General features: G+C 41.0%; 3 protein-coding genes, 1 long non-coding RNA gene and 1 pseudogene across 14 annotated transcripts; 3 read left to right on the top strand and 2 right to left on the bottom strand.

Annotated features, from left to right (window-relative positions):
* Positions 1 to 14161: 14161 nt before the first annotated feature.
* Positions 14162 to 63987, bottom strand: PTAR1 (protein prenyltransferase alpha subunit repeat containing 1). 3 transcript variants are annotated; one of them, XR_007146115.1, is made up of 9 exons: positions 63781 to 63987; positions 63443 to 63499; positions 54873 to 55042; positions 44528 to 44594; positions 35783 to 35887; positions 33514 to 33727; positions 25234 to 25538; positions 19636 to 23295; positions 14162 to 18759 (listed from the first exon to the last, which is right to left on the bottom strand). XR_007146115.1 is itself a non-coding variant. In XM_047829180.1 (8 exons), the coding sequence occupies exons 1-8, from the start codon at positions 63864 to 63866 to the stop codon at positions 22953 to 22955; spliced, it is 1347 nt and encodes a 448-aa protein (XP_047685136.1). In that variant the 5' UTR covers positions 63867 to 63987; the 3' UTR covers positions 14162 to 22952. The 3 variants fall into 3 exon arrangements, 2 of the variants coding, with proteins under 2 accessions (XP_047685136.1, XP_047685137.1); XM_047829180.1 differs by having other exon boundaries at positions 14162 to 23295; XM_047829181.1 differs by lacking the exon at positions 63443 to 63499 and having other exon boundaries at positions 14162 to 23295.
* Positions 63988 to 64062: 75 nt separating this feature from the next.
* CFAP95 (cilia and flagella associated protein 95) lies at positions 64063 to 199745 on the top strand. 6 transcript variants are annotated; one of them, XM_047831038.1, is made up of 8 exons: positions 64063 to 64164; positions 69222 to 69338; positions 146009 to 146117; positions 148261 to 148336; positions 159315 to 159433; positions 161951 to 162019; positions 182518 to 182575; positions 199471 to 199745. In XM_047831038.1, exons 5-8 carry the CDS (start codon positions 159342 to 159344, stop codon positions 199657 to 199659), a joined length of 408 nt encoding a protein of 135 aa, XP_047686994.1. In that variant the 5' UTR covers positions 64063 to 64164; positions 69222 to 69338; positions 146009 to 146117; positions 148261 to 148336; positions 159315 to 159341; the 3' UTR covers positions 199660 to 199745. The 6 variants fall into 6 exon arrangements, with proteins under 6 accessions (XP_047686994.1, XP_047686992.1, XP_047686990.1 ...); XM_047831036.1 differs by lacking the exon at positions 148261 to 148336; XM_047831034.1 differs by lacking the exons at positions 64063 to 64164; positions 69222 to 69338; positions 148261 to 148336 and adding an exon at positions 116075 to 116299.
* On the bottom strand, positions 97611 to 115403 carry LOC125150745 (uncharacterized). The gene is made up of 5 exons (XR_007146460.1): positions 115125 to 115403; positions 106248 to 106357; positions 99111 to 99167; positions 98294 to 98376; positions 97611 to 97659 (listed from the first exon to the last, which is right to left on the bottom strand). It is a non-coding gene; the product is annotated as an uncharacterized LOC125150745 (long non-coding RNA).
* On the top strand, positions 172840 to 474697 carry MAMDC2 (MAM domain containing 2). Of its 4 annotated transcripts, none has more exons than XM_047831030.1 (18): positions 172840 to 172903; positions 182518 to 182575; positions 273991 to 274091; positions 299203 to 299322; positions 322861 to 323155; positions 323493 to 323606; positions 386378 to 386649; positions 388814 to 388898; positions 391897 to 392034; positions 405179 to 405435; positions 409213 to 409306; positions 416255 to 416398; positions 420638 to 420903; positions 439871 to 439964; positions 442831 to 442983; positions 467135 to 467394; positions 473422 to 473506; positions 473654 to 474697. In XM_047831030.1, the coding sequence occupies exons 5-18, from the start codon at positions 323122 to 323124 to the stop codon at positions 473716 to 473718; spliced, it is 2061 nt and encodes a 686-aa protein (XP_047686986.1). In that variant the 5' UTR covers positions 172840 to 172903; positions 182518 to 182575; positions 273991 to 274091; positions 299203 to 299322; positions 322861 to 323121; the 3' UTR covers positions 473719 to 474697. The 4 variants fall into 4 exon arrangements, with proteins under 4 accessions (XP_047686986.1, XP_047686985.1, XP_047686988.1 ...); XM_047831029.1 differs by lacking the exon at positions 172840 to 172903 and adding an exon at positions 176987 to 177243; XM_047831032.1 differs by lacking the exons at positions 172840 to 172903; positions 473422 to 473506; positions 473654 to 474697 and adding an exon at positions 176987 to 177243 and having other exon boundaries at positions 442831 to 442979; positions 467135 to 467350.
* On the top strand, positions 419235 to 419518 carry LOC125150446 (transmembrane protein 258-like; annotated as a pseudogene).
* Positions 474698 to 483202: the final 8505 nt, after the last annotated feature.

Below are 483202 nucleotides of genomic sequence, written 5' to 3'. Positions count from 1 at the left end.
GAAAGAGTGCGTGTTTTAGGACACTCTTGCAAGCATTTGGTATTATTATGAAAGACAAAACCAAAAACATTTGCTAATTTGATAAGCATTAATTGAAGTCTTTAAAAAAAATTTTTTTTTAAATGTTTATTTATTTTTGAGAGACAGAAAGAGAGAGAGTCAGAACGCGAGCAGGGGAGGGACAGAGAAAGAGGGAGACACAGAATCAGAAGCAGGATCCAGGCTCAAAGCTGTTAGCACAGAGCCTGACGCGAGGCTCGAACTCACAAGCCTTCAAGCTGTGAGATCATGACTTGAGCCGAAGTCAGCCGCTCAACTGACTGAGTCACCCGGGCGCCCCTGAAGTCTTATTTAATTGGTATTTCTTTGCTATTAAGACTGACTATTTTTCTGCCATGTCTGTTAACCACCTTTTTTCCCTCCTTTTGTGAGTGTGTGTGTATGCTCGCGGGTGTCTGTACTGTGTTTATATCCTTGACCAACTTGTCACCTGGGTCTTAGTATTTTTCTTATCATGTTGCAAGAATTCTTCATATATCAAGGGTATTTATAACTATTTTTTATTTGAAATAAACAGAAAATTTGCACGTACAGTGTAAAGAACTGCAACATTCATTTTGTTTAATGTTTATTCATTTTTGAGAGAGAGAGACAGAGAGCGAGAGAGCACAGTGTGAGTGGGGGAGGGGCAGGGAGAGAGGCAGACAGAATCAGAAGCAGGCTCCAGGCTCTGAGCTGTCAGCACAGAGCATGACTTGGGGCTCGAACTTACTGACAGTGTGATCATGACCTGAGCCAAAGTCTGATGCTTAACCTACTGAGCCACCTAGGCGCCCCCCCCCCCACCCCCCGCAAGCAGTTTATTGAATAATACTTTCCTGTTGTGGGTTTGCAGTCCCCCATTCATTCTTGAATGTAGTAAAGCCTGTTTTGTACATGTGTCTGTCTACCCTTATGCTTGTACTCTATATATGTCTTAAATTATTATAATTTTATGTAAGTCTGTTATAGTCACTTCGTTATTTTTCCAAACTTTGTAATCATTTTCTAAAGAAAACTGTGACTTTAATTGGCATTGAGTAACACATATAAAATATGATTCACAAATTTACAAAATTTGTTCTTTCCATCGAAGAACATGAAGTCTCTCTTGATATCTCTCAGCATTTTTGTGGTTTTCTTCATATAGGTCCTCTGCATTTCTTTGGAGATTAGAATACATTGTGAATAGAGTCTTTCCCCATTGAATTATATTATGTTTTGTAACTGATTACTGCTGCTGTATTAAGAACAAGCAAATTTATGCTGTCTTCTAATAACAAAGAACCAATTGCATATTTATGTCTAGCATCTTATTGAGCTTGAATCAATTCTAGAAATTTCATTTTATGTTCATGGCTTTTCTAGTATATAATATCATCCATAAGTAATGATAATTATGTTTCCTCTTTTCCAAAATGTAGATCTCATTTCTGTGCCATTTATTATTTGCATTGACCAGAGTTCTAACCCAATGTTAAATAATGTGAAAATTATATACCTGATTTTATTTCCAATTTTAATGAATATGTTTCTGTGAGGAATTATGTGGCTATTGGTTTCAGAGAGGTTTTTTTTTTTTTTTATTAAGGTATTGGCCTTTAGTCCTGGGTTATTAAGAACTTTTTAAAGCAATCAGGGATTTTGTTTGTTTGTTTGTTGTTGTTGTTTTTGGTAATAACAAATAGTCACAACCATTATTTAGTTTTATATAAACCAACATGACATACAAGTTCACTGAATTACTTTTCACTAGAAGTCATACTGTATACATATAGATTATATCTTGTTTTTCTCTAAAGCAAATGAATTCATGGCCATGAAAATATGAATTCGGAAAAGTGGCCCAGTAATCCTCAAATATTAAAGTAATGCCTGCCTGAAAAATAGAACTATAAAGAGCACATATGGAGTATACAGAATCTGAAAGATTGAGGGGGGCAAATATCCTCTAAATTTATCAGGTTTTAATAAGGTTCAGTTGCTTTTTATTTTTAAAAATTTTGTACTTAAATATAGTTGACATACAATGCTATATTAGTGTCAGATGTACAACATAGTGATTAAGTAGTTCCATATATTAAGTAACGTTCACCTCGATTAAACGTTATCACCACCTCTCACCATACAATGCCATTACGATGTTGACTGTATTCCCCACCTGCACTTTTCATCTCTGTGACTTATTTTATAAGTGGAAGTTTGTACTTTTTAATCTTTTTCACCTATTTTGCCCATCCTCTTAACCCCTTCCCCTCTGGCAACCAGTTGGTCCTCTGTATTTATGAGTCTGTTTCTGTTTGTTGTTGGATAGTCTTCACTTTATTTTATGCCTTTTCAGAATCAACTGAAATAATCTAGGCATTTTTTTCTTCCTTAGTTGGGCTACTGATATGGTATGTTAATATAATGTAAAATATTAAACCATCTATAAGTACCTAAGGTACATTAGACTTCCTTTCTATATTATGTATTATCAATTATTTATCTGTTTGGTTTTCTGTAGAAATAACTGTTCCCACCCCCCCGCCCAGTTTGTCTCAGTGAACTGAAGGCTGCTTATCAGGATACAAAGACTATGATAGGATAGGAAAAATGCAAAACAGGAAATGATACATTGGATAGGACAGCAAGAGATTACATGGCTAGGAAGTGATAAAATCAAGTTCAGACTTCAGAGTATGTGCTCTTTCTCTACTCACTTCCTCTAGGAGTACCTGGCTTTCTGATTCTCTTCTAGCTTGATCCTAGGGTAAGAATGCATGGATCTTTGTATCCTTCGGAAATTCCCCATCACCACTGTGTTTCTCACCTGAGATTTTACAGTGAATTTGCATTCTGTAATGAGTACCCATGTTCTGGTTATTTTGTGTGGCCAGCCAAATAAACACATCTGCCTTACCAACAAGTTTAACTGGGGTCAGACCTATATTCTCTCATGGAAATGAGGGACCTACAGAAGATCTGGTGCCCTGAATAAAATGGCCCCTCTGACAGAAATGAGCAAGGGAGAGTTCTTGGAGGAAGATTCAATTTTTTTCTTTACAAAGAGCTTTGGATCCCCTTTAACAGAGATTAAAGGGTGAGCTTTGGTGCCAAGCGTTGTTGCTTATTATATCATGGCTATAGTATTTTTAGTTTGAATATTTTTAAGGCAATAAAACCAGATACTTGCTTTAGTCATGAAACAAACAAATCATTGCTCCTTTAAAAATTACGAAGAGAACACCTAGCTTTAAGCTATGTTATTCTGGATGCACTATTCAAGATGAAGCATATGTATAACGTACCTCTCGGTAACCGAATGAGTTCGCTTGTAAGGGTTTATTATTTTAAACGTGTTTAAGCTTTGGGAAAGAATTCTATAATTATTAACTTCGTTCCAGAATAATTCATCTCCAATACTTCTGTAGTGGCAGCAATTAGGGAGCAGGGTCAGTTGTTTTTAAAGTTATTGTTAGTTTGAGATAAGATCATAGTTGTGCTGTCTGCACATCAAAGAATGCTTGTCTTTCTTTTATCTCCTACATTCAGCTCATCCCAAAATGGGAGACTCATTCAAAACCAGTTAAAAAGCAACCGTGTTTTATCCTGTTGGAAGAATTTAACCATCTGTGAAGGGGCCATTTTTCTGAGTGAGACTCTTACAGTAATCTGCATGGGGTAGATTCTTCAATGGCGTGAGGCTGTGTGAGTGCAGCTTAGCTTAGAACCAATTCCCATCTGTGGAATTATAAGCCAACACATGGAATAAACAACTAATAGTCTAATATTGGCCCTAGAGATTGCTCCTCAAGGAATAAAGCATAAACAAAAGCTTGAGGTGAAACAGTTGTACCCAAAAGCCATCTGTGTTTACGGGGACCATCATGTACCACCTGTGAAAGCCATCTTTATCATTTTGAAGGGTGGCCAGTGGAAGAAAAAGTAAAACATTGATCTCTTCAAATATTTACTGAACTTAGAATCTGTGCCAAATGAAATGTAAGAAGTTCATTCCCTGGAAAAAAATTTAAGTATCAACTTTGATGAAAGAAGAGTATTAACTTTTTGGTCATTTTGTCATGTTACCAAATATGTTGGCAAATGGAATTTTTAGAATGTTAAAAACATTTTAATCAATTTTTCAAATTAAGTGTTCATTTTGCTGATTTTGTAAACTTTTATTAAGGTTTTAAAAAATATTTGAAAACTTCTCTGATTGGTTTCCAAGTTTTCAAAATCCTACCTTTGAGATTCAACATTTTCTACTCTTTATGCTGATTATATGGACAAATTAGTGTGATGTAATGTTAAATTTTCTAAAAAGTAGGATCCAACATTTTGTTATTATTATTATATATAAAATGTATATTCAAACAATTATTAGGATTGTGGCAACTCAAGTAAATTTTTTTTCTGTTTTTCAAACTTAAATATTGCTTCTATAATTAGATAAATTTGACATTTACGTATTTTGCCATTGATTTAATTTAAAAAACAGAATTCTAGATTCAGTAACAATATTCTCACAATCTTACAGTGTACTGCTGTGTTCAACATGGTTCAAATTAAAGCATTATGATTGAAATGAACAGATCCAGAAGCCACATTTAAAATATTTTTGGTTTTATTAATGTTTCCAGTTAAAACTTCCGTTCAGTAAAGATGACATATTCTTAAATTTGACATGATGTTAACAATTCCACTTTACAACGTAATCACACCTACCCATGTCTGTCCAATGTTTACTAAAATAATAAGCCAAATTATGTTGGCTTCCATTGTTAGCCTTTGAATGGTTTGCTTCCCAATGAAGTAATCATACTCTTGAACAGAGGTTACAAATTGGCAGCTGTAGCTGTGTATATGAGGCCAGGGGGACAGTTTTATTAACTGTCCATGATGTTTTAAAAGACAGTGCAACCAAGTAAAAATACAAGGAGCTCGGCATGTAGTTTTACATCCAGCCACTTTTACGCATTTACTCTAACCACATACTGTCGTGGTCATTGGAGATTATGACATTGCTCAAGGTTAGGCCAGTAAACGAGCTGGAAAAGTGGTCTCAACACTTTTAGATTTTTTCCCTTCTGGTCCCTTCTTTCAGTTTTGATATATATTTACTTATACTCCTTAATCTACTTTGCTACAGACTCAAGCAACCCAATAAATCCCAAAGTGTATTTATTCCCATTTAGTTATAAATCCACTTTGTAATGTTTTTCCCTTGTTTGAGCCGAAGGTTCAACTTTCTCCCTGATGCCTAATTTGGATACATGATGGCCATCTGAATCTATTATTTGGACAAATAACCCAATGTGCTTTTTCAGGTGGCATATTGTATCAGTATGGTAAGAGGTATTTAACTACACATTCTTTAAAACCATTAACATCATAAGAAAGATAAAATAGAAAATGAAAGTCTCTCACAATTCCACATACTCGCTAACACTTTTTTTTTTTTTTAGTTTATTTTTGACAGAGACAGAGTGCGAGCATGAGTGGGGATGGGGCAGAGAGAGAGGGAGACACAGAATCTGAAGCAGGCTCCAGGCTCTGAGCTGTCAGCACAGAGCCCCATGCGGGGCTTGAACTCACAGACTGCGAGGTCATGACCTGAGCCGAAGTTGGACACTCAACCGACTGAGCCACCCAGGTGCCCCTCACCAACACTTATTTTTATATTATTATTTTGATAGCCACCCATATGAATGTGAAGTTGTATCTCAGTGTGGCTCTGATATGCATTTTTTCCTAACATTTATTGGACATTTGTGTATCTTCTATGTAGAAAGATAGAAGGTAACTCCTTTGCCCACAAGTTAATGACTTGCCCCCAAGTCATTTGCTTTTCATGGTTGGCTTCTAAGTGTTTTTAATATATTCTGGAGACTAATCTCTTAGAAGATATATGAGTTTTAAATATTTCCTCCTACTCTGTGGGTTTTCTTTTCACTTTCTCGACAGTGTCCTTTTAAGTACAAAAGTTTTTAATTTTTTTTTAATATTTTTTTTAACGTTTATTTATTTTTGAGACAGAGAGAGACAGAGCATGAACGGGGGAGGGTCAGAGAGAGGGAGACACAGAATCCGAAACAGGCTCCAGGCTCTGAGCTGTCAGCACAGAGCCCGACGTGGGGCTCGAACTCAAGGACTGTGAGATCATGACCCGAGCCGAAGTCGGCCACCCAACCGACTGAGCCACCCAGGCGCCCCCAAAAGTTTTTAATTTAGAAGTCCAATTTATCTGTTTTTTCTTTTGTTACTTGTGCTTTTGATGTAACAACAAAAACATTGCCCAATAAAGGCCACAAAGATTCATACCTATGTTTTCTTCTGAGAGTTTTATAGTTTTAGCTCTACATGTATGTCTTTTAATCTTTTTTGAGTTAATTTTTATACGCGGTGTGAGGTAGAAATCCAAATTAATTGTTTTGGATGCATGTTGATATGTAGTTGTTTGAAAAATCTTTTGTTAAAAAGAGTATTTTTAGGGTGTCTGGGTGGCATCTGACTCTTCATCTCGGCCCAGGTCATGATCTCACAGTTCATGAGTTGAAGCCCTGCACTGGGCTCTGTGCTGATTGTGTGAAGCTGCTTGGGATTCTGTCTCTCCTTCTTTCTGCCCCTCCCCTGCTTGTGCTCTCTAGGAAGGAAGGAAGGAAGGAAGGAAGGAAGGAAGGAAGGAAGAAAGGAAGGAAAGGAAGGAAGAAGGGAGGGAGGGGGGACAGGGAGGGAGAGAAGAAAGGGAAGGAAGGAAGGAAGGAAGGAAGGAAGGAAGGGAGAAAAGGAGGAAGGAAAGGAAGGAAGAGGGGAGGGAGGGGGGACAGGGAGGGAGAGAAGAAGGAAGGAAGGAAGGAAAGAAGGAAGGAAGGAAGGGAGGGAGGGAGGAAAGGAGAAAGGAAAGGAAGGAAGAGGGGAGGGAAGGGGGACAGGGAGGGAGAGAAGGAAGGAAGGAGGGAAGGAAGGAAGGAAGGGAGGAAGGAAGGGAGGAAAGGAGGAAGGAAAGGAAGGAAGAGGGGAGGGAAGGGGGACAGGGAGGGAGAGAAGGAAGGAAGGAGGGAAGGAAGGAAGGAAGGGAGGAAGGAAGGGAGGAAAGGAGGAAGGAAAGGAAGGAAGAGGGGAGGGGGGATAGGGAGGGAGAGAAGGAAGGAAGGAAGGAAGGAAGAGAGGATGGGAGGAAGGGAGGAAGGGAGGGAGGGAGGGAGGAAGGAAAGAAGGAAAGAAAAAAAGAGTATTTTTCCCCATTGAGTGGTCTTGGCACCCTTGTCAGAAAACAACTGACCATATGTGCATGGTTGGGTTGTGTGTGTGTGTGTGTGTGTGTGTGTGTGTGTGTGACTCTCAACACAATTCAGTTGACTTACATGACAATCTTCATGCCAGTACCACACTGTTTTGATTACTATAGAGCTTTGTAGTTGTTTTTGAAATGGAAACTGTAAGTCCTCCTGCTTTGAACTTCTTTTTTAAGGATTGTATTGGCTATTTTTGGTCCCTTACAATTCCATATAAATTTTCTTTATCAGCTTAATTTCTTAAAAGTCAGGTAGGATTCTGATAGAGATTATGTTGAATCTGTAGATGAGTTTGGAGAGTATTGCCATCTTAACAAAGTTCAGTTTTCCAATCCATGAACAATATATGATGCTTTTCCATTTATTTATATTTCTTTCATTTCTTTCAGCATTGTTTTATAGTTTTCAGAGTATGTATTTTGCACTTATTTTATTAAGTGTATTCCTGAATATTTATTCTTAGGAACACATATAAACTATGGACTAGGTCTTTCTCTCTTTTTTTTAATAATTTAAAAAAATTATTTATTTTGAGACAGACATGGGGAGAGAGACTGCTGGGGAGGGGCAGAGAGAGAGGAAGAGAGAATCTCAAGCAGACTCTGCATTGTTAGCATGGAGCCCAATGCGGGGCTCAAACCCATGAACCATGAGATTATGACCTGAGATGAAATCAAGAGTCAGGATGGGACACTCAACCTCCTGAGCCACCCAGGTGCCTGTGGGGGTAGTTTTAGGTTCACAGCAAAACTGATTGGAAGACAAACCGATTTCTCATCTACTCCCTGCTTCCACACTTACATAGCCTTCTCCATTATCAACATCCCCCAACACAGTGGTACATTTGTTACAGTTGATGAACCTACCTTAACATGTCATTATCATCCAAAGTCCGTGGTTTTTACTGGCTTCTTTTGCTTAGTAATGTGCATTTAAATTTCCTCCATGCCTTTCCATGGCTTGATAGCTCATTCCTTTTTAGTGTTAATATTTCATTATCTGGACAGACCACAGTTTATTTAGCCAGTCTCTTACTGAAAGACATTTTGACAGCTTCTAAGTTTTGGCACTTATGCATAGGGCTGCTATAAAAATCTGTGTGCAGATTTTTGTGTGTATCATAAGATTTTTATTCCTTTGGGCAAATACCAAAGAGCTTAATTGCTGGATTGTATGGTAAGATTATGTTTAGTTTTATAAGAAATTGCCAAACTGTCTTTTCAAGTGGCTGTACCATTTTGCATTCCTGTGAACAACGCTGCACATCATTGCTGGCATTTGGTGGTGTGTTTTGGATTTTAGCCTTTTAAATAGGTATGTAGTCGTATCTCAGTGTTTTAATTTGCATTTCCCTAATGACACGTGGAGCGGAGCTTTGCCATATGCTTATTTTTTATTTGCGTATCTTCTTTGGTGAGGTATCTGCTAAGGTCTTCAGCCAAGTTTTAATCAGGTTGTTCATTTTATTATTTTAGAGTTTTAAGAGTTCTTTGTATGTTTTGGATAACAGTTTTTTATTAACTATATCTTTGGTAAATATTATCTCCCAGAATATGGCGTGTCTCCTCATTCTCCTGAAATCATGTTTTTATAATCCATTCTTCCAATTTCTGCCTATTACTTTGAGTTTAATCCATTTACTTTTCATATACTTACTGACAAGGTAGGATTTATGTCTGTCACTTGGTTTTCTCCATGTCTCTTATTTTGCTCCTTAGTTATACCACAGTTGCCTTCTTTGTTATATATTTCTCAGTGCACCATTTTAATTCCCTTGCTTCTATTATGCATACTTTTGACTTATTTTCTTAGTGACCACCCCAGGAATAGGATTAGCATCTTAATTTAGATCAGTCTAGGTTGTACTGACGCCAGCTTAGTTTCAGTAGTATACAAAAACTGGTAAGCTGTATAGCTCTGTTCTCCACCCTTTTTCTATTTCGTCATGGCCTATTTCTTAATACATTGTAGATCCAAGAAAATAAATTTATAATTATTGCAATACAGTTACCTTTTAAGTTAGAGGGGAAAAGAGTTACAAAGGGTATGTATGTAGTTACATACTATGTACATACATACTATGTAGTTACTTTCACTGGCACTTTTAATTTTTTCATGTGGAAAGTTGTAGTGTCTTTTCATTTCAGCCTGGAGGCCTCGCTTGCACATTTCTTCCTACGGCAGTTCTGCTAGTGATAAACTCTGTTTTTCTCTGGGACTGTCTTAATTTCTTTTATTTTTGAAGGTTCATTTTACCAGATATAAGATTCTTGGTTGAGTTTTTCTCCTGAGCACTTTGAAGATACCCGCTAGTGCCCTCTAGAAGCTTCCATGGTTTCTGATGAGAAATCACATGTTGATCTTACTGAGGACCCTCTGTACATGATAAGTCTCCTCTCATGCTGCTTTCAAGATTTTCTGTTTGTCCACGGGCTTTTGACAGTTTGGTTATAATGTATCTTCAATGTGGGTCTTTTTGAATATGTTCCGCCTACAGTTCATTGACATTTTTGGATTTGTAGATTTGTGCTCTTCAAATATTTTCTTCTCCTTACTTTTTTCCCTTTGAGGACATCTACAATACATACATTGGTCACTTTGATGGTGCCTCACAGGTCCCTTAGGCTCTATGTACTTTTATTCTTTTTCTTTTTGTTTCTCAGACTGAATATGTTGTCAGTTGACATGTTTTCACTCATCCTTTCATCTTATTTGAATCTGTTGGTGACCCCTGTGGTTTTTTTGGTACAAAAACTACAATTAACTATTCAACTTTGCAGAATCTCTGTTTCAGTCCACTTATGTATCTGTCTTCCCAGAGGTATGTCAGCTAGGTAGGGTTTATTTGGCTGAGTTTGAGCAATTTCATTCCCTTTAAAATACCCATCACTATTTGGTGAGGCATGGTTCTCATTTTGCTTTAGTTCTTTAAACATGGTTATTTTAGTTCTTTGAACATATTTAAAATAGCTTGTTTAAAGATTTAAGTCTAATGTCTTTTTTTTCTCAAGGGCAATTTCTATTGATTGCTTTTTTCCCTTGGGTATCAGCCGTAGTTTCTTTCTATGTATTATATTATTGTTACAAATCCGACACTTTGAATAATATAATGTGCCAGATCTGGGTATCAGATTCTCCTTCATCCTCATGGTTTATTGTCACTAATTGTTGTTGTTTAGTGACTTTTCTGAACTACTTTTGTAAAGCCCATATTCTTTAAAGCGTGTAGCCACTGAAGTCTCTACTCAGTCACCCAGTGGTCAGCTGATGATTGGACAGAGTCCCTTGAATCAAATCTCTAGTTCTTGCTGAAGGGTCCTGAGTGCATGTTGCAACAGGCAGTTTATAACTGTCTTAGCCTTCACTTCCTGCTTGTGGAGTGAGAGGTGAAAGCTATGGCCTTCTCAGGTCTTTCCTGAGCACACACACATTCCTATAAATTTGCATGGCCTTCTAGATTTAAAATTTCTACTGATCATGTCCTTATTATTAGGACTTTTTTGTGTCCTGTCCAATACAGTCAGTCTACCTCAAGGATGCAAAAATATTCTCCTGTTTTCTAGTGGTTTTATGTGTTCTTAGTTTTATGTTCTGTTCTGTGATCATTTTTAATTAATTTTTGTATATTTTTTGAGCTAAGGGTTGAGGCTTATTTTTTTCATATGGTTATTTTATTATTGCAGCACTATTTATTAGATTTCCCCATTGAAATGACCCTGATGGCCTCAGTCAAAAATTAATGGACTCTACGTGTGTAGGTCTGTTTCCAGGCTCTATTTTGTTCCAAAGATTTGTCTAGTCTTATGCCAAAACAATAGTCTTGATTACTATAGCTTGAGAGTAAGCCAGCTTTTCAAGATTGTTTTGGTTACTTTAAATCCTATTCATTTTCATATAAATTTTCAAGTGGTTTATCAATTTCACTGAAAAAACTAATTGAAAAGTTGATAGATTATGTTGAATTTACAGGTCAATTTGGTAGGAATATTTCATAGACTATGTATTCCACAAAAAGTGTACTTTATTTAAAAATAACTTTGTCCTCTAAAAGGTATTTTTCTTTTATTGTGAATAGAACATGGAGAAAAGTACATAAAATATATAAGACATGTCCACATGGCCCAATTCAAGACACAGAATCCTGCCAGAAGTCCAGAAGTTCCCTATCTTGATCCCATCCTTGATCATGGTTCTGTTCTTTCCCAACCAGATGCAACTGGTTGAGCTTTATAATAATCATGACGTTTATAATCATAATTTTCTTGCTTTCTTTGTAGACTTGACTATTTTTAAAATTTTACATGAATGAAAATCATATATGTGCATATGATTTCAGTATATATGTTTCTTTTACCTTCATTCCTCAAAGAACATTTTCTGTATGCAGAATTCTATAATGGCAGTTACGTAATTCCAGCACATTAAATTTATCATTCCCATACCTTCTGACTCTAACAAGAAGTTAGCTATTGACTTAATGTCTTTGTCTTCAATTACTTGTAAGATATTATCTTTCTATTGGTGTTCTGCAGTTTCAGTATGATGTAGATTTCTTTATCCTGCTTTGAAAAAAAATTTTTAGTATTTTTTCCAACATTTTAATTTGTGTTCAGTAGGAGTGTTTGTCCTGCCATTGTTGGAAATGGTAATTAACTTCAATGTTTAAAATAAAATCAGAATCTTAAACTTCTCTATAATTTCCTATTTTTTCTCTATAACATCCTTTTAAAAATTAATTTATTATGACATTTTTTCATGTAATTTTATATTCTATTTTTGTGAGTGCATATACCACCACTGTAGGAAAATACCAATTTACTGAATCTCCTACTGTGTATTCAAGTTGTTTCTGATTTTTACTAACAAATGCCACACAAAATGCTTTAAACTTAAAAATTTCTTCACATGGAATAACTAATATTAAGACTCATGAGATCAATGTTACAAATTAGGTATGTCGCAACTTAGTTACAAACAAGAAAAAACTGGTGATTTTTGCTCTAGGGGACCTTAGACTGTAAGCGTCTACAAAATTTCCTTGAAAACAGAGGGGTGACTGATGCTGCACCAATACCAATTACTCACCAACCTTCCAATATTCTCTCAACATGTCTACAGAGATCACTAGCGATTTAAGAAATATGAGAACACAAAAATAATATGATGGAGGCCCAATTTCAGCCCACAGTTAGCTCCCCTACACAGAGAGCGGACCTTTCGTTAATCATACTGTAATTACCCTGAGAAGCAAATAAGGAATCTGATACAAGAGATTTGTGTATCTTTGGAGGATTCTGATAGTAAAAGTATAAATTCAGAAGTATTATGTCTGTTCTTCAGGTAATTATAAGGAGTGGTAAGGGAGTTCTTCCTGGTAGCCAGGGTTACTCTAAGAATCTTTCTGTGAAAGAAAAGTTAGTACAGTAATTATTGCTTCTGTTTTCAAATTCTGTAGCATAGGGCATATATAATAATACTGTACTTCTCATAAGAAAAGGGCATACTGTAACTTGCTATCTTAAATAAAGCTGATGCCCAATCTAGCCATTTTGGAGTAGAATGGGAAAGATAGGAACCCTGCCACTTTTTAAAAAAGCAGTAACAACAAAAAAACAAATCACTGCTTCTTCTCCTAAAACAAACAAAACAAAACCAAAAAACACCAAAAGCAAAAATTTGAGGTTGCAACATGAGGAAAGTGCTAAATATATACAAATGATGAATGGCTTATCATATTTAAAAATTTTAATTAGCTAGTGTATCATCCTGCGTCTGTTTTTACTGTTAATCTTTCATTTCAAGAAGCATCCTATTAGGTAAAGCAATTTCCCAGGGACGCACTTTGCTAATATAAATTGTTGTCACACTTCTTATATAATCTGCCTACTAACTCAAACCAACACTGTCTTTAGCAAGCTAGTTCCCTTCCTTAGCATATCAAAGCGAAAACATTGTTTGTGGTACTTTGGCAAGATGCAAATAAATTCTGTACCTTGTTTCCTATCAAAAATAGGCATAGGTAATAATAGTGCGTTATTTAAAATATAATCCTAAAGAGTCATGGGACAAGGCAGCAAAGGCTTTTCCCACAAAACAACTTTTTGAGTATTTAAAATCTGAGTAAAAAAAGTATCCACGTCATCAATACTTTTCAGAGTATACTTAGGTATTAAAGCCATTTAAATAACTGTAAATGCTGTGTCCAGCTTAAAATATATGGAAGTAAGGTTCCAGGTTAAGAAAACATGGGATAGAACCCCGAAATAATCAAGTAATTCTCTGCTCTATGCCTTCATTTAAAATGTATGAGAAAAAGCATATCTAGTTATAATGACTTTCATAAGTCAATTAGTCATTGTTAATGCACTCTAAAGACAAGTGTGACAGTTTCTCTAATTTGTTTTCGATATTTTTTTAATGTCCTAGACACAAATGACATTTTTAATTCCTTCTACAAGCGTAAGTAATCAAATCAGTTGGTTTCACTTAGACAACAGCTCACACATCCATCCCATTACCACCATCACAGCAATTAAACAGGACTGCTTGGCAGAATGGAGTGGAGTTTAAAACACCAAAACGAGTTGGGGCCCCTGAGTGGCTCAGTGGGTTAGGCGTCTGACGTTGGCTCAGGTCATGACCTTATGGTTTGTGAGTTCAAGCCCCTCATCGGGCTCTGTGCTGACGCTCAGAGCCTGGAGCCTGCTTCAGATTCTGTGTCTCCCTCTCTCTCTGCCTCTCCCCTGCTCGCATTGTCTCTCTCTCAAAAATAAACATTAAAAATTAAAAAATATAAAACACCACCACCAAAACAAGCAAAAATAAACGCACACTTTCACTCATCTTAGGAGATGAAAAGTTTACTTAGAAATTGCAAACATTTAGCAAAGTTAAGACATAAACACTATTTTTCATATTCTACAGAAACACAATAATTTATAGCTGGCTTGGTACATGATCACATGATAAAAACAATCTAATGAAAAAAAAAAAAAACAAAAAACGATGGTTCATTCTACTTTTCTGCCACTTGTAACAACTTAGTAAGTGTACCAGTAAGTACTGGAAGACAGATGCATAGGAAGATTAGAATCCTAGGGCTGTTTGTTAATACACATTATTAGAAGAATAATATAAAAACAAAACAAGTACAGATACACAATTAACATGCAATTTAAGCTATTATTTTGAAGAGACAGGACTGAATTTAGTGAACACATTGAAAAATGTGTTAATAATGTGTTGTTATAATGAGCATAGCATGGTATTTTACATGGCATGGAATTTCTTCCTCTTTAGATAATGCTTGGCAAATTGGAACAGATTGAGCTACTTCTACAGCAAATTTAAAATGTAGACAATGTGGGTAATTGTATTAGATACTTTTCTAAGTATACTAATTTTTAAAGTACCATAATTTCATGCCTACCTCACCATCTCCCCAATTTAAAATAAAGTCAAATTTTGTACCCTATGAACCTGCACCGTCCGATATAGCAGCCCTTAGCCACACATGGCTATTTGAGCACTTACAAAGTAGCCAGTCAGAACTGACAGGCACTGTGAGTGCAAAATACACAATGAATTTTTTAGAAACTTACAAGGGGGGGGGGGTGGGAAGCAAAATATCTCCATAATTTTGTATACTGATTACATAGTGAAATATTTTTAATATATTGGGTTAATTAAAATAGTTAAGTTAATGTCATGGATTTCTTTTTTAATGTGCCTGCTAGAAAATTAAAAATTACATATGTGGCTCCCATTTCTTCCTACTGGACAATGCTCATACAGATAGTCTACAGTCACTTACTAGCCTTAGAATTTAGCATCCTACTTTAAGTAATCTGGAGTACGATCTCCCAGGACACTGTAAGCACACTCTGCACATACTTTACTGCAAAATTAATTTTTATCCCTCTGCAAGATACACATTTTAAATGTAAAAAGAATTCACAAAATATTTAATCCTTAATAAATGTCAATTACTATGTATTGTGAGAGCTAAAGGAACTTCAATGCAGACTGGAACACAGAGGAAAATAGTTAAAAAAAAAAAAAAAAAAAACAGTGCAATCAGAGGGAAACAATTAGTATCTTCAGTAAAATTAAGGTAGCCAAACTTATCTTTAATGCCCAGGATCTGACCTTGCACCACAGATCATATATGTAACTTGTCCACTGAACCACGACCTACAAGAAAATCTTTAAAAATCATTAAACTGCAACTTAAATACTCCATTTTTTGGAAAATCTGCAAGCAATGTAAAATTCACACACATCGTCAATTCTAACAGCAGACAGTATCTGAGAACTATCCCTTAAAGTCCCACAGTGTTAAATAAGGTTAGCAACTGCTTAGTGTCTAAGAGACTTGGACTTAAAAAAAAAAAACTTTCTTAGAGGCTATTAAAAAATATCACTGACCTTTTGTCATTTTCTTCCCCTCCTCTTTTTAAAAAAAAATTCAGTAATAGTGTGTATAAATCCCTGGCATATTGATACTACATCATCTTTTATTGTGTCCATCTCAAATACAAATTAATCTAGCACACATTTCATTATTCTCCCAGGAACACCACCAAAATATAATACTGAGTGGTCACCACAGTCAGAGGCCAGCATCACAGTCATGCATCAAGAACCTCGCCAGGAGGCGATGCCTAATTACACTTGTATTACACACTCTGTTCCTCACAGCTCAGGCTGGAATGTTTGTTTTTCAACCGTTTAAATCTGTTCACACTGAGCAAGCTCTGTCAAAGATGCTCTGAAAGTCACAAATGAGCAGATTCTGAAACTACTGTATCTTTCATAAAAATTTCTCCCGCATATTAAAGATGTTCTGAGAAAACAAGGAGAAGTTATTTAATATAATTCTGTATTTTACCATTACCACTTTGAAGACACTGGAAAGCAACCAAGTTTTAAGAAGAAATAAATAGAACCTAAGCCAGGTAACACCAGGTACACCAACAGAGAAACCGACTGTAGGCGTCTACAGTAATTCTCTCTCTCTCTTGAGTTTGGCAGCCTATTAAGACATTTAATCACATTTATTAATGTGCCTTGCACAAAAAGATGCTGCTTAAACTTTCCCCATCTCCTATCTTCAGACCGTGTTCTACACAAACAGTACGTTTATTGCATGTTACTAACTCCAGCCTAAATAAGCCTAGTAATTGATGCCAAATGATGTAATTTTTTCAGTTTCAAACATATATTGCTTTAAAAATATGCTCCTCTGTGAAAAGATAACAAGTTTCCTCTCCAAAAGCTGTTAACTTGCCATGAGATCAATAACTGACTAAATATTTATTGAGCACCTACTATGACTGCACTCAGTCTACACTCATTCTTTAACCACTAAGAAAAAGTACCTGCTTCAAATGCAAGATGACACTGGTGAGGGAAGATAATATTTGAGCACTTCTGACAAAATGCTTTATGAGTCACTATCTGAACGTGTGAAACTGTTCACCCCAGGACATGAAAAAAAATCTGAATATGTATTACTGATCACTTTATAAAGATAAATAAACATTTGAAGTAAGCTGCATAGTACTTTGAGGAAAGTGATGGCCATACATAAAATTAAGGCTGATTCCCTAAAGGTATGAAGAAAAGCCAGAATGTCATGGTGCATAAGCATCCAAAGACAAAAATAAACATTTTACACAAATATCTGGTTAATTCAGGCAAATGGCACTTGTGTTAGGTTTCCAACTTTGCTTGAGGGGGCTGGTTTAATAAAGAAAACTGCTTTTAAATAGGTGCACTTTAAGCAAATATGAAAATAAAAACCCTTTAAATAAAATTCTCTGTAAAATCACTATATAAATTCAAGTTCCAAATCTCATTTAAACATATATACATACATATATGTGAACACACACATATATATGCCTTAAAAGTATCAAAATTTCACTTACAATGTGATGCAGCTGTGTATCTTGCCTTGCATGGTTTGAAGCTAATTATGTACCTTCCGCACAATACTGGATTTCTCCTGAAGCCACGCATGTGGGCAATGGTGCCGAGACAGAGGGAGGCTAGTTTTCACTTTCTAGCCTTTAACGATCGCGCCCCGTTGGATTCCTACAAGGCGTGAGGCATCATGCAATGTACTGAACACATACGGGGTCTGCACACAGAACACTCTTTCAGGGAAAGTGAGGTTTTAGGAGGCAAAACAGTTGTCAGTTTGAAAACGAACGGTAATCATTTCCTGAACAGGATTTCCAGAAACCAAATGATGTCAACTGAAACACCCCCACCTCTGCCCAACGTGGAAAACAATACATTACAGAAACTGTTTCCGCAGAAGACGTTAAGAGAACATTCATAATAGAGCCGTAGGGACTGAAGCAGCGAGGTGAAGAGTGAGGCAGGCACAGAGCGTCTATGAGCTACTGCACTGGTAGGGGTTTATAAAAAATACTATCTATACTAAAGTTTTAAGAGCTAGTAATATATTTAGCATACTTTTGCCTTTTCTTTTTTGCCACTGAATATAAAATTTTGTCCTAAATTTACTAAATCTTCTACACCCTGAGGAATAACAGATTAATAAAAGAATGCCAGGGTCAGCCTTGTGGACCATATTATTGTCCAAAAAGCACAACCTATAAGAGTTAATATTCTTGGAAGCACAAAGGTTCATCAGCAGACTAAGCTACTCCTCTCTATTTTTTTTTTTTTAGCACAGAGTTTGGTTTTACAGTCTTAACATAACCTAACGAGAATACAGATGTCCAGGTTGAGAGCCAGAGGTGCCTCCTGCAATGCAAGCTCGCGCGCGCGCGCACACACACACACAGACACACACACACACACACACACACACACACACACACACGCACACCCCTACAACTGACACAATGGTTTTCTGTCTCCACTATGAACTACGACATATTGCTGCCATTTAGGAATATATTATTCAATAGTCCTCTGAAAAGCACTTTGGAATCTTTAGCTGTATATTTTTATGAAATTACAATTAAAAGTTATCTGCAATCTTGAAATATGGACTCTCTATCCCTCCCCTCTCCTGTAACCAAATACATAAAATGCCATATTTTAAATTTCATCTATTTACTTCTTTTCCTCCAACACAGAATTTGAGAGGGAATTCTTAAAACCCTTAAAGTGAGGCAAAGGATTCATTTACGACAATCATACGGCCTTTCTTTTCAGGCACAGTGCCACTGTTTCCCTTGAACATGGGCTGCACAGGTTTCGGACTAACCTGTAATTATGCACACGCTGTCCTCTAAATACCTCCAATCCCCAAAAAGTTAGTTGTCACAGGGAAAGAACTAATTCTTCTTGGCAGGGCGCTTAAAAATGCTAACTAAGAAATACAAACCAAAGCATCCTACCTGCTCATATCAGTATGTCATGAATGGATAAAAAAACTCCACAGGACCGTGTCTAGCAACTGGAATAAATAAAATGAGTTACAATCAACTGTTTGATAAAAATTCCGTCCTTTGTTTTCTCCCTAAACATTAATCTTGCTCCCTCCAGAAATAAGAAAGGCACTCAAATTAACTAGGTATATATAGCTATTGTTTCAAAGACACTGTGTGACAAGTAGGATTTTCAGGGCTGATTTTCTTTCCTGCTTGCTGCCTGCATGCCAGGGCACGTCTCCACCTTGCTGTGCCTCCAGACTTCTCCAGTACACAGGAGCACAGTAAGAGTGCATCTAGGCATGGGGAGGCAGCAGCATGCAAAGTGCCAGGGGCTGCACCGTTCTCCTGGAGAAGTTCACTCAGAAGTCAAAAGTTTTTAATGGCGCTGTTCGAATTCCGTAGCATATTTTAAATATCTGAAAGGTCTAAAATTTGATTTACTAGTAACAAAATAACTGTAAGCTTACAAAAGCTTTCTGCAAAGAATATGTGTTATTTCCTTTTATAACTAAACCTTTAGTATCTTCTGTAATTAAGAGGGACTAAGATACGGATTAGACTGTTGTATAGTAAGTGACAGCTGTACTCCTAAATTAATATTTAGCCCATGTCAAATACTATCTTGTGCTACAGAAAATTACTAATGGTAACTTGTTCTCAACAATATTAAAAGTTCTCTTTATAAACAAGCATAAATTCACATGACGACCTGAATTCATCTAAATCACACAGTCTACCACCATAAATGCTTTCCTACAAACTGCCACGTAAAAGTCAAGGAACTTTTGTTTTCATATCTTGTGTCACATAAGCCCTTATCTGAAGATTTAAATGGCTTTTAGTGACAACATGTATACATTTAATCCTATTAATAATGAAGCCTTTAATCAGAACCGTACCATAGGAATAAGGGATATGACTGAGAGTCTGGGCCCAGAGTTTCCAAAGACGTAACAAAAATGCTAAAACCTGGAAAAGAAAAAGGGGACATTAACAGGTATCTAATCCTTAAACCTAATAAGAGAAAAAGAAAATGACTCACACAGGTTTAAGAAATACCTAAAAGGTCTATAGTTCAAGCTGAGGAGGAGAAAAGGAGAAGCATAAAATGACTATCCTTGCACAAATACAAATCAACGAGTCTTTGAAATCAAAGAATTCCTTCAAATGCCCCAAAGAGTCTCTGGCTCTGTTGCCAAGATCTGTCCTCCAATACCATAAATGAACAGAAAGTGGTGTTCTTAATGCAAATGAGCTTTGTTCTATGAATTTTTAATATATATTAAAGTACAGTTATTTCATAATCATAGAGCTGCATTTCTTGGCTGGGATTTAACAGCTTAAACAAGGTCGTTAAATGAAGAAGAATCATCTAACTTATTCTATATGTAACAGCTCACCTGTAGTATCATGAGGCTAGAATGTATCATTCATTCACAATCCATTGCTCTAACTTATCAATTTCTCAATCATAACTCATTCTATCCACTACTCATGATCAATCTTTCCCTTTTTCAGTGAACCATTTATTAATTTGATAAACATTTGATAAGTCCTTGCCATGTGCAAGGCACACAGAAGAATCTGGGAACACCAAATTACCAAAACAGGTATACTTAAAAAAAGGTGGGGCTGGGGAGGAAGGTGGTGTGGAGGTATTTACAGATCTTATTGCTTTTGGCTTGTCAGTAGTATTCTTGATCCACAGGACAGTATGATGGCCGACTATTCTCCTAATGAAAGTTTGATGAAATGTGTCAATCAATCTAAACTATCTTTTTCTTTCAACAAGGATATTTATAGAAAAAAAGGTAAAGACTAACAAGTCCCTGAAAAGATACATCCTTTCCACAGCATGAACTTATTCACTCAAAGAGATACTACCATGCTACAGCTAATGAGTTTAGATGTCAACCATTTAGGAAAAAAACACAACCATTTAGGAAAAAAACACAATGCTAGGTTTTTCTGTGAATCAGCACTTGAAAAATGCGAACGTTAGAAATAAAGTAGCACACGTAAGTCACAAACGCTAAGTATCCTTCGGATGTTTGTGTTTTTACTGCCTACTCAAAACTTTATTAGGAAGAAGAGACCGAGATATCGTAAAGGACTGCACGGCTTCATAAGAGGGTGTATGAAGGGCCTTAAAACACATGAAGGCAGATAACATCAAAGGTGGGCAGGGCACCGTATGGAGGGTAAAAAAGGCGCAGAGCCGCTGGTTCACAGGGGACTGTCTATACTCCTGTCCTGACACTCTCACATCAAAGCAGAAGAAGCCCTATTACTTGGGATACTGAAAATGATGCGTGGAAGGGAATACTGAGTGAGGCCAGGATCTGGCAACATGTATCCAGTGGAATGGGCTGAATCTCTCCTGTCATCTCTGTGTAGTCTCCCCACTATCCCCTGCAGGTGGAGAAAATCATCAACTAATGGTTTTATCCACAGAGGTCTAGGTAGACCTTGAGGTATTTGTAGACAAAGGGCCATGGGATTATGTTCATAATGGCAATTATTTTCTTACCTAAATACTATGAAATTTTGCCCCAAGAGAGAAAAGCAGATTCTGTCTACAAGGGCCAGGCTGGACAGTTTTTCTGGTATTCTCAAGTCTCCCCTGACAGTTTGCTGCTCAACAAAATCATGATGCACAAATAAAGAACTTGCTCTTTTCCTAAGCTTAAGGCAGTGTGCCTCGCTCAAGTCCAAGGCTTCCATAATACATACTAGGAGAAGTCTGCCTTTACATCTGTCCCCTCACCCTAAAGGTGACCTAGCAAGTAAAAAAAACAAGCAAAGCACGGCGGTCACTTACTTCTGCAGTGTGGCATCCTACACACACACAGAGGACAACAGGTGGTTTCCATCATTAGGGGACCTTTGAAAGGGCAGTTCCTGTGAATATTGTGTGTGTCTGTGTGTTTAATGGGGTATGAGATTCGGTGGAAAGAGGACGGAGAATGTCTTCAGAACACATCCTTAAAATTAGACAAGTAAGGAAAAACATACGAAAGTGGAAGTGTCAAAAAATATGGAAGGGACTGGGAAAGTGAAGAAGAGATAAGTGGAAGGGAAAGAACAAACACAGACCATTTACAAAGGGGGGAAACGTATTCAGAAAGTAAACATTAGCCGGCCCTTTTCCCACAGACCTGAAGAACCCAGCCCTTATTACTGAGAAATAAGATACAGCTGTTCGGTGGCTACTTTGGTACCTCATCCCTGATAAGTTTAGTATCAAAGTCTTTAAGTTGTTTTATTTTTTAAAATAAAGATTGAAGACCTAACCTTCAAAATCTATTCTTTCCCCCTGGCTTTTGCCAGCAAATCTGTAATAACCACTTCATAAAAATTGTGTGGTTTAAGTGTATCCTCAAGAACTTAAATTTTTACAAAGGAAGATTGTTTATGGATACATTTCCATGCATATTTCACTTTTCATGGTGAATTTAAAAGGAAAACAAGTAGTAATAACTGAAAATGGCATTCCAGGTTAAAAAAAAAAAAAAAGGTTTATATAAGGGCTAATGTGAGTGTTTTTGGCCCATACCAAATTTGAGGTAAAAAGAATCTATCAAAACTAGTAATAAAAATAATTCCCAGTACTGCAATTACATAAACTCTTAAAATTAGTTTTTCTTTTAAAATAACCACTTTAAAATGGATTACACATTGGAAGCATGTTTTTTATATAAATTCCAATACTTCTGACTTTGGTTACACTGGTCGATAACTTGAGTCGAGAAAGAGACATGATTTATATTTTTGCAAATCCCATCTATCTGGCCATTTGATTCTCAAAGCAGTAATTAGATGGAGTAATTTTGAACTTGTACTATTCTAAGGCTGAACTACAACTTAAAATATTAATTGAAAAAACTAGCCTATACAGCAAGCAACTGCACTGAGGTGGGTAGATGTGTCTGTGAACCGATTAGGAGAACCAAATGAGAAGCTTCACGTATAGAAATATAAAGGATGAGAAGAAGAAAAAAATTAAGACTCACTGTTTAGCAGGAAGAAACTACACAGTTATTTTATCCCCAAAGGAATGCCAGTTCTTAACAAAATAAATAAAATTAAAGATTTACTATGGACTTTTAACCTAAAGATGAAGAACACATACCAGCAAACAATTCATGCGACTATGTAAGAAAGGAAAGCAATATTGCACTGAAAGGGGGAACCTTGCAGGACTAATCCACCTCTCTCACTGACTCAGCGTAACCAGCCACTTCCGGTAGGCACTGGCAAACCTGGCCTGCTCTACGTTCCGGCAGGTGGACAATACTTGATCGATGAACCTATGCTCCATCTCCAGGTCCCGGGAGTCTGGAGCTGGGGTCCGCTTCAGGCGTTTGGTTTCCTGGGAATAGCCTTGCTTGCTAGAGTCATTCAGCCCATCCACCTCCATGGCCTGAGACATGTGGGGGCCTCCTGGGATGAGGTGCAAGTCACTCGAAGTTCCCCCAGGGCTGTCTGCAGGTGACAATGGGGTCACACTGTGAGGAAACCTACCACGTAAGTGATGCTGAAGGTAGAAAATATGCCGCCTGTGAAAGAGGAGGGGGAGAGAATACAGAAAACTCATATCACAAAGTCAAGCTTTTTAGGAAAAAAAAAAAAGCTGATAATTTTAAAACATACTGTATGTACTCAGTTCATGGCTCCCGTGGTAACCCTGAGTTACCTGGAGGAAGGAGGCGGAGTAGTTACCCTGAAGTCTCTGCATATTTAGACCAGAGTCTTACAAGCCCAGATTACTGGACTGTGAGAAAGAATAATACGACCCCCAAAGGATTTTTAATATCACCGACTGAGATGATGGCAATCACCTGGCATTGTTACTCTTTGTAACTACAATCGGAAATTAGAAAATAGGTCGTAGCCCAATCTCTGCTGTAAAAAAAAAGCAACAAGAACAAAAAACAGAACCAAAAATTAACTTTACTGATATCCTAAAACAGAAGTGAATTAACAAGGGGATTAAATAGCTCCGCTAGAGGCGTAGTCCATGGCCTCTATCCAGTATTTCCTTTAGTAAGAACAGGTCTTATTATCTAAAAACCAACTTAACTTTCCCTGAAATCTGTCACTATAACTATAGTCTCATTAAATATCCCTGCAGCAGGGATATCTCATTATTCATATTAGCAACTCTAAGCTCTGAAAAGTTAATTCTGTCCATTTCCCCAGCATATTCTGGAGTAGACAGGGAGCATATAATTTACCCATTTTATAGAGGATAAAACTCAAAGGACAGATAAGGCGCCTAAGGGCAATGGCTCAGTAGTAGAAAACTGGCCTGTATAACATCCAGGCCATCCCACCTGTCTCTTTTCCCCATGCCCCACCCCAAACTTCAAATAATTTTTATACAAAGCTTCTACTCTGTTAATCTAGCTATCTCTTCAACACAAATATAATTTTAAAATTTTCTCAACCTTGCTACTGATGTACCTAAATATAAAATAGCAACAAAAAAATCTGTAACACCCCAATGACATGGAGGTTAGTATCTATCTTGTCTCTAGAAAATGTGGAGTAAGAGTGTCTCTTCAGTATGAGAAAAAGAAATTTAGGAAGGTGCCAAAGAGAGTAGACGGTCTCCCATCTTCTAAATGTACTTAGCATGGAGGAGCAGCTGAACGTGTCTCCTCAAAAGGCGGCAAATCTCAACAAGTTTAAGAACATACAAATATGTAAAACGCCTATCTCCTGCTTGGCATAGCAAGTCCTTTGTCTACAAATAGAATCCTATAGCCTGAAGCAGAATCCGCATTTATAGAGACAGAGATGCTTCAAAAAAGAACCAATCAGGGGGTTCCCATACCTGGACTTCCTTCCAACATGAAAGTTACTTGGCTGTCAAATGTACTCAGAACTCAGGTTATGAGGTTGCTAATCCTCTTTCACTCCTTCCTAATAATTCTGCCCTGCTCCCAAAGTACACCTTACTTTAAAAAAAAAAAAAAACCAAAAAACAAAAACAAAAAAAACCCAACCAGTGTCAAGAGTTTATTACTTAAGGAACGTTAATTTGCAGACCTTCAATAAGCTTAACTATTCTCAAGGTCCAATCAACAGTCTGATCAATGGTCTACACCCGACTCTGCATCAGAATGTACCTGCTAAGTTTCTTTCCATTGTGTTTTTGAAGACTAGATGGCAGCCTTCCACCCCACACATGCTACAAGTATCAGGATCTCCAAGGAGGGAGTCTAGAAACTTTTGTTTTCAGTTTGGAAGTAACACAGCTGTTGCACAGTCAAGGTTGAATGCCACCATCTAAGCATTAGATAGAGATCTGCATGAGGAACTTATTGAAGATCATGAGGATGTGGTAACGAAAACTCCTCTGAACTCAGGCAAAGCTCCACAATCAGATTACCATATTTACTCCAGAAGGCAGGCCTACGATGTAGGACCTTCTACAGCTCTCAGGAAGACATGTGGTTTCATGCAGAAAGCGGATTTTTCCCTTCTCTTACCTGTGGCACCAAAGGGTTTCATGTCCTGGGTAGGAATCAATAAGATCAGTGCTGAATTCAACTTCTTCTTCGAGAAGATGGGGAAGATTTATCCTTGCTTCCTCTGTTGAAGCTGCTGCTGCTTCATCTTTTGCAAGAACCAGAGCTGGCTCACTTCTCAGAGGGTTTTGCTCCAATACAGAACCATCTATCACAGTTTGGCTAATCAAAGACTTTAACAAAAACTGGCGGTAGTGAAATCCACTGTGGTCTGAAACGTGCATGGATGCCCAGTGTTTAGTAGAAGACAGTTCATCAAGAAGAATCTTGTAGGAAGAAAAAAGGGAAGTGAGAAGTGGAATAGCCAAAGGCTTTTCTTCTCCATTAACGCCTTGGATTTCTTTGATTTGTTCCTTGTTTTTCTGGTAACAATTGTTTCTACCAATACTTTGTATACAATGTCCAACACAGTGCTGTCACTTAGTAGAAGCTCGGTAAAGGCTAGTTTCCCCTTTTCCCTGATAAATAAGAGATTTTTTTTATATACACCACAGAATTTAAAGACTTGTCATTCTTTCCCTGGACCTTGATCAATCACATTCTGATTGGCACACCCACAGAAAAGCCAAATTCTAGAATAATGATGAACATTAGGGTGATTATTTACAAGAATGCTGATGTTGAAGAGAACATATAAATTCAGAGGTTACTTTGAGGTAAACTTTAACATTTAACCAACACTAGAATATTTAACTTATTATTTATTGAACAATCGACTCAAGGTAGTGATTTGTTCTTCACTATGTAAGTGCCATGAGGGCACAGAGCATGTCAGTTTTGTTCACTACCTGATTCTAAGGGCTTAGTGCAAAAAAACATGATGCATGAAAAATAGGAATTTCCAAGAGCTCATAATTTTCACTGTTCATGTCAAACTCAATTCATATCAATGATAAATGATTGTGTTAAGTAGATGAAACAAAATTCAGCAGTGAATTGTGAAAGCCTGCGTATTATCAATCCTGCAAACTAAGCAATTTCGAATGGAATGATAAAAAGCCAGCAGTTATGAAAAAATAAATTATTTGGCACTGTCTTGTACAAGTAGCAAACGCAAGTGGATTTTGATCAGTGAAAGCCATATTGAGGGCGTGCCACATTCCATCAGAGGATTTTCAGATCAGCTAAAGAAAAAAGACAGACTTTTCAGCAGTGAATGGCAGCTACCGCACAAAGCCAAAGGGCTCCTCCTGCACCTGCTCGTCAAGGGCCCCAGGTAAACTCCTTCTCCTGCACCAAGATCACCTCTCCATTTCTCACATGCCCTTTCTTCCCTAGAAGAAATTTCTCCCTCTTCTGAACCTCCACAGTTTCTGTGTGTTCTCCTATATATATTACAGAACTTACTGTACATCTTTTCATCCTCACTAAACTCTAAAAGTTGTTTGAAATATTTAGTCACTCCTAATTGCTGTTTCCATCATTCTATACCCAGTGGCCTCAGAGTGGACGTCTAAGTATTTTATAAGTGAACAATTTAATGAATTCAGTGACCAGTACAGAGGGGCAAGATTACTCCCAGCTAGGACAGTAGATTTATATCCGTGAAATGTTTTAAACATCTCCTTTAAGTTCTAAAGAGTTTATTTGAAGCCAAATAAGTTTGTTTCCAGAACTGGTAAATCTCTGAGAAATGGAAAACAAGATTGTTCATTTGATTAAAATAGTGCACAAAATAGCACCAGATAAACTTCTACCTTAGAAAAATACATACTAACCTTAAAGTTGTTACATTTTTGAAGAATTAACCTGCAGAACATTTAGGCTACAATACATCAGATTTCTAATTTTGGTAGGGCTTCTTAATATTGATTGAAGAGTACAAAACATGTTTAAAAGGAATTTACATAATGTGAAAAACCTTTAGATTATTTCTTACTGCATATTTTTTTTTTTTTAACGTTTATTTATTTTTGCGACAGAGAGAGACAGAGCATGAACGGGGGAGGGTCAGAGAGAGGGAGACACAGAATCCAAAGCAGGCTCCAGGCTCCGAGCTGTCAGCACAGAGCCCGACGCGGGGCTCGAACTCACGGACTGTGAGATCATGACCTGAGCCGAAGTCGGACGCTTAACCGACTGAGCCACCCAGACGCCCCTCTTACTGCATATTTCTATATACAAAAATTTTAATTTTTTTTTGTAATTTTGAGAAAAAGTAGCACAGACATGAAAGATTTTCAACAGTATCAATTTAATTCCTTTAAAGATATTTCTCAGACTTTTTGGGGGGCCTGGGTGGCTCAGTCAGTTAAGCGTCTGACTTCGGCTCAAGTCGTAATCTCACGGTTCATGGGTTCGAGCTCCATGTCGGGCTCTGTGCTGATGGCCTGGAGCCTGCTTCAGATTTTTTGTCTTCCTCTCTCTCTGCCTCTCCCCCACTTGCATGTGTCTTCTCTCTCTCTCTCTCAAAACCAAAACATTAAAAAATTAAAAAAAATTTTTTTTAACAGACTTTTTAAGAGAAAAATTCACTGTGTTCTTTTCCCTTGATATATTTAAGAGGCATACTAAACTAGAAAAGAAACTTTAACAGGAATTTCAGGGCATTTTTTTTTTTTACTAGAATAAAAAGGTTGAGAGATATAAGCAATGACTTTTTAAAGCGACAGCCATTACTTTTAAAGTGATCTTGGGTGCCTGGGTGGCTCAGTTGGTTAAACGGCCGACTTTGGCTCAGGTCATGATCTTGCAGTCCATGAGTTTGAGCCCTGCATCGGGCTCTCTGCTGACAGCTTGGAGCCTAGAGCCTGCTTCGAATTCTGTGTCTCCCTCTCTCTCTGCCCCTTTCCCATTCGCACCCTGTCTCTGTCTTTCAGAAATGAATGTTAAAAAAAAAAATGATCTTAAAGACACTGCATAGAGATATGGCTTAAATGTAAGGTACTGACAGAATCAATGACCTATAGATGATATAATTCACATATTACTATTCTTTTTCAGCACTCCTTATAAAAATGAATGAGTAAATAAATAGCTACAAGAAAACCACAGAAGCAGGGCTATGACCCAGAAGGATAACAGGTAACAATCCTAAAATTAAAATAAAAAATGTATATATATATATATATATATATATATATATATATATATATGCTATCTGCCCTATAAATTTTTTAAAATACATTTGGTTATTTTCTGATTATGAGTGATACAAAATGATCATTCTAGAACATTTCAAAAATACAGAATACAAAAAAAAGCAAAAAGAGTCATTCATCACCTTATTGGCCAGAGAAAACTACTCTTAACATTCTGGCCTATCACCAGTCTTTCAGCTTTTCTCTATGCATGCATGTGCGCAGTTTATCTTTAACACAGACCACAGACTTGGGATACTCTTTTATTCTGATTTCATTCCACTAAATTATATACATATACCCATGTCATTAAATATTACTCTGTAATTTTAAACTTTTGCATTATATTTCATCCTAAAGATTATCACAATTTAACCATTCGCTCATTTTGTTTCCACTCTTGTATAAGTAACACCCTTTTGAACACATATATATATAAAGTCTATGTGCACAATTTATTTACTTAGGAGAAATTTCTAGAAGTATATTTACTGGAACAGTGAGAAACATTTTTTAAAGTTCTTCATATATATTGTCAAAGTGCCCTCCAGAGGGGCTGTGTAATTTATATTCTTACTGGAAGAACATGTTAAATATTTCTTAAATTCCTTACTAGTACTTTAATATTCACTAATTTAATAAGTGGAAAATCATGTCATTTTAATTTGCATTTCCTTTTACCATTAAGGCTAGATATTTATTTTATTCTCTTCTTCTTCCTGTGTATTCTTATGCAAACCGCCTATTTTGCCTAATTCTCTTTTTTTATAACTGCCTAATTTACTATTTGTGATAGTCCTTAATTTTTCTTACAAGTCTTTAAGAGATCTTTATAAAGGTATTAGGTCCTTATGTTATTAATATCTTTCTTTTTTAAAAAAATATCTTTCTTACTATATTACTGCAACTGATTTTTTTAATTCCATTTTTTTCTTCAGGTAAGTTTTTATTCCATTTAGAGTTCAGTTTGGTATATGATATTAAAACCTTACAAGTATTTGCTAAAAGGTCAATCTTAATCAGCATCACAGATTGAACAAAGAATCCTTTTTCCAGTTATGTGAAATTCCATATTTCAATGAAATTTGTACACATTATGTATTGGGATTTGCTTCTGGGCCTTGTATTTTCCATTAGTGTGTTAATTACTGAGTAGTACCAAGATTACTCTCTTTTTATAAACATTTAGATAGATACTAGTATACACTGTTCCTCATTTTCATTTTTTTCAACAATTTCTTAGCTATTCTTGAAGATTTATTCTTTCTAATGTACTTTAAGAACTAATTTCTGAAGTTAAAAAATAAACTGGTGGTTTTTAGTATATATTGAGTTGTACAGTCATCACTGCTGTCTAATTTCAGAACATTTTCATCACTTTCATAACAACTTCCATTCCTATTAGGAGTCCCCTAAATCTCCATTCCCCCCAGTCTCTGGCACCCACTAATCTGCTCTGCCTATTCTGAATGTCATATAAATGGGATTATAGGGCATGTGGCCTTCCTAATCTGGCTTCTTTCAGTCAGCAATGTTTTTAAGGTTCATCCATGTTATGGCATGTATCAGGACTTTGTTCCTTTTCTATGGCCGCATAATATTCCATTGTGTGGATGGATACACCACATTGCATTTATCTACTCGTCGGTTATTGAACATTTGAGTTGTTACCTTTTTGGGGCTACTATGAATAATGCTGTTATAAACGTTGCTGTAATAAGTTTTGGTATGAACATGTTTTTGATTCTTTGGGGTATATATATGTACCTAAGAGTGGAACTGCAGGGTCATATATGGTAATTCTAGGTTTAATTTTTTGAAGACATGCCAAACTGTTTCCCACAGTGGCTGCACCATTTAACATTCCTAGCAGCAATGTATAAGGGCTCCAATTTCTCCACATCTGTGCCAACACTTGTAACTGCTGTTTTTCATTTTAGCCATGCTAGTTGGTTTTCATTTGCTTTTCCCTCATGGCTAAGACATTGAACATCTTTTCATGTCTTGATTGGCCATCTGTGTATCTTTTTTGCAGAGATGACCCTATGTGCTTTCTCAAGTGACACAAGGTATCAACTTTCAATTAGCTAGGAGTAATAAACTGGCGAACCGTGATCTTTCCTCTCACCCCACAGTCACAAATGAGACTATTTTAAAATCTACTTAAATCCACTTAGAACACACAATCAGAATAGAAAATAGGAAATGAAAATCTCATAATTCCACCCTAGCACTGTTCACAATTCTTTATTCTTTTTTTTTTCTGAGCAGAAAATGTATACATGCTTGTAACAGAAAACACAAAGCAATATATCTGTAACATCATGTGTGAGGATATATATAAACGTTGAGCAGTTACAACATGCCAAGCAGTATTCCAAACACTTCAAAATCTCATTCAATGCTAATAATATATTTAAAAATTATATTAGGGCCATCTCATATTTAGTTTAGATCCTTATCCCATAGTGAACATTTTTCTTTAAATTATCTTCCAAAATATAACTTTTAGTACCAACAAAATATTCCAATTTGTGATATAATTCAATGTAACTAATCTGTCATTATTGGAGGGTTAGACTGTTCTAGTTTTTCACTATGATAAACAGTATTTTTATATACCAAATGTTCATATTTTATATAATAGCCAGTGTTTACCCAACACTTAGTACGAGCCCTTGTGAGAGCCACTTTATGTGGATTCTCCCATTTAATTCACAACACTTGATGAGGTAGGGATTACCATCATGCCCATTTTACAGATGAGGAAACTGAAGGTTAGTGAGGCCAAGAAACTCCCCCAGGGCCACATGCCAACTTGGTGGCAGAGTCAGGATTCAAGTTAGGTCTGCGTGACCACCGAGTGGAGCCTTTGATCACGACACCACCGAACCTCGTCTCCTGTTACGTCTGTAGGCAGAAGTGCTAGATCAAAAGGAACATGCCTCTTTTTGGGTAAAGTCTGTAAACGCTGCCATGTTACCCTTCAGTAAGATCATACCTGTTTCTACAATGCTTGTTTTCACACCCTTATCAATGCTGGATACCAGCATTTTAAAAAATAGTATTTTCAATTGTCTATGTAAAAAGATGCCAGCTCACTGACAGGTACCAGTGGTTCCTCTGTGGTTACTTCCTCTAATAGACAAAGTGTAGTAGGGCATGATCTCCTAGCAGGGCCCAGTGGTTTCTAAGTGCAGAAAGGGGATTTTGTAAATCTAGCCCCCAGAGAGCACTGTGGCAGCAGTGGTGACAGGAAGAGCACCGAGGTCAAGGGCAGGGCACAGCAGGTGGACAGCCCAGGTGAGCCTCGGACTGGACCCAGGCAGCTGAGTCAACACACCGCTCATGAGTTCTCATCTTTAACACCTGAAAAGTGTCAAGAAACCAAGAATTTCCCCTTGGCCCCGTGTTCCTGACTTTATGGGAATGCCACTTTAAAAGGTCCACAACAAGGTAGGAAAGTTTCCAAAGACCTCTCGGCTCACCTGCACTCTGCCTTTTTCTTTATCTTCAATGCTCCCTGTGCCCCTCCCCACCCCCTACGCACCACCAAGCTGTGGAGCTGGGATGACCAGACTCCATAAGGACCCAGATCTCCCACACCCCACCAGACCCCTGACGGGGCCACAGCCTTAGCCGTTTCCAACGAGCCCAGCCTGGATGAGAAGCCGTTTCTGGGCTCCCATCACACCCCCTGCATGTCGTAATTGCTGGTATCTGTCTCCTCAACTAGATTTTCAATTTGTTGAGAGCACTCCCTTTGTCATCATGCTACACCCAGCATATAGGCCGGCGTCTGGGAATGAAAGAGTTTCAGTACTTTTTCATGAATAAATTACAGAGTTCATCTAGCAAACTGGTAGCCAGTTTCACCTAAACTTTCTATCCGTGGGGAACAAAGAAAGGAACTAAAATTCAGTGAGCCTCTATTAGGTGCCCAGTACTTCACATGCACAAACTCCAGTAATTCTCACAATCCACTGAGGAAGGCAGTCGAGCTGGTATTTCACAGATAAAAGGTTAAAGCCTCACTTTCCACACAGGGCTAGCAGGGCCAAAATCTGAAGCCAGGTCAGTATGAATCTGTCTTTGTGCTCTTTCTACTCCAATAACATTAAGGGACGCCCCCTCCGAAACACAACGCCAATATAATCCGGAGGGGAGGGGTTACTTTTCCAGAACTGTTGGTTTAAAATTCCCTTGGAATTTAAAAAAAATCCTGGAGGAATCTCTGGTTAGGATAGAGAGAGGGGAGCAGGAACCTGAGAAGGGAGATGTAGAGGGGGTGGTGAGCAAAATTAGAGAATGCTTCTCTATTAATCTCAAAGCACCACACGAGGTATTTTGACCCCTTTAAGGTGTCTCAAGCCTGGGAAGCTCTCAGAGGAGGACCGTGGATTCTTATGGCACTAAAACATAAGAAGCGAAGAAAAATAGCAGCTGTCATACGTATGATGGAGCAAAAGGATAGCTGGTCTCAGTCTGATGAATAATAAGTCATATAACCGTGGCCAAGCCTAAGTCATTAAAATTCTCTGGAAACTTCCATCTCCTCATTTCTAAACTGAAAGGTTTAGGCTATGACAGCTTCCAACCCGGCTCTGCATCCAGAAAGCTCCCTGAGCCCGTGAAAAATACTGATCTTAAATCCTGTCCTTTCCCCAATTTCGTAGGCCTGGGGTGAGACTCAGAAATCCTAAAGTGACTGACAGACTCAGCCAAGTTTGGGAACACCAGGTGAGATCTTCTTTTCCCTCCCCAGGAGAGAAGGTGAACAGGCAGCCAGCTGGTTCAGCACATCAAGTCGCAGAACGGAAGACCACCAAGAAAGAACCGGTCCAATTCTGTAAGGCTTAATAATCTCTTCCTGTTTCAGGGCAGAATGCATTATGCTCAGTCTTCTTTGCTGCTTAAACTTGTGTTAGTTCTACCAATGTACTAACCAGAAGAGTGCCCAAAACTGCACTGGTGAGGAATGTAAACTTTTTGAATTGCCACGGCTTCCCTGGAGGTATCAGCTGCTAGATCCTTCCCAGGCTGCTGGGCCATTAGTTCCTCTACTTTCTTCCTTAAAAGTTCCTCTGAGGAGGAATTGCTATCAGAAGATTTAAAGGGCAGACAGGGAATGTGCGTAGGGAGACTGGAGGAACAGCCTTACCTTGACGTCTAGCTTGGCCAGATGCTGCAGAACCCAGATGCGATGGGACCAGGCATTATAGTTGCTTGGGTATCTCCCTGCCGCTTCACCACAGACCTCCATCTCTTCTCGTATTAGTCTCTGTGTCCTTTCTGCAGGAATTGTTCCCAAGTTTCCTTTTGTCACAAAGGAAGGCAAGGAGGTTTCCTGAATTAGCTGTTGTAGCACCCATCGCCTGTTAAGGTACATGTGGGAATGAGAACGAGGAAAGAACATAAATCAGAGAGGAAAACAGCCAGTTTTCTTTGATCTTAATTTCCATTCGTGCCATGCCTATCTATGAGCCCAATTTTGCGGCAGTGGGATTACTTTGTTGTATTTGTTTTTAAAGATATATTGGAGTGCCTGGGTGGCTCAGTCAGTTGAGCGTCTGACTTCAGCTCAGATCATGGTCTCGTGGTTCACGAGTTCAAGCCCCACATTGGGCTCTATGCTGACAGTTCAGAGCCTGGAGCCTGCTTCAGATCCCGTGTCTCCCTCTCTCTCTGCCGCTCCCTTGCTCGTACTCTGTCTCTCTCTCTGTCTCAAAAATAAATAAAACAGTAACAAAATTTTTTAAAGATATAATTAGCTTCAGGACCATGGATAGAGAGGATGAGGAAGAAAGGTCAGAGAGAGAAACCTTTCTAAAGCATTAAAATGTGTCAAAAAGAGATTGCCTAGTTCCAATATAACTATATAAATATAGTTATATAAAAAAGTCCAATTGGCCAGGAAATGCAAAGACAAGGGGTGTGTATGTGTGTGTGTGTGTGCGCGCGCGTGCACGTGGGTGTGTGTGTACCGGGTTGTGGTGGTGGTGGTCCTGGAAGGGATATTAATTAATGGCTGGTAAATCCTAGAAGAGGAGTCATGGTTCACATCTTTAATTATATGTACATGCCTCACCCTATGTGTATTTGTTTGCAAATAAGAAACTGCATTATGACTGCTTTCATTAAGCAGAATTTCTTTATTATAGCAGAAAATGTGGAAAGACACAAATACAATATAATTAGTTAAGCCATCAAGGAGATTTTAAAATGTCTTTATCCACAGATTTTCCCCTTGTCTATTTAAGATTTTCATTAGCATACATTTAAATGAAAAGCACTAAAAAAGCATGTCTAACCACCTAACGTCTTTAGTTTTTACAAATATTTTCTCAATAAGAAGCATTCTTATAGATGAAATTTTCCAACCCAAAGGGTACTAGAAATTGAGTATAAAAATTCATTTTGTCATTTTCAAACAGAAGCTTTTTACTTAACAACAAAAACCTGTTTTATAAAATATTAGATAAACCTATAAATTGGTACAATAATGCATTTCCCCTGCCATCACCCCTTTCCAAACCTCTATACACACACTCATATGCCTCTCTGAAGTGTCATCCCAATTCCTACTAAGAAAATACCATGGAATCCACAGTGGAAGCAGCTGATTTGCAATGCTAGCCAAAGGCAAGATCACAGCTAAGATACCTTGAACTAAGATCCTAAAAATGCTCAGGACTTAAGAAAAGCTCTAAGTGGCTTAGTAAACTGAGAATGGACTTCTTTATAAAGAATTTCCCCACTGACCCCAGCCGGCAAGCCCACACCATCCCATTTTAGTCAAAATGGAGTCGTTTTGTGGAGTCCCAAGAGCAAGATGCTTCAGAGAGCCAGCATGTTGAAATGAGTTTTTACGTGCATTTTGGCTGCCTCGGGCCTTTAACCTAAAAATATCCTTTGCGATTATCATCTTAGCAACTTCAGCGTGGCCTATACACCATTCACCTCAGCTGCCCTTATTTTGTTAGTTTTGATAACACAACCATCACTACGGCAATCTGTACCAGAAACACACCTGAATGGATTCTAAAACCCGAGTTGCTCATTATAGATTGAATATGTAAATGCCATCTCTATTATGACTGCTCAGAGAGTTAATAATAACAACTAAAATCTACTGAGTATTTAATATGTGCCAGGAACTGTGGCAGTGGTAACATACATTAGCTCATATAAAGCCAACCATTAACTCTGAAATAGGTGTAATTATTAGTCCCGTTTTACGAATGAGAAAACTGAGGCTTGAATTTCTGAAGATCACACAGAGAGCAGGTGATGGCATATAGATTTAAAAGTAGGTAACTTGGCTTAAGAATTCATACTCTGAACCAATATGTGACCTTGACTGACACTGTGTTTTTTGTCCAGCCATTCTGAATCCTAAGTAAGAATCCTATAGTGTAAAGTTACCGCACCTGTGAATCCATGTCTCTGGACTCTTTGGAAATTTAGTTAAGGCCAGTTTTCCCAGATGTAAGTCCTTAATTGGATTTAAAGTGCCAGAGAGGATCAGCTCTTTTCTGTAAAAGAAAAGTAAAAAGAACCGTTACTCTTATCTTTCCATCTAAACATTCTGCATGGCTATTAATGGAACCTCACTATGAAGTGAATTTCCAAGAAAAAGAAAAAAAAACAAAACATGAAACTCTCATAAATATCACACAAAGTAATCGAGAATATATTCTCATTATCTCAAAGTTAGCAGGATTAATAAATTGAAACAGAAGCTCTAAAATCAGTAGTGGAACTTGAATTACCAAGCTGGAGAGGGCAAAGAGCTTCTCTGGCTTGTCTCATTTCCAGAACTCACAAGGCCTGACATCAGTATCTGCAGGGCAGATCCAATACGAGTCAAGAATTGCTCTACTTGGAGTTAATCATACACACAGTATGATTAAGATGTAAGGGAAAAAAATCATTCAACATTACCCTAACAAAATTACTATTTTTATTTTTCAATTTTCCCTTATGTCTTTCCCCATATGTATATATATTTAATTAACATATAATTTTATATTATGTTTTACAGCTTAAGAGTTACCTTACCCCACAGTTCTAAAGTGAACATTTAAAACAGTCAAATAGTTTCCACTGTTTGGCTATGCTATCATTTAATGACCTTTTCTTCTTTGGTTAGACATCTGGGTTGCTTCCAAGTTTTCGCTATTCTGAAATATTTCTGAAACAGAACGTTATGTTTAAGACTTCTTTTGTTTCTACCATTACTTTTGGGATAAGTTCCCAGAAGATGTTATTACCGGGTGAAATACCTGCACGGCCCCTGATACCGTGACCGCTGCTCTCTGAAATACCAACAGGAGAGCTGTGCAGTTGTAAGACTGTCATGCAGGAGCTCTCAACCTACTTCTCAGGTTCTGATAGTCCTGATTATATTCCCAATTAATTTGCAATGAATCTATTACAATACAATTAGGTCACTGACTAGAATTTACTAATCTGAAAAAGTCCTTCCTGTGGTAGGGTTGGTAATTCATTTATTTTAGAGAAATTTAATCCCATGAAGACCAGAGCCCAGATCATATACCTCACCTATTTAGATGAATTTAGTTCCTAATTACCACAATACATTTTCTTTCCAACAGCGATGTGCTCTTTCTACATTTTTGTTTGATAAGAGAAACAATTTCCCTTTTAATGAAAATACTGAACAGTGATAACAAATATTTATATTTTATAACCATTTAGGTCAGGCATTTCAGAATATAATTTGAAGTGACACTGAGGTTTATGGATGCTTTAAAAAATGGATTTGCTATTTTGCTTTCATTGGACAGGAAGTCTATGTACTTCTGTATTAGTACAGAATGCTCCTGTATTAGTCACTGAAAGACTAATGCAACAGCAAATTACTTTTGCAGTCCTATGTCCTCTTTCTTCTGAAATCAGTAATGTTTCGTTCATACAGTAAGTCAGCATACCTATAGTGTAAAAGGAGGCAAAATATTTTCCTATATAATTTTAACTTCTTTGTAACACAGTGTTTCTCAATGTAAAGTCCTTAACTACAGCATCACCATCATCTGAAACTTATGAGAAATGCAGATTCTCAGATCTCATCACAGACCCACTGATTCAAAAGCCAGTGACAAAGCACTGTGTTTAGACAAGCTAGGTGATGCACCAAACTCTATGGTATAGAATTTACTGTAGGCAGCCTCGTTTCCATTGACTAAATTTTAAAGCTCACCTTATTTACAACTGCCTACATAGACTGTCATATATGTCTGTGAGGAAATAATCAAAATTTTCTTCAGAAAAGAGCAGTCACTTTATATCTGAATCTTTAGGAAGTTTGTAAAATTAGGGGTGCTCCCTTAATTTATTTTGAACAACATATATGGCAAGCTATATCAGCCTGAAATAACCTCAATCAATATTATATATGGATGCTTTAAAAGATCACCAGATAGGTGCGTCTGGGTGGCTCAGTCGGTTAACCGTCTGATTTGGGCTCATAATCTCATGGTTTGTGAGTTTGAGCCGGGCATTGTGCTCTGTGCTGACAGCTCAGAGCCTGGAGCCTGCTTCAGATTCTGTGTCTCCCCCTCTCTCTGCCCCTCTCCCGCTCACACTCTGTCTCTCTCTCTCTCTTGCTCTCTCAAAAATAAACATTAAAAAAAATAAATAAAATATCACCAAATAGAATCATAAGAAAGCAAGCAAAATTTAAATAACAATTTAATAAACATTCCTGGGGACAGGACTGAACACTGTAGGCATTAAATACTGTCATAAAATTTTAAAGATCACTTGAAAAAGAAATACAGTAATTGATTAAGGTATAGCTATCACAGAACCAAGACATAACCATAAAAGAAAATCAACTGCTCGAATGCATTCAAGTAGGAATCTATCTTGAGAAAAATTTTAGTCACACATGGATTCATAAAGTGCTATATCTCAAACAAGCTAGATACATGTAAACTTGATGTGCTCTGGAAAACTGCTGAGTAAGTTGAAAAAATAACTCTCATGATGACAAAGTCACTGATGTCCATAAACCACATAAAACATTTGAATTAAATTGTTTGATGAAATGTAAGAATATGATGAATTAATAAGTTAAAATACTTTACATAACATGCTATTTTAAAGGTATGTGACTAAATTTAAAAATTATCAGAGTCTGACATTTGCTTATCTCATGCACATAGTTTAAGATTACATATTGATATTAGCCTAAAAAGTTTGTTTTAGACTTTTCTTATTGAGGAAATGGAGTACTGCCTTAAATTTGAGGTGGCTTTATTTTCAGGCGTATTGAATAAGCTGGGCTTTGAGATTCATCCTAAAAGCCTTAGGTGATACACTGCTAACAGAGGACGAAGGAAGAAAACAAAGGTCAAATAAATGTGGGGAGAAGTACCTTGGAAAGGAAAAGGCCACCTGTATGGTTTTATTAAGAGCAGGGGGTGATGGGAACAGTGCTGTGCTACATGCACAACCTTACTGGGATGAAATTAAGCGAGGGCTTTTATATTTCTACAAAGTTTATCTCATTTAAGTTTTTCTGTCTTCTCTCCATCTCAAGTTATTAGTTATGGTTTCTCTCTACTGTCACTTGATTTAATTTGTAGGAAACCAGGGGCCATGTATCTTGTCCATGGCTAAGTCTTCACTGGTTAGCTCAGTGCATGGCACACAGTAATGAGTGAATAAACAAATGCCATCTTTTTTTTTATTGTATATCTTTATTCTGTCTGAAATAACCATAATGATGATAATAAAAATCATCCTCATAAAAACTACCATTTACTGTACACTTTCCCTGAATCAGGCACTGTGTTAAGTGACTTACATATATTATCTAATTTAATCCTCAAAACAATCCTATATTATGTAGAACCATATGAAATTGCCAATACTCAATTGTTTTGGGGTTTTTTGGGGGGTTTGTCTTTATTATTTTTTTAAAAAAACATTTTTTAACTTTATTTATTTATTTTGAGAGAGAGAGAGAGAGAGAGAGAGAGAGAGAGAATCCCAAGCAGGCTCAGCACTGTTAGCACAGAGCCTGATGTGGGGCTCGAACTCACAAACTGCGAGATCATGACCTGAGCCAAAATCAAGAGTTGGACGCTTAACCAACTGAGCCACCCAGGCAGTTTCTTTTTTTTAAGAATTTATTTCTTAATTTTATTTCTTTTTTTAAATAAACTTTTGGGATACCTGGCTGGGTAAAGCATGTGACTCTTGATTTCATGGTTGTAAGTTCAAGCCCCATGTTGGGTATAGAGATCACTTAGAAAAAAAAGTCTTAAATAAACTTTCAATCTGACAATTGTTTTAAATTTACAGAAAAGTTCTAAGGATAGTACAGAGAATTCTTGTAGACCCTGTACCCAGTTTCCTTTATTAATATATTATAGTACATTTGTCATAACTGATGAACCACCATCAGTAAATTACTATTGGAAGTCCATACTTTATTCAGAATTCCTTCATTTTTACCAAATGTCCTTTATCTAGTCCAGCACCCTGGCCAGAACATCACATTACGTTTGGCTATGTCTCCTTAGGCTCCTCGGACAAACCTTGGCAGTCTTTATAAGCCCTAATGAGGTATTTTATATGAAACTTTTCTTACGGTTAGACCAGGGTTTTGAGGAGGAAGAGACCACAAAGTACCACCTTTATCGCATCATTTCCCAGGGCACAGAATATCATGACTTGTCCCAGCTGATGCTGACCTTGATGACCTCGGTAAGATGGTACATGTCAGGTTTCTCCACTGTGCTTTTTGGAAAGAAATTCCACTTAAGGAGTAGGGGAGTTGTACTCCAGCTCCCTGAGGGGACCGCCTGGATAAAGCACTTGGAATCCTTCTATACGGGAGATCTGTCTACTTTTTGCTTGCTTAGTCAATTATTTATGTCACTGAGTCACTATGAACACCCATTTTACACTTCAGGGTACAATCCAGTGGTATGTTATTGCTCAGGTGTTCAAGCTTTGGCTATAGAAACCCCTGACATATTCCCATCATTTTCTTCTTTGAGCACTTCCTTACTTTCTGGCTCTTTGAGATATTCCACACTCATCTTATATATTTCCTGCCCTGCTCTTAGAATGAGACATTTCTTCAAGAAGCCTATTTCCTTTTATTAGAGAAGGGTGTTAGAAACCAGGATCTGGATGCTTAGGTTTAATCGTTTTTGATTTATAAAAACAATTCCATACGGCACAACCTACTATCATCTCAATTTTACAGAAGAGACAACTGAAGCTAGGGGAGAATCGGTAACTTAGACTCAAGGTCTTGGAACTCAGATTGGAAGCAAACATCTAATCTGCATAAAATAAAGTCCCCAGTTTAACTCAATAGGCTATGAGTAAAGGACACGATCACGGGAACTTGGTGTCAGCTATTTTGTTATTTATCTTTGCTCAAAGATGTTCTGCTTATTACTCTATGTAGGTTCACGGAATGATGGAAAAAACAGGACACTGTTATGAAGTCAAACTCCTTCATGAAGTACTTTGCTGAATTTCAAAGCAAAAAAAGTACCATTCATTTTTTTTCTACAACTGGCTGGATTTTTAAACTATATCCATCACTCACTGTAATCACAGGAAATCAGCTCAAAAACTTATTCTTGCGTCTATTTTTTCCCCTGAGGCCACAATACCTATAAAATGAAATGCTGATGTATTAATACCATGTTTTAGCGGTTTCTAACATACAGTCAAAATCACTCAATGCTTCCCAGAGTTACTGCGCAAGAAATACACCAACAATTAAACAGAGTGTTAAGTATTTGATCTGCAAGAGACCTTACAAGGTTAGATCAATTTACTTTCCAAAGCTGGTTGTTTTTGCATAAAATGTACTCATGATCCTATGTCTTCATGTCAGCCTTACTGATACGAATTAAGACTTACTAGAACACACACCCACAAATGGACTTTTTTTTAAAGAATCAAGGTTCCTTTTTATTCCTTTAGCACAAAACTTCACTGATCATCTTACTAGAATAACTTTCAAAAGTGATTGCTGTGAATATCATTGAAGTCACATTTATGGAGCGAATTTCCCAAAAACCAGACCATGCAAAAATCGAAAAGTTTGAAAAGAATCACAAAAAAATTACCTAGCTCAAATCTTTTATTTCACAGACATAGAAACTAAAACTGTTGTGAAGTTAACAGTGTTTGCCTCTAAAGTCAACTGCTAGTTAATTAATGAAAAAGGACCAAGATCCATGTATGTTAAGACCAGGTTCTTTCTCCTGAACTGAACTTCCCTATAAAATATACAATAAATTATATATGTGTGTGTGTGTACATGTTTATGTACGTATGTTTGTACACTGTGCTAGTAACAATCTTTTCTGGTTGAAGGATTTTCGAGTCCTCTGTGATAATGATGAACTGAGAGCACGAGGGAAAACGGTACTCCCACTTCTCTATTACCTTCATTTCTTTTTCACTCAATTTAATTATTTTCAGTGCCAGGCTGATTATGTGCCAGGCACTAGAGGAGTCGATGGTAGGGAAAGAAAAGGGGGGAAAAAAAAGACGTGGTCCCTACCCATAAGAAAGCTCTCAGTTGTGAGTTTATAGCTCCTTCCTAAAAGTCTCCCTTACGGATTCCTCATCACGCAGTCTAGGACAGCAGTGCCCAACAGAAATATGTGAGTCACCAATGTGAGCCCTGTATGTAATTTCAGCTTTTATAACAGCTACCTTACAAACAAGTATAAAGCAATATATTTTATTTAACTCAATATGCCCCAAATATAATTTCAACATGTAATTCAATCTAAAAATTACTAACAAGATATTTTACTTTTGGGGGTACTGAGTCTTTGGAATCTGATACGTAGTTTACACTTACAGCACATGTCAAGTGAGATGAGTCGCCTTTCAAGGGCCACACGTGGCTTGTGGCCACTATACTGGATTGTGCAACACTAGAAACCTGTAGTGTCCCGGTGCTTTCTACGCCTGTTCTTTCCTCTATCCACACCCACTCCTTTGGGTGCCTCAAACAGTCTCAGGGCCTTAAATACCACCACCCATTTTCTAGTGACTCCCATATTTACATCTGGCTTCGAACTCCTGCCTGAACTTCAGATTCATACACAAGTACAAGGACACAAATCTAATGTGTCCCACGCTGAACTCCTCACTTCCACCCAGCACCCCCACCTGGATCTGCTCCTCCTCCAGGCAGCCCCATTTCAGTAAAGGGCAACTCCATCCTTTCCATTCCTCAAGCCAAAAACCAGACACAAGCTTGACCTTCTTCTCTTTCCCGCATCGAATTCATCATCTGTGTCTTTAAAATTGGTTTATTAAATACAAAGCTTATATGGTTCAATAAAATACAGTGAGAATCTCACCTTTTCCATTTCTAAATTCTACCTCCAATCACAGCATCTCTCACCTAACCGCATCTCATCTTTTATGCAACCACTGCCTAAGTTCCCAACCACCCCCCTGCACTCCTATAGTCTACTTTCCACAGGAGCTAGAGTTTCTAAAGTGAAATACTGTCCCTCTTCAGCTTCCAGGACTTTCTATCTCCCCCTGAGTAAGAGTCCAAGTTCCTACCACAGCTTAGGAAGATCTACAAAAGCCCTGTGAGATCGGCTCCCTTACACTCCGGCCTCTTCTATTACTCTCTCCCTCATTCCCGCTGTGCCAGCCGCGCGGGCTGCCTTGCTGTCTCAGGGCACCAAGGAGCACTTTGGGCACCACCGCCAGCTTTCCCACTTGCTGCTGTTCCCTCTTCTTGGAATGCTCGTACCCCAGAACTCACAGATTGATCCCCATCTTCATGGCAGTCTTTGCTGCCCCCTACTTAAAACTGCAATACTAGTATTCCCATCCTCCTCCCGGCCTTCCCCACTTTCCCGTCCCAGTTTCACCGCAGGATTTAACCACCATTTGATCTAATGTATATTTTATTTAGTAAATGTCTTTATTTCCTTTCTTCCCCTATTAGAATAAAAATTCCACAAGCACAGGGTTTCGTTTATTTTGCTCGTGGTTCTAGTCCCAGTGCCGAGAACTTAGCATACAGCGATCAATAAATACTTGATAAATGAACAAATGTTGTCGACTATCGTGTGGATTAAATGAGGTAACGAGTAAAGTTATAGTATGTCCCTATAATATAGTAGCCACTCATGAACAAACCATTGTGGTGCTTTCTAGAAAAGAAAATCAGAATTCTAAGATTATGTAAATTTTAAAGCCTGTATCTCATTCTATACTTTTCTTACTCCTTACTCTAAATATATGAATACTAATTATTCAACAATTTAAAAAGACATATAATAGAAGTTACCTAAATTTTAAAAAATCAGTGGCACATACAAAACTAGGTATTATAGAACACTAACTCAGAATGTAACCCTGCTTACCCAGAAGATTAAATAAATTGTTTAAGTCATCTTTAAAGATAAAGAGCTATAATCTATGGTCTCTCCTATGGAAAAATTTAAAATGTATTCACAATGTTCAACAGGACTTCACTTTTATCTTTAACTTGTATCCTGCTTTCCTCTAAGAGAATTTGTATTAGTCAAAGAGACCACCATTTTTTAAAAACCATACATATTATATAACTGAAAAAATTTCAGTGAAAAAAAAAAAACAGGAACCTGGTCTGAACTTCAATATTTCCATAAAGTATTTTGTGTTTAAAGCTAAAATAACCTGATGAAAGAACTAAGATACTAATCAATGTATGTGATCCCTTCCCCAAATCCCAAGTGCCAGAGACTTGAAGTGATCTGCCCATAGAGGTCACAATATTAGTAACTTCCCACTGTACTTCACAAATACATAACCAATGCCTTACAAACCAACCAATTACACTGGTTGCATCTACTCTTCTAAAAAGGAAGGAAAATAAAAGCATGTATCCAATGGCATACTATAATTCAACATGATAATTTATATTTCAGACAGGAAAGTTTATGGAGCAAAGACAAAAACATACAAGGAGGAGCCAAGTTTAAGTCAGAACTGTCCATGGAGGTAATATAAAGAACAGGTAGAAGACATAAGCATAAAATGCAATAGATACATGGTTTATATTTCATTTTTCAAAAAGCTAACAACTCATGGGGCTTAGAGGTCTTCAGAAATTTGGACAAGTTCATTTGATCACTGGTGAGAAGACATACCTTACGTTCCATGCAGTGGTGAAGTCTGGGTTTAGAAGCAGCAGGGTGCATGTGACATCTATCAGTTCTAAAATAAAGAGAAGTCACATTAAAAAGAGTCCTACCCTTTGAGGCTTGGCTTCTCTTTCAAGGCCCTGTATATTTGTGTCTCCTGTTATCCTTATGTATATGCCATGTCATATAATTTGAATGGTAAACACCTTGCTCTAAGCTGCCGGAAGTATGAAGATATCCTCAAGATTTTTTTCTACTTTATGATAAATGTAACAATCTTTTAAAAGGTGACACTCAAACAACTTCACAATACAACGTACCTACAAAGAATATGCAAATTAATCTCCTCATTCTTATAGTAGTTTTTGGCACTAATGTAATACTGACCAAGGAAAAGAAATATGATTTCTATACCATTATTCTTTTAATTCCACAAATATTTCAGTAGTTGACTATGTGCAATTTTTCAAAAGGGGAAAAAAACCTACTCATGATCATTTAACACAATTCATTCACATTCCTTTGCAAAGATTATCTTTTGTCATACACATTTTTACATAGTCATAGCAATGACAAATGCACAATTTTGTTCTTTCTTCATTCAGTATTATTTCATATGCATTCTCCAATACTGCTACAGTATGCATTTTTAACAGCTACATAAGAAGCTCTTAGTGTAATATACTATCATTTATCTTTATCTTAGGTTGTTTCCTGTTTGCTTTTAATATTATAGTTAACATTACTATAAACACACTTTTTGTCTCCTAGCTTATTTTCTTAGGACATATTTCCAGGAGTTGAACTACTAGGTCAAACAATGTAAATACCAGTATGGCTCCTACTAAGCATTTCCGAACTGTCCTTCAAATGAATTGTATCTATTCACATTGCCAAGAATAACAAGTGTGTACTTATGTCCCTGTAACTCTAACCGAGGTAACTATATTTAAAAAATAAATGTAGCAGATACAAAATTATTCTGTTTCTGTTTTATCTTACAACTTTAATTTACAATTATTAATATAAACATTTTTTTCATTTTTGTTTGGTATTTTCTATTTTCGTTTTTTAACAGCCCATTCATATTCATTAGCTATTTAGTGATCATGATATTGACAGAACTCGCATATATTCAAATAAGCTCCAAAAGCTTGTTTAATAGAACAAAATCATTAATATATTTAGACGTATTGTCTTCCTTTTATTAAAACTGAAAAGAGAAGTTTAGGATTAAGATGATCAATGCAGAGACATGAAATTAAGATAACCTCTACCAAGCTCATATTAAACACTAAGTAAAGCAAAATAATAAAAATAATTATAATTTTTTAGCAATAGTGTATACCAGGCACCATAGTAAGTCTTTTATCTACATGATTTCATTGAGTTCTCAGGATTATGGTTCAAGATATTCTTATTCTGCTTCATAGATAGGGAAACTGATATAAGTTTAAATAACTTGCCTCTGGACACCCAGTCAGTATGTGGCAAAGTCAGCATCTGACTTGTCTTTAATAACTCAATTATACTGCAATTAAAATATGCGTCTATAATAAATAATTGGGACACATAAGAACATGTACAAATGTATTTCTATAGACATTCAAAAATATTCTAAATGAACAGGGGTGCCTGGGTGGCTCAGTCGGTTGAGTGTCCGAATTCAGCTCGGGTCATGATCTCGCGGTCCATGAGTTCAAGCCCTGCGTCGGGCTCTGTGCTGACGGCTCAGAGCCTGGAGCCTGCTTTGGATTCTGTGTCTCCCTCTCTCTGCTCCTCCCCCACTCATGCTCGCTCTCTCTCTCTCTCTCTCTCTCTCTGTCAAAAAAATAAATAAACTTAAAAAAAAATAATGGCATGACCTAGAAGTTATAGATAAATAAAAATATTCTATATGAACAAAAAAATTACTTCATTCTCAAGCATCTTAAGAAATTAACATTTTTTGTGAGACTGTGATTTCATTACTATGACATTCAGTAAATAAGAAACAAAAGGTAGCATTAGCATACATTTTTTGTCCTCTATCTTCATGACAAGTCATTATATGCATAAACACAATTACGTCTATAAAGAATACTATGTGGTGCCTGGGTGGCTCAGTCAGTTAAGCGTCCGACTCTTGATTTCAGCTTAGGTCATGATCTCACCGTTCATGGGTTCGAGCCCCGCATCAGGCTCCACACTGACACTGCCAGGCCTGCTTGGGAGTCTCTCTTTCCCTCTCTCTTTGCCCCTACCCTGCTCACGTGTGTGCTAAGTACATAAATAAACTTGAAAAAAAGAGAATAATCTCATTAATCTCTCTTCTTTTACCTTTAGAAGCTTTTGGCACTAATTTAATATTTACCAAGAAAAACAGCTGTAACTTTCTATACTATTATTTGATTAATTCCACAAATATTCCAAATATTGATAATGTGCATATATTAAAGTGGGCCCTCAGGACTAACAGAAGGGATATAATGATAAGTAAGACCTGATCTCGCCTTTTAGAAGGCTACCCTTTAGTTGGAGAGAACATACAATTATAGAAGACAAAAGGAAATAATTACGAAGCAGAAACACATACCATATTTTGGGGACCACCAAAGCAGTTGAAAATAATTCTTACTGGAGTACCCAGGGAAGGCTATAAGTGAATAAAGCGGTAAAGAGCACCACAGACCAGAAAACCAGTATGAGTGAGGATAAAGAGGCGTGGTTGTTCACACAGGGTGCTCGCCAGGAGACTGCTGGGGAAATGTACCAGAAAGCTAGAACCAGGTCAGAAACAAGAACCCACAATCTCCTGGTCAGCCTGCCCTCTACTACGTGCCCTTCCTGTGTTACACTCCACCTGAAGTAAACCCCTCCATTCTCTGAACACACCTCCTATCTGCCTACCCTCTCTGGACAATTCAGATTTACCAGCTTGCTCTTCTCTGCCAGAAATGTCCTCCTATATCTAAATATCAAAACAAAACAAAACAAAATTTTACTCATAAAGTCTCTCCTGACCTATTTACCTAGACACAATCTTCCTTTTTTTGGAAAAAAAAAAAAAAAAAAAGTTTATTTTTGAGAGTGGGGAAGGGGCACAGAGAAAGGGAGATAGAGAATCCCAATAATCTTTTATTTCTATGTTCTGTGTGCTATCTTACTTTGTTACCAATATTGTATAAATAATCTCTTCTTGATGAGACTGTAAATTTTCTTGGAGGAAGGTCCTGTCTAATAACACCTTCAGATTACTCCTTCACTCAACAAAGATGAGAAAAATATGGCCCCATCAAAAGAAGTTCCATGTCTACCCCCAGCACAGAGGAGTGGTAAGGCCTTACAGCCATACCGCCTGGGTTTGAATCCCAGCTTCTCCACTTAATTGCCAATATAACTTAGTATCTTCGACCTTCCGTCTCCTTATCTGTGAAATAAGGATGATGAGAACATCAATCTCTGTTGTGAGCCAATGAGATTCATTCCATTTCTCCATAGTTACTTGATACACAGTGAGTGTTCAACCAAACCAAATACTTGCTCAATGGAACATCATTACTACTTACCACCCAAGAAATGAATACTTTCAACATCAACTAATCAAAGAAATCAGAAATGAGTTCTTACAGTGAAACTACCTAAATTTCTAAACTTATAAAATAAGGAATTAAAAAAAATCCAATTGTTAAGTAGCTATATGGAAATGCTTGTGCATGATGGGACAAGCTTCCAGAATTTCAAGTCTACAATTTTTCGAAATCCATTATACTACCTAGGTAAACTGGTACTTAGTCTTTTGGCTTTCCCTTTTGGCATTAAAATGTGTGTGACCAACAGTAGTCACCATTTATTTGTACAGCTGACCCTTGAACACACAGGTTTATACCACACAGGTCTATTTATATGCCAATATTTTTTGATAAATACAGTACAGCACAGTAAATGTGTATGTTCTCTTCCTTATGATTTTGTTAACATTTTTTCTCCAGCTTACTTTATTGTAAGAATATGGTATACTAAACACGTAACACACAAAATACATGTTGACTGTTTATGTTATCACTAAGGCTTCTGGTCAACAGTAGACTATTACTAGTTAAGTCTTTGGGGAGTCAAAAGTTATATGCAGATTTCTGAATGCACTAGGCGGGGTGACTCCACTGCCCGTAATCCCTGCACTGCTGAAGAGTCAACTACACTTTAACACAGCTCTCCTTCCACACTCATAATTGAAGACAAGTTCATCCTCCATTACAGAGATACTTCTATACAGCAGCACAAGGCAGAAGCCAGTAAACACAGAACATATGTAAGTTGCCACTTTTCATTTTGTGGCTGTGTGGAAAGGAGAGCTAATCAGAGTCAGGCTTCCTCTAGGAGAGGGGCTCGCCCTAGCAAGGCAACAGCAGCTACTGGACTCACAGCCTAGCCCTACCACTTACTGGGTCACTTAATCTGTCTGAGCCTCTGTGTCCTCCTCGTATGTAAAATGGAGCTCTTAACAGTACTACCTCATGGGGTGTTAAACGATTCACATTCACGAAGCGTTAGGACAGTACCTGACACACAGTAAGCACTCAATGATAATTCCAGTTTCAAAGCCTGCATCTCCTAGCCCAGTTCCACAAACTATAGTGGGACTGGATGCCACCAGAGGGAGGAAAACAATCTCCCAAGCTGTCTCAGCAGTGACTGCTCAACAGAAGGTGATTTCTCAACTTGTAAGAATCTCAGATCAACAGCCTCAACCATCAGTGGTGCTTGGTGACACACAAGAGCCACAAGCCCTTTTCCCCTCCTCTGTGACACACTGCCAACTCCTCCAGACTCAAGACTCAAGTTCAGATAGGACCTCCGTCAGGAAGTATTCCAGTTAGATCCAAGAGGTTAAGAGTGAAGTAAAATGTCAGAAATGGGAAAGGGTCAAAGAAGGAGAAGTAACCAGCTTAGAAATATTGGACATAATTAAAGAATCATTCCTGAATTACATGTATATTTCCGTTCTTCTTCCCCTCTGGTTCTGCATAAACCAGAGAAAGGAAACTCATGTTTCTTGAGAGCCTACTACAGGCCAGGCACTGTGCTGGCTGCTTTATACACACTGGCTCAGGCAATCCTCTCAAGACCCTCTGACACCTTTTACAATTCCCTTTTATTGGTGAGGAAATAGGAAGAGGTTAAATAATCTGCCTAAAGTCACTGCCAAGTGACTTCAGCATGCTGACAAATGGAGTCTAAATACAGATGTTTTCCTGCAAAGCAGATGCTCTTTCTTAATCGAGCACACTGTCTACAATACTTTGTCCTCTTCAAGTCAGGACTGAACCAAGATCTAAAGATACACATATATAATCAATAGTTAACAGGAACTATTTTACTTCTACACTTCATCAACTATATACCGTATTCTTTTTTTTTTTTTTTTAATTTTAAAGAGAGAGAGAAGGAGGAAAGAGGAGGAGGAGGAGATGGGCAGAAGGGGAGAGAATCTCAAGCAGGCTCCATGCTCAGCATGGAGCCCAATGTGGAGCTCGATCCCACGAACCTGGGATCATGACCTGAGCCAAAATCAATAGTCAGACATCCAACCAACTGGGCCACCCAGGTGCCCCATATACCATATTCTTTGTTACCCAGCAGATGTGAACTACTGATATCCCCATGGTCTCTTGAAATCACCCAAGATCTCTCTCCAAATACCAGGAACATTCATTTGTTCCTTTATTACACACACTCTGATACATGTCTAATTCAACATCACATCACAAGGAGGAAATGAATCGGGACATACTATACACAGAAAAATAGCTAAATTTCAACTGTGACAAGGAGAGGACAAAGGGATGCTACAGAAGTGTCAGAGAAAAATCAATATTCTTTCTGTCACAATGACATTCCAGAAATGGCCCCAAGCCAGGAGTCACCTGGTAATGGTCGCTGCAATGGACGACTGTCTCTGACAGAGATATGTTTTCATGCATCTAGAAATAAATCCAAGGCCAACTAGGTGGGCTAATCTCTTCCTCCAAAATACCTTCAGGTTACCACAAGAAGAGACACTTGAGATAAAACTATGTGGTAAACACCAGAAAGGCCCTGTTATTACAGAATACAATCGGTGAATCGATAGCCAGACTGAGCTAAAACCTCTTGCTTACCAAACTCGTTACTTATTTGACAAATGTCTGTTGAACACACAATGGTGCTGAGTATATAAAGACAGACAAGCCATAATCCCTCTTTCTTACAAACTCGCAATCTACCTGGGGAAAATGTTTTTAAATAATCAACGACAATGAAGTGTGATAACTGCTACTATGCAAGCAGTCTGAATAAAGACCCCCAGGGGAGTGCAGAGAAGGAATTACCACGTCCTGGAGCAGTCAAACAGCCTTCACAAGTGTGTGCTGTGTGTGGGTGTGTGTTTGCACCACAACAACGGTGACAACATAAGACATGAAGCTGGCCTCAGCAAAGGCATGGAAATAAGGCAGTGGTGCACAGCAAAGTCCGAGAATGGAACAGTGTCTGTTGTGGCTGGAAGGTATGGCAAATGGCTGCAAATTCTAATGCTTCTAGGGTTTGAGCGAATGTCAAAAAAAAGAGCAAAGCAAACCTGATGATAAGGAGCTGTCGACACTCTGCCTCCATGTCTGATGGACAGGAGGAGGCTGCAGCAAAGTGGAACAGGCTGAGTCAGTCACGAGAAAGCAGAGGCTATGAGCCCCGGCCAACTGTTGCTGTGCAGAAACTTATGTACCTGCGTTTTCAAGTGAAAACAAATCCAGATTTCCATCTTAACTTTAAAAGTTCATCTTGAATTTAAACGTTTATCCAACAGATGAAAAATAGTTGAAAAAAACATCCTACAGGCGGAAACAAAATCTATCTGCGGGCTGGCCTCAGCCTGGGGGCTGCAAACCTACACCCTCCGATGCTGGATGTAAAGCAGAGGAAAAAGGCTGGGGATGGAGGCTGGGGACAGATTGTGAATGCCCTTGAACACCACACCACGGAGTCTGAACTCCACCTTGACACCCATAGGTGTCATGAAAGAAGATGCACAGATCTGTACTTCAGACAAGCATCCCTCAAACTGTGTCTCTAAGAAGTGCTGCTGGGAAGTATCGTTTGAAACAACTGGCTAGTGGCGTCATGAACATGGATTATAGAAGAAGGGACTGAACACAGGGTAGACCAGCTATGAGATAATTACATCTGTCCGGACGAGAAGACAGACACGAAGAACAGAAGACGGCTGTTGAAGAGAGAGTGCGGCTCTGGGAAGAGGCCGTGAGAAAGAGGGAGCAGCACAGGAAAATGACGGATGGGCACCCTTGGACACACACTGCGGGACTGAGCTCTACTCGGTCACAACGCCGGGACTTCTCTCTTCCTTTTCGTTTCTGTCACAGATTTCTCAAAAATCAGAATTACAGTATTGTTCCTCTCCCAGACCAAATATGGCTACTACTGCAGCAGACTTTTAAAAACCGGCACTAACTAACAGGGAGGCTGTGATGGCTCATTCTGGTGTTAATGTTAAACCTGAGTGGCTACAGGGTGCCCACGTTAAATGCTCTTAAACATTATTTCTGAGCGTCTGTGAGGGTGTTTAGCATTTAAATCGGTAGGCTCCATCAAGTAGACTGCCCTTTCCAATGTGGGTGAGCATCATACAATCTGTTCAGAGGTATTTAGTGTCCTGTCTTTTCGCTTCCTGTCTGCTTGAGCTGGAACATCACCGAATCTCCTGTGGCCTTTGGACTGGCATTTAAAACCACTGGCTCCCCTGGATCTGAGGCCTTCTGACCCAAACTAAATTTTACCACTGGCTTTCCTGGGTGTCCGGCTTGAAGAAAGCAGACTGCGGGACTTCTCAGCCTCCATAATCCTATCAGCTAATTTGTCATAAGTAATCTCTCTCTATATATAACATATTCTGGTGGTTTCTTCAGAGAACTCTAACCAGTACAGGTGCTTTGCAAACATTTAAGGAATTCAGCACAAGAATGAGAGCATGAATTCAGTTTGGTTAAAAAGAAAAAACGTATCCCAAGAATAAAGGTCACCTCCAGCTGCAAAATACATTCCCCAGCGATGCCTAGGATCTGGGCTTGATCACTCACACAGATACTGACATTTCTGAAATTCTTTCAGCTTTCTTCACTTGGTGCTTTTTATGTATGTTTTCTACAAAAACAGTTTTAAAGGTACAGCATTTTCACGAAATAACTGATTTTTCCTAGCATTTTTTACTTTTTTTTTTTTTTTTTTTTTTTTAGAAAGACTCACCTCTGTGTAGTAACTGCTTCAGTTGACAAGTTTGGTAGAATTCTCTGGTAGTCAGTATTACCAGGTATCTTTTCCTGTCCTATCAGAAATTCACTTCCATATTTTTATTCTTAACACAATATACAACCTGAGTACTGTGTGATACCACACTACACTATGCTGTCACCACCCACCAAAAAAGTGAAATTCAAAACTGTTTCCATGAGGATCTGGGTGAGGATAATGTCATGTTGGTTCTGTTCTCATGCACAGTTGCACCAGAATTCGAAGGTTAGACGCTAGCTATTCGTGTGATGAGCTTAACCATTTGATTCTGCCTGGGTCCTCTTGGACCTTTCCTCACTTCATGAGGAGATGTGGCAAAGCCTGTAGTACAATAGTATCTGGAGAGACAAGACACAGGGAGACGGAGAGAAGGACCTGGAAGGCTCCAGGGAGACGGCAGGCTGGGCCAGCACACATGAATCGGCAAAAACTAATGATCTGAAACAACATTAACAGAAGCCTTTGGCATTTCAAAATTCAGACTGCTTCTTCTCCACCACACAAGCATCATTCTGTCTCCCCTCTCCCCAAGCTAGCTATGTATTGGCTCGATTATACATTTTTGTTTGTCAGAACATACACAATACAGCTGTGTTGGCAAAAAATAACCGGATGGATTCACATGGTGTTATTCTGTACCTTAATGTTACTGAAAGCTACCACAGGTTTCATAACCATGCTATCCATCTACTTAGGGTGATGGAAGGCAGAATGAAATAGGGCCCAACAACTGATAAATACCCTTACCTTTCAATTTCTGCCTGAACTCAGACCATTACGCTTATGCCACAAACCTCAACTATGCCATAAACTTAGGCAGAGCCTTAACAGTAAGAAAAATGTATCAGAGGACTAATTGAGTCAACACAAGAAAACTCAAACTATTTCACATTAAATCTTCAAATCAGATTCCTCTTCTATTGGTCTAAACAGAGAAAAGGGCTATTGGGACAGTCCTTTAAGGATGAGGCTGAGAGGAATACAAGGAAATCAGTATGTCATACCTTTGGCAACATTCCACAAGGAGGCTGTTTTTCACCCGACTGTAAGCTTCTTGCATAAAGGGAACATGTATTACTCACCTCTTTATCCCCACAGTACTTCGAAGAGCCTCTGGTATGAGTAGGCTCATGGTAATGGCTACCAAGCTGGTAATTAAAATTCTCCAGGAAACAAAGTTCTTATTCAAAATTAGCCTCCAGGCATATTGAGCACTTCTGAAGGTACCGCTGTATTGGAAAGGGGAAGGTACCACTCTATACAGAAAGGGGCAGCTTCATAAAAACAGTCGAGAACACGGTCTTGGATGACTCTTTTTTTTTTTTTAAACCTAAAAAGTAAAGGGGATTTGTGCACATGGAGGCTTAATGTCACATATGGGGGAAAGCTAGGAAAAGAGAGCAGGCAGGATGAACAGAGAGTGTCCCATGCAGCAAAGAACTGTCTCAGAGGAGCAAAAGAAGTGAATTCTGGGACCGTTTTCTTTTGCTTCTATCAGCACAAGAACAGGATACAGAGGGCCGAAGCTCAAATGGGATTCAAAGCACAAGAGCACCTCCATAAATCATTGAGCTGGTTCACAGTATAACTACCACCAACACACCTCCGTTATCTCATTTGGTTTGCCACCAAAATGAGTTCTAGTGCTCACAGAGTTACTAAAGGATTACCACCCGAGAACCTGAGCTTGTACTAGTCTTCCTTAGTACTTTTCAAACTTCTTTACCACAGGATGTTTTCTTCAAATAAAATTTTACAAACAGCCCTGATGTATAAACAGGTAAAATCAGAACTCCTCTGATTTACTGCCCAGGTTGCAGTAGGTGGCCCAGAGTCCTGTAGCACTTTCGATGCAACATTTGAAAACTACTGATGGGTCCAAACTCCTCATTTGATAAGCTGCTGCCCAGGCAGTGAAGGAAAGAGCCAGAACCCAAATCTAGGAATGCCAACACCCAAAAAGGGTTCTTCGCCTGGTATTCCATGCTGTTTCTAAAAAACAAAAGAAGAGGACAGAGTTCATACTTACCATCTTTGTTTAGCCATTGCTTTCTTGTCCTGTACAAAAGGAGCTTGTTGTGGACATACGGTAGGAGGAACTTGACACACCAGCTTTCCACACCAAGTTTGTTTTCCACCAGGACTATGGGACTCCGGTTATACCTTGCTTCAGGACATGGGATCAGACCAATCTCATCTCTGAATATGTAAAACATAAAGAAGAATTAAAGAGAAGACTGCTAGCTTTTCAAATCCTCCAGAGTATTAAAAAGAAAAGCAACATATTTCCCTCTCTTAAAAATAGTATTTAGCTCACTTGCTGGATTAGTAGGCACTAAAAAAAAAAAAGTTTTTAATACAGACTATAGTACAGGAAAATTAGTATGCTCACTCCCCATCGACAGAAATGAAAACTGGTCTAATCTTTGGATGGAAATATGAAAACATCTTTCAAAATTTTAAACTGCACGTACTCTTGACCCCCAGTGATTCCACTGCTCAGAAGTTATCCTAGGCCAAAGTATATCAATGGGATGTTTATTGCAACATTGCAACACAATTGCAAACAATCTAAATTGTGTCAGCATAAGACAGAAGAACGTGGCTTATCCATGTGGTAGAGATGTACAAAAATGAGGCAGACTGGCATACACTGGTTTGGAAAGGATGCCAAGATCTGTGAAACCAGAAGAAGAGCAAAATGCCCAACAGTGTATGGCACAAAGCCTTTTATATATATATATCTTTTTAGAAGAAGAATCCCAAGAAATTTGGGGACAAAGAATTTTATTTTTATACAGTTTAAATTTCCTAATCATTTGAATGTATCATTTCTATTTTTTAAAAATGTCAACAAATGTACTTGTGGGTTGCCTAATAATGTATGAGCAGAAACAAATTATCAAAAGACATTATCTTGTCAATGAGACTGTGGGCCTCTTCTTATGATCTTTTATACGTTATTAATAAAAAAACATAAACACACACTGATAAATGTTGCTGAAACAGAAAATACATTTTAGAATCTGATCATTTGCATTTAAGGTGGCATCTTCTTTCAAACCACTTCAACTTAGTTGAAAATTTACATTTGAGGTGGAGATTTAATAAACAGAATGTACAGCCGCTGACTTACATAGGAAATGAACCAGCAAGCATAAAAATGGTTTTGCAAAACCTGCACATGCCTTTCAACTATAAACAAGTTATGATAACTGGCTACATTAAAAAAATAGAAAACTGGTTTTCAGAGCTTATGTATGACATTATCTATTATGTCCCTGGGATTCCCCGACCAAGAACAGAGTAGTATGATAGATGCAAGAGGGGGAAACATGTTCAATTACAGGTTATAAGAAAAGCCCTCTTTTTTTGTTAAACTGGCGGGAGGCTATGGAACTAAAATAAAATCCTTCCTGGAAACTCTAAACCGGAGAGCGGAGCACAGAGGTACACTACTTTCTACTGATCGCTTCCTTAAGGACAGAGGGATACATCAAGAAACAAGGGTACTCTACGGGTTAAGTTACTAACCATTCTTTCAAGGTGATTTAACTTAAGGTAGATTTTGAGACCTAAGGCTTTTTTTGTCCTGACCACTGGCCCAGTTGATTCAGAAGTGTGCTGATATACGACGTCGGAACTATTTAAACATTTTCTGTTACTGGGTACTGTGTTAGGTTCTGAAAATGCAAAAGTGAATAAAACAAGGTGGACCCAGACTTCATAGGGCTGACAGTTTTGATGGAAGTGGTATCAATATCTATAATAAAATGTTACCACTGTGCCATTCCAGTGGTATAAAGAAAGTGCTGTGAGAAGAACTAAAGCAATGCCGAGAGCACACCTGAGCTCCTCACCCAGTATTCAAAAATGCTTTGCATTTGTGTTTGGTTAATGTAAAATCTACCTAATCCGCTATTAGGATAACTAGCCACATCCAGAGCTATCCCTAATACGTGGCTGAATCTCCGGCATTTTCTGGTTTTCAGGTTTTACTATATAAAGTAGAACATTTAAAAATTAAACTAGAATTACAGTAAAACAAAATAAACTCACCATCATTATTTTAAGGAAGTCTGATCTCTGAGATCTAATAACCACTTACAACACTTCAAAGAACTGCAGAAGTCAACAGTACAAATGCAAGAGTAACAGGAATAAAAGAATCCTATATTCTGGGTACATTTTGGGGGGGGGGGTTAAATTCGCCATGTAAAAACCTGCCTTGCTCATTATTTATATCAAAAGTAAAATGCCCAATTAATAATCCGGTACCTAAATGAAAGGACAGAGCCATTTGCACAAATAAAAAAACACACTTCTTTAGTTGGGTACCATTCTCCCAGGAAATAATTTTTAAAAACAAGAATGCCCTGATACTGCAGACGCACAGTAACTGCCGCCGAAAGGCTGGTTATTGTGAACTTGAGGAATAACATTCAAATCAATCGTTTTCAAAGAATATCACTTCTTGACTCTCCAAAAGAACATTATATCTGATTTCCTTCTTTTTTAAAAAAAATTTTTGACATTGATTTATTTTTGAGAGACAGAGAGAGGCAGAACATGAGCAGGGGAGGGGCCGAGAGATGGAGAGACCCAGAATCCGAAGCAGGCTCCAGGCTCTGAGCTGTCAGCACAGAGCCCGAAGACGCGGGGCTCGGACTCACAAACCCCGAGATCATGACCCGAGCCAAAGTCAGACACTCAACCGACTGAACCACTCAGGTGTCCCTGATTTCCTTCCAATGCAGAGGGCCTAAGTCCTAGTTTTCATTTGGCCTCTACGGACCTCACTTTTCCTCATTTGTAAAATGGTGGAATTGCATTACATCTCTAAGGGAAATGGACTGCTAGGTCTCATTCAGCTTTCACATTCTGACTGAGAAACCTGACAGTTATTCTCATGTAAGGAGAATGAAAATGGCTACATCGGGGGAGCGAACATTAAAAGAGAGGTCGCAAAAGCACTCAATCTTCCAAGGTCCAGGGTTCTCCCTACCCTCTGGTCTAAAAGTCCAATGTGAATGTGGCAAGTCACTGGTCATCAGTACCCTTATCTGCAATACAGGAATAACAACGCCTGCTAAGAAAAGCAAACACAAGGTAAAGTATGTGGTAAGCTATAAAGTGACAGGCAAAGATGAAGTGTATTATCTTTAATTCAGTAGAGCCTGAGGCCAAAGAGAAAAGTTTCTCGATTAACAGATGGGAAGCTGAAGCAAAAAAGTTAAGCCTTTGTCATTATTTGACCCTAAAATACAGTGCTTTGCTGCTTTCTAAAAATATAACATGTACTTTAGAAAGATAGGTAGGTCAGTAAGCTTCCAAGTAACAGTGTGTTTGACTTCAGACTTCTTCTATGCTGAGTCCCTGAGGTCATAGTCCACTTTTTTTTTTTTTCAGACAATTTGGAATAGGATTCCAGAATCATTTTAAAATTGGAAGGGACCTCATTCCCCCAGTATGTCATTTTTTCAGACAAGGAAACTGAGGTCCACTGAGGTTAAGATGATCACCCAAGGTCACGTTGCTAATGCTAAGTTAAAAATCTGGATCTCTTAATAGTTAGCCCAGAACCCATGATGCTAATGATAAAAACATCAGTGAAAGCAGGCAGAATTTAGATTAATTCCTTCCAGATTTCTGGGAAGATTTCTGGCTATTTAAATTCTAATTTCATACTCAAGAAAAGTTAGAAAACTCGGGGGCAAAAAATAAACTAAAAGTCTTTTGTCATCCCTCTACACTACTGTTTGGGAATGCATCCTTTTTTTCTAAATGTTTCACAGAAGTGGGATTATAGTGGGCATACTCTGCTATAATCCTCTTTAAAAACAACAGTTCACATTAAACATTTTCCTACATAATTAATTTTTGTATATTAATATAAATGGTTGCAATGAATGTGCTATAAATATTAAATACAACTCCAGTTACTTCTTTGTGAAATAATGTTATAAGAGAAATCTCTGACTCTTTCACCACCACCAAATTCCAGTCTTTTTCAGGTTTCTGGCAATTTAGATTCCTGGTGTTTAACAAGCACACTCAACACCTGTGTAACCAACGTCATAGGATTTTTAAAGACAGGAAGGTTTGGAATGGTGAAAAAGTTCTAATACTAAAGAGATACCGCGAAGCTCACTTTTTAGGTTACCTTCGAAGGCTGCTCCAAAAAAAGAGCAAAATGGAATGTACCAACATATTTACTTGAAAAGATCATCCACAGCATGGTACAGCTTTCTAAGTGCTTCACTTCACAATGGGGATCCACTGGCTTCCAGATGAAGTTCAAGGTTCATATAACACGGACACTGACTTTGTTCCTGATGTTTGGACAGCTTCTCTTGTCTGCACTTTTTAGAAACACCCTCAATTAGAGCAGGCCCACATATTATTTTCAAAAGTAGTATCACCCAGTTTCCCTTTTATGTGGGAAGAACGGTCCCCAAATACTAAACTGATCCTGTAACATGGAGCGACCACACAGAAAACAAGCCCAAGGATTCTGGAAACGGTACAAATCTTCTTAATCTAATAGTCATTTTGTTATTTCTTTACCCTGGAAATCCTTCCTAAATGACAAAATAGGAGAGTTAGTGAAATAGCTAACCCTTTCATATAGACAATTAAAACTACCAGTGATTAAATCAAGATGTTTCAGAAACTTCATAGGCTTTCTCAATTCTAAAGAGTACTAATTTCACATATCACTTACTGGACTTATTTTTAAAACAGCTACATAAATTGTTATTGTTTATTGAGTGTTCATTATGTGTACTGCTCTGTGTTTGATTTTACATAAACTATTTCATTTGTTTCATACAATAATCTCAAAAAGCGGAAATTTTAACCCTTCTTTATAAACAGTCTTGTCTAAGTCTACCCAGGTACTAACTGAGAAGCCAAGATTCAAATTCAAACTTTTACAACTATACTATTATTTAAATAAACACATAAAAAATCAAGTGTAAAAAGACAATTAGGATTGTGGTTTCCTACTCTTCAGCTCAACTTACAGATTTGCCTTTCCTTACTACTCCATTACTCAAAAATTTCCACTGGGGCCTCTCCACTGCCGATGCAGTGTATTTTCCCTGACCCAGCTCTTATCTATCCCTCATGTCTCAATTTAATTGCTATTTCCTCAAAAGAACTATCTTGAGCTTCAAATATAAATTAGTCCCCTCTGTTATTATTCTTTCAAATATACTTCTTCTTTCAGGCTCTTCCCATAATCTGTGTGATTTGTTCCACTGGGCTAAGGACCATGTGTGATATGTTCACCAACTTTCACCCCACTCCTAGACCTGCACACCCAGGGGCTGGAACTCTATCTGTGAAATACAGGTGCTCTTTTGCTGAATGCATACATGGAATGCAAGAAATTAAGTCAAGGACTTCCATAATTTGACTCTACCGTATCTTTTCTATCACATCTTGCTGCTTCAGGTTAATTTCCAGTTCCATGTGGTGGTGGCTCCTTCTCTGAAACTATAAATCCTGCCAGCCTTCAAAGTTCAGCTCAAAGCCCACCTCCCCTAAGGCCCTTGGCCTAGACATACGAAGCCTTCCTTCTACGTCTAAAACACTCACACAGCACTTGCTCCCCATGCTGCTAGCCCAGCCTTTACCACTAACTGCTCTGCCGTAAATCCTAATTGACTATTCACGCAGGTGGGTCTTCATCTCTATCTAGAGCTACATTGTGCAATACAGTGGTTACTGAGCACATACGACCCATGGGTAAGTCAAACGACATTAAACACCATTTAAAATTCAGTTCCTCATGCACATTAGCCACACTTGAAACATTTTATAGTTACACATGGCTAGTGACTACCACACTGGACAGCACAGAAACGGGGCAATTCCACCATCATAGATATTTCTGTGCCTTGAGTATGAGAACTTTATTTTATACTTCTTCCTATCTATACCATGAGGATACTACCTACAGCATCTCATAAACAGTGAGAGTTCAATAAATATTTTAAAGATTAATAAAAAAAAAATAACTCAGTAGATAAGAAACCTTTGACATGACCCTAATTACACCATAAACATCTGTCTTCCACGTTAGCAAAGGTCTATACATTAAACTATTGTTAATCCCTGGGTCAAGCCTTCAGCTGTTTTCCAGTGGTATTCTCTAAGAGTCAACCATACAAATAACATTTCTATGGTATTTTTCAGTTTATGAAGTACCTCACATTCATCATTCAGTTGGCCAGTACAGTTTTCTGAGGAATACGGAAATTCAGGTTAAATCTAGTATCTACCAAGTGGCAGATAAGGGCCAGACACAGCATGAGGTGATTTTCCTGTGTTCTCATCAACCTCACCAAATCAAGAGGAAACTGAGGTTAACAGGGGGTAACCTATCCACATCCAACTGTAACAAAATCTACATCTTAACCAATGCATGTTCGACTCCTCCTGGGAAGCATTCTTACAGAAACAAAGTATGTTTAATGGAGTGGATGTTGTCGAATAAAATTACAAACTATCTTGTGTTTGAAGAAAAAAGAAAACAGAAAGTAAAGAGAAAAACTTTTCTTGGTAATACGGAAACATATAGTTAGGTACTAACTTTCAAGGTAAACAATGCCTTCCCCCCCCCCCCCCCTTAACCAGAAATACAGCCTGTTTATTTTGGAAGTAAGAGGGATAGATTACAGGAAGAAGTACAGGCAAGTTTGAAAAATACAAATCAAACATTCTGAAAGAATCTGCGCAGTAATACTACTGAAAATATCATTATTGTAGGAAACATATACTAAAAAATAGCTGAGGATTAATATTAAGCAATGAGTTATTTCAATTCTTCAGGCCTATAGTATGTATCATCATCTCAAATTATTTCAAATGCTCAACTTATTTCAAACTATTAAATCTTGAATGATCTAAGTGTTCACTGATAATATTAAATCTGGCACTGATAGAAACGTATTAATGAGATTTCACCATTAAAAATAAGATTGGGGGGCATAAAAGTCCTTAATGAGTTTCAGTAAATAGGACCCAGAAGAACAAGATGTGCTCCAAACTGCACTGTCTCAACCCACCAAGCCAGTGAACACTCAATCTCAGTTTCTTCAAATATAAAACACCGATGTGCTTTTTAAATCCACCGCAGAGAAGAGAAACTACTGTACTTGTTAGACTTCTTTCTAATCTCTGCTATAATTTCTTCAAGAAAAACAACATCATTGATGAGAAAAGAGGCCCTTCACTTATCCAACTTTTTTTTTTTTTTGAGGTTGTCTCTTATTTACACCCAAGCTCTCATTCACGAAAAGGGACTGAAAGACTGATATACAAGGCATCAAAGCATTCTTCAGAAGACCCAGGACCCACTATGGTGACTGCCAGGAGATCATTCCCAACACTCCCTCAAAAAAAGGCAGCAGTCACAAGGGGAAAGGAAGTGGACGCTGTCAGAGGCAGCAGGTGCGTTCTGAGGCCAGCAGCCTTTTGTTTTTAATGAGGCGCTGTTACGGTCTCCAATTGTGTGCCACAAGGGAGCAAGACATCTGAGGGCTTCTTAATTTCTAGAAGCATCATTTAGATGTAGGTCTGCTACCTTCTTTAGGCAGAAAAGCTTAAGGATGTCGGGCTTAAAAGGCTTAAAAAGAGTAAGTATTCATGTGTTCCAGTTTAAAAAATAAATTATTAGGGGAGCCTGGGTGGCTCAGTGGGTTAAGCATCCAACTCTTGGTTTCAGCTCAGGTCACGATCTCATGGTTCATAGGTTCAAGTCCCGGACTAGCCTCTGCGCTGACAGTGTGGAGCCTGCTGTGGATTCTCTCTCTCTCACCCTCTCTCTCTGCCCCTCCCCAACTCATGCGTATGTGTGCTCTCTGTCTCTCTCAAAATAAATAAACTTAAAAGAAATAAAATATTAAAAGAAAAACCCCACAATTAGAAAAAGTGAAAATACAGTAATATAAAACTGGATTCCATGACTCTTTCTTTTGGTAGGGGAGGGGGCAACGAGAGAAGGGTGGTAATTAAACACTCTTGCTTCTCCCGACTCTTCTGTATACTGTAGACATTTCTTTTATTAGCTTCCTTTTTCGCTCGTTACATGAAAGCAGAAGTGTCAGAAAGAATACAGTGTCTTCTAGTATCTTCCCAGAGTACTCCAAGTACCATGAAAAGGAAGGAGGGAACGATACATGTGTCAGCCCTGTGGTGTCCTACTTCAAGAGGGCAGCAGTGTCAGGATAAGAACAGAGTGACTATGTTCCCTGTAACTGTGAATCAGCTAACGCTACAAAGTGTCAAGTTTTCATCCGCTTTACACCAGACCCATCCGACACCTACCGAAGCTACACTCCTGAAAATGCCCTGATCACCTTCAAAGCAGGATGTTTCATCCGAGTCCTTCCACAACCTTGGGACAAGTGAGGCGAAAGTCAAAAGCAGCCTCAAACTACCTTTGGCTAGGAAGCTGAGGGTTTTCTGGTCCACTGAAAATAAGACGATCGGTGACACTGCCCCCCCCCCCCTTACCATCGGTCCGGGACGAACCTCAAAGAGTTGTATTTACAAAGCATCTACAGAGCAACATTGTGTGTGCCCGTGTACCTTACGCGGATGCAGGATGTGGACACACGGGTGAAGTCCTTCGAGTTGCAAGAACTCCTAGGGAAGGGGTGGGAAGGAGGGAGAAAAAAGTCGCTCCGTTTTGATTTTCCGAGGTCACTTCTAGGGACTCGCCCGCGACCGCGTTCCGGTAGCGGCAAGCGGGCCCTGCGGCGGCCGCCAACACTCCGGCCCCGACCTCGCTCGGTCCCCTCCGGCGAGGGGCGCGCGGGCCGGGACCTGCCCCTTAGATACCAGCTCGCGGCTCGGCTCCGCCCCTGCCCACCCCCGAAGACCCCCGGGGGCGACCGAGGCGGCGGCGCCGCCGGCGCCCGACTCACATGTGCGGATTCCTCCTGAAGGCGTTGGTGATGTCCTTCACTACCCGCTGCACCAGCACCGCCACCTCCTCGCTCGTCTCGGCCATGTTGGTGGCGGCCGCGGCGGCTCGGGCGCGCCTCCGGGAGAGCGCCGGACGGCCGGCGGGAGTTCCGCGGGGAGCGCGCGCGTGTGCGCCGGTTTGGCCGCGCTCCCGCCCCCGCCGCAGTCGCGGCCGCCGCCGCCGCCGCCGCCGCCGCCGCCGCCGAGCACTTCCGGGTCACGCCGCCGGAGGCCGGGGCGTGGCGCCAGCCGCCCACTGGGGCTGAGGCCGCCTGGTTGGTCCCCGACTTTTGCTGGTACCCGAGTTTCCAAGTGTCCCGGAAGATGCTGCAGAGTTACTTGAGGTCAATGTTTTACACGTTTTATGTTAATTTGTAGTCCACTCAGGGCCGAGGAGGGAGGAGTCTTGCTAAAGTCAACCTTCCGGAGCCAGAGTCAGTCTGAACCCCACCCCCGACGCCGCCCGGGCCACCCACTGTCAACTGCTCTGGGAACCAGCCCCCGGGAGCTTCTGGAGGAAAGTTTAACTGAGAGCGCAGGTCCTCTGGAGCTGTTAGTCCCCGAGTGTTTGAGAGCCTCTTCGCTTTATTTTCCCAACTGGAGGGACGAGGCGGTCCGCAGACGCTGGTGGCGGAGTGAGCCCCAATTGGACCGTGTTGGTGACCTTGTTTTGTACCCGCGTGCCAATTTCGCCCTCCGAGCAGCCATTTTCCAAAACTGAATTAAGAAAAATTTAATTAATCCATTAAAAGAGGAAAAGGGAAAGTTATTTGCCACCTGGATATAGGGTGTGGACATACAGAAATATGTTTTAGATTTTCTACTTTGAGTGTACTTCATTTTGTACATCATTTGGCGTGCTTTGAACGTTGCGTGTCAGTTTTGGAGTTAGAAAACCAAGATCCTGACGAAGTTTGCGCTTAATAGCCATTAACCCTGCTACAAAAAATTTTTTAAGAAAACCTAGCTTTCTACTTCATTTAGATTTTGAAATGCCATCATTTTCACGGATCAGATTTCCCTTCACCCTTCTGTGGTAGAAAAATCTGGGTGCCTTTGGTTCGCTTATTTTTACTTAATCCTTGCTTGAGATCCGTATCTTTAAAAAAAAAAAAAACTTTTTAAAATCAAGCTCATAGTCTGTTTACTGTGAAACAACGTGGCACATTTGAAGTAGGATTGATGACTGTGAAAGCAGAAACCATACGTTTGTTGCCAAATTCGTGAGTGAGAAATATAAACGAACTATGTCCCGCGGATGCTATTCCCTGTGGGTATGTTTGTAAAGGTTAGTTAGACCTGCTGTCTGGACACGGGCCTTCTGGTGTTAAAAGAAATGAATTAGAAGGTTCATAAAATTGTATAAAAGCCAGGTGGGACATTTGAGTAAAAGGAAACAATCCTTAACCTCTTGACAGGTTCCCAAATGAGCCAATGACGTGAGTGAATGTGTGTTTAGATTCCAAGGCCAAGGATTACTTCAGATATCCTAGTTACTCTTTAAGAATGTGATCCCAGTCCTCAAATGGTTCGTGTTACAACTGGCAAGTCTTCTTCGTCTTCACTAAAAGCCTTGCATCCTTTCCTAACAAAAGATGGAAAATAAATCTTGACTTCCCAAAAATACGAACATTTTTTTTTTTTTCAGAGACTTCCATTTTTATCTTAAAAACCAGTGGGATTTGGGGGCACTGGGTGGCTCAGTCGGTTAAGCCTCCAACTCTTGGTTTCGGGTCAGGTCATGATCTCATGATTGATGAGTTCAAACCCCACATCGGGCTCTGCCCTGACGGTGCCGAGGCTGCTTGGGGTTCTCTCTGTCCCATCTCTTTCTGCCTTCCCCGACCCCCACCCCCGCCCACACAATCTCTGGGTCTCTCCAAAATAAAACATTAAAAAAAAAAAAAATGAGGGGCGCCTGGGTGGCGCAGTCGGTTAAGCGTCCGATTTCAGCCAGGTCACGATCTCGAGGTCCGGGAGTTCGAGCCCCGCGTCGGGCTCTGGGCTGATGGCTCGGAGCCTGGAGCCTGTTTCCGATTCTGTGTCTCCCTCTCTCTCTGCCCCTCCCCCGTTCATGCTCTGTCTCTCTCTGTCCCAAAAATAAATAAACGTTGAAAAAAAAATTTAAAAAATAAATAAATAAAATAAAAAAAAAAGAGATTTAAATTTTTCACTCTAATATATTTAACAGGAAAAAAACCACAACCTTTGTCCTTAGATCCCGAAGTAAAATTGATATTCCAGAAAGATAATTAATTTTTCTGTTTTTCTATTTACGCCCTCCCCCACACACACACCTAGGTGCACACACACCTTCTTTGAACTCATTTGAAAGGCATGAATTATATGTCTCATGTTTCTTCTAAGAATTCACAAATTGTTTCACCCAATTTTGGATTTATGTTTAGAACTCAAATTTTTTAGAATTGGAGTATATTAGAACTGTAATCTAGCCCTCTAATTTTGCATATAAAGAAATAGATTCAAAGAAGTTAATGTAAATTCATGAGACTTTATAATGATATGTATATAAGGAGAGGATGTGATAAATTTAGCATGATTTGTTGAAAAGATTTGTTGAAATCTTTTGTCAAAGATTTACCTTCAGGGATCTGCAAAATATACTTACTGCTAATAATGAAATATTGTAAATACCTTAAATGCCCAACATTGGGAATTGAGTAAATTATAGTAAATCTATAAGATCAAATACTATTTGTCATTTAAAAGCACATTAAAACTAAAAGAGTATATACCAAACTCTTAGTGGGAGATATATTTATAGGAGAATTTTACTAAGTAACTCAAAGAACAAAGTATAATATTTATAATTTAAGAAGAATTTTAGAAGTTTATGTTAATAAAAATATTTGTAAGTCAACTATCTCGTATGCATATTAATTTTCTTAGAGATATTGATTTTTAAGTGACCTCTAGTTGTTCACATATCTGTGAATATATTTTGACAGTCCACCCCCCCTCAGAATCATGCTTTTCATTATTTTAGAAGACTATTGGATAATGGGGAAAAGGTAGATACATAATTACATAATGACAAAAAGAAATACCAAAACAGCATACAAGACGATGCTAATTATGTATATGTAAAACAAATTGTAGGTAATATCAATGTAATCACATATACATACATATAATAGACTGGGAGTTTATAAACTGAAATGTTAACAGTGGTTATCGCTATATGATGGGATTACTTGAGATAATTAAGACCTATGTACATTCTTTATGTTCTTCTGGATGTTCCAGATTTTCTACGATGAAAAACCTAATGTACGTATTAAGGGCCTTGGAAGGAAAGAAAACAAGGTGATTTTAATGACGAGCCTAGTAATTTCTTTCGTGAAGTGTTGTAAAGAAACTTATAATCTCTTTCAATCTTCACTCTATTATTCTACTTCTAACACTATGATGTGTTGTTTATTTATTTATTTGGGTTGGACTCCATTTCCCACGGGTAACGTTACACAAGATAGAGTGTAAATAGTACTAAACATGTTCTTGCCATGCGCCGTTATTACAAAAGCAAACTTCTTTCCACCATTAAGAAAAAGTAAATGTTCAATTTTAAATGATTCCTTATAATATTACCATTGTAAGTAACTATGTAATTACAGTGTGCCAAACCACAGCCGTATCAGTATCGTATTAACCTAAAATCCAAGAATTTTCTGGCAAAGAAATAGAAGGGAAATAAGGATGCTAGTCAGAAAGCTTCAATATCAATGTCTTTTAATGAATTCTTAAAAGAGGCCAACAGGAGTGATAATCATTTTTGAAGTTTTTATTAAATACCACTTCAGGAAAAAGAAAAGAAATTAGTAAATGATTTTTTCTTTTTTAGAGAGTGCACATATGAGCAGGGGAAGGGCAGAGGGAGGGAGAGATGGGGGGGGAGAGAGAGAGAGAGAGAGAGAGAGAGAGAGAGAGAGAGAGAGAGAGAGAGAAAACCTTAAGCAGGCTCCATGCTCAGTGCAGACCCCAACACAAAGCCTGATCTCATGACGCTGGGACCATGACCTGAGCCAAAATCAAGAGTTGGTCACTCACCTGACTGAGCCACCCAGGTGCCCCAATAAATGAATTTTAAATGGCACGTGCATTAAACTGAGGAGAGTTTTGGTATACCCTTTGCCTTGGGGTGTGGGTTTATTTTCCCCAAAGAAAATTTCATGGATAATGAAGTATGATTTTTTTTTTTAATATGTATTTTCAGAGCGAGAACATGCATGCACAGGAGAGGGGCAGAGAGAGGGAAAAAGAGAGAATCCCAAGCAGGCTCTGTACTGTCTGTGCAGAACCTCACAGTGGGGCTGGAACTCACGAACCTTGAGATCATGACCTGAGCCCAGATAAACAGTCGGGTGTTCAACTGACTGAGCCACTTAGACGCCCCTCTCAAGTACTATGTTTTTACACTTAGTTGATATTGTTAGCCCTTCATTAATTGTTGAGATAAAGATGAGAATGCATTTGATACCATCTTTAAACTTGGAAGCACTATATAAATGGTTACTTATTTCTGTGACTAAAGAAAGCCTCATTACAAGTAAATCAGTATTGGGGCACCTTGGTGGCTCAGTTGGTTGAGTGTCCAACTCTTGATTTCAGCTCAGGTCATGATCCCAAGGTCATGGGATGGAGCACCTCATTGGGCTCTGTGCTGAGCACAGAACCTACTTAAAATTCTCTCTCTCTCTCTCTCTCTCTCTCTCTCTCTCTCTCCCTCCATCCCTCTCTCCCCCCCTTCTCCCCAACTTGCATGCATGCTCTCTTTCTCTAAAATTAAAATAAAATCAATAAGTAAATCAGTATTAAAACACAACAGTAAACTAAGATAAGGCAAATACTAACCTTCAATATGAAACTCTGTTTAACATTATTAAAGAAAATTGGGGCGCCTGGGTGGCACAGTCGGTTAAGCGTCCGACTTCAGCCAGGTCACGATCTCGCGGTCCGTGAGTTCGAGCCCCGCGTCGGGCTCTGGGCTGATGGCTCAGAGCCTGGAGCCTGTTTCCGATTCTGTGTCTCCCTCTCTCTCTGCCCCTCCCCCATTCATGCTCTGTCTCTCTCTGTCCCAAAAATAAATAAACGTTGAAAAAAAAAATTTTAAGAAAATTATACTGATTATAAGCCTCCTACTTAAAACATGAAGGTTTTTTAACCTGACAGAGTTGGTAAATGTTATCAAGATGCTAATCATGAAGATGATTTAAATAGGCAGTTAATGCTGATATTAGAATCCCTGAGGTTACAGAAGTGAGGATACTAGTTGCATAATAAGGTTTTTGTTGCTGACTAAGTGATGTTTTATTTTTCTTGACATTTGATAGTCTGAAAATATCATCCTTTTGCTTGGCCCTCTTCTTTCTTCCTGCCACAGAGGCCCAGGAGACCCATGATGTAATCTTCAGAAAAGAACAGAAGAAGCTGTGTGAGAGAAAACACAGAGAAAAAGAGGCGGTCCAGGACTTGTATGTGGAAATAGCTAGGGAGATAGGTATGTTTCCATAATGCAATGAATGTTTCATGTATACTGAAGATGTCAAATTGTTGTAGGAGTTTTCTTAGTAATATGCCTTCTATTGGATGGTTAAGTGAAACAAGTTCCCAATTGTGAGTACATTCTTAGGGCTTTTTTTCTGTTTGCTGTTCTGTTTGTTCCTTGGTATAAATATTATTATATTAAAACCTTAGAGTTAGGTTAAAAAATCATTTAGAAAGTTAGTAAAAGGTTCATTTGACTACAGCAGAGTTTCAGTCTGAGAATTCTTCAGTAATTGCCTAAAAGTAAGACAAGGCTGGGGCGCCTGGCTAGCTTAATTGGTGAAGCATCTGGCTTCGGCTCAGGTCATGATCTCACGGTCCATGGGTTCGAGCCCCATGTCGGGCTCTTTGCTGACAGCTCAGAGCCTGCAGCCTGATTTGGATTCTGTGTCTCTTTCTCTGTCTCTGACCCTTCCCCGCTTGTGCTCTCTCTCTCAAAAATAAATAAACACTAAAAAAAATTTTTTTTAAAAAGTAAGACAAGGCTGTACCTCCTCTTCTTTCATCTCCTTCTTAATTTACAACCCAGAATTTTGGTTACAAACATATACCATATTTCTCAGTTGCTTCTTGTTTTCCTATTTTAAGCCAGTGCTGACACTTGTCAAAATTAACGTTAGGCCAAAATTACCCATAGGAAATGATGAGCATTCTTTGTTAAACACTGAATTATGTTCTTACTTGAGTATAGCATTTATAGAGAAGTATAGTCCCATTGTCTAAGTTTTAGGAAGAAATGCCACAGAGTAACTCCCCAATTTTTGCCGACTTTAGGCACTTCAATTTCTCTGGTAAGTCTCCCAAATCACCATCGGTGCGCAAAAAGGCCAGTGCAAAATATGGGCTGTTTGGTTTATAGATGGAGAAGGGTGACTACCATTGCTGAAAGAATGAGAGTCCAAGCAGTTGCACTTATTTATTCCACAAATTTTAATGACTGTTGCTGTGTATAAGATGCTGTGTCAACGGTTGGGTATACAATGGTGAGAAAAACAGACATTATTCTTGCCTTGTTGTGGGACTTACAGTCTGATGGAAGACCTACACAATATTAAGTAAACAGACAAATGTATAACAACAAACTGTAATACAAGGCACAGAAGGGAAAGGCAGAGTACCATGATAGATGATAATAGTGTGGGGGTAAGGGCATGGCTTTAGAAAATGTGATCAGGGAAGTCTGTTCTGTGTGGTGATACTTAAGCTGAAACATGAAAGATGAGAAGGAACCAGCCCGGTGAAAAGCAGGGAAAGAGCCACACCAGCAGTGGAAACAATATGTGTGAAGGCTCTAAGAAGAAAAGAGCTTACATAGCCTGTCTCAGTAACCGAAAGAAGACCAAACTAGTAACTTTTACTGGCCTGACAATGTTTGTAAAGTGATTTCAGATTCAGTATTGCTGTCACCTGAATGTCAACTATGAGCATTATTACCTAGCTCCAGTTTTTCTTCCTTTCTATATCCTTTTTGTTTTCTACATGCTACACTGGGCAGCTCACTATGGACAGCTCATGTTGCATGGTTATCTGGTATACCATGAATCAGGTATTTAGCCCGGGCAGCCCAGTAGCAAGCCTGGAACTATTTCTCAAATGGGTAATATTTATCTGTAGAAGATGAATAGGTGGCTTTTTCCCCAAACCTTAGGGAAAAAGCCTTTTTCCCTAACCTTAAGGCATTGCCATGATTTTTTCCTCCCTGCTATTGGGTCTTCTGGATCATATGGCCCAAGATCAGCTTTCCTGGAAGCTCTGGGGTCCATTCAAAACTATGAATTACTCAGCAAATTACTCAAACTAGAACATTCACATGGAGTATATCTTGCCTCCTGAATCCAAAGTGACCCATGTGTCTCTTTCTCAGTGGCAGAGTGTGCAAGATGAAGCAACTTGCCCTTCACCTTGGTAGAAATATTTTGACATGTCCCAGATGACTGAACTCTTAGCAACTTCACTATGATTTCAGTCCCTTGAATGTTTTAAGGTTTATCTTCCATCCCCTGTCATATAAATTCTTCCCAAGGAATATAGAGTATTTGCTACTTACTACACATGAAGTCAAATACCTCAGAGGAAAGGACTAAAACTATCATTGTATACTCATAGACTTGTATATTCTTGTCGCATATATCACATGTAACTAATAGTTGTCTTATTCATTCAGGATCTTTACCCTTGTATAGAAGATCAGCTCCACAAGAGCTAGAACCCTGTTTGTCCTGTGTGGTGTTGTATCCCTGTGCCTCGCCTTGCATGTAGTGGGCTCTCAATTAGTACTTAAATGAATGGATAGAGGGATGAAAGGAAAGGTTGGGGGGAAAATAGGAAAGGACAGAATAGCTAACACATAATATAGATGTAATAAAGAAGCAGTAGAGGAAGTCACCTAGGAATTTAGTCAGAGGCTTAATCATAGGAAACTCAAGGCCTTATTTCTACAGTTGAAATTTTTCTGGAAGGCATCAGGGAGCCATTAAAGGGGTTTATGTTTCTTGGCTGACATTCACTCATTCTTCAAAAGTGCTCTCATTACTTTATACTGTAGTTAGTTATCCATACATATGTAAATAAGCACACATATTTGTACATACACATTTCGAGTTTTATTTCATGACACAGTGAGGGAATCCATTTCATTTTTAATTTTGTTTTCCTAGAACCTGGCATATTACCTGAGCATAATGAGCATTTCAACATTGGTTAAATGAATAAATAAAGACCCAATTAAAATACTACCTCTATTATGAAGACTTCTTTGATCACCCCAGGTGGTAATGCTCTCCTATATTCTTAAGTCCATTGTACTTTATGTAGCCTTTGCTTGGCACTTTTCATTTTGTTTTATGGAATCGTCAACTTCATTTTTGTAGCCCAACAACATAGTACAGTTTCTTATATGAAGCAGACATTAAGTATATATTTATTGAGTGGCAAAAAGACAGTATGTTTACTCTTTTATTGTTAATGTTATAGGTAGCAAATAACTATACAATGAAAATCATAATTCTTAAAATTTATTCCATTGTGATTCTCATAGATTTATCCTATAATGTTATTTTCACAAATTGAGTGGGTGTGGATGATACAGGAAAACTTTTGTTTTGGAAAAAGTTACAAATCATGTTAAATCTTTTTTAAAAACCCTTTTTAAATCGAGATAATCACATACCATAAAGTTCACACTTTTAACGTGTAAAATGTAGTTGTTTTTAGTATACTCACAAGGTTATAAAACCATCACCGCTATGTAATTCAGAACATTTTCATCACCCCTTACCAAATCTGGTTCTCGTGTTAGCTTTGTCACTTCAGATTCTAGGGTTTGTTTTCTTTCCATCTAGCATGCCTTCTAATCTTTTGTTGAAAACTGGACGTGATATCTGGGGCAATAGAAACTGAGGGAAATAGGCCTTTAGTAAGAGGTTTTATGTTTTTGTAGTTAGGAGCTGGACTGTGTTTCATGTCATAGCTGTAGCTACAGCTGTAGGGGCCACAGGACTCCATTTACTCAGGTGCATTTCCTTAGGTTTCCCTAAGAATTCCTTCTAACATAGAATTTGTGTCTGGACACTCTTTTAGTTATAATCCACTATGATTATACTGGAACCCTGTTGTTGTGGTGCTAAGATGTTGTGGGAGAGGAATTGTTCTGTAATTTTATGAATGACTCTCAGTCTCTAGTGGGCTTGAGTTCTTGGGCTGTCACTTTCAGAAGTGCCCCTTAGCTTTTTGATCTTTTTCCTCTTAGATTAAATAGGATTTCAAGAGGGGCTGGAGTTGGCTAATTGCCCTTCCCTGGGTCATGTAAGGGTCTGGTAACATCATTTTACTTGGAGCATTGGCCTTTATTACAGAGAATGCTTTGGGTGCATTTCAAAATGGTAATTAAAATTTTTTTTTTCAACATTTATTTATTTTTGGGACAGAGAGAGACAGAGCATGAACAGGGGAGGGGCAGAGAGAGAGGGAGACACAGAATCGGAAACAGGCTCCTGGCTCTGAGCCATCAGCCCAGAGCCTGACGCGGGGCTTGAACTCACGGGCCGCGAGATCGTGACCTGGCTGAAGTCGGACGCTTAACTGACCAAGCCACCCAGGTGCCCCTCAAAATGGTAATTTAAAGTGGGTGGGTATTTTGGGAGGTCATTACCATGAGAACCTGGTGGGGTTCCTTGAGGTAAAACTCATAAGAGTCTTTGGGTTCCCCTAAGATTGGGTCCCCAAGGAGCTTCTCAGTCTTGACCTGGTACACACTCAGTGTCCAGCGATTTGTGAAGATTATCACTTAAGTATTCATAGCAGTTTAAGACTCCACCATCTTTGCTCCACATAAGCTGATCTCAGCTGTGATTCTCTGTGTTTGGCTGTCTCTCAGATTTCTGGGTGATGGTTTGTCCTGTGATCTTAATTCTCTGATGGGTCTAAGAAAAGTCATTTATTTTCAGTTTGTTTACCTTTAGTCTTGTTTTAAAGATGTAGGTGAAGACTTCCAAGCTGTATACATTTTGTAGCTGAAACCAGAAGTTCCAAACTTTTTTTAAAGTGCTAAATAGAACATAGTTTAGACTTTGTGGGGTTGTATGGCCTCTATTCCAGTTACTCAACTCGAGTGCTGTTGTAGCATAAAAGCAACCATGGGCAATACATAAATGGATGGGAATTTATATATTGTTTTTCTTTTATAAATTTTTTAAAAGCTTATCTATTTATTTTGAGAGAGAAAGGGAGAAGGGGAGGGGCGGAGGGTGAGGGAGAGAGATAATCCCAAGCAGGCTCTGCACTGTCAGCTCAGAGCTGAATGTGGGGCTCAAACTCATGAGCCATGAGATCATGACCTGACCCAAAACTAAGAGTTGGATGCTTAACCGGCTGAGCCACCTATGTGCCCCTATTATTGTTAAGTTGTCATTTTGTCTTTCCATTCTGTCAGTTTTTGCCTCCTGTATTGGGGCTTTGTTGATGGGTGCATGTATGTTTAAAACTGTTATGTCTTCTTGGGGCACTTAGGTGGCTCAGTCAGTTGAGCGTCCAACTTTGGCTCAGGTCATGATCTCGTGGTCTGTGGGCTGGAGCCCCGCATTGGGCTCTGTGCTGATGGCTCAGAGCCTGGAACCTGTTTCAGATTCTGTGTCTCCCACTCTCTCTGCCCCTCCCCCACTCATGCTCACTCTCTCTCTCTCTCTCTTAAAAATGAATAAACATTTTTTAAAAATTAAAAAAATTGTTATGTCTTATTGATAGATAAGTCCTTTTGTCATTATAAAATATCCTGCTTTGTCTCTAGTAACAAATTTTGTCTTAAAGTCTATTTTTTTTGTGGTATTAGTATAGCTACTCCAGTTCTCTTTTGTATACCATTTGTGTGGTGTATCATTTCCCATCCTTTTCTTTTCCTTCTTTTTTTTAATAATTTATTTGTTTTTTTAATTTACATCCAAATTAGCATCTAGTGCAGTGATTTCGGGGGTAGATCCTTAATGCCCCTTACCCATTTAGCTCATCCCCCCTTCCACAACCCCTCCAGCAACCCTCTGTTTTTTCTCTGTATTTTTTTTTAACGTTTATTTATTTTTGAGACAGAGAGAGACAGAGCATGAACAGGGGAGGGGCAGAGAGAGAGGGAGACACAGAATCTGAAACAGGCTCCAGGCTCTGAGCTGTCAGCACAGAGCCCGACGTGGGGCTCGAACTCACGGACCGTGAGATCATGACCTGAGCCGATGTTGGACACTTAACCGACCAAGCCACCCAGGCACCCCCTGTTCTCTGTATTTAAGAGTCTCTTGTATTTTGTTCCCCTCCCTGTTTTTATATTATTTTTGCTTCCCTTCCCATATGTTTATCTGTTTTGTATCTTAAATTCCTCATATGAGTGAAGTCATATGATATTTGTCTTTCTCTAACTAATTTCACTTAGCATAATACCCTCTAGTTCCATCCACCTAGTTGCAAATGACAAGATTTCATTCTTTTTGATTGCTAAGTAATACTCCACTGTATGTATATATATATATATATATATATATATACACACACACACACATATATATATGTATATATGTATATGTATGTATATGTGTATATATATATATATATATATATATATATATATATATGCCACATCTTCTTTTTCCATTCATCTGTTGATGGACATTTGGGCTCTTTCCATACTTTGGTTATTGTTAATAGCACTGCTATAAACATTGGGGTGCATGTGCCCCCTTCAAAACAGCACACTTGTGTCCCTTGGATAAATACCTAGTAGTGTAGTTGCTGGGTCGTAGGGTAGTTCTATTTTTAATTTTTAAAAAAAAATTTTTTTTCAACGTTTTTTATTTATTTTTGGGACAGAGAGAGACAGAGCATGAATGGGGGAGGGGCAGAGAGAGAGGGAGACACAGAGTCGGAAACAGGCTCCAGGCTCCGAGCCATCAGCCCAGAGCCTGACGCGGGGCTCGAACTCACGGACCGCGAGATTGTGACCTGGCTGAAGTCGGACGCTTAACCGACTGCGCCACCCAGGCGCCCCTCTATTTTTAATTTTTTGAGGAACCTCCATACTGTTTTCCAGAGCAGCTGCACCAGTTTTCATTCCCACCAGCAGTGCAAAAGAGATCCTCTTTCTCTGCATCCTTGCCAACATCTGTTGTTGCCTGAGTTGTTAACATTAGCCATTCTGACAGGTGTGCGGTCGTATCTCATTGTGGTTTTGATTTGTATTTCCCTGATGATGAGTGATGTTGAGCCTTTTTTTTCATGTGTTGGTTGGCCATCTGGATGTCTTCTTTGGAGAAGTGTCTATTCATGTCTTTTGCCCATTTCTTCACTGGATTATTTGTTTTTTGGATGTTGAGTTTGATAAGTTCTTTATAGATTTTGGATACTAACCCTTTATCTGATATGTTGTTTGAAAATATCTTCTCCCATTCCATCAGTTGCCTTTTAGTTTTGCTGATTGTTTGCTTTGCTGTGCAGAAGTTTTTATTTGGCTGAGGTCCCAATAGTTCATTTTTGTTTTTGTTTCCCTTGCCTCCGGAGATGTGTTGATTAAGAAGTTGCTGTGGCTGAAGTCAGAGAGGTTTTTGCCTGCTTTCTTCTCTACGATTTTGATGGATTTCTTTCTTACGTTTAGGTCTTTCATCCATTTTGAGTTTATTTTTATGTATGGTGTAAGAAAGTAGTCCAGATGAGGAGCACCTGGGTGGCTCAGTCAGTGAAGCATCCGAATTCGGATCAGGTCATGATCTCACAGTTCATGGGTTTGAGCCTCACATCAGGCTCTGTGCTGACAGCTCAGAGCCTGGAGCCTGCTTCAGATTCTGTATCTCCTTTTCTCTCTGCCCCTCCCCTGTTTTCTCTCTCTCTCTTTAAAAAATAAACAATAAAAAAATTATTTTTTGAAAAGAAAGTGGTCCAGGTTCATTTTTCTGCATGTTCCTGTCCAGTTTTCCCAGCACCATTTGCTGAAGAGACTGTCTTTATTCCCTTGATATTCTTTCCTGCTTTGTCGAAGATTAGTTGGCCATAGGTTTGTGGGTCCACTTCTGGGTTCTCTATTCTGTTCCATTGATCTGAGTGTCTTTCTTGTGCCAGTACCATACTTTCTTGATGATTATAGCTTTGTAATACTGCTTGAAGCCCAGGGATTGTGATGCACCCAGCTTTGGTTTTCTTTTTCAAGATTACTTTGGCTATTCAGGGTCTTTTCTGGTTCCATACAAATTTTAAGATTGTTTGTTCTAGCTCTGTGAAGACTGCTGGTGTTATTTTGAAAGAGATCACCTATCCTTTTCCTTTCAAGTTATTTATGTCTTTTTTAAAATGTTTTTATTTATTTTTGAGACAGAGAGAGACAGAGCATGAGCAGGGGAAGGGCAGAGAGAGAGGGAGGCACAGAATCTGAAGCAGGCTCCAGGCTCTGTGCTGTCAGCACAGAGCCCAACGCAGGGCCCGAACTCACAGACTGTGAGATCATGACCTGAGCTGAAGTCGGATGCTTAACCGACTGAGCCACCCAGATGCCTCCCCTCCGCCAAGTTCCTTATGTCTTCAAATCTATTCCTCTATTCCTCTATTATTATTTATTCCTCTATTATTTCCTTGATTTGTATTAAAATAGATACAGTGTACCATTTTAATGAGCTTTTTTTCGTTTTTTGAGTTACATTTTTGTTGGGTTTCCTAGGGATTACAATTAAAATCTTGCTTTATAACAATATAGTTCATAGTAAAAACAACTTAATTTACAGTAGTGTACAAAATCTTGGCTCCTATATGTTTTCACTCCCTCCTTTCTCCTTTGTGCTGTTAGTGTTACATATATTACATCTTTATATATTGTATGCCCATCAGCACTGATTATAATCATTCCTTCATGCAGTTGTTTTAAAAATCAGATAGGAGACATAAAAAAGGAATTCCAAATTTAAAATACATTTATACTGTATTTTACCTATTTACCTATTTACCTATTCAGTTGTCTTTACTAGTGCTCTGTATTTCTTCATGTGGATTTGTGTTACTGTCTAGTGTCTTTTCATTTCAGACGAAAGGATTCCCCTTAATATTTCTTGTGTGGCAGATATGCTTGTGACCAATCCTGTTTTTATCTGGGAATGTCTTTTTTCCCCCCTTTAATTTTTGAAGGATCGTTTTGCTGGATGTAGGAGGCTTAGTTGATACTCTTTTTCTTTCAGTATTTGGATATATTATCCCACTATCTTCTTGCTTGTGTGTTTTTTTGATGAGAAATCAGGTGTTAATTCTATTGAATTACCTTTATTACCTTTTCTATTGAAAAACCTTTTTCTTGCTGTCCTCAAGTTTTTCTTTTGTCTTTTGACATTTTGATTATGAAGTGCCTAGCTGTGACTTTCTTTGAATTTATCCCACTTGGAGTTTTGTTGAGTCTCTTTCATGTATTAATTAATAATTTTTGTCAAATTTGGGGTGTTTTTCAATCAATATTTCTTCAAATATTACCTATTCTTTCCTCTTTTCCTTCTAAATCACCATTTAGTAATGTTTAATATGTTTAGAATTCTAGATTTCATTATCACATTTTTTTATTTCTAGAAGCTGTTTTACAAATATGGTAGGTTTCTTTTTAGAGTTACCTGCTCCTCTCAGATATTTTCCGGGTTATCTTTTTCTTTGTTTAAATAGAATAACTGTACTTATTTTATAACTATATGTAGTATTTCCAATATCTGAAGTCTTTACATATCTGTTTGAGTTATTATTTTAGTTACTTATGATACTGTTTCCATGTGGACTTATCATTCATGAGAAAATATTTTGAAGGGATTCTTTAAAGCCTGAAATAAAGATACCTTTTTCATAGAAGGATTTACTTTTGCTCAATTCAGGTGCCTGGTATACCACCAGTCTGACACCACCTTAAGCCAGATCACAGCTTAGGTTCCCCGAATATGAACCTTTTACAAAAAACCTGTCTTAAAGCAACCCTATGGTCTTAAGTTCTCAGGATATTTTTCTTTTACTCTCTCCCATGTTCCACAGGGTGCCATGAGTATGAGTGAGAGAGGTAAGGGTGTGTCTACATCTGGTTTATCCACACTCTAATCAGTCGTGTCCCTTTGAGATCCTGTTTGATTCTTCACCTTGGGTTGGCCCTTGGTCTTGACATCTATTCCCATTCCAGGTGAGACTGCCAAAACCAAAGGGCATGTACCTGGATCAGTAAGTGTCCTGAGGACAAGCATGGCTAAGGAGGTCAGGTGTTCCACTTAGCTATAGCTATTTGGGTTCCCCTTTCCCTTAGATTTTTGACCTATTGGTTTCTAGTCTCTTGACAGCTCTTTGGCGCTTTGAGGAAATTTTTTTAAACTTTAGCATTGCAGTTATTTTCAGCTGGAAGATTAGATTGAACAATCTAGCCCACCACTTTAGAAATAGAAGTCTGCATTAGAGTATAAACCTATAACAATGCTATCTGAAATCTCTTATTCTTTGCCTTAAGAGACAAAGATTGGAATGGAAAGTTAAAAAGACATTTTTAAAATACCTAGATTAATCACAGAAAGTCATTTATAAATATTTATAGAATCAGTCACTGTTTTTTAGGAGACTGGGTGCTACAAGTATACAAAGTTTTAAAGAACACGAACATTTTCATTAGGCAGCTTTTTATTCTGGTAGTTCTGAAATTGTAGTGTTCCTTTTAATTAAATTATCTTTTAGGATTAACTCATTTACAGGAAGAATTATGCTGTTAACCCCCTTAAAATCTCAGTGTGCTATAGGCCTACTCCTAGGGTAAAAAAATCTATGGCAAAGGATTGCATAGTTACACTTAATTGAAACAGGTTGTTTTATTTAAACTATAAGTTATTAAACAGAATTAATTATGAAGCAGTATTTTATTTAAACAGTAAACATAGTTACTGTTACTTTAAGATGGAAACAAAGCAAGTTTCAGGTTTAGTTTTGCATTATATGTAAAGAAAATATTAACTTTTTACATGTTTATAGGGGATTCTACATTTTATAGACAGGATTAATATTTTGGGTTTTGGGGCGCCTGGGTGGCTCAGTCAGTTAAGCGTCCGACTTTGGCTCAGGTCATGATCTCACGGTCCGTGAGTTCAAGCCCCGCGTTGGGCTCTGTGCTGACAGCTCAGAGCCTGGAGCCTGTTTCAGATTCTGTGTCTCCCTCTCTCTGTGACCCTCCCCCGTTCATGCTCTGTCTCTCTCTGTCTCAAAAATAATAAACGTTAAAAAAAAATTAAAAAAAATATTTTGGGTTTTTCCTTGTCTTTACTCTTATATGTTTGCCAAGGTTATCAAGTCTTACTGTCATTTGGCAAAATGGTTTATTTGAAATGTACATGAAAAAGAAACTTGGCATTAGGCCATAAGTCACTAGTTTATGGATTTTTAACTTTAAAAAAGACAGTAAGGTATTTAGTTAGCTCTCAACATATGCCAGGTGAAAACAGCAGACATTTCTATCTGGAATTCATAACAACAGACCTTACTGAGGTGTTTTTGGATTCATTAGATATAGTTCACTAATTGTAAATTAAACACAAATTGATTTTTGTGAGTACATTATGACAGCATATTTTATTTGCAGAAAAGATGTTTTATGTTTTTCTTAATATTTATTTTGGAGAGAGAGAGAGAGTCTTGAGAGAGAGAGATCGCACACATTCATGCAAGAGCTGGGAAGAGGCAGAGAGAGAGGGGGAGACAGAGAATCCCAAGCAGGGTCCGCTCTATTACCACAGAGCACCACACAGGGTTTGAACTCACAAACCCTGAGATCATGACCTGAGCTAAAGTCCAATGCTTAACCCACTGAGCCATCCATGTGTCCCACATGTTTCATTCTTAACAACAAATGGGATCATGCAAAAACCTTGGGCAAAAGTATAGAGGTAATGTCTCTTTACTATATAATAAAGAAAAGCAATGATTTAGCAACTGTGGATTTTTAACCCAAGTAACTCTAGTAGTTATTAATGAAGTATTATAAGAAGAATTGTTAATTGATTTATATTCGTAAAATGTGTTGAAATATTTCATTAAAGGTAAAATGAATAATTGTAAAGATAACTATAATTTAGAATTCGTATTTCCTTATTCCGTTTGAGTCTGAGTGACAAAAAGTACCACCAGCACATGCATTGTGGCTCAGATATACCTAATTACATTTTGTCTTGCTAATTCACTTAAATTTGTTTACTTTATAGGAAACTAATCCAGAGGAAATTTATTGTGAGATAGACTTACAAGGGCATTCTATCTTCTGTTTTATAGACAGAAAACTTCTCATAGAAATAGAATATTTGTGGATAATAGTTTGCTAGAAAAAAATATAGTTTTTATAGTTTAGTTATAATGAACAGAAATTACAAATATTGAATATAGTAAGACTTTTAAAAAAATTTTCCTGCCATTTCTTTTGCCTCTTGACAGCAAAGAATATTGAATTGAACACATAAGCCATTGTGTTCACATGTATCTTCCTTTTTTTTAATTAAGTACAGTTGACATAGAATGTTATATTAGTTTTAGGTGTACAACATAATTTTCTATATGACTCAGTGCTCAACATCATAAAGATAGTTACCATCTGTCACGGTAAAGTTATCACAATATTATTGACTGTATTTCCTAAGCTGAATTTTACATCCCCATGACTTGTTTTTTTTGTACTTCTTAATTCCCTTTATATATTTCACCCATCCCCTCATGCCCCTCCCCTCTAGCAACCCCAATTTGTTGTCTGTATTTGTGAGTCTGTTTCTGTTTTGTTTTTTAGATTCCACATATAAGTGAAATTAAGTGACATTTGTCTTTCTCTGTCTGACTTATCTCACTTTACATAAGCCTCTTTAGGTCCATTCATGTTGTTGCAAATGGCAAGATTTCATTCTTTTTTATATTTTTAATGTAAGGTGGGAAGCTGACTGATAGCCACTTTATTAATGCAAAGAAATAGCCTTAATTAATACTAACAATATTATACAGTCTCATGAATATTATTTGCTTGAAACTTCCTGTATTTCATACACTCCAGTTAAAATGACTTTATGTATTACTTGTGCAAATTTAATCCCATACTAATGAATATGTTCTTTATACAAAAGTTCAAATAAAATGTAAAAATGTATTTCAGTTAAAATTCATTCATTTTGATATTTGCTCTCAAAATTTTTGGCAAGATTTAATTCTGACCAAGTGTTGTTCTGACCACATTGCACTTCAGGGCCCCCAAAAGTCCACATGCATTTCTGTCAGCATCAGAGTGAATTAGGTTTCTGGATACCATTGATGACAGACATTTGAGCCAACAGATCATACCCCAGTAATAGAACCAACTAATGTAAGCCATCTTGTAATCATTTTCCTCATTGATAAAATCCTTAGGTTAAGTCCATGATATAGTGCCAACTCAATACCAATATCAGGAATGAAAGGGCTCTTTATTACTGGCTTCAAAAGAGCTAACAACTCTCTTCCATTTCAATAAGAAAGGTGTTATTTCATAAATATGTGTTTTTCTATCAAGAAAAATAAGTGAAAGCACTTTAAAAATTAATTTTATATTCTTCTTTAAAACTTAAAAAATTTAGTTTTCTTTAAAACATAAAAAATTTAGTTACTTAGGGAGAGTCAGTCTAACTCGTGGGAAACCTGCATTGTAGAACTAATTTTAATGTGATTTTTTATCTTTCAAGTACTCTATTCAACAGCTGGAACTGTTAAGGTAATATTTTTAACTTGATGCAATAAAAATATGGGGTTCATTTATGGTTAGCAGCATCCATTTTCACATAAACAATCCATTTGATCAAGTATTTCAAGTGAGCAAACATTGGTTGGGTATCTGCTATATGCATGCATATCAGTGGAGCTGACGACGATGACCAAAAGAGACCTGGCTCCCAGGAAACTTATTTTCTAAATCAGATTAATTTCACTTACCTACCATCTTATTTAGATTAAATCTAATTTGCATGTCAAGACTTCCTTTGGAAATTGAGAAAATAAAAAGTTTTATCTACCTATTAGAATGTTAAAAGCTTTCAATCAGTACCATACTAATAAAGGAGATATAATTTGTTTACACAAAATATATTTCAGACTCGTATTTCAGAAATTGTATTTGGAAAAATCTAAACTGCTCCCTGACATAATTTTGACCATGTAAATAAGACTTTTTCATTTTGAATTATAAACCAGAATTGGAACTCAGTGACATGCAATTTAATTCCTTTATTTTTAAGGGGGAGTTAATTGTATATTATTAGCAGCCAAATGTAGATTTTAAAAATAACATGGCTAAAAAAAGTCTAGGATTGTCCTTTTATTTATTTTTTCTTTAAAAAAATTTTAATGTTTTTATTCATATTTTGAGAGACAGAGAAATAGAGCATGTGTGGGGGAGGGGCAGAGAGAGAGGGAGACAGAATCCAAAGCAGGCTCCAGGCTCCAAACTGTCAGCACAGAGCCTGATGGGGGGCTCCAGACCATGAACCACGAGATCATGACCTGAGCCTAAGTCAGCTGCTTAGCTGACTGAGCCACCCAGGTGCCCCTAGGCTTGTCCTTTTAAATTCTAGCACAGGGTTTAGAAGCAAGCTCTCAGTCCATTCTTATATATTGACGTGAAGATAAGAACTTAGCTCTCTAGAATACATAATTATATAGCCTAGGCTATTTCAAGCTTTCAAGAACTGATAAAAGAAGAAGTTCAAGGGCAATTTATGTTATTCTAGATAGCTCTTTGCTGGTAGATGTGGCTTTGGAAACATGAATTATCTGAGTGGGGAAAACTGGTTTTGAATTCTGAGCTTCTTTCCTTTTCTATCAGCATTTGGATTGACCCCACTGCAAAAAAAAAAAAAAAAAAAAAGATTAGAACATGCTCCATGTAGTATTTTGAGGCGTGGTGTGTGTGTGTGTGTGTGTGTGTGTGTGTGTGTGTGTGTGTGTGTATTTTAAGATCACTCATATAGAAGAAAATTCTGTTTCATACCACTTGCCTTCATTCTTCCACACTTGAATATAGAGAGAGAATAGAAAAGGAGATTCGAGTTGAAAGGGTTTCTTTCTACATCCTGTTTCTTTAATTTCTCTTTTTGCTTCTAAGGGTTTCATACAAAGCAGGCTATGGAAACACTAACTGAAGAAAACACAAAGTGAACGCACAGGAGCATTTAATGGGCTGTTTGGAAGAATAACACTTGCTTATTTTTTCATGTGAACGAATGATTGATTTTGTGGTGGTTGTTGGATAATGACATACATTAGGTTCCTGACTGTCTTTCAGATTTTCAAATTCATGTGTTAATGCAATGAATATTTGTGGAGCACCTACTGTTTTCCAGCCACCATTCTAAGCACTGGGCACACAGTTCCTATGGAGCACGTAGTCTTCTCAAGAGTTTCTCCATTTCTGGAGCACGTAGTCTTCTCAAGAGTTTCTCCATTTCTCTGTTAGCTATTATCTACCTTTTCCCCTTGTTTCAGTACCTTTGCATCCATTTTCCTCCATTAGGATCCAATGTAATTTTGTTGACAACATGTAGCCGGGTCTTGTCTTTTTATCCACTCTGACAGCCCCCATCTTTTTTGATATATTTAGACCATTGGCCTTTCTAAAATTATTTTTGGACAGCCCCTCACAAAAATTAACCTCAAATGTAAGTGCCAAGGTTGAGAAACCTTGATTTAAATGAAAGCACTTAGCACAGTGCCTGGCACTTGTTAAATGCTTAGTAAACATCCATTCACCCTTCTGGGTTGATCTCCTGGTTTTCATAACAGTTCACATAATTGGCAGTCCCCTAAACTCACTATGTATACCAAAGTTTCATTATAAGACATGCTTAAAAAAATCACTGTTTTAGTTTTTTCAATTGGCACGAGATGTGATAATTTATATATTTTACCCCTAAGTGTCTGTTATCAAACTATGTGGGTGTCAGTTAATGACACCTTAAACTTCCAAAAAGGTAGTATACATTTCTAAGGTTCTAGGATTCTATTTCCTATATTAGATCAGGATTTCTTACAATAGTGCCTGTGGACATGAAAAAATAACCTATTCATATGTTAGCTGACTTATTATCAACAATCACATAATCATTAATTCACTTTTCTCTTTCTTTGTCTTTAAAGGCCCTATCTCCAAATATAGTCACATTCTGAAGTACTAAGCTTTAGAGTTTCAACACATGAATTTGGGGAAAGACATAATTCAGCCCATAACACATATCAATTATACTTCTTTTTAAACTTTTTTTTGGTGGTTATTCTAGAGTTTGCAGTATACATTTACTACTAATCCAAGTCTATTTTCAAATAACATACTGCTTCAAGTACCTCATAACAGTGTATTCCCAGTTCCTTCCTCCTGTCCCCTATAATGTTGCTGTTATTCATTTCACTTATCTGTAAGTGATAATCACCTAATATACTGTTGCCATTATTATATTGAACAAACTGTTATCTGTTAGATCAAATAAGAATAAGAAAAAGATTTTATTTTACTCTTGTTACTTTTCTAAGGCTCCTACTTTACGTACATCTGAGTTTCTGACCTATATCATTTTTCTTCTCTACTTCTTCTACTTCTCCTTCACTTTTGAAAGATAATTTCTCTCACTACAGAATTCCTTTTTATTAAAAAAAATTTTTTTTAACATTTATGTATTATTGAGAGCCAGAGAGGGACAGAACGTGAGCAGGGGAGGGGCAGAGAGAGAGGGAGACACAGAATCCAAAGCAGGTTCCAGGCTCTGAGCTGGCAGCACAGAGCCCAACGCAGGTCTTGAATTCACAAATTGCGAGATCATGACCTGAGCCGAAGTCAGATGCTTACCTGACTGAGCCACCCAGGCGCCCCTCTGACTACAGAATTCTATAGATTGGTGGGTTTTTTTCAGTACTCTAAATATTTCACTTTACTCTCATCTTTCTTGCATGGTTTCTGAAGAGTAGTACAATGTAATTCTTATCATTGCTCCTCTAAGTTAAGGTAGGCTTCTTTCAGGATTTTGTCATTGTCTTTGATTCCCTACAGTTTGAATATGATATACCAAGATGTAAATTTTTTTTTATCCTGCATAGTGTTCTCTGAGCCTTCTGTATCTGTGGTTTGGTGTCTGTCATTAATTTTGAAAAATCCTCAGCCATTATTACTTCAAACCTATGTTCTGTTGTTCCTTCTTTCACTCTTTCTTCCCTTTCTGACATTCCCATTATGTGTATATTATACCTTTTGTAATTGTCCCACTGATCCACTATAACATTGCAACATTTTGAAATGTCCAAAAAATACTTCTTCTCAAGAATAAAAAAAGTCAAAAGCTGGATTCAGGAACCACAGTTCCACTTCATGTATTTATCCATTCATCCATTCAGCATGCATTTTTAATTGATTGTCGACTTTGTGTCAGTTCTCTAAGTGCCTTTATTTAATAACATGACCTTGTATGCATTATGTTCCCTTAAGTATCTCTCAGCAGCAACAACTTCATCACTTTGGGGATGAATGAGGAATTAATAATTCAGCTTTTTGTTCATTTCCAAGATTTAACAGAAACCAGTTGGAAGAAAAAAAACCATATAAAAGCCTGTAATGATATTTTCAGCTTTTCTATGGCAAGAAATACATGTACAATTGATGATATTATTATTTACTGTTATTGCATTTTGCTTTTGAAGGAGGAGTGACTGTGTGTGGTCATCAAAATCCATCAAAAAGTAAAAACTAAAAAGGAGTTTGTAACCAGTGCAGGTTACACACAGTTTTGTTTGTGGTGAAGAAATCCAGTGAAGGTGAAATATGTTCATATATTTTAATGATTTACCATTAAAAGGACCAATTTAAAGGAAGAATATGAATACCACCACAGATGGCTTAATTTTACCCCTTGAACATAGTTCTTTATGCCATATGGAGAATCGTGCTCATTCTTCAGTCTGTAATAATCCCAGCAAAAGGGAAGTCATAACAGGGACAATATGTATTAATAAAAAACACAGAGACAGAATTGCTAAATATTTTTGATTTACATACTTGGTTCCAAATTGCTACATTGGGAAAGCTTTTATCTATGAATATCCCTCCATGATGAGGGGTTAAGAAATAGTATGCCTAAGGATGGCTTTCCCTATGGTCAGGAAAAAGTAGACTACCTTTCTAGTTTTGAACTTTGAAAAAAAAGCTATATAAATTCTGGGGTATCTTGCTTTATGTGATAGAATATCTCAGAAAGGTCAGGTTGTCTATAACTTAGCATATAACATATATGCATATAACATAATGAAAAACATTTAAAATATACTGTGGGAGAACTAAAAACAACCTGTAATGAGTCCTTTTGTACTATAGGGAATTACTGATCATTTCTGTCCCTGTGGGCTTTGTTTTTTAAACTTCTAAAAGAAAATACAGGAAAAAATCTCCTTGACATTGGTCTTGGCAATGATTTTCTAGCTATGACACCTAAAGCACAAGTAACAAAAGCAAAATAGACAAGTGGGACTAGAAAGGAAACAATCAAAATGAAAAGACAACTTAGAATAGGAGAAAATATTTGCAAACCACATATTGAATAAGTGATTAATATCCAAAAAACATAAGGAAATCATACAATTTAATAACAACAAAAAATCCATTTTAAAAATGGGCAAAGGACTGAATAGACATTTTTCCAAAAGGAGATATTCAACAGGTACATGGAAAGGTGCTCAACATCACTATTAGGGAAATGCAAATCACAACCACAAAGAGATATCATCCCTCACCTGTTAGAATGGCTGTTATTAAAAAGACAAGACAAGAGTGCCTGAGTGGTTCAGTCAGATTAGCATCCAACTTCGACTCAGGTCATGATCTCATGGTGTGTGGGTTACAGCCCCACATCAGACTCTGTGCTGACACCTCAGAACCTGGAACCTGCTTCACATTCTGTCTCTCTCTCTCTCTCTGCCCCTCCCCTGGTTTTGCGTGCTCTCTCTCTCTCTCTCTTTTAAAAATAAATAAACACTAAACATAAAAAGACATGAGTACTAAAGAGAATGTGGAGAAAAGGCAGCTCTTGTACACTGTTGGGGGAATGCAAATTGGTACAGCTACTATGGAAAAGAGTATGGAGGTTCCTCAAAAAATTAAAAATAGAACTACCGTATGACCCACCAATTCCATTAATGGGTATATATACAAAGGAAATGAACTCACTGTCTCCAAGAGTCATCTGCACCTGTATGCTTACTGCAACATTATTTACAATAGCCAAGACGTGGAAATAACCTAAGTGTCCATTGGTGGATGAATGAACAAAATAGGGCATATATGTATATACAATGGAATATTATTCAGTCATAAAAAAGAAGGAAATCCTGCCATTAGTGACAACATGGATGCATCCCGAGGACATTATGCTAAATGGAATAAGTCAAAGACAGATACTGTATTATCTCATTTATATGTGGGTTCTAAAAAAAAAAAAAACTAATGTCCTGGAAACAGAATAGATTGGTGGTTGCTAAGGGTGGGAGAAATGGCTGGTGGTGGTGGAAGGGTACAAACTTTAAGTTCTAAGATGCTTAAGTTCTAGAGTGGTAACAGGCAGTATACATGGTAACTATAGTTAAATTTGAAAGTAGCCAAGAGAGTAGATTTTAAAAGTTCTCACTACATACACACAAACACAGATTGTAACTATATGAGGTACTAGACATGTTAACTAACTCTATTGTGGTAACCATTTTGTGTGTACACACACACACACACACACACACACACACACACACGTTCACACTCACACACACATACATACATAACTTTTGACTGTGTCGTTTGTCACCCTTCCCCTAAGAATGCTTTCTTATATATATTACCTTCATCTCTGGTTCCTTCTGTTCCTGACATAGTTTAGTGTTGTTACTTCTTTTTATGTCAGGTTTCTCCTCCTCTCTTTCCTTCTCCCTCTCCACACATATAACACACACATTAAAAGTCTGAAAAGACTCATGTACCCCCAAAATGTTAATAGCATTTTTTTCTGGGTGATATAAGGTAGATAATCAGTTTTTTTCCTTTTGTTTCTCTGTGTTCTCTAATATTTCAAAAATGGTTAAGTATTATATAATTGAACATAATTAAATTACAATGTTAAGGATATTAATGGAAATGTTTGGGAGGTTATTTTTTTAAGTTTATTTATTTTGAGACAGAGAGAGAGTACATGCACCAGTAGGGGATGTGCACAGACGGAGAGAGAATCCGAAGCAGGCTCTGCTGTTAGCACAGAGCCCCAGGCAGGGCTTGATCCTATGAACTGTGAGATCATGACCTGAGCCAAAACCAAGAGTCGAATGCTTAACCAAATGAGCCACCCAGGGAGCCCTGAAAGGTTATTTTCAATACTTGCCTTCCGTATTAGGCAGAATTCTTAGCGTATTTCTCCCTTTCTTGATGATGTTGATTACACAGGTCATACCTCCAGTCCAAGCCCTCTGCTAACCTCTACACAACTTCCAAAGTGATTTTTATAATACACAAAATATGACTGCCAATTATATGGTAAACAGCTTCCAAATTCTTGCTCATGACAGAAGGCTTCCATAGCCTGACCCAGCCTACTATGTCTGGACTTAATCCCCATTGTTAGACTCCACCAGGATTGCATAGAGAAATGAGAAGTTGGATCTTACAACCTTGAAGAGTTAGTTCACTGATTGTGAACTTAGCTCAGTAAATTGTGAACTTAGCTCTGGTTAGTTCATAAAACAGGAGCTACCATGACATTTCAGAATCCTGAGTAAATATGTCCACTAAGCAAACCTAATTTGGTTAAAATAGGGAAACTTAGAATTGCCCTGGGAAGAGGAGATAGGCATCAGGAAAATTAGTCTTGGAAAATAGGAGAAGGCCTTGGGGATAGTAATACCATTCCTACATCTGCAGGTGGAATGATGATTATAACCCATATTGTATGGAGTTTTTGAGTCTACACAGGCTTTTTATGCATAAATACTATCTCTTACCCATCTATTTAGCCTTCAAAACAACTCACTGAAATCTTATTTGTATTTCAATTCACGGATAAGGAATAAGACTCAAAGAAATGAAATTGCTGATTCAAGATTACACAGCAAATTTGACTTAGACTTCCGTCTGCCTCCAAATTCTATGATCACGGTGGATAGAACATCAGGGTTTACTCTTTGATCCAACATCAAGAAGGTGGATAAAAGAAGGATTCCAGGTTCTGGAACTGGCTCTTTTCCGGGCCACCATAAAGCAGCCTCTTTGAACTATCTTTGCTCCTTTATTGTGACAGAACCACAGCAAGGGGTCATTACTGTGTTTATCTTGTGCCCAGCACAGTGCAAAATGCTTTACATTATTAGTACTTTTAATCCTTGGCAACCCCATAAAGGGGCTGCCTTATTCTTCTCCATTATCTGAATGAGAACAGTGTGCCTCAGATAAGTGGCTTAGCCCAAAGCCACACAGTGAATTAGTGGCAGAGCTGGGACTTGAACCCAGGCCAACTTCTTGACAGAGCTCATGTTCTTCTGTTGAGCTTCACAATCCATTACATGCCTTCCTCTGGTTGGATGGAATGGTTAGAAGTTGTTTTTGGTTTTGGTTTTTTAAATCGGGGATAGCTATTTTTAGAATTTGGGGTGTCACACATCAGCTTTTTACAGGGCCTCTCCTCTTCTCTCTTTGCTCAAAGCCATACTGATTAAATGAAAGGGTATGATGACAACCTGTTCCTTCTCCCATTCTCCTCATTTCCCCAGTCTTACCTTCTTAGTGCTCAAATATTACCAATCAATAGAAATTGTTTTAAATCAAATATCATTTGGCTTTAGTATAAAATCCGAGAAAACAAGAATTCGATAGTAAAAGGAACAGTGGAGTAGAAACAATGCCAAAATTAGAATCTAAAAATCTGATTTCCAGCTCTTAATTCTGCCCCTTTCTAGCTTACATGTGTTTGATCAAGCCTTTTCAACTGGTTTGAGATATCTATTTTCTTAAACTTCAGTAGTCAGTGACAGTTTCCCCAGTGCCTCCCCTCACTGAACATAGGGAAGGTTAAACCAATCATCTTGGTCAATAATTCAGTAACAAGGAAAACAACCCTAAACACCAGTATCTTGAATTCTCTCACTTTTAAGTCATTTTCTAAGAAAACCCTCAGGGTAATGTATAAGAATATTTTAAGAATTTCATTAGTTTATCTCTGGAAAATTAAGTCCAACTGATCTAGTTTTGATTTTCAGGTTTTGATTTCTATTAGAGTATAGTTTTTCTTTAAATAGCAGCAGTGTACCAATCTCTTTATGTAAAAAGTGGGTATTTAAGACATGCTCAGAGGTAAGTGATTCTTGAGCCCCTTTCCCTTCCTTTCAGTCCATGAATTATAATTGTGACAGTTAAGTGGGTGTATACTCTTTACTGTTATGAGAGCCTTGGTTCCTGATTTCCCTGAAAATGCAAATTTTGAGAAAAAGCCATCCATATTTTCCTTGCTCAGTGTCCCCCACAGTTCTTTATTTCTGGTTCTAAATAGTGTCCGTGTTTCTTGCCATGGCAGATTATAGCTGGAATCACTTTGACCTTGGCCAGAGCAAACAGAAGATGAATGAGCCAGAGCTGATCCCTGGCTTCTGAATGATACAGCCAGCACAACATAGACAACATTCACCTTCCTCCATCAGAGCTTTTGCCCTGGGTCTCAATTCTTTCCTCCTGACTCTGATTTTATCCTACTTTGAATGGGCTGAGAGACTTCCTTTACATGTTGGTCTGGAATCTGGATGTGGTGGTTATTGGTATGGATGTAGTACCTGTGAGGGAGGATGGTGTTATCCAGGGAGAGGAGATAAATGTGAAAGAGAAGAACGCCACCAGAGGACTGTGTCCTGCATGAGAGACCTCATTTATCATGTCAACTGTAATGCACTGCCCCCAAATAATTTTCTTGTTGGTATTTGAAAGGTTTTCATTAGCTAAATACATAATTATACACATAAATGAAGTCTGACATTTACTATAAAATCAGAAGGCTTTGATCCTTGAAAAGAATGAGTGGACATACCTGATCTCGGATTGGGAAGTCTTTGTAAATGTGTCACCCAAAGCAGAAAATATAAAGACATAAGACTGATGGATTATATAAATACATATATATATCACATTAATCAAGTTTGAAAAATAAAAAAAGATACTTGGTAATCTGTGTGATATATAATCAATATTCTTAATACATAAATAGCCCATATATCAATAAGCAAATGTTGAACAATCCAATAGCTGTCCAATGAACATATTAGGTGTTATTGTTCAAAGAGAAATATTTTTTCAAAGAAGGAAAAGCATGATTTAGTTATTGTAATTAAAATGTATTTAATTCATAATTAAAATTGAAATATTGGAAGAAAACTAGTGAAGATAAGGAGGAGAGATTGCAGACTGACTGTTTCTTGTTGGAGTTCCAATTAATGGAGCTGATGGTCCAACTAGAATAAACTGTGTGGGGGTGCCTGGGTGGCTCAGTTGATTGAGCATCTGAATCTTGGTATCAGCTCAGGTCATGATCCCAGGTTGTGGGATCAAGCCCCACATTGGGCACTGGGCAGAGCATGGAGCCTGCTTAAGATTCTCTCTCACTCCCTCTGCCTCTGTCCTTCCCCACTCATGCTCTCTCTCAAAAAAAAAAAAAAAAAAGAATAAACTGTGTGAGTTCCACACTCAGTGGCATCAGTTATTCCTTAAGTTAGTGATAGTATAATAGAAAACCCGTAAGAAAACAAGTCAAAGAGTACATGGAGGTAAGCTATGTGTAATCCAACTTGTTCCACCTTAAAGGAAGGTCTGGGTACAGGTTTGGGAAAAGTGTGGAACACAGATTTTAATATGAAATTACAAGGGGGTGGTCTTGGGTTGTCGGTAAAATTTAAAAATCTTCTTGAAAATTCTTCTTGCAGCCCTATTGATTCTCCTGTTGATGTTGATGTGGTTAGTGCAAATAATGAATGTTTTGTGGATTTGTATTGTCTTCCCTGTTCTACTGAGTAGTCAGTGTGCTTGGATGAACCATATGGACTTGGAAATTATGGAGGGAATTCTCCTGAAGAAATGGGTCTTGTCAACTAATTTGAGATTCTAGTAATGATGTCAGTCTGTCAGCCTCCCTTTTTCTTCTTTTTTTATTTATTTTTTGCTGCCACCAAGAAGGGTTGAAATCTCCCAAAGGAGTTAACAAAGATAAAGAGTAGAACAGAGGAGAAAATGTTAATGTGAACTAACGTAGTCAAATAAATGCAATGTTAAGTAATAGCTCTTTGTCAAACAAATTGTCAAAGATTTTAAAAATCTGAATATTCAGTATTACCAGATACTATTTATTGATTGCCTGCCAAGATCCACCCCACCTCAACTTCTTCCTTACTGGTAGAATCCTCATGTTTACTCTAGGATAAAATCCAGACTGGTTTAAGACTTAGCTATTACTATTACTCTTCCTGGTAGTTCCATTCTCCTTATCAGTGACTTATTCAGGAGAGGGTATGTCACCAGTTTCTACCCAATGAGAACTGAAGTAAGTCTACTCTTGGTCTTCTGGGAAAGAGTTCCTCATTCTAGGAAGGAGACACCAGGAGATATACTCCATTTTTACATGTGGTTATGGTCTTGCTGGGATGTTTAACCTAGAACTGCTTCAGTTGTTTTATAATCCTGAGGGGAATCAACCTGAGGGCAAAGTAGAAGAATGACATTATTAAGCCATTTAATCAAGTGATCCTGAAAACTGCTCTACCATCGATCCTTTGTTAAATGAGATACGTTCCCAATCTAACTAGTTTCCATTTGGCTCTCTGTTCTTTTTGGCTGAATGCAGGCTGATACACCATATGCATATAAGAACTTTAGTTCACTGGGTGGCTCAGTCAGTTAAGTGGCCAACTTGGGCTCAGGTCATGATCTCGCGGTTTGTGCGTTCCAACCCTGAGTTGGGTTCTGTGCTGACAGCTCGGAGCCTGGAGCCTGCTTTGTATTCTTGACTCCCTCTCTCTGCCCATCCCCTGCTCACACTCTGTCTCTGTCTCTCTCAAAATAAATAAACATTAAAAAATGAAAAGAATATAACTTTAGTTCACTGCTGATGGGAATCAATTGGTTTAATATTTTCAGAGGGAAATTTGATGAAAATATAGAAAGATTTTGACCAAGCAAAGCTACTTTAGTAAGAAATTTTAATAATTATATATTAGCTTCAAGTTTATATATGGTAATATGGCTTATAATAATGAAAACTTGCAAAAACTTTATTTCCAGTGACACAATGATTAAATAGTTTTTAGACTATTCAACAATGCCATGCTTCTTTTCGTCAAATTTAAAAATATTTAAAAATCAAATAACTCCTTGGTTATACTTATGATTGTATGTGCACATGAGAAAAGTCTTTTACCACGAAGAAAATACGATTTTATTTGACTATGCATATGCCTCCCATTAATTTACTTCCAAAAAATGTTTCTGAAACATTTTTTGAGTGTCAACAATGTGCTAGGCATTCTACTAGGTTGCTAGAGATACAGTAGGTCAGTGCAAAATAAGTCATTGGACTCATAAAGATTACATTCTAGAGAAGACAATGACCAAGGAGACAAAGTTGTTTGGGTTTCCTAACAAAGGGGAAAAGTAGGATTGTGTGATGGAAAGTAAATGGGTTGGTGGTTGAAGCCAACATTAGTAGGGTAGTCAAGGAGGCTCTTTCTGAAGAGGGGCATGATGGATGAGAAGTACTGCTCATGCAAAAAAAAAAAAAAGAGTAATCAGGGGGTGGGACAGCAAAAACAATAGTTCCAATGTGAGAAAGAACTCAGTGTGCTTTAGAAGCAGAAACCATGTCAGTGTGGTTGGTGCAGAATGATGGGAATTGGTGAGAATTAGTGTTTCGTAGTGTGGAGAGGTAGACAGGATCCCACTCATGAGTAAAGGCTTGTAGGCCACATAAGGAGTTGTGATTTTATTCTAAGAGTCATAGGAAGCCATTAAATTATTTTAATTTGGAAGATGACACAATGTGACTCTTCATTCCCTGGCTACTGTGTACCGAATAGATGATAGGAACATGGAAAACAATTAAGAATCCATCATCATTTGAGAAAAGGGGACCAAATCAAGGTATATTTTGCAGGCAGGATGAATAGGTTTTCCTAATGGAGTGTATGTTGATGGTAGTGATTATGAGAGAAATAGCAAGACAAGTGTAAATCTCAAAATAGGTCATTAATTACATAAGTCTGAAGTTCAGGGATACAGTCCAGACTGGACAGTGTATCCAGAGGATGGTGCAAAGCATAGATTTACTTTTCTCATTTAGTCACCTACAACTCTGCTTGGAGTCCTTCCTAGATGAACACACAAGGATCAATTTTCATTTTTCTCATTGTTCTTTTCACCTCCACTCCAGCCCCCAGGCTTTCTTCTGTTACTCTTCTCCCCCCCCCTCCCCCGACAGGTGCCTGATCTATCCTGGAAGGGCTGGATTCTATCTATCTTCAGATTCTATCATTCTTCAGATTCTATCTATCACAGTTCTTGGGATGCATTGTGGTGAAATGTGGACAAGACAAATAAACCTTTCTTTTAGCAAAACCTTGGTATAGTGTTGCATTAACAGTTGGCAAGAGGAAGAAAGGGAAGAAAGGGCAAAGAGAGGAAAAATGACCTCCTTAAGTATGATATTCATACAAAGGCGATATGGGAAAATGAACGCATTCATGCACTGCTAGAGGGAGTATAAATTCTTACAACCTTTCTGGAGGGATTTTTGATTCAGAGATCAAGAGTCATATTGGGGCACCTGGGTGGCTTAGTTGGTTAAGCGTCCGACTTCAGCTCAAGTCATGATGTCACAGTTTGTGAGCTCCGCCCCAAGCTCAGAGCCTGGAACCTGCTTTGGATTCCGTGTCTCCCTCTCTCTCTTCCCCTCCCCCACTCGTGGCTCTGCCTCTCTCTCTCTAAAAAATAAACAAACATAGAAAAAAAGTTGTAAAGCTGTGCTTAGCTTTTTGATCCATAAAATTAATTTCTATGTTTAGTAATAGGATATTAATAGCAGTGTTCCTTATAATAACGTAAAATAGAAAACAATGAATTATTAACAGTAGGAGACATTGTGTGGACTACTCAAAACCTAAAAATGTTTTCCTGTCATTAACTTTTACATTGTAGAGTGTTTAATTATGTAGAAAAGTGTTAACATATTATTGAGTAGTTATGAAATGGTATATATGTTGTGATTATGTAACATCAACAAGACTGGAAATTTTTATATCAAAATAATAACAGTGGTGTTGGTATTAAGTGACCTCCCTTCTTTACTCCTTTCTTTCTTTTCTTCCTTCCTTATTTCTTTTTCTTTCTTATTTTCTACAATATACATATAAGATAGGAAAATCTTAAGGTTAAAAAAAGAATCACTGATACTTGAATGGTGAATCACAAATTGACAGATTGGGAGCTCTATTATAGATGATGACGTGAATATTAGCAACCATGATTAATACCAAAAAGGGAATTGGCAATGCAAAGAGAGAATTAGACATTCATATTTAGCAAATAACTGTTTTATCTAATGTACCCTCTGAAATATTTGTTGACATATTTAGGTCTCAAATGATTGAAAATGGACATCTGGACTGTGTTAAGGTTCCACTTAGAGGCAAACGTGACTGTGGTCCGTGTGCAGTGGGAATGAAGGAGAACAGCATTCAGATGGAAATGTCTTGGAAGCCCAGAGGAGCCTGTGTCGATTTGCTTTTTCCCTTAGTTCAAGAGCACTCAGAACTTAATGGTCTTAAAAGGCTTCCCTCAGGGCAAAGGTGTTGGCTTCGGTTTTTCCTTCCACTAATCCCTCTGCTTGTAGAAGCTGCAAGTGCACATTGGAAGGTAGAGACAAACCATATGGCGTATTTTGGAGTCCCATGAGATGCACAGCATTACTCTATATGTCCCCGCCTCCTCGCCTTTCTTATGCTGCTCTCTCTGCCTATATTGCCCTTTCACTTCTAAATGGTACCAGGTTAAGAAATACTACCACAAGCAGTCATTTATTTATAAATTCTAGGCTGGGACAGAAAACAAAAATCTTTATATTCAATTCCAAAATATATAACAGTTACCTACCCAGTCTGAGATGTGGGGTGTGCATGACCATTGTATTGACAGAGTCATTGTAAGTTCAGACTGACAGACCACCCACATGCTCTTTGGGCACATCAAGTAGGGTTTAATTCTCTAAAGGGTATGCAAGGAAGTCAGCACAGTCATGATAGACATCACAGAGGTCAGCAATATCATTCAGGCCAGATGGAGATTCTAGCTTCTGAAATCCTCACCACTGCGTACATAGTTACAGATGATAAGACCCAAGGGAGAATCTTATCAGTCCTTCTGGGGGAGTTAATAGTCTTTCTCTTTATATCTAAACTTAAATGCGTAACACTGGATCAGTTCTCTAAGCAGAGTAGCCTGGGGATGTGCTGGGGACCACTTCTTTGACACCAGAAGCACCTCATTAAGCTCAGCTTTGTACTGGAACTCAACAAAGACCAACCAAATGAGAAGAAGCAAAGGCTATTTATTTGGAGCTTGCTACAGCAAGGGAGCCAGCCACGTCACTTGCATTTTGGCAGATACTCAAAGGAAGGCAGAAGAGTCGGGGTGGGAAAGGCTTCAAGTATGCCCTGATTGGAAGCTGTGGGCATGAAGAAGCTGTAAGCAGGTTGGGGACAAATACAAGGAGAATTGTCCATTATTAATCAAATTGTCATTTGGGGACAATTGTTACTGGGGTTATTGTCTGGCTTCCTGGGCCATCACTAGAGAGAGATAGCTGTGTGACTTTACACAGGTGTAACTTATAGCAGGCTGACTTCCTGGGCTGGTTGATTCGATAGGCAGGTTGTTGCAGGTTGTAGGTCAGAGTTCTGTTTTTATATATGGTCTGGTCATTGTTCATGTATATAACACCGAATATAATCATAGGAGTCAGTACACCACAATACAGTAAACTTAAGCATGAATTGTCCCCATTCACCATATTTGTACATGCAACCTGCTGCTTCCTGATCCAAGTATACTCTTTTTTTTTTAATGTTTATGTATCTTTGAGAGAGAGAGAGAAAGAGAGAGAGAGAGCGCAAGTGGGGGAGGGGCAGAGAGACAGGGAGACACAGAATCCAAAGCAGGCTCTAGGCAATGAGCTGTCAGCACAGAGCCCTATGTGGGGCTCGAACTCACGAGTCATGAGATCTTGACCTGAGTTGGACGCTTAACCGACTGAGCCACCCAGGTACCCAATGATCCAAGTATATTCTTAAACTTAGTACCGCAGAGCCAGGAGAGAGATCACTTTCCCAGAAGCCTCTGGGAGTCATGCTAACAAATCCTTGGATCAGCTATAAAGGTTATCCTGCAGTTGGAAAAATAATATGGGCAGGAAATGGAAGGCAAATTAAAATGATGACTGATTTTTCTCACAAAATACCTTCATAGTCATCATGTTTTATCCACACCCCTTAATGCAACCACTGTGTGAACCTTTGAAACAGCTCTCTACTATTATTCTCTCTTGGATTTAAGTGATTAAGACTGTGTCATCCTGATAAAGCTATTCATGGAGCTATAGTGGTAAGTGGGCAACTTGCTAAAGGACTTGATGATGATATATCCTGACAATTAAGTTGCCCTTGGACAGGATGCCACACGCAGGCATTCAGAGACTCTTTCTGGGAGTTGTGGAGGTACTGCTACACATGGGAGTTTAGATAAGGAAGCAAAAGACACTGAAAAGTAGACGAACCAGTCATTTCCCACTGGGTTTCATCTGAGCAGGCAGAGAGATTGACTGTCAATGACTGAACTGATTTTTATACATACATTTCAAAATGTAGCACTTCAGTGGCTCCCAACAATGAGTATTAAGTAATAATAACTAAGTGATAATAACAAAACTCTGGCAATGCTCTGTTACCATTCATTTAGAAACATTTTTGCTTTACCAGAGGTGGTATTGTTTAAATTTCTCCCCCGCCTCCAGCTGCCTGAGCCATTGTGTGAGTCTCATGTTTCAAGTAATTTCAAATAAGATTGAAAAATGAGAACTAATTTCAACTCAGTCTAATTAAATAAGTGTTCATGGCATACCTTGTTCTCAACATTGTCATCTCACATGATGTCAAAAGGTGACATTCCATTCCTGATCTTGAAAAACAGGGAAGCACAAGTTAAAGAATATGTTGAAAAAGCTTCATAAGAACCACTAGTAAAATTAAAAATACAATATATACTTTGGGGCACCTATGGGAAAAAATTGAATAAATACTTTTGAAGTCAATGGGGATAATAGTAAATAAAGCATGGTCCATAGACAGAGATAAAAAGAAAGCAAGAAAACATTGAAAAGAAAGAAAAAGATAATGTAACTTGACAAAAACTAAGTTATGGCAACCAAGGAAAATGGTTTAAACTTCCTTTTTGAAAAGCAAAGATCGACTATATTCTATTAGTGAACTCCCTCCTAAGTAATGCTATATGACTTAAGAATAAAAAGATAAGCCAAGATGTACCAGGAAAACACAAATAACCTAAGAGTATATGTTGCAGTATTAATATCAAACAAGTGTAACTCAAAGTCAAAAGAATTAAAAATGAAACAAAGGACATAGCTTTACATTGGAGAAAAGAGCAATCAAAATGTCCTATTAGCAAAGATTATAAGAACTAGGCTCACTGGACATTATAAACGAGGAACCTCTTTTCTGCTCACTTCTTATGTCATTCATAAGGGGGTAATCTGATGGCATTCACCTCACTTTCTTCCCAACCCATGTGCTGCTCACTAGAGACATTTTTTTGTACCTGCAGATCTCATTCATCATCTCTAGGGATTTTTTTTTAAATAGTTAACTTTCCGATAGAAGGAAAGATAAAGAGTTTCACAGACAAAAGACTAAAGGAGTTCATGACCACTAAACCAGCCCTGCAAGAAATATTAAAGGGGACTCTTTCAACAGAAAGTAAAGACCCAAATTGATAAAGATGAGAAAGGAAAAGAGAAAATCTCCAGAAATAACAACAAAACAAGTAATACAATGGCACTAAATACATATCTATCAATAATTACTCTGAATGTAAATAGACTGGTCCAATCAAAAGATATAAGGTGTCAGAATGAGTTAAAAAAATAAAAAAAAATAAAAAAACAACAACAAAACAAGAACCATCTATATATTGCCTACAAAAGACTCATTTTAGACCTAATGACACCTGAAGATTCAGTGAGGGAATGAAGAAACATTTATCATGCATCAAAGGAAAGCCGGAGTAGCAATCTTACTATCAGACAAACTAGATTTTAAACCGAAGACTGTGACAAGAAATCAAGAAGGCCGGTAATAAAGGGGACTATCCAACAAGAAGATCTAACAATTGTAGATATTTATGCACCCAACATGAGAGCACGCAAATATGTAAAACAATAACAAACATAGAGGAACTCATTGATAATAAGCAGAGGACTTTAACACCCCACTTATATCAATGGACAGATCATCTAAGTGCAAAATCAACAAGGAAACAATGGCTTTGAATGACACACTGGACCAGATGAACTTAACGTATATAGTCAGAACATTCCATCTTCAGCAGAGTACACATTATGTTCAAGTCACATGGGACATTCTCCACAGTAGATTACATACTAGGTCACAAATCAGGCCTCAACAAGTACAAAAAGACTGAGATCATACTATGCATATTTTATTACTACAACTCTATGATACTTGAAGTCAACCACAAGAAAAATTTGGAAAGACCACAAATACATGGATGTTAAACAACATGCTACTGAACAATGAATGGGTCAACCAGGAAATCAAAGAAGAAATTAAAAAATACATGAAAATGAATGAAAATGAAATCAAAACTGTCCAAAACCTTTGGGTTTCAGCAAAAGCAGTCATAAGAGGGAAGTGTATAACAATGCTGGTCTACCTCAAGAAGCAAGAAAAAAATCTCAAAAGAACAACCTAGCCTTACATCTAAAGGAGCTAGAAAAGAAACAACAAAAGAAGCCTGAAGTCAGCCGAAGAAGGGAAAGAGTAAAGGTTAGAGCAGAAATAAATGATATAAAAACTAAAAGAACAATAGAACAGATCAATGAAACCAGAAGCTGGTTCTTTGAAAAAAACTAATAAAATTGATAGACTCCTAGCCAGACTTTTTGATAAAAGAAAAGAGAAAGGACCCAAATAAATAAAATCACTTATGAGAGAGAAGAAATAACAATCAACACCACAAAAGTAAAATTATAAGACAATATTATGAAAAACTATATGTCAACAAATTGGACAACCTGGAAGAAATGGATAAATTCCTAGAGACATAAACTACTGAAACTCAAACAAGAAGAAATAGAAAACTTGAACAGACCGATAACCAGCAAAGAGATTGAATCAGTGATTGAAAATCTCCCAACAAACCAAAGTTCAGGGCCAGATGGCTTCACAGATGAATTCCACCAAACATTTGAATAAGAGTTAAAACCTGTCTTTCTGAAACTATTTAAAAAAAATAGAAATGGAAGGAAGACTTCCAAATTCATTCTATGAGGCCAGTCCTGTCCCCATACCAAAACTAAATAAAGACTCCACTAAAAAAAGAACTACAGGCCAATGTCCCTGATGAACACAGAATGCAAGAATTCTCAATAAAATACTAGCAAACCAACACTACATTATAAGAATCATTCACCACGATCAAGTGGGATTTATTCCTAGGCTGCAAGAGTGGTTCAATATTCACAAATCAATCAATGTGATATACCACATTATGAAAGAAAGGATAAGAATCATATGATTCTTTCAATAGATGCAGAAAAAAGCATTTGACAAAGTACAACATCCATTCATGATAAAAGCCCTCAACAAAGTAGGGTTAGAGGGAACATACCTCAACATAATGAAGGCCATAAAAAAAAACCACAACACACGTATATCATCCTCAATGGGGTAAAACTGAGAGCCATTCCCCTAAGGTCTGGAACAAGACAGAGTGTCCACTCTCATCATTTATTTAATATAGTACTGGATGCCCTAGCCTCAGCAATCAGACAACACAAAGAAATAAAAGGCATCCAAATAAGCAAGGAAGAAGTCAAACTTCCATTATTTGCAGATAACATGATACTGTATACACTTTATATAGAAAACCTGAAAGATTCCATCAAAAAAATTTGCTAGAACTGACACACGAATTCACTAAAGTCACAGGATATAAAATCAATGTGCAGAAATCTGTTGCATTTCTATACACTAATAATGAAGCAGGAGAAAGAGAAATCAAGGAATCAATCCCATTTATAATTGCACCAAAAACCTTAAGATACATAGGAATAAACCTAACCAAAGAGGTTAAAGATCTGTACTCTGAAAACTGAAACACTGATGAAAGAGATTGAAGATGACACAAAGAAATGGAAAGACATTCCATGCTCATGGATCAGAAGAACATATATTTTTAAAATGTCTATATTTCCCAAAGCAATCTGTACATTTAATGCAATTTCTATCAAAATACCAACAGCATTTTTTCATAGAACTAGAACACACAATTCTAAAATTCCTATGGAACCACAAAAGACCCCAAATAGCCAGAGCAATCTTGAAAAAGAAAAGCAAAGCCGGAGGCATCGCAATTCCAGATTTCAAGTTCTATTACAAAGCTGTAGCAATCAAGATTCTGATTCTGGCACAAAGATAGACACATGGATCAACAGAACAGAATGGAAGACCCAGAAACAAACCCACAACTATATGGTCAACTAATCTCTAACAAAGGAGGAAAGAATAGGCAATGGGGAAAAGACAGTCTCTTCAACAAATGTTGCTGGGAAAACTGGACAGCAACATGCAAAAGAATGTTGCTTTTGTAACATTACTTTCTTATGCCATACACAAAAATAAACTCAAAATGGAGTAAAGAGACCTTTAGGTCTTTACTCCAGGTCTTTACTCCATTTTGAGTTTATTTTTGTGTATGGCGTATGAGACCTGAAACCATAAAAATGCTAGAAAAGAGCACAGGCAGTAATTTCTGTGGCATTGGCTACTGCATCATTTTTCTAAATATGTTTCCTGAGGCAAGGGAAATAAAGGCAAAAATAAACTATTGGGACTTCATCAAAATAAAAAGCTTCTATGCAGCAAAGGAATCAATCAACAAAACTAAAAGACAACCTATGCAATTGGAGAAGATATTTGCAAATGACATATCTGATGAAGGGTTAGTATTGAAAATATATAAAGAACTTATCAAACTCAACACCCAAAAAACAAATAATCCAGTTAAAAAATGGGCAGAAGACATGGGGGGGCACCCGGGTGGCTCAGTAGGTTAAGTGTCTGACTTCAGCTCAGGTCATGATCTCACAGTCCATGAGTTTGAGCCCCATGTCAGGCTCTGTGCTGACAGCTCAGAGCCTGGAGCCAGATTTGGATTCTGTGTCTCCCTCTCTCTCTGCCCCTCCCCTACTCATGCTCTGTCTCTCAAAAATGAATAAATGTTAAAAAAAATTTTTTTAAATGGGCAGAAGACATGAATAGATGTTTTTCCAAAGAAGAAATACAGATGGACAACAGTCACATGAAAAGATGCTCAACATCACTCATCAGAGAAAGAAATAAAAACTACAATGATATAACACCTCACACCTGTCAGAATAGTCAAAAGTAACCACACAGATAACAACACGTGTTGGCGAGGATGCGGAGAAAAGGGAACCCTCTTACACTGTTGGTGGGAATGCAAACTGGTCCAGCCACTCTGGAAAATACTATGGAAGTTCCTCAAAAAGTTAAAAGTAGAACTAACCTACAATGAAACAATTTCACTACTAGGTATTTACCCAAAGGATACAAAAATACTAATTTGAAGGGATACATGCACCCTGATGTTTATAGTAGCATTATCAACAGTAGCCAAATTATGGAAAGAGCCCAAATGTCCATCCACTGATGAATTGATGAAGTATATATATTTCTTATGTATATATAAGTGGAATATATATATATATATACATATATACATATATATATATATATATATATATACATATATATATATATTCCACTGTGTACACACACACACACACACACTGGAATATTGGCCATAAAAAAGAATGAAATCTTGCCATTTGCAACAATGTGGATGGAGCTAATGAGTATTACGCTAAGCTAAATAAGTCAGTGAGAGAAAAACAAATATATGATTTCACTCATATGAATTATCTGAAACAAAACAAATGAACATAGGGAGAGAGAGGAAAACCAAGATACAGACTCTTAACTATAGGGGACAAGCTGATGGTTACCAGAAGGGAATTGGGTAGAAGAATGGATATAATACATGATGGAGATTAAGGAGGGCACTTGGGTTGAGCACTAGGTATTGTATGTTAAGTATTGAATTCTACACCTGAAACTAATATTACACTGTATGTCAATTGGAATTTAAATAAAAACTTAAAAAAAAGTAGTACTTTCTGAAATATCACTTATTTTAGTTTTCTATAACTTTAGTTTTCATAACAAATGACCACAAATTTAACGGCTTAAAACATTAGCTCATAGTTCTATAGGCCAGAAGTGGGGCAGGCTTCACTGAGTTCTGTAATTAGGGTCTCACAAGGCTAAGATCAAGGTGTCAGCTGGGCTGGGCTCTGAAGTCTCTATGGAAGAAATCATTTGCAAGCTCATTCTGATTATTGGAAGAGTTCATCTCCCTACAATTATATGCCCGGGGTCTCCATTTTCCTACTAGCTGTCAGGGGCACACCACTCTTAGAGCTCCTTGAAGCCACTCTCATCCTTCACACAGCCCCTCCATCTTCAAAGCTAGCAACAGCACCTTGAACTCTTCTGGGTTTGTTTGTTGTTGTTGTTTTGTTTTTGGTTTTTAAATTTTTATTTTAATTCCAGTTAACATACGATGTTATAGTAGTTTCAGGTGTATGATATAGTAGACGCCTTCTGTTTTAGATCCACCATCAGACAGAAAACTGATGAAAGAGATTTCTCTTCTGCCATCAGACAGAAAACTCTCTGCTTTCAAAGGGCTCATGTGATTAAATTAGGCCCACCCAGATAATCTCCCTGTCAATTAACTCAAAATCAACTGACTAGTACTCTTAATTGCATCTGCAAAATCTCATTTGTCGTGTAATGTAAAATAATCACAGGTGTAATATTGCATTCATCATATTCATACTCCCTTAGATGAGGGCAGGACATGTTGGTGGGGGTTATGGATTTTAGGATTCTGCCTACCACATTGCTCATAGGCTTCTCTCCACTTACTGCCACGTGAATCTTAAAGGCTCAGCAGCCTTTACAACTATTTTGGAGTCTCTTAATTTTACAAAAATTTGTATTTTGTTTTCCACATTTTTGTGGCTTTCAGATTTCTATGCTGAACAGGGGAAACTGCTGACCAATGCATCCATGATCATGTTAAAAGTTTCTCTGACCATTTTTGACAGTGATCTATCCCTTAATCAGGTTGTTTTATGATTCCAAGATTTTTTCTTTGGAATTTCTGTTCAGAATCATCTCAGAGGCTGCATCTAATAATTCACATATTTGAGTTGGGGGGGGTGGCGATTGTAGTGGGGGATCTAAATCTGTTCTTTGTTGGTTTTGCTCATTCTAGTTAATTTCCTTCTATGTTTACCAATAACATCTGATGAGCTCACATTTGTTTCATTAGTCTGGGGGAACCTGAGAGTGTGATTTGAGGATATTTGCTTGGGAGAGGATTTGTATTTTCATAGTCCCCATCAGTCCCCATCAGCTGGCCCCTTCAAAGGCCCCAGACTTAATGCAGGAGGTTTGATATGAGCTTTCCAGCCTTGCCAGAGGTTCAAAGCTTAGTCACTAGATGATAGTTCTGATCCTAGTTTTAGCTTCAGGGAATACATATGTTTTGAATTTATTTCTCCCCAATCTTGTTTCAATTCATCTGTTTTCTCTTTCTTCCTCCCTTCTTACCTCTCTTCCACCCTGTCTGGGACCCTTCCTTACTTCCTTTCTCCCATGCCTAGATTATGCTAATAAATGCAAAGGATCAAATGCATGGGACACAATAGTAGCCCTCACTGTACTTGGCACTGGTCAGTGTAAAACATTGTGCTCTTTTCTGAGAAGCAGTTTTTATCAAAGTGATACACATCCAGAGCCTCAACCAACATAAACATGAAAAATATGTAGGTTTGTTTATTTTGTTTACCTGGGAACAGAGAAGGCATGTTAGCTGTCTTCAGATATCTGAAAGGATCTTTCACAAGAGAGAAATAAAGCTTATCTTTTGTCTTCTAGAAGCAGGACCAATAGGTGCATCTATCAAGAAGGTTCATGTTAGTGCAACATAAGATGGAACTTATGATTATATTTCTACAGAATTGGGACAGGCTGCCTTTGTGAGGTGAGAGCTCTCTCCTCTAGGCTAGTGTAGAGGTCAGATAAGTCTCCTCAGTAGTATTTTAGAGGCCAGGAGTACACTTCTTCTTTGGCCAAAATGCTGTGCCCAATAACCTTCACTGTCCCAGGGAGCCAGATTCTAGGCTTCTTTATTCCATGACTTATAAATTTAGATACAAACTAAGGAATTAGAGCCATCTGGAAAAAAAACACACATTTATCTCACATTCCGACTACAATGGAAGGAAATTTTGTGTCACAGTATTGAAGAAACGTCCAATTGGTGAATCAGAGTAATCATTAATATTTTTTACTTCCAAAATAGTCCTCCTTGTAATGTGCCAAGAAAAAAAAGGCAATTAATTTTTACACAAAATACTCTTCTCATGCATATCTACACTGGGAGAAAATATGATGCATTTTTCAGTAATAATAAGGTTCAGTCAGAAATAGAAATTTAGTTCATTTTAAACTAAATAGAATAGACACTGGTAAATGAGAATAGATGACACAGTATGAGCTATATAATTACATTTAAAATACATTTCAGGGTAGTTTCCTTTAATATTAAAACTGTAATTCTTGACAGAAATGAATTTTTGAATATTTTTGTAAAGGATATTGAGATCTTGGTATTTTTGTTCTTAGAATTTTATATGAATATACAATCACACTTATTCTAAAATCATCACTTTAGGGAAAACAATACATTTAACCTTTCACTGTGGAATAAAAGCTGATGTTGAAATCTTTTAGAAATCCAGGTACCCTTTTTATTCTCTGGATTCTAGAGTGACAAGAGAGCTTTGAGGAAGAAAGACTCAAGTCCTATAGTCTTGTTCTGGACAATGGACACACCCCAAAGGGATGGGGTTATTCTGAGAAAGGAAAAATCAATCCAGACACAGAGAGGATGAGAGCAAAAGAAAGGTAAAATATGAGCCAGATGTTCTTCAGGACAAGAATGAAATTTGATCCCAAGTGACAGGCAAAGGGATGAAAGACCCAAACTATTTGACTTTATTTTATGAAAGCTTTAGGAGTATGGAATTGTATAATTTCAGAGGAAATTAATAAGGGAAGAATTTTGGAAACATACTGCTAAACCAACATACAAACAACTTAATGCCTTAAGTAGAAAAGTCATGATATATCCACAGGAGACAAAAATTACAGAGGTAAAGCCTAGCCAAGGACATAATCCTGTAATCCTACTAGAGACCAGGATCCTGCAAACAGAAGGAAAAAAAAAATATATATATATATATATACATATAAAATATATATATAGTGTCTGTAGAAGAATAATAATGAGAACCTTCCTTGGAGTCTAAAGAATATAAGACTGGCTTTGCCTCTAAATAGATGTGTAATTCAGTTTATTCATCTTAGAAATAGAAATGACAATATGCATCCCACATAATTTTTCAAGGGCCAGGTAAGAGAGTGTATGTAAAAATATTTAATAAAGTGATATATGGATGGGATCTCTTATTATTACTGTCTACAGTGGGTATCTGTTGTTTTTGCCTACCAGGCATGCTTTCCCATTAATTTGGGAATAGCGATCTGTTTTTCCCTTTAGTCCAATCCCGTACTTTCAGTGTAGATTAGTCAGAGAGGGCAGACCTCCCCCTGGAGGGGAGCCTATGACACAGATGAAACTGGGGAGTATATTACATCAACCCTGGGCCTTGCCCTGGTGATTTCAGAACAATCACATGAGTCAAGTCAAGCCAATAAGCATTTAGGACTTTTGTTAGAGCTGGAGGAAAGGGAAGCACTTTATGTTGTGAGAGAGTGGGGGAGCAATGTAAGTTGGTGGCCATTTGGGGAAAGCTTGAGCTAACCCAAGAGGGAAAACAGAACCAAGAAATAGTGAAATAACATTCCGAGATATCATCAACCCCTAGGATTCAGATGTGCTTGAAACCAGAATTGCCCCTGGAGTTTCCAGTTGCGTGAGTACATAAATTCCTCTTTCTGTCCTAACTAGTTTGATTTGGTTTTCTGTCATTTGTCATCAAAACTGTACTAGCTGAGTCCCTATAATTAGGGAAACTTTAACTAGAAATTATTAGTGTTACCTGGAAAAGCTCCACACCTAATTTATACTAAAGCAATTACAGTTGACCCTTAGACAATGAGGAGGGGGTTAGGGTTAGACCTCCTTGATTGCCTCTGTCATGAATCCTGTGAAGACATGAATAACATCTGGACAGTTTTCTCCAGCAGAAATTTATTGTTTAGGGCTTGATGTCTTCCATGGTGTTTTCTTGTAACAATAATGGCATTTTCAATGGTGTAGACTGTCCAGACTTTCTTGATGTTCTCGGGGTCCTGTTTCATAGCATTGACTTCTCTTCCTATAGAGTACTGTGTGTAATGAGACTTAAAGGTCCTTTGGATACCCTGATCTAGAGTGAATTAGAGATGATGTGTTTGAGGGCAAGTAAACCACTTTGACACCTTCAGTGTTGAACTCCTGGGTTTCTGGGTCACCAAGGGCATTGTCTAATATCAAAAGAACTTTAAAAGGCAGTCCCTTACTGGTAAGGTACTTCCTGACTTCAGGGACAAAGCATCACAGTGGAACTTATTTAGAAAAAAGGGTTCTTGTTGTCCGGGCCTTCTTTTTGTACAACCAAAAGACTGGAAGCTGGTATTTATATTTTCTCTTCAAGGCTCAGGGGTTAGCAGCCTTATAGATTAGGACAGTCCTGATCATAAACCCGACTGCATTTACAGAAAACTGTAGAGTCAGCCTCTCCTGTCCAGCCTTAAATCCTGGTGCTAGCTTTTCTTCCTTAGTAGTACATTTGTACATTTTTCCCCCAGAATAGGGCACTTTCTTCTGCATTAGAAATCTGTTTAAGCAGATCTCCTTCCTCCTCAATGATTTTCTTTGTGGTGTCTGGGAACTTGTTTGCGGCCTCTTGGTTGGCAGAAGCTTCCTTTCCTGGTACCTTGACATTTTTTAAATCCAAACCTTTTATTTTAAAGATTTTATTTTTGAAGTAATCTCTATACCCAAGGTGGGACTTCAACTTAAAACCCCCTAATCAAGAGTCCCATGCTCCACCAACTGAGCTAGCCAGATGCCCCTAAAGCCAAACCTTTTTCTTTTTCTTTTTCTTTTTTATGAAATTTATTGACAAATTGGCTTCCATACAACACCCAGTGCTCATCCCAAAAGGTGCCCTCCTCAATACCCATCACCCACCCTCTCCTCCCTCCCACCCCCCATCAACCCTCAGTTTGTTCTCAGTTTTTATAAAGCCAAACCTTTTTAAAATTATCAAACCATCCTTTGCTGGTATTAAAATTTCCAGCTTTAGTTCCTTCACTTTCCTTTTGTTCTAACTTGTCATAGAATGACTTTGCTTTTTCATGAATCATATTAGAGTTGATAGGTGTGGCTTTCATATAGCAATCCTGCACCCATATAAAAGCTGCATTTTTGATATGACATAAAAAAGTATTTCAAAGAAAGTGCAAGGTTTTTGTGCCTGCTGGCATAGCTGCAATGGCAGCTTCAGAAATCTCCTTTTTTTTTTTTAAACAATTGCACCCTTATGCTGGGTTAATTTATCTTGAAATGGTGGGCAACCCCAGCTGCAGACCTCAATCTATAGACCTAGCAAGTAAATCATCTTTCTCATGTAACGTCATGACTTCTTGGGAACATTTCCAGCATCACTAGTGGCATTTCCTATGGGTCCCCTGGTGTTATTCAAGGTTTATGATGTTGCACTAAACTCAATGAAAAATATTTGAGAACCGTGAGAGATTGCTTTTTACTGTGATGCAGTTTACTGGAGAGCCACACTGCTCAAACAGAGATGATTAGTGTCACGGGGCATTTCAGGAGGATGCTCCCAACACTTGAACTCACTGCAGTAGTAACGGGAGGTGGCTAACAAATTATTGCTATAGTGCAGTATGTAGTTTGTTTTCTGCAGTTATGACTCAATATAGCATTCTTACATTTGTTTACATTTCTTTCAACTGCAAATGGTGCCATGAATGCTCTGTGTGTCCACAAGCTTTGATATATTTCAACTTTTCTCTAGCATGTTCGTATATATTTTGTGGCAGTAAATGATAAAAGAGACTAGCATCTACCTATGTTTTATGCATTCAGACATACTACTGTTTTCTTCATTTGGCGGGGGGGGGGATATTTCTAGGCTACACAGTTTGCGAGTTTTTTTCACATTGTCACAAATCTCCACAAACTTTTCCAATATATTAATTGAAAAAAATTCCTCACAGAAGTGGACGTGTGCAGTTCAAACCTGAGTTGTTTAAGTGTCAACTGTACTAATTGGTCATAAAATGGGTGCCAAAAGAGTAAATGCTCTTCTGGTCTTGAAAATCCTTACTCTCAGGGTGCCTGGGTGGCTCAGTCGGTTAAGGGTCCGACTTTAGCTCAGGTCATGATCTCACGGTCCGTGAGTTCGAACCCCACGTCGGGCTCTGTGCTGACAGCTCAGAGCCAGGAGCTTGTTTCCGATTCTGTGTCTCCCTCTCTCTGACCCTCCCCCGTTCACGCTCTGTCTCTCTCTGTCTCAAAAATAAATAAACGTTAAAAAAAATTAAAAAAAAAGATAATCCTTACTCTCAGTCTACTTCCTTTATTATTATTTTTTAATGTTATTGCACTTGCTTTTAATTCCCTCCTGGCCCTTTAGAAAATGACCTTTGAGGTACCTGCGTGGCTCAGTCAGTTAAGTACCCAGTTCTTGATCGTGGCTGGGGTCATGATCTCACAGTTTGTGGGATCAAGCCTCACATCAGGCTCTGCACTGACAGCACAGAGCCCGCTTGGCATTCTCTCTCTTCCTTTCCCTGCCCCTCCCCCGCTTGTGTGCATGTTCTCTCTCTCTCTCTCTCGCTCTCTCTCAAAATAAATAAATAATCTTAAAAAAGAAAGAAATAGCCTCAGCCTCCCTAGTTTAAAGCAACCTAAACACGATGCTACAGAAAGAGATTTAGTTAACAGAGGAAATAGCACCACAAGTCTGACATATATGCCAGCTGAACACCAGAAACTCAAAATCGTGCAACACTCAGGAAGTCCTTCAAGGTTCAGGCAGTTCTCCAGCTTCTTCCCTGAGCTCCCAACCTTTACCTCAGACTGTGACATCCTCAGCTGTGTGTTTGGTGTACTCCACAGCCAGAAACATCCTGAACATACCTGGTCCCCTGAGGGAAGACTTTCAGTAGGTTTCTCACCAGCCTGCTCACCATGCAGCTGGGCGTGGGTGTTGTGGGGACGTGGGAAAATGTCCACCACCACCAGGAGCAAAAGGAGCCCAAATCCAGTTTCTTTTCTCTAAGCCTCTTCTCTGGGAGAGGATGTTCCTTTATCCAGATTAAAGAGCATGAGGAACAAAGAAAGCCACAATGATATTGAACTTAATTTCAAATACCACTCCTTTCACAAGAACGGTTAACTGGTAGCCAAATGGTCTCATTATTGTTGCCAATAAACAGTAAAGGTGCCAAGAAACCAAAGCAGCACAGGAGAGAAAAGGAAGAAAACCAAGGGTTTAGATAAGTTGTGAAAATGGATATTTGGTCTTTGAATAATTAAAGATATTCAATCTGTAGGATGTTAAAGAAATCCCTAATCTACATTTATGTTAGAGCATGTCGTTACTAATCCAGGACATGAAAATTTTATCATTATAGTTATGGACAATTCTGCCAAAGAATCTCACTTATTGGCTATCAAAATAAGAGAAATGCTGAATTATAGAATACTATACATTGAATATTTAATAAATTAATCCCCTGTGCTCATGGTAGGAGTTCTAGAAATAATGCCTGTTGCATGACAGCACTTAATCAATATACTAGTTAATAATAATCATTTGAGAGCAAGTCAATGTCTAATAGGTTTGCAACCCAAATTAGAAGCACAGAGAAATCATACTCAAAGTTAAATTCATTCTTAAAAAGATCATTGCTAGTTATGAATACTTAAAGGAAAGGAAAGAAGATTGAAGCTTTTGTTGTGGTTGATTCTTTTGAGAGTTCCTGGGTCATTAAACATGAGCTTATTCATATAAATTTTGGCCCTGGTATCTGTATCTTATTATTTTTATTTCATATTTTTTCACAGAACTGAGTTGTACCAGATTCTCTTGGTTGCTCAGCAATAGATTCTGACTCTGAAATCCATATTACTTCTCAAAGGAGGAAGAGAAGGAGGAAACAGGGAGAGGGAAGGAGGAGAGAGAGAAAGAAGGGGAGGGAAGAAGAAGAGAAGGAGTAGAGCATTGAACAGGAAGGGATAAAGGGAAGAGACATGGACAAAGGAAAAGGAGAAGGAGGAGGGAGGAGAGAAAGACGGACGAGGGAGCATGGAGGCAGTGGGGAGGACCAGACACCTCACTCATTTTGACATAGCAAGTGGACTCTAACTTTTTTATATCAAATATTATAAAGTGAACCTCAAGATGTGCATAGAGTGGGTGACGGGAGCTCCCTATTCCTAGAGAATTAAAAAAATACTATGCCATCAATCCTTGATTAGGACACAAATACTTAATCTTAAACTTCTGAGTGTTAAACAGTTTAAATGCAAGTTTTTAAAATAGATTCAAATGATTAAACATGGAGTTAGTAGAAGCTAATTTTCTTAGAGAATTGGTTTTTTTCCTCAGCTTAATTGCATGACATCTGGTAGAAGAAGGTTTAATGCTGGGGGGAGAACATGCTGAAAGCGACTTTGAAAGGTCCTGGGCAGGGGCTTGTCTGGAATCAATCAGATGATTGTTAAGACAGGAAGAGAAAGGAGATGAATAGGTTTGCCTCTGTGGCCATTTACATCTAGCTGATAAACATCTATTTTACGTTTGCTGTTCTGGTCAGATCTTCTTGGAAACTTCTTAAATGATCTGATAAGGCTGATAAATCTATTAGAGTAGGCTCACATGGTGGGATTCCCACTTCTCGAGTTGGTCTGGTCACACTTTCCTACAGAAAAGTCCTGTATCAGCCACCTGAGCTATAATTTTCTTACCCCAGGGATATTATGGCGCAAGAAATTGATATAAAGAGAAGACATTGCTTTAATCCCCACACTTCATTGGTTTGATGAAGTTTGAGGAAAACACAAATAACTCAAGTCTATTGAGGATCAGCAATTCACATTTAAAAAGCATAAAGCTTATTAATGGTCTTGAAGAGAAAAGATTCCATATGAATATAAAACCATCATTATCATTGGCAACATGTCCAAATATCTTGCCAACATTTTTCTGATTCAGACTGTTACATTTCACATTAAAATATAATAAAAAGATATTCATTAAAAAGACCTTATAAACAGACAAAGCTTGAAAAACAGAAAATATACTTAGGAAAATCCGCGCAAACAACAAGCACATTTTAGGGTACTTTTCCCAAGAGATAACGACAAAGTCCAGAGGTAGTAATAGCAGTAGTAGTTGAAATTTAATTGAGCACTGAGCATCCATTAGGCACTGTTCCACCTGCTTTCAATATATTATCTTCCGTAATAAAACCCCTCTGCAATAAATATCGTTCTATTCTTATTTCATCAATAAGGAATCAGGAAAGCAAAAATTCCACAGCATGTACTGGTGTATCCAAAGAGAAAGGAGTGAATCTGAACTTGAGGATATTAGAGAGTCAATCTCATGTATCCCCACACAAGGATGTTGGAAAGTGTTTACCAGTCACAGAAGACAGTAAAGCTGGTAAAGTTGTTGTAAAGGGGAAAGAACAGAACAAAAAAGCAACTAGCCTGTCAGCTTGGTTTAAGGACCTCTAAAATAATAAGCTCTATTTGTTTAGTTTTCTTAACACACTGCTACTCAGTGTACTGAAACACTTTTAAATCTGTGTAGTAACCATGTACCACAGAAAGGACTTGCCTCTGGACAGCTCTGTCTCTGACACAAATTGGCTACAGAGACCTGACATCTCGGTTGCAAATATATTATGTTGCCATCACTTTAAGCATAAGCAAAATAAATATACTTTAAGCATAGGTGAAGTAAAATTTAAAAAAAAACAGATGCTAGTAATGATGGCGATATTTTTTGGACTGACAGCAATATGCTATGCTTTGGGCAGAATTGAGCTTAACATGGATCTTATTTACCCTTTTAAAGTTAAATTCTATTTTTCTTTTCATTCCTTCAAGAAGAAAAGTGCTAAAACAGCACTCAGTACTCTACTTGCACTCAGCTGGTGACAGTGGACTATTTATTTGGTTTTAAATAACGTGACTTAACTGTGGCTGTCAGTAGAATAGAGGCCTTAGCATACCACAGGCACCCACACAGGGTACCACAGGCCACAGAGAAGCACTTAGTAGTTGTGTGTAATCAAATTTGTGAAAACTGATCCAGAAGAGCACTTCACTATTTACAGGAGTGCTATAATAAATCTTTTTGCAAACTATAGAATCTATTTGTATTGTGAAATATCTCTTAATTTGTTTTTAAGTTTGAATTTTTGTGTACATGTGGTCTTCTTAAAGTGAGTCCCTTCTGAAATTAACCTGAAGCCCAGGTTAATCTAAAGGATTAACATAATAGTCGTTCATTTGTTCACTCAATACTCTGAAATGATGCTATGTACTAAGCATATGCCAGGTCCAAGGGATGGCGGTGATTAAGTCCACTAATGCCCTTATGGTGCTCACCTGAGTTGGGGAGGAGCCTTCTAATGCGTTAAACATTCCTCTCTTGGAAAGCCAAAGATGAAATAAGCACCTTCCTTCTGCAAGACAGCTATCCAGTCATTTCTTGAAGGCAATGCCATAGGTAATCATTTTGAATCCTTGTCGCATATAAACAACACAATAACGTGATGAATTTGTGTTGTCATAAAATATCAAATGTTAAAATGAGAACTGGCAGGTCTTGGGGAGCTGAATGCCCCAGAGTGCTAAGCTGTACCTAAAGGTTGGATTTTTCAGTGTTACAGCCTGGAGGGACCTCAGATTCTTGTGTCCACCCAACCCTCTCCTCGGTCCCATACCCTATTCCCGCCCCCCCCCCCCGCCCCCCAGAAGAAGAAACTCCTGTTTTCTAGGTTGAGAGAGTAGCTGAAACTGGAATTAGTCAGGGCCTTTTCATCCTCACACTTTTTAGCTGATTTACTGAATGATTCCGCTCCTCCTCAGAAAATCTGAATATAAATGACATATTTTAGGGTTTGAGGGGTGGGTTCCCTTGCTCCCTTTTGGTTAAACTTTACATGCTTGTAAGTAGAAGGTGTGCTGGCAACAGATGATGGATGGTAAAAAAGAACTTCTGCACGTACAGCAGGAGCAGACCTGCTCTGGGCTCAAGTCCCCTTAGCCCCTAACTGACCCACGGGTCCCCCTTAACTCCACCGGCCACTCTGAGAAATAGGCTGGTAGGCGGGCGAAACTCCAGATCCCAGAATGCCGAGGACGTGCCTCCCAACCCCTCTGTAGCCGGTTCGCTCCTCATTGCATTCCGGGAAATGTAGTTTCTTTCTAATCAGTAACCCACACTCTTGGAAACCAGGGCTGTTAGGTTTAAGGGATCCGCCCCTCCAATGGCCCCGCCCTCTCCATTGACCCCGCCCCAGGTTGCCCAGGAGATGAGAGACGCCGAATCTTGGTCGGTGCTGCTGGCGTGGGGAGTATGATAGGTGCAAAAAGAAATCCTCCGAGGTCTGAATGTGGAGGTCATCCATGGAGAGTTCTGACAGCTTCTGCCAGGACTATTGCAGCAGTAGGCAATACGGGTTTGAGCTCGGACCCACGGACTTGCTGGAGCGCAAGGGCTCCCTGACCCTCCGCTCCCATCACAAGAAGTACTCGAAGCCAGTGTTGGTGTATTCTTGGTGAGCGAGCTCTCTGCAGTCCCCGGTCGCTGGGAGAAGGGATGGGGAGGAGAGGAAAGGACAGCAATAGAGGGCAAGGGTGGAGAGGCTGGAATAAACAGAGAAGAGAATAAAAGGGGGAAAAAGAAGAGAAGAGAAAGGAAAAGATGAGACAGGTGAAAAAACTGGGAGAGGTGACAAGGGAGACCAAAGAAAGGGAAACAGATCTTCGAAGTGGGGGTGGGAGGGGGGCATTGGGAGTTGGGGCAGCAGGAGGAGATAGGAAAGCCTCCAAAAGCAGCTCCCCAGACACACTGAGACCTGCTGCAGCCAGCTCCTGTCTACCAGAGGTCGTAGATTGCCCACACGGAGGATGGAGGCGAGGCTGTTTGCAGAGGCCTGGAAATCACGTTTCTGAGATAACTACTTAAAAAAGGAAGGGTCCATTAGGACACCAGGGGACAGCAGGAGGGAGATGGCTGTCCAGAGGATGGCCTCCAGGGCTGCCATTTCTTGGGGGCAGTGAAGCATACGGGATGATTTGAAAGAGGTCCCTAAATATTCCCTAGGCCACTAAGACTCTACTGGCCAGAGATTACAAACTGGCATCTCCCAGTGGCTAAGGCCAATGGACATAGTTTTTTTTTGTTTTTGTTTCTTTGTGGGTTTTTTTTTTTTTGCATGCACTGTATTTATTTTTTTTTAATTAACTGCCCACATTTAAAATTAAGAAGTAGTACATAAACCTTCAAGATTGTGTCTTCTCTTGAAAAGTTGAAGGGCCTGGCAGCAGAGGATTTATTCCTTCTTGCAGTTATTGGAACTGAGCACTGTCTACCCTATAAGATGGGAGTTCCTTCTCTGGGAATTTCACTCATAGAGGTTCTCGCCTGACTCCAGGAGGCATTTGATTTACTTCATCTGCTTTGGGTTTGGGAATTCAAATTCACCTAGAGATTCTCTTGCTTTATTAAATATTGCAGTGACTGATAGCAAAACCATGACAACTGGGAAAAAATTAGGCATTAGGGCATTTAGAACTTTGTCTTTTGGGTCATTTTCCTGTATTATTGACAATAATTACTTTCAGAGTATTTGGGATATTCTGAGGCAGAGGGTGGAGACAAGGGAAAAGATTGTCTCCTTTATACTTGCCTTTGAAAAAAGATGACTGATTTGACTTGACTCTAGCCCTAAGGCTAAGCCCTCCTTGATCCCATTCATTCATGTAATGTATGTGAGCCCTGCAGTTTGTGTCGTGCAAACTTTCTACAGCCTACCCACTTTCCTATAAGTCCACTCCCCTAATTTGACTTTTTATCCCTAAAACTGACTCTCTGCCTATTTTGAACTCAATGTTAGAAGCTGGATAGATTTGGAACCCAATGCTATATAGGGAGATAGAAAATCCTCTCTTAGCTTCATACTGGGCTTACCTCACAGACTTCAAGTAAAACACTTAGCTCTTGCGTGATTTTGTTACTCTGTGAAGATGAGGTCATAATATAAATCACTATTAGAAATGATTGTTAAAGAGAAAGAACTTTGTCAAAGACAAAGAAGAACTGCTTCTCTCTTATACACTACCATGACTTGTGGACATCATAGATATCAATAGCAGAACTACAGAAGAGCATAAATGAGAAGGAGATGAGGAATTTGGTGGGGGAGAAGTGTGGTGCGACATGGAAGTCATCTGGTCACTGCTGAAAACGTAGAGTTCTCATGCTGTTGGTTTTAGAAAGAACATTTGGGAGCAGAAGGAAATAAATTCAATTCAAGAAACATTCATGTGTCATGCACTTTGCTATGTGTTCGAGACACAGAGGTAAAGTAGATTCAATGAGTTAATTTGGCAAAAGCATTTAACACCATGCCTGGACATAGTAAGTGGTCAGTAATACATGGCAGCTAATACTAACTTTTTAAGATAATATAATAGTTAAACACTTGGACTCTAGGTTTCAATACCATTTCTGCAACATGTGATATGGCAAGTGACATGACTGCTCTGGGCCTCTGTTTCTAGCACTGTAAAATGGGGATGATAGGATTATTGTAAGATTAAACACAATATTGTACACGAAGCACTTTTTAACATATGACCTGGCACATCATAAGCACAGTAAAGCTTATATACATGTATTAGGACATGGTCATGGACCTCAATGAATTTCATAGATCAGTTAAGAAGAATACCAATAAATTCAGTGTAATTGATTTGTGCTAGATAGAGATGAGTATAAGAGGCAAATGTAACAGGAAGCAGAGGTTTGTGTGTGTGTGTGGCGGGGGGGGGGGGGGGGGGGGGGCGGTTCCCGAGCAGGGTTTAGAAGGAAGAATAGGAGTTCCATAGGTGCACAAAAGAAAAAAGGTAAGTGCAATGGAATAGTCAGAAGCAACATCATAGGGAAATAGAAATAATTCTCTACAGTGGGTAAGTACAGTGGATTTGCAGATTCTGTATTTGTGAATTTGCCTGCTTGCTAAAATTTATTTATAACCCCAAATCAATACTAAAGGCATTTTCATGGTCATTTATGGACATGCACAGAGAGACAAAATTTTTGAGTCACTCTTCCTCCCCTCTCCCACACTCCCTCAATGGTCCCAGGTGAGATCAGACAAAGTGGACATTCTGCGTTCTTATTTCAGCTATCAACTGTAAACAAATGGGTTTTTTTCCCCCACCACAGTCTATTGAGCATTTTTGTGCTTTTTATGGGTGATTTCATTGTTAATATGGCCCCCATATTACTGAAGTGCTGTCTAGTGTTCTTAAGTGCAAAAAGGCCGTGATGTGCAGGATGCAGAAAATATGTGTTAAATAAACTTCATTCAGTCATGAGTTATAGTGCAGTTGGCAGTGAGTTCAATGTTAATGAGTCAGAAAAATATATTAAATAAAATATATTTAAACAGAAACATACATAAAACCAGGTTATATATTGATTGGTTGATGAAAATGTGACCAGAGGCTCACAGGAACCTACTCCTTTATTTCCCCTAGGAGTAATGGTTCACTATTTGCTGATTATTTGTGACAACTTTATAAAACATAGCATCCTCAAATAATGAGAACTGATCATAAAATGTGAGAAACATTTACATTTCTTTGACTGGGCTGTGCCGCTGGCATCCTTATTTTCCTTCTGTAGCCAACTAGTCACCAAGATCTATCTTAAAAAAAAAAAAAACTGTGTGAAGTTCAAATTGTATCAACTTCCAAATGCATAATCTAATCAACCATTATCTTTTTATGCATTCCAGTCATAATTGTTTGCTTTCTATTAACTTGTTATATATTAAAACTTTTATTAAATTTTAATCTTTTATGAATGACTTTAATTGATGAATACTTACTATCTATGATATACCATTTGGATGACCTCTCGACTGAGTATTTGATCAGTTAAGTTACTGTACCTCTAGGCTTCCAAAGTAGAATCTGTAACTGGGAAAAATTTTGCTTTACCTCTTATATAGCTTAAACATTTGCATGATTCCTGTGTTTCTGTTTTTGTCGCTTGTAATGCAAGTCTGTCTGAAAACCATCTGTATATAATAGACCTGGTGAAGTGATATACCCAGCATGGTTGTTAAAAGTATCTCCGGTCCGTTATTAGAATAAGACATTGCCTCGGCACCATATCCTCCTTGGAGCTGGAGTGATGGACACAGCATATCACCTGCATCACACTGATGCTTCTGTGTCACAGAGACCTTTCCTAGAAATTATTTTTCTCCATTCATGTAGCGTATGTGGAGCTGTATCATCAGATGGCTCCATGAGAATTCCGAGCTGAGGGGAAATCTTCTCTTGGGATATCTTCCCACTCATTGGAATGATGGAATACTAAGAGCCAGAACAGCTAGATTTGCCCTTAATGAAAATTCTCTGGTGTGAGGCTGCTTCTTATATTGTTATGTATGTATTTTAACCCATCTCTTCATTGCCCAAATCGACATCAGGTAATAAGTGATGATAATTTAAAGTCTAAAAAATCATTTGAGTCTCCATGGAGACAGTTCATGCTCTGGTCTCCATGGTGACACCTAGAGTTTTAAGACCTCAGGTTAATTTTATGTATATGTAATTTCAATTACTTTTCTCCCCTGCCTAAGCCCTCGGTAAAGAGCCTGTGCAGTTTACTCTTCCATTTCCTCACCTCCCTCCCCATAATAGGAAGAAAACAGAAAGAGAAAGGAAAAGAAGGATGAAAAATAAAATGCAGTGATAATTGTGGGGTAGGGAACTTCATAGTTTTACAGATTTCTTTGGAAAATCATTTGGATTGGGGAAAGAAAGAGCTTTCTGTGATGCTCTTCAGACTCACACTCTATTGTGTCGTCTGAACAGGGTACAGTTAAGGTACTCCACAAGCAGGGGAGAACCTAGTTTCAAGGCAGCTAGATATCATTAGTGTCCTTCTGAAGAAAATAGAACTGTGTTTTCTAATTTGCTGTATCATTCCACCTGTACTTAACCAGTGACTTTCTCAGGGACTAACCTGGAAGTATTTGGAGTTCTTCACATGACTCAGGGCCATGCTAGAGTTACACAGACCTTCTCTAGCCAGCATCCCCCTCCTCCCTCCAGCATAGACTTTGGAGAGAAGAGAGAAGAGCCTTTAGAGAGGCTTTTTCGTTTGTTTGTTTTTTGGCCAATAATGAGAGGTGAGAAGAGCAAACCTCAGGACAAGGCGTAAAGACACCGCAGGTGCTCAGTTAACATTCATCAAAGAAATGAACAAATGAGCGGGCAGAATGAACACAGAAACCCAAAAGGCACTGGGATGGGACCCTCTATTTTATGCTGTAAAAATGCCTGGAGGTAAACAGTCTACAGGATAGCACAAACTCATAATAAAGCCAGAATCCATTTTCACAGCCACGATCCTGATGTAATAGGATGACGCTGAAGTATGTTTGGTCACCTCTATGTAAGTGAGCTTCGAGGGATATAATGTACTCCTCTTCTGATTTGAATGGTGAAGAATTTAAAATAGAGCTCAACTTGTACTCTTACTAGTTGCGGTGCTTAACTTATCAGGGACTGACAGGTACTAAGAAGAAATTGAGTTTATATAGAGACAAACGAATTTACACTTGAAAGAGATATTTTTATTTCTTAACTCCTGCTTAAAAAAAACAATTCTAAATTATATCATGTGACCATCTGAGATGGCATTATAGTGGACCAATGACATGAAATATATTCACCATCAAGTAGATAGCAGAACTAGAAATTTGCACACAACTCAGATGCATATATAAAATTTATTTTCTAAAATTGATCCTGATGGCTTTTCAATTGTTAGCTACTAGGAAAAAATTCAAACTTGCCAACTAAAGAGCATCTCGGTCTCTTCAAGTTTAAACAGCTTGTTTTAAGTTAAAATTGTCTCTTTCAGAAGAGTGCCCACCATTTCTGAGTCCTTCGTCCTCTCCTCTCCTTTCCCCAGTGGATCTGTGTGTGTGAGGGACTGAGATGGTGTGTTATTTTGGAGGTGGGGAGAGGGGCCCCCAGATCTATGTGTGGGTCCTTGTTGTTGCTCACGTCCTCCTTTGTTCAACTTCTGACCCTGCTCCTGGTGAGTTTGTGACCAATAGACTTTGTGGAGGACTGGATGTCTCTGCTTACAGTCTTAGTTCCACTTTTGTTCTTGCTGGCTCTACGGATCCCCCTGTCATGCTTCTCCTCCCCAAGCCCCTGACTTAGGCTGGTCACCCCATAGCCACTGTGCTAGGGGCATGTCATCCCTCAACATGGCTCCCCGCAGCTGGCGCTCTGACAGCTTCCGTCAAATGCCCCTTGGAGACGGTGTGTGCGTGCTGTGCTCTGCCCAGGAGAGTTTATTCCCATTGGCCTGAGAATTATTAAAAGTGTTTTTCTTCACTTTCTCAAGTGATCTCCTTTAAAACCTAAATTAGAAGGTCACCTTATCTGAGCCATGTTTGGGAGCTCCTGGGTCATGTTAATAGAAGCTTGAGACATGTAGACCTTTTATTTCTCCACAGTGACTGACTTTCAAGAAAAATAATACCTCACTTAGGACTCAAAAATTCCATTTGGTTATTCAGAAGTTAATCAGCATGCTTCATTTTCCTTCATATTCCTGTCAAAACAATCCTAAATCTTCCCAAGACAAATGTGGATGCCTTTAATTTATTAGAGCAAAGGTATTTTACAGAGGTAAACAAAGAAAGGTGAAAAGATGAATATTTGAAAATATAATCCCGCTATGAGTAAGTGAAAAAAAAAACAGGATTTAATGAATTCCTTTGTTAAAAGTGTAGGTCTATATGCTTTGAAAAGAGATTGAAAGAACATTCACCATAGAACACAAAATACTTATTACTGGATGGTAGGTACATTTATGGATTATTTGTCTTTTTCTTTTTTCCTCTTTGCCACTTCTTCATTTTCCACAATGAACATGTATTATCTGCATAATAAGAATAAAGTAAAATTACTTTTAAAATTTTGATGTCATTTGCCGCAGCTTTTCCCTGAAGCAGACATTCTCTAAATGATCAGAATGTAGACACAGTGTTTCATCTCTTTTAGAGTCTGAGTCACTCTTCATGGTTTATTATGAGTCTTTTTAAAATATCTTTTTAATTGCTAGTTTTATGTTGGGTAAAAAGGATGATGTTATTCACATTCATTCGGTTTAACCACCCTTTCATTCTTGTCTCTGTTCTATAATGGTAGCTCCTACGCCACAGTTATTTTTAATCTAGTCCTACATTCTTATTCCTCAACATACGCACATACCCACAAATGATCTTCAATGTAGTAGTTTTGGGGAGAAGCACCTTATTTTCTATTTTTAAGATGAAATCTAGGACACACTGTATCCTTTTGCCCTGACTGAATTTTTCTTTCAGTGCTGCTCTCTTTCATGAAATTCCAATCAAGTTCTCTTCCTGAAAACCGGTGGTTGTAGGATTGTTGTGCCTTGACCTTTATGTGAGGTTTTGCTTAACTTAATTGGCGGCCAAAGTAAAATGTCTTGCAAGTTTTGCTTGCAAGATGGATCCTTGTAAGGCAGAGTATGATGGAATGGGCATTTCCACATATGGGTGCACTTAGATTAGGAAAGATCATTGCTGTAGACAAGTCCCTCTGAACCAACCCTCTACTTACTCTCGGGACCATCTCTCACCTGGGCCACAGGAGCCACCAAAGGCCACTCTACATCATAATGCTGCTGAAGTCTTTCCTCTCACAGACAGTCACAAATACTTTTCCACTAAACTTTCTTTCTCTTACTGATGATCCCTTTCTAGGTAAGGGTGTAGGGAATGAGGGAGGGAGTAAGAAGAATTTGGGGTCCAGTAACATTTCGATAAGGTGAGATTCAGTCTATGGACACTGTGATACCCAGGCTCAGGGTTCAAGGTTTTTAACAGCACTAGAACTAGTATTATTAGATAAACTTCTCTGAGTTGGCCAGGGAAGTCACGTGTCGGTACTATTGTCTGTGTGTACTGCTCAGACTTCTTTTGGTTGCAAGTGACAAATACTCAGCTTGCACTAGCCTAAGGAAGCAAGAGAATGAATCGGCTGGTTACAGTCATGAAATGGTTGATTACCAGGTAAGGAGGACAAGGGTGCAGCTCCACCTTAAGAACAACCGTAATAAAAGATGCAAATGCAACCAGGTCTCATTTAGTTTCTCCTCTTTCCTCCTCTTTGTGTACTTGCTTCATCTTATCATTGAAAACTATGGAAAGCATGGCTGCCGCAGTTCTGGAATTTATATCTGATATATCTTTATCTTTATCCTACAATAAAAAGTTGATTTTAATGTGTTTTCAGTATTGAATACAAAAATTCCAGGTTAGATATCCTGTCTTGGACCACATATCTCTGTGGGGTCATCTGAATAGGCAAGGTTAGGTGGAAATATGGCAGCTCTCCAGTAACAATGGAACAAGATGAATATACTAGGAGAAAGGAGTGCTGAGCTGAAAATCCTATAAGTATCTACTATATCCCATTCTATCCTAAGATATCTACTGTATCTGCTATATCCTATAGAGAGGTACTGTAGTGGGGAATGAATTCCATGTTCCAAACACCCCATTTTATAGCAAAAGTTTAGAAAATATGCACTAATATATTAGGGATTTCCTACATTAGCTGTTACTTTGACTTTAAACTTTCCACCACCCCACTCAACCAGCACCTACACAATACGCTTTTAAAAACTTGATCTTAGATGTAATGTGAAAAGATGTAATGTAAAAAGAAATCTTGTGAAGACATTAGATAAATATATTTTTACAATGCTTTGAAAACTTTACTCTGAATAGATTTGAATATTATATTACTAGGTTTTTTTAGATACTAATATTTTCTACTGTTTTCTTTATTTAATTTTCAAATAAAATTACATTTTAATTATTAGTCACATATTACATTTCTTTATTTTGACTTAACTAAGTTTTGATGCATTAACAATTAATTGGCAGAAGAATTATAATATGTTTCTTTGGTAAGATGTTAGATCCCCAATCAGATTGTTCTAGGTTCAATCAAACGGAAGAATTAACATAATATCACTTACTTATTGCAAAGAATTTAGCTTTCTTTTATAGAAAGTGGTAGGAAGAAGATTTTGAAATTAAAATGTATGAATGACTTGTCAGAATTTTTTAAACATTTGGAAAAATACTGAGGTGCTCAACCAGGAACCAGAAGCGTTAAATGAGCTTTTGGAAAAAAAAAAATCACTTAAAAAATGTTTATATTTCTAAATAGCTCTGTTTTTGTTTAAAATATCATTTGTTTTAAAAATATATTTATTAAACCACTGCTATGTTGCAGGCACTCTGCTGGGTCTGAGATTTGGCAGTTTTAGGTCAAGATTACTATGTGACAGGAGTGGGCAAGGCTGACCAGGCAAATACTACGCACTGTGTTATGTGCTAGGAGTAGGGTAAGCAGGGTGTTCTGGGAACATCCAAGAGGAGCACTTAGGCCTTTTGGACCAGGTAGAGCTTTCTAGAGGAGGTCATCCTAACTCCTAGGGGCTCACATGGAAAACTAAAGGTGGCATGTTAGCTAGTTCTCAGTGGAGAGCATTACTACCCCTTCCACTAGAGTGTTAGGTAATAGGTGTGGACATTTTTTATTGTGTAATTATCAGTATCTAGTAATGTAAAATGTGTGATTACAAGAATTGTGACTCTTAAATTTTTTTTTTAATGTTTATTTTTGAGACAGAGACAGAGAAAGACAGAGTGTGAGCAGGGGAGGGACAAAGAGAGAGGGAGACACAAAATCCGAAGCAGGCTCCAGTCTCTGAGCTGTCAGCACAGAGCCTGACGTGGGGCTCAACTTGTGAACTGCGAGATCATGACCTGAGCCGAAGTTGGACGCTCAACTGACAGAGCCACCCAGGTGCTCCAAGAATTGTGACTCTTAGTTTTAGGAATGGTCATAGCATCTTAATGGCATTTAACCATCTATTTATGTGATGCCTAAGTTACATATCCATAATTATAGCCAGATGAGTGGGGACAACAGAGCTAATATATATCTAGGGCCAACACATTCAGGTCAGCTAATTTACATATGGCCATTCATAACAAGGGTGTGAACAGAAAAACTCCATGGTGTGTGACCATCACAGAAAAGGAATTCTCTACTCATTACTGTCTAAGAATCCTGAACTTTCAGAACTTAGTGGCACCTACTCTCAGTGTAGAAGTGCATGCCAGCAAAGCAACCAAAATTTCATGCAGGCAATCTAGAGATGAACATATTGTGGCCTTCTATCTAGACCTCAATAGAAGTATATGTATTGTGTGATTTATTAGAGAGATCTAATGTAATCTAACCTAATCTATTGCATGGGTTTTTTAAATTGTATTTGTGTGTGTTAAACCATCTTATAATAAGTATAAATAATTTGGAAAGGCTGCCTGTGGTTGTTTTACACTTATGTCAAAGTGAGTGTAGTGAATGTAAGTAGCATGATCCACTGTAGGTCCTATTGACCTTATCCATACCTTTGTACCTCTGACACTTGAGGACATCAAGGCAAGTCAAACATTCTTCTAGACATTAAGATACAGATAAGAAATTTCCTTCTACAATAAAATCATCCAGGCCTTGTCCTGTTTGGCAGACAACTCTTTTTTTCTTTGACAGCATTCTCTATTCTTTATTTGAGAATTGTCTATTTAGACTTTCTGTCTCTACTGAGGACAATTTTGGTAAATTGCTTTTCTTAGAAAGTTACAAGTGCTATCTAGCTTTCCAAATATATTTGCATAGAGTTATGGAAAGTAGTCTTTAATGCTTTAAAATTTTTTGTTCTATTTTGATGGCTATATCCTATTTTAACAACCTTATTAAGATATAACTCACACACTATACATATCAACCTTTTAAATTGTGTAATTCAGTGGCTTTTAGTATATTCACCTAGTTGAACATCTATCAAAGCAATTGACTTGAGAACATTTTGATTAACATCAAAAGAAATCTTGTTCCTTTTATCTGTTACTCCTGAATCCACTCCCCCTGCCCTCACCAATCCTCAAGCCCTAGAAACCACTAATCTACTTTCTGTCTGTGTAGATTTGCCAATTCTGAACCTTTCATATGAATGGAATAAAATAATATACTGTTCTATGTGACTGGCTTTTTTTTTTACTTGGCATAATGTTTTCAAGTTTCATCCATGTTGTAGCATGCATCAATACTCCATTTCCTTTTATTGCCTAATAATATTCCATAATGTGGATATTATATCACTCTATTTTGTTTATATCTCCCCTACCCTTTTTCTTGATTATTAGATGTTTGTCCATTTTGCTTACTTGTTTATTCTGTTTTCTAAAATATTTAATTCTGCTTTTATCTGCTTTTTTAATCTTGAATTATTGTACATTCTGGTTTCTTTTGGCTTGATCTATTTCTATGTTTTTGAATTAGATGTTTTACTTATATTCATTTCATTTTTCTTGATATAAGTACTTAAAGCTTAGAAATTTTTTCTGTCTACTGGTATAGCTATATCCTATGGCTTCTTGTAAGTGATATTTCAATTTATTGGTATTTTTTAGAAATTCAGCAATTTAAGTTTGCATTGATCTTTGATTCAAGAGTAGTTTGATAAAGTGTTTAAATATTTTCGGATTGAAGAAGGATCTCTTTAAAAATGTGTTACTCAGGGTCTTTTGTAATTCCATGCAAATTTTAGGATTGTTTGTTCTAGCTTTGAGAATAGCCAAAGTAATTTTGAAAAAGAAAACCAAAGCGGGAGGCATCACAATCCCAGACTTTAGCCTCTACTACAAAGCTGTAATCATCAAGACAGTATGGTATTGGCAGAAAAACAGACACATAGACCAGTGGGATAGAATAGAAAACCCAGAATTGGACACACAAATGTATGGCCAACTAATCTTTGACAAAGCAGGAAAGAATATCCAATGGAAAAAAGACAGTCTCTTTAGCAAATGGTGCTGGGAGAATTGGACAGCAACATGCGGAAGAATGAAACTAGACCACCTTCTTACACCATGCCAAAAATAAACTCAAAATGGATGAAAGACCTAAATGTGAGACAGGAAACTGAGGAGAAAACAGGCAACAACCTCTTTGCCTCAGCCAAAGCAATTTCTTACTCAACACATCTCCAAAGTTAAGGGAATTAAAAGCAAAAATGAACTGTTGGGGCCTCACCAAGATAAAAAGTTTCTGCACTGCAAAGGAAACAATCAACAAAACTAAAAGGCAACCGATGGAATGGAAGAAGATACGTGCAAATGACATATCAGATAAAGTGTTAGTATCAAAAATCTGTAAAGGACTTATCAAACTCAACACCTGAAAAACAAATAATCCAGTGAAGAAATGGGCAGAGGACATGAATAGACCCTTTTCCAAAGAAGACACCCAGATGGCCAACAGACATACGAAAAGATGCTCAACATCACTCATCATCAGGGAAATACAAATCAAAACCACACTGAGATACCACCTCACACCAATCAGAGTGGCTAAAATTAACAACTCAGGAAACAACAGATGCTGGTGTGGATGTGGAGAAACGGGAATCCGCTTGCACTGTTCGTGGGAATGCAAACTGGTGCAGCCACTCTGGAAAACACTATGGAGGTTCCTTTTACAAATTAAAAATAGAAATACCCTATGACCCAGCAATAGCGCTACTAGGAATTTATCCAAAGGATACAGGAGTGCTGATTCATAGGGACACATGTACCCTAATGTTTATAGCAGCACTTTCAACAATAGCCAAATTGTGGAAAGAGCCTAAATGTCTATCAGCTGATGAATGGATAAAGAAGATGTGGTTTATATATACAATGGAATACTACTTGGCAATGAGAAAGAATGAAATCATGCCATTTGCAGCAACGTGGATGGGACTGGAGAGTGTTATGCTAAGTGAAATAAGTCATGCGGAGAAAGAGAGATACCATATGTTTTCACTCATATGTGGATCTTGAGAAACTTAACAGAAGACCATGGGGGAGGGGAAGGAAAAAAAAAAGTTAGAGAGGGAGAGAGCCAAACCATAAGAGACTTTTAAAAACTGAGAATAAACTGAGGGTTGATGGGGGGTGGGAGGGAGGGGAGGGTGGGTGATGGGTATTGAGGAGGGCACCTGTTGGGATGAGCACTGGGTGTTGTATGTAAGTGATGAATCACGGGAATCTACCCCCAAAACCAAGAGCACACTGTACACACTGTGTGTTTTATTACATTGTCATTTATATCTTTTAAACATAAAAATATTTGTTCTTAATTTTTGTAAAAGTTACATGTGTTGTGTTCAGGTAGGACACCAAAAATTGGCTTCACTCTTTCCATATACAGTATTCAGTCATTTATGCAAGGATAATGACCCAAACTCTACCCAGTCGCAGGTCAAAAGTTCAAGATCTCCACATGTTATGCTATTGTCTCTCTATGAAATCTAGCTGTAGCTCTACTTGCTTCAAAAACCTGTAAAGCAAAAAGACAATTTTTTTTCTCCCAATACATAATGGCAGGACATGGACGGATAACTGGAATAAGCACTCTTGGTCAGAAAGAGGAAGGACAGAAGTGACAGAAATGTCATTTGTCCACAGTCATTCTTAAATCCTGTCAGGTATGCATTGTTTGAGAGCCCATTGGTGCCAGGAATGTTCTTTGTTAGATTCTGATTCTGTTAGATCCAATTCTGCTTTCTGAAAGCAGGCTCCCTTTCCCATTGTTCTCTGTGGTCTTTGGCTGTGCTCAGTGTGTGATCTTTTCTATTATTCTCCTTGACCACACCTGCAATGGATGTTGTAAACTATGCTCTTCTGTGAGCTGTTCGGCTTTCTCCGTTCATTTCCTATTTCCAAAAGTTTGGGAGCCTAAGGATATTTTAAAGGATTTTAAGTGCAGACTCCTGGCTTATTTGGAAGAACAATTTTTAAGAACTTCACCAGTATTTTTGTTTGAATCCAGATAGTTCCAACTGCTAATAACCTCACAATTCTTTCTAGTCAGAATTCTGCTATATTTCCTTATTTTTTCTCCTCATAATATCTCGATTATCACTCTGAGACTGCTGTAGTTACAGAAATTAGAAGCCGTGGGAATTTCTGCATGGCTATCTCCTTAGGCAGATGTTTGTTTAAATACAACTTAATTCATGGGGAGTGTCTAACAATGGGGTGAACATTGCTGTGAAGCTCAGCTTTGATAGAACTTTGTCTCGAAAAGATCTCAGTTTTCTCTCTTACTGTTTGAAATCTAAAAGTTGCTGACTCTTCCAACTTTTCAGGTCCCAAATTTCGGGAATCTCTCATTTCCCTTATCTTCTTGTAAATCAGCCAACTTTCTGAATTTACCTCTCTCTCTTTTATAAATACCTTGGCAAAAAGCAATCACAGTTCACACATAGAATTAACAAACTTTGTCCCAATCTCTTTCTCTGGCTGTTCTAGGTACATGAGTTGACTCTTTACCTACTGGAGCTTTGAATTGTTTTGCCTTTCCAGCCTGCAATATCAGTTACCTATTGTCTTTGCCTGCCTTTTCCAATGCCATATATTTTAGATTTTTGTTACAATAATACCCACCCACTTTTGGTACTGATTTCTGTGTTAGAATAGGCTAAACTTGGGGCACCTGGGTGGCGCAGTCGGTTAAGCGTCCGACTTCAGCCAGGTCACGATCTCGCGGTCGTGAGTTCGAGCCCCGCGTCGGGCTCTGGACTGATGGCTCAGAGCCTGGAGCCTGTTTCTGATTCTGTGTCTCCCTCTCTCTCTGCCCCTCCCCCATTCATGCTCTGTCTCTCTCTGTCCCAAAAATAAATAAAAAACGTGGAAAAAAAAATTAAAAAAAAAAAAAAAAAAAAAAAGAATAGGCTAAACTTAATCCGTGATAACAGCCCTGCAAATCTCAGTAGCTTAAGCACATAAAGGTTTACTTCTTGCTCTCACAAAGTTGACTGTAGGTTGTTGGTGGGGAGTAGGCGCTCCTCCACATAGATACTCTGCAATTCAGGATGATTTAGGCTCTATCATCTAGGAAGTCATGGACTGCTCCGGCAGCGGAAGAAAGAGTTGAGAATTGTAAAAGAGCTTTCACTGTCAAAGAAATGACATCTGTTACTTCAGCTAAAATTTATTTTATTATCCAGTACTAATCAAATGGCGCCACTAACTGCAAGAGAGCTGAGAATTTTAACCTCTTGTGTTCCCAGGAAAGAAAGAGAAAGTATACTAGCAAGCACAATGTCTATCACATATGAAAGACTTTCTTATAAAACTCCCCTCCTAGGTGGGCTCTAGGGCCAGAGTTTTGTCCTTCCAAACCTGAGATTGTTGCTCATGTGCAGTGTTGGCAAACACCTCAAGGGCATCAGCAGATTTAGTGTTTTGAAATTCTACTTAACCCTTTGGTTATAGGCTTTCATCCAAAAATTGGCCGGGAAATTCCCCCACTGGATTTTCAGCCCTTAAATCCATTTAATGTGTTGGAATTTAAAAAGTATGTATTTTATCTAACATTTTCCATTGTTTCCATTGTGAATTTATTTGCATAACTATAGAAATATCATTTGGCTGTCACTCCAAGAGTTCCCACCTCTGGCCAATCTCATTACCGAGATTTCTCACTACAGTCTCTTGTCTCTACTTCTTCCACTTGTCTTTGACACATTCTTTGCTTCCAATTGTCTTTGACTGGATCTTGGCTGCTTATGAGAGTCCTTGCACACAATGTGATCTGGGGATTATAACTTCTGACTTTGCCAAAAATTTAGTTTGCTTTTAATTTTTCCACTTCCTTGGCTGCTTTTGAATGATTTCTGGGAAGACATGGGGAAAATGCTTATTTGTATAACTATGTTCATAATGGAAGAATAAACTTTAGATTCTATTTATGAAGAAAGGCTTATTCATTTGTTTCTCATGTAAATGAAATGAATTGCTTTGAAACCAAAGAACCTTGTAATACCAAGGCAATATGCCTTGCTCATGGGTTCACAGAAGTGTGCATTAAAATGGGCTGTAAGCTCACGTAATATAAACTTTTGATGTTATTCTAGAACAGTTAACTCAAATTATTTAAACCAGCAATATTAAGACTGTAGGGAAGGAGCTTATACAGGTGATCAGGTGTTTGCTTTTTGTTTTGCAGGGAAGCAAACTGGTCTTCATGCCATTCGTGTAAGACATATAGTCAAGGTTTTCTTTGGACTATTGTAATTACCAGTCTATAGTACACTTGAAAAACTCTGTCTCTCTTTAGTCTTACTCTTCCACCTTCCAGAGTGTCTTTATTCAGTCAATATAAGTTGATTCTGGAGGTCAGGATCAAAGAAACCCCGAAAAGCATCCTAGGATTTGAAGATCACTGAGATCTGATTGTTGAAACATGGAGTAATGGAATGTCCTGATCCTGGTTTGACTGGGAAAGACCTGGTTTCCACCCCTCCCTGTGGACTTAGTACCTCATTTCCCTCTGAAAGTGTTCCAGGTGGGATCATCAATTACAGTGTCACTCTGTCTACTACATGTCCTTACATCTGTTTTCAAAGTCATTGTTTGGCAGTCAGACTGACAACATTTATTTAACATTTAAACTGTTTAGACACAGGCTCCCACTACTAGACTCCTTTTTGTTTCCTCCCAATATTCTCCATAGGGCCTCCTTTTTCTGAAGATTTTATGAAAGAAAATTCATAATAATGAAGGGTCTTATTTACATGCCACTCAATATATGTCGAGTGAAGAAAATGACTTCACTTATCTGCCTTTGTCAAGTCATTGTCTTTTGAGTGCAGTTTAGGCTTCAAATTCTGTGGTTTCAGGTTATAGATGCACAAATCACATATGGCATGAGACACACTGAAAACCAGAATCCCTCTTCATAAGTTTTAAATGTCATCATTTCTCCCAAGGACACAAGATTTCCTTTATGACTCTGCAGATATATCTAAAAGTCTTCATTTGTCAGTTTGATGAGTGTGCTACCAAATAACACTACCTTGGCACGTAAATCATTTTCCCATGAAATCTTTAAAGAGCATTGTCAAATGTTTCTTTGTAGCCTTTGATTCTGCTGGTTTTATGCTTTTAAGGTGTCAGGAAATATAGCTGACTCTCTGGGGTAATTTTCTTTTAAAGTTCTAGATAGCAGATGTTTATAAAACCTAATAGAAAAGGTCTTTCTCTTCTCTTGTGGGTTAGATTTAAATCAGAAAATACAATAACTGACAGAGTAGTTGTGAACTACATTAATAATTCTAAAATTTAAAATTAATATATTCTTCCATCTGGAGTCTTAACTAAACATTTTTAACATCTTTGAAATTCACAAAGAAAATGTATCTCTTGTCAAGTAACGAGAAGCTAGAACAGCTAGGACTTTCATTGTTCTCAGGTCAGATATCGCTTAGATTCACACCCCCATTGCAATCAGAGTTATGCATATGTATGTTGAGAGCTTTCCCATTCAGCAAGCAGATTTATAATTCCTCTAGAGACAAGTTTTTGTTGCAAAGGACTAGCATCTCTATATGCATAATCACTCCTTTCTGTGTGCTTTTGCAGAGTGAGCCAGGATGCTCTTTATTTTTATGGACACATTTGAAAGCCTCTGCTTTCAACATTTATATTAAGGTGACAGTAGCACAATGTAAGAACATTCAATCAATCAATCATGTAAGATTTAATGAGCATTTATAATGTATTAGACTATGCTAGGTACTGAGATTATGAAAATGAACAAAGAATAATCCCTGCCATTTAAAATACTCTTAGTGTAATGAGAAGGCAGATTCATTAATGAACAGTTATAAAGAAAAAATGTGAAAGGTGGAGCAGTGATAAAGGTTTTATTGCATACCCTACATAGACATGGGACCCCAGAAAGTGAGAGTAAACTTCAGTATAACTTGAATGTCATTTGGTCCACTAGAGTATGAGTTGGTTTCCTTTCCTGCATGGAGAATCCTATGGCCTAACCCCACCCTGTCCTCCACTGGGAGCTGAACCACTCTGGCTTGGAGCAGCCTGAGGAGAACTGCAGGTCCTTGCCTGAGTGTTCTCCGACTTGAGTCTTTTCTACAACTCACGGGAGGAGTTGTATGTGTTTACTCAGGGGACGCTAACAGATCTGATTTGATGTGGAATCATGCAACTTTTGTGGTAGGAAACCCAAGCTCCCAAAGGACCCCAGAAGCAGACCCGGAAAGTTCTTTTGACAAGGCATTACTTGGGACCACGTTAGGCCAGAGAAGATAGAAAGTTCAGGATCTAGAGGGCTCCAGTGATTGTAGGATTGGTGGTAGGAAGTTATGTACCAACTGGATATGTTGGGCATTTGTCCATAATAGGACCTGCTCGTGCTAGCTTTGACTTACTAGATTCCATTGACCTTAATCCCCTCTGAATCAGTTCTGGCATTTTTGACAACAGGGTCATGGTTCCAAGCTCCTTTTCATACAGTTGGCAACTCTGATCCTGTCCTGTCAGTTCTTTCTCCATTCCCAATTCTATTCATATTCATGCTATCTCTCCCACAACAAGGTAGAGAATGCAAGTTTCATCTCTTATTATTAAGGATATCTTACATAAAGATTACTCATGTGACGAAATAGCCATAGCACTCAGCTCTGGGCTTGACAGAGCAGGGTCCTAAGCAGAAGGAAGGCTGCTTGTCAAGGAAGATGTTGGCAGGGAGCCCTGTGGACCAGCAAGAATGTCAGCAGTATTTGCGTGCTTGGCATGGAAGACACAGCTCTTCCTTCAGTCAGCAGCATGGAGTATCTGTATTCAAGCAGCTTTGACCTTGAACTGACTGCTGACCAGCTGCTGTCAAATTCATGTCTGGACAAATTAATGTCTGGAGAAGCCAGTCAGTAGACTAGACCAGTGCTGGTCAACAATGACCTTATTACCAATCCAAGGTGATAATACAAACTGTAAAGACAATGTAGCAAGTTTTGTATATAGCTAACTGTATTTGGTTTAAAGGAATCTGAGATGGTTTTTAACATATCTTTAGTGTTAGGAGTCTTCCTATTAAAGGCAATAGATGGCTATTTTGTTTTATTTTATTTTTATTTTATTAAAAAACTTTTTTTTTTTATTTTTTTTTTCTGAAATTTATTGACAAATTGGTTTCCATACAACACCCAGTGCTCATCCCAAAAGGTGCCCTCCTCAATACCCATCACCCACCCTCTCCTCCCTCCCACCCCCCATCAACCCTCAGTTTGTTCTCAGTTTTTAACAGTCTCTTATGCTTTGGCTCTCTCCCATTCTAACCTCTTTTTTTTTTTTTTTTTCCTTCCCCTCCCCCATGGGTTCCTGTTAAGTTTCTCAGGATCCACATAAGAGTGAGACCATATGGTATCTGTCTTTCTCTGTATGGCTTATTTCACTTAGCATCACACTCTCCAGTTCCATCCACGTTGCTACAAAAGGCCATATTTCATTTTTTCTCATTGCCATGTAATATTCCATTGTGTATATAAACCACAATTTCTTTATCCATTCATCAGTTGATGGACATTTAGGCTCTTTCCATAATTTGGCTATTGTTGAGAGTGCTGCTATGAACATTGGGGTACAAGTGGCCCTATGCATCAGTGCTCCTGTATCCCTTGGATAAATTCCTAGCAGTGCTATTGCTGGGTCATAGGGTAGGTCTATTTTTAATTTTCTGAGGAACCTCCACACTGCTTTCCAGAGCGGCTGCACCAATTTGCATTCCCACCAACAGTGCAAGAGGGTTCCCGTTTCTCCACATCCTCTCCAGCATCTATAGTCTCCTGATTTGTTCATTTTGGCCACTCTGACTGGCGTGAGGTGATACCTGAGTGTGGTTTTGATTTGTATTTCCCTGATAAGGAGCGACGCTGAACATCTTTTCATGTGTCTGTTGGCCATCCGGATGTCTTCTTTAGAGAAGTGTCTATTCATGTTTTCTGCCCATTTCTTCACTGGGTTATTTGTTTTTCGGGTGTGGAGTTTGGTGAGCTCTTTATAGATTTTGGATACTAGCCCTTTGTCCGATATGTCATTTGCAAATATCTTTTCCCATTCCGTTGGTTGCCTTTTAGTTTTGTTGGTTGTTTCCTTTGCTGTGCAGAAGCTTTTTATCTTCATAAGGTCCCAGTAATTCACTTTTGCTTTTAATTCCCTTGCCTTTGGGGATGTGTCGAGTAAGAGATTGCTACGGCTGAGGTCAGAGAGGTCTTTTCCTGCTTTCTCCTCTAAGGTTTTGATGGTTTCCTGTCTCACATTTAGGTCCTTTATCCATTTTGAGTTTATTTTTGTGAATGGTGTGAGAAAGTGGTCTAGTTTCAACCTTCTGCATGTTGCTGTCCAGTTCTCCCAGCACCATTTGTTAAAGAGGCTGTCTTTTTTCCATTGGATGTTCTTTCCTGCTTTGTCAAAGATGAGTTGGCCATACGTTTGTGGGTCTAGTTCTGGGGTTTCTATTCTATTCCATTGGTCTATGTGTCTGTTTTGGTGCCAATACCATGCTGTCTTGATGATGACAGCTTTGTAGTAGAGGCTAAAGTCTGGGATTGTGATGCCTCCTGCTTTGGTCTTCTTCTTCAAAATTCCTTTGGCTATTCGGGGCCTTTTGTGGTTCCATATGAATTTTAGGATTGCTTGTTCTAGTTTCGAGAAGAATGCTGGTGCAATTTTGATTGGGATTGCATTGAATGTGTAGATAGCTTTGGGTAGTATTGACATTTTGACAATATTTATTTTTCCAATCCATGAGCAGGGAATGTCTTTCCATTTCTTTAAATCTTCTTCAATTTCCTTCAGAAGCTTTCTATAGTTTTCAGCATACAGATCCTTTACATCTTTGGTTAGATTTATTCCTAGGTATTTTATGCTTCTTGGTGCAATTGTGAATGGGATCAGTTTCTTTATTTGTCTTTCTGTTGCTTCATTGTTAGTGTATAAGAATGCAACTGATTTCTGTACATTGATTTTGTAGCCTGCAACTTTGCTGAATTCCTGTATCAGTTCTAGCAGACTTTTGGTGGAGTCTATCGGATTTTCCATGTATAATATCATGTCATCTGCAAAAAGCGAAAGCTTGACTTCATCTTTGCCAATTTTGATGCCTTTGATTTCCTTTTGTTGTCTGATTGCTGATGCTAGAACTTCCAGCACTATGTTAAACAGCAGCGGTGAGAGTGGGCATCCTTGTCGTGTTCCTGATCTCAGGGAAAAAGCTTTCAGTTTTTCCCCATTGAGGATGATGTTAGCTGTGGGCTTTTCATAAATGGCTTTTATGATCTTTAAGTATGTTCCTTCTATCCCGACTTTCTCAAGGGTTTTTATTAAGAAAGGGTGCTGGATTTTGTCGAAGGCCTTTTCTGCATCGATTGACAGGATCATATGGTTCTTCTCTCTTTTTTTGTTAATGTGATGTATCACGTTGATTGATTTGCGAATGTTGAACCAGCCCTGCATCCCAGGAATGAATCCCACTTGATCATGGTGAATAATTCTTTTTATATGCCGTTGAATTCGATTTGCTAGTATCTTATTGAGAATTTTTGCATCCATATTCATCAGGGATATTGGCCTGTAGTTCTCTTTTTTTACTGGGTCTCTGTCTGGTTTAGGAATCAAAGTAATACTGGCTTCATAGAATGAGTCTGGAAGTTTTCCTTCCCTTTCTATTTCTTGGAATAGCTTGAGAAGGATAGGTATTATCTCTGCTTTAAACGTCTGGTAGAACTCCCCTGGGAAGCCATCTGGTCCTGGACTCTTATTTGTTGGGAGATTTTTGATAACCGATTCAATTTCTTAGCTGGTTATGGGTCTGTTCAAGCTTTCTATTTCCTCCTGATTGAGTTTTGGAAGCGTGTGGGTGTTCAGGAATTCGTCCATTTCTTCCAGGTTGTCCAATTTGTTGGCATATAAGTTTTCATAGTATTCCCTAATAATTGTTTGTATCTCTGAGGGATTGGTTGTAATAATTCCATTTTCATTCATGATTTTATCTATTTGGGTCATCTCCCTTTTCTTTTTGAGAAGCCTGGCTAGAGGTTTGTCAATTTTGTTTATTTTTTCAAAAAACCAACTCTTGGTTTCGTTGATCTGCTCTACAGTTTTTTTAGTTTCTATATTGTTTATTTCTGCTCTGATCTTTATTATTTCTCTTCTTCTGCTGGGCTTAGGCTGCCTTTGCTGTTCTGCTTCTAGTTCCTTTAGGTGTGCTGTTAGATTTTGTATTTGGGATTTTTCTTGTTTCTTGAGATAGGCCTGGATTGCAATGTATTTTCCTCTCAGGACTGCCTTTGCTGCGTCCCAAAGCGTTTGGATTGTTGTATTTTCATTTTCGTTTGTTTCCATATATTTTTTAATTTCTTCTCTAATTGCCTGGTTGACCCACTCATTCGTTAGTAGGGTGTTCTTTAACCTCCATGCTTTTGGAGGTTTTCCAGACTTTTTCCTGTGGTTGATTTCAAGCTTCATGGCATTGTGGTCTGAAAGTAAGCATGGTATAATTTCAATTCTTGTAAACTTATGAAGGGCTGTTTTGTGACCCAGTATATGATCTATCTTGGAGAATGTTCCATGTGCACTCGAGAAGAAAGTATATTCTGTTGCTTTGGGATGCAGAGTTCTAAATATATCTGTCAAGTCCATCTCATCCAATGTCTCATTCAGGGCCCTTGTTTCTTTATTGACCGTGTGTCTAGATGATCTATCCATTTCTGTAAGTGGGGTGTTAAAGTCCCCTGCAATTACCACATTCTTATCAATAAGGTTGCTTGTGTTTATGAGTAATTGTTTTATATATTTGGGGGCTCCGGTATTCGGTGCATAGACATTGATAATTGTTAGCTCTTCCTGATGGATAGACCCTGTAACTATTATATAATGTCCTTCTTCATCTCTTGTTACAGCCTTTAATTTAAAGTCTAGTTTGTCTGATATAAGTATGGCTACTCCAGCTTTCTTTTGGCTTCCAGTCGCATGATAAATAGTTCTCCATCCCCTCACTCTCAATCTAAAGGTGTCCTCAGGTCTAAAATGAGTCTCTTGTAGACAGCAAATAGATGGGTCTTGTTTTTTTATCCATTCTGATACCCTATGTCTTTTGGTTGGCACATTTAATCCATTTACATTCAGTGTTATTATAGAAAGATACGGGTTTAGAGTCATTGTGATGTCTGTATGTTTTATGCTTATAGTGATGTCTCTGGGACTTTGTCTCACAGGGTCCCCCTTAGGATCTCTTGTAGGGCTGGTTTAGTGGTGACAAATTCCTTCAGTTTTTGTTTGTTTGGGAAGACCTTTATCTCTCCTTCTATTCTAAATGACAGACTTGCTGGATAAAGGATTCTTGGCTGCATATTTTTTCTGTCTAGCACCCTGAAAATCTCTTGCCAATTCTTTCTGGCCTGCCAAGTTTCAAAAGAGAGATCAGTCACGAGTCTTATAGGTCTCCCTTTATATGTGAGGGCACGTTTACCCCTTGCTGCTTTCAGAATTTTCTCTTTATCCTTGTATTTTGCCAGTTTCACTATGATATGTCGTGCAGAAGATCGATTCAAGTTACGTCTGAAGGGAGTTCTCTGTGCCTCTTGGATTTCAATGCCTTTTTCCTTCCCCAGTTCAGGGAAGTTCTCAGCTATGATTTCTTCAAGTACCCCTTCAGCACCTTTCCCTCTCTCTTCCTCCTCTGGGATACCAATTATGCGTATATTATTTCTTTTTAGTGTATCACTTAATTCTCTAATTTTCCCCTCATACTCCTGGATTTTTTTATCTCTCTTTTTCTCAGCTTCCTCTTTTTCCATAACTTTATCTTCTAGTTCACCTATTCTCTCCTCTGCCTCTTCAAGCCGAGCTGTGGTGGTTTCCATTTTGTTATGCATTTCGTTTAAAGCGTTTTTCATCTCCTCGTGACTGTTCCTTAGTCCCTTGATCTCTGTAGCAAGAGATTCTCTGCTGTCCTGTATACTGTTTTCAAGCCCAGCGATTAATTTTATGACTATTATTCTAAATTCACTTTCTGTTATATTATTTAAATCCTTTTTGATCAGCTCATTAGCTGTTGTTATTTCCTGGAGATTCTTCTGAGGGGAGTTCTTCCGCTTGGTCATTTTGGATAGTCCCTGGCGTGGTGAGGACCTGCAGGGCACTTCCCCTGTGCTGTGGTGTATACCTGGAGTTGGTGGGCGGGGCCGCAGTCAGACCTGATGTCTGCCCCCAGTCCACCGCTGGGGCCACAGTCAGACTGGTGTGTGCCTTCTCTTCCCCTCTCCTAGGGGCGGGATTCACTGTGGGGTGGTGTGGCTCGTCTGGGCTACTTGCACCCTGCCAGGCTTGTGATGCTGGGGATCTGGCGTATTAGCTGGGGTGGGTAGGCAAGGTGCTCGGGGGCAGGAGGGGCAGGCTTAGATCGCTTCTCCTTAGGTGATCCACTTCAGGAGGGGCCCTGTGGCAGCGGGAGGGAGTCAGATCCGCTGCCGGAGGTTTGGCTCCGCAGAAGCGCAGAGTTGGGTGTTTGCGCGGAGCGAGCAAGTTCCCTGGCAGGAACCGGTTCCCTTTGGGATTTCGGCTGGGGGATGGGTGGGGGAAATGGCGCTGGCGAGCGCCTTTGTTCCCCACCAAACTGAGCTCTGTTGTCAGGGGGCTCAGCAGCTCTCCCTCCCTTTGTCCTCCAGCCTTCCCGCTTTCCGAGCAGAGCTGTTAATTTCTGACCTCCCAGACGCTAAGTCGCGCTTGCTGTCGGAACACAGTCCGCCCGGCCCCTCCGCTTTTGCAAGCCCGACTCGGGGGCTCTGCTTGGCCGGCGAGCCGCCCCTCCGCCCCGGCTCCCTCCCGCCAGTCCGTGGAGCGCGCACCGCCTCGCCGCCCTTCCTACCCTCTTCCGTGGGCCTCTCGTCTGCGTTTGGCTCCGGCGACTCCGTTCTGCTAATCCTCTGGCGGTTTTCTGGGTTATTTAGGCAGGTGTAGATGGAATCTAAGTGATCAGCAGGACGTGCGGTGAGCCCAGCGTCCTCCTAAGCCGCCATCTTGCCGCAACCTCCGATGGCCTTTCTTTTAAAAAACTTTTTTAAAACATTTATTTATTTTTGAGAGACAGAGAGGGGCAGAGAGAGAGGAAGACACAGAATCCGAAGCAGGCTCCAGGCTCCAAGCTGTCAGCACAGAGCCTGATGCGGGCTCGAACTCACAAACTGCGAAATCATGATCTGAGCTGAAATTGGATGCTTAACCGACTGAGCCACCCAGGTGCCCCAATGGCTATTTTATTTTCTGTCAAAATAATGTTTCTGTCAAAACAAAAGTTGGCAATTTTATGTTGGTTCTACAGATTTTAGGGGATTGTTTTGTTATTTCTTCCATGAAACATTCAGGTTTTGGGAACCACTGATATAAGAGTCTGGTATACAACTGTTCCCTAGAGCTTTCTTAACCTTGACACTTTTGGCATTTTGAGCCAGGTAATTCCTTGTTGGACAGGGAGTTGTTCTGTGCAGGGTAGGATGTTTTCCAGCATCATGGCCTCTAGCCACTCGATGCCAGTAACAACCCTCCACATCTGGACATAGCAACTAAAAATGCCGTCAGGCATTAGGTGCGTTGGGGTGGGTTGAGTGGGGCTGTGCTCAAAAAGTTTGAAAGGTACTACTCCAGAGACATTGTAAATTTTATTTTATTGTTATTTGTTTATTTCATTATTTTCTCTTAAAGAATTTCTGTTGCAATAAACAACAGGTTATGGTCACTTGTATGGTGACCATTAATAAATGAAGGTAGCAAGGAGAACAAAGCTATTAAAATACAATAAAGTCTTCATTTGAGAGCACAGTTTGTTCTGGAAACATACTTGTTATCCAAAGCACTTGTATGTCAAAGCCAATTTCCTCATAAGAAATAATGGGAACTCAGATGATTCGTTCACAACCTAAAAATATGCGTATAAAAATGATTACAATATTGTAATATAATACAACATAATAAAGCAAATACAAAATATAAAGACAAATAAACAAATTAACCTGCACTTGCTTTTGAAAACCTTTGTGGCCAGTGTGAGGGAGACAAGAGAGAGGAGGGTTGTTATGTAGGACGACTTTCACTGTCACTAATGGAATCACTGCTATCTGTTGGCTCAATGGAGTCTTTTTCTTTTCATGCAACTTTAACAAGGAACCTATCCAATGACACTTTTTTTTTGCCTCCTTTTGAGGATTTCACGGAAATGTGACATAGTGTTGTTGTTAAACAGATTCATCATTCACACTGCTACAGCCGTGTCCGGGTGGTGATTTTCTACAAAACTTTGTAGTGTTTCCCATATTTTACACATCTTCCTGATCTCATTTGAAGTGAGGGATTTCTCCACCTTTTTCTCCTCTTCCTCTGCAGACGAGCTCACCTCCATAATCTCTTGCTATTGCTTGAGATCCAACAGTTTGATGCAGTAGTCAGATGCCAGTTGTGGGCACCTTCCAATGTTCTGAAAAAATCACTGATTTCTGTCCAACACCACAGCCTGAGACCAAGCATCTGAGCATGGGAGATGATCACCCACAATTGTGCAGAGAGAGAGACAGTGAGAGAGAGAGAGAGAGAGAGAAGAACCATTGGTTCATTTGTGATTATGTGACATTCTACCTCATGTACTACTCATATTGCAAGACATTGCTCGTTTATCAAGTTGAAGTTTGTTAGAAATGTTTGCTCATCTTTTGGAACACTTGCAGAACAAGTTACTCACAATCCAGGATTTTAACGTGTGTGTATGTATGTGTGTGTGTGTGTGTGTGTGTGTGTATTCCTTTATTATCTATTATTATACCTTGATATATGTCTCATAAAGATGCTGTAAGGCTTAGTTGGCATTAACAAAGTATTGAAAACTCTCAACTAAAGCATAGTGTAGAAAGACAAAGTATTATTACATATAATAGTATTTTGCGTTGACATGTCACTTTTCACTTAAGACTCTCAATCTATTGGTTCAGTTGTTTCCTCAGTGTATGATTCTCAGTTCATGTCAGAGAAACTGAGGCACAAGCCAATATTCACCTGACAAAATAATCAGGGAATTAATTAAGTCTCTCATTTCCTTTATAATACCCTAATCACTTTTACTGTATATATTTTATAGTATGGTATAATACCATACTATATATACTATAGTAAATAGTATATAGTGTATATAGTATATAGTATATATAGTATAGTATTATATATATTATATAATATATTTAGTATGTACTAAATATATATTTTATATTTATATTCTATTCTATATACTTTATAATTTTTAAACACCCATATTTCTCTTCGCTCGGCTGGCAGCCTCTGAGAAGTAGGGGCAGGTCTTCTTTAGTTGTCTATCTCTCATAACTTACAGGGGGCTGTGGGCACCACATTCACGGGCAGCTGGCAGACCCTAGGAAATGCCAGTTGCATTAGCGCAGTCCTCCCCAGAAACATTTTCATTATAGATTCGTGTTTTCAGTGCTGGACTTTTAGTACTGAGATTGCTGTTAAGTAAACGTATCTGCATCTTTTGTAATAATCTAGTTATAATACAACTTAAAATATATGGTGGCATAATCAGGACTGCATTCTGATTTTCATGGACATTAACTATCTTTGCCTTCATGAGCTCCTTTCCTCCATTTAAAAAAAAAGTTAAAAATGATAGTTTATGATTACATTGGTAGAAAGATGGCTACAATCTAAGATGGATTATATTCTTATTTTATGATTAAAAAATTATTAAAACACTCTTGTGGGACCCTAAAGGTACCGTGTACCCTGGGCACTGTGCCTGTGGTAACCAGTAAAGAAGTGAGCACTGAGGGTCACACAATGAAATGTTAACTATCTTTTTCCCCTTCATTCTCATGCTCCCCGGGAGATAGTCTGGTTTTATTGCCTCAGAGAAGAAAGACATAGAAAGCAATAAAAACACCAACTTCTTGGCTTCTGGGTTCAAAAGCATGGGTTTTAAGATGGGTTTTAGGATGATGCCCTAGATTTGGAAGAGGAGATGAAGGGCCGGGGTGCCCCGTCCCTTGGGAGATGAAGAGTTCATGGACTGAAGATGGAGGGCACCAGAGAAGCCGAGAGCTTGTGGGTTTGTCTGGGACCCCCAAATTGGAATTAAGACCTTATAGAAATCCCTGAGCATGTGGGCCCTGTCACTGCCTAGCCCTCTATTCCCGGGTAATGATTTTGGAGGTGTTGAACTGTGGGGCTTCTGTGTGCCTCCCAAGCCCAATGTGGTGGGACCATGAAACATTGATGGGCCAGGCAAACAGCTTAGGGATGGCATTTGGCTTCCAGGGACCCTGGGTGGAGAGGGACACAAGAAGGTTCTTGGTGGCCTAGAAAATGGCATGCTTGTGGCAGAGTGCCAGTCTACACAGAGTCCATGTGGCAGGACCAGGAGGGCAGAGCAGAGATCTGTGTAGATCCATACTAGAAGACCACAGGAGAATGAGGAGGTTTCCACGGATGTCAGCAGGGAGAGATGATGACAACAGAAATGGATTCTTGGCATTGCAGCATCACACAAGCTCTTGAGAGTTGGAAGGGATCCATAATTGACCAAGATTAAGGTTTTTCCATCTTGGCAATATGAGCATTTGGAAAAGAAATTAAGTACAATTATGGAAAAACTAAAGTTGCAATTCTTGTACACCAAAAACTTGGTGGATTAGTATTCACTATACATAGGTGTTTATGGTGCTTGACAGTAATAAAGGATCTTCTGCTTTTATTTTTTTCATTTTGCAAAAATCTCATGGTATTACGTCTGTCCTCATTTTACACTGTGGAAATGAAAGCACAGAAACATTAAGTGACTTGCCCAACATCACACAGCTAGGACCTGAGCAATGACTCAAACCCATGGCCCCACTCACTCTCTCACTCCTGGGTTTTGATGTTCAATATTCCCCCCTAAGGATTTAAGTGAGAGTTTCCTGTGAGGCTCTCTAAAAATGCTGATATGGTACCAAAATGCTTTTAGTGTTTTGCAATTTAATGCTCAGATGTTAGGAGGGCAGAGAGTTCACATGCCTGAGCTCTGCTGCTCTACCCTGGGCTCTCTCTCTGCTGTGTTCTATGCAGTTCTCTGCTCTGCTCTCAGAGGTGGGGAAGCAAGGGTATAGTTTGAATGTAGTGTAGGGGCCCAGTCCCAAAACAGTGGGATGAGGTGGGCCTAGGGCCTCCTGACTTGGATTCTCGGTGCCCCATCCAGGTGAGTGGATGCTATTCTGCTTCCACAACCCTGTGCCCATTGTAGAATTTTCTTGTTTGCCTGTGTTTCTTGCTTGGCTGTGAGCAACTGAAGGCAAGGACTGTATTAGGGTTGTTTCCCATGGCATCCCCTCCTGGCATGTAGTAGGTACTTAAAATATTTCCTGAATGAATAGACAATTGAATGGATGGATGGGTGGATGGGTGGATGGATGGATGGATGAATTCTTGAGTACCTCAGTGTCCCTTACATAATCTTAGCCCTGTATTCCCTCAATAACAAGGCCTCTTCTGAGGGATGTTTGTGTTCAGCTTCCTTTATGTCACCTAAGAAAGCTTTGCAAAAATAGATACTTCTTCTGTAGGCCACTTCACTTCCTTTTTCCTTCCCTATTCCCCAATCCTTCCATTATTATTATTTCTATCCACCCTTGTAGTCAAGATGTTTGGAATATTTTTCCCTCTTCCATCTACATGTTTTTTCAGCTTATGTTTGTCAGCCTTCTTTAAACTCTCTTTAAAAGCCAGAAGCACATGTTATGAATCCATTTAACAGATACTTTGCTCTTTCTCATTTTGAAAAAAAGAAATTGATGGTAGAAAAAATTTCTAATGTGACAAATTGCCTTTTTAATTTATTACTATGTCTTATTTTTGAATTTACTTTTGGTAAATAATCTACACTATTGAATAAGTTTCAGTTCATTGGAGTCACTGAGTAATTGCTGTGTTGGATAAGTATTGTGCTTGTGATATTATTAGTTTTATCGTATGTGCTAAGTTGTTTTTAGAAAATAACCTCAGCATTACTTGAAAAGAGGTGGAAAATACTTTATGTATCCCACATCCAGTGAATTTGTAATTAAAGCAATGTCATAAATATGGTAAATTTTCATTGGATCATTAAAAATTGTTTTAAAGCAATACATGATAAATAAGATTTATCTCTTAACAGATTCTAATTTATTTTCTCAGGCACCATGACAGAGAAGCCTATCCCAAAGATTATGATATAGAAGGTCCCGAGGAAATAAAAAAACTGTGTAATTCAACATATTGGCGACTTGGAACCAATGAACCCCCAGTAAGTAATTGCTACTGATTTATTCTATTTTAAAATTTTTTTAAAATGTTTATTTATTTATTTTGAGAGAGAGAGAGAGCACGAGCAGGGGAGGGGCAGAGACAGAGGGAGAGAGAATCCCAAGTAGTCTTTGTGCTGCCAGCACAGAACCCAATGTGGGGCTCCAACTCACAAACTGTGAGATCATGACCTGAGTCTAAGTCAAGAGTCCGACGCTTAACCGACTGAGCCACCCAGGTGCCCCTGATTTCCTTTAAGTGGAATCTTCTTCCAGGTGAAACATGGAAAAGTAAAGGTGCAAGCACTTTGTGCCACCCTCCTAAGCTATGTTGGTTACTTAGGCAGGTGACTTAGTCACTGTGTGCTTCAGTGACCTTACCTGTAAATGTGCACAGTTCATAAAGTTATTATTGGGAAAATTCAATGAGATAAAGCAAATAAAGTGCTTATCTCAGTACCTAGCATATAGTGAGCACTCAAGAAATTATTAGTGCTCTTATGATGCTGTTGCTGTAGCCACAGCATTTTGTTCAATGTCTCCTTTAACCTTCACAATAACCCTGTGCAGTAGGTATTATTGTTTCTATTTTACGGATGGGGAGAAACTCCTAGAAGTTAAGTGACTTACTCAAAGTCAAACAGCTGGGAGTGGCAGAGTGAGAGTTTGAATCCAGTTCTTTGATTTCAAGTCTTTTGTATTTGTCTTAAGGTGGTGGAGTTGTGACTTATTAAAACATGCTGGTATTATTCTCCTAACGTTTGTATGATCCAATTCCTAAAGGAATATTCACTGCACAAGTACTTCCTATTTGAATTGCCGTGAGTGGCTTACTCCTTGGCTATTTTGGTGCCTGCCCAATCAGTGTAAGGCAGGAGCTCACCTCTCCAGAGACACTCAAATTGTGTCCTACCATGTTAAGAGCTTTAGGACTGCCTAAAGACTCAATTCAGCCTTATAGGATGGCTTTGGGGCCTGAAGAGCTGGTAATTTGACTAGGACACATGTGAATGTGTTCAGAAGACTGGGTTTGCATCACATTCTGCCCCCAAAGTCAGGGCTAGCTTGAAATAAGGCAAGCCCAGTAAGATGAGTAATTCCATGTTGGAAATGGAGCTAGAAGATTCTCAGTTCTCCAGGGTTATGGGAACGAATTAGCCTATCAGGGTCCATGCTTGTTACCTTCCTGCCTTTTATACTTGCAATGGACAGAGAATGATAAGGACAGCCTGAAAAATGGGGACTTACTACAAAGATGCAGGTATCTGGCTATGGAATCAAGGACAGTCACAGGAACAAAGACAGGTCTAAAGCAAGACATCCTCCCCCTCCCCTTTCACACACACACACACAAACACACACACACACACACACACACACACACACACACACACTGTTTCATTGGCATCCTTATTTTGTTTTGCTGCTCATTGCCTTCTTGCCCCTATAGCTCCAATCTCAAGGGCATTCTGATAGTTTCCTCAGTTCCCACATTGCCCTTCTACCTTGCACCAAGCCGCCTTTTGGTCACTAGCCAGTACATGGAGGGGTTCCCAAGTCTGATGCTCAACTCTGTCAATAGCCACTCTGCCCTATTCCACCAGAGCCAGCTTTGCCTTGCTTTCTTGAGTGTGGGGCTGCATGGTCAGGACAAGAGCAAGTTGGGCAAAGCAGGCATTACCTGGCGTGCATTTAGCATCTTTGACTCTTTTTTGTTTTTTGAGAGGGTGGGGTGGGGCATGAGCAGAGGAGGGGCAGAGAGAGAGAGGGAGACACAGAATCCGAACCAGGCTCCAGGCTCTGAGCTGTCAGCACAGAGCCCGACACAGGGCTCGAACTCGTGAACTGCAAGATCATGACCTGAGCCGAAGTCGGACGCTTAACCGACTGAGTCACCTAGGCGCCCCCAGCATCTTTGACTCTTAAAAACCATTTATTTTTGATTTCTCAATGAAAATGTTCTTGGCCTCTGGGTTGTGGGAGGATGTGAGATGAGGTGAACTATGAGATGTAGGAATCTCAAACATTCATTCTGTTCCATCTACACATCATAGCAATCAAGACTCAGGTTTAATAGAGGATGTATAAATTAGATAATATTTTATTTTGTTCATGGTCATTGAAACTGTGTGCTTCTTCTTCCAGGTTTATAGGTATATTGATAGGAATGAAAATAGATCAATGGGTCAACTATTTCTGATGCTATTCTCATATCCTAATAGTAAGTTACATTTTTGTGTATTTTTGTGTATAAAGCACTGGTTCATCCATCTTGTTTCTTGCTCTTCTCAACAAAGTTATAAAGTTGACAAGAAAGATATTATTATTCCAGTTCTAAACCTAGACTCACTGATATTCAGTGATTCCCCCCAAGGTCCCAGGTGTAAAAAGGAGAGGGATATAGGCACAGAACCTTCATATTTTCATATGTCGGGTGTGATGCTGGATATAGCAGGAGTATGGATGAGTTCTTCCTCTTGCCACAGAGTTTTGATAGAGGGCTAAACACTAGGATACTCTCAATAGTTGGTGAAAACCACACATCCTAAAGCAAGATCCTAGACCATCGAGGCACCTGCTAAGATATTCTAAACCAGGTTAGGCCAGTATGAGTGATTATGTCCTTGAAGACTAGAGTCTAGAGTTCAGGAAGGATTTATTTATTTGTGGGTTGCATGCCCCTTCTTCCTCAACTGAGAGGTTTTCCTTCCTCAGTTTTCAAGGGAATGAGACAGATTAATATTTGTGTCCTGGAATTTAGATGACTTGGGTTCCAGGTATATGACACATGTGAAACAGCAAGGCCCACCTGCTGCAGGATTCTACGTCTAAAGCACCCCCCAGCTGGAAAAGTGAGAAGTTTAAATCTAATACAGTTAGAAGTTTTGATTATGTCACTGGACTGGAAAATTTCATAACTAAAATGAGATCCTTCTTGAGATTGAGGGACCTAGAAGCGTTATGGAACTTGCTTAAAATTTCCATTAAGTGAAAGGAAAGAACTAGCCATCCATGGGGGCTGGAAGAGGCAGTATGATTAAAATGAAGTTGCTTCATGAATTGCATCCTACTGATGCAACAGGATCAATTCAATTCAACAGGATCAATTCAACAGGATCGATTCTGACTTTATCTCAGAGTCTGGACCAATCTTCAGGTTGGCCCTCTGAGTGGCCCACATTGTATAAATGAGGAGACTGAGGTCAAGTGAAGCTAAATGACTTGTTCAAAGTCAAACAGCTATAAAGTTGTATTAAAATTTAAAATCTATTTTTCCCCTCTGATTATAGAATCTAAGATCTTAAATACTTCTCCAACTGCCTCTTGGAGCACTAAGTTGTTCCACCCCTAGCCCAGTGGTCTTTTTAACCCCCAACACTGCATCCTCCCTGCAGAAAATGAACCTGATTGGCTTTCGTCCTCTGACTTGGGCATTATGTACATCTCAGTGCATATGTGTTGGGGCATCGGTTTCTTACATCTTATCTATAACCTCTATCCTGTTTGCTGAATTACGTCTACACACATGCCAGCTAGCCCTATTCCCATATGTCTCTTTTCCTAAATGTCTTCTTAGCAGTTTTGGATTTTTGCAGTATTGCTGCTGAGTGGTTGCTTTTTATGTCCACCAGCATTTCTCTTCTGCTGCATGAAGTTCTCCTTGCCCATATATGCTGTAGCTGGGGCTATTGTGAGCATTGTTTGTTTGTACTGGGCTTTTATTTTTTTTTCAACGTTTTTTATTTATTTTTGGGACAGAGAAAAACAGAGCATGAACGGGGGAGGGGCAGAGAGAGAGGGAGACACAGCATCGGAAACAGGCTCCAGGCTCCGAGCCACCAGCCCAGAGCCTGACGCGGGGCTCGAACTCACGGACCGCGAGATCGTGACCTGGCTGAAGTCGGACGCTTAACCGACTGCGCCACCCAGGCACCCCTGTACTGGGCTTTTAAATTAGCCTTTCTTTGTGTCTACATTTTGGCTGAAACTCCAAAAGGCCACAAACAAAAACATAGTCCCATGTGCCAAAGTGAAATATTAGGCCACTTGGGTGGGGCCCCCAAAGATGGTGCCCTTAGGCCAGCACTCACATGAAGGATACAAGAGGATTGAAATCCAAGAAGCCAAAAGTAGAGTTTGAGAGAAGAAACAGGGTTTTGGAAAAGGTGTACTGTGAGTCTCATCTGCCTGGTGAAGTTACAGATATGAGGTTCGGGTGATCTGTCTGAAACAGCAGAGCAGAAAGAGAGGAACTAGCTACCTGTACATTATTGGTGGGACAAAGATAAATGAGTACTCAGGCCCAGAGGTGGCTTTTGGGGATCAGATGCGGGCCCTGTAGAAGAGAAAGATGACAGGGAGTCATCTCAGAACCTGCCCAAGAGCCCCTCATGTAGGGATTTAAGGGACATTGACTGGGTTCCCAGGGGCTGAGGAAGGACAGTTAAGTCCAGACAGTGGCAGCCTGTGTCATGGAACATAACCACTGAATATTTCCAGAAGGGATCTTAATATCCAACAGAATATCTCAAGGAGGTCTGTTTCGAACATCAATCAATGCTGGAGAGGGTCAGACTTCAGACATGCCCAGAGGAAACTGAAACAAGATGATACTTCCATTTTTCTTGCATTTACCTCTCTTCCTCATATCCCCACTCACTCATCTTAAACCCTCCAGAAGCCATAGGGAGTTGAGGAGTAGGAAAGAAGTTTAAGGGGGACAACTGAGAAGAAGCTAAATGTGCCCCCTTTTCCTACTGAGTTATGCCAAGCTAAAGCTGACCAAAGGTACAGGAATTTTAAATGAAACTTTCATTTTAAATGGAGTTTTGGCCAGTACTTGGGACTGGGTATTTTACTTACCTCAGTTAGATTCCTCCTGGGACAGAAGGAGCCAGAAGATGTTTATATTAGCTGAGAGTGACCATAAAGTGGTGGCAACTGTTCTATATTTCATCAAGGAGCATAAGAAAGAATCCACCTCTCCAAAGGACTATGGATGAGCAGTGGTGGAGGAAGAATAGATTTGTTTATTGATTGCACCTACTTATAAGTCCCACCTATTCAGTGAACTAGTTGTCCATTTGTGTATAAAAGAGCAGGCCACATCACCCCTCTCTATCTCCTTCCCTTCTTTTAGTTTTCTTCGTGGAATTTAAATTACTTGACTAGAACACATGCTCCATAAGAGAAAAGACTGGTCTGTTTTGTTCTCTGCTGTATCTCCAGTTCCTAGAATGGTGCCTGGTATAGAGTGGGTGCTTAATAAACATCTGTGGAAGGAAGGAATGAAGGAAGAAAAGAAGGAAAAAGGCAAAAGAGGAAGAAGAAGGAGGAGGAAGAGGAGGAGGAAGGCAAGAAGGAATGAAGGAAAGAAGAAAGGGAAGGAGGGAGGGAGGGAGGAATGAAGATATTCCACAAATATGTATTAAGGCCCTATTATTTTGCTAAGTGCTGGGGTAAGAAACATAATTTGGAACAAGGTCACTATACATCAGGAATTCACACTTGTGAGACGATGCAGGTTTACAACCACAGTGGCTAAGTGTACGACGGATGCTATGATAGGGAGAAGATCAGGATGCTGACAGGGACACCTGAACTGAAATGGGCTGAAGGGAGGATCATGGATGGCTTCCTAGTGGAGGAGGCCACAGTGAAGCTCTTGAACTGAATCTAAAGAACCCTTTGTTGGTGAAATCTGGAAACATGCCAGTCAGGTTTCAGTGGTGGCATAATCAAATTCCTACCGTGGTGGTCCTTCAGGCTTGGGGAGACCCAGTGGGGCCATGGGGCTGCAGATTCACAGGGGAGCAGTCATTCGAGCCACTGGAGTTTCTCTGATTATTTTACTCATCTAAGAAATTATGGGAAATTGTATTTTAAACTGTAGTGTTTTGTCTTGGTATTTTATTTAAACTTTATTCAGGTGCTGCTTAGCTGTACCAGAGTGAGTCCCATGTAAACTAAAATGCTCAGGAGTCCTTCTATCATTGCTTCTTCACTTGCAAAGCCCCTCACCTGAGGATTCTCACACCACTTCTAAAGGCTGTGTCACAATCAGTATGTAAGACTGCTTCTGAGGAAGTAAACTCAGAAGAATTAAGTACAACGTACATTTGATGCTGTGTCATAGAGCTGAGAACTTATCAGACATAAAAGAACAAGGAAAACCATGAGTGATTTTACTAAACAGATTTTCTTATACAGCTAATGGATCAATGCCAAGGCATTTTTGGAACTAAAAGGACAACATGGATGAGTATATTAGGCTAATATTACTATTAATAGCATTATAGTCATTTTGGACTTTAAAATGGAAAATAAGTGAATAGTACAAAAGTGTGCTATCATTCATTTTATGAAGTGATAGAGAACAGCCAAGTAGGTCTCAAATATGAACTGTTTTAGTGGATGGAAGTATGACATTTAAAAACTGATGACCTAGGGGCACCTGGGTGGCACAGTCGGTTGGGCGTCCGACTTTAGCCAGGTCACGATCTCGCGGTCCGTGAGTTCGAGCCCTGCGTCGGGCTCTGGGCTGATGGCTCAGAGCCTGGAGCCTGTTTCCGATTCTGTGTCTCCCTCTCTCTCTGCCCCTCCCCCGTTCATGCTCTGTCTCTCTCTGTCCCAAAAATAAATAAACGTTGAAAAAAAAAAAGTTAAAAAAATAAATAAATAAAAACTGATGACCTAAAAGGGATATAAAGGCATATAATTCTACCAGATCTGAGAAAATCAATTATAATTTACATAATTGGTTCAGATATTTTTTTTCTTGCTTGACATAGTAGAATAGTGTTTTGGCCTCTATAGTCTTACAGATGTTTCTTGCACTCAGCTCTAAGCACCTGAAAGAGGCATATGGATCAAATTTTTGTAAATGGAATAATTTTAAATACCATTGGAGGAGAACCACTTAAACCAGGAAAAAGGAAGATGTTTGGGGATAGCGGGCTGTGGAGTGAGGGCGTCCTCCTACTTCATGTTTCCATAATCTTTGGGCTTAGAGCTGATGCCACCAGTTCCAGCGTCCTCTTGAGGGTCTACTCTGGAGTGTCTTTTCCAATATCAGCACATGATATTGTGGGCCTATTTATTCTAGCATATCTTCTCTGCCATTTCTAGGGATTTGGGACAAAATGAGCACAGGCGTCTGCCATTTTGATCCATCACTCTCCTTCACAATTCTTTTTCAGTATCAACAATCATGGCTAATTTAACTTTTAGAGAAACTAGATTTTACTTTTTCAGTATATTAGTTTGCTTAAGCACATGCCACTGTTATGTTGAACAAATGGGACTCAAAAGATGCAATCACATGCCCCCCCCACACACACACATATTCTTTGTCCCCACTGTCTAGTCACCCTACTTTGTGGAGTTACTTATTTCTGGTGTCCCTGGATAAAATGTTGTACATATTTTATAATTTTTGTGCTCACTCTCAGATAATAGAAAGTCTATTGGTCACATTTCACTAATTAAAGTATCTCATCAAAATGATAAATTTCATTGAAGGCAAAAGATTTTCTCCTCCTCCAGTTAGAGTGTGCTCCAGGCCAGGGAAGTCCATAGAGGGAAGTGTGTCCACGTGGGGAGGTTTGGCTGATTTTCTATTTCTTCACTTGCTCTGTTTTTTCCTTCCCTCAGACAACAACTAAAATGCCCTCTTGTGATTATTCTACTAATATTAATTACTTAACTGAGACTGTTTTTGTTAAAAGAAACAGTTTTGTTATCTCACAGTGATCATAAGAAAAGATTGAACAAGTAGTGGAAAAAAAGAGTGAAATCATTTTTTCTGATTGTACCCCATGAGTCCCAGTTGTTCAAAATAATGATGGGAAGGGGGCCTCTGTGCTTCTCTCAAGATCCTTTAAATAATCTGTATGTGGAGCTGCTGAGTTCTCCTAGACATGAAAACAGAGCCAGAATTTACAAGAGCAAAACTACTGCTGAGAAATAAGAATCATCCTTTTTTTTTAAGATAAAGACTTTTTAAAAGTTAATTTATTAATTTTCGAGAGAGGGAGAGTGCACACAAGTGGGGCAGAGAGAGAGGGAGACAGAGAATCCCAAGCATCCTCTTCTGAGCCAGCCAGGTACCCGTAAAGATAAAGACTTTTAACAAAGTCTCAATATTACTTGTTGATGATGATGATTTTTTGGCAATAGTACAAGAAAGCTACAGTTGACAGGGGAAGTACTGTTTTACAGGGTAAGACTAAACTCTTCAGTTATGACTGAAGATCTGTGATAATAGATGCCAACTTAAGTATTCCAGAGTGAGGTGCCAAATCTGTCACATAGAACATGCGACGCATTTGGGGGCAGTGACTGGTTTTGAGCCTCTTGGTCCCTTATCCACCTTGAAGATTAAAAAAAGAAAGAAAGAAAAGGCTGAAATTAAAGAGACCTGGCTGAGAGTATTTGGAATTTGGAGAGAATTTCTGTGCTGAGTTCGACCCCTCCTATCCCCATAGGATAAGCTACTTCATTCTGGGCAGGGAATTTGATTAAGTATTACCCTGAAGTTGGGAAACTTGGTTGCCTGAGGTCTGACTTATTCCCAAAGCAGCCTGTGGCATCAGAGAGGGAACTTGACTTGAAAAGTATCTGCAGGGGCACCTGGGTGTTTGTTGGTTAAGTGTCTGACTCTGGCTCAGGTCGTGATCTCACGGTTCATGAGTTCAAGACCTGCGTCAGGCTTTGTGCTGACAGCTCAGAGCCTGGAGCCTGCTTCTGATTCTGTGTCTCCTTCTTTCTCTGCCCCTCCCCTGATCATGCTCTGTCTCTCTCTCAAAAATAAATAAACATTTAAAAAATGTTTATAAAAAAGGAAAATATCTGCATTTCCTTCAGTATGAGTCAGAGGAGTCTGCTTTCTGGGGACCCGATAAGCAACATAAGAAAGAAATGTCAATTAGTGATCATCTAAAATGAATCTTCCCAAGAGAGATTCTTCTGTAAGTAAGTCATCCACAGCAGAAAGAGTCTGTTTACCCTCAAATGTGGAACTTGAGGGGCAGTCATAAATGACTTTCTCTTTCCCTGTACCAGTTACCCAGGTTACATGTCTACTGGGATTTCTTAAATGCTGTACATACAGGAAGAGTTCATCTTGGAAGATTACAAGTTGGGACTTTAAGAAAAATTGATAGGAAAATGGGGAATAAGAATAAAGTTATGAAGCAAACTTCCTATACACACATTAGATATTTTTTAGATTATCATTTGACTCAAGCTAGATTTTATTATGCAAATTTAATGGAAATTTTAGTGATTATCCTGTGAGTTTGTGCTCTGTTAACTTAGCTATCTCACACACCAAATTGCCAATCTCCAGTTTGTGATATATATGTATATAGAGAGCCCAAAAGACTTTTAAACATATGGTAGTGCTTTTATAAATTATGCACCCTTATGTCAGGTTATGAACATTTCTAGGCCAAAGTGATTTTTCACATTAAAATGCTGTAGGATTAGGTTTGCCCACATGCAACAGAAACCACAGATCAACAGTGGCTGTTCACATAAGGTTTTATTCTTTCCCGTAAAGAGTCTGGAGGATAGCAGGTCAGGACTGGCATGGAAGTCGCGCAGATTGTCAGAGACCTATTCCTTCCAGCTTTCTACTCTGCCATCCTTTGTGCAGAGTCCAACATGGTGGCTAGAAGCCTGTCATTATGTTCACATTTCAGACAGCAGGAAGAGAAAAACAGAAGCAGGACCTTTCCTGGAGGTTGTATAAATTACTTCCACTTATGTCTCGTTGTTCACAACCAGTCACTAGTTCTATTTACGTATAAAGGAGACTAGAAGTTTACGTGTTACGTTGAGCACCAGGTGTCGTATGGATGTGTTAAATCACTATATTGTACACCTGAAGCTAATATGACACTGTAAGTTAGCTAACTGGAATTTAAATTAAAACTTTAAAAACTTTTTTTTTTAAATAAAGGACACTAGAAAATGTAGTTTGAAACACCATATGCCCCCCTGAAATTTTGATGTTCTATTACTGATGAAATTGAGGGACAACATTTGCCCCTGATACAGGAAACAAAGGTTCGTACTGGGCTCTGGAAAAGATGGCTTCTCTTGGACCTTTGGCTCCACCACTTACTAGGTTGTAACTTTGATCAAGAGTCTAAAACTTTTTGTGTCTTTATTTTTTCCAGTGTAAAGTAGGGATATTAGAGTTTTCATGAACACTTAACGTGAAGACATTTAGAATAGCGTCTGACATGTGCTGTTGTTATTACCATTATCCCCAGGCTTTACTGCAACTCACTAAGCTACAGTCAGTTGAGACTCTGGAGTTAGTTTACTATTCTAGCCTGGAATTTCATAGATATGGATTGATCAATGAATGAGTCAGATTGCATGTTTTGAATTGTGTAACTTCTACCTTCTCACTGGTTTACCTAGGTGTTACTTAATCTGTTTCAGCCTCAGTTTTCCCTTCCCTAAAATGAAGAAAAACTATGCCAAGTGTTCTTCTTTTCTCCCTTCAGATCTACTTTCCACCCTTCTCAACCTTGCTCTGTGCCCAGAAGCTGACCTTTATGGATGACTTTGATGAGCTTCCTTGTCCTCTGGCTTTCTGTTCAGATTAGCCTGTGGAAGGCACTCACAGATGATCAGAGGTGGTGGGCGAGTTAGCTTGGACATTTATTCTGTGATTTTCTCCCTGCAGGGCCATGGTTTGGCAGTGGCTGTGTGCTATAGACTGAATTTTTATGTGCCCCCAAAACTCAAATGTTGAAATCCTAACCCCCAGGGTGATGAAATTAGGAGGTAGGTCCTTGGGAAGTGATCAGGTCATGAGGATGGAATCAGAAATGGGATTAGTGCCCTAATAAAAGAGACCTCAGAGAGTTCCTTCCCTCCTTCTGCCGTGTGAGGGTACGATGAAAAGATGGCTGTCCATCAACCAGGAAGTAGGCTCTCACCAGCCACTGCTGGTGCCTTGATCTTGGAGTTCCCAGCCTCCAGAACTGTGAGAAATAAATTTCTGTTGTTTATAAGTCACTCAGTTTATGGCATTTATAAGGGCAATCCAAATGGACTAAGATACCGTATGTCTGTTCTGAAACCCACAAGTACCAAGTGACCTTCTCTTTACAGCTATAGGCCTTACTAGTTTCCAGTAACTGCTCTACCCTATGGCTCTCCACAATTGCTACCCTCAGGGTGCTTCAACATTTTCTGAATGCTGGCCACACTTTTATAGACTGATCTTCCATTAAACTCTACTCAGTTACCCATTTGATTGTTCTTTTCTTTCTGTGACTACGATTGATACACAAGACTCATAGGATTGCTTTCAGTATTTAATGAAATCATGCCTATGAAGTGCTTAATACTCAGTCAATAAATTTAAATCCACTAATGCTATCATCTGTTTTTCTTTTAACTCCTCATTATTTCTGGTTTGCAAATATCTTCGTTTCATATAATTTTCAAAGGTGTTGATTGATTGAAAATGTTGAAATATTTTACTGCTGAATATGACCAGAGCATTATCTAAGGTTAATTTTTGGGTCAACCTTACTCATTAAAACAAAATTGTGCATAGTAATTTTTTTCCCAAAGTAAATGTCTTATTTTTTTGTTAAAGTATATAATATGAAGCTCAATAATACAGTGTCTTTTACCATGGACTTGTGAACCTGGTAATCTATGAGGAAGAGTAGTTGAGCAAAGGGTATAAGGAGTCAGAGCTGAGAAATTGGGCTGGGTGCCTGGTGATTCAGGAGGTTGAGGCCTTAGAGAACATTGGTCAGAGAAGCCAAGGATCTATAGAGCCATGGAGTAGACCAGGGAACCAGGACCAGAGACTATAAAACTGCTTTGAGTAGGGTAGGCTCCCAGTTACAGCAGAACCTTATTCTACTGACCCAAAATGGGCCATGGGTATTTGACTATAGCTAAGATACTCTTGCAGTTCAAGTCTCCAAATATCTAAACAGAGATTTTTCTCTCTCTTTAAAATATATATATATGGGTGTGTGTATATATATGTGTATATATACATTATATATATGGTATTAGTGTGATCTAGGACTTCATTGGATGTCTTAGGGAGGTTAGTCTTCAGGTTTGGGGAAAGTAATGGGTTCTCTTGGTCGTGGTGAGTTCTGCTTCTCTGCTGTGAACCTCCACATTCATGATCTTCTAGAGTTTGGAATGGAAAAAATATTGAATACTCAATGCCAATTTTTGTTTGTAAGATCCCCTAGATGTTACCCCTGATGCTTCTTCAATTGGTTTGAGGACACCTTGCAATTTGCAGGTTTTTCTCATAGGAGTAATTGCTTGATAGCTTGTTGAGTCATCCTTGATAGAGAATGGATGATGATGGTGCTGCTGCTGCTGGTGCTCATTGCTGGTGCTGGTATCTGAAGTCCCATGTGATTTACAAAGCAATTGCTACAAACATTTTCTTACTTAGAAAAATTAACATATATGATCCTTGAGAAGAAAGGAGAAAGCAGTATTTAGTTGAAGGCATTTCATAGAAACAACCAATTTGATTTTTTTATTTTCCAGTAACATAGTAAGGAATTGGCATTTTCACATATTTGCAATGAAATCGTTGACTGCTAAGAGGTATTTTTTTAAGTTTATTTATTTTTAAGAGAGAGAGAGAGAGAGACAGAGTGTGCACAAGTGGGGAAGGGGTAGAGAGAGGGCGAGAGAGAATCCCAAGCAGGCTCCAGACTCTGAGCTGTCAGTGCAGAGCCTGGCGTGGGGCTCAAATCTACAAACTGTGAGATCATGACCTGAGCTGAAGCTGGACACTTAACCAACTAAGCCACCCAGGTGCCCAAAGATATTACTTATTTTTTAATGTCAACAGCGTCAACAATTATAATCAATATATACTTTGGGGCACCTGGGTGGCTCAGTCAGTTAAGCATCTGACTCTTCATTTCAACTCAGGTCATGATCCCAGAGTTGTTGGGTCAAGCCCCAAGTGGGGCTCCTCACTGAGTGTGGAGCCTGCTTGAGAATCTCTCTCTCCCCCTTTCCTTGTACCCCTCCTCCTGCTCACACACACGTGCACTCCCTTTCTCTCTCTCTCTCTCTTAAAAAAAAAATCAGTAATGTACTTCAACAAAAATATTTTAGTAACTGACCATTTTTGGCAATGTATTTACTTTTCTCATATGTAGCTTCTATTTTTCCAGATTTGGATATCAGAAACACATGAACAAATGGCACAAGTTTATTTAAACAGAGAATTGGCTACAATAAAGAGAAAGGCTTTACTGAATGAAGAAACAATGAGCTCTGGGATTATTGAAAGGTATTCTTAATACTTTCCTTCACTTACAGAACATATATGTGCAGGAAAGGGTCTGGATGAGCAGTGAGGAGGTGCAGTGGCCCTGGATACCCATTACAGGAACACATCAAGCACGGTGAACACATCTCAATCTCCTGTGCTTTCTGTTCATGCTGTTCCCCCTGTCTAGAATTCCCTTTCCTTCAAGTGTTTGCCAATCAGCATTACCCATTCTGGGTCCTCTTTACACATTTTTTTTTTCTGGTCAGTGTTCTGACTATTTAGGTTTGAACACCAGCTCCACCATTTACTTGTGAAAGTAAACAGTATCTATAATCTTCAGTTTTTCAACCTGTCAAATGGGAATTAAAATCAGTATCTACTTCATAAGGTTGTTGGGAAGTTTAGGTGTAAAGAAGTATGAAATGTTCATAGAAATATTGCCTGACAAGCAGTAAAAATTAGGTGAGCTGTCAATCAGGATTAATTGCTCTTATATTCTTGCCCTCTGAGCATTTTGTTAATGCTCTACATAACAGTTGGACTTACATTCTACTTATTTATATGTATGTGTGTTTCCCTTGAAATCGTTCCTTGAAAGTAGGAACTATTTCTTTTTTTAAAATTTTTTTAACGTTTATTTATTTTTGAGAGAGACAGAGTGTGAGCAGGGGAGGGGCAGAGAGAGAGGGAGAGAGAGGGAAAGAATCCCAAGCAGGGGTGCTGCCAGCACAGAGCCTGATGTGGGGCTCGAACTCACAAACTGTGAGATCATGACTTGAGCTGAAGTCAGGAGTTGGACACTTAACCAACTGGGCCACCCAGGCACCCCATAGAACTGTTTCTTATCTGTTCATATCTGTAGTCCTGAAACTTGGTATAGTGCCTTTCCATGGAAAACTCTATCCATAGACTTTGTCTTATCTTGTAACTATTGGAAAATGCAGTGAAAACAATGACAAAATGCTGAATTTTTAATTTACTTGTTGGGACATTTTATTTTGCAAAGTGCATGAAAGGTGCAGACATGAAAATCTTTTAAAAATCTATCATAAAAATTCCTCCCCAGCTATACCACCCATGCATTTGTAATAATTTTCTTCATGGTTATACAAGTTATAATTGAAAGGAGGATTCAGAAACTGACCAATCCCATTAATAACTGGAGCTCCTGATAGAGTATTTTCTCAGGTAAAAATTTTGTCTACTGCCCCCATCACTGTGTCCCTTGCTCACAAAATCAATAGTTGAAGCAGGTACTGGAGCACGTTGCACTGTGTGCCCACCTCCAGCCAGCTGGTAATCCTGTTCATCCAGGAGCTTCTGTTGACCTAACTATCCTTTCCCTACATTTAACAAGTATATCCCAAATTATAGGTTCTATCAATTTTATTACTATAATTAATACAAAACCACAAGCCTTATCTCAATACCAAGCACCATTATTTGCTTGATCAGTCCTACTTACAGCCATACTTTTACTACTATCACTCTCCATTTTTTTAAATTTCAATACGTTTTATTTAACCTAACACGTACCAAATATTATCATTTCAGCATGTAATCAATACACACACTATTTTTTTTAATATATGAAATTTATTGTCAAATTGGTTTCCATACAACACCCAGTGCTCATCCCAAAAGATGCCCTCTTCAATGCCCATCACCTACCCTTCCCTCCCTCCCTCTCCCCCATCAACCCTCAGTTTGTTCTCAGTTTTTTTTTTTTTAATTTTTTTTTTCAACGTTTATTTATTTTTGGGACAGAGAGAGACAGAGCATGAACGGGGGAGGGGCAGAGAGAGAGGGAGACACAGAATCGGAAACAGGCTCCAGGCTCTGAGCCATCAGCCCAGAGCCCGACGCGGGGCTCGAACTCACGGACCGCGAGATCGTGACCTGGCTGAAGTCGGTCGCTTAACCGACTGCGCCACCCAGGCGCCCCTGTTCTCAGTTTTTAAGAGTCTCTTATGCTTTGGCTCTCTCCCACTCTAACCTCATTTTTTTTCCTTCCCCTCCCCCATGGGTTTCTGTTAAGTTTGTCAGGATCCACATAAGAGTGAAAACATATGGTATCTGTCTTTCTCTGTATGGCTTATTTCACTTAGCATCACACTCTCCAGTTCCATTCGTGTTGCTACAAAGGGCCATATTTCATTCTTTCTCATTGCCACGTAGTACTCCATTGTGTGTATAAACCACAATTTCTTTATCCATTCATCAGTTGATGGACATTTAGGCTTTTTCCACAATTTGGCTATTGTTGTATCACTCTCCATTTTAGCAGCTTGAATAACTAGATTATTAGCCAACTGCAATCAAAATACTGCTTTCTTTGTATGGAACTGTGGGATCACTATATTGACTCCTGACTCTAACGTGACACTGTATGTTAACTACACTAGAATTAAAATAAAAAATAAAAAGGATTTAAAAAATCCAGCCCCAAATAAGTTTTGTATAGCTCTGAAAGTTTATAAAAGTTTATAAATGTCAGTCTGACATATTCTCTAAAAAGTATTGTTTTGTTTCCAGGGACACTGGATTGCCTGCTACTGGCTTTGGAGCTCTCTTTACTAGACACCCACCAGATCATCGCAAAATGTTAGTAGTCCCTAAACCTGCTGCAGATTGCACAAAATACTTCTTAATTAATCAGGAGGTTTGTTTGCGGAGGTGAGGGGATGAGGAGTCTACATAGTCAACAAAATACCCTTTACGTAGCATTTCACAGACTCCTTTAACAAAAGTATTGTTTTCCCATCAATATGCAAGCACTAGTAATAATAATATAGTCAATCCTCATTATTTGCAGATTCTGTATTTGCAAATTCTCCTACTTGCTATAATTTATTCGTAACCCCCAAATCAATCAATGCTCAGGGTGCTGTTGCAGTCATTCACAGATCTGCACAGAAAGGCAAAAAAAAATTGAGCCAACCAGTGTGCACGTTCCCAGCTGATCTGGAGGAAAGTAGAACTGTATCTTCCCATTTTGGCTCTTGTACTGTACCCGAGTGTCCTTGTCACAGTCTTTTACTGCAATGACTTTTGCCTTTTTGCATGTGCCTTTTGTTGGTGATTTTGCTATTTGAAATGGCTTGCAAGTGCAATGTTAAAGTGCTGTCTTGTGTTCCAAGCACAAGAGGACTGTGATGTGACTTATGGAGAAAACATGTGCATTAGGTAAGTTTCCTTCAGGCATGAGTTATGGTGCTGTTGGCCATGTTCAATGTTAATGAATTAACAGTGCATATTAAATAAAGTGACTTTAAATAGAAACGCAGATAAAACCAGGACATGTACTAATTGGCTGATGAAAATATTGTGGCCAGAGGCTCTCAGGAACCTAACCCTGTGTTTCCCCTAGAGCAACGGTTCAGGGTTTGCTAATTCAGTGTTTGCAGTGACTTTATAGAACATTACTATGAGTTATGAGCTTGGACTATAGAGCAAGAGACTGCTAATTTTTACTGATAAAAGAAATATATTTATTTTGGGGAGGCATGACTTGTTACTACAGAAAATGAATTTATCTTCCACTCATCTTTGTAAACAAGACAAACTTTCATAATTTCTGTAATGACGTATAGATAAGATAGATAAGTGATACGGAAATACAGGTACTTACAAGCTCTATAAAATTCTAAGTATTGAATTGTGCGCTGTGTGGACATGGGGACATGTCATCATTACCAGCAATTTAGATGTTTTTGCTTCCTGTGACAACTGTCTGGCATTAGAACTAAGCTACTTTGCAGTCTGCCTGGGCTTGAGGTGGGAAACGTCCTAAATGACAATGCCCCACACCCCATTTCACAGTCAGTTGAAATTCTGGCCAGGTGTTCTACCATGCAGGTTCTAACCTTGATTGCTGCAGTGGGGCTGGCCTGGCCTGTGTCTCCCACAGGCTGCTGTAGCATATCTAAGTGGGTTGGAAGGCCCACAGGGAGTATTTCCAAATGATCCCTGAGGAGGGTGGACTTCTGGCTTCCATGAAGATGATGAGCTAAAAAAAAAATCCCACTGGCTCCCTTCCTTGCACTGAAATCTGGAAATTCTAGCAACAACATGGAAAGGCAGAATGAATCCAGAGGCAGACTTTGACAACTGTATCAAAATGTTGAGAAACTCTAAAGAAAATGATGGGTTAGAGGAAGAGAGGGCTGGGAGATGGAGTAGGGGAGGAGGAGAAGAGAGAAGGCAAAGACTGAAGTCTCTAGATGGAGTCTTGAGCCAGACCAGGATGCAAGCAGTGTTCTCGGTGGGCCAGGCTTATGCAGGAGCTCAAAGAGTCTTGTCTATTGTGTTTGCAAACCTGGAGTATAAGCTGAAAGCTGGATTTTTCTGCACTGGCTTTGTCTACTATTTTTAGTCCAGGACAGAAAAGGAGACACCAGGGCTCTACATACTAGATGATTTGATACCAACAATCTACCTCCCTGAAATCACTCTGATCTCAGCATTGAAATCTGTAATTCCAGCCACAGATGGCCAGTAGATCCCTGAGTTGTCTCCTCCAACTCCAATTCGAGAAAGCAATCTTGGATATGGAGGAACAAGGCAGTGCACGTAAAGGAGGAAGAAATGCCAGGGAGAAAAAGCACGATTAAGCCCAGAGAGCGGTAGCAGTGGTGCTCAACCCACATCACCCTCACTCACAGTGAAGACACGAGCTAGGCCTCCCTTTTCAATGGGCCACCTTTGTGGTCATCAAAGCAGAGGCATCTGGTAGTCTCAGGAATAATACAGACAAAGTTCTAGTTAAAAAATATCATGACACATCTAAAGAATAAAAAGCATCATGAAGAATGACAAGACATAGGTGACTTATATCAGAGGAAGCAGACCTGGTGGAACAAATGGAACGAGAATTTAAAGCTTTATTACTTGGGGAAATAAACAGTTGCAAATAATAAAAATCAATTTGATGTTAACTTTCCAACACTGGATGCGAACCCATAACATTGAAATGTTGAAGGAAAAGAATTTTGAACCTAGAACTATTTAAATGGGAGGGTCAGACAAAGATATCTTCAGACACAAGGACTGGTTGCAGACTTACCATCCTGCCACGAGTAACTATAGAACCGGGCAAAATATAGTAGGCAACTGTCATCAAGTGTTGGGTAGCAACTGTGTGTCTCTGTGCTCCTTGAGATGGGGGTGAGGGCGTCTCATTCCTCCTGACTTACTCTCTGAGGACATGTCTTCCAGCTGCGATGCAGGCAGGTGAGCCCCACTGCAGAGCAATATTCCTGTTGAGTTAGGAAGCAGGAATAGGATTTTAGAACTTCTGAATGTGACTCAAACTTGTAGGACCAGGGTGTCAGAGAGAAGGAAGTTGTGTGTGGAGGTGGGAACAGGAGTCCACATCGGGTTCCCTTGGGTTCTCAGTCAAGTATGCGGCCCTGCACGCACTATGGAAATAATAGACACCCCTGGTGTTAAAAAATCAAATAGAACTGTCTGTAGTGTATTCTGAAATTTTACAGTGATGCTCCATCCTACCTGGTAATCTCATGCAGTGGGTTCCACCGCTACATCACCTGCCTTCAAATCTTGGCCCTGCCCACTTACCAGCTGTGTGATCTTGGGCAAGTGGCTTAGCCATTTCAGTTTCTTCATTTGTAAAATAAGGATGATAATTATAAAGGTGTCCATGTTCTAGGGTTGCAGTGACGATTAAGCAAGTTCATATACGTAAGATAATTAGAAAAGTAATTGATGTGTATGTGGTAAGTGCTGTGCAAGTCTGCTGGGCTAGACACTCAGCAACCTGAGTCTAGAAACTCTATCAATTCAGGGAAATGTTCTTAATTTATTTCATTGATGATTTGTACCTTCCATTTTCTCTGTTCTTTCTTTTTGGAAATCCTTTATTTGGGTGTTGAATTGCTTGGCCTGGTCCTCTACTTTTCTTGTCTTTCTGTTTTATTTTTTTCTTTACTATCTTCTCTCTGTTTCTTCGACCCTACTATTGAGTTGTTTTTTGTTTGTTTGTTTAAATCCTTCTGTTTTTATTGGATCCTTTTTTTATTTCATGACTATAATATCTGTCTGGGGATGTTAATGATATAGTTTGTTTCTCTTAAATTTTTTTCTCCATGCATAGTCTCTATTTCATGTAAAATGCTTTTTTTGTTTCTGTTTGGGTTTTGTTTGTATGGTATCTATCTGTGCTGGAGGCTTTCTCGAGGGATCTGGTAATCCTTGCTTTTCTGCTCATGATTAAGAGCCTGTGAGTGAAACTTACTGTCGTGGAGTTTTACTGGAAGGATCTAGGTGGGTCTTCCCTCCCCTCCCACCCCCCAGAAGCCCTGGTGCCAGTATTTTAGTCTTTCCTCTTGGGCTGGTCAGATTCGCCAGAGAAATCTCCCTTATTTGACCCTCTGAAGGGTGAAGGGTTGGCACCTGTGTTCTTGGAGTGAGCAGAGCGTTTTGCTGGGACATCAATATTAATCCTTCATTATGGATGGTCACTGAACCATGTTGTTGATCAATGACTTTCTCTTTCACCCTTTAAAAATTTATTTTTTTAATCTTTATTCACCTTTGAGAGAGAGAGAGAGAGAGAGAGAGAGAGAGAGAGAGAGAGAGAGACAGACAGACAGCACAATCAGGAGAGGGACAGAGAGAGAGGGAGACACAGAATCCGAAGCAGACTCCAGGTTCCGAGCTGTCAGCACAGAGTCCATCATGGGACTCGAACCCATGAACCGTGAGATCATGACCTGAGCCTGAAGTCAGACGCTGAACTGACCGAGTCCCCCAGGCACCTCTCTTTTACCTTTTCTAGTGAATAAATTTCTAGTTCCTGCTGGAAGAGAGAAGGCGCAGTACCCAGCAGTGGAGAGTGACAGAGACCTGCGGCTCTAGCTGCTTCTCCAGCAACTCCAGCCCAATTGTCCTTTGCTGCTTCAGGACTTACTCAGCTTTCTGCTAAGTCACACACCACTTGTTTGTTCATCTTCTCCAAGCTTCCAAAACTTGTTTCTCATGTCCCTTTTCCTGTTCTTCATATCCTTGTGGGTTTATTTTTTTAAAGCCTCTTTCATATGATTTTAGTGGAGCTTTTTGGAGAAGCAAAATGCAATGTGTACAGTTAATCTTAACTCTGAAGTTGTAAAGTCTCATCTGAAATGTCACCTCCTCCAAAGGACCCTCCCTTCCTACTGTCACCCCAGCCCCCACGACTTGGTAGGTCCCTTGTGGGTGTCCATGGCACTGTGTGCTTCTTTTATCCTAACACGATACTCATCTTAGTTGCAATTACTTGCATCCCTGTTTGTGTTTCTTGCTAAACTTGCTCTAAAGGGCAAGACCATGACAGCTCCATCCCCCATGCCTACCAGAGAGCTTGACCTATAGCAGCTGCATAGTAATCATTTCTTGAATGAATAGATTATTTCTGGTGTTGAACAGAAAATTCTTACAGAGGAGAGGTATTGCTCTTTCCTATCTTATTTGATTTAGGGCTTCAAGACTTGTAGAACCAAAAGTTCTCAGTTCTATTTTGGTAAATGCATTGGAAGACATAGTCTTTTAGAAAAATCAGTCCTTCTTAGTTGTAATTGCTGAATTACTTGTTTGTCTTATTTGATTATCAGCAAGGAAATAAATACATGAGTACCTTCAACTGTCCTTCACTAATCCCATATATAATTCCTTCTTTCAGTTAATGTACGCTAATTATAGGATATTCCATACCATAGGACGCTGTGGTGTTTTAGAGTCTGCTTTCTTTAATATTAAATATTCTTTTGCTTCTTACCAACTGTACAGCTGTGGAAGTTAAATGTCAACTTTAAAAGGCAATGAATAAGAATGAGTTTGCTCAATGGACCAAAGTAATGTGCTTCAACTTATAAAAGAAAGGCTGTAATCATAATGTAAATTTAAACTTCCAGTTACCTCTTAACAAAAATCAGAATGTAGGTATAGTTTTGTTGTTAAGGGGACATTAGCTAGATGCATTTATTTTAATTTTTAGATAACATTCATTATATTTTGATGGCACTTGACAGTCCTTTCTTTTTTTAAAAAATGTTTATTTATTTATTTTGAGAGAGAGAGAGAGAGAAGGCATGAGCACGGGGCTGGGGGGTAGGGGCAGAGAGAGAGAGAGAGAGAGAGAGAGAGAGAGAATCCCAAGCAGGCTCCCCACTGTAGCAAAGAGCCTGATGTGGGGCTCAATCGCACGTATGGTGAGATCATGACCTGAGGGAGACCAAGAGTCAAACACTTAACTGACTGGGCCACCTGGGCACCCAACAGTCTGTTTCTTTTCTCACAACTCAACTGATAGCCAACCTACTTTATTTTGGACCAATATCAAGAAGACACAACACTTTTCCTCCTTAAACTGGCAGCAAACATCTCTGGAACATATTGGAAATCAGAAGGACTACAGTGTTGGGACAGCACTCATCACTCCTGGCCTTACCTAGAGAAAAGGACTCTGTGGATAACTCCTCCCACATACGTCACAGACTGAGATAAATTTTTAAAAATTATAATGTAGGGGGAAGTAAGGTTGAGACTAAAAGCACTATCAATGACTTAACTTTAAAAGTGAGGATTTATATACATTGAGGCTGGATTGAGCTTATCTAGAAGTAGAGTTATTGTTTCTCTTGAAAGCTGGTTACATTTCTATCAGTGAGTTTCCAAGGAATTCACCCTGACCAGTAACAGCAGGGGTGAGAATCAGGGAGGCCCAAAGACCACAGCCACCAACAGTGCTCTTCTGATCTCAGGTGGGCACAGTTGCGTGGCTAGGAGGTCTCCGACACATACTCCTTTTACTACATGGGTAGAGACATTAAAGGCATAGCAAAGTAATGAGAGACACATTTCCTTCAAGGCACATAGGAAAAGTGGATAAGAACCTGAATATAATTAGTAAATTAAGATATTCTTTGCCCTCCCATCTTGTTCTCACGAATTCAAGTTCTCGGGAACTTATACGTAATTTGGAAGCTCTTCATGAGGCATGGAAAGCTAATTCACTGATTATCAGAAGGCCCTTAGATATGTGATGATCTATACAAAATCATTTTACGATTTGTCCGTTGTAACAGATAGTTGTAGCTGACTCATTCTAAGAAGTAAGGTTTTCCATGTATAATATTTGGACGGCATCTGTGACCAGTAAGCAAGCAACCAACCAGAAACCAAAACAACAGAACAAATGAAACAAACAACAACAAAAGCTGTATCAAGCAGATTCAATTTTGCAAATGAGATTTAGTATAAATATAGTTTTAAGATCTTTTTCTCAGAAGCCCTTAACTTAAATATGCATATTAACCATGCATGGTCCTGGAATAATGGTTCACAGGAGGAGCTAATTTTTTTTGACAGTGAAAGCCAACTCTGGCATAGAATATGCACTGGGTGAGAAGCATACGCATGGGAGCCTGTGTCAGTTTGAGGGCAGCCCAGAAGTACTGACTATCTGCTGGAGGATGGAGAAGTATGAAAGGTAGACCTCTTACAAGGACAGCAGTTAACTACTGCATCCTGCCATTTTTACCAAATTTCATTGTATCCCGGTGCTAGTGATTAGTGTATATTGTCAAAATTTTATAATAAATGTGTCTTGTTTCCAGAAGTCATCCAAACACTATGTGATCCACATGACTGGAGAAGAAAGAAATTAATAGTGTTTTGGATCACTGGGTAGCTTTTTGGAGATAGTTGTTTTTCAGAAAAGGCATGGTATGGAGAGATAGGAGACATGGTTCTACTTCTGGGCCTGCACTAAACCTGCTATATGACCTTGTGCTGGCTAATAAGCCTCTCTGGGTTCCAGTTGTTTCCATCTATAAAATGAAGAGATTGAACCAAATGATCTGTAAAGTCCTTTCCTGCTCTAAAATTTTATGGTTCTAAGGAGAAAGGCATCTGTAGTCTCATAAATGGACAAGTTAAATGAGGCCAAAAAGTAGTTCAGGCAGTTAAGTGCTCATTGTTGGCATAGAGCACTTATCCATATGTGTGTGGAGCGATTACTTCCCAGTAACCATAGTGAGCTTAGGCCGCAGCTTAAACTCTTTCAATTTATTTCTCTCACTGGGGCATTTAGCATCTGTAAAACCTTTGGCACTCTTCAGAAGAAAGGGACTGAATATGAATAGTAAGAGGTGTTATTTTGTTTTTTCCTTTTCTCAAACTCCAGGGCAAGGCATTTTCTTTTTTTTCCTACTCAGGCATTTATGTGGTGGCTTGTCTCTTGGTAAAATGCCACCCAGTTGGTGAACATTTTTCCAGAAGGAAAAAAAGTTTTAAAAAATGCCCTGTGATGAAGGTGATGAGGGTAACAACAAAGGAAATGTGAAGAGGAGAATGATATTGTGGAATGAGCATACAATAGGAGTGAGACAGACCAGAATCCCATTCTTGATTCCTCATCTTACTCATTGGAGGACCTTTTGCTTCCCATGCAGTGTAATGTGGCCAGGCTGTGTGCTAATGGGGTGATTTTCCTCCCTGCTCCCGCCTCCCTCAAGCCCATGTGTTGGTCATATGACCCGTATGGCCAATCAGAAAGCATTCTAGGATTATAATTGAAGTTTTGGGCAAGATGCCCTAACATTTTCCAGGTAGCAAGTTACAGAGGGCATCTAGCTGTGGGGCGAGCCTCTCTCTGTAAATGAAGCTAAGCAGAGGTGTGGAAAAAGACTGTTCTGATGGTATTCTTTTTATATGTGCTGGTATTTTCCTTCTTTTTTTTTTTTCTTGAGTTTGAGCTAGGTTTCTATAACTTACAACTTTAAGTAATACAACTGATAGCAAATACTTATATGGTATGTATTATGTGTCAGGCACCATTCTGATGTTGCTAACTCATTTACTTCCTACAAAACTCATACGACTTGGTTCCATCTACATTATCTGCATTCTATGGTGGGAAAAACAAAAGCACAGAGAAGTCAGGTAACATGTTCAAACTTTCAGAGCAATCAAGTATGAGTCAGGATTTGGACTGAGATTGTCTAAGGCCAAAGCTCATGGTCTTAGCCACTCTTCTCTTCTGCCTCTTTGAATGCTAGGCCAACTAAGAGAACTCTGAACATGGAGATGTTATTTGCTCCATTTAGGCAAGACCCAGGTCTTGAGCACCAAACCATTTAAAGGAAATACTGGTGAAAGGTTCTTTATCTCTTGAAATTTCTAGATTCAATTTTTTCATTTTTCAAATAATATGGCTACTGGTTCCTAAGACATACCTTGGATTTGGTTTGGAAGTTTTCCCCTGTGAAGCAGAAACTTGCCTGAGCTCATCTCACTCACCTGGGATGCCTGGAATGGGTGGCTTGGCTGGTGCTGAATGGTAATGGCTTTTATAGTTGGTCAAATTTGCTGAAATGATTTCAGAGTCAACCTAAATGCTATTGCTCTTTGTGCTACTCCTGCATATAGGGTATCTGCCATTACCTGACATACATTGAAACCAAACAGCTAAGTAGGTGGGACACTTCCCCATTTGTTAATATTTGGGGGTATGGCTCAGGTCCTGACTTGGCTTGTGTGCCTTGGCACAGGAGTGTTTTAATGGTGGATAGCAATGACCTACTTTATTGCTATCCTTTCAGGGTAATTCATAAAATTTGATAAGAAAATTTATGTGAAAGCACCCGGTATAGTGCTTGTTAGATCCAAAGTTTTGGCATCATAGTGGATTCATGGCTGACTCAGACCATACCTATCTGTATTGTATCTAACTTCATTAGAATAGCCATTCACACTACACCTACCAAATTAAAGTTCAAGTTTATTTGCATACCCAGGTGTGCTCAGTGAAGCCCTCAAGATAAAATTATGAAGACAGCTTTATTCAATTTACTTATTTGGTCTCTAGTCCCCAGAAACAATCCCTTCCTTCTCTGTGCATGCATGCCACAGCTCCCATCAAGAGACAGAGGTCATTTTCCTGTCTTATGAATCTGGGCTGGCCTTGTGACTCATTTTGATCAATGGAATGTAGCAGAAGTGATGCTCTGGGACATCAGAGAGCAGACCTTACGAGACTGGTAGTTTCTACTTTCTGATTCTTGGCCTCTAGCCAACATGCTGTGAGAAGCCCAAGACACATGGAAGAGAACCAAGGCATCTGTTGACAGCTCCAACTAAGCTCCCAGACAACAGACAAAACCAACTGCCAGGCATGAGAATGAGCTATCTTGGATCTTTCCATCCATTCAAGTACCTGGATGACTGTAGGTCTCATTAACATCACATGGACCAAAACACTACACAGCTGAGCCCAGTCATCCCACAGAATAATCAGAGATAATAAAATAGTTGTTATTTTAAGCCACTAACTTATACGCCATAGTAGTAGATAACTGAAATAAGCTTCATGTCTCTAACTACCATGATTATATGGCTGCTTCTACCTTTATTTGGCCTACAGGTGAATTTGTGTCATTGCTAATCCATTGGGAATACAAGCTGTTCAAATTTTGGGATTGATGAGGTCATGAAACAAATGAGTGGCAAAGATTTTCAAAATGTTAATATTATGGAATTTATATTTAATCCTGACATTTCCTTTTATTCCACATAATGGTGAGACTGCATTACTAGTATTTCTCTTTATAATATTGGAAATTTATGTGGTTGTCATAATGCTATAATTACTTGAAGTCTTCAGTGAGTCTCAGTGGATAGTACTATACTGTGCATCTTTGAGCCATAGAAGTGGTTTCATAGGAACAAGAATTTTACAGCATTATGGAAATCTTTGCTGCTATCTGTGTTTAATTTGATTCTATATTTAGCACTTTCATAGTTAAATTATTACCTTAATAGATAAGGCTTACATTGCCCTTCAAAATGGCTTGCAAAAATTATTAGTCCTGAGGAAATTATGTTTGTTCCACATATCTGAATTCATCCTTTCGACATAATGAGTGGCTACTATGAATTAGGAACAATTAGGTATTAGGAATATAGAGACAAAAGACACCCATTCCTGAAGTAGCTCACTGTCTAATACATGAGACAGAAAAATAACCAATCAGTACTCATGTATCAGTAAGGAATACCCTTGGCTGAAAGTAACAGAAAACCTCACTAGTAGTAACTTGAATAATTAAGGAATTTGGTCATGAAATATAAGGGAGTTAAGACTGGAATGTCACCGGGGCACCTGGGTGGCTCAGTCGGTTAAGCATGGTCTCACGGTTTGTGGGATTGAGCCCCACGGTGGGCTGAGCATGGAGCCTGCTTGGGATTTTCTCTCTGCCTCTCCCCCACATGCATGCTCTCTCTGTCCCTCCCTCTCTCTCGAAAATAAATTAACTTAAAAGAAAAGACTGGTATAGCAGCTACATGATGTCATCAATGATGCAGGGCATTTTTGTCTTTCTTCTCTACAAGTTTTGCAGGAAGCTTTCATCTTCATAGTGTCAGAAGGGTTGCTGTGCCTCCCAACATCATCAATCTGTTCTAGAAAGGAAGAAATGGGAAAGTGAAGAGGTAAAGGGAAACCCCCTCAGAACCATCATTCTTAATCTACTAGATGGCCACCCTTGGCTACAAGAGTCTTCTAAGTAGAGAAAGACACACAAGAAGGGAGGCTGGCATAGTTGTTGAATAAGCCAACCTACATGTTGCAACATGCTAGGGTGAACAGAGGATGCAAGAGGAGAACATAACTCAGATTTGGAAGGTTAGAAAAGGCTTCCAGGTAGATGTGAAACCTAAGCTGAGTCATGAAGTTTGAGCTAGAGTCAGCCAGATCAACAGGAGAGAAGGGCACCCTAGACAGGGATTTAGGGCAGGGGATAATGGTACCTGTGATGGGCATGTCTTGGTTCATAGAGTACAAGTTTTCAGTGATAGCATCCAAAGTTGGAGAAAGATGTTGGGGACAAAGCAGGTAGGGCCTGAAAGCTATGTTAAAGAATTTGAACTTTGGGACACCAGGGTGGCTCGGTCGGTTAAGCGTCGGACTTTGGCTCGGGTCATGATCTCACAGTCCGTGAGTTCGAGCCCCACGTCGGGCTCTGTGCTGACAGCTCAGAGCCTGGAGCCTGTTTCAGTTCTGTGTCTCCCTCTCTCTCTGCCCCTCTCCTGTTCATGCTCTGTCTCTCTCTCTGTCTCAAAAATAAATAAACATTAAAAAAAATTAAAAAAAAAGAATTTGAACTTTATCATGAAGGCAAGAGTGAAAGGTTTTCAAGTATGGGGTAGAAATGATCAGATTTGTGTTTAAAAAGCAGAAGGCAAATTGTAGGTGACTGGGACTGCAGTGAGAAGGCTATTGAACTAACCAAGGCAAAAGATGATAAGGTCCTGACCTCTAGTAATAGTGGTGTGGAGGAAAAGATTTCATATTTTAGATATATTAAGAAAGAGGAATAGACATTTACTTGGTAACTGATTAGTTATAAGGGTAGAGAAGACTCAAGGTTGATTCCCAGGCCTCTGGCTTAGGCACCTGGGGGTTAATGGGGCCATTCATTGAGGCAGTGAAGGTAAGAGGAAGAGAAAATACCAGATAGCAGGTGGATAGTTGACACTGGAGCATGAGCGAGGTCAGTGACCCAGATTCAGTTGCAAATATAAGTGTCCTAACTAGTTCCTCTGCCTCCAGTCTTGTCCCTTTCAATCAATTCAGCAGCTTGAATATTTCAAATAAAGTGCAAAGAGAACCATGTTCTTCCACTCTCTAATTAGTATCCTTGCAGTATGGCTTTTTCTTCTTGTGTCAATGAGCACATACTGTGTGTCTGGCACTGAGCTAAGGGCTTTATATGCCTTATTTCATTTAATTCTCATTATTTGAGATAGACACTGCAGCTATCTCCATTAAAAAAGGGGCTCAGAGAGGTAAAATAACTTCCCAAAATTTCCTTAGCCTAGGAAGCACCAGAGCTGGGTTTTAAAACTCAGATCTGGTCTGACTGCAGAGTTTGTGTCCTTAACCACTATAGTACATTGCTTTTCATGCTTAATTGTGTAGAGTGCTCCATTTCCTTCAAAGTATTTCACATGCATTATCCACTCCTAACATTTATACAAGGTCATATGAGTCTGTATTTTCTTAATTGTATAAACAAGGAAATCAAAAGAATAAGCAAAGATATTCAAAGAATAATAATCAAAGATAATCAAAGAATCCAATTTTCCATTAATTAATCTATCTGTCTAGTCTCTAAGTATTTATGGAAGAGATACTAATGGGGGTAAATAAGATGTAGAGGGTTTAAATGGCTTGCTCAAGACCCCAAGGCCACTTGATAGTCAAGAAGACACTAGAATCTCTGGGTTTATAAGTCTGTGTTCTTGACAGAAGGAGAGAACTGCTTCCAAACTGCTAGGAAACTTGGCAAGGGCTTGGCTTGGATCAGGAATAAAAGCAGATTCAAATTGTCTGCCATTTCATCTGTTCTTTCCACCTCTTGCCCTCTAGCTTCTTTGAGATTGATTTGTAGGATGGACCTAGAGAGTATAATGCTAAGTGAAGTAAGTCAGAGAAGGACAAATATGGTATGATTTCATTCATAGGTGGAATTTAAGAAACAAAACAAATGAATAAACAAAGAAAAAAGAGACTAACAAAAAAACCCAGCTCTTAAATACAAAGAACTAATGAGTGGTTGCCATAGGGGAGGTGGGTGGGAGGATGAGTGAAATAGATAAACAGGATTAAGAGCACGCTTACCTTGATGAGCACTGAGTAATGTATGGAATCGTTGAATCATTATATTGGACACCTGAAACTAACATAACACTCTATGCTAATGATTTAAAAAAAGAGGGAGTAAACAAAGGTAGAAAAAGATAAGGGCCCCCTAAAATAGAAAATCCTTCAATGAGAGCAGAGGCAGTTATCCCCAGGACTAAGGCTCGCCAATGAGCCAGCTGTGTCACAGGTTGGGCGAAGAATCTCCTGAGACCAGAGCAGAACAGAAGTCTCCAAGAGAAATTTTCGCAAGAAGTAAAATTAACTGAACATATTGAGATGAGAATTACACAGCTGGGGAAGTTAGAGAGTAAATAAGTGATAGATTAAAAAGGGGGAGGGCAGCATTCAGCAGATGTGGAAGAACTATCAGATTTGCTCTGTGTGGCTTCATTCCTTAGGTAGATCCGAGATTAAAAAAGAATGATGATTTCTGTTAAGAATGAGACAGAACTTCCCAGAGTGGTTGTAACCTCCCCTTCCATCCTACCACGTGGAGTCAAGTAGAATCCATTGCCATGGGCCTCTCCTCATCCTAAATAACAGATGCTGCTTCTACTGCTGCCGGAAATGGGATTAATTCCAAATTAATTCTCTGCTTTTTTGAGTCACTTACTCAGATTCAGACTCTTAGGTGGGACTGTCTGATTTGCTGAGTAGATAGATGTCACATGCCCTTGTTCTGGTTGCTGGGAAGCTGGGTAAAATATCTGCTTGTCCTCCAGACAAAACAGAAAAGAAGTGGTTGACCTTTAAATTTCTTCCAGGTTTAAGAAATTGTGATTCCCTGGGTTTTGGTATTTCATCTTGTCAGATTTACACGTTACCATAGAGGCTGGTGTATTGTAGGCATTTTAACTAATATCATGGCTTTAATAAAAACTTCAATATCAGACTTCTTTTCCTTTTTCATCTTGCAGAACACCTTTAGCAGTTCTCTACCTTACAACCATTAAAGGTTGAAGAGGGCATGTGTGGCAAACTGTGGGTAGTGCCGGGTGAAAGCCAGCTGTCCACTTTCCAAACGTTCTTACAGCATGGCATTATGTTGGTAAATTTATCAGCATCTGGTCTTCAGTTTTACATTTCCAGAAAGACAATTTTATCTGTGCTTCAGAATTTATCTGACTCATGAAGACTGACTTATGCTTATTAAACTCACAAGAAAAGCCATTATTCTAATTAGTTAATTTATAATGGGAAATAAAATGTTCAAGCATACCAGTCATGTCAGCCTTAACAAAAAGATTCTCTTGGAAAAAAAAAAAAAAAAGGATAGGAAGGCAATGTATAATCAGAGTGTTGTTCAGAGTGTGTGAGTTAGTTATAAGATTACAATAATCGATGGCCTCAGATCCTGACTACCTGATTATAGTGGGACTCTTTCAGTTGTAAGTAAAAATTGCACAATTAAAATGACCTTGAGTCAAAAGGAGAGTTTATTATAGGAGTTTGAATTACCAGATGGAACTCTGGGAAAGTCCTTGGAAGAGTTGGGCTTCCAAGACTACTGGAATTAGAACCAGGATTCTCTCCCTGTTGGCTTCCTTATCTGCTTCTGAGGGGAGGTACTTTACATCCCATGGTTCTTATCACAGAAGAGGGACTGACTCTTTCCCATTCATCTCTAGTAAGAAATCCTATGGCAGAGCCCTGATGGAATCTGAACTAGGAGCTGATGTTTAGACCTATCAGCTGTGGGTAGTTATGGAGTGGTAGAGCAGGGACATGTGACACAAGGCTGGCTGGAGGTGATTCCAGACAATGAGCTAAAGTCACTGTTAGCTGTCATAATCAGATTGGAACACTGACATTGATGTATTGCAGCTCTGCTCCCAGAACCTTCCAGAGAGGTCTATTTATGAGCCAGGACACCTCTTCCTTGTGCCTAGAACACATGCCTCCCTTAGTTTCCTCATCTCTTGCTTTCTTGAGTTTCTCTGAAGACCATTTCTCTTCTAAGGGATTTATTCTTTCATTATATTATTTATTTGGCTATAGCCTTCAGCTGATACCGAAGAGGAAGATCTATGGTTTTATTTTCAAAAGACCATCTTGTTTCAAATTGGACAAAATATATCACTTCAAGATTGTTGCCCTGTTTTTCAGGTTGAAATGCTTGGGGGAGGTGAGTGATCACAAAGAGTTTATAGCTGACTGACTGAAATTCATCATTCACTATTATAAAAGTTTCCATTTTGTTGAGCCACATTGCATTTTCAAAAAGATAACTGAATATTTTAACCCTCCACCTTTATTTACTTTGAGTTTTGTAGTAAATCTCTATCTTTTTATATTCTAATTTTATTTTAATTGCTTTATTCATTTAATTCATATTTCTCAGTGCCTACCTTGTATCACACTCTGTGCTGGGAGGTGATAATAAAGAAAGAGAGAAGGACCTGAGCTTGGTGGAATGGGTTTCTGCCCATTAAGTGCTTTAAGTGGGTTGAGAGATGCGCAAAGCTGCTTTGCGAGGTTGGCCTGCCCAAAGCATCACTCTATTTGACTGATTATTGTATCATTTGAGTTGTAACTTTGGATGAGGATGGGGTAGAGAAATAAGTTCACCATCATCTATTAACACTTAAACATTTTAAGATTATGTAATATTTCCATTTAAATACTGTTCAGACATCCATCTACTTATTTCCTAGTTATAATGTAAGTTGATATCTTTGCCATGTTTGCTTCTTATTTTTTTAAAAAAGACCATTTATCATGACTTATAGATTCACCATATATTCACAATATATTCACCATATTGATGGTGAAAATTCTTATTTTTTTAAAAAATACCATTTATCATGACTTATAGATTCACCATATATTCACAATATATTCACCATATTGATGGACATTAGCTTCCAGTTTTACACTGTTACAAATAAGGCTGCATTGAATATTATGTATGTCTTCTTGAGTATATGTGCAAGGATTTCTTAATACTTAGAAATATAATTGCTAGTTAAGATATATGCACCTTCATTTCTGTAAGATTGCCACTAGTAATGTATGAACATGCTCATACTTTCATATCCTTACAAACAGTGTACAGATTTTTAATTTTTACCAAATGGATATTAAATGGTAACTTACTGTTTTACTTTGCATTTCACTGCTGAATTTAAGACTGAATATTAAGCCTGAACTTGTTTTCAAATATTAATAGCCATTTTGTTTTCTTCTACTGTGAAGAATTTATAGTCTTAGTCCATTTTTCTATAGGATACTGTCTTTTATTGATTTCTAAGATTTTTTTATTTATTCTGGATATTGATATTATTTGAGTTAATTTTTCAATAAATATCTTCTTGCCTATGAATTCTCTTGTAACACTGTTTATGGTGTCTTTTGAGTGATAGAAAATTCAAATCATAATTTAATCAAGAATTATATATAAAATGTCAGATTGTAAACCTTTTATAAATTATACATACACACATATGTATATGTAACATATATTGAATAGTCACCTATAAATAAAGGGGTTGTTTTATGTCCTGCAGCAGATTTAAAAATTTTTGTCATAAATGTCTTTTAAATCTGTTAGATGCATTCCTATAGGAAAATTAGAGATTTTATTGCAGTTATAAATGAGATATTTCGATTTTAATTATGCTTTCTAATTTCTTGTTGTTGGTGTATGGGTATGCTATTTTTGTATATTGATCTTGTATCCAACAACCTCCCTGAAACTTGCCTGTTGTTATGATTTGTAGATTCTCTTGGATTTTTAAAATGTAGATAATCTTATATGTGGAAAATAAGAATTTTGTTTCTTTTATTCCAGTTATTATACTCACACTTCTTTTCCTTGCTTTACTGCGTTTTCTAGAATCTCCAATTCATAGAATAGAATCCAGAATTTGTGCCTATTTGGGAATGTTTATAGAAAAGGTTTTCATCGGCTTAGTCTTTATTTTGATTTACTGTTTTCTTCTCATAGTGATGTTGCACTACTCTGTTTATCATATGTTGAATTTTCCTGGAAGAGCAGCAATCGGGTAATTCTAAGGAGGAGTGAGAAGTCTGGGCAGTTTTATTAATCTCTTAGTTCAAGAGTGCCCTCTACTGTTGGAATAGTGAAGTGATCTATATTTTATTGAAGCCATCTTTTTTGAAAGTGGTGATTCTAGGACCTTTCATTTCTGAGCTTGAATTCTTGTTTTTCTTTACCTTGCTAGTTGCTTCCCAATTTCCCAGAGGCAGGTCCTTCCCAAGACTGCCACTGTGGTCTTAAATACTTTCCAAGCCTCTTTCTTGGAAAGCCAATCTTCAGATCCTCTAGTCACAGACTTGTTCTCAGTATTTCCCATCAGTGAAAAATGCTTTCTTTTCTGGGGGTGATGTCTTCTGTGTTCCATCCCCATTAGGGACTTGCCACTCTCTCCTCTCTTCCATGTAATACCCACCTGATTTTGCTCCAGTATGGGCTTTGGATATGGCTCTACTGATTTTGGATTTTTCTCCCACATACACATGCGCTGAAGTTTGTAGTTTTCTCTAGCCACTGTTATGCACTAGGCATGTGTGATTGTGTGATTTTATTTGCTTTTGCAGATCGGGGTTGGGACACACTTGTTTGTATTCCTAGCAGGTTTCCGGGTAATGCAAATACTACTACTCTGGAAACCACACCATGAAAGCCCTGAAGAAACTGGTGGTTATCACCAGATTTTGGAGGATATATGTAGATATTTGGGTTTAAGGAAACAAAGGATCTAGGAAAGTGTAACAATCTTGTCCTGACTGTGGATTGGTCATTTTATCTTTGTGATTCTGTCATTTTTTGACTTACACATTCTGTGTTGTTAGGTTTCTTGACCTAGGATCTTCCTGGTGTTTGTTCCTTTAATCAATACATAATGATCTTTATTACTAATAACTTTTGACTCAAAGTCGATTACATGTGATATTAATATAAGAATACTAACTTGCTTTTGGTTAATATTTTCTGGATATACCTTTTTATATCCTTTTATTTTCAAACTTCCTTTGAAAATAATTTATTCTAGGTATAGACGCATAGAGTTGTACTATATAATACAATATGATGTTCGGTTTAAGTCTAAGAAAATATTTTCACTGATGAGTTTAACCCTTTTACTTTCATTGTATTTGCAAAGGCATTTAATTTTATTTTTATGATTTTAATTTGTCTTATAAGCAAAAATGATTTTCATTTCTTCCTTTTATTCTTCTTATTAGTTTGGTCTTTAAAAAAATTACTTGCAACAGTATGGAGGTTCCTCAAAAAATTAAAAATTGAACTACCCTACAACCCAGCAATCGCACTACTAAGTATTTATCCAAAGGATGCAAAAATGCTGACTCAAAAGGGCACATGCACCCCAATGTTTATACCAGCACTATCAACAATAGCCAAAGTATGGAAAGAGCCCAAATGTCCATTGACTGATAAATGGATATAGAAGATGTGTTATTATACACAATGAATATTACTCAGTGATCAAAAAGAATGAAATCTTGACTTTTGCAACACCATGGATGGAACTAGAGTGTATTATGCTAAGTGAAATAAGTCAGTCAGAGAAAGATAAATAGCATATGATTTCACTCATATGTGGAATTTAAAAAACAAAACAGATGAACATAGGGGAAGGGAAGGAAAAATAAGATAAAAATAGAGAAAGAGGCAAACCATAAGAGACTCTTAAATACAGGGAACAAACTAAGGGTTGATGAAGGAGTGTTGGGTGGGAGGATGGGCAAAGTGGATAATAGTAAGGAGGGCACTTGTTGGGATGAGCACCGGGTGTTATATGTAAGTGATGAATCACTAAATTCTACTCCTGGAACCATTACTACACTATATGTTAACAAACTTAGATTTAAAAAAATAATAAAAATTTAAAAATTTACTTGCTAGTTTGAAAATTACATTTCTAGTATTTGTTCTTTTAACTGCCAGTATTCAAACTTGAGTGTGCGTCAGCATCAGTTAGAGGGCTTGTTAACACAGGCCACAGGGCCCTACCCCCAGCTTTCTAACTCAGCAGATTGGGGTTGGGACCCACTTGTTTGTATTCCTAGCAGGTTTCCGGGTAATGCTAATACTACTACTCTGGAAACCACACCATGAAAGCCCTGAAGGAACTGGTGGTTATCACCAAGTAAAATATTAGCACCTGTACCCAGTAACCATTCTGAGTTTGACTTCCTTGTTATTTTGGAATTCTTTTACTTACTGAATTCTCTTTCTCACCAGCATAGCCAAGCATTAAAATGTTTAAATTTCCTTGTGCCCAATATTTTTAGGTGTGCAATTCTCAGAAGAGTTTCTTTGACTGTCTAGTCCCATAATACTGCCAGAAACAGAAGTAGGGCTTTATTTATTTAATTTATTTTATTTTATTTAATTATATCTCATTGGAGAATAATTTTTGTCCCACGCTGAGTTCTAAACAGAGAAGCTTTCTTGCAAGTTTCCCTAAACTGGTGGCTGAAATTTCTTTGATTTCTTTTATTTGAGGTTACAGACTTTACAGACTCCTGGCTGTGAGTAGGACAGCCTTCTGTGCCTTCTGTGACCCCAAAGCCATGTCTCCGGCCCTTCATATGCAGCCCACACTCTACCTTCCAGTCTTGGCATATCATCTTACAGCTTGCCATTCTAGTGAGCATCGTCCTCATTTCGGGCACCTCAGGGTTTCCCCTTGGAGCTTGGCTGTGCTTGTAGACTTGGGGAAGGGAGGATATATTTATTCAGCATTGCTCTGTGTTTAATTGGGTGGAGGTTAGGGAAGCTATATAATCTCGGTCCACCTGGTTGTCTTCTATTATCTCCTTCAGCTGTCATCTAGCAGCGACCATGGGGCATAGAGTCAAAAGGGTTTGAGACGCAGAAAGCAAATGGTAAAGAGAATCCCAAAAGTCTGGAATGCACCTAAGCTCAGGGACTTGGGCTTGGTAGCATACCATTAGTACAGGAGAGTAGTAAGTGGTACTGAATTGGAAGTAATTGAAGGAAGGGCATCCTATAGTGGTAGATAATGCTATAAACAAGGTCTGGGATAGTTGTAGGGTTTTTTTTTTAATGTTTATTTTTGAGAGAGGGAAACAGAGAGAGAAAGAGCACAAGCGGAAGAGGGGCAGAGAGAGAGAGGGAGACAGAGACTCACAAGCAAGCTCCCTGCTGTCAGCACAAAGCCTGATGTGGGGCTGGAACCCACAAACCGCGAGTTCATGACCTGAGCCAAAGTCGGAAGCTCAACCGTCTGAGCCACCCAGGTGCTCCAGTTGTAGGTTTTAACATTTTTATTAGGACCAATCCTCCTTGAAATGTTTTTATTTCATGTAAAGCAGATATCACTAAACATCTTAAATATCATTCTTTTTGGGGTTGTTCTTTTCTCATATATTGACTTATCCCTCTTAGGTGTGCATTGACAACATATGCTGAAGACTATGCTCCACCATATGATTATCAGCCATTTGTGAGTATAAGATGGCTGAAAAGCCCTATTCTAATACTTATTTATTTATGTACTTAAAATGATTCTTTATTTCTAGTATAAATAGTCAATCTTGGGAAGAAAGGACAAATTGCAGAAATTTATGATGTTTTATATTTATTTAGAGATATTAGCTATTTGTGGGAGTCAATGGAATGTTTTATGGCTATGATTTCTTTTTGGAAGTTTATAGATATCAGGAAGAAAATATTGCAGTGTCCAAAATATATTAGTTGTTTTCTTCCTCATCTTGTTTTATTGGCCCCTTCCCTGAATTCAATTTATGTGAAATAAAAACCTACCTTTCTATTCATTTGTATTGCATTGACACATAAAAATAAGTAGTTTAATTTAGCTCTGGGAGATGTGTATGTTGATAAAATATGTCCAGTTTATAACTTCAATATACTTGTACTTAAAAAATTATACAACAGAAACCAAACAAGGATGCCTCCTATTAGTCTTGTTATGAAAGTCTTGACTGGTACAATAGGTAGTCTTTATTGAAAAAGAGAAAAAAGTCATCTTTATTTTCAGAGAGTATGATTATCTTCTTAGGAGAACTAAAATATTAAACTGAGGAGTAATTAGAATAAATAAGACCATCTAGTAAGGCAATTGAATACAAAATAAGTATATCAAAAAACAAGATCTTTGCTTCATATCAGCCCTAACTGCTTAGTAAACTATGAGAAAAAAAATGTACAAATTACTATAGCAACACAAATTTCAAATACTTTTGTGAAGAAAATTCTAGACCAAATAAAGATCAATAAAGAAACTGTGGTTGGTAGTTTGTCTCCAAAGGTGGACTTTGCACAGGCCACTTCTCCAGGACAAGGTGAATGATACTCCACCTTCTGAATCTAAGCTGTCAGGTAACAGATTTGATCAATAGAACATGGCAAGTGACACTATGCCAGATCTGGACTAGACTGAAGAAGACTGCCTCCAACTCTTGGAGCTCGGTGTTACCATGTAAGAAATCGAGGTACTTTGCTGGAAGGAGGGGTCATGAGGAGGAACGCTGATGAGCTTGACTGATGAGTGAGGAAGCCATATTGGACATACAGCCCCATTGAGTCTGGACGGCAGCTCCAGATGCCATCTGACTGCAGCCCATGAAAGAGTCCAAGAAGATAATAATAAATTGTTGTTTGAAGCCATTAAGTTTATTTAAAAAAAATACATCCAAAGATAAGTGAGACAGAAATCTTGAATACAAGGGAATAAGAACCATTTTAGGAGAGTGGAAAGCTAAGTTGATTATGAATTAAATTCATACATTTAATTATATTGAAAATCCCAATGGATTTTGTTTTCTGTTAGAACTGTAAGATTGTAAGAATTTTTTGAAAGAATAAACAGATGAGAATAATCAAAAGTTTTTGAAACAGTGATATAGCCAATTTAGGGAAGTACAGGATTCATGATACTAACTTTATTATATGTCGTATTCTTATTTATTTTTTCTCATTAAAAAAGAGCATTCAAACCATAAAAAAAAATATGGTATCTATGGATTAATGCCTAATACATAAAGAACTTATACATATTGGAAGGAAAAATGTTGAGAACCTAGAAGAATGACTAACGGACATATATAGACAATTTACAAAGCAGGAAATATAAGCAATTAGCTAATAAATGTAGCTATTTGTAAATATATTATTTGCAAATAATAAAAGATCTGAATTAAAAGAATAAAAATATTTGCTAATAAAATTGGCAATATTTTTAGAAATAATAATACTTAATGGGCTGAAGATGGGGTAAAATGGATACTTTTATCTGTTGCCAGGAAGTTGTTTTAATCTTACTGGAAAAGAATTTGGCAATATATATCAAGATACTATTTGATCTAATAATTTTCCTTCTAAGAAACTTCCTCAGATAAAAATAACTCAACTAGGGATAAAACTCATATCCAAGGATACTCATCACTGAATTATTTGTAATGACAAAACTTGGAAAGTACCTAATATTTTAGTATTAGGAGTATTACTAATTAAATATGTTATAATCATATGAGGAGATATTTTGCAGCCTATATAATGTCCATAGATGGTTCTTAGTGTCTTGGTAAAACTTGATTTAAGGTTAAGAGAAACATTAACATACAAAATTGTACACATATTACAGTTTATTATATGGATATAGTGTATTCATATAAACACTATGTAAAAATATCGAGGAAAAAAAACCCTGAAGGAACTGTCAAAATGCTAGTAAATTTGGACATTGGATGGTGAGATTCTAGGTGATTTCTTCATCTTTACACATTTTAGAATTTTCCAATGCAACAAGCATGGTGGCTTTTCTGATTAGAAAAACCACAAGGCAATAAATATATTATTTAAAAATGCAGTTCAGGTCCATTTCCTTATATACATGGGATCTGACTGCATCTCTAAACAAAAGGCAGTTGCAAGACACATAATTAAAAACTCACAAAATTCAAAGGACTAATTTCTCCATAGGCATAAATATTAAGAATGTGAGCTGTATTCTTAGGGTGCATAAATCTTTAGCCATTGTGTTGTATGTTTGTGCTTTTAATATTTCAGCATTATTTCTAATGTTTCTCACGTTGCTTGTGTCCACATTAACAGTGTGCCATGGCAGTTCCATGGTTTTATTTAGAATTTTGTTCATTCACTTCTAAGTTCCATGCCAAAGTAATTGACGTGGAGGCATATTTTTAGCACTGCTCGCAGCGCCCCCATTTAATGAATGCTTACCTTGTTACATTGTTATAGGATACAAAAATTTTTTTTAATTGTAATGACAGCAAATGGTTAAATAACAGTAAAATAATGACTGAACTCTGACATAGAAGTTACTGTGCATATAAACAAGTGTATGATTCATAAAATACTGACAAAAGAAAGAATATTTTTTCTTGCTAGAGTCTAAACCATGTGGACCTAGCATAAACACAGTACACCATTCTCAGGCTATTGCCTTTGCAATTATGCAATTCCTGAAGAAATCTTAAAATATTTGGATTCATATTTCAAATTTTGTGCATGAATTGAGACTTAATTTTTATATTATCATTTTTTTATATTTGTTTAATTGATATTTGCATAAAGTGGGATGGCATTATAGGAGTTCTAAAGTGAAGCAAATTATCATCCTATAGCTCTAGGTATGAGTAAATTAACACAGAATATTAGGAAGCTATGAAATCATTTTTAAGGAAAAATGGAAGAGAATTAGAAGGTACTTCCTCAAAACTCCACCTTTTATGTTAGGTATTCGTTATGGCTATTATGGCTCATCCCAATTTCAATGAAAGATACTTTCTCTTAAAAGCTTCCCCCTCCTTCTTCCAAAGATCCAAAATAGAGGAAAACTTACAGAGAAGGTACATTAGAGGATTGGTCCAAGACTGGCTGTTTGTGGGGTACATGAGCTTTTAGGATAAAGGACAAGTGAGCCAAGTATAATGATGGAGAGTTTACTGAACACACTCAGAATGAGTAAGGAAAAGAATTAGTCCAGGCAGAGAGAAAACTCAGGAAGTTGAAGGGTCAAAGGAATGAGAATGTTGAGAACAAAAACCAATCATGGCAGTAGTGAAGAAGTGAAAGAGCTGGAAGAATTGGAGGTAATGAGCAAAGGGGGATATACTGGAATTTATTGGAATTTCACATTGTACTTTCACATTGTTATTAGATTTATCTTGAAAATGCTGATTTTAGGGGCGCCTGGGTGGCACAGTCGGTTGAGCGTCCGACTTCAGCCAGGTCACGATCTTGTGGTCCGCGAGTTCGAGCCCCGCGTCGGGCTCTGGGCTGATGGCTCAGAGCCTGGAGCCTGTTTCCGATTCTGTGTCTCCCTCTCTCTCTGCCCCTCCCCTGTTCATGCTCTGTCTCTCTCTGTCCCAAAAATAAATAAACGTTGAAAAAAAAATTGAAAATGCTGATTTTAAAAGGAATGGCAACATTTTTGTGAGCCTTCAAAAGATGTAGAACAATTCTCAGGAATGACAGAGCCCAGTATGTGGCCATGGGGCTGAGTTTCTATAATGGAATCCAAACCATTGACTTGAGAGGGTGAAAAAATGGTAAGCCAGAGTGTTGGCTAGATTCTAAATATGGGTGTTGGAAGTCAACCTACAGGACAGCAGGAAAGAAAGGTAGTGCCAATGACTAAGTCAAATGACCAAACCCTCAGTGGGAGCTCTTTGGAGGTTAACGGCTCCTCCCAGGCATGCAGCTGCCATTTGGGTGCATCTAGTTGGTCATTATCAAGTGTGAAATACCATTTTGTTTTCCTAAATAGAGCTTCCTATTGAATTATCTTTCCAGGCATATGTGTATCTTGAACCCCCCAAATGTTGAATATCCCTGCCATGGTGCACAGTAGGTATAAAAAGAGACTGCATCTGTTTAGCATTATTCCCGACAACAGCAGGATTGACCTGTTCTACCACTGGGGCTTTATGCACTGGCACAGATATCTCATTGTTAAAATATTGACATTTCTGTGCTGATTAGAAATTTGCTGTCACCTTGAATTCCCCACAACCTTGCCCTGTGAGTAGCTCCAGCCCTTTCCCTAGACTCCCAGGACCCAGGACTGCATTATGGACCCTTTCCTGGACCCTAAGGACTTTGGCTGTCATGGGTTCCTTCTTCCACTAAAAATTTTAAACAATATATATTGTATAACTGCATTGGTATAAAGACAAATATAATCCAAGTTGGATCATATTCACTTTTGGTGGGGGACAGGATTTAAAAGCTTATTAAAGAAATACATTTCTTACGCTGTATTTCTTATTGGCGTTTTGTAAAGATTACGCATCTTTTCCCCCTTATACTGTCTTCATGCCTATTTATGACTATATTATTGTATTTTATGGCCATGTTATATGACCATGTTATTGTTAACCCTCTTGAAGTTATTACCAATGTACCAGTGGGTGTTATTACACAAAACTAAAGCGTACAATATTTTTTTTTTCTGAGAAGTACTCTTGTACCCTATTTTAAACAAAACTTTGTGTATAATAGCTATCATCAGTTTCTACCCTAAAATGTTTATGAATATTAAATGGCCAGCAACATTTCCTGGCTTAGCTAAGAGTTTCTACCATTTAATACAGTTAGTTTTGCAAAATGGCATCTGCATTTTTTATTGTGGTAAAATATATGTAATATAAAATTTACTATATGACCCTTGTTTAACGTAGAGTTAGTGGCACTAAGTACCTTCACATTGTTACTAGATTCATCTTAAAAATTCTGATTTTAAAATAAATGACAACATTTTTGTGAGTCCCCAAAAGTACTGTGGGCTCTAGGTACTGGGCTTCCTGTGCTTCATGGTTGAGTGGGCCCAGCCTGGACCTTCTGGAAGTTTAATACTTGTCTTACCAGGGGCCTCTAGGACATGCTCAGTCTGAGTGACTGTATAGATTGATAAATACTCTGAGTATCATCCCAGATTAAAATGTACCTTGGCTAGCAGTCAGAGGTGGACAGCATCATTAAGAGCCCTCTGTTGTTCAGTTGGGATTATTCACATGCAAGAAACTCCCCAAAGGCTAGACTTGCCTTTAGTTTTCTGCCTCTCAGGAAGGGATGCCTACCAGGGCCCTTAAAAAGAAGAGGAGGGAAAGAATGATCTGCAGAAAATACCAAAAGCTGAGACAGAAAATGAATCTAGAACAGCTTGGGAGTGCTATAGGAAGCATCTGAAGGAAATTAGCTTTGGTTCTCACTTTTTTTTTAAAACCCTCTCTTTGTATTTTTGTTCCATTCTGTACTCCCATGATCTTCCATAATTTCGTTTCAGCATATAGTCCTTTTCTTTTTCTGTTTCTCTTTTAAAAACATATAGTGTGCAAAGTTGTACCATTGAATTGGCCACATTGAAAAATCATGTATAAGCCTTATACTCCAGAATGAAGTGTAATTTTTAACTAGGTAATGTTCCAGGTTCCATGATGTGTTTTCATGACTTTTATTTTAGTACTACTTTTCTTTGCCTTGAATCTTAATATATCTACTATTTAATTTTCTCTTTTGTGTCCTGTTAATGTTCTAATTCAATATTTACTGACAAAAGAATAATGGGCATTTGCTGCATATCCTTGTTTTTCTCATTACATTGACTATTGACTAAAATGAAAAAGAGTTTTAGATTCATCTGCAAATGAGATAGGGTTGGAAGGTGAAATTGGAGAAGAGGGAAGGGGTCATGTGGTTGTACCTATTATCTTTTGATTGACGTCAAGGTGTTCCAAAATACTGCTGTTAGCTAACCACAGGAACGGCCCTCTATTACTTGGGTTCAGAAGGAAATGGTGGCCTTCCTCAGTCTAAAACAATGCCTGAAAGATCTCATTGTGTGTTACACGTTTGTGCTGAGATTATATGTATACACATATATGTATATGCATAGATATGTATACACATGATTTTGTACTTTGAGGCAAATGGTTCTAGTTCTGAGTCTCATGGGATTCTGCCAGCATTAAGGGACCACATTCCCTAGACCCCAGTTTCAACTTTAGCATCTGCTGGCATTTGTTCACATAGCTCCATTCCACAGCCTCCCCATTGGAATACAAAAAGATTTGACTTATTGGGGGGAATATATAGTTGCTAATAGGTGAGAAGGAGGAAGGAAGGAAGGAAGGAAGGAAGGAAGGAAGGAAGGAAGGAAGGAAAAAAGGAAGGAAGGAAGGAAGGAAGGAAGGAAGGAATGAAGGATCTCTCATTATATATATACACAGCTGACCCTTAAATAATGTGGGAGTTAGGGGCACTGACACCGCCCCCCAACCACAAATCATTTTTGACTGATGCACAAATCCACAAATAATTTTTGACTCACCAAAAACTTAACTGCTAATAGCCTACTGTTGACCAGAAGCCTTACTGATAACATAAACAACATAAATAGTTGATTGATACACATTATGTATGTTATGTGTATTATATACTGTATTATTACAATAAAGTAAGCTAGAGAAAAAATATTAAGAAAATCATAAGGAAGAGAAAATGAATTTATAGTACTGCACTATATTTATTTTTAAAAATCTGTGTATAAATGGACCTGCACAGTTCAAACCCATATTGTTCAAGGGTCACCTGTTGTCCCATACATATAGAAATAGAAGAAATAGAAGATAGATATGGTGGATAGATAAGTAGACATTTTTCCTTTCTATGTATGTATGTATGTATGTATGTATCTATCTATCTATCTATCTATCTATCTTCTATTGTTTCTATTTCTCTGGAGGACTTTCACTAACGTATATAGCTCTTGGGCTCTCAAATTTTACTATTTATGTATTCGAGATGATATGATTCTCTCTCATTGATCCTGTCCCATCCTAATAGTATTTATTTATGACCAAGTAATCTTTTTGATGAGGACCTTGGCAAACATTTAATTCAAGTCTACTTAAAAATTAGGAAGTTAATATTTTAACTCATCCTCATCTCGTGTTTTACCAACAGTTGAGAAATTGTGGTCTTAATTTTCAGGAAACTCAGATTTTCAAGCAGTTTTTGTGTTGTCTCTTTTTAGAGGAAAGAACCCTGTGTTCTCTAAAACTACACCTTCACTTTATATTGCCTTTTGCAGTGAAGTAGCTATGATCTTCTTTTGTTTCTGGGTTAAGTCAGAAGAGTTTAGTTCTAATTTCTTTCTTTTAATTATGTTTAACTTCTACATTGAACATATTTGACTTTTGTAAAGGAAGAAAAAAAATTTTAATTGAAAACACTGGGCCTCAAATTTATAACTAACCATGCCATTATAAGTATAAAATAGTGGCAGGTGTGCTCACATAATACAGACTGAGGAATAAAAAAATGGTATTTATTTTTTCTATGATAGGACCAATCAAAGTTTGTGCATTAAATATGTATCAATAGCTAAGGTTTAATGTGGCATTGCTTAGTTTTTGATGCTAGACATTACTAAAGTTTATGATGTTGTTTAAAGTCAGCTTATTTTGTAAAGTGATTATTCATGCAGGTCTCCATATTTTTCTTCGTGATGATCAGACTCTTTAATGATATTAATATTTATATTTATATGATAGCCTAACCTTCCTTGTGCCTCCCATGACTATTTTCCTTTAGATGCATCCCTCTATTGGTTATAAGTGTTTTTCGTTTGTAAAATTTTATCAAATAAAAAGAGTAGTAAATGTTTCTCAAATATATAACAAAAATATATCCAATTAGTAACATGTTTGTTGTAGCTGTATTTGACAATTACTCTTGTGTCTGTGATACAATCACTGGGAGAAGAAAATATCCAATAGCAATGAAGTCATTTTTAAAATAGTGAGGAAATGGATGAAGGAGTCTGTCTGGGATGCCTATCCTCCATCATCCCTAGGGTTGATAAAGTAGACTTGGCTGTGTGGAAATTGTTCTTTTGCTCTCACATCACTCCGCATGTGTATACAGAAGACAATCTTATTAGAGGACGACAGGTCTTCAGTCAAGTGCGTATAACAGCTAAAGAATTTTATACATTATGTATATTGAAAGTAATGAAACAAAATGTCACGGTAATCTACCTGTATATTTACTTTCACTCCATCCACTGTGATATTCACATAAATAAGCTTGCTGCCTCAAATGCCTTTTTAAGAGTAAATGGAGTACCCCAAATGACCATACTTACAGGCATGCTAGGGAAGAATGGTCTTTGCTATATGAGTGCCAGGTGGCTAATAGCTATCTGTAATGGTGGACACAAGGTTAGTTCACAGTGACTGATCTGGCCAGGAAACATAACACATTATGCATTTTTATGGATGATCTGGATGAAGGAATTGAGACTAAGCTTTCAAATTATTGTATACTATTAAATTAGGCAGAGTTACTCATGTTCCAGAAGATAGTCTTCAAACTGAACATGACCTTGAAAGATTAAGCTATAAAAAATAAAAGATCCTAAAGAAAAAAGGTGAAGTCAAATAAGAGTAAGTACAGCCAGAACTTGGTCAAGACTGAGTACACAGCTGACCAAGAAATGGTAAGGTCATTTTATTCTAAAAAAGGTTCAGGAGATAATGGTGTTCAGAGTAAGAATATAGCACCCAAGGGTCAGTGGAGATGAGGGTGGTGAGGGGATGGGGATCTGAGCAGGATACCTGTCACTTAAAGATACTGATACATTTTATTGACATAGGTGGTAAAACTATATTGTTTCCTCCACAATGAGAGAATGTCAAGTGGGGGGCCCCCTCACCCAGAGGACCCTCCTGTAACGTCCTAACCTGTCTTTCCAAGATTTGTTTAAAAGGAGGAAGAGAACGAGAAGAAAAGGAAGAAAGCTTTCTTAACCTGAAGGCAGATTCTCCCCATAGTGATTCTGTTGCTGCATCTTTAGTGCTTCCTCTTTCTATGGCCTGTTTGTCCTGGCCATAGATGTATCTTTCTCTGGCACTCTTTCCTTTCCACCTTTCATCAGGAAGGCCACCATGCTCACCACTATACCACCAATGCCTGCTTCCACCTCTGATCAGGATGTTTCATTAGACTTCCTCTCTGTTTCTCTGGAACAGCACTATTGGTTATATTTTGTCGGGTCTTGCTCTGTATGATGTTTCTTTGGGAGTGAGCACCTGTTGGCTCCCACTGCATTCTTCCACCTCCCTCTACCTTCAGAGTTGATGACCCTGCAGCACTTCATACCTCTCCTCCTTTGTCCTTCATGGCTTCTTTATGGACCCAACCATGAGTGTCCATAAGACTTGGGATCCAGAACTCTGTGCTTCTCGTTTTATGCAATCTCAGAGAATTCATCCACACCCAAGGCTCTCCAACCATTAATTTTTTTTGGGGGGGGGTGAGATAATATATTTTATATAATTACAAACTTATAGGAAAGTTGCAAGAATGGCACAGGGAACTCCCATATAATCTTTACCCCAAGTGACCAATTGTTTACTATTTGAGAGTAGGCTGTGCCCCTTTACCTATAAATAGTTCCATGTGATTTTCCTAAGAACAAGGACACATATCTATGGTAATATTTTTAAACTTAGGAATAATTGATGCAGTGTAATTATGTAATTCATAGTCTGTATTCAAATATCATCCATGGTTCCAATACAGTTCTTTATTTTTCCCCAGCCAATATCTACTACTGTGCACAGGGCACTGACCTCTTTCCCAGCCATCTATCCCACAGCACCACATTTCAAATAAAGATTTTGTATTGATGTCATCTCACATTGAAAATGTCTTAAAATGTGACTCATCATTTATCTCCTAAAACAATTCCTCCCTCCATCTCCATGTCTTTCATATTCCTTTTACTGGTTTTAGAACTCTCCCACCATCCAGATTTGAAGCTATAGTTCATCTTTGATTCTTTAGCCCCATTGGCCTGGTGAGTCCTCTAAATTCTTGCCTTTAAATGTGTCTTCTAGTCTGGCTCTGCAAAAGCCATTGTGCGCCGATACCCATTCAGTCCACACTCCAGACAAATTTTACCAGAGATCCTCATCTACCTTAAGGGCCCAGTAAAAGCTTGTGCTGATTATCCTATCTTAAGTAAACGTTGTCAGAACTCAGGGTCGGTGTACCACTAGAACAGTGAACAGCCAACAATGTGTGGTGATTCGCACCTCTGTTTTTATATGCAATTTCTAAACATTTCTTCCCAGTCCCACTAAATAAATGTTGAACATGTACATATTTAAATATTATGTTAGGGTGTGGAAATATAACAACTGTTTACAACTCACATATGCAGAGGAAAAGTGTCTAATGGATAACTGGCCTTCTTCCTGAGCCCACCACCAGTGGGAAAACACTCACCCTTCAATCCATTTACAGCTTAGTCTGATTCTGTAATTTAAATAGTTCCTGTAGGAAGTGTTTGATTTCCCTTTAAAAAAAACTCTCACTTTCTCAGAGATCTCCTCCCATCCTTTGTTTGCAGAAAAGAGCTAACAGCAGAACTGAGACTGTTCTCTCTTAAAAAGCCTGCTTGCAAGGTTGGCCCTTGTCTGGCATCTAGAAACTTGACTTTTGGGACTAGAACTCCCTAATGAGAGTGGTTCACTGCACCTAAACAGTTTGTGCAAACAATATGGTTCATGTTGAACACCTGCTTTCCTTCTGGGAGTCTGGAATTTTGCTAGGCAAAGAGCATGCCTGTGACCAGCCCCTGAGAAAAACCTTGGCTACTGAGGCTCTAATGAGCTTCCCCAGTAAACAGTATTTCACAATCCGTTGCTGAGGAAATTAAGTGCATCCTGTGTGACTCACTGGGAGAGGACTCTTGGAGGTTTGCACCTGGTTTCCTCTGGATTTCAGCCTGTGTGCCTTTTCGCTGATTTTGCTCTGTATCCATTTGCTGTAGTAAATCATAACCACAAATACAACTACATGTTGAGTCCTGTGGTTCCTCCTAGAAATCACTGAATCCAGGGATAGTCTTGAGAACCCCAACACATCCTACTTTTTCTCCATGTGGCAGATTGTCATTCTCCCCAAATGGTGCGATACATGTGGTCATCCCACATGCCCTTACAATGTGATTTGGATACTCCTTCCATTGAAAGGCAGAGTCCTTATCACCTCCCCTAGGACTGGGTGAACCGTGACTATGGTAGAAGTGATGCTATGTGACTTTGGAGGCCAGGTGATAAAAAGCAATGCAGTTTCCTCCTGGTTCTCTCAGTGCCACTGCCATTCTCAGAACCCAGGCACCATGTTGAAGGCCCAAGCAGGCATGCGAGGAGGACCTGTATCATTGTTTCAGTCAACAGCCCTAGCTGAGGTCCCAGCGGGCAGCCAGCATCAACCACCAACCGGAGTGAGGGATGTTTGTAACCCCAGCCCTCAAGTCACTCCCAGCTTTCAAGTCTTCTCTGTTGAGGCCTCAGATATTGTGGAGCAGAGAGATGCTGTCTTTGTTATGCCTTTTCCAAATTCCTAACCCAAAGATTCTGGAAATGGGTATTGTTTTGTACTGTTGTACATGGGTTGGCCTGTTTGTTACACAGTAATGGTAACTAGGACTCTCCCTAAGATGGTATCCAGGTATATGGAGAGGGGGATGTGCCTTAGCATCCTGATGCCAGAGGGCAAGAGTAGGATTTTTGTGTGTGCTGTTGTCTGCCTGTTCTGGTCTCTGGGATGATGTCCCTAGTCCACCTGGCCGCTCTTTTCCTTGCTGGCATTTGTGGCTAAAGTCTGTGGACATTGAACCGTCCGTCTTTTTCTATTTCTCACTCTTTCTCTCTGGGCTAGCTTAGATCCCAGATGGCTTTCTTGGGATAACTCAGCCTCGTTTCCACTCCCATAAATACCGTGGACCCCACAGAAGACTTCTGTGATTCCCATTCAGCCCCAGCTCCAGTGTTCAGCTCTGCAGCTCCTGTTAGTAACCCCCTCTGCAGACTCCCCACAGGATGCCAAAAGTGACTCAGAGTCTCCCTCTGCATAAGTATGATGCCCCACCAGCGTGGGTGTGGTGGCCTCCAGGCAGATGAAAGGGCAGCCTGAGATGGTCAGTTTCAAGAGTTCTCATGAGGGATGGGGGCCCCTCTTATGCCTTTCCATCATTACTCTGATTTGTCTCATGTACTTCCCTCTGTCCGGGTCAGAGGGACTCTGCTGGCTTAAAGTCTGGGAAAGGGAAAATTGGGAAATACATTGGCTGTCTCTGCCATCCTGCTTTTCCCTTTTCTCTTGTTTTCTCATTCCTGTAATTCCCCAGACTCTTCCCTATCTTCCGACTATTCATTCCAACCTTTGGTTAAGCCTTAACGAAAGGATATTTTTTTCTATACATTTGGAGAACTCTATAATGTGAAGTCTTCCAGGCCTGGACATTGGTATTCTAAAGTCCTCACATGGGGCGCCTGGGTGGCGCAGTCGGTTAAGCGTCCGACTTCAGCCAGGTCATGATCTCGCGGTCCGTGAGTTCGAGCCCTGCATCGGGCTCTGGGCTGATGGCTCAGAGCCTGGAGCCTGTTTCCGATTCTGTGTCTCCCTCTCTCTCTGCCCCTCCCCCGTTCATGCTCTGTCTCTCTCTGTCTCAAAAATAAATAAACGTTAAAAAAAAAACAACAAAAAAAACTAAAGTCCTCACAATTGTGAGTGGTTTGCAAGGCTATTATCTTGCTGAAAAATCCTATTTTGCATATTAGAAGCTGATACTACTTTGCCCCTTGGTTAGCATTTTATTCTGAAACAAATTTTGATCTCACCTTGGGCAAATGACTGGTTACACACAGAAAGGGCAAAACTACGCATCATTTTGAAATGATTACCCCCTGTATACTTGATTTGAGTGGCACACTAAATTACTTCTTGTTTAAGACTCCTACCATCTCAATTTGGCCTTGGGTCTAAGCTGCAGTCACTATTAAGGTCCTTTAAGGTGGCTCTTGGTACAGCTGTTTTATTCTAGTTTGTGCCTTTAGTATTAAACTTTGAAAAACCATTCTTGCTCTGCTTTCATATAATAGTTATACCTTCCTGGATCCCAGCAGTGTGTTCTTATTGTCCTGTTTTATTTACCTATTCCATATTCACATTCTTCTAATTCTTGATTATATATTTAGTCACAAATTTATTGTTTGCCTTTATTCCTACTATAAATACGTACTTGTCCTACTTCCTTGGTTTTGGCCATTTTTTTTTTTTGCTCTGATTCTTAGTACTTCAGTGTTCCAACATTACCTATTATTCAGGTACACATTAGTTAGGATGTTTTTAGTAGGTTGTACAAAATCCAACTCAGGTCAGACAATAAAAGCAATTTATTGGTTTACGCTTTTTTTTGGAAAAGTCATGTTTCAGTAAAGGATTGATACAGCACTGTCATCATGCTTCTTACTGACTCTCAAATATGCCTTTTATGGTGTTGGTTTCATGCTAAACTGATTGTAGGAGCAGTACCAATAGCAACCTGGGCTAGATGCTTCCTCATTTCCAGTAATAGAAAAAGAGTTTCTTGCCTCCAAACCACTGAACAAAAGTCTTGGGCTTTACTTTATTTGGACAAACTCAAAACACATGCCCAACACTGGATCAATCACTGAGATCACTGAGAGTGGACGTGAGATTATTATAATTGTCATAGGCCAGTTACATTCTGCCCCTAGAGCTTGCAGTAGGATTGATCTACCCAAATCGTGTAGCCGTCACACAATGGGGGGGTGGGAGAAGTGGATTTAGGGTTAACTGGAGTCATTTCTTAAAGTTTTCATGAGCTAATTATACTCACGTCTTCCCAACCCAATATTTACTGACCTCACTTTGATAGCATGAAGTCAGCCATAGCGGGAGTATTTACAACACAGAATTTGGCAATTATCACAAATAAGTTGTGTGTTTTTTTTTTCTGGTGGGGAACTCACTTACCAATATACCTCTGATGATAGAAGGGACTCAATTTCATGTGTGTACGAGTAGGCAGTAGTCTCTTAACTAGTTTTCCTAACTTTTGGATTGCTCACCCCTACTTATCCACTTTTAAAAAATAATAGCTTTGTTGAGATATAAGTCACATGCCATAAAATCCACCCTGTAAAAGTATGCAAGTCAGTGATTTTTGTATATACATAGGGTCATACAATCAGCAGTTTTGGAACATTTTCATCACCCCCAAAATAAATTCCATATGCATTTTATTAGTCACATTTCTCAACAGATAGATAACCACTAGGATAGACAGAAAGAGAGAGGAGAGGGAGACAGATTGATTTATTTTAAGGAATTGGCTAATGCAATATGGAGGATGAGAAGTCCCACAACGTGCTGGCTGCAAGTTGGAAACCTAGGGAAGCTGGTGGCTGTAATTCATTCCAAGTCTGAAGGCCCGAGAACCACGTACCAAGAGCAGGATAAGATGAATGTCCCAGCTCAAGCTATCAGGCAGGAAGGGACTGAATTCTTTCTTCCACTGCCTTTTTCTTCTATTCAGGTCCTCAGTGGATTGGAAGATGCCCTCCTACATTAGGGAAAGCAAATTGCTTTACTGAGTGTGCAGATTCAAATGCTGATCTCGTCTAGAAACACCCTCACAGACACAACTCACAAATAATGCTTAGCAAATGCCTGGGTGCCCCGTGATCTATTGGCCACTGCACTCATTAACAGTCTCTCCTCATTCTCCCCCTCCCCCAGCTCCTCACAAAGTTAATTTCTATCTCTGTGGACATTCTTTAGAAGGAATCATACAATGTGTAGTTTTTTGGTTTAGTTTCCTTCACTTAGCATAATGTTTTCACGGTTCATCTATGCTACAGCATGTGTCAGTATTTTGTTCACTTTATTACCAAATAATGTTTTTTCACTGTATGAATAGATCACATTTTGTTTATCCATACATCAGTTAATGATATGTGAATTCTTATTGTCATTCTAATTCTAATTACTGTTGTGGAATCTGATCATTTCTACCTTCAGTCGTCAATACCTTCTTGCTGCCAGAATCCTTTTCTTAAAACATCACATTTAATCGTTTCACCTACCTGATCAAAATAAATCATCCTCTCTGCCTAGGGGATGCTAGAGAAACACGTTGACCCTGAATTTGAAGCTCCCTTTAGTTTGACAGAAGCTGGTGTAGGAATGAGCAGACCCTGCCTCCCTTTGAGCAGGCAGGTTTGGCCAGTAATGCTCAAATTTCGTTGGAAGGGCCTCTACCAGACCAAAAACTAATATATGTGCCTCAGAGAAATTAGACACTGCCTCCGAAAAACAAAAGCCCAAACTATACAGAAAATAACATGGATATAATGTAGCTTTAGGATTTTGTGGTTTGTGTTTCTTTTCATCTCCTAATTATTAAGAATTTCATGAGGGTCCTGGAGGGATAATGAATGCATCTTACAGTCAGATAATTAGTTACAAGTCCTGGCTGAATTACTTAATATTGGCATTCCTTAAAATCTCTTTTTCTTGAGATTTTAAGCAATATCTTTTCCTATATGTAAAGTGGGAGTAATAATTCCTATGTCAGAGTCCTGGTATGGATTAAAAGACATAAACACTCAACTATTGTGCCCAACCCATGATAGGCACTCCGTAAATACATTGACCCCATACTTATTGTTATGGTTGAATAAATGGTTACATTTTCCAATTATTTTCAATAAAGCCAATCTAAGATTAGAACTATTTTGATGTTCTTTCATTGTTTTATAGTTCTGGTGATTTAATTTCAATATTGTGTTAGTGCTTTAAAATTAGCACCAATTTGAAGCAGAAATTAGATAGTGAGTTCAAGGGCTTTATGTCCCTTGTCTACCATTATCCTTGATGTAATCTGAGAGAATCAATATTCCCTTTTGGAAATGGTCAATGACAGTATCTCATTTTATTACAACGGAAGTTTCTATGAAGTGATTTAGGGATAAATACCTTAAACATTATACTGGGTTATCCTGAGGTAAATTTCTCAGAGGAATGAACCCTTGAGTTTGGCATTTACTGGCAAGTCACTTGATAGCGACTATGAAAGATACAACCCAAGATAATATTCTTTGAAATAATTATAACTTATATTCAGTTTAAAAAGATGTTGAATGATAGGTAAATTGTAATTGTTTTGGTCTTACGTAGATGATCATGAAATTTAAACTGTTCTTTGTGCCATATATTTATGGTTTAGAAAAATTTTACCTGTATAACAATTCATCTTTTTAGCTTTATAAATAAAAGAACTAGATTCTTCTTTCAGAATTAAAGTATTTGTAAATGAAACAATAGCCATATTTTCATTGAAGCATTTGTAACTTGAGAAATTAATTGTGTGAAAATTAAACTTGGATCTTAAGATCAACTTTTAGAAATCACTCGTTTTTACGTATTTTGGTCATTCAATATTATTTCTCTTTCTCCCCCTCTCCCCCATAGGATTATCCTTGTCAAGATGATTATTCAATAGTCCACAGAAAATGCCGTTCTCAGTTCACAGATCTAGATGGTTCCAAAAGATTTGGCATCAACACTTGGCATGATGAAAGTGGGATTTATGCTAATTCATATATAAAACAAAAACTCTACCCATTAACTGGTGGTCCTATTGTCCCCTTTTTAAAATAATATATGGAATCAGATTCTCTAACTAATGAAAGAATAATGGATATAACAGTTGATTTGCTATCCTAATAAATGCAATGGAAATGGTGTTACTATAGTAGATTCCTTTAAAAACAATATCTTAAATATTCTAGGCCATCATGTATATATCCTTCTTCTCATAAAGATACTCTGGTATTTCCCAAAGTTTAATGTGTATACCAGGGAAGGTGTACAACACAATTCTAGATGGTAATTGCTGGAATTTTCTTTTATTTATGGACTATGTATTTATTTTAAATTTTATTAGAAAAAATGTATAAAGCTAGCACAGTCAACCTTATGATTGCTTAGAATGGATAAATTTTTTAAAAAGTAACCCAACTTAAATTCCACTTTTAAGGGAAAATAACATACATGGTACTCAGATTTGACATGAAAGTCAAATGGCTGAAGTTTGGGCAACACGGGAGAGAGAGAAAGAGAGAGAAAGAGAGAGAGAGAGAGTTGCAGTGGAGGTGGGGTGTGTATCTATTTATAGACTTTGGTTTATCTATGCTGGCTAACTGCAGTGTGGATTGTTTATTCAGCATAGTGCTTTTCCTTATTTAAGACAATACTTTTTGAGCATATGGAATAGGAGAGATGTAGCCAGAATCTTAGTGAAACTTTAGGGTTTGATGGGAAAACTTTAGGGTTTGATGTCTGCATCTAATATTATATTTAGAAGAAATCTTAGCAGTTGTTTTGACTTAACATCCCATTTTACAGATAAGCAAACAGAAGCTCACAGAGATTTAAACAGGTTGCCCAGAGGTACATAGATAGCAGATTCTAATTGATTTTTGAAGTACCTGTGACCTTTTCTTTCTTTGGAGGGTGAGTTTAACTATTTGGTCAGCCTAGGATTAATTTGCTGTCATTATTTTCTTTAAAATGTAAATTCATGAAATAGCACTTATGATAAATGCTAATTTAGCATTGCCTCCAACTCTTGATCAGCAAATTATGGTGGAGACCATAAGCCTTGTGAGTGGAGAAATGATAACTAATAAAGAAAAAGAAAATGTGGATATGCCTGGTAAGCATTCATCAGCAGAATTTGACTATAATTTCTTGCTGCTTTAAAGTATGTGTCTGGATGTACACACAATATACATATATATATTATACATAAATGTATATTATAAGCGTAATGTTAATTCTTTTTCTTATTTTTAATTGAAGTATAGTTGATATACACTATTATATTAATTTCAGGTGTACAACTTAGTGATCTGACAATTATATACATTACAATATACTCACTATGGTAAGTGTAGTTGCCATCTGTCACCATAAAGAGTTACTATAATATTTTTGGCTATATTCCCTATGTTATACTTGTCATCCTCTTAGCTTATTTATTTTAGGACTAGAAGTTTTACCTCTTTTATTTTTGAGAGAGAGAAAGAGAGAGCGCATGCACAAGTTGGGGAGGGGTAGAGAGAGAGAGGGAGACAGAATCCAAAGCAGGCTGCAGGCTCTGAGCTGTCAGCTCAGAGCCTGACGTGGGGCTCGAACCCACAAACCCTGAGATCATGACCTGAGCCAGAGTCAGAAGCTTAGCCAACTGAGCCACCCACGCGCCCCTGGAAGCTTGTACCTTTTAATCTCCTTCACCTATTTCACCTATTCTTCACCACTACCCTTCCCTCTGGCAACTACCAGTTTGTTCTCTGTATTTATGAGTCTTTTTCTGTTTGTTCATTTGTTTGGTTTTAGTTTCCACATATAAGTAAAATCGTACAGTATTTGCCTTTCTCTGTCTGACTTATTTAACTTAACGTAATACCCTCTAGGTCCATCCATGCTGTTATGAATGGCAAGATCTCATTTTTTTTTTCATCGCCAAGTAAAAAAAAGCCACTGAAAAAAAAAGGTGTACCACATCTTTATCTGTGCATCTATCAGTGGACGCTTAGGTTGGCTATTATAAATGATGCTGCAATAAACACAGGGGTGCATATATCTTTTTGAATTGGTGCTTTCATTTTCTTTAGATAAATACCCAGAAGTACAATTACTGGGTTAATAGTATTTCCAGTATTTGCATTTTTAATTTTTTGAGGAACCTGCATACTGTTTTCTATTGTAGCTGCACCAATTTACATTTCTACCAACAGTACAAAAGGGTTCCCTTTTCTCCATATCCTCACCAACACTTGTTATTTCTTATCTTTCTGATACTAGCCATTCTCACAGGTATGAGGTAATATTTCATTGTGATTTTGCTTTGCATTTCCTTGAGAATTAGTGATATTGAGCATCTTTTCCTCTTTCTGTTGGCCGTTTGTATGTCTTCTTCAGAAAAAGACATGCCCCTCTGCCCGTTTTTCAATCAGATTATGTGTTTTTTATGTTGAGTGGTAGAAGTTCTTTATATATTTTGGAGACTAACCCCTTATTGGATATATCATTTGCAAATATCCTCTCTTATGCACTTGGTTGCTTTTTGTTTTGTTGACGGTTTCACTGTGCAAAAGTGAAACTTTTTTAGTTCCATGTAATCCCAAATGTTTATTTTTGCTTTTGTTTCCCTGACCTGAGGAGACAGATCCAGAAAAATATTACTAAGACTAATGTTTAAGAGTTTACATATGCCTATGTTTTCTCTTGGCAGTTTTTGTTTTCAGGTCTTACATGTAGGTCCTTAATCCATTTCGAGTTTATTTTTGTGTATGGTGTAAGAAAGTGACCCAGTTTCATTCTGTTGCATTAAAATGTTAATTCTTTATATATTGCCTATTGTAGTGGCTACCTGCCTAGGATTACCTTTCCTTCCACCAACTATAAATTCAAGTTTAATCACCCCTAACACTCAGTAACATATCTAGGGTAGACAGCTGTTTGAAGTATGCAAATATAAATGAATAGCTTCTCATCATTTGGTTTTCTTCCCTTTTTGTAAGGAAAAAGTCTTAATGGCCATATCATTATCTTTGAACAATGCCTGGTACCTAGAAAATAAGATTAATCTGCTTTAGCAGAAATTCTGTATTATCAGAATGACTAACATCACAGTTTCCATAATTGGCCTACGTGTACCATGAGGGATCCACGTAGAAATCTGCTTTGGGAGGAGCCTGGGTGGCTCAGTCAATTAAGCATCCAACGTCGGACTCAGGTCACAGTCTCGCCATTCATGAGTTCAAGCCCTGCATTGGGCTCTGTGCTGACAGCTCGGAGCCTGGAGCCTGCTTCAGATTCTGTGTCTTCCTCTCTCTCTGTCCCTTCAGCACTCGTGGTCTGCCTCTGTCTCTGTTTCTCTCAAAAATAAACATTAAAAAAAATCCACTTTGGTTTGGTCTAGAAGGAGAATAAGAGATTATATTTGAACTAGTGAAGTAAAATGGCACACTGAAATAAAGAATACAGCAGAGATTTGCTCCATTCCAAATATTCACTTGCCATCCATTAGTGAATGAGTGAATGTTGGACTGAATGAACTTTACAATATTACTCTGAAACCCAGGTCTTATAGGTGCAAGTATTTTGTATTGCTTTGAATTTCTTTAGATAACTGCTTCAGTGGTTTCTCTTGTTAGTATCAAAGACCATTTGAAACAAGAAAAATTGGAGCTTTGATTTGATCATTGGAAATGTCTTCTTTAGAAAGTAACCACACAGCCTATTTATTTCCACATGCATACTTTATAGGATTTCACCCAAGGCACCAAAATAACAACTATCTCTTGTGTGTTGTGTGTATTTATATTGTGTGTGTGTATGTGTGTGTATCTATCTATCTATCTACACACACACACACACACACACACACACACACACACACAAATTTGTTCCATAGCTTCCTTTTGGCCCTTGTGTCTGTTCTGTCAGACCTGTTGGTGTGAGCCCACCATGGCAGATGCAGACTGCTGTGGGGAGTGTGGGAGATTGGTTGGGCAAATCCTAAGTAGATCTACTGCAGTGGTGGTTCTTTTTTTTTTTTTAATTGTCAATTTACCTAACATACGGTGTAGTCTTGGCTTTAGGAGTAGATTGCCATGATTCATCACTTGCATACAACACCCTTTGCTCATCCCAACAAGCGCCCTCCTCAATACCCATCACCCACCACCCCCATCAACCCTCAGTTTGTTAAAGAGTCTCTTATGGTTTGCCTCCCTCTCTGTAACTTATTTTTCTTTTCCTTCTGCTATGGTCTTCTGTTAAGTTTCTTAAATTCCCCATATGAATGAAATCATATGATATCTGTCTTTCTCTGACTGACTGACTTCATCTAGCATAATACCCTCCAGTTCCATCCACATTGCTGCAAATGGCAAGATTTCATTCTTTTTTATTTCTGAGTAGTATTCTAGTGTGTGTGTGTGTGTGTGTGTGTGTGTGTGTGTGTGTATACACACACACCACATCTTCTTTACCCATTCATCAGTTGATGGACATTTGGGCTCTTTCCATAAATTGGCTATTGTTGATAGTGCTGCTATAAACATTGGGGTACCTGTACCCCTTCGAATCACCACTCCTGTATCCTTTGGATAATTCCCATAATGGTGGTTCTTGAGTTAAATTTGGCTTACAGGTAAGTTTTGTATGGTCTTCATGATGTTTTTCTTCATTAATTAAAAGAAATCAAGGCAAATTAAATAAATTAGGAGATTTTACTTAAATGTCTGGATTTCCATGCCCTTGACAAATTGGCAGATCTGGCAGCAGAAGGCCTCATTTTAATACAGCAACAATCAGCAGGGGGGAAAGCATTCTTTTGATGCGGGCTAAGATCATCATTTTGCTGCAGTTCTTACCTGGTACACTTCACTCATTTATGGAGGCCTTGTGACCCTTTACCTAAGGAGGGGCAGGACAAACATGAAATAATTAAGTTGTGTAGCGGAGGGGAATGGATAGCAGAAAAATGGCAAAACTGGCAGCTTCTTGGTTACTAAGGTTAGGTTAGTAAAGGTAGAGACTGAATCCTAGTAGAAGGGACATAGCAAATCTGGTTGAGTTCGAATAGGAGTCAAGATCCCAGGGTATGTGATGAAGAAAATAGAGATGGGGAGTCAGCCAGGGGCTTCACTTTAGAAGTACAGAGGAACCTCAAATCCACTGGATTATACTAGAAATCCATTTGGCAGTGAGGGAGGAAGTAAGCATACTAGACCCAACCCCTGGGATGTGGAGATGGCAGATGAAGATAAGTAGGGCCTGGCCAGCTTACTGGTTTACTTAGAAAGGAAAGCCCTGGATAACAGTGTTCCAGAAGTATAGGGAAACTCCAGATTCATAAGACCCCAGGCAGGAATGGGAAGATACTTTCTCAAAGCTGTGTTGACCAGCAGCTGACTTTATTTCAGTGACAGTGGTGGACAATTTGCCAAGAACTGGAAGCCTACTCCCAAATAGCTGAGGTGGGACAAACATGAGGCAGCCATTATATGTCAAAGTGGAAAACCCAAAATCTCACACAGTAAATTAGTGTTCCCAATTAAGATCATAAGCTTTATAACATTTTCGTAAGCTTTTGTTGAGATATGATTCTGAACCATCAACTTCACCCTTTTAAAGTGTATGATTCAATGCTTTTTGGTATTTTCACAGAGTTGTGCTCCCATCACCACAATCAATTTTAGAACATTTTCATCACACCTAAAAGAAATTCCATATCCATTAGCTGTTATTCCCCATTCCCTCCCAAGCTCTCAGTCCTAAGCAACCATTAATCTACTTTCTTTCTCTATAGATTTGCCTATTCTGAATATTTTAAGTGAAATCATACACTGTGTGGTCTTTGTGACTAACTAGTTTCTTTCACTTAGCATAATGTTTTCAAGCTTCATCTATGTTGAATGAAGTTGTCAGTACTCATAAAGATATACTACAATGTATCCATTCATCAGTTGATAGACGTTGGGTTACTTCTACCTTTTAGCTGTTATGAATAATGGTGCTGTGAATATTCGTGTATGAGTTTTTGGGTGAATGTATGTTTCCATTTCTCTTGGGTATATACCCAGGAGGGGAACTGCTGTGTCATATGGGAGCTCTGTTTAATCTTTTGAGGAACTGCCGAATTATTTCCTAATGTAGTTTTACCATTTTACATTTTCACTAGCAGTGCATAAGGGCTCCAATTTTTCCATATCCTTACCAACATCTGTTGTCTTCCATTGTTTTGATCATAGCCATTCTAGTTGGTGAGAAGTGGGGTCTCATTGCAGTTTTCCTTTGTATTCCCCTAATGGCCAATGCTGTTGAACATCTTGCCATGTGCTTATTGGCTATTTGTATATCTTCTTTGGAGAAATCTTAATTCATATCCATTTTCCATTTTTAACTGGGTTATTTATCTTTCAAGATCATAACATTTTGTAACATAATTTTTTAAAAAATGGTACACATAATCTAAAAAAAAAAAAAAAAGATTTTCGTACTGAACTTGAGAAGCAGCCTGGAAGATTTCATTTAGAATCAAATATTGGAATTTCTGTTACAAAGTGACAATATTTGAAAATGAAGAGAATCCTGGAAAATTTTGGAGGCAGGCACTGTCGTGTGAAGATTTAGAATGCACGGGTGTGTGTTTAACCAGTGTTTTTGATAATGTTGATACAGTAAGTCAAAGTAATACTGAGATTATTTGTGAAATGCTATGGAAATGTATTTTTTTTATTAAACATTTTTTAAAATGTAATTTATTGTCAAGTTAGCTAGCATACAGCATATAAAGTGTGCTCTTGGCTTTGGGAGTAGATTCCCATGATTCATTGCTTACATACAACACACAGTGCTCATCCCAACAAGTGTCCCCCTCAATGCCCATTACCCATTTTCCCTGCTCTCCACCCTTTCCACCCTCAGTTTGTATTTAAGAGTCTTTTATGGTTTGGCTCCCTCTCTGTAACTATATATTTTTTTTCTTTCCCTTCTCCCATGGTCATCTGTTAAGTTTCTCAACTTCCACATATGAGTGAAAACATATGATATCTGTCTTTCTCTGACTGACTTACTTCACTTAGCCTAATACCCTCCAGTTCCATCCACATTGCTGCAAATGGCAGGATTCCATCCTTTCTCATTGCCAAGTAGTATTCCATTGTATATATAAACCAAATCTTCTTCATCCATTTATCAGTTGATGGACATTTGGGCTCTTTCCATAAGTTGGCTATTGTTGGTAGTGCTGCTATAAACATTGGGGCACACGTACCCCTATGAATCAGCACTCCTGTATCCTTGGGATAAATTCCTAATAGTTCTATTGCTAGGTCATAGGGTAATTCTATTTTTAGTCTTTTGAGAGACCTCAACACTGTTTTCCAGAGTGGCTGCACCAGTTTGCATTCCCACCAACAATTCTCTTTTTCCATGTTGTCGCCAACATCTGTTGTTTCCTGAGTTGTTAATTTTAGCTACTCTGATTGGTGTGAGGTGGTATGTTAATGTAGTCTTGATTTGTATTTTGTAGAAATGTATTCTTTAATTTTTTTATTACATATTTCTACTTTTCACCTATCAGGATAGTAACTTAGGCTTGCTGTCTAGGAATCAAACTCATCTCATTTTCCAACACTCTTCCCTCATACTAAAATCTCCCCTCTAAGCAGTGGATCTTAATCTGTTGTGTTCATGAGCACCTTTGACAGTCTAAAGAAATCCAGACCTTTTACCCTGTAAAAGTTACAAATATTCCTGTGAAGAGAACATTGGGAAACACTCTGACGTCATAAGTAATTAAGCTTTCCTCTGGAAGATGATGAAATAAATTGTGAATGTTTAGCAAGCTACTATTAAGGTCTGTGTGTGCATTTCTAGAAGACAAAGTATACATGTATGTACACACACACAGTGTATTTTTGTAGGGCAACCACAAAAGAGAATATGTAATTTTATCAACTAGCATTTGCTAACCATGTGGTCTCCTGGGTGGCCTCTCTAGTCTGGGTGGCAACAACTGGGGCTGGATGGTCTGGAATGGTCTCACTCACCTGACTGGCTCTTGGCTCAGAGTGAGCTGGAGGTCAGGGATGCCCTTGCTGGGGGTCATTCATCATGAAGCGGAGAGGCTGAGCAGCAGACTGGGCTTGTTCACATGGTGATGGCGAAGTCCCCAAGAGCAGCGTGTGGGGAAGCCTCTGTGCACAAGGCTTTTCAAACATCTGCCTGTGTCATATTTACTACAGCCCGACTGGAGCACGTCCTGGGGCCATCCCAGAGTCGTAGGTGGGTTCTCCCAAAGAGTGTGGATAAGAGGGGGTAGTTTGGTCCATTTGTACAGTCTACCAGAGTACTGTTGTACTCTTGTGAGAAGTCCTTTTCTGTACAGAAATTGTGCCTCTTCCCTTTAGTATTTCTTTTTTTTTAATTTTTAATGTTTATTTATTATTGAGAGAGAGAGAAAGACAGGGTGTGAGCACAGGGGAGGGGCAGAGAGAGAGGGAGACATAGAATCCAAAGCAAGATCCAGGCCCTGAGCTGTGAGCACAGAGCCCGACGCGGAGCTTGAACCCACAAACTCTGAGATCATGACCTGAGCTGAAGTCTGATACTTAACCAACTGAGCCACCTAGGCTATCTCCCCACTTGGTACTTCTATAAGAGAAACAGAGAGACCTTTTCCATTTGTCTTAAGTTGGTAACATAATTTGGTGGCTTTTTTTTGTTGGTTTTTATGTTTTTGTTTTTGTTTTTTTGTCACTTCAGACCCTTGCTCCTGTCATTGACAGTCCTCACAATGCTTATGGGTTGGGATAACTCTTCCAGGCCCACTCCTAAGACAAAGTGAACGCTCCAATCAGGGTTCACTGGATAGCTGAGATAGCTAGCTGAGAACTGTGAAGTTCCTTCTTTGGTAGACAGCTGGAAATAGCAAGTAGAGAATAAAGGAACACGAAAAATAACCTGTTGACTTCTATCTCCTACTGTCCTAGAACTATCTCATTGCAATGAAAGGATCAAAGCAGTTGGCACATTGTAGGATAGCGTCATCCACCCAAAATACTTCATACCTTTCCAGGAGCTTTATGGATACCCCGGAACCCAGTCATCCAGGGTTGGAAGTTGGAGAAGGCAACAGTTACATGGGAGAGGAACATGACCTGAGTTTTCTAGAGGTTAAGGTCAGGGGCCAGACGTAGTATAGAATTTCCAGGTCTAGAGTCAGCTAACAGGGTTGAGAACCAACATGTGCCAGTGCTTTTAGTATATTTACATAATTCCATCATCACAACAACTTAATGGATATGGTATACGTGTGTGTACATGAATGTGTGTGTGTGTGTGTGTGTGTGTGTGTGTATGAATGTGTGTGTGTATGATTATCATTACTTCTGTTTGGCATTTAAGCTTCCAATTGGTGAAGTGACTTTTGGAATTAGAACCAAGACCCCTAAAAATAAGCCCAGAACTTTCTTTAGATGCTCACTGTTAAGACAAATATGATTCAACTCTTAGTGATTAAGGAAATACTGTTCATTTAGCCTGTGACTTTTCAGTGGCCCATATTCTGGGCAGTTTGCCAAGTGGTCACACAATCCATGTCCCACCGATTCTCCCAACAGAAAATCAGCTCTGTACTTCCGTAGCCTGACCACTTTCTACCTGGTATTGTATGGATGTGCAGCCTTGTTTTCCCATATTATTCATTGGCCATTGTTTTTATGAATCAGAGTTAAAGTGTGAGAGAAGTAAGCATGCTATGGACTCAGAGAGGCTCAAAACATAAAATTGTGACTTTTTTTTTTTTTTTACTGTTTTGAAAAATATGCTTATCCCCAGTGAAATAGTCCCTAATCCTCTCCCCAAGTCCGGAATCGGTTGCTTCCTCCACCATTTGTGACTTTTGTATGAGTCTCTCATGGCACTCACCTGATTATCTTATGGCCATTTCACAGGGGTTCTTGAAGAGTAGGGATCATTTCTACTCATCTGGGGGCCACGTGTTTCTAAAGCACAGTGGGCACTCAGAAGTGCTGAAGGAATTCGCATAAAGACCCCTGTCATAATCCTATGCCGTTAGGAATGAGTGCATGGGTAACTGATAATTGCAATCCATGGAATCGGAACGGCTTTGGCTAGAAGGATTCAGATAATTAGCATGTTTGTATTACCAAGGGCTTCAGTGGTAGTCTTGGGAAATGGGAGGAGTTGGCAAAATTGGCCTAAGAAAGTTTCATGCACCGAGGGTAAAACAGTTTGCCAGAGCTTCCGTCATTCCGACTGCAATCATTCTTGCAGTAAAACACTGTTCATCTGTAAGCCAGAGCACCAATCAGAACAAACACCGCTCCTGTGGCAGGTAAAAGTTGAATGCTATCATGTGATAGGCACGATACAGGCAGCTGCTGAGCCTGAGGGCTGAAAAGATGGTGTGGAAGAGGGGCTGAGAATAAAATTGTTTTAAGGAAATGCTGCACCAAAGAAAAAGCAGTGTGCACACTGCCTTTCTGTGGTCCACAACCACTGTTACATATTCAGTTATCTAAAGTGTAACTGCCCACAGAAGCTATAAACTTGGAGGACAGTGGTGCTGAATTGGATGTTTGAGACATAATGTTTAAAGTGGTATAATTTGCCTCTTTGTGTTTGCCTCAAGCCTCCTCACTTAAATTTCTTAGTACAGAAAATGAAATTGTTCTGTAAGTTCGCTAAAGGTTACTGGCGACAACTCATTATATCCCTGCTCATGGTGCCTTGTCTTTATTTTATGGGCTTGAAAAATATTTATGAATAAGTGACAGAGTTTTGTCATTTTTGTATTCCCCTGAACACAAACACCACGTGGTTCTTACAAGTCACTTTCCTATCACAGACTGGGAACGGACAGCAGCCGTCTCGGAGAAGTAAAACAAGCTCTCTCCCCCCCAAGAAAGCTGCAATATATAATCAAAATGAGGTATGGGAATGACATTCAAGTTTGACTTCTTCACAGTGTACCTATTTACAGCACATGGATGACCAAGAATTAACCATGGGATAGGTATTCTATTGAGTTGCAATTCAAAGAAAAAAATTACACAGGGGGCGCCTGGGTGGCTCCGTGGGTTGAGCATCTGACCTCTGGCTCAGGTCATGATCTCATGGTTGGTGAGTTCGAGCCCCTGTGGAGTTTGCTGCTGTCAGCACAGAGCCTGCTTTGGATCCTCTGTCTCCCTCTCTCTGCCCCTCCCCTCCTCATGTACGGACTCTCACTCTCTCAAAAATAAATAAAACATTAAAAAAGAAAAAAAATACTAATGATAGGTGCCAATTCCCATCTTCCAGGTAAAACTGTTATTTTAAAACTCATATTCTCTTTCTGAAAGCTTAATTTATATTACCAGTACCCAGATCTTAGAAAATATAGAAGCTGGCCAAATGGTGAAATTTGAAACACAAAAGGTATGCAGTCTGCAGTCTTGGTGTACAGCAATGAGATGTATTTGTAGAAAAAAAATGCTCTCCTACCCGGGAAACTTTTTCAGAATGCAATTAGGGTGATGTTATTATAGGCATACATTAGTTCACATACTTTTGCCTGCAAGAAACAAAATTATTAAACTGATTTAAACAATAAGCACATTTATGATCTCACCTAACAAGAAGTCCAAGGGTAGGGCAGGTCCCTAGTCTGCTAACATCCAGCCTCTGCACGTATCTTGCCTCTGCCTTCCTCACACTGGCTGCATTGTGGTTGAAGCTGTTGTAGCCATCATGTCCAGACATGAGGATGTCCAGAGGAAAAAGAATGATTGTCTCTCCTTGAGTGCATTTCTCAGGAGTTGGGAAAGCCTCCCCAGACGTCTCTATCATGCAATCTCAGTGGCCAGAATTGGGTTACATGTACATTCCTGAAACCCAACAAGGGGAATGCCATGATTAGGTTAGACAAACCAGAATCTTCTCCTGAGCTTCATGCAAATGGGGATAGCTTCTTCTGGATTCCGTTGCTTGGTTACATCAGGCAAAGCAAGGTCCTGTCAGAAAGACAGAAGGAGGGAAACAGATGTTGGGCAGGTAGCCAACAGAGTCCTCCCAAGGGGTCACCTGGACCCTGGCTATCCCTTTCCTTTTCTTACAAATAGATGCTGTCATGGTACTCTGCCCAAGAAAAATGAGTTTCTCTTAAAAAGTCAAACTACCTTGAGCAAATTGTGTTTTGCTTATTTCCGTTATGGGGGCATGAGGATGCATTATATCATGCAGCATGTGACACTCTACTTGAAAATCTCCATTCAATGTCTCTGCCCTCACACCTCTTCCTCTCCCCCCTTCTCTTGTGTCATCCATTCACCCAAACTCTCACAAGTCTTCTCTCCCCCTTTCTATCTCAGGAATTGAACTCACCCTCACACGTGGGGAAGGTCTGCCTACTATTATTGATTTGAGGACCTGGAAGCCCAGCCTCCACCCTCATATTTATTAAAGTATTCATTTACTCACTAATTGCGGAGAAAATAAATTTTCTTCATAACATTACATACAGAAAAGTCTTTAATACTCTTTATTCTCTTTGGAAGTGTAAATCACTTGAAAACTTGGTATTTTAACTAATATTAGGCAAAGGTTACTTGTGACCTATCTCATGAGTGATTGTAATGGATCGGAGTGCTGAGACTGTATAGTGGAGGACTTTTGATCAATAATCATCAATAACTCCAGCCCTGACCTCTCTCCTGAGCTTGACTCTCACATACACTGCTCATCTGTACCAGAGAGTAATGGAACCTCACTATGTTAAAAATGAAATAATTTTCCATTGCAAACTTGTCCCTCCTGTTTCCTGCTGCTATTAACAGCACCATCCTCCTCCTCCCAACACTTGTCTGAAGTTTCTTCCTCCCTTGTTCTTCATATTAATCTAGCATTTCCCAAAACTGATCTGGGAGTATTGGCATTCCTTGAAGAAAGTGTTACAATCAACAGCAGCAACACGTTGAGAAGCAGGCTTATAAGTATAAAGAACAAACTGGTGATTGCTAAAGGGGAGGGAGGATGGGCGAAATGGGTGAAGGGGACTAAGAGGTGCAAAATGTCATTATGAAATAAATAAGTCACAAGGGTGGAAAGTACAACATAGGATATATAGTCAATAACATTGCAATCATGTATGGTGACAGATGGTGACTGTATACTTACCTTGGTGAGCACTGAGTAATGTATAGAATAGTCAAATTAGGGGCGCCTGGGTGGCTCAATCAGTTGAGCCTCCGACTCTTGATTTCAGCTCAGGTCATGATCTCATGATTTGTGGGTTTGAGCCCCGTGTTGGGCTCTGTGCTGACAGTGCAGAGCCTGCTTGGGGTTCTTGCTCTCTTTCTATTTCTCTTGCTCCCGCTCTCTCAAAATAAATAAACAAACATTAAAAAAAAAAAAGGAATTGTCAAATCAATATGTTGTATACCTGAAACTAATATAGCATTGTATGTCAACTATACTTCAATAATAAATAAATTAATTAATTAATTAATTAATTAATTAAAAATAAATTAAAAAAAGAAATGTTCTGTACTCAAATGTCTGCGGGGAATGCCGTATACCATATCCCTATCTTAGAGCATTATGATGCACATTAAAGACCCTGAAAACTTCTGTAGAACAGAAGGCAATTAAACCCTGTTTCATCTGGCATTTCCCAGATTTACTTCATCACACAATCATTTTTTCAGGGAATATCTGTTCATAGCTCATAGGATCTTAGTATTTCATGGAAAACAGGAGGGAAAACATTGATCTAAGCAATTTTTAATCAAGATGAGGGACAAATTTAATATTTACTTAGTATTTAGTAAGTACCATACACTTTATAGGTGAAGTTGATCTTCTGTTAAATCTCAATGCTAGTAACAAGGGGGGAAGCCCAAGTACTTCTGTTAGTAGGCAGATATAGACAGAAATACAACTTCATGATGGCGACATAAAGTACAGATGTACCTTAAATGTTATAGTAACTGGCATGTACGTGTTCTACACTTTCTCCCTTATTTTTCTAGACAAAGGGTGATGGATAACTCCTTTGTTGGTTCATAACCCTCCAGGAGCTTCCTTGGTGTAATCTAAAATGGGCCCCTCATAAGCAGAGGGCAAAGAGGGCAGGGTGAGACAGAAGAAAGAAGCAGGCCATCCAGGTTGGTAGGTGACAGTTTTAATAAGAGAAAAGGGAACCTACATACAGGCTTGTCTTTGGCAAGCAAGCCTAATGCATCCCCACGCCCACCCTCCAAATCTTGAAAGTTTATAGAGGCCCTAACTGGGCTCAGTCATGGATACCATGCAGGTGCTCTCCACACCACATCACCACCTTATGGCTGTGTCCCTGGAGCAGCCTCTGGGAGAGGGGAAAGGCAAGCAGAACCCACATTTCAAGGACAGGAGACCGGGTGAGAAGCCTCTGAGTGCCTGAGTCCAGTTTACAGGTCAATCTGCAGTCACGTCTTTCTGATGACTTTCCCCAAAGTCCTTCTGCTTTATAGTCTCAAAACTATGCCACATTTCACCTATTTCCATTAAACACCAATAGAACTTGTGGGTTTTTGTTTCAACAATCATTTTAATAAAGGTAAAATTGAGTATTTGTAGATAATAATTCTTATAGTCTATGTTGTACCACCAGACTAAGGACTTAAGGAGACTTTTACCTTAACAATTCATATAAGTGCCTACTAAGTGTTCATTTATGAGAAGGTAAGATTCTATAGATTCTTAGCCTACCCTCAAAAACTATCAGAAACAAATCTGCATTTAATTAAATTTAAGACAATACAAATGAGTAAAATCCCCAAGTAGGAAAACAGATGAGTCTAATCTGAAACAAATTTGGCAATGTTTGGGAAAGGAGAAATTCAAGTTATAAATTGGGAGAGAGAAAGAATGGATTAATGGTAGAGTATTTTTCAATATTGTATGTTTTAATGCATTTAATTCCCCTTTTCATTAAAAATTTATACAAACTTCCAGTAGATTGAATTCAGGTAGTATACTGACTGATAAGATAGTTGATATGATACTGGCAAAGAGTTGATTGAGCTTTAAAAAAACAAACTGCACAGTCCATGTGGTGGCATTTTAAAAATTGAAGTACATCAAGCAAAGAAATATTTCTAAAATGCTCAAGCAAATACAGGAATCAGAAAATGCTTTTCTGTTCAAGCCAGCTGAAGAAAAGAACATAGGAAAATCGTAAAGTAAAGAGCATTTCTTTTCAGGATGCCTCTTTCTCATAAGTAGTTTAAAGTCCAGTGAAGTGTTCTAAAAGCTCTTTCACATAACACAAGAAAATAGAAAAAGAAGCCTTTGGCGTTTCTAATTTTATTGAATAACTGCAAAACAGTGGCTTTGAAAGAGAAGAAAAAAACTCAAGAAAATGGATAGTCGAGCGGCATGATAAGACAACAACAAAAAAAAGCAGATGAAATGAGTGTGGAGGCAAATGTAATGCCTCTCACTTCAGAGAAATCAGGCAGAGAAAATTATCTCAGGAGATTGCCAAACAGATGGCATGCTAAAGAATCTTGGATCTCTGTGAAGATAGTTGGCCTTAGTCGAAGTCCTGGTGTAGGGGAAGGAGGTTTTTTGAGGAGAGGATAAGTCTTAGCTCTCAAATGGTGCTAATGCAAAGGGGAGGTGGCGATTGTTCATGGAAAAGTATCAATGGTGAAATTTTTAAACATTTCTAGACTTTTAGGGCTGAATGGTAGAAAATGTACATTTGTTACTTAGCTTGAGGTGATGTTGGACTTAAAAGTGTGGCATGAGGACTCCTGGGAGTAATAGTTGATTTCTTAGGTGCTGCAAGGAATATACCAAATAAGGCTGGAGCATTTTGAAGGTCTAGAAAAGTAAGAAAGTGTTAAGCACAGACACATGCACATGCACACACACATACCAACACACACAATGATAAAGATATGTCAAAGGGACACAAGAGTCAACTGAAAGAACTCCAAATGATCATAGATGGCACATCATTTAAGCAAAAAAAAAATAAGTAAAACTGTATTGGATTATAACCTAAATAAATAAATAAATAAATAAGAATAGAGAATGCTCCCTCCCAGAAGAATACCAGACAACTTATGTAGATATTCCACCCTTGAAGTCATGAGCATAACCTCCAACTTGTGAAGTGTGGGCTGCACATAGTGACTTTCCACCACATTATACCATATGGAAATGGGGGAATATGAATAATTATAGTGGAGAATCATGATAAAACCACCTCGCCAGACCAATGTCAACATCAGCAGTGATAAGCGATGTTGATAGTATGTACCCTCAATTGATGTGGTGAAAATGGTACTTGACCTCTGTGATCTTCCTCTAAACCCCCATAACTCCAGTCTAATAGTGAGAAAAGCATCAGATAAATCCCAAATGAAGGACATTCTACAAAATATCTAACCAGTAGCCATCAAAATTTTCATGGTCATCACAGTTAAGGAAGGCCTGAGAAACTGAGAACTAAGGACAGATGATTTACTAAATGTCGTGTGACATCCTTCATGGGATCCTGGAGCAGAACAAAAGAAGGACAATAGGTTGAAAACTAAAGAGATTTGAATAAAACATGGATGTTAGTTAACAAGAATGTATCCACATTGTTTCACTGTGACAAATATATTGTACTAATACTAATAATAGGGGAACTGAGTCAGATTTATATAAGAACTCTGTACTATATTCACAACTTTTCTGTAACTCTAAAACTATTCTAAAATGAAATTTTTATTTAAGCATTTAAAAAAGTATTTGTGATGAATGCTGGCACCCGAAAATGTTGGCTAAGAAATTGTTATAGGATTGTGATTTTTGATATTTGATAGCCAAACCTTGTAATGTTAAAACTTGTTTTCTCCATAAGTTGATTTGCTTGGATGAATACCTTATTTTTTAAGTGGTTAAAACACTTCTATACCAAGTCAGCAAAACTAGTTCCAAAAAATTTGGTAGGCAAAAAAACAAAAATAAAAGGTAAAAAGTAAACAAAAGGTAATTGGATCCACCAATACAAAAATGCACTACATATTTTATTTATTAAAACTTCAGAATATATAATTAAGGGAAAGTTCTTCTTGAATGTTAAAAGTTGAAATGGTGACTGTCTTGGGGAGTATGACTAGAAGGGACATTAAGGCTACTTCAAGGAGCAAATGTTCCTTTTCTTGATCTAGGTAGTAGTTACTGCACAATATTTACATTGTGAAAGTTTTTGTATGTTTATTTTCAATAAGTATATTTCAACAAAAATGTTCTGAAGGAAAAACAGTTGAACTTGAGAAATTTACCAACTTGCTTTTTGACATCCATTTGCAAACAAACTGTAGGGGCACCTGCGTGGCTCAGTCGGTTAAGTGTTCAACTCTTGATTTTGGCTCAGGTTTATGACCTCACGGTTTGTGAACTTGAGCCGCATCGGGCTCCACACAGACAGTACGGAGCCTTCTTGGGATTCTATCTCTCCCTCTTTCTCTACCCCTTCCCGACTTGGGCTCATGCTCTCTCTCTCTCTCTCTCTCTCTCTCTCTCTCTCTCAAATAAAACTAAAAAAAAAAAAATCAAAAGAGAAACTGTGCTTTTCAAAGTGGAGGACCTAATAGTGCTGTGTTGTTGTTAGAAATGTCTGTTATCCACTTATTCATTCACTCAGTCCACACATATTTATTAAACACCAGAACTGTCTTGTCTCTAAAACCATAGATTATATGGAAAGTAGACCTATAAACAGAAAGTAATATGTTATGATACTTGCTATAATGGATATGTGTACAAAGGTAATGGGTTTCCAGAGATGTTCTTTGGTCCATCAAGGGAAGTCAGAGATGCTTCACAATAGGGAGGGGCATGTGAGTCGATACATGATGAAAGAGCACACATTTGTGTAAAAGGAAGTGGGTGTCATTACGTGGAACAAGGTGAGATGAAGAGAGAATTCTAGATGGACATAATGCTAGGGAAAATTCACAGAGGCAAGATGAATCTTGGAAAATGTCTATAGTTTTGGGGAATGGCAGGAAGTGGCAGCAGCTGACTGTTATGGACTGAATGTGTGTATCCTCCTAAAATTTATAAGTTGAAGTCCTAACCCCCAATGTGGTGGTATTAGGAGGTGTGGCCTTTGGGAGGTGATTACATTTAGATGAGATCGTGAAGATGGGGTCCTTTTGATGCAGTTAGTGCCCTATTAAGAAGAGACCAAAGAGCTTGCCTTTTCCCTCCATCGTGTGAGGACAGTAAGAAGATGGCTGCCTGTAAGCCAGGAAGCACACTCTCACCAGACACCTAATCTATCTGCACCTTGATCCTGGATTTCCCAGCCTCCAGAACTATGAGAAATAAATGTTTATTGTTGAAGCCCCCCAGTCTGGGGTATTTTGTTATAGCAGCCAGAACTAAGACATTGAAGCAATGGAGGAAGATGGGAATCAGATCACAAAAAGCCATATATGTCACGCAGAAAAAAAGATTTTATCCAGGAAGTGATGAACTTTAAATGGTGAGTAATATGATAACAAATATTATTAGAAAGATAACTCACAGGCAGTGTTGAGGAATGCTTGGAGGACAATAGCTGGAAGCAGAAAGTTCAGTAAGGAAGTTTCCACAAGAGAGATGATGTCAGTGGGAACAGAGAGCAGTAGAGAGGGAAGTTGAAAATCTAGAGTTGGCAGGATGGGGAGGGGGACATGGTGTCCAAGATGACGTCAGCAGTGCCACTAACAAAGATAGAGAACAAAGCAAAAGTGAGAATGTGGAGAAAGAAAAGTTCTGTCTGAGATAGGTTCAACTTGGGACACACAGGTACAGACATCTAGCATGTGGTTGTATATAATGGGAATGGGGTGCAGAGGAATTATTTGGAGTTATGAGAATTTTCTGTAGTGGACATATAGTTGGTAATTGAAACTAAGGGAGGTCCGAGTTCATTTATGAAGAGTAAGTAAGTAAGCAAATCATCCCAGATGAGGGTGTGAAGGTAGGAGGTGAGCTGTTAGAGTCTGTGAATGCTCCACCAGGCATGGGTCTAAACTCCTTAAGAAGGAAAGTGTGGTCAGGTGTAGGTATATGGGATGGGCAGGAGACTAGAGGTCTAAAGAGGTGGAATTGTTTGGGATTTACAGTAGTGAGGGGATGGATGAGAACATTAGGAGGGTGTGAACTCATGGTTAAGAGAGCACATTACCAGAGTTTAAAATTTTCAGGCTGGGATAGTTGTGAGGTGTAAGTAGAATGTCAGTTCCATGAGGACAGGAGCATTTCACTGTATCCCCAGTAGATGGGGCAGAATATGGCTTGCGATGGGTGCTCAATAATATGTTTTGAATAAATGAACAAATGAATGGAGCAATACTGAAGTGGACAGAATGGGAAGTTAATGAATGGAATGAAGTCAAGGAAGTCTGTTGAAATCCTTAGGAAACTTGAATAGATGTCTTTGATTTTTGTTTAGGAGGGCATGTCTCATACCTTCCATTGTGGCAAGCAAATTAATAGACATAGTCAGAAGGTTTCTATTTCCTAGGATATGACCATATCCCCAGAAAAGATCCTTTATTACTCCCTGATTTAGAGAAAATGAATTTCTGTAATGTATAAATGTCTATATTATAGTCAAAGCAACACATTCTGCTTTGAGGATTTCATCAGGCTAGCATTTAAAAATGTTTGATATAAAATAGGTAATACCACCTATGATGTAATCTAGTTAAATCTTTAACTTAAATATATGAAACTTTTAGTTCTCTTTTAGTTTATAAGAAATTCAAAGACCAAAAGATAGGACACTGTAGGACTATTAGCCCAGTTTATTCATCAAGTCAGCGAGATTTAAGATTTTAAAAAAGAGGGGACTCTGTCAGATTGAAGAGGAAGCCTGGACTGGATTATTGTTTACACTGAGCAAGTTGTAAAATCATTTAGTGATAATTGAGGGTGTTAGACTATGGACGGGGCATGAGAAAAAACAAAAGTTTACTGATGTGGAAACTTGTGGATCATTAATGACTAAGGTGAAATATAAAGCATCATGTGCAGTATCATGTAATTTAGGTGAAAATTTCATCAATGTTTATAAATGTATATAAAAATATCTGGAAGGATATATAACAAGCTCTTAGCAAGGGTAATGTCTGGTTTGTTGGAATGTGATATTTTAATTTTCTTGTTCTATTTATCTATATGTCTGTACTGAGTTTATATTTCTTTGCAATATTAAAAAGTTATGTTTTGTTTTAAAAGTTAAAATGAAAAGAAAACAGATAGTTTAGAAAGAATACTTTTATTCTAAACACTACAATAGAGTAACTTCCTGTATTAGTTTACTAAAACTGCTGTAACAAAGTACCACAAACAGAGAAGCTTAAACAACAAAAACTGTTCTCAAAGTCCGAGATCAAGATGCCAGCAGGATTGGTTCCTTTGGAGGGCTGTGAGGAAGAATCTATCCTGTTCCTCTCCTTTTAGCTTCTGATGGTTTATTGCTATCACCCCAATCTCCACCTTCAGTCCACATGGCGGTCTTCCTGTGTGTATCGCTGTGTCCAAATTTCCCTTTTTATAAGGATACTGGTGATATTGGATTAGGGGCCCAGCCTGCTTGGTATGACCTCATTTAACTAATTATAGCTGCAGTGACCCTATTTCCAAATATAGCCATATTTTGAGGTACCAAGGATTGGAACTTCAACATATGAATTTTGGAGGGGCACAATAACCCATAACAATTCTCAGGAGAGGAGTCCTCATTATTTCAGAGTGGTTAAACTTCCCTACACAAGGGAATGAAGGTTGCGGTGTATAAGCTGTTTTCTCTTTCACAATCAAGCCAAAATACTATTCTTAATGATGACTTTTCAGCCAAGAATCTATAATGGAGAAAGGACGGTCTCTTCAATGAATGGTGTTGGGAAAATCAGACAGCCAACGCAAAAGAATGAAACTGGACTATTTTATGCCATATACAAAAATCAAGTCAAAATGGATAAAAGACGGAAACATAAAACTTGAAACCATAATAATCTTAGAAGAAAACGTAGGGGGTAAGCTCTTTGACATTAGTCTTGGCAGTGATTGCTTGGATTTGACGCCAAGAGCAGAGGAAACAAGCAAAAGAAAGTAAGTGTGATGACATCAAACTAAAAACTTCTGCACAATAGAAGAAACTATCCACAAAATTAAAAGGCAACTTACTAAAAGGGAGAGAATATTTGCAAATCATTTATCAGATAAGGGGCTAATGTCCAAAATATGTGAAGAACTCATATAATTCAACAGCAAAATAAATAAACAAATAAAAATAATCTGATTGGGGCACTTGGGTGGCTCACTCAGTTAGGTGCTGGACTCTTGATTTTGGCTCAGGTCATGATCTTGTGGTTTGTGAGATCAAGCCCCATGTGGGGCTCTGCACTGATGGCATGGATCCTGCCTGGGATTCTCCCTCTCTCTCCTTCTCTCTCTCTGCCCCTCCCCTGCTTGCACACACACACACACACACACACACACACACACACACTCTCTCTCTCAAAATAAATACATAAATGTTAAAAAGATAATCTGATTATAAAATTGGTAGAGGAACTAAATAGACATTTTCCCAAAGAAGACATACAGATGACCAACAGAAACATGACAAGATGCTCAATCAACATCACTGATCATCAGGGAAATGCCAATCAAAACCACAATGAGATGTTACCTCACACCTATTAGAATGGCTATGGTCAAAAAGGCAAATAACAATTGTTGAAGGTGTGGAGAATAGAGAACACTCGTGTACTGTTGGTGAGAATGTAAACTGGTGCATCCCCTGTGGAAAACAATATGGAGGTTCCTCAAAACATAAAAAAGGAGCCGCCATATTATCCAGCAATCCCACTTCTTGGTATTTATGCAAAGGAAATGAAATCACTATCTCGGAGATATCTGTACCCCCGTGTTAATTCCAGAATTATTCATAATAGCCAAGATGTGGAAACAACATAAGTGTCTGTTGATGCATGAATGCATCAGGAGAATATGGTATGTATATATACAAAGGAATATTCAGCCATACAAAAGGATATCCTACCATTTGTGACTACATGGGTAGACCTTAAGGACTTTATGCTAAGTGAAATAAGTCAGACAGAGAAAGGCAAATACTATATGATCTCGCATATAAGTGAGATCACAAAAAAAGCTGAACTTGTAGAAACAGAGTAGAATGGTGGTTGCCAGGAGCTGAGGGATGAGGGTATAAGGAGATATTGTCAAAGGATACAAATTTCTAGTTATAAGAGAAATAATTTCTGGGTTTCTAGTGTACAGCATAGGGACTCTAGTTAACAATTCTATTGTATATTTGAAAGTTGCTAAGAAAGTACATCTTGAAATTTCTCCTCGCAAGAAAAGAAATGTAAATGTGTGAGGTGATGGATTTAACTAAACTTGTTGTGGTAATAATTTTGCAATATATCTGATATCAAATCCTTTCTGTATACTTAAAATTAATGCAGTGTTATATTTCAATTATATTTCCATTAAAAAACTTTTCTCTTTACCTATAAACAAAAAAATCTCCACTTAAAGAAAATAACCAAACTGTAGTGACTCCTTCATAGGTAAGTTTTATTTGAACTTGAACTCAGATATCCATAGGCTAAATAAATGTTGTTAAAAATTCTACCACCCCTGATGAAATTGATAGAGAAGGGGGTTTTTTTGTTTTTTTAAGAAGAAGCATGTATTATCGGGAAAAAATTTTGCCTTTTGGAAAACTGGTATTGGTCTCTGTGATACAGTTTTTAAAGTTAAATATAAGGCCCAGAAATGAAGATTTAGTATCAAAATACTTATTTTTTCTTTCTGTATCAGGCAAAAACAGTGCCTTGGAATGAATTGTGGTCTAACGCTTAAAATCTGGCTCCCTCTGCTGGAGGATATGATACCTTTCCTCCCTTCCTTTTAATCTGCATCCAAGCAAATAAAGGATAGGAGTTCACAGCTCAGAGTTTTTTGATTTTCATGCATATATGGAAATTGTCTCGTTGACCAACTTGTGGTTTGTAATGGAGAAAACTTGTAAATTTCCCTATTTGTGAATCAGCCACCAACTACTCCCACTCTGCTCTTTAAACAGCGCTACTATTTAATTTAGGCCCTAAAGCAAATTAGAAAATGGCCGTGACATTTCTGACATTTCAGTCTTCCCTTATTGGGTCCATTTAGGCTGCTGGTCTACTTTTAGGCCTTCAGAGCTGGAAGGAACCCAACAGACCCTCCAATCTAGCTATTCCTTTTCCTGATAGGAAAGCACAGGTGCAGAGAGATGAGGTGATTTCCCAAAATCACACAGCTCAAATGACTTCAAAGTGCATATATAGCAATTTACATATGATGCACTTCTTTAACTTTTTACAATGATTAGTGCATCACATCAAGTTAATAAATATTTCTCAGTTGCCTACTATGTGTCAGACACCAAGAGATATGCAAAAATGATGAGACATGATTTTTACTCCCAAAAGAACATGTAGTTAATTAAATTGTATAAATGATGATTCCAGGTTAGACACAGTTGCCGGGTTTGCAAATCCAAATGGCCAATTAAATAAAGTTTTTCACTTTAAGAAGCACCGATTCCTACAGATGATTGATAATTTCTTTGCATAGCCACTTAATTCCTTGATTAGGTGTTGGCTCCTATACAACTAGCTTTGGGGTTTGGCCTTCTGAACTGGGAATTAGGGATATTTGTGTTGGAGTGGAGTTAAAAATGCTTGTTTTTGTTGTTAATGTAGAAAATGACATTAGATTATCCTAGTGAATGATCCAAAGTTGGTTTTGAACGGAAATGTCAGAATCTCCATAAGTTTATTGATTTCTTGGAAAGCATGTTTGCATATCCAGCTCTCTTTGGCTGTGTCACCTTGGAAAAACTACTTAAACTCTTTGTGCCCCACATTCTTCATGAGGTTGTTGTGATGATTAATGAGTTAATACACATGAAGCCATTAGAGCAGATCCTGGTACCTAGTGAGCATGTTTATGTGTTTGCTCACATTATTATTTGACTTATGTGCATGGAAAACTAACATGGTGTTGACAGATTCTAAGAAAGGACTCAAAAGCTGATTTACAAGATGAAACCCAACTGAATAAATACCATTTCATGATGGCTCTGGACACACAGATGTAGAGTAAGTTATTCTCTGGAGAGAGTGAATCTCTTCAGTAACCACAGGCCCCAAGATGAGATATCTCAGTTCCAACCTAATGAACTAAATGTCAGTCCCCTGCTGTTCCTATATTTTCTGCTTAGAAGATATAAAAGCATTGTGGAAATGACTTTTCAAGTCCATTGAGGGAGGAAAAAACTCTTAGAGGCAAAAGTCAAATATTATCTATTTGAGCACACTACATCTCTTTTCCTGCTGAGACATCTTTAGAAAACATGGGCTCTTCTATTTCAAATTCATTGGTAGTTCTTGGGTGCTAGGTGTTAGCATCAAAGGAAATGTGTAACTTCAATGAAAGGACTCTGCTCTTAATAGTCACACTGTAACAGCAGGTGTCTTCTCAGCACCTCTCTGAAGACTTTAGACAATCTGAAATACTTTACAGAGCAGAGAACCATTCTGAGGTTTAGTGGTACCTCATTTTCATCAAGGTAGATGTAAACCTGATTATTGCAAATGCTTTTCCAAGCATTCAGCTTTTAAGACGCAGATAAGATTTAATTTGTTTCCTGGTTTATGTCACTGACATCTCCTATTCTCTCTAGCCCAGAAATCAAGCTGAGCTTGAATTAAGATCCTGTTTTCCAGGCTGCTCATGAAAGATAAAAAGACTAATTGGTTTGCAGTTTCTTCAAAGCCCATACAACAGGTTGAGCTTCAGATGTTTTAATCATTTGTGTTACTGCTTAGCATTTAGCCCATCACTGACAAACCCACATCTTCCATGAGCTATTTTCTCTTGGTGCCTGTGATCTCAGCAGAGCAAAGTGTGGTTCCCCTTAAGTATCTGGTCACTATTAATTAGGGATCGCAAACCATGTCACTAGTTACTACAAACCTATCAGTAAGTGGACAGCGTATATTCCATAACCATTCCTTTTTTTTGTTTGTTTGTTTTTTTCCCCCCAGAGCCATTCTGCTGTAAGTTAGCATTAAAATGAAGGGTTGATGCACTTCCTGTGTTAGTGTAAGGAGTTCTGCTGAGTTGCTTCGCAGAGAAACTGGTGAAATTATTTTCCAAAAATTTAAAGCCCCTTGAAATGGTCCTAAGGGCAAATAGCAAATGAAGATACATCTATTCCAGAAAATTTACAAAAATTTGTTAAGATGAGAGTCTGTGGTATCTGAATAAAGACCACTCACTCCTCTTCCAGCTCCCAGTGGGAGGGCTTTCTTCCCAGGAGGAGCAGGACTTCAGCATTATCTCATCCCATTCCCAGCTGTCTGTTGTTGAGGCTAAGCCCTGGGGGAATGCAATCTGTAAATAAGGGTGCCCTTCCCCTCAGCCCCACTCAAGGAATGGAGACTGTACGTTGGGCATGACTTGCTGAGTACTGGAGTACCCCAGTTCATGAGGTCATGGCTCCCTGCTCAGGCTGCTGCCTTCCACCTCTACCTAAGCACTCAGCTCCTAGAGCACAGGGGTCACTCAGAGAAACTTGCCTTTGTCCCCATTCAACTGCAAAACCCTGGCTCAGAAACCACCTGGGAAGAAGCAGGCCATAAACAGACAGCACTCAATCTCTTCCCAAGGGAACTGACTTCATTGCAACAGACCTTGGAGAAGTGCAAGCCAAAGAACACTTCAAGATTAGTGGGGCTAGGGATGAAGGGAAATTGGGAGAAAAATGTGTGGATTTAATGAAGATAGAGCCTACACTGTAGGTTGACTACTTTGCAGGAGAGAACCAGAAAAATGCAGCTGGGAGGAGCCCTTCTGGGGTGAGAACAGGTATGCAACTCAGACCTGAGAAACCACTCTTTCAAAGGAGCCACCATCTGATTGGATTAGTTTGTAGAGGTATTTATGACCCAGGGGATTGTTTTCAACAATAGAGTGTAATCAGCTGGTAGTTAGTGGAGTTTAACAGCTGAGTGTGGTTGGGGGAAAAGAAAGAAAGAGAGCCCTACCAATAGCACCGTCATCTCAGGGTTACTGAGCATACACCCAAAGGGATGCTTTGCTGAGGAGTAACATTAGAAGGGGCACCTGGGGGGCTCAGCTGGTTGAGGGTCAACTTCAGCTTACGTTGTTCTCACGGTTTGTGAGAACATTTGTGAATAAACGAATGAATGAATATAGTTCAGATTGTATGTTTGACTTCTGAAGGTTTGCAGTTTGCACTTTTGAACTGGTTTGATTTTATTTTCTTCCTTTCTATTTTTGAAATCACTATGGTGGTAGAAAGAATTTCACATCTGTCCTCCTTTCCTGGTCTACTTCGTCGTAAAAGGCAACATGATATAGTGGTTTAGCACAAAACTCTCTGGAGCCAGACTACATGGGTTCAAGTCCCAGCTTCACTGCCTAATTATTCCTGAAACCCTTAATTATATTTATCTTTATTTATAACAGTTTTTAAATTGCACGTATTTCATCAACTAGAATTTGAGGCTCTGTGTTTTGAAGGCCTCCCTGCTACAGATAATTCTCATGTTCTTTCTTAGCTTCATCCTGATCATTCCCTTACGTCGTTTTATTCAGTCAACATGTATTTTGTGTCAGTTGTTTGCAAGAAACTGTGTGGAGTCCTAAGGGAATTATTTAACAATGTGCCCATTGTAGGTGGATGTTGATAATCCTGTTTCTAATATTAATAGGAAATTTGATATATCTCGATTCTATGCAAGATGTGAACTTCTTGACAGCTGGGACTGTCTCATACCATCTAACATCCTCAGAACCTTGCAAAATGACTGGCACATATAGATATGCAGCAAGTATTTGATGAATGAGTAAAAAGTTACTATCCTGTAACAACAATCAGTTATATATGCAAAAGGCACACATCTGCCACTGGTTAAACATTCTGTTTAGAATATCTTTGGGCTTTGTGAGGGTGGCTTGCCTGGGTCTGGACTCCCTTTTAAACCAACAGAGTTTGCATGGTTAAAGGACCAGCTGACCTGTAGCTTGGCAAAAGCCCAGAACATGCTTCTTCTCTATCTTGGATATCAGCCAGGGGCCCACTTCAGAGAGTAACTCCTTGCCTCCTTGGATGGGCTTTAAAACTCTCCTTTGTGAGCTGATTTTTCATTCCTGTATTTTGGTTGCATGTTCTTCTTAATTTTTTTTGGTGTGGGGTGGGGGTGGGGTGCAGGAGGTCCTATTTCAAAAAGTAAAACAGTAGTAGAGGTTGTTAAGATGTCTCAGTCAAATAAAATTTATTAGCTGTGATATAATGATATCAGGAAATAGCAAGCTCTTTGGCTGTTTATTTCCCTCATTATGGATGGAAAGAATAAGTATGGAGATGTCTCAGTTGCTATGGATACCAAGTCTTTGAGATAATAGAATTCTTTTAACATAATCCAGTTCAGTTAGATTGGCTTTTCTCTCAAATACTATGTCTACCCAACACACTTTTTTTTTCCAATAAAAAAAAAATTATATTCGTTTCTTCCAACATCAGGAAGTGTGATTTTTTTCCCCAATTTTTCCCTGAAGTTTTTCTTTTTCCTGTATCTCTTTTTTCCTACACTAGAAAAGATGATATGGGGAGATAAACTGCATCTGGGTTTCCTGCTATCTAAGAGGAAAACTGATTTATGTGGTTCCACATAATCAAATTCAAATATCACAACATGATTGATCCAGGTGTGATGCTTAGATTTTTTGAAGTCAGTGTGCAAAAACCAGGTTAATTATAAAAAGGTATATAACCATCTCCTCAAAATTCCATTGTTTCATTGAGCCAGGATTCTTTAAAATAAAATCTCTCTAGGATGTATAACTTTGAACACAGTAAGTTAACTGATGGTCACAGAGGGAAAAAATCACTAAGTCTTCAAAATTAACTTGAAAAGTGGCAACTCGTCGTTCATGAGTCTGAGAAAAATCTATTCCCATGTGTAAAAGTAGTCAGACACCTTGCTAATAGCATACATTTATGAAAGTTTAAAACACCAGTTAAATTATTCATCTGTTTTTTAGAAGGAATTATTTCGGTGAATTTATAACAAAAACAGTGGTGGTTTGAACTCCCACTTTGGTCCCTCATTCCTCATTTTAACTTTCATTTTCTTTTAGAGGGAGATTGTGTTCATTATATACATTTAAAACTCCATGCAATAAACATTTTTTCCTGACTGTTTTTGCTGGAGGCTGCCATGTTGGAGATGAAAAGGCCAGCAAATGAATCATGAGGACTGGACTTTAGCCCCAACTCTGCTTGTAGTTGTGTGGCCTCAGATGAGTCATTTACCCTCTCAGGTCTTCATTTCCTCATGCAAAAATTAGAGGTCAGACTACATAATTTCCCAAAGCCCTCTTTACATCCTAAAATATCTACATTGCTTTGAAATGTATCCACATCTCCAATTGATATCCAGGACCAAGGTTAGAAACTGTTTTAAATGGGCTTACTGCGTTCAAAACCAAATAGAAAAGAGAAAGCTTTAGAAGTACAAGCCTGCTAGCAACTTTATTTCCATCCTGCACTGCATTTAAAATAGTTTTGAATTTGCAGTGGAAAATAAGGATTAGACCACATTCAGGTGGATCATTTCAAGACCTTTATTGTTGATACTTTCTCCAGACGGAAGGTGAGTATGTAAAAGTAATACTGGCATTAATTGCTCCCTTAGCAAACACTTTGCTAAGTGCCTTGTACGGCTCATCTCGTCAGTCCTCACAGCAAGATAGCAAGGCAGGTATTGTGATGAAGTCTTTTGTCCTAGGTGGCTCAGCTAGTAAGTGGCAGAGCTAGGATTTGAATCTATGCTGGCTTTGTATGTCATATAAACTCTATAACGCATAGACATTTAGGGTGTGTGTGTGTATGTGTGTGTGTGTGTGTGTGTGTGTGTGTGGCTTCTACATTCTTCATATGTCTCAAGACATATCATTATATCCTTTGCAATGGGTCTTTTATGTCTGCCTGATCTCAGTGAAAGGCACCACACCCATCAATTACACCAGACAGAAACTTGGGGATTATATGGAACCTTTTCCCTGATTTCCACTCCTTGCCATGCAACCCATCACCAGAGCCTATATAGTTTACTTATTGAATAGCTCTCAAAATGGATGTAAGAGTCAGGGTCCTTCCCAGAACAACCCTGGCACAGTTGAAGGGTATAACCTAAGAGACTTTCACGAAGGGACCATTTATATAGGCGTGAGAGAGCTCAAGATAACCTACAATAGGTGGTGGAGCAGCAGAGGACTAGCAACAATAGAATGCTGTTAGCATCTGTGATGGGTTGAATTGTGTCTCCCTCACAAAGAAAGATATATTGGAGTTCTAACCCTCAGTGCCTCAACCTCATGGTTAAGACTTTAACAGACTCCTCATTGCTCTTAAGGTATGACACACATTTAAAGCTGGGCTGGAAGGGCATGTGGTATTTGACCTCTTGTCTGAGACCTCTGTGTGTGTGTGTGTGTATGTATGGTATGTCTCTAGCCTTACTGGCTTTCTCTCCTTACTTCTAATGCACTGTTCTCCCTCCAACCAGGGGACCTTGGTGCACAGATGCATTTCCTTCTGCCTAGGATATGGCCACCTCTCTTCCTATCATCTTAACCTGGGTTTTTTCAGCAGATGGAATAGTCCAGTCAGCAGCTCTAATTTTCAAAACATCTCAGGCTCCCAAGTGTGAGTGGATGAACTTTCAGACGGTTTTAGTCTCAGCATCAGTTCAGAGAGTCTTCCTTTAAAAAAAAAAAAAAAAAAAAAAAAAAAAAAAAAATATATATATATATATATATATATATATTTTAAGAGAGAGAGAGAGAGAGAGAGAGAGAGAGAGAGAGAGAATGGGGGAGGGGCATAGAGAGAGGGAGAGAGAATCCCAAGCAGGCTCCATACTGTCAGCGCAGAGCCTGACATGGGGCTCAAACTCAGGAACCGTGAGATCATGAGCTGAGCCGAAGCCAAGAGTCAGACGATTCACTGACTGTGCCACCCGGGTGCCCCTAGTGGGAGAGTCGTCCTAACTGTCCAGCTGAGCCCAAAGTGTTGTGAGCGTGGGCAAGTCGTCCTCATTATGCCCCAGGACTTCAGAGTCCTAGCCCATAGAATCCCTGAGCTTTAGTATAATTTTTATTACTAACTGATGCCTATATGCACGGGAGATGTTTTAAATGTAAATATTCAAAAATCTTAAGGACGGTTTAGTTGGTGATTTGGAAGGGAGATGTTTATGTGTTCAAGGGCATATATTCTTTTCCAATAATATAAAGCAATAGAAGCTTTGCACATCGGAATGAACCAAGGGCTCTTTAGAGAAACTGATTTGGCTAAGGGAGCAGCATTGAAGTTGGAGGTGGGAGGAGGCCATGCAGCCTCAGGGCAAACCTTCCAGCAGAATCCTCACCTCCCCTTCCCTTCCCACTACCACCTTCAGTATTCTGGTTTGTGTCCACCAAATGTCACCCCAGAGAGACAAAGAGGAAGAAGTGAGCCAGGAGGCTCTTCTGTTTGGGGGCTCTCCACAAGATGATCCTTTTTGTTGTAGTCATGTCTGCAATAGCTGTTGCAACCACAAGCCAAAAATCTTTACACATGGCAGTTGAAAAGCTATGTATAGATTTAATGAGTGAGCTATCACCCCTGCCCTGTAAAAACACACAGTGAAAGAATGAGACCTTGCTGCTACTCCACTGGCTTTTGTCTTTGGAATTATACTACTGGTACTGAGAAATTAAACAGAACCTGAGCTGGGGGGCCCAGGTGGCTCAGTCAACTGAGCAACTGACTCCGTTTCGGCTCAGGTCATGATCTCACAGTTTCGTGAGTTCCAGCCCCTCGTATGCCAGCACAGAGCCTGCTTGGGCTTCCCTCTCTCCCTCTCTCTCTGTCACTCCCCTGCTCATGCTGTCTTGATCTGTCTCAAAACAAATGAATAAACTTAAAAAAAAAAAAAAAAACAACCTTAAAAACAATAAAGAACCTGAGGTGGGAAGGAGCCTTGTATGTGCAGGCAACAAGGAAGACTAACAAGTCATGAGTAAGGGAAAGAGAGAGATTAAATCTAAATCTAAGGGTTAAGCAGAGGGTAGAAAAGATAGGGCATTTTAGGCTAAGATACAAAGTTTGGATTTTATTCTGATGCATAGATGACCATTGGAGGGTTGTAACCAGCAGAGTGATACGATATGATTTATGCTTGGAGCAGATCTCTCTGGGCACCATTTGCAGAATGTGAACAGAGGGACACCATTCAGGATGTTGTTGCAGTTACCCCGGTGAAGGTTTATGGTGCCCCAGACTCAGGTTTTGGGAGGGAAAATGAAGAGAAGTGGTTGGATAAGAGATGTCCTTTGAGGGTAGTGCTGTCGAGACTTCCTGATGGGCCACATGTGGGGGTAGGAAAAGGGGAGAAGTCAAATGTGGCTTCCAGTTTCTGATTGGAGGAAACTGGTGGTACCATTTATTGAGATGGAGAGGATAAAGGGGGCAGTGTATTGGGTGGGGAAAACTGAAGAGCTCAGTCTTGGTGATCTTAGGTTTAAGAGGGTTGAGGCCATCCAAGTAGAAATGTTGTAATGGCTTTAGCAAGGCCCCCCTGAATCCAGTCCCGGCTCCAATTCCCTCCCCTCCTCTAATTCCTTTCTCTTCTATAGCCGCTGCGCTATTCATCTTTCTGAAGCCTGGCTAGAATCATGCAAAGTCTTTGCTTTAAAATATTCAGTGTGCCCTTATTGCCCTCAGAATCAGATATAGAGGTCTCAGTCTGGTTTCAACTCTTGAATTATTCTCTGGGCATCTCCTTCCAGCCTTATCTCTTGTTGTAACTGCCCTCTATCTCCTGTATTCTCTAGCCAAACTGGACCACTTTCTATTCCTCAAATGTATCTTGCACATTGTTGCTTCCAAATCCTTGCTTATATTTTCCCCTCTGCCTGGAATTTCCTCAAACCCAACAGTCATAATCCATTAGGACTCAAATGAATTATAAATTGCAAGAACATGACTCTAGACATTTATGGATATTGGTATAAACTGACACTGAGTTATTGCTTTAGTAATTCCTTTTAAGCGTGTCTATCATTTTTGTGGCATTTAAAATGAAATCATATAAAGTAATAGTTTCAAATGCTTATTAAACAGTTGTGCCTTGTACTCTGAGCAAAATAGTAAAGGCCAAAATACTTATAAATGAAAGGGTCATGTGGCTCCAAATGAATAGACTAGAAGACATCTTTGAAGTTCCATTAATTTTTACTGAGAAGCCATGAGAACAAAAGCTCACCACTTAAATGCTAAAAAAAATTTTTTTGAAAGGTTAAAAACCTAGGTTTAAGCTATGGAAAAATCCAGTGGAAACCTCGTTTTGTCAAGTAAAAGAAAGGGCATCAATATGATTAAAGGAAAGCAGGGTGAGAAAAGGATAATAATAATAACAATAATAATAATACCCTTGAAGAACAACTTAAATGCCAGCACCAACATTCTCACTATTGTTGGTTTGTTAGTACTCCTCCTGCAGTGAGAGGCCCTGTGTTGTCTTTTGAAAAAGTTTGCAAAGCCCTGGCACCTTTAACAGAGATTTGTGCTCTATGGGTTCATGTCATGATATCCACCAGAAAAAACACCTGCTAACGAGCATGAAGAATTAGCACTTGGACATTTTGTAGTGGACATGGTGGCTGGGCACTTACCTGGAAATAGAAAAAGTCAGCTTGTGCTCATCAGAATTTCCATATTTGTATCTTGTTGGGGGAAAAAAAAAACATGTCACAAGTATAATAACTCTAGGTTGTCCTTAGTAAATTTTGCCATCGATTATAAAATATCTTCAATCCAGTGTGATGGAGGGCACTTACGTAGTGTTGAAATAAACTGCCGGACCCAATATGGAGCCACTTCTTCAGAGGGTGCCATGCCAACAAACAGAAACTTAGGTAATTTTCATGTCCCTGTAAATGCTCTGCTTGACCAGAAACGTGGCATATTCAGTCAACCAATCCTCAAACACCAAACCAATTTTGGGCCTTCTCACCCCAAATGAGGTTGACAATGTGGCCGCAGCCAAATAGAAAAATCAGATATTTTCTATTTCTCTCTTCCTTGCTCTTTATTCTTTATCCGATGGAAGCTTGTTGCCTTCTGGCCCATTTTGCAATTCTCTGAAAGGACTGTCCACTTCATGAAATGTTAAATGGAGTTTGTATCACCTAAATTGTCTCTTTTAGTTATTTTTTAACACTAGGCATTACAAATGCGTCTTTATTTTTTTGTAATTTATTTTGAGACAGAGCACACGTGCCCATGTGCAAGTGGGGAAGGGACAGAGAGAGAGGGAGAGGGAGAGAATCCCAGTCAGGGTCCTCTCTGTCAGCATAGAGCCCAACACGGGGCTTGATCTTATGAACCATGAGATCATGATCTGAGTCAAAATCAGACTCAAAATTAAGAGTCAGACGCTTAACCAGCTGAGCCACCCATATGCCCCTACAAATGTCTCTTCAAGTGAAGTACTTTTTTATCAATTGCCTCATATATGATTAAAATAATGATTATTTTTGAGTGTGGCTAAAGTGACACAGAATAAATTGTAGCTACTGATCATCAGATTGAATTCCATTAAGATTCGTAGCTCACCACAGACACAGACATGTAGTAAGCACTGGATCCTCTTTTAGCCTGCAGTGTAGAATTCCAACCCCAGGCGTTTAAAAATTCCCCTTCGAATAGCTCTCTTATCCACCGGTGCTATTTTTGAGGCCTTAAAATTGCATTCCCCTGCTGAACATGTTAATTTAGTTCAGAACAGATGTGTGTGGCATCTGTGCACATATGTTCCCTGCAGAATTCTTGGGAGTGTAGGATCAGCCCTCCAACTTTGGAACAGACTCCTTATGATGAACATACTTGAAAACACTATTTCTGGATCTGAGAAACTACACTTCCTCCTTATCTCTAAAACTATCTGTGTTTTATGTGGCAGGCAATTTAATGAGTTGCCTTTTTCTTCCTCCCAGATTTTTCCTCTAGCACATTCTACTTTTCCAGCTGGGGTCAGGCTTGGGACTCACTTCCTTTTGAGCCTGGAAGTCGGCCTGACAGGCTCAGTCCCAGAACTATGGCCTCCTTACAAAGACAGCTTTGTAAGGGGGTTCCTTGACTATGAAGAAACCCACCAGAGCATGAAGTCTCTTTCTTCAACTCCAGGGAGCTCTGACAAGTGTGCTGAGCATTTTCACCCAGGTGTTCTGACTTCCCAGTGACATTTCTATGGCTTCATAGTCAACATTTTCCAATACTGACTTTGGAGCACTTAAGAGAGAGCTCTGAGAAATAATGTCAGCTTTTCATGAAAAAAAAAAAAAAATAAACAAAAAAACTTACTATTTCAGAAATTATTAGGAATGTCAGTTATATTTACGAATGGCACTGAAATGTCTCCTGCCATGGGCAACTTCTAGAGTGAAAGCCCCCTAGAGTTGATGGTTCATACTTACTGATGCAGATGGTCTGGGGGGTAGGTGATACCACACCAGAGTCCGCAGTCAAAGAGATCCTGCCATCTGTCAGATGATCATGGAAAGGTGGGTTTAGAAGACCAGAATATGCCACCTTAAATATACCTCTTTGGCATAAGGATTACAGACACAGGAGAAGCTATGAAAACAAAGTAATTAGCCTTTTGTAAGGGATATTTACATTTATAAAGGAAATTACTGTTTGTAAGCTTGTCTCCTTCTCTGTACCAAGAAGAGAAAGATGTCTGTAAATCCCGAGACTTAGATCTGTATAACAAATCTTAAATCTGCATAAAAACCTAATCCTTATTTTACTTTTCCTGGTCATTTCCCCATAACTAGCCTCCCCTATGTCCTTTTTCCTTCATTTTCAATGAAGATGGTATTTAAGCTCAAGTTTTAGCCATCTTTTTGAGTTTACTCATCCCTGAGTTTCTCCCATGTATATGAGAGATAAACATGTTAATAAACTTTTTTTTTGCTAATCTGTCTTTCATAACAGGAGCCCCAGCCAGAAACTGGAACTGTAGAAGGAAGAGACTTTTCTCCTCCCAACATAGGAGTGTAACAAACCTGAGCCCATTGTCACCTGCACACTGGCCCTTTGTGTGTGTGTGTGTGTGTGTGTGTGTGTGTGTGTGTGTGTAGATATCACAACAATGGATATTTTTCTACTGCTCCAATCTGGGGAATCAATAAGGTTAAAAAAAATGTCCAAAAGAGATTCGGTCAAAATCCCAGTCCATAATCCTCTGCATCTCACCTAATCCTCTCCTACCGTGTCCACCACAGCCCTGTGTGATTTATTGCAGAGACAGTGTGAATCTTGGAACCATTTATAAATCACTGGATTACAGTTCAATGGCTCTTGTTTTCTAATGATAGTTCAGCGCTCATTCATATGTAATTTGGATTTTTGTAATAACATTTAGAAGTTATGACAAATAGCTAAGATTATACGTCAGGAATAGTTAAGAATGAGTGAGGTCACCCATAAGGAAGGCATGGACTAAGTAATCTGATTGCATTATCTTACCCTCGTGAGATCTCTGTATGGTAGGTGCTATTTAATGCTGGTTTTACAGATGAAAGCAGAGATTCAAAGAATATAACTTGCCTAGCTAGTAAGTGATGAAACTAGATCCTGAACCTAAGGGTATCGAAGACCAAAATATGTAAATATAACTACCATGCTGTTTCTTTTTCCCTTGCTGCTATTATCTGGTTTGCTTTTACCTTTCACTCAAAGCATGAGCTAATTTTTCCCATTTCCCTGGCCTTTGGGAAGGCACCTGAACCCCAAGTTCATCTTGTTCTCTGGATTTCAAGCAAATGTTGGGAAAATACAATTAGAGACAAAGAGAAAACCTCTACACAAAGGTGGAAGGGAAAGACACCAATATTTATATGGAGCAAGCATTAAGCCAGAATGTGATGTGTTACTAGCGACCCACTGAAGGGATTGCAAAAACAGAGGGAAATCTCATTCTTTTATATAGCTGGGGAGTGAATACATTAGATAGGTTTTGCAATTTGCAGTTAGGCGACAAGTTAGATCCATCTGCTTGGATACTGGGGGATGGGCCTTATTTTTCTTAATGATTACATTCCAGAGAGATGACTGCCCAGTCCCTGAGGAAATTTTCTTGATTTGTGTAACTGGCAAGAGGCTTGTTTAACTGTTAAAAAGATTTATATTCATTTGAAAGGATAGAGAAAGAAATTCTGAAATAAAACAGAGGGGAGGAGGGGAAAGTATCTTCCCTGATTTTTAGCAGGAAGAATTAAGCCTCTTATTTTTAATTTGTATTTGCCTTTTACACTAAGTCCTAAACTTTCAGGATTACATTGAGCTTGTCCCACCCTTCTCTATGCACCCAGTTTTTGGGCTCAGCACCTCCTCACTGTCCTGGCTCCACCAATTTCCTAAACAGTAATTGCTACATCACTCTGCCTAGGATTTCACACTTCTGTCTCTCAGCTCTCCCCAAAGAGGCTTCTGCTCAGAGACACCAGTCTCTGGCTCTACTTCCTTTCCTTAGGAACAACACTAGAGAAATCGTTAGCTTCTCTTCAACTGGATTTACATTTCATTTACTCTGGAGGCTAGACTGGGATACCTCCCAAATGCTGGAGGACCCTGCCCCCAGCATTTACTGACTCAGATTATACTTTCTGGAAGAGGTCAGGCTCCAGGAAGACTTAGGAGAAAGATAAAAGTGGCCTGTCAGACTTAGATCTATCTTCCAGTTAAATGACCAGAAAAACCACTTAATTGATTGCCTGAGCTTGATATAAATCATGTCTCACTGGACTTCTAGGCTTATGTGGGGGAGGAAAAAGTTTTCCAGTCCCTGGTTGGGTTTGAAAATTTAACTGCAAAGACAAATTAACAGAAGAAAAGCATACAGATGTATTTAATATAAATTTTACAAGACAAAGGAGGCTTCATAATGAAAGGAAGACCGGAAGAAGCTCTTTAACCCGAGTATTTCTATGCTAGGTTTGATGGAGGAATGTGATAGGTTAAGGAGTGTGAGGTAACAGTGGTAAACTAGGGGGAATTTAGCTAGACCCTTTCATTCAGATTCCTCTCTGTGCCCCTTGGTCTCGGAGATAAGGGTGCTCCTTTCTTCTGGGTGTGGCGAGGGCACCTCTCAAACAGGGTCTTATGACCTGCTTCAGGGGAAAATGGAGGGAAAGGTCAGAGAGGCCTTCCCATTGCTGCTGTTTTCTCAACCTTGTTCATCTATATTCAAGATGCCAAGGTGCCATATTTTCAGGTAGCTCATACTGAACCCCATCACTTCACCAGGAATTTCATTTTCTGACATTGGAGTGCATCTCCTGAAGGTGCCTCCCCTCCAGTTCTCCTTCAGACAATTCTTGCCCTCCTAGCATTTCTTTTACATACAGCTGATTTTAAAAATAGCTGATTTAGGGGGGCCTGGGTGGCTCAGTCGGTTAAGCATCTGACTGCAGCTCAGGTCATGATCTCACAATCCGTGAGTTTGAGCCCCACGTAAGGCTATGTGCTGACAGCTCAGAGCCTGGAGCCTGCTTCAGATTCTGTGTCTCCCTCTCACTCTGCCCCTCCCCTGCTCATGCTCTGTCTCTCTCTGTCTCAAAAATAAAAACAAAATAAAATAAAATAAATAATTTAAAAATAGCTGATTTGGAGGCACCTGGGTGACTCAGTCTGTTAAGTGTCTGACTCTTGGTTTTGGCTCTGGTCATGGTCTCATGGCTTGGTGAGTTTGAACCCTACATCCGACTCTGCACTGGGTAGCATGAATCTGCATTGGCAGCATGGATCCTGTTGGGATTCTCTCTCCCTCTCTCTCTGTCCCTCCCTGACCTGTGCTATCTCTGTCTCTCTTAAATAAATAAACTTAAAAAATAAATAAATAAAAATAGCTGATTTCATCTGTGGATGGATGGTATGATGGGGATCAGGAAATGCTACCTCAAAATATGCCATTTTGGCATAAGAATTATTTTCAGCTTAAGGCATCTGAGTTCCTGAAAGACCTTACTTGCCTAAAAGCAGTGGCTTTCAAAAGAACTCATTTGTCATAGATCCCCTCCCTGGGAGCAACTCTAACCTTCTCTTCTGGGAGAGGAGAAATTGACTTCACACCTGGATAGACATTGTCACAAACTATCTCCCATCTATTCTCTCAAAGACCCATTTATCTTTCCAAAGATTCATCCTGTTTCCATAAATGCCCTCTCCCCTGAAAACTTCTAAGAAGTCACTTGTTCTCCCAGAAGTGACCCTCTGACCCCCTTCCCCTTTCCCCCCTATTAAGATGGTATATACACTCTGAATCTCCCAACTTCTTTGGGTATTCACCTCCTTCTGTGATGTCTCTGTGCACATAAAATTAAAAATTCATGAATTTATATGCCTTTTTTCCTGTTAATTTGTCTTTTGCCAACTTAATGCATAAGTCCCCTAGCCACTAAAAATAACTGAGAGGGTAGAAGAAAAGTTGTTCTCCTCTTTTAATTTTAGTCTAGGATTTGTTTCAAAGTAAGGTGGAAGGGGAGAGTGGATGGGAATGAATTGGCATCATGGATTGATGGCTGTTGGAGCTGATGATGTCTACTTTTGTATATTTCTAACATTCTCCACGAAAAAGTGTTTTTAATAGTTGATTCTTTTGATGGTAAGAATATTGCTGATTTCGTTTTCTTTCAACGTTTATTTTTTGGGACAGAGAGAGACAGAGCATGAACGGGGGAGGGGCAGAGAGAGAGGGAGACACAGAATTGGAAACAGGCTCCAGGCTCTGAGCCATCAGCCCAGAGCCTGACGCGGGGCTCGAACTCACGGACCGCGAGATCATGACCTGGCTGAAGTCGGACGCTTAACCGACTGCGCCACCCAGGCGCCCCTGCTGATTTTGTTTTCTATCTTTGATTTTGATTCTGATTATTAGGATAAGGACAAAGAAGAACTTATGGCTGAAAATTTGCCCACCAGATTTTTGCAGGAAATATGTGGCTTCTATATGGATAGAGTAAGTGATCACCCACATTTAAAACAATAACTGTATATTCTGAAGGCCTACCATATCTAGCCACCATGTGTGGTACTTCATAAGTACTGTTTTGAATCTTCACAAAAACCCTACCAGGTAGTTGTTGTCATCTCCATCTCATAAGTGTGGAAACTGAGACTCTGATAATCAAGTTGGCCAAGGTCACCCAGTTAGTAAATGACAGAGCTGGGATTCAAACCCAGATTAACTCTTTGCCCTTTATTCATATATTCCACAAATGGTTACTGAATGCCTGTCATGTACCACACATTGTTCAGAGCTATGAACTTGGAAATTTTCAGCTCTGCCCAAATCTATAGAACTTACAATCTCCTTCCCTGGCCTGAACCACTTCCAAGGAAAGCAGGACCTGACACTAGTCTTCTCCCAACTACATGAAAAGCCAACGTGCAGCAAAGTTATTGTCCGGAAACATTGTCCAAGACTCGGACATATGCAAAAGAGATTACTGAAAGTCCTTTCAATGGAGTGCTGGGCACTGTCTAGAGGACACTTTGCGGATTAGCTGATTACATAGACTGACACATTTGGTAGTCTTTTAATTGATGGATATTGTACCACTCTGTAGGAATAGAAATTATGTTGTAGGAAACTAATGCAAATGATTCTGGCCCATAGCAAGAAAGTAAAGACAACTCATTTCTGCCCTGCTGAAAAAGTCATCCCAAACATTATAGTTTATTACTTGATATATTAACCAGATTTGCTCCTATTAGCCAATTTATGTCAGCATTCCTGATTGCCAATGCCTGGCAATGCTGGTTTGGAGAAATCAGGGGCTGGATCACAGTAGGTCCTGCAGATTGTGAGGAGGAGTCTGGACGTTACTGAAAGTGCAACATGAAACCATTAGAAAGTCTTAAGCAGAGGAATGACATAATGTGAATTATTCTCTATAAGGACTGCTCAAGCTTCAGGGTGTTCTGAAGTCAGATGTCGGGCTTTGGGAGAGCTATTTCATCTCTCTTTGTGACAGATTCTTCATCTGTAATGTCAGTAAAATGGTAACTGCTGTGGAAGATTGTTGTGAAGATTACATAAGGTTGAAGACATGCTTACTTCCTCCCTCCTGACATAAATCGTTGCTCATTTTTTTTTATAATTTTTTTTAACGTTTATTTTTGAGACAGAGAGAGACAGAGCATGAATGGGGGAGGGTCAGAGAGAGAGGGAGACACAGAATCTGAAACAGGCTCCAGGCTCTGAGCTGTCAGCACAGAGCCCAACGCCGGGCTCGAACTCACGGACCGCGAGATCATGACCTGAGCTGAAGTCAGACGTTTAACCGACTGAGCCACCCAGGCACCCCAAATTGTTGCTCATTTAGATGAGCGTGTCTACATGAGGTCAGGAGGGGCTGACTTAGCCAATGGAAGCATCCACATGACATGTTCTTTTTTGTTTATTTTAAAAATTTTTATTTATTTTTAAGAGACAGAGGGTGAGTGTGGGAGGGGCAGAGAAAGAGGGAGACACAGAATCCGAAGCGGGCTCCAGGCTCTGAGCTGTCAGCCCAGAGCCTGGCCCAGGGCTTGAACTCACGAGCTGTGAGATCATGACCTGAGCCAAAGTTGGATGCTTAACTGATGAGCCACCCAGGCACCCCTCCACATGACATGTTCTGCATGATCATCTCTTAGGGGAGGGCGGTCACGGAGTAGAATTAGGCTAGGTAAGAGACAGAAGTGGAGGTGAGAATAAGAATTTAAAAACATGTTTTATGACTTGTGGCAAGTCTGCAACTCTAGATTGAATAAGGAACAGCTAGCTGAACAGGGTTTTTGTTTTATTTTGTCTTGGTAGGCAAATGTGAAATATTCCTTATTGTTATTCTTGTGAAAGCCAGAAAAAAGAAAGAAAGAGAGAAAAAGTTCTGCATTGCAGATAAGTTTGGGGTGAAGAAATTATCTCATGCATAGATTTCTTGATCTTCCCTTTTGAAGGTCCCTGAGTAATGATTTTCTATCCCTCTTGGCTTGGGGCAGTTCTTTAGGCTTAATTATAGGAAAGAAAAACTAGAGAAACCTCTAACGAAGAGAAAAAAAAAGAAGGACCCTTCAGTGCCCAGAATGCCTGAAGCTTCTCCTTGCCCTATACTGGTGGGCTGGCACTTGTATCTTACACCTGCTAGAGGACCTGGTAGCACACGTGGTGAAGCGACCCCGTGAGGCTGATATTCCCTCCCCCACTGTACACATGTAGGAACTGGGACCCAGAGAACTTAGGAAATTGTGCATAGCTGGTAAGTAGGGCAGCTTATATGCAAAACGAGTTCCACGTGACACCAAATCCCATGTTTGTGAGCCTCATCACAGGTATGTATCAGCATGTTCATATGGTTTGATCTATACCATTTCCATTTTGAATATCTTCGCGTAAACGTTGATTCTGCTATTATATTCCCTATGCTCATAAATGTTTTCCTGTTTGTGCAGTAAAGAACATGTAATTTTAGATCTGGGATCTATAGTCTTCAGTTTCTCTGGAGAATAAATGATCCTGGCATGTTTTTCTAAAATTAGATTCCTTTAACTTTTTATTGAAAATACAGCAGCTTATTGAAATTGTGCATGAGAATTGGTAGGATGGTTAAAATAAATATACTTTGGGCTCATTTTTGTTGCTGAAGGGTGCTGGCCGAAGTTATATGGTTAGATAGTAGAGACGATGCCCGGGGAGTTTTCTATCTGGGATGGTGCCAGAAACCAACAGTTACTAAGGCACACTGTGGCTTTATGGCTTGTATTAGGTCAGGTTTGACAGCCATTTCTCTGCCACATGACCATTTCTGTGGTCTCAGGAAAGTCTGTCTTCCCACCCCTGAATTGACAGAGTGGGACATGAGGCATTAAGAGTGAGGTGTGTGTGTGTGAGAGAGAGACAGAGAGAGACAGAGAGACAGAGAGAGACAGAGAGAGATCGATGGAGGAGGGAGAGGGAGAGAGAGAGAGAGAGACTGTGTTTGAGGGGCTGGGAGAACATACATCTTTTAATTTTCAAAGCACAAGGCACAACTTCCTTGTCGCATGGATTCTGGTCTGTGGCAGCTCCTTCTGGTATTCAGCCCACAAGTGAGAGTTTCTGCTTTCACCTACTCTGATTGTAGCCATTTTTGTAAGCGACTAAGCAATCCTCTCCCTGGTTTATTTCTCCTCCTGAGATGTAGGTAGGAGAAAGTAGAGTGAAACAGAGAGCTATTTTTGAGACTAGCAAGGGGATCTCTGACCCTCTTCCTTACATTTTAAAAGCCGTGTTTAAAAGCAGCCTTCCTGCCTGCTGAGTTCTTGCATATTTGCTGACAGAAGTAAGGCACTATCCGGTGGCTGAGACATTGGGCTGCCAAGGCCGTATTCCCTCAAAAGCCACGATGTCACATGGCAAACTCACTCCGCAACACTGGGTCTTCATTTATCATGATTCACTGGCTGTATGTGAACGAATCCCACTCGAACCAGAGTAAGCAAAAGGAGAATTTCTCACAAGGGCAGAGAGGTGGTTCAGAGTGCTCTCGGGCAGGGATGCAGCGGAGCCAGGAGCCGATGGGAGCCTGGGCCTGAAACAGTCAAGAGTGTCTCTCTCTTCTCTGCTTCATTCTTCCCTGTCTTTCTAAGCCCACCTTTCTCGGCTTTTTTGGTTCACTTGATGGAAAAGTTAGTTTTCCAACAGCTTTTGAGTTTAAATGTTACAACTGTGATTCTCCAGAAACATTTCTCTCTCTCTGTTGTCCTCTGCTGCCCACTCCCCCTTTTGTTCTTTCTCCAATTCTGAAATTCTTGGAGAAGAGACAATGACTTACCAGTCTGGGTGAATTGCCCACTATCAGACCCACCAAATGGTGCCATTGTAGAGGGAAAGTCCATATCGCACAGCAAGGCTCCATGGGCATGACTGTGTGTGTGTGTGTGTGTGTGTGTGTGTGTGTGTGTATGTAGTGGGCGTGTCCACTGTACATGTGTTGGCTCAGGAAGATATATTCCTCTGTGAACAACTCCTCGGGATTTTCCAGGAAATATGGAAACAGATGGCTATTCAGTGGTTGGTCTGATCAGACAGGCTGACCCTTATAACTGAGGTCACACATCTCATGAGTGTGATGTATTCTGTTTGCTTCCTCTAACCTTCCATGTCATGTCATGAGAAAATCATTTACCATAGCTTTAAGGAGGCCAAATGAAGCAGCAGTCACTTCCAGTGCTGAACTTAAGAAAGACAAACAGTTCTGGGAAAAGGAATGTGTACTTTCTCTAATTTGAAGCCCCCAAAACCTTCAGTGCTAAGGTACAAATACCGCTCCAGTATTAGGGAGGACACTGATGTGTTCCACGGCCAACTTGGAGGACCGTGATTCCCCTCCAAAGGCCAAGGGCTGGGCTGGTCCTAACTCTTGTCTTCTATTACCATCTTTCCTTTAAGAATCTCCTGTCATTTTCCACTCTTACCATCATTCTCTTTGGGATGCATGTGACCTGCTTGATTTTTAGTATTTCTTGTCAAATGCCAGCATGGGCTTGCCCTGACACCCCAAAGCTCAGTAGCGACAAGGCTGGCATAGTCAAGCAACACACTACCAAACGTCAAGAGAAATGAGACAGTGGAGCTTACAGAATACAGCCACCCCTTATGAACATTTTTGCAAGAATGTGCTTTCCATTTATTTCTATTTTGTATTTCTGTCTTTGCTTTTCACAGTACCGAGGAGGGTGACGAGCATAAGCAAAAAAGCACTGTGAGTTCCCCACACACACAAGTGTTTTGAGGTGGTGGGGGAGAAAACTTGTCACCAGAGATGACAGACAACAGCAGGGTAGACACAGTACCCCTGCCTCACCCATGTGGTTTCTGTCATCATGTATTTTTTTAAATCTTCTCTGCAAGACTCTGCAAAGTTCACTTTGGTATCACTTTTGTCTATTGCTGCTGTAACAGATTGTCACCAAACTTAGGGGCTTAAAAGAACACCACTTTGTTATCTCTCAGTCCTAGAGATCAGAAGTCCAACACAGGTCTCACTGGGCCACAGTCAAGGTGTTAATAGGGCTGTGTTCCTCTTTGGAGGCTCCAGGAGAAAACAGGTGTTTTGTTGTTGCTGTTGTTTTGTTTTACTATTTGCCTTTTTTACCTTCTAGAAGCCACCTACTTGGCCTGTGGCTCTTCTTCCCATCTTCAAAGCCAGCAATGGGCTATATTTTTCTGACCCTTTTGTGGTCATGTTTCCCTCTGAGCACAGCTGGGAAAGATTCTCAGATTTCAAGAACTCATGTGATTGGGCTCGCCTCAATAATGTAGAATGAATACCTAATCTCAAGGTCCTTCGTTGAATCCCATCTGCAAAATCCTTCTTGCCATGTAAAAAAACATACTCCCTGGTTCTAGGACTTAGGACATAGACATCTTTGGAGTGGTCATGCAGGCTATTTTTGATGGGAAGTAAAAAATTCTATCTTAAAACGACTGAAACCTCTTCTGCCTTCCAGGAAGGTGATATTCTTCTCCATAGCAGATCTTAAAAAATAACTTTTTACTTTTTTCTTTTTTCATTTAGGAAGAAAACACTCTGGTGGTCTTAACAGGCCTTTTTGGCTATACCATGCAAGGCCTTTCTAGGCTTGGGTAGCAAGGGAAATGTTCACATGAAGGAGAAAAGTGCTCCAAATAATAAAGTAATGCGGAGTCTGGGAAACTGCACATATGCACAAACATCTAATTATTAGTATGGACACTTAACAACCCGTTTACACACCCAAATTAATGAACCTCGAATTTAGACTCTATGATGTGACTGAAATTCCACAGTTTCCTCTTTTTTTGGTGATTTTTAAAAATGAACACATTGATTTTGACCTTCTCATGTTAGGCTGCACATAGAATCTATGTCAAGGAGGGCCTGGAGAGCTTCCTCTGCCTCAGGTGGAGTGTATAATGATTCCTCCTTATTTCTTGTCCCAGGGGCTGGGGGCCCCTACCCACATGGCCTTGCAGGCTTCAGTGTGGTGAAACATCAAACACAAGCACGTATAATAGTGGGGGTGCCAGTAAGGGGAAGAGTTCAGTGTACTGTCTACCTCTTTGTAACTCTTTTTTTTTTTTTTTTTTTTTTGGTCTTGTAAAATGGGCAGTATTTTTCTCTGCTTGTGCCTGGGCTGTCTGTCTTTATTCATGCAGCTGTCCCTGCCTGGAATATCCTCCTTTCTTCCTACCATCTACCTGAATCATTCATGTTTTCAGGGCCCAAACCAGGCCTGGGCTCCTCCCCATACAGCCCTCTGTGATTACCCAAGAGCAAATGAAACATTCCCTTATTTGAACCATGATTCCTCTTAAAAATACCAATTCTCATTTAGCCATTAAATATTTTCACGATTTCTCCCTCTCTTCCTTTCTATGAGACATATTTAGAATATCTCTGAATTCCTGAGCCATTTCTTACGCTTCTAAGTTTTTACGGTGCCTTTTGTAGTATGTGATAGGTACTCAATAAATGTTGGATGTAGTAGACAACTCTTTTTTTTTCTTACGGAATCTTTCCCCTTGTCTAGCAATATTACTTCCCCTTTCATTTGGTAACTAGTCCATCTGTCTATCTGTCCATCCATCCAGTTTATGGGGTGCCTCGAACCAAGCACAGCTCTAAGTACCTGGAATGCTTCAAAAAACAAAACGTGCAAAAACTCTCCACCCTCATGGAGAGGAGAGAAAGGCAATAAGCATACATAAGTAAGTTGCATGTTAGAAAGTAATGTATGCGTTGAAGAAAGAAGAGTACGGAGCAGGACAAAGAGGACTGTGAGTGTCAGGGGAAGGAAATAGGTTGTGAATTTAAACAGGTGGTCAGGGCAGGCCTCGCTGCGAAAGTGATGTTTGAACAAAGACTCGAATGAGGTAAGGAAGTGAATTCTATGAATATCTCAGGGGAGGCTGTTCTGGGCAGGGAAAACAACTTGTACAAAGGCTGGAGCTAGAGTGGGTTTGGCACATTTACGGAGGAGCAAGTGGGAGAGGAGTGGGAGGTGAGGTCAACAAGTAAATAGGGGACCAGAACAGGCGGGGCTTCGAAGGCCATCATAAGGACTGTCACTAACTCCTCTCCAGTCACATGGTTTCAGAGGAGTCTCTCAGTTTTAAAGTGGTTTTTTCTCACTCCTATCTAATTGTGTGGCTCGCCACCAGCCGCTGTTCATTAGGGGTGGATATAGGACCAGATTTAGCTCACATGGAGTTCTTCATAGAATTGTAAACTTGAAACAGCGAGGTTGGGGGAAAGTCAGGATCTGGTCCAGATTTTGTAGATGGACTCTCTCACCCCATTCCAATCTCCTTGTGGCACGACTTCATGTTAGAAGGAAGGCTGAAGACCACATTATCCAGACCTTTTTTTTGTGGTAAAAAACACATAACATAAAATTTGCCTTCTTAACCACTTTTAAGTGTATACTACGTTAGAGTTAGCTGCAAGCACAGTGTTCTGCAACAGGTCTCTGGCACTGTCTCAACTTGCAAGACTAAAGCTCTATCCTCATCAAAAAAACAAGTCCCCATTTTCCCCTCTCCCCAGTCCCAGCCAACACCACGCTACTTCCTGTCTCTCCAATTTTGGTGATTCTAAGCACCTCATACATGTGGCATCACAAGGCACCTGGGTGGCTCAGTTAGTTGACCATCCCACTCTTGATTCCGGCTCAGGTCATGCGCTGAGCATGAAACCTGGTTAAGATTCCCTCTCTCTCCCTTCCCTGCATGTGTGAGTGTGTGCTCTCTCTCTCTTAAAAAAATAAGTGGAACCATGCCGTATTGGTCTTTTTTGTGACTAGTTTATTTCACTTAGCATAATGTTCTCAAGGTTTATGCATGTTATAGCACACGACAGGATTCACTTCTTTTAAAGGCTGACTAATATTCTACTATGTCTATATCACATTTTTTTAATCCATTATCCATTCATCCATCAGTGGACATTTAGGTTGCTTCTACCTTTTGGCTATTGTGAATAATGCTGCAATGAACACGGGTGTGCAAGTATCTCTTTGAGAGCCTGTTTGCAATTCTTTTTGGATATATACCCAGAAGTGGGATTTCTGGATTACATGATAGTTTTATTTTTAACTTTTTGAGGAAACTGCATGTTGTTTTTCCATGGTGGCTGCACCATTTTACATTCTCACCAACAGTACACGAGAGTTCCGATTTCCCCACGTTCATACCCAGACTAGCTGGGTTTTTCAGGTTTTGAGTGACACGAAGCAGATGCCCCTGGGAGATGTGGAACGTAGAAGTTCACATTGTGAAGCTGTCTCTGGGCAAGCTTGGTATGCAGATGTTTGGGTTTTTGTGACAGTTGTAGCTGAGGTCCCAGTGGCTTGTTCTTAGCTTCATGGGTGGTGTCAAGAAGCAGAACATGGGACATCAGTGTCACTTGAACAGAAAGCAGGGAGGGAGTGGATGGCCTTCTAATAGCGGCAGGAAACTCTGCGGTATTATTCTGGAAGTTGTTCCTGGAAGCTCAGCCTGATGCCTACAGCACCTGCTCTTCCAGGGACTGGGTAAGCAGCTAACTCTACAGGTGATAGAGGAGGTGAGGATCACTTGGTAAAGCACGTGCACTGGGTACCTATCTGCTTTCAGCTTAAATTTGCAAGAGGGATTTCTGTCGTCTGCAGCTGAACCTGAATGGATACAGACACTCTCTGGTCAGAGCTGAAGCATGAAATAGAGGGGCTCTCAATGTTTATGTTTCCCTCTGTGAAGGGATACTCATTTTCAGTCAGAGAGAAGGAAGTCAACACAGACCAAAGCAGAGATAGAGACAGAGTTTAAATAAGACTGAATTTAGGTTCCCACTCTCCACAGGGCCCTGCAACACACATTATCCATTTCTGATTTGGTTATCCAACCTGCCTTTTGTTACATGAGATACCCCAAAATCATTATTATAAATTCCCCCTTTTGCTTAGGCTCATTTAAGATGCATTTCTGTCACCAGCAAATCAAAAGTTGAATGGAATTGAGGTAGAGGATACCTTGGAGGTGGTATTATGGGTTGTAACTTTTAAAGAATTAGTCCATTAAGCATGTTCCTCTCTCTCTCTCCTCTCCAATTTATGGTTGCTTATTTTGATCATTTAGAGTTTAGAGTAATGAGGTCAAATGCAAAGCTAAGGGGTTGTGTCTGTCCTGATTCACAGCCACAGCTGTTATCCTAACAGACCTTTCACTGCTGGAAAATCACCTCAAATTAAGGGACCTACTGTTGGCAGATTAGAAATCTATAAAAAGTAGAAATAGCATATAACTGGAGCATAAGTGGGTCACCGAGCAACTGCTCCACCTAAGACAATGATGCCTTCCTACAGGAATGTGGAGCCCTGCCTTGTGGAAGCCACACTCCAGGGCTGGCAGTTTCAGACTTGAGAAGACCAGCGTGACTTTCACCCAAACTCACCTGAACAACAAACCACCCCAAAGCCAAACACATCCTATCCCAGAGTGGCCTAACTAAATTCCAGGCAAAATGTCCATGTAGTAACTTAATGAATACCTGTAAGCTAGTAGCCCCAAGTCTTGCCTATTTCCATCATTGGGTGGCAGCCAGCTGCCAGACGTCAGATCAGCTACAACAATTTTCTTAGGGGGTGTGTGGTCTTTTTTCCTTTGGACCCCTCCATTACCCTACCCATTGCTGAAAGCATACACCTGGTGGTCATGTTTCTCCATGTAATCCCTGCTCCTCCCATTTTTCCTGCTCCTCAAATCTCTTGACCTGCCCTTGGAGAAGCCAATCATTCACTAGTTGGTAATCACCAGATTTGTTCTCTGGAAAGTAAAGTAAGGAAGACACTACTTAGTTGGTAGTGAGGGCTGGTGTTTAAAGATCTCATAGATGAAAAGCACAAGCAGTGAAAGAAAATAATAATAATAAATTGGACTTCCTCAAATTTTAAAAGCTTTTGTATACTAAAGGACACTACCAAGAAAGTGAAAAGAAGACCATAGAATGGGTGAAAATATTCATAAGTCAAGTATCTGATAAAGGCTTGGTATCCAGAATATATATAAGGAATTCTTACAACTCAACAACAAAAGAGAACCCAATTTGGAAAATGGGCAAAGATTCGAATAGACACTTCTCCAGAGAAGATGTACAAATGGCCAATAAGCACATGAAAAGATACTCAACATCATTAGCTATTATGGAAATGCAAATCAGACCCACGATTACATGCTACTTGACACCTATGATGATGGCTACAATTTTAATTTTTTTTTAATGTTTATTTAGTTTTGAGAGAGAGAGACAGAGAGAGAGAGAGAGGGAGACACAGAATCCGAAGCAGCCTCCAGGGTCTGAACTGTCAGCAAGATCCCATCATGCGCCTCAAACCCATGGACCATGAGATCATGACTAGAGCCCAAGTTGGATGCTTAACTGGCTGAGCCACTCAGGTGCCTCAATGGCTACAGTTTTTTAAAAAGGAAAGTATCAAGTGTTAGGATGTGGAGAAATGAAACCCTTCTACATTGTTGGTGGGAATGCAAAATGGTACAGCTGCTGGGGAAAACAGTGTGGCAGCTCCTCAAACAGTTAAATGTAGAATTACCATATATGACCCAGCAATTCCGTTCCTAGGCATATGCCCAAGAGAGTTGAAACATATGTTTACACAAAACCTTTTATATGAATGTTCAAGTAGTATTGTTCATAAGAGCCCAAGATAGTAGAAACAACCCAAACGTCCACCAACAGATGAATTGATATAGTGTGGGGTATCTATACAATTCTTTAGGTATATACCTAGGAGTGGGATCTCTTGGTCATGTGATATTCTATGCTTAATTTTTTGAGGAACTGCCATACTGTTTCTAGGAAAAAAATTTTGCCTGATTCTTCGGCCACTTAAAGTACCTGATGATAAAGACTATGAAATCAGTAGTCAATAATATTTATAGCCATCCACTATACAGGTTCACAGAGCCATTTTTATCAATCAAACTTTTACAGAGGGCTTCCTGTGTACTCAGGGGCTGAGGTCCCCAAGACAGGTAAGATAAGGTCCCTGCCTCTAAGGGGCTTATAGTCCTGGGGTGGAGCAGGGAATTGGATTGGGTTACATAAGGGCAGAGAAAAATGTGAGTCAGGGAGGCAGTCCATGCTTGGAGGTGCTTATAGTCTAATGGGGGAAAGAGACCAAAATACAGAAAAACCTTGGATTGCAAGTAACTTGTTCTGTGAGTGTTCCACAAGACGAGCAAAGGTTTCTAATAAATTTTAACTTTATAAACGAGTGATGTCTTGCAATACAAGTAGTACATGATGCTGAATGTCACATGATCACAACTGAGCCAATGGTTCTTGAAATTCACTTTGATATACGAGTGCTTTGGATGACAAGCATGTGTCCAGAACAAATTATGCTTGCAAACCAAGGTTTTACTGTAAATAGAAACATACACATGCACACACCCTATGCATAACCAGGAATTGAGTTGAAACCAGGATAGATTTTGGTATCAAAGATAGATCTTAAACAAAGTTTAGTTTGGTGGCAAAAGCGGGATGAGAAGAGGCCCTTGTGATGTAGAGCAATAGCCCTCATGATGGACTCAGGGCTCAGGGCACCACAGTACTGATGCCAGCTGAGTCACTAGCTGACTGTTTATTTTTCCGGGTCTCAATTTCCCAGGCTGCAAAAGGGAGGGAGGTAGATTGAACCATCTCTATGGCCATTTAAGGTTTTTACAAGTTGCTTTTCCTCCTGTAGAAGAAATGAATTCATTTGGAAAGGGAGGAAAGTCTTGAGAAGAGAATGATAAAGCTTATTATCAAAACTGAATCCTTCTGCTGAGGGGCCACTATTGGTATCTGAAAAGAGATGTTCTGCAGGTTTATTCTTATGGATGTTTGTAGGATTGAGGGGTGTTTACAAATGTGGGATGAGGGTCGGGGGAGGAAGAACTGAATTTCACATACATGATCGATGTGTGACTCAGTGATCCAGCCGTTGCCACCCTGCCCACATATGACAGGTTGGTGCCTAAGACTGAAACTGAGACCACAGAAACAAAAGGTGGGGAAACACATCATTTTGAAAGAAAAATTCTTGTACTTTCTGTACCATGAGGCAAGGCAGAGAATAGAAGACAAATATGCCCTTAAGTGGATAGAACTCAGAGCTGACTCACTGACCACACGCAGTCCCCTCCAACTGCCCGCTCCTTCATTCCTGCCAACTCACCTTCTCTCTCTGCTTCACCTCCCATCTCTCAGTCAGTATTTTTTCTTCTGTTTATTCATTTTTAAAGTTTATTTATTTTGAGGGGAGAGGGGCAGAGAGAGAGAGAGAGAGAGAGAGAGAATATCCCTGTCGGCCCAACATGGGGCTTGATCTCACGACCCTGAGATTATGACGTGAACCAAAACCAAGAGTTGGACACTCAACAAACTGAGCCATCTAGGCTCCCAAGTCTTCGTTCTTTTAGTCCTTCAGTCCTCTTTTGTCTACATGACACCCCACAAATTCTGAGCCCCCTCCAACAATTCTCACATTAGTTGCCCCTCAGATGTCCCACCCTGTCCCTCCACACCAGTGATAGCTCCCTCTGTCTCCCTTACTCTCAGGACTTGTCCCCTGGGAATTACTCTATATCTTCTCAAACCTCCTTAAAAACAAAAACAAAAACAAAAAACCTTTTCACCTCAGCCAAAATTCTACCATGCTCCCTAGCAAGACTAGTCCCTGACACTTGTCCCTTTCAAAATCCTGGGTATCTGTATATTTTGTCCCTTTTCACTGAAGTTTTCCATTTTACAAAAAAACACACTGCTTCTTTTTGTCTAGGTTTGATGCACAGAAATACCGGTAATTAACAAAAAAAATAGGCAAAGTAAACTTACTATTTTAACCCAGTCTCCTGGTGAAACTTGGTGGAATAGAAGGACACATTTTGAATAGAAATACAACTCACATGGGCCTCAACATTAAAGGGAACTGAAACTCCTAAAGAGGGCCTGGCCACAGGGAAGGCTTGGTTTTGTGGCTCAATGGTGTCCTTAAGAAACTGATTTCTTTCATTTTGTTTGTCTCCCTTTCCATGATTTAATGTCAGCCTGATTTAAAATTAGCTCTTCTCGTGGTCCCAAGGTGGCTACAAGCAACTCCCTGACTTATGGGCTACTGACAGACAAGAGAAACTCCATCACCACATCCCCAGCTGAAGTCCTGACATTTACTCTGACTGGTCGTATGCTCACCTCTAATCACTGCGGTTATAGAGTGACATGTAATGATCGCCACCACCTCAGTCAACTTTTCTACTTTTATAGCTGGAGTGGAGTTTTTCTTCCTGAAACCAATGACTCCCTTAAACTAAACCAGAGTGTTTGTCCTCTACTTACTTACTTGTAGGACATGCAGGTTGGTTTGGACCCCACTATTGCCCATCCCTAAACTTATGTTTAGTTGGTGCTCTGTCTTTTCTCAGCCCCAGCCCTCCTACTCAAGTCAGAGCACTAACTGTTTAACAAAGCACCATGTGGGAGACTCCAGAACCATGTATGGCAGCCTGCAGGCAGAGGTGATGGATGCAGAGAAGGGTTGAGGGGAAGAAGACTGCTCGGCTCTGTAATAGTCATGTAGTGATATCATCACTTTAACTCTCCAAACATCTGTGGGAAGGCTCCTGTAGCTAAAAGTGGAACAGCTGATTAGAGGACACAGTGACTGGCGCTTCCACTGAATTCTGACCAGAAAAGAAAAGCCAGTTGGCGAAACAGAAGGTACGAGAAACATGGGAGGAAGTGACTGAGTCACCCTGGAATTCATCAAGGCAGATAAAGGGAACAAATGGGCATGTTCAGACACATCCATTGGATTTTTTTTCTTTTTTCATCTGACAAAGGTAAAAGGAGTCCATAGTCAGTTTCTAGAAGAGACTATCACTTAAGAAGAAAAAGAAATGTTTACTCTGTAATCTTGGGTTATCCTAATGAGAAGGACACTGAGCAGACCTTAAAGAAATAGAACATGCTCCAGGAACAATCCATGCCTAGATTTAAAAAGAACAAAACCAGGATCTCAAAGGCATGGTACATGATCAAGGATGCACTGAAGACCATGGACGTGGCACAAATCTGTACAAGTGAAAAATCTTGAACGCTCACTGTGAATACATTGAGACTTGAGAAATGTTAAAAACCAAAAAGTTGGTTTTTTTTTAACTTATTTTTAAAGAAAAAAAAAGCAAAAGAGGGAGAGATCATTGTTTGAAGGAGATGGTGTCAAGTTAGATGATAGACAAAGCAGAACCCCATGTGTGCAGGTCTCTCCCTCTTAAGGAAAGGTTTTTGTTTGTTTGTTTGTTTGTTTGTTTGTTTAACATGGAGAGTCTAGTATGTCGGAGAAAACTGCAGTCCAACAGAATAAAGATGTTAGCAAGAATATTAGTCCATTAAAATGCATTTCAGTAATTAAGCTAAATGAATTATATCTAAAGAAATTAAAGCAACTTGCTTATGTGATGATCTTAGGTTGTGTAGTGGGCAGAATCATGGCTTCTTCCAAAGATGTCCACATCCAATCCCTACAGCCTGTGAATATGCTACTTTACATGACAAAAAAGGACTTTGCTGATGTGATTAAAGATCTTGAGATGGGAATATTATCTGGTTATTGGGTTGGGCCAAATGTAATCACAAGGATCCTTAAAAGAGGGAGGCAGGAAAGCCAGAGAAGGAAGAAGTGATGTGATCATGGAAACAAAGGGCAGTGATGTGATTGCTGGCTCCCGGACATGAGCCATAGAATGTGGGTGGCACCTGAAAGCTGGAAGGGGTAGGGAATGGGTTCTGCCTTCAGACACTTCAGAAGGAATGCAGCCCTCTCCATACCTTGATTTTAGGCCAGAGACACTGATTTCAGACTTCTGAACTCCAGACTCTAACAAACCTGTGTGGTTTTAAGCCAATAATCTATGGTCATTTGTTATAGTAGCAATAGGAAACTAATATAAGATCACTATCTCAGGCTGGGAAAAACGTTGCAAAAAGAAAAATTACCAAAGGATGAGGTGGACATGTTCCAACTTTATAAGGGGCATTCTAGTAAACACAAACTTGAAATTTCAGATTCCTAAGCAAGTAGTTTGCAAGCACTTAGAGAAGTAGGTATTTATCAGAAGCAAGTATAAATAAACTAAGAATCAATAATATCCAAATAAGGTTACTGGGGTTTTTAAGTTATTACATTTTATTAGACTAGGATATGTCTAGTCTAATGGAACAAATGAAAGATTCAACAAAGCATTTGATAAAGTACCCTATGATAGTCATGCAGACAAGATAAATCAGTGTAGCCTGGACCACAGAAAAATCAGAAGTATTCAGAGTTGACCCAACAAATAAACCCAAAGTATGTTGATTTTAATACATCAAAGCCAATTTGGAAAAAATGAAAAATCTTTCCTGCTTTCTTTGGCCAAATGCTATTAAGACTTTTTAAATCAACAACATGGCTATGTAAATGTATACTTTTTAGATTGGTGGATAAGACAATGTAAATAGATGGGTGGAAGTAATTAGTTTTTAACAACATCTTCCCAAGTTGGAAAAAAAAAATATCGAAGTTAGTAAAGTAAACTTGAAAAGGAATGTATGTAAAATCTGGCATCAGGTTTAAAAAATGTGCAAAATTACAGTGTAGGAGAGATTTAGAGTGCCAGAAATTCTTATTTCAGAAAGAGACGTACTTGTTACTTTTAATTGATAATGAATGGGCTTTGAATCAAGAGGAGTAGGGTCTAACTACAATTTAATCTTGGGTTGCAATTTTGGAAGTTAGACTTTCATATCTGACTGTGACTAGAGTAGGTACCTGCTTTAGTTCACCACATGAGCAAGGTGTAACATGAAGGGCTCTAGAAGCCATATCTATGATCATGGATCCTTAAGATATAAATGTGCAATGTGTCTCCTGGGGCTAATGAGCAGTCTAGCTTGGTTAAAGTGGAGGGCCGCTGTTGTAGAAGGTATGAGAAGAATCTCATTGGCAGGAGAGGCTAAGGCTGAGCTCTTGAATTTCCAGCCTAATGATAGTGAGTCTTATCTTTTAGGCAACAAGGATGTTCTAAACATTTTCTTAAGTGGGAGAGGGCAGGTGAGAGTTGTGTTTTCAAGGTTAGATCTTGTACCTTAAATGACTCAGAGGCAATGTGATGGGAAAGTAGGAATGGGTTAAAATTCTGATCTTCAATTTACTGGACATTTATCTATAGGCAAGATTCTCAACAGCTCTGTTCCTCTGTTTCCACATCTGTAAAATGTGGATGATAGTAGTATTTACTTTATTTGAGGATTAAATAATTAAAATGTATGAAGTACTTAGGACAGTCGCTGGCATACAGTGGTGCTCACCAAGTACTGGCAAGTAACTACTGTTGTAGTCAAACCTGTAATATGTGGGCAGTAAAAACTACTGAAAGGAAGAACCAGCTAGCTGCATGGGGCATGAAAGCAAAATCTAAAGACTCCATTGCTTACCTGGACTCGAACTGGTTCTTATCTGTTCTCTCTTGTGAGTTCCAACCTTGGCTTCCATCATGGCTGCAGGGCTGTGTCTGCTCACCTGGGTTGACTTGCTGCCTGAGGTTTTCCTTCACCCATACCCGGAGTGATTTCTCTGGGCATTTTGTTCTTACGTTATATTTCCTTAATTATCTTTTTCATTTGTACACATGTCTCACCCTGCTTAATTTCAGCTTATTGAGGTCAGGGACTGTTTTCCATATTTCTTTTTATCCCCCACAACATCTGGCACAGTCTCTTGCACGTAGCACATGCTCCAAACCTGAATATTATTGATAAAGGAGTAGCTTAAGTTAGTGATGATTCCAAGTTTCCAATCGTTTGTTATGAGAGAAATGGTAGCACTTGTGATGTGAGAGTAAAGCACGGTGGGAAAGTCAGTTAGCCTCAGAAGACCATGCGTTCAGCTTTGGGTATAGTGTGGTTGCAAATTGCTTGGGGTGAGGTTCCAAAGGCACTAAGGCAGAAAGCTAATGTCAACAAAATTACCATTTAAATCCCTTGAATCTCAGTGTCTTTGTGTAGGTGATTTCAGTTGTGTTGCAACTTGTCAGTCTCTCTTAAGTTGAACATAGATAAAGATGTTGGCCTCTATTTGAAGGACATGCTGCACTAAAAATTATGCTTTTCTAGGTGGTGGTGAGGGTGCTGTTTGCATTTTTCCAAAGTGGATAGTGTGAATTATACATATTCACAGCATATATGACTGAACTCCATTGTAATTATGTGGCATCCAGGTAGAGGTGTCTAATGAATTTGAGTGAGTGGTTTAATGCTTCATGGCTCTCTGGATGCTAACCTTTTAATGCAACCTTTTGGAGAAATTGCCTATCATTTGGCAGATCTAAAGAAACAAATGGTATTGAAAATGCCTTTTGCTAAGAGTGGGGCTTAGAAGTCAGTGCAGAGGTGGAGAGAAGGATGAGTTCCCTCCATTCTTTTTAATTTTCCCTCCTCTTCCACATAGTGATGTCTCCACTTTCTACACTATCCCAAATACCTAGATAGGGGAGAGAGCAAAGAATAATATGGAACTGCTCTTCATTCCTTCAGCAGATGTGAGCTTTTGAACCAGCCAGCAGATTTGTAGACTGGGATAGAAAGAACACTATCAGCCTAACACTGTGTTTAACTATTCATGGTTGTAATTCACAGGGGACATGTTAAAAACATTAATTAGAGAAAAGTGCAAACCCTAGTGGAATGTTTCCCTTTGCTAGACTCAAGAAATAATTTTAACAACCCTGATGAATGTGGAAGCCAGCATTTGAATGAAACAAACCATTAAGCAGAAAATAGATCTCATCATAGAAATAATCTAGCCATGCAGCAATAGTCAATAGACAGTAGTTGACTGATAGAAATTAGCTATGCACTAAGCCTAAATATGAACACCATGAGTTCATCACCTCAAATGCCCGAAAAGGGTTGCCTTGTTTTGTTGATATTGCTGTTAAGGAAAAAGAAAATCATGATCTGGATATCCTTCCCCCTAATATTAACCATCTGCCCAAATGTAACCTACTTATTTCCTGGCTGACATTCGACTTTTGTGGTTCTTTCTTTTCATAGTGATTATGAAAAATCCCTAATGGTGACTGGTGTGCTCTAACGTAATATGGAACATTTGGAGGCTGTCTTCCAAGTGATTTTCCAACTTTTAAGCCCCTTCCTCCAAAATTCCTTAAATTCAAATATTAAAACTCCAAGAGGGTGGCAAGGCAAACCCATGTTCCTTGTGAAAACCCCTCTAAGGAAATCTGTTTTGAAAATTCTTTTAGAAGGTTACAAGGAAGAGTAGAACAGAAGGGTGCAAGGTCAAGGTCAGCTAATTCTGACTGAAGGGAAGCAGGGATGTGAGCCTGTTTTGCAGGATCCCCCCAGGTGCAGAGAGGAATAGTTCCCCTGCTAATGGTGAGCAGCTGTTCAAACAGAGGTGCTAACCTCAATTGTTCTAACTAAAAGTGGTTGAAAAAATAAAGTTGGAAACAAGTGACAAGACGCTGTTTCTAAATTTGAAGGAATATGCAGAAAAGTTTGGATTGGAAGAATGGGAGACTCTCAAAGATACTTTTTAAACTTTATTTTGCTCAAACTTTGAGTTTTGTTTGGTTATTGCCTATATGAGATTAGTCCCACTGAGAGAGAAGTCCCAGCTTCCACAAGCACAAGTGTGTATTGCATAGGTAATGCTGGGGAGATTTGAAAAATATTGGAGTGATACCGTAACTAGTCATACCCTTGCAAGTTTTCTCATCAACCTCATGTCCCACTGAGCCTTAAAAATCATTAAACAGATTGGAAGAGTTCATTTTTATTGAGCCTTGTTTTCATATGTAAGAAAACTACAAATATACTGTGATGAGGTGCCTGGTGAAGGACCTTGCACAATCTTCTGGAGTGGGATACATTCTGTCTTCCCCTATTTATAAGTCAGTATTTTCTGCTTCCCTCTCTTTTAATTCATTCATTCAACATGCTCTATTGGACTCTTGTATTGGGCAGAGGCTCTGTTACACCTGCCTTTGCATTTTTCCAGCCCCTACCTTTTCTGCAGTTCTGGATTCACGTTTACCCAGGAAGATCTCATGAACATTTAAAGCCTTGTAGGGGCGCCTGGGTGGCGCAGTCAGTTAAGCGTCCGACTCAGCCAGGTCACGATCTCGCGGTCCGTGAGTTCGAGCCCCGCGTCAGGCTCTGGGCTAATGGCTCGGAGCCTGGAGCCTGTTTCCGATTCTGTGTCTCCCTCTCTCTCTGCCCCTCCCCCATTCATGCTCTGTCTCTCTCTGTCCCAAAAATAAATAAAAACGTTGGAAAAAAAATAAAAAAATAAAGCCTTGTTAAGTGGAGAGCAAATGTAGGCAGAGGAAGTGAAGAGGCTGGCTTCATCTTCCACCTGGTAGAATTCCAGACTCTTTCCCTGCAACCACTGGGTAATGTATGGGTTTGCTCTTGAAGGTGGAAATCTGTTCTATTCCAAGCTCTCTGGCTTTTATCCCTAAATGTTGGCCATAATTTCAAGACACTTGAGATGGACACCATGTTAGTGGAATTTACACTGCATCACTTAAATGTTTGCCTTCCACTTGGCCCTGAGTGACGCAGTTCTCCTTTCTCCTTCTTCCTCCAGTACAGAGACAAAATGTCCTGCAAGGAGTTAATAGTTTTACAGTCATGTAAAGTTGGCAACAGTAGATCACAGAGCTTAGTGCAGAAAACCAATTATTCCCTTTGTCTGAGATGAAAACCAATACTTAGGTTGTGGAGGAAGGGCTTCTCATCCAGCATTGCTTGATATAAGATTTTGCTCTATGAAGGACAGGTTCTGTGTTGCAGCTTGGCTCCTGGGTCACAGAAGCTTGCCTTTCTCTCCTGCTTGATTCTGGCCACTTGAACACACTTGGGATCCAGGAAACAGGACCAAAGGACCTCTAAGTCTATGTTTCTGGCCATTTTAGGGCTTAGGATGAGTGGTTAAACCAGCATTAAATATCCTAGACTAATAATGATGGGGAAGCCAGCAGCTTACTCTCAACGGAAGAGGTATTTGGGGAAAACAGGCAGACCTTGGTTTATTGTGCTTCACTCAATTGCACTTCACAGATACTGCACCTTGTACAAGTTGAACGTTGGTGGCAATCATGTCAAGTCCATTGGGTCCATTTCCCCAACAGCATTTGCTCACTTTGTGTCTGTGTCAACAGAGTATTTTTAAATTTAGGTATGGATATTTTTTAGACATAATGCTATTTTGCACACTTACCAGACTACAGTAAATTGTAAACATAACTTTTGTAGGCACTGGGAAATAAAAAAATTCATTTGGCACTTTACTGTGGTGGTCTGGAACTGAACCAGCAATATCTCTGAGGTATGCCTGTAATTTGAAAAGAGAAGCTGCCACTGAGACCTTCTAACTAAGCCTTGGGGAGCAAATGTAGAAAGAAATACATAAATTCGCAGAGAGAAAAGATAGCTAGATATGCTTCCCTCTGGGGTTTTTCATTGGCTTAGTGTTGGTAGGGGACTTTCTACTTCCAAACCAAAGATAGAATGTTTGTGCTTTTTTTTCAAGTAGCCATTGTAAAACGCAAAAAGAGTAGAAGCATACATAGTTTTATGGCTCTTTGAAACCACTCTGTCACCTAGCCTAATACACTCATCTATTTGCTAGCCATCTTGTCCCAACAATCTTGTGGAAAGATATGATTCTATGCTTACTCACAAAGGAGCCAAAGAAAAGTGAGTGACTTATCCAAGAACACAGTATAATTAGAATCAGAATTAGGATCAGAAACTGAGCAGGATGGGACAGTGCGGGAGTGTGGACATTGAAGTCAAAGAGGCCTGGGTTTGAATTCCTGTTCTACAGAGAGCTCTGATCTCTTATCTGAGCATTCATTCCTTAATCAATAAAATGGGAAAAAAAAATACTTGCCTTGGCGATATGTTAAAAGGATTAGTGATAACATACATAAATGTATTTTCTCCATAATAATCCTATAGAATAGGGAAAGGGAATAGTGGATAATAAGACAGAAAAGAAATCAGACTGACATTATGGAAGAACTAGAATTCACCAGCTGTGCGTATCAAGATGCTTGGTCACAAGGGACAGAGGTGGGTTTTGACCAACAGTGCTATGGCATGGCCAACCCTACTATAGGCTCAATGAAAGCCTATAAGAATTATGGAACTGTGGAGAAGCAAAGTTTTTTTTTTTTTTTATATGAGTCCTAGTTAGACTCTTGAATGAACACTTTGTCCTTACTTCAGTCTATAAGTATAAAAGTTGGGATTCTCACTTCATGTGGGATGCTCTGTCCTCTGAACCTCAGAATGAAGAATGAGGACCCACTCCCTCAGCTGTACCTTTTCCTAGCATATACCATTTGTACTGCTTCTCAGCTGGTTTGGGGGTAAATAGAAGTGAAACCATGCTAAAACCTCATCCAAGTCATGATTCTTGTCAATTCCTGAAACATCGATTATCTTTATTTGGTCTAGCCTAGCTACCTAAAACCAAAGAATAATGAATTAAAAGGATAGAGGGTAGCTTAGGGAATGAAAGGAGATGTTGAGCAACCAGTCCTCAACATATGGGAATCTAGACTTATTTGGGGATCTGTAGGAAGCAGGAATAAATGAGCAGTCTTGTGGGGGTACCACCAATGACACTTACTAGTTTCAATGACTTTTCCAAACTTGAGCCACTCCCCTGAAGCTTCACATTCTAGGGGAAGGAATCTGACTGGTCCAGCTCAGGTCACATGTTCACAGTCCCACCCACACTCTATCCAAAGAAGGAAGGGCATTTTCTTCCAGGAGAAGGAAGAGGGGAAGCTGAGTAGGTCAAAACATGGGCTGTCTCTCTACCGGTTAGGACTCTCAGTAGAAACGTTACAATCTCCTGATATTATAGTCCAACCATCTTTCTCTGGAGAAAGCTGCCTTTGCAGAGTACAGTGAGAAAATGTTGAACCAAAGCCTGTCCAGTTTTGCATATCACTCTTAAGCTAAGTGCCCCTATGCCTGTTAGTGAACAAGCTTCAGTATAACTTAATATGACAACTGATACTGCATACCACACAGCCCAAACATTGCAAGGCTGCATTTTGAACAGGAAGTCCGTATTTTGGCATCTATGTACACATCAGGAAATACACCTCCTGATATGTGCATATGAAGCTTATTCAAGTCTAAATCTTGTTGCTTAGAAAGGTATCTCCTAAGCAGCCAGCAGACTGGAACTGCTTGTCATGGAAGCATAAACACTCAGAGAAGGGCTTGGTGTCTTGGCGCTCCAGGGAGTAGCCATCTCAGATACTCTGTCCTTGCAACATACCAGTTAATCCTGACTCAAAGCATTCAGAAACAGCTCTCCACCCCCCAGCCCACCTCTCTAAGCACAGTGGCTTCATTCTGAGGCCTGGATCTCTGTCCATGTGTCCTCTCCCCACTCTCTCAGGGGCTATGGACTCACTCCCTATAGAACCCTATAACCCTATCAGAATCTTTTTTTCTTTTTTTTTTTTAGCAAAGGATGTGAGGTATTTATTCACTAAATCAGACGATAATAGCTAATATAACACCTCACATGCTTCTAAATGTTATCTCTTTGAATCTTTACAATGATCCAAGAGGTGGAAGGCTCATTTCCCTTCCATATTCTCTCTCTACCTTTCTCTGTCCCCAGAAGACTTTCTCTGCACCATATCAATGGGCTTTCTTGCCCATTGGTTTCTTCTTGGCCAATGGGAAGCTCCTAAAGAACTCAGGAGTGTGAGCTGGCTCCCTCCCTGCTGGGCCAGGGATTAGCATGTCTGTGTTTCCCTGGGAAGGCCACAACTCCTGCTGTGTAGACCATGCCTATAGCAGCTACAGCTAAACTCTCCTTTTTATGGTAACTGTTCTGTCCTAATCCCTTCAGATTTAGGAGTGACAAAGGTCTCCCTGCTTAAACCCTTCCCCGGGTGCTTCTACAGGCCTTGCTGGTTTCTCTGAACCCAGAACTGATCATCATAAATAGTCCTCATTAAACTCCCCTCAATTAACCTGTTTAAATACATTACCTATTTGCTGCTGGGACTCTCTCTGTTACAGCTGAGTATTATTGTCCTTATTTTGTAGATGAGAAAACTGTGGCCCAACAAACAGCATGTTGAATCCAGGTTGTCCATCAATAAAACTCAGGATCTCTCTATTAACGTAGTCTACTCAGCCAGCTTCATATTTAGACAGCTCTTTGCCTTCTGCTAAAGTATCATACTCTGGCCTTTCAGGCATTATCTTTTCTGTGGTGATGTATTTATAGAAGAGTGACCTTTTTTCCTTCATATCTTCCTATAGGTCCCATTCTGTCCCATCCACTGAAAGTGATCTGGGACCCCGTTTTCAATTTGTGAAGAAACTTTCCTTCTTTGGGTTAAAAAGAATTGCTCTCAATCCCCTCTTTCCACCCAGGAATACCTCCTGAGATTTTGATATTTGCAATCCTATTAAGCCAAACTCTTAAACTTAATTATTTGAAAACAACCTTCATAAAATCTGACTCAAGGCAAGTCCTGAAATACCAGATCAGAGAGGAACCTAATTAGCTATTTTTTCCTACTCTAGATTCTAAAAAGCACACTAGAGCTGGAAATGGCTTTAGAGATATTTCAGGTTCTTAATCTCATTTTGAGTAACATAGACCCTCTTAAAATTTGGAAAAGTTATGAACTCTCTCTCGAGAAAAATGTGAATTCCATCTCTCATACACACACACACACACACACACAAACACAATATTACCTATAATTTTGGGGGTTCATTGTCATCTTAAAGCCCATTCATGGGCCCCCAGATTAAATCTTTCTGTCCTAGGCTAATCCCTTAGGTTTACAGATAAGGAAGCTGATACCAGGCAGGTAAAGGGGCTATCCCAAGGTAACACAACTTATTAGTTGGTCTATCAATCAGGTTGTGCTAAGCTATGCTACAGTAACAAACAATAAAATTTCATGGCTTAAAACAACATACTTATTTCTCATTTATGCTATGTTTCCACTATGGGTTAGCTATGTACTCTATTCCCTGTCATTTTACTTAGGGATGAAGGGTGATAGAAAACGCCTTCCATAGTATCATCTGTCATCCTTGAAGAAGAGAGGGCATTGCAAACCATGCACGATTCTAATGTTTCTGCCTGAAAAGATTTAATTTACCATTAAATTAAATTTAGTTTGCCGTTAAGATTTAATTTGTCATAACTGCTAGCCATATTTCATTGGCCAAAGCAAGTCATATGATCATGCCTAACCTTAAGGGTGGCAGAGAAACATTCGGTGGACAGCACAAATAACCAGGTAAACTGGAAAATCCAGAAGTAGAACCAAGGTATTTTAATTTTTATCTAGAACTCTCTACTCTTCCAAGGCTACTATATCATAGTCTAATTCATCTGGATGTATCCCAGAGATTTGTCATCAGCTTAGGAGGGCTGTATTTCTTTTTATTTTATTTATTTATTTTTTCAACGTTTATTTATTTTTGGGACAGAGAGAGACAGAGCATGAACGGGGGAGGGGCAGAGAGAGAGGGAGACACAGAATCAGAAACAGGCTCCAGGCTCTGAGCCATCAGCCCAGAGCCCGACGCGGGGCTCGAACTCCCAGACCGCGAGATCGTGACCTGGCTGAAGTCGGACGCTTAACCGACTGCGCCACCCAGGCGCCCCCTGTATTTCTGATACACAATCAAAACTAAGTTGGAGGCTTCTGTTTGTCTTATTTATAAATGCTGATTTTCTGGCATGGTTCATTTAAGATGCTATCACAACAAAGGAGGCCTGTATTATACTGGATTTTTTTTACAACACTCATTTCCAAACTAAAATCTTTGTTTCTACTGTCTAAATTGCTCTTATATTTCTAATATTCATTTATTTTTGCTGGTCTTCCACAGCTTGGGAGCTATGGTGTTGCCCATGCAAATAAAGAGGAGTTTCTGGATTTTTCTTACATTAACAATTAGAAATAGTTGTGGCTCTATTTTTAACTTCAATTGTTCATTTATCCCACAATTTGCTGAATACGTGCTTTGCCTTGAGAGTTATAATGAGGATGAAATTAGAAAATTCACAGAGCCTCGTGCAAAGTAGTTACTCAAAACACATTGGCTGGTTGTGTGTGTGTGTTTATTTTTATATTTTGAAATCAATATAGGATAATGATAGCACACATTTAGTATAAGATTTAGGCAATTTTATTAACCTCTCTGTGTCTCAGTTTTCTTATCTATTAAACTGGGATAAGAATATCACCAAACTCTTAGGTTCCGATAAGGATTAATTATAATAATACCTATAAAGCCTCTAACCGAGACCTGGCTTGGAGAAAGTTCTTGATGAAATTAGCTATTATTAGTGTTATCAACATGATTATTGGGTAATATAATTGCTACTTGCCAAGAGGGCAGTGCAGCAAGGAGGGAAGAGAACAGGCTTTGGAATTAGGTAGACGTGGGTTCCAATCTCAGCTCTGTGGTGATGTGAGTTTAGGCAAGTTACTGCTCAAAGCTTCATTCTCTTCTTTGGTGATTTGTCCTGGTCTTACTCCCCCTGCAGGATATTTGGGAGCACCCCAAAGGCTACAACATTGCAATACTGCACTGCACAGTGGAGGCAGTGAATAAATATTAGTTCCTCTGGATGTTGTGTGGAGTACAGAGATGAACGAAGTCCTCTCTTGCCCTCCAGGGGTTTATGATCTCATTGTGGAGATACAACATGCCCACAAATAACTATAGATACCCTAAAATGATGAGCACCACAAAAGAGCTGCAGCTAATGGGGTGTAGAAGTTTACATTAGGTGAATTACTGCAAAAGGGTCCTTTGAGCTGGATTGTTGGCTTTGGCTGAGAAAACCTGCTTTCTACTAAAGAGGTATTTTAATTTAAAAACACCACTTGTTTTCCTTTCTCTGTCTCTCCTCATCAACACCTCTTCACACCTAAACCTCAGAATACCCTGTTATGCACCCCTGATAATTTTGTATGGAGAGGAGGAATTCACTGCCTTCGCTGCCAGCACGGTTTGCTGATGTGCTCTATTTTCTGGCTGTGATATTTACAGCAGCTCAGTTCAGATTTAATTTTCTATTATTCCCTGAACTTTGCAGCCCTCATTTTTCAGCTCCTGTCTGAGATTCATTGCTCCAGCACCCTGGAACCACTGCTGGAAAGACTTATTTAACATTCAGAATCGATGAACAAACGGGAGAAACATTCTACCAGAAACAGGCCACAAGTGGTGTGGGGTTTAGCTTTGATTCTTCGCAATAGTTTTAAACTCTTCTTTCCTCTTCCTGTGGTCAACTGCATTTCTCCACCTAATTATCAAATAAGATGCCTTGGAGGTACCTGAACCTCAGCGTTCTCTCCTGGAAATGTTATGGTCCAGGATTTCCTTGGGTTAATGTTATTTCCTTTTAATCTTGGCCTCCGGGTCTGCTTGATGTTGTAGAAACCCTATTTTTCTCTTAGCTCTCACAAGCCTCTTGCTAGAATTGCCCTATGTCACAAACTTGTCTAAAGAGATCTCAAGGCTAGTAGACCCTTTTCCTGCTTCGTTATCTGTGCTTCATTTGGTTGGTGAGACAGGCTTTTGATTAAAGTTCTTCCACTCCACTGCTCGCTACACAACCCCTTTTCCTTGAACCCATAAGAGCATTCAGCAAAGATGAGGATGGTTGAAGACTTTCTCATCCCACTGCCTTTCACTCTGCAGCCTATCTGCTAAGGTGTTAGCAGACTTATGGTCATTCTGGACCTTTGACACTTTGGTAACTGCCTGCCCTTCAACACATATATGTACATTACTGCACTGGGAGCAGCCATTTTATACAATTTTACTATGTCTTCCTAGCCATACTTCATCAATGAGATGGGAACTTAACAGAAACATGCTTCCCTGGCATTGTGGATTTGGGACTAAGAACTATTTAGGCTAGTCTCTTTACAGGGTCTCTAACCACAGATGTAGAGGTGAGGGGAATTGGGTGCCATTTTTATTGCAGGTGGAGCAAACACCCACTGAGTAAAAAATGGAACATGCAGAAAGGAGAGCACGAAGGCACAGAGATGGGTCGTCGGGGCCACTTAGAGCTCTGGTCCCACTTGTTTTTACAGCCCAGTTGTGCCCATCCTCACTTGAGATCAACTCTTCGTTGAATACCACGGATGCCCTCAAACCTTTCCCGTAGTCTCTTCAGTGCCACAGACTGGCAAGAGTTGGTTTCTGTCACAGGCAATAAAATAATCTTAATGGGCACAATGTTTTTCTCTAGCAAATTGCTGGTTTTATGTTTCTGGTGATAGCTACCAGGAGAAAGGTTAGATTATTACTTAGTACCTTTCTGATCATAAAGGAAGATGTTAAAACTTCAGTACATTCAAAGTAGAATAATCCAATATACCCAAAAGAATTAAAAGCCAGGTCTTGAAAAGCTATTTGTGCACCCATGTTCATAGCTGCATTATTCACAGCAGCCAAAAAGGTGGAAACAAATCAAGTGTCCACTGACAAATGAATAGATAAACAGAATGTGGTATGTATGTACATAAAATGGAATATTATTCAGCCTTAAAAAGAAAATAAATTCCATCGCATGCTATAATATGGATGAAACTTAGAAGACAATATGCTAACTGAAATAAGTCAGACACAAAAAGACAAATACTGTATAATTCCACTTACACAAAGTACCTAGAGTAGTCAAATTCAGAGACAGAAAGTAGAATGGTGGTTAACAGGGGCTAAGGGGAGGAAGGAACGGAAAGTTACTGTTTAATGGGTACAGAGTTCAACGTGTGAAAGGTGAAAGAAGTTCTGGAGATTGGTTGCCCAATATTGTGAATGGACTTAACCCAACCGAACTGTACATTTAAAAATGGTTGAGAAGGTAAATTGTCCGCTGTGTGTATTTTATCACAAGATGTGGGTTTCTGGAGAAGCTCATCCATAGAAAGTCATCTCTGGGTGTGTCTAGAAAGATCAACCAAGAGGAACTGGTCAGGTGAGAAAGTGAGGGATGGCATTCCAGGCAGAGAAGCAGCAAGCATCAAGTCCCAGGGGCATGAATGGGCCCGATGTGTTTGGAAAACTTTGAGAAGCACTTTTGTGTTGAAGCCTGGGCAGCAAGTGGGGGCAGATAACAGAAAAGAATGGTAGGAGATGGGGCTGAATAGGGAGACCAAGATTGGACCGGGGCTGCCCATGCACTGTTCGGGAGGCAGGTAGTGCTTCTATGAGTTACGTGGACCCGCTAGCCTGTCAAGAGGCTAATGGACAAATAATCTGAGAGGTGTCCCACCGTATCCCTTTTAATTTTGCCTTTAATTTTGCCTGGAGAAACGTTCATTATGCTCACATCTTGTGGCTATTGAATAGAAGATTAGATGGGCCATGTTGGACCATGTCCCTAAATCTTCCATTTCGTTGTCTTCTGAGCCCCCAGAGCCAGCCACCTGGACATCCCAGTCTCAGGACTTAGCTTTTTTCTTTTTTTTTTTTTTAATTTTTTTTTTCAACGTTTATTTATTTTTGGGACAGAAAGAGACAGAGCATGAACGGGGGAGGGGCAGAGAGAGAGGGAGACACAGAATCGGAAACAGGCTCCAGGCTCTGAGCCATCAGCCCAGAGCCTGACGCGGGGCTCGAACTCACGGACCGCGAGATCGTGACCTGGCTGAAGTTGGACGCTTAACCGACTGCGCCACCCAGGCGCCCCAGGACTTAGCTTTTCTTTATTAACCGACTCATGCTTCATGGGTGTGTGTGTTTACTTTATTCATTCAACAAGAATCCACTGAGCATCTAACATGTCCATGAGGTACCTCTGCAAATGATCTGGGAATAGGAGGTGAGAGGTAAGGACGCAGGAAGACAGAGAACAGATTCTGGAATCAGATGGGTGTGAGTGAAAGGCTTTTTTAATGCCTTTTTTCTTGCCTTTTTGAAGCTCAGATAACTCATCTAGAAAAGGAGAATAATTGGGGGGCACTTGGGTGGCCCAGTCGGTTAAGTGTCTGACTTCAGCTCAGGTCATGATCTTGCGGTTTGTGAGTTCGAGCCTTGCATTGGGCTCTCTGCTGTCAGCCAGGAGTCCGCTTCAAATCCTCTGTCTCCCTCTCTCTCTGCCCCTTCCCAGCTTGCTCTCTGTGTCTTTCAAAAATAAATAAATAAAATACATATAAAAAATAAAAATAAAATGAGAAGAATCATAATATGTCTGTTGTGGGCAGAACTATATCCTCCCCCCACCTCCCAATTCATATGTTGGAATTCCAACCACCAGTACATCATATTTAAAGATCAGGTCTAAAAAGTAATAAGTAATTAAGGTAAAATTAAGCCACTGGAGTGGGGGCTTAATCCTATATAATTGGTGTCATAGAAACAGCAGGAATGCATATGCACAGAGAAACCACCATGTGAAGAGTCAGCAGGAGAGTGGCCAAGGAGAATGATCCCAGAGCCATTTTGTCATGGCAGCCCTAGCAAACAGATACACCTACTTTGTATGGTTATTAAGGTTACTAACTCAGGGTGCCTGGATGGCTTAGTTGTTTAAGCGTCCAACTTTGACTCAGCTCATGATCTCGTGGTTCATGAGTTTGAGCCCTGCACCAGGCTCTCTGCTGTCAGCATGGAGCCTGCTTGGATCCTCTGTCTCCCTCTCCCTCAGCACCTCCCCACAATGTGTGTGCACACTCTGTCTCTCAAAAATAAATAAGCATTTAAAAAAAGAATATTAACTCATGTAATGCACATATAACAGTATAGTCCCTGGTACACGTAAAATGATTAATACAATAGAGTTATTTTTGCTATTGTTATTACAAAGATCAACTAAACACAGATGTCATAGGAAAGCTGCACTGTGTTGAAACACATGATGGCATTTCCATCATGTATGTTTCTGTAACATGTTGAAATATCTATAAAACAAGATGGAAGACGCTAAGTGCCAAAAAGGGTAAAGAATATTCCACAGTAGTCTGAGGAGGAGGGAGCAGGGGGAGGCTAAATTGGGTTTGATAGAGGGGTAGCATTTGATCTGGGGTGGAAAGGAGATAGTGCATGCTGATGGCATGTAGAATGTTAGTTGTATATGTATGTTTAATTATATATATTGCATATTAATATGCTGCATGAACTTGATGGACTTGGAACTGTACTCACTCATTATTTATTCATTCAATAGATATTTATTGAACGCCCACATGAAGGTACTGTTCTAGATGCTAAGGAAACAACAATGAATAGGTCTCTAGCTCCGTGGAGTTGGTATACCAGGGGGTGATATTCATAATTGTGAAGAATAAAAAGATTCTGAAATAGTATAGGCAGTATGATTCTATTTTTAATATACATGTGAATATATATCTATATATTATAAAAATGACATCATGTGTTTATACTTCTATATGAAGAGAAAGTGAGCGAGCTAGAGCAACAGAAATTTGGAAAGAGAGATACATAAGTGTTACAGTGATTATATTTCAGCACTGGAATTCTCTGCCCATTTTTATTTATCTATATTTTCCAAATTTGGGGGGAATAAACTTTATACATGTTTAAAAAGTTGTGGATTTTGTATGCAATTAAACAACCAAGTGCTAAAGTTAGAACTTAACAGGAATTGCAAAGAGCCTGCTTTCCTGATTCCCATCTCCTAGACAGATGCCACATTTCTAACCCCGAAGGCCCTTTCTCATAGTTGCTGTTATTTTTCACCATTCCACCTGAAGGTCTCTTGATGTTTCAACTCCTTCCCCTACATCTGCTACCATCTCCCTTGTTTGTGGCCCGTAAATCCCTTTATTTGGTAAAATAAAATCTTTAGCTTGAGGGAAGTGCTTTTCTCAAAGAACATTGTGCTCAAATTCTGAAGCTTTATGTATTTAGAAGGAAAAAAATATTCTATAAATGCAGACGGTTGCTGTCTCTACTTGCTTTATAGTTCTTAAGTGCACAGAAGATGTTCAGATAAAGTGGGCTAGAAAGTAGCTCATGGGTTTTATAAGGGCAAACAAAACCCACAGAACTCAGGGTCCTCTTAACAGCAAGGCTCTTTCATTCATAAGAGGGTTTCTGATAAAACCATGGCACTCTTCCTGGCTCCCAAAGGCACAGGAGATGGGGTTTTGCCTCACCAGCCCTGACCCAAGAACCTCTGCCATTGGGTGCATTGTCAGAGCCAAATTCTAGGCTGAGATTCAGGAAAACTTTCTTGGTCATGGCACCACTTCTAGAAAACACAGTATATCTTTTTTTTCCACCGAGGCACCAGTTTGCTTAGCATGACCTGGATTATCTGGCAAAGCTAGTTTATGCTGCTCCAGTTTTCCAGAGCTGCCCGCATCTTACAACTAGGTTGGGTGTGGTGATTTTAAAATAGGCTCACAGTTGAAAGTATAATGTTTTCAAATTTCCTTTCACTTATTTATTCTGGTTGCTTTATTTTTAAATTTTTATTATTAAAAAATTATTTTTAATGTTTATGCTTGAGGGAGAGAGAGACAGAGTGTGAGTGGGAGAGGGGCAGAGAGAGAGGGAGGCACAGAATCCGAAGCAGGCTCCAGGCTCTGAGCTGTCAGCACAGAGCCTGACGCGGGGCTTGAACTCATGAGCTATGAGATCATGACCTCAGCTGAAGTCAGACGCTCAACCGACTGAGCCACCCAGATGCCCCATATTTATTCTGATTTCTTATTCCAGCTGTTCCCATCATCTCTCCTTAATTCAAATGCTGGAAATTTTAACTGCAATTTTGCTGTGCATGTATTTATTCCATGAATATTTTTTTTCATCCCAATTGGTTACTTGTGATTATGGGCCCTGCCATCATTTGAGTAAAATTAATCAATTTGTCTGAGGAACTTTTTTTTAAACTAGGGTCTAATGGGGGTGATTAAATTTTGAATAATGGTATCTATGGATTGTGGGTAAAAAGAATGTTATTTAAATATCAGAACAAGCACACATATATAGGTTCATACCCCTGACAAACTTCAAAGGTAAAAAAAAAAAAAATCTGATTTCCTCGAGAAATCCATTTATGTGGTTGTTTCACTTGGTTGATTAAAATGTTTTCTATCGTTCTTAGGATAAACACAATACACTGACCTCTGCATCTGGCCTACCTGGCCCCTGACTCTTCTGAGGCCTCAAACCTCATACTGTAACCAGAGCAGAATCCATTTCTTCTACTTCCTCTGGGTCACTCAGCTCTTTTTTTTTTTTTTTTTTAATTTATTCTTAAGTGTATTTATCTTGAGAGAGAGAGAGAGAGCCGAGCAAGGGAGGGACAGAGAGAGAGGGAGAGAGAGAATTCAAAGCAGGCTCTGTGCTTTGCAGAGCCTGATGGGGGGTTCAGACTCATGAACCGTGAGACCATGACCTGAGCTGAAATAAAAAATCAGACGCTCTACAGACTGAGCCACCTAGGCACCCCAAGCTCTTTTATCTGCACATCTTCACATTGTGTCTTTCCTTTCTCCAGCGGCTCTTCTCTGTCTGGGTAACTCCTCCTTATTTGTCAGGTCTCAGCTCACAAGCTGCTTCCTCTGGAGGGGCTTCTCCAGTCTCCCTGGTCTACGGGAAGGCTCCCTCCCCTGGCACTGTGTCATCATGGAGGGTCATTGCCTGCCCACTCCTCTGTCTCCTCCGTTGGTCTGCAAAGTCGCTGAGAGTAGATACCGTGTCTTTATGTTTCTGTTTCATGCCTTGTACCTAGCACAACACCTGGCTGGCACACAGTAGGTGCTCCATAAATATTTCCTGACTGAATGGGTACATTGGAATAATTTATCCAAAGAATCAGGTTTAAAGTGATTTTACAAGTCCCATGTTGCCATTTACTTGGGTGCCTGAGTTTTCCAATCAATTCAGTTTGGACAGTTATTATTGAACACCCTTCTATATATGGCTGTCAGCTGCTTCCACCTACACTATCTCATTGACCTTTGCCTTACCTTTCTACTTTATAGCTGAGAATGCTCAGGCTCAGTGAGGCCGAAGTCCTTCATAATGGTGACAGACGAAGAGAAAGAATCTTGAACTTCAAAGATTTAACCCATCGCTCTTGGCCCCGTATTAGTGTATTACCCCTTTAAACTTTTGACCTTTACCATGCTGTCTTGCTATGACTGTCTGCTATATGAGAATACGGGCAGCCTTGAATTACCTACATAAAAGGTACAACTGAGACAAAATGAACTCCTGGAGAGGAAGTGCTGGTCTAGGAATCCGGACACCCGGGTGTTCTTCCTACCTTTGTTACTAACTGTCTGTGTGACACTGGACACATCATTGGTCTCTATGGGCCTTAGCTTTCTCATCTTTGCAAGGAGTGGGAGTGATTGGATAAGTTTTTAGGGGCCCCCAACCTTGTATTCTATGATCCTGAGCTTGAAAGCTGGTACAAGGCATCGGAAGTACACAGCGATCACTACTCAGGGTATCATCAAGTCTATCTGAAAGAGCCCGCCTCCAGCGGCCGTTCTGGAATTGCATCTCAAGCAAAGAGAATAGACACCATTTCCCATCATCCTCTTTTTCACTTTGTGTACACACACTGCTAACAAAAGGATAGCCATGAGTCACTGGGGGAATTGAATGAAAAGGAATGAATCATGGCAATAAGCCGTCATCTCTGGCCTTTGAATGAGCCGCAGTAAAGACTGGCCATCTTCCGAACGTCTTCCTGTGTTCACAGAACAGGGTCCTGGTGATCCAGGCTTGCTCTATGCAAATTGTCTTCAGCTCTGCGCCTCTTGAAACTGCCTTATGTGTTTAAGCAATCGGCAATCGGACCTCACACCTTATTGCTGCACAAGCAAATCTGAAATATAAAAATGCAAATTGTAAGGAACGGAAATAGATTTTAAGTTGTTTGCCTATAAATTGATTTCCATGAACAATCAAAACTTACCATTTTTGCAATGATTTTTAGAGGTGCTAAACTAAATAGAATAACTATATCACCCACGTGTGACCTTAGTAAAAGCACAGGAAAATTGTCATTCTGAATTTTAAAAGACAGCCAATTTTGGCTTCAATGTAACTGAAAATAGCAAATTAAAAGTAGATGTAACTTAAAAACCTTGAAGTTCTCATAGAAGGTATATCAGTGAGGACCTTAAAACTCCCTTTAAAAATTGAAGTTGACAAAAGGAAGAGAAAAGAAATTAAAACTAACAACAGATTTCAACTTAAGGATTAGTTTGGGCTAAAACTGTAGCCATGGCCAAAATGATCGAAAGTAAATAGAAGATGAGAATATTTATTTTTCCTGTTTTCTCTGTTTGTATGGCTTTGTAGCTTTAAAGTAAAAAAATCAGAAAGTCCATTTTCTCTGTCATCAGCTAACTGTGTTTATTTAGACAAATCACTTGAACTCTCTAAGGAGAAACTTTGCTGTGTGTGAAATTATATTTTATTAAAATTGTTAAGTCTTAGTAACTTTAAGAAAATAGCAAATGGGGGGCGCCTGGGTGGCTCAGTCAGTTAAGCATCTGACTTCAGCTCAGGTCACAATCTCCCCATTCATGATTTCAAGCCCCACTTAGGGCTCTGTGCTAACAGCTCAGAGCCTGGAGCCTGCTTCAGATTCTGTGTCTCCCTCTCTCTCTGCCCCTCCCCCCTCCTCAAAAATAAATAAACCTTAAAAAAAAAAAATACCTAATGTCCTACCAGGAATGACACTAAAGATTTAAGTCAAGTTGAATTCTGGAAGTAGATGTTCACTCTTCAGGGGGAAAATGATGCATTTTGTTTCCACAGTGGGTCAACTTCCTGTCTTAAGGTGGATTTCTGTCAGGAAAATGGCCTGATCATTGTTTGACACTGTGGTGTAGACATGTAAAGCCCAAACTCTACAGATCACAGATGTGAAAATTCCTGAAGATGGGAACCTGAGTGGCAAAACATAGATTATACTCCACTAAAAGACAGATTTAGAATCAAGACATATATTTCTAGTGGAGTTTTTGAAGTATTAAGACTTCTTATGGAAAATGGATCTCTTTTTTCTTTCAGGAATGCCACACAGTTTTTGAGTTCATTAAGAACAGTATTGCTTCCCTGTTAACTACCTAGAGGCTTACGGCACCTTCCTCCAAAGAGCTGACTGTATTCAAGTAAGAAAAACCTATTTTTCATTCAAAAAATTCCTACTATACTTGTCTCAGTGATAATGTAAAAATATGTGTAACCTACGGGCCGTAGGGTTTATTTCACTTGTCGAAGCTCCCAGAGAAGCAGGGAATGGGGTGAGCTTCAGCTGTAAATCATGGAGGGAAATTCCACTTGGATTTCAAAACCGCCACCACCACTGCAATGCAGATTTAAGGAGCCAGGCCCGTGTTTGACGTTGAGTTGGAACCATGTGTTCAGGAGTGAACTCTGTAGAAGTACAGGATGAGCTACGAGGGTCGGCTGACATAGGAGAAGGGGGAGAAAAGACGATGAGGGTAAGCAAAGGATTTAATCAGGGCAGAGCGAATGGTGCTGAGCTGGGCCACGCAGAAAGAATTATGGACAGGAAGGATACGGCAAGAGGTTGCTGGGCCATAAACACGAGATCAGCGTGGGAGAGACACAGCAAGTTGAGGGGGTACGTCTGACTTTCCGTCAGACACACATTCCTGGAAAGTTGTGTCGAAACCTAATTGTCATGAAGTAAACACATATTTAATAGGTAACTCATTAAAGGAAATTTATGTCTGTAAAGGAAAGGATACTTTTGTAATACGAATACCCACTCCCTAACTTCCTTCTTTGAAAATTAAGGCTTTATGTGTATTGAGTTTTCTTAGAGCAAAGGGCAGCAGAGTACGGCAAGTTGAGAGAGAAATACACATTATTTTAGCTATGGGTCTGGCAGCAAGAAAGGAGGGAATGTTCCCAAACGAAGGAGGCTCTTGCAATTTTCAAATTCAACTCCACTCTCTAGACGAGAAAACTGAAGGTGGTGCTTCACTCGAGGCTCACCAGGGGTTTGCAGAGAGTTAACCAAACGTTCAGTGATTCATTCATGGTCCTCAGCAGGCTGGCTGAGAGACTGAGAACTAGAACCCAGGACTCCGGCTTCCCACTCCCATCTCATTCCGTGCATCTCACTCAGACCGATGGTTTACTGCACACAGAGAATGAACAAAGCCAGAGTGCAGCTGCCTACTTTTGTCCTCTGGGGCCCCTTCCAGCTTCAAAATTCTCTGATTCTCTATCATCCCTGCCTCTCTTATTTTTTAAGACTGTTACCTCAAAGGATTCATTGTAAGATGAGGAGGCAGCCAAAAAGAGAAATAACTGTTATTGGCTCCCAAATGGCCAGGGAGTGTAGTAATATATCTTATAGAAGGAGATGGATAATGTTAAAAGAAGAAATTTATCTTCCAGAAAGCAATAAAGCTTTTAAAAGCACCAAGCCGGTTTCCCTTTAGTTCTGCCAGAATATATCAAATATGGCACCTTAAATTGGTCCAAGCTTCACAGATATCAGGAAACCACAAGTGTGATGTGTTTTGAAGAGGCCGTACATCTCCAAAAACACGTCATTTTGTTCCAGCTTTCTCTTCCGTGCGCGCCATTTAACTTCACTTCTTGTCATTTCTTCTCAGAGATTCTGCATGTATCTCTGGTTCCCCAGAAACAAGCCCTTTATCGGTAACTGCAGAAAATGCGTGATGTGAGAATTCAGGGAGAGCGAGAATGTGATTTATGCTATTTTCAAGCACCCGCATTTGTAGTCTCTGTAAAGCACCATGGAGATGATCCACAGAGGGTCATAAGGGCTCCCATTTTAATCTTGGGATTGGAAAATTATCTTCTGTCTAAGGAGCAGCCTTACATCACCTCTTTCCATTTTAATCTCTTGTCCCTTTAGCCAGCACACACAGTTCTTGCTAAAAATGCTTTAGATCATTATGTATTCGTATGGAGTCTTTAATGTAGCAGCATGTTGAGTTGGGGTGCACATACACAAAATAGGAATGACCATTCTGAGAGATTCTAATCCAACCTGGCTTTAAACAGAAATCATGTCGGGACACTTGGATGGCTCCGTCGGTTGAGTGTCTGACTCTTGATTTCAGCTCAGGTTGTGATCTCAGCATTGCAAGATCGACCCCCCACCCCCACCCCGCCCCAGTGGGGCTCCATACTGACCGTGGAACTTGCTTAAGATTCTCTCTCTCCCTCTCTCTCTCTCTGCCCTCCCCAACTCGTGCACACACACGAGCATGCATTCTCCCTCTCTCTAAAATAAAAAATAAAAATAAAAATAAAAATCACATTCTATGATGGCAGCATTGTCTAAATTTTAAATTGCATGTGAAATATCAAATAAAACGTTTTATATAAATAGCCACTCTGTGCTTTTAATACAGACAGAACCATAACGTTAAAGAATGCTAAAGCGCAAAGAGATGCTAGGGTTTCTGGACAACTTTCCTCATTTTATGGATGAGGAAACTGAAGCCCAACACAGCTAGTTAGGAGGAGAGCCAGCCAGGTATTGCCTCGGCTGCCAACCTCTAAAAAGCACTCGTACGTCACTAGGACAAATGAGAAATCAGAGCCAGGTTTCATACACAGCTCCTTATTTGTGCATAGTTAGCTGTTAGCTGGAACTTGACAGCCTGCATAAATACCTGGAACTAAATGCACGGCACCGTGGGTTAGCCAAGAGTAAGCGACTCATTTGCTTCTCCAAATTTAAATTTCTTTAATGTGCCCCCAAGCACACTAAATTTTAAATCCACAAAAGAAAAGAGGGCGAGAAATATAGAAGGATGGAGGCTAGTTTCTTCGAGTCTTTAGAGACACTCACTGATCCTGTTTCAGCCAATGGAAAATATATTGGTAGTGAAATCTGTTTCTGAAAGCAAACACTTTACAAATCAAATTCTTTCTATTCCTGCAAAATAGCACAAGTGAAAAAACAATCATTGACAGAGTGCCAGATCGTTACTTTCGGTCACACACCCAGAACTCTTAGGAGAGGTGGACAATTCCAAGATCATGGACCCATTGCTATATTCATGCCAATGGATGGAATTCAACCCACATCGATGTTGTGCATGCGCCAGAATGCTGGGAGCTACACAAATGCCATTGACCCAGTCCCCCCTCGGGATCTTACGTTATGATCACGAGACAGACATGAACAATATCACAGACCGGCTCTTTGCTGGGATAGCTAGAGGACCCCGAGAGCCTGGAAGATGGAAAGCCTGAGCGGCACCACAGAGGAGGCCTATATGAACCGATACCTGAAGGATGAGTCAGAGTTTGCCAAGTGGAACAGGGGAAGGAAAGGGGGATATCAGCATGTGCAATGTTAGCTAAGAAGATTGGGAAACTTATTCTGGTGAAAATGTTCATCTAAAACATTAATATTCTTCTTTAAAGGCATCAGCAAAAAAAGTGGGGAGGTGTGGTGGTTTTAACGATGCACCGTCCAGATCCCCCTTGTGCCTCATAGACTTATTCCTCCAGCTGCTGACAGTGATGCTGACATGGTCCTCAGTGAGCTGGCTTCTCCAGGAAGACTCATCTGAAAAGAGTGCCCCCGTCTAAGGTCTCATACTTTTTGTGGGGACACCTGCAGTGAACTGGCCGAGGGCGAGGTGCCCCAATTTGAGACAGTGCTGGAGTGCTTATTCCTATTCAGAGCTCCCTGAGGGACTGGCAAGTTCGTTGCATCACAGCCCAGCTTTCCCGTCTTCCCCTGCTTCTGTCTTCTTCTTTCCGGGACTGTTGATCCCAAGAGTACTCTAATAAAATTTCCTACACGCTAATCTCCATATCGGAGTCTGTTTCTAGGATCAGGGGGCTAACTAAATATTACAAGATCAATAAGGATGTAGGATATCACATTACAACCAGTAAGAGCCCACCAGTCTTATACTTGCCAGGTTGGAAGGCAGGATCGGTCACCAACTTAGGGTACGCACGTGTGAACCTTTCCTTCTAGTGTTTTCAGTCCTCTTTCTGATAAGCCTCCAAACCCTTTCCCCCATTCCTACCTTCAGGGGCTTTGAAAAGTTTCCTGGGCTTCTGCTTCCAAATGACTCTTCTGTGAGCCTTTAGCCCAGTTCTATTTTGGGAGTCCTCTACATATTTCCTCCTCTCTACATAGAATGTTCTGACCAATATTTCTCAAAATATGGTCCTCAGCCTGCTTGAACCGGGTGCTTGTTTAAAATACAGGTAACAGGCTCTACTTCAGCTCCACTCTACAGGTGGAGATTCTTATGCCCCCTCAAGTCTGAGAATCTCTTCCTCAGAATCTGGGGAATGTATTAAAGAGAAAAAAATGGTGTTTCTGAATTGCCTGTGGAATGAATTGTTATATGTAATTTAGACAGCTTTATAATTTGTGATGAAAAGACAGTGTAGACACTGCATTTACTCTTGTTGGGATTCCAGCTTACTGTCAGTGGGTGGGACAGAGGCTGTTGAAATCTAACCAGGCTTCGGAAATCAGACAACTCTGACCTCATCTGGGATAGTTCTGGATGCTGTGTGGATCCAGGGTGGAGTGCTGAAGGGCCATTTATCAGAGAACTTAGCAGCTTGTTGGTAGACAAGTGGATGACTGCCATGCAGTTTTCACAGACTAAGCTCCAGTCATTCACAAGTTTTCATTCAGCTGCAGGATTTACAGATGAGCTTGAATCCTGGTAGAACAACCAAGGGTTTGCCAAGGGACACTGAAATGTAGATAGTACCGCATACTTTGTTTTTAAAGTCAACTTAATTGAGGTAAAAATTAATTAAATTTAATTAAATATATCTCTTTTTAGTGTATAGTTCAGTAATTTTTTGACAAACACACAGCTATCCAACCAATCTTTATCCAATCTTTATCATGATCAAGATAAAGAACATTTCCATCATCTCCCAAATTCCCTCCTGCCTCAGTTGCAGTTTCCATCCACCATTCCTAATATGAGGCAACCATTGGTCTACTTTCTGTCACAAAAGATTAGCATGGCCTTTTCTAGAATTTCAGATAGATGGAAACACGCAGAACACTAGGATATCTCCACTAAACATAAAGTGTAGGTTATAAGGTTCCTTTGTTGTCCAGCCCTTTAAAAATGGAGTTCCATTATTTCATGTGTGCAGCTTCTGATAATTTCTGTAACAACTCTTTGTTTCTCTTTATGAACTTTATCTTTCTCTCTAACTGCATAAAAGATTTTCTCTTGTTTATTTTCAGCAATTTGACTATTACATGCCTTAGTGGTGGTGTGTGTATGTGTGTGTGTTGACGCTATCGGGATTCATTGAGCTTCTTGGATCCGTGGGCTTAGAGGCTTATGGTTTTCATCAAATTTCAACATTTTTTGGCCATCACATCTTTAAATATTTTCCAGGGCCTCAGTTTTCCATCTGTGAGATGGGAATAATGATAGCATCTATTTTATAAGGTTACTATTAAAGACAATGCCCATAATTGTCTTAGCACAGTATTTAATATTTAAGAGATGCTCCTCACGAATGTCTGCCTTACATAGGGTGGCTTATAATGAATAGTAGAAAAATGATCAAGCTCAAGATTGAAAGATAGCACCATTAATACTTATATGGACCACAAATACAAGCCAAGCCCATTCCAGACAAAATGACATGTATGGTCACCCTATACCAGCTTGGTATAGCCTCCATTTGTAACCTGGGAGACAGCTTTGGTGTAAAGGAAGATTCCTCTCCCCTCCCCACTCTACCTCTCCTGTATCCTGAGAAATGAGTGGATTTGACCTGAAATTGGACTGAAGGCATCAGAATTGTAGCCTAGACCATGACGCCAAACAGCTATGCAGCACTAAACAACGCTTGCTGACCCAAGCCAATGTTATTTTTAAAAATTTTAATTAATAGACTGTTTTTTTAGGGAAGTTTTATGTTTACAGAAAACTGAGCAGACAGGGGCGCCTGGGTGGCTCAGTCGGCTGAGTGTCCAACTTCAGCTCAGGTCATGATCTCGCGGTTCATGAGTTCGAGTCCCGTGTCGAGCTCTGTGCTGACAGCTCAGAGCCTGGAGCCTACTTCAGATTCTGTGTCTCCCTCTCTCTCTGCCCCTCCCCTGCTCATGCTCTGTCTCTTCCTCTCTCTCAAAAATAAATAAACATAAAAAAGAAAAGAAAAGAAAACTGAGCAGACAATGCAGAGTTCCCATATATCCCCTCTCTCCCTTAACTCACAGTTCATTAACATTTTGCATTAGTGTGGTGCATTTATTATAATTAATTATCAATATTGATACATTATGATTAACCAAAGTCTATAATGTAACTTAGGGTTCACTCTGAGTTGTACAATGCTATAGGTTTTGACAAATAGATAATGTTCTGTATTTTCCATTACAGAAGCGTGCAGAATAGTTTCACTACCCTAAAATTCCCCCATGCTCCACCTGTGCACCCACCTCCCCCTTCCCCCCAAAACCTCAGCAACTACTGATCTTTTTACTATCACTATAATTTTGCTACTCCCAGAATGTCATATACTTGAAATCATACATTATATCGCCTGGTTTCTTTCACAGTGAAATACGCATTTAAAGTTTCTCCATGTCTTTTAGTAATTGATAGTTCATTTTTTTATTGCTGAATAATATTTGATTGTACAGATGTACCACAGTTTGTCCATTTGCCTTTTGGAGAACAACATGTTTGTTTCCAGTTATTGGAAGTTATGACTACAGCTGCCATAAACATCTGTGATAAGTTTTTGTGTGGACATAAGTTTTCCTATCATAGGAGCATGATTGCCGGATCATATGAAAAGTCTATGATTTGTTTTGGAATAGACTGCCAAACTGTCTTTCGGAGTGACAGTCCCATTCTGCATTCCCACCAGGAATGAATGACGGTTCCTATTGCCTCACATCCTCACCAGCATTTGGTTTTATAACTTTTCTGGATTTTAGTCATTCTAATAGGTATATAGTGGTAACACAGTGTTGTTTTAGTTTGCAGTTTCCTAATGACATACAATGTAAAGCATCTTTTCCTATGCTTTGCCATCTGTATATCTTTTTTTTGGTGAGGTGTCTGTTAAGGTTTTGGCCCATTTTTTTAAAATTCCAGTATAATTAACATACAGTGTTATATTAGTTTCAGGTGTACAATATAATGGTTCAACAATTCCTTTTTTAAAAAATGTCTATTTATTTATTTTGAGAGGGAGAGAGAGAGACACAGAGAGAGAGAGAGAGCACAAGCAGGGGAGGGACAGAAAGAGAGGGAGAGAGAGAATCCCAAGTGGGCTCCACACTGTCAGTGCAGAGCCTGACGTGGGGCTCAAACTCATGAACTGTGAGATCATGACCTGAGCCGAAACCAAGAGTTGGACACCTTCGCTGCCTGAGCCACTCAGGAGCCCCAGTGATTTAACAATTCTATACATTACTCAGTGCTCGTCGCAGTAAGTGTACTCTTAATCCCCTTCACCTATTTCACCCATCCCCTCCTCCCCTCTGGGATCCATAAGTTCGTTCTCAATATTTAAGAGTCTGTTTTTCAGGGAGCCTGGGTGGCTCAGTCAGTTGAGCATCCGACTTCAGCTCAGGTCATGATCTCAGGGTTTGTGAGTTTGAGCCCCGCGTCGGGCTCTGTGCTGACAGCTCAGAGCCTGGAACCTGCTTTGGATTCTGTGTCTCCCACTCTCTGCTCCTTCCCCCACTTGTGCTCTGTCTCTCTCTCTCTCAAGAATAAATGAATACTAAAAAAAAAAAAAAAAAGTCTGTTTTTGTTTGTCCTTTTTTTCTTTGTTTTGTTTCTTAAATTCCACATGTGAGTGAAATCATATGGTGTTTATCTTTCTCTGACTGACTTACTTCACTTAACATTATGCCCTCTAGGTCCATCCACGTTGTTGCAAATGATAATATTTCATTCTTTTTATGGCTGAGTAATATTCCATTGTGTAAGTGTGTGTGCATGTATGTATATACATCTCCACACACACACACACACACACACACACACACACACACACATCTTTATCTATTCATCTCGTGATGGACACTTGGGCTGCTTCCATAAATGCTGCAGTAAACATGGGAGTGAATCTAGCTTTTTGAATTAGTGTTTTTGTATTTTTTGTGTGGGTAAGTACCCAGTAATGGAATTACTGGATCATATGCTATTGCTCTTTTTAATTTTTTGAGTTAATTTTACTGTTTTCCACAGTGGCTGCACCAGTTGGCATACCCACCAACAGTGCATGAGGTTTCCTTTTTCTCCACATCCTCACTAACACTTGGTATTTCTTGAGTTTTTTACTTTAGTCATTCTGACAGGTGTGAGGTGATATCACATTGTGGTTTTGATTTGCATTTCCCTAATGATTAATGATCTTGAGGATATTTTCATATGTCTATGGCCATCTGGATGTCTTTTTTGGAGCAAGGTCTGTTCATGTCTTCTCATTTTTTAATTGGATACTTTGGTTTTTTTGGGGGGGATATTGAGTAGTATAAGTTCTTTAGATATTAACCCCTTTTCAGGTATGTCATCAGCAAATATCTTCTCCCATTCAGTAGGTTGTCTTTTAGTTTTGTTGATTGTTTCCTTTGCTGTGCAGAAGCTTTTCATTTTGATATAACCCTGATAGTTTATTTTTGCTTTTGTTTCCCTTGCTTCAGGAGACATATCTAGGAAACTATTGCAATGGCCGATGTCAGAGACCTTACTGCCCATGGTCTCTTCCAGGATTTTTGTAGTTTTCAGGTCTCACATTCAGGTCATTAATCCATTTTGAGTTTATTTCTGTGTATGGTATGAGAAAGTGATTCCGTTTCATTCCTTTGCATGTGGCTGTCCAATCTTCCCAGAAACATTTGTTGAAGAGACTGTTTTTCCCCATTGTATATTCTTGCCTAGTTTGTCAAAGATTATTTGACCATATAGTTGTGGTTTTATTTCTGGGCTGTTTATTCTGTTCCATTGAGCTATGTGTCTGTTTTTCTGTCAGTACCATACTGTTTTGATTACTACAGCTTTGTAGTAGATCTTGAAATCTGGGATTGTTATGCCTCCAGTTTTGTTTTTCTTTTTCAAAATTGTTTTAGCTATTTGGGGTTTTGGTGAGTCTGTACAAACTTTAGGATTATTTGTTCTAGTTCTGTGAAAAATACTGTTGGCATTTTAATAGGGATTGCATTAATTCTATAGAGTGCTTTGAGTAGTACAGACTTTTTAACAATATTTTTTCTCTCAATCCACAAGCATGGAAAATCCTTCCATTTGTTTATGTCATCTTCAATTTCTTTCAACAATTTCTTTCACCTTCTTAGTTAAGTTTATTCCTAGGTATTTTATTATTTTGGAGTACAATTGTAGATGGGATTCTTTTCCTTAATTTCTCTTTCTGGTACTTCATTATTAGTGTATAGAGATGCAATTGATTTATGTAGGTTGGTTTTGTATCAATGACCTTACTGAATTCATTTATAAGTTCTAGCAGTTTTTTAGCGAAGCCTTTAGGGTTTTCCATATATAGTATCATGTCATATGCAAATAGTGGAAGTTTTACTTCTTCCTTACCAATTTGGATGCCTTTTATGTATTTTTCTTGTCTGAATGCTGTGGCTAGGACTTCCGCCACTGTGTTGAATAAAAGTGGTGAGAGTGGACATCCTTGTCTTGTTCCTGATCTCAGGGTGAAAAACTCTCAGTTTTCACCATTGTGTATGATGTTAGCTGTGGGTATTTCATATATGGTCTTTATTGTGTTGAGGTATGTTTCCTTTAAACCAACTTTGTTAAGAGTATTTAATCATGAATGGATGTTGTACTTTGTCAAATGCTTTGTCTGCATCTATGGAAATGATTGTATGGTTTTTATCCTTTCTCTTGTTGATATGATGTATCACATTGACTGATTTGTGAAAGTGAACCACACTCGCATCCCAGGAATAAATCCCACTTAGTTGTGGTGAATGACTTTTAAACATATATTATTGGGTTCAATTTGTTAGTATTTTGGTGAGGGTTTTTGTGTGTATGTTCATCAGAGATATTGGCCTGTATTTCTCTTTTTTACAGTGTCTTTATCTGGTTTTGGTATCAGGGTAATGCTTTCTTTGGCCCAAATTTTGAATCAGATTGTTTGTTTTCTTATTGTTGTATTTTAAGAGTTCTTTGTATATTTTGGATAACAGTCCTTTATGAGATGTATTTTTTGTATATAGTTTCTCCCAGTCTATGGCTGATCTTTTCAATCTTGTAGTCTTCAAATATTGTTATGTCCCCCCATCCTTCTGGGAATACAATTACAAGCCTGTTAGAGTTGTTGACATTTTCCACAAATTACTGAGACTTTATTTACTGTTTCCATCATTTTTGTCTTTATATTTCAGTTTAGATAGTTTCGATTGCTTTATCTTCAAGTTCACTGATCTTTCCTTCTGCAGTGTTCAATGTGCTATTAATCCCAACCAATTAGTTTTTCTTCCCACACATTGAATATTTTCACCTAAAGAATTTCTGTTGACTTTTTTTGTATTTTCAATTTCTCTTCTCTTTAGGTTTCCCTTTATATGCTTGAACATATTTGCAATAGCTATTTTAATGTCCTTGTCTGTTAATTCCATTATTTCTGTCATTTGGGGGTCCATTTCTATTGACTGATTTTCCCATAAGCTATGGGTCATGTTTTGCTGCTGCTTTTCATGCCTAGCAGGTTTTTATTGAGTGCTGGGTATTTTGAATGCTGAATTGTGGTTTTTCTTTTTTTCCTCTCTAAAGGGTACTAGACTTTGTTTGGGTAGGTACTAATACTTGTTTATCAGCTTTATCTTTGAAGGCTTATTTAAAAGCTCTGTTAGGGCTGGTTGGGAATAACTTTAATCTAAGGCTGGTTTACCTTACTGTCAAGGCATGACCTGTCTATTCAGTGCCCTGAGTACGCTTCACTTTGGCTGATCAGAACTTCAACATCTCCCAGTCCTGTGAGCTCTGAGAATTGTTTAGTTTACAGTTCCCAATAGTTCTTTGCCTGTCTTAGAGAAATTTCACCCCATGCACTCATGGTTTAGCAATAGACCCAGGAGGAACCCTGTGCAAATATTTGGAGCTCTTTCTGTGCTACACAGATTCCAGCTGCCTTTGCTTCCCTGAACTTCAGTGTCTGTTTCTGCAACTCAGTGATTCTATTGTACTTGCTTGGCAGCCCCCTCCCTACACTGCTTTCCAGAAGGTGACTCTATACAGAAAGCCAGGGCAATCATAAGACTCACCTCATTTGTTTCCTTTTCCTCATAAATCACAGGCCTGTTCTGCCTGTTGTCCAATATCTCTAAAAAAAAAAACAGTCATTTGGTATATTTTGTTAAGTTTACAAGTTATGGTGGGAGTATAAGCCTCGTTCAGTTAGTTCATCGTGGTTGGAAGCAGATTTCCAATATCAAATATTTTAAAATTATGCAATCTTTCTCCAGCTCTGGTTGAGAGCTGCTTCTAGCTCAACCCCTTTGGTAACTGGTAGGAGACCGGGGCCAAAGGGGTCTCTGATCTGGGCTCCACACTTGAAAGGAACACGCACACAAACACGCAAATGAATTTATTCAGGAGCACGTGGGCAGCCACGCATCTGTCAGTTGAGATCTCATGTTCGGCACTGGTGCAACCAGATCTATAACCAAAACATACTCTGTGACTCACACTGTGTTCTTGAATCAAACGTTGCAAAATGCTATTACATTTGAGTGTGGCGAGTGCCGTGTAGATTTGTAACATGTGCCCCTGAGGATTTCGGAGGCACACACTGCTGTATTTAGGGTGCCTAGAGAATGTGAATGCAGAAGCACTTAGTGAAAGAGAAGAAAAGTTAACTCGTCAAATTCTTCCTCTCAGACAGCCTGAACACAATAAATTCTTATTGATCATTTGCTAGTAGTGTGAAATGTTTATTTTCTTTGTGTTGTACCAGAGATAGACAGAAATTACTGTAGTATTTGTAACGATTGCACATGGCAGCTGAAAAATGATTAGAAACAGTAAAAAAAAATTACTATTTCTGTTAAATTTCTAGGCATGAAGATGTAAGCATCACATATGTGATGTGTGATGCTGATCCTTTGCCTCACCAACTGGACTGATACTGAATCCCAGAAATTTGAATATGTGGAACTTTGTTAAAATATTTATTAAGATTTGGGGCACCTGCGTGGTTTAGTCCATTAAGCATCTGACTTTGACTCAGGTCATGAGCTCACGGTTTGTGAGTTCGAACCCCGCATCAGGCTGTCTGCCGTCAACACAGAGCTTACTTTGGGTCCTATATCCCCCTCTCTCTCTGACCCTCCACAACTTGCTCTCTCTCTCTCTCTCTCAAAATAAATAAATAAACTTAAAATAATAAAAATAAAATATTTATTAGGATTTAAAGAAGTTTCAAATGTGCAAATTTTATAATTTCAGCATTATTTTAAAACTTTTAATTTCTCATTTTGCTATCCATTAGTTATAATTTATATTTTGCCTCATGCTCTGAATAGATAATTTTGAACACGTTCAAAGCATGAACAAATTTATTTTTTGAACATGTGACTTAAATTTTTGATAAAAAATATTTCCAAGATTTGTATACTTTGAATCAATTACATTTTAATTTTTTATACCATTGAGAATGAGTACAGGTTGAAATCGTGGTAAATTTAGAAAATACTACAAATGGAGTTCAGTTCGATAGCAACAGAGGAAAGAATAAACATTTTCATTCTGAGAGTATGTATTTGTCAAGTCAGGAGTTTAGAATGTCTTCTATTTAACAGTTCACTTGATTGATAACTTAAAAAAATTTATTTATTTATTTATTTATTTATTTATTTATAAAAGTTTGTTTATTTTTGAGAGAAAGAGGGAGACAGAGTGCAAGCAGGGGAGGGACAGAGAGAGAGGAGACACAGAATCTGAAACAAGCTCCAGGCTCTGAGCTGTCAGCACAGAGCCTGACTTGGGGCTCCAACTCTGAATGGCGAGATCATGACCTGGGCCGAAGTCGGACGCTTAACTGGCTGAGCCACCTGAGTGCCCCGATGGATAACTGTTTAATAGTTGCACTTCCGATTGAGCGCCATCGGTTGTACTGAGGCCTGGACCACATGAACCCTAGAGATGAACCTCGATGACGGAGATGGAGACAAAAATCTCTTTCCCAGTTGCGAGAGGATCTCTTTGTACGAGTTGTGTCTGGACTGGACAACGTGAGGTGGGGAGTATAGGAAGACTGCCTTGAGAACGTTTGTCCCCAAAGCTGCTACTCTGGGCCCCAGTCTGGGGTTTCCTTTCACTAGCCAATGGCTCTGTGGCACAGGCTGAGAGCAAGAAGACTGGGCTTGGGGGGGGGGTAGGATTCCAGTCAGCAGAGAACTTAAGGGCAAACAGGGCCACTGAGGCAGGCATCCGTTCATGTAGAGAAAGTTGGAGGTGGTGATGATGGTGGTTAGGACGGAGGGGAAAAGGGACAGGAAACACCCACCCTCTCTCCTCTCTGGAGGTCCCAGAAGCACACCAGCACCCCTCAGATATAGCACACCTGGGATTTTTCCTACACCGGCCACGACTAAGCAGACACCTAGCTGGTGGAAAATATCACTGACTCCTGCTCAAGGGGGTAGGGGACAAAGACATAATGGGGGCTATTTTTAATCTCTCCTATGTGATTAAGAATAGTACTGGAAGTAATGTTTTATAAACACTTTAGTCATAAGCGCCTCACCAGGCACGTCTCCTGTGACAACATTTACGTTGTGTTTGTGATCGGCTCTGCTGGGTTACCCCGGCTGAACCAAGATTGATGGCCTGTGTCCTTGTGCCGGTTGCTGCACTGGCTCTAGGTGCTGGGAGAGCTTTGCATAGGAGAGAGCAGCCGCCAGTTTTCCTGCACTGATGGCCTCTGCTGCGAGAGGAAACAAGAGGAAACTGAATCTGTAAGAAACACTCAGTGAAACGTATCAGAGAAATTTTTAAATGACCATGCGGGGCCATTTACTTGGCTAGTGGATAGAGCGTATTTCTCACCACAATGATTTTTGTTGCATACAATGTTGGCCAAGCCCAAACTGGTGATTGCTTTACCCAAGATGGAGTGTTAGTGCCAGTCACACATACACCAAAGACCCATACTCTGTCAGGGGGAGAGACCTTGCCCCCCACGTTCATTTCTGGATTTCCAGTACCTAGTTTGAAGGTGGGGGTGCTCTCAGCCCTGGCTGCACATTATGAACACCAAGGGAGCTCTTAAAAACATTGCTGCCTTGGGGCACCTGGGTGGCTCAGTCGGTTAAGTGTCCAGCTTCAGCTCAGGTCGCGATCTCGCGGTTCGTGGGTTCAAGCCCCGCGTCAGGCTCTGTGCTGACAATTCAGAGCCTGGAGCCTGCTTCAGATTCTGTGTCTCCCTCTCTCTCTGCCCCTTCCCCGCTCATTCTCTATCTCTCAAAAAAATAAATGAATGTTTTAAAAAAATTTTTAAAAGTACCGTTGCCAGAGTCCCACTCCAGACCAATTAAATCAGAATCTCTCAGACATTGGGTGCTGGCATATGCTCATTTTTTTTAAAGCTTCCCAGGTGATTGTAATGCACAGGTAAGGCTGGTATTTGCTAAGCTCTCAAGCTAGACACATGGCATTTATTTAATAAGCACATGATAGCCTGAACTTGGTGCAAGTAGCTTGTGCAGATACCACTATAACTGAGAGAAAGGAACGGATGAGGAAAGAGTCCTTCCCAACAGTGAGCTGCAGAATTGGAATGGCTCACTAGAAATGCAGTCTCCAATGGCGTGTGTGTGTGTGTGTGTGTGTGTGTGTGTGTGTGCATGCGCGTGTGCTGGCACTGGAGGCAGGACGGCTGATTTTAGGCTCTTTGCAGAAGCAGGGAGGCAAAAGCATTTCTAAGGCTGCCTCTTCTGGCCAGAAGTCCAGGGTTGTGGTAAAATCATTAGAATTTTAAAGTTGTATCACATCTGCTGCTTCTTGTGGAACAAATAGCCTCTGTGTGGATTTTCCCATTTGCTCACGTGTCTAAGATCAATGCAGGGGGAAATTTGGCTCGATGACCCTGGCCTGGGACAAGATTGACCATCCTCTGTGTGTATGAAATGCACAACCCCAGACCACTCAATTATTTGAACTTTACATTTGTGCTGAAATGTGAATCTAGCTGTTTTCTAGCCTATATATTTTTAAATTTCTCAAATCCACAGAATGACGTACAAGTTTGTGCACAAGACAAATATTAAACATTGAACTGGCATTTCTAATGAGAAGCGTAGTGAATGCAGTGAGAGGAAAACTTAAGGCCCTTTCTTTTTTCTCTCTCTCTCTTGGTCTCTGGAAAGCGAAATCGGTATATATCCATGCACACATGACTACTTTTGATAGTATTTCCCTTTTGCACCTGGTTCTTTATGGACATTCCCCTCATCTCGATTATTGACTCTATTGTGGCTGGAGTTCCAAACGTGGACTGACTTGTGAGTCTCCACACCTAGTGTTGCAATGTTTTTCGCTGCTACTTGTAACCCCTAGTAACATGTCTTCATAGCAAAGACGTGTTTGAACATTTTGGGAGGTTGCTTAATCACTTTGATAAGCTACTTTAAGTTGTCAGAAAAATAAAAGAATAAATGGAAAGATGAATAGATAGATAGATGAGTAGAGGTCCAACAATAGAAACCTCTGACACCCATGATGGTCCCCTGATGTGCTCTGTGTTGCAGAACTGGCCCGTCTTGGTTTTAATCTCATTCAGGTTTTGTCTGTGTCGAAGGACCTACATCTGCTGATCGATCTCACTCTGTGCGAGATTTTGTTGCTTTCAGGTTTTCGACCAGAACTTCAGACGTTTCCCGTGTCCTCATGTCATTGATAGTGAGGGTAGAATAAAGTAAAATTGTTCAGGATACATTATTGCAAGGACGAATTAACTTTTTAAAAACATGCAACTTTATCTTTCATTCTGTTTACAGTCTTATACATCCAATAAACAATGGCAAGTTTCTTTGCACTTTGTGAGATCAGAAAACTGTTGCCAAATCTTGGGAATTTTATAGTGAGGGAACTGGAGTGATCTAGTCTGTTTTATAGATGAGGAAACGGAGACCTTGAGAGATTGATTTGTCTGAGAACATGCAACAACACGCCCAGAATGAGGACCCAGATGGGACCTAACTGGTCAAACTGGGTCGGTCAGGTAGTGAAAGTTGACGTGGACCCCTTGTCATATGACAGAGGCCTCCTTTTTTTTTTTCTACTGCAAATAGGGAAAATCTATTTGTCAAGGCAGAGATATTTTGGAGGTGGGGATGGACAGCAATGAAAAGGTGGGGAGAAAGGGAGGATGAATATTTGAATGTGTTAGGACTGAACTTCATTGTAGCTGTGGCCAATATCATTCTCGTAGCTTGGACTGTTGGGATTTCCATAGACCTTTCCAAGGTCACTTAGGAATTGATTGAGACCTAAACTGAGGTGGTGGCTGATGTGAAAATGTTGGGGTTTGGGAGTCAACAGTCAAGAAAGAATTCTTGATGTGTCTTTGGTGCAAAGAGGGTGGCTTTGTTAAAGCCCATGGGCAGAAAGAACTGCACTGGGGTTGTGAGGAGTGACTGATTGTACACTTTCAAGTTGAGAGAGGGTTAGGGAGAGCTTGAGTTCCTAAGGAATTTGGAAGCAAGGTTTCCAAGACCTTGAGAGGATAGGTGTTGTTAGGAAAAGGTCATTTACTACTGTCTGGTAAAACCTTAGTCATGAGACCCTTCTGATATATATCAGTGGGCCACATGCCTGAGGATGATTGGGGGTAGAGATAAAAGATGTTTCCAAAGGAATTTTTATATGTTAAGGAGACTTACAGGATCCTGGAACCTGGGCTAATGTTAAGCTAAAGTTTTAACATCAAGGCAGCTGAACTCTTGAAGAAGGTCACTCTGCCTGTCTCAAGGAGTTGTCAATGGGCTGCAAGTTGTAAGGAAATGTAAATTTTTTCTTTTGCCTTTGTTCTCCATATCAGTGACCACATCCTATTGGTCTCAGAACCAGCTTGGGGGGGGGGCCTCAATTCGGTCCTCTTGCCCAGTGGACCCATGGCCATGACGAAAGTACCCTTCCTGCCCTGGTAGTAACTTTTGCCATCCCTAGTCACACATGGCCCCCATCAGTATATAACCTGCATTGGTTTAGTTTTGCAACTGTCTCCAGGACTCAACTCCCAGCCCAGACATTTTAGGGATAAAGCAGGAGTAAATATGACAAATTAAACCTTGAGTCTCATAGCAGTGAATTATAATAACTTTCCTTAGACCAGGAGTCTGCTGAGGAAGGAAAGAGTGAATTATCAATACCATCGGTATATTACTCAGGTTGATGTCAGTGGGGTAGTATTGTACTGTCCACATGCAGGAAAGCTCTGGGATGTTTGGTCACTCATGAGTATTTTCAACCTACAGATCTGCTGTGCTGAAAAGTAAATTTGACTGGGAGTCTGAAGAGCTGGGTTCTAGAGTCAGTTATGCCAGTGGAGAGCTGCTTGACCTTAGCCAAGTCACTTTTCCTCGTTGGGTCTCATTTCCTCGTCTGTGTGATGAGAGCATGCGACTAGGAAGCCTCCAGATTTTTCTTCTGGTTCTAACATTCTAGCTAGTATTTGGTGAACCTAACTATTCCTTTCACTCTCTTTCCTCCATGCATGGGCCACTGATGGCTCTATGGAGAGGTGATGGACACTGAGCCGGCCAACACCTGGGGGTCAAGCACTGGTCCATTTACGACCAGTTTACCAGCTGTGGTTTCCTGTACTGTCTCGTCACCAGTTCACTTTGCCATTTGGGACATGTCACCTGTAAACTTCACCCAGCATGCTTACCATTCCTTTTTCCCTTGAAACAGACATGCACTTCAAAGAAACTTCTGAGTCTTTCTCCTGGCCATAGCCTCACCACCCTCTAGCAAGGCATGGAGTGGTAGACTGATTCCCCCTTTCTGTGGTCAGCACCTAAGACTGAACCCTAGTCTTAAGCTGCAAAAAGGGAAAAGTCCTCTTGGGGAGCTGTTAATGCAGTCTGATGAAACGTGCCATATTTTTCTTTGGAGATCTTGGGATCTGAAACACAAAGAATAACTTTTAAAATTCTTTTGAACTTGGGGTTTCCTTTTTGGTTTCAAAAAACACTGACCACACATACATCTTTACCTGTAGAAGTATCCTATGTATGATCCACTATGCTTTTCATTGATTTTTACTCTTCTATACTTCCCATCTTTGTCATTAGAATTAATACATGGACATTCTTTGGTCCTAGAGGAAGCATTAACCCAGGAAATGAAAGTCTGCTGTTTTTTTCTGACAACCTTTATTTTGTGTTTCTTTGAGATGGATTCCTGAGTCATGTAACCAGTGAACTATGCCAAGTTCCTTTATTAAAATCTCACTGAAGTCTGTGAGATCGGTGAAGAATCATAGCATTAGAACAGTATTTGACTGAAGAGACTTTGAAGATTATCAAATCCAATCCTCTCTTCTTATCAATAAGGAAACAAGCTCAGAGAGGTGAAGTAACTTGTCTGAGGTAACACAGCTTGTAAGTAATACAGAGTGAGAGCTAGAATCTAGGTCTCCTAAAATATAGTGTATGTATTTTAGCAGGTGAAGATAGAACAAATGGACCCCCAAAGGCCACCTTTTTGTTACCTTTATGGTCTCAGGAAGCCCATTTTTCAATTTTGTACTTTTAAGTTTGGCCACTTAATTTGATATTTTAACAAAAAATTTTAATATTATAAAATAATCTTGGTACTAATATGTATTATAAGAATATCTTCCTCGACCAGGGTAGTAAACTCAAATTCCTCTGGGGACAGACAGGTAATGGAGCATAAAGCCAGTTGGAATGGAGGCATCTCTGACAAACAGCTAGAAGCCTTGCCTTATTGACCTTGGAGTCTTCCTCCTCCTCTTCCCCTTCCTCCGCCTCTTCTTCCTCTGACATTCACAGAGCAGTGGACCAACAAGACAGGGCAGCCTGGGTGACTGACTTACTCCCCTAGTGAAAGCTGTCAGTCCTTTAACTGTCATGGCAACATGGATTCTTTCTCCCTCCCCAGTTAATCTCCAGCACAGCATCTGTCCCACTGTAGGTCGTCAATAAATATTGGTGATTAAATATGTATTGAGGTTGGGATTTTGAAATCAATGTAATTATTTGCTTTGGTGAAGATACACTGGTGCAGAACCTGATGAAAACTTTCCCCCCCTTTACCACGTAGAGTGTAATGATTCTTAAACCATGAGTACCTCGGGAAGGCCATCCGTTATTAACAACTGACTGTGAATTCATCCCACTCAGTTTGCTTCCCCCCCCCCCCCCTGAGTTGTGATCAGTTGCATTTGGATGGAGAATGAAGCACAGGAAAAGAGGAGTCCTGTGCCAGGAGGTGGGGTTGGACAAGTGCAAGCGAGGACAGGGAGAAGGGGCTTCAGAAGGCAGACCAGGAGTGAAAAGGTTGATGTAAGTGGCAAACAGTGCTTATGTTACCATTTTGTTTACCCCTGGATTCCAACATGAAGGAAATGGGCTCACTTTCAGATGCAGATGACTCATAAACAAGCTCATTATAAATCCTTTGGAAGAAATTTGGTTTGTGTTCTCTTTCTTTATCTGAGAATTCTTTTCCTTCTCAACCTTTCCTTCTCTGTTTCTCTCAACTCCCCCCCCCCACTTCCTCCCTCCCTGCTGTCTCCTCCAAACCATTATACTGAATAGGAACATATCCTCCCATATATCACTGGGACAGGTATCAGCACTTAAATCCTCATCATTTCAACCACAACATAGCCTGTAGTTCAACACACACCATCGGGCCTTCAGGCAACATGCCAAACACATGTCCTTGTTTAGGGGAATCAGCAGCAGAAGCGCTCCGAATTGCACTTTTCCAAACCTGCTGTGCAGTCATGCCAACAGAATGGGGAAAATTTCCTTTCAAAGCTGCCATGAAGAGCATCCAGATGTTCTCAGTGAGCTAATGCACCTGCACCAGAGGCTGCTTGTGACAGCAGCTGCCAGGATCCCTTGGGAAAGCAAGCCACACTTAACCGCCATGAAGCGGTGTCATGAACAATGTGGGGACAAGAATTTTCAGGGGAAAGGATACATTTCCCACCAGACGATGTGGGTTTAGCTCCCAGCTCTGCACTTTCCTGGCAGCGGGTCTTGAGTGAGCCCCTCCACATCCCTGAGCTTCCCTTTGTTATCTGTCCGTAGTCATGCCAACCCCTTCTATGCCCACCAACAGAGGGGCACAGCTCTGTGGCCATGAGTGCGTCTATTCCTCAGTACAGCCCCATGGGTGGCTGGACACCATCATTATCCTCCCTTTCCAGAGGGTAAAACCTCAGTTTAGAGCATTTAAGAGAACTAAGGTAGCACTGCTAGGAAGCGGCAAAGCCGAGGTTGGAGACGAGGCAGGCTCCCAGAGTTTCTGAAAAGACCAAACGCAGTACTGTACGTGAAAGGGCTCTGAAACCATAATCTAGGGAGTGTGAACACTAGTGATTTAAGAGCACACAATCTTCTTTTAATTTTAATTCCAATATAGTTACCACACAATGTTACATTAGTTTCAGGTGTAGGGTATGGTGTGCTTCCTCACTTCCATACATCACCTGGTGGTCATCACAACAAGTGCACTCTTTAATTCCCATCACCCCTTTTACCTGTTTGCCCACCTACCCCCCTTCTGATAACCCCCAGTGTGTTCTCTCTAGTTAAGAATCTGTTTCATGGTTGCCTCTGTCTCTCTTCCCCCCCCCTCATTTATTTTGTTTCTTAAATTCCACATGTGAGTGACATCATATGGTACTTGTCTTTCTCTGACCGACTTATTTTGTTTAGCACGATACTCTCTAGCTCCATCCATGGCAAGATTTCATTCATTTTTATGGCTGAGTAATTCTATTGTATACATGCACCCTTGTCTTCTTTATCTGTTCATCTCTCAGTGGACACTTGGGCTGCTTCCATAATTCGCTACTGTGAATGTTGCTACTATAAAACCTAGGGGTACGTGTATCGCTTTGAATTAGTCTGCTTACATTTTGTGGATAAATACCCAGTAGCAGGATTACTGAATCATAGGGTATTTCTATTTTTACCTTTATGAGGAACTTCCATGTTGTTCTCCACAGTGGCTGCACCAGCTTGCATTCCTCCCAACAGTGCACAAGGGTCCCTTTTTCTCCACATCCTCACCAACACTTGTTGTTTCTTGTGTTTTATTTTAGCCATGCTAACGGGTGTGAGATGATATCTCATTGTAGTTTCGATTTGCATTTCCCTAATGATGAGTAATGTTGAGCATCTTTTCATGTCTCTTGGCCATCTGGATGTCTTCTTAGGAGACATGTCTGTTCATGTCTTCTCCTCCTTTTTAAAATTGGATTATTTGTTTTGGGGGTGTTGAGCTGTGTAAGTTCTTTATATATTTTGGATATTAACACGTTATGTCATTTGCAAATATCTTCTCCTCTAATTCAGTAGGTTGCCTTTTAGTTTTGTTGATCTTTCCTTCACTGCGAAGAAGCCTTTTTATTTTGATGTAGTCCCAATGGTTTATTTTTGCTTTTGTTTCCCTTTCTCAGGAGACATATCTAGAAAAATGTTGCTATGACCAATGTCAGAGACATTACTGCCTAAGAATACAGAAACTTCTAGTCAGAAAGGGTTCTGGCTATGGGTGGTAGGTAAGTTATTCAACCTCTCAGTTTCCTCAGCCTCAGTTTCCTCATCTGTCAAATGGGGATGATACCAGCACTACCTCCTGGAGTTATTGCAAGAATGGAAAGAAATCATGCCTATAAAGCCTGGCACGTTCCCATAAGTGTTAGCTGCTGCTACTATTGTTGATTTTAAGTTATTGATTATAAATTAGAGAAAATCCTGTTCATAGCCTTTTTCTCATCTTATACAGGCCATATTTTGTTCATTTCCTGTTCCCACTGAAAAGCAAATGCCAGAAGGAAAGCTGATTACTAATATCAATTTTTAGCAAGAACATTTTTTCGTATGAGTAACACATGTGCTGAAACCTCTCTGTTCCTCAGCCTGAATGAAAGAAGTTCCACATGCATTATTTCACTGAGTAACAGACAGTGCCTTCTCTAGCCACGTCTGTACCCTGCTGGCCTTCAGGATCCATCCCTCCCACCTTTCATCCCAACCTGCTTTTGCTTCTTGTCTGTAATTCTTGGCTCCGAATTCTGCACTCTCCTCCCACTTCTGCTCCTCTGAGATGGCATTCATCCACTTCCTCCCTGATCACCTCTCTTTCAGTGGGCACCTCTGGCCCCCACCCTCACTGTGGTCTCAGACCCAAACTTTAGGTCCCAACTGAAGTCCGTAAAGCCCCACCCCCATTGTAACTGATGGTGGAGAGACTCTGGCTTTCTTCAGGCTTGTGTTGCTTTGTCTTCTCTTGCCCCCTGGTTTTAGCTCTGGTATGATTCATGCAGGGGCATGTACCAAGCAAAATAGCAAGTGAGGCTCAGGCTGTGTCTCTCAATGTCAGACATCCAGATGTTTCCAAAACCCAGAAGTTTTGTCATGCAGCTAACTAAATTCCTGTTCTTGAGTGGATTGTGAGCTTTTCCTCCTGATAAGGCATCATGCAGGCATCGCCTGTAACTTGTGCGAGTCAAGAACAGGATCCCTCAGTGCACAGGCATTAGAATTGTCTCTGATGAAAACATACCTTTCCTAGGCAAGCAGACAAAGACATCTTTTCAGGCGAGCATCAAAACTAGATCGTATAGAGTTTTCGTCAAGGCTGTAAGTAGAGAAAGAGAAAGGTGGCGTAGAATTGATCTTTTGCTGCCAACAAAGCATGCTTTTTCAAATGCATTCTTCCCCAGTGGCCTCCATGTCTTCCTTCTACCTCCTCCTGCCTCGCTCACATAGCCACGTAGACATTGCACAATCTAGAGGGAAGATGCCCAGACCTGAGCCGGAAGCCTAGCTGCCATTGACACTCGTGTGTATTGAGCGAGTTAGTGAACTTCTATACCTCCTGACAGCAGAAATGACAAAACCTAAACCCTGTTTCTTGGCAGGGGCGAAGGAGCTCATATATATGCAACATACTAGCAGAAATAGAGCCATGTGCATGGGTGGCTGTACGAATGGTTTGTATTGTTGTATCTCTATGGATCTATATAATACTGTCACCTCAGGTCCTCCTCACTTTGGTGAGTCCTTTGATACAAATAACTCTCTCTGATCACAGGGATCAACTGGAATTTCACGCTTATCTCAGCAGTAATTCTGGAGTAAACTGTCCATTTAGACAGCTTACTTTAGGGAGCCTGGGTGGCTCAGTTGGTTAAGTGTCTGACTTTTGATTTTGGCTCAGGTCATGATCTTGTGGTTCCTGAGATTGAGCCCCACCTCAGGCTCTGCACTGACAGCACAGAGCCTGCTTGGGGTTTTTTCTCTTCCTCTGTCTGCCCTCCCCTGCTCACATACACACACGAGCATGCTCACTCTCTCACTCTTAAGTAAATAAACTTTGAAAAAAATCTTTAAACGGGGCGCCTGGGTGGCTCAGTCGGTTAAGCATCCAACTTCAGCTCAGGTCATGATCTCACAGTTTGTGAGTTCGAGCCCCACGTCGGGCTCTGTGCTGACAGCTCAGAACCTGGAGCCTGCTTCGGATTCTGAGTCTCTCTCTCTCTCTCTGCCCTTCCCCTGCTCACTCTCTCTCTCTCTCAAAAATAAATAAAACATTTAAAAAAAAGTCTTTAAAAAAATTCCTAAAAGTAGCTTCCTTGTGCAAACACTATAGAGTTATTGGTTTGTTTTCAGTGTGTGCGTGCATCTCCTAATTTTCCAGGTCTTTCCACTGTCACAGTTTGTCTTCTGTAAGCTTCAGTTGGAAGTGATCTTGGTGGCTGTCCAGTTGGACTGGCTGGTGGAGCTGCTCCAGCTCACTGATTTCAGAATTTCCGTTGGCCTCTAACAGCCACTGTCCTTCAAATATGTCCTTAGCTAGTTTAGCACTAGATGGGCTGTTTGCTCTAGAAAATATATCTGAGTGTTAGGGTTTTTTTTTTTGCAATAATAAGTTTCACTCAGGTGCTCTTCCCCATCCCCCACACCCCCCGCCAGAAACATATCCCCCTGGTGTTTGACAGTTTGAATCTTCATGCTTAATTTTCCAGCAAATAAATTGTCTGGGAGTAAATAAAGCCCTTTGGAAGGGTGTTAACTCTTTGAGCGTCCCACTCTGTTACTTAGTCATAGTTTGAGAAATCTAACTATTTATTCTTTTCCTTTACATCCAGAGTGGATTTGAACTTGTTTCAAAAATGCACGCCACAGAAATTACATAAATTGCAAAGATGTAACTCAAAACAAGAGAAAAGAATGGCATGTGGTCCTGTACAGTCACTATTGTCAGAGAGTCAGTGTGTCTCGAGGCTTCCCAGTGACCAAAGCAAAAAGGGAAACTCTCAGTTTTCAGAGACGCACATGGGTGCTATATATCCACACTAGCTTTTTCTCAAGCAAGAGGGAATCCTCTGTGACTCCTCCCCAAGGAAAGCCATTACAACTCTCAAAGTGCCAGCCTGACCTGAATTGCTAGACAACTCAAAACCTTTGGGACACTTTGTCAGCTGACCTGGGCCTCGGAAAACGATGTGGCAGTTGTCATGTGCATGGAGACAGAATAAAGCTCTAATGTTTAATCTCCTATGCCTGCACGAGAGCATGCGGAGGGGACGCAGGCATGCGCCCGGCCTTTACGTGTAGCAGCGCCATGCAATGTAGCGTCATTGAAAACAATACCAAGTTGCTGAATGTGTGTGGTTTTAGGTCATTCAGCTCAGGGGGAATCTCTGTCCTGCAAAGTGCTGAGGCATCTCAGGACTCCCAGGGGCACACACAGCAAGTTAGAGGGAGCCTTCTAGGACCCTTACCTTGGCAGGCCTCAGTTAGAGTGGTAAAATGAGTTACTCTCACGTCTGCTCCTCGGCTGGACCGTGAGATGTCCCGGGGAGCTGTCTTCTCCATCACTGCATACTGGTGCCTAGCACACCCCTTCTACAGCCAATGTTGGGCATGACGGGAGTGAACATGTGTGTCAGCCCAAATTCTAAGTGCTTTATGTGGCTTTCCTCAATTCAGTCCCTTTAATAGCTGTATGAGATAGTTACTCCCATCATCCCCTTTCACAGATGAAGAAACCTCAGCCTAAGGAATGATTGGCTGCTTCCCAGAAGTAAATGGTAGAAGAGAGAACTGAAGCCCTCAGCCAGGACACAAGAATGAAGACCAAGTTCTAGTGTTTTGAGGAGGTAAGCCAGCATTGGGCTTGGTAGACGCCAAACATGTCAGTGGGTTATGCCACAGGAAAAGAGTAAGATGTCGTGTTTACTGGGATCTTCATCTGAATCCCCTGTCATTACCACAGTCCCAGGAATGGGCTTTCTAACTCACGGTCCTGAGCATTACCTTCAGAAGCCATGGGACGTGTCTGGGGCAAATACTTCATAAATCCTCATTTTTTAGTTAAGCTTTAGTAATACAGCTAAACAGTTTTGTGGATGATACTGTATTAACTAATTGAAACTACCAGGGAGAAAAAGAGAGACAATAATCTTTGCTTCTAATTTCTCCAGAATGTTTATTCTCTCTCAAGTTCAGAACCCTACAAGTTTGCATAATTTCTCACTACACTTGGCAAATTCCTAAGTGACCTGACTTCTCTATGGTTTTCGGGGGGGGGGGGAGGGGGGAATGAAACAGTTACACTAATCTAGTGTTGGTACTTACTCTAACATTTTGATTAAAAATAAACCCTGTTCTGAAAGGGAATGATGCCCTTTTGACATGCTTGGCATATTTCTCTTCCAAGGGCATCCCAAATAGGTTGACTACAAATACTTCCACTAATGAGATGGCCTTGAAATACCACTGCCACGATTATAGGCATAAATAGTGAATTTCATTAGGTTGCCTGAGTGCCACTTTTGATGGCATAGTAAATCTCACAACAACCATGGGCGGTAGATAGAGAAAGAGCTTTTTAGGGTATAATTAACTTATTCAAGTGTACCTACTAACTACCTTACCGTAGCAGTTCTAACTCAGTCTCAGGCTGTAAGAACATTAAACAATTCAACACTGTTATAGGGTTATTAATGAACCCAAAAGATTTATAAGTTAGAAAAAAAACTTTGACTTATTAATTCTTTTATTATTAGTATTATTTGAGAAGAGAGAGCGTACGTGTGTGTGTGCACAGGAGAGAAACCATGGGAGAGAGAAAGAATCTTAAGCAGGTTCCATCCTCAGCATGGAGGCCAACTAGGGGCTCGATTCCACGACCCTGGGATCATGACCTGAGCCGAAATCCAGAGTCAGATGCTCAACCGACTGAGCCACCCAGGCGTCCCCTATTAATTCTTAATAACATATCTGCCTTTTGGACTTTGTGTACTTTTCTTAGACTCTGCTTTTACTGTCTCCACCCTTCCTTCAGGTAATATCTTATTTCATAGATACACAGCATGCAGTCAGTTACAGTGACATGATGTAGTAAGTGGAAGAGATTTATGGCAAGATCATGTAAGCAAGAGAGAGGACAAAGTGGTGTGGTTGAGAAGGTCCAAGCACTGGAACCAGAAAACCCGCTATTTGCTCACCTGGCCTTAGGCTGGTTGGTCAGCTTTTAAGAGAATCTGTTTCCTCAGCAGACAATGAAGATGGGGCACATGGGTGGCTCAGTCAGTTAAGCATTCGACTCTTTGTTTTGGGTCAGGTCGTGAACTCACAGTTCATGCGTGTTCGAGCCCCGAGTCGGGCTTCTGCCCTGACAGTACGCAGAGCCTGCTTGGGATTCTCTCTCTCCCTTTCTCTGTCCCTCCCCCACTCTTCTCTCTTAAAATGAATAAATAAACTTTAAAAAATTAAAAAATAATGAAATGAAGATACTAGTTATTTTACAAAACTGGGTTGTTGTGAAGATAAAGAGAGAATGTTTTCAACTAATATTCATAGACCACCTATTATGTCCTGGTGCCTTTGTACACGTAATCTCATTAGTCCTCAGGCAGGTGCCCTGACTTTCTCACTTACTGACTGTTGGTCTGCTGTAACAAATTCCTATAACCAGGTGACTTAAAACAATAGGAATTTATTCTTCCACCATTTTCTGGAGACCTGAAGTCCAAAATCAAGGTCAGCAGGGTTGGTTCATTCTTGAGGCTCAGAAAGAAAATCCACTCCATGCCTGTCTCCTAGCTCCTGGTGGCCCCCCACATTCCTTGGCACTTCCTTGTCTTGTAGACATGTCACTCCAGACTCTGCCTCCATCCTCCTGTGGGCTTCCCCTCTGGGTGTGTCTGTCTTCTCCTTTTCTTTTATAAGGATACTCATCATTGAGTTTAGAGCCTACCCTTACGTATATGATGATCTCGTCTCAAGAGCCTTAATTTAATTACATCTGCAAAGACCTTGTTTCCAAATAAGCTCACATTCAGGAATACAGAGGTTAAGAACTAGACACACCTTTCGGAGGCCAGCCTGCACTATATATAGTGACCAAGCAAGAAACTGAATCCAGGTACTTTCTGATTTGAAGACCAATGCAGTATGGTCTCTGCCATATTCTCTCCCTCTGTGAAACTTCTTTGTCCAGGCTAAGGACCACATCATGGTTTCTTCTCCTTATTCTGGAATTATATGGTTCTCCGTGATTCTGATTGATACAAGAGAGTAGCCTGGGCATCTGGAAGAAATCATTGACTTCTACTAAATTTTTCATTTGTTTCTAAGTAAGGGCACCCTTCTGCCTAAGTAATCTTTGAATAGTGAGTTGAGCTATGCACTCTGGAGTTGTTAAATCATCCAAGCTTGTAGCAAAAATAAGAAGATAGTTAAGATTCATTGAATGTTTATTATGTATTAGGCCTGCACTCACAGTGCCTCAGATACATCATCTTATTATATCCTGGGAGAGAGTGACTGTTACTGTCTCTCATTTACAGAAGAAATTGGGATTCAGAGAGGTTAAGGAAGTTGTCTCAAGTCACAGAGCTGGTAAGTAGTGGAGCTGGGATTGGAACCCAGGCAGTCAGATGCCAAACCCCACGCTCTTGAAACCAGAGTAGAGTCATATTACCACTGCAGCTCCTGGCACAAAGTTCCTTCCCCTACCGCCAGGCAAGGCTGGAGGCAGTTGGACTTAATGGACAGAGACTTGTTAATTACGCAAATTAACCATGCATTTCTAACAGAAACAGACTGGGCATTCAGATGTCTCTTTGTTTGCCCTCATTTCATTTTTGGAGTGACACTGTTGAAAGATATTTGGAAGTGTTGAATGAAAACTACTTGGAACTTTAGCCGAGTTTTTAGGGGGAAAAAAATCAGGGTGTTTCCTTTATGTCATTACCGTTCCAATCCCTTTGGTCTGGTGTTTCCTAATGCATTCATTACTCAGAATAGTTGTTTTTAATTTGTCAGCACATTATAATATATTTTTGCTCAAGAAAAATAGCATCCTCCCCCCACCCACTAAGGCTGAATTTGTTTTGGTTTGTCATCAGTGTAAACAGTTTCCCTTCAACGGGGTAATATAATAAAAAGCCACCTAACTACAAGAAAGGATGTAGTTAGATGTAGTCAGCACCATAATTCTTTCTTTCTGACTAATATTTTTAAATTATCTTTAGCTGACACAGGCAAGATAAATCAGTAATATGACCCCAAAGTCTAAGTGAAAGCTTATTGCTTTAAAGTGTATTCATTTATTTTTCACGCTCACGTCTGGTTTTAAAGGATGGCTTTGTAAAGCTATTTTTACTACTTAGAACATAAGCTACACTGCCTGCCACTCCATGATCTTAAGTGAAATGCTGGCCTCAACTAGAACCGCTCATTGTCTTTTCTTGCCTATAACGTGATTCACTAATGACCGTGTATTTTTAACTGATACGGAAAAGGTCATTTTCTTTAGTGTATTTGTCCTCTTAATTAACTTTGGATCCTTGAAAAAGAATTTAAGCCTAAAAGTCCTCCTGATAGATTTATTATCTTCCTCTTAAAAGTTAATGTATTTAAAGAACCAAGATAGCTTGCTTCAACTCCAAAACAGTCTTCCTAAATCATGCACTTGAGAGGTTCTCGGGAGTGTATATTTGGATTCAGGGATGAACAAGGTCAGGAAGCAAAAACAAGAGCGCTGGCAAGACAGGAAAAGCCTGGCCCTCCTGCCCCTTCACTGAACTACTTTCTGTCCTGAGCGTTTGGTGCAGCAAAGTCATCAGGACAACAAGAGGCCAGAGACAGCGTGGATTGCAGTGCAACTGACAACCAATGTGTTTTGACTTCTGAAAGCCATAACAAAGAAAACTACGGTTGTATATAAAGTTCCTATCTTATTTGGAGCACTTTATGTTCCCCAAATGAATACTTGATGATTCCTGCTCAATATACTGCTTTTATAGAATTTCTACAAATTTGAAAGGAACAAAATGTCTTCCCAGGGTGTCTGCGTGCCATGGATTTACTTGACAACAGTGAATTCAGGGAATTTCCCAACCCCTCTGTGAGGCTATGATTGTCCTTGTAGACTCAGGGAAAGCTGAAGAGCAGAGAGCGTAAGTGATTTGCTCAAGGTCAATTGGAGATCAGGGAATATTTGGCTCCAACTTCCCATGCTAATTATCATTCCGTTACTCTCTCCTTGATTTATGCATTTGCTAATAATTGTTTTTTCTTTAAAGCTCGAGAAAATGAGTCTGAAAACCTTTTGCAAAATAAAACTAGCTTTTGGTATTTTCATTGTTCATATGTGCACATTTTGCCATTCTTTTGTTTAAATTATTTTTTTACTGTTTATTTGTTTTTGAGACAGAGAGAGACAGAGAGTGAGTGGGGGAGGGGCAGAGAGAGAGGGAGGCACAGAATCCGAAGCAGGCTCCAGCTCTGAACTGTAAGCAAAGAGCCCCACGTGGGGCTCAAACTCATAGACCGTGAGATAATGACCTGAGACAAAATTGGATGCTCAACCGACTGAGGCACCCAGGCGCCCCCACATTTTGCTATTCTTCATTTAAATCTTTTTCTCTCTGCTCAAGGACTATCAGAGTTGCAGACTCCTACCAAAATGGGGACAGTTGAACACAGAGGAGAGTTAACCTGACCAGTTTTTCAATATCCTGCACTGACCACTGGCTGTAAGAGGATCACTGTGTTATTTCAGCTCTTACGGGTGTAAGTCCTAACACTCAGTTCTCATACATCATAATATTGGTGCAGCCAGAGTGTGACTGAGGAAGGAGTCTCACACAAAAGATACAATGGAAGTCACTCTTTATTTCCTCTTTTTAACCTTATCTGCTGATTAAATCCTAAAATATGGGGGTAATGAAGTAAATTATCTGCTCGATTTCATGTTGATTTCCAAAACTATTCATCAGTTCTATTTTTCATTATGGTAAAATATACATAAATAAAATTTACCATTGTTAGCCACTTGTAAGTGTACATTTCAGCGGCATTAAGTACATTCACAGTATTGTACAATCATTACCACCACCCATTTCCAGAATTTTCACCCCAAATTGAACTTTCGTATCTACTAAGCCCTAATTCCCCATTTCCCTCAACCCCTAGTCCCTGGCAACCCTTATTCCGTTTTTGTCTCTATGGATTTGACTACTTTAAGTACCTCACCTAAGTGGAATCATGCAATATTTGTCCTTTTGAGTCTGGCTTACTTAACTTAGCATAATGTTTATCCATGTTATAGAATGTACCATAATTGCATTTCTTTTTGAAGCTAAATAATATTGTATTTTGTGGACATACCACGTTTTATTTCTCCATTCATCTATTGATGGAGGATAATGCTTCTATGAATATTGATGTAAAAATATCTCAAGTCCCTACTTTCAAATCTTCTGCACAAACACCTAGAAGTCAAGTTGCTGGATCATATGGTGATTCTGTTTCCATTTTGAGGAACTGCCATTTTGTTTTCTGTAGCAGCTGTGCCATTTTATATTCGTATCAACAAGTGTTCCTATTTCTCTACATCCTCACCAACTCTTGTTATTTTGATTTTTTTGATAATAGCCATACTAATGGGTATGAGTGGTTAATCAAGTACATCTTAAACAGTATTTGCTATGGTAGACATTTGTCACATTACAATGACTTACCATCTTCTGAAAAGCTTTTCTGAATACGGAGAATTGCCATGTTGTAAGTTCTGCCTCTTCAGTACAGAGCTCAGAACTCAAATCCCCAGCTTCCTTTTCGGCTAGAATAAAATTATGTGACCCAGACTCCATTAATCAGATGCATCTATGCAAGACTTAAATTCTTACATGACCAAGAAAAGATATAAGCTCTTTTCAATGTTTCCATTTTGTTGGCTTGGGTGATGGCAATGGAATCTGACTTTAGGGAGGCATTAACAATTGCAGTAGGTCTAATGCAGTCAAGTTCCCAATGTCTAGGCTGATGGTAGCATATCCTCAGCAAGCCATTTCTGTGGTATAATTGTGGGTGTTGTTCCCGGCAGCTGATTTTCAAGCCTATTTCTCCAACCAAAGAGTCCAATCCAATCTAGTTTACAATTTCAATTTCATATCCAGTTGAATACTTGTCTTCACCCTGCCCCATACCACCAGTGAGGCTTCTTCCTGGGGGCCTTGGAGTGGGGAATGGGCATGGTCTACATGTTCACTCTTTCTTTTCTCTTTTTCCTCTAGTCTTGATTCTTGCAGAGCAGGGGCAGGAAGGATGGATGAAGTACAGAAAGAACGTTTACTTAACTGGTGCCATTGTGGTCCCCTCTCAGATGGCATTCTGCTTTCTGTGGCATGTGTCTACACACTGGCTCTCTGGTGGTGGACTTTTCTGTATGTCCAAGTGACCAGAATGGAATGTACGTGAGACATCACTGAAGAAAAGCTGAGTAAAGCTTTTTTTACTCAGTGAATCATAGTTGAAGGCAGCAAGTGAACGAAAATCAAACTAGTTCACATTCCTACCTCTCTGAGTTCACGTTATCTACCATGCTAGTTACTGAAGGTACAGCTGTTTGGGGGCCCTGTTTTTATCTGGGGGTCTTGGGTCCAGCACTTCATACCCATATCAACTTGATCCACCTCCTGACCTGGGTGATCCAATCAGACTTGATCTTTACCACTGCCCCCTGCTTTGGTACATGGTGGAATGCCCCATGGTCTCCAGCTGCTGGAGTCCTTGCTTGATGGGTTACTCTCTTGGGTTGAGTGCAAGCAAGTCAACTCAAGCCTGGCTTCTTATGGACCCACAGGCAACTTACACAGCTTTGTCCCACCAAGTAGTGAGAGTACAGACTGTTAAACTCTTGCCTTCTCTCTTCCCTGTCATCTCTTTCCATTTCTTTCCCCCTGCACACATGGGTATAGGACACAGATCAGCAAGTGCACTGTATAGACAGAACCGAACTAAGGAATAAAGTGTCAATAAAACACTCTACGTCTTTCAGAATGATGTCTGGACCCCATTTCATGTTAAAGGGATTTGGAAAACAGCACCTTCCCATTTCTCCCAAGGGGAGAGGAGGGAAAAGTCATGGTACTCATCCTTCCCCAGCAACACCCAACTCATAGGATTGTCCTTTCTCTCCATAGTTTTCTCATATACCAACTGGACGTGGAAGGGAGTATGGGGCATAGTCTGGGGTGAAGACTGGGGGTTACAGAGCCCATTTGGCCACTTCTTAATAATCCCTGGAAGAATTCCCTGGCCCCAACTGGTTTCATTTTTCTCTCAAATCTGGGACACATTTATCTCTTTATCTTTTAGCTGTGGACAGTAGCTCATGTTCCACTCAGCAATCTATTACATTTCCTGGGCAAAACCCATAGTGTCCTTTCAGAATTTTATATATTTGCACTTCATCCAAAGGCTCTTATTGTGTCTCCTATCATTTATCTTTATGGATATAATTTTTGTGTGCAGGGATATTAACTAGCCTAGCATACAATCGTAATGCTGTACACTGATTCCTAAAGGATCCAGATGAGCCCCCTTAAACCTTCACTGAGATTGTTGGAAACCCCCGAGAAACTACAGGACACCAAAGACAAAGAATAAAACCTACAAGTAGCCAGAGAATATAGATTACCTGCAAAGGAGCAACTATAGTGTCAATAAACTTCTCAATAACATCAACAGAGGCCAGAGGATAATGGAATAATTGCTTCCCTATCAGAAGATAGGAATTATTTCCTTTCCTTCCACACCCACCATACACTTCTGTATTTCCCAGACCCTCATCCTTTTAATATAGTAATAGTATAATTTGGTTTAGATCAATCATCAATGTTTGCATTACACGTGTATGTATGACTTGCTCTTGAGTGATTGTGACTTGTTTTTGCCCTCTGAAAGTGTTTAATGTGTTCTTTGTTGTCCCCATTGTTTTGATATTTCACAGTGATATGACTTGGTGTGTGCCCATTTTCATCCATTGTTCTGAGTACTTAATGAGCCTTTCAACCTACAAACTCATGTATTTGAATTCAGGAAATTTCCTTAAATTAATTCTTTAATTTTTTTCCCCCTCATTCATTTTCTCTGGTCTCTTCTTCTGAAACTCCCATTATTCATGTTTTCTTCTTTTCTTTTTTCTTTTTTTAAAGTAGTCTCTATGCCCAACATGGGGCTAGAATGCATGACCCCCAAGATCAAGAGTCGCATACTCTACAGACTGAGCCAGCCAGGCACCCGGAAACTCCTATTATTTAGATGTTGCCTTATTAGACTATTTGATACAATGTTTTGCAATAAAATATAAGCTTTTATATTTTCTGTTGAAAATTCAAATATAGAAATATAAATTTATACCCTTATAATATTTTATTATAATAAAATATAAAATACTATTATTTTCTTCTATTTTTTTTCTTTGCTTTATGCTCTACTTTTTTTTAGAATGACCCAAAAGGTTCACTTGAACCTCCAACCTTTCTCATTGAGTGTTTCAGTTCTGCTCTCATGGTTTTAATTTCTAAGAGATCTTTTGTGTTCCCTGAATGTTCCTTTTTAAATAGCATCCTGAAGTTGTTTCTGGGATTCAGCACGATGGCTTATCTCTCTGAAGATTTTAATAATTGTTTTATTTTGAAGTTTTCCTTTCGTGGTTTATTTTGCTTTGAAGTTGTTTTTTTTGTTAGTGGCTTGTTTGTTTGATCTTTATCTTGTATATTAGAGGCATTCTTTAGCTGTTTGGTGATATTTAGGTGTCTGCTCATGTTTAATTGTGGATAAAAAGCTAACTGGAAGATCTGAATAAGTTGCATTGGAGGGTGATATAGCTGGGCTATCTGTTGGCGGAAACCTTAATACCACTATGTTTACATTTTTCATCTATATCTGGTCAGATTCCTTGGAGATGACCTTTCCATTCTCATTCTTCTGCCTGGAGAGAAAAAGTCTGGTCATAACTGTTCTGGAAGCCAAGTGGGTGATCAGGGCTTGGAGGCAGGGTCTCCGCTTTCAGGGTCTACACATTCATTTATTCACCCTGGCTTCGGGGTGGAACTTCTGCTCTTAACCCAGTCTGTGCCTTCCCAATCCAGCCTACTTCTGTTCTGCCTTTTCCACTCTTTTGCTAGAATGGTGTGATGGTTAGTTTAATGTGTCAATTTGACTGGGCTAAGAGATGCTCAGATAGCTGGTAAAAAAAAGATTTCTGGGTGTGTCTGAGAGATTGTCTCTGGAAGAGATTAGAGATTAGCATTTGAATCAGCTGACCTAGTAAAGAAGACCCCCCCCCCCCCCCCCCACCTGCGAATACAAACCAATTTGTCCATTACCCTTAAGGACCTGCATAGAACAAAAAAATAGAAGGGCTCATTTACTCTCTGCCTCAGCTCGGCCATCTGTCTTCTCCTGCCCTCAGACCATCGAGCTCATCCTTCTCAGGCCTTTAGATTTGGACCAGAACTGACACTATTGTCTCCCCTGGTTTATCAGGCCTTTCAGTTCAGACTGGGACTATGCCACCGGCTTTCCTGGTTAGGAGACAAGAAGTCATCCAATAGCATTGATTATAGCTAGTGCTTCTCAAACACCTTTTTTGATCCTCATTTTTGGCTACCCTCTTCTTCCTCGTTTCTAATATTATCCAGTATCACTATCTCCTGGACTCTTGATGACATTGTAGAATAAACTGAGCCACCAACCTGACTTCCATCTGCTAGATCATTTTTTCTTTATCCACTTTCTTTCTAGCTTTCAAAAGTTTGCTGTCTCCTTTCCCATTCTCTGTAGGCTTAAAGGCTTATACATTTCTACAGAATGACTATTTGTTATAGTCTTTCAATGGGTTCTAGAGAAGCCAAATTTGGATGAGCGTGTCCAATCCACTGTCTTCACCCAGAACATTAATCTAGAAACCTATATCCAACTGAGCTAATGTTTTGACTGATGCTTTCAAAGACTGAGCAAATTGACCTCTCATAGATCTTAGCTGAGAAAAGTTCCTAAAGGATCTATTTCAAAGAGAAGGAAATTGAACTTTGAAGGGAAAACGTGGAACACAAGCATTAATAGACCCGGGAGTCTGGTGGGGACCCAGGCAGATGCCACCTACAGAGAAGCTACTCCCTTCTGGAGGAATGTGGTGATGTCTGACCCAACATGGAAACCCAGCAGAGATGCAGAAGGCAGCCCCCACTGCAGGGCATTCCCACAGCTTGAGTGAAAGGAGCCCTTTCAGTTCTATTGCCTGGTTTTGGAAGGAAGCCTAGGAGTGAGGGAACCAGTTTCCCATGGAACATCCCCGTCCGTCCCACCAAAACGTGAGAAAAATCCTGAGTCCCATGAGTTGGATATTCAGAGATCTAATTTGAACCTGCTATGGGTGAGTGACTAAGTAAAGCTTTCCCATAACAAAATAAATATAAAATAAATGTGAATATCAAGTTGTAAAATGTGTAATGAGAAAAGCACCCTTTTCTGTTGAGGAGGAGTTATAGGGGCTTCCAGCAGTTTGGAAACAAGATGTCTCATTTAAAAGTTTCTCTCTGTTGTTGGTGGTGATGTTTTTTTTTTCTTTCTTTTTTTCTTTTTTCTCTTTTCTTTTGTTTTCTTTTTTCTTTTCTTTTTTTCCAGAAGACACTTTTATTGGACACAGACAAACTTGCCCTTCAGGCTATAGCCAGGGACCAAGATCATTTCCTTTAGCCTCTAGAAACATCATCTGTAAGAAGCCTCTCCATATCTTCCCCTCCATCTTGTTTGCTCCACCTCAAGTATCATCAAATGAAGGTTCTATTTTAATCCTGAAACTATTTTCTATGTTACTCTTTTTTTTTTAATTTTTTTTTTTTAACGTTTATTTATTTTGGGGACAGAGAGAGACAGAGCATGAACAGGAGAGGGGCAGAGAGAGGGAGACACAGAATCGGAAACAGGCTCCAGGCTCCGAGCCATCAGCCCAGAGCCTGATGCGGGGCTCGAACTCACGGACCGCGAGATCGTGACCTGGCTGAAGTCGGACGCTTAACCCACTGCGCCACCCAGGCGCCCCTATGTTACTCTTTTTAATGTCCTAGTTGTTGGTGATATGGGGAAACAAAGGCAAAAGAAACAATTAAATTTCCTTACAGCTTACAGCCCACTGACAGGTCCTTGAGATAGGCAGAGTGACCTTCCTCTAGGAGCTCAGCTGCCTCAATGGTGACACTTCGCTGAGGGTAAAAGGCAACCTTAGCTTAACATTAGCCCGACCTCCAGAATTCTATAAGTCTCCTTTAACATATAAAAGTGACTTTGGAGACTTCCTTTATCTCTACCCCCCAAGATACATGTTAGCAATCATCCTCCAAGCATATGGCCCACTGATCTACATCGAAAGGGTCTCATGACCAAGGTTTTATTAGACAGTAATAAGTGACCTTTTCCTCACAACACCTATTCCCTCGAGGTCCTGGAAACCTTGCTTCCAAAATTCCTTACAGATTACACTCTCCCTAACCCCCTCCCAACTTGAAGGTATATAATCAGTCACCCATCACAACCCCAGTGCAGCCCTTTCCGCCCACGTGTCCTATCCCTGTGCTTTAATAAAACCAACTATTTGCACTGAAAACATCTCAAGAATTCTTTCTTGATCGTTCACTCCCAACATTTTCACATCAACATTTTCACCAACATTTTCACATCAGTTAGTACTTAGAAAGGCATCCACTCAATAGTTTAGATTTTTCTTCTACTCTGATAAGACACCAAAGCTTACGGCTTACCAATTGTCCCATTTATATTTCTAGTTTCTGCACCCTCCCACTCCCCAAAGGCAGGATACTATATGAAAGGCTGTTCTGATGGATACACTCCATAATCAATCTCAACTACAAGCCTGGAAAAACTTGAGTTGATACAAAAGGAATATTAATATTTACATAGTGCAAACAGAGTGCAGGCTCTTTTTTGAATATTAAAATAATATAAACTAACCTAGTACTCATCACCACCCCGTGTGGTAGGTACTACTATTATTTTCATTTTACAGAAGAGGAAACTAAGGCAGAGAGCCACTCAACAATGTGCTCTACGTTCACAGGTAGTAAGGGGCTACAAGTTCAACTCCAGGGGTCTGGCTCCAGAGTCCATGGTCTCAATGACAAAATTACACTCCCTGTTCTGATATAACACTTTATCCTTTTCAAAACACTTTAAAAAAATTTAATAATAATAGTCACACGGTTTGTAGTGTTGGGATTTGGGAGCCAACAGCCAAGAAATAATTCTGGAGACATTTTCTGTGTGAAAAGATGGTTTTATTAAAGCACAGGGTCAGGACCTGTGGGCAGAAAGAGTTGTACTAGAGTTGTAAGGAGTGACTATGTAAGATTTTCTTCTTTTTTTTTTTTTTATAACAAATGACCATTTAATTTTTTTAATGTTTTTATTATTTATTTATTTTGAGACAGAGAGAGAGAGAGAGCGCGCATAAGCATGACCATTTAATTTTTTTAATGTTTTTATTATTTATTTTGAGACAGAGAGAGAGAGAGAGAGCATAAGCATGAGCAGGGGAGGGGCAGAGAGAGAGAATCCCAAGCAGGCTCAGTGCTGTCAGTGAAGAGCCCAATGTGGGGCTCGATCCCACAAACCATGAGATCATGACCTGAACTGAAACCAAGAGCTGAACACGTAATTAACTGAGCCGCCCAGGCACCCCATAAGATTTTCTCTTCTAGGGAGGGGAGGCTGATGTTAGGGTTCCAGGGAACTCAGTCTGTAGGTTTCTGGATATCCCTTTTTTCTTGTAAATCATTAAGACAGTGGCAAATTGGTCTGTGTCAGACATGACTATGATCTCTATCAGTTAACCATCTGTTCTTCCCTTTCCTTTGTTCTTGGGCAGTCAGGAGTGTCTGAAGAACATCATACATATCCCACTGGAGGTGGGGGGGGGGGTTGAGAGGTTTTAGCTTGTGCTTTGCCCTCAGCTTGCCTTTTGCTCCCCCATCAATAAGACTTAATTCTGTTAATGAAAATATTAAGCCAGAGCATTCTTTTTAAGTTTTTTTTAATGTTTATTAATTTGAGAGATAGATAGTGAGCAGGGGAGGGGCAGAGAGAGTAGGAGAGAGAGAATCCCAAGCAGTCTCTGCAATGTTAGCACAGAGCCCAACATGGGGGGCATGAACCCATGAACTGTGAGATCATGACCTGAGCAGAAGCCAAGAGTCAGATGCTTAATCGACTGAGCCACCCAGGTGCCCCTTAAGCCAGAGCCTTTTTAACCCTGGCTTAGTAGAATCACCTTGGAAAACTTTAAAGAAATACTAGTGCTTTTGTCCTGTCCCAGAAATTATGATTTAATTGGTTTGCTGGGGCCCAACCTGTGTATTAGAAACAACTCCCCAGGTGGTTCTGATGTACAGCTGGAACTGTGATTCACTGGATCAGCTCTTTGAGGCATCTTGCAATGTCTGGTGGTCGGGTTTTTTCATTATCACCAAAATCACCTGTGCCTTGGGCACTCACTTTGAAAATCTGGAGGAATTGGTGTCATTTGACATCTTTAAACACCCAGGATTTTAGGGGTGCCTGGGTAGCTCTGTTAGTTGAGTGTCCAACTCTTGATTTAGGTTCAGGTCATGATCCCAAGGTCATGAGATCAAGCCCCACCCATGTCAGGCTCCACACTGAGCCCTGAGCATGGAGTCTGCTTAATATTCTCTCTCTTTCTCTCTGTCTCTCTCTCTCTGCCCTTCACCCTCTCATACTCTCTCTTTCTAAAATAAATAAAGGGGCACCTGGGTCACTCAGTCAGTTGAGCATCCAACTTCGGCTCAGGTCATAATCTCAAGATCCGTGGGTTCGAGCCCCAGGTCGGGCTCTGTACTGACAGCTCAGAGCCTGGAGCCTGCTTCAGATTCTGTGTCTTCCTCTCCTCTGCCTCTCCCCCACTCACACTCTGTCTCTCTGTCTCTCAAAAATAAATAAACGTTAAAAAAATTAAAATTGAAGTAAATAAAAAATACCCAGGATTTTAGGCCTTTGCATTTCAAGCTTCCAGATTACTGGTAATGGTGTGGCTTGACTTGCCATCAATAATATGTCTTTGCACACCACACACACATACACGCATGCCCGCATGCACACACACCTCGTTCGCCTGTTCAGAGCTGATGTTTGCTGTCTCTCCCCTCCCAGATGGTGGCCATTCTGTCTCTGAGAAGCTGTAAACATCACCATCTCTGTTCAGTTTAGATCAAATCACACAGGGTATAGACCCTCAGTCCAGCACATTAACAATGTCAGAGGCCATAAGTCAGAAGCTCATCTAGGGTTTGGGGTTTCACGGCTCTTTTGGGGAATGTGTTTGGCTGCAGAATTCCAGCTCTCAGATGCAGCTTGAAGAGGAGAAAACGTATTACTTGGGTTTAGCCCACGTTGTGTGTAGAGCCCCCAGCCTCTGGAGCCCCCACTAACTGTAATGAAGTAGAATCCCAAGTCTTTGGCTCACTCCTAGCCCCTGCAGGGGACATAGGGCCTTAACTCCCAGGATTGGGGGGATGTCCCAGGGGTGAACATACGTGTTCACAGGCCTGCCCCCCACCCCATCCCCGGCACAGCCACAAGCTGCCCATTCTCACCGCAGTTAACCTTGAAATGCCAACAATGTCCGCAGCAAGGTGGACAAGACACTGCCCACCCGTTCTTTTTAATCCTGTCCCTGGGGTCATAGAGCTGTTTGTGGCCCGTGTTTGGCAGAGACCTAGAGGGACAGACTCATCTGGGTTCCCAACAGCCCGGCCTTTCTCCTGGACCCCTATGGGAGTGTACAGGGCTGGGCTGCCACAGGCTCAGATGGCCAGATGCAGGCTGTTTCATTATTCTCTCTCTCTCCCTCCAACCCTCAGGGCCTGGTGCCTCCTTTCAGGGGCCAATTCCTCTCCCTGCAGCCCCCTCCACCTCTTATGAAAGTGGGCTTCTGAGAGCCTCCCTCCCCTGCCTTCCCCGAGTTTACCAAACGTGCCACTCTGACCCCAGAAAGCCTACTCGGCTCCCCGTTCAGACGGCCGTTCCTCTTTCCATTGGCTCTGTCATCTCCGAGCACATCTGTGCAGTTCATTTGTTTCCATAAATACCCTCCTGGGGGACCGATAGCTTAGATTTAGTTCTTTCCCTTCTAATGATAGGCCCGCAGCCTCGGCAGGCTGTGTATACCAGGGAGGACGTGCTGTTCCACAGCCTCTCTTTCAGCCAGCATTTATTGTGCGCCTACAGTTAGCCATGCACACAGATGACACCAGAGCAGAAACAAGTGTAAAGCAGACTTCTCAGCCCTTGAAATATCAGCTTCCATTGTGGATAACAGAGACATACACAAAGTCATGGCAATGCGGCCTCAGGAACATTGTGGTTTGGGAGGACAGGAGGCACAGGTAGAGGAGGAGAAGACATTTGAGCTGAGTCTTTGGAAATGAAGAAGAGTGGGTAGTGTAAACGGACTATATTTTTTCTTTTTCATGACACAAGTGCCTGATTTAAGTTTTGGTTGCTGAAGGCCTCCATTCCAAAGAGGCATCCACTTCAGAGACTTGAAGTTATCTTGAACAAACTCTTTGCCAGCCAAGGGGTCTAGATAAAGAGCCAGACCACCTTTCCTCACTGAGTCTCCTTTGTTTTAAAGATCTTGGTTGATTCCGGTAACTGGCCATTTGGGCCACTTGTCTTTTCTCTCTTGCTTTAAATTCTTGCTCTTACATTTTAAATTCACCAATCGTGAGCCCACAAAACCCTCGGCCCCCACCCTAACCCCAATAAAAGCAGAAGCCCAGCCCATGGGCGCCGTGTGTCTCTACCTACAACCTCGCAGTGGACCCAGGTGTGCTGTGTAATTTCCAGGCCTTGTAAGTAATAAGCCTTTATTTTTTGCCAAAGTTGGCTGATAGTCATTGCTGAAAGGCATTTTGCAATCATATTAAGAACCAGAAGGGTCAATCCCATTGTAACAATGCTTTGGAAAGAAGAGAGGTCTGTGGGAAGCTCACTGGGGCCAAGGTGAGTGTCTCTGGGCGTTTTTATCTGGTAGCATTACTATGCTATGTAAATTTCACCTTTTTATAAGGACACCAGTCTTATTGGGTTAGGGGCCCACTCTGCTCCAGTGTGACCTCATCTTCACAAATAAAGTCACATTCTGGGGTCCTGGGAGATAAGACTTCGATATACATCTTGGGAGTTGGAGGGCAGAATTCAACCCATCATAAGGAGTTTCCTAAAGGGAGAAGGAGAGGAAGGCATTCTGTTTCTGAGCAGAAAGAAGAACACATAAGAACACATGAGGAGTGGCCCAGAGGACAGAGTCCAGGACCAGCATGGGCTGGTGGGGGCGTGGGTGGTAGCAGTGTGATGGGCTCAGAATGGAAACGTAGGCTCGACCCTGGTCATAAAGGGCTTTTTCTGCAAACTCTGAGTATAGACGCTTCACTGGAACCGACAGAAACTTGCCTCTGGCCTTGGCCCAGCATAGCAGTAGAGCAATGAAGTGTGGGGTCCGAGAGCAGGACATTGTACAGTGTTTGCCCAAACTTTCCCCGCATTGGAAGTGTAGACAGGTCAAGAGGGCTTTGGTGGTAGCTAGAGCTGGGTTCACATCCTGGCCCCCCACCCTTGGGCAAGTCACTTAAACTCTTTAGGCCTAGTTTCTTCCTCCATAAATTGACCATGAAACCCCCTGGCACATCACAAACACTCAATGAAAGGTGGTAGTGTTTTCACTATGATGAGTCAGCCCCAAGAACATTTGACTTAAAAAAAATTCAAAAGATTGCCATCAAACCGTAGTGAAAGATGTCTGACTCCAAGCTAGGGTTCCGAGTAAACTGATGGAACAAAGATTAACGATAGAAAGTATCTATTTAACTATCTACTCCCTTTCCAATGCCGACTGTGAAGGAAATAGCTGCTTTACCAAATCCAGTCATTTGAGTGTAGGGATTTGAAAAGCAGGGCATATATTTTGTAGTAACAGGACATTTGTTAACAACTGGTTAACATTGGGCCTCGGTCCCTCACAGCAGATGAGTCAGACCTACAGCAGGCACGTGACTGTCCCCAAGGGGTGAGAGGCAGCTGGTGCTAGTCAGGAACCAAGGGACACTGCCAGCCAGCCTTGGGGCAGAGCCCCCAGACACCTCCTGCAGGAATGCAATGAAGGTCATGGGCAGGACAAGCCACAGAGGCTGGAATTGTTTTACCAGCTTATTCTCGACCTGATAGCATGCACTGAGTGGGGTATGTTGGGGTCTAAGTGTGGAGAGCGAGAGGGAGGGAGAGAGAGAGACAACATGAAAGCAAGACAGAGAAAATGCTGAGGGAGAGGCAGAGGTGAGCCCCAGAGTGCATCACAGAGACCCAGAGAGAGACAGACAGACAGACACGAGAGAAAGAAGAAAGATGGAGAGAGGCAGAGACAGACAAAACTCCAGAGCAGAGACAATGTCTTGGCATAGATCAGAGGGGATGCAGGAAGCAAGAAAGGAAAAAAGATAAACAATAAAACCTTGCATTGCGAGCAACTTGTTCTGCGAATGTTCCAGAAGATGAGCAAACATTTCTAAGAAATTTTAACTTGGTAAACGAGCAACGTCTTGCAATATGAGTAGTATGTGACACTGAATGTCACATGATCACAACGGAGCCCATGGTTCTTGAAATTCACTGATATACGAGTGCTTTGGATTACAAGCATGTTTCCAGAATGAATTATGCTCACAAACCAAGGTTTTACTCTATGTATATATAGATATAGATATATAGATATACATATACATATAGATACAGATGTAAATTTTAAAACCTATAATATGTAATAGAAAGCAACCAAAGTAAAATTAATATAAAAGATATTATGAATAGCCTTACAGTTGCACTGGACCTACAGTATACAAAGTCCTTTCTGTGTGCCCAAATACGGACCAGTGAGGAATGAGCTTATGACTTCCCATCTTGTCTCTGCCTCTTAGAGACCCATGACTTTTGCTGAAAGTCAGACTCTTTCTGCCTCCATTTTCTCTTCTCTAGAATGGGACTGATCAACTGTGTCTGGAAGGGTGGTGCTGAGGCATCCCATGCTGGGTCTCCACAGCGGCTGGAGAGTTGAATTTAGCCTCCCACCAAATTTGACTCTACCCGCGCGGGGATTTACATAGATCTGTTTTAATTCATTGCCAGTGTTTGAAAATCAGGAGCTATTACACACATCTCTAGACATTGGGCTTCTTTTGAAAAATTGGGCAAAATAGGCAGGGCCGGACCCCCATCGTGCCATGGCGACTTGGCCTCAAGCTGGTGCCAGCGATGCCCTGTGGTTGGGGGTGCTGGCTCCACCATCCCTCCCTAAGCGCCCCCTGCTACCAGCTCAGTTCTTTCATTCATGTTACTTCCCTGGCCGGTGGAGGTTTTGTTTGCAGGCCTTGCTCTACCTCGGCAGCCTGTTTCAGCAAAACGGTCTTTCCATGGGTCGGTCTGCCGTCTGTGAGGCGAAGAATGCTTCTTGTCCACCCCTGGGTCCCCGCCCCCAGCGCTGTGCCAGGCACATGGAAGTGGTTGCTGAAGTGACCATTAGGGGGCACTGCATGAGACCATGCAAGGGTGCGTCAGGAGAAACGTCATGAGAATGACGCAGGTGCTCCTGCGAGGGGCACCCGTGTTTCTCCTTCCTCTACTGTGCCCAGAAAACTGGAAGACCGAGCCAGATCTCTAGAGCAGGGGGTTAAACGAAAAGCTGGATCCTTGGTTGAGGGCTCCCCCGAGAGGAGAGGGGAGCAGAGCAGCGCGAGGCTTCGCCAGGCTCTCCGCAGGGACAGGAGCCTTTCCCTGCACGTGGTGTCACGGTGTCGGCAGGTTTGCATTGGCAGCATAGCTGGACGTGTGACCCGGAACAAGTTAATGGACGCTTCTGGGCCTGCTTCATGTTCTGTGAGATGGAGAGAGCGATGTCTCCCTCTCGCGGGGAGGTAGCAGGGTCACAGGAGATGATGCCTGGCACGTGCCTGGCACGTGTTTGCTCCTTGCTTAACCCTTTCTGTATTAGTGTCCCCCAGCTGCCAGAACAAACCAGTGACTTAAAACAGCAGTAAATTTATTAGGTCCCGGCTCTGGAAGTCAGGACTGTGAAGCAAAGGAGTCTGCAGGCTACACTCCCCTGAGGCTATCAGGACAGGATCTGTTCTTCTCCCCTTCCGCTGCAGGTGGCTCCAGGTGTTCCTTGGCCTGGGGCTCTGCCACTCCCATCACTGTCTCCACCTTTATCCTGTCTGTTACTGTCTTCTGTCTCTGGGAAGGGCACTTGCCCTTGACTTGGGGCCTTTAATAATCCAGGGTGATCTTACCTCAAGATCCCTAACTGAATTACCTCTCCATAGCACCTTTTCTAAATAAGGTCACATTCACAACATACCTTTTTTTTGGGGGGGGGGGGGGGAGGGTGCTACCATTCAACCCACTATAATACCTAATGCTTATTGAGCGCCTTCTACAGGCCAGAACTTTACATGCATTATTTAATCATTCCATTAAGCTAAGTCTTGGAGGAGAGAGTCCTGGGTAGTTCTCATCTGGGGGTCTGATGCTGTTTTTTCCAGGGGTTAAAGCAGTGCTTGGCTCCATGGCTCCATGATTAGAGACTGAAGGAAGTGGGTTAATGCACGTAATTCCTAGATTTCGTGGATTCCCTCCTTGGCTGTCTCCATGTGCAATATCCTTTCCCCTGTCTGCAAAATGTCTGTGGTGGACACCAGTGTGCTGTCTGGATCCTCCTTCAAGCAGGGACTTGTCATCCCAGCTGCTGGGATTGTCATCATCGCACGGCCTCCAGTCCTCAGCCCCTCTGGGTCGGCCTCAGTGCAGAAAGCACACCAGGACAGGTGTGGACCACATCCATCAGTGACTGACGGAAGCAGCAATACAAAGCAGCTGGACATATCAGCTCAACGTGGGATAAACTGGGTGGGCCGTTTCACCACCAGAGTTCCCTGTGGGGTCAGGAGAGACTCTGTGTGACCTGCGCTGCAGTGTCTCCCTCAGCCCAGTCCTGCCTCCTCCTCCCTTCCACACATGCTGAGCCCAAGGGCACCACTTAAGGAGTTGTTTTATGTTTGTTTGGTTTGTTTGTTTGTTTGTTTAGGGAGAAAATGCACGAGCCGGGGAGGGGCAGAGAGAGTACTCCAAGCAGGCTCCACAATGTCAGGGCAGAACCCTCCCTACTCAGGGCTCCAACCCGCGAACCATGAGCCCCCTAGTAAACAGCCTGCACACGAACCTCCAAACCACAGTCTGCCTCCCTGAGACACCAACCTGCTCCAGTGTCAAAGGGTCATCTGTGCTCCAGATCCTGCAATTCTCTGTGAAATGGAAATTGTACTCCAACTAACTTTGTGTTTATGTGTAATGGCTCAGTTTCCCAAAGGCAGCAATAAATGTTGTTGCCTTGATGTTTTAATTCATATTTAAACATTTTTGAAGATCTCTTTACGGCTTTGATGTTTTTCATTTCCCTGAGTCTTGGAACCTGCAGGTGAATGTAAGCCGATCTGAAAACTGCAATATTCTGCAGATGCCTGGAAAAAGGTGTGCCAGTTTGATGGTTGCTAAAAGCTTGCTTGGTTGAAAATAGTGTTTTGAGGTTTCAAGTGGATTCCTAGCTGTCTCTGCACGTTTCATTAAGTAATTTGATGAAAGTAATCAGATATTTAGCACCATCTGAGCAAGAAATCAAAACAGAACATAAGACAAAGGAGACAGGCTACTCTACCGGTTGAGAGAATAGGCTTTTGGAATAAAGCAGATATGGGTTTCACTATCACTGAAGTCTGCACCTCAGTCTCCTCATCTGTTGAATGGGATCAATAATAATATTGACACCCCCCCCCCAGGGTCCTCGTGAAAGTTGAATGAGATTTTCTATTAAAAAAACATTTATAATAGTAAGCATGTTAAATGGTACTTGTTACTAGCTACCACCTGAGGCAAAGCTTATAAACACACACACCCTAAAGAAATTTTAGATCATTTGGGTCATTGCTCACAGAAAACTCATGAGAATTTGTCCAAGCTTACTTTCAAAGGATCGTAAGGGCTTTTTTGTTTTTAGCGACAAAGCTATCAAATTTCTCATATCGAAGGTGACAGCTGAATAGAGACCTTTTCAGGCAGTGTGGGTGTGAGTCATGTGGATTTCCAGGGAAAGGCATTTCAAGCTGAAGGAACAGCCAGTGCAAAGCTCTGGGAGGACAGCTAGCTTGGAGCTGAGGACCAGCTGAGAGGTCCATGTGGCTGCAGGGTAGATGAGGTCAGAGATGTGAGGGGAGGGGCAGGTCTTGTAGGACCTAGTCGGTCTTTGTGAAGACTGGGTTTTGATTTGCTGATTTGGGAAGCTGTCACAAGTCTGGAGCCAAGGAATGACATGGCAGATGGCCCGATTTCTGTGTTGAAAGGATGCCCCTGACCACTGGGTTAGGAATGGAGTGGAGGCCTGCAAGGCAGAGAGACAGGGACCCCACTGTTAGGAGGCTCCTGCAGTCTCCCTAGCCAACGATGGCCACTCAGATCAAGGTGGTCACTGTAGGCACGGAACATACTTAGCATCTGCTGTATCTTGAATCCTGAATGGGGCGTTTGATAATGTCCTGAGAGGAAGAGACGAGTCAAGGATAACTCTATGTGTTTTGTCCTGAGCAACTGGAGGAAAAAGATTCTTTTTAAAAAAATTTTTTAAAGTTCAAGTTAGTTAACATACAGTGTAGTTAGTGTTGGTTTAATCGAGGAAAATGCAAGGAGAGGGGCACCTGGGTGGCTCAGTCGGTTAAGCCTCAGACTCTTGGTTTCAGCTCAGCTCATGATCTCACGGTTGGGGGGAGGGGTTCCAGCCCCTCACATGGAGCCTACTTGGGATTCTCTCTCTCCCTCTCTCTCTGCCCCTCCCCCACTCACTCATATGCTCCATCTCTCTCTCAAAAAAAAAAAATAATAATAAGTAAATGAACTTAAAAAAAATGCAAGGGGAGGCAGACTGGGGAAGGACTATGAGGTATTCATGTTGGGACCTGTTAAGTATGAGATAGCTGTTAAACATCCAAATGAAAATGTTGAGGTGGCCGTGAGATAGAAGCATCTGGAGTCAGTGAGCAGTCTGGGCTAGACATATAAATTTGGGAGTCATCAGGCTATATACGGTTGGTGCTCCAAACTACGGGACTGGAGGAAATTACTAAGGGAGAGGGGAGCTAAGACGACACAGCTTGAGGCACTCCAGTGTTCAGGGCTCAGACAGACCAAAAGCAGCAGCAGCACAGGATATAGGTCAGGAGCTGCCAGTGAAGGACAAGGAAAACCAGGAGAATTTGGAAACCAGGTGAAGGCACATGAACAGGGCTTTGATGGTTGAACAGGAGTTCGTTAGGCCAGGGCTCCCCAAAGCGAGGTCCCAGACTAGCAGCATCACGATCGACATCTGGAAACCCGGTAAGAATGTGCAGAATCTGAAGCCCCAACCCAGGTCTACCAGATCAGAAACTCTGACAGGTGGGGGCCCTCCAGGGGATTCTGAGGCACCCTCAAAAGTTTGAGAACCACCGACCTAGGCACAAAATTGCCTGCACAAAACCGTAAAGGCCACTAAGAAGAAAAAAAAAAAATGGTCCCCACCACGTTCTTTCCTGGAAGAGAATTTTTAAAAGACACGCTTGGTGCTCAAAGCGCTCACTGTAACCCCTCCCTGACATCACCAGCCCCAGCCCCCAGACGCCAATTTAGAAACCTACTAATTTATCATGGCTCTTTGGAGAGGAGGAATGCCCCCATTTTACGGGACACAGGGAATCCTGAGAACCAGGCATGCCAGACATTCCACTGCTTAAAAAAAGGGGGGTGGTATTCCAGGCTTAGCATTTCTGGGCCCCGAACGCCCAGAGAATACTGAGAACGCGCTGAGATACAAAGCTTATGTCACCAGTTTCCGAGCTTTCCTCTAGGTTTTCCTGGGAGAATTCCACCCTTTTCCATTCTGGGGAGAAGAAGTTAAAATTAGGGCCAGCCTGCAGCCCTGGTGTGCCAGATGCGGGGAAGCTGTCCCCAGAAATAAGCTGGTTCCCACCGCGGATGGGCGGGGCGGGGCCGGGCGCCTCCAGTCCCAGCCCAGCGGAGGGGCTGCTGGAAGGCCTGCCCCCCTCCAAGTGTCTGCAAGAGGTCTGGTCCCGAGCTTTAAAACCCTGAGCCAAAGCCTTGCATCCCGACCTCTCCTCTCCCGGCCAGTCCTAGCTGGCTTTTCAAAAGTGTGCAATTGTCTCCTTCCCGCCCAGCCCAATCCTCGCCCGGGACCAGCTGTGCGCCGCGCCGGCTTCACCCGGGACGCGATCGAGCGGCGCTCCCCAGTCAGGCACCCCCAGCTTTCCGCTCAGCAACCCGAGCCGCTCCGCAAACTTGGGCAGCTCCAAGTGCACGCTCTGCCTCTCGCCTGGTCCGTCCCCGGCGCGCCCGCTCCCCTCCACCGGGGCTGCCGGTCCCAGCGGGCCGGTAGCTTGCACCCCCTTCGGGTCGCCCTCCCTCCCCGAAGCGCGACCATGCTGCTAAGGGGCGTCCTCCTGGCAGTGCAAGGTAAGTGCGAGGACCCAGGGGGACCCCCGGGGGGCGCCCTCGTGACCCGCTCCCGCAGCCCCGGTGGCCGGCTTGCCGTCCTGGGCTGGGCTAGCCGAGGGCGCCCCGGGATCCTCTCCGACAGCCGTACCCCTCTCCGAAGCCTGGAGTGGTGCTGCGGGTGCACGCAGAGCCCGCGGGGCAAGCGCCGGAGGCGGGGAGGGTGTAGTGGTGCACCCCTCTCGCGCCCCTCCCGCGCGCATTCCCCTCACTTTCACCCCGTCCCCCCCGGGGCGCCCCGAGTCGGTGCAGACGCTCCCAGGCCAAGCCCCAACTGAAACTCGTTTTGTGCCCGCAGCCCTGCAGCTTGCGGGAGCCCTGGACCTGCCCGCGGGTTCCTGCGCCTTTGAAGAGAACACCTGCGGCTTTGACTCGGTGCTCCAGTTTCAGCCCTGGCTTTTAAACGAGGAAGGTAAGGGGGCTCCCGAGCCACCCGGGCCCCGAGGTGAACTTTCCTCCTTGCTGGTTGGCTCTTTCTCAAGGGCAATGCTATCTTGGAGTTAAATCCCCTCCGGAGGAAAAGTGTGAGTCATGGATCCTCCTTCCAACCTTCAGCTGTGCGAGGCCGAGGAAGACGTGGGGGCGGGGATGCCCTTTGTTTACCTGGCCCCCGGGTGGAAGCGCTGAGATTTTCGCTCCCCCTCCCCCGCCCCCCAGCACTTCCTAATGGAAGGGAGAAAGGGACACAGCTACTGACTGTCACCCTAGCTGTGTGCCCTCTGCAGGTTGTCAGCCTCTCTGGTCCTCAGTAGACACCTTTACGAGCGGGGAGAGTTGGATGGGAGGTAGTTCTGTTCCCACACTGCAGAAATGGTTCCCCAATTCTGTGATGAGACCTCCGTGATAAGAGCTCGTGGTTACGCTGTGCCTCAGTGTGTTGCTGCTGACTTCATCCTCGTACTTCGGTTGTGTTTGCAACCCAGCACTTAGCAAAGGAGGAAACGAGTCCATGACTGTGTGCCTGAGGTCACTGGGCTGGAGGCGTTCGTTGGTCATCGCCTCACCACTACATACTGTTTGGGTTCTGGTGACAGTTTAAATGTGGGTCTTCGGATGTTTCTTCTTGCCCTTCATTATGTGGTAAAAACACAAGCAGCCCTCCAGCGCTCCACAGCAGGCCCTGGGCTCACCCTCTGCTTTTCTTCCCCCACCCCCCCCCCCCCTCGTGAGCCCATTTGTAGAAGCCTGACGCCCCAGGACATTTGGACTGGGGATAGCCTCCTTTTAAAAACACAGCAGCTTAAAGGAGATCAGCTTCCCCTCTGAGCTGTCCTCTGTCCCCAAGGCGTCCCAGCTGGCTTCCCCGGAGCTGGGTGGAGGCCACACCCCTGCTTCGCACGCACAGCCTGTCACCACAGCTTGCTCTGGCCCACGCTTCTCTTGGGCTTCTGTTGGCCTCTCGGACCCTCACGGGTGGGCGATATTACCCCGTTTTACAAAGGTGGCCATTTCAGTCTCAGAACGGCCAAATGGCTGGCCCACGACACATGGTGTCACTCCACAGCTGGCCCTGAGCTGTCTAGTTAAGGGGAAGAACCTGGAAGGAAGCAACTCAGTAGCAATCTTTATTTATTGCCAACAGTTGCCAGGTCTTGACTGCTACAGTTTACTTCGGGATGGCTGGGGGAAAAAGCAACCCCTGACTTACTACCTGAGGGGTTCCGACCCTGCTGATGGCCTTGGGAAGGTCTCTGTCATCTCGCCACCCCACCCTTTCTTACCCTGTTCCTGCTGTGGGCGAAGCACCCTGAGAGACCACTGGATGTGGACCGTGGGACAGGCATTATTCCCTAGCACTACCAAGCTTCTCAGGCTTCAACTGCACAGGAATTACCTGGTGTGCGTGTTACACAGATGCTGAGCCCCTCTCCCTCCGCCCGAGTACCAGATTCACTGGGCCTGAGAATTTGCATTTCGAACAAGTTCCCAGGTGTTGCAGCTGGTCTGAAGACGATGCTTTGAGAACCACTGACCACAGTGTGTTTTTACACAACACACACATGCACCCACTCACACACCTGTCCCCCAGTGCTGGTGGCCCTGAGCAGAGCGGGAATTGGTGAGAAAGGGCCACTGGCGTGACGCTGAGACTGAAAACCTGCTTAAATCTTGTGCCCTCAACACGCCTCCTGCCTCACCCTAGTCCTGGCCCCAGGTGAAGGACATCAACATCACCCCTTAATCCAGGAGGCCCAGTCTCGGAGCCCCCACCCCCAGCAGGGTGGCTCCTCACGGCCTGCTCCGGGGTCAGTGGACGCGCCACAGCAGGCTGAGCTTAACCCGCCTTCCAGACCCACAGGAAATGCTGGCTTGGCCCGTTTGCACCCAAGTGGCAGTTAAACAGCGCCCCTTCGGGGAAAACAGGAAGATGCTTATAATAGGAGAAGGTGATTATGGTTTAATAGTATAATGGAAGCACTGTTGCTTTCCTTCTAGCTTTCTTTCTCGCTTCTAACGGCCACTGCTTTCTGGCTCAGGATCAGGACTACTGGCTTGGCTGGGGGGAAGTTAATTCATTCTCCTCTGAGCCTTCCCGGCAGAAGACAAGAGGCAGGGTAGGCCTCATTCGCTGGAGAGCAATGTTTTCCAAAGGCCAGAACTTGGACGCGACCAAGCGCCCTCCAGAGGGGCAGTGAGACGTGCTCCTGCCGAGAGGCCATCGCTAAGAATTTCCGTTGTAAACCCGTTCTTGGGTTGGTCAATTAAAGATGATAAAATCAGCAGAGGCGGCAGTTTGGCAAGCTGTGGCCAAGCCTCTCTGCAGATTTACTTCAACTTGCTGCAGGAATCCTTTGAGACTGGTTCCATCCACCGCCACGTGTTGGGTACACCATAGAAAGTTGTAGGTTTCAGAGACCTTTGCCCACGAGTATTTGGCATACAAATGGCACTTTATGTCCTTGGTCAGTAGGTTAATTTGCGGGGAGGAGGCCCAGTGCAGGGAATTAAGTAGGGAAACAAATCTGCGAATTGGAATCTCATCACAGGAAAATCAAATCTGGGGGTAATTGTGTCAGGCCCTTGCTCAAAATATCCCTCCGCTGCCCCAAATTGTATGTAAGGTCCGCTTCTGTGGTGCCTTTCCAGTATTAGGTCTCTAAGAGTCTGTCATTGCAATTCCAATGTCTCTAGTTCATAGCCATCTTGAAATATACTTGATCTCCACTGGGCATGGGATGGCTGAGTTTTGACCAGTGTTGTTTGCTTGGATTGTGTACCACAATGGAGGGTGCCCCCAGAACAGGGCGGGGGCGCCAGTGCCAGTGATTAGATGCTGCAGTCCAGTCTTGTCTACTTTCTAGATTTGCTAACATTGCCCAATTTAGTTTAATTTCCCTCTACACTTTTTGGAGAATATTTTTATTTCCTCTAAGTTGTCAAGGGAAGTGGATTATGTTAGACTCAAACTGGAATTCACGTCTAAATTTTAGGTTTGAATTAAATCCAGGAAAGAAGAGATCTATTTAATCCTATAAAAATCTTCTTTATTCCTTCATTCATCCTGTTTAAAAAAAAAAACAAACTTGTTTATTCATTCACAGTTCAGAGAATACTGGAAGCTCTTTGGACAGTGGTCCTCAGGTGAAATCGAGACTGTTGGTTCCATTTACCCAATGCCAGCTGTGGGGGCAGAAGCCCTTTGGCTGAGGATTCTTGGAACCCAGTAAGTTGGCCTCACACTGGAAGAGTCACAATCAAATGAATCATCGGGTGAATTTTGGCTCCACTCCAGGCTTTGGACACCTTGGCTTAGCACCTTTAACCTAACTCTATAAGGAAGCCATTGGAGGAACTGAGGAAGGGGGGGAGGTAAAAACCCAGTCCAGGTACCGCTCCTTAACTGGAAGCTGAGAACGCTAAGCCCCCCAGAGGAAGGCAAATAAAGAAATGTGTTAGGTGAACGGGCGATAAACAAGGAAATTCAAAGCACTTGTTTGTAGGGAATGCGTCTTTTGCACAACAGTGGGGGTCGGGTTTGAGGAATGGCCTAATATGGAAGAGTGTGGATGGTATTTGTGCCTCGGAGCGAGTGATGCTATCTGAGGCAGGAAGACAGGCTACAAGGTTTGGCATTACCAGGGGGTAATGTGGGGGACGTGGTAGAGTGCGCTGAACTCACTTTGTAAGTACGCGCATATGTCTTTCTGACGCCCCCGCTCTTTATCCAAACCCATTTCTTCTCTCTTACAGACACTTTCAGCTACTTGGCCATCTGAGTTTCGGTTCTGTGCTCTGTCATGTGCCAGTTATTATTTAAAATGATAAATCCCACCTGATATTCCACCTACAGCCAAAAGTCTGCCTGGGAGCCCAAGAGGCCTTCTTGGAAGAGGGAGACCAGTCCTCCCTTCCTGTGAATTACAGCTCTTTTCCTGACTCTGGGAGAATCACCTTAGCATCCCCCCGACACCAGCAGTTCGTCAGGTAGTTCCCACCCCCATGGGCCTGCTTAGACCCGAGTTGCCTCTGCCTGTTGGTCTCTCAGTACCCTCTCAGTAGAAACACACTCCCATGTTGTGTGGAGACTGGAAAGCAGCACAAGTCTGGCGTATTCCTTTGATGTCCCTTGGAGAGACAGTCAGTCCCAGGAAATGGCCAAGTTACTCCTGCAGTATCACATGCCTCTCCCTGGGGCTGCCCTGGCTAGTGCTGCTCTGAGGTTGACCATAGCTGCCGTGTGCTGTGCCTGAGCCCAGCTTGACTCTGCCCTGGCCCTGCCTAGGATCCTAGGTCTAGAACTGGGCTTTGGAATTCATCCAGTGCAACCTCCTCATTTTACAGGGGAGCATGCTGGGGCCCACACAGGCTGCCAGTCATGGTCATGGACCAAGCAGGGGACAAGGCCTCACTTCCTTGGCTCTCCACTTGTTCTATGCTCCAGCCTTAGTGCACTTCTCCTAGCATCCCTGTCACTATGGGTCCTGGGCCCTGGAGCTTTGGTGTATTAATTATAAAATGTTGGAAAGTCTTCATCAGGGAATTAATTATATATTAAATACATATAGAAGAACATGGGTTCCAAAGGCACAGTGCTTTGGGCCTAGCAAACCCATAAAGCCCTACATGTTATGCCATCTTGTGTATGGATTCACTCTTGCAGAGCTGTAGACATCCCACCTGCCTGTAGTCTTCAGCATACAGAAAAAGACCTGGCATATCGGAGATGCTCAATAAATATTTGTTGAATGGATAAATTTGCTCAATGAGTAATTCTAGTATTGGATGATTGAAAAGCCCTTATGCGTTTTCATCTGTGCTCCCGGTTCATTCTGCTCCTTCAAAGGTAATTCTTCATCTGTCTGATTGATGGCATGGAGTCTTTAATGAGAGTCCTAGCCAAACTGATCTCTTATCCCCTAAGCTCTTGGGCAGGTCCCTACCCCTCGGCCTCCCTGTCCATCAGTCTGGGTTCTTGGTTTCTCTTACCTGGCCCCTCCACTTGGGATTTAACCTGCCTGGACTGGTTATATCTGCCTGCTCCTCCCTGTCTTGACTGACTTTTTTGGACATAGGCTCTGACAGGCTAACCCCCTTCCTATCAAGGCCAACACCTCATCTGGGTTTTTACCCTACTCAAATTAGAGTTGCCCAACAGGAAGTGGCTACCCAGCTCCTGTCCTCACCCCCCACGAAGCACCTTAGGAGTTTTAGGATGCTTCCCTTCTCATAACTGCACAAGTCAGCTGTGGTCACCATATGTTGGGAGGAAAAAAAGAATCCCTTGTCGTAGGACTTTCTGCTTTCATTAACACCTTCAAATCCCCTAGCATACGGTTAGCATGTTTTGTGACTTGCATCTTGGCATATAGTATTTATAAAAAATTCGGATTCTTAAAATAGCACAACCTCCTTGCTAGGTCACCCCAGCAGTGGACCTACTTCTATCTCTTGTTAAATAATATTTGATTTTTAAGAATTTAAGTGAAACCCCATTATGTCAATGTAAGTGATGGGTATCTTAATACATACAGCTGGTAGGTAGTTACACATGGTCTTGACATCTTGGTTGTTCTTTGTATATATCAAATGTGTTTATAAATATGTCATGTATATGGGAACATATCAGTAATTACCAATGATATATATATGAAATACCTACAGGAAGAAGGTAGTGCTTAACACAGATGAACATATTGCTAATGATAAATGAGGAAGTTATTTAAAAGCAAGGAACTTTCACAGTATATCAGAAGTTTCTGTTGTATGTATTAGGCCATGCCTAGTTAAGCAAAGCAGAATGTCTTATGTAATTTTGGCAAAGCATTCCCAACAAAAATTAAGAATTTATAGAGAATTCTCATACTATGCATTAAACCAGTGGTTCTCAACACTGACCGGATGTTAAAATCACCTAAAAATTTCTTTAAAAATTGTCATGTCAAGGTCCCACCCCAAGAGATTCTGATTTATTTGGCCAGAAATAAGACCAGACTTGGCATGGTTAATCAATAAACAAACACTAACAAACGAACAAACTCCCTAGGTGATTCTCATATGTGCCCAGGGTTGAGGACCGTGCTTTGTAAGCACTGCCAACTGTCCACCCCCTCCAGATGTAAGAAAGAAGAAATGCCCTCTTGTAAAGAATCCTTTGAATCTGGGGTGCTTGTGTGTCTCAGTTGAGTGTCCGACTCCTGATTTTGGCTCAGGTCATGATCTCACAGTTCATGGGTTCAAGCCCCATGTTGGGCTCTGCACTAACAGCTTGGAGCCTACTTGGGATTATCTCCTTTCTCTCTATGCCCCTTTGGCTCATGCTTGCTCTCTCTCTCTGTCTCTCAAAATATACAAATAAACCTAAAAAAAAAAAAAAAGTATCCTTTGATTCTCAGTTGCCAGGAGAACCTGCACAGTGCCTAGAGTAGCACTCAAGGCCCCCCATGATTTGCCCCAAATCATAAATCTGCTCCCTTCCCTCCTGTTAATCTCTAATGTGGTGTTTGTCAACACACCCTTTAATTTCTTGCCTTTTTCTGTATTTGTATTGTTCTCCACATCTGCTTTCTGCTTTTTTATTCCCCTGATCCATCTTGGCCTATTGAAATCCTACTCTCCACCCCCCACCCCGCCCCCCATGCCTTAAGGTTTGGCTCTTTTTGTTTTTAAGTGTATTTATTTATTTTGAGAGACAGTGGGGAGGGGAGGGGAGGGGGGGGAGAGAAGGAGAGACAGAATCCCAAGTAGGCTCTGCACTGTCAGCACAGAGCCCAATATGGGGCTTGATCTCACAAACCGTGAGATCATGACCTGAGCTGAAATCAAGAGTTGGACGCTTAACTGGCTGAGCCACCGAGGTGTCCCAAGACCCAACTCTTTCTTGAAACATTCTCTGAGTTTCCCGGTAGATGAACATCTCCCTCCCCTCCCTTCCCCTGGCCTTCTTCACTTCCCACTGTGTGTCTTCTCCTTAGCCCCTCCTTGTCAGGGTCCCCACCCCTTCACCTGGCCAGGACCTTACATCTTTGAGGACAGGGATCACATCCTCTCCACAATGACGGACAAACAGCATGTGGTATCAGCAAACACTTCAAATATAATCAATCTCTAAAGCCCTTGTTGAGATTAATAGAAAAAAAAAAAAAAAAAACCAACCCTTGCCATGTTCCCCTGTGGTAAAAGAGGTTGTGTTTAATAATCCTTCCTACTGTAGGACTTCAAGGACTTTGAAGGCTAGTGTTTTAATTTCCAAGTATAATAGGGAAGCAGTGTTTCAGCTTGTCTCACCCGCAGGTGGTCTGTTCCATCTCTGACATACCAAGGGACAAATAGCCCTTGGATTATTGACTCATTACAGCTACCTAAGACCCTTGATCCTCTGTCATCACAAACAATCACAATGCAACCTTGAGAGTGACACTGCTTGGTCTGTAAAGTATTTTTAGCAAAAGATTATCAGACTTTAAGTTAGCTTTTGAGAGCTGTTTTTCCAAAGGAACTCAAGTGTAAGACACCAACAGTAGCAACCCTGATGGATAAAAGCGGGTAGAGATATTTGCTCTTTGAAGAAGCCCTTGCATATGGATGTGGCAAATGAGAAAACCAAAGGATTGGGCTTATGATTTAGTGAGATCTGTCAGAATATTTGCCTCCTCTACGTTATAAGAAAGTGATTTGTGTTTTGGGTGATTCTGAGGCAAAGAATAAGATAATAAAACGGAACAAAATGTACCATAACTTCATAGTGTCATGAATGAATCATACATTTTACAGAAAAAGCATCTAAGAATATCCATTCTACCAATGCGCATTTGGAGTGCCTGTAATCTATCAGGCATTATATTAGTAGTCGGAGTACATAGAGAACAGGGAATACGTACATGGCCATGGTCCCTGCCCTTGGGACCCATACACCAATAGGAGGAGACACGAATCTGTAATTATGGTAGAGAGCAAACAGAACTGTACATAGTCAAGGATCTTCTTGTAAACAGCATAAGTTTGCTATTTAAATAAAGCAGAAAAGAAGCTTATTGGAAAAGTAGCAGCTTTCAGAATCAACAGGAAGTCTAGAGAGCTATATTTGGGCAAGAATAAGGAGTGCAAAGTGTAGGCAAGACCCTTCTGGAGGAACCATTTGTGTGACTTTGTTACTGGTCTGCTGGACCTGCCTGTTCATTATTCCTGTGGACAGTGGGTAGTGATGTGGCCTGCTAACCAGTCTAGTAGCTGTGAGGAAGGTTGATTTGAGGGAGATATGACTGGCAGTGGGGAGGCTCATCAGGGGACAATCCAGTGGTCCAGCTGAGAGTGGATGAGGGCTTGAAATGGGACAGGGGTAGCAGGAATGAAAGGGAGAGAGTAAATAAAATACCAGAAAGGGGACTAAATTGGCAGGACTTGTTGATTGATGGGGTGGGATGAATCAGAGGGAGAGTGACTCCCTGGCTTCTAGGTGGGGCAGCTGTTTGGTGGTGACCATAGTTGGGGGATTTCAGGAGCGACATCATGTTAGGGGAGAAGGTGTGTTCCATTCTGAGTTCCATGGGAAACATCCAGGTGGAACCCTTTGATTCAAGAATCTGAAGGTCAGGTACAACCTGGGCAGGACTATGGCCTTGGGAATCTTCAGCATGAAGACAGCAGTTGAAATCTTGAGCAGGAACGAGATCATCCAAGGAGAACCATCTCGAGGTGGACCCTTGACCTCACCGTGAAGATTAGGCATCCAAAAGGGGTGGTGGAATGAGAGATACAGGAGGAACCAGGAACCAGGTGTGTGTGAAGAGAATTAGGGAAGTATAGGTCACCGGAAGCCAAAGCAATTCAAAGTTTCAAGAGGAGCATGTGACCGACAGGGCCGAGGGCAGCACAGAGGTGTGCGTAGAGGACTTATCTGTTGGAATTGACATTGTGGTTTCCATGGAATGAGGAGGACAGACCAGGATACCCTGGTGGAAGCATGAGGGGCAAGTGCAGACAACAGAGAATTCTTGGCAAAGAAATTTGGGTGTTCTCCCTTTCTTAGAGAGAGATTCAACCAGACCTACCAAAAAACTTGAGATGACAGGTTTTTGTTTTTATTTTGTTTCACTTTTTTTTTCTTTCTTTTAGGGAGGGGAGACTTGAGTTTGTTTATGGACTAAGTGGAAAGGACCAGCAAGAAAGTTTCTGGAGAGAGGGGGCCATCTTCATTAGCTCTGCATTAGACCCAATTTCCACTTGGATAATTCAGAAACGTCAAGAATATATGAATCTCACAGACCCATGCAACCCAGGAGCCCTCCACCAAATGGCTCAGTAACACTTGAGTGTCAATTTTAAAATGCAGGAAATTTTATTTCTACTGTAAATGCAGAGGATGTAGGAGGTTAGGCTGAATCTGTAGTACTTACGATGCATCCTGGAACCCACTTAATAAGAACCAAAAACAAACCTTTCATACGTGATAGGGGAATCTTTAGGTATAAGAAAACTTTAATGGCGATGTGGATTCTATTTCTTTAGAAGAATGGTTCCCAGTGAGAAGTGTGACATGAAACCTGACGAAATAGTTATACGGTAGCTTCTTACATAGCCAGGTTCCATGATCCACAGGTAGCATTTCATGGCATGTGCCAAGGACACTTGTTGTCCTTATCTCTGACCTGCATGACAGTTCTAGGGGTGGTTATTATCAGTTATTACCGTATTTTTCAGATGAGAAAGAATGAGATACAGAGAGATTAAGATAACAGGCCCAGGGCAACACAGTTGGAGAGTCAGGATATGGACTGCAGCCCACCCGGCTACAAAGACTTGAGCTTCTCTTGGCCCTGGGCTCCCTCCCATCAGTGAGTAGGATGATGCCTTTGTACTTACAGAGGTCAACCCCAAGGACGACTGACCTGCAAGATTTATGCTTCTCTAGAGATAGTGGAAAACCTCTGCAAAATATTGACGATGTCCTGACATTCCAGCTCTGGGGTTCTGGGCCCCAGCTACACCTGCCGTGCGGTGGTGAGCCTTTGGAATCAAGCAGGCATCGAGCAGAGATAGAGAAACGTAATTTTACTTATTTTTGTCCACAACAGATGAAAGTTTACTTTTGGAACCATTTTAAGGATTCTCTTGTCAGTCCTCAGTGTAATCTTGGCAGAGAACTTGGGGAAAAATTTATAGCTTGACCTAAGACACTTTGGCAGTCCGAAGGAGTACTCCTCAACTTGAATTCATCCATCCCTACAGTGAAAGAATCAGAAGAGTACACAGATAAGTGTATTTTTTGCAAGCCAGTGGCCCCCCTGGACGAGAAGTTTGGTATGTACGCATTCTCTTACTCTTAACAGGATGGTAGTGTTGCTCTACAGCAGTGTGACACAGAACTTAGGTCTATGCTTAGAAAAATTTCCATTCCTTATTTGACAAACTTTTGCTTCACTGCCAAGGAGAACTCAAGTGTTATTTGGGGCCATGCTTATAAAAATGAAGATGACTTTAATATGCTTTAACTTCACCGAGAAGCTACCTTCTCTGCTCACTAATATTGTATGACTGAAACCATCTTGCCTGAAACTGTAACTTCACATTTCTTTTTTTAAGCTTCTACAGATTTCTTCTGTGTTTGTGACTTTATTAAAAATGGATAATAGAGAATGTTTCTTTGAAGGGTGTTATGACCGTGCATTAGTGCATTTTAAAATATAAGCTTTATGAAAACCCTTTGGTTTTCCATTACAAATCCTGAATCTGAAATCACACCATTGTTCCTGAAGACTGTTTCCCTTTTCCACAAATTCTGATGAGGACAATGTGAGTGAAACATTAATACCTTTTTTTTTTTTTTTTTAAGTATCAACACTGGAGAGCAGACTGTTTTGAACTCACGTTTCATACTTAGGAGTAACTGGGGAAAGAAACCCAAATACATCCTAGGTTACTTATTAGTTTTGCAGATTTTCATCTTTGTTGTCAACATAAAAGTCAACAAACTACCTACACATAGTTCTCTATTAAATACTGTATAATAAAAGAGAAACGATATTGAAGATTACATATTTAAAGATGTATAGTATAGGGACACCTATGTGGCTCAGTTATGCGTCTGACTTCGGCTCAGGTCATGATCTCCATAGCTCGTGAGTTTGAGTCCCGCGTGGGCTTCTGTGCCGACAGCTCAGAGTCTGGAGGCCACTTTGGATTCTGTGTCTCCCTCTCTCTCTGCCCCTCCCGGTCATGCTCTGTCTCTCCCTCCTTCAAAAATAAATAAACATAAAAAATATTTTAAAAAATAAAATAAAGATGCATAGTATTGACATGAAGTTATGATTCATTTTTAGTCTCAGGCTTATGGAATAGAACCTCTTTGTTATCCATATACATATGCTTTAAAGGGTGCTAAATTTAAAAGGACACTGGCAGTTGTAGGGCATAAACTCCGGGCTGGTAGACCACGCCCCCATTTAAAGAACGTATCAATAATTACCAACAATGTCATGTTCATGTTTGAGCCAAGCGGCCTCTTGTCTGTCAAGTATGCTACTAAGCATCTTTTGAGAGAGAATAAAGGTGACTTATTTGTCTAACAGCTCAAAGCGGACAGCTCAGTTGCTAAGAAAGTTTCTCTGTCCCTCCAAATATCTGTCAAGCCTCTGCCTCTCCACAAACTCAGCCACTTACAAATAAAAATTGCTGGAAGATGAACAGGGTGTAAAATGGTTTATATTTTTAATTAGCTCCATTCATTTATCATTTTGGTTATCAGGAAGTCACTCATAATTGTGTGACTGTGTCCCTGTCATAAAATAAATTTGGACATATTTACGAGGGATCTCTTGCTGAGCATAATATTAGCCTAGTAGTCTAAGAATTCTTAGAAAATTAATACATCTTGGAAAAATAGAGACTGTTCACTATCATCCTGTTCAAATGTGCAATCAATCATGGTCACACACAAAAGACACTGCATTTTAGCCTCAAGTGATTGGAAAACTTTTTCTGGGACACATTTGACAAAGGTAGCAAAGAAGAGAGAACTGCAAGAATTCAGAGTTCCAATCTCCTTTAGTCTCCATCACCAACCCCTGGGTGCGTTCCAGAATGATTTGCCATCACAGTGCTACCTTCAGCTGGGAGCTGAGGATGGTGTGTGGCACATTTTATTTAAATATTTTGAGAATGGACATATCAGTGATCATTTTTTATATTTATCCTTAAATCTCATTTCAGAGTTGCTAAAAAAAAAAAGACCCTCAAAGACCAAAGTTGTATTTGCAAGCATTTACTGAGCACTGGCTGATTGTGTCGGCACTGAGCCAGTAAACCTAGAAGAGAAATGAATAATAACAATTATTTTATATAACATTTATTGAGCAATTATTATGGATCTCTTGCATGTATAATCTCATTGACTGTTTACAAAGACCCCATGAGGAAGACACTCACTATAGATGAAGAAAGTGGGGTTTATAGATTTTTTTTTTAACATACCCAGAGTCATGGAACAAGCAATTGATGGGGCCTGGATGTTAACCTGTGTTTGTCTCCACAGACTAAGAAAATAACCATTCTGCTATTTTCGTTTTCTTTTCCCACTCTCCCTTGTCACGATGTCTTAAAGGATCTTTGTAATAGAAATGATAATAGTAGTTACAATAATAGATAACTCTTATGGAGTAATTTCCCTCATTTATTGGCTGTTCCGTATGTTTGATGTTATTAACTGATTCAATTCTCCCAATATCTCACTAAGTTGAATCTTATTTTCATTTTCATTTGAGGGTTCCAGAAAGTGAGGCATACAGAAGTAATATAACTTGCAGGTCACAGACATTCTGGGTGGCAGGGCTGTATCTCATAAAAGATTTTTTTTTCTTTTATTAATTAATTTATTTATTTTAGCAGGGGGAGGGGCAGAGAGAGAGGGAGAGAGAATCCCAAGCATGCTTCTTGTTGACACAGTACAGAGCTTAAGGTGGAGCTTGAATTCACTAGCCCTGAGATCATGAACTGAGCCAAAATCAAGAGCCAGACACTTAACCGACTGAGCCACCCAGGTGCCCCTCTAAGAGATTTTCTGGTTCCAGCCTGTGTTCTGTGAAGGATACAGCAGTTATAATATTCACTTATTTTCACTACACTTTGAGGCGAGAAACATTTCTACTTGAGTTCTGATGTGAATAACTGAGAGAACCAAGTGAGGACATTACTTCTTCCAGATTCTTCCATACACAAGGGCCCTACCACCAAGTAAATTCTAATTCGAGGAAATGCAAAATTAATCTTTTCCTTTAGAAATGGCATGGGGCCCTGGGACAAGAGAAGAATTCCTGGCTGGTTCCAAGTTCTAAATGAATTACTTTGGGAGCTTCTATGAGAGTCTTTCAGGCACAGCATCCCCATGACTGCCCTTACATTCTGTGGACAGATTCCAGCAGAACTTGTGTTTCTTGATAACCTTATTGGTCTTGTTTTGAAAATGAGTCAAGTATTCTCATGCAAAAAAAAAAAAGGATAGAGAAAAGGAAAATGTAATATTTGTCTGCTTGGGATACACAAAAAGACATTAGGGGCTCAAATTGGTAGAGATGTAAGCAGGAGTTACGATACAAGCTGAAGGACAATGAGACCCTTGGGATAAAGGCAGATGGTAAGCTCATCTCTTTCTCTCTCTCTCTCTCTCTCCCTCTCTCACTCACTCACTCTCTCTTTTTTTATTCTGTAGTGGGTGATGTCTGTTGACCCAAGGGATATGAACATGCATCTCTCATTTAATTCTAACAGCGACCCAATGAGGAAGGCACTCTTAACAGGCAAAGACCCTGTGGGGTAGAGAGTTTGTCTTGCAACTTTTCCCAAGTCTGTTCCATAGGATGTGAATATGTTTTAAAACACCACGAGATAATGAGTGTCTATGGCCTATTATTCAAAGTGAGTATTTGAGCTTAATTTTATTCATTTGACATCTGCCTACTGTGCTAGGCAAAGATGAGTAAAGGTGCTTGCCCTCAGGACACTTGCTGATGTACTGGAAGAAATTAGATATATGAACAGTAACTATTTAATCTGTCATTGAGACTAGGGCCTAGCAAGGAAAATGTAAAGGGTCCTGGGAGTTCAGAGGTTAGCAAGAGCTGGCAAGAATGGGGCTGAGTGGGTAAGAGGAGGCTTCTTGATGGTCCTTGAAACACAGTGGGATGCGACCAAGGGGGCATGGCTCTTAGGTCACGTCAAGTGTCAGGAGCAGGAGAGGCCAAGACAGGAAGTGGGCAAACAAGGGACCTGATCTGGAAGAAGCATGCAGTCTCTTCCGACAGGTGTGTTGGATGCAGAAGGAAAAGGACATTAGTAAACCTGGTGTTTGTCACTTCTCCTCAAGCCACACGCATGCAAATAAAAACCAGAAAGCTCTACCTTGTTTGAATTTGTAGCCTTGGCTGCAAATGCTGAGGACAGTTGCCATCCAGAACCGCTACACCACATAGTCCCTGCAGCACAGCTGCTCTTGCCCAGCCTCGGAGAGGGTGCAGAGATCACGGATGGTTTAATGTAGGTGGAGGACAGTGGTGGACAGTCCCTGTTACCACTCTTTGGACTCTGCATCCGGCCACTTCGGGCAATAACTTACCCCTTGATAAAATGTTCTGGCTCAACTAGAGAAAGGCATGCTTTTCAATCTTGAGTTTTGACTAAATAAAAAATAAAATCATGAGTATCCAGCAGTAAAAGCATAGCCCTAGACCAGTGGTTCTGTATCTGTCTACTATAATGCCTAACAGACACTGTGCTGAGAGGGTCAATATTCAACTCTTAGATGACCAATCACTGACTTCTGCAGAGCCGTAATAATATAGTATGGAAAACTACTTATTCAGAACCTCAGCTGTGGTATAGTAACAATGACCATTAATTACTGCGTTCTCGATACTGCCTCTGTGTTATCGCTAAACATCATTATAGCTTTGTATGATTTCTATGGCTATCTCCATTTTAAAGATGCAGCACCTGATAACCAGAAAGGTTCCTCAGTGTGTCCCAGGTCACACAGCCATAAAAGGGATTGGTTGGATCCACATGTGTCTGCTCACAAATCAGTGCCTGTTCCATTGGGTGCTCTCCAGGAGTGAATAGGATTCCAACGCCTCACGTGTTGACCCTCTTGACAAACTTTTCGCCCAAACCAGCCTTTTTGCCTGTTTGTCTTTGCCATCATTCATCTGAACCATCTCTCCCAATCTCCCTTGAGGCTGGGGATTGCTTTGTGTCCCGAGCACCTGGCTTCATCATGGTAGGCATTTAATAAAGGTTTATTGAATTCTTCCTGTTTACCTCATCTTGCATGAGGCCACTTCCTCTTTCCTTCTGGTCCTCCATGACTTGTTCTCTGATGCCAAAAACTACTCCGTTCCTCATTCGTCCTGGGAACCAAGTGCCATTATCATAAACTGTTACCATGTCCTGCTTCCCAAACCAGCTTTGATAAAGTAGAAATGAAGAGAAAGCTTCCACCACTATATTCCGTTCCTTAGGTCTTCAAAACTTGAAGGATAGATTTCCTCATCCTTTTTCCAGGAACCTTGTGGTGGCTCACAGCTCTGTGAGCTCAAAGAGATGCTAACAGGGCTAAGATCAAAGGCCATGTCCCCATGAAGCCTGCACGGCAGTGCCTGGTACCCAGCTCGCAAGTACATCTTGATTCACTGGTCAATGAAGTAGGTGAGGTGTGTGGCTTCTGTGCCTGGGACCCTCTTCCCTAGACCTTCACCTAGCTGTCTCTCTCTCATCATCCCAGCCTCAGCTCAAATGTTGCCTCCTTCCCTCAGCACCCTATCTCAAGTCTGACCCCCTCACGGTCACTACCACATCACCCGATTTTAATTGTCTCTAGAGCACCGTGGCTCTCTGATAGTTTTGTTTATTTAAGTGTCTATTGTCTGTCAACTCTGTTAAACCGCAAGCTTTGTGGACAGCAAGGAACCTGTCTGTCATGTGTCACTTTGGACTCTCCTGTGCTCTGCACAATGTCTGCCACCTGAACGACACTCAGTAACTATTTGATGAATGGATGAACAAATCTTAGTCACTGTGAAGATGCTGTCTTCGAAACGTATGAAGGCCAAATGCATCAAGGATTGTTGAGTGAAAAGAAATACCAGATGAGCCCAAGCATCACAGAGACGTCCTCCAAAAGTGATGTGTTTTCCTCAAGGAGGTGTTTAGGCAAACACATCAGATAGAGAAGGTGAATTTTTCAGTTACCCTTTGGCTCTGCTGTGATGGTGTCACCAACTGTCACTTTGTCTGCTGGCTTGAGTGAGTGTCTACTGGGAGAACAGGGATGTATTACCAGACACGGGATTTTCTTCTTTTGACAAATGTAGGAAGCAATTTCCTGCAACAAAGAGAAGACATATAACATTTAGAAACAAAATTCTAAGATGCTGCCCCAACACGAGTAAGAAGATGTGAGTGTGTGCATGTGAAGTGTAAATCCGCAGCTCGTCTGTGGTCTAGAGGGATTTTTCAGAAAATTGGCTAGTTCCTCCTCTTCCTGATTGTGTGTGAATTATTCAAACACTTGTCTCAATTTTCTTCTCTTCTCCTAAGATAAGCCAAGCTGGTAACTGACATCCATTATGGTAATCACCCCAGATCACGTGGAAAACATTCTCCCTTATCACAGATTTTTCTTTTACAATGCCAGTGACATCGTAGCCAGCATGGGGCTCTTGAAGCAGTTTGAAAAGAAATTGCCAAATTATGGGTGTGAGTATCTGGCCATAATTCTCACGCATTCTCATGAAAATGCACATAGCATGTTGCATTTCTGTACCCTTCTCTCTCTGGAGGTATGTGATGGCCAGTGTCATTACCAACACTTAACATCTGTGTTCCCCAAGTCCTGCTTAGACCCACAGCTGTCGTTTATTGTGAGTCCCTGTGGGCATTACACACGTTACTTAGTCTCATCACACAATCACCCTCTGAGGTGGGTGGCAATCTCTCCAGTTCCCAGATGAGACAGAAGTCTCCCATGGTTAAATGGTCTGCCTAATGAGAAAGAACGAAATATGGCCCTTCGTAGCAATGTGGATGGAACTGGAGAGTGTGATGCTAAGTGAAATAAGCCATACAGAGAAAGACAGATACCATATGTTTTCACTCTTAGGTGGATCCTGAGAAACTTAACAGAAACCCATGGGGGAGGGGAAGGAAAAAAAAAAAAAAGAGGTTAGAGTGGGAGAGAGCCAAAGCATAAGAGACTCTTAAAAACTGAGAACAAACTGAGGGTTGATAGGGGGTGGGAGGGAGGGGAGGGTGGGTGATGGGTATTGAGGAGGGCACCTTTTGGGATGAGCACTGGGTGTTGTATGGAAACCAATTTGACAATAAATTTCATATATTGAAAAATAAATAAATAAATAAATAAATAAATAAATAAATAAATAAATAAATAGCTAGCTAGCTAGCTAGCCTGCCTGGTGTCACCCAGTTAGAAATGGCAGAGCTGGGGCAAGAAGGCTTATCATGGTGTCTGTCCTGCCTCTCAGCACTCTTGAAGCACTGTCATTAGGGGCACCTGGGTAGCTCAGTTGGTTGGGCATCCAACTTCAGCTCAGGTCACAATCTCACGGCTTGTGAGTTCGAGCCCTGCATCGGGCTGTGTGCTGACAGCTCGGAGCCTAGAGCCTGCTTTTGATTATGTCTCTCCCCCTCTCTACCCCTCCTCCCCTCACGCTCTGTCTCTCTCTCTCTCCTTCAAAAATTAATAAACATAAAAAAAAATAGAAGCACCGTCAGTAGTTTTTGAACCCCTCTTAACGTGCTTACCACTCTTTCATTTTATTGGCCTTATTTAAGGACATACCTTTTCCCTCCTATCATGCTGTGATTCTAGAAGGTAGCATGCAAGTCTGTTCCTTCTCTTAATCCCCTATATGCCTTTGCAAAGTGCTCTGCACATAATGAACCAGGGACTGGGACTAGGCTAAGGCAAGCGAGGCACTCACATTGTGTGCACACGTTAAGAAAACACCATAAAAAGCCACTCATCAATATATATAATATTTGTTGTTGGTGGTTTATTTATTATTTTATTAATTTTTTTTTTTTTTTTTTTTACCTTTTGATCTCCTTCCCCTCACCCTCTGCCTCTGGTAACCACTGATCTGTTCTCTGTATTTGTGAACTTGTTTTTTTTGTTTTTGTTTTTTTTAAGATTTCACATATAAATGAGATCATATGGTATTTGTCTCTCTCTGTCTGACTTGTTTCACTTAATGCTCTCACATTTCATCCATGTTGTTGCAAATGGCAAGATTTCATTCTCTTTTGTGAATAAATAATATTCCATTGTATAAATACATACCATAATCTGAGTACCTATATATATTCACACATATAGACATATATAATGTTTCATTATGTATATACCTCATAATTTCTTTATCCATTCATCTATTGATGGACACTTGGGTTGCTTCTGTAATTTGGCTACTGTAAATAATGCTGCAATAAATGTTGGGGTGCATGTGTCTTTTTGAGTTAGTGCTTTTCCTTGTTTTGGGTAAATGCCCAGAAGTGGAAATACTGGATCATATGGTATTTCTATTTTTATTTTATTTTTTTATTATTTGTTTTATTTGAAAGAGATAGAGTGTGTGTGTGTGTGTGTGTGTGTGTGCCCATGAGTAGGGGAGGGACCAAAAGGTGGGGGGGGGGGGAAGAGAGAGAGAGAGAGAAGGAGAGAAGGAGAGCGAGAATCCCAAACAGGCTTCACAATCATCACAGAGCCCAACACGGGGCTTGATCCCACAACCCTGGGATCATGACCTGAGCCAAAATCAAGAGTCGGACACTCAACCGACTGAGCCATCCAGGCGCCCCTGGTATTTCAATTTTTAATTTTTTGAGGAACCTCCACACTGTTTTCCACAGCAGCTGCACCAATGTACATTCCCACCAGCAGTGCACAAGAGTTCCCTTTTCTCCACATCCTCACCAGCACTTGGTTCTTTTCTCTTAGAGAGTAGTCATTCTAATAGGTGTGAGGTGATACCACATTGTGGTTTATGATTTGCATTTCACTGATGATCACTGCCACTGAGCATCTTTTTAATGTATGTATTGGCTATCTGCACATCGTCTTTAGGGAAATGTCTATTTTAAAAAATAGAAAAGTAATACATAAGTTCCATGGTGAACAAAATATCAAAATTTTCAATACAGATAGTCTCTGCCCCTGCACTTGGCCTTTCTTGCCTGGTCCCAGTCCTTCAGGAGCCCTTAAAACACGCTGAACAAATGGATTGTAGAGCTGGTGTCTGGCTTTGTGAGCTAAATCTGCCACTGATGATCCCGTGAAATATTACCCCTCAGAGCTCATTGATGAATCAGATGGACTAAAGTTCTTGTCCTTTCTTGCTGTCAGTCTGTCCATGAAGATGTTGATTCAGCTGTGCTGCTCACGCCCACCTAAGCCTGGAACAGCCCCTAGAGTCCAGCTTCCCTACCAGCCTTAGCAGTGGTCTGCCCAACAGGGAGAGTTTTCTTAGAAGCTCAGCTCTAAATTAAAAACTGCCCTTGGTTGTCTAAGAGTCTAAAGTTCCTGGAATTGCTGTTTCGTTTTGTTATTTTCTCCCCTTCCTTATTCTTGTTATTTCAAGAAATGAGAATCGTTGTTTTGAAAGAGCAGATCATGAGATATATAAATATGTGCCTATGTGTATATATAGAGATGTCTTCCGCACTGTCCCCACCCCTCCACCAGGGCCAACCAGATACCAAGAAGCAAAGTAAATATTTGTGAGTTTATTAATTGGATTATAGGTGATGGATTGTAGGGGAGAGTTTGATTTTGAGCATACTACATTTATATCTGAAGTCGCCATTCTGTTTCACAGCCAATAAAAAGCTTTATGCCCACCAAAAAGATCAGCAGGTCTAACTTACTTTCACCCAAGTTAAGCCTGTTTTTCCATGATGTTTTCATTGTTTGTGGTTGGGACATTGAAGACTCAGCCAAATGAGGAATTCATAAGCTGAGTACAGTTGCACTGTTGTGCACAGCAATAATGAGACAGAAGTCCGGGGTCTAAGCATACATTGGGCAGCTTCTACCAGCAAATAGGCTCAATTATGGAACAGTCACCACTTCCAGGGAAACTTTAGTCTCTCTCCAAAGACATTTCTCTCACAAATCAGCAGAATCAAAATGTTGAAAATGAGTTTCAGGTCCACAAGTGGTCAGACAGACTAGAAACTGAGCCTTCGGGGGACAGAGGTGCCCTTGGTGCCGTGCCAATGAGGGGCTTGGCAGAGGGGTCTCTTCTCTTTCCTACAGGTGTGGCTTTCTTTTTTTTTTTATTTTTTGTTAAATGTTTATTTCTTATTAAGAGACGGAGAGAGACAGAGCATAAATATGGGAGGGGCAGAGAGAGAGGGAGACACAGAATCCAAAGCAGGCTCCAGGCTCTGAGCCATCAGCACAGAGCCTGACGTGGGGCTTGAACTCACAAACCTTGAGATCATGACCTGAGCCAGAGTCGGACGCCTAACCTACTGAGCCACCCAGGCACCCCTCCTGGTGTGGCTTTCTTAACTGAAGTACAATTGTTGCTGCTCTGGATGTAGACTGTTGAAAAGGAGTAATTTCCATCAGAACAAACCTTCCCACTGCTTGGGTATAATCCACCCAGACAGGCATGACTCAGAAAGACTTAGGCGTTTTCAGCAAGCCCAGATCATTCATTCATTCGGCAAGTATCTACTGAGAACCTATGCATGCCAGGTGCTAGGGATTTAGCAGTGGGCAGAATCATACTGTGCCTCACTCCGAGCCTGTGTTCTGGTGGGGAGAGCTGGAGACAGAGGGCGCAACACACGCCGGATGATGTGGCAGATGATCTAGGTTCTAAGGCAAGAAATGGACAGGGGAAGGGTAGCTGCTTTGGCTTAGGTGGGCAGGAAGGGAATCTTTGGAAAGGAAACGTTGGACCTGATGCTGGAGTGAGAGGGAGTGACTGCTGTACATGGTGTGTTTGGGGAACAGCAGGGAGGTCCGTCTGGCTGCAGCCAAGTGAGGGGGAGGCTAGGGAGAGGCCATGAGGTCTCATAGGAGCCTGGGGGCCAGACCACATCAGCCTCGTGCAGGCCGTGGGAAGGGCTTCGGACTTCACTCTGAGAGCGATGGGAAGCCTCTGGAGGCTTTGAGCAAGTAATGACCTGATAGGAGTTTTGTTATCCTGACTTCTGAGTGAAGAAGGACTAGTGCTTTGGCTTGGGGAATCTAGAAGTGAGGCATAACCCTGCTCTTGTGGAGCTTGTAATTTGGTGGGGAATTTTGGTGATGGGCACATAAACAAAGAAATGAAGTCGATTCAGGTACGTTACGAATAAAATGAAAGAGGGTGGTGGGAAAGCAGGAGGGATGGGACTGTGTGCTGCAGTGAATGGTCAGGAGAGATTCCCTGGTGACATGACATTGCACTGAGAATAGAGTGAGGAGGAAGAGTAGCCATGCACTAGTGAGGGAGGCCCTGAGAGTATACCAGGTGGATGGTCAGCAGTGCAAAGGCCCTGAGGTAGGGGGAAACTGCATGAGATGGGAGAACACCAAGAAGGCCAGTGTGGCCAGAGCACAGTGAGCTAAGGAGAGAGGTCAAGAGGTAGTCAGGGCCAGACCTTGGAGAGGTGTTCAGGCCATGGTGAAGAATTTGGATTTTAATCATGTTGAAATGGGCAGCCATTGAAGGGATTTCAGTATGAATTCTATTTCATAAGGATCACTCTACTGCTTTGTGGGGAATAAATAAGTAGTGAAAATGGTTGTTAGGAAACCAGCCTTTGTAGTAATGTAGGTGAGAGATAACTGTGGTTTCAATTCTGTAGACATTGTGAAGAGAATGGATTTGAGCTGTATTTTGGAGGTAAGCCAACAGGATTCATGAACACAATGTATGTGGGAAGAAAGGGAATCAAGAATGATTTCTAGGTAATTGGCTTAAGCAATTGGATGGATGGCATGTCATTTATAGAGAGGAAGAAGAATGGGAGAGGAACATAAGGGAGGATCATAGTGGGGGTAGGGGAAAATAAGATTTCTGATATGGACATGTTACATTTGAGGCCTTTTATAGAGTTTTAAATGCAAATGTCCAGTAGACTATTTGATGTGGGGGGCGCCTGGGTGGCGCAGTCGGTTAAGCGTCCGACTTCAGCCAGGTCACGATCTCGCGGTCCGGGAGTTCGAGCCCCGCGTCGGGCTCTGGGCTGATGGCTCAGAGCCTGGAGCCTGTTTCCGATTCTGTGTCTCCCTCTCTCTCTGCCCCTCCCCCGTTCATGCTCTGTCTCTCTCTGTCCCAAAAATAAATAAACGTTGAAAAAAAAATTTAAAAAAAAAAAGACTATTTGATGTGGGTGTCTGGAGTTCAGAGTAGAGGTCTGGGGGTGAGCTATAAATTTGAGAATTATCAGTATGGAATTAGTATTTAATGCCCCAGACTGGAGGATCAGCTAGGGGGATAATATAAAAAGAAGAAGGGGGAGGAGGAGGAAGAGAAGGAGAAGAAAAAGGAGGAGGAGGAGGAAGAGGAGGGGGAGGAGGAGGAAGAGGAGGAGGAGGAGAAAGGAAGGTAGATGACCAAGCCCTAGGAGTATTCCAAGATTTAGAGTGGAGACATAGAGAAGATGCCAACCAGGGGGAGCTGAGAAGAGGTGGCCAGGTAGGTAGAAGGCAAGTCAAGACAAAGGGATGCTTAGAAGCCAAAGGAAGACAGTGTTTCCAGGCAGGAGTGTCCAACTGTGTTGAATGCGGCTGAGAAGAAAGATGAAGACAAAGAGAAACCACTGGATTTGCCAACCTGAAGGTGTTTGGTGACTTTAGCAAGGGCCGGTTGAGTAGAATAGAGAATAGCATTTTTGAACAGTTTCCCTTTGGCTGAGGGAGCAAAGTTCCATGACTTCTCAATTTGTGAATTTTAATCTCTGGGAGCACAGAGAAGTATACTGATCTCCTTCCACTGCTGAGCAGACTGACAATGGTTGCATTCTCTGGCATAGAATTAACCAAAGGCTTCCATATCCTCTGTTTCACCGAAGAACATGCCGGAGTCCAATTTCTTCACTTGTATTTATTGCCTTTTTTTTTTTTTTTTGGCCTGTTACTTTTGAGATGTTTGGAAACATAGAATGGCCTAGATGAAGGGCGCTGGTAATCCCTTTATTTTATGGGTGAGGAAACAGAAGCCTGCAAAAGTAGAATAATAGAGGCAGGCTAGAATCCAGGAATCTTTTAACTGCATCATATTCAGGTTTTATGATCCACATATAATTCATCCACTCATCCCCAAATGCTCCCAACTGAAGATGATTAGAAGTATGGTCCCAAACAGCTTGAAATAAAGGAATTCTGCCTCCAAGACTGCTTCTGATCCTAGACTATACTTGTAAAGTAGAATTAGCTTCATCAGTTAGGTCATTTCTTAGGGTATTACAGAAGACGCTATTGATGAAGGTCTAGAAAATACTCCATGTCCTGTGTCTGTGGCATCCACACTGCTGTGGTTCTCTCCTGTGTGCTCAGATATAGCCCCCAGCAGGTTTCCAGGCCACCACCAACACTCCCTGCCATGACTATGCAATGAAACCTACTTGCCTTACACTCGTTAGAAGTTGCCTATACCCCTAGCCTTAGCGCGCTTAGCGTGCACAAGGAGAAAAACTGTACGCAGAGCAGAAAGACTAACGGATTCAGATGTCTTTGATTTGACAAGGTGCTCAGGTGACCCTAAGGGCCAGTCATTGGCTCGTGTGGTCTTTACATGAGTTTACTATCTAAAGATAGGATATCTTCACATCATTAGACAAATGGATATGGAAAATATCTCACACACACACACACACACACACACACGAATATGACACAGCCACAAAAAAGGATGAGATAATGCCATTTGAGACAACATGGATGGATCTGTTCAGTGAAATAAGTCAGACTGAGAAAGACAAATACCATATGATTCCACTTATAAATGGAATCTGAAAAAAAAAGGAATAAACAAAAAGCAGAATCAGAACCATAAATACAGAGAACAACCTGATGGCTGCCAGTATGGAGAGGGGTGGAGGGTTGGGTAAAATGGGTGAAGGGGAGAAGGAGATACAAGGCCTCCAGTTAGGGGGATGAAAATAAAAAACAGAACATAAGAAATACGGTCAACGGTATCGTAATGGTGGTGTAATGGGACAGATGGGTAGCTACACTTGGGGTGAACATAGCATAATGTATGAGCTTGTCAAATCACTAAGTTGTACACCTGGGAAAAAAATGACTTACCATTAAAAAAAAGGATCTTTCGGGGCGCCTGGGTGGCGCAGTCGGTTAAGCGTCCGACTTCAGCCAGGTCACGATCTCTCGGTCCGGGAGTTCGAGCCCCGCGTCAGGCTCTGGGCTGATGGCTTGGAGCCTGGAGCCTGTTTCCGATTCTGTGTCTCCCTCTCTCTCTGCCCCTCCCCCGTTCATGCTCTGTCTCTCTCTGTCCCAAAAATAAATAAATGTTGGGAAAAAAAATTTAAAAAAAAAAAAAAAGGATCTTTCAGTTTGTTAATAAAAGTGGGAAAGTCAAGTGGGAGATTTAGCTCTTTTGGATAACTTAAGAAAATCACTTTATGGGGAAGACTTCTCCTTAGACTCTATATGGCTGTAAAACCTGCCTGGCTGTGTGGCTCACCAGTGTGGTGTCCATAGCAACAGCTCCTGGCCAAGAAGCTGGATCAGAGAACCAGATCTCAACTTATCACAGCCCCATCCAGGGTCTGAATGTGCTGAGCCGTGTGCTCTTATACAAGACCTTCATTCCTAAATCTTATTTTAAACATCTTTAAAATGAGGAGAATTCCCATAAAGAACACTGTGAGGTTCGCATGAGCTGGTGTGAGTGGATGTACCTTCTAAACTGTAAAGCACTGTACAATTGTGAGCTCCTGTAAGACTTACAAAGGGAATCAAGAGCCAAGTTCATCCTGGCAGTTTGATATCTTAGAAGTATGAGAGACCATAAAAGTAAGCAAAATATTTATTTTAGTCAACTTGTGAATTAGGCAAAGGGCTATTTTATGAATAGTCAAGGCACACATCCTACTTCTTAAAAGGCACAATAGTGACTCTGCATCTAGGGCAGCCTGTATTCTAAGGCATTGCATTGAGGGTCAAGAAAAACAGGATTTATTGTGCGTCTCTGCTGTGGGGGTGTGGGACATGGGCCAGATAGGATTCAGCCATGATGAAGACAGGATCCCTTCTCTCAAAAGAAGGGGGGGAAACATCCGAATCCCAGGATGGAATGTGATGTTTGTAATAGGAGAGATACAAAGGTCTCACAAGGTCCAAAGAATAGGGGGTTTTGTTTGGGAACAGACAGTAGTAGAAGAGATTTCTTAAAGAAGCCAAATTTACAATTTGCTGCAATCAATGGGTAGGAATCTGAAAGTTGGGTAGGGCCAGCCAGATGCAAGGCAAAGGCACAAAAGTAGGTTTGTTCCAGTTTGTTCCTGTAAGAGTGGTCCTGTGTTATTGGAGCAAAGGTCAACGTGGCAGAATGATCATAACTAATACTTATTGAGTGCTTACTCCATGTCAAGCCCTGTCCTAAAGGCATGAAGGGTATATTCTTCAGGTAATTATCGTAGTGACCATGTGGGAGAGATGTTACTGCTGTCATTGTATGAATGAGCAAAGCAGGACACAGACAGGTTGAGTCAATTGCCCAAAGTCACCCAGCTAGTAAGTGGCTGAGGCAAGAGTTGAACTCAAACCATGTCATTCAAGAGTCCACACTTTAAACCATTGCGCTAGGCAGCATTCCCATGGATCTAAGAGGTGAAAAGCTGAGGCTGAAAATCTCCTTTGGGGTTCCACAACCACAGAGGTGTTAAGGAGCAGACATGAGTGCTCTTGATTCAATAGGCCAGTGTTCCCCAGAACTGGTACACAGACTACTTGTGGGACGACAGATATTTTAGATAATACATTGATCACTAATTTTTTAAGTTATATATTTAATTTCATATGAGTTGGAAATTCTATATATAGCACATCAAAACCTCGATCATGGATGTTCTTACTTAGAATGCTGCTGTACTTTTAAAAGTGTGTCAAAGGAAAACTTTAAAAGTATGTCAAATTAAATACATTTATGGAAGAAAAAATGAGTAATAGTACTATTGTTATAAGGATTTGTCAAAAACCATGAAGGTAGCCCTGAATACCTAAAGTTTGAGAATGCCCTGACTGGGCAGTGGAAAGCAAGGAAGGTTGCTAGAAAAGAGGGGGCATGTTAAATACACTTTTTAGGAAAATTAATCCTTTCTCTAACATTTAGGATCGATTTGAGGGGTCAGCAGTGATAATGTAGAGTCTAGTTTTAGTGGGCTTTATCTGTCAGTATTCAACCAAGAAAACATAAATTCAAGTCTTTACACCTGGGGGATTTTGTGGAGAAAATGCATAGGTTACATAGATGATGGAAGAACTGAGGAACAAAAGTAGATACATCAAGGCAGCCCAGGAATCTGCTTCTACCCTTGGCTGGAGAGACAAAGAGAGAAGGTCATGTTGGAGCCTAGGTGTTAAGCTAACTGGCAAAAGCTGAAATTGCACTGGAGCTGGGTAGCCATGCTGGAGCTTTATAGGTAACATCAGGTGAGGCAGTGAAGGACCCCTCTCCAGACTCCTCCTTCCAGCCCCTCCCACTGGCTCAGTCCCACTTAGGAAATGCAGCTGCCTGCAATACAGAACAGGGAAGCAGTCGGGCAAAGTTTGAGATCTTTACAGGGCAGGACAGGGCGCCTGGGTGGCTCAGTCAGTTAAGCGTCCAACTTCGGCTCAGGTCATGATCTCACAACTCGTGAATTCGAGCCTCACATCAGGCTCTGTGCTGACAGCTCAGAGCCTGGAGCCTGCTTTGGGTTCTGTGTCTCCCTCTCTTTGCCTCCTCCCCAGTGTTCTCTCTCTTGAAAATAAATAAACATTAAAAAAATTAAGATCTGTGCCTAAGATGCCCAGGACCAGTGCTGGGGCTCTAGCCCTAATCTGCTTGGGAAGTAATTTTGGATAAGCCAGTAGAACCAGGATGCAGAGGGTGTCTTCTAAAGGCATCTAGAGACAGAATGGGTAGGATTTGGTAATTGCTTGGAAGAACAGGGCATGATGGAAAGATTGTGTGTGAGAGAGAAAGAGACATAAGCTGAAGTTAACCCTAGATTCAGCCTTTGGTTATGAGTCTCCTGGATATCGCTTTCTGTTGTTTTCATAGATGTTCCATCTCCTGCCTGGCATTTCATTTCCATACTGGAAGAGTCTTTATTCTTGGTGTTTCTCTGTGCATGTGTTTTTTTGCTCTTTCCTGTTGCTGTAGTTGTTATTTTATTGGTCAAGTTAAAGACCTATATAATTACTGAAAGTAATTATATTTTACTACACCCACAGGCATTTGTAATCTGTTTTTACAACCATAGCACAAATTTCTTGTGCAGCTTTTATCCTGGCCTGTCTTCTTGGCTATCATATGCTAACATGAACCTCGGGGGCCTCAGTACTCTTGTGGGTCAGATAGCCAGGGCTGGCCTTTGTAAACATTTCATAGATGATGGGGTCAAGCAAATCATGAATTTACACAGTCTTGTGATCATTTGTTTAGAATAGGATGCCTGACAAGTTTTAAAATTGAAAGCTACTTTGTTCCTCAGTGGCTAGAAGAGGCTAAAAATACATCTGAGGGAGAAAATTGTGAAGGTTTCCAACTCCAGAGATGGGGAACCTTTTGAAGATGATCGTGGGTATTTAGCATGAACTCTGATCCACAAGTGGCACCTGAGAGGGAACTGCTTTGCTTTCTGGAACTTCGTGTTCCTGCAGGATTACAGGAAGGGTTGGAGGGGGATTTCAGCCAGAAACATTTGTTCTTTTGGTTGTTCTCCCCTTGTTTCCTAGGTCATCATTTTCATGTCAGCATGATTTTGGCTGAAGGAAAATGTATCCCTCTTAACGTTTTCTTCAACTAAGAACAACATTTTAATGTGCTTTTTGGAAGCCTTGTCCGATGGCTCTGGTACCCCTCCCAGGGGAAAGTGGATTCAAAGGGGGGAGCTGAATTTGGAAAGAGTGTAGAGTGAGGGCTGCTGGCAGGTTGTGTTTTCATTAAGCATTGCTAAAGACAGGCATTCTATTTGGGAGATCCACCAATACCCAAGTCCTTTCTTGACCAGTGGCCCCTCAATTTCTTGAGGTTCCCGAGAAACATACATATGCTCAAAATGGGCATGGGCCCAGCTGCCTCTTGGTACAAGAGAAAGCAAAATCTAGTCTTATCTTATGGAAGAGTGGGCCTGGACTTTACCACCTTTACCACTACAGGCACATGGGAGAAAGAGAAGAAAGACTAAAGCCATTATGAGCTTATGGGCTGCTAAAAAAATGTGGCCCAGTCATTGTCATCAATTTGAGGAGCTGCCTTCTTTTTTGAAGAGTGGAGTTTGTCTCTCTTAGTTTTAATCAACCCTTTGGAATAAGTAAGGTAAGAGTAGGGAGTCTGAGCCTTCAGCTCTAAAACTCCCCACACATTGTATAGTACGTACAATATATAGTATATAATGTGTGATAGTATAAATAGCTGTAAGTGTTGAGCAATATCCAGGACTTGAGTCACTGAAAGTACAGGGCTGATCATGTCATAGATGCTCAGTTACTTCCTATGATTTGAACATTTGAGTGATTTGAGAAATAACAAGACCTCATAACAACATATTTCACATTCGACATGGTCTTCTGTCTCAGAACTTGAGTAGTAAGTTATATTCAAACTCTAGATCATTGATTGACTCCCCGTTGTCCCCTCCCCCCTTTTTATGGTAAATATTTCGAGACTTAAGATATAATGTCAATGGAAAAAAATTTTCAGTAAACAGAGTTGCTATTTGCAAGGCATTCAAAAACTCATGACTAATGAAATATGTGAATCTCAGTGGCCGTTCCTATTAACCTTTTAATGCCAAATATCCAAAATCTAGACTCCATAAAAGCTGCAGGAAATGAAACAGAACCTAGTGGAACTCCTCAATAAACAGTGATTTTCAGATGGTCAAAAGATGACTGATCGACCAGGGTAGTGCTAGTTTTGACAGTGTTAACTTGGATTATGTAGGGTTAAGAGCATGTGTTTTACCAAACACTTTGACCCATTTTTTCCTTGTAAAGGAGACCAACTGTGAGATGAAAGAAAACTTGAAAGCAGTGCTTGATTTACCCGAGATGTCATTGTTTCTCTTCACGAACCAGAAAATTCCCTGATGGGGAGCATGCCACATCCCAGGGGTTCCAGAATTAAGAGGCTACTCTAATTTTCTTCTCATTCAGGTAGAAACAATTAACTGAGGGACACGAGTCACAGGTCTGGAGTTTTTGATGAAAATGGTCTTTCTTTCATGTAATCAAAATGTCTGCTCTTTAATTTCTCTGAGCTGCATTGTCATATACCCGAGGTCAGTAGAGACAGCAGGAGTATAAAATGTTTTGTGAACCTTAAAATTCTACATGCACTTAAGGTATTTTTATTTTTATTCTTATCGAATGAGATAAAGCCAAAGAAAGAATAGGCACCATGCGGTTGTTGGATAATTTTTTTTTTTTTTTGCTTCGACGCTGGTTGAGAGCATTTCTATTTGGGGAGGTGCTGATGGGGGTAGAGAACCAAGAGTCAGAAGGAGGAGAGCTGGGAGAAGCTGGGTTTGGGGAAGTTTGGTTACGAATAGATGAAGGAAGAGACTGAATGGAGATCTCTGTTTTTCTTTAATTTACCGAAAAGTTCCCGGGAATGCATTCCAAAGAGAGCTTATGCAATATGCAAGAAATACACTGAGAGGCTGAGTGTAACAAAACAAATTTAAAAGAGCCCTCATTTCGACTATTTTCAGAACTGTTTAGGATTTAAACCTCATGGTGTTTAAGAAAGACTCCTGCCTGTTAGGTAGATGCCACCAATGTTGTGACTGATCATATAATTTAATAATTATTTATTTTAAGGAAGTGTTTAGTGATGCTATGGCAGGTTGGGGAGGCTGGAAAATCCTGACCTCATCTAGTTGATTTTATTTTGTTCTAATTCTTTTTAAAGGGACGAGGTATCAGGTTTTTCTGCCCTGCAGCACCGTCCTCATATAAAACCAGTCTCAAAGAAAACTTGGGTTCACAATTATACTGGTTCCATTACCGTGTGGCTAGTCTGCCTGAAGCCCGAGTTCCCAAGGAGTCTGGTTCTAGCTGAGGCCCCCCGCTTTGCTCAGGATGAGTACTCAATCCCTGACCCTGAATTCCAGTCCCTTCCAGAGTAGACTACAAATTCTCTTGATTTTAGAATTATGATGCTATATATACTAGAATAATGGTGGTGGGCCTCACACTTAATCGAACATTTTCTACATACCAGCCATAACCCATTTGCTTCTCACAACAAATCTGTAATCTGGATGCTGGTACCTTTATTATCCCCACTTTACAGGTGAGGAAATTGAGTGAAGTGAATTAACTTCCCCAGATTATACTGAACTGGATTTGAATCTAGGCAATCTGGGCTCTGAACCAATAGGCTGTAGTGTCTCCCTAAATGCTTGCATTCCCAAACTTTTGAAATATTGGGAGATCAATAGATATTTGTCTCTATATCTGCCATATTAAAAAAGAAAATGCTGGGGCCTCTGGGTGGCTCAGTCGGTTAAGTGTCCAGCTTTGGCTCAGGTTATGATCTCCCGGTTGGTGACCATGAGCCCTGCGTTGGGCTCTCTGCTGTCAGCGATGAGCCTGCTTCAGATCTTCTGTCACCCTCTCTCTGCCCCTCCCTCATGCCCTCCCTCTCTCTCAAAAGAAATAAACATTTAAAAAGGAAAGAAAGGCTGAGATAAGAGAATCCGCCAAAAATTCAAGGTGAGAGAGGTACATTTGAAGAGAAAAGAGAAAATACATGTGTATTTTTATTACTTCTATTAAAAAATTTTTTTTAACGTTTATGCATTTTTGAGACAGAGAGAGAGACGGAGCATGAGCAGGGGAGAGGCAGAGAGAGGGAGACCCAAAATCCACAGCAGGCTCCAGGCTCCAAGCCATCAGCACAGAGCCCAATGCAGGGCTCGAACTCACAAACCGTGAAATCATGATCTGAGCCGAAGTCGGACGCTTACCGACTGAGCCACCCAAGCGCCCCATGTCTATTTAAGATGCAATAGAGGTTTGTGTAAGAAAATGAAACAAACGGGGCGCCTGGGTGGCTCAGTCCGTTAAGCGGCCGACTTCGGCTCAGGTCATGATGTCTCAGTGTGTGAGTTCGAGCCCCGCGTGGGGCTCTGTGCTGACAGCTCGGAGCCTGGAGCCTGTTTCAGATTCTGTGTCTCCCTCTCTCTGTCCCTCCCTTGTTCATGCTCTGTCTCTCCCTGTCTCAAAAATAAATAAAACGTTAAAAAAAAAAATTAAAAAAAAAAGAAAATGAAACAATCATCTGCAAAAAAGTAAATAAAGTTCTCATTTCCAAGCTTAAGTAACTGCAAAAATGTGGTTCAGAAGGAGAAGGCTCTCACTTCTGACAAGCCAAGTTTGTTTCAGTTTATAGTACTTGTACATCCTGTACCTGAAGAGTGCTGCATATTTGTAAGCAAGTGTTCTAGTTGGTTTAAACCCAAAATAAAACCAGTGTAAGGGTGCTGATTCCTCTCAAAGGGAAGACTTCTATCCAGGCACCAGAATGTTCTTGTGGGCATGGCTGACTCTGTCTTGTCCAGATGCTGGATGCCCACTCCAAATGTCAGTATGCACAGGCCTCCCTTGAAGATACTGAAGATATTCTTTGACGCTGGCCTTTGGCCAAGGGCACTGAAAAGACTGGCTGGGAGGAACCACTACTCTAGTGATTTATAGACACTACGGAGCAGCTTCCAAATAATGAATTATATACAGGGTCCGAGCAGCTTTCAAATCGTGACCGAGTTTAAGTCCTTTATATTTCTTATATTTATATAAACCATGAATTTCATATCGTGGGTCAGTGCTGGAAGTGAAGGGGGTTAGAATCTCTGTCCTGGCCTGGCCACAATCCCTCCGTTCATAGTTCCTGTTCTGTCAGCGTCTTGCCCATGTTGCCTGCGCATGTAAACATGTAAACCGCTAAAGAGGACTCTGTCTGCTGTTGTTCAAAGCTCAGTCCTTAAACTTTTAGGGTGGCAGGCCCCTCTAAAAATCAGGGGAAGGCATGGATGCCCTCCCAGCAAGGTATTCAGACGTATCCTGGTTTGCCTGTAGTCATGAACTTCTGAAGCCTGCCCGTGCCCCAGGGCCAGAACCCTGGCCCCAACAGCTTTACAGGAAAGGGGGTTGTTTGGGCTCCAGTGTCCTTCCCTACGTGTGTCCCTTATCCTCATGGTCTCAGGCAGTGGCACACGTTCCAGCCATTATAAATGCATCTGAAGCAGGACAGTGTAAGGAAAAGATCATTTTTAAGGGTGCTTCTGAGAAGTTGCACGAAAAACTTACGCTTATGTGCAGGACTGGCTCCTTGGGTGTGCAGCCACTATAGACACACAGGACCTTTTGCGTTAGGTTTAGAGCTCTGTAGTCCCCATCTTGAAATTATTTTTTGCTAAGTTTATTTATTTTGAGAGAGAGTGTGCGTGTGAGCAGGGAAGGGGTAGAGAGAGAGGGAGGGAGAGAATCCCAAACAGGCTCTGCCTTCTCAATGCAGAGCCCAATGTGGTGCTCGATTCCACAAACTGTGAGATCGTGACCTGAACTGAGATCAAGAGCCGACTCAACCAACTGAGCCACACAGGCGTCCGCCATCTTGAAATTCTCAATGAATTCCTGTTTGAATTTGTGCTTTTTGTGCAGTGCAGTTTAACGGAATGATGGAGAATGTGCTGGGGGCTTGAAGCCTCAGCTCCTGCAGGGTCCCCCCACCTGTGTCCTGTTACCTCCCCAGGACTAGGTCTCAACTGCTGGTCCCTCTCCCCAGGGAGAGTTGATGTCGGGGGAAGTGTCCCAAGGCAGCTTGGGACAGGGCCTGGCAACAGTGTCCTCGCCCTGAGCTGCCAGTGTCACAGTGCACAAAGCAGGCAACTCACTTGGGGCAAATAACTCACTTACCTTCAGTATAGACAACCTACACCCCCCCAACATGTGGCGGCTGCTGTGCTGGTCCACCCGTCTGCAGTGGATGGGGACAGTGGGACTGTGGAAAGAGGGGATGCCTGAGCTTGACTTCCCAGCCCCCAGGAGAGCACTGCACACAGGCCTAAGGTTTGGCAGAAGGGGGGACTCAGCGGCCCCATGGGCCGCCCTCCTGGTGCCTGTGTTTCCACTTCCTCACGAGTGTCTATGTGCCCAAGGGAGCAAAGAAACATCAAACAGCAAATAAAAATCATTATGAAAGGTCAAGAGAGAAATCCTGGAAGAGATGAAAAGCTATATTTAATACCTTTAATAGTATCTTTTTCATGCTTTTCAACAAGAGGGCCCTGCATTTTCATTTTGCACCAAACCCTAGAACTTATGTGGTCAGTCCTGCCGTGTCTCCCTGGCCAGCCACAACAGCTGCAAAAGAGACAGACAAATACAGTCTTTGTTCTGGGTAACTGTGCCCAGCCCCATGTAGGGAGTTCTATTTTAGCACGGAAGATGGGGACAGTGGGTATTGGGGTAGGTAACTCACAGTTTCTACCATAACACTTTAAAAATAACCAAATGTTATTGAAGGCATTCACAATGTTTAGCTCATTTGACCCTAAACCTGATAGCACAATTAACCCCAGTTTACAGATTAGGCAGCAGCACAGCAATGCCCAGTCCCTCAGCCCGGAACACACAGCAGGCGAGTGAAGCCAGGCCTCAAACCCAGGCAGTCTGGACTCCTGCCCGGGGCTCAGCACCTTTGCAGCTCAGCCTGCAGAAACCTGCATCTGTGCCCAGCAGGGATGGGCTGGTTCTCCGAGGCAGTGTCTTCTGGAAAGTTCGGCCGGGGGGTTCACGGGTTCACGGAGAGGAATTGTTTCAGGCTTTAAAATGTGGCTCCCTGGGGGTGCCTGGGTGGCTCAGTCACTTAAGCTTCCAACTCTTAAGTTCGGCTCAGGTCATGATCTCAGCACAGAGCCTGCATGGGATTCTCTCTTCTCTGGCCCTAACCCATCTCAGGAGCTCTCTCTTTCAAGAGAAGAGAAGAGAAGACAAGATAAGATAAGGTAATAAATGAATGGTAGCTTCCTAAACTCTAAGCCAGCCAACTGAATCAGAATATCTGAGGGTGGGTCACAAGAATCTTCATTTTAAACAAATTCCTTCAGGTGATTCTTAGGAGCTTTAAGAAATGTTGCTCAGAAGTTTTAGGGTACAATTCACTTCCTGAGATGAGCACTGTGTGGGAATTGGAAGGAAATAGCTACTCATAATAACACAGAGGTGGCAGGAAGGCAAAAGGTTACAGCCCAGTGAAAGGGAACGTGACAGTGTCCATCAGGATTACAGACACATTGGCCCTGTGATGCAGCAGTCCAGCTTCCGGAAGTGTATCCTACCTATAGACCTACACGTGCAAGGAATGGCACACCTTCCAGATTATTGGGGGTTGGGGGGCATTGCTGATAATAGCAGAACATTGGAAGCAGCCCAGGCATCCAGCAGCAGAGGGCGGGCCAGCCCCTCCACTCAGCGGCCCCCGTCATGCGCCCAGAACGAGGAAAATCACCAAGTACTGATGTAGAGAGGTCTCCAGGACATGTTGGAAGGTGAACAGGGCAGGATGCCAACAGTGTGCATAGGACAGGTGGGCGTGAGAACCGCCTCTCCCGGGAGCAGCGCAGTCCCCCTCGTGCCTCTGTTCACAGACTTGGAGTCTCAGCGCTGGCCTGGCAGTGGGGACAGCAGAGTCACTTCTGGTCCTTCCTGGTGCCCCCACCCCAGGCTGTTGCAGACTCCCTGTCAGCTCTCTTCAGAATTACCAGAGGGGATGCCTGGGGGGCGGGGTGGGGGCTCAGTCGGTTAAGTGTGTGACTTCGGCTCAGGTCATGATCTCACGGTTTATGAATTCGAGCCCTGTGTCAGGCTCTGTACTGGGCTCTGTGCTGACAGCTCGGAGCCTGGAGCCTGCTTTGGATTCTGTGTCTCCCTCTCTCTCTGCCCCTCCCCCCCTCTCTCCCTCTCTCTCCCTCTCTCCCTCAAAAATAAAAATAAACATTATAAAAACTAAAAAAAAAAAAAAAAAAAAAAAGAACGAGGTACCTAGGGCCCCCCCTGCCCTAGGCTCTGCTTCCTGTTCACCAATTCTCTGGCAAACAAAAATCCTTATTACGTCTCTTTGGAAGCAGTAAACCTGGCTCTCGAATGTGGCCTGACTGCAAGCTGCATTAACTTTCTCACCATTTCTGGGTGCAAAGCCTGCCTCCTCAGTCGTGGGCTGGCTTTGGGGGGTGAGCTTCATGTATTTAGCTTTTAAATTTTTAAAAAATGTTTTATTGTTTATCTTTGAGAGAGAGGGAGAGACAGAGCATGAGGAGAGGAGGGGTAGAGAGAGAGGGAGACACAGAGTCCGAAGCAGGCTCCAGGCTTGGAGCTGTCAGCAGAGAGCCTGACGCAGGGCTCGAACTCACAAACTGTGAGATCATGACCTGAGCCAAAGTCGGACGCTTAACCGACTGAGCCACCCAGGCGCCCCTCATATGTTTGGTTTTCAAAGTGCATTTGGATGATGGGCGCCCTTCTTCCAGCTCCGTATGATGCCTCTCTCCTCTTGAACTTGGACGGCCCCCTCCTGGTGGCATGCTTTCTTTCATACCTAAGGGAATGCTTACACTCTTGAGTGGAAACATACGGGAGTTTCAGAAACAGATTGTTCTCTAAAAATAGTCCCTTCTGCCTTTCCCATTAAACTAGGTGTCAAGGCTCAGAGTTAGCAGGGCAGTTTGTTAGAGCAAAAGCAGCAAAGACTTTCCCTTGGAGATTGTCATATATGGCTGTGAAACCCTAGGAAAGCAGACCTTAGAATTCTTCGCGAGTTAGAAGAGAGAAGCCCAAATGCCAGGTCAGTTTTTTTTTTTTTTCTTTACTTAAAAAATAAGGATTCAAAAATTCTGCAGCTTCAGGAAGAAGATTAAATAGTAGGTGATCCATTGGCACAATAAAAATTCTGTCGCTTCCTGTGGTTTGGGCCTCGATGAATTTATTCTGGGTCCTGTCTTGGTCAGTAGTGGTTCCAGAATGTGGGGTGGGGAGGGCTTGAAGCTGCATTTCCATGGCTCTTTATGTAGAAATGGATTGTGCCGAGGATTGAAGAGGTAGCTGTAATAGAGGGAAAACCCTTCTTCTCCACTCCCTTGGGCCCCATCTTGGCACTTTAATTGCTCTCACTTGGTAGATGATTCTCATCACAAAGGCCCAAGGCTAGGTCCAAGGTTAATCTGGATCAGCAATGTCTAACAGAACTTTCCGTGATGATGGAAATGTGGGTACCTGTGCTGTCCAACAGCCTCTGATCAAATGTGTCTATTAAGTAGTTGAAATGTAGCTGGTGTGACCAAGGAACTAAATTCTTAATGTATTTTATTTCAAGCAATTTAAATTTAAGTAGTCACATGTAAATGGCAGTCGGCTACCATTTGAACAGCACAGCTCCACACTTGGAATGGAAGTTAGGAATTATAATTTCTGAACTCTGTCTTTATGTCAACTTGATATGATGGTCATGTCACGTTAGTACTGTAGGCATTAAATGCCCATCTTATACAATAGATATAATTGATCCCAGCCAATTGGATATTCTGAGTGATGTGGACCATCCAGACTTCCTTACTAGGTTGCATGAGCCAGAGATGTCAACGCCAAGGTGTTCTTTGACTCCATGGGTCCATTTGCAAGAACCAAAGCAGGGATTCAGTACCTGGAGAGGCAGGATAGTATGAAAATGCTGCCCAAACAGCAAAACTTGTGGAATCACAACACTGCACCTGAGATTCACAGGTGAACGAACTTTATTTGCCTGTGTCTCTTTAAACTCAGAATCAATTCATTAATTTTGGGGACTTGACTTTGCTCACATAAGATGCAACACCACACATTCCTGCTTATAATGTTTGCCAGAAAATAGAAAAGAGTTAGTTGCTGTAGTGCATACTTTGTGGAATTTTGACAGTTAGGGGATAATTTAATGTTACAAAACAGACTTGCATGCAGTAGAAATATCCAAGGTGGCTTTGTAAGAGCAAACGCCATTCAACCTGTGAATCTTGCTAACCCTAAATCAGTCGGATAACCCTCTACTAATACCTGTTTCTCCCTTCAGAGTGTTCATGTTTTAGTCCTTTTAGTGCTATTTTTCAAATCACCCACTGCTTAATATTTTTCATGCTGTCAATTAAGAAACAATGTATGGTTGAACCTTCCCTCATGCAACCCACCAGGTCCCACCAACAAAAATCCTCATCTCCAAACCTTACACAGTCATATCTCTAGCCTAGAACAGCTCCAGAGTTTGTAAGCGGTGGTCTAGTCCTCCTTCCTTTAGGCATCCTGGCTCCTTAGGAAGTGGGATTTGGGATGGCACAGAGCAAACCGAGCCTGGATCAGGTCCTCAGCTCCAGCTGATCTTTACCCCTAAGACTGTCCATCTTGGAATCCCAAGACCTCCAGGGTAGCACAGAGGGAGCCACCTTCCAGAACTAGTCTTCACTCCAGCCTCCACTTAGCTGATGTGCTTTGTGGTCAAGGCCAAAGGCTGGGTCACCATTCTTGGCTTCTGAGGTATGCCCATTGGTAAGAAACCATGCTTTCCCTGACCCCCTAAGAAGAAACCCTGAAATGCTGTAGACTGGTGATTATTGGCCCACTCATCCCCCACTGTTAGCAGAACTCCTGAAAGAGTGAACCCCCTTGGCATGGACTGTGGTGTCCAATTCATGTTTCTAAGATGAGTTTGTGACATTGGGACACAGAAGCTCTCTGAAGGGTTTATTCAAGGAACGAGTTTATAACCTATCACAAGCTGCTGTGAGAATGACATTAACTACTCTCCTCTCATACTGAGCAAGCCACCCAGCAGAGTGCCATGAATATAAACAGCCCTAGACGTTCAAATCTTACTGTTTTGTTGATGAGCGCACATGGTCCTTAAGCATGCAGTGTGGGTGGTCTGCTGGGAGGTGGTGAATCAAAGCCAAGGGGTTTTGTTCTCTGGTCAGCCTCTGCACATGATTTGTGAACACTTGACTGATTGCTCCTACACTGCACATTGAATGGCCACCTTTGCATTTTTGAAGGGAAGACGGCCACTTGTTTGCTCTCAGATGTCACAGTACATCTACCCTTTATCACCCAGGGCCCCAGCATGGTCATGTGAATGGGTTGTGGGGTGAGATTCAGAGGACCCCTCTCTGTTCCACAGCCTATTGCAAGACTTTGAGGAAGTCTTGGACAGGTGTACCTTCGGCCTTCCCCCAACACAAGCAAAGCACACCTGCCCTTTATCTGGCTGAGTGGGAGCGTGTGCAGCTGCAGTAGATTAAAACAGTGAACACTTGTCTGCAAACAGAACTACTTGGTGGTTGGATGTTATGCAATTCCAAGTGTTATTGCTAAATATTATTCTTACTTTGTATATGTGGAAACATTTAAAATTTATTGTGCATTTTTTTAGGACAGAGAATATTTTCCTAGTCTTTTGTTTTGGCTTTAATACACTATTGATTATGTTAAATGATCAAAACATTCATGCTGTTATGACATTTCATGTCATACAGAAATACAGAAATTACTAATTAAGTCTTCCTCATCTTCTCATCCCATCTCCTGGCAGGAACCAATATCAGTGCACCACGTGTACTTTTCCACAGTTCCTCTACGTGTGTAGAAACATACATGTTTATGTTGGTAATTGATAATAGCACAGATATACTTTTAATATGCATATATATGCATACATAAGATATATTTCCAAGTCAATATAGAGATACATCATTCTTTTTTTTTAATTTTGTAAATTTATTTTTGAGAGAGACGGCACAAGTGAGAGAGAGGCAGAGAGAGAGAGAGAACGACAGAGGATCCAAAGCAGGCTCTGTGTTGAGAACTCAGAGCCCGATGCGGGACTCAGACTCATGAACTGTGAGATCATGACCTGAGCCGAAGTCAGACGTTTAACTGAGTCACGCAAGTGCCCCAAGATACATCATTCTTTTTATTTATTTTTAGTTTTTATTATTTTTAAAAAATTAATGTTTTATTTATTTTTGAGAGAGAGAGACGAGTGTGAGTGGGAGAGGAGCAGAGAGAGAGGGAGACACAGAATCTGAAGCAGGCTCAACTTGGGGGCTCAAATCAGCAGGCCGTGAGATCATGACCTGAGCCGAAGTTGGACGCTTAACCGACTGAGCCACCAAGGCACCCCACATCATTATTTTTAATCATTGCCTTACAGTACATAATGTGGACTATAATCTATTTAATCATTTTCTCATTTCTGGCCATTGTCAAGAGTCGCCTCTGTTCTTAAGAGATAAGGATAAAAACCAAGGTTGTTGCTTTGGCTTTTTTTACTCATATGCTTAATCTTGACCTTCACTTTAAGTTCCTCCTAATTGGGTTTTTTTTGTGTGTGTGTGCTTTACATAACAGATGATTTTTTAAAATATAAGCATTCTTTATTTTCAAGCCCTCTATTAAGAAAAAAAAGGAAGAGAAAAGTGCCTTGCTCTACAAGGGTAGATCTCGCAAGGGTTGTCAGTCTGGTTGCATGAGTATCTGGGAGTTCTGTTTGTTTACATGGTCAGTTCCCTAGGTTTCCCTGTGTCATTGCCAATCTGTGTGACTTGGCAGCCAACGGCTCTTCCTACACTGCGTCTTGTGGCCAAACACAAACTGAGCAGGTCGAGGAATGGAAAATATTGCAGAGTTTCTAAGTGGTCAGGAAGGTTTTAATTCCAAGACAGGTCTAGTTCCTATTTTGTGATAGATAGTGTGGATACACCTAATTTTACCGAATTCTCTTGAGTACTTACACTGCCCACAAGAAACGAGAGTCTGTTTCACTCGACGTTGAAGGAGGAGAGATTGGCGATTACTGGGTTGATTAGGTCCCCTGGCCCTACGCCTTCCTTTGACTTAGTACTTTGGCACCACACTGTTAGCTCACTGAGAGAGGCCTCTTTGTGTACTTTTGTATTGTGCCTAGCACAATTATTGTGTTTGGTAAATGTTGAGCCACACGGATTTACATAGGGCTGAAAAGTACCACTTTTTTACAAGAGTCTTGCTGAACAGGGACTCTCATGTTTGTTTGATACAAAGCGGTGACACAGAGTAGGGGAAGCAGTGGCCAGGCCTAAGATTCGGTTCAGGAGTAGGAGGAGATCAGGAAAATGAGGTAATGCAGTTTGCTCTAGTGATAGATGCTAAATCAGATCTTGAGGGTGTTTATCTTGGGCTTGAAAGCAAGGGAAAACCACAAGATCCTTTCTGTGGGGGAGGGAGTGACCAAACTGGTGAATGGAAGCGGTGACTCTGGTTTTTTATGTGTCATTGTGATTGATGACCTGGGAGGAACTGTCCTTTCCTGCCCTGTGCATGGGATGAGCTTATAATACCTTATATTTTGTGGGCATCCTGCCATGTTTCTGTGTACAAAAGACTATGCAGAATAGAAATAAAACTCTAATTTTTCATCTTGTGAGTTAGTCTATAGTATGATTTTTTTTTAAGTTTTTGTTTAAATTCCTGTTAGTTAACGTACAGTGTAATAATAGTTTCAGGAGTAGAATGTAGTGGTTCATCACTTAACATATGCACCTAGCGTGCATCACAGCAAGTACCCTCCTTAATGCTTATCACATATTTACCCCATGCCTCCCCTCCAGGAACCCTCAGTTTGTTCTCTGTAGTTAAGAGTCTGTTTCCTGGTTTGCCTCTCTCTTTTTTTCTCTCCCTAGATTCATCTGTTTTTTCTTAAATTCCACATATGAGTAAAATCATATGGTATTTGTCTTTCTCTGAATGACTTATTTCACTTAACGTAATAGTCTCTAGTTCCATCTGTGTTGTGACAAATGGCAAGATTTCGTTCTTTTTGATGGCTGAGTAATATTCCATTGTGTATGTGTGTGTATGTACATATATATATATATATATATACACCATATCTTCTTTACGCATTCATCAGTTGATAGTGTAGTATGATTCTTGTGTATGTATCCACACAACCCATATTTCCACAGATAAATCAGTAGCAATACAGTTTGGAAACAATTTAAAAATCTTTAAGAACAACGCCACTTCCTTATCATTTCTCAGTCCTCCTGAGTCTCCTGGTGGCCATCAAGACTTCAGCTGGTCTCCTGAAGGCTGTAGAAGCTCCTGGAGAGATTTGGCAAATGTCATCACATGACCTGGCCCCAGGCCCAATCCACTGAGAGAAACAACCTTCAAACGGTCATCTTTTCCTGGAGGATCTTGGAAACTTGACACCTTCTCCCAGGAATACTTAAGTAGGCTGAGCCACTGAAATTGATTCACCTCATACTTGCCTATTGCCCTCTCTGCCTGTGCTCCCTGCTCTTACTTGTGATCTCATTTCCAGGCAAAATAAAAGGGATCCTGCTTGAACATACCAGACTGTCCCAGCTCCACAGAGGTCCATGAGCTGGGTGCGGCTTAGCCTAATGGGTGGGCCAAATGCAAAGATACGGATAAATGGTTATAGCACTTTCCATCTGGCTTATTGATACAGAGTATGAAGTGGTAAGCTGTAGAGAACATGCAGTGGTCATGGCCACCTCAAATAAGAAAGTATTGGTAGCAGTCCCCTATAAACTATAGAAAGCGCTATGAATTAGAATGGTTACTTATTCTGGGTTGCAAATTCATTAGGTAAAAAACTGGGGGGACAGCTTTCTTCAAAAACCTGGCTTTAGTCTCCTGTAATCTCATGGAAGTTAAGTCTAATTCACACAGTAGAAACGTTGGTGAAAGTATGTTCTCTCATCTGATGTCACTGGGCTTCTTTTTATGCTTTTGCTTCAGTAGTTTCTGATTGGAGTAGTATTATCTTTTACCCTCAAAAAGCATTAGGGTATTTTTTTTTACATATATTTTTTGTCTTTTAATCCAAGAATTTAGATGGTGGCTGGGCTTCTCTTTATCTGAAAGGCAAGTCAAGAGCTCTTGCAGCCTTGTATCTAAAGAGACTGCTCTGTGACTTAGCACAGGTTTGGGGCTGTCTCTGGCATGATTACGCTTGGAGGGCTCGTTGGAGAATAGTGCCAATCGTAGAAGATATTTTTCATGGAAGAGAAGCAGTTCCCTTTCTTTCAAACCTGGAAGCTTAAGAAGCAATTTCCTCTACCTGGTTCATTCTTGGCACTTAATACAACGCCACCAGCAAATCGGAACTTTTTAATGAATGCCAACCTCCCTCCACCAGATGAATGTTGGAAATGGCAAAAAATATATTTTTTAAAAGGCTACAATAGGAATATTCCAAGAGACACTAATTATTATCAATAAAATTTCAAAGCATGTTTATCTTAGTTCTTCGTATCCCCCACCAAGGAGTAAGTGAACAAAAAGGAAACTTTATTGGTAAAGACAGAATCCAAAATAGCCAGTGTGACCAAGTTTTGAAAACCATGGAAGTGAGTAGTGGCTGTGATTGTCTTTCCCCAAGAATGAGAACAATTTTAAGATGTGAATGGTTGGTTTGCCCATTATTACCCTCCTCTGTCTCTATGTATTCATACCATACCATTGATGGTTTAGCAGTAAAGAATATAATTCAAGAGTGTCTGGGTGGCTCAGTTGGTTGACTGTCCCACTCTATTTTGGTTCAGGTCATGATCCCAGGGTCGTGGGATCAAGCTCCACATTGGGCTCTGTGCTGAGCATGGAGCCTGCTTAAGATATTCTCTCTCTCTCTCTCTCTCTCTCTCTCTCTCTCTCTCTTTCTCTCTCTTTCTCTCTCTTCCTCTCCCCCCTGCCCCTCTCCCCTGCTTATGCTCTCTCTCTCTCTCTCTCTCTCTCTAAAAAAAAAGAATGCAATTCAATATTTTCATTTTAAAGTGTGTATCTAAGGGATTCTATAATTCTAGTTTTACAAAATTATACTTGTTTTGTGCTGAATTTTTGGAAATTGTGCACATTTGAAAGCTTTTAAAAAATATTGTTTGTTTTTGTTGTATAACCAAAACAATAAAGGGCTCCATCATTCAGTGAAATTTGTCCTGCATGGATATGTCTCCTGAACCAGAGCAAGTCCTGTCTGTCGTATTATGCCAGTCTTTCGTATTAAAGAGCAGTAACAATCAGCAGGCAGATGGGAGTTGCAGCTGAAGACAAGGATGGTATTTCTCAATGAAAGAGGCTGGCAAGATCCAGGTCAGGCCTTGCATTCCAGCCCCTTGGCTTCATTTCTCTTTCCTCCTTACCCACGATTTCCTTTGTCTTCTCCCCTCATCACCAGCCAAAGCCCAGCCTGTTGGGGACCTGAGGAAACCACTGGGACGACTGCCCTGTAGTCCCTCCAGTTTATATTTGCTGATGTGAAACCAGCTATGTGTTGTTATTAGGGAGATTCTTTAGCCAGACACAATTCAAACGTGGAAGTCACACAGAGGAACATCTTGCTTCCATTCCAATACAGATTAGCGTGTTCTGGCTCTCCTGCTAGTTAGCCGAGAGACTTAGGAAGAGTTGAAGGAGGGGGTTGTGGGGTGCCTGGGCGGCTCAATTGGTTGAGCATCCAACTTTGGCTCAGGCCATGATCTCACAGTTGGTAAGTTCGAGCCCCACATCGGGCTCTGCACTGACAGCTCAGAGCCTGGAGTCTGCTTCAGATTCTGTGTCTCCCGCCCTCTCTGCCCCTTCCTCGCTCATGTTCTCTCTCTCTCTCTCTCTTTCTCTCTCTCTCTCTCTCTCTCTCTCTCTCTCTCTCTCTCTTTCTCAAAAATAAATAAATATTTAAAAATATTTTTTAATAAAAGAAAAGAAAGAGGAGTTTGCATTTAGTGATTTCTCAGGTTTTTTCTAAAGCGAATAGTTTGTGATATATATTTAAAAAAACACATACAAAGAAACCAACTCATGTCTCCTCTAATATATTAAGTTCTCCCCTGACTTCAAAATACCCACTGGAACCCTGTTCTCTTCTCCTGGCACAATCTCAATATATATAATGAGAGGCTGGTTTTGTGAAGTGGGGGACTTACAACCCCTAATTCTCTTACCCAGGTCTTTCATGCTCCCTGCCCCACCGACAGATCTGAGCTTCCCACCTCCTATTTGGCCACCACCTTGTGTTGTATCTTGGCCACAGTCTTTGAAGAGTTATCACACAGACAGCTCTCAGACATGGCGGACCTTCTTAAGATCACCAGCAAGGAGTAAATAATGCCATGAACACCTTTTTTGCTTGTAGCTCTATCTCCAGGATATTTAGAACACTGCCTGGTATAGAGTAGATGCTCAGTAAATATTGTGGATCTCAGAGCTGGGACCACATCATCGTGTCTTGGGCTCCCCATGGTCACAATCACACATTGGATAGGTGACTCTGGTCTCCGTTACTACCCCTCTCCATGCCCAACCATTACTCACTTACAACCTGTTTTTTTTTTCTTCCTTATACCTGATTCTTTTCCTAGATTAATCTATAAAAATGTCCTATTCACTAGGTTAATAATCTTTCTTAATTTTTATTATTTATTTTTGAGAATAGAGAGAAGGAAAAAACAAGCAGGGGAGGGACAGAGAGACAGAGAGAGACATAGAATCTGAAGCAGGCTCCAGGCTCTGAGCTGTCAGCATGGAGCCTGACATGGGGCTCAAACTCACAAACCATGAGATCATGACCTGAGCTGAAGTCAGATGCTTAACAGACTGAGCCACCCAGGTGCCCCACTAGATTACTAATCTTAATGTCATGTTTTCATTTAGTGAATAAGCCATTTGAAATTAGTTTGGTTTTCCAATTATTGTTATGATCTACTGATACCATAAGACAAATACAGCCAAAGAACTTTGAGATAAATGATAATGTTATCTTTAAATCCAAGAGACTTTGGATTTAAAGAGTCAACTGAAGCAAACTTTCCTCTGCTATTAATAGTACTTGGTCAGAGGGGAATAAAGTCTGGCAACAGATGACTGCATGAAAGTCACACCCAGGGATTTTGTTACTGTCATGAACTCTGAAGTTGTAATAATTGGAAAATTAAATTTGTTTTAATATAAGCCTTCATTATATCTAACAAATACATAATTCCCTATATCTCACTTCCTCTAATCTTCAAGTATAGGCACTCAAAAGGGACAACATGAAATCAAAGGTGAACATTAACACATTAAAACTGTACCACAGGACCTTTATTGTTCATAGCACTGTTGGTCCCAGGATGAACTTATGGTCCCAAATTAAGTGGGATAGGCTTTTGGAAAGCAAATGATCTGAAGATTGGGAGGATGATACTTTTCATACACCCCACTCCATCACCAAGAAGCCTATTACTGAGGGCCATAGATATCATCCCTAGGGCTTTAAGTCAGACCTTCAAGTGGAATATTGCATCTGGCTCCCCAAGGCTCCAGGGATCAAGTTCATTCCATCAGGGGTGGTACCACCTGGGAATTCTGGGGTGTAGAAGATAAGATCCATCATTTGTTAGGGTCTTAGCTTTGTCAGAGCACCTCTTGTCCAGGGAGCTATCCAAGGTGCTGTCTGAAACTCCCCATCATCCCGTAGATGTATGACTATTTTGTCCCAAGTGTTGACATATATTTCTGGCTATCTTGAGCCTCAGCCTTTTGCATTTGTCTAATCCTAAAACCATCTGTCCTTCCCAATTTGGATTCTTCCTGACCGCTACTTGCTTCCAAATCCTGAGATGTGTTGTGACGCATTCATAGCTTGCCCTCAACTGACCCTTTGCCTGTATCTTATCTTGACTCTGCTTACTCTTACTTCTTATCTTTTCTCACCCTGTCCCCTTCTGGGTTTTGTGTCTCTATAGTGTATGTCAGCAAAGTTATAGAAATCAGGAGTTAATCAACAAGAGAAATTAAACCTCAAAATATGCATGATTTTATTTTTGTATTAATATAAATTGCCTGAGTAAAATACTATTAAAAAAAACAGTATTCTAATAAGAAAGACATTAGTTATACAGAGACTAGAAGGACAAATAGAGAAATAATTTTCACTTTTCACTTATTATCATTCAGCATGTTTGTTAAAATAAATATTCAGCTTCTGTTGGCAAGATCAATATTATTCTTGAAACACATATTTGTTATACAGATTTTAGTCATATTTGCAATTGTTACCTGAAATGAAGAAAAGAAAATAATTTTGACTATAGCAGTGTATGACCCATTCTAGCAATTGGTGTTAAAATGTATTTTTAAAGATATATTCTTTACAGATTTGGAGCACTCCAAAATCTCATGATTGAGCCTCATTTACCTGAGTTGGTCCATGTGCTCACACAATGTCAAAAATTGCCTGCAAGCTAATATATTTTTAATGTAATCATCATAACTTAATGCTTCCATAGAAATGCTTTCATGGGCTTTCATATGGATCTTTGTTTCATCCCATTTCCACTACAATGTGTATGTTGTCTCTATAAGAAAAAGCAAACCCACATGAACTTGAGTACTGTGGACACACATCAGGTGTTGTGCAAGTGACTGTATAACAAGTTCTCTGTTTTTTCAGCTTCTTCTACAATGATCACACTGTCTTAAGAAAGAAACAAACTTCCAAGCGTACCACCCTCTGTTCTCTAGCAATGCAGAGATTGCCTGCCTTGTGTGTTAGCAATGGTGTTTATGTTGGCATTAAAGCAGAGCTAATGCCTATTTGGAACCATCCCTGTTCCTTTTCCCAGTACCTTGTATGACCACTGACCCCCATCTCAAAGACTGTTCTTAGGGTTAGGGATGCAGATCATTGCCATTAACAATGTTTTATGTCTGTGTAAAGCTAACAACCCCTCCTGGGATTGAGCTCTTGACCATGGCTTCTGCCCAACTCTTAGGATAGAGGCACCACATGTTTACTGGCCCCAGATGAGCTTTGACTCAATTTAGACCTTAGTATAAACAGAACCAGAACAGTCAACGAATCTGGTTTACCAGTAGAACCCATTCTTCTAATAAAATCTTGTAAGAGAGCCTGTCACATAATATAGATAAAAGGAAGTGAGTTTCACAGAATGAAAGTCTGGGAACCTGGTCCCCATTGCCTGAGGTACTTTGGGGCTCCACAGAGATCTGTTTGAGAACTACTGATTGTCCACTTTCTTTACTTCACAGATGAGGAAACTGAAGCTTGGGGAGGTTAACTCACTGTTCATGACCACACAACTAGGTAGGGGCGATGTTGAGACAAGAAAATGTTCTCTGACTACCTTCTACTGTCCAATTCACGCCCTCTGCCTCCTCTCTTCCCCTTTCCCTGTTTCCTCATGGTTGAAAGGAGCATATCATGTACTCACTCTGACTTCTGATTGACGGGGCTCTTTTGTCCCCAACTGAATAAAACATACTCTAATTCAAACTGGCTTCAACTAAAGGACCTTATCACCCAATGCAAATTAAAAGTTCAGGGATATCTGGCTTCAGGTGCCACTAGGGGCTTTAAAAAAAATGCCATCCAGTTCAATCTCCTTCTCTTCATTTCTCTTGGTTCTGTCTTCTATTGTACTGGCTGCATTCTGGTGGGTCTTCCTCCTGGACCCTGACGGGTGAGGCATCCAACATTCTTACAGTTAATGGTTCCTAGAGAAAAAGAGCTTCGGGGCACCTGGGTGGCTCAGTCAGTTAAGCATCTGACTTAAGCTCGGGTCATGATCTCATGGTTTGTGGGTTCAAGCCCCGCATTGGGCTCTGCACTGACAGTGTGAAGCTTGCCTGGGATTCTCTCTCTGCACCCCCCCAATAAATAAATAAACTTTAAAAAATTCTTCTAATTGAGCCTCATTTACCTGAGTTGGTCCATGTGCTCACTCCTAAGCAACCTCTGTGGCCAAAGGACTTGAAGGACCTGATGGGTCAGGCCTGGGCCATGTGGGACTCCTGGAGGATGGGTTGGGGTCAGTCCTGCTCAAACCATTTGGGCTGAAACTAAGGAAGGGCAGATTCCCCAAGAAAAAACAAAGGATACTCTTAACCAGAGCTGTGAGGGAATGGATGCTCGAAGGTAAAAGCCACATGCATCTACCTCAACATCTTCAACTCTTGGTTAGCCTTTGAGGCTGATTCTTAGAACCAGAGGCAAGACTACTCACCACACAGCTGTCTGCCTTGCTGCTGCTTCTGTAGGACCCCAGACTCCCCTCTATTAGGGACTCTTTCACTTTGTCATTGCTCAATTAGAGAAAGTATAGGGGTTTTTTAATTCTTTTTTAAAAAACACAGAATTTAAACATATCCCATATTTTTGGAGGCAATTGGTAGAAATGTCCAGACATCCCATTAGAGGGTTTGATTCAGCTTGATGCACTTGAGAGTGTTTAGTTGGGGGTGGATGAAACAAGGTCAGAAAACTTCCAGAAAAGTCTCTAAACAGTACATAGTGTTGGCACCCCTAGATTGGCCTTCTCTCCTGCATTCCATTCCCCCTGGGGAAGCACGTCTATACATGCCAAGCAAGGAACGAACTGAGCAAGGTGCATAGCGAGGCTCGCTCAGGTTTACACTGTCAGGTGTGTTCTGGGAGGGAAACACTGCCCTTCGTTTCCTAGGTGAAGAAATAATATGAGCGGTGGTGGAAAAGCAAGACTGGTTTAGGGTATCACAGAGTTAATCCTATAGTTTTGCAGCAGGATTTAGTTTAGGCTTCAACTAGAGGTATTTTAGGCTAATGGAAATGTGGACCTGGAAGTCCAGAAACTTGTGTTCTTGTCTCACCTCTGCATTAGATTGTCTAGTTGACTTTGATCCAAATTGTCACCCTCTCTGGACCTTAGTTTCCAAGTCTTGAAAATAATTAGTTATGACAATATAATAACTAATTCTCACATAAATCAACATTTCCCAAAGTGAACTATGCATACCGTGGTGGTTCCTAAGACTCTTTTTGGGGGCATATGCCATATTTTTAAAAATAATGATGTATATTCTCCCAGTTTTGATGAAGTATAATATATAACATGTTGTATGTATTTTTTAATGTACTAGACGAACCAGCATAGCAACTCCCAAATTTCATGGACAGTATTACTAAGGAATCCGATAAAATAAATATTATATTTTTAGACATGAGTATGGTTAAGAAAAACATTAAATAATTAGTACACAGAGAAAGCAAAACCCCAAGGTGGTACATATATTATAGAATTTGAGAAAACTATGATATATGTGGCCTCAATATAAGAAAATGTTTTGATGGAGTTAGTAAAATGATTTGACAGAGAATCTGAGACCATGCTTCATTGAGAACTCATACTATGCCCATTGTTAGATGCTTCCCATGTGTGAAATTATTCAGTTTTTAAAGTAAGAACTACCTGACTTTGAAACCATGTTCTTGGGACACCTGGGTGGCTCAGTCAGTTGAGCATCCAACTCTTGATTTTGGCTCAAGTCATGGTCCTAGGATTGTGGGATAGAGCCCCGTGTTGGACTCTGTAACTGAGCTTGGAGTCTGCTTGGGATTCTCTCTCTCTCCTTCTGCCCCTCTCCCCTGCTCATGTGCATGCTCTCTCTCTCTCTAAAATAAAACAAAAACCAAAAAACCCCATGTTCTTTCCACCAGCCACACCATCCCTCCAAGCCTCATGGCTAACAGAGAGGTAAAAACATAATGGTTTGATATTTGTATATAACGTGGAATGACCACCACAGTAAGTCTGGTTAAGGTGGGTTACCATATATGGTTATACGATATTTTTTTCTTGTGATGAGAACTTTTATGATCTACTCTCTTAGCAACTTTCAGATATGCAGCACAGTATTATTAACTATAGTTATCATTCTGTACGTTACATTCCTGTGACTTATTCACTTTGTAACTGGAAATTTGTACCGTTTGGCCTCCTTCACCTATTGCGCGCTGCCCCCACCCCTGGCCTCTTCCACCTCTGTCAACCCCCAATCCGTTCTCTGTTGCTATGAGCTTGGGTGTTTTTTAGATTCCACATATAAGTGAGATCATATGGTTTTTGTCTTTCTCTGTCTGACTTATTTCACTTGGTGCAATGCCCTGTTTTTCTATAGTGGCTGCACTAATTTACATTCCCACGTTCAGTGCACAAGGGCTCCCTTTTCTCCACATCCTTGCCAACACTTGTTATTTCTTGTCTTTTTGATATTTGCCATTCTAACAGGTATGAGGTGAGACCTCATTGTGGTTTTTGATTTGCATTTCCCTGATGATGAGTGATATTGAGCATTTTTTTTTTATGTGTCTGTTGGCCATCTTACTGTTTGGGAAAATGTCTATTCAGATCCTCTGCCCATTTTTAAATTGGATTATTTATTTGCTATTGGGTTGTAGGAGTTCTTCTGTGTTTTAGATATTAACCTCTATCCAATTTATATGATTTGCAAATATTTTTTTCCCACTCGGTAGTTTGCCTTTTCATTTTGTTGATGGTTTCTTTTGCTGTGCAGAAACTTTACTATCTTATATCTTTCAATTATGTACCATTATGTATTCAAAAAATAGTAATAATAATTGTTTTTAATTGAGTCCACATGGATGTGTCCCCGGAACCCTGAGAGATATCACTCATGACAACCTTTGCCACTCCTTTCCTGACTCAGCTTGACCCACTGCTGTCCTGGAGAAAGGCACACATCCACAGGCTAGGATGTGTAGAACCTTCTGGAAGGCCTAATCACAAAGGGTTGGAAAGGAGGAAGAAGCACGTCTCTGCCCTTTATCTGGGAGGGTACAGAGTGATCCTCAAATCAAATAGTCTCTTTTCATAGAGAATTGGCCTGGAGCCTAGCATTGCCAGGAAAAATAGAGGAAGCCTCCTTCAGTTTGAATTTCAGATAAATGACAAATATTTTTTTTTTTTTTTAGTATAAGTATGTCCCATGCAATATTTGGGACATACTTCAGTACTCTGAATTGCTTAATCTGGCGATCCAAGTGGGACTTGGAACCAGTTGCTCATCAGGCTGTGTGTTTTCTCTGAGTGCGGCTTTCCTGATCTGTGAAATAAAGGATAACGAGTTTCCAGCTATACCGTGGGGTTGCTGTGAGGCTTAAATAGCCCCTGTGCTTTGTGAATAGTTACGTGCTCTGAAGTTATAAGGAATAAACGCAGTTACTCTCCATGTTATTATTCTCAAAACCTTAGTCTCCATAGCAAACAACTCACTGAAAGCCACTGCCTTGTTTTTCTGTCAACTTTGCTGTGATTTCTTATATGCCTTGGGCACAGAGCCCTACATTTATTTTCATATTTAAGGAGGACTTCTAAAATATATTAACAGGGACTTCTTTGTCAGTGTTTATTGCTATTGGCTTTAAATTTGTTCCCTTTATTTTAAGCCATCTTTTTTGTAAGATCATCACATGTATGTTCTAAATATTTAATTTTTTTAATGTTTATTTTTGAGAGAAAGAGTGAGAGTGGGGGAGAGGTGGGGAGAGAGGGAGACAGAGAATCTGAAGCAGGCTCCACACTGTCAGTGCAAAGCCCAACATGGGGCTCAAACCCTGAGCTGTGAGATCATGACCTCAGCTGAATTCTGATGCTCAGCCGACTGAGCCACCCAGAGGCCCCTAAGCCGTCTTAACCTTAGGTGAATGTATGGCGGGATGTACTGCTTAATTCATTTAGCTGATATTTCTTGAACATCTAATATGTAGTAGGCACTGGAGATGGGGGGGGGTAAAATAGACACAGACCCTGCCATCATTGCCTGCATGGTCTGACTGAGGTTCAGCAGCGGTAGAACCAAAAGAAAAGAGCAAACATAACAAGAGTGCTTCTCAAGCCTTGTTTGACTTTGGAGCCACGTGGGGGGTGGCTACAATTTCTGCTTTTAGTAGAGTTAACTAACCGTCCCCAGTTTGCCCAGGATGGAGGGGTTTCCCGGGACGTAGACCCATGTCTAAGCCTCCCTGGGAGATTCCAAGACGCATCCACGACTGAGAACTGCTGGTTTAGGAGTGGAGAGCATGTTGGCTCTTGAACTTGATGAAGATTATCTGACAAATGAGGATTTCTCAGCCGGTGTGGGTGTGGTTACTTACATAGACACAGAGAAGGCGCATTCATGTACAGGGCCAGGCACACTGCTAACCTGGGAAAAAAGCATGGAGGCAGCAGGAATCTGGAGTGGACAGGACAGGGTGTGGCTCTGGTTAATGTGTCAAGAGACCCAAGACTGCCTAAGTCTGGGGTCTCTAAACCATCTCCAGGCCCACGGAACAAGTTGTGGGCCCCTGTGAAAGGGATTAGCTGGGAGGGAAGAGACCTCAGAGGCAAAATGCCCTGGGCAACACATGATAGTATAAAACTTTTTAGCCCACCTGGCAATAGTGGCCACTCCTCTTTGCTCTGTTAACAGATGAAGTTCTGTGTTCAATTATGTTTGAAAAACAAACATTTAAAGCCACACATCTAGATGAGATCACTCGTTTATCTTTTATTTTTTCAGGTTGCAACCCTTTTTTTTTTTAAGTTTATTTTCATTTTGAGAGAAAGATAGAGAGCAAGCGGGCTGGGGGTGGGGGGAAGAGAGAGAGGGTGACAGAATCCTGAGCAGACTCCATGCTGTCAGCACAGAGCCTGATGCAGGGATCAAGCTCACGAACCATGAGATCATGACCTGAGCCGAAGTCAAGAGTTGGATGCTTAAGGGGCGCCTGGGTGGCGCAGTCGGTTAAGCGTCCGACTTCAGCCAGGTCACGATCTCGAGGTCCGGGAGTTCGAGCCCCGCGTCGGGCTCTGGGCTGATGGCTCAGAGCCTGGAGCCTGTTTCCAATTCTGTGTCTCCCTCTCTCTCTGCCCCTCCCCCGTTCATGCTCTGTCTCTCTCTGTCCCAAAAATAAATAAACGTTGAAAAAAAAATTAAAAAAAAAAAAGAGTTGGATGCTTAAATGACTGAGTCACCCAGGCACCCCGATGAGATCATTCATTTAAAACATATTCTGGGGTTTTCTTTCATTAAAATTTTTTTTAATGTTCATTTTTGAGAGAGAAAGAGGGAGAGAGAGACAGAAAGCAAGCAGGGGAGGGGCAGAGAGAGAGAGGGAGATACAGAATCTGAAGCAGGCTCCAGGCTCTGAGCTGTCAGTAGAGAGCCTGATGTGGGGCTCGAACCCACAAACTGTGAGATCACCACCTGAGCAGAAGTTGGATGCTTACTGACTGAGTCACCCAGGCGCCCTGGGGATTTCTTTTCATTTAAACCCTTCTTCCTATTATCATGTATACCATTGGAACCATTGTAAGTTGCTTCTTCTCCATAATACAACAAAAAGAAATGTGTTCACCTGTATAGCTATATTTCCTTTTACGGTGAATATTCTTGTTCCTACTTGCCTTTATACTTTATAATAGGCATAAAATGCCAAAACTGAAATGAGAAAGTGCAAATAAAAGTATGTTGTCTATTTTTATGTAAAAATATATATGTTTAAAGTGTATTTAAATTCCGATGTATTTATTTACCTGTACTGAAGTGAAATTTTCACAGGCACTCCTATCTTGTTCGGGTTCCGAGGAAGCTGAAATGTGTATAACTCTTTTGTTTGCCAAAATTGCCTTGCATCTGCATGAGCAAAACATCCAGTTCTTTTCTCAGCAGCGTTAGCAGCGAAACTGGTAAGATAGAGGGTTGGAGTCTCTTCTAAGTCAAAATAAGAAAATTTCCTTGTAAGTGAACACATATTCCATGGAAGAAGGAGCCTTTTCTCCTTCCAGGTGCACTCAGGAGACCTGCCGAGTGAATTCGGTTATCTGGGGTCTCCCTGACATATTTCCTTTATCTTAAATAGAAGGACCTTTCTTTTTTTTTTTTTTAATTTTTATTTCTGAGACAGAGAGAGACAGAGCATGAGTGGGGGAGGGGCAGAGAGAGAGAGGGAGACACAGAATCTGAACTAGGCTCCAGGCACTGAGCTGTCAGCATAGAGCCCGAGGTGGGGCTCGAACCCACGGACCATGAGATCATGAGCTGAGCCAAAGTCGGTCGCTCAATTGACTGAGCCACCCAGGCGCCCCTAGAAGGACCTTTCTAACTTTGCAGGGAATATCTTCCCCGCCCGGCCAAGTCATGTCGCGGAAAACGTGCTCTGAGAAACTGATTTTTGGTAGAACACACTATCAGATAATGCAGCCTTTTCTTATATTTTCATAGTTATTTGTTAAATATTGTATCAAGTGGAGCTCCCTTTCCAGATATCCCATGACCTTTTACTTCATGGTTTGGTTTTCTGTTGACGGTTGCTAAGGTAAACTTCTCTTCTTAAACTGCCACTGGGGCCAGCGGGGTTTAAATCTGTGCCCTTCCCAGACCCTACGCAGGAGGGTGGAGCCAACATCTGTGGTAGTGGTTTCCAATGTTGGTAGATTGTTTACACTGGAGATTGCCTGCTGGCGTTTGTTTTTACTTTTGCCAGGGTTAATTCTTTGTAATCTTCTAAGGCTCCTTTTGCAGTGTTAGCCAGGATATGAGAATAATTTCCCCGTTGTCAGGGGGAACGAAAATGGCATTTAAGGCGTCTAAGCAATGCTGATCTCATCACTTCCCCATGTAGCGCTGATCTCTGCACTTTGGCACTCCTCAAAATTGGAAGCTGATAAAACTCCAGGTCTCTTGAATCTAGAAATGTCACATACTGAAACATTTTCTGAATGCCTCCCCTAAACCCTGCATTCCAGAAGGACAAAGAATTGTGTGTTTTAACAGTTCTTTGTGTGTCTTGACATAATGAGAATTTCTGTTTCAGGAAGTTGACGGTGGGAGCATACATGAAGACATTAAGTGTCGTGTGAGTTGCCATTGAACTTACAGCTCACATTAAATACCATATTTCCTAAAATAATGGTAAATTGAGTAATTGTTATGAAATTCATGCCTAATGAGACATCTCCATAATAAAAAAGACTTTCAATGTATCCTTTATATGTAAACATAATGAAAGAAATCTATCATCAGGAAGGAGTTTATTCATTTATTTAAAAATATAGAGAACACCTAGGCAGATAGGTATGATATGCTTGAAACCTAGGGAGCAATACGGACAAGTATGCTGCCTGGAAAAAGCTGTATCTAAATAGGATCGCCATGGACAGTTGTCCAGGTTGTGCATTGCACAACTGTACCGACTGGCTCTCTGAAGCAGAGACCTTAATGAAGTGTAGGTGTAAGTTAGGAAAGGAGGCAAGGGGTAGTAGAGTGGAATGTATGAAGGAAGGGAGATGAAAGAGTATCGTAGGTGAAGAAAACACCACATAAGAAGGCCTGGAAGAAAGAGAGAGTGTGGCACCTTAGCTTAGAGGAGCTAGAAGAAATCCTGTGCTGCTGTGTGGACTGTGATAGGGATGCGGTGGTTAACTATGACAGCCAGAACAGCAGGGCCTTATATCAAGGACAGTGTGGGGTTCCCTTGGGTATTTTAGGCCAGAAAGTGATACAATCAGTTCGGCATCGTAGAATAACACCTTGGCTACTGCTTGGAGATCAGATTTGTATGGGGCAAGACTGAAGCAGGGAGATGTACTGGGAGGCTATTCCAATAATCCAGATGGAAGAGGGTGTTCTAAACTTGTGCCAGAGAGGGGACCTGGAGGAATGGATGGCTTTGAGATACATTTAGGAAATTAAGTCCTCAAGACTGGTAGAATTTTGGAGAAGGGGGACGAAGGAATCAGTGAAGGTGCTGAGATTTCTTGGTTGGTCACTGGGTAGCCGGGGGCTCCAGTCACTCTGATTTGGAACTCAGAGGAAGAGCAGGATTGGGGGGTACAGAGAATGGGTTTGTGTCCAAGCAGAGATGCCCACCAGGAAGTTGGACACACGAGTCTGGAAGGTAATGTGGGATCCGGCTGGTGACATAGATTCGGGAGTCACCTGTAGAGAAATGAAGCTGGAAGTCACGGGTGTAAATCCGACAGGTGCTTGAAAGGGCCTGTAGCAGAAACAGCTGAATAACAGGGGTTTAAACTTGCATTTGCTTCTCTCCTTCCTAATGAGAAGTACAGAGGCAGAAAGTCCAGACTGGTCCGCAGACTCCACAGTGTGGGCGGGAATCGAGGTCCTCCCGTGATTCTGCCAGGACCACAGCACCGACTCCCATCCTTAGGCCGCCTGCTAAAGGGACCGACTGTGTCAGCTTGCCTGGGACTCAGGGGGTTCCCAGGATACGAGACCTTCTGTTTCAAAACCAGGAAAGTCCCAGGCTAATTAGGATGAGTTGGTCACCCCAGTGATCTCCTGGGTTTATATGGCCACCGCATGGGCCACCTGGGTGGCAGTTAGGCGTCCGGCTCTTGATTTCAGCTCAGGTCATGATGTCACTGTTGGTGGGATCGAGCCCCACATCAGGCTCTGCCCTGACGGCATGGAGCCTGCTTGGGATTCTCTATCTCCTTTCTCTGCCTGCCCCTCCCCCTCCCCCTCAAAATTAAAAAATATAAATAAACAAATGGGTCCGGCAGCTGCAGCCCATGGCACCCACACCTCAGATGGGAAGGAGGAGGAAAGGAGGGACGAAAGGAGAAGCCAACTGCGTCGGGCCTGTCTTTAGAGGAACGTTCCAGGAAACCCCATCCAGCGAAGTGCTCTTACATCTCCGTCTGGAACTTTGTCATGGGCCACCTCTACATGCAAGGGTGGTGTGGCAGTGGCAATGTCCTGGTTGGGGACAGCACCAGCCCCGATCAAACCAGGGCTCTTCAGAGAGGAAGCAGGAGAGAACGGATGGGGGGTAGGCAGTTAGCAGCTCCTCGGAGTAGAGACACCAGATGCAGACCCAGGGGAATGCACGCACTTAAGAGACGAGGGTAGGCCGGTCCCAAGGAGATGCGTGGGAAGAGCAGGTGGGAGGTAAGAGCAAAAACCTACAGAGAGAGGGTATCGAGGAGTCCCGAGGAAGAAAGCATTTTGCGACCCAGGGGAGTCGGAGACGTTAATGCCGCTCCCGTCTGATTTATAAGCAAAGCCACCTCGAAAGTGAAAGGTGCCACAGCCTTCCTGTGGAAATTGCCCTCAGGCCAGACACCCCAGAAGCGGGAGAAGATGCTGAGTCAGTTAGAGGAAGAAGCGAGACCCCACCTGTCCCCATGGCCTTCTCCCAGGACCAGGACTCGTGTTGCCAGTTGATGGTCACACTCTACATTCCGTGAGTCCAACCTGGGCCTCACAGTTGTCTTCCGTTTTAATGCTAAGTGGCAGTGGAGGGAATAAAACCTTCCCCGGGGCACTATTGCACAGCAAGCTCGCTTCCAACCCCACACATGAAGTTTCTAGTTTCCTGCACTCAGAGGCATGGCTGTGGCTCCCCTGGTACCAAGGGGAAATTCTTACTTATAAATGGATACCGGGAAAAGTCAACTTGCATGGCAGGAAAAAGGCTCCACCCTGCCCACAGCCCTGGGTGCTGGGATGGCCCTGAAGCCTCTATATGACAATTTGCTGCTGCTGTTGAAATGCAGGCTTCCTTTCTCCGTAAGCAAAGCAGAATTTGAGACGTTCCCCAGCACGAGAGCCTCTGCTATACCAGAGGATTCATTCTGGGAGGGCTTTCTTACCAGTTGGGACCAAAATAGGACTGTGAATGCCAGTCACTTCTTCTCAATTATAGATCATTTTCTCCATTACATTTCAGAAGCAGGTCCTGCCTTTTAAGTCACACTAAAAATCAGTGCATTGCTGTCTGGGGCGATTTAGGCTTAAGTGCATACCTCTTAGAGCTCATTCATGTCTATGCATGGCAGATAACTGAAAGCCAGGGATTTGGAGCAGTTTTGCTGAATGGGAATGAGGAGTTTCCTGAAACTGTGTCATTATTAGAGACCTGGCAAAGAGAGGGAAGGAAAGAAGCCATTCCCATCTAAAACATTTCCTGGAGATCTGCTTCACAAAACTCTGTAGAGAGACCCTTTCTAATGCAGCAGGGAGACTGGAAGTCTGGCAGACTTGCTTACATTGGGCAGTACAGAGCACCTGTTGTCTGACACGTAGGGGTCCAACCCAGCCCGCAAATGGATGCGCACATAGTGCCTTCTCCTCAATGCAAGCGAATAAATACTTACCAGGACGCTGAGCTGAAACTCTGGGCTGTGCCTTGTACTTATGAGCCGGTGCTGCCCTCATGCTGAGTGGCTCCTTGTTGCCCCAGACCCCACACCCCAGCAGTAACTATAGGAGATATTGGCTGGGGTCCTCTGAGCCCAAGATTGTGGGGTCTCTGTTCTCTGTCACTAATCCAAGTGCAGGTGCAAATATCTTATTCTGCATGCATTGATTCTAACCTCTGGTTTGCTAACATCCTTTGCAGGTGGTGGAAGGTATACTACTATAGATCAACTATAAGGCATACCCTAATTTTATAAAACTATGCAAAAAGGCTTTTATAGTCGAGGCGATATGACAGAAAAGTTAATCTGGTTATTGTGTTATCAGTATGAAGAGTATTTGTAGAAAAGCCCATATGGGCTTGCACGTTAGAAACATCAGCCCATCTAGGATTCTGCAATAAAGAAAAGGAAGAAAACTTTGCCCTCCTGCTATAAGAAGATGAATACGATTATGAAAAGATAATAAAGAGACAGACTAGGAAATGTTTGGAGGCAGCATGGAGCGGTGGGAGGCGGCAGTTGAGGGGGGGGGCGGAAAGCAGGGACTTGGAGCCCAACCTTGGTTCACTCACCGTGACCGTGGACTGCTGCACTGACCTTTGTGAATCTCTTTCCTCCCTTGTCAAGTGGTATTTCCTGCCTGATAGAGATCATCCGTCAGGATTAAGAGGGAAGAACACACATCAAGAATCTCATGCCTACAACACAACAAATGTCGGTTCCCTTTGAATCTTTGTTTCTTATCCATATATATTCATATAGTGATTTACTAAACCACAGAGGATACTAGTAAAGCGAGACACAGAAGGTGAGCATACTTTAGGCAAACCATAGAAATCTGTGATTTTTCTTAGATATTCTCAGAACAGAACTTTCTTCTGCTAGAGGTAATCAGTAGATTTATTAATAATTGTGAGTCTGATAGAAAAAAAAACAGATACTAACAATCCCAAATATTTAATACAGTTTTTACATTTGAGAAATGCTATACAATTTATTTTCTAGTAACACAGTCAACAGTTTTTGAGAACCCCTATGCCCATTGCGTTTTGTATACGTTTGACTTTTTAATTTTTTGGAAGTCTTTGATGTGTGAAGAAAGCAAGACTCCTTCAAAATGTAAGCTGATGGCTTTATACATAATTGAAGATGTGCTACATGAGGCATCCTCTCTCCTACATAGGCAAAAAAAAAAAAAAAAAAAAAAAAAAAAACCAACCTTCTGAACATCTGCCGGGTGCTTTGCATGCTTTCTTATCTGGGCTGCTTTGGTCAGCTGGTAGATCCCAGAGATGGTTGTCATGGCAGAAAACACAGTTGGGCAATGGGACGGCTGTGGCTGAGACCTAGAAAGAGGTGTGCCCACAGCTTTGGAGCAGGAACCAAGGAGAACGGATACAGCTGCAGGTGGATATCCCGTGCAGTGGGCAGGAATTGGTGTCGGAAGGGCAGGATGATGGGTAGCAGGTAAGGAAGTGGCAGCTGGCATCAGGGAGGTCCCACGTGAGATGACGAGGTGAGCGAGCCACCAGGAAGAGTAGACTGATCGGGCAGCTGGAAAGATAAGAGCTAACATCTATTAAGAGTTTGCCCCATGCAAACCCTTGGGCACAGTGCTGAGATCTTTACTTACGTTACCTTATTTAATCTTTAAAACTCTGTCAAGTCAGTGTTTTAGCATTCTCATTCCACCAATGAAGAAAGGGAGTCTCAGATAGTATAAGTAACTGGCTCAAAATGACACGATTTGTAAGTGATGTGATTGGAATTTGAACCAACATCAGTCTGGAGCGATAACTGTGACCCTCCCCCCCTCTCCACCATGCGCTTCCACAGGCAGGACCCCATCCCAGGAGACAGGCAGCAAGGCCTTCAGGAAATCTGGTGAGAAGGTCATTGCCTGAGTTCAGGGGGCTGGACTTCAGCCCGGGGAAGGAAGCTGCCAGAAAGAAGGCCATGTCCTTGTGTTCGACGTGCATGGTACTAAGAGCTAACAAAATAGAGACATAGGCGTCATTATCAGATTTAGGTCACGAGTTTTCACCCAGGATCATACATGTGCCAAGGCCCAGTTTGGATGGGATGGTGAGTAGTCCCGGATGACAGCCAGGGGAGCTTAGCTGTGAGGACAGGCAGCCAGGAGGGGCCCGGCGCTAAAGAGCATAGAGAACTAGACGTCAACGTGGAGGGGTCAACTGAGGTGAATTGGGTGAAGACTGTTGTCGTCTTAGCATTGAAAAGGTGCTACTGGTCTGCTACCTCAACAAATGTTGGTTGGCTCCGAACTGTAGTGGACAAAAAGGAGGCGACATCAATTTCTCACTATCTCTGGAACAACTAAAGGACCCCTCCCCCTGACGATAAGAGAAATAACTAACAATTGGCATTACAGTTTACAAAGCATTTTTAGATACATCATTTTCATCAGGTCCTTACAATGACCCCGTAGATTGCAAGTCCTAGCTCGCTGGGGCCTTATGTTCTCAAGTCGGCACAAAAGGTGAAAATCGGACACCATCAAAATTGCCCTTGAAACTTCCTTAAGTTGCAGACTGCAGTGGACGTGGTTCCCTATATATTATACTATTTGCATGTGCAACACAGCCAGTTTTCCTTTTAGTGCTGAAATACAGAAGCAGATTTTATTTAGTGGCTATTTGTACGAAATCATTCCGTGTGTGATTTGTACGAATCACTCCTATATATATTGCAGTGGTTGGGTCATTTTCAGTTGTTTTTTTTCTGAGTACGTTGAGTGTCTTCCCAAAGTATTAATGTATAGGTAACCGGACTCCACTGTTTTTTTATCCCCATTTTGCAGATACAGAAACTGATGACACAGCCTATGCATGGTAGAGTTTTAAGCAACGGTTGTGCTTTACAGATCCTGGGTGGGGTCCACTGCACCGCACGGTCACCCCAGCATAACCATTACACCTGAAAGACAGTACATTCATCAGCAAATAGAATGCAGGGCTACCAAGAAGGCCCCTGTGATTCATGTGCTGGCCGGATTGCCAGAGTGATGGTCCCAGCACACTGTGCCCTGGCTATCAGAAGTTGAAAGACTGCCCGCTGGAAGTAGATATTGATCTCAAAACCCTTCACAGGCCAGGGAAGCTCCCTGAAGATGGCACCCTAACTGCGAGGCTGGCCATCATCTGAGCGTCTGCTGGCCCATCAGTGCTCACCACGAAAGCCCAAGGGGCCCGGCTGGGGTGGGCATTTGGGGCAATGAGTGTGCGGGGTGGGGATGGGGGCCGAAGGACATCAAGCAAAGCAAAGAGGAATTTCAGGGCCTTTCTAGTAAGAGTTTGGTGTTGGGGAGCCTAAAATGCAAGGGGTGGGGGAGGTGATTCCAGGATGGAAGGCCTCAGGTTAGATGCTGGCCACGAATATGGGAAACTCTGAGCAAGCATGAGAGTGCAGTGGGTCCCCGAGATGCGCAGGCACATCAGGTCACTGCTGTAGGAAGCCGAACAGAGTCAGATTCAGAAGGCTCAGGTTACAGTTCTTGCTTCCAATATGTTTTGTTTCGTTGTTTTTTGTTTTTTTCGTAGAAACTCTGCTCCACATCCTGGTATAGCCCGCAGATCTCCACCTTTCAGTGTCAAGAATGGGGAAGGGAGGCAGGAGGAGGGGAGGGGACTATAAAGAGGGCAAGGAAAGGAGGAGGCTGAGGAGGAGGTTGGGGGGAAAGGGGAAGGAGAAGAGAGAAGAGGAGAGAAGGAAAAGCGGAGGAAGGAGGAGGGGGTGGAGGAGAAGGAAGTGATGAGTGGCCTGTTTTCCGTGATTTACGTTTGCGTTCCCATTTAGTTATCAGAACTGTGACGTTTAGCTGACACTGAACTTTTTGTGCCTAGGCCCCAGGATCTGTGGCAACCAAATACATTCAATGTGCAATGATGATGCCAGTTAAATGCAGGTCACATCACTGGGTATGTGGGGAGTTGTTGAAGGAGAAGGTTGAGTCCACCAAGGTATTGTGACTCCAGCAGAGGCATGCTGCTTTTCTGGCTTCTGCAGCCCCTCCGCCTGACTTCTCAAACTTGCATTCATGTGGGGACAAGGAAGATGAAAGCTGCGTGCTGAGTGGGCCTGGTGTAAGATCATAAAAGGCCACGGACTCTTGCCTTCAGTGTCAGGAGGTCATAGGGAGTAGTGGGGATTATGGTAAAATGGAGCCCCCATGTCACCCTCTGAAGAGGCAGCACTCCTTAGCTCCAGCCTGTTGTGGTCACGTGTCATGTGATAGTGGTCTCTGTGTTGTGGGGCCTTCTAATTTTTCACAAGAAGGTAGAGATCCCATGTGCAAGCAACATTCAATGGGCCGTTGAAACGCATCTGCAGGCTCTCTCTTCACTGGACCACAGCTGTGTATTTCCCTGAATTGCAAACAGCAGACTGATCCTTTCCGGGGCTCCCTTCTCTTTCCAGGCCATTACATTTACGTGGACGCCTCCTTTGCCAAACAGGGGGAAAAGGCCGTGCTGCTAAGTTCTGACCTACAGGCTGAGGAATGGAGCTGCCTCCGACTGGTCTACCAGATAACTGCGTCTTCAAGGTTTCTGTCAGATACCAGCCGGCTGAACCTCTATGTGAGATTTGAAGACGAAAGCTTTGATCGCTTGCTTTGGTCAGCTAAGGAGCCTTCTGACAGCTGGCTCATAGCCAGCTTGGACTTACAGAACAGTTCCAAGAAATTCAAGGTCGGTGGAATTTAGGCACACGGCTTATCACGTAGCATTGTGCTATTCTGAGATCGTATGCAACCTTCTGCCACTGAAGGTAGTTATCTCCTATGTTAGGATGCACTGCCTCATGAGACATGCATCCCAGGGACACCGGGGTGGCTCAATTGGTTAAGCGTCCGACTCTTGGTTTCAGCTCAGGTCACGATCTCATGGTTTGTAAAATTGAGCCCTACATCAGGCTCTGCGCTGACAGCCAGAGTCTGCTTGGGTTTCTCTCTTTCTCTCCCCCTCCTCCACATGCTCGCTCTCTCTCTCTCTCTCTCTCTCTCCCAAAAATAAATAAATAAATAAACATTTTTAAAAAAAGATGCATCCCAGAAGAAAAATAATAATTAATATATAGCAAATTGATACTTTGCTTATTCTTTAAAAGAACTTCTTCCCAGATTTTTTTCTTGTCTATTTAAGTGGGACTTCTGTGAGAATCCAAATGGGACCTAAACCAACCTCTTCAATGGAAATTTGCTTTCTAATGGGCTTTCTGGAGACTTCTCACTTCGTTTTGTTTTTTTTTTTTAATGTTTATTTATTTTTGAGAGAGAGAGAGAGAGAGAGAGAGAGAGAGAGAGAAAGAGAGAGAGGGGGACAGAGGATCCGAAGCAGGCTCTGTGCTGACAGTAGAGAACCTGATGTGGGCCTCAAACTCACAAACAGTGAGATCATGACCTGAGCCAAAGTCAGATGCTTAACCGACTGAGCCACCCAGGCGCCCCTGCATTCTCATTTCTAATAATTTTGTTTCGTCCTTCTAAGCTGTGTGTATTATCTTCCTAATGGCTTGTTTGCTACAAATCTTGAAGAAAACATTCACTAAGATAAAAGGAAAAGTGAAGATACCTTGAAAGGGGAAAACCACTTAAAGGATATGTTCTAATTCCTTTCCCAAGATGGAGGCTGTTCCCTCAGAAGTGTTGGAAAAGGAAGGTAGATGTTGTAACGTGAAGCTGGGTGTTATGTGGGTCAGGAAAGGAGGATGGGATCTGAACTCACTTGTCCAAACACAAAGTATGATATTTCGTGAGACAGGGCCTTCACGAAAACTCTCTCCATTCTTTAAATCCTATTTTTTTTTTAATATTTGTTTATTTTTGAGCTAGAGAGAGCACGCACTCACGTGCGTGCACGAGTGGGGGAGGGGCAGAGAGAGAAGGGGACCGGGGATCTGAAGTGGGCTGTCAACACAGAGCCGGATGAGGGACTCCAACTCACAAGCAGTGAGATCATGACCTGAGCTGAAGCTGGACACTCAACCGACGGAGCCACCCGGGCTCCCTCTCTCCGTTTCTATTTCCCTTTTCAATTCCCTTTCTCATCTCTCCCCTCAAAAAGGGTTGCAATGTTGTATTCTCTCCCCCCACCTCCCCTGCTACATGCAGCCTCCCCGCCAGGCAGGAGGGAGAGTTGAGGGAAGGTTGAGGTCTGAGTTCCCTAGTTCATACTGTCTTCCTGTCTATCGGCCACATCCTAAATCTACCAGCATAGTTGCCAGAGATTGGTCTAAAATCACATAAGGAAAAGCAAATACGTCCAGAAACTGGACCAAATGTGAGCCACAACAGTGCTTGAAATCAGCCACAGACATTGTCGAGCTGCCTTCTGTTCTTTATGTAAAATTTTCAGGTTTTTTTCAGCAATACAGAAAGTACAAGTTGATTTATGAGGCTCTTCTGTCTCCCGTGGAGTCTCCCACGGCTGGTCAGATTGTGCCTCCCTCCTCCTCTTCCCCCTCCTCCGAAGGGTTTCCCCCTGAAGCCTCTGCCCTCAGTTCCTGACCGTTCTCAGAACGGACTTCTCCAGGGGTGTGGGCACTCCTCTCCATCCACGGCCACTCGGTGCCCCCAGAGGCTCTAGAGAAGGGGGTGGTTGGGATGACAAGTAAAGACACTTGACTCCAAGCATATACCGGACCCCTTGCTCACCTGTACACACACACACCACACGCACACATATTCTCTTAACAAAGCCCACCATGAGATTGGTATACAATAGCAGTTAGCGGAGATAAGCAATCTCGCTTTGCCATGAATGGCTGAGCATTTCCTGACAAGTAACTGAAATACTGAACCAAGGAAACACAGTGTGGGTAGCCTAACTCCTTGCTTCCTCATGTGTCGTGCAGATTTTAATAGAAGGTGTGCTGGGCCAGGGAAACACAGCCAGCATTGCACTCTTTGAAATCAAGATGACAACCGGCTACTGTATCGGTAAGTGGGCTTCATTTTCAGTGCATCGGAGCGTGAATCTCTTTCTAAAATCTGTTGCCAGAGGGAACTGAATCGATCCTGAAGGCAAAGTCTTTTATAAAAGTCAGCGCATCATGCATAGTAGTTCAGATGCTTTGCGAGGTTCACTTGAATGGTATACGTTGTGTCTGTCTATGGCGGAGGAAGGCTCCTTGGGATTTGCCCGGACCGGGTGGATATATAAAGGAAAAGTAGATGCCACTAACTATAACTTGACTTACTTCCTGAACCTCAACATGTTCTATTAAAAATAATTTCCAGTTTGCTAGGAACTCAGCTTTTGCCAGAAAAGCGGGCATCCTATTCCCTTCTTTCCTCCTTTTCTCTCATGCACACCTCCGCCCCTGTCTTAATGTCACCATTGTTGCTTAGATGCCCCGGGAGCAGGGCTGGTTGGGTGCCTTTTATGTGCCGGCTTCTGAGAGGGTGCAAAGAGAAGACACAGTCTTTGCTCTGTGGCCGCTGGCTCACCTTCTGTCTGTCTGCCCCTGGCACTATTTCTGTCTATAATGGGTGCTCCTGGAGAAGGCCAGGCCAGGCTGTGGGGGTGCACGGAGGAGGAGGACAGGAATCTGACAGGACTGAACACCAGCGATGCATTTGAGCTGGGGTTTCGTGAAGCTGGGGCGGCATTTGGTCAAGTGCAGAGCAGGAAGGGAATAGCTCTCTGTGGGTAGACCCCAGAAGGGAGGAAGCAGAGGACATTCTCAGGCTCAGGTCAGAAGCTGAGTAGGGTGTCCAGAGTTAAATCAGGACTGTCAAGGGAGTCTTAAGGAAGAGTCTGGATCTCAGCCAGCCAGGGAGTATGGATGATTCCATGGTTGGCAGGGGCTCGAAGTGGGCAGAGGAGGGGCCTGAGGCTGCCTCTGGCTGTCCCGTGGAAAATGATGTGGAAACAAGGAGAATATGTAGGAAAGGAAAACCCCCAGGAAGAGGTTGTAACATTACAAACGGGGCACCATGAAGGTCTAACACTGGGCTTGAATAGGGAAAAGGCGGTAGATTTGAGAGATTTTTCGGCACTGACAGTCTTTGGAGGTTGAATGGCTATGGAGAGGAAGAGGAAGGAGAGTCAGAGACAGTTCTGAATAAAAAGGAGGCTTTGTTGATTTCCTGAATCTCACCTGTCTGTTCTGACCTTCCAAGTGTAATACTAAGGCAAGTGAAAGAAAGCGGAGGGGGAATGTGACCATGTTCTGAAGTATGGGGGGGGGGGGGGGGTTAGACCCATGCGCCTCCTAGTAGCTCCCACCTCCACTCCCTGTGCCCCACAGCCTCTGTTTCTCCACCTGTAAAATGGAGATAAAATGCTTCCCTCACAGGAATAAGGTGGAAACTGATGCGGTCAAAGGTATCAAGGTGACTGACACAGTGCTGGGCACGTTAAAAATGTTAATTTCCTCTCTTCAATTTCCTCTCTTTCCTTGCTCAAATGCTTCCTGTGTGTTAAAAAAAACCAAAGGAGTCTCAATACCTTTACCCTGTTGAGATGCAGGAGCCCACCGTCCCCCCCCCCCCTCAGCTTTCTTTCTGTGCATTCCCTTTGCTGATTTCCTCTACAATAAGGTTAATAATAGTACCTACTGTTGAGGATTAAATCAGTTAATTCAGATAAAGTGCTCAGAACAGTGCCTGGCACATGAAGGACTATTTTGCTTTTTATTTTATTGTTCAGCAGAGCCTTTGGTACTGAATATGTGGCATCACTTGACAGAACTGCAGTGGTAAATTTGCAGCTAAAACTCTTAAATTCTTTAAGGGATGGCTAATGTAAAAACACATCAATAATGGTATCAGTCAGGGTCCCGGCAGGAAAGTGGAATCAGAAGGTCCATTCAACCTGAGTAATTTGAAGAAGTCTCTTTAGGGGCTACAAGGGTGTGGGTGGGTAAAGGAAACCGGCAAAAGCTTATGTGGTAATCCAGGACTAGTAAGAGCAATGATTTATCAGTCATTAGGGCAAGAGAGGAGGGGCCACCAGAGCCTGGAGCCAGTGGCTGTGTGGTGAGGGCTCTTGACAAGACCTATGCCCTCGGGAGAGGGACACAGCCAACCCACGGTGACCTGGCAGGGCTGGAGCTGAAGGAATGAACACCACCAACCTTGTTCTCCTCCCACTTTCCATCGGTCCAACCCAACTGGAAGCCAGAAGGCGGGGGAGGCCATTGATACAGTCCATACAAGTCCACCTCTGGAGGACAAAGCAGAGTGAGAAAAGGTAGGGGCGGGGTCTGCAAGGACAATGAGAGATGGCCAGGACAATCATACTTCATATTTTTAGTTGATGATTATGGGAGTCAATGGAGACACTGGTTTGTGAACTTCTTATTCCTTCTAAAGGAGTCTGTTGACTGGGAACAGTTTATCTGCACAAACATGTCAGTGCTACTAAATGTAGGGGGTGGGTGAAGTCTCTTTATTTTCCCTCTTCTCCTTTCAGTAGCTGCAGAAGGACCCCGAGCCTAGGTAGGATATGCCTTCCTTGTCTATTCTATTTTTTATTAATAAGAAAAGCACAGGGTGTTAGCATCTAGGAAACATGTCCTTTAGCCCCGGGTATCTTGTCTACCCTCTGGAGCTAGGAGAGTAGTCCTAAATAGGGCTTTGGAGCCGAGGTGACTGACCCACCAAGCACTAACCATTGTGCTGGGAGCTGTCCACATTTACGACAGCCCTGTGTGGTGGGAGTTATCCTCTCGTTTCACAGATGAAGAAACAGAGGCTAAGAAAAGTCATGCTGTAAGCCACGGGGCTAGCAAGTGGACAGGCCATAATCCAAAGACGCAGTGATGAATCACAACTTCCAGTATTGTCCAGGGATCCTGGTGCAGAACTTCCCACGGTCAAAGGGAAGGAGAAACCTTCCCTAAGAGCAAACCCTGCAGTGAGCATGGAGATACAAACCTCGCTGTGACTGTGCCTCCACAAAGTGTGTCTTTCTTTCTTTCTCTTCTGCCAGAATGTGACTTCGAAGAAAACCACCTGTGTGGCTTTGTGAACCGATGGAACCCCAATGTGAACTGGTTTGTCGGAGGAGGAAACATTCGGAACTCCCCTTCCATTCTCCCGCGGGATCACACCTTCAAGAACGAACTAGGTGAGCTGGGGACAGATGGGGTCCTTTTCCCGGAAGAAGTGTTTCTGCCTCTTCCCCCCTCCTGTCTACATTGACCCAACTGTGGCCTCGTCAACAGAGAAGGAAGGGGAAGGGAGGGTGAGTATGCGCCTGGAGGCCTCTTGAAAGAGAGGAAAGAAGGGGCCATGAGATCAAGACAGACAGCAGACAGAAGCTCTCTAGCCAAGGAGAAGGCCACCCAGTTCAAGGCTTTCCTGCACCTGGGATCTGGTCTTGCTATTTTCACATTTCCATAGTATGTTTTACTTTCTTATGTTTGTTGTTCGATATTTCTTATTTCTAAAGACCAGGCTGGAATGATCCTAGGTCACTTTTCACTAAAGATAGATGGAGTGGTGGGAACAAGTCCTTAAGAATTTCCCAAGTGGCCCTGAGGTGAGCCTAAATGACCAAGGAGGAATCCTGAAAGCGGGGTGCACCAGGGCCACCTAGTGGCCACGTGGACTGTGGCCTCTGCAGGAAGATGGAGAGCAGAGGCTATTGGTGACAGGTTGCCTTTGAGGAGAAAGCTTCCACAGAAAGGGAGACACGGGCCAAGGGCTTATTCCTAAGGATTACGACAGCCCTCACCTGGACCCTGGTAGGCTTCATGAAAGCCGCGGTCTCCCCACAGTTGCAAGCCATTCCAGCCCTCAACCCCAAGGTCTTGCCAACGAGCAAGATTCTGGTAACTGACTCTCCATCGACAGCAAGAATAGGAATTTTGGTTCTGTGGCAAACAGCGCTTTTGTCTACTTTGACCTGTTGCTGTGTGGATACTGAGGTCATCTGCTCAGTCCCGATAAATTGCTGACGATGACACTGTGTCCCCATACCTGAAGGCATGCCAACTCGTAAAGAACATGTTCTTCCCTTTGCTGCTCATCTGTGGTAATTTCTTTTTATATGTATATTTGTAACTTTGTCTCTGTTTTTCAAGCGGCCATGCTGCAGCTTATCTTGGCTCTAGACGGTCTCCATCCTGACCTTATTGCTCCCTTTGCTCCGGTTCTGTCTCCTTTATATTCAAATTCACACTCAGTTTCCTAAGGGAGCCAGGCGGATATTATAAAGTGGGCAACATGTGGGCTGGGGGAGGACTGTGGCAAACTAGAGAGTGCATACCCTGTACAAAGGGTCATCAGCTCCGATTAATTGCTGCCAATGTGAGAATGGAGGTCTGGGGGGCACAGATCTTTTGATTTCTTAAGATAATCAGGAAGGCAAGGGTTTTATATGAAATTTCCCCAATTTTTTAAAGTTGGTAAATATTTTCTTTAAAAATACTGCATGAGCCATTAAAACACGTCCTCCGGCCAGGCCCAGTTAGCCAACTTCTATCTCGCAACCTTCATTTTATATATTCCTTTTCTTTTTCAACATGTCCAGTACAAAATGTTTAGAAGTAACTGCATATTAAAAGGTTGGAGCCTCCTGGGCTCACCTGTTTAAGACAAATCCAACTTTGGATCTAGCATTTTCATTCATTTGACCCTGTACGGGGGCTGACTGGAAAAATGGCAATAAAATGGCACTTCTCCTAAGGTCCTTGCCCAGTTTTAAAGAACATACATCCGAGAGAGGGAAAAGGATTTCTATCACACCTGGATGTAAGACAAGGTAGCCTGTGTCCAGTGCTCTAGCGTGGTCCCCCACTTTGGTCAAAAAAAAAGAAAAGTGCTGGGTATTCAGAAACAGGAGGGATCACTTGTTCCTTGGATGTCCTAGAAGACATGATAAAAGTCAACTGCTTTTGAGGGATGGGTATGATCTTGACAGGCAGAGAGAAGGCCTCACATGCCAGGAAAGAGATTTTAACTTTATTCTGTTGACAATGGGAGGCCATCGGAGAGGCCTCTGAGCTGGGAGAGAAGCGATCACAGCAAAAGGTATTAGGTTGGGTAACCAGACACTGATTACTCAGTAGAGGGAAGGCCAAATGGTAGAACAAGAGAACAAAAAAACACCCAGAAATGATTTCTTTAGATACATCTAAGGTCACTTACATAAATAATTGAGATTACAAAAGACAAAACATTTTCACTTCCTTCTTTTAAAAGGAAGGGTTAGCACTTTTGGAAATGACGAAAGATTGGGATATATATATATATATATATATATATATATATATATATGTCCATATTATGGCCCTCCAGAAATATAGCCCGTTTCCACTTGTAGGAACGACACTGTAATTGAGTATCATGTGTTGAGTGGGTGATAACCTAGCATGTGACAGATTAATCCATGAATCTGCATGAGTATTTTTTTTTAAGTTTATTTATTTATTTTGAGAAAGACAGAGACGGCATGAGTGGGGGAGGTGCAGAGAGAGGAGGAGGCAGAGAATCCCGAGCAGGCTCTGAGCTGTCAGTGCAGAGCCTGACATGTGGCTTGAACTCAGGAAACTGTGAGATCATGACCTGAGCTGAAACCAAGAATCAAACGCTTAACCAGCTGAGGCCCCCAGGATCTGCTCTGCATGACTATTTTCAATAACAGCTGGGTTTCAGGGCACCTGGGTGGCTCAGTCAGTTAAGCGTCCAACTTCAGCTCTGGTCATGATCTCATGATTCATGAGTTCAAGCCCCGTGTCAGGCTCTATGCTGACAGCTGAGAACCTGGAGCCTGATTCAAATTCTGTGTCTCCCTCTTTCTCTGTCCCTCCCCTATTCACCCTTTCTCTCCCTCCGTCTCTCTCTCTCTCTCTCTCTCTCTCTCTCTCTCTCTGTCAAAAATAAATAAATATTTTTTAAATGTTTAAATAAATAAACAAATAAATAACAACTGGGTTCATTCGAAGAACAAAACGTTAAGACAACCAACATAACATTCCACCATATCACAAGAATACAGTACAGGGAGTGGAGAGAATCTTGAAAGACTAATACATTAAAGTTGCTATAATCCCTGGTGTCATTATCATAGATGTCCAAACTTAAATATGGGGAAATATTGGGGAATCTTTCCCAAATCACTTAAAAATTAGTTCCCGAGGCAGATATTGAGTAATCAATATCACGATCTAATGATTACTTGTTCAGTACATCATCTGTCTTTTTTCTAAAAAGATTTTCTTTTTTTAAATAATCTCTACACCCAGTGTGGGATTCACAAGACCAGGATAAGAGTCGCGTGCTTCACCAACTGAGCCAGCCAGGTGCCCCGCATTACTTTTCATCCTCAGCGATGGTGGGGACCAGTTGGCTCAGAACACATATATCTTGGGACAGGCAACAGATCTGTGCCCTACTGTTGGGTCATGCATTTGACTGTGTCACTTGAGTGTCATCCATCCTCTGAGGAGTATATCACCCTTAGAACTTCCTCACTCTCATCTGTGACCCTGAAACATGCTGACCATATCTGTGTCAACAAGGGCCAGAGAAAGAGGACCAGGCAAGGAGCGGAACACTTGTTCTCCAAACCTAGTTATCCACTTTGGGTGATCCCTCAACTTCTCGGGCTTGGAGTTCTAGTGTTTTATTCCTAAATGCTATCCATCAAAATCTCCAAATTCACCACTCATTGTAACTGGAGGAAAATAAACAGGGGAAACCCTGAACTAAAGAAAGCTCAACAGATTTCTTTCTTTCAGGACTTCTCAGTGCCTTTCTTTAATACAGTTCTTTGTTAATGTATATTATGGCATTTCTAAAATTATTCAAATGTAAATTTGCACAGTGATGCATGACTAGCAGAGATGTGAAATAAATGATACGGGACCACAGAAAAGTGAAAAATCACCTTGGTTTTGGGATTCAGGGAAAGCTTTCCAGAAGAAGAAATCTCAGAACTGTTATTTGGCTACATCGATAAGAAGCATAGCATATGCAAAGGTGTAGAGGCATAAGAATGGGTACTTATTCAGTAGTTGGAGAGTGAGAATGCTGAGACATAAGATGATAGCAGAGTAGCTCCTAGACCTACGTTATGTTCCTGCTTGTGATGAACTGGAAGCCTGGGTGCCTAATCCTACTTGCTCCTCCTGGATCTCTGCTATTTCATTTCCATTTCTCTTGAGCTTTGACACTGATTATTGTATTGTATTGTATTGTATTGTATTGTATTGTATTGTATTGTATTTGAGAGAGAGTGCGAGTCGGGGAGAGGGGCAGAGGGAGAGAGAGAATCCTGAGCAGGCTCTATGCTCAGTACAGAGCCCAACACAGGGCTCGATCCCACAACCCTGGAATCAAGACCTGAGCTGAAATCAAGAGTCAGACGCTTAACTGACTGAACCACCCAGGCACTCCCTACACTTATGTTTTTGACCAATAGTTGCCAGACAGCCATCTCATCTTCACCCAATGCACATACACACATGCATGCACACGCGCGTGCACACACACACTCACACTCCCCACACCTGGACTCCTATATAAGGCTTCCTCCTACCTGGAATGGGGCTAAAACAGACAAGTTCTAAAGATTCTCAGATATTTTACTTGAAATATATAGACAGCTCTCTGCCCATAGGACTCAAAGTTTTGACCTGAATTGCTCTTGGGGTGGGAACAAAACCCCTCCGGTACTCTAAATAAGAGAACGGTTGTCTTGCTTATTACATTTGCCTTCTACTGGGTATATTGATTTTTCCTGAGCTCTATCAATTTGGGCAGCAAAGTAAAGATTAAATAGTTCAGATGTCTACCCAGAGCAGCAGATTTTGCCCAACAAACAAACAAACAACTCATCTCATGTTCCTTCATCTACTAGAAGCAGCTTATGCCTTTGCTTCTTGGGTGAAAACCACAGAACTGAACAGCAGGGGTGAAGGCAGCTGTGCACCTGCTCGGAAACTTCAAGAGGTTGAGGACATCTTCCCAGGAGGGCTCCAGCCTTTGTGTTGTAGAAAAGGGAAGCGTGAGGGGCGCCTGGGTGACTCAGTGGGTTAAGTGTCTGACTTCGGCTCAGGTCACGATCTCACGGTTGGTGGGTTCGAGTCCCGAGTCAGGCTCTGTGCTGACAGCTCAGAGCCTGGAGCCTGTTTCAGGTTCTGTGTCTCCCTCTCTCTCTGCCCCTCCCATGCTCATGCTCACACTGTCTCTGTCTCTCAAAAATAAATAAATGTTAAAAAAAAATTGAAAGAAAAGAAAAGGGAAGAGTGAATATAATATCTGACAAATATGATGTGTCTATGAATTTTCCTTCACTGGGCCATGGGTTTTAACAGTTATCCCCAAACCCTGAGTCAGATTTTTCAAATGAGCACTCTGTCTCATGGTGGTCAATGGCTAAAAGAACACAATAAGAACTCTAGTGGGACATCGTGGGAATATTGGAGAGGATGGGATATTATCCTGCTTTTTCTTACACCATTCTGATTCATCACGTATGGATTCTTTCCTTTGATAATATTTTGTGAAACAAAACAAAATCTTTCACGAGGTAACCTACTGACAGCTCAGATCATTACTGTTTCCTATCTGCCTTGGCAAAAAAGAAGATAATTGCTTGGAAAATCATGAGGGAAATCTGTTTATTTGCTGAGTTTTTTTTTTTTACATCCAAATTAGTTAGCATATAGTGCAACAATGATTTCAGGAGTAGATTCCTTATTGCCCCTTACCCATTTAGCCCATCCCCCCTCCCACACCCCCTCCAGTAACCCTCTGTTTGTTCTCCATATTTAAGAGTCTCTTATGCTTTGTCCCCGTCCCTGTTTTTATATTATTTCTGTTTCCCTTCCCTTATGTTCATCTGTTTTGTCTCTTAAAGTCCTCATATGAGTGAAGTCATATGATTTGTGTCTTTCTCTGACTAATTTCACTTAGCATAATACCCTCCAGTTTCATCCACATGGTTGCAAATGGCAAGATTTCATTCTTTTTGATTGCCGAGTAATCCTCCACTGCATATATATACCATCCCTTCTTTATCCATTCATCCATCAAGGGACATTTGGGCTCTTTCCATACTTTGGCTATTATTGATAGTGCTGCTATAAACATGGGGGTGCATGTGTCCCTTCGAAACAGCATACCTGTATCCCTTGGATAAATGCCTAGTAGTGCAATTTCTGGGTTGTAGGGTAGTTCTATTTTTAGTTTTTTTGAGGAAACTCCATACTGTTTTCCATTTGCTGAGATTTTTAAAAAAATTTTTAATGTTTATTTTTTGAGAGGGGGCGAGGGGCAGAGAGTGAGGGAGACACAGAATCTGAAGCAGGCTCTAGGCTCTGAGCTGTCAGCACAGAGCCTGATGTGGGGCTCAAACCCACGAACCATGAGATCATGACCTGAGTCAAAGTCAATCACTGACTGAGCCACCCAGGCGACCTTTGCTAAGATTTTAAAAATCATATGCAGTGCTACTCTAGGAGCTGAGCAAGGTTTCAAAACCTAAATTAAGGTCAGAATGACCTTCAAGACCTTGAGATGGATGGATCATCTTTTTATAATTCATGGCCCCCTTTTCTCCTTTCAGTTCAGACTGAGATGAAGCATCATCTTAATGGTGTGACCCATTTACTCTCTGCATTGATCCATTGGTTCCCTGCCTAATCTCTCAGTAGGGAAGCAGCTTTGTTAATTTTCTCACCCCTGCCTTTGTGTGAGCTCTGCTCATTCGCCTTTCCCTGCCCTTGGATGACTTCCCTTAGCTTTCTGGTCGCTTTCAAGTATTCACTAACAGCCTCCTCTTCAAGAGTTAAGTTCGGTCCAGTCAAAACTCCAGCATCTCACCCAACTCAAATCTCCCCCCAGACCAAAGCGCGATAGCACCATAGAGAGAAGGGTTTGTGCTTCATTTCCTCATACTTCCGTTGCTCTTCCCTCCTCTTCTCCCTCTCACTGTGCTGCCTTGGCCCCTCCGGGTTTAGAGGAGGTGTGACAGGGCAACAGAAAAGGAAAGGCAGGGGACAGAGGATTTTCGGTGACCGATGCTGCCCATTCCTCTCACTGCCGGTGGGGAATCCCACTTCACTATTCCCAGACAGAAGTGATGCACTCGCTGGCTGCCATCTAGGAATCCCCTTTAGCACCTGTAGGCCATGGTACACACCCCCCTACCCCCAGCCCCCGTCTGTTGGAGTTACCACCCTGCGTACAATCCTTTTGAGACGAGTTCCTTTCAAGACATTCTAACCCAGCACCTTCTGAGTCACCCAGTTAGGCTAAGGCAAGACTCACATCTTTGCCCCACCAAACTCCGGAAGTTAGAGCTCGCTGGCAACCAAGTCCTTTCTCTCCACTCTGTCCACAGACATCTCGCCCTTAGGTGTATCTGTCAAGAGTCAGGTGCCAGCCTCTGTACCCCACAAACCCCAGTTATCACTGATCGAGTTCTCCCAAGAACTCTGAGCACCTTCTTGCTGAGGTGCGGGGTAATACAAGAACCAGGAGCAAGCACGGGTCAGGGGTGAGGCTGGACGGTTGTTCCCCTCCTCTGCTCTCTCTCCGAGATCTCCATCTCTTGGACCAAGACAAGAAAGGGGAAGCAATCCCTTGCCCTTCCCTTCAGAAGTCAAAATAAAACACATGACAGGCTAGCTGCGGGACACCTGTCTTCAAAGAGACTCTGTCTGTGACCCCTCCCATCCTCCTCTGGCCTCATATATTCAGGCTGAAGGGGAGAGACGGAATAAATCTGGTGGTGCCTCTTTAGATGCCAGGGATACCAAAAAGGAGCCTATTCTGACACCATAGAATCAAGGTACTTGTCACCCATTGTTCTTGGCACTGAGGTCTTAGCAAAGACTGGGCGACATCCCACTTCATACTCATTTATTACACTTGCGTCATCTCTGGAAGCTGTATCGAAAGACTAGCGTCTGACTCTAATATAGTAAAACTTACCCAAACCTTTGCAACCAAGGACCCGTGAAGATCAGTGTTGGATTTGTAGACGGGGAGAGCAGGCATGATAACTTCCTGTCTCTGGGTGCTCTCTCCTCACAGTGGAAGCAGACCAGTGGGTGTTTCCAGCTGGCTTGGGTTTCTTCAGACCACACTCTCCCCCTTACCCAGGAGACAGCCTGTCCAGACAACATGACATGGTTACAGACGCCGCGACTGGGGCACAAATGTGGCCAACAAGGCAGAATCACAGCTGAGTCAGAGGCCTTGGCATTGGAGGCAAGCCAAGGGCAATTTTTATGGCATGCTGGTTAGCCAGACTGTTTGAAAATAAAAGTTCAGGAACTGCCCTCAAGGTTTTTTTTTTTTTTTTTTTGTTCCTAATTCAAGGGAAAATGGCTAGCTCTCAGGGGCCACTGGTTCCACATGGGCTGCTGAGCTAATATACAGAGGGATGCTGCATGAAAGGAAGAAAGTACACTTAAAGCAAGGATATGTGTGCCTTCACTAAGAGCGTGATCTCGGAGGGGGACTTTGGCTGGCATCACCAAGATTGTGATCTTTCGACAGAATTAGAAATTGTTTTTTTCCCTAGAAGCTGCAGCCTCTTTGTGTATAAACCAGAATTAGGGAAGGATAGACTGGCTTGCAGTCTGAGTGTGGCAAAGCAACAATGACTTTAGGGGGTAGTGGTGACCTTCTCAAGTTTCAATTGTATGGAGAACTCATGGCCCCTTTGTGGACTATTTCATACCCAGTAAAAGTTTCAATACTTAATAATCTGCCTGGCCTGCAGGATCCCCAGTGATTTGGTTAGTTACAGGGTCTGTACATCGAGGGTCTATCGGTACCTAGTTACAACCTACTCACCCTTAAAGGATCTGATAAAATTGCCTCTCCTAGGTATTCTCTGGAGGCCCTAGAACCCTGGGCCAGATAGAAGGACTGGCCTCATTGAACTGGGCAGGAAAATTCTCATAATACCAGCCACCAGAGACATAATTTTCCAAGAATACCTTCTTCATTCCATTCCTCAGAAGGGTACACAAAATGGTGCCTGCATTCACCCAAACATTTGCTCTTCCTCAGGGTAGGAAGGATGATACACCCTGAGCCTGGCCTCCTGGGGCAAACACCTGGTGACTTCTGGACTATCCCCACCCTTGGACTGAGATGATAAACTTATGATGAGCCAGGTACCTTTTGTTTCCCAGTGAGAAACAGTCTTTCTCAGATTGTCAGTAAATAGTACCCAACTTTGGCAACAACTGAATGACGGAGGGGAGGGCGGGGAGGGCAGCAGAATGTGGTCTAGTCTAGCGGCTCCGTAGGAGACTCTGTGTCAGCAGTCCTGGTCTTAGTACCAGCAGCCTCTCTGACTCACTGTGGGCACATCACATTGTGTTTACCGGATGGTATTTGGATCCGAAATGTGACTGTGGCTCACTCAGCTGAGTGTCTTGTACATGAGTTGTTAATGAAGCACTTTAACAGCAAACCCAGGGCTTAAAATACTGTGCACACAGCAGGTGAGTAACTAGCCTTTAAAGAAGATTATCAGGGACGCCCTCAGTGGCTCACTCGACTGAGCATCAGACTTCGGCTCAGGTCATGAACTCACAGTCTGTGAGCCCCGCGTGCATGTGTGTGCACGCGCTCTCTCTCTCTTTCTCTCTCTCTCTCTCTCTCAAAAATAATAACTAAACATTAAAAAGAAGAAGAAGAAGAAAGCTATCAGAGACCTGTCAACTGTGAGGAAAATGGATTCACAGTGGGACCGGGTGGGAGACATTCCTCTAAATCAGTTACCGTGAGCTCCACAAGTAGAAAAAACACTTGGAAGTGGATTGTGAGGTCTCCTGGATTCACCGAGAGTCTCCTGGAGGCCTTGGAGATGCTCCTCACCCTTGAGGGGAATGATTTCCCTCTTCAGGGCTGTGTCAGTTTGGGTCCTCCAAGAAGAAGACGCTAACCGTGGATTAGCTGGGGAGGAGTTGTGATGGCTGTGATGGATAAGGGGGAGAGAGCTGGAGTAGCTGGGGCCCCGGTCACCATACCCGTTAGGCACAGTCGTCACTGTGCCTAGGAGCCGGGACATTTTTAGGGATCCATGAGAATGTTTTCACTCTATTTATTCTAAAATCAGAAGAGAAAAAATGAATGTGATAGCAACAAATATAATAATAAATCTGCCTAAATTATGTTCATCTTTATACCAATGCAGTCATAAAATATTATGTGTAATATTTTTTAAGTTTTATTTTATTTATTTGGGGGGGAGGCAGAGAGAGAGAGAAAGAGAGGCCCCTACAATGAAGTCCCAGGGAAACAAAGTGTTAGGTCTCTCCTCCTGCCATGCCCGCACCCCTACACTGGCCTATATCATGGAAGGGGATTCTGTTTCATTAGAAGACCTGTTTCAAACAGCATGAAATATTTCCTCTCTGCCTTTGACACAAGAGTCATCAGTGAGCAAAGGTGTGTTACAGAGAGTAGCTGGTCACATGTGCTCTCTATGAGTAAAGTATTCTAGCTGAGGCTGGCTGGCCCCCCACAGCGCTGCAGGGGGCACTGGGGCTTAGGATGGGGGGGCCATGGCCTTCCTTCCGGTTCAGACATTTCTCTGATTCTGTTTAGTCTGACATTCTGATTCTTCCTTTAAAATCCCTTCCCAGGGGTGCCTAGGTGGCTCAGTCAGTTAAGCGTCCGACTCTTGATTTCGGCTCAGGTGATGATCTTGGTTCGTGGGTTCGAGCCCCAAGTCGGGCTCTGTGCTGACGACGCAGAGCCTGATTGGGATTCTCTCTCTCCCTCTCTCTGTGCCCCCCCAACTCGCACTAGCTCGTTCACTCTCTCTCTCAAAATAAACTCTAAAAAATTAAATTAAATTAAATTAAATTAAATTAAATTAAATTAAATTAAATTAAAATAAAATAAAATAAAATCACATCCCAGAGTCAGCAAAGTGGGAGCCCATCAGCTGTTTCCAGCCCGCAGATATGTTTATTTGGCATGTCCAAAGTTTAAAAAATTGTGGCGGTGGATGTTATGGGTTGAATTGTATTTCCTCAAAACCATATGGTGAAGTCCTAACTCCCAGCACTTCAGAGTGTGACCTTATTTGGCAGCGGGGTTGCTGCAGATATAATTAGTTAAGATGAGGTCATACTGAAGTAGGTCCCTAATCCAGCATGACTGGTGTCTTCATAAAAGTGAGGGGGAGGCAGACAGAGAGAGAGACCTGGACAAAGGGAGAACACCACATGACTATGAAGGCAGAGATCTATCAGCCAAGGAAGGCCAAAGATTGCCAGTCAACCACCCAATGCTGGGGCAGAGGCGTGGAACAGATTCTCCACGGCCCTGGGAAGGAGCCAGTCCTGCCCACACCTTCATCTGAGACTTCTCACCTCCAGAGGTGGGAAAAACATATATTTCCATTGTTTAAGCCACCCGATTCGTGCCACTGTATTATAGCAACACTAGCAAACTAATACTGGGGTATCATTTTCAGATGGATAGATTTTCTATGAACATTTAGACTTTGAGCTTCAGTGGGAAAAGCCTGAGGCCCCAGCCTGGATGTTGGGGCATCAGCTGGTAGCAAAGGGAAGGATGCAGTCAGTCTTGGGACCAGAGAACACAGGCCTTTGCGAGGGGCCGCCACTCCTTACGCCAGGGGCTCGCTGCAGCGCGAGAATATGGGCTCAGCGCTATCAGATTTTCTGATGTATTTCTAGAGGAGCTTGATTTCTGTTTCTCATTGCTGATGAAACAGGATTTCAAATGTTGGCAACTAATTGATCACTCTGTTTTCTCCCTGACCCGCTTCACTTCAGTTTGTATACTTGATCTGGCTGGTCCCTCCGGTCATCTGAGTTTGTGATCGCCATTTGTTCAGAGTTGCATGGCCTGGCAAGATGCCGAGAGAAATTCTAGTTCAACAAGGGAGATGATTCAGGGGGTTGAGCAATTTGCTGCCAGGAGAAAGCAAGCCCTGATGTATCCACCTGTCCCCTCTGCCCTGTTGAGTGAGAAGCTTTCTGAGGCTGGTCTGTGCTTTGAATAATCATTTGTTGGGGGCCTGTTGCACACCGGGTGGTGGTCTAGAAGCAAAGCAAGTATCCGGTGTATGATGGTATATATTCTTCCTAATCCCCTTACTGCTGAGGATGAAACGAAGTATTGTTAATAGTCACCATGTACTAAAAGAAATATATTAAGCTGTAATTGTTCTGAACTCATAAACACAAAAGGTCATTCTGTTGAAGCTACGTTGCATTGCCCTCCTCCATCACTGCAGCTTAAATCTCTAATAATAACAACCACCCTTTACACAAAACAGACAATGGGGAAGGCACGGTACCAGAATCATTAATGACATTCCTTTCGTTATAATTGTGTTAGGCAATTACAACGTGCCAGCCCATGGTAAGCACTTCACGAACATAATCTCGTTGAATGCTCATATCAGCCCTGGGAGGGGAGTATGTGGTTCTCACTGTAGCGATCAGGACACTGAAGCCCAGAGATGTTTAGTAACTTGCATGAGGTCCCAGCAGGACTCAACCTCAGGTCTCTTCAGGGCCAGATCCAGGCTCCCCCACCCCCCCGCCCCCCCCCCACCCACCCCCCGCCCCCCACCCCCCACTCCCCACTGCCTTCTGCTTCCCGGTTTCTCTGTTTCACAAAATGCCTCTGAGGGAGGTCAGCCTCCGGGCCCAGAGTCCCCCAAGGCCTCGCCAAGAGTGGTGTCCCAAGCCCCAACACCCGAATCCCAACCCTGTCTACATGTTCTGTTAGGCACAATTTGTAATCTCGTCTGAAGTCAAAATCTTAGTTTCTCTCCAAAAAGACTCCATGACATTTTGTGTATATTGTAAAGATGTACAGGAGGGGCCCCCTGTGCCCCTGAAGGAACAGATGGTATGCCTGGCATGTTCTTAGAAATCTGGGAACTCAACAGAAAGCCTGGGAGAGGGGGGGGGGCCTCCCGGGGTAATGTTCTGTTTCTTTCCACAGCTGTGTTCAGCTCCCGAACATTCCAGCACTTTGCAGCTGACGCTTCTACCTTTTATGTGTGTATTTCACTTCAACCGAAAGTGAGGCAAAGAGACGGGGTGGGTGTTGTCCCGTCCTTGGCAGAGCACGTGGAGCTCCTCGCGCTCCCCCTGCCCCCACCCCCTCCCCAGCCGCCACACCCACCCGCTCGCGGCCACACTTCTCCCGGCCAGAATCGTCTCGCATCCTCTGAAACCCCCCCGCTTCCCCCCACCCCCACCCGCCAGGCCTGTCTTAACGCAGCGTGTCGTCTGTGTGGTTTTCAGGCCACTACATGTACGTGGACTCGGTTTACGTCAAGCACTTCCAGGAGGTGGCGCAACTCATCTCCCCGATGACCACGGCCCCCATGTCCGGCTGCCTGTCGTTTTATTACCAACTCCAGCAGGGGAATGACAATATCTTCTCCCTCTACACTCGGGATGGGGCTGGCCTTTACGAGGAAATCTGGAAAATGGACAAGCCAGGGAATGGTGTGTGGAATCTTGCTGAGGTGGAGTTCAGCGCGCCGTACCCCATGGAGGTAGGTCCGCCAGGTGTGTCCACGTGGGCCCTGGCCGCACTGCTCTGCGCAGGCGCACAGGCCTGGCGATCGGGCGACACCAGCGGCCACGTTCGTCTGTTCTTCTCCGTGCGTGTCCGTCTACCTTTTCCCTTCTTTGGCCCCCTCTGCTTTCCCCTTACTTTTCCCTCTTCCTCTCTCTCCTCTCTTCCCTCTTCCTCCGTCTTCCTGCTTGGTCATCTTCACTTTCTACCAAGACTCTTCTTAAGGACAGATAGAGAAAAAGCCAGTCAATCAACTCCATTTCTTGAGCCCACTTCCCCTCGGAACCTCGCTCTGTGGTCTTGGTGAGTTCCAAAGAGATGAACGTCCTCTGAGTGAAACCCACTCTTGGCTTTCCATTCCTGTGAGCAGGGAGGAAGCTTCCCCTTACTTGAGTGAAGAGTCTTGAGAGAGAGAGAAGCCAACTTATTTTCTTCCTTCCTCCTTGAGGGTATAAGTAATGTCATCAAAATTAGAAATAGATTTATGGTCGTGGCCCCAATTTGAAACAAGCCTTGGTACTTTAGTTTTAAAACTTTTGTAGCTGCACGAGTGATAAATATCCCATGCAGAAGAATTAGAAACTTCAGGAAAGCAAAACCAAACCCCCCCAGACTAACCCTACAAGGATGAGAACACTAACATTCTGGTGTTCGTCCTTGCAGACCTTCTTTTGAAGCACATACAGTATTTATATTTATGTGTGTGTTCCGGTACTTGAAACACTCCAGAGGAGATAGGATTATCCCCAAATTATAGATAAGGAAGGAGAAAAGAGAGAGTCCGAACAGTTTGATATTTTGTATCTGGGTCACACAGCTGGTGAGTGCCAAGCCCTTAGGAAACTTCTGGACTGAAATCTGACCTAGAGCTGAAGGCAGAGGCCCAGCCCTGTCCGAGGACCACTACCACCCCCCCACCCCCACCCCCGCCACCCCAGGGCCTCTAGAATCAGTGGGTGCAACATTGTGGTTCCAGGTTTGGAGCTGTACCTAGAGTCCTAGTTACCGCAGGTTTGTTAATATCCCCTTCCTAGCTTTGTGCTTTTCGTAGTATCTTCCCTAGTCCCCTTTAAAGTGCAGAACAAGTAGATTATTCCCTGCATGCTTTTTAGAGGTGCCATCTGCTCACCTGATGTGGAGCTTCAGAGACTGGAGCTTGGGACTGGACTGGTTTGTGACATGTTCTAGCTACTGAAGACATGCCTGCCACGCCCCTTGCCCCCTTCAGATCCTCTCCTGTCCCCCCCCCCCCCCCCACAGCTCCAGAGAGAACACACTGCCTTTTGCAGGACGTGTGCTATTTCCTCTCCCAAAGTCGGATGAAGCCTTGATCCTCTCTTGCAGCCCAGTGGAAAATTTTCTGAGTTTGAGTTACAAAGAGGAAAAGAAATGCACATACTGTTTCAGAAATGTTTCCTTCTGTTGAAGTCAAATGAGTCACACGCGCAGTGACGACCGTTTCTTTGCAAACTCCTTCCATCCAACCATAAACTCCCTGGGCGGCATTTGTGTGAGTGAGACTGCAGGATTTTCTTTTCCGTCAGTGCTTGAAAAGTCACAATTCTGGACACTACTGCACTTTAGTTTGTACCCTTTTGGTTCACAGGTGCGTGATTTTGCTCCAGCAGGTCTGACTCATGCTGCTACTGTTTGCACTTGGTAATTGCCAGCAAAAGAGACTCACTCTGCAGAAATCAGTGAATTTAATGTCGCTGTCTTCTCAAACGGATCTTAGAAAGGAAAACAAGCACCCGAGACCCCCTTTCTGAACAAGAGAGAATGCATCGGCACATGGGCTATGATTCGCAAATTCTGATCAGAAATATTCTCCCTCCACCAGTAAGATCAAGCTCTGTCGTTCACTTTATCAGCGAGCACCCTGAAAATGAAATGTCATGGACCTGGGCTGTGTGTGTGGACTCCATTGCCCCTTCCCACTGATCCACGTCCGTCCCCTTCTTGTTCTCGGCCTTCCCTCGACCTTTGCCAGCGACAGGCTTCCAAGGCCCCTCTTAGATTGTGCAGAATCCAGGTGTCTGTGGGACCATTGTCGTTAAGCTGAACATGACCATCGTGTCCACATTCTTTCTTTCAAAACTGGAGAAACTCACACCTGGTGGAGGGAAGGAACCTGTTTGAGCTAATTAGTGGCTAATGAGGCTCAAACCTGAATATGAGTTCAAGAGGGGGTCGGTCAACCTGGAGAAATAGACATGAATTAAGTACAGAGCTCTATATGCACCTGACTGCATACGAGGGGCCTTACATACCTTATCTCATTTAATCTCAGTAGTGCTATAAGGTAGCAGGTATTATGTCTATTTTATAAATGACAGAAGAAAGCCCTTGAAAGAGTTAGCAACATATTCAAGGTCACCCAGCTAATAAGTGCCAGAAATGGGATTTGAACTCTGGTCTGTCTGCCTCCGAGACACTCTTCTCTTTAGAACAGGTTGAGAACTAAGAAGCCTAGGGGTCAAATCTAGCCCACAACGATTTGCTTGACTGCTAGAGTGGTGTCTGTTTGCCTGTTTGAATTCATTGCCAACATTGAAAAAATCCAAAGATTTCAAATAAAAATCTGGAGATCCAGATCTCCTTGACAGTTTGGTAGGTCCGGACACTTCAGGTGGGACTCCCACATGTCAGCAGTGAGTAGCAGCTCCCCACCCCCCCTCAGACCCGGCTTGCATTCTCCCGGATGCGTTCTGCACCCTTTCCTCCTGCGTCTCACTAAGCTCACGTCATGTATTTCTGTTACCTGCCTGGTCCTGAAGGCATTGGAATTTCAAGCCCTGCAAACCCTGCATCTTCTCACGTTAATTCACCGGAGTGGACCACACCCTGGGGCAGTTTCCCCCCCCCCCGCAGTGCTCGCCACACCTGATCCCCATGGTCACAGGCAGAAGGTAGTCGACTGACCTCAGAGTGGAAGTCGGCGGCAGAAAAGGGAGGAAAATGGAAGGGTTCGACCCATTAACAACCTCATGTTCTCTCTAACCACTTGGGGAATGTGCCTGGACATGCTGAAATGCTAACGTCCATACATAGAATTTGGGGCCTGGGCCACCTGGGTGGCTCAGTCGGTTGAGCATCTGACTCTTGGTCTCTGCTCAGGTTCATGATCCCAGGGTCATGGGACTGAGCCCCACATCGGGCTCTGCACTGAGCATGAAGCCTGCTTCAGATTCTGCCTCTCCCTCTGCCCCTCCCGCACTCATGTGCGTGCATACGCGCATGCTCTCTCTCTCAAATAAAATTTTAAAAAATAAAATAGAATTTGGGGCCTGATTTTGCCTTAGTGACAGGTAATCATCTCTGATTCTGCATCTTTGCCCAGAACCCTCACACAGAGTTGCATGTGTGAAAAGGGAAAGGGCCCTGGAGGGGCTTAGTTCTGTGGGAAGGGCATTGGGAGAACCGAGCCAGCCTTCTGCGAGTAGCCTGTTGTTTCTTTAACTGAAGGTCATAATACAAATCGTCAATTCAGTAGTTCTATCAGAGACTGATATACACTCAAGGGAGGGGTACAAGTCCACCAATAAAATACAACTTAGGTTTTAGGATTCCCTCTCCCTAAGAGAAACTAGAGATCAAGACAGCAGCTGCCTCAGATTTAGGAATATGATTCCTCAGTACTTATAACTTGCCATCACCTGGCTTGATTGACACATCATTTTAAATCACAGTTAAGAGCTCTGAAGCCTACCAGAAAATATGTAAACCTGTAATAATACGTCCTTTTTCTCTGCAGGTTATTTTTGAAGTTGCTTTCAATGGTCCTAAAGGAGGGTATGTTGCCCTGGATGATATTTCTTTCTCTCCTGTTCACTGCCAAAATCAGACAGGTAAGCATTCTCTTTTTCTTCCTCTTTACATATGGAATTTTCCTGATAGACACCTGTGGTCAGGACTTGAATTGATTCTAATTTCCTCAACTCTCCTGTGATCTCCTCCTTTAAAAAATTACTTAACTGAATAGTCATTTTTCTGTTACATTACTCTTTTCTCCCCCACCTCGCAGTGTGAATTTAATTTTTCTGAACCTACAGGGCAGTTGTCAGGTGTCAAGGAACTTTCATCGTCCCCACCTACTAGGTAATGAAAATCAAAGAATACAAACACATTTCCTCCCCATCTTTCTCTTTAAAGGATAGCTTAGATCCATATACAGGTGGCCAAGTAGGTGGAAAAAACTCTCAAACTCTACGGAGTAGAATTATAAAAACCCTTCCCAATTTTATGTATCCAAAACCTATAAATGTCTTCACGTTTAAAGATGTTGGTGTTGGATACAGTTAGCTTTGGGCTAAATGTTACCTACTTAATTTAACTTCTCTTTCTAAGTCTGCACATTCTTTTACGGTGGCCAGTTTTATAATTTCCATAAACTTGGTGTTTGGAAAAGAGAGGGAATTCTTACTTTCAGGGGAACGAGGTAAACAAATCGATTCAAAGTAAGTTAGAAAATGCCCTGGAGTGAGAAGGACGACACTGTATTCATGCTGGCCCAGATAAATGCAGGGGACCTTACCTTTTAGGGAATTTTTTTTTTGAGAGACCCCAGGGAGATAGCGGTTGTCCCATGTTATTAATGAGCCTTCCTTCTGAGTTTAGAAGCATGAGAAGTACATTTTTGAACATGGCCTTTGTAGTCTGACTTTCACTTAAGATAAAAGTTGGTGTCTGATTGCATATGGTCTCAGATATATTCTACCAGCAAGGCGACTGAGAAAGATAATATTTTCTACTTGAGCTGAAGTGTTATTCCAGAATTAGAGAGAAACACTCTAATGTGCTAAAACCAAATGCTATTTTTTTTTTTACTAATTCTAATTTTTAAAAAGTGGGGGGAAGCTAGTGAAACAGATTGAGCTCGACAGGGTTTACATATTTACATATTTTCATTAAAATGATTGAATACAAACTGTAATCAAAGATTTTTAAGTCTTTAAAATTGGACAGAACAGACACCAACATTGTTTTACTTCTCCAAATCTGACTGTTCCCTAATCTCATCAGCTAATATTTCAGTGATGTTAATAGTAGTTTCATAACCTCTTGTCATTACTTTTAGAAAGTTTCCTTTTTGTCACCAGGCATTTACATTGAACTTTTATATTTCCAAGTTATACATATGGAAAAGAGGTTTTTATTCAATACCTGCATGGAGTAGAGGTTGGGATGAAGAGGCGGGGGTGGGGGGGGAGGTAACAGTATCTATTGAGCCATCTTAGAAGTAATATTTGGAAACACTCTCCCTTTTAAAAAAAATACAGAATTGGGGTGCCTGGGTGGCTCAGTTGGTTAAGCATTCAACCTTGGCCAGGTCACGGTCTCACAGTTGTTAAGTTCGAGCCCCATGTCGGGCTCTGTGCTGACAGCTTGGAGCCTGGAGCCTGCTTGGGATTCTGGGTCTCCCTCTGTCTCTGCCCCTCCCCAGCTCACGCTCTGCCTCTCTCAAAAATAAACATTAAAAAAAAATTTTTTTTAAACATACAGAATCTATGTGAACCCTTTCCCACTGACTGGTGGAAAGAAAGATTTCAGCAAAATAAGGACTATTTGTAAAAAGCACCCGTGGCCCCTCAGTCTCTAAGATTCAGCCTGCATAAAGACTCCTCCTCCATAGGGACCACAGGCGACTCACATTTTCATGTAATTAGGTTAGCCAAGGCTCCGTTAGCTCTTGAGAACTTCCCAACGTAGCGACTTTCTTTAAAATGGTTTAACTGCATGATCGCAGTGTTATGCTACAGAGCCAGGACTTTGGATTCACATCCCTACTCTGCCGCTTACAAACTGTGTGACCTTGGGCATGTTGATTCACCTCTCTGTCTGATTAACCTCCGTTTCCACATGTATAGGGCAAGGGTAGAAGAATCTGTTTCACACCATTGGGAAGATGAGAGGTTAATGTCCGTGAAGGCCTGAGCAGAGTATGGCACACAGAAAATGCTTGGCCTTGAGGCTTCATGTTATTTATTGAATTTTCAAAATACTCCCATCCACTCCCTGGGGAACAAAGGAGTCAGATTGAAACTAGAGAACCAGCAAAGGGCACCAGCTTGGTGAATGGGTGAGCTGGAGCCTGCTTTATGCCTTTCATTCAGCAGCTGTGGGCCAGATTCTGAGTCTTACAAGCTGAGCCCTCCAGTTTCCATACTTCATCTTACATTTCACAAATAGTTTATGCCCTTCTGTTTTATAACAGGTGCCAACATTTTTTTCCTTATCTCGGTTAGCTCCAGACTTGCTTTTCCCAGCTGGATCTAGCATTTTCTTCCCCCGTTCTCCCTGAGTAGGCTGAGACAGGAATTATTTCAACATATGAAGCATCTCATTCCCACCATCTGGTTGGGCTTAGAGTTAATCCAGTCTCCCAGACCCAGGACCCATCACAGTGTCGTAGGTGTTAAACACCAGAGTCATGTAGCTTCGCAAATATTCCCCCAGGATGCTGCCAGAGGGCAGTGACAACTCCCCATGCCCCCTAGTTGAGTTAGGGCACTTCCCTTCCAAGCCTTTTCCACCCACAACCTCCCCATCCACCACCATGTTTGGCCTAGCATCTAGAAGGTAGGAATCAGCTCTCCTTTTAGGCTGTAAATCCTTGAATGGCCAACAGGTGATTCCATCCACTCCTAGGGATCCCGGCTCAGTGCCCAACCCCAAACTAAGAGCTCCCTCTCCTCTGCCTTACACACGCCCAATCTCCTCCCTGGGCTAGGGTCCACCCATCTGGCTCCGGGACTGGAAAGGTCCTGACACTCATGGTTGTACCCTTCAAAGGATTTCTGCTTGGCCCATTCACCAACAGCACACTGCTCACTTGATGTCTGATTGGAAACCTGGCTCCGGTGGTTGCCTTGGTTACAGCTGCAGTTGCCTTAGCTCAGACCTCAAGCATCTCCACAGCCTGGTCAGTGGCCCAGCCCCTGCTCCCTCAAGACTCCTCAGCCTCGCGCCAGGTCTCGCTCACTCTGTCTCCAAGCCAGCTCTGAGCTGTCTCTGCCTACTTTCGGGCTGGCTCCTGCTAAAATAAAGCTGCTGTGCAAGTGTAGCAGCCTACAGACCACGCTGCACCCCAGATCTCTCTAGCACTGCAGGGGCTGATGATTAAAAGGCTGCTGATGAGCTTTTAGAGGTCTGGGGCTGATACTGAGTCTATCTCCATGAACTTCATGGGGCAGGGGAAAGGATGAGACATGCTACCAGTGACTTCTCCTTCCACCTGATTAGAGCATCTTCAAAGCCTTTCATTTCTAAAAAGTGCAAATGTCATAAAGCAAGTAATAAACTAAATCTTACATCATGATGCTTTTTGGTACCTTGTTCAAGGGGACTGTCTTCCTTCCTTCCCTCCTTCCTTCCTTCCTTCCCTCCTTCCTTCCTTCCTTCCCTTCTTCCTTCCTTTCCTCCTTCCTTCCTTCCCTTCTTCCTTCCTTCCCTCCTTCCTTCCTTCCCTCCTTCCTTCCTTCCCTTCTTCCTTCCCTCCTTCCTTCCTTCCCTTCTTCCTTCCTTCCTTCCTTCCTTCCTTCCTTCCTTCCTTCCTTCCCTTCTTCCTTCCTTCCTTCCCTCCTTCCTTCCTTCCTTCCCTCCTTCCTTTTTTCTTTCTTTCTTTCTTTCTTTCTTTCTTTCTTTCTTTCTTTCTTTCTTTCTTCCTCCCTCTCTGGTCAACTGATGTTCAAGGGCTTCCAACTGCCTGTGATTCCTCCCTATACTTCAAATAGGTCATTAATGTTCAACTGTGATGGCCACTCAGCCCATATGCTCTGAAACAAGCCTTAAGCAAAGGCTTTCCATCCACCCCAGATTCTGGTGAGCTCATTTGGGGTCACAAACAGGCCCTCTGGCCCTGTCTTCAGGAATTAGATACTATCTCATAGCAGAAGCAACATTCTGGGTGAAAAAGATTTAGGCTTTCAGTTATGCTTTTGAGATTTTCTTTTTATCAGACCTTCTCAGGACCCCAGACAAATCCATTTCTAGGACTAGGTATTTAACAAGGGAATATAATCGCATTCTCAGAAAAATCTTTTCTGCGTGACTCAGTGTCACCATGGAGTGAACTGATCCGTGCTTACTTTTAAGTTTTAATACCACCTCTTGCCTCTCATGCCCACCTAATAAATGGGTTATGATTCTCTTGTGGTTGCCCAGGGGGATATTCCTTGGGATATATTCCTGATGAGCGATTTCACTGACCTGCTGTTCTCTTTGTGCGTGGCTTTTGGGAGCACTACACCATTTTCTGAACTAGACGGGCATCTGTAGATTGTGCCTTTTCATCTACTTTTTCATTACCAGGTGGCAGAGGGGTAACTAACCAATATGGGGTCTCCCCTTGTCTCAAATCTGCATGGGAGGGGGGGCTGGTGTCAGAGGATCCTTGTCTGTGTGAACATCATACTCATTTTTCAAAGACTTTATTTTCATGGCTTAAAGATACTCCCGGATGCTCACAGAGCCAGGCCTAGCAATGTGTGGGCAGGCCCACCTGTCACAGAGCATTGAGAATGCCCTTTATTTCCTGATCTCCTCTCTGGCTCATCAGGATGCCTTCCTTGCACACTTGGCAGGGTGTGTCTCCTGAGATACCATTGGGATCCAATTATACAGGAATATTTTATTCCTAATCTTCTTTTTTTGTTTGTTTGTAATGTGGTTTTGGTCACTGACTTTTTTAATTTAGTGTTTTTAAAACTTTATTTTAGTAACATTTTAAACTGAGATAAAATTTGTAAGAATTGGGGTGCCTGGGTGGCTCAGTTACATGTCCGACTTTGGCTCAGGCCATGATCTCACAGTTTGTGCGTTCGAGCCCCACGTGGGGATCTGAGCTGACAGCTCGGAGCCTAGAGCCTGCTTCGGATTCTGTGTCTCCCTCTCTCTCTGCCCCTCCCCCACTCACACTCTGTCTCTCTCAAAAATAAACATTAAAAAATTTTTTTTTAATTTTCAAGAATACTATAAAGAACTCTCATGTACTCTTCACCCAGATCTACAAATTAACATTTTGCCACATTTGCTTTATTGACCATGTAAGAGTAAGTTGTAAACATTATGCCCCTTACCCTAAATACTTCAGTGTGTAGTTTCTAAAACCCAGCACATTTTCCAGCATGATATCAGATAATTATAAAGTTGAGGACATTTGGGGTCACCTGGGTGGTTCAGTCAGTTAAGCCTCTGGCTCTTGACTTCAGCTCAGGTCATGGTCTCATGGTTCATGGGTTCAAGCCCCAAGTGTAAAGCCTGCTTGGGATTCTGTCTCCTCCCCTGCTTTCTCTGCCCCTTCCCTGCTTGTTCTCTCTCTCTCAAAAATAAATAAACATTAATAACAAGTTCAGGAAATTTGGCACTGATACAGTATTATCAACTAACCTATGATCCACATACTAATTTCACCACTTGTCCCAATGCTGTCTTTTTTTTTTCTTGATGTTTGTTTATTTTTGAGGGGAGGGAGGGAGGGAGAGACAGAGAGAGAGAGAGAGAGAGAGAGAGAGAGAGAGAATGAGTGGGGGAGGGGCAGGGAGGGAGGGGGACAGAGGATCCAAAACGGGCTCTGTGCTGACAGCAGCAAGCCCAATGCAAGGCTCAAACCCACGAACCACGAGATCATGACCTGAGCCGAAGTTGGACACTTAACCAACTGAGCCACCCAGGCACCTCCCATTTTTATTTATATGCTATGTGTTTTCCTGGACCAAGATTGAATCTCGGCACCCTTGTAGTATTTGGTTGTCATACGTCTTTCATCCCCTTTAATCTGGGCTAAACTCTCTTGCTTTGGGAATTCAGGAATTGAGAGTATAGTGAGTGTTTGTCCATAAACAGCTCCCTGTTTCATTAGGTCACTGCTCCCAGAATTCAAATGTTTCTCTAGAGGTAATTTCCCATTTATGCAAAACAGTGCCCTCTTTCTCTGGCCCTAAAAGTTTAGACCAGTATTATGTCAGCCTGCAGAACAGGATCACAGTTGGCTATGTTGAATGTGTCCCAAACTGTGGCAGTCACATCCCTTCTGGACTCGGATGATCTGAACAGTGAAATTTACAATCACTTGTTGCTGTACCAAGTTATTCACAAAAAAAGCAGAAATCTTTTATGTCTCATTCCCTCCAGGCAATCTGAAATGAGGTGGTATTTATAGACCAGGGTAAATGATACCAGAATTCAGCAAAAGCCAAAATAATAGCAGTATGGGTGATGAAATTGGTGTGACTTTTTGAACCTCGTGATTTATACTGAGTGATGATTTTCTTCAAGCAGATCAGCTCCTGTGACTAATATCAATTATCAACAGACAGCAGCTGTGCTGGTGACACAGATTGGTCAACAAAGGAAAATCATTTCTGGAAAATATAATTTCTAAAATACCTGTCTTAGAGAAAAATTAAGAATTCCTTAAAATCTTTATCTTTTTCTTTCTCTTTAATTTTCTATGAATGAATTTTGAATTGTGAAGAACAATGTGAATAATTGTTCCCAGTCTTTACATTATGAAAGGAAATGTCCTTTGAAGTGTGGTACTTCTTTATTTTTTATAGAGAGTGTGAACAGAGCTCCTTCTCTCCATCCCTTTAGGGAGGAAAAGAACAATTTTCCTGCCATGCTGAGATGTTAGCTTGATGCTAACCTGCCAGCATGCCATTAGGGTAAAAATCTTTTTGTGTGTTTTATGTGTTCCGTCTCCCCTGGCACGAATATGTATGTATTTGTCAACCCGTTGATGTAGTCCCTTGAGACCCTTGAGTCTGGCTCTTTAACTTTGGTTCTCCTTTGTTCAGAACTTCCTTTCAGTGCCATGGAAGCCAGCTGCGATTTCGAGGAAGATCTCTGCAACTTTTATCAAGACAAAGAAGGTCCAGGCTGGACCCGGGTGAAAGTAAAACCAAACATGTATCGGGCCGGAGACCACACATCAGGCATTGGTAAATTGGGGGTCTGTGGCCACCGGGAGCCGGGGGTGGGAGTGCTCCAGCTGCCAATCTTACTCCACACCCATCAAGATGGCAACTTAAACAAAAAAGGGCAGCTGTGAAAAAACAAATGCGATGGGCAATCTCGTGTTTGGCCTCTTTTTAAAACTTAGAATTCGATTTGCCAGTTGCTTAAATAGTCAAACCTTTGGACATTATCTTGCTCTTCCCCTCAGGTGGAGAAGTACTTTTGTCTTTTTTTTTAAGTGTATTTATTTATTTTGAGTAAAAGAAAGGGACAGAGAGAGTGGGAGCAGGAGCAGGGTAAAGGCAGAGACAAGTAGAGACAGAGAATCTCAAGCAGACTCCTTGCTGTTGGCACAGAACCCGATGGAGGGCTCCGTCCCACAAACCGAGAAATCATGACCTGAGCTGAAATCAAAAGTTAGAGGCTTAACTGAACTGAGTCACTCAGGCGCCCCTATGGAGAAGTACCTTTAAAAAGCTATTTAAAAAAAAAAAAAAAAAACCTATTAGATTACAACTATATGAAACATCCAGAATAGGCAGATTCATAGAGACAGAAAGCAGATTAGTGGTGTCCAGGGGGTGGGGATGGGGGATGGGAAGTTCCTGTTTAATGGGTATAGAGTTTCCTTCTGGGTGATGAAAACGTACTGGAATTAAGCAGTGGTGGTGGTTGCCCAGCATTCGTGAATGTACTAAATGCCGCAGAACTGTAGCTTTTAAAATGGTTAAAATGATAAATTTCCTGTTATGTGTAATTTACTCAACAAACAGATATTGTAGGGCAAGAGAAGCTACAAAAGCTGTTGGGAAAATGTCAGGGGCGGGGCACTTGATGGCTCGGTCTACAAGGAACTATTGGAAACCAGTTTGAGCTCCCCTGTGTAAGGAACCTACCTAATCACTTTGATGGCATCCCCTGTGAAGCCCACTCCCGTAGAGATGGGTGCAAAGAGCTTGTTTTCAAGGGTTGGTGTCTAATTCATTTATTCAATGCCTCTTTATACACTAGGCCCTGGGGTATGTTAATACACTGATGAAACTTAACATTTCAGGGGCGCCTGGGTGGCTCAGTCGGTTAAGTGTCCGACTTCAGCTCAGTTCACGATCTCGCCGTCCATGAGTTCGAGCCCCGCGTCAGGCTCTGGGCTGATAGCTCAGAGCCTGGAGCCTGCTTCCGATTCTGTGTCTCCCTCTCTCTCTGCCCCTCCCCCGTTCATGCTCTGTCTCTCTCGGTCTCAAAAATAAATAAACGTTAAAAAAAAAAATTAAAAAAAAAAAAAAACATTTCAGAGCACCTTACTTGCACAGGGCCCGGGAAGGGCTTTGAAACGGGACCTCACAATTTTATACTTGTCATCGTGTATTCTTTTCTAACAGTCATTTCAACGGGCAAGAGAAATGTTAGACAAATATATACACAAATAAACGTATAAGGTACGTGCTATGGAAGAAATGAAAAGTGGGCTGAGAGAGATTAAGGGAGAGAGCCTACTTTTGATAGGAGATCCTGGGAAGGCTTTTCTGAGGAGAGAGGGTATTAGCCAGGAGAGGGGGAGGAATCCAGGCAGAGGGAACAGCATCTGTGAAGTCCTGAGCATGGGAAGAACGGGACACCCCGAGTAGTTGGAAAGTTAGTGTGGCTGCACTGAGGGCGGGAGAGTGGAAGAAAATGAAGTTAGGAGGTAGACCATGGCATGGCAGGCCAGAGTAAGCATTTGGGGATTTTTTTTTATAAAGTAAATGAGAAACCAGTCAAAGATTTTAGGGAAGAGAAGAGTAGAATTAAAAAAAAATTTTTTTCAACGTTTATTTATTTTTGGGACAGAGAGAGACAGAGCATGAACAGGGGAGGGGCAGAGAGAGAGGGAGACACAGAATTGGAAACAGGCTCCAGGCTCTGAGCCATCAGCCCAGAGCCTGACGCGGGGCTTGAACTCCCGGACCGCGAGATTGTGACCTGGCTGAAGTCAGACGCTTAACCGACTGCGCCACCTGAGAAGAGTAGAATTAAATTCATGTTTCAAGAATGTTGCTGTGACTGTGCATGGCCACCCCTACTAATCTGCCCCGGTGGCCCAGTGAAGTACCACAGACTGTGTGACCTGAACAGCAGAACGGTGTTTCCTCACAGTTCTGGAGGTGGAAAGTCCTAGACACAGATGTTGTCAGGGTTGGTTTCTGGCGAGACCTTACTTCCTGCCTTGTAGATAGATGGCGCCTTCTCATTGTGTCCTCGCATGGCCTTTGCTCCACATGTATACGTGAAGAGAGAAAGAGAGGTCTCCGGGCACCTGGGTGGCTCAGTCGGTTAAGCCTCCAACTTCAGCTCAGGTCATGATCTCGCAGTCTGGGGGTTCGAGCCCCACATCTGTGCTGACAGCTCGGAGCCTGGAGCCTGCTTCCAATTCTGTGTCTCCCTCTCTCTCTGCCCCTCCCCCATTTGCACTTTGTCTCTCTCTGTTTCTCAAAAATAAATAAACATTACAAAAAAGAGAAAGAGACAGGTCTCTGGTGTCTCTTCCTCTCAGGAGGACACCATTTCTATATGATTAAGACTTCACCCTCATAACCTCATTTAATTACCTCCTTAAGGGCCCAATCTTCAAATAAAGTTGCATTGGGAATTAGGTTTTCAGTCAGTGGATTTTAGGGGGACACGACTCAGTCCATACCACCACGCACAGGAAATAACCCAAGAACCTTTTGCCACATGAATTAAATAATTGGGTGAAACTAAACTAAATGAACACTGAGGCAATCAAAAGAGCTGACACGTTATTCCAGTGGCAGAGCTGTGGCTTACCCTGTGCCTGGCAAAATGGATCTCGAGGCCATGAGCAGATACGCCAGCCCAGTGAACCCGCCTGTCTTCTCGCATCTGAAGTGGTGCCGTTGGCCATTGGGATGTTCTTCATGGCTTGGTTCTTTAGTATGAGGTTACTCCTCCACGTACACTCAGGATACCTACAGAGAGCTCCTCATCTCCGTGGTGGCTTGGCCTTCATGGGCTTTGGAGTCCTCTTCCTGCTGCCCTGGGTTGGTGTCTGTGTGCGTTCCCAAGGGTTCCAACCAGGAGGCTTCACTGAATCCCTGGTTTTGTAAATTAATTTTTTTTTTTACTTTTTCTGGGGGTGTCCCACCTGCTGCTCCCAATAAAGGCAGATGTGTGACTATCAAAAAAAGGGGGAAAAAATTGATGGGGGAGGAACAGAAGAAGGAAAGAAAGAAAAGTAGAGTATTATTTTTTTCATTTCTACCCAGGTTTTCTAGAATGCATGGATCTGTTTTAAGTTTACCCTGGGGGTCTGAAGCTGGGTGAGAGGGGAGGTTCTTGACCTTATGTTTCTTTTTGTTATTTAGAAGAAAGAATTATTCTTCTTTGGACCCTTTTAATGCACAGATTAGGTACTTGAGAGATATTTTCTGGTTGAATGGCAGGCTGCAACAATATAGATTTGGGGGACAACAGAATTCAGTCCATAACACTACTCATGTGAAAGCATCCAAATTCCAAGGACTGCCAGGCCAGCCTGTAATCTCTGTATCTCCACTGGTCGCTGCAGAGATAAGAAGGAAAAATCTGCTCTGGGCCTCCCATTCACTAGGACCTGGTATGCCCTCTGTATCACCTGGTTGCCCCAGGAAGCTGGAGTCCCAAGATGATTATATCCCTTTTGCTTCATGAAAAGCACAAATCCTCACCGATGCCTGGAACCTGAGCATATCCAGGTGGACATCTACACTGGTTTATGAAGTTTACTTAGAACTGGAGAAGTGTTATTTGTAATAGAGTCACATGGATATATTCTGTCACTTTTAAGCCACAGATTTAACAAAACATATTCTATCATTTAAAGCCTATGGAGGGGCGCCTGGGAGGCTCAGTTGGTTAAGCAGCCGATTTTGGCTCCAGTCATGATCTCACGGCTTATGGGTTCAAGCCCCGCATCAGGCTCTGTGCTGACGGGTACTGGAGTCCGGAGCCTGGAGTCTGCTTCAGATTCTGTGTCTCCCTCTCTCTCTGCCCCTCGCCCACTCACACTCTCTGTTTCTCTCTCTCAAAAAAAAATAAACATTGAAAAAAAAATTTTTTAAGCTTATGGAAATTGTCTCTGTTGGCAAATTCCACTACTTTCAGCCAGATTTTTCTATTTGATAATCTGGGCTAGATTATGTAAGTTTTTCATTGCTGATTTCCTGAATGTTCTGTCCGGTTTGCAGGGTATTACTTGCTGGCCAACACAAAGTTTACATCTCAGCCTGGCTACATTGGAAGGCTCTACGGTCCGTCCCTGCCGGGAAATTTGCAGTATTGTCTACGTTTTTATTATGCCATCTATGGGTTTTTAAAAATGAGTGACACCCTAGCAGTTTACATCTTTGAAGAGAACCACGTAGTTCAAGAGAAAATTTGGTCTGTGCTGGAGTCTCCAAGGGGTGTCTGGATGCAAGCTGAAATCACCTTCAAGAAGCCTATGCCAACCAAGGTACAGTAGAGCCAGCAAAACCCTTTGCTCCCCTTCCGTGTCTGGGCTGGGTTAGTGAATTTCTGTTTATTTTCACCTGGCCGACGTGTTATTTTTCTTCTGTTCAAAGTGAAAGCCCCACCACTACACTGTATCCGAGCCATGCACGAATGATATTACATACAAGTTCTTTTCAGTTTTCTGTCTCAGAATCATGGCCACCTAGAGGATTCACTTGTTTATTTCTTAGATTCCCTGAGACTAGACCGAAGGCGGGGAATATATAAACAGTCCAGGTTCAACAGCTAAACTTTAATTTGAAACCAGAATTCTCTCTCTCTCTCTTTTACACACACACACACAGACACACACACACACACACACACACAAATACACATGTGTGCCTGTGGGAATACTAATTGCTTTATTTTTTTTAACTTTTTGTTAATGTTTATTCATTTTTTGAGAGACAGAGTGTGAGTTGGGGAGGGGCAGAGAGAGAGGGGGACACAGAATCTGAAGCAGGCTTCAGACTCTGAGCCATCAGCACAGAGCCAAACGCAGGGCTCAAACTCACAAACCATGAGATCATGACCTGGGCCGAAGTCGGACTTTCAATCGACTGAGGCACCCAGGTGCCCCTCTAAAGCTTTATCTTAACACAGAGTAGGGAAGCTCAGCAAAAAAATGAGAGCCAACCCAGACAGAGAGGATTCACTTGTAAGGGTACCATCAGCGGCTGATTTTGATAGTGATGAGAATACAAAGAGAGCTTTACTGCAAGAGGAATATAAAAGAAAACTATAGTCTCCCAAGCTGAACAACTCCTAAACTTAAGGAAGCTTTACAGAGGCAATAAATTCTGTCAGCTACAACCCAGACATGAAACCAGTATGGGCAAATCCGGTTTTTTTTCAGCCCCTCATTCAACCAGAAAATATCTCACTAATCCACATTCTGAGAAAGATGGGCTAAAGATGGGTCAGAAAGGTCCCTTCCTTCAAGCAAATGACTCACACAAGGGGAGCTCAGAAAAAATTGTTCAGTGAATGGATCAGTCAGTTGATCACATTTACTAACTAGGAATTAATCCAAAGTCCAGCTTCCCTCAGGAAAGATCCAAACCTGGAAGAACAGTGAAACCTTCTTCACGAACATTAATGGCTCAAGATTGTCTTAGTTGTAACCATCCAGACGGAATCATGACTTGATCCATCCATAACTTTCTGCTATGGAAATTTGGTATGCCATCCCCATCATAATGATTTCTGGTTACTTTTAGTCCATTGGAATACCCACCAGGGCATGATTAAATTTTCTCAATGATTAATCCAAGATCTTTGAAAATCTTTACAAAGTTCTTTTCCATTGCTAGGCAAGACGAAATTGTGCTTATAATGACAGGGCCGCCTCCATGACTTACTTCTAGAAGGGGTTGAGCCAATTTATACCTCTAGAAGAATGTAAGCATAAAGGTTTACCACAGCCTCCTGACTGCAGCTTCTCTTATTTTTATGCTGATTAAATAGGTAGTGTCATTATAGGTATCCCTATCCCCTTCTTAACTCCATCAGACTTTGTTCCCCTGACAAAACAGATATTTGGCTCACCTCCTGGGTTATTACCCAGGGAAAGCTAGTTGATGATTCTGGTGCCACATTCCTACTCCGTCCTAGTCTAGACTCATACTCTAAGCTGACTCCTAGCCAATTCCTAACATTTCCTGAGGGAGCCTATCTTTCCATACATGTCATTGACTTTGCTCTTTGATCTGTTTCTCTAGGAGGTATCCAAGCCTGTCTGCCTCTTAGGGATCCCAAAGGCTTAAACTGTTTCCCATGATTAATTATGTAACTCTGGCAAGTAGTTATGGTAACATACACACATGAGCAGACACGTACCAGATTCACATAATCAAGGATGCGCCAGAAAGTAATGAAATTTTTGTTATACTCCATACTCTGTTTTGCTAATGTTTTTTAAAAAGGGGGGATATAATAAGCGTTTTATTCATTAATTCGGCTTTCATTCATTTATTCATTTATTTGTTCCTTTATTCAACCAACATTTATTAGGTATGTGCTCAGTGCAGGGGATATAAAGATGAACGAGGCTTACATCCTGCCTTTGAGGAGGTGGTGACAAATGATAAAAGATTAAGATACAGATATGTAAGCAACTAATAACAGTACAATCTCACTGTCTCATGCAAGGGAGAAAAATAGTCATTTTACCGATTGGACATAGAAAAGATAATGACAGGAGAGGCCCAGCTGAGCTGGTGTGTGTGGGGGGGGACTAGGTTCAGGCCATCTGGATGCTAATTCCTACCCCCACCCACCCCACTTCACCCTGTCCCCCTATATCCTCTACTCACACACACATGGGGTGTTTAGGAACCTGCCTGCTCCTTCAGGGTGAGTCCCTGCTGGTCCCTGACACCCATGGAACAGGAGCAGGCCCCCCAGCCAATAAGGATGCGCTGGGCAACTCGCCCTTTTCCTCTTTGGCTGACTTCCAGCCCCTCCCAGCAGCCTCCCTGTCCCTTCCTGACCACAGAAAGAAAACTGAATGTGGATCCAGTGGGGGCAGGGAAGTTCTTACCGTCGTAGAAGACAAGTCATGGATAAAGCCTCAAAACCCATGAAGGGATGATACAACTGAACACTAGAAAACGCTGGACACGTGTCTGAAGGTGGCCGCAAGTTTTTAGCAGGTCGCAGCTCCTCAGAGAGTGAGAGAGAGCCATCTGACGGCCACCACAGGGGCATGCATTAAGTAAGGCAGGAAACTACAGTTGACATCCACAGGTGGAAGTAAGATACAGACTGTTTCAGAGAGGGGATCGCATGAAAAGTCAGTTGCCCTCACTCCTCCCTCCCCCTGAATTCAAACTCCAATTCAGCATCTTTTTCTGGTGGTTTTCTTCCTGATTCGGGGACATTTTCCTCTTTAGTTTTAAATGTTGTATTTCCACCTCTGTTTCTCGATTCACAAACTTGAATAGCATTCCCTGCTACGAAAGATAAGGACTTTAGTTCTTCTTTTCTCTCTCTTACAGTTTTTAGTTCTATTTTTTTAAATGTTTATCTTTGAGAGAGACAGAGACAGAGAGAACGAGTGGGGGAGGGGTAGAGAGACAGCGAGACAGAGGATCTGAAGCAGGCCCCACACTGCCAGCAGAGCCCGACGCAGGGCTCAAACTCGAGAACCTCGAGATCATGACCTGCGCCGAAGTCAGATGCTCAACTGGAACACAGCACTGCCTCCCGCCCTGGGCGGCTGCACACCTGGTCTCCTCTGCCTAGACTCTTCTTAAGTCGCTCATGGCTTGAAACCTCACTTCCACAGAGAACGCTTCTCTGGCCCCACTCCCCAGAATCGGCATCTTAAGCCTCTTGTTCATCCTCTTGGAGACAGTGTAACACAGCGATGAGGAGCAGAGACACGGGAGTCTCTCTGGTTTCGGATCATCATGCTACCCTTTGTGGGCTTTGCGATCTTAGGACTTTTCATAATAGAGATGTAATTGACATGTGGCTTTATATTAGTTTCAGGTGTACAGTCTAATGATTCAATATTGGCTTATACTGTGAAATGATCACCACAATGAGTCTAACCTGTGGCAACCACACAGGTACAGATTTGTTCTTGTGATGAGAGCTTTTAAGATCTAGTCGCTCAGCAACTTTTAAATATGCAACACAGTATTGTTGACTGTAGTCACCATGCTGCACATTACATCCCCGTGATTTGTTTCTCTTACAACTGGAAGTTTGTACCTTTTGACCCCCTTCATTATTTCACCCACCCTCTATCCCTGACCTCTGGCAACCACTGATTTGTTCTCCATATCTATAAGCTTGGATTTCTTTTCTTATTTAGATTCCGCATATAGGTGAGATCACATAACATTTGCTTGTCTCTTATTTCTCTGAGCATAATGCCCTCAAGGTCTGTGTTGTTACCTATGGCAAGGTTTCGTTCTTTTTCATGGATGAATGGCAGTCTCTGACTCTTCTTTTAATTAAAAAAATTTTTTTAATGTTTATTCATTTTTAAGAAACAGAGAGAGACAGAGTGTGAGCAGGGACAGAGAGAGACAGAGAGAGAGGGAGATACAGAATCCAAAGAAGGCTCCAGGCTCTGAGCTGTCAGCACAGAGCCAGACATGGGGCCCAAACTCACAAACCACGAGATCGTGACCGAAACCGAAGCCGGACGCTTAACCAACTGAGCCACTCAGGCGACCCTTTTTTAAATTTTTTAAATGTTTATTTATTTTTGAGAGAGAGTGTGAGTGAGTTGGGAAGGGGCAGAGAGAGAGGAAGACAGAGGATCTGAAGTAGGCTTTGTGCTGAGAGCTGAGAGCCCAATGGGGGGCTTGAACTCAGAAACCGTGAGATCATGACCTGAGCAGAAATCAAGAGTCGGATGCTTAACCAACAGACCCACCAGGGTCCCCGACATTCTCTTACTTTTTTCAGTCTGTTTCTTCCTTACTTTTGTCAGGTAGAACCCAAAACCTAGCAGCTATTTGGATCACAATTGTTCGCTAATTGTCTGTGGGATGACTTCCGGGTTCTGAACTTTTTGAACAGTGCTTGTTGACCCTCTGGGAAGCTTTTAAAATGCCCATGGTCCATCTCCCCATAAAAACATAACCTTCCCGAGGGCAGGGACTTTCTCAGTCTCGTTCATTTCTGTATCTGCAGCCTCTAACACTGTGCCAGATGCAAAGTAGGTCATCGGGAGCATTTTGTTCAATGGATTTAGTTCGCTATCTATGTGGTCAGTGGCTACATGGGTAAATAATGAAAATAACAATGAAAAATGAAAAATAAAAGAATGAATGAGTGGACTCTCCAAGGCCGGTAAGTGGCAGAGCAGGGTTTCACGCATGTCTGTCTAGCTCTGAAGCCTGCGCTTTGGCACAGGTAGATGGCTCGGCGTTTCTATCCAGTGTCGGGGAAGGCTTGTTCTCGGGCAGCTGCAGAAAGTGAGGCTCCCCAATGTGCCTTGGGGCATAGGTACCTCCTGTTACTTTATTTCGTTCTTACCACACTCCTGCAAGGGAAGTGAGCTGTTTGCTTTCAGTGTCCTTGCCGTCCTAGAGTGCAGAGTGCACCCGACCCAAGGTCACGTTCTGCTAGAAGTGAATACCTAAGCTCAGGGCTTATTGTACCATTGTTGGCAAGAACCTTCTCTGCCTCTGCTTCATGTCCTCATGGAGTGTGAGGTCAAGTGTGAGAAGTCGGGCCCAACTCAAAGAGAGTGAATGGCTGTGATTTCCTACTTGTTCCTGAGCTTGAAGCCTTATATTTGCGTTTTGACTACACCTGGCTTCCTCCTGGTCCCAATTCTCCTGGGTGGAAATGTTTGGTAGGTATGTTTGAGTATCTATGCTGCATATTCAAAATAATAACAACAATAACCCCTTACATTTGCACCGATAGTATAACCTGCTTTCATGAATGAGTCGTGGGAGCCCAGAGCTGAGCTGAATGAGAGGCAGCGTGGGCTCAGAGAAGTCAACACTTTTAGCCTCTCCCTGCATGTTTCTTTTCTTACTCCTAATACCTGTACGTTACCTCATCTGCGCCTTCCCGTTGGCTTTCCGCTCTGGATGCTTCCATACCTTTCTTTCCCCTAGTAGTTCTTACCCAGCCTATTTTAAGGACAGCGAGCTTGTTTGGTTAATAACCCCCTGCTCTTTCTGTAGATAGCCTAATGTTTGAGAGAAACTGTAACGTAGAGCTCGGTTGAAGGAATGGTAGCTATGGCAACAATTTCCCTGAGGCCATTCTAGCAAAGTAGCTGTATGGACAGGTTCTGAGCAGTGCTGTCACAGCTGCCCGCAGGAACAGGAACTTTCGTAGAACCTCTGGCAAGTTCTACACTGTAGAATCCTGCTGAACCTCGTGTAAGGTGGTGTTTTAACATAGAACCCTTGTCTCATGCAGCCCCTGTTAGCATCAGATGACTATCGTGATGTTTAACGCATTATATTGAAGTTGTCCACTTACCTGCTTATCTGCATTAATCAGACCATAAGCTTCTGGAGAACAGAGAGCCTTGTCTTATTTATTTTTAAATTTCTAATGTGAACACAATTTCTGTAAGACCGTGAGCACTCAACAAATAGTTGGAAAGGGGAACTGAGCTGTCAGTGAATGCGGGCTGACAGCAAGGAAGAACACAGAAGCCCAAGGAAGAAGAAAGATGAAGTGCTTCTGCCTTTGGATCACAGAAACCATAATCACTAGTAGGCGGGCACCTGAACAAGTTGTCCTGTGAGGATTAGGAGTTGGAGCACTTACAGGCAAGAGTACCCTCCTGGAGCAGATATAAGGCCACACGGCGGCACGTATATGCAACGTCTGCCTTGGGGCTTTTTGTGATGATATTTGTTAAAACCAAAAGCTGTAACTCTCCCCTTGGAAACAACTTCCCACCCTTACATCGGATCATTTCCCTATTCCCAATGACTGATAGGAGGTTTTAACCAGGCGTCTCGATTTTCTAGATGCCTTCCCTGCCCCCCAGTGCAGCTTCTCCAGTTTCTGTTCTGTGTTCCTGGTCAGTGATGCTCACTTCCACCCCCAGTCCTGGCTTCTCCCACCTCTGTCCTCTCAATTTCTGGGAATGCTCGGCATCTACTTTCATCTTCTGCCCCCTATATAATCTTCCCCCTATATATTCCCCCTTCCCCCTATGTGCTGGGGTTCTCAGCACAGCTGGAGAAAATAAGACTCATCTCCAATGTCCCCTCCATGCTTCTGGGAAAGCCTTCCATTCCTCTCCTCTCTCGTTGAATTCCTTTCTCTTTCCTCGCCCCCAGATGTTCGGATTCGTCTTCACTTGCAGCTTCCCAACTGGATTCTTCCCACCTCAGTCTTAGAACATGACCTCACAGATTCATGTCCCAAAAGGACGAAGGCTTTCAACACCAACCCCTTCAATTCTGTTTCTTTCTGAATCCTCACCTGCTTCTCTTGGTCACCTGGTGCATATGACAGAGGAAGTATTGTCCTTGCTCTTAGTCAAAACCAGCCCGTCCATCTATCCATCCTGCCTCCTCTGGGACTTTATTTCCTAAATTATTCCTCTCTCAAAAATCTTCAATATCCATGAGTCCTTTATACACTGCCAACGTATGTCGGCCACACAGATGAACAACCAACCTTCCTTTTACCTTTTACCCATTAAAAAATTCTTCTAAAGTTTATTTATTATTGAGAGACAGAGAGAGACAGAGCATGAGCATGAGAAGGGCAGAGAGGGCGAGACACAAAATCTGAAGCAGGCTCCAGGCTCTGAGCCATCAGCACAGAGCCCGACGTGGGGTTCGAACTCACAAACCACAAGATCGTGACCTGAGCCAAAGTTGGACGCTCAACCGACTGAGCCACCCAGCCACCCCTTACCTTTTACCCATTTAAATTGCCACCCAATCGCATGTTTTGTCTTCAGACTTCTTGGAAAATGCATCTTCGATTACTATCTATGCTCTGGTGCAGTTTCTTGTTCCTTAAATGCTCACCTCCTGACCCCCGCCTCCCTCCCACAAAGGGTTCATCAACAACAAGTGTCTCCCACTGATCATGCTGCAAGAATCATCATTGCTGAGATCACTCTTTTCTCAAAGTCCATCTCAAGTACTCCTTCCTCTCTGAATCTTTAATAAATCATAACTTGTGTCTTGTTACAATGAGATTTGTGGCCTAGGAAGACTTGGCTTCAAGTTCTGACTCTGGAGTTAATGATGTAAATCAGAATAGCCTATAACTCTGTAAGTAATAAGGGCATGTTTTAGGGTGACCACTATGTGTCTTCTACCACATGCTATATCTTTAGTCATCTTAGTGTCAGCAACTGTCTTTTCATGTTGTGTAGCACAGTTCTTGTGGATAGCTCTCTCTAGCTCCTTATTTCCTCTTAAAATAATCTTCTTTTAGCAAAAAAAAAAAAAAAAAAAAAAAAAAAAATTGAAATTTAAGTCTGTGATTTGGATTCCTGCTCTTAAAGTCTTTCTTTTAACTTTGCCTTTTAATGATGAAAATGTCATTAGATGTAGAATATCTAGGATTCTGGGGTGCCTGGGGGGCTAAGTCAGTTAAGCATCTGACTCTTGATTTCAGCTCAGGTCATGATCTCACGGTTCATGGGTTCAGACCCCGCATCTGGCTCTGCATCAACAGCACAGAGCCTGCTTGGGATACTCAGTCTCTCTCCTTCTCTCTGACCCTCCCCTACTCTCTCTCTTTCTCAAAATAAATAAATAAGCTTTAAAAAATATATCTAGGGCTCTGAAAGGTTTTGTTGTTGTTGTTCTTTTGGTTTTTTTACTGTTTATTTTTTATTTTTGAGACAGAGACAGAGCATGAACAGGGGAGGGGCAGAGAGAGAGGGAGACACAGAATCTGAAACAGGCTCCAGCATGGAGCTGTCAGCATAGAGCCTGACGTGGGGCTGAAACCCACAGACTGTGAGATCATGACCTGAGCCGAAGTCAGACACTTAACCGACTGAGCCACCCAGGCTCCCCAAAGGGTTCTGAAAGTTTTAAGGTCACTACTTAGAAGTTCATCCAAATAGAAAAGCAAGTCTAGTAAGTTTCTGATTTACTAGAGAGATTTATAAATCGGTGGCCATTAAATAACAAGGCACCCTGCTATAAAGGGATTCAGGAACCAGAAAACGAATGTGTAGACAAGATGCATGAGAGGAGATAGATTTCCTATCACATTTCATGATGTCCAGAAACATTGAGAAATGGCTGCACCAGAATGTTAATATCTTGGCATAATTAAAGCAGGGCCGCTGAGTGCAAAGTAGAAATAGCAAGATCGTTAACTCCTGACAAGATAATCAACACATTATAGAACAGATTAGGGTCGTTCTATACACAGAGCAAGGAAATTTATACTGTCAAGTGGAACAGGTTTTAATGTGGAATTGAATAGGGGGGCTAAGTATGGAACAGGAGCCTCCTCTTGAGTCTTTCAAGCTAAGCTCAGTGTCAAGTGTCAGTCCAGGAATTCTAAATTACTTGAAATATGACCAACACAAGGTTGAGCTACTCTGGCTTTCCCTCTCTTTCCTTGTAGGTGTTTGTTGAAGGCTTCTGCATTTCATGTCAACTTATGGGGGAATGACCGGACAGACTGGCTTGCACAACTTCTGGTTGCTAACACCAGCTTGCAGGAGGGTATTTTTTGTGTCCGTGCATTCTTCTAGAACTTTCCCCAGGAATTAATCTTATGGCATATTGCTGGATTACCATATTTATCCTCCTGGCATTGTGGATAAATCCAAAAAGACATCACAGGCATCTTCCCCTGGGGTTTTATTGATATGTTTATGAAGGAACCATTTATTCCAGGGATTGTTTATGAACCTGAAAACACTATCTCCCTCCACACTTTCAAACTCTGAATCTTGTGAATATTTCACAGCCTGGGATACATTTTTAGGGAAACTTTTCCCAAGATTTTATGAGGCAACACTTTTTTTTATATGTTTATTTATTTTGAGAGAGAGATGGGGAGGGAGAGAGGGAGAACCAGTGGGTGAGGGGCAGATAGAGAGGGAGACACAGAATCCCAAGCAGGCACCATGCTGTCAGTGCAGACCTGGATGCAGGGCCGGATCTCACGAACTGTGAGATCACAACCTGAGCTGAAACCAAGAGTTGGATGCCTAACCAATGAGCCACCCAGGTGTCCTGAGCCAACATTATTTTTTGATGTTCATATTGAGATTCTCTGGGGACCCTCTGGTTTTCTGAGCTCTTAGACCAGGTAAATATTTTCTGGCCTCTGGAGCTATGAGCTCTATTCTCTTAATTGGAAATTGACAATTCACACATTAATAAAGACTCCCTACCCAGGGAAGAATACCTTCTTTTCTTTTGCGTAGACACCCCCAGCTTTTCCCGCCTTTCTTGTGTGACTTTCTCTGGCTATTTTCTGCCTCATCTTTTCAGCACCCACCTCTAGGAGAAGTCTCTCCAGACAGTCCCCCAGCTGCTTCTCCATGGCATTCCCTACCACTCTGCTAATGACGGTGACTTCTATTTTATGTTTGATGTCAGGTTAGAGGTGTAACTATACAACGTTCAAGGACACACTTCCATTTGTGGCCTATTTCATCTTAGTCTTTAGGCCAAGATATTTAGTTCTCCCTTAGTTTCATTCCCCAAATAAGGATGGCCTTATTAACATATCTGAAAGGCAAATGTCAGACCAGAAAAAAAAATTTACAACATATATGGCAAACTCTTACCGCATTTGATATATGAATTTACTCTAATAAACCAATAAGCAGAGATGAGCTAAGCAGTAGCAAAGTGGGCAACAGGTATGTACAGGCAAATCAGAAAAAGTGGAATGCTACTGGGGCGCCTGGCTGGCTCAGTTGGTGGAACATGCAACTCTTGATCTTGGGGTTATAGGTTCGAGCCCCACGTTGAGTATAGAGTTTACTTAAAAATAAAATCTTAAAGAAAAAAAGAATACTACTGGAAAACAAACATATCCAATCTCATTTGTAATCAAAGAAATTTTAAAAATAATAAAAGCACATTTGTCTGTCAAATAGATGAAAATATTTTAAAACTATAAAACTGTGGAGTATGCTATTTATATTAATAGTTATATTCATACTGTATACTGTTTGTGTTGTTCGGTTTATAAATTAAAAAATAAGTCCTTTGGGGGACACCTGAGTGGCTCTGTCAGTTAAGCATCCGACTTTGGCTCGGGTCATGATCTTACAGTTCTGGAGTTTGAGCCCTGCATCGGGCTCTGTGCTGACAGCTCAGAGCCTGGAGCCTACTTCAGATTCTGTTTCTACCTCTCTCTCTCCGCCACTCCCCTGCTCACATGCTGTCTCTCTCTCTCTCTCTCTCTCTCTCTCTCTTTCAAAAATAAACATTAAAAATTTATAAACAAATAAGTCTTTCAATTAAAACCAAATATACATACATATATGCATATATGAGTTAAATCTATGAATGGTAAGGATGTAAGGAAATAAGGATTTTCATAAGCTCTAGTATGAGGATAAGTTGCTATAATATTTCTAGATGACAATTCAATTACATGTCTCAAAAAGAAAGCCCCCAAACATGAATACCTTTTTAAAAAAAATTGTTTTTTAACGCTTATTTATTTTTTAGAGAGATAAAGTGTGAGTGGGGGAGGGGCAGAGAGAGAGGGAGACACAGAATCTGAAGCAGGCTCCAGGCTCTGAGCTGTCAGCACAGAGCCCAATGCGGGGCTCGAACCCACGAACCGCGAGGTTGTGACCAGAGCTGAAGTCAGACTTTCAACCGACTGAGCCACCCAGGTGCCCCTACCCATGAATACCTTTTAACATAACAATTCTACTTCTAGGGAGTTATCATTAGGGAATAGTCATGGTTATGCACAAAGATTTAGATATTGATCACAGCATTGTTTGTCATGTTGAGAAATTAGAAACTGCCCAGTTATCCATCAGTAGGGGTTGGTCAAATAAGTTGTGGCCATGCTACAAAGGGCTAAGTAAGATTTAAGCCACAGCCCTTCACCAGGTCAAGGATCTACACTTTCCCTTGGGAATCCGTGAAAATAAGGCCAACAACTGTCTCTCTGTCTCAGACACGAACGAAGCAAAGTCAGTATTCCTATTCAGGTGTTAGCAGGGCACCGCTAAGGTATCTGCTGTCCTCTCCTGACCCCAGGAGAAGTTTATGAAGGTCAAGACAAAGACCTAGATTCTTCCTTGTTTGCTGTTTGTTGATTGCACTCTGCTTGTCTTCCGGTATAATTGGCATTTTTACACCTCCATCCAAGTGAGCTACGATAGCTCCATAGTGTAATGTCCATCCTTGAACATGACAATTAAATTGGCCATTACATTTCATTACATGGATTAGGGAAGTGCCTAGCTGAGGGTCCTCTCTAAGGGAGGTGGGCCAGAGATAAACCAGAATTGCTTGTTTTCAGCCCACCTGCCTGCTGACAAGAGCATGCAAACAGCAGGAAGGCATTCACACTTATTTTCCTTCAGTGACAATGAGTGACTTAGGGGATAAGTGTATATAATAACACTGTCCTTTTTATTAGGGTGTAAATTAGATTCTGAAGTACTAAAACTCATTTTTGGGTGGGAGGTGTGTGGTTGTGGGGAGTTGAGAACATTCTTCCCTATGGGCCTAAGTAGACATAGGGTCATCAGCTAAGGGCAAGAAGAGTGTCACTGCAGTGAAAGTAGACAGGAGAGGTTACTGGCTGGTTCCACGTTCGCTAGTTTTTTTTGTTTTGTTTTGTTTTGTTTTGTTTATTTTTTTTTTTTTAAGAGAGAGAGAGGAAACAAGGGAGGGACAGAGAGAGAGGGAGAGAGAGAATCCCAAGCAGGCTCCACACTGTCCATGCAGAGCCTGATACGATGTGGGGCTTGAACCCACAGACCATGAGATCATGACCCCAGTGGAAATCAAGAGTTGGATGCTTAACCGATTGAGCCACCCATGCACCCCTACATTCACCAGTTTTTAAATGTAGCCATTGATCCCTATAAGATTCAGGTTCTGGTGCCAGCACACCAAAAACTCCTTATAAACAGACATAAGGCAACATGACAGGAAGCTGGTTGTAAACAGAGGTTCAAGATATGTTTGGTCCACTGCTATTAACTGAGGAGTTTAAAAATCATGCCTTTCATAATCCTGTTGTTTTTAATTGAGGTATAATAGACATAATAACTTTATATTCATTTTAGGTATATGACATAATGATTCTAGAATCATACTTTTAAATACCCAAAGCAAAAAAAAGGAGAAAATAGGCTGGTTGGTACAATGAAATATGCTCTTTTGGAGATTTGGCGTAAGATATTTCATGTCTGGGTCTATAACTGGCTGTCGTGCGATCCTTAGTTTTTATCACAGGGTCTCTGGGCCTTCCCTGATTCTAACACATGACTGATTCTGAGGTCTCTCCTGGAGTGTCTCTTCTCTTTACAGTGACCAAAAGATCCAAAACTAATGCAGATTTCTGAAATCAATGAGCTGAGAGGTCTGAATATTTACCACCAACATAGCAGTGAGAAAATTCCACAGTTTATCCGCAGGTCTAACACAGCGTGCCCTCCACCCCAGAATGGGAGCCTCCTAAGAGGAGAGGGACTCGTGCAGGGAGAAGCTGGAAGCTGCTTAATCTTTGTTGCTCGTCGAAGCCAAAAGTTGAATTAAAACAGATGGGTCTTTTAAGAAAAAGCAGTGTTGGTCAGCTAAAGACTTATTTAAAAACACATGGTCATTCTGCCTTTTGTGGGATCTGAAGACCAAATATAGTATCTGCAGGAAGCATGCTGTTACAATTTAGCAACTATTTCCCAAAACATGGCTGGGATTCTAAAAACGCTAGTCCCAAACCCGTTCTTCTAGAGGAAGCTCCATTCAGCCTGTCTTTAGGGATTCGTGAAAATTCCACCCCTTTAGCCAAGTGTCTTAATACTAGAGTTTTTGTTTTCTTTTGCTTTATGTTTTTTTTTTTTAATTTGTATTTTTAGAATTCTATGGCAGCTTATTGTCAAACAGTTGAACGAATACAATTGCGTTATATAGAACATCCTGCAGTTGCGTCAATAGCATCTTAATGAAGGGCTCTGGAACTTCACGGACTGGATTATAGTAATTTTATGAATAATTATTCTACCAACTCTGTAGTCACCATACCCAAATTTATCTGCACAAAGGATTTCAAAGGATTTTAACCTCATCAGAAGAAAAGTTAAATTTAACTCAGAGTCAAACCCTCTGGTAAATTGTCGAGGTCCACCACTTGGAACAGGAACCCAGCTAGGTTCATTTTGTGAACATGGGTAATTTATGGTATTGTTGGCATAGGATTGAAATATTTCTATGCGAAGATAGAAGGCTTTTTCTGGAAACTGTCATTCACATACTTATTATAGGCCCAACTGGGGCTCTTCAATGAGTAAAGTAGGTGGTGGGTTAAGCCAGAAACGTGGCCAACTATGCCTATTGAGCAGGCCTTGGAGACAGGCTACTTTAAAAGACAGTGAAAAACCAGTTAATTCAGCCATTGTTTGCCTGTTTCATACAAATGATCCTTCATAACTGCACAAGAAAAGTGTGTAGTTATATATTCCTCAGCTCTCAGGGAAGCTTGGTTCCCCCCACCCCCCTCTGCAAGATCCTCTTTATTGTGTTGGGTAGCCTTTAAATTATGACACCTCATAAAGTGGAAAATCAGTAGCCCTAATTCTTTTAAAAATTTAACCTGATTTGGTTTGGGAAAGTAAGTTCCCGACATACTAACTTATCTACTTTTTCTTTCCTGGGTGTTTTAACTAGGGACTTTTATGGACTTTTATAGGCCTGGGGATCATCTAGCTCCAGCCTTGTGGCTGGATTCCCATACAGACCCTCTCTCTACCCTCCTCCCCCCAAAAATAACTTTAGAAGACAATTATAGTTCCATACTATGAGGAAAGTTTTCTCACTTTGTATGATCTGCTGCCTGCCATTATGTTGTTATGAGGGAATAGACCATTCCTTTTGGAAAGGGAGAAAAATGTAAACAAAGAGAAGAATCAATGGCCCTTTGACAATTTCAAGTTTTCTGAAACAGGAAATTGGAACAGTAGAGCCCTGATCATCTCAGGGATGATTATTCAGCTTGAGTGTTTGTCCATGTCTCTTGTTTTTAGGCTCCTTTGCCTTTTGTTTTTAGGATTTGAGGATATTTCATTGTGTATTAGAACCACCACCTGGTGACATACAGAGGAAGAGAAAACTAACTCCATCTAGTCTGCTTTTAAAACATCAACAACTGTCCTATTTTGATTGGGTAGAATAAAGTGAGGTTCGATCATCCATGCAGTAGTTTTCCATCACCTCCCAGTGGTTTGCAGCCAGAAGTAATTTTGCCCCCCAAGGGACATTTGTCAATGTCTCGATATATTTTTGATTGTCACGACTAGAGGGTGATATTGGAATCTAATGGATAGACATCAGGTTTGCTGCTTAACGTCCCCTGCAACAAACAATGATCCATAATAATATTAAAATATCAAAATATCAGGAGTGCCAAGACAGGAACACCTGCTATAGATAATTGACCATGTGCACTGTCCCTTTTTAGTATGATAAAAACTAAGTTAAGTAATACTGTTGATCATTACTTGACTATATTTAAAATTATCTGTTTGCAGATACATTTATATAGCTCACCGGTCACTTCCTATCTGTGTTTCCAAAGTTCGTCTAGGTAGGGCTTCTCAATAATGAATATTCTCTATCAAAATAAAAACTGTGAAGTATCACCAGTACCTAAGGACACAACCTTTAACACAGTGAAAAATGGAGTTTACACAAATCTCATTTGCCCCTGACTTTCAAGAGAGTTGCATAAAATCAGGAGTACCTGCCTAAGGGATATGTTATTTTACTTTGTCCATCTCAAATAGATATTAGTATATTCAAGTTGCCTAGGAACTTGAACTTTTTTCTAGTCTATAGGAGTATTCCACTGGCTTTGAAATACTGCCTAAAATGAAATAAACACTCTTTTCAAAAAGATCTAAAAATAAATAAGAGATTAATCCCCTCAAGAATTTAGAGCAAGACCAGTTCCCTTCTTGTCACATTTTTAGCTGGACCTCGGGACAGAGTTCTGAAGAAAGATGTTTGGCTTTCCCTTTTCCCTGAGTCAACCACAGACCCCGTCACTAGGTTGCCTGGTCGACCAGCTACCCTAAAGTAACCTTTCCACTTCAAGTAGCCCTCAAAATGTAAGATGGTGGGACAAGAATAGGAGCTGACATTATCAGCATTATTCATAGCACAGTGGAAAAATCTTGTGTGTTCCACCAAACAAGCCGATCTTGTCAGGTTTCTTTTGTGTGTTGGAATGCTGATAGGCAAGTGCCAAACAGATCTGAGGTTGGAGGCCATAGTTTGAACCTAGTTCATGGCGGAGTGACCATGGATCTTTTATAAGACAGAACAACATGTGGTCTGGCTAGTATTCTAAGTGTGGAAAGAGTTCTAAGATAGGAACAACCTAGTGGCCTCCTCATGTCCGGAACATCTTTAGCATTTCACTCAACCCACTGTTGGCAGTTCACATATTTTTTGCAATCCTCAAAAAGAGCCAGGAAGTTCTACCCATTGGAATTTATGCAATGAGGAAATGTTATATATCTGCTGCATCCAATTCACTTGACCGCTAGCCATACATAACTATTGAGCCCTTGAAATGTGGCCACTGTGCCTGAAGAAATGAACTTTTGATTTTTACTTAATTTTAATTTAGATAGCCACATGTCCTCGTGACTGCTGTAATAAACATTGCCAATGTAGGAAATAATAACTCATTCCTCATCTCAATTATAGATGCCCTGATTCCTTTTTTCTTTTTTTTGTCTCAATTATAAATATAACAAGATTAAAGAATGCTTAGAAAATAAGAGAAAATTTGGTTCAATACTCATAATTTCATGAGGCTAACATAAAAGTAAATTTTCAAGGTTTTTTTTTTTCCGTGTACTTCCAGCTGTAATTTATCTTATTTTAATTTTAATTTTATCTACGATAACCAGCTTTTTTTCACTTAACACTATGAGAGAAATAGACTTTCACACTACTAATATCCACAAGCTATCAGAGTTAATGTTTGCCTATTTCTTAGATTACGGTACCATAGTTTATTCATTTCCTGTATAATATTTTTAGATTTGGGGTTGTTTCATTGCTTTTGCTTGCTGGCTTACTTGCCTGCTGGTTTGGTTTTATGGTCATTATCAAATTTCGCTATAGCGAACACTTGAAAGCATGTTACTATTTCTCCTTTTTAGAATACAATTACCTGCTAAATGCTTGAGTCTTACTTAGGTAATGGTTCACAGGTCTAATCATTCCACCACCCCAGATTCATTGTGGAAAAAGTACTTTTCCGCTATTCTGGTGGAAAATAGACTTTAAAACTGCCAAAAAGAAGGAAAGCCAGGACTTTTCTCTCTGCAGCACAATTTATTCAGTAAATTAGGAGACAGATTACTATTCTTTCCCCTATAACAATAAACATTACTGATAAAATGCAACTACATTCAGGGCAGATGACATAGACCTTTGCTTTGCAAATGAGGACTATGTTCCCCGGCAAAAATCCTGCAGGTAGAAAACCCTGCCAATAATCTCTAGAATCTATAAAGGTGAAAAAATGAACAGAGATAAAACAAAAACAAAAACACCGCCCTTCATCTTGTCCCTTGTAAACATATATATATATTTATATATATACACAAAAAATATATATTATATATATAGCATATATATTGTGTATATATATTTTATATATAGTATATATATTTTTTATATATAGTATATATATCTTATACATATAATATATACAGTATATGTTTTATATATAATATATAGTATATATATACTATGTATATACTATGTATATTATTATACATAAAATATATATGTGTGTATATATATATACATACATATACATATATAGAGAGAGTTACACATTGTTGTAGCTCTAAACTATCCTTTTTATAATTTAAAGCTGTCTGAATACAGTCCGAGTAAACTTTTATACATATTATAATTAGTAATTATTCTGAAGGTACTGGCTTTAAGACGTTTTGTATTTTGCATAGTTGTAAACTGTTACATCATTTTAAAATGTCTTTCTGGGGCACGTGGGTGGCTCAGTCGGTTAAGCGTCTGACGTTGGCTCAGGTCATGATCTCACAGTCTGTGAGTTCGAGCCACACGTCGGGCTCTGTGCTGGCAGCTCAGAGCCTGGAGCCTGCTTCAAATTCTGTGTCTCCCTCTCTCTCTGACCCTCCCCCGTTCATGCTCTGTCTCTCTCTGTCTCAAAAATAAATAAACATTTAAACAAATTTTTTTAAATGTCTTTCTGAATAGATTTTGTATTCTAATGGCTCTGATCACCAAAGAGCACAGAGAGCCTGCTGATAACACAGATAAGTTGAAGACATAACATAATATCAGGATCTAAAAAAAAAATCAAGTGCTCTCATTATTCCTAATTTGAGATTTGGTTTCTGTTACATCTCTCTTTGTCTTTGTTTGAGTTAATATTTGTATTTGAGCGATTGCACATGCACTGAATGACTTTATGCTCAGTGTACATTAGGTTAGGCATGCGAAGCAGCTTTGTAAACCACGAAGTACAGTGAGAATCTAGTATAAGTGAGAAGTACTCTTTGCTCATCCTGTGTATGAAAAGATTTTAAAATTGGTCTCATGAAAAAGAAATGCAAAACTTCTCTCCCACTCTCTCTTTCTCTGACACAATGAATTCAATAATTGATGGTATGGATCTGTTTTTCTTTCACATAGAAGACTAAAAATGTTTGGCCTGATAAAATAACTGCATTTAGGGCTTTTATTAGTGATACCATCTAGGGACATTTATCTTTTCTTTGGAAATGGAACATAAGTCTCCAGATGGCAAATCACTGGGACTTTGTTCACAATATGAATGAAGCGCATTGCCAAAAATTCATTTCCAAAAAATCAATACTGTTTGCCCTGGAAATGTGTGTAAAAATGCTTGGAATACCATCAGCTCTGTATGCACTTTGTGGATTATCTGGGGAAAATATTTAAAACCTGACAGGTTTTCCTCTGCCATCAGTTAACCTCTTGCTTTCTTCTTTCAATTCTCTAAAGAATGTGAACTCATTTCGGCATTAATAGACACAACATATCACTATGAGCTTGACTCTACTTAAAAAAAGAATAGAAGTAATTTCAGGGTCACGTATAAATGCTTAGCTGTTACTCATGCCCCCGTGACCCGTAGTTCACGTGGACAATGAAGAGGGGTCTGTAGTTTGCTTGTGCATGCTTTGGGCTAAGTAAGTCCTAGGTTGTAAGAATTTCCAATGCAGTTAATGGAATTCATAGTTTTATTTTTCTGAATTGCAGGTGGTTTTCATGAGCCTATGCAAAAGTTTTTGGGACTGTGGACTGGTAGCCCTGGATGACATTACGGTACAGTTGGGAAGCTGCTCGTCTCCAGGTAAGATGGTCACAATTGCAAGCTCCCTTTGTCTCCCAGGCCTATGCATGGCACATCCCGTTTCTCTAAGTATATGCCAAATACATTTAATCTGTGCTAGAGATGCCTGGGTGGCTCAGTTGGTTAAGCGTCCAATTTCTGCTCAGGTCATGATCTCATGGTTCATGGGTTCAAGCCCCACATCGGGTTCTGTGCTGACAGCTTAGAGCCTGGAGCCTGCTTTAGATTTTGTCTCCCTTGCTCTTTGCCCCTCCCCTACTCACGCTCTGTCTCTCTCACTGTCTCTCAAAAATAAATAAACATTTAAAAAAATATTTTTTAATCTGTGCTAGCCTATTTTTTTGCTTTTCTTGCCAGAAGTGTGCCCCTCTCCAGATGTGTGTGGTAAGTTTGGAACTTAAAAATGATGATTTGTTTGCAGTGTGTGACTTTGTACATGTGACTTGACATCTGTATCCTCATCTGTGAGAGAGGTAGTAATAGTAATACCTACCTGAATAGTGGGAATGATATACGTAGATTCCCTAGCAGAGGACCTGGCACAAAACAATGCATTAAAAATAATTGCCTTCTAGTCTAGTTATTATTATTATTATTTTTAATTATGTCTTACATGAATGCAGATTTTCAAACAATGTTGATGAAATTGTTATTATACAGATACTATACTAAACATGTAATTTTTAAATGATAATAAAATAAATATTTTCTAAGTGAATTAGCTGACAGTGGAACAGTGGATCAGGCATTGAGGATAGGGACAAAATAAAGATGGCAGCTATGTGTTGGACTCGATGTCTCACAAGAAAATGGTGCATACCTCAACCCAGATCACTGGTCTGTATCTCCTAATTACCACTGCATCCTAAACCTTAGGGTATCTATTTCTTTAACAAAGAGGCAAACCGTGGTATCATTCTGGCCCTGGAGGATAATCTCCTCATTTATTTACTTTTTTATTCTGTCTTTTTTTTTTTTTATGAAATTTATGGTCAAATTGGTTTCCACACAACACCCAGTGCTCATCCCAACAGGTGCCCTCCTCAATACCCATCACCCACCCACCCGTCCCTCCCACCCCCCATAAACCCTCAGTTTGTTCTCAGTTTTTAGGAGTCTCTTGTGTTTTGGCTCCCTCCCTCTCTAACTATTTTTTTTTCCTTCCCCTCCCCCACGGTCTTCTGTTAAGTTTCTCAGGATCCACATAGGAGTGAAAACATATAGAATCTGTCCTCTGCATGACTTATTTCACTTAGCATAACACTCTCCAGTTCCATCCACGTGGCTACAAAAGGCCATATTTCATTCTTTCTCATTGCCACGTAGTATTCCATTGTGTATATAAACCACAATTTCTTTATCCATTCGTCTCTAAAGAAGACATCCAGATGGCCAACAGGCACATGAAAAGATGCTCAACGTCGCTCCTCATCAGGGAAATACAAATCAAAACCACATTCAGATATCATCTCACGCCAGAGTGGCTAAAATGAACAAAACAGGAGACTATAGATGCTGGAGAGGATGTGGAGAAACAGGAACCCTCTTGCACTGTTGCTGGGAATGCAAACTGGTGCAGCCACTCTGGAAAACAGTGTGGAGGTTCCTCAAAAAATTAAAAATAGACTTTTTTAGTCTCTTGATTTGCAAGGCGCTGCAAGGACAACACAAAGAAAAACAAGATAAAAATCTCTACACTTGAGGCATAGAAAAGGGACTGAGCTTCATCAGCTTGTACTGTATGTCAAATAAAATGAAGTAAAATAATTATTATGCAAGAGATGTAAAAAATGGGCTGTTTATTAGAGAAATCTGCTAAGAATCTCGATGCGGGAAAGTACAGCCGAGTTCAGACAAAGTTAAGTGGGAGGTGACACCATTCTAATAATAAGAATAATCATGAAAGCTATTGAAGACAGTGTCCAAAGACATAAATATTTGTTTTTGGAAATGGAAGATAAGGCTCCGGGTGACAAAACACCAACCCCTAATATTCATTTAGCTAACATTTCCTGAGAACTTCATGTTCTAAATACTTCACATACATCATCTCCTTTAAAACTCACAATCCCAGAAGGTAGACAAGAATATTGAAGACAGAAGAATTAAGTCACGTGCTCCACACAAGTTAAACTGTGCCTCCAGAAGCACACTTAGCTTTCGCACATTCTCCACCTCATCCAAAGCAACTACTGAGTTGTTGTAAGGATTCCCTTCACTCAGCCAGGATTTCTGAAGAAAGCTCCAACATGAGACAATTTATTGTTTTCCATATTTCCATAAAGGCAGTTTGCCTCCAATTTTCAGTGCTTTGTAAGCTCATTCTGACAAGTAAATTCATCAGTCAGAGGAAGTTTCTATCTCAAAGTATCCCAATACTTTTGAATCTAGATTTAAAAAAAAAAATTTTTTTTATGCTTATTTAGTTTTGAGAGAGAGAGGGACAGAGCTCGAACAGAGGAGAGGGAGAGAGAGGAGACACGGAATCCAAAGCAGGCTCCAGGCTCTGAGCTGTCAGCACAGAGCCCGATGCAGGGCTCGAACTAATGAACCATGAGATCATGACCTGAGTTGAAGCTGGACACCCAACCGACAGCCACCCAGGCGCCCCTAAATCTAGATTTCTGATCGTTCTCTGTCCCTGTGTTAGGACCCATGGTAGAGTCCAGGCTCTAGCTAGAGGCAAGAGCTTGGTATAGGAGGGTTGCCAGTTGGGGGCTGGTGGGGGGGGGGGGTGGGGCGGTTGCTGCCTCTCCATAAGCACAGGCATATGGCCAGGTGACATTCACATGCAGAATGGGGAGCCATGGAATGCATATTCATTGAAAGTGCCTCAGTAATAACAACACCTGCTGTTTCCTCACAGAGGGGCTTCCACCTCCACCTGGAGAGTGTACTTTCGAACAAGATGAATGTGCTTTTACCCAGGAGAGAAGAAACCGGAGCAGCTGGCACAGGAGGAGGGGAGAAACCCCCACCTCCTACACAGGACCAAAGGGAGATCACACTACTGGGGTAGGTGAGTTACGTCACATGATGCTGTTTCCTAAGGAAACCTGAAATAGCATTGTGGGGGTCATTCGCCGCATTTTGAAAGGTGCAAATTTATGTCTCGTGTCTAGAATGAACTACACACGTGATTCTCTGCCCATGGGATAGATCATTAAATATGTGCATTTAAAAATGTTCTTTCCGTTTATGCCTTGCTTATGTATCTTGCTGCAAAGAGGATGGAAATGGGCTTATTACAAAGATTTGCACATAAAAACAATTTAATGAGAAGTAGGTTTAAAAATAAAGGAGAGAGGGACAGTGTGAAGGAAGAAAAAATAGTGATCTAAACTGGAGCCAGGACCGAGGCCCTGTATGAGAAAGGTGCTGGCAGACGAAACTCTAGGAATCGGCCTCTACACTTTGCAGTGACTGAAACACAGATGGAAAACATGATTCACCGTGTCCTTGGGATAAAAAGAGGTGAAGCGATCCACCAGGGGGTGTGGGTGTTTTCTGTAGCAAATATATGAAGTCCGATAAAACAGACTGACGTTGACCTACTTGTCATCACCATGTGCAGCGATTGTAAACAATGTCAGTGATGAAATAGACCGTGCAGAATAGACCTTTCTCACTGACACTCTTGATGTCACTTGGTGTGTCCATTGGATGCAAGCACTCTCTCTGGTGCAGAGAAGCAGAACTAGCCCAGACAGGAAGCTCGCAGAGATGTTTCCTCAAGGGTCCTAACAGAGAAGCCATTATGATAGTACATACAAGGGTGAGTGGCATAGTGCTATTTCTTACAGCCTACCTCAAAAGAAGTCTACGGATAACACCACAGAGCAACCTACACCATAACCTGTTTGTTGACTTGGCTAAACTTGGTAGGGTGCAATCAGGAACAGTTTTATTTTCTCTTTGGAGCGCTCTCTTCAAACAAATCCTAAAGCATTCTCCGTTCCCCATCCGTTGGCAGAGCCCATAGCTTCCCAGTCCTGTTAAGGTGTTAGACTGGTCACCTAGTTATGTATGTTTAAAAGTCAATTGAATCATCTCTCTTTCCCTCAGCTTGGGCCTCACTAACTCATAGTTTGGAGATCAGAAAAGGGAAGAAGGTTCTTTTGTTTTCTCTGTTCTACTTCCTCATCCGCCCCTCACTTCATGATCCTTAATCAGGGTAAGTGGAAGAGAGATTGAAAGAAGAGCACTCGTTCAAATAGTTGGTGCTATTTCAGACTCTTTCTTGGCTATTGAATGTCCTCTGTTATGACACATATCAAATTACTGGCTTTTGGGGGAACTGCATCTTACCATTTCTGACAGTGTGCTCTCTGGCTTATCTCCTGTGGCCACCTCTTCTTCCCATAGCACTTGCTCTCCACGGTATAACCCACAGAGATTTTCTGCTTGGGTTCCACCTGGCAGTTGGGGCTTGGGTCTTTCCAGGAGCCCTCAGTTCCATCCACCTTCCCAGCCAGTGTCCATGTAGCCTTAGGTACTGATGCACTCTTGCCTGACTAAGAAGATGTGCAGCTTGATCCTACCACTGACTTTTCTTTTGTTCCTACTGCGTTACCCTGTTCTGGGACAGCGTTGCTTCCAGAAGGCATAGCGTTGAAGAGATTCAGCATTGGTCCAAAGGTAGGACAGAATCCCACTTCCAGCACTGAGTAGAAGACTCTAAGGGGGCTCTAAGAGTACACACAGCTGTGTCTGGAAGACAGGAAAGTTATGAAGATAATTGAGAGACTTGTATATGTGAATACTGTCTTGGTTGGGCATAATTTATTGCCCTTTGTAATAGACAAAATCCATATAGGGGTAGCTTTAGGAACAACTTGATGCAGACTGTGTGATCAGGAGCCAGTTTCTCTTTCCAGCCACCTCCCTGATCTGGTTTTCCTCAATTGGCTGCAATCTTCGACTCTCATCTCATGGTGGTAGCAACTGCAGGTCTTTCAACACTAAATTGAATGGAAAGAGATAACTCAAACAAAAATACAAAAAGTCAGTCTCATTGGCTCTGATCAACAATGTCTTAGGGGCAAGTTACTGCCAGCCTTGTTTTTGAATCCCCAGAGGGCTTAATCTTGTACCTTGTATACTGTAGATGCTCAAAAAATGTTGTTGGAATGAATTAATCAATCTATAAGCCCTCACTGATGCATATAAACAACTAGCCATTTATTTAGTAAAATCCCTAGAAAACAGGATAGTGGGGATATATCTTTTTATTACAAGAGGAGTAGAGAAAGGTCAAGAACGAATCAGCTTGAGTTCAAGTCCATTGTAATCACAATGTATTTATGTGCATTTTTCTTGGGTGGGAGGAAGGTTGATAGCTTTTTTTCCATTTCTCAGAAACATCAAAAGGGTAGTGGTAACAGATCTGAGAAGAGATACTCTTAAAGAGACCTATGCTGTGGTGGACTGCCATAGGGGAATTTTCTGGGTAACAGGCCATGGCATGGAAGAGAGGACAAAGCAAAAATAGTAAGCAGTGGAGGGACAGCGTCTCTGAAAAGCAAGAGGAGGGTCACCAGGCCCCAGGACATACAACAGACCCATGAACAGAGTCAACCCACTCACTAGGTATGAAACTGTGAGAAAGTTATGGAAAATCTCTAAGTTTCATTTGTGTCATCTTAAAAATGAGAATAATTATAGCTACTTACCTATTTACCTGCTTCATTGGCTGGTTGAGTTTAAACCATTGAAAGTTTTGGGACCAGACTGCTGCTAGGGTTCAAATCTCAGTTCTATCCTTGAACTTCTCTAAATCTCAATTCCTTATCTGTATGTGGAATAATTAATACCTACCTCATAGGATTATGTATGTATCATTTATGTATGAGACAACATTTAAAATGTGCTTAGGATATGACCTGGTATATAACAAATGCTTAATTAATATTGTTAATTCATTTGTTCCTTCACTCAACAAATACTCATTGAGTATCTGTTATGTGCCAAGTTCAGCTTAGGTACTTGGAAACACAGATGAACAAAACAGGCAAAGCAATCATTTGCCCTCATGGGCCTTCTTTTCTAGTAGGCAGGGGACAGACAACAAAGACTATACTTAGCCATAAATGATATAGTATGTTAAAAGGCAATAAAATGCTTGAGAAGGTAATCTGGAAAGAGTTGAGGTCCCTATCCTCATAGGTACGGGGAAGAAGTGTTCCAAGTAGAGGGAGCAGCCAGTGCAAAGCCCCTTGAGTGGAAGCAGGTTCAGTGTGTCCCAGGAATAGCAAGGAGACTGGTTTTGCTAACCAGGGTGAGCAGGGGAATGAGTACTAGGAAATGAGATCAGAGAAATAATGGTAGGCCAGGCCCTAGAGGACCTTGTCATTAATCAGAAGGACTTTGGGGGTGCCTGGCTGACTCATTCAGTAGAACGTGCAACTGTTTTGTTGTTGTTGTTTTGTTTTGTTTGTTGTTTGTTTTTGTTTTTGTTTTGAGCCTGCAACTCTTGAACTCAGGGTCATGAGTTTCACCCCTGTGTTGGGCATAGAGATTTCTTTAAAAAAAAAAAATATATATATATATATATATATTTTTTGTTGTTGTTGTTGTTCATATATATATATATATATATATATATATATATACATATATATATACATATATATACATATACAAGATATACAATATCTACATATATATACATATATATACATATACATATGTATGTATATACATACATATACATATACATATGTATACATATATACATATATATACATATATATAGTTGTTGTTGTTGTTGTTGTTGTTGTTTTAAAGAATGACTTTGGATTTTACTTTACCTGAAGTGGGAGGACCCTGGAAGATGTTGAGCTTGGGAAGGAGATGATCTGACCTGGCTTTGTTAGGATCACTGTGGCTGCTCTGTTGAGAAAAGACTACAAAGAGAAATGGGGCAAGAGTGAAATCAGAGAGCCCCATCAGGATAAGGCGAGGCATCCAGAAGACAGTATATGGTAAAGTGAGGGTGGATTTACCAATGACAGTGGATTGGACTAGGGTAGTAGCATGGAGGTGGTAAGAAGTGGCGAAATTCTGGATATATTTTGAAAGTAGAGCCAACAGAATCTCTTGATAGGTTAAATACGGGTGTCATAGAAAGAGAGAAATCAAGAATGATTTCAACGATTTGACCTGAGCAGCTGGACAATGGACTTGTCAACAACTAAATAGAAAAGATAGAGTGGATAGGTTTGTCGGGAAGATAAGAGAGATCGGGAGCCCAATTTTAAATATGTCAGAATTGAGATTCTTGATAGATATTCAAGGGGAGGTGTCGAGTGGGCAGTCGGAAGTTCAGGAAAGATGACTGCTCTGGAAGCTGTTGGTATGGACGATATTTAAAACCATGTGACTGGGAGAGAGCACTAAGGGAGTAGGAGCAGAACCAAAAGTGGACCAAGGGATAAGCTTTTGGAGCATTCCAAAGTTCAATGGTCAGAGGAGGAAGAACCAGCAAAGGAGACTGAGAATAGCCAGTAACCCTGATGTCATTGTATGGAAGCCACTCTCACGGGGCTATGAGAAATAGGGGCTCAGCAAAGATGTCCCTGCCTTGCTTTCCTCTTCTCCATGAACTCTCCTTCCTTGGCTTTTTTATCACTCGTGGCAGTGGCTCTTAATGCTACCTCCATCACTCCCATGCCAGCCTAGTCATAGGTACCTAATCCTTTTATGTGTGTATCAAATTTATCTTCCCAACTGGACTATAAATAACTCGAGGGACGGGTATTTGGGCTCCGTATGAGCTTGCTAGTGCTGCCTTCCTAAAAATACCACAAATAGTGCTGGGCAGCTTCAACAACAGAAATTGATTTTCTCATAGTTCTGAGGGGCTAGACGTCCAAGCTCAAGGTGCTGACAGGGTTGGTTTCACTCTGAGGCTCTCCTGCTTAGCTGGCAGAGGCCCTCCTTACTGCTGTGTGCTCATGTTGTCCGCCCTTGGCCTGTGGTGTCTTCTCCTTATCTCTTCTTATCAGGACACCAGTTATAGGATTAGGACACACCCTAACAGCCCCATTTAATTTAATTACTTCTTTAAAAGTATCTGCAAATACAGCCACATTCCAAGATACTGGGACACATACAATTCAGCCCATAACAGAGTCCCTCCCCAGCGTTAGTGCTAAACAGGGAAGGAGCTGGGTGAGCCCTTCCTACATAAAGTGGCCCTTGTCCTGCCCTTCACATCTTTCTGCTAAAATAACCTAAACTTGTTTGTACCACATTCTACCCCTTCCCCCTATACACAAAATCTGTGAAAACCTAGCAAAAGCACATTCAGTAGATACTCAATTACTCATAATTTGGCTCCTTTATCTACATTTTTCCTGGCTTATAGGGGCACATGTTAGTTAACTTGGTGTGGCTTTGTATAATGAAAATGTTATGGCGGTGTTTGCTTTGTCTCTCTGAAACTTTGACGGATGTTTCAGCTGGTTGGATGTTTCTGCAAAGACTGTAATGCAAAAACCTCTTAATGTGTTCAATATTCACTCCCAGCAAATGCTTTATGCATTAAATGAAATTCTCTGGTGCACAATCAAGAGAATTCTGATTTTTTTCAGCAAATTGCTTCTAGGGTCTGCCTTCTTCTCCATTCTTTTTCTTGCTTGTTTCAAAACAAATTTTTAAAAGGTTCTCAAGGCACCTTTCCATTTTCTAACTAAAGAAAGTCTTTTACAGGTTATATCTCTTTATGCCTCTCTACAATAATGCAGATGAGGCAGCAAATTTTGCTGTGGTCACCTACATATATAGCATCGGATGGAAGGTATTTTGGTTCTGTTCTTAAAATTACTGTAACAATTGTTTCACTCAGGAAATAATGTTAGCTAGTGATCATTTATGGAACATTTGCCATGTGCAGGCACTTTACTGGGAACTTTACATCTTGCCTTAGTCAGTATGAGCTGGTCTAACAAAAATACCACAGACTGGATGGCTTACACAACAAACATTTATTTCTCTCGGTCTGGAGTCTGGAAAGTCCAACATCAAGGTGCCAACAGATTCCGTGTCTGGTAAGAGACTGCTTCCTGGTTCATAGACAGCCATCTTCTTATTGTGTCCCCACATGGCTGAAGGGGCAAAGGAGTGTTATGCCCAGAATTCGTGATCCCCAAAGACCACTAGGGAGCCGAGTCCGATGCAAAAGCAAAGAGCCTTTATTCGAGCTAGCTCGAGCTCAATCCTCTACCTGCACCGACGCAGCGGTGAGATACCAGGGAAAGAGAGTGAGTTTCAAAAGGACAAAGGTTTTATTGGGGCCTGGGGGCAGTTGGTGAGGTAATGGCTATGGCCCCAGCTGATTGGCTGGGGAAGGGTCCTGGGGAAGGGTCTGAGTCCTGTTAGGCAGGTGAGGGAGGGTTTACTCAAGGGGAGGAGGTGTGGTCAAGGTGAAGGACACAGAACAAGATGGAGTCGGCTAGCGTAGGCCCGCCCTTTCATTCCCCCCTTGTCATGTAGCTTAGGGACCCAATCATGGGACCGGCTGCATTTATGCTGACAAGGGGAACAGAGTTTGGAGGTTTATACAAAGTTCTGGAAACCAAGTGTCCCTGGGGTGGCTCTGGGACGTCTGATTAAGTATTGTCCCCGAGCTGGTGTCAATGATCTGCCAGGTGATGTTTTGGGGGGCGTGGGGACTCCTGGCAGCATGAGCAATGACAAGCAGAGTTAACAGAGTTACCAATATTAGGTAGGTCGAATGCGCTGTAGCTTGAGCTTGAGCGGGTTGTGTTGGTCCCGACTGATGGCCCATCGCGTGACAACGTCCTTCCGGATTGAGGAGGGGTCCGCTGGCTGAGCGTGGGTGTGATGGACCCAAGTTGCGATGCCATCTACCTTGAGAGCGGTGGGGGTTGTCAACACCACGATGTAGGGTCCCTTCCAGCGCGGCTCGAGAGTCTCTCGGTGGTGCCTCTTGACGTAGACCCAGTCTCCCGGCCTGTACTGATGAGGTGTCGGGATCGGGCCAGCCTCGTAGATGGCACGGAGGCGCGGCCAAATGTCCTCGTGTGCCCTCTGGAGCCCGCTCAAGGAAAGAAAAAGTTCTTGATCTTTAAACTTAGCAATAAGTTCAGCTCGAAGGCTGGGAATAACAGGGGGTGGCCTGCCAAACATGATCTCGTAGGGAGTAAAACCCAGAGTGTAAGGAGTGTTTCTAACCCGGTAAAGGGCGTACGGTAGGAGAGTCACCCAGTCCCCGCCAGTCTCCATGGTTAATTTGGTAAGGGTCTCTTTTAGGGTTCTATTCATTCTTTCTACCTGTCCTGAGCTCTGGGGCCTATAAGCACAATGTAATTTCCAGTTTGCCCCCACCACCTTGGCTACTGCCTGTGTTACCTGCGAGATAAAAGCTGGTCCATTGTCTGACCCTACCAGGGCAGGAAAACCATACCTGGGTAAGATGTCTTCTAGTAGCTTCTTAGCCACCGTCTGAGCCGTTTCATGCTTGGTTGGGTATGCCTCCACCCAGCCAGAGAAGGTGTCTGTAAATACCAGGTCCTCGTGTAGTGCCTCGTCGAAGATGGTGGGTGAATTTTTGAATCCCTGAGGTAGCCGTGTCCAGGTGAGTTGCCCACTGTAGCCCTCCTCCGGATCATGCCACTCAAAGGCGAACAAGGGTTGGCTCTGGGGTGCAACGGCAGACTGAAGAAGGCGTCCTTTAAATCTAGTACAGTATACCAGACCCTGGAGGGCGCCAAGGAGCTCAAGAGAGTATATGGGTTGGGAGCAGTTGGGTGTATGTCCATGACCCTCTTATTTACTTCCCGGAGGTCTTGTACCGGTCGGTAGTCATTTGTGTGAGGCTTTTTGACCGGCAGTAAGGGGGTGTTCCAGGCAGACTGGCAAGGAACTAGTACCCCTAGGCTTCGTAGTCTCCGGATGTGTGGCTGGATCCCCTTCCGGGCCTCCTGAGACATGGCGTATTGTTTGATCCTTACCGGACTCTCTCCTGGCTTGAGCTCTACCAGGACTGGGGTCCTATGAGTGGCTAGTCCCATCCCCCCTGTCTCTACCCAAACCGAGGGGAATTCTTGTAGCCATCTGTCTATATTATCCTCTCTCGGGAGGGCCTCCTGGTGAAGGAAGTATTCATCCTCCAGTTTCATGGTCAGGACCTGGATGGGGTGGCCCTTGCCATCGGTGACCTGAGGCCCCCCCTTGTCTGAAATTATCTGAGCTCCAATCTTGGTCAGTAAGTCCCGTCCTAACAGCGGGTAGGGGCATTCTGGTATTACCATAAAGGAGTGGGATACCCGGCCCGTTCCCAAATCTGTTCTTCGGGTAGTCCATGAATACTGGCTCATACCAGTTGCCCCTTGTACCCAGGACTTCTTGCTAGCTAGTTTTCCTTGTGGGGTGCGGAGGACCGAATGTTGTGCTCCGGTGTCGACAAGGAAGTCAATAGGGGTCCCCTCCACTTTAAGAGTTACCCTGGGTTCGGGGAGAGGGCCCGAACCCCAACTCCCCTAATCACTTACTTCATCCAGCTCTAGGACTTTTACTCGATCAGTCTTGTTTCCCTTCCCGCCGGCCCTTTTCAGACAATCTTGGGCCCAATGCCCTATCTCCTTGCAGTATGCGCACTGATCCTTCTGCAGCCTCTGCTTCCCCCTCTTGGTGGTGATTTACCTTTTCTTGTGTCGTCTGCCAGCTGCCGGAGACGGTGGTCTCGTTCCTCGGGGAAGTCAGCAGTGGTAGCTAGTAGTATTCTGGCCAGGTCTCGAGTCTGCTTACTGCTGGCAGCCGCCATGGCGCGAGCCTGCTTGTCCTCAGGAGGCTCCCGGTTATTATATACCTTTTCGGCTACCACCAGTAAGTCCTGCAGACTTTTTTCTCCTAGTCTATCTATTTTCTGTAATTTTCTCCTAATGTCTATGGCCGAAAGGCCATGATAACAGCTGCCTTGCTTTCCGGAGCCTCTGGATCCATGGGGGTATAGGTGCAGAGTGCCTCCATGATCCGTTCTAAAAAGGCAGCCGGAGATTCATCTCTTCCCTGTTGTACATTTCCTACCTTGGCCAAATTGGTTGGCTTTCTAGCAGCCATTCGGAGACCCCCCATTAGAGTCTGGCGGTAGACCCGGAGCCTCTGCTTACCTTCTGCCATGTTGAAATCCCACTGGGGCCAAGTTAAGGGGAAGGAGGCATCTATCTGAGCCTGGTTGGTGGTGGGATTCCCGTCTGCGCCTGGAACTAGTTTTCGGACCCCACTGAGGATTCTTTCTCTTTCTTCAGTCGTGAACAGGACCTGCAAAAGCTGCTGGCAATCATCCCACGTGGGCTGATGGGTAAAAAGAACAGAGTCTAATAAATCAATAAGCCCTGCCAGTTTCTCAGAAAACTCAGGATTCTGAGCTTTCCAATTGTAGAGGTCACTAGTGGCGAAAGGCCAATAGTGATGGGGCTGATTCCCCTCCGCGTCTGGGGGTCCAGTGGCTCGCAGGGGCAGAATAGTGGAGTTGGCGGCGGAGGCGGATTGCTCCCTCTGAGCCCTTTGTCTGGTAAAGGGCGGGCTTCCCACTGGAGCATTTCCGCCTCCCGCTCTTGGAACAGTGTCTGCCTCCCCCGGAGGGGGAGGATGGTGTTCTTCCGGCATCCTAGAGGGGTTATACAGGGGAGGAAAAATTAATTCTTCTTCAGTACCCCCCTGTAGGACAGGGTAGAGGGGTGCTGAAGGCTGGATAAGACTTTTCTTCTTTGTCCCCTGCAAAGCAAGAATGGTTTTGGCTCCGGAGGGAGCGGGGTTAGGAAGGGCTTAAGCCAAAAGGGTGGGTAGAGGCATAGTCTGAGTCTGTCCCATAACGTCCGTCCAGTAAGTCCACAGAGCAAAACAGAGAAACACAAAAACGGACAAACAGAGGGCCCCTAGAAAGTCTTCCAACTCCATGGAAGCAAAACTGAAAACTAGCTTTTGAGGGGATTCCATGTCCCTCCAAAACCGATGAGGGGATTCCACGTCCCTCCAAAACCGAAAGCTAGACGATGGCCTCACACCGACCAGCGGGAGCGACCCGCCTCGTCTCAGACCTTTGAGGGGATTCCACGTCCCTCCAGAAGGGAGAATCGGAACGTCTTCCGAAACTCCCGGCCCATGGTCCTCCAGTGCGTCCACTTAGACCGCGTCGGGCACTACCAGAATTCCAGAAATGAGCTCACACAGAAAAGACAGAACAAATAGACACTAACCGTGGCCAGTCAGGCTCTCCGGGTCGGGGGTCCCTCGGGGGTCTTGGGGATCCCGGACGAGCCCCCAAATGTTATGCCCAGAATTTGTGATCCCCAAAGACCACTAGGGAGCCGAGTCCGATGCAAAAGCAAAGAGCCTTTATTCGAGCTAGCTCGAGCTCAATCCTCTACCTGCACCGACGCAGCAGTGAGATACCAGGGAAAGAGAGTGAGTTTCAAAAGGACAAAGGTTTTATTGGGGCCTGGGGGCAGTTGGTGAGGTAATGGCTATGGCCTCAGCCGATTGGCTGGGGAAGGGTCCTGGGGAAGGGTCTGAGTCCTGTTAGGCAGGTGGGGGAGGGTTTACTCAAGGGGAGGAGGTGTGGTCAAGGTGAAGGACACAGAACAAGATGGAGTCGGCTGGCGTAGGCCTGCCCTTTCAGGAGCTCTCTGGGTTTTCATTTAAAAGGGTACTAATCCCGTTGTTGAGGGTTCACCCCTTGTGACCTAATCAGCTCCTAAGGGCCCTACCTCCTAATACCATTCACATTGGGGGTTAGGATTTCAACACATAAGTTTCGGGGGGACATGAACATTCATTCCATAAACACATCCTTACCACAACCTGTAAAGTTAGAGGAAGTGCTGTTTTTCACATGAGAAAACCAAGGCTCAGAAAAGTTAAGTGTTTTTCCAGAGTCACACAGCACTAACAAGTAGAGTGGGGACAGAGTCTCAGGAATGGCAGGCACTAATGGCCATATTCTGTCTACTCTGTCTCACCAGAGTTTCCCCGCCTACATGATACTAAGAGACCACAAATGACCAGGAACAGCTGTGACAGCTTATATGTGAAAGGCACAATACTTCATGTAGCAGCATAATCTCACCCCCAAAACCCTTCACCCAAAGAGGGGTATCTTCTTTTGGAAAGGGTATATTCAAGCTGATGGTATTTTTAGACATCTATAGAAATGTATCTAGCAGAAAGTAAATTCTTTTCTGAGCTATTTTAATGTCAGTGAACCAGTGTTGTAAATTTAACTCCCTGGCTGCAGCCTGCACACCTATCGTGTATCCTAAGCCCTGAAAGAGTGGCTTCTTTCTCTAGCCTCCAATGGCTTGAGCCATATGTGGGAGGATATATTGGCTCTCAGATCACATTATGACAAGCATCGCCCCTTCAAAAATGAGAGCATGAGCCAATAAAGACCCCATTAAAACATTTGTTTATTTGTTAAAGCCACCAGTATCACAGGCGACATGTATATAAGATGAAACATCTTAGAACTGGGAGTGGTCATAAATTTATACAGTGCGGCATCCAGATGATCTTCATTTGTTCCACTTTTTCTGAGCATCTGCTGTGCCTTGTGCACCAAATAATTGCCCCCAGAATTGTAATAAGTAAAGTAATGAGAGTTAAGTTCTAGAGATGATGGAACCACATAGAGAGAAGCAGCTAGCTCTCCTTGGGAGCATCTTGATGGATGAGTGAGAGTTCACCAAGAAGAGTGGCAGGGTGAGGTAGCGTCCACGTGCAAGGTATGGAACCACTGAGCAGTATGGCAGCTTCAGGGAATTCCTAAATGGTTCTACTTGGCGGGTCTAGAGGATACTGCCAGACAGGATTCCCAAGAAAGTGAAGTCCAAGATACAGGTTTGCATGCAGGTAGTATTTTTTGAGATGTGATCCCAAGAAGCAGAAATGTGGGGCAAAGGCAGCAAAGCAAGGAACCAGGGAAAGCTGATACAAGGATGCATCATGAACTTGGCCACTATTGTGTCCAACTGTTGCTTGATCCTATGGGAACTTCTGAGAAGCCATGGAGATTGCCAGAAATATTTTGGAGATTTTGGAGTTTTGCAAAGCAACCCCCTCCCCCACCAGATATCCCAGGACCTACTTTTTATTCTGAACAATTTTGGGTCAGTCTTTTGTTAGCTTCAATTGTTAATATCACCTAAGGCAGTTGTAATGTTAAACAATCATTTAACTGATTGCTTTTGACAAAAGCCCCTGGAGATAAGGCTGTTCATACAAAGTAAGCTCTACCTCAGTCAAATTAAATCGAGAGAAGCCCTGAGAATGGAACTTTTCAGTGAGTTGCCAAATAGGTCAAATAATGATAATTTTCTGGGGACAGGGCTTTAGGGAGCTCCAAACCGGTTCTGCCCCTTGCAGAATGACTGTAGGCTGATACTTTTTATGGATACTTTAGTTGTAAAGCTCTTGGTTTTCAATTATGTCTCGGAGTAGGAATAGGAGTACGAATAGGAGAGATTAAGACGGGATTAGGGCAGGTTAAAAGCTCATCTTTCTTAGCATGATTGTCATTTTCCTTGAACACTCTTAGATTGCTATATGCCTTTAGTTAATTTCCAGAGTTCTGAAGAAGTTGATTTGACAGTTTTTTTCCAGTGTTCTCATTGCTTTTATAGGGAAACACATTTTCAAGAGGTCCTTACTCTGTATTGTATCCCACGTGTATGTAGTCCACATCCCTCCTCCAGCCTGTTTCTCTTTAAGAGACTTAAGTTCTTTCATGAACTTCTTCATCTTAATCTATTTCCTGGACATAATATAAATGCTCAAATTATTAAGTTACTAAGCATAGTTATTTTACACCTCTTAAAAGTGATCGTGCTATAGCTGGGTCACCTGTGGCCCTGTTTCTCTTGTCTGTTTTTCCCCCCACTTTGGCCCAGTTTCTTGAAATCTCTGGTGTTTTCACTGAATACTAGACATTGGGAATGAAGAATGATAGAATCCTTGGTGATGAAGTTTTTTTCCTCCAGAGAGGATTCAGCCTGTTCTCAAATAGACAACTTGAGACAAGCAGGTCACCTCAGTCCCATCGGAACTGGGCTGACTTGAGCAGGTATTGCTTTGCTAGACCACCCTCCCCATTCTCCCCTACCCCTAGGGTATATTCTGAGAGCATGCCCTGGGGGTTTATTAAGGGCCCTCCTCTTCAGTACCTCCTAAACTTTAATTTTTTATCTCTTCAGCTGGTGAGATTGCTGAAAACTTTGTTCTGCTTTTGGCTTCTTGGCAAGAGGCCCTTCTTGCCCTCTACTGCTTAAGCGTTCAGCACAAGCCTCAAGGGAAGATTGCCAAGTGATGGGCTCACTGTTCTGTGCCTCTCTTTTTGCACAGAACTTGGCTCTGAAGCAAGCTCTTACTGCCTTGGCAACCCTGAACTCCAGTTATTATCTTCCCAATGCAGGGGGTTCCATTGGTTTCTCTGCCTCATTTTCGCTGCTCCCTGCTTAGATTTTAAACTGAATAGGCAAATGCCCCAATAGGAACAGCAGCGGGAAGAATGTTGAATTCACTTCACTGACCTTCTCCTTTTCCTGGGACCTTGGCACCCTCAAGTCCTTGCTGTTTGGGAAACTCTCTCGTGGTTTCAAAACAGGTGTTTTCTAAAATATATAGTTTTTATCCATTGTTTTTCCACTTCTTCTCAGCAGGAGTGTAGGTCTGCTACAAATTGCTCAACCTATCCACAAGAGGATGTCTCTGGCATTTTATTTTTTGGCATCATTTATTTATGAATTATTATTATACTCGAAATTTGAAGGCATTTGCTCTTCTCTTGCACACCAACCAAGCATAGTGTTTTGAATGAGATCTTTGTGTCTCTGGCCTGTTCTACCCAAGGTCTTGCTGTATCTGAGATTATGTTATCATACGGTGTTCTGTTCTTTGATGAGGGGTAGTAGGAGGAGAATATTAAAATATACATTTATATTGCCTTTGGCTATAAACTGCTTGAGAGACTGTAATTTTCTACTTCTTTCCCTTTATAACTCTCAATCTCGTGTAGTAAATATTGGAGACAACCGACACAGTACTAAAGTAGTCCGAAAATCTTTTATTTAATTATCATGGAAACCACTTAACAATCACCTCATATTTTTTATTAAAAAGTTATTTTTATAGTAAATGTAATATTGCTTAGATGAATGTCTCTGGAATTTCTCTCCAGAAGAGAATGTGGTCTGAAAGAATAAGAAAATTTTAGTTGACTCAACAAATTAATAACAGTTCATAGATTTATAGGATGCTGAAGGTAGATAGGATCTTCTAGATCCTAAGGCAACATAGTCATTTTAAATATTAAAACACTGAAACCCACTCAAGGGAGTTTTAGTTATTATCTGCTTGGATCCTAGGATAGCAACAGCAAACCTGTGTGTGAGTAGATGTATGATTTAAACAATAATGGAATTACATCCAGAAAGATCTCTTATTGCCTACTTTGTTGATTTACTGCTATTTTTGCATTTAGTCCTAACAATATTTGCCATGTGTCTTTTGATAATACAGGCAGTAAAATAATGGAAGTATGTAAAAATGGCAGAACTTTCAGTCCTAGACATTAGTGAAATAATATGTTCAGACTCTGGACCAGCAGCACAGTGTCTTTCTCCTTGATGACTGGAGGGTATTGGTTTGGTGTAGGTGATAACAGAATCCTTTTTGAATGCAGTACATTCTGGGACTTTCAGAGGATATACCTGTACTTGTAGACTGCATTCTACCTTTTCGCTTCCCATCCTTCCTTAAAGGCTATCAATTTACAGTTGGAAGAACACACACAAGAGGAAAATGGAAAGAGGAAAAGCATACAAAACTGTTTATAGACGACTGGATTAGACGGACAGAAAATACGGGTCCATTAAGTAAGAAGAGAAGCTGACAAAAGGCACAATGTGGACATGCCAGTTTATTGTGTGTTTATTAGACTTAACACTTCATCATACATAGCAACGGAGCTGTAGTTCCTGACTCACTAACTTGCCATGCAAGTTTTCCACAATCCAGGGTGTAGCGTGGTGTAGTCTAGTGGAAAGTGTTATGCCCAGAATTCGTGATCCCCAAAGACCACTAGGGAGCCGAGTCTGATGTAAAAGCAAAAGAGCCTTTATTCGAGCTAGCTCGAGCTCAATCCCCTACCTGCACCGACGCAGCGGTGAGATACCGGGAGAGACAGCGAGTTTCAAAAGGACAAAGGTTTTATTGGGGCCTAGGGGCAGTTGGTTAGGTAATGGCTGTGGCCTCAGCCGATTGGCTGGGGAAGGGTCAGTGTCCTGTTAGGCAGGTGAGCGGGAGGTTACTCAAGGGGAGGAGGCATGGTCAAGGTGAAGGACACAGAACAAGATGGAGTTGGCCAGCGTAGGCCCGCCCTTTCAGAAAGACCAATGGATGCACAATGAGCTAGCTCTGCCACTTGCTCCCTGCATAGCCCGGGGCGTGATCACAGGCGTTCTCTGAGCCTCATTTTACCCATATGTGAAATAAAGATAACAAAGGATGTCCCGCTACTCTCTTAGGGTTGCTGTGATGATTAATTGAGATTATATTTGTGAAAAGCCTTGATACTGTATCAGCTCCACTGACATGAATGGTGGTGTTATTTTTTACAATTAGTGAAACTTTTATAAAATGTGCTGTTCTTCTCTGGGAATACTTTCTTGGATTCATTGTTCTGCCTCATCTGTGCTTTTATGAATAGAAAATCATGGCCTGTGGTTACAGATAAAATGACTTAGTAGAAACCGGAACGTTTGGTAGACCTTGAACCAATGTTTTCCAAACTACCACTGGGTAACTTAAGTGGTATGTGGATGAATAGTTTTTAATTTGATACTAATATCCATGTATAACAAAAATATATAACCAGTCCATCAAAACCATTATTTCACAGATTGATAGTATTTTTTGTTTGTTTGTTTTCATCCTAATGTGGCTTCCTATTTGAATAAGTGGATTTATGTAGTAAAAGTGGCATTTGAAGAAGAACGTTAAGTGCTGTAGGTATGTGGGCAGACAAAATAAAACCATGAAGTTGGTATTTGTATGACTAAAGTTTGGGAAAATGTCCAGTGTTTAAGTCAGTCACATAGTAGAACAAGTCATTATAGCAGAACAACAACAAAGACAAGAAAACAAAAAACAAAAAACAAAAACAAAAATAAAAAAATCCACCGGCCCCACAACTTGACTCCTTAATTAATAAAATAACACAGGCATTTGTGAAAGATGAACCTAGATGTGCATGGAGAAGGGACAGACTCCAGGATTTGTCTTTTCGGACAGAAATGCTTCTTTTTTGCAAGACAATAAAGATGAGCTTTAAAGATCACAGGGTTTTATTGTTTATTGCAGTTTTATTAACATTTATATGATGCCATGCTGTCACAATGCTTCTAAACAATTGCTTTAGTTGCCCTAGAGTTTAGAGGGATTTTGTGGCCCAAAGACAGAGGGATAAGTAAACCAGTAGTTAACTATCTAGTTTACTGAGAAAATGCCTTCACCTGTAACTCCTAGCTTCTGGAGTCTACCAGTGAGTAGATTAAAAGTCCTTCAGGCCCTCCTCCCCACACCTACATTCTAGAAAAGCAACTATTCATCATTTTCTTAACAATTTCCAGAGGGAGAGACACCATCCATTTCTTTTGTGACATTGTTGAATGTTTCAGTAAGTCTTCCATGTTTCTGGTAATTAAGGTAGAAGTCTTCTTCATTTCTAAGAATGCTCCCTCTTGTGTGATAGAAATATCAAGAGTGGGGGAGCCTAGGTGGCTCAGTCAGGTAAGCATCTGACTCTTGATTTCAGCTCAGGTCTTGATCTCAGGGTTATGAGTTTAACATATGCAGGGTATGAAGCCTATTAAAAAAAAAACTATCTATCTATCTATCTATCTATCTCCACACACACAATAACACACACACACACACACACACACACACACACACACACCTCAAGAGTGCATTAAAATACCAAATGATCTGTATTTATAAAGTTATGCTGTCAGACAAAAGAAAATCACAACTATATGTTTAATGTGTTATTTATAGAGCTAAAATTTACTAGCAGTCGTATTCAAGTCCTTGTCTTTTAAGAATTATAGTAGCTGAGGGGCACCTGGGTGGCTCAGTTGGTTAAGCATCTAATTTCGCTCAGGTCATGATCTCGCAGTTCAAGACTTTGAGCCCTGTGTCGGGCTCTGTGCTGACAGCTCATAGTCTGGAGCCTGCTTCCGATTCTGTGTCTCCCTGTCTCTGCCCCTCCCCTGCTCACACTCTGTCTCTCTCCCTCTCTCTCTAAAAAAAAAAAAAAAAAAAAAAAAAAAAAAAAGAATTGTAGTAGCTGATATCCAGACACATGAGAATGATACCCAGCTAGTCTGTAACTATCTGAGAAATTAGCTCCAAAATATCAAAATCTCCAATGTCCTTCAATCTTTTTATAATTGATCTTTTCACTCTAGTTTCTGATGTTGTCAGGTCCTACTTACACACAGAAAGCTTCTTGGCAAGCTTTTGTTAAAAATTGATAATATTTACATCACACAGAATTTACCACTTTAATCATTTGTAAGTTTATAGTTAAGTGGCAGTAAGTACATTCACACAGCTGTGCTGCCGTCTCCGCCCTCCGTCTCCAGAACTCCTTTCCCCAAACTGAAACTCTATACCCATTAAACAATAACTATCCATTTATGGCAAGCTTTAAAAATCATTTGGAAGGTATCGTAAAACAACAATTTTAGGGAGACACATTTAACTGTTGTTCTGCCCAAAGTACTGTTGTCTTTTTTTTCCCCGATTGTTAAAAATCCTCGTCAGCTTAATGAATGCAGCTTAGCTGTTCATTCTACGTGGCTTGTACAGGCCACTCGAGCTCATTCCCAGCCCTGGTGAAAGGGGGCAGACACCAGGAACGAAGGAACAGCTGCCTCACTGTTCCAGATTATGAATCCGGGGTGTATCTCAACACATCACAGTTGCCGCACAAAGAAGAGATGGGACCCCGATCTCCCAGTAGACCCACTGGAACCCCGTCTTGAATGTTAAACAAGGACCCACGGAGAGAAAGTGATTTCACTTAATACTCCCTTCCACAGATTGAAATCCTTCATGGGTAGGAACACGTGAGCGGGTCTGAGGTTTCAGCACTGGGGCTTCCTGGCTCCCATCCAGAGCTTTTGTTCCCTGAAACAGACAGCATTTGGAGTTATAATGTGGCAAAGCTTGTCAACACATGGGGCTTTTCTCTGCTTTCCAAACACATGTGAGACAGACTGGCTCTCAATGAAGCTCTGATCTTTTCTGGGGAAAGGAAATGTCTCATGCAAGTCAAAAAAGAAAAACATATTTGGAATCAAGAGGAATAATTGTGCATCAGAGAGACAGATTCTGATCAGTTGGCAAATATGGTGACATTGTAGTATAGATGTTGATCTAGATTGGTTTACATGGGTATTACATTATGGAATATACGTATATGGGATATATGTACTTACAATAGAAACCGTATCAAGGATTTTTGGAAAGACCGACGTTACTCAAGAAAAATGGACTGGTGTCAGCGTCCCGGAAAGACACAAGGCATTGTACTTACGTTCCCCTGGATGTTACGTCTCTCTTCCAAAAGTGAGATAATTACACAGCTCAAAAGCCTGGGAGATTTCCTTTCATACTTTATGGCCCGAAACACAAAGATCTCCGGAACCGGAGACCTGGGGTAATGGTTTCAGCCTAATATCTGAGACCCAGAGGTGCATGAGCTGAAGGCATTTCCAGAGTCATGCTTCACCCACTGGAGGCTAACTGGCTAGTGCTTTGTATCCCAAGAAGAAAGAATTTAATTTAATCCTGGAGATGATTAGAGGTTTCCCTCCCTCCAGGACCTCAGACTAATTCTGCTCGGGACTCCTACTGCTATCAGTAGGACAGACACTGTCATCACTAGAGGGAGGGTGCTTCTTAGGTCATTTCACACTCATGACGGACCCGTCGCTTCCTTTCCATCCTGCAAAGATGTCGTGTCTCAGAGCCCAGTCTCCACTTTCCGTTTTCCCAAAGACAGTGTCCTTCAGAGTAGCCTCCTTCCCCTCCCTCACTGGGTGGCTCATCTTTCACCAAGGTCCTTCACTTCAGATTCAAATGGGCCTTCTGAGAGCCCAAAGCCAGATACAAAAGTTCTTTTTCTTTGATTTTCTTATTTTTTTTGGAGGAAATGTTGTTTAGGTTAAACATGTATTAAGGTAGGATTTCAGGGCACTATGCCATTTATTAATGTATAGGATAGCATGGGATGCCTTTGTGCATAGCTAGGTGACAAACCATGGTCATTTTCATGTTTTGGCCTCATTCTTAATGGAATTCAATGAAATATATCCTTCTATTAGGGTGATGTAGATCTGTATTTTGGTTCATCCAGCCTCGCTTAAGTTAGAAATGCTAAAGAAAAGAATTATAGAAGTTCCTTTCGTTGCTGAAAATGCAAAAACCCCAGTATTCTTACATAGCAATTTTCTTGCCAGTGAAAAAAATGAAGGTAACAATGTACAAAAATGATCTGTGTGTGTGTGTGTGTGTGTGTGTTTGGTTTAAAAAATACATTGGATGACATGGAACTAGTTTGAGAATATTTGCTTTGATATCACTTTAATTTTATCAAAACTTGTATTTGTTTTACTTTTGCCTTGGAGCGTCCTGGTCAAGTGCATGTCTCATTGCCAAGCCCCTCACAAAACTGGACATATAGTTTGGCCTTGGCCCAACTGGTTTGTGGGTTAGAGCTGCTGAAGAAAATGCATTCATTTGTTCATTCATCAAATACTTACTGAGTATATACTACGTTCCATGCACTGCTCTAGGAGCTGGAGGCATAGCAATGAAGTAAACAGGAAAATGTCTCTGCCTTTGTATGTTCTAGGGAAGGGAGATGGACAAAAAAAAAAAAAAAAAAGTACAGTATGTTAAGAGGCAATTAAATGCTATGGAAATAATAGAGTGTAGGAAATGAGTACCAGAGGCAGGTTGAAGTTTGAAATAGTGTAGTCAGAATGGGACCAGTGGAAAAGGAAATATCTGAGCAAAGACTTAGAAATGATAAAGTGAGACCTGAGATTAAATGGAGGGAAAGCCATTCCAGGCAGAGGCATTAGCACATGCAAAGGCCCTGAGGTAGTAGCATACCGACTATATTTCCAGGAACGGTAAACGGACCAGTGTGGCCACACAACACAGAATGAGTAAGGAGAGAGGCAGTAGGAGAGGAAGGTGGTAGAAATAAGAGGTAAGAGAATGGACAGGAGACTATAGGGCCCTAAAAGCCATTCCCAGCCCTCGGCATCTACTCTGAGGGAAATGGTGAACCAATGGAACGTTTTGAGCAAAGGAGTGGTAAGATTTAGCGTTTGTTCATTATGGGTACTATGTTGAGATTAGATTGTAGACAACAAGGGTAGACACAGGCGGACTCACAGGTAAAGTGTTGGGTTAATCCAAGTGAGAACTAACAGCAGCTCAGACCAGGAGGTAGCAACGGAGGTCGTGAGAAGAGAAATGACTAGAGTCCGTCCTATTTTGAAGGTAGAGCTGACAGGAGCTCCTGATAGCCTGGATGTGAGATGTGAGGAGAATAGGGGTGGGTGCAGGACTTCCAGGTTTGGACCTGGCCAACCAGAAAGGATGCAGTAGGTTTTAGGGTAAAGCTGTTAGGAGCTGAGTTCTGAAGGTGTTCAGCTGGAGACGTCCACTTGACAATAAAGGGAGGTGTCCATTAGGCAGTTTGAATAAACACATCTGGGTTTCAGCAAAGGGGTTGGAAATTTAAATTTGTGATACAACGTATGTAGCATTAAAAGCCACAAGACGAGGGGCGCCTGGGCGGCTCAGTCGGTTGAGCCTCCAACTTCGGCTCAGGTCATGATCTCACAGCTTGTGGGTTCAAGCCCCACATCCAGTTCTGGGCTGGCAGCTCGGAGCTCGGAGCCTGCTTTGGATTCTGTGTCTCCCTCTCTCTCTGCCCCTCCCCCACTCATACTCTGTCTCTCTCTGTCTCAAAAATAAATAAACGTTAAAAAAAAATTTTTAAAGCCACGAGACAAGCTGAGATCACCCAATAAGTCAGTAATCAGTAAGAATAGTGCAGTTCCAGACCTGGGGCTTGGAGCACTCCCAGGGCAAGAGGTCAGAGTAGAAAGGGTGGACCAGCAACGGGGTGGCCAGAAGTGGGAGAAAAACCAGAAGAGTCCAGTGTCCTGGAAACCGAGTTCAGAAAGTACTTCTGGGAGGCAGCAGTGATGTATTATGTTCAAGTGCTGTGGAGGAGACAAGAATGACGAGGACTGAATACTGTTGGTTGGTTTCGGGATGAGGATGTCATTGGTCAACACTCCAGAAACACTGACAGTATCATTTCTAATACTTAAAAATATTTTTAAATCTTTATTTATTTTTGAGAGAGAGAGTGTGAGCAAGGGAGGAGCAGAGAGAGAGGGAGGCACAGAATCCAAAGCAGGCTCCAGGCCCTGAGCTGTCAGCACAGAGCCCGAACCCACTAACCATGAGATCATGACCTGAGCCAAAGTCAGACGCTCAACCAACTGAGCCACCCAGGTGCCCCTCTAATATTTTAAAGGAGATCACGGGGATGACCGGTTGGTGAAAGCCGCATCCCGTGACTCTGATGGCGCGGTTTTGCAGGGCAACACCTTTACTGAGTGGAACCCTGGGGAAAAGGGTTGCACGGAGCATACAATCTGATCGGACGCACCTAAGCGGAACTCTTTCTACCCACCGGTTTCCTAGCCTGTGGGACTTCTTGGCTCTGTGTTTGTGGAAGTGGCAGAGAGGGAAAGGAGGAATGCCCTGAAGACGCACAGATGGAGATATTTCTGATCAATTCTGGCTGGAATATTTCAAGCCCTTCATTTTGGGAAGTGACTAGAGCTAATTGATTGAAAGTCAGATTGTAAAGAAAGATGCCTAGAAACCATTTCATTTGCGTGTGTTATTTGCATTCTCTTTCTTTTTGCCCTCAATGTGGCCATTAATTTCTGCATGAAATAATAACAGACATAACACCATGTAAAGATTATGTTTTACATCATGTAGATAAGAAAATCAATATTGGCCAAGAAGACAATAAAAATGCATGCCAGGGTGCCTGGGTGCCTCAGTCGCTTAAGTGTCCGACTCTTCATTTCGGCTCAGGTTATGATCTCATGGTTCGTGAGTTCGAGCCCCACACCTGGCTCTGTGCTGACAGTGCAGAGCCTGCTTGGGATTCTCTCCCTCTTTCTCTGTCTCTCCCCTGCTTGCTGTCTCTCTCTCTTTCTCTCTCTCTGTCAAAATAAATAAATAAACTTAAAAAAAAATAAAATGAGTCTCAGGGATACTGAATTATATCACTAGTGCATTTATCTATGAGTTACTCTTCATATATTACTTTATTTCAGTAGCTGGATGGTAATTATCTGACATTAACTAGCTCTTTTGGGGGCTGTGGCTGATTTGTAGCTATGTCCAGTTTCTGTGGGATAAGTGGGACATCCATCATGTCCCATTTCAGACCACCAACATAAAGTCATTTGGACCTACCCGCAAAAGTCACACAGTGGACTTGGGAGCCAGTGGAAGCTGGTTCAAGCACATCCTTGTTTTATTAATGTGCAGACAAATCTTGTTTCTGTCTGAAACCAGCAAATTAAAAAGAAATTAAAATTAAGAAAGGAAAATGGAAATGTTATATAATTAACATTATAGTTATATATATATATATATAATTATAATATATGTAAATATTTATAAAGGTAGTTTTAATCCTTATTTCAAAATGATGAATGTAGGTTCAGAGACGATAATCCCTTGGTCCAGGATCAAATCTTAGAATCAAGACTTGAACCCAGGCCTACCGGACTACAAAATCCATGCTCTCTTCCCTAAACCAATGTCTGGAAGCTCCAGAAAGTTATCCATGAATCAGTAGGATAAATTCTCTATGGTAATCACCATTTCAGGGGCATAATACTAGTATTATAGTAATAACATTAACTATATCCTCTATACAAAACTGAATTTTAAATTACTAAATGAAAAAAAAATATTTTGATGGGTCACATTTTGTAGCATATGTATTCCTCTTGGATTACACATACTCCCCCAAATTATAAAACCCTTCATCAGTATGGTGGTCAGGTCTTGCGTTTATTCCAGTTTGTTTCCAGGAACGCTACTCAAAAGAGAAAGCAGGAAAGATACCTTGTGGTGGTGGTTGTTCTTTCTTAAAAAACATCTTTTTAATGTTTATTTATTTTTGAGAGAGGGAGAGAGACAAAGAGTGAGCAGGGAGGGGCAGAGAGAGAAGGAGACACAGGATCTGAAGCAGGCTCCAGGACTCTGAGCTGTCAGCACAGAGCCCGATGCAGGGCTCTAACTTGTGAACTGCGAGGTCTTGATCTAAGCTGAAGTCTGACGCTTAACCGACTGAGCCACCCAGGCACCCCATGGTTTTTATAATAATACCTGGTTTTACAGTGTGGAGGTTCCTCAAAAAATTAAAAATAGACCTACCCTATGACCCAGGAGTAGCACTGCTAGGAATTTACCTAAGGGATACAGGAGTGCTGATGCATAGGGGCACTTGTACCCCAATGTTTACAGCAGCACTTTCAACAATAGCCAAATGATGGAAAGAGCCTAAATGTCCATCAACTGAGGAATGGAAAAAGAAATTGTGGTTTATATACACAATGGAATACTACGTGGCAACGAGAAAGAATGAAATAATGGCCTTTTGTAGCAACGTGGATGGAACTGGAGAGTGTTATGCTAAGTGAAATAAGTCATACAGAGAAGGACAGATACCATATGTTTTCACTCCTATGCAGATCTTGAGAAACTTAACAGAAGATTGTGGGGGAGGGGAAGGAAGAAAAAAAAGTGGTTAGAGAGGGAGGGAGCCAAACCATAAGACTCTTAAAAACTGAGAACAAACTGAGGGTTTATGGGGGGTGGGAGGGAGGGGTGGGTGGGTGATGGGTATTGGGGAGGGCACCTGTTGGGATGAGCACTGGGTGTTGTATGGAAACCAATTTCACAATAAATTTCATATTAAAATAATAATAATAATACCTGGTTTTATATTTGCTCTCCAGGGTACTACATGTACATCGAGGCCTCCCACATGGTGTATGGACAAAAAGCACATCTCTTGTCCTGGCCTCTGAGAGGAGTCACTGGAAAACACTGCTTGACCTTTTTCTACCACATGTATGGAGCAGGGACTGGCCTGCTGAGTGTTTATTTGAAAAGGGCAGGCGATAGTGAAGAGTCCCTCTTATGGCGCAGAAGAGGCGAACAGAGCATTTCCTGGCTACGGGCGCTGATCGAATACAGTTGTGAGTCCCAGCACCAGGTAAGCCAAAGGGGAGAAGAACGAAGTGAGAGCAAATGTTCCTGTGAGCTTCTGATGTTCTGTCTTTTTCTTGCTACCAAAGAGAATGTTCTGTTCTGTTTTCAGGGTCATAGATAAAGACAGTACATGTTTAAAAGTAAACATAATTAGTCTCTATTGATTAAATCTAAGCAGTGAATGGGAGATTAGGCGGTGAGAAAAAGCTTTGGGTATTTACGCATAAAGTGATTTTTGCAACTCAATGATGAAAGGGTAGCTATTTTTGTCTTGGCACATTCTGAATGTCAAGTGTATTCTCTGCGTCCCGCACGTCTCCCAAACAGTCTCCTTTTCTTCTAAACATGGTATTACCTAATTAGTATTTTCCAGCTGCGTCTTTCCCTCGTCATTACCCACACACGAGGGCTTTGGTTGCAAGCCTCTATTTAAGAGTGCATGGTCCGCAGTCAATTATTAAGCTTCTGTCTGCATGGCTTTAGAAGAAACTGAGTCCCGGTCCCAATTCCTGAGTCTTGCCCTGGGTTTTCTCATGTGCTGTAGGAGACCTCCATCCCACAGCATCTAGACTATGAGAGACTGTAGGCAGTGACAGGAAAGAGCCTTTCAAATGCCAATGGGTGAGGCTGAGCAGCCCATCTGGTCTAGAGGTGAGCAGGCCCTCCTGACAGCTACTGACTTCCCCTGCCTACCATGAGCCAAAGCTCCAGAAGGCTCTGGGAAGATAACCTTCGGACCCTGACATTCCTGAAATTGCTCTGTAGAATTCTCAGCTGTGACCTTCTACTAAAAGCCCTGCTTCCTCTTCATCCTTGCTTCTGACTGATCAACCTCTTGGACCAGCACCCCTCCGCTTTAACCACTGGCTTGTTTGGTCTAAGCCCAAATCTTCCTGGAAGAGGTGTTCAGAATAAGGGCTTTATTTTATACCATCGCACAAACACCCTGAATTTCCTGCGGATCTAAACGGGAAGGTATTCCAGAAGTTCAGGGGGCCAGGTTGCAGGACCATCGAGGGTGCTGTGTTGCTAAAGAACAAGTGACTGAGGGCAAATGAGCCATTATCTGGGGGTGGCCCATTATCCTGGCATGGATAAACCTGTCTAGAGATTTAGGAAAGAATAACAGCTCCAGAAATGATTTGGATGGTGCTTTAATGTCCACTACAGAAGAAAAGCAGATCATTCAGGAGCTTAATAATATAACTGATCATCATTCTGAGATGGTGGATTAATTTCGTTCGGCTATCCGGGCACCCCTACTTCTACCCTTTTCGGATGTTCTCCAAGTGTGGTCCTGAGACCAGCAGCAATGCTTGAAGTGCAAACCCACCTCAAATGACATTGACCGAAAATGCACACTCTCGGGCCGCACTTCAGAACTACTGAACCAGATACTCTGGGGGAGGGGTCCAGAAATCTGTGTTTTAACAAGCCCTCCTGATGATTCAGATGCGCACTAAAGACAAAGCATCTCTATCCCAGAGCAAGTGGGTCTGAGTCAAGTGCAGCCCGAGCGTTGATGTTTTTGTGATTCCCGAAGGGTGCTAATGCACTAGACCTCTGGGGAACAGGTGACTTCTCAGCGTCTAATCCCAGGGAGTTGAGTACAAGGCCTTGAATATGCTAGACTTGCTGGGTAGCTGGTTGTTTGAAATGGTTTTTGATCCCAGAAGTAATTAGGCATCTATTGGTATCTACCCTCTACCCTCGTGGGGTATTCAAATTCAAAGGGTGCAGAATGGCCTGAGAGGTTTTTTTAAGTTTATTTTCATTTATTTTGTGAGGAGGGAGGGGCAGAGAGAGGGGGAGGCAGACTGTCCCAAGCAGGCTCCACATTATCAACACAGAGCCCAACTCGGGGTTCAAACTCACAAACTATGAGATCATGACCTGAGCTGAAGTCAAGAGTCCGACGCTTAACCAACTGAGCCACCCAGGCACTCCTGGCCTGGGAGAGTTTTAGCTCACAACTTTGTAAGAACCAAGACTCCAGACCATTCCCTTTGTCTTAGAATGGAACAGATATGAATCTGCCCTGAGGAATTTCCTTCTGGATTTAGTGATTCCCTCAGGAATCCCAAATGACTATCTGGAGACCAGGCTGAAGCTAGTTTCTCCAAAACATCTTAGTGTCTAATAAAACACAGACACATCCACATGAATAAATTGGCCATCTTTTACGTGCCAGGCACTTACAGCACTAGGAGCTATACGTACGTTCTTCCTGTTGACCTTGTAGCTCCTCTTGACAGAAGGAGAAACTCAAGGTCCAGCTGGTAACTGACAGTGTGAGAATTCAGGCCCAGATCTGACTGGTCCCCAAGTGTGTATCCCTAAGCCACGGTTCCGCACTCTCTCTCTCTTCATCAGTATGTTGATCAAGTCATGAATTTATTACAATTTGTTTCCAGGAACACCACTCAAAAGAGAAAGAAGAAAATCAGTTCCAAAATAAACTCATTCCCCTGGGTGTCATAAGCCCTGGATGATCTTGGGGAAACCTCATCCTCCCTGAGAGTGTTCGTACATTTTCAAAACGGGGTAATAATTCCCGCCATGCTGATATCACCAGAGTTAGACGGTCAGTGAGGTTAGATATGTGAAAGGGTTTTATAAATTTTAAAATCCCAAAGTATAAAAATATATTATTGTTTCTAAAAATATGTTCCCTCCCAAATAGCTCTGGTCTCTAATTCATATCACCATGGCAACCCTGGTATTCTCAATAGTTACATTGGCATCCAGACTGAGTTCCTAGAGTATGAGGCCAAAATATCTCATTTTAGTAAATATTTGTTGACTGCTGGCTATTCTAAGTGCTGAGGATGCAGCAATGAACATAACACGTAAAGCTCCTCTTCTTTTAGAGTTGACATTCTAGTCGGGGAGAGGTAGAAAAAGTAAATCAGGGGCGCCTGGGTGGCTCAGTCGGTTGAGCGTCCGGCTTCGGCTCAGGTCATGATCTCACAGTTTGTGGGTTCAGGCCCCACGTCAGGCTCTGTGCTGACAGCTCGGAGCCTGGAACCTGCTTCGAATTCTGTGTCTCCCTCTCTCTCTGCTCCTCCCCTGCTCATGCTCTGTCTCTCTCTCTTTCTCCTTCAAAAATAAATAAAAACATTCAAAAAAAATTTTTTAAAAGGAAAAGTAAACCAAAGATATATAATGTACTATCAAGTACATTATAATAAATGCTATGGTGGGGGGCACCTGGGAGGTTCAGTCGGTTAAGCGTCCGACTTCAGCTCAGGTCATGATCTCTCAGTTCACGAGTTTGAGCCCTGCATCTGGCTCTGTGCTGACAGCTTAGAGCCTGGAACCTGTTTCAGATTCTGTGTCTCCCTCTCCTTCTGCTCCTCCCCTGCTCGTGCTCTCTCAAAAAAAAAATTTTTTTTAATTAATAATAGTAAGTGCTATGGAAAAGAATAGGTCAAGCCAAACAGGTACTGAGATCAAAGAAGTATCAGGGCATAATTGTGAAAGGCTTTGAACATCATGGTAGAGTTTGAAATTTATTCCAGAAGCAATGAGGAACCATCAGATGGCTTTAAGGTAATGTGATCTGGGTTTATATTTTTAAATGATCACTCCAGCCACTATGTGGAGAATAGACTGTAGGGGACAAGGAGACTTTGGGGGCTACTGCAGTGGTGCTGGCAGAAAGAGTGAGTGGCAGGGGTGAGATGCATCAGAAGCCCACGGGACTTCTTACATGTGGAATGTGGGGCTTGAGAGAAAGAGGCATCAAGATGCCTCCTTGAGTTTTGGCCTGAGTAACCAGTAGAATGGAGTTACCATTTCCTGAGTTGAGGAAGGCTTTCGGTGGAGCACATCTGGAGGTGCGAAGGCAGTGCGCATGGGAGGGAAATTAACAGGTGAGTTTTTCAGACACGCTTAGTTTTCTGTGTCAGACATCCACGTGGGCGTGTCAGGTGAGCATAGGTGATGAGACTGAAGTTCAGAAAAAAGAACAAGGCTGGAGGAGTAGATGTGTGCCTCACTGGTGGCGGTGGGCAGGTGTGGATGGCTTTCAGAGTGGTGTCGTACTGCCACTGTTTGTTTGAGACTCATCCTCTAGGGGAGGTGAGTGGGTGGCCTCCAGATGACATTCCAATCATCCTACCATCCTTGTAGGCGAAATGCACCAAGTGGCAACCTTTTAATCATGCTCCTTCCTAAGTGCTAAGCTGTACCTGACTTGCTATTGATCGAAAACACAACGTGATTTTATTTCCTTTGGATTCCTTGCTTAACATTTCCTCCTGTGCTCTCTCTTCTTTCCTCCCTGGGTTCTTTTATTTTGATGCCATTGAAAGAAAGAATGTGTTAGACAAATTCTTAGCTCATCGAAATATTTATATCATTCATATTGTTCGTTATACTGCCTAACATTTAGTAAGGATTATTATGTGCTAGGTACTCATTTAGGACCATGTTTCCAAATTTTCTTGTTCATGGTATGCTTAGTCTCATTAATGTTTTTCCTGGTGTTCCTAGACCAAAAGTAATACCTAAGAGTTTCATTTATTAAGTAGTTGCAGCCAAACAACTTAGTATTTATGTCCTAACGACTTAGTAGGCATTTGGAAAAATAGTACACTTAAATTGAAGGAAAAAAATAAATTTTTATCTAATTCTTAAAAAACCACAATTATTTACTAATAGAATGTGTATATATAGGACAAGGGAAAAATCATAATGGTATAAAATAGTTACCACTCAGGTAATAAGGAAATTCAGAGGAAAAGGTTGTATGAAATCAAGTATTTGGCCCAACCACAGACTCTTCAGAATATAATTCCATCAGGTAATTTGTTTATTATACTTTCGTTGTAGACTTGGTAGTCAAAAACCAGATTTTATTGATGTCCAGAAAACCAAAATGGTTATTAACTGCACTCATATATCCTCCTATCTACATGTATTAGAGGACATTTTTTTCCTCTTCTAACCATTTATTTGTATTCTTGTTTGGGATTGTGTCCTTAGAATTTTTAATAATATTATTTTGCCCATATCTGTCATTAAAGCTTCTTTGAGTCATTAATTTTAAGATAGTTTCATATGCTTATTAATTATCCGCTTTATATTCTTTGATTTAATTTAAATCATAAACTAGTCCAAGGGGGAGTCATTTGCTCATAAAGTGAGTAGACCAAATGTGTCTTCTGGATAATTTTCATTACCCACAAGCCTCCCTGGAGTATTCAGTGGTTTATTAACCACTGTTGGGGCAGCATTCGAGCTGGTAATGTAAGCTATTTTCCCTAGAACCTGAATATTTGATCAGTTATTTTCTTCTCAGGATCTGAAGTTATGAAACCGGTTCTCTCCTCCTGGGCTATTCTTGGATGTTATGGTATTTAACACAATAAGCGAACCGTTGCCTTTTTGGTAAACTTAGTGATTATATATCACCATAGATTTATAGAGAGCCTAAGAAAACTTAAACCTCTGGGCCTATGACTTTCATAGGCCCTGTGAGTGCTGGGTCTAGAATATTCGAGGTGGGAAAGAGAAACTAGGTCACCACCAGGAAGCATTTCTAGGTAAGCATTTCTGGTTAATGGTCTAAGGAGATCTCAGAAGCAACCTAAATCTCCAAGACTCTAGTAATTTATTGTGCATTTCTTTAAAATTCCAAATAAGTACTCTCTTTTGTACCTAAATTTGAATTTGTGATTTTGTAGTCTTTTCCTTAAAGGAAAAGACCCACGCAACATGGATTTCCCCTGACGAGTATTGTTTTATCAAGATGACTTCATTTCTAAAATGTTTTTTAATGTTTATTTACTTTTGAGAGAGAGACAGAGTATGAGTGGGAGAGAGGCAGGGGGGCGGGGGTGGTGGGGAGACACAGAATCTGAAACAGGCTCCAGGCTCTGAGCTGTCAGCACAGAGCCTGACGCGGGGCTCAAACTCACGAACCGCAAGAACATGACCTGAACCGAAGTAGGACGCTTAACCGACCGAGCCACCCAGGTACCCCAAGATGACTCCACTTCTAAATTCAGACCTCATTACTTTTCAGGTAATTTTTGAAGCCATTCGGGGAGTGTCAATAAGAAGTGATATTGCCATTGATGATGTTAAATTTCAAGCAGGACCCTGTTCAGGTAACAATATTTTCCCCAATTATATCCTCTTGATTGAAAAGGGATTTTGCAATAGTCTCAAATCATAAGATTGCAAATTAAGAATTTTTCTATAATAAAAACAGAGAAAACTATTTTTGTCTATTTTCTATTTGTCTTTCCTGACAGAAATGGAAGATATGACCCAGCAGTCATCAGGATATTCTGAGGATTTAAATGAAATTGAGTTTTAAGAAATGATCTGAATTGGATGAGCTAAACAAGAGCCATACCTCTCTTCAATCAAAATGAACACAAAACAAATAAATACCGGACAGTCTTAACCATTTTGTGAATTACAAAACGACTTCACAGCACAGTATTCTTTTTCATTACTTTTGCAAAAAATACTGACTCAGGGCTTTTTGGTGTTTTTGTTTTTGGTTTTTGGGTTTTTTTTTTTTCCTTTTTGCGTATGACAACTGTTACGGAAATACAGGCTATTGATTTTGCGTAGATCATTGATCTTAATTTTGGTTCCAGTTAGAAATACAAATATACTATATTGCAGTCACTTTAAAGTATGCAAATGGAAGGGCACAATCAAAATGAGATGTGTCATTTAACTCTGCATTCAGTGAATGTATTGGGAGGAGAAGATGTCTCGTGGGTTTCTTTTTGAATTTCAAGTATCGCAGCTGTTTTTAAAGTAATAATGTGAGGTGTCAGTATCTGCAGAATGAATGCAGTTTTTCATGGTAACAAGTTAGTCTAAGAAAATAAAATCTTATTTTCTACGTTTTATTCATAGAAGTGGAGTGTTAATTGTTAAATATTTTTACCATATGTGATAACTAAGGATCTTTCCTGAATGTCCCAGGGTAAGTCAGTATTAATTAATGCTGTATTACAAGGCAATGCTACTTTCTTTTTTCCCCCCTTTGAACTACTTTGGAAAGTCACTATGAACACATGGATTAGAAATTGCACTCTTTTTTTGTAAAGCAAGCTTGAAAATGTTTATGTACACACACCTGAAAATTTTTAGGACGTGTTAAGGCAATTTTCCTGATTTTTATAATAAATGTTTTGGTAAGGTTTTGAGGAGTATGAATTCAAGCAGACATACTAAACTGCTGCTTTTTATTTACGTGCTTAGAAAATTGTACATACGTATTTTATACCCAAACAGCTGTTTTAAGATTACCTAATAAAAGGTAATTTGAAAATCTTTTCCCTAGCAATGAACTCATTTCTATGTTATTTTCCTTGTTCAGAATATCTTCGGTACATAACTGTAGATTCTAATTTGAATTTCTGCTCTGCCACTGTTAGAGTCTTCTTATGCCTTCTATTAGTGACATGAGCATTGCTTACATTGATACAAGAATTGATTTTTATTTATTTATTTTTAAAAATTTTTGTTTATTTTTGAGAGAGAGTGGGGGAGGAGCAGGGAGAGAGGGAGACAGAGAGAATCCCAAGCAGGCTCACCACTGTCAGTGCAGAGCCCTGACGTGGGGCTCAAACTCATGGAGAGATCATGACCTGAGCCATAATCAAGTAGGACATTTAACTGACTGAGCCACCCAGGTGCTCCAAGAATTAATTTTTGAAGTGTTTTATTTTATATAAGCTAACTTACTTTTTCACCACATTTTATCCTATTACAACGTAAACACTATGAGGATGAGGATTCTTGCATGTTTTGTGTTACTTTTGTAGTCTCTGTACCCAGAAGAATGTCTGGTATGTAGTATGTGTTCAATAAAGAAATAGTTGTTGTATGAATGAATGAATTGAAGCCTTCCAACATCCTCCAAAATGGAGATATTATTAGTTTTTTTTACAGAGAAGGAAACCGAGGTTCAGAAGAGTGAACACATTATTTAAGTGGAAGAGTAGAGTCAGGTGTCTCTGACCCCAAAGTCCATACCTCTTCCTGCTTTGTACGGCCAAAAATCCATGGTCCTCACAGACTTGGGTGGTATTCTCACTCAAGAATGTCAAAACTCTTCAGGTGCCTGGCTGTGTGGCTCAGTCGGCAGAGCATGTGACCCTTGATCTCGAGGTTATGAGTTTGAGCCCCACATTGGACATAGGGATTACTTTTTAAAAAAATGTCAAAACTCTTAAGTTAATCCATAAAGAGTAGTATACTTCCCTGAAGACCACAGCGCTTGGAAAACAAAAATTCTCAACTGTACAAAATTAACATCCTGAGGTTTATGGAGAAAATAAACTGTAGTAAAGCAAAATTTTGCAAATCACATCCTTTCTATTCATGATGATTTTACTTAAGTAAGTAATTAATTAATTATCTATTAGTCCCTAAATAAAGCTGAAACATTGAGGAAGGAAGATTTCAAGGTGTGAAGCAACTCAACAGTATGCTAGACGGTATAATCTCCTCAACCTATTATTCCTGTTCAGAGCTTAGTTATATTTGCTGAATAAAGAAATGAAAATTGTGTCTCTGGGACTTAACACAGTACCTTCACGCATAGCAAGTCACTTATAGATAGTGACTGAAGTCATTCACCAACCTCCTTGCTTATAGATTACGTAAATCCATAGTAATAATCAGAGCTAACATTTATTGGATTTTTCTATCTTCAGACATTTTTCAAAGGGCTTTATGTGAATTCACTCATTTAATCCTGATAACGACTCATGAAGTCGATCTAGTGATATTTCCATTTTATAAATAGGGAAACTGAATTTGTCCAAGTTCAGCAGCTAGTGTAGGGCTTGGGCTTGAACCTGGGCGTGTTTCACTGCCAAACCTGCGTTCTGATCTTTGACTGCCTCCTGAACCTGCCAGCCCTCCGGTTGACTTCACCCCCAATACCAATTTAAACCTCAGGCAAAAGTTCCAGGTTTCTCTCACTCCAGAGGATTTATTGGCTACCAAAATTGCCCCAAAGGTTGCCAAACTAGAAATACTACTTGGGCCTCCGGCTTTGGTAATTGGGGAGAAAAAAAATGAGGGTTGGCAAGTAGTTATTAGGGAAGAAAGGAAAGGAGTAATTGTTACCAGTTGTTGCTAAGAAACAACCTGAAGTTCATACAGAAGAGAGGAAGTAGAAGGTGAGTGGATTAATTTACCTTCCTCACTTCTGTTCCTTTTGGAGGATTCAGATTTTGGATGCTTCTCTTCCTGTCCAGGTTACCCATGGCATTCATTTTAACTGTACTTCGCCTGGATGAAAATACGAAAGGCTACTTAGCACAGTATAGTTTCCTCAGGTTTAGAAATGCCTTGTGGGAAAGCGTACTAATAGGTACCACGCAGTATTTGCGTTGATTTTAAATCTTCTCTAAACACACAAGTGCTTCAAAAACAAGCTACTTTCTCCACACAGATTGCCTTCTCCCCTACAATTTGCTGTGTGGGTTGGAGATTATTTGTGTGTAGAAGGGAGTGGAGGAGAAAACAGTAGCTCTGATAGAGGGTCTGGTTTAATGTGGAGGAAGAAAGGGTTCAGCAAAGATTCAGTGAGAAATCTACACTCCAGGCATTTTGCCAAGCATGGAGGTTATGAAGATACTCACAGATTAGTGAGGAAGACACGGGTCCAAACCGATCAGCACAACTTGGAGTGCTAAATCCAATGAGGTCATATGCCCAGGCGCTATGGAAGGGTCTCGGAGGGGCATCTGACCAGGAAGGGCAGGGCCAGCCTCCCGCTGCAGCCCAGGCTGAGGTGAGAACCAAAGGAGACCTCCTAAGGCAGCGTTCCAGGTGCCTGGATGTCTTCTGTGACTCTCGGGGTGGAGACTGGCCTCTCTTCCTTCTTATTCCCCTATAGGAGACGTGTTTTCCAGGGTGATTTAACCAGAACTCGGGGCAGTAGGTGGGGAGAGTTTTCATAAGTAATCAATCGTTCTAATGTCGCATTCTCTACGTGCTGATTGGTTTACAGATTGATACGGCATAGTGATTAAACACAGGGTTTCTGGATTCAGGGTGTCTCTGTTAAAATCCTGGCCTTGCCTTTTTCCGACTTCGGGACTGGCGGCAAGTCACTGACACCCTCTCTGATCCCTATTCTTAGAAGAGAGAGAAGTAGAGACTCCTTGTCTACTTCTTTTTTTTTTTTTTTAAATTTTTTTTTTTTTTCAACGTTTATTTATTTTTGGGACAGAGAGAGACAGAGCATGAATGGCGGAGGGGCAGAGAGAGAGGGAGACACAGAATCGGAAACAGGCTCCAGGCTCTGAGCCATCAGCCCAGAGCCCGACGCGGGGCTCGAACTCACGGACCGCGAGATCGTGACCTGGCTGAAGTCGGACGCCCAACCGACTGTGCCACCCAGGCGCCCCTCCTTGTCTACTTCTTAGTAGGTTGCTGTAAAGATGAAATGAAAATATTACCTATCAATGCTTAGTGTCTAACACATGCCATTCTAGTTTATACTGAAAGGTCTGAGTGGGTGTTTGGTTTTGGGTTTGGGTTTTTTTTTTTTTTTTTTTTTGATAAATTGCAGTTATTTTTAATGTATTCTTTCTCTACAAAGAACTGTGAGTTTATAGTGCCATCTTAAGGATAAAACAACCATATAATCTTGTTATTTTATCACGTTTTTCTTTTTTACTAGCGATCCTAGGCTCATTTTAACCAGCAGCTGGGTAAATGCCTTCTCCTTTGCTCTCCCTGTTCCATCCACTGTTCCTGGTTCTGGGCTGCCCACTCTGTATATATACCCTAGGAAGATTTATTATGCTAAACCTAAAGTCGTGTTTTCATGCCTATCTCCTCAAGAATTGTTGCTTTTCCAATTTTGTATCCCCACTGCCTACCATGCTCAACAAATATATCTGCATTAAATAAGAAAATGCTCAATAAAAGTAGTTTAATACAGATCTGTATGTGTGTTCCAAGCATCATAAGGGATATAAACATTCTCTTTCTGTCCATGAACATTTCATAGCCTGGAAATCCACACTCTAAAAAAAATTTTTAATGTTTATTTATTTTGAGAGAGAGAGAGTGAGAGCATGCGCACACAAGCAGGGAAGGGAAAATAGAGACAGGATCTGCAGCAGTCTCCATGCTGACAGCAGCAAGCCCGATGTGGGGCTCGAACTCACGATCAGCAAGATCATGACCCGAACCGAAGTCACTTAACTGACTGAGTCACCCAGGCGCCCCTCCACACTCTAAATATTTAACATGAAATTGTGTCCCTGGCCAGTGAGGATAGTTGGGGCGACTGGTGAAAACAAATTTAAGCCTTCTTTAGGGGGTCAATGTGCTCTCCAACCAGGCAGCACACATTTCCCATATATAAAATTGCACAGGAGGCCTCACAATCCAACATTACAACACATTTGGTCAGTGGTCAACACACAGCAGAATTAGATACTCAAGACTTCATAGGATAAGAGTTTTTGATAGACACTTTAAAATAACTATTTTGAAAATGGAGACCACCTCTGCCCCCAAAAAAGTATTGAGCACTTAACAAAAGGCAATAAATACTCTATGAAAAAACAAGCAGGCAGATTAAAGGGAACCAAATGGAAATTCTGCACATGAAAAATATAGTCACTAAAATTAAAAATTCAACAAAAAGGCATAACTAGACATACTAACTAGACGTATTTAATGGAAGAGAACCCGGTGAACTAGAATATAAGGTAATACCGTGAATGCAATACAGAGAGATAAAGAAATGAAAAATATGAAGGTGGCAGAGATTGACAGTATCCAGTGTATACAATGAGGTTTCCAAGAGAGAGAGAATGGGGGAAAGGAATATTCAAAGGGAATATTAGACGGTTTCAGAATTGGTGATAGATAAAAATGTTCAAAATCAGGAAGTCTAACAAATCTGAGCAATTAGTGAAACTACATCCACACCTCGATCCATCATTATGAAATTATGAAACAGATTCAAATGAAAAAGACAGGTGAATTACAAAGGAATAAAAATGAAACAAAATCAAACTTCTCAACAATGAGGAAAGTTGGAATAATACCTTTAACACGTTGAGAGAAAATCATGTCACCTGGGAATTTTAGCATTCAGAAGGACAAAAGCATGACATTTTCAGATAAACAAGGAAGAAATCTTGTATTTTTCATATGCGTGTACATATATATTATATATATATGCATATATATGCAGGTATATATATAATATATATATGCAGGTATATATACAAATACAGGTATTCCTCAATTCACAATGGGGTTATGTCTGACAAACCCATTGTAAGTTGAAAATATCATAAGTCAAAAATGCATTTAATACACCTAACCTACTGATCATCAGAGCTTAGCCTAGCCTACCTTAAACATGCTCAGAACACGGGGCATCTGGGTGGCTTAGTAGGTTAAACATCCAACTCTTGACTTCAGCTCAGGTCATGATCTCACAGTTCGTGCGTTCGAGCCCCGCATCAGGCTCTGCTCTGGCAGTGTTGAGCCTGCTTAGGCTTCTCTCTCCCTCTCTCTCTCTTTCTTTTGCTCCATCCCTCCCCCTCCCCAGATAAATAAACTTAAAAAGAAATAACATGCTCTGAAGACTTACATTAGCCTACAGTGGGACAAAGCCATTTAACACAAAGCCTATTTTATAACAAAGTGTTGAATGTTGTATGTCATTTCTTGAAACTGTGAAAAGGAGAATGCTTGTCTGGGTACAGAATGGTGGCCAGTTCTTTACCCTTGTGACGCTGGGACTGACCGGGAGCTATAGGCACTGCCCCCCGCGCAGCACCGGAAAGGAATTTTGTATGTCGCCAACCCAGGAAAAGATCCACGGTCCAAATCTGAAGTACTCTTTCTGCTATGTGTTGCTTTCTCACCATTGTCAAGCAGAAAAATTGTAAATCAAACCATATCTATATCAGTGATAGTAAAAGTACCACATATCGACATTGATGGGATGTAGCTAAATCGATACATGAAAAGAATCCTGTCACCTTAAACAGTTCATTTAAAAGCTGAAAAAAGAGAAAATCATTGAGCCAAGTACCACACTCAAGAAGTTGGAAAAGGAACAGAAGATCTAAAGAACGTAAGAAGGAAAACAGAAAGAGCATACATTAATCCAATAGAAACAAACAACAAGTAGGGAAAGAATTAATAATCTGTGCAAGTATCTCAAGAATTAGACTAGCAAATTAAACCTAAAAGTACTGCCCTAGACCCAGGCAACCCACCCTGGGGCCTGTTGTAGGGCTTTAAACATTCCATGAATGTTCTCAGATTGTGCTGAGTTGAGAATACTGGGCTATCAATGTGTCACATTGTTTACATTTGATACGGCCGATGGAAGCAGCCAACAGGTGGGCCTGAAGGACCAAAGGGACTGTTAGCAAGCCCAGGAAGAGCTATGGTCTTGGGGAAAGGTTGTATGACAGGGACTGTGGCCAGAGGTGGAAGAACACAGCTATTCTCCAATCCCCCCGGTAAACCCAATCAAAAGTCAGAGGGCAAATGAGCCTAGATGATGCAGGTCATAGAAATGAATCTCTCAAGCCACAGAGCAGGGTGGAGGAGTGGATGAAGGATATAGTGAAACAAGCAGAAAAAAACACAGCCCCGAATCTTTAAATCTCTTAATGTGTTTTCTCATCTTAGGGCATTATCTAGAATCTTTAATAGTGGGGATTATGGCATCTTTCTTTTGATCTTAATGAGAACAGACAGTTTCTCCATTAATTATCATGTGTGCTTTAGGTTTTTGATCAGCGGCACTTATCAAGTTAAGAAACTTCAGTGCCATGCATAAGAATGTAATAAGTTCCTAAGAACTTATTACAAATAGACATTGGGCTTTATCAGATGCTTCTTTGCATATGATGAGATAGTATGATTTTTCCCCTTTAATCTTTTAGCATGCAAATTACATGGATACAGTGTAGATTCTTTTTTTCTCAGTTAGAAATGTCTTGAGGCGCCTGGGTGGCCCAGTGGGTTAAGCGTCCGACTTCAGCTCAGGTCATGATCTCACGGTTCGTGAGTTTGAGTCCCGTGTCAGGCTCTGTGCTGACAGCTCAGAGCCTGGAGCCTACTTTGTATTCTGTGTCTCCCTCTCTCTCTCTCTCTGTCTCTCCCTGCCTCAGGCTGTCTCTCTCTGTCTCTCAAAAAGGAATAAATATTAAAAAAAAAAATTTTAGGAAAAAAAGAAGGAAATGACTTGATTTTTACGTGAAACATAATTTCACTGTAAAACAGCATACAGCATGTTTGTAAATGTTAAAGGATAATAATAAAATGACCACTCATTAGCACTGATACAGCATGAGAAATGGAACACTGTCAATAACCTGGAGGCACTGTGTGGACTGCGGCCCAGTCACGTATCCTTCCACCGCCCAGAAAGATAGCCATTATCCTCAAATTCATGTTAATCATTCCTTTCCTTTGTATTCTGTAGTCCTCATTCATGTGTATGCATCCTAGTATATATGGCTTAGTTTTACTGCCCTTTAAAAATTATGCAGAGGAAATCAGTGCATATTAATTCATCGTCATTTGTCTTTTTTGTTCAAAATTATGTTTCTGAGAGTCAGCAATGCTGAATTTCTAGCTGTAGTTCATTCATTTTCATTACGGTATGGTATTCCATTAAGTGATTATACTGCAATTTATTAATTAGTTCTGCCATTGATGAGTATTTGAGTTGGTGATGACAATGCTGCTAAAATATTTTTTGTATAAGGGCCCAGGTACCCATGGGAAAGAATATCTTTGGGCTGCATGTCTAACATGTGAATTGCTGTTTTGTACGATAGGTACGCTCTACTAAATCAGGAGAAACTGCTTCCCAGCTGGCTGCACTAATCTACATGACTCCTACCAGTGTAGACTGCATGACTCCTACCGGTGTAGATGAGTGCCCCCAACATGCTAATGTCAGATTTTAATTGTTGCCAATCTGATAATTCTGAAATGGCATTTAATTGAGGTTTTAATTTGCATTTCTCTAGTGACAAGTTAAATTGAGCCTCTTATCACATGTTCTATGACCACTTGCATTTCACCTTATGCAAAATGCCTGTTTATTTTGCCCATTTTTCTAGTGAGCTGTGTATCATTTTCTTACAGATTTGTAGGAATTCTCTTAATATTCCAGATAGTAAGCTTCTGTTTATTTTTTTTTAAGTTTATTTATTTACTTTGAAAGAGAGAGAGAGCTGGGGAGGGGCAGAGGGAGAGAGAGAATCCCAAGCAGGCTCCACACTGCTAGCGTGGAGCCTGATGTGGGGCTTGAACTCACAAACCATGCGATCATGACCTGAGATCATGACCAAAATCTAGAGTTGGGTGCTTAACTGATGGAACCACCCAGGCACCCCTAAGCTTCTGTTTATTGCAAGTGTTGCAAATACCATTTTTTTCTTTTTCTTTTTCTTTTCTTTTCTTTCTTTCTTTCTTTTTTTTTTTTTAACCTTGTGGTTTCTCTCCCCACCCTATTGTGGTGAATTTGTTTAATGAAAGGTCTTAGTTTTTAATATGTTTGAATTCATAATCTTTATACATTCTTTATGATTTATGTATTTTTTTTGTCTTAAGAAACTCTTCCCTACCCTGTGTTTTTAAAGATATTCCCATATGGTTTCTTCTAAAAAAGTAAACTTTTGCCTATTCCCTTTAAGTGTGTGATTTATCTGGAATTATATCCAGCCAACCTGCTAAGCTATCTATTATTTCTCAGAACAGGCTCTATATTTACATTCATTTCCTACTGCTGCTATAACACATTACCACGCTCTCTGAGG

This window comes from Prionailurus viverrinus, chromosome D4 (assembly GCF_022837055.1).
Source record: "Prionailurus viverrinus isolate Anna chromosome D4, UM_Priviv_1.0, whole genome shotgun sequence".
Taxonomy (NCBI): domain Eukaryota; kingdom Metazoa; phylum Chordata; class Mammalia; order Carnivora; family Felidae; genus Prionailurus; species Prionailurus viverrinus.
The sequence above is the reverse complement of the archived record's forward strand: the minus strand, read 5'-3'. Positions and strand labels throughout refer to the sequence as shown.

What these genes read in the sequence shown, in the direction of transcription:
- PTAR1 (XM_047829180.1), bottom strand. Translation starts at nt 63,866, where the DNA reads ATGGCCGAGACGAGCGAGGAGGTGGCGGTGCTGGTGCAGCGGGTAGTG. An exon ending in TTCAGGAGGAATCCGCACAT is followed by an intron (nt 63,500 to 63,780) that starts GTGAGTCGGGCG and finishes CCCCTTCCCTAG; the next exon opens with GAGTTCTTGCAACTCGAAGG. An exon ending in GAAACCCTTTGGTGCCACAG is followed by an intron (nt 23,296 to 25,233) that starts GTAAGAGAAGGG and finishes CCTCTTTCACAG; the next exon opens with GCGGCATATTTTCTACCTTC.
- CFAP95 (XM_047831033.1), top strand. Translation starts at nt 116,133, where the DNA reads ATGTGGAGGTCATCCATGGAGAGTTCTGACAGCTTCTGCCAGGACTAT. An exon ending in CCAGTGTTGGTGTATTCTTG is followed by an intron (nt 116,300 to 146,008) that starts GTGAGCGAGCTC and finishes TTATTTTCTCAG; the next exon opens with GCACCATGACAGAGAAGCCT. An exon ending in AGCTCTGGGATTATTGAAAG is followed by an intron (nt 159,434 to 161,950) that starts GTATTCTTAATA and finishes TTTTGTTTCCAG; the next exon opens with GGACACTGGATTGCCTGCTA.
- MAMDC2 (XM_047831030.1), top strand. Translation starts at nt 323,122, where the DNA reads ATGCTGCTAAGGGGCGTCCTCCTGGCAGTGCAAG. An exon ending in CACCTTCAAGAACGAACTAG is followed by an intron (nt 392,035 to 405,178) that starts GTGAGCTGGGGA and finishes TGTGGTTTTCAG; the next exon opens with GCCACTACATGTACGTGGAC. An exon ending in AGAAGCCTATGCCAACCAAG is followed by an intron (nt 420,904 to 439,870) that starts GTACAGTAGAGC and finishes TCTGAATTGCAG; the next exon opens with GTGGTTTTCATGAGCCTATG.